Source organism: Heterocephalus glaber, unplaced genomic scaffold (genome assembly GCF_053883595.1).
Source record: "Heterocephalus glaber isolate CG9 unplaced genomic scaffold, H.glaber_assembly_v1.0 deba00000937, whole genome shotgun sequence".
In the NCBI taxonomy this organism is placed as follows: Eukaryota; Metazoa; Chordata; class Mammalia; order Rodentia; family Bathyergidae; genus Heterocephalus; species Heterocephalus glaber.
Genome location: NW_028258173.1, coordinates 14,310,837 through 14,887,552, shown reverse-complemented (window position 1 = coordinate 14,887,552; position 576,716 = coordinate 14,310,837). Strand labels below are relative to the sequence as shown.

At 41.8% G+C, this 576,716-nt stretch overlaps 2 protein-coding genes, 1 non-coding gene and 2 pseudogenes across 16 annotated transcripts; 2 read left to right on the top strand and 3 right to left on the bottom strand.

The window, feature by feature from the left end:
- Window positions 1–47,809: 47,809 nt before the first annotated feature.
- On the bottom strand, window positions 47,810–49,104 carry LOC101700555 (dnaJ homolog subfamily A member 1-like; annotated as a pseudogene).
- A 23,063-nt stretch (window positions 49,105–72,167) lies between these two features.
- Cacng5 (calcium voltage-gated channel auxiliary subunit gamma 5) lies at window positions 72,168–122,351 on the bottom strand. 4 transcript variants are annotated; one of them, XM_004870261.4, is made up of 6 exons: window positions 122,179–122,318; window positions 81,309–81,546; window positions 79,870–79,956; window positions 78,414–78,554; window positions 75,281–75,426; window positions 72,168–74,980 (listed from the first exon to the last, which is right to left on the bottom strand). In XM_004870261.4, the coding sequence occupies exons 2-6, from the start codon at window positions 81,502–81,504 to the stop codon at window positions 74,723–74,725; spliced, it is 828 nt and encodes a 275-aa protein (XP_004870318.2). In that variant the 5' UTR covers window positions 81,505–81,546; window positions 122,179–122,318; the 3' UTR covers window positions 72,168–74,722. The 4 variants fall into 4 exon arrangements, with proteins under 4 accessions (XP_004870318.2, XP_012923062.2, XP_087064713.1 ...); XM_013067608.3 differs by lacking the exon at window positions 78,414–78,554 and having other exon boundaries at window positions 122,179–122,351; XM_087208587.1 differs by lacking the exon at window positions 81,309–81,546 and having other exon boundaries at window positions 122,179–122,346.
- Window positions 122,352–147,761: 25,410 nt separating this feature from the next.
- Window positions 147,762–576,336, bottom strand: Prkca (protein kinase C alpha). Of its 11 annotated transcripts, XM_087208197.1 has the most exons (19): window positions 575,819–576,196; window positions 574,445–574,612; window positions 573,021–573,052; window positions 406,524–406,606; window positions 280,021–280,132; window positions 276,505–276,633; window positions 236,659–236,815; window positions 235,506–235,640; window positions 235,196–235,292; window positions 205,779–205,916; window positions 204,387–204,560; window positions 201,757–201,848; window positions 199,386–199,448; window positions 198,400–198,538; window positions 170,607–170,687; window positions 161,971–162,078; window positions 160,372–160,512; window positions 154,955–155,002; window positions 151,591–151,923 (listed from the first exon to the last, which is right to left on the bottom strand). In XM_087208197.1, the coding sequence occupies exons 2-19, from the start codon at window positions 574,462–574,464 to the stop codon at window positions 151,726–151,728; spliced, it is 1,947 nt and encodes a 648-aa protein (XP_087064323.1). In that variant the 5' UTR covers window positions 574,465–574,612; window positions 575,819–576,196; the 3' UTR covers window positions 151,591–151,725. The 11 variants fall into 11 exon arrangements, with proteins under 11 accessions (XP_087064326.1, XP_021104264.2, XP_004870321.2 ...); XM_087208200.1 differs by lacking the exons at window positions 151,591–151,923; window positions 154,955–155,002; window positions 574,445–574,612 and adding exons at window positions 147,762–149,221; window positions 493,092–493,156 and having other exon boundaries at window positions 575,819–576,231; XM_021248605.2 differs by lacking the exons at window positions 151,591–151,923; window positions 154,955–155,002 and adding an exon at window positions 147,762–149,221.
- LOC101715711 (nucleophosmin pseudogene) lies at window positions 243,534–244,613 on the top strand (annotated as a pseudogene).
- Window positions 568,730–568,827, top strand: LOC147828779 (small nucleolar RNA U13). The gene has a single exon (XR_015450308.1). It is a non-coding gene; the product is annotated as a small nucleolar RNA U13 (small nucleolar RNA).
- Window positions 576,337–576,716: the final 380 nt, after the last annotated feature.

The following is a 576,716-nucleotide window of genomic DNA, read 5'->3' as shown; positions in this document are numbered from 1 at the left end:
TTCCCTACTGGGCTGAGGCCTGGCTGGTACAGGATGGCGAGATGTGGGGGACTGCAGGACAGGTGCCCTGGTGCTGCCGGACTGGGCTGGGCCGGGCTCTCGAGACACTCTGGCTTCAGGTCTGGACTTGTGTGACAGCCAGGAAAGCTGACTGAGTAGAGGGGAGGCCAGAATAAGATCAGCATCTAGGTCCTGGAAGGTTGAAGTCAAGTTCTGACACTTAGCTAAGCCTCCTGTCCTCAGCCCAAGCTAGGGGCACTTCTGGCCCCAAACACTCACACGTGGAGCAGACCTAAGGCAGACGGGCTTTGAGGAGGAGCTCACATTCATTCCTCCTGCGACTGAGCTCAGGGATCCCTACTCCTTCCCTAGTCCCACTGCCCTCTCAAGCTCTGCATCTTGTCTTGGCCCTCGTTTCCCAACTCATGGGACCTCCTAAGTGATCCGGAAGATAGCGGTGTCTTATTTAAAACCCACTAGGCCCCCAGCTACTGTAGCACATGCCCTGAAACATGCTGTCATTGAATCCCCTCGATGAGCCTCCTTTGTTCCCATTTCATAGATGTGAAGCTTGAGGTTCAAAGGGGTAAGCAGGTTTCCACTCACTTGTGGTTAGTGGCTGAGTCAGGATTTAGATTCAGGCCTGTGAGGCAAGCACTCCCCTCCTGTGTCCCTGGCCACTGTCCCAAATTCTGCCCCCAGTCCCCAAGGGTCCTCGTTAGAGTCCTGGCATGGGGCTGTGATAAATGAGAGAGGCAGAGATTTCTGGTGTGCTGTGACCACTTTCAAAAACAGTATTTCCTGCTGCTTTCAGGCTGCTTTGTCCCCAGCCAAGCTAGCCTCACCTGGTCAGTATGTGGTTGCCAACCAGAACAGCAAAATGCAGATGTGAGGCCCATCTCTTCCCCTGCCACCTGGAGCCTCTGTCCCCCAGCCTTTCTCTCCTGTCTCATTGGGCACGTATCCCTCTCACCTGCACTGGGCAAACATTCCTTGGCCTGAAGCCCATTCCTTCATCTGTCCCAGATGCAAACACAGATTGAGTACGCGTTAATGTGAGTTAAGTACGCAGAGTAAAAGGCCCGAATCTGGAATCTGCCAGCGGGAAGTCCCAGACAAACAGGTGACAATCTACTCAACAAGTATGCTGGGATGAGGGCTTCCAGAGAAGGGTTCTTTCCCTGGCTCAGAGCCAGGGGATGCCCCTGGAGGAGAGGACATTTACCCAGGCTCCCAGAATGATGAAAGGAGCAGAGATGATGCCTCTGGGCCTGGGGCACAGAGAGGGCTGCTGCCTGCTTGAGGGAGGAAGGGGCATCTGGGCAATCATCGAGGGCTCGGATGGGAGCAGACTGGCATGAGGGAGACAGCTGAGGTCCAAGTAGAGTCAGGGTTAGGTGGCAAAGGAGTTCCCATCTTTTCTGGAAAGCCAGAGCCTGTCATGGAAGGGCTTTAAAAGCAAGAGACTCTGCAACCTGCACAGGCTGCCTCTCAGAGAGAAGCCAGCAGCAGCACGGAGGAAAGATGTGAGGGCTCCAGGAGGCTGTGGGCTGGACAAGGTGTCACCGGGCCCAGAGTGAGGCAGGCAAAGGCAGGGATAGTGAGAGGTCTGGGCTTCCATGGTAGCTTTGGGCGTTTTGTCCGACAGAGCTCTCCACAAAAACTACAGCAGAGAGGAAACAGAAGGTGAGGAGCCCAGTGCGGGCCACACACATTTTGTGGCCAGTCTTGAGCTTTCAGGGTCGAGTAGGCAAATCGAGAGAGCCGCACCTTCCCAACACTTGTGTGATTCACAGTCCCTGTAACGGGCACTCGGGAAGCTGGTGTGGCCTCTGGGGCCACTGGCACCTAATTGATTTAATACATCAGCTAAGGCACTGCTGCTTCCTGAATGGAATCTGCAATTGCCCTGGATGCGCAGCTACAGCAGAGAAGGACGTCACTCCAACAGTGCAAAGACAGACATGAAGGTGGCATTGGGGTCGCCTGGGACAGTAGCTGGAGTTAATACTGTGCCTTGATCCCATGGTCTTCTGAATTTCCCCCAAGGGGAGGCACGGAGGAAGCAATGAGCTGTGTGTGTGTGTGTGTGTGTGCGCGCGCAGGCGTGTGTGTCTGTGTAGGGGGGCTCTTTAAAGGGTGACGATGGCCCCTTGTCAGAGAACAGTCTTCCTCCCCCAAACCCCATCCCCACCCCAGCAGGCAAAGATAATGGATGTGCTACAAACAGCTCTCCTCTGAAGGGAACTAATTGATTCCAATTTTCATTTTACGTGGTCCCATAATTCTTTATTACGCCTTCTTTTACGACCTGGGAGGCTCTGGAGCTGAGCTGCTGTGTGACAGGAGGACTGTGTAATCCACACGACAATCATTTATTCACCAGCATGACAAAAGATGCGCATGGCTCTCATCCTGTCCCTCTTCTATTCCCATCTGAGACAGGGGCATCAAGCTCAGAGCTGTGGGGAAACTCATCTCCCCCACTGAGGAGAAAGAAGGGAATGAGATGCCTCAAAGGGTTTCAGAGATGACTCCAGAGTTGCAACCACCTTTCCTCTGGCACTGCAAGACAAGTGGAACATTTCTGGGGAGAATCACCCTTCAAGATGGTTCCTTGGTAGCAGGTGGCTTGAAATAAAATTTATTTCAGGAGAAGGGACCCAGCTATGGCAGTGTGGGGCAGGGTGTTCTCCTCCCCGAAGCAGGCTGGGCAGAGTTCCAGAAAGCCAGGGCATTAGGCAGATTTTCAAAGACTTGGGTCATCGCTGTTCTCTCCTCCCTGCAAAAATACACCACGTCAGTTCCTCCCAGCAGCTGACTTCCCAGGTTCCTGAATGCATGGCCTCATTCATTCACTCACTCATTCACTCTCTTACTCCACACACATTTATCATGTCCCCGCAGTGTGGCAGGCACTGGGGACACAGAGATGAATAACACTCGAGGCCCTGTTGTCAAGGAACTGACTTTCTGGCAGGGGGGAGAGAGAGAGATGCTAGCAAATAACAGAGCAATGGAGCTTGGCAATGCTAGGGAGGGAGCAGGGAGAGAGGTGGGTGTGATGAGGGGATCTGGGAAGGTCCGGAGCCTGGGATGGAGCAGGCTGGTGCACAGCTCTGTGGCTGGAGTGTGGGGAAGAAGGGGAGGAATGGCCGGGGCTTGGTGAGCTCAATTACAGGGGCTGTGCCTGCCTTGCTAAGCATTTTCAATTTTATTTTGAATGCGATGGAGAAACAACGTAAGTTCTTTTTTTTTGGTACTGGGTTTGAACTTGGGTCCTTGCACTTGCGCAGCAGGTGGTGAAACCACTGAGCTAAATCCCCCCACCCAAGACAGCGTAAGTTCTTAAGCCAAAAGGAGACTGGGAAGCAATATCCCCCCGTCTGCAAGGAGAGGGACTGGGGAGGGACTAGGAGGGAAGGCTGGTTAGGGATGCAGGGGAGCCTGACCTATGATGTGGGCAGTGATCCTAGCCAGGAGGGGAAGAGGGAGACACCAAGATGAACGATTCTTCAGCACTCAGGAAATTACAAGGCACAGCGGGTGAAAGTGAAGAGGAGAGTGAACTTTACCTGCCCCCATGCTGGCTTAGGGAGCTACATAGGTAATGTTACTCTGTCTTAATACACCTTCAGTCATAAGAGACAGAACCCTAACTGTGATTTAAGCAATATGGGAGTTAAACAATTTCATGTGTTGGGAAGTCTGGAGGTGAGCTTCCTAGAGCTTCTTTATTTTTAATCTAAGTTCTTTCTTTTTGCTAGATTACCTTATATACTAGCTTTTTGCCTCATGGTTACAAGATGGCAGCCGCAGCTCCAGACATTTTCATGGCATTCAAGGCAAGAAGAAGAAAGGAGAAGAGGTAGCCACAGTCACATCTATTCTATTTAATGAAGAAAATAAAATATTTGGTCATCTTTACAGAGAGAATAGTAAAATGGCTTTTTAACTTTCCCAGCACCTATAGTTGAGGCAAGAGAGAAAGGGAATGGGACTAGAAAATGAGTTAGCAGTGTCACTAAACCAAGACAGAAAAATAAAGAGGAGTGGCCAGCATAGCCCTGTGTGCAGGGCTAAGTGGACGAGAAATAGCTCCTATCTAAAGGGGTTTGGGGAAGCAGATGCTGGGCAGTGGGTGCTGGGCAGGTGCACTGGGCCTGGGTCTGTGCTCTCGGATCTGCCCTTGGTCCTCCTCTGTTCTATAGGGTTATTTCCCTGCCTCTTGAATTGGCTGGCTGGAGCTCATTCAGCCAATAGAAGGCCTGGGCAGGAGATGGAGACCACAGCAAGAGAACAGTGGGAGTCTCTCCCTGCCCTGTCTGCAGTGATTGCACCTCCAGCACCTGCCTGCTGGCCTTCCATGGTTCCACCTCCTTCTGGCTGCCCTTAGCCCACTTCCCCCAGGCCTTCCTGACTGGAGGGATGTGTCCTCCTCCAGGTGCTGATCCTTGGTGACCTCACTGCTGCAGTTTGACTTCTCAGCAGCTCCCCTGGTTGTGCCACAAGTTCCTTAGATTAGATTCTCTCTGTTGAAATGCTCTGGGAGGAGGTGAACCTTCTGGGCCACCACACCACTGCCCCAAGTGCCGAGGAAGTGAGCTGCGTGGGTGTGAGCAGCACACATCCCCCCACCTTGAAAGGAGAAGATACATAAAAAAGTCTCAAAACCAGATTTCCAGATCACCTAAAGCAACCCCAAAGGGAAATGAGATGGATTAATCTGATACTAAATCACCTGGACTCCCTGAACTGGCATCAAAAGAGGATCTGGAAAAATGAAATCAGGAATAATTTCTCAGATAACAGCAGAGATTGTACCTATAGTGCAAGACATGATTAATAAATCTAGAGAGAACACAGATAAAAAAAATAGAGGAGCTGAGGAACATGATGGAATCCCACCATAGGAAACAAATGGAATACATAAAACAGATGCAAACAGATATCCAGGAGATTAAAAACTCCATTGAAAGTTTATGCAGCAGAATGAGCCAATGTGAGGACAGAATTTCAGATACAGAAGATAAGATTGCAATTAGTGACCAGGAAAAGAAAATTTTCTTTAAAATAGTAAGGGACCACAAGAAATCAATCCAGCAGCTGCTAGACGATGCAAAGGAGAATAAAATAAGACTGATTGGAGTCAGTGAAGAAAGAGGAGAGAGTGCAGATGACATAAAAAAACCTGTTCACAGAAGTGATGGCAGAAAACTTCCCAAGCAGGGGAAAAGAACTTGACATACAGATAAGTGAGGCATATAGGACTCCAACTAGCCTTGATCAAAAAAAACTAAACATAGGCATATAATAGTTAAGATTCCAGAAACCCAACAGAAGAACAAAGTTCTACAAGCAGTGAGAGAAAGGAAACAAATCACACACAAAGGAAAGCCCATCAGAATCACAGCAGACTTCTCAACACAAACCATCAAGGCAAGAAGAGCTTGGAGTGATGTATTTCAAGCCCTAAAGGAAAACAGCCTCCAATCCAGATTGATGTACCCTGCAAAACTATCTTTCAAAATTGATGGAGAAATAAGATACTTTCATGACAAAGAGCATCTTAGGAACTTCATGAATACCAAACCAGCACTCCAAAAAATTTTAGGTAATATCCTAGGAAAAGACAATGAGGATCACAACCCCAGGAAGCAAATTAAATGTAAAGGGGGAGAATCCAACAAAAAGAAAAAGTCATGACAAGGATAAGTCCATATGTATTAGTTATAACCATCAATGTTAATGGTCTCAATTCACCAATTGAAAGAAATAGACTGGGGCTGGGGATTTAGCTCAGTGGTTCCGCTGCCTGCTTTGCAAGCACAAGGGCCCAAGTTCCATCCCCAGTACCAAAAAACAAAAACAAAAGAAATAGACTGGCAGAATGGGTCAAGAAGCAAGATCCAACAATATGATGCATACAAGAAACACACTTAATTCAAAAAGAAACTCACAGACTGAAAGTTAAAGGGTGGAAAACAATACTCCATGTGACAGGAACCCCCCCCCCCGCCAAAAAGCAGGAGTATATCCTCCTTGTAGATCAAGTGGATTTCAAACCAACAGTGATTAAGAGAGACAAAGAAGGACACTACATTCTTCTAAAGGGAACAATCCAAGAGGAAGGGATGACAATCATAAACATATATGCACCAAGCACTAGTGCACCCAACTATATAAAACAAATATTAATGGACATGAAAAATCAAAAAAGCACTAATATAATAGTAGTGGGGGACCTCAATACCCCACTGTCACAAATAGATCAACTAGACAAAAAATAAGCAATGAAATACTAGAACTCAATCAAACTCTTGAACAAATGAACTTAACAAATGTTTACAGAGTGTTCCACCCCATAAAATCAGAATACACATTCTTTTCAGCTACACATGGGTTGTTCCCCAAAATTGACCACATAGGGCTGGGGATTTAGCTCAGTGGTTCTGCCTCCTGCCTTGCAAGCGCGAGGACCAAAGTTAGATCCCCGGTTCAAAAAAAAAAAAAAAAAAAAAAAAAAAATTGACCACGTACTCACTCATAGAACATGTTTAAGTAAGTGGAAAGGAATTGAAGTTATCCTCTGATATTATCAGATCATAGTGCGATGAAATTGGAGATCAATAGCAAAAGAAACCACAAAAATTTCATAAACACATGGAAATTGAACAGAACACTTTTGAATAACCAATGGGTCAAGAGGAAATTAAAGAAGAAATCAGATAGTTCCTGCAATTAAATGACAATGTCAATACAACATATCGGAATCTATGGGACACAATGAAAGCAGTCTTAAGAGGGAAATTCATAGCAGTGAATACTCACATTAGGAAAACACAGCGAGCGCAATTAAACACTCTGATGCTGAACCTCAAGCTTCTAGAAAAAGAAGAGCAGGATAAACCCAAACTCATACAAGGGAGGAAATTATAAAGATCAGAGCAGAAATCAATGCAATGGAGACCAAGAGAACAATACAAAAAAATCAATGAAGCCATGAGTTGGTTCTTCGAAAGAATAAACAAAATTGACAAACCCTTAACCAACCTTATCAGAAAAAGGAAAGAAAAGGCCCAAATCCATGCAATTAGGAATGAAAATAATGAAATTACAACAGACCCAGCAGAAATCCAGAGGATTATAAATACCTACTGTGAGAACTTATACGCCAGTAAGATGGAAAACACAGAAGAAACGCACACATTCCTAGATATGTATAAATTACCAAAGTTGAACGAAGAAGACCTAAAAATGCTAAACGACCCAATATCAATCAATGAAATTGAAACCATAATTAAAAACTTACCAACTAAGAAAAGCCCGGGTCCCGATGGCTTCACCGCTGAATTCTACAAGACGTTTAGAGAGGAACTACTGCCGCTACTGTTTAAACTCTTCAATGAAATTGGAAGGTAAGCAATACCCCCGAATTCATTCTTGGAAGCAAGCATCACCTTGATGCCCAAAGCAGAGAAAGACCCAACTGAAAAGGAGAACTATAGGCCAATCTCACTAATGAACATAGATGCAAAAATCCTTAATAAGATACTGGCAAACAGAATGCAGAAGATCATCAAGAAGATCATATACCCTGACCAAGTGGGATTCATTGCAGGGATCCAGGGATGGTTCAACATACACAAATCAATCAATGTAATACACTGTATCAATAGAGCCAAGAAAAAAAGCCATATGATCATCTCAATAGATGCAGAAGAAGCATTTGACAAAGTCCAACATGCATTTATGATAAAAACCCTACAAAAAATTGGAATAGACGATCTCTACCTCAATCTGATAAAAGCCATCTATGAAAAACCAATAGCCAATATCATACTAAATGGTCAAAAATGGAAATCCTTCATACTAAAATCAGGAACAAGACAAGGATGTCCACTATCACCACTCCTATTCAATATAGTCTTGGAAATATTAGCCACAGCAATTAGACAAGAGAAAGAAATAAAAGGAATAAAGATAGGAAATGAAGAAGTCAAATTGTCATTATTTGCAGATGACATGATACTCTATCTAGAAGACCCCAAGAACTCCACCAAAAGTCTTCTAGACTTAATAACCAAATTCAGTCAAGTAGCTGGTTACAAGGTCAACACACAAAAATCAATAGCTCTCCTCCACACCAATAACAGACTCACTGAGAGAGAAATAGGGCAAATAATTCCTTTCACAATAGCATCCAAGAAACTGAAATACCTAGGAATCAATCTAACAAAAAAAAATCAAAGACCTCTTCTCTGAAAACTATAACACTCTGAAAAGAGAGATTGAAGATGATATCAGAAAATGGAAAGACATCCCCTGCTCCTGGGTAGGAAGGATCAACATATTGAAAATGGCCATACTTCCAAAACTGCTATATAGATTCAAGGAAATCCCAATTGAAATCCCAGCAGCATACTTCATGGACCTTGAGAAAATAATCCAAAAATTCATTTGGAACAAGAAGAGACCCAGAATAGCAAAAGCAATTCTAGGTAACAGAGACATGCCACGGGGTATCACAACCCCCAAGCTGCAACTATACTACAAAGCTACTGTGATAAAAACAGCATGGTACTGGCAAAGAAACAGACCTGAGGACCAGTGGAACAGATTAGAAGATGCAGAAACAACTCCAGACACACTCAGCCACCTCATCTTCAACAAAGGAGCCAAACACCCACACTGGGGGAAAGATAACCTCTTTAATAAATGGTGCTAGAAAAATTGGGTTTCAAGTTGCCAAAGATTAAAACTAGACCTATATCTCTCACCATGCACTAAACTAAAATCAAAATAGATTAAAGTTCTAAATATTAAAACAGAAACGCTGAACTAGCTAGAACAGAGGTTAGGTAGAACTCTTGAAGACATTGGTGTAGGACAAGATTTTATGAACAAAACCTCAGTTGCCTGTGAACTAGCACAAACAATCAACAGGTGGGATCTCTTCTTATTAAAAAGCTTCTGCACACGGGCCCAGGGATTTAGCTCAGTGGTTCCACTGCCTGGCCTGAAAGTGCAAGGACCTGAGTTTGATTCCCGGTACCAAAAAATAAATAAATAAAAAAGCTTCTGCATAGCAAGAGAAATGACCAACAGTGTGAAGAGACAACCCACAATGGGGGAAGAAATTTTTACCTGCTGTTCCTCAGACAAAGGTCTACTAGCTAGAATCTCTAAAGAACTTGAAAAAATCAGACCTCCCAAATTTAAAGACCCAATCCAAAAATGGGCATCTGAAATGAACAGAGATTTCTCAAACAAAGACTTAGAAATAGCAAATAAACATATGAAAAAACGTTCAACTTTACTGGTCATTTGAGAGATGCAAATGAAAACAATGCTGAGATGCCACCTCACCCCAGAAAGAATAGCTGCTATCATGAAATGAACCAGTAATAAATGCTGGCGAGGCTGTCGGGAAAGAGGAACCCTTCTCCACTGCTAGTGGGAGTGTAGACTGGTGCAACCACTGTGGAAATCAGTATGGAGATACCTCAAAGAACTAGGACTGGAAGTCCCATTTGACCCAGCTATTCCCCTGCTGGGGATCTTCCCCAAAGAATTAAAAGAATCATATCACAGTAATATATGTGCACCCATGTTCATAGCAGCACAGTTTGTAATAGCTAAAACTTGGAAGCATCCCAATTGCCTATCAACTGGAGACTGGATAAAGAAAATGTGGTTTTTTATAAATTGGGATAAAAATTGAGAAATTAGAGACATTTATAACTAAATGGATGCACATTGAGGCTATTTTCTTAAGCAAAATAAATAGGACACACATGTGTAAATACCGAATAGTTTCTCTAGTGTGAGAAACTGAAAGTGTAAATAAGGACTAAAAGGTATAATAGATAAATGTGAAATAGGAAGAAAAGGGTCAAAGGGAAAGGGGAAGTGGGAGGGGTAGGGGAAAGGAAAGAAGGGAATGGAATTAATATGAGAAAATGAAAAAATGGAAACAAAGTCTTTGTAAATAGGGAGGGATGGAGGGGTTGAAGGGAGGGCAGGGGAAGGGGGAAAAATAAGAATCAAGAGAGTATGTAAAGGTGCATATCTCCAATGATGAATATCATTATATTGTACACCTAAAATGTACCAATAAAAGGATATACAAACAAAGGTGCAAATTTCCAGAGATGAATGTCATTATATTGTATCCCTGAAATGTACCAATAAAATTAATTTTAAAAAATGGAAAAAAAAAATGCTCTGCTCTTCTTATTGGACCCTAATGCATCCAGCTGTCTGTGAGAAGGCCGAGGGGCCATAAGGAAGTTTGTTTCCAGAAATAATGGTCTCCATCAGCAGAAATAAGAAGAGAGGACAGCACGTGGGTGCTGCATCAGAGGAACAGCTGGGCCACAGGCAGAGAGGGAAGACAGAAGAATGCTCACTGGTGTCCCCAGGTTGACAGGGAGGTAAGGCCTGGTCGAAAGGGAGCCATTGTTTGAAATATTGTTAGGTGGGAGGGTAGGGAATAGGGCACTGGCCAGATGCCTCCAGGCTGTGCTGGGACCTGCAGTCATTTGCAACCCAGAGCACGTGATGATACTGCTGTGGCCATTGTCTGTACACAGACAAGGTGCTGTGGTGGTACAGTCTGGAGCACCTGATGGCAGATAAGCAGACAAGGCAGGCTCCCTGCAGGTGCATTCTCTGTAGGTGACCCTCATGGCTGCTTTGGGGGATCTGCTAAGACATAATGCAAGGACTAGACTATGGAGAGCCCTACAAAGCTCCCATTACGGAGGTCAGCTTGACCTGTCAATTATGCTTTGACAACAAGCAAGTCCCACTCAGTAGCTTAGTGCAACACAGGTCTTTTTCTCACTTATTTGCATGTCCGCCATCAGGCCACATGGAGCTCTGCACCTCTCAGCCACCCAGGGACCTATTTAGTCACAGGTGTCCCCAAAGTACTGCCTTGCATCTGGAGGGAACACAGTAAACTGTATAATAAACACCTCTACCCAGGACACCTGTTGCTTCTGCTTGTGTTGCATCAGCCAAAGCAGGGCACATATTCACTCCTAACTTCAGGAAGAAGAGAAACGAAATCTTTGTGAATAAAGATGAATGTATCTCAACAGAACTGACCTGGAGCTGCCAGCCAACTATGTTGCCACTGTCATTTCTGCTTTGCAGAGGAAAGTCACTCACATTTTAGTAATTAGAGCACCTACATTGTGGAAGTAGATCTGCATATGTTCATTGTGATGCAGGCTCCTCAAGGGCAGGTGCCTCTGTGTGTTGGGATTGTGAATGTAGCTCATGCACCTAGAACTGTGACCAACACAAATTGGAGGCCCAATAAATATTTGTGAAATAATTAACTCATCAAACCCCATAACAACCTTGATGAAGCAGTGATTGTAATTATCTCTGTTTTATAAATGAAGAAGCAGAGGCTCAGAAGAGTTAGGAAAATTGTTTAGAGATGAATAACTGGACTCAGAAATCACCACAGGTGGAGCCACTGTAGATCTGGTTCAATGCTCCTCTCCTTTGTCTGTGCCTCTCCCCTTTTGGCAAGATGCTGCTGCTCCATTCCCTTCATCAGTACTTAGCGGGGATGCTGTCAGCTCGGGAGGCAGGAGCACTGGCCTTTGTGATTTTTGCTGTGTGTTTTCTCCCGGGCAATTCTGTGGTTCTTTCCTTCCTCAGCCTGACTGGCGTCGGACACGCTGACCACGCACACCCTTGCGCGTGCTTGGAGTCGCGTAGCTGGCCTCCCCTGCCTGCCTTGCAGGTGCCAGAGCAGCTACAACAGACTGAGATGATGAGGGCTGAGCTCTCCTTCTGGAGGCCACATGTCTCATTGCTTCTCTGGAGATTTCTCCTGCAGAGGACTTCCTCGACCTCCCCCGTTCAGCAGGTGTTTGCAGACCTACTGTGTGCCAGACACTGCGCCGGTGCTGGCCTCGGTCCTGCTCCCCACCCCGGGAATTCACAGCCAAGTGGAATCCATCCTTGAAGACTGAAGTATTTTAGAGATTTGGGGAAACTGACGAGCACAGACAGGGACAGTGGGAAAAGGCGGCGCGTGCGGTTGTGCCAGGTCTGATCGTCCTCCTTGGGAGAACCTGAGTCAGTGTTTCTGCACTTGGTCATGTTCCCCAGGGTTTTGGTTTCTGCTGCTCTTAGCCCTGCTGTCCCCAGGAGGACTGTCCATCCTTCCCTCTGCTGGCCAAGGGGCCTGGGCTCTGCAGGTTGACAAGGAGATGTGGCTCCCTCCTGGCACTTTGTTCCCTGGAGAAGGTGCACCATGGTGTCTGCTGCTCTGACCTGAGCCTCTGTCTGTCTGTCCCTGTCCTCCCCAGTTCCGGGAGCACCCCCCTCCCCCAATCTCCTCCCTCTACATCTCTGTCTACAGAGCTTGGCAAGTCTGCAGCAGCGTGCAAACCAAATAACCTAACTGATGTATGTGGGCTTCTAATTCCAGAGCTGGAGGGCACCTTAGAGACCATTTGATCCAATCCTTTCATCCTGTAGCTGAACAAATTGAGGCCTGGAGAGGGGACGTCATGGAGGCAGCAGCTGAGTGCTGCCTGTGAGTCAGGCATTGATTGAGCTCCCGACCACCTGACAGCCAGGTGCAGACTCACGTTCCTGTCGGAGACAGAAGCCAGAGCACAAACATGTGGAGCCTCCTTCTCAGGCTGCACTGATTCAGGGCCAGGGCTGCCTCTGGGGATGGAACCCAGGGTCTTTCCATGATAGACAAGTGCTCTTCCATTGAGCTGTACCCTTAACTGCACTTTTCTGTTTTTGTTTTCTTTTTTTTGTGTGTGTGGTACTAGGCATTGAACTCTGGACCTTGTGCTTGCGAGGCAGGCGGTGGAACCAATGAGCTAAATCCCTGGCCCTCGCTTTACTATTTTGCCGTTTGAAGGCTGCTTCTGTTGAGTGGCCAGAGACTTCAGGGGTCTAGTGCCTGTCACTTGGGTCTCCTCTGTACCATGGTCAAGGGATCTTGGTTATCACCAAGAGGCTCACATCGGGGAGCCCAGGGGCTGTGCTCTGCAGACCCCTCAAAAGATGGGGGAGACTTGGCAAAGCAATGGCCAGAGTGCTCCTGCCTGGGCACCCTCTTTTGTGCTCCCTGGTGGCCTTCCCCCGACTTCGGGGAGTGCCAGTGGGTAGCTCTCCCCCAGCACTGCACAGAGAGGGTTGGCAGTGGGAGGTGAGGGCTCACCACAGAGGCCTTCGCATGGTCCTGCTCTCTCTTCTCCCTCACTGCCCTTTTCTTTCCAGGTCACCCATGGGGTCCACTGGGCCCTCAGCCTGACTCCTCTCCGACTGAAGAAGATCCCTCTCACTCCCTTCCCATTACCCTAAGACTTAGCTGGCCTGGCCTCCCTGGATGCCAAGAGAAGTCCTCTCCTCCTGTCTGGACTTTCCGGAGGACAGGGATGAGCTCTGTCTCCTGTGTGGCCTTACTGGCTTTTGCAGGTGGAGGAGTAGAGCCCCTCCTCCCTACCTGACCGGAGAAGCAAGCGGCCCTGAGAGCCCTCAGGCCGGCAGCACAGTCTTGTCCAGGAGGATCCTCCCTTCAAACATGACTACTTTTTTTTTGTTGTCTCTTTTTTTTTTGTTGGTACTGGGGATCGAACTTGGGTCCTTGCGATAGCGCAGCAGGCAGTGAAATCACTGAGCTAAATCCCCAGCCCCTAAGACTTTGATCCCACCTCATTGAGGACTAAACTTCGACATTACTTTACCATCTTCTAAGTGTCCTTGCTGATCTGCACATGGCTTGTTCAGTGCCTTCAAGACAGAGGAGCAGAGCCAAGTGCTTTTGCTGTTAGTCTGTCTCCTCTTCTCCAGAGGGTGGGGGGCTTTCTGGTTATTTCCCCACACAGTCACCCACTCTCTGACACCGAGAGAGAAATGATGGGGTGCATAATGCATGAGGCAGGCTCACCTCTGTGGGCACTGAGCAGGGCAGACAGGCATTAAACATGCAGTGACAGGTAGGGACTGCTAGCATCCTCATTCAACACAGCAGGCAGCTGGGTGGATCTGGGGCCAGGGAAGGCTGCCCTGAGGAGAGGACACTCCAGACGACATCTGGAGGGACCAGTGTGGTTGAGGAGGCCAAGGTGAAGTCAGAGAGGACAAAGAACAATCCAGGTGAAGCATGGGTCATGGGATGAAGTGAACAAAGATCAGAATGCCTAAAGCTGGAGTTTAAAAGGAAGAAGGACAAGGACATTTACAGTTGTTCCTTGATATTCTTGGGAGATTCGTTCCAGGACCCATGGCAGATATCAAAATTCAAGGGTGTTGAAGTCCATTATATAAAATGATGTATTATTTGGGTATAGTCTATGCACACACCCTCCTGTATACTTCAAATCATCTCTAGATGACTTATAATACCTAATACAATGCAAATGCTGTGTAAATAATTGTTATACTGTATTGTTTAGGGGATAATGACAAGGAAAAAGTCTGCATATGTTCAGTACAGATGAAATTCTTTTTTATCCAAATATTTTTCATCTGTAGTTGGTTGAATCCATCTGTGCAGAACCTGTTGGTACACAGGCTGACTATAATTGAACAATTAACTGACACCAAGTGTGTTCTAGGTGCTGAGAGAGGAGGAGCTGAAGACTGGCCAGACTGAGAAGGTTGGTAAATCAGGTCAAGGGGGTTCCAATTTGATGCTGGAACCATGTACGTATTTTAAGCAAAAGAGCAGCAGGGTATAGATTCTCACCCAAGGAATCATCCTGGCTCGCATGTGGCATTGGGACTATCAGGGGCTGGAGACAGGGAGGGGCTAGTTTGAGGCTGTTTACTAATTTATTTTTTTCCCATTAAGTTTATTGGTACATTTTAGGTATAAAATGCAGTTATATTCATCATTGGGATCTTGTACCATTACGTGATGTATCTTGGTTCTTATTGTTTTCCCCTTCCCCTGCCCTCCCTTCACCCCTTCCACCTTTCCCTATTTGCAAAGACTTTGTTTCCATTTTTTTCCTTTTCTCATATTTTTTCTTTTCCCTTCTTTCCTTTCCCCTACCCCTCCCTCTTCCCCTACTCCTTTAGACCTTTTCTTCCTATTACACAATATCAATTATACATTTTTAAAATTACAATATCAAGATCTAGAAGATATTACCACAGATTTTGCAGAATTTAAAAGGATATAGAAAGCATATTATAAAAATCTTTTTTGAAATTAATTGGACAACTCCTAAGAAGTACCTTGGAAGACAAATTAATGAAACTGACTCTGTAGGAAATATAAAATTTGAGTAGCATCTATTAAAGAAAGTATATTCCTGGCTTGAAAACCTACCTATATGACAACAGCAGGCTCATATACATTTTAACTGATAAGTTGTATCAAACATTTAAAGTAGAAAGAAAAAGCCATATGATCCTGTCACTAGTTGGGGAAAAAGGATTGGACTAAATTCCACAGCTGTTCATAGTAAAAGCTATCAGGAGACTAGAAGTAGAACAGAACCTTCTCAACAGATAAAAGACATGTACTCCATACTTCCAGCAAAAAATGCCTTATATGAATGGAGAAGATACAATGCTTTCTCCCTAAGGTGGGGATCAAGGGCAAATATGCCTACTCTTCATCTGTCCATTAAACTTTGAAACATAGGCCCAAACCAAAATAGTCTGGCAATAAAATGACACAATTAGGATAGGATTGGCAAGGTAGAAGCAAAATCTTTATATGTAGATGAGATGATCATCTACAGAGAAAATACTAAGAAATCTCGAGGAGCCCCTAGAAATTGTATTTGAATTTAGCAGGATTAGAAAACACAAGGTATATATAAAAATTTAGGTCTATGTATACTTTCTATAAGTGAAGAATTGGATAATGAAATTTAAAAGTTATGTAGGAGTACAAAAGACCTAGAAAAGTAAAAAGAAAAAGAAAACAGTGTTGGAAGACATTTAGTACCTAACGTTAAGACTTCCTCTAAAGCTACAGTAATCAAGGCAGTGTTGGTATAAGGAAAGACATATAGATCATTTGAATAAAACAGAGAATCTAGAAATGGAACCACACATATATGGTCCACTGAGTTTTGAAAGATTATTTAACATTAACATTTTATAGAACATAAACTCAATTCAAGAGCAGAGGAAAAGATAGTGTTTTCAGCAAATGGCACTAGAACATCTGGTATCTGTATATAAAAAATTAACTTCAACCCTTTATTTCCATACATAAAAATAACTTGAAAGGATCTATGAACCCAAATATGAAAGACTAAAACTATAAAACTTTAAGAAGAAATTCTAAGGGAAAATGTTTATGAATTTAGGGTAGGCAAGAATTTCCTAGGATATAAAAAACATGATGTATAAAAGAAAAAAAATTGATAAATGAGATTCCATCAAAATTTAGAACTTTAAATGACATCATTAAGAAAATGAAAAGTTAGGGCCGGGGATTTAGCTCAGTGGTTCTGCTGCCTGCCTCCCAAGCGCAAGGTCCCAAGTTTGATCCCCAGTACCAAAAGAAAATGAAAAGTGGTCCTTAAACAGACCATATTTATAATGTATATAACCTATGATCAGAATATATAAAGAACTCTTACAGCTCATTAGTAGACAACCCAATTAAAAAGTAGACACAAGAAGATGATAAATAGCCAGTACAGCACAAGGAAAGGTGTGCAATACTAGAATCAGAAAAATACTAATCAGTACAATAACAAGATTGAATTATACACTCATTAGGGAGATGAAGTTCATGACTTATTCTTTTTGTAGGATTCTCTCCCTTTACATTTAATTTCTTGTCACACCTGATGGATTCATTCTGCTGTGCTTCCTGGGGTTGTGATCCTCATTGTCAGTTCCTAGGATATTATCTAAAATTTTTTGGAGTGCTGGTTTGGTATTCATGAAGTTCCTAAGGTGCTCTTTCTCATGAAAGTATCTTATTTCTCCATCAATTTTGAAAGATGGTTTTGCAGAGTACATCAATCTGGGTTGGAGGCTGTTTTCCTTTAGGGCTTGAAATACATCACTCCAAGCTCTTCTTGCCTTGAGAGTTTGTGTTGAGAAGTCAGCTGTGATTCTGATGGGCTTTCCTTTGTATGTGATTTGTTTCTTTTCTCTCACTGCTTGTAGAACTTTGTTCTTCTGTTGGGTTTCTGGAATCCTAACTATTATATGCCTATATGTAGATTTTTTTTTTTTTATCAAGGCTAGTTGGAGTCCTACATGCCTCACTTATCTGTATGTCAAGTTCTTTTCCCCTGCTTGGGAAGTTTTCTGCCATCACTTCTGTGAACAGTTTTTTTTATGTCATCTGCACTCTCTCCTCTTTCTTCGCTGACTCCAATCAGTCTTATTTATTCTTCTTTGCATCGTCTAGCAGCTGCTGGATTGATTTCTCATGGTCCTTTACAATTTTGAAGCAATTTTTCTTTCCCTGGTCACTAATTGCAATCTTATCTTCTGTATCTGAAATCCTCACATTGGCTCATTCTGCTGTGTAGATTTTCAATGGAGTTTTTAATCTCCTGGAAGTCTGTTTTTATCTGTTTTATGATTCTATTTGTTTCCTATGTTAGGATTCCATCGTGTTCCTCAGCTCCTCTACTTTTTTTTTTAATCTGTGTCCTCTCTAGATTTATTAATCATGTCTTGTACTATGGGCACAATCTCTGCTGTTTTGAGAGAAATTATTCCTGATTTCATTTTTCCCAGATCCTCTTTTGTTGCCAGTTCAGAGAGTCTAAGTGGTTGAGTATCAGAGTGTTCCATCTTATTTCCCTCAGGGTTGCTGTAGGTGATCTGGAAGTCTGGTTTTGAGACTTGTTTATGTGTCTTCTAATTTTGATGGGGGAGGTGCTGTTGGTACCCACGTGGCTCACCTCCTTTGGGCTGGGAGCGATGGAAGGGCAGCTGTTTACTAATTTAGATGAGACAGGGAGATAGTTTAGGCCAAGGTAGAGGCAAGAGAATGGAGAAATATAGGTGGATTCATGTAATATTTAGGAATTAGAATCAATAGATGACAAGGGAAGAGAGGGAAGCTTTTAATTAAAAATGTCTTTCTATGAGACCATCCTTGCTGTTATGGCTTGTATCTAGATGTCCCCCCAAAGCCTCATTCAGTCATAAGTAGGGCTTTTCAGAGGTGGCTGGATCAAGGGTGTGTGATGCTGGGATCAAGATATGATGCTGGTATTGATTCATGGTGCAATGCTAGGATTAAGGGTGTGAGTGCTACCCACCCTAAGTAGCCTGAATAAAATATAAGGGATAGAAAGAGGATTGCTGCTTGTCACTTGTTGCTTGTTGTTTGCTGCTTGGATGTTTTTTCTGCCTTCTACCTGCCATGAATTCTTTCACCTCTATAATTCCCCTCTGCCATGTGCCACCCTGCCTTGGAGCCAGCCTATTATGAACTGAAACCTCTACAAACTGAAATAAACTTTTCCTCCTTTAACTTTAGGTGCCAGGCGTTTTGTCTCAGCAAAAAGAAAAAGTAACTAAGACACTTGCCTTGGGGTCCAGGATCCCTCCAATCAGTCTGGAAGGTACAAGAATGACCCCTCCTAATGAAAGGCAGCAAAGCCAAGGACTCCAGGGTTCTGGATTCAGTGACTCAACAGCCTCCGCTCTCTACTTTGCACTGGGCCCCCACTCTCAGTTGTGCCCTGCACCAGCTCCCAGAGTCCTTTCCAGAAACTGAGCCTCATAGGAACCTGTGAGCCCAAGACCACAGCTGAGCCCAGTATTCCCTAGGGACATCCTTGTTCCTGTGTTCTCCCTGATGGCAACTGAGGAATGCAATAAAAATGACTCTTTCATTAAAAAAAACTATAGAAGTCATAATAAGAGCACTGTATTGGTGAGCCCCTAACCCCTATATCTTACCTTATTTTTAAGAGAGGCATCGGCTAGAATCCAACCCAGTTCTTTATGACTCTGGACTCTGGGACTTGTCCTGTCACAGACCTTTCCACCAACACAAGCACCCATTCATCTCAAAAGGGGAGTCCACTTGGCCACAGGTGAATGGCTGGCCAACTGGTAGGGAGAAATCCTTGTGGCACCAGGCCCACGATTGCTGACCATCTCTGAAGGTGCCAACTCCAAACAGTCAGGGCCCCTCCCCAATCCCAGGGCTGCTGGGAATGAGCTTGGAGAGATACAGTTGCCAAAACACATTAGCATCTTCCTATCTAATTAGCTTTGTAAAAAATTATTTATTTATCTATTTATTTTCACCAGAGAGCAATCGGGATTTCGGAAATGTGGTGGCATGTTTTACATGAAAAGGAAAATGTCTTTTGCAGAAAGATTCAGATCATCTCCCTGTGGATAATGAAAGGGAATCTGAGAGGCCTGAGTCCAGGAGGTGCCTAGGGGAACCAGCAAGAATATCTGGGCATTAATTATTAGGCCTCCAGGGACCATGCACCAGGCCCTATGTGAAAGCCTCCAAAACATGCACAAGACTATGACTGTGGTGTCATATTTCAGGAGGCTGGGAAGAGAAGCTCACAGCTCATGATGGTATCTGCTTCAGGATCACATGACTGGAGTGGCATTGAGGACTCAGGGCCCTTGTACTGTCCCCTGCCTGGATGCTCTTCCTTCCCTCATCTGCTTGGAAAACACTTATCTGACTTTTTTTTTCTTCTGGTACGGGGAATCAAACTCAGGACCTTGAGCTTGCCACTGAGCTAAGTCTCCAGCCCCTATCTATGTCTTAAGTGCCACCTCCAACAGCATCTCCTTTGGGAAAAGGTTTTGATTGAATGAGGCCTCCTTCTGTACCCCTCTTAGTTCCTTGATTGGTCACCATTGAACTTGTAAATGCACTAATCATCTCAGTGGTTTCTAGGTTGGGCTCATGGCTAAGTGTCTGAGGAGATCTGAAAATGCTGGCTGAAGAAGAGGTGATTTATGCAGAGCAGGGGCCACTGGCTGAACTGGGGAGGGAGGCCCTTTGCGGGGGGGGGGTCGAGCCAAATGGCAGCAATTACAAGACACGGCCAAGTGTCAGGAAGGGTGCCCTTCAACACATGGCATTGGTTGGCTCACCTACCACACTGTGAGTTTCCTGAAGGCAGAAGTGAAGTCACATTGGATATTGCGTCCCGGTCTTAGCTCTGCATCTGACCTAGCATGGATGTTCATGAAATACTTGCTGAAAGAATGAGCAAAGACACAGTGATGTAACCAAAAGTCACTGGCTTAATGTTGGCCAAAGTGAAGATGTCACTCTGACCTGTCCCATTCTGGGCATCAGTTCTTTTTTATTTTTTTGGTACTGGGGATTGAACCCAGGACCTTCACACTGAGCTACATCCCCAGCCCTTTTTCATTTTTTTATCATGAGGTTTTGCTGAGTGTCTAAATTGCCCAGAGTAGACTCAAGCTTTCTATGCTCCTGGCTCAGCTTCTCAAAGTTATAGGATTATAGACACCCTCCACCCTGCCTAGTGGCTTCAATAGTTATTTGTTGATTGAAAGTGTTAGGGTAACTGTGGACTCTAGGATTCCTGCTGTTTGTTTTATTGATGATCTGGCCTTCTTAAGTTTGAAGAACTTTCTACATTACAAGTCCCCTTTGGTATTTGGTAGAAACCGGAACTCATTTTCCCAGCCTCCCTTGCAACTAGGTATTGTCATATGATCAGCACTCCACCAATCAGAGGCACTACAGGTGTCTTTCATTGGCGGGGCAGTATTAGGAGCAGACAGGCAGTGCTTGTAGGTTGTCATGTAGTGGAGAGGGGTGGAGCCTTCAGGGGAGCAGTGGTGGAGCCTTGGTGGTAGCCCTTGTGCAAGGCATACTTGTAGTGGGAGTTGAACTGCTTGTGTTTTGGCAATAGCATCTGTAATGGGAACCATGGACAGGACATGCTGCCTCCTCCAAGCTCAATTACCTGACCTGCAGAATCTGTGATTCACATAGTAGTCCTTCAAAAAATTCTATTTTGGCTGAGACCAGCTATAGTGGGTCCTAGTGCTTGCACCTAAGAACTGTGATTGGCACACCTTCTGACTCAAAGATCCCATCACTCCAAATAGAACTCGCTTGTCTAAATCTAGGTTTTAGATGGAGCCATTGAGTGGTTATTCCACCATATTGATTTGCAATCTGTTAGCTCTCTCTCATCACATATGGCCTATGGTTCCCAGCCATTTTCAAAAGGTTGAAGAGCCATATTTTTGAGAAACATCACCACTTTGAGCCACTAATTTGAAGAAAATGTCTCAGGCACTGGTACTGATTCTCACATCTCACTGAGGGCCAAGGCCAATGGCATTTAGTTTTCTTTCAGATGATTTCAGTGAATATAGAAACAGAGAAAGACATGCATTGCCTCTCTTGGAAGCGTGACCTCACAGGCTGTTAAGCCAGGGAGATGGACAGTGGGGCTAACAGCAAAGTCTTTGCAGGGCGATAATCCTGAGTTTAAGTCCCAGCTTGGCCACAGACAAGCTGTGTGCCCTTGGTGTCTCAGTTTCTTTATCTGAAAAATTGGAAGAATAATGGATTAAGTGTTAAATGAAATAATGCTTGTATGGCAAGATACAAATATCAGTGTGTTCTTTTGAATCTGTTTTGTATTTCTATATAAATTTCACCCCAGAACTTGATAATATAGCAGTCATTATCTGCCCCTAATTCAGCAATTGGACAGGGCTAAACAGGGACAGTTCAACTCTGCTCCACATGGGGACACTAGATCCAGAAGGGTCTCTCTCATGGTCTCCTCTTGCCAGTTCAGGGAGTCCAGGTGGTTGAGTATCAGAGTGTTCCATCTCATTTCCCTTTGGGGTTGCTGTAGGTGATCTGGAAGTCTGGTTTTGAGACTTGTTTACGTGTCTTCTCATTTCGACCGGGTGTGGGGGGTGCTGCTGGTGCCTGCCCTGCTAACCTCCTCTGTGCTGGTGGGGGTGGTACGGTGGACTGGAAGCCTCTCCTTGTGCCACTCATGGTCTCCTCTTGAGTTGAGGTAGGTGCATCAGCTGGGGGGGTGGATGGATCTGCCTTCCCCTGCCTCTCTCCTCTCTTGCCTTTTGGTCTGTTCTGCAGGGCTCCTCTCTTCCTCTGCATTTGTTTGGATGCTATAAGGCAGTTCAGGGCAGCAAGAGAGTGAAAATAGAAATTTCAAAGGCAGTTTGTGGAACTCACACCAGTTGTCTGGGTCCTTCCACAGTTTCCCCGGTCTCAGCAAGTTGCAGCCAGTTCCAATTTGTCCACAAAAAACAGATCTCAGAGAGGCCTGGTCCATTGGGACTATGGTGTAAATTCTACAACATACCTCATGTTTCTGTCTTGTTTTCTTGCCCCTCCTCTTACTGAAACACTTAAGCTCTTGCGCATTTGTAACAGCATAGAAAGTAAGGAGGGAAAGAAAAAAACCTTCCTGGCTTTGGTTTTCAGGAGCCCTTCAAGGTATGGATCACACTCTGGCTCCTTCTCCAAGAAAGAGAGGATGGAGGCAGGTCTGAAGATGCCATAGCAACGTCCTGAGTTGCGCAGAATGTGCTGAATCAGCCCCCGCCCCCGCAGCAATCCACTGGACACCCCTCCCCCCGCTCCTCTGTACAGCCACCTGGTTTCACACTACAAAGACAGAGGACACCGGACCACCAGACCACTGTACTGGGTAAGTTGGAGTCATCTTCACCTCCCATCAGGACTGGGACTATCTTCAGGGGGAGGGCAGCTGGAACCTGCAATACAACTCTGCAGAGTTCAACCCTACAGGAGGACAGGGAGCTCATCTTGGGACTTGCAGCCAGAAATCTGCCTGAATCTCATGGGTCTGCGACTAGCTTGCTGAGACTCATTGACTTATAGCTGCACACTGCTGCCCACGTTGTCTATTGTGACAGCAGAGACATACCCTGAAAGAGGCCCTTCATCTTCATGGTTATTTTTTATTCCCAAAATTAGTTTTATTATTTTGGTTTTTTTCTCTTTTCTTTTCTTTTGCTCCTCCTATCTTTAATTTTTTCCCCTACGTTTTGCAAATATTTATTTTGCTCTCCTTTTTTTCTTTTCTTTTCTTCTTTCTTTTCTCTTTCCTTTCTCTGTCTCTTACACTCACTCTCTTGCTCTCCCACATTGTTCGTCTTCCCTTTTTGTCCCTGCTTTGATCCTCATTCGGAGATCTTCTTTATTTTTCTATTATTCTCTTTTTCCTTCTCACCTGTGTCCTCTGGCCACACTGCTAACCTTCCCCTATCCTTCTTCCCATCTGTTCCTCCCTTCCCAACCCCTTCTAACTCCCCATCCCAAAGGGTAAAGTTGTTATATTGAAAAGCTTATTTACTATATGTTGGGTTGGTCCTCGATCTTGATTTAATTCGCACAGCTAAAGGTGATAGATTAATAACTACCACAAAATGTCATTTTCAAAGATGTACTTGATGCAGTGGTGTTGCTGATTGTATCACTTGGGCTAAGATGTTGGTATTGATCTAGTCAATGAACCTTTCTAATATAAAAAAAATGAGATAGCCTTAGAGTCATTAGAGACTCAAAACTTAAAGACCAGCTATATCTGGAAGACACCTCTGAGAAGCAATCATTCCATAAGGGTTCTAATTACAGGCAACAAAGATACCTACAATAAGCAATTTCAAACTATCAACCCAGGAGTTAAACCAAGGACAGTACCAAAAACAAAAATGAGAAGACATTTAAGCAAGGCACAAACTCAGACTTCCACCCCACCAAGGGTAAATCCTGGGGGAAATGAGATGGAAAAGTCCCATAACCAACCACCTGGATACCCTGAACTGATAGCACAGGAAGAAACAAAACAGATGAATGAGGCTCTAGAAAAATTCAAAGCAGAAATAATCTCCCAGATATCTGCAGAGATGGTGAGCAGAGTGAAAGACATGATTAGAGGATCTAGAACAGAAACAGATAAAAAAAAGATGAGCTCAGAGACATGCTGGAAGCCATGAATACCCAGCATAAGAAAGAAATGGAAACCATGATCGCCCAACATAAGAAAGAAATGGAATCCATGAAACAGATTCAAACAGATATTCAGGAGATCAAAAACTCCATTGAAAGTATCCACAGCAGATTAAGGGAATCTAAAGATAGAATATCAGATATAGAAGACAGGATCGTGGTTAGAGACCATGAAAATAGAGATTTCTTAAAAATAGTAAGGGACCACGAGAAATCAATCCAACAACTGCTAGACAATGCAAAGAACAATGACATAAGACTCTTTTATTTCTTATTTTTTCCCCCTTTGCCTTTAGTGTCTTACCTTGCCTGATGGTTTCCCTCTATTGGGCCTCATGGAGTTGTGACCTTCATTGCTTTTTTCTAGGATATTGTTTAGAATTGCTTGTAGTGCTGGTTTGGTGTTCATGAATTTTCTCAGGTGTTCTTTGTTGTGGAAGTATCTGATTTCCCCATTGATTTTGAAAGATAGTTTTGCAGGGTACATCAGTCTGGGTTGAAGGCTGTTTTCCTTTAGGGCTTGAAATACATCACTGCAAGCTCTTCTTGCCTTGAGGGTTTGTGTTGAGAAGTCTGCTGTGATTCTGATGGGCTTTCCTTTGTATGTGATTTGTTTCTTTTCTCTCACTGCTTGTAGGATTTTGTTCTTCTGTTGGATTTCTGGGATCTTGACTATTATACACCTATGTGTAGATTTTTTTTTATTAAATTCTTTTATTGGTACATTGTAGGTATAGAACACAATTACATTTCTCATTGGGAATTGTACCTTTACATAATGCATCTTGGTTCTTATTTTTTCCCCATTCCTAGCCCTCCCTTCACCCCCTCCACCCTTCCCTATTTACAAAGACTTCATTTCCATTTTTTTCATTTCTCATCATTTTTCCTTTCCCTTCTTTCCTTTCCCCTGCCCCTCCCACTACCCCCACCCCTTTGGACCTTTTCTTCCTATTTTACATTTTTGATTATTCATTCTAATCATTGGTACATTTTAGGTATACAGTATAATGACAATCATTATTGGAAATTTGCACCTTTACATAGTCTCTCTTGGTTCTTATTTTTCACCCTTGCCCAGCCCTCCCTTCAACCCCTCCAGTCCTCCCTATTTACAAAGATTTTGTTCCTGTTTTTCCATTTTCTCATATTAACCCCATTCCCTTCTTTCCTTTCCTCTAGCCCTCCCACTTCCTTCCCCTTTGCCCCTTTTCTTCCTATTTCACATTACCTATTATACATTTAGTCCTTATTTACACTTTCAGTTTCTTACACCAGAGAAACTATTTGGTATTTATTCATGTGTGTCCTATTTATTTCACTTAAGAGTATTGTCTCAATGTGCATCCACTTAGCTATAAATGTCTCTAATTTCTCATTTTTTATGGCTGAGTAGTACTCCATTTTATAAAAAAACCACATTTTCTTTATTCAGTCTCCAGTTGATGGCCATTTGGGCTGTTTCCAAGTCTTAGCTATTACAAACTGTGCTGCTATGAACATGGGTGCACATATATCACTGTGGTATGATTCTTTTAATTCTTTGGGGAAGATCCCCAGCAGTGGAATAGCAAGGTCAAATGGGACTTCCAGTCCTAGTTCTTTGAGGTATCCCCTTACTGATTTCCACAGTGGTTGCATCAGTCTACACTCCCACCAGCAGTGGGGCAGGGTTCCTCTTTCCCCACAGCCCTGCCAGCATTTGTTATTGGTTGATTTCGTGATAGCAGCCATTCTTTCTGGAGTGAAGTGGAATCTCAGCATTGTTTTCATTTGCATCTCTCAAATGACCAGTGATGTTGAGCATTTTTTCATGTATTTATTTGCTATTTCTACTTCTTTGTCTGAGAAATGTCTGTTCATTTCAGATGCCCATTTTTGGATTGGGTCTTTAAATTTGGGAGGTCTGATCTTTTTCAGTTCTTTATAGATCCTAGATAGTAGACCTTTGTCTGAGGAAGAGCAGGTGAAGATTTTTTCCCACATTGTGGATTGTCTCTTCACACTGCTGGTGGTTTCTCTTGCTGTGCAGAAGCTTTTTAATAAGAAGAGATCCCACTTGTTGATTGTTTGTGCTAGTTCATGGGCAACTGAAGTTTTGTTCATAAAATCTTTTCCTACACCAATGTCTTCAAGGGTTCTACCTAACCTCTGTTCCAACTGGTTCAGAGTTTCTATTTTAATATTTAGATCTTTAATCCATTTTGATTTTAGTTTAGTGCATGGTGAGAGATACAGGTCTAGTTTTAATCTTTGGCAAGCTGAAGCCCAATTTTTCCAGCACCATTTATGAAAGAGGCTATCTTTCCTCCAGTAAGGGTATTTGGCTCCTTTATCTAAGATGAGATGGCTGAGTGTGTCTGGCGTTGTTTCTGCATCTTCTAATCTGTTCCACTGGTTCTCAGGTCTGTTTCTTTGCCAGTACCATGCTGTTTTTATCACAGTAGCTTTGTAGTATAGTTGCAGGTTGGGGATTGTAATACCCCCTGCCATGTCTCTGTTACCTAGAATTGCTTTTGCTATTCTGGGTCTCTTCTTGTTCCAAATGAATTTTTGGATTGTTTTCTCAAGGTCTATGAAGTATGCTGCTGGGATCTCAATTGGAATTGCATTAAATCTATATAGCAGTTTTGGAGGTATGGCCATTTTCACTATATTAATCCTTCCTACCCAGGAGCAGGGGATGTCTTTCCATTTTCTGATATCCTCTTCAATCTCTCTTTTCAGAGTGCCATAGTTTTCAGAGAAGAGGTCTTTGATTTCTTTCGTTAGGATGATTCCTAGGTATTTCAGTTTTTTGGATGCTATTGTGAAAGGAATTATTTGCCCTATTTCTCTCTCAGTGAGTCTGTCATTGGTGTGGAGGAGAGCTATTGATTTTTGTATGTTGACCTTGTAACCAGCTACTTGACTGAATTTGGTTATTAAGTCTAGAAGACTTCTGGTGGAGTTCTTGGGGTCTTCTATATAGAGTATCATGTCATCTGCACATAATGACAATTTGACTTCTTCATTTCCTATCTTTATTCCTTTTATTTCTTTCTCTTGTCTAATTGCTGTGGCTAATGTTTCCAGAACTATACTGAACAAGAGTGGTGATAGTGGACATCTTTGTCTTGTTCCTGATTTGAGTGTGAAGGATTTCAGTTTTTGACCATTTAGTATGATATTGGCTGTTGGTTTTTCATAGATGGCTTCTATCAGTTTGAGGTAGAGACCATCTATTCCAATTTTTGGTAGGGGTTTTATCATAAATGCATGTTGGATTTTGTCAAATGCTTTTTCTGCATCTATGGAGATAATCATATGGTTTTTGTCCTTGGCTCTATTGATATAGTGTATTACATTGATTGATTTGTGTATATTGAACCATCCCTGCATCCCTGGGATGAATCCCACTTGATCAGGGTGTATGATCTTCTTGATGATCTTCTGCATTCTGTTTGCCAGTATCTTATTAAGGATTTTTGCATCTATGTTCATTAGCGAGATTGGCCTATAGTTCTCTTTTTCAGTTGGGTCTTTCTCTGCTTTTGGGATCAAGGTGATGCTTGCTTCCAGGGATGAATTTGGGAGTATTGCTTCCCTTTCAATTTCCTTGAAGAGTTTAAACAGTAGCGGCAGCAGTTCCTCTCTAAATGTCTTGTAGAATTCAGCAGTGAAGCCGTCAGGGCCCGGGCTTTTCTTAGGTGATAAGCTTTTCATTACATTTTCAATTTCATTGGTTGATATTGGGTTGTTCAGAATTTTTAGGTCTTCTTCGTTCAACTTTGGGAATTCAAATGTATCTAGGAATCTGTCCATTTCTTCTGTGTTGCCCATCTTATTGGTGTATAGGTTCTGGAAGTAGGTATTGATGATCCTCTGGATTTCTGCTGGGTCTGTTGTCATTTCACCCTTTTCATTCCTAATTGCATGGATTTGGGCCTTTTCTTTCCTTTTTCTGACGAGGTTGGCTAAAGGTTTGTCAATTTTGTTGATTCTTTTGAAGAGCTAACTCTTGGCTTCATTGATTTTTTGTATTGTTCTCTTAGTCTCCATTGCATTGTTTTCTCCTCTGATCTTTATAATTTCCTCCCTTGTATGAGCTTTGGGGTTGTCCTGCTCTTCTTTTTCTAGAAGCTTGAGGTTCAGCATCAGGTTGTTTAACTGGGCTCGTTCTGTTTTCCTAATGTGCATATTCACTGCTATGAATTTCCCTTGTAAGACTGCTTTCATTGTGTCCCATAGATTCTGATATGTTGTACTGTCATTGTTATTTAATTGAAGGAACTGTCTGACTTCTTTTTCACTTGATCTTAGTCAAAAGGCCGAGAAGTGATCTGATTTCTTCTTTAATTTTCTGTGTGACCCATTGATTATTCAGAAGTGTGTTGTTCAATTTCCACATGTTTATGAAATTTTTTGAGTTTCTTTTGCTATGGATCTCCAATTTCATCGCACTATGGTCTGATAATATACAGGGGATAATTTCAATTCCTTTGCATTTACTTAAACATGTTCTATGTGTGAGTATGTGGTCTATTTTTGAGAACGACCCATGTGCAGCTGAGAAGAATGTGTATTCTGAGTTTGTGGGGTGGAAGACTCTGTAAACATCTGTTAAGTTCATTTGTTCAAGAGTTCGATTGAGTTCTAGTATTTCATTACTTATTTTTAGTCTAGTTGATCTATCTATTTGTGACAATGGGGTGTTGAGGTCCCCCACTACAATTGTATTAGTGCATATATGACTTTTCATGTCTGTTAGTATTTGTTTTATATAGTTGGGTGCACTAGTGTTTGGTGCATAGATATTTATGATTGTCATCTCTTCCTCTTGGATTCTTCCCTTTACAAGGAAGTAGTGTCCTTCTTTGTCTCTCTTAATCAGTGTTTTTTTGAAATCTACTTGATCTGCCAAGAGGATAGCTACTCCTGCTTTTTTTCGGGTTCCTGTCGCATGCAGTATTGTTTTCCACCCTTTAACTTTCAGTCTATGAGTTTCCTTTTGAATGAATTGTGTTTCTTGTATGCAGCATATTCTTGGATTTTGCTTCTTGACCCATTCTGCCAGTCTATTTCTTTTGATTGGTGAATTGAGACCATTAACATTGATGGTTATAACTGAAAAGTATTGACTTGTCATTGCCATGACTTTTTCTTTTTGTTGGGTTCTCCCCCTTTACATTTAATTTCTTGTCATGCCAGATGGGTTCATTCTGCTTTACTTCCTGGGGTTGTGATCCTCAATGTCTGTTCCTAGGATATTGTGTAAAATTCTTGGAGTGCTGGATTGGTATTCACGAAGTTCCTAAGGTGCTCTTTGCCATGAAAGTATCTTATTTCTCCATCCATTTTGAAAGATAGTTTTGCAGGGTATGTTAATCTGGGTTGGAGGCTGTTTTCTTTTAGGGCTTGGAATATGTCACTCCAAGCTCTTCTTGCCTTGATGGTTTGTGTTGAGAAGTCTGCTGTGATTCTGATGGGCTTTCCTTTGTATGTGATTTGTTTCTTTTCTCTGACTGCTTGGAGAACTTTGTTCTTCTGTTGTGTTTCTGGAATCTTAACAATTATATGCCTATGTGTAGATTTTTTTGATCAAGGCTATTTGGAGTCCTATATGCCTCACTTATCTGTATGTCAAGCTTTTCCCCTGTTTGGGAAGTTTTCTGCCATTATTTCTGTGAAGAGATTTTTTATGTCATCTCCACTCTCTCCTGCTTCTTCATTGAGCCCAATCAGTCTTATGTTATTCTTCTTTGCATCATCTAGCAGCTGCTGGATTGATTTCTCATGTTCCCTTGTAATTTTGAAGCAATTTTTCTTTTCCTGGTCACTAATTGCAATCTTATCTTCTATATCTGAAATTCTGTCCTTACATTGGCTCATTCTGCTGTGTAGACTTTCAATGGAGTTTTTCATGTCCTGGAAATCTATTTGCATCTGTTTTATGGATTCCACTTGTTTCTTATGTTGGGATTCCATCATGTTCCTGAGCTCCTCTCTAGATTTATTAATCATGTCTTGCACTAGGGGCACAATTTCTCCTGTTATCCGAGAAATTATTTCTGATTTCATTTTTTCCAGATCCCCTTTGGTTGCCAGTTCAGTGGGTCCAGGTGGTTGAGTATCAGAGTGTTCCATCTCATTTCCCTTTGGGGTTGCTGTAGGTGATCTGGAAGTCTGGTTTTGAGACTTATTTATGTGTTTTCTCATTTCGACTGGGGTGGAGGGCTGTTAGTGCCTGCACAGATTACCTCCTGTGAGCTGGGAGAGGTGGGACAGGGGCTGGGAGCAGAGGTAGGGATGGTGACCCAAAAGCCCTTTCCTGTGGGCTGGGAGCAGCCGGAGGAATGGTGGCCAGGAAACCCCTTCCTCTGGACCAGGAGCAGTGGGATGGCAGCTCAGAAGCCCCTACCTCTGAGCCTGGAGCAGCGGGACTCAGTACCTTGGCCTGGTGGTCTGGTGTCCTCTGCGTCTTTGTGGTGTGGAACCAGGTGGCTGCCTGTCTGCAGCGGGGTGATTCAGCATCTTCCACGCAACTCAGGACCTCGGCAGGGCATTCACAGACCTGCCTGTCTGCAGTGGGCTCCTGTGTAGATTTTTTTTGATCAAGGCTAGCTGGAGTCCTATATGCCTCACTTATCTGTATGTCAAGTTCTTTTCCCCTGCTTGGGAAGTTTTCTGCCATCACTTCTGTGAACAGTTTTTTTATGTCATCTGCAGTCTCTCCTCTTTCTTCATGGACTACAATCAGTCTTATGTTATTCTTCTTTGCATTGTCTAGCAGCTGCTGGATTGATTTCTCATGTTCCCTTACAATTTTAAAGCAATTTTTCTTTTCCTCCTCACTAATTGCAATCTTATCTTCTATATGTGAAATTCTATCCTCACATTGGTTCATTCTGCTGTGAAGCCTTTTGATGGAGTTTTTAATCTCTTGGAAATCTGTTTGTATCTGTTTTATGGATTCCATTTGTTTCCTTTGTTGGGATTCCATCATGTTCCTCAGATCCTCTATTTTTTTTTTTTTTTTTGGTACCGGGGATTGAACTCGGGTCCTTGCGCTTGCACAGCAGGTGGCGGTGGAAACCACTGAGCTAAATCCCCGGCCCAGATCCTCTATTTTTTATCTGTGTCCTCTCTAGATTTATTAATCATGTCTTGCACCATGAGCAAAATTTTTGCTGTTATCTGAGTAATTTCTTCTGATTTCATTTTACCCAGATCCTCTTTTGTTGGCAGTTCAGAGAGTCCAGGTAGTTGAGTACCAGATTGTTCCATCTCGTTTCCCTTTGGGCTTGCTGTAGGAGATCCAGAAGTCTGTTTTTGAGACTTGTTTATGTGTCTTCTCATTTCCACGGGAGGGGGTGCTTCTGGCGCCCACATGGCTCACCTTCTCTGCCCTAGGAGCTTGGGATGGCAGCATGGGAGCTTCCTTCCAGGTGCTGGGACCAGCTCACCTTCTCTGTCCTAGGAGCCTGGGATGGAGGTGGGGAGCTACCTTCTGGGTGCTGGGACTGGCTGAGCTTCTCTGACCCAGGAGCCTGGGATGGTGGCGGGGGAGCTTCCCTCCGGATGCTGGGACCAGCTCACCTTCTCTGCCCTAGGAGCCTGGGATGGTGGTGGAGGAGCTTCCTTCCAGGTGCTGGGACTGGCTGAGCTTCTCTGCCCTAGGAGCCTGGGATGGAGGTGAGGAGCTTCCTTCCAGGTGCTGGGACTGGCCATAGTGCAATAAAATTGGAGATCAATAACATAAGAAACCACAAAACCCCAACAAACACGTGGAAACTGAATAACACCCTCTTGAACAACCAATGGGTCATAGAAGTAATTAAAGAAGAAATTAAACAGTTTCTACAAGTAAATGAAAATGACAGTACAACATACAGGAATCTATGGGACACAATGAAAGCAGTTCTACTTTGGAAATTCATAGCAGTGAATGCCCATATTAGGAAGACACAGAAAACTCAGATAAATAACCTATGCAGAACCTCAAGCTCCTAGAAAAAGAAGAGCATAACAAATCCAGAGCTCATACAAGAGAGGAAATTATAAAGATCAGGGAAGAAATCAATGCAATGGAGACCAAGGGAACAATACAAAAGAGCAATGAATTAGAGTTGGTTTTTTGAAAGAATAAATAAAATTGATAAACCTTTAGCCAACCGTATCAAAAAAAGGAAAGAAAAAGCACAAATACATGCAATTAAGAATGAAAAAGGTGAAGTCACAACAGATCCAGCAGAAATCCAGAGGATCATCAATACCTACTTCAAGAACCTCTACTCCAATAAAATGGAAAACACAGAAGAAATGGGCAGATTCCTAGATACATATGAATTGCCAAAGTTAAATGAAGAAGATATAGAAATTCTAAACACCCCAATTACAATGAGTGAAATTGAGAATGTAATAAAATATTTACCAACAACGATAAGCCCATGTCTGGATGGCTTCACTGCTGAATTTTACCAGACATTTAAAGAAGAACTACCACCATTACTCCTTAAACTCATCAAGGAAATTGAAAGGGAAGCAATACTTCCAAATTCATTCCTAGAAGCAAGTGTTACTTTGATTCCAAAACCAGAGAAAGACCCAACCAAAAAAGAGAACTACAGGCCAATCTCCCTAATGAACATAGATGCAAAAATCCTCAACAAGACATTGGCAAATAGAATACAGAGGGTCATCAAGAAGATCATACACCCTGAGCAAGTTGGATTTATCCCAGGGATGCAAGGATGGTTCAACATTCATAAATCAATAAATGTAATACACTATATTAACAGAGTCAAGGACAAAAACCATATGATCATTTCAATAGATGCATAAAAAGCATTTGACAAAATCCAGCACCCATTCATGATAAAAACCCTACAGAAAATTGGAATAGAAGATCTTTATCTTAACCTAATTAAGGCTATCTATGAAAAACCAACAGCCAACATCATACTAAATGGTCAAAAACTGAAAACTTTCATGCTAAAATCAGGAACAAGACAAGGATGCCCACTATCACCACTCCTGTTCAATATAGTTCTGGAAACATTAGCCACAGCAATTAGAAAAGAGAAAGAAATAAAAGGAATAAAGATAGGAAAAGAAGAAGTTAAACTGTCATTATTTGCTGATGATATGATACTTTACAGAGAAGACCCAAAAAACTCCACCAGAAGACTTCTAGACTTAATTGACAGATTCAGTACAGTAGCTGGATACAAGGTCAACACTCAAAAAACAATAGCCTTCTTGTACACAAATAACAGACTCACTGAGAGAGAAATTAGGGAAACAATTCCTTTTACAATAGCATTCAAAAAAATGAAATATCTAGGAAACAATCTAACAAAGGAACCAAAAGACCTCTACACTGAAAACTGCAGCACTCTGAAAAAAGAGATTGAAGAGGATACAAGAAAATGGAAAGACATCCCTTGTTCCTGGGTAGGAAGAACCAATACAGTGAAAATGACCATACTTCCAAAACTGCTATATAGATTCAATCCAATTGCAATTGAAATTCCAACAATATACTTCACAGAACTAGAGAAAACAATCCAAAAATTCATTTGGAACCAGAAGAGACCTAGAATAGCAAAAGCAATTCTAAGCAACAGAGACATGGCTGGGGGTATCACAATTCCCAACTTGAAACTATACTACAAAGCTACTGTGATAAAATCAGCATGGTACTGGCAAAGGAACAGACCTGAGGATCAGTGGAATAGATTAGAAGATGCAGAAACAACTCCAGACATGCTCAGCCACCTCATCTTTGACAAAGGAGCCAACCACCATCATTGGAGGAAAGATAGCCTCTTTAATAAATGGTGTTGGAAAAACTGGATTTCAACCTGCCAAAGATTGAAACTAGATCCATACCTATCATCATGCACTAAACTAAGATTGAAGTGGATTAAAGATAGAAATATTAAGACAGAAACACTAAACTTGCTGGAAGATAAGTTAGGTAGAACTCTTGAAGACATTGGCATAGGAAAAGACTTCATGAACAAAACCTCAGCAGCATGGGAACTAGCAGAAAGAATCAACAGCTAGGATTTCATCTCGTTAAAGAGCTTCTGCACTGCAAAAGAAACCACCAACAGAGCTAACAGACAACCTACAATATGGGAAAAAATTTTTAGCAGCTGTACCTCAGACAAAGGACTACTATCTAGAGTATGTAAAGAACTGAAAAAAATCAGACCCCCCAAATTCAAAAACCCAATTCAAAAATGGGCATCTGAAATGAACAGACATTTCTCAGACAAGGAATTAAAAGCAGCAAACAAATATATGAAAAAATGTTCAACATCGCTGGTCATTTGAGAGATGCAGATGAAAACAACACTGAGATTCCACCTCACCCCAGAAAGAATGGCTGCTATCAAGAAATCAACTAATAACAAATGCTGGCGGGGGTGTGGGGAGAAAGGAACCCTTCTCCATTGTTGGTGCAACCACTGTGGAAATCAGTATGGAGATACCTCAAAGAACTAGGGCTAGAGGTCCCACTTGACCCAGCTATTCCCCTGCTGGGTATTTCCCCCAAAGAATTAAAAGAATCATACCACAGTGATATATGTGCACTCATGTTCATAGCGGTAGAGTTTGTAATAGCTAAAGCTTGGAAACAGCCCAAGTGCCCATCCACTGGAAACTGGATAAAGAAAATGTGTTTTTTTAAATAAAATGGAGTACTACTCAGCCATAAAGAATGAAAAACTAGAGTCATTTATAGCTAAATGGATGCATATTGAGGCCATACTGTTAAGTGAAATAAATAGGACACACATGTGTAAATACCGAATAGTTTCTCTAGTGTGAGAAACTGATAGTGTAAACAAGGGTTAAAAGGATTAAAATGAATAATTGATAATTTGAAATAGGAAAAAAGGTCCAAAGATGAAGGAGTGAAGGGAGGAGAAGGGGAAAGGAAAAGAGGGGAAGGAAAAACTATGAGAAAAGAAAAAAAAAATGGAAATGAAATCTATGTAAATAGGGAAGGGTTTAGGGGTGAAGGGTGCACAGGTAATGGGGGAAAAAATAAGAACCAAGATACATCATGTACAGGTGCAAACACCCAATGATAAATGTAAATGAATTGTATACCTAAAATGTACCAATAAAAGAACTATAAAAAAGAAAGAGAGGATGATCTGAAACCAATTTTGCTCTATAAAAATAGCAAAGAAAAGTTCTCAGCATCCTGCAATACTATGAATATGAAACAGAAATTAAGAAAAAGAAGGCAAATTAGGAAGTAGCTATTCATCCTCAGCTAATCTTGCTTTCTATCTTTGCATTATATTTTATTTTTTAAATTGAGAAATTTATTCATTACCATGATTTAAAAATGCAAATTATACCAATGTGTAGAGATGAGAAGTTGGTCTCAGGCACCCAAGTGTAATTTTGTTAGGTTTTCAAATTGATCTATACCCATTAGCATCTCCATCATCAACATATGAGATAGCCATTTCCTTTCACATTCTCCATACTGGGTATTACCAAACTTTTATTTCTTTGCTCATCATATAGGTAAATTACCTACATATTATGAGAGAGCTTGGGCATGTTTGCATTTCTTTAAAACTATTAGGATTTTTTTTCTAGTAAATTCTCTGATCATAGTCTTTGTCTAGTTTATAGACTGGCTCTTCTAGATGTGAGGGAGTTGGGAATCCACACAGTGGGAATCCACACTCCTGCCTTGCCATCCACTCTGACCTCTCATGATGGAACCTGGTAAGACTGATTAGATCACTAGTCTGGAGACTGGTTTTTGGTTCCCCTCTGTGGTTTATTATCCTCCCAATGTTAGGACATCAAATTAACCAAGTAGACAAAATAGTAGAATTAAGTAATTATGGGAGTTTCTAAAAAATAGAGGAGAGGAGCATATCAATTTGTCATCTCCCAGATACAGAGCTGTGACACTCAACCTCCTTGCTGGGCATGGTCTTGGGGATGCGCCTGTGGGGGTTGGCATGCTTTGTGATTACTTTTCTCCCCAGAGGCCAGTCGGAGTCATGTGCTCTACCCTTGTCTACACAGCAAAGTTGTAACATTCATATGCTGTGTCTATCCCTCCTAAGCCTAATTTCTCCTCTCAATCTATTTGGAAGTTGACTGTTTCAATAGAGAAAGATTAAGAAACTGAAGGAGTCCCCTAGCAGCGGCGCAAAGCACGATGGGAAACAGACGGAAGCCTCACTCTCGGACGCCGTCAACATCTCCAAGGAGGCCCGGAGCTCCATCTCCCGCGCTGCCAGCGTCTTTGTGCTGTACACCATACCCTGTGCCAACAACTTTGCAATGAAAGGGAAACGCAAGATACTCAATGCCAGTGATGTGCTCTCAGCCATGGAAGAGATGGAGTTCCAGGGGTTCATTACCCCGTTAAAAGAAGCTCTGGAACCATAGGTGGGACCAGAAAGGCAAGAAGGAAGCTTCAGAACAAAAGAAGGGCAGGGGTGGGGATTTAGCTCTGTGGTTCTGCTGCCTGCCTCGCAAGCGTAAGTTCCGGAGTTTGATCCCCGGTACCCCCCCCCCCCCCCAAAGGAAGGGCAAAGACAAAAAACAGGTTCCGAAGAGCAAGACAGGAGCAGGGGATAATAATGAAGATGTAGAGAGAATGGAAGAAGCAGAACATCATGAAGGGGAGGAAGTAGACAACTAACAGGGTGGAAGGATGTGGCACTGTGGGAGCTACCACTCTGAAACATGGTACATGTTTATTTGTTTTTTTGTTTTTGTTTTGTTTTTTTGGTACCAGGGATCGAACTCGGGTCCTTGCGCTTGCGAGGCAAGCGGCGGAACCACTGAGCTAAATCCCTGGCCCCATGGTACATGTTTATGTGAAGCTTTTCCCTGCTGGGCAAAGATCACAATAAAAACTGACTATAATTATCATCAAAACCAGAGTTTCACCAACTCAGCATCTGCATTTGTGTAATCAGTCTGAAGGTTATTACTTTTTGGCAAGAGGGATTCTGAACAGCTAATTAAATTAGCGATTTGTTATCTTGTTTACTTATGTGTATGGTTATGCACTTTTTTGATGTCCAGTCTTCCTGCCTCTCCAAAAAAGTAATAAATGGGGCCGGAGATTTAGCTCAGTGGTACCGCGCCTGCCTCACAAACGCAAGGCCCTGAGTTCAATTTCTGGTACTGCAAAAAACAAAGCAAAACTAAAAAGTAGTAATAACTTCCATGCTGCCTGCTGTATTCCAGATCACAGAGGCAGTGAAGGCACAGGAAAAATTAGGGCTTTGATCGTGGTTAGCCATATTTGATTTACAGTAGCTTACCAAGAATGGTCAGAATGGGCTGGGCATGGTGTCACATGCTTGTAATCCCAGCTACTGGGGAGGCTGAAGCAGAAGAATTGCAAGTTTTGAGCCCAACTTGGGCAACTCAATGAGACCCTCTCACCCTCAAAAAAGATAAAAGAGGCCAGGTATGTAGCTCAGCACTCCCTCAGAACTATTTTTTTTTAAAGATAATCTGTTCTATGGTTTCTTCACTTGACAGTAACATTAAGTTCTGGTTTCTCTAAACCTACTTGGCTTCCGGCCCCTCCGTATTGCCTTTTTAGGCATCTAACCTGTTGGCTTGGCTGTGCTCTGGGCACAGTATGCTCTTAAATTAGGAATGTAGATTGGAAGTTGACAAACAAACAAGGGTGTTTTACAAAACAGATGGCTTAATCTTAGGTTTACCTCACCCCTGCCATTGTAGAGCTTTAGGATTTATTGTCACCTCCTGGAAGGTGTAAAATCCCAGACTTTCTCTTGTTATGTCCATCCCCCAGACTTGTGGCTATGGTTTTTCACTTTTTTCCTGTAAGTTCCAGGCTTTACTTTGTCTAAGCACAACATTTCCCCTCTGTGCTTCTTGCTTTTTATTTCTTTTCTGCCTCTTCTGTTTCCCATTCCCACTTTCTCTCCCCCTTTAATTCACTTCATTTGCAAATCTAGCAACTGAAAACCTACTCAGTGTCCCAAAGTGCAGGATCCTGGTTCCTTAGTTCTAATCCGTATCTTAAAAATGATTTTGTGAAACTCCTCTGAATATTGAGAAAGATCTGATGGTGCTCAGGAATCTATCCCCCTAGACCAACCATTCCCTTGAACTGCTTTGGAAGTGTCTGCTGGCTTTTCTTAGTCTTTTTCTCTTTCCATTCAGTGTTCCAGGCACCTCTTTGTCTTAGTTGAGCACCTGGGATTTGACAGGTAGTACAGTGTAGTTAGACACTGTTAACTGGTTAAATGAATACAATGAAAAGTTTGTTCATAAATGACTGACAATTGTTGAGATTATAATGGTTTGTACATATAAATAACATTTCTTGTTAAAAAAAAAGAAATTAAAGGTATGAGTGAAATAAAATAGTAATATGCTGGGCACTGTTTTAAGTGTTTTGAATGTGTTATCTAATACACATATCTTAGTAATCCTCTTTTTTCCTGTTTTTCAGACATGGACACTGAGGAAGAGAGAGATCAAATACCTCACTTAAGGTCCTACAATTCGTACATGGAGAAACCAGGTTCCAGTCTCAGAGAGTCTGGCTCCAGAGTCAGTTCTTCTTTTTCACTCTACAAGTATGATTCATCTTACCTGGAGCCAGATGAATATTTTTGTCTGTCGTCCTCAGGAGATAGAATGACTATTCCAGCAATGGCAAGTAGGGTTCATCAGGTATGCAAACTCTCTGATTGCTTTGTGGAGGCTGCCTGGAGCACTGGGTTGGAAAAGACCCAGATTCGGCAGGAGGTGGTTGATTAATGGTGTCTGCCATTCAGAACACAGAAGTAGCAGCAGGTATACCTCTTTTTTTCTGTCTCTGAACGATTCTATTGGAATGTTTAGATCCTGGATTAGGTAATCATTCCCCATGATCTGGCAGTCTGATCTCCTAACATCAACCTCTTGTTCTTCTTTCTAGGACCCACTCTCCTTGCCTTCGTTTCTCTATGCTGCCTAAAATGTAGCCTCTCCTTTCATGGCCTCTAGCCACCCCTGAACTCACTCGTTTTCATTTTCTTGGACTCTGTCTGTGGTGGAATGTGTGACTGAGTATTTATGAAATCGTCAGGGATGGATCCCAAGAGCATCACTAGACCCTGAAATTGGGAGCGGGCAGGGGAACCTGTTCCTGCTTCTCTGTCACTCCAACAGTCTAGCACAGAGTCTGGTATAATTTGGATGCTCAACAAAATGTGTATAAAACAAATGAATGAAACAATGAATTTTGGTATTCTTTATTTTTGTTTTTTGTTGTTGTTTTTTTTTGGTACCAGGGATCGAACTCGGGTCCTTGGGCTTGCACAGCAGGCGACGAAACCACTGAGCTAAATCCCCAGCCCAATTTTGGTATTCTTTAGATGTACATTTTGCCAACTCTTTGTGAGTAGAGATTGTGCTATCTAATTCTTTTGGGTTCTCCACAGTAACCTTGTGATAGACAATAATTTCTTAAAATCTGTGGGGACAGAACTTGAGCTAATAAAACCTTCACAGAATGGTTATTGAGCAATCTGAATGCGATGGAGAATAATAAAAGCTTATAACAGGAACTCAATACTTATTTGACTTATGAATAGTAATAATAACTATAATAGTGCTGCTTGTTGGTTTAACTATCTTAACTGTACAGAAAGCTATTTACTTCAAGCATTATTCAGTGCGTCTCCTTCACTGTCAATATTCACATATAATTTATATCAGTTAACTTTGGCTGTGTAACAAACGACCCAGAAACTCTGTGGTTTAAAACAATAATAAGCCAATAATGGCTTATATACTTCAAATGGATCTTATAGTATATAATTTATATTTGAATAAAGTGTTTAATAATATTCTAGACAGCTAAGTTAGTTAGAAATATTATAGGCAATCAGACAGGGCAAGACCCTCAAAGAAATCAGTGCAGAAGGTAAGAACACATCACAACTGTGACAGGAGGCACATTTGTTGAAGGCTGGGGCTCAAGATAAAGATGAAATTACTACACCTACACATTTCCTCAAGGGATGAACAATAATGATTGATATTCTAAATAGGCATCAGTCACCTTGGGTTGGGGACCAAGACCTCCTGACTCATCCCTTCCAGGAAAAGTCCTTGTTTTTTCATGCACACTTGGTATGTGACTTGCTTCACCACTGGATCAATATTACCTAAGTGACTATACTTGTAATCTTATCGGTTAATCACAGTTTTGTCCCACCTTGTACCCACCTCGTGATTTTGCTCTATAAAACTTCTTTGAGAAGAGGTTTCCTGGGCAACCCACTTTCTGGGTCCCTTCCTGTCCCTCTCAGGAAGGAGCTGTCTATCCCTCAATAGATATTTCCTACTCTTAACCTCCATTGTTCCTTAGAATTCATTCTTTAATTTTGGGGAACATGAACTCGGTGTATTGAACATCTAGTAGATTGGGAGTTATAATATTTACCCTATAATAATAAACAATGGGCAACAAGGAGATCCTACTTTTTGCTTAACATATTAGTAAAAATTTGTTTAAGGATCTCTGAGTGATCAAAACTAATTTCATAATAATACAGAGACATTATTTGCCTTTTTTTCTCATTCTCTTACTGGTATACAACTGAATTTTCCATAAGCCCCCTGTTATGTGAGCTTGCAACATATTGGCACAGAACTTTTCCTGTACAGCAATGCGACAATATTATCTAAAGTCTTGAAAATGGAACTTTTCTTTAATCTAGCATTTCTATTTTAAAATAATTTGTCCCAAGAATCAGAGATATGCAGTATCTCATGTTCTCTCTGTAAATATATTCATCATAATGTTATTTAAGACAGCAAACTGTAAAAGCAATGTAAATGTCCATCCATAGGGGATTGTTTTAGTAAATAATGCTACGAAGTAGTATTTTATTATAACAGCTCTGTCAAAATAAAATAGAAAGAGGTGGAGATACAGCTCAGTGGGAGAGCTGTTTTTTAGTACGTATGAGGCCCTGGCCTCAATACTGAAAAAAAAAAGTGTTCTAATTTTTAACTTAATCAATGCAGAAGACTACTTGAAGGCAATTAAAGAAAACATACAGGAGCTCTCTGCTCTCTCTCCCTCCCTTTGTGGGCCTAAAAGCAGGACGTAAATTTACAAAGACAAAGGCATTCTGTTCCTTCTTTACCAGAGAGGACAAGAAGTAACCACTGCAGACAGCCTGAGACCCTCACTGACCTGGAGATGACGCCAGTGAAGTTTGCATGAGCCAACTTCACTAATTAGCCGTTATCTGCCAGGTATCCCACCTCCCAGGTTGCTGCCTCCTGAGGTGCAAAGTCCTTTTCCTTTGTCTTGTCACTTTCCTAAGATTTACTGACCTTTGTTGCAGATGCCCTATAAACTGTTCAATTTCCCTGGGGGAAAAGTGCGCAGTTAATAAAAGTGCATGTGTCTTTCTATTGTTAATCTGTTTTCGGTAACATAACAAACAGGGTCCAGAAGAGTTGAAAACCTACTGGGAGTTATCATGACTCCCCTACAAGAATCTCTGTATGATATTGGATTACATCTCTGTGTCAGCTCCAAAAAAAACCCTTAGACTCTCAGAGTGAGGAAGTGTTGAGTTTGGATACATAACGAGATGCCTGCTGGCTAGGGGTTCCTAGTTTAGGGTGGGGGCTGGTTAACCAGAGACCAGGACTTGATTAGAATTGCAACTTTTAGCACCCCTTCCGCCACCTCCAGGAAAAGAGGTGAAGGCTAAGTCAGTCACCAACAGCAAATGATGTACTGAGTCCTGCCTGTGGAATGCAGCTCCCATAGAAACCCAAAGATAAGGGGCTGGGCGCTTCCTAACAGAGGAACACAGGGCAGTTCTTAGGGACAGGGCACCCACAGAAGGCACTGAAACTCCACTTCCCTTCCCCTCATATCTACTTCTGCACAGCTTTTCCTTCTGTACCCTTTGTGATATCATTTATTAAAAAATGGGGAGACACGATTAAAGCATTTCCCTGAGTTCTGTGAACTGCTCCAGCAAATTGGTCAAATCTGGGGGTCATGGGACCCCAAACTAGAGAAGCTCACTCAGAAGTACAGGTGACAAATGTCCCCTTGTGACGGCATCAGAAATGGGGGTGGGGCAGTCTGTAGGACTGAGCCTGGACCTGTGGATCTGACACTATCTCCAGATACTGTCAGAACCAAGTGGAAGGAATTACACACTTGGCCGATGTCCGCTGGAGAATGGCGTGGCATGGCGGGACACCTCCATACATCTGATATCACAAGTGCTGTGTGGAGAGTAGGAAAAAAACACTTCGAGTTTTCCAAAATCTCAGAGTAGAAAAAAAGTTTGTCATTCCATTTCCTACCAGACTCTATGTAGAGCAGATATCTACATATGCATAAAACAAAGAATACAGAATGGTAACAGTAGCATTAGGTATTTTCAAAGTATTCTGTACAAATATGTACTACCCAATTAATTGAAAACCTAGGCACAAATGTTATGAAAGATTAAAAAACCATAGCGTAGTGATTTCTCTAGCCCACAGTTCTGTGAGTCGATATCTGGGGCTGGGCTCATCTGGTCCTTTTGGGTAGAGCCAGCTGAGCCAACTGGCTGTGTCTGTCACCAGCTGCCCATCAGTGAGGGAGAGCAGCCTGTGGAAGTCTCCGGCTGGGTGACTGGGTCACATGTGTCCTCATTCAGCAGGCTGGTCTGGACTCCTTTATGTGACTGGTCAAAGTTCCAAGAGCAGCAGGAGTGGAAGATGCAAGGCCTCTGAGGGTTCCAGCTTGGAAAGCACATGTCACTTTCATTGCATTCCACCGGTCCAGGCAAGACGAGCCCAGCCTGGACTCCAGCCATGGTGAAATCCATGACTTCGCCTCCTCTTGGGCAGAGCTGCAGGAATCACGGTGTTTTATGTAACCTACCATGTAGCAGTGCTGTGGATTCATTTATTTGATAAATATTTTCTCTCTGCCATGCACTGTGCTAGATACATGGTCTTTGCTCTCAGTAGAGGAGAGAGACACACATCTTACTCAACTACAGTATTATGCATGCAGGTGCCAAATACAGAGTAGGTGCTCGGGATATCTGTGGAAGGAGGCAGGGAGCTGACATGTCCCCACCAGTCCCCCACTGCACTCTAAGCATCATTATTTCTCAGACATAAACTCACATGAAAGCATGTAAGATGAACAACAATGTGCTGAGTTGTCACGTGTGCAGTCTGATCCAGTGCAAGAGAACTGCTTACTGCTCCACCTTACACTCACCTGAGAAGAAAGTAAAGATCTGTTCATTTAGCAGAAAATTGTTGTTCTGGGTTTAGATGCAAGCAGGCAAGCATATGAACAGGATACACTTCTTTGATGTTGCCATTGGTACGATTCTAGTCGTTCCAAAAGACACCTTGGACCTAGGACTGGGGATTTAGCTCAGTGGTTCTGCTGCCTGCCTCATAAGCACAAGGTCCCAAGTTCGATCCCTGGTACCAAAAAACAACCTAACAACAACAGCCCCTCCCCAAAACTGAAAAGACAACTTGGACAGACTGAGCTCCCCAAATGGGGTTCAGTGAGGTGAATCCAACCAGGAAGGAGGGTGGGAAGGGGTGCGTGTGCATGTGTGTGTGTGTGTGTGTGTGCGTGTGTGCGTGCATATGTGTGTGTGTATGACACAGACAAAGAGGAAGAGAAAGAAGGACAGAGAGAATAAGATCTTTCTATCTCTGAGAACAGAACACAGAAAGCCTGTGGTGATATTGGTTTACTTTAGGTTTTGCTTAGTCCTGGGGGTCTCCTCCTCTAGGGAGAAGGTCTTGGAGCAGAGTCTGTTGTCTGCATCTATCCCCTGTCTTGTGTCTTTTGAGGCAGCTGCTCACTGATGCAGAAAAGTGTGGCCATGATCTATGTCTTACAGAAAGCAGACTCTGCTTCCTCCTGAACAGCTCATGGTATTTCACATGTTGCAGAGAGATGCCCACAGGGGTGACACCATTTATCTTAGGCCTCTTGTGGCTGGTGAACATGGAACACCCCATGTTTCTTGGAAGGCTAAGAGGAAGAGGCTGGTGAGGAGGGACAGGAGGATGTGGGTGCTATTACCTCTGGGCATAGGAAGCACTGTAGGTAGCACGTGGGACAAGGGTAAGAGCATGGGGTTTGCACTCTACCAACTCTACTCCTTACGAATGGGGTAAACTTTGGTCAGGCCACTAAAGCTTGCCACCCTCTCTTACCTCTTGTGTGGAATGGGGCTAATAATTGTGTCTATTTCATAGGGTTGCTGTGAGCTTGTGTGTGACATAGACAAACTCTTTGGCATATGATGATTTGCTGAATAAATAGTAGCCACAGTGTCACAGGACATGAGCAGGTATTCGAGTGTAGACAGAAACTTCAACATTCAGGTACCCAAGGACCATTTGAGCTTTGAGGTTTTCAGCCTCTACCGCACTGTCATCCTCAGGGGCTGAAGGGTTCCAACTCCAAGGGCAGGATGAGATTGGAAAAGGTGGCACATTTTATGTCATGATGGAACAAAATAGAACTCTCCAGAGCAGAAAATTACTCCTTGGGAGATACTGAGGGTCCTGCCCTGGCGATGTTTAAGTAGAGTTTGAATAAGCAGCTGGCAAGGATTTGCAGAGGAAATTCAAGATAGTAGGTGGATAGATACCCTCTCTGATTCTCTGGATTTACATAGGCAAGTAATGCTCAGTGAGTAGATGACCATCTCATAACTGATTTATATATTTGACTTGTTCCACCTCGGTCCCCTACATGAATCCCCCATACTTGTCCCTCCCATGTGAGCTAGCAATGCGGGCTGGAAACTTCCACCCTGATGATGGGCTTGGAGAAGTTAAATTCCTCATTTGTTTTATTTTTAAATTATAACTAGCTCTATGCTTTCCTTGATGGGAATGGTGGCTAGGATTTGGATCTGTACCTAGCCCCTGGATCCAGACTTTGAAGTTAACCCCAGTTTTGTAGGCTGGGCAAGGAACCTAGGATTCTCACACTGGGCCACTTCTACTGGAAGATGTTTTCTAATCTGTGAGCTTGCCGATGAGTGCTCTTGTCATGGTATGTTGGAAAGCAAGGACTGTCTGGAGATGGAGTTAGGTGCATATTTCAGGTCAAGGTCATGGGCTCAGTGTCTGAATGACTCAGTTTACTTTCCTTTGCTCCAAAGCCACAGGAAGCACCTCTCATTGCGAGTAGCATCTTCCTAAACTTGGTGTTCAAGTGGGTGAATCTGCATGGCTAAGCCTACCTTGTGGACACCCATCATGTCTCGTCCCAGCCCAGGTTACCTGCTCCTATTTTGGCAGAAATAATTTTAAACATCCCATTGTTCCAGGGATACTAGATAACAACTGGGTTTACCTTGCCTCTTAAAATCAAGATGTGCTCTCCTTGAAACTTCATCCCACTTCCCCAAGCCTTTCCTTGGGTTCCAGTCTCCACTTGTTATCTCATGGAGCTCCCTCTAGCTTCACGTTGGTGTGGAGCTGGATCTTCCTTTACCTGCAGTCCATCATTAAGTACCGCTCACAGAGGCCACCCTCTGGCAGAGACTATTACGTGTTTTGAGGACAGGTAAAAGCAAGTTCTACACCGCTTAACAACTCATGACTTTGCCATGATAAATAATCCCTCAGTCATTTCTGCTCTCTTGGACACCCTTGTCTTGTCACCTCTTCACACCATAGATCTCTATGTCCTTCTCCTTCACACCACACACCGCCAGACTTCTGCTTTTCTGTGGGTTTATTTCCTCCATCCAATCCATCCCCCTGGGCCTCTCCCTCCACCCCGAAGAGGACTCCTGTATTTTCCTAATTGAAGGCAGTTCCTCCTGTCCTGAGAGCAGATCTGGGGAAATCCATTCCCCCTCTACACCACTGTCTTTGCTCGTGGAGAAGATCCCATGAAAATCAGGCATTTATTGGCTCCTCCCTGGCTTCTGGGACAGTAAATAAAATTAGATTTCTGGGATAGACTGATTTGGCTAAGAACCTCTTGGAAACATAGTTTGTATTCTGTCAGCACCCACCAAGAAACCAAGGGTTGCACAAGGGCCTGTGATACTCTTTCATCAGGCAAGCAGAGACAGACACCCTACATGAGGGATCAGAACAGAAAATCCATTCTTGGGGTTGTGGCTGCAATTTTCTAAGTATTCATTCCAGAGATAAAGACACACTCAATTAAGATGCCGCAATTAAAGCATATGAGGACCAAATGAGTTGTGTGATTTCCTTTCTTAGTAACCTAACAAGCTTTTAGTTGTGTCCTATTAAGACATTTTTTCCCTTCTTGGTTTCTTTCTTTCTTTCTCTCTCTCTCTCTCTCTCTCTCTCTCTCTCTTTTATGATGCTGGAAATTGAACCCAAGGAGGTCTTTAAAAAATTTTTTTTTAAATTTTGAGACAAGGTCTTGGTAAGTTGTCCAGGCTGGCCTTAAACTTCTGATCCTTCTGTCTTAGCCTGCAGAGTAGCTGGGATTACAGGAATGTACCACTATTTCCAGCGGAACCATTATTCCTTGAAAACCAAGCATGGAGGCACCATTCAGTGATTGGCTAGGTTCTCTCTCCATCCTATTTTCCTTTAGATCCAAGGCTCTGGAGCCGCCCATGTAGCTTCCTATTTCTCTCTGTGGCCTCTTTTGACCAGTGAAGGATTATCCAAGGGTCCCTTGTCCTCATGCTCTGTGTCCAGGTTTACTGTCTTCGCTAACATCTCTTTTAAATGCCACCACAGAGCAGCAAGCATACAAGAGGAATTAAAATGACTTCCTCTAAGCCAAGGCTGGAAGGGTGGTTGATCAGTTTATTTCTTTTTTGCTTTGTAATCAGTATATTAAGGAGACATTCATACATTTCAACAATTGCTTAATTCTGATACCCAGATTTAAGCATGTGAACATGACTTAAACACACAAGTAAAGCTATTCATCATAATTTGCTGTACTATTACCATTAAATTACAGTTACTTTGGAGTAAAAGTCAAATGGGTTAAAGTCAGCCTGTAACATACCTAAGGAACACCTTCTTATATTACACATGCAAATTAGCTTTCCATGTAGTCTCTTCACTTTAATTTCAAAGTTACCCTTTTTTTTCAAAGCTCTGGAGTCACTACTCAAGGGCTTATCATAGTCCACAGAGAAAGGACAAAGAATATACCCAGGACTGGTCAACATAGTTTTATGTATATATTTAAAAAGATGACACAACAGAAGGGAATGCAGTCCTAGAAATGCAAGCCCTTAAGAAGCAGCATTATTATGATAAACCCCTTCTTCAGAAAGGTATCATTTCTATTACTGATACCACAGGCTAAATTATATTTTATGCCACCTTCAAGTAATAGTGGAGGCAATAGAATGCAGAGACATCACAATGAGTCCCACTTAATACAAATTAACTAGACAGAACAACACTTCTACAAACTGTTTCCTTTTTCTGATTGCCAGTTAAATACAGTTTTAATCCAAACGGAAGGGTCATACACTAAAGTCAACACATGTACCTAGCATTTCAGTCTAAGCTTGTCCATGTATACAACTGCAATCAGTTACAAGGTGTGGCCTACCAGACACCAGGGTTAGGTACTTTTTACAGGCATTAAACTTCATCTCGGACACTGAAGTCATCGTACGTACAGGACAAAGGCGGAGCTTTTTGCATTTGTTCTTCATTTAACTTTTAAAACACTACTATAATTGAATATTGAAACAAAAACAGTAGCAAGAAGTGAGCAAATGATGATTATAGTCCTTTGGGTGTTCACTACTGCACACAAAATGCCAGCAGTGAATATTATTCACTGCCCCATTAAGAGGTCTGACACTGAACACCACCCCTGGGATGATGCTCGTCATCCTCATAGGCTTCTCCATTACAATGGTGCCATCTTTCCTGATTTGGATCAAAGTCCACGAGTTCTACCTGATCCATTTCATCTGTCTCTTCTACTTCCTTCCTCTTGGGTAGGAGTTTTTCTAGCAAAGAGAATTTATCAGGAGAGAGAAAGCCATTTTCAGGAAAGTTTACCTTAAATTTGGTAATTAGACGACCTTTTTAATATGGTTTACGATAAATTGGCATGCCTTCATTTAACACTCACTTGATGTCTCCATCCTTGACAATTTGACCTGGATGAGAGGTGATGACTATGGTTCAGTTGTCAAGAGTGGATTTTGGCTTTTGGAAACCACACGGTGCTTCAACCAGCATCCATACACACGAAGAGGTCTTTTCCTCATCAAGTGAAAACAGCATGGTTCTTCTGATCTAACACAATGATAATATCTCCTGGCTCCAGTCCTGGTTCTTGGTCTCCTTAACCATGGAATGTTATCTTCTGGCCATTTTTCATGCCTTTGTCAATGTGAACTTCTAGAATCTTCTTCTCTCTAACTATCTTCCTTCTGTTGCAGCTTTTACATCTATCTTTAGGACTGATGCATTCTCCATGGCCCTGACACTCCATGCATGCACACAGACTGAATTTGCCGCACCATTCCAGGTCCTATCTGATGAATTCTTATTTGCATTCTAGTACCTCGGCAGTTGGGACAGCACTCCACAGCTCCTTTCTTACCACCTCGGCCTTCACATTTGTCACAAATCACATTCTTTTGCTGAGCCAGTTTCCTTGTTGCACCATTATATAAATCTTCTAAGGTAACCGAGAGCTGATGCACCACATTTTTACCTCTCCTTTCTCTCTGCATCCTTCTTCCTCCTCCAAAAAACATACCAAAAATATCCATGGAGGAGCCAAAACCACCACCTGCTCCACCCTCCTTAATTGCCTGTTCTCCTCCTTTGTCATATAATTCCCTTTTCTTGGCATCAGAGAGAACTTCATAAGCTTGAGAAATCTGTTTAAATTTTTCTCCTTCATTTGGATTCTTATCAGGGTGGTACTTCAAAGCCAGTTTCCTATAAGCCTTTTTCAGTTCTTCTTGGGTGGCATTGGGTTTAACCCCCAAAACATTGTAGTAAGTGGTTTCTTTCACAGAAACCACTTTTCTACAGCCAATAGGTTCAATCCGCTGGTTAACACTGTCTTTGGTACATCTGATAAACACCATATGTTCCCAGAGAAAGACATGGAGGTACACAGGCAAGCTCCAGCCTCCCCAATCCTTAGGATAGATCCTCAGACACACGGCTTACAGCTTGCTCACTTTCACCGCTGAACCTCTCATCACTGGCGTGGTTTACACATCTTTAAGTGCATTTCCCCCTACACTTGGCGCCGACCATTAAGATTTCCTTCCTTTCTCCCTTCCACCCAACAGCAAAGGGGTGGAGGGAGCTGATCAGTTTATTTCTTAAGATAAACCATTATGATGCCCAAATGAGACAAATCCAAGTAAATGGTACTTGGGAGCAGAATGTTTAACCGCAAAGTCTAGACCACAGTAGTGCAGCAAGCGGCAAATGATGCATGCTTCAGAGGACAGTCTCTGGAGCAAGACAGATGGTTTAAATTTTCTCTCTACCCATCATGTGATCTGGGGAAGCTACTTGTCCTGTCCTCAGTTTCCCAGTCTGTAATTTGCACAAAGTAAATGTCAGAAATGGTGGTTTCGTTAGCTATAGCCAAGAAGCAAAAATGATGACTATGCTATGACTTAGGGATAATTAAAGTTTATCCCTCTGTAGCATCCCAATGTGCTTTCTTTCAAGAGAAGGATCAGCAATGTGTGTAACCTGGGGACATTCAGGGAAGTGTGTCACCCAGGGGAGTGGCTTTGAGTCCGAATTCATTGGGTTGTAAGCAACAGCTGTGCTCAATCAAGCTAAGTCCGAAGGCATTTGTTTGGTTTGCAGGCTGAGTTGGGAAACAAACTGGGAAATGTAGGGATGTAGCAGGAACTTTAGGGACAGCTGGATCCAGAGACCGCATACCCTCAGGATGGCCTCTGGCTGTCACTGCTGTGCTCTGCCAGGCGTTTTCTTCTTTAGTCAGCCAGTCTGTGTATAGGTGGCTTGGGGAGCTCTTCCCTTGCCTGTGGAGGAAGGAAACACTGGCAGGGTCTGGACATGCCCTGCTGTGGCTCCCCATTCAGGTGCCCTGGGCTCCTGGGCAAATTGCTCTGAGCCAGCCTCACAGGCACTCCATAGTCCCTTCTAACTGTGCCATCCTGCTCCAGAGGGCCCTGCAGAGCCCAGGCTCTGCTTTTCTGAGCTTGTATTTTCCTCCTCACCATGCCCACCCACCCATTCACCCAGACCTGCAGCAAGACCAAGCAGTACTTGGCAGCCTCCTGGGGCAGACATTTGGAAATGTAGCAGTACGTCCTCCCTCAAAGGCATCAGTTGGCCCCTGGGCTACTCTCAGATCACTGTGCTGGGCTTCCAGGCTGAGCTCAGCTCTTTCACACTTTCTTGGTGGGCGCTAACAGCCAAGTGGGAAGCAGGAAGGAGGAGGTCCCGATTCCCTTCCCAAGTGAGCCTTGCCTCAGGGCACCTGGAGCTAAGGACATGGAAAGAGGATTGGGATAAAGAGACAGCTTGGCAACAAACACAGAAATAAAGCCAGACAGCCCTAGACCCATAGGCGTCAGGGGATGGAGGAATCAAAGGGCAAGAGCGCAAAGACAGGTCAAGGCTGAAGCACCACGCCAGAGATATCAGCCTGGGAACTTTTGGGATAGGAGCCGGTGAGTGTTGCTAGTAGCAGGGCCTGCAGGCTTGCCAAGGGGACACAGCTTCTGGGAAGGAAGGGTCCATGTTGGTACAGGCCCACTGGACAATCACTGGATTCTGTACACTGTGGAGGCCTCTCCCAATGATCGCAATGAGCTAAGACTAAAATTCTAGTCAGAGTTTAAGAAGAGCTAGTCTCAAAGTTAGCCCTAATTCTGACTCACTATGGCTTTCTTTGTTACCTTGGGCCTTGTGCTCTGCATGCCCTACTATCTGATGCAATCATAATCATAATCATAATCATGGCAGAGGCAGGGAGAGGCCCATTGTTCGGTCTTGGAACCAGCTCCCTCTGGGTCTTCTCTGATCACGGGATCTCCGCTATTTCACCCAGGTTATATTCCATGATAGGGGGTCCTTATTTCTTGCTAGTTCCTGCCCTACAATTGTTTACTTCCTGTCCTTTTGGGCTCTTTGGAAATCCCTGAGCTTTGGCAGACTGCCCTATGTCTCTGTTGTATCCCCTATGGGGAAACTGAGTTAGATTTTGGAACATGATCAGGGAGAGAGAGAGGAAGATAGGGTTCAGGATCCAAAAGTTCACACCTCAGGAGGAAAGATAGTTTAATAAAATTTACCCTTGAAAATAATTGAATGTGTCTAATAAGTGCAAAATTCCTGTCTTGCTCATGCAAACCTCTGCCCTGGTGTGCTTGTTCAGCATGACCCATAATGTGTAATGCACAATTCAAGATTATTATGCAACATAAGAGTCACAGTATTTTGATACAAAGAGTTAGAATCCACTTAAACTCTCAAATCAGACAATTCCCTTGGATATTTGCAAGGCAGAGTTCTCCAATATGCAGGCGAAGTCACCATTTCTGTCTCTGTCTGGACCCGAGGTGCTCACCTCAACCATCTGCTCAGCGGGACAGAGGCAGTGGAGGGTAGGTTGACACCTAGCCCTATGTCACCACAGGAGAGTTCTTTAGGTCCCACAAATCCTAAGCAGTTGCTTAGTTTAAAACACCAGAGCTGCAGACCCTGAGTTCAAACAAGAGACTTCTTTTCCATCACACCAAAAAATAGACAATGGCTGCAGTCAGAGTGCGGAGCCCCTGTTCCCTGGTGCTTGGAATGCAGGTGTAATTTTTATGAAAGCAGAGGCTGAGGTGGAGGCAGGGGGTTGAGGCAGGGACTGCAAAGGGACAGTGACTGATTGACAGAGCCTCAAAACCCATGTGGAAAAGAAGCTCTACCCACAGGCAGAGCAAACACCACCTCTCAAACATATGCAACCATCCCTCTGTGTCCTCGGGTTCCATATCTGCTGGTAGAAAATACTGCAAAAGAACATTGCATCTGTACTGAATATGCACAGACAGTTTTTCTTGTTATTCCCTAAGCAATACAGTATAACAACTATTTACATATCATTTACATTGCATTAGATGTCATGAGTAATCTGGAGATGATTTAAATGTATACAGGAGTATGTGTGTGCGCTCTATGCAAATATTACACCATTTTATATAAGAAATTTGAGCAGCCTTAGATTTCGGTATCTGAAGGGGTTCTGGATCCAACCCTCACAGGTCATGAGGAACAGCTGCACAGGTTATGTTCTTCAAAATTGTACAAATGCTGTTGTGCTACAGAAGGTACAGATTTATTCAGCAGCACTATGGGATTCAGAGTTAACATTTGTGGGTTTGGTGTGTTCTTGTTGGCTCACACTAAATGTACAACTGCTGGGGTGGGCATTATAAGAAGAAAGCCTGCAACTTCCGATTCTGGGATGCTCTGATGCAGAAGCTATAGAAAAGCAAACTGTTGTTGCAGAGATGGGAATGGAACCCAGGGCCTCATGCACACGCTCTACCATGGAGCTACATCCCCATTCTGAGAAGCAAACTCTGTGTGTGTGTGTGTGTGTGTGTGTGTGTGTGCTGGGGATTGAACTCAGGACCTCACACTTGCCAGGTAGGCACTGTGCTGCTGAGCTACATCTCTGGCCCTTGAGAAGCAAACTCCTAAGTGGCTCTTTCAGTTTTTATGCTCTTAGGCGCAGATGGGGTCAGGGAGACATGGAAATCTTACTGTCCAGGCTGTCACCATGCTGAGTTCCCCACTCCTGGTCTAGATGGGTCCCTCAGCTCAGAAGAAAAACCTACAGTGGATGTACAACCTGGCTTTCTTCAGACTAGGGAACCCTAGCTTGAGCCTCCCAATTTATTATGTCATATCTGCTCTTTGGCTCTTTTTTCCAAACAGATTTTATAAGCAGATCCTTTGGTGTCGGAAATGTAAGGTTGGAGCCCAGAATGGCAACCAGGAAGTGATGGATTAGGGACACCTGGCCCTGGCGGCGTGTAGGTAAGTCACAGCTGCCTGGTGAAATGCCAAGCTGCTCCCCAGCAGTCCTGACCCACGGCCCCATGTCGATCAGAAAAACACCAATTTCTACAGACTGACCGGAAACTCTGAAATGAATTTTGAAAAGCAATTGCATATGACATCTCTTCTGAAAATTCAACTTTAGAAAATTACATGTGGGTAATAATTTCTCCTTTATTTTCCTCTGGACTACTAGATAATAACACATGCCCTTAGTAAAAGTATTCAGGGAATTGTATGTGGAATTTGATTTCAGCAGCTTTCAGTGGATGAAACAGAGTTGCACTGCCGGAGGATTTTTGTGGCACTTAAGGGGAACATGGGCCTCCCTGGGTGCAGAGAAAGAGCCCTGGGTGGGGGGAATCTGGGGTCTTTGTTTCTGTTCTGGTTCACCACATCCTGTGTGATCTTGCTGGAGTTAACCTTTCTGGGCCTAGAGGTTGGAGGTCGGATGGTTTACAGTCAGCATTTCCAATGTGTCTCATGGATTCCAAATCCAGACGAGCAAAAAGCAAACAGGGACAGTCATGTGTGTTTAGAGTCTCAGGCACACTGCACTGCAGAACTTTGGTGGGCAGCTGCATGACCTTAAATAGTATGCAGTCCCTCAATGACAAACTTACTGTCCTTTCAGTGTCTTTCATTCCTTTGAATTATGGCAAACCTCAGTTCTGCTCCGCTGGACCCACCAATCAGTCCCACTAGCTGACCACCCATACCAGAGACAGCAAGGCCGGAGGCCAGGAGTCACACCAGGCTTTCATCTCATGTCTGATATTGGATTGCCACTTACCATAGGAGACGGCAGCTGACCTTTTTCTCTTAAATGAAGTCTATTTAAGCAGGCTTGTAGAAAAAGTTAGTATCAGAAGTGGTATCTAGATGTTGCAAAAAAAAACCAAAACAAACCAAACCAGCGTGTACTCCATTCTTGGCTACACAGGGGACTTCTGGGTCCATGGGTTCATCCAACCTTGGTTAAAAATATTAGGAAAGCATTGTGTCTGTACTCAACATGCAGAAGATTCTTTGTCTTTGTCATTATTCCCTAAACAGTACAGTATGGCAACTATTTACTTTACATTAGATATTATACATAATCTAGACATGATTTAAAGTATACAACCTGAGAGAATGTGCGTAAGTTATATGCAAATTCTGTGCCATTTATTTATTTATGATATTGGGGATCGAACCCACGGCCTTTGCACTGACCTACATCTCTAGACTCCCCCTTTTTAAAGAACTTATTTTGAGACAGGATCTTACTAGGTTGCTAAGTTATCCAGGCTGGGCTCTAACTTGGCATCCTCCTGTCTCAGCGTCCCAGAGTTGCTGAGATTACGGGAGTGTTTCACCACATCCTGCTAAATACTGTAACCTTTTATGCAAAGGCTGATCAAAAAATATGATATATGTTCAAATTTTTAAAGTTATTACAATAAATGACACACTGCCATTAATCCCCCTCAAAATACTCCCCTTGCTTCAAGAACAATTATCTCATTGCTCTTGCCACTTTCTGGAGCAGTTCGGGAAGTCCTCTTTTGTATGTCTCTTTACAAGGTGTGATAAAAAATACAGTGAATGCTCCTGCTGAGTGCCACTCAACAGAAAGGCAGGCTTACAAAAAACATTACAGTGTCTCCTAACCCACCCTATTTACTGAATCTGACACCGTATAAATCTGGTTCTTCCTCAAAATCAAAATGAGCATGGAAGGTAAATGTTTTGAATCAATTCAGGATACTAAGGCAGCCACAACAGTACAACTAAAGACACTAAGGGCAAACTAAAGACAAAAACAATAAATGCTGGTGAGGATGAAAGGGAAAAGAAACCCTCCCATACTTCTGGTGGGAATGTAAATTTAGGGGGATTAATGGCTATGTATCTCTTATTGCAATTAAGAAAATTAAACAGTCACCATAGTTTTTTGTTTGTTTGTTGGTATCGGGAATTGAACTAAGGTCCTTGCGCTTGCGAGGCAGGCGGCAGAACCGCTGAGCTAAATCTCACCATAGTTTTTGATCATGCCTCATATTAGGAATTTAAGCATCTGTAGATTTTGGTGTCTTTGGGAGTCCTCATATCAATCCCCTGTAACACCGAGGGAAGACTACATGTATTTTGGATTTTTATTTGTTTATTTGGGAGTTATTTATTTATGGCTTAAGAACATCCATCACACTGCCTCTTAATTACAAGGTGGTTTTAAAAGGAATCTCCTATATAGTACAGTATTGTTTTGGGGGGCTCAATCCACGTAGTTGCTGAATATGGCCACTAGATGGGGCTTCTCCCTTTTCGTTTAAGCAGGCAGTTTTGAGAGGTTTCCCCCTACAAGTTGTGCCACCATTTTCTGGGCTTCATCAAAACCTTTATTGCTAATAGGTTCCACAAATGTTGCTTACTGTTCAGGTCTCAACCCAAATGTCACCTCCTCAGGATCTACCTGATCCTATTTTATCTTCATCCGTGTGCCTAAGCCTGACTCAGGTCCTTGTTAACGGGGGTATTTTGTCCTCTCCGTCCTCAGACTGGAAGACAAGTTCCTCAAGGGCAGGAGCTCTGCCCAGACCCTCAGGAAAAACCTTTCATCTGCTCAGGGAGTGATCCTTCCTACAAAAGCAGCTGAAGGCAGCAGGCAAGTATGGACGGAGGGCAGGGGTGCGATCAGACAAACCTGATTCCAAATGTCAGGTGCTACTTGCTAGCCAGGTGGTTTGGGGCAAGTTATTTGGAATCTCCAAGAGTCCGTGTTCTCCTGTGTGCCATGGGGGAAAACGTCACGATTCCAGCAGGTCATTCTGAAGATTAGTTTCGGGACAACTTATGTCAAGGGGCCAGTGTAGCTCCTAGCATATGGTTGGCATTCATCCAGTTCAAGTGGCTTCCCACCCTTTTCTGGGGGATAACTGAGAATAAACACGAAGTGCACATGGACAACTTGACCTTTCATTTTTCTGTTGAGGGTTCGGCCCTGTATTCAGAAGGAGATAATTATAACATCTGGCAGAGGACAGCACAGGCCCTGTGAACTGGTCTATCTGGCTTGGAAAGAAGTTTCGATCTGACCACTTTTATGGAAAGTGATCCTCTAAACCCCCTGCAAAAAAAACCCCACAAGTTAAGTAATGTGCACACAGTTATTTTCTAGATCTTTGCCCTAACCCCAAATACCAGTCCTCCTCAAACCTCTGCCTGGTGCCTTTCCTGGAGAGCATATTCATTTGTTAGAGTTGGGTTTAAATGCCACTTCTAGATTACAGGCCCTCCTAGGTCAGCTTCCCCTTTTCAGTTCCCCTGTTCAAATTTGTATTTACCTCATGTCTAGCTTTCGCATTATTTGTTAACTGAGAACTTGTCAGCAGACAATAGCTGCAGGTTAAACCTGTTTGGCTTTTAGCCCCAGTCAGAGAAACCAGAGCACCAAGATGGCTGCGTCAGAACAGCGGGGCAGACACGCTCTGCCCAGAATATGCCAGAACCTGGTAGAACAGCATCTGTACCCTGGGTGTTTCCATGCCAACCGGCTGGGCCCTGGCAAGGGGCACTTGCTTCCCTAAATGGCGCCCTCTGGGTCAATTACTGATGTGCCTCTGTTAAGTCAGGAGACTTGTTCTGACGTCCTGGCTCCTGAATTCACAGAAATTCACTCTCAAAGACAAAAAAACAACAACAAAAAACAAATCAAAAAGAAGTAAGAGGAACATTCTGCCTGGAACTGAGAGCTGAAAGTGGGAGTGCCTACAGCACCGACCACACCCCCAGGGTCCTGTCCTGCCGCCTGGAAACCCCGGCTCAACCCTGAGTGCCCCAGACCGGCCCTCTCCCGCCTCCCTTTGTTCCCATCCTTCCCTGGTACTTCCTCATTCTCAGAGTCCCTTAGCAGTGAACGCATTTGGAGGTAATTACCAGATTCACCACCTTTTTCTTTTCTTTGGCTATTTGAAATGTTTGTCGGCCAAAGCCACATCTCTGTGTGGGTTTGCAGCTTAATTACTAGTGAGGCCTCCTGTCCTCCCAGTGGACGCTTCCCTGCTCTGAGTTTGGAGGCCAGGCATTGAGGATGGTGTGTGTTTCTCTGTGTGTGTGTGTGTGTGTGTGTGTGTGTTGCACTTAGATTTTTTGGCTAAAAATTTTCTGTCTGTTCAGGTAAATGTATTAGAACTGCCGTGAGTTTTTAATTCTTCTTTTTAAAAAAACTCTTTACTTTAAATCATCTTTGGCATTGCCTTAGACAACTTGGGCTGCTGTAATAGCAGATATTTATTTCTCTGCGTTCTGGAGGCAAGATGTCCCAGCTCTGAGTGGCAGGGCAGTCAGGTTCTGCTAAGAGCCTTCTTTCGGATTGGAGGCAGCCAGCTTCTCTTGGTATACTCACACAGGAGAAAGAAGATGAGGGATCTCGCGAGGGGCCTTTTAAGAAGGCACTAATCCCACTTACGGGGGCTCCACCCTCACAACCCAGTCACTTCTCAAAGGCCTCACATCCTAATACCATCACACTGGGGGTTAGGATGTCAACATAAGCATTTGCAGGGAACACATTCAGTCACTGCAGGCCCATTCCTTCTAAAGGAAATCCCATACCTTTGCAGTGGATTCCAAAGATGGCAGCTAACAAACAGTGTAGGAATAGTTCCCTTTCTGTCAGGCTGCCACTCTGTGTCGGTCCACACCTGCACATTCTCAGCCCTTCCAGCTGGCCTGAGACCTGGGCAGAGACTGTCCCGGAAGATCCCTCCTCTTCTTCCCATGCTCCCCACTGTGTAGCCGCTGAGCCTGGGCTACTGGCCATGAGCTTTTTCCACTGCTTTTTGCCGCTCGCTGAGGATACCAGGAATCGCTGGGAATGCTCTTCTGTCCTCAAGTGAAAGAAGGCACTTGACTCTGCTTCCTGCTGCCCACTCTTCCTGCCCACGCCTGCCTGACAGCCCCATGCCATCCATCTTGTCTGGCACCCCAGCCCACTTAATGGCCCCTCCTTCCTCTTACCTCCTGCCTGGTCCCTGAAGTCAAAGTATCGGTTGGCCACTCTGCTGGATTCTTGACAGACACAAACTTCCCTTCTACAATTTTCTTTCCCCCTCAGCTCCCCACTCTACTCTATCCTGAGTCCACAGAGCCCAGCCCTTAAGCCCACCAACATCCTCTTTCTGAAGAATTTACTAATTGCATAAATTGTTGGCCTTCAGCGTGGGCTATGAGGAAAGAAGCCCCTTGATTGGAGAAGAAGTCTTTCGAGAAGTGTGATGATGTTAGCCAGCATTTCCTTTACTCTTACTCTGCCCAGGCACTGCCTTCCACAAGAGCCATGGAGTGATGCTCACTACATGTCTTTTCACTAGGTAAGGCACAGAGAGGCAGGTAAGTAGCCATGGCCCCAAGAGCTCTGGAAACAACTCTGACAGCAGAACTTCCCAAATTAACTGAGACATTAGGCTGTGTCCTGAGAGCTGATCTCCTCACTGTTGCTTTGGTCAACTTCTCAAATCCATGTTTGGACAGGTCTGCTTGGAGATGATTGGGCGAATGCGTGTGAAGTGCTTCTTGCTGTGGGCTCAGTTGCAGACAAAGGAGAGGGCTGGTCCCCATCTTTATGATCTGGTGCGGGAAGAGACTTCAGCAAGACCTAGGCCTATCAGGGGCCACCGTCCATGCCTCCAGCCGTGCGCGGGCCCACCTGGACCAGTGCTGTTGTCCCATAGGCCTCTCTCTAGCTCCTGTCACCAGTGTTGGAGTCTGGGAAGCTGTTCTCAGGAGTGAAGCAGGCTTGTCTTACTTTTGCCTGAAAGTTGTCTTGGCTTCCCATTGCCTCCAAAATAAAGTCCAAAATTTTTAGCCTGGAGTTCAAATGTCTCTAGTCTCTGATCCCAACCTATATCTCCAGCACTGGGGCTTGTATTTCACCCGGGCCTAGGTCAGCCTCAGTGAACACAGCAATCCCAAACATGCCAGGCTTCCCTGCACCTGTGTGGCAGGCTACACTGGCCCTTTCCATGCAAAGCTCCCATTCACCCATCACCTGTACAAAGAGGCCCATTACTCATCCTGGCCACCCCTTCCATGATGCTAGGGATGCATCCCTGTGGATTCTGATGGCTGTGCCGGGCTGCCCTTCCTTCAGGAAGTACAGGCTAAAAAATTCCAAGACGATGGGACATTAAGTGAGCAACTTACTAGCCTAGGACCATGGTTCCCAAATTGTGCTCCTAGGTGCCCTAGAGTGCTGCAGTGCACCCCCAAGGTGTCGGATATTTTAAAGTTTGGGGAAAACACAGGAACATCTGTCAGATTACTACTAAGCCTCCCTGGGAATGGCCTTCCTGCCTTGGTCTGGGCCTCTTCAAACTCTGGGAAAGAAGTGGCCATTCTCAAGCCATTTAATCAGGGCAGATTTCTTAGAGAACTCATGGTGTGATTGTTTAGTGCCTTTGGAGCACAGGAAAGGTGAAGGGCCCTGAAAGAATAACATGAATATTCTTGACTCAGACATTTGTGTCAAAAATGATGACAGATCAAAGAGTGGCTTCTGGGGGAGGTTTGGTAAAATATCACGAGTAGATGCTGCTATTGGGAACAACCCAGATGTCCATCCTTTGGGGACCAAGAACATCCAAGCCACAGGATACATCTATGGAGCTACAGAATAGGAGGAGGACTGGAGCACAGAACCTAACTACTTCATAAACAGAACATCTAATCAGTAGATGTTTCTTTTGATCCAGGAATGCTGTGAAAAAATCCTGAGGCAGTGAGGATATCATTCACCATCAAAGTTTGGGAGCCTCTAGTTTGGAAAAAAGGTTCTTTGGGAATGCAACTTTTCTAAGTTTCAGCTTGTTTCCAAAATAAAACATGAAGCACTGGGGTTGGTTCAGAATTCTTTTGTTTTTTGTTGTTTTTTGGTACCGGGGATCAAACTCAGGACCTTGTGCTTGCAAAGCAGGTGGTGGAACCACTGAGCTAAAACCCGGCCCCATTCAGAGTTCTTTTGGAGGTGCTTCATGGATACAAGTTTCTTCTGCCTTCTAGGCGGCCACAGTTGCCAAGCACTGTGGTTTGATGGCTGTGGGTGAGGAGCCAGGTTCCTTAGACTGGGATCTCCAGTCACTTTGTGACAGGCTTTTCTGCCGTCCCCTGAGCAGACGTGCGTTACCTCAGAAAGAAAATGTGTGCAGCACAACATCCGCACCACGAAGGGAACCAGAAGAGGAAACAACAAGTTGACCATAAGAGGGCAGAGTTGTTACTTTTTTCTTATATGGGGAATCGTTTGGTTCCTTGAGGGCTCTGCTTCTATGTTGAATACACTAAAGCATATTTTGATAAATGTGGAGTACCCCTTTTGGATGCCAAACACCAGTTTTCAAAGCACTTGTACATGTTAAGTTACAGGTTTATGCCATTTTCTTGACACACAAAATGAGCATATGCACAATTCCCCTGTCAAGGAAAGTAAGAGTCTCCAGTATTTGGGGTTAGAGGTTTGCAGCAATCCTGGGAATTGCACTTGATAAGGAGACGTTGCTCTCTTGGAGGTGGTTGCAGTTGGCCTGGAGAAGTGGTGCTGTTCGTGAGGAACTGTGACAGTGACTGGCTACAAAGCTAGTTTATCTGCTGTGGCTCCCAAGGGCAGGAGGCTGCAGTGACTTAAGGTGGAGAAGGAAGTTCACTTTCTTGAGCTGCCCACCTCAAGCTACACCTGTGTGGAAAAGTCACCATGACTGTGGGGACATCAAGCAGGTTTCCTGAAGTGCTGGCACAAGGAGGCATTGCCTGGCATGTGAAATCAGTACAGGTCAGGTGACTGCCGTTGGAGTGGGGCTGGGGCAGGGAAGCAGTCCCCTCTCAGCCTCTCCTTCACCTCTTCTTCATCCCCACCTCCCTAGAGTCCCCTGTGTCCCAGGGTCCCCATATGACAAACACTGAAGAGCATCCAGCCTTAGTCACTCCTTGGTCATGCGGTGGGGGCGCACCAGGCAGATGAAAACCAATGATATTATCTATGATCCATTCCTACGGTTGCCCACAATTTCTGTCAACTATGCAAGCAACCTCAGAGATCTTGACAGCAATTATATAATTATAGTGACAACATAATTCGGGTGGGTTCCCTAGGAAGCAGACAATGAGAATGAGCTAGCATACTGCCAGGAATTCAGAGGGTGGCCTAGAGCCAGGTTCTTAGAAATGTCCAGGTGGGAAGGTAGAGATGGCAAAGGGAGGGTCCCAGCTGCAGTACAGGCTCAACCACTAGGTGGCAACAGAGGTGTATGGGTCCTTAGCGTTATCCTGAGTTGGCCTGAGATGGCCAGGCCTGAATGTTGCCAAAGGGTCAGTGTCTTAGTCAGCTTTTCCATTGATAAGACAAAATAAAGGAGCAGATGTTTAATTTGGCTCATGGTTTTGGGGTTGCAGTCCATGGTTGGCTGTCTCCAAGACAGAAACAGCAGGGTGGAAGGGTACGGTGGAGGAAAGCTGCTCACCTCATGGTAGTCAGGAAGCAGAGAAAGCAAGGAGGAGCTGGGGAGGGAGATACACATTCCAAAGCCACGCCCCCAACAGCACATTTAGGTCTGAACTCATCAGTGGATCCAACCACTGATGAGTATAGTGCCCCCATGATCCAGTCACCTTTAAAAGCCCACCTCTGAACACATGAGACGTGGGGAAATGGTCTAGGCCTAAATTGCAGCAATCACTAGATGTGGGCTAGCCTGGGAAGGGCAGGGCTGAGGATGAGGCGTTCTCTGGAGTTGAGGCAATTCCTAAAGGAAGGGGCTGGTGGCCAAGAGTCATCTGCTGAGAGTCCTCCCAGCCATTAGGCATCAAGACTTTCACTGAAGGGGGACCATTGTGTCATGGTGTCCACCACCTGGTGAGAGTGGTCATCAGCATCATCCTCACAGTGTTTCTGCTTGATTCTGATTTCTGGGGACTCAGGGGCCAGATATAGGATGGACCACTGTTATCTCCAGCTCTTGGGAAAGTCTCAAGTGGCCACATGCATAAAGGACTAATGAGCATCCTTTATACAATGTGTATGTTTGTGGCCTCTAACACAGAGGCAGGCAGGCATCCCGAGGAGATGGAAGTGCAGGGAGGGGGCAGATTTGCTGAGACAGACTGCTGACTGTGAGCCTGGGGCCCTGTGTGCAGACATGTGTGGACTCCTGCCATGAGGCAGCCACCCTGGCTGGCATGATGGTCGCATCTGTGCTTGGGCCACCTCTTTCTGGCCCTCTCACCACACTGCCATGACCTCATATGTTGGCACCAACTTGCCAGGAAGCCAGCTGCTGCCTGAGCCCCTCTTGCCTCCATCCCATCTGCTGTGTCCTGCTGCAAGAGGTCCCTGCCCTGGAGAAAGGCTCCAAGGAGTAAGGAGCCATAGAGCTGCCTGGAACACAGCCAGACTGGAAAGCCATCATGCTGTGGACAGGTAGAGGTTGAGAATCTGTAAAGCCAACATGGTAAATGCTCTAAAAGTGTTTTAAGCTCTGGCATGATTGCACAAGAGGAAAACCACACACCTGACCTCATGTGATGAGGCACAGAAAAAACATAAGGACACCACACACAGTGTATTTGACCAAGGGAAAAAAGACCCTCCCAGTGCCCTTCAGCTGTAGTATATTTTTTCCACACATGCCCAGATTCCTTTATTTCCATAAAGGGTAATAAAATGACATGTGTGCGAACTGCATGTACCAACAGTGAGTTCCTCATGATGCTCTGCATGAGGTCAAGACCTCTGTGCATCTCTCACTGTGGTTTTCTGCTTATTCGCTATCTGTGATATTGTTGAAAATGTCAAAAAGCCTTTCAGGTACCCTATGAGTAAGAGTAACAAGAAAAAGAAGATGTATTTGTGCTTATCTAGAGCACAGAAAGCCAAGCTGTGGAGAAACTGGACAGCAGTGCAAGCATGGAGCATCTTACAGCAGGCTGACCCAGACGGGCCTCCACCTGTGTTCTGAAGGCATGGATATGTACACTGTTGAAGGCCTAGGTGGAGCACGATAGACAGAAGTTAGTGGAAAATAGAAAAACACTGCTGCAAGCTGAAATTAGCTTAGGGATATGTGTCTAAAGCATATGCAAACATAAATGGATTTCATGTGTAGACTTGGATACCATCCTCAGGATGTCTCACTATGTACACATGAATATTCCAAAGTCCGAAAAAAATCTGAAATTCAAAAACCACTTCTGGTGTCAGGCATTTTGGTTAAAGGACACTCAATGTTTTCTAGAGAAAAAGAAGATGAAGCTGAAGGATGTCAGTTAGGTGCATATTTGGAGTAGCAAGGTCAAGAACAAAGAGCAAAGGGGATATTTAGTCAAATCCAGGCCTTCGTATCTATGAGCCCGGGGACCATAAGGCAAGTTAAACCATCTCTCTTGCAGTCAGTTTGCTCATCCATCCAATGGAATGACAGTATTTTCTTAATTCAGTTGTTCTAAAGATTAAATCAAGTACCATTTGTAAAGGCCTGGCACTTAGTAGGTATTGGGGAAATCTTAGTTCTCATTGCTTTATTCTTCCCCAGGAAAGAAAAGAGATTGTGGGAGCTTGCTTGGGGTAGGTCTCCTTCCTCAGCAACATCTTGGAAAGAAGGAAGGAGGAAGGACCAAAGGACCAAGGGTGACAACAGCCCTGTCTTTAGCGGGACAAAAACACACTGAACGCTCTGGATTGAGCTACTGTATGGGAATAATTGTGGCTGCTATTTTTGCACATTTGTTTAACAATGCTAATTTGGCGACAGCCTGATATTATAACATCCTCTCCCACACAGAGGTGGCTTCAGTTCCCTAGTCACCAGAATCCATTTGCATTTTCTCTGTGGGTTTTAGGGCTGGGAAGCTGGTGACTCACAGCTGGGGTGGCTGCGGGAAAGGCCCCTCTCTGTGTAGGGGTGGGAGAAAGCGCTGTTAGCTTGTTGGCATTTGCTCCTGTGACAGGGCCAACTGCCTCCCTAAAAATAGTCTTCCCACCTTGCTCTGGGCATCTCCAAAACTGGGCAAAGAAGTGGCCCTTTTTGAGCCATTTAATCAGAGTAGACGTCCTAGAGAAGAACTTGGGATGTAGTTGTTTAATGTTCTTGAAGCAGAGAGAAAATGGAGGGCCAGAAGGAGCAATAATGTGAATATTCACAACTGGGAGATTTGTGTTGGAAAATGAAGATGAGATCAAGGAATGTCTTTGAGGGAGGGAAAGATGCCAAAACATTCCTAGTAGATGTTGCTGAAAACAACCCAGGTGTCTACCCATTGGGAGCTGGGTACATTCACAAAACAGAGCGAAGAATGAGGATGGAGGTACAGATGCCAGGGATTGGATGAAGGGAAGTTTCTCTGGTCAGCTGTATTCCCGCTCATAAATGGAGAAAAAAATGGTATTAGAATATCACCACTTTGCAACTGCTAATAAAATAATGAACCTGAGCAGTGATTATCAATAGCCACTAACTTCACAACAGAAAGGCAGATAGATGTCACAGACCCGCATCCGAGTAAGCCTCTAGATCTGTAATGGTGGCTCTTTTAGAGTTTTCAATGGTACAAACAGCTCACTGCAGCATGCATGCATGCCATAGGTTCACCACCACTGCTCTAGATCCACCTACCATTTCACAAGAAATAGAAAGAACAGAAGAAAATATTCACTGGCACTAGGGGGATCCAGTCAGAAGCCAAGCTGTGGGGCACATTTGGTGAATGGATGGAGGTGAAGAAGAGGAACCTAGTGATACAAGGAAATATAAGGGATAGGAATGCCCAGGCAGTTTAAGGGCATCGTACGGATCTTGAGAAACTGTATGACACTGACATGAATGCATATTTTAGATAATAAGTAGGAAACTCTGAACCTTATCCTGGATTTTTGATGAAGTTCAGAAATTATATCTGACTGGGGATGTAGCTCTATAGTAAAGCACTTCCTTGGAATGTATAAGGCCCTGGGCTTAATCTCCAGCACCACATCAAAAAATTACTATTACTATTTTCAGTGTATCTTTGCGTTGTGATTTTAAAGGAATCCTTATTTCCTACAGATATACAATGAAATAAGTAGAGGAAATGATTTGAATCTTGAGATTGGCTTCTAACCTAAAATCTGGGATTGGTCCTTGTGGAAGCTGAGAGATGGCTGTAGAGGAGTTCACTGCACCACCTTTTCTACTTTTTGAATAAGGTTGGATTGTTCCATGAAAAACAGTGTTTTTAAAGTAGTAGATCTTTTGTGATCCTCAGGATTTGATGTCAGGCCAATCTGAGGACCAGCTCAAGGTTGCTTTATTGTATCCTATCCCTTATCGACTCACCTTGCTACCCTTGGCAGAATGAACCCTCCTTCCTTGCTGCCCTTAAGTCAGTTGGTCAGTATACCCATCACCTCACATTATCAGATTGGGTCACATGTCTCCGAGTCCCTGTTACTTCTTGGGAGTGAAGGTAAACTACTTCTCTGAATATTCTCTGCTGGAAGCGAGGTATAATAATGCTCCCCTCAAAGAATTGCTGTTAGTATGGAGTGTGACCCGTCAGACTGACAGAAAGGAGAATGCTAGGTAAGGCTGGCTGGTTCTGAACTGGAGATGCCCCCCCCAGTTGGCAACATCTGGAAATTCTGGTTGCCTTGATGGTGCACGAGTATGCTACTGCATCTAGTGGGTGGAGGGGCCAGGTATGCTGCTGGAAAAACCACCATACATACAGGACAGTCCTCCAACAAAGGATTTTGGATTTTCTGGCCCCAGTTGTCAATAATGCTGAGATGGAGTGGTCTGGGCTGTTTTAGTGGAGATGAGGCATATAGGAATGTTCAAGCCCTGCCTCTGGGAACAAAACAGGAGCCTGTATTTCAGAGAGCAATGAGGCAGTGTTTGGATAAATCAAGTGCACATAGAGCCTGTGGTCATTAACATCACTCCCTGGCCTCACCCAAAGCAGTGGCTGCCAGGTTTGTAAGGGGAGGCTGTGCCTTAGCTGCTTGTGGATGGTGAGGACTTGAAGGCAACTCGAGCTAAGCAAAGTATTAGAGGAGTTGGGGTCAGATCCTGGCGAGGAGCTCGTGTCAGACTCCAGCCTTCAGGTCCCATTTTTCTGTCGGGTGTTGCTGGGAATTCACTGGGATTTAGGTTAAAGGCAGTGATGTACACAGTGGAGTACTTTGCAGTGGACTCTATGTTCACGGAGCAAAGCAGAACATTGTGAAAGCAGCTGGGTGAAAAAGTGAAAAAGAGAACCACAGCTATAAGGCAGTGTCTAGTGGATAGGAGCCATTTATTTAAGTTAAAATGCACATGCAAAAAACACTCATTTTAAGGAGCACATATAAGCCAAAAGGTATGTAGTAAACAGATTTGAATTGCTGCTCATGGAATATGTGTGTGTGTGTGCGTGTGTGTGTGTGCGCGTGTGTGTGTGCGCGCGCGGGGGAGGATGAGTAAATGAATGAAAAACCAAGAATCAAGCCTTGCAGGGACCAATGATGGCTGGAGGCTGTGAACTGCAGAGTATGATTAGTTCAGACTCTGCATTGGGATTTGGAACAAATGAATAAAAATGAATGCATGGAGGATACATAGTCCAGGATAGAAGCTGGCATATAGAAGGTGTTAACTAAATAATAGCAATAACCAAAATAATATGTAAGTACTAATTTAACTATTTTGAGTAGGATAACAGAGTACATTATTATAAATACTACAAATCATGTTTCCCTTCTCTTTTCTCTTCCCTCACTTCTGGAAATAGTCTACCACTGAGTGTCTAAGGACCCACTAAGGGAGAATATGGAGCATTCTCCCAAGAGGGCGGGTGGAAAGGTGTCTTTAGGAGAGGCCAGGGAGAGCAGCCCATCCATGGGGACTGCCCCTATGGTTGGGAAGGAAATGATCCAGGGAGAGACCAGAGTCCCTTGCAGGGCCGAGATGGGTGGCAGCTGGTGCTCGTGAGGAAGCTGGACATGAGGTGGCAGGGCCCTGCCCCTGTGAGGCTCTGCGTATACAAAGGGCTGGACATGGATGTCTCACCACTGGGTAGCTGCTGCCATCCGCTCCCCATTGGATTCCTGGGAAACCCTGGGGACCTGAATTGCCCAACACCCAGATGGTGGGAGCTGGAAGTCAGGTTTAATTTGATTTAGCAAAATAAGGTGATGCTTCTCATGTGCCAGTGAGGTGGAGAAGAGTTCATTTTCACTCCACTTGTTTTTCTTTGCACCCTGCATAGCCACCAGCACAGCAGATCACACATGTGGAGCTTCAGGAAACATTTTGGTGAACAAATGGAAACAGTCCTTCCTCCCCTCCAGCCCTGGGGCTGCAGGCAGTCAGAGTCTCAACTCCCACAGTGGTTCCACTGGCCATCTGCTTCATGGTGCCCTGGGATTCAGCCAGGGAAATGGGATGTGGAAGCCAGAGTCTGACACGAGCTCATCTCTAGAATCTGAGGCTGACCCTCCAGCCCTCTGCATGAAGTCATGTTTTTGGGATGCCCAGATGCCCCATGGTCCACCTGTGAGTCCTCCTCCAAGTGCCAGAGGGCAAGGCATGGTGAGGTTCCACCACTGAGTGACATCAGTTGGATTGTTATATAGCCTGTTCCATCCAACACAGTTGGTATCATGAGTCTACTCATGAGAGAGGTGAGGAGTTAAGATAAGCATGTGGAGGGGACTATGTGTCACTGCTCTTTTTGATTTATCAGACCTTTGCTTCCGCATTCTATCTTTGGATGGAACCCAGGCTATTTCTCTGATTATGGAACGAGTGCATTTGTCAAGGTGGGTGTTTAGAGGTGTAGCTGCCAAGCTCCTGGAGGTGCACTTGAATTTGCAGAGCACTGCAAATATTACAAGCTTGGTGATTGTGAGCAAGTCCCTAATCCTCTTCAGGTCTCAGAATTTTTCTAGGCACAGCATTGAGAGGGTTAAATGAGACAATGCTTACAAAACCCCTACTCTGCACCAAGAACTCCCACGAAGGTTTTGATAATTATGGGTGGTGACACCCTGTGAGGGAGTTGAATTCCTAAGGTCTAAACTGACACTCACAAGAAACTGTCTGGATTCAAGATGGCGAACTCATTCCTGGGTGAACACCAAGCCTATGAGTGACCTTGTAGGACACAGTTCAGGCACTGAAAATTCTGGTTCATATGTGGTACTTGCATGGAGCCTCTTGTGGGGCTTATTTAATTTAGTCTTTTATTAATAAAAATAACTTATTTTGAAGAGACTTTACAGAATGTTTGGTTTTTTAAAAAATAATCTTTATAGTGTTCTCACACAGATCGTATAGTGTCTGAAATGGGGTGGGAGGTGTTATGGGTGTTTGTGGATTTCAAATAAAAATTGACCCAAGTTCAGTCTGCAGTGAACATGGTGCTACATGGTTCCTTTTTGCTTGACGAGAAACCTCCAAAGCCCTCAAGTCCTGTTCTTTTTATGATTGCTTAACGCAGAATGAATTATTCAAAGCCTAGCAATGAAGCTTGGCCCAGACTCTGTAGTTGGAACCCTGAGACGGCAAGGTCATTTCTGAGGATCTGTTGGCCCTGTGCCGGACTGGACGTCCATCCCTGGCCCTGACAGTGGGTAGGAGAGCACTCAAGGGCAGGCTACTGCAGCATCCCAATGAGTACCAGCTCACGGGGGAGAGAGCTGAGGGGCAGGGAGGCTGGCACGAACCCATGGTCTTGACATCTTGCCCAGCACAGCCTTGTCTGAGGAGGTGGAGCCTGTAGAGGCTGGCAGGGAACAAAAACAATGAGGGACCTTGGGCGGGGGATTTAGCTCAGTGGTTCCACCTCCTGCCTTGCAAGTGGAAGGACCCAAGTTCGATCCCTGGTACCAAAAAAACCCCAGCAATGAGTGACCTTCAGACTCCCCCAAAGCCCACCTGGCCCCATTTTACCCTTTCTGTCCTATATTTTGCTTGGAAAACCATTACTCCCCAACTAGACTCGGGGAAGGTGGCTTTATCCCTAGTTCCATTGATAAATCCTGGTAGATATAAGCCAGTTTTTCACAACATTGCCTTCACATTAGAACCATCTGGAGAACTCTAAAACCATTCAGATGTGTGCAGTGCAGTTCAGGGAGCCTAGAGCATATCATATCCTCAACATCACCCGGAAGTTTGTTAGAGACCCAGGCCCTCAAGCCCCTCACTAGAACCACAGGAGAATCTCTAGGCTGGGAGAACAATGGTCAGTGAGTGTCAGCTTTGCCCACAAGCCCGCCCAAACTGCTCCTCGTCCCGGTGAAGAGAAAGCAACACGAGGCATGGGAAGAAGGCGTTTAAGGCCATGAGGGATCAGAGCAGGCCTGAGACAGGTGACAAGCCAGCTGAGTCACAGTAACTGGGACTACACCGGCAAGCAGCCCCACGTCAGCCAATCTTCTCCACTGGGCACTGCAAGAATCCTCATCTCAGTCCCCACTTCAGCTCACTCTTCAGGGAAGGGACGCTGAGGATACTGCCCCTCTTGTGGACGGAGAAACTGAGGCTCCAAGTGCCACCAGTTTGCCCAGAGTGAGTGGCCGGGCAGTGGCAGTTTGAACATTGTTGCATTTGGATGGCTTTCAGCTGGGCAGTGTCTTTGTGCCCTTTGTTTAGCATGAGAGCAGTACCCTTGATCCTGGACCTTCTCTTGAACCCCAGGAGTTGGCTGACCCAAGGCCTCCCCCACGGTGCTGATTACAGGGCAGATGCTGGGCCAGCAGCATTTTCTTCCCTTCCCCCAGGCTGAAAGGAAGGAACGGGGCGGTGAATTCTGCTTCCTCCCCTCACCCCCTTCCCTCCTGGAATTGCCTGCCATTTACACTCTGTTACAAGAAATTTTGTTCTTCTTTCTCCCTCCCCCCAGTACCTAAACTCTTAGTTAACTCCACACTCTTTGGGGTGTCATCTGGGTGTTGCTAGTGGGGAGCAGGGGCTGGGGGCACACTACTTGATCTTCGTTGGGTTTTGCCTGTAACGCCTATATTCTTTGGAGTTGGGACAGAGCTGGAGATGACTTTGTCCATTTTGCTCACCATAGGAATGAAAGAACTGAGGACCAGGCCCGTGGTAATGCAGAGCCTGGAGCAGCACCCTACAGGGAACTCAGGCCTCTGAACAAGAGCCACAGCTTCCCTGGAACCGGCAGGGAAAGCTCCTAAGGGCGGGTCCCCCAGGCAGAGAACCTCAGCCCCAGAGAGGGGACATGGGGCGGGGGGGATCCTGGCTCACCCTTACACACCAGAAAGCAGAGGCAGGCCAGGGAGGTGTGACCTGCAGTGGCACAGGGTTGTGAGGATCCAGAGGCCTTAGCTCTGTGAAAACAAAGGACTGAGGCCCCAGCACCTCTTCTGGGAGAAGCGGCTCCTGGAGGGTATGGAGGGCACCTGCCCAATTCCCATCAACTCCTCTGCACATCTGGCAGACACCTGTTGGGGTGCACAGCCCCGGGGTGGGGGCTGCTGGGGCTGGGGCTCTGGCCTGGCTACAGCTCACCACCTCTGCCCTGAGGGGGACTGTGGGGCCTGCAGGCGGTGACCACTGAGCCTCACCCTCCTACATCCTGGGAAAAGCAGAAGCTGCCCAGGCTGGGCACACACTCTAGGCACCTGCCAGGTCCCTGCCTGTCCTTGCTGGAGCCCAAGCACATTCACCCACTTCTGTGCCCACTTGCTACTCAGTGTTTGTGTTCTGAAGGTTAATTAACTTCCCAGGTGTCATGTTAGCATGCAAGAGTGGGTTCATAGCTAGGTGTGTGGCGCACACCTGTGATTCCAGCACTCCAGGAGGATGAGGCTTGCAGATCACAAGTTCAGGCTAAGCCCAGTCTTGAGACAGCAAGACCTTGTGTCAAAAATAAATAAATAAATAAATAAATAAATAAATAGGCTGGTTTTTTTTTTTTTTTTTTTGGTACCAGGGATGGAACTCGGGACCTTGTACTTGCAAGACAGGTGGTGGACCCACTGAGTTAAATCCCTGGCCCTAAATAGGCTGAATTTTGTGTGTCTGGGCCAGGTGCCTAGATATTTGTTTCAGTATTTTTCTGGATGTTTCTGTGAAGATGGTTTGGGGATGAAATCAACGTTTCAATCAGTGGACACTGCAAAGGCAGGTTATCCTGCATAGTGTGGGCGGCCTCACCTAATCAGTCAGCAGTCTGACGAGAACAGAGACTGAGCCTGTCCAGAGCAGGGAAAAGCTACCTCTGGTCTTGAACTACAACTCTTCCCTTAGCCTCCAGCCTGCCAGCTTCTCCCATCAGATTTTGGCTGGACTCACCCGGCCTTCACAACTATGTGGGCCAATTCCTTCATGCTCTCTCCATGGACATCCAGTTGGTTCTGTTTCCCAGAGGACTCTAATAGACTCTGTTATGGGGAGCAGAGAGAATTACTCAAACATTAACCCTGCACGTGGTTCTCTGAGGATGTCGCTGATCCGCCTGTGGCGTGGGTAGATTTGCCTGCAATTCCTTCCTCTAAAGTCTGTGTTGCCTTGAAAACAGATTATTCCCTCTCATCCAGTGGTATCATGGTGGGGGAAACATGACTGACTCATCCGTGGGACAAGAAAGAGTGGTGAGTCTCAGACAGGAGTGACCCAAGGCCAGAATTGTTCCCTCTTGGTGGTTGGTAACACTGAGTCATTTTATTCCCTGCTTTGTGACACTTTGGTTTATTACCCTATCTCTCATTTTCTGAAGGTGGAAAAGAAAACTCCACCAAAGTTGTGGGGCTTTTTTCTTCTTCAGTGTTTATGGAAATAAAAGAGTAGAAATTACACTGAGGAAGCGGCCTTCCTGGGTGCTTTCTGAGTTGAGTTTATGCATACCAATGTTTGAGAAAAATGTTTTGAGTGAGGAGAGGCTCCAGATTGCTCTGGTCCTGAGATTAATTTATAGATGGAAAGGAAACTGCAGTGGTTATGGACACAGTTACCCATCGCACCATGAGAAAGAAGAAAATGACCCAGAACTTGTCCCTCAGGCAAGCGTGACTTGCATACTTCCAGTGTGAGCTCCTTGATTGGCAGCTCAGCCTCCAGGCTGGGCAAAGCCCATGCTAATGACATCACAGTCAACAATCTGTTTGTATTTAGAAGTGGATTCTATTTCTTCCATGTGCACAAAAACAAGCCTGGCACAATGACAGAGAAAGAACATTTTAGAGAGAGAAAGTATATCTTAGGAGTTAATTACATTGACAAAATTGGAGTTGAGCACATCTGAACAATTATCCAGCTTGGAAACGCTACCTATCCATTTTCAAGCACACTGACGGATTTCTTTGCCCTGAGGGATGTGGTGGCTTAGGTGTTACTCTGTGAACAATGACCAAGGAGGAGACAGTCATTGCTAGGATTTCCATGGAGTAGGGAGCTGGCACTGGGTGGTTGCTCATGGTTTACTGGCAAGGGCGGAAAAGTTGTGTATGAGAGCAAGATGAACTGAATCATTAGGGTCCTGGGTTGTTGTGTGGGGAATGGGCTTGGGGATAATTTCCACCGAGTCCCTCAGACTGGAAAGGGTTGCCCGAGGGTCTGTGGTGAGTCAGTGGGTGAACTGGGACAAAAACTAGCCTCTCTAGATGTTCCCATCTACTATGCAGTGAGACAAATGGAATCACCCAGCTATGACAAAACCTACCTGTTCTGGAGTGAACTATGCCATCCCTCAGATTTGTTCACTGAAGCCCTAATCCCCAGCACCTCAGAATGTGACTGTATTTGGAGACAGGGCTGTTGAAGAAGTGATTAAATTACAATTGATCCTCTACTAAATCAAGATGGGCCCTAATCCCATAATCCAATTTGATTGGTACCCCTTCCCATTTTCTTTTTTCAGTACTAGAGATTGAACTGAGGGCCTTCATTAGGTCACCAAGTTACCCAGGCTGGGCTTGAACTTGCAATCCTCCTGTCTCAGCCTACCAGAGCTCTGGGATTACAAGTGTGTGCCACCATGCCTGGCTCATTGGTGTCCTTATAAGAGGGAATTCAGACATACCAGAGACCTCAGGCATACAAGGGCATAAAGACAATGAGAGGACACAGCAAGAAGGTGGCTACCTGCCAGCCATGGGGAGAGGTCTCAGAAGAAGCCAGGCCAGGAGATAACTTGATGGTGGGCTTGTGGCCTCCAGAACTGTGAGAAAGTAAATTTTTGTTGTTGGACCCACCCAGTCTGAGGAGTTCACAGTAGCCTGAGCTGACCAACACAGTGCCCAGCTGGCTGGGTTCTTATACTACTTGCTGGAGCTCCAGAGTCGCCCACTATGGCTTTGTGTATGCAGGACCCAAGGGTGTTCTAAAGACACCAAAAGAAAAGTGGATGTAGCAAAACTATGCAGCAAAGAGCTGCATAGTTTTGCTGCTCAAAATCCCAGAATCAAACATGTACAAGCTGAGCCAGCATCTGGAGAATTGAGGGCTTCTCTGTTGGCAGTGGCTCCTCCCTTTGCTGGTTTCTTCCCAGGGGCTTCATGGAAGGGGCTGACAACCTCCTGCCTCAGTTTCCCACCAGGAAAATGGACATCTAGTCTTCTGGAGGCATCTCATTCACTACATATGTCACCTAACGAGGGAGCAGATGCTCCCCTATATTAGGATTAAATTGGCAACCCCCAAATGTTCATAGCATCCTGAGGGAGGGCAGCTGGATCATTCTGAGTCTGGCTTGTTTAGGCTCAAAATGCACCAAGTGTCACCCAATCTGGCTCCAAATCCCAGGCAGTCCCTCTGAATGCTGCTTTCTCCTTGGTGTCAGAGACCCCAGTCTACATGATTAGATTTAGGGCCTTGGATGGGAAATTTGGCCCTTGTATGCAGGGACAGTACCCCCAGGAATGGACACAGTGGCTGGTACTATGAACTCAGACCAACCAAATTCTCAGATTCTCATTGTCAGAGTCACTTCTTTGGGTTAAGGCATTAAAGGCCCCATTAAATATGTCACCAAGGGGCCATGTGTATTGAGACATCTTCAGCCATTAACACCTCTTTGTGACTTAATCAGCGTGACCTCAGACCCCTACCCCAGCCCCTGGGTCAGGGACTCTGGGTTATGGAGGGATGGGTGGAGGAAAGGCCACACCTTGGGAATGGGGTGCGCAGACAGGTGCGTTTTGGGGAGGGAGGTGGGTGACAGACAGGATAAAGTATTTCAGGATAAAGGACGTTTCTGGGCCACCCAGACCTCCCTATCAGTCACCAATAGTCCTCACAGCCCAGATCATGAACACGAGGGCCAGGCCACTTGGCGGGCACTCGAGGCTGGCTGTGTCTGTGTCAGGAACTTGGCATCTCAGAGGTGGCCTTGGTTGGGGCCGTCGAGCTGGGAGTTCAGAAACAATATACAGCCGGAACACAGTCCCCTCCTGGCATGGGGGTGCTGGCTTCTGAGAGCCACTGCTGCGATTGGCCCCCGAGAGGTGGGGCTTTGCCCATATTCTTGGCCAATCAGCGAGCTTCTTGGCTGTAGGCTCCAATAGGATGCGCCCTAGAGCTGTTTTGGGAAAAGCAGGGAGAGAACAAGGTCAAGTAAGCATGGCTAAGCAGGAGGTGGCCTGGGGCTCAGGGGCTGGCAGGGGAGAAGGAAAGGGTTCCTCGGCTGTCCTCAGTCCCAGGTGGGTGTTGGGAGCGTTCAGCAGGGAGAGGAAGACATCTGGTCATAGTCAGGGCACTTGAGCAAGGCTGGGTAGTTGCTGTTCATCTGTAGGGAGGCATCACTGGATATGTCAGAGGGGCTGCGGCCCCGGATCCAGGCATCCGGGTGCAGGAACTGGCCGGAGTAATCGGAGCAGTTGCTCAGACGTGGGCGGTAGAACCCGGGGTGAGGCCTGTACATGTCCTCGGCGGTGTACCTCTTCATGAACAGGTACACTGACATCACCCCAGCACTCTAGGGCGGGAAGAAAGCAGAGGAGTGCTCATTGCTGGGGCCTGGCTGGGGTCTGCACAGCGCACAGCCATGGAGAATGCACCCATTGAGTGGGGTGGCCCATGGATGTGGGGACAGGAGTGGGCCTAGAGAGGGCCCAGATGGAGACCTGGAAAGGCCAGAGTGTGGCACATTCTGGGAAGAAGGGACATAGAGTGGGTGGTCCAGCATGCGGGTGGATTACCTTCTTTCCCCTGGCCCAGCGGGGCAGTGCCCAGCTCTACCCAGCCCAGTGTGGCACAAGGCAGCAAGGCAGCTTACCTCTGTTAAAAGGAAGGAGATGGCAGCAAAGGCAAATGACCATCCATATTTGTAGTTGAAGTAGGTTTCAGCATCCTTGGTCCTGTTGAGCATCTCATCGTTGATGCTGGAGATGTAAAGCACCAGGCCCACCACGAGAGAGAGGCCTGGGTGAAGACAGGGAGAGAAGGGGGTTCTCAGCTCAGCACAGCACAGAGGCTCCCCAAATTGGCTGATGTGGCACCAATCAAGAAAAGAGCCCCAGGCCTTGGATCACAATGCACAATGCAAGGAGGAGCAGGAGCCTCCTCAGGGCCCTGTCTAGACCAGAACCTTCTTCACAGTAGACAGCTGTAGGTAAGAATGCGCCCTGTGCAGCCACCCTCTTGAGCCATGGGCAGTGCTCAGTGGTTCTCGTCCAGTGGCTTGCACCTGTCTGATGCACCTACCTGAGCACCAGCACTGCACCTTCTCTTTCCCTCAGGCTGGCCTGGAGGCCTGAACCACATTGTCTTCAGAGCTCCCCAGGTGACACTAATGTGGACCACTAAGCTAGCAAGTGGCTTCGACTAAACTGAGGAATCAGCTCCCTCGGCAGAGATACTCAGGGCATCACTGTGGGTCTACCAGTGTGGCCTGGGGTCTGTGCAGCCCACATGACCACAGGAAGTGACCTATCTGAGATCTTTATGCAGGAGATGTAAAGGGAGTATGTCCAGATTCTGGCCAGCATTTGACCAGGGGCTGCTGGGTCCCAAAACTCTAACTGCCATTGTGCACATGGCTGCCTCAGGCATCAGTCTCATCAATTAGTAACTGTAATTGAATCAAGACATAATTAATTACTCTGTGTGGAGCTGTTCAGGTTTAATTCCCATTATTCTATGAATCTGGGGCATCTCAAAAGATGACTGTTAAAGGAAAACAGGTGTGATTCAAGCCTTCCTTGGTACTTAATTCACGATTTGAATCACTGTTGCCCCCAAATGCCCCTTCCTACTGTTATCACTAAAACAATTTCAGGTGGCCCAGCTTAATCCTAGCTATTTGATCCTACAGCCTATTGCTGAATTCTCAAAACCTGGGCTATTGTGATGTTCATACAAGAAAAAATAAAGAGCTTAACCCTGGGTCTGTGGCTCTCAGAGTAAGTGTAATTATCATCATGTGAAGCATTGCAGGTGCTGTTGGATTGATGGCTGAAAGGGTGGAAGGATGGATGAATATATGAAAGCATGGATAGCAGTGGGTTGGCGAGTAGGTTGAAAAATGGATGGACAGGAAGAAGACAGAAGGAGTGAGTGTGTAGATAGATGAATAAATTCAAGGAAAGATAAAAAGGAATAGCTCCTTGGGCATCAGGCAATCCAACTGCCACCTGGTTCCCAAGCTATGTTGACAAGAAAACGTCGGGAAAAGGATGCTAAAGGGACTTGGGAGTCAAGTGGCAATCAGAGTTCATACCCAAGAGCTATTTTTCCTTTCTTTCCATATACACAACCATCCATCCATCCACCCACCCATTATCCATCCATCCATCCTTCAAGCCACTCGTGCATCTTCTGCCCAAGTATCTCCTTCACAGTCGCCTCTCTCCAATCAACCAGTCCAGGACACTTAAGATTCATGCCCTGAAAGTCATTCTTTTCTTCCAAGTCAGAAATCTTCAAAAGAAAAGGTCTTCTGACATGTACAGGTCACCCTGAAGGGGAGAAAGTGCTTACCTTTCTTTCTACATTCCTTTCTCTTCTCTCTCCATACCCTCCCTGTGAGTAGTCACATCTATGTCCATGGTTTCCACTCCTGTTCTTAGGCTGACAGCTCACAATTCTCTTATCTTTGGTCCTAGTGATCCCATGAGCCCCAGACCCTGACCTCTAGCAGCCTTCTATAAATGTTCCAGATGTCAGACAGACACCTCAAACCTAGCATTTCCCACACTAAACTCATGATCTTCGCCCAAACCTGCTCCTTCTCCCATGATTCCTACATTGCTGATGTAACATGCCATTCAATCAGTGCCCAAGAAAGGATCTGGCTCTCACCCTTGACTCCTTTTGGAAAGCCCAGTCCCAGTCCCATTGAATTTACCTCCCAAACAGCCCTCAAACTCTCCCATCACTCTGCTTCATCCTCCTTGGTCGGGCCACCAACACCTCTCTCCTGTGCTTCCTGGTTCTCTCCACTTCCTTTCTTGTTTCCTTCCTTCCTCCATTCTTCAGAGTGGACATTCTAACATCCAAGTTGACCATGGCACTTCTTGGCTCAAAATCCTCAACTCAATAAGATGACCTCAGGTGTCTTCCCTCCTTCACCTCTCACCACATTTCTCTGTGCCCACTGGAAGGTGTTCAATACTTCCCTGCCCTCAGTGTTTCATCCTCTCTCCCCCACAGGGCCCCCTTTCCATTCCACTCCAGCCTCACTTCTTGCTCACTCCTTACTCACCCCTTAGTTCATTTTCTGGTCACCTTCCCTGAGCAGCCCTTGGTCTGAGTTCCCAGCATGGCTCTGATGCGCCTTGCTGACCTTGCTGACCCCAATTGGAGCTTTTTTTCTGGCTCGGTCCCTCTTTCCTTTCTACTCATCTGTGTTTCCCACTATACTGACCTTTTTGTAGGTATTGATGCCAGCACCCAGGATAGAGCTTGGTAGATATAGCGACTCAGTGAATGAAGGACAGCCTGGTGCCGGTCAAGGAAGATAGGTCGGTGCTGCAGGGGCTTCGTGGGCCCAGGCTATTGGGATATGGAAGGGAGTGTGGGGACAGTCTCCTAAGGGAAGCTGAGGGCTGGAGCTCAAGGGACCATTACTCAAAGACAGATTGGATTTCTTTTTCATGCCCAAACATGAAGACACAGTCCCCTCAACAACAGCTATTCTCATCACCACCGGCAGCTAGGGAGGTACTAGGGGATGTGCAGAGTGAGGAGAGACCCCGGGCTCCGTTCCCTGCTCTGCCCAGGGTGAGCCAGCCCGGGTGCCTGCACTATCTTGGCAGGTCACGGGTGGGCCTCCCCTCCAGCTCGGACCTGTCCTGTTGGCAGTGCCAGGGGCTGACCCACAGCCGTGATCAGGACTTCCTGGAGCAGAGCTGTTCAGGAGTTAAACATCAAAAGTCTAGCATGCAGGAAAGGAAAAGTAGACAACTTACCCGAGAGGATAAAGAAGATGCCGGAAACAAAGGCCAGTATTGTCCGGTGGGGACGGATGTGTCCTATATTGCTCAGAATAAACCCGATGAACATGAAGAAGAGGCTGACCAGAGGGAATGGTGTGGCCGAGCGAATCATCTCTAACCCAGGGGACAGAGGAAGAGCCTGTCAGCCTCCAGCGGCCGTACTTGCTGGCCGTTACCCCAGGCAGTGTGTGGCAGTGTTTATTAAGCTCCCACAGCCCCTGCATGGGTTCCCGGGACCCGCACCACAGAGGGGACTGGGGACCTCCCAGGGAGGGCAGGGTTTTGTTCCTCACACAGGGCTGGAAGGCCTGACTTCAACATATTCTGGGCCCCTGTATTCTCCTTCAGGGGTACACTACTTTCCTCCTGGGAGTCTATTTTGGCTGCAGCAATGGCAGCCGTGGAAGGGCCTGGTCACCTCATCTTGCTTCCTTCCCAGGATAATTCTTCATTTCCATGGCAAGGGGCTGCTCTGCATGGCACAGAGAACAATAACTGGCTTCTTCAATGTGTCATTACTTGGGGAGCAGTTCTGTTGGATTTTTCTGACCCAGGTATGGGGTTGCAGGCCTGTCTGGGGGGCTGAGGCAGGAAGGTGGCAAGTTCAGCCCAGGCTGGGCAATTTAATGACTTAGAAAGACCCTGTCTCAAAATAGAAAGGGACGGGGAAGTAGTTCTGTGTGTGAAAGTTCTGGGTTCAGTCCTCAGTACACACACACACACACACACACACACACACACACACACTATCTGGTCTTTGTCCAAGTGACAGGAGTGTCTTTGTTATTCCTAGCTGGGCTATTACTGACGTGCACTGTGTAGTGATGCTTACAATGGATGCAGCTGTCCTGAACATTACAGACTTTCTTTCTAGCCATCAGACTCTGCACAGTACAGCATAGCAACTACTTACATAGTGTTTACATTGCATTAGGTAATACCTAGAGATGACATAAAGTATAGGAGGGCGCGTATAGGTTACATGCAAATACTATGCTATTTGATATAAGAGACTTGAGCATTCCTTGATTTTCATATCTGCAAGGGTCCTGGAACCAACTCCTTTACATACCAAGGGACTTGTGCCAGAGTTGTACTGCAATATTGTAAGTTCAGTCTGGAGGTCAGAACCACTGCTGGTGAGGTCAAGGTCATAAAGTCAGTCTTGTTACAGTCCAGAGAGACTGGTTCAATTCCTGGGCTATGAACTCATTCTCACTTACTGGAGTCATGACTATGAGACTCCAGCAGCCCATTTCTACCACTGGAAAATTAATTGGAAGAGCAAGCTCTAGTGAACCCAGGCCTGTGCCGACAGCTGAGGCTAGGGCATTAGCTCTGGAGAATACGCTGGTCACCCTGATTCTTCCCTTTGCCCTGTTCCTCTCTGTCCAGCCAGTGGCCAGATTGGAACGTTCAAGACACCTACTTAGAACACTGACTGTGGACTCTGACATTAGCTGGGAGTTCATGGGCATCACATATTCTATGGTGAAGCAGCGTCCTCGTTCCTCACCTGCGGAGACAAGAAATATATACATTGCTAGGTTCTTCTTGAACATGGATTTGAGGTTAGTATGCTCAAAGAGAATTTCCAAATGCTTCCAGGATCTTTGGCCCACAGTATCTTTGCACCTGGGCTGGATACAAACCCTAGGAGGGTTTTTGTCCCTGGCTGGTAGCCCACAGCATGGGTGAAAAACATGTCGTTACATCTGATCCTTCTAGGAGGATGGATCCAGGCACTGAGTCCTATGGGAAGAGCACAGCACTGTGACCCCACACCAAGGGAACATCTGGTACCATCTCATTTCTTCTGGGCAGAGGGGACTGATGACAGAGGGTGCATGAATGATTGAAATTCATGAATGGGGAAATCATTGAACAGAGCCCCCAAAGCTTTGTCAACCACTTTGGAAACCAGATCCTGGTGACTTTAGCTTTGAGTTTAAGCAGAAACCAAGGCTACATAGTCTGGAGCAGTGGGAGATAAAGTCAGAGATGGATACTATTCGTTCCCAAAGCAGACTCAGGCCTCTGAATAGGGGGCCAGGCCTGAAGGTGTCCCTGCTGCTAAATTTCACTCTGCTGCCATCCCATCCCCTAAAGCCCTGCCATAAAGCTGTGAGGGACAAACCTGCCTCCTCCCAGGTACACATAGGCTACAGGGCAACACCAGGAAGAGCCCAGGGAACTGTGCTGTGGTTGTCCTGGCCAGCCCAGTCTCACAGCTAGACTCGTGGGGATGCACCCGAGGGTGCTTTGTGTGTGTGGGCTGGTGCAGGGCCATGACAAATGGATAAAGGACAGAGGTCTTGGTGTAGCCAGTCCCAGGGCTCCAGAGAAGCTGGTGGAGGCCTAGATAGGCGGGATCAAAACAGAGCTGGAAGGACCTGCATCTGGGTTTTCTCTGCGCCATTTCATGGACAGTGCAACAGAGAAACTGCTAAGTGCAAACTAGTGGGAACAAGTGAAGTTGAATTAAGGAAAGTTGTCTAACCTGCCAAGTCTTTGTTTCCTCATCTGTAAAGGAGAAGTAACAAGTCAGCCTTGCAGTGTTGTTGGAAGGACCACGTGGGACCCACGGCTCAAGGACTGAGACACATAAGAGTATTTGAAACCTGCGTTCGGTCCTTCTCCTTCAGCCCTCAGGCTGAGCATGGCAAAGGCTGGCCCGGCAGGGGATGGGGCTGTCAAAAGGATATTGAGACTCATGGTATGAGTCTGAAAGTGGCGGGCCACTGTGGCCAGCACTTCCTAGGGTCTGTGAACATCGCCTGGAGCAAACTGTCGTCTTCCAGCATCTCCCCCCGGGAAGAACCTCTTGGTCAGGTTTTCCTGAATCAGGGCCATCTCCGAATCCTTTACCTGCCAGGAAGCAGACCCTCCAGAGGCCTGAGTGCAGGGACATCCTGACCTCGGTGCTCTGGTTCTGGGGCAAAACCACACCCTCCTCCAGGTAGAGCCAGTAGTCAGTGCTGACAGCAATGCCCAGGAGGCCCAGGCTGCAGACGGCGAAGATGCTGCTCAGCAGGGTCAGGGCCTTCCTCCCACAGCCGCTCATCTTCCCAGATGCTCAAGGGTGGCCAGCAGCACAGAGTGAGCTCTGGGGAAAGCAAGGAGAGTGAGCAGGTGGTGGCGGCCCCGAGAAGGCTAAGATGAGAGGCCTTGGGGTAGTAACTAAAGTCACCCCCTCCAGCTCAACGGTAATTAAAGGCCACTAGGTCTGGATGCCAGGCCACTGCAACAGAGGGCCACCCTCTCCCTCTGCCTCTCAGGAGTCCACAGCTTTCTCTGCAGGCCACTGCAAGTACTCCCTTGTCCTCTCTGAGCCCTCCTGGCTGTGTACTATTATTCATTCAGTCAGTCAATCAATCAGTCATTCAGCAACCCACTGTGGCAGACATGGGAAATACAAGGCTGAATGTCTCCTTCCTTGCTCTTGAAGACTTCTCCATCTAGAAGAACACAAAGCAATTGCATGCAGCCCAGTGAGGGCCACGGTAGAGGCGGCAGACAGGAAGAAGGGGCAAGAGAGCTGCCGGGTGGGTTCCTTTGTGTTGAGAAGGATTCTGAGGCTCAAATGCTCTCTGACAGCAGCAGGCTCCAGAAATGGAAGTGGCAGCCACCTTGGGAAGAAGGGGAAGGGCGGACAAGGATTTTTAGGGGAAGCATCTAACTCATGTGACTAAGCACTTGTAGCACTGGGTAGACACAGTAAAGGAGCCAACCTACAGGCCAAGTTCAATGGGCCTTCTTAATCCATCTGATTAGAAATGCTTCCAGAACTGTCTGCCCAGCGTACCATGTTGGCAGAAGCCGGCTATGAACCAGCCAGAGAGAAGCTGAGAGCTCATCTGCTGCTGCCTGCCAGGGCCAGGCACTGGTCTGGGAGCAGGGAAACAGTGGGGACTCAGGCAGGGAGTGCCAGCCCAGAGCCCAGAGCCCCGCTGGTGTGTTCTGAGTTCTGGCTGCCTTCTAGGATCACTGGGGAGTGTTTATAAACCCCTGACTCCTGGGCACCTTTCAGAGAGATTTGGGTACTGCTGGTTTCTACTAGGGCCTGAGTAACAGTATTTTTTAAATCCTCCCAGGTAATTCTAATATGAAACTCCAGGTGACAATTGATCTTTCCCATTCAAAGCATGGTCCATGCACCACCAGTATTAGTTGGTTAGAAAAGCAGAGTCTGTGGTCTCTCCAACTTTATAAATCAGAGCCTGCATTTTTAACACAGTCCAGCTGAGCTGTCTTCCTGCTGAATTCTGAGAAGCACTGTGCTAATCAAACAGGCGATGGAAGGGGGCATGTCCTGAGCCATCTGTAGAGAAGTGTGGGCCCAGGGCAATGCAGACAGGGAATGTAACTGAGCTAGGCTTGCTGTTGGCATCCTTCAGTAGCATAAAGTCAGGGATTTTGAAATAGGATATCATTGAGTTCAGGAGAAAGGTTCAGCAGCCTTGGTGAGGTCCACCAAGCCTAGGATCCTGTTGATGTCCCAGAGGCCCTACCAAGGGATGGTGTCACATCTCAGCTAAGATTTGAGGCACAGTAGCTATTGAGACAGCAGAAAAGGAACAGAAGCTGCATTTGAAGCGGAGCTGAGCTGTCTATAGAAAGAGGAGTGGGAGAGATTAGTGTTCTTTCCCAGAAGTGGGATGTCCTGGTCCTGCCTCCATAGCACTAGCCGTGTCCTAGCCCCTGACTGTAGGAGGGTTGATGGATCTACAGATGAGCCCCACACTGGCTCCCTGGAGGTGTGGGCACGTGCAAGTCCACCTCTGCAAGAGCACCATGTCTGCAAGGCAGGGAGCTAACCCTCCATATACTGGCTCAACGAAGAAGGGAAAAAGGAAACAGCAAGTTATTCTAGACACAAGAGGATCAGAGGTGGAGTGATAGCTCTATGGAATATTCTTAAAAAGGGGGATTCTGGTTTAAAAAAGAAACTTGAGAAGCACTGCATTTAACTCTTGAAGAATCACACGGCACATTATGTTAAAGGCAGAAAAGTATGTGTGGCTTTGCTTATTCCAGAATTTCCCCAAATCCCTTCACCACAAAATGGCATGCCATTCTGTAAGAGCCACTTTGGGAACCATGCTTCTCCCCACGATGAGGAGGAAGACCTGCTCTTCACACTGTACACAGTTGCTGGGGATTATGCACTGGCAGACATGACTACGCTCTGAAAATCTAAAGCTCGAGCCCGGCGTAAGGTCTTACTATAAGGCAACAATGGACTAAGCCCTGCTTCTTGTGGAGCAGGCAGATCAGAACTCCTGAAATACAGCTGTTGCTGGCGGAAGCTGAGCAGCCAATTTTATTGTTAAGCTTGGCAAAGGGATGAGAAAGATTCATGTCTTGGAAATTTGGAGAGAGGAAAGTGGAGAGGGAATTGGCTCTGAATCTATAAAAGCAAGGCATAAAAGAAGAGGCCGCAGGTGACCTTGGCTGTTCAACTCTACAGCAGCAGACCCCAAGCCTGAAGTGCTCTTGGGAAAACCGCAAGAGTCTTATCCTTTGAGCATGTAACAGATTTATGAAACTCCACATGGGGTGAAAATAACAATCGTACTCATTGGAAAATGACATATATACTGTTAATGCAATTTATATATTTATGTCTTATGCCATCATGTTTATTTATGAATAAATAATAAATAATATTATTGACTGAGTACTGATTAACTATCAGGCTCTATGCAAAGCCCTTTATCTCCTGTATCTCACCAGGACCTCACAATGACCCACAAGTAGACAGAATTAGCCCCATTTCATGGATGAGGAAAAAAAGGTTTGAAGATGTTAAGTAGCCTACATGCAATCATAGGTGAGTGGCAGACTATAGATTTCTTTTTTTTCCTTAGATTCTTTTATTGGTACATTTTAGGAATACAATACATTTACATTTATCATTGAGTATTTGTATCTTTACATGATGTATCTTGGTTCTTATTTTTTCCCCATTTCCTGTCTTCCCTTCACCCCTCCCACCCTTCCCTATTTACAAAGATTTTGTTTCCATTTTTTTCCTTTTCCCCTCCTTGGGAAGCTTTCTGCCGTCACTTCTGTGAAGTTTTTTTTATGTCCTCTGCACTCTCTCCTCTTTCTTCATTGACTCCAATCAGTCTTATGTTATTCTTCTTTGCATCGTCTGGCAGCTGCTGGATTGATTTCTCATGGTCCCTTACAATTTTAAAGCAATTTTTTATTTTCCTGGTCACTAATTGCAATCTTATCTTCTATATCTGAAATTCTATCCTCACATTGGTTCATTCTGCTGCACAGACTTTCAATGGAGTTTTTAATCTCGTGGAAATCTGTTTACATCTGTTTTTATGGATTCCATTTGTTTCCTATGTTGGGATTCCATCATATTCCTCAGATCCTCTATTTTTTTTTATCTGTGTCCTCTCTAGATTTATTAATCATGTCTTGCACCATGAGCAAAATCTTTGCTGTTATCTGAGTAATTATTTCTGATTTCATTTTTCCCAGATCCTCTTTTGTTGCCAGTTCAGAGAGTCCAGATGGTTGAGTATCAGAGTGTTCCATCTCGTTTCCCTTTGGGGTTGCTGTAGGTGATCTGGAAGTCTGTTTTTGAGGATTGTTTATGTGTTTTCTCCTTTCCACGGGGGGTGGTGGTGGTGGTTGCGTGCTTCTGGCGCCCACGCGGCTCACCTTCTCTGCTCTAGGAGCTTGGGATGGCAGCGTGGGAGCTTTCTTCCGGGTGCTGGGACCAGCTGAGCTTAACTGCCCTAGGAGCCTGGGATGGCGGTGGGGGGCTTTCCATTTTTTCCATTTCTCATAATTTTTCCTTTTCCTTCTTTCCTTCCCCCCCTTCCCCTCCCACTTCCTCTACCCTTTTGGACCTTTTCTTCCTATTTCAAATTATCAGTTATTCATTTTAATCATTATTTACACTTTCAGTTTCCACTTCTCCTACCCCTTTGGACCTTTTCTTCCTATTTCACATTATCAATTATTCATTTTAATCATTATTTACACTTTCAGTTTCTCACACCAGAGAAACTATTCAGTATTTACACATGTGTGTCCTATTTATTTCACTTAAGAGTATGTCTTCAACATGCATCCATTTAGCTATAAATGTCTCTAGTTTCTCATTCTTTATGGCTGAGTAGTACTCCATTTTATAAAAAACCCACATCTTCTTTGTCCAGTTTCCAGTTGATGGGCACTTGGGCTGTTTCCAAGTTTTCACCATTACAAACTGTGCTGGTATGAACATGGGTGTACATGTATCACTGGTATGATTCTTTTAATTCTTTGGGGGAAGATACAGAGCAGGGGAATAGCTAGGTCAAATGGGACCTCCAGCCCTAGTTCTTTGAGATGTCTCCATACTGATTTCCACAGTGGTTGCACCAACAATGGAGAAGGGTTCCTTTCTCCCCACACCCCCACCAGCATTTTTTATTGGTTGATTTCTTGATAGCAGTCATTCTTTCTGGGGTGAGGTGGAATCTCAGTGGTGTTTTCATCTGCATCTCTTGAAAGACCAGTGATGTTGAACATTTTTTCATATGCTTATTTGCTGCTTTTACTTCTTTGTCTGAGAAATGTCTGTTCATTTCAGATGGCATTTTTGAATTGGGTCTTTAAATTTGGGAGGTCTGATGTTTTTAAGTTCTTTATAGATTCTAGATAGTAGTCCTTTGTCTGAGGTACAGCCGCTAAAATTTTTTTCCCACATTTTAGGTTGTCTCTCAGCTCTGTTGGTGGTTTCTCTTGCAGTGCAGAAGCTTTTTAATAAGATGAGATTCCAGTTGTTGATTTTTTATGCTAGTTCCCATGCTACTGAGGTTTTGTTCATAAAGTCTTTTGCTATGCCAATGTCTTCAAGAGTTCTACCTAACTTATCTTCCAGCAAGTTTAGTGTTTGTTTTAATATTTAAATCTTTAATCCACTACCATTTTATTTAGTGCATGGTGATAGATACGGGTCTAGATTTAATCTTTGGCAGATTGAAATCCAGTTTTTCCAACACCGTTTATTAAAGAGGATATCTTTCCTCCAGTGAGGGTGGTTGGCTTCTTTTTCAAAGATGAGGTGGCTGAGTATGTCTGGAGTTGTTTCTGGATCTTCTAATCTATTCCACTGATCCTCAGGTCTGTTTCTTTGCCAGTACCATGCTGTTTTTATTACAGTAGCTTTGTAGTATAGTTTCAAGTTGGGGATTGTGATACTCCCTGCCATGTCTCTGTTGCCTAGAATTGCTTTTGCTAGACTAGGTCTCTTCTGGTTCCAAATGAATTTTTGGATTGTTTTCTCTAGTTCTGTGAAATATATTGTTGGAATTTCAATCAGCATTGTATTAAATCTATATAGCAGTTTTGGAAGTATGGCCATTTTTACTAAATTGATTCTTCCTACCTAGGAGCAAGGGATGTCTTTCCATTTTCTTGTATCCTCTTCAATCTCTTTTCAGAGAGCTGCAGTTTTCAGTGTAGAGGTCTTTTGCTTCCTGTGTTAGATTGATACCTAGATATTTTATTTTTTTGGATGCTATTGTGAAAGGAATTGTTTCCTAATTTCTCTCTTAGTGAGTCTGTTATTTGTGTACAAGAAGGTTATTGTTTTTTGAGTGTTGACCTTGTATCCAGCTACTCTACTGAGTCTGTCAATTAAGTCTAGAAGCCTTTTGGCAGAGTTTTTTGGGTCTTCTATGTAGAGTATTGTATCATCAGCAAATAATGACAGTTTAACGTCTCCTTTTCCTATCTTTACTCCTTTTATGTCTTTCTCTTGTCTAATTGCTGTGGCTAATGTTTCCAGAACTATATTGAATAGGAATGCTGATAGTGAGCATCCTTGTCTTGTTCCTGATTTTAGCATGAAGGTTTTCAGTTTTTGACCATTTAGTATGATGTTGGCTGTTGGTTTTTCATAGATAGCCTTAATCAGGTTGAGATAAAATCCTTCTATTCCAATTTCCTGTAGGGTTTTTATCATGAATGGGTGCTGGATTTTGTCGAATGCTTTTTGTGCATCTATTGAGATGATCATATGGTTTTTGTCCTTGGCTCTGTTAATATAGTGTATTAACATTTATTGATTTATGAATGTTGAACCATCCTTGCATCCCTGGGATAAATCCGACTTGGTCAGGGTGTATGATCTTCTAGATGGCCCTCTGTATTCTGTTTGCCAGTATCTTGTTGAGGATTTTTGCATCTATGTTCATTAGGGAGATTGGCCTGTAGTTCTCTTTTTTGGTTGGGTCTTTCCTTGGTTTTGGAATCAAAGTAACATTTGCTTCAAGGAATGAATTTGGAAGTATTGCTTTCCTTTCAATTTCATTGAAGAGTTTAAAGAGCAATGGCGGTAGTTCTTCTCTAATTGTCATGTAGAATTCAGCAGTGAAGCCATCAGGACCTAGGTGCTTTTTTTGTTGGTAAATATTTTATTACATTTTCAATTTCACTGAGTGTAATTGGAGTGTTTAGAATTTTTACATCTTCTTCATTTAGCTTTGCCAGTTTGTATGTATCTAGGAATCTGTCCATTTCTTCTGTATTTTCCTTCTTATTGGAGCATAGGTTCTCGAAGTAGGCATTGATGATCCTCTGGATTTCTGCTGGATCTGTTGTTGCATGGATTTGAGCCTTTTCTTTCCCTTTTTTTGATAAGATTGGCTAAGGGTTTATAGATTTTTTTCTTTTGAAAAACCAACTCTTCAATTCATTGATTTTTTTTTGTATCGTTCTCTGAGTCTGCATTGCATTGATTTCTGCTCTGAGCTTTATAATTTCCTCTCTTGCATGAGCTTTGGGTTTGTCATGCTCTTCTTTTTCTAGGAGCTTGAGGTTCAGCATTAGCTTGTTTATTTGAACTCTCTCTGTTTTCCTAATATGGGCATTCACTGCTATGAATTTCCCGGGCAGTACTGCTTTCATTGTGTCCCATAGATTCCTATATGTTGTACTGGCATTATCATTTACTTGTAGAAACTGTCTAATTTCTTCTTTAATTTCCTCTGTGACCCATTGGTTGTTCAGGAGAGTGTTAATCAATTTCCATGTGTTTGTGGGGGTTTTGCTGTTTCTTATGCTGTTGACCTCCAATTTTATTGCACTGTGGTCTGATAATATACAGGCAGTAACTTCAATTCTTTTGCATTTACTTAAACATGCCCTATGAGCTAGCATGTAGTCTGTTTTGGAGAATGACCCGTGTGCAGCCAAAAAGAATGTATGTTCTGATTTTATGGGGTGGAACATTCTGTAGACATCTATTAAGTCCATTTATTCAAAAGCTTGGTTCAGTTCTAGAATTTCATTGTTGATTTTTTGTCTAGATAGTCTGTGTATTTGTGACAGTGAGATATTGAGCTTCCCTACTACAATTGTATTAGTGCTTATTTAGTTTTTCAGGTCCATTAATATTTGTTTTGTTTAGTTGGGGGCATTCGTATTTGGTGCATATATATTTCTGATTGTCATCTCTTCCTTTTGGATTGTTCCCTTCACAAGGATGTAGTGACCATCTTTGTCTCTCTTAATTAGTTTTGGTTTGAAATCTACTTTGTCTGCAAATAAGATTGCTACACCTGCTTTTTTCCAGGTTCCTGTCACGTGGAGAACTGTTTTCCATCCTTTTACTTTCAGTCTATGAATTTCTTTTTGACTTAGGTGTGTTTCTTGTATACAGCATATTGTTGGATTTTGCTTCTTAATGCATTCTGCCAGTTTTTTTCCTTTGGTTGGTGAATTGAGCCCATTAACATTGATGGTTATAATTGACAAATATTGACTCATCCTTGTCATGATGTTTTACTGTTGTTGGCTCTTTTATTTTTTATTTTCCCCCTTTCCCTTTAGTTTCTTGCCATGCCTGGTGGCTTTGCTACGTTGGGCTTCATGGAGTTGTGACCTTCATTGTCTTTTTCTAGGATATTGCTTAGAATTGTTTGGAGCAGTGGTTTGGTGTTCATGAAATTTCTCCGGTGTTCTTTCTCATGGAAGTATCTAATTTCCCCATTGATTTTGAAAGATACTTTTCCAGGATACAACAGTCTAGGTTGGAAATTATTTTATTTTAGGGCTTGAAATACTTTACTCCAGGCTCTCCTTGGCTTGAGGGTTTGTGTTGAGAAGTCTGCTGTGATTCTGATGGGCTTTCCTTTGTAGGTGATTTGTTTCTTTTCTCTAACTGCTTGTAGGATTTTGTTCTTCTGTTGGGTTTCTGGGACCTTGACTCTTATATGTTTAGGTGTAGCTTTTTTTGGATCATGGCTAGTTGGAGTTCTATCTGCCTCACTTACCTGTTTGTCAAATTCTCTACCTCTGTCTGGGACGTTTTCTACTATTACTTCTGTGAACAGTTATTTTTATGTCATTTGTACTTTCTCCTGTTTTTTTGTGGACTCCTATCAATCTTATGTTATTCTTATTTGCATCATCTAGTAGCTGCTGGATTAATTTCTCGTGGTCCCTTAGTGTTTTTAAGAAACCTCTGTTTTTGTGGTCACTAACTTCAATCCTGTCTTCTGTATCTGATATTCTATCTTCACATTCACTCAATCTGCTGTGAATACTTTCAATGGAGTTTTTAACCTCCTGGATATCTGTTTGAATCTGTTTCATGGATTTCATTTCTTTCCTATGTTGGGTGATCACAGTTTCCATTTCTTTCTTATGCTGGGCATTCATGGCTTCCAGCATGGTTCTGAGCTCCTCTAATTTTTCATCTGTTTCTGTTCTAGATCCTCTAATCATGTCTTTCACTCTGCTCACCATCTCTGTAGTTATCTGGGAAATTATTTCTGTTTGGAATTTTTCTAGAGCCTCATTCATCTGTTTTGTTACTTCTTGTGCTATCAGTTCAGGGTGTCCAGGTGGTTGATTATCATAGTTTTCCACCTCGTTTCCCCCAGAATTAGCCTTTGGTGAGCTGGAAGTCTGTGTTTGTGTCCTGCCAAGGTGTCTTCCCATTTTTAATTCTGTTGTTGGTGCTGTTTTTTGGCTTTAATTCCTGGGCTTATACTCCAATATTTCTTATTTTGAGTATCTTTATTACTGGTGTTTAGAGCCCCTATGGAGTGATTGCTACTCAGAGATATCTTCTCAGCAATAGCTGGACTTTATAGGCTTTGAGTCTCTAATGACTCTTAGGCAATCTTGTTTTCAGTATACCGGGGAGGACAACTGATTAGATCAATCACAACACCTTAGCCCAATTGACACTATCAGCATAAAATACAGCTTAGAAAATGACAATTTGTGGTAGTAGTTAGTCTGTCACCTTGAACCAAGAGCTAGATCAAAATCTAGGGCCAGCCCAAATATGTTTGTAGTAAATAAACCTTTCAATATGGCAAATTTACCCTTCAGGATAAGGATTTAGCAGGGGTTAGGAAGTGAGGGCTAGAGAGATAGAGGAAGAAGGAAAGGTTAGAGGTGAGGCTAGAGGACATGGGAAGATTACACAAATTGTGGGGATCTGTTGAAGACAGGAGGAAAAGAGCAAAAGAACAGAGACAAGTACAGAACAAACTGACAACAATAGGGAAGCTAGAAATTGTATTCACCTTCCTATAAAAGTGACAGTTGAGAGGACAGAGAGAGGAAAAATTCAGAATGGGACAGGAACAGGAACAAAGAGGGAGAGAAATATAGAACCAGAAGGGATAGAGAAAGAGAAAAAGAAAAGAAAAAAGAAAAAAAAATATATAAAATAAAACAAACAAAAAAAGGTCTCCCTCAGGATATGTCTCTGCTGTTCTGGTGGGCAATGTGGGCAGCAGTGTGTGGGTCTAAGTCGATTAGTCTCATCAAGTTGTAGCCTACTGTGATTCAGGCTGATTTCTGGGTGCGAGGTTCAAGTTGAGGTCCCTGACCTCATGCAGGATTCAACTCTGCAAGGTTCTGCTGCAGGTTCCAGCTGTCCTCCCCGCTATGCAAGTCTGGGTTTCTATGGGAGGTGCTGATCTTACCAACTTACCAACCATGATGGTCCAGTGTGCTTTTATTGAAGAGTTTTTCTTCACTTTTCCAGTGGGCTTCAATTTTCATTGAGGAGCGTCAGAGAGGCCCTCTCTGTTGTTCACTTCTGCTCTATCTTCTGGGGCTCATAACCATGGCCTTTATGTTTTCCTTAGCACCTCTGCTGTGCAGATTCAGATGCTGCATGGGGTCCCGTGGGGTGTGGCGTCTGTGCTGTTGCTGGCTTCCACATGGCCGGGGTCTCCCCAGACTATGGATTTCAACCTAGATCTAACTCCAAAGTCTGTGCCCGGATGAGACCATCCACTACTGAAGAAATAAGTGGGTTCCAGGAGTGTTGGAATGAAGTAGGTCACTTAGGGAATCTAGAAATATGTAAGACACAATATTTGGAAAATTTTCTAAGTGGCCATCACTTTATGATTTGGGGCTTCCTGTGGAATACCACAGGGTAGGCCTTCTAGTATCAGTTTCATGGTGGTACACAATGACTCAGCAGTTCTGACTCAGAAAACCACCTTGTAGGGGGCAGAACTAACATTTCCCTCAATCCTCACATAAGGTCATGAAGTTCCAGGAGATGGGAGTAACTGAGATCAACCCCGCTTGTTACTTGGAGAGACAAGCCTTGACAGGTGAATATTTTGAATGCTTATCCAATACTTTTTTTCTCTGTATTGCATAGAAAATAACACCAAAAATGAAAATTATCTGTATTTTCCTTCTCTACAAACAGCACCATTATTAGTATCTTAGTTCACGGCTGTCTAGCCATGTGCCTCCTATGTGACTGTGGAGGTGTGTGCACAAATTTGCCCACCCAGTGCCTTTAGGAAGGCCCTTGGAGACACTCTGGTCAGGAATGGATTCTTAGTTCCAGCCTAATCAGGAGAACTTGCTCCAGTTTCTGCTTTTGCATAGATGCTTCTCCATCCCATGAATGTCATTGCTCTTCTACATTCATTTGATTTTTCTGATGAAGAGGCAGACTTTTTTTAAATAAGTTGCTACTACACAAGAAGATGCTTACCCTATAATGTTCAGTGTACAAATCTGTCTGTAAAGCCGCACATTTAGCATAAGCCTGACTGTGAAAAATTAGACTGGGAAGGAATAAATCAATATGTTGGCAATGGATGCTTCCAGGTAATAAGATTATATATGCTTTATACTGTATACATTTTTCCATGCTCCACAAGGCTTCTAAAAGAACATGTAGTATTTCTATAGCCAGAGAAGAAAATTAAATTAAAGATTAGAGATGTCAGTTCTCAGCCGCTGCTGTCATAAACAAAAACGCAGGGCTCCTGCTAACTCCTGGGCTGGAGCTGCCTAAATGCAGGGTCACCCTTTCAAAACTGGTGTCCAGGAGCTCAGCAGCTTTGAGTTTTTAAAGATGATTACTCGGTGCCATTACCTCTAAGCATTAGCTTGTTAATTATCAGGAATTAACAGTAGCTAATTATCATCCGTGACTAGCAATTAGGGAGAACTGTCATGTGGAGATTAAATCACTAATGGTACATTTCCCTGCCCGAGCCAATAATATAACGACTTGCAGTGAAGTGCTCAGGGCTCAGAGGGAGGGGAGGGTACAGGTATAGGTAAGGGTAGAGGTACAGGTGAGGGCCCAGCTATGGGACTAGAAGAAGGATGGATGCAGCTTAATTGGAAAGGAAGAGAAAGAAAGTGAGAGGATAGTCAAATGCAGACACCTTGATCTGTTTCCTACTGTCCTGGAGAAACCTCCATAGTGCTTTGAAGAAGAAAGGTTTGGGGAATAGGGCTTCTTCACAAGGCTTCAGAGCCAGGGACAGCAGATGCTCCTGTGAGCTCATTTAGTGACTCAGTGGCAGCTTCAGTCCCCGTGGTCTTATGGCCCTACCTACTCCGTGATGCTGTCCCCTTTACCTTCAATGGTGGTTTAAAAAGGACCACAGCTGCTCTGATATTTCCCCCATTGAGAAGTGAGGTCCATGTCTTCTCCAGCTTTCTGACTGCCTGGATCAATACAGTACACAGAAGTGATACTAGGGACCTTCTGAGGCTAGCTTACAAGACAGGCAGTGGCCAAGTGCAGTAGCACGCACATGTAATCCAAGGTATTCAAGAGGCTGAGGCTGGAGGATTGCAAGTTCAAAGGCAACCTGGACAACTTAGTGAGACCTTGTCTCAAAATAAAATAAAAGGGGCTGGGCATGTGGCTCAGTGATAAAGCATCCCTGGGTTCAATCCGCAGTAGCCCCCTGCAGTGTGCAAAAAGAAAAAAAGAGACAGAGTAGCTTCCACCTGGTTCTCTCAGAACTCATGTAAGAAGTCTATCTACCCGAGGTTGCCATGTTTTACAGCAGGGTTTCAATCTCAGCCCTACCTGTTGACATTAGGGTTTGATGACTCTTCGTTGCAGGGGACTGTCATTTGCATTACAGGATGTTTAGCAGCATCCCTAGCTTCTATCTCCCCAGTGTAAATAGCATCCTTAGTTTTCAACAGATAAAAATGTCCCTTTGGGAGCAAAATCAGACCTGGTTGAGATCACTGCTTTAGAGGCATGGGGCAGATACTCTGACAGCCAGCTGGGTTCTAGTCCACAGCCAGCACGAGCTGCCAGTCATGGGACTGAGCCATCTGGATGGACGTGCAGCCCAGCTGGGCCTTGGGATGACTGAAGACTGGCCAGGTCTCACTGTGCCAGTCTGAGAAACCAACAGCAAGTGCTGCCCAGCAGAGCACTCCCAGGTTCCTGATCCCCCACATCACGGATGAAACAAAACCATCCTTGTTTTATACCATTATTTTTTGAGGTAATTGGACGCACAGCAGAAGTTACCAAAATAGCTTCTCTACTCACTTAATTAGCATCTTCTTCTCACTCTAGATAGGCTATAAACCCAAGGTGTGACTTTACACAGAGTATAACTGACAGAGGGCCCGAGGGTCACGTTTAATCCCTGGAATTTACAACTACACGTAGGCGTGATTAGCTCATAGGATCAGACACATCTGAGTTGGGGTGTTGGCTCTCCTATGTACCATTCTGAACAAGCCATGTCACTCTCTGAACCTTAGACTCTTCATCTGTACAACAAGGATAACGTCATAGGAGTTATTATGAGGATTTATGAAAGTGTAATCAAATAAGGCTGGGCTATGTCTTGCCCTCTCAGTGCAACGCTGCAATAAGGAAGTAATAGAGTTTGATACCCAAACAGTGGTAAAGGCCAAAGTAGAATTTATGAGGCAAATTTGCCCCCAAAAGAGGAAAAATGGCCCAGACTTTCTCCTCTCTATCCACCTCACCAGCCTTCCTGTCTCCTTTCTTACCTCCATATCAACCAGTTGGAAGGGTTTTCGGTTTTCTCATATGAGGATACATGTCCCTGTATAGTGATGTGGAATGTCTCCCTGCTGGGGAGTGTCCTCTAGAGACAGCAAATGTAGCACAGCAAACATACAGAGTGCTTACTGAGTGTCAAGCACAGCAGGAGCTCAGCATCCAAATGAAATGTATCACATCGAGTCTGGAGACCTCAGTGTCATTACTCTCCTCCTCTGCTTGTTTATTCCTTCTTGTTAGAGATGTGGCCTTCTATCAAGTGGTCATGAGCCCACTGGCTGGGGAGCTGGGGAGTGGCCTGTTTTGCCTGCTTGCCTCACCACCCTTTCTCTCCCACAGAGTTGATGCTCAGTGGAGAGTTTGAGCACTGCTGGGCAAAGATTCACTGTCCTTTGACAAAAGCAAGATCCAAGAGTATGCTCTGCATTTTAAACGCACTGCAACAAGACTAAAAGCAAAGGCATATTCAGCCTGCCTGCCAGGATTTCAGGCTATAGAACTGAGGGTATGGAGCTCTGGCACAACCCTGTCACACTGTGTCCCCAAACCTCCTGGAGGAGAGGTCAGTGTCTATAAATTCCTCCTCCTCGGCTTGGCATGAGGTTACTGATGAACCTATTTCCATAGGGACCCAGTGACACCATGGGGAAACCAGCAAAGATCACTGCTCTTGCCAACAGAAGTCCAACTGGAAAGACAGACAATCATGACTCTGTTGAAGGCCCAGCAAGATGCTTTATAAAGGATCTATGATGTTTTTTCAAAGCCATGGGCACACACAACTAGTAAAGTACAAGAACCACCTAACCAGTACTACTAACCAAGCAGTGATAGTGGTAATCATATCACGAGTATTATTCTCTTTGGAGAATTTTTCTATGTAAGCTAATGTATGCATCAAAAATGGGACCATACAGCACATACCAGAGTGTAGTTTGATATTATTTTACTTAATAGCATCAATATTTTCTGCGCTATTTTTAGAAGCTTCATAATACATATTCTCTGATTTGCATATATCAAAACTATTTCCATACTGTGGAACAGCTACGGTTTTTTTTCTAAAAATGTCCCTATTGAAAACAAGAAACAAATATACTTACTGCTAAATATCTGTAGGCATCTGTAAGTACTTTTTTCAGGATAAATTCCTGCAAGTGGAATTTCTAAAGAAATGTGCCATTTTAGCACTCTGAGAGGTATCGTCAGACCTGGACTGAAAGACTCAAAGGTATTTCTACCCTCGCTGCCCTAAGTACAACAACGGCCCTACTGCACGGATGCAGCATTCCCCAGTCCAACTCAGAAGAGCCCTCTCCTACCTCCACCAAGAGCTTGGTACCTTGGTACCTGGTAGAAAGTTTTTAGGTCAGTGAGAAGCCCGCCCTTTAAGGGGGTTTGGAGGCTCCAGCCTCCTCTTCTCCCTCCCTCTTTTGCTTTTGGCTCCGAGGTGAACATTTTGTCCCACCATGTACTCTTGTCACGCTGTGCTGTCACAGGCCCAAAGTGGGGGGAGGCGGGCAGCCAATCACAGAATGAAGCCTTCAAAACTGTAAGCCAAAACAACCTTTTTCTCTTTATAAGCTGATTAGCTCAGTTATTTGTTAGAGTGATAGAAAGCTAACTAACATAACCAGTGACTTGAAACTTTCAGAGATGCATCTTTGTCATCAGTTGTATAAGATGTAAACATATGGTCAATATCCACTGGGGAAAAAAATCACCACTAAAAATAATCTAAACGTTGTGATAAATGGTTGGAAACAAAATCATATATCTAGATGGATAGATGATACACAGAAATATATAGATACACATATAGAATATATTAATATTCTATGAAAAATAACCCTATCTAGCAATAAAATGTTAAAGTATTGAAGATAAATTTACTAAGTTACATGCTAGTGCTACATAAAGAAAAATTTAATACTATTGAAAACATAATAAAATGTTGATAAGTAAGATATTTTACCATATTTTTTAATAGAAAGATAGTGTCATGAAAATGTCAAATCTCCCCCAATCTGAAAATTCACTGCAATATCTTCTCTTTAGAAGATAATGTGACTCTGGGGTTAGTCCAGAGGAAGAAATATTTGCCAATAGCTAGTACAGCACTGTAAATATGAAGATAAATGTGTAGGAAATACCAGATATTTATGTTTACAGTACAACTATAACAATTAAAACAGTTTGATCCTGGTATAAAATTAATACATCAATGGAAAATTTTGAAAAGGCATTTCTGGCTGTGATTAAGTAGCTTGTTAAAAAACCATTTTGGCGATGATTAACTAGCATGTATTAGATCAATACTCCTGCTGAAAAGAACTAGAACAATTGTACAAAATGCAAAAAATCTATTAGAGGACATTGCATAGCAATCAAGAAGATTAAGATTTTAAAGGTCAAGAACTGAAGATGAAGGAAATACATCGAGATAAGCTTGACATTTTGTCCAACTTTTCCACCTGAAGGGTAGTGCGTGCTGGCTCATATTGAGTGTGGATGTCAGGCTGAGCAAAAGGTTATGCAGATCTCACAGCAGAATCATGCTGTGGAGTCAGAATGAGAGTTCAGAGCTTGCCAAAGAGAAGAATCTGGTTCACGGTCCAAGCTTTCCAATGGGGAACCTGGGAAAACTCATGTTCTAGGTCAGTGGTGGCAAACTTATGGCACGCATGCACAGCGGGCCGTCTGTATCATTGAAGCTCTACAAGGCTCACTTCACTGTAGTTGAACACATAATAGATGAGCCTCCGAAAAGACTGAAACCCCTCTTCAAACCACCTGACTTCATGATGATGAAGGCAGTCTCGTTCAACAGCAAAACTAAGTCCCATCTTGGTGATGGTAACACTACTGAGGGCTTCTACAAATTTCTATACAAATGTCTGGCATTTAATCAAAAGTTATCTGGCCAGGAATTTAGCTCAGTGGCACTGTGCCTGCCTTGCAAGTGCAAGGTCCTGAGTTTGATCCCCAGTATCAAAAAAAAGTCATCAGATATATCAAAAGGCAGGACTGACACAAAAAAGAAACACAAGGCACAGAAATGATGAAAGTCATAATGATGACACTTTTCCTGTGCTTAAAATAATCATCCATTTAGACTTTCATACCCAGCAAAAATACCCCTCTTATTGAAGGCAAAATAGAAGTATTTTTTCAGATAAGCAAAAACTGAGGAAATTTGTCATCAGTAGACATGCATCAAAAGAAATACTAAGTAGATTTTTCAAGCAAAATGATCTAGACCTGAAGCACAAAAATGTAGGATAAAAAAGTAATGAAAAGGGTGATTATGAAGGTAATATAAATATATTGTGAACATAAAATGAATAATATTATCATCTTATGCATTAAAAAATATGTAGACTTACTCTGAAACCAATGTGCTTTTTCTTCTGTGACTAGTTTTAAGATTTTTCTCTTTATCTGTTGAACTGAATAATGATGAAAGCATAACTTATCAAACCTTGTTGAGTAAAGGAAAATTGTTGGGTGATAAAAAATTTTAGCCTAGGGCCAGGGATTTAGCTCAGTGTTTCCACTGCCTGCCTTGCAAGTGGGAGGACCCTAGTTTGATCCCTGGTACCAAAGAAAAAAAAAATTTTAGCCTAAAAGTATATAGCAGAAAAAGCAAAGGCTAATGTCTGCTCATGTCAAGAAGATGGAAAAGGAATTCAAATGAAAACAACAGGGAGGAAACAATACAATAGCAGAAATTATTGGAAAGAAAACAAGCGTAATAAAGAAAATCCAGTAGAAGTGCAAAATAGAGAGGAGACGGGAAGGGAAGGGGAGGGAGGGAAGAAACAGAAAGGTTGTAAGATACAGGTCCTCTCATATATACTTGGTGTAGTTCTATTTGGGGGCAACCACCAAAACCTGGTAATTCCATGGCTAGGAAGGTACTCTCGATATAGCAATAAAAGTATGCCAAGATACACATAGTAGGATATCTCTGCTATACTACACGCAATTACAGGACACAGCAACAGCTTATATGACCAGTGTGTGGGAGGGAGCTGGTTAAATTACGATTCACTATATCACAGGACACTCTACAACCCTAAAAAATGAAGAAGCTCTGCCTATTCAGTATGGAAAGCTCTCCAAGGTTTATTAAATGATAAATGCAACAATTCAGGAAATTGTATATAGCATAATACTCTTGAGTAAAAAATATAATAATATATATTTTATATATTAGGTGTGTATGTTACATACATATAAAAGGAGTGATAAAAAACTACAGTGAATTTTATTTTCCAGTACTGGGGATCGAACTCAGCACCTTGCACTTGCCAGGCAGGCGTGGGGCCACTGAACTAAGTCCCTGGGCCCACAGTGAATGTTTTAATTTTAACAATTTATTACAGTAAAAGACACATTGCATTAATCCCCTCAAAATATCCCCCCTCACTTCAAACATACTTATCCCATTGTGCTTGCCACTTTCTAAAGCAGTTCTGGAAGTCCTCTTTCGTGTCTTAATGAGATAAAAAATATGGTGAATGCTCCTTCCCAGTGTACAGTGGTCCTCATCAATCTTATTCACTGCACCTGGCACTGTGCAACTCCTGGCTCCTCCCCAAAGCGAAAATGACCACAAAAGGGAAGCGTTTTGAATCAGTTCAGAACACTGAGGAAGCCACAACACCACAGCTAAACACTCAGGAGAGAGGACCCCCAGGACTGCTTCAGAAAGTGGCAAGAACAATGGGATGATGAGATAAGTGTATTTTAGGCAAGTGGAAGTATTTCGAGGCCAATCAATGGCAATGACAATGGCAATGTGTCTTTTTTATTTTAATTTTTTTGGTACTGGAGATCAAACTCAGGACCTTGTGCTTCCCAGCCAGGTGCTGTGCTGCTTAGCTACATCCCTGGCCCAATGTGTCTTTTATGATGTAGTGTCTTTAAACATTTAAATGCACATGGTATTTTTCAATCACATCTTATATATAATATTATATATATATATATATATAGAGAGAGAGAGAGAGAGAGAGAGAGAGAGAGAGAGAGCTGTGTAGACAGCTTGTAAGTGACAGAATTTGGGTGACGCCTAGGTGTGTCTAGCCTCCCACCTCAAGCTGTGCTTACCTCAGCCCTTCTCCCATGCCTCCACGCATGAAGAGAGGAAAAACAAGGTTGGGATGTGGCTCAACAGTGGGGCACTTGCCCAGCATGTCGCAAGCCCTGGATTCCATTCCACACCCCGCCAAAAGAGATGAACATTACCTCTCTCTTCCATTTAGTCTGTAAATTAAACAAATTCTGCCTCCTGTCTCCAACCAACCAGAGGTGAGTTCTTGAACAAGCACGACTCTGCTTAGCGCTTTCTGCCCTCAGACGGGTGACTGCTGTGACTCCTGTCCCACCGTTAGCCATGCACAGCAGGTACAACCCTCCCCTCTGCCCTCCCAGGTCACAACTCGGGCACATTAGGGACCCTGGTGGCGGAAGACACCCCATAGTCTATCAAACACCAGCCCTACAGTGAAAAACAGCTACCATCCCAATTTCCACCTCACTGGAAATGGATTTTTATTTTACAGCATTGTGTGAAACCAAAACACCTTTTAGAAATGGCAGGATTTCATACTGCCTTCTTCCTTTACATTAAAACCAGTGGTGAGGTGAGTTGCATACTGTGTAACTGGGCGACAGGAAGTCTTAATCATTGGCAATCAGATCTGGCTCCTGCCGCACCTCTTCCTGTTCACATCTTCCGCAGCTCTGGCTTAGCATCCAACACTCCCTTCCCCTGTGGCCCTGGGTGCAATCAAAGCCAGCAAGAAATGGAAAACAATTTTGTACCCTGTGTCTTAATATAGGTGGACAGGAGCAATGTTCAGACTTGATCTAATTCTGGGGACATCACCATCTATCACTGGCCACTGTGGGAGCCTGTGGGGACAATGGCCCGGTGTCCCCTCCCTCGGCACCTGAAGGTGCAGTTTGCAGTTCTCTCACCTGTGCCCCTCTCTGCCTCCAGAAGACCAGGTAACGTGTCCTGGAGCAGGGGACCTGCTAGACTCTAGTCATAGCAATTTACACACAATCCACCTAACCCTCCCAACAATCTTTGTAGTATAATTAAAATGGAAATGATAATAATACTTCTTCATAGAGTGTTCAGGGTAAATGAACTAACATCTGTAACAAATGTAAAGTAGGACTCCAGCTGGACACACTGTAAGTGCATATAGCTTTTCTTTTGTTTTTTAGACTTTGCTATATTAATGTTTTAAAGTACTCTTTCTGGTTCTCTTTGTATCTTTCTGTGGATTTGAGTTACCACTCCATACCACTCCACTACTGCTTCATTCTCTTCCCAGCCTCCTTTGTGCCGTTATTGTCAAATATATTACAGTTCTGGGAAAGCCCAGAAATACAGTTACAGACATACTGTTTTATACCTGTCAAGGGAAGAATTATGCAATGATACTCTTTTTTGGTAATTACTTGCCTTATTACCTTTCTTGATGTTCTTTTTTTTCTTTTATGAGCATTCAAATTAATGTCTGGTGTCACTTGCCTGAAGAACTTCTTTCGGCGTTCCTTGTCAGGTTCTTCTGCCGGCAGTAAGTTCGCTTAGTTTTTGTTCATCTGGGATGTCTTTTTTTTTTTTGGTACCGGGGTTCGAACTCAGAACCTTGCATTTGAGAGGCATGCAGCGGCACCACTGAGCTAAATCCCAGGCCCCATCTGGGATGTCTTTATCCCACCATCATTTTTGAAAGATAAGTTTTGCTGGCTCTAAGATTCTTGGTACTTTTCTCTTTCAGTCCTTTAATGTGGTGGCTTCATCCCTTCTCTTTCTCCTTCTATGCAGTACTGGGAATTGAACCCAAGGCCTTCACATGGAGCTACATTTCCAGCCCTTTAAAAAAATTTAAAAAATTTCGAGACAGGGTCATGCTATGTTGCTAAGTTGTCCAGGCAGGGCTTGAGTTTGTGACCTTCCAGCATCAGCCTTCCGGAGAGTGCTACAATTATAGGCATGAGCCACCACTCAGCCTCACTGTCTTCCTGACCTCGGTGAGGGGAATCACTTTTCTCTCCCTGCTTTTGTCTGTGACATTTTGACTATGATGTGTTGGGTATGGCTTACTTCACCTTAACCACAGTTATTACCCCAACTTTGAGGGTGTGGAGACACAGTAGTGAACCCATTTGTGCAAGGTCTTCCGAATACAAAGTGGAGGAGCAGGGATTTGAACCCAGGAATCTGGCCCCATAATCTGCTATGCTCAGCTGGCTTTTGCTTGCTCAGCCTGGCTCCTGTGGGCTGCAAACACCACTTCTGACAGACTACTTGGGTCCCCACCTTGGGAATGCTTCCTCTGGAAGGGCAAAGATTCCACACAGAGAAGCAGAAACTTGGACCTAGTTTTTTCCAACATCATCAGCTTTTGGCCTAAGCTAAGAGGGTCAAAGATGTCAGGTTCTTTATTCCTTGGGCTTCTGCATCTCCAGTGGATAGACAGGCCAGATATTTTCCTGTGAGACAGCAATTACGGAGAAGGTGGAGGAAGAAGAGGGGAGGAGGAGAAGAAGAGAAGTAGAGAGAGGGAGGCAAAGGGGAGGAAGAGGAGGTAAAGGAAGAGGGAGGCAGTGGGTGAGAAAGTGGAGGAAGATGAAGAAACAGTGATTTTTGCTGAACATTCAGTTACTCTGATCATGCCCAGCCCTGACTCCACGATTAGAGTCAATATTTATGTCTCAAGAGGGAAACTTCTTTTCCTGCCGATTCTTTCTTCTGGGGAGAAGGGGAGAGGGGATAGTGGGAGCCTGGGGAGAGAAACCAGTTTGGCTTTAGAGAAGTTCCCAGCCCAGCCGGGTGCCCTGCAGAAGACCTGCCCTCCGGAGAGAAGGGCTGAATGCTGCAGACAGGATTCTTGCCAGACGCTCAAATGTGGCCTTGGCGGGTTACGAAGCACAGGGATGTGTTCTATAAATACCTCCTCTTCTTGCCTCCAGCACATTTTGCTATCTATCAGGAAACTGATGGTATGTAGGACACGGGCCTGAGCCTCCCCGTCTCTCCACCACCCTGACCTCTGTCCTTCCCCCACATGTCCCAGCCCTGCCCTGTTGGGTCCCAAGGGTCAGCTTGAGAAGCTACTGGGGGCCCAGGAATACCACCCTGGGGCTCTGACTTCCAGCCCCCTGAATGTGGGTGTCAAAAGGAAAATGGTGTAGCCACTTGAGGGCCAGATGCACAGAGAAAGACAGCTTCAGAATGGATGGTGTATTTCTCTGAGGAGTTAATGCTCAACTTTATGTTTCTGCAGCTCTACCTACCTTGTGATTTAAGATAAAATGATGTTCAAGCAAACCTGAGGCGTCCTGTGGCCTAATTCAGGGCATGTCCCTATGTGTGAGGAAGCCCAAGGCCATTTGTGACATGGAGCAAGGCCACTGGCTCTCCCCCTATGCCCTGGCAGATGCCTCACGACTCCAGGGATGAAATCCAGGTGTGTACAATGTTTTAAGGAGATTTTAGCATCTCCTGACTGGATGACAGAATTGAAGGCCTAGGGAGGCAACTCAGAGCCAAGATGGGGAGTCTTGCTCTTCCCTGGGCACTCAGGAGATGGCTGATGACAAGGTGGGGGAAGGCAAGCAGTGGCTGCTCGCCCTCTTTCTCAGCCAGTGATGCCACCTCGCAGGCCTTAGAGCCGCTGGGCATCCTGGTCTGGAAAAGTAAGCACAAGGCAGGACAAGCATGAACCTCAGCCCTCTGACACTGCCCTGACACTCGCTCACTGCTCAGTGCACAGTCCCAGCTGGCCCACCTGATGCGGGCAGGTACAGATGTGTGGAGGGGCAGCCCCCGCTGGGCTGTCTGGCTCCTACATCTGTACCAACCACTAGAAGAGCTGGGGACTTGGGGCAACACGCTCAGACTCTGAGTCTCATCAGTAATCCAGGAACTGGGCGTGGTGGCAAACACTTGTAATCACAGCACTTTGGGAGGCTGAGGCAAGAGAATTACCAATTTGAGTCCCACCTGGGCAATTTTGTGAGATGCTATCTCTAAATAAATAAATAAAAAGGCTGGGGGATGTGGCTCAGTGCAAAGGCCCTGGGTCAATCCACTGTGCAATTGCAATCATCATCATCATCATCATCATCATCATCATCATCATCATCAAATCATCATCAAGCAGTGAGTTTCTTTACAGAGTGGTCATGAGAACGACATGACATGTGGAAGCAGAGTTGACCACTGAGGTAGCTAAGTTCAGTGCAGCAAGGACTAGGCACGAGAAGATAGCTTTTGTAGGGTGGGGGCAGTGGATGAGGAAGCTTGTATGCATCCTTTCAGTCCAAAGCCAGCCATGGTGCCTGGCTCCTGATGAACAAGGCAGAGGCTGGGGTGGGATGGGAGGCTTGGGACCTTGCAAAACAAGGAAGTCCAGAGCCCTCCAGAAACTGCTAGAGAGGGAAGTGTCAGCTTTCATGAGGCCAGGTCAGAAAGTGAGGGAGGAAAGGGAGTGGTGTGCCCCAGACCCCTCCCAGGAGCCCATGGCCCTGCAGGCAGGTGCAGGACACAACCTCAAGCCCTGACACAGTGATTCCTAGTCCCTGCTGCCTGTTGGTGTCCTCTGGGGAGATTTTTAAAAATCCCAAAGCTGGATTACTTCCAAGACACAGTACATCAGATCCTCTGGGGATTGGCTGGGACCCCAGTATTTTAAAAACCAAGATGATTCCAATGTGGAGCCAAGGTTAAGAACCACTGGCCAACATAAGGACCCTCACACGCCTGGAGACATAGGCCCCACATTCATGATTTGATTTCTGTTCACTTTGGACTAAAACTGAATTGTCAAATATGGCAGCCACTGGCCTCACGGGGCTCCTGAGCTCTTGAAATGTGGCAAGTCCAAACTGAGGTGTGCAGAAAGCATAAAATATACACCAGACTTCTAGACTTAGTGTGACAAAAATGTAAAATATTTCCTTAATGACTTTTAAAATATTGATTACATGTTGAAATGACATACTGGGGTAACTAAGATGTATTATTAGAAATAGTCTTACCTGTGTCTTCATATTTTTTTTAGTGTGGTCATAGGAAATTTAAGTCACAATCATGTGACTCACATTCCTTTTCTGTCAGACAGCGCTGATTTAGAGACTACTCAATTGAAAAATATGTTGTCTGTTTCTTCTATTTATGTTTGTTTCAATTGGTTTTGACAGTAATTTGCTTCACCTCATGGTTCCATTTATATAGGATTCTTTCAATGGCAAGAATAATGGCAGAAATGGAGATTAATGGTTGCTAGGGTCAGGGATAGGAAGGGGATAGTGAGAGGTCATGTGTGTCCAGAAAAGGCAACAGGAAGGTCCTGTGGTGAGGGAACATTCTGTATCTTCCTGTATCAATGTCAGAATCTTGGTCATGATATTGTGCTTCAATTTTGCAAGACATTACCATCAGAGGAAATGGGGCAAAGGGTCCATGGAGTCTCTGTTTTTTACAACTGCATGTGAATCTACAGTTATCTCAAGACAAAGGTTTAATTAGAAAAAAATCACCTCCAAAGCAGCAACTTTCATATCCTGCTGGCAGGAACATAAAATCCTGCAACTCTTTTGGAAAGCAATTTAGTTGAAGTTTAAGCATTTTCATTTCTCTTGGTTCCAACAGTTACTCTAGGAATTGCTGCCAAGAAAATAAATATAACTGTAAAGTACAAAATACACAAAGATGTTTATTCACAGTTGTTTGTAATAGCACACTTTTATAATAGCAAAATACTCAAATCCACCAAAGTGTCTTTCTGTAAGAGAAGAACTATATGAACTATGGTCTATACATTCCAGGTGTTATTACATAGTCATTAATAGAAAATGTTGATGAGATAATGTAACAAAAAAGTGCAGTGTAATTTATCAATAGTTTGCTTGCTAATTTGTAAAAAAACAAAAACAAAAACAAAAGCATGTAGAAGCATTAATAGTGGAGTTTTTTTTGTTTGTTTTTTGGGTTTTTTTGGTACCGGGGATCGAACTCGGGTCCTTGAGCTTGCGCAGCAGGTGGCGAAATCACTGAGCTAAATCCCTGGCCCTATAGTGGTTTTTTTGATAGTAGGATTATGATGATTCTTTCATTTTTTCTACTTAACTTTAGTTTGCTTGATTTTGTTTAATGAATATTGACAACATTTTCTTTAAATGACAATGACATAATTAACTGTCTTCTGTTGCTAGAATCATTGCTCAACCAAAGAACAGGGCGGGTAACCGACCGCCTCCTGCTGGCAGAACGTGGTGGTGCAGCCTGGAGTTCCGAATTGCCTGGAGAAAGTGCTGATAACAGTGATACCCCGCTGGGGGGTCAACTGTGGACAGATTTAGGGACCCATTCATGCCCCAAAGCCACTCAGAGAGTGGAAAGAAGAACCTGAAACATCAGGACCTATGTGAACTCTGGCAAGATACTTAAGCTTTTTCAGTCTCATTCAGTAAAGACATAAAACGGTGACAATGATGCAATCCCTGCACTCAGACATGATTGAAGGATGAAATGGCATGTGATCACAGTGACCAACATATTTTACTGGGCAATATCAAATTGTTTTCCAAAGTAGTTGTACCACTTGTAGGATGTAGGAGTTCTCATTTGGTATTGTCAAATGTACTAATTTTTATCAATCACTGAGAAGAAAATTTTGTCACCAAAACCTGCACTTCCATAATTAATAGTGATGTGGAGACTCTTTTATATCTAGTCATATTCCTGCTCCCTTTTTTGTGGTAATGTCTGTTCACGTCTTTCCCCATTTTTTCTACTGAGTTCATCTTTTTTCTTATTAATTTATGGGGGTTCTCAAAATAGTCAAGATATTAATTATTGTTGTATTTATGTGCTAAAACATTTTTTGTATAGTCTATAGCTTTTCTATTCACATTCTTTATGATATCTTTTGGGAAGTTCATTGTATTATTGACTTTTGTATGTTAATCATATAGCTAGCAACTTTGCTAAATAAAAGTCTCTTGAATTTACTGTGTAGATGATCATGTAGTCCATGTACATTAACAGTTGTGTGGTTTTTCATTCTAATTTTTATATGCCATATTTCTTTTTCTTATCTTGCCATACTACTTAGGAATTTTGGGACATACAAAAGATGATAATGACATATTTGTCTGATTTAGAAAAGGATGATTCTAACATTTCACCATTGAGTTGATATTTGCTGGAAATGTGCTGAATTGAAGGCAAGGAAGTTCTCCATTGTTGCTAGTTTGATAAGAGGTTTTTTGTTTTGCAGTCATTGAATTCTGTCATTTTTCTGTACTTATTGAGATAATATTTATTGAGATAATAAATTTAATAAAATTTCAATAATAAATTTAATTAATACATTTAATAAAATTTATTGAGATAATATTTATTTTTCCTTCTTTAATCAATTAATGAGGTAAATTATATTGATAGATTTCTTTAAACATTAAACTACTCTTGCATTATTGAGATATATCTTCCCTTTGATCTATAATTTTCACCTGGTTGGTGTCATCATCAGAGATGTAGCAGAACCACAATGAGACAGCATTACACACACATTGGAAATGGCTAATATTAATATTGGCATAGTATTGGTGAAGATATAGGGCAACCGGAGCTCTCATACTTCGTTGGCAAGAGTGAAAAATGGTGCAACTACTTTTGAAAGTGGCACTGAAGCTTCTGATAAAGTTAGACACGAACTTGCCACATAGCCCAGCAATTCCACTCCTATATGAGACTCCCAAATGTCCAAAACTCGTGAGTGGATAAATAAACCGTGGTATACAGAAGAAGACTCAGCAATAAAAAGGAATAAATGACTGATACATAAAACAACATGGGTAAATTTCAAAAGCATTATCTTAAATGAAAGAATCTAGATACAAAAAGATGACATAGTGTATGATTCTCTTTATGTGAAATCATAGGAAAGGCAAAGCTCTAGGAAGAGAAAGCAGATCAGTGATTGCCAGGGATGAAAAGCCTATCAGAGGGCAGGAGATTGCGACGGGACACAAGACATTTTTGAAGTGATGAAAATGTTCTGCGTCATAATCACACATTCATTAAATTGCACTCCTAAAATTGGTGAATTTTATTATATGTGAATCATATATATATATATTTTAAAGAAGCTTGTATAGGACAGCAATTATGGGTCCCTTAAAGGTCTGGTAAAACTTGCCAGTAAAACCACGTGGGCCTATTTCCTTCTGTGGGTATATTTTACTTTTGTCAATTTCCTTATGGCTATAATCTATTCAATTTTTCTATTCTTTCTGAGTTACTTTCCAGGAAGCAATTTATATGAACATAAACACATGATATTCTCTTCTGTGTTAAAAATTCTTACCGCATACATCACTTTGTTTTTTTTTTTCATTTCTAATATTGTTTTGTGTTTTATAACTCTTTTTTCTAATGTAACAATGCCACTATTTTGGCTTTTTTATTCACCTTTTGAAAGAACAAGATCTGGATTTGTAATTCTTTTTTACTCCATTGCTGATGATGAATAATCTGCTCTGTCACGTTAATATGGTTTCTCGTTCTGTCCTTCTATTGTCTCCTTGATTATTTTAAGCACATTGAATTTATTTCCTAGACTCTGCACACCACTCTATAATCACATTCTCAAGGTGCTAATTTCCCCATTTGCTGTCTATGCCTCAAGGTAAACCATGCCCATATGTGGTTTGTAATTTTTATTATGAGCTCATCTTCAGCAGGGCGTTTATTCCCCATGGGAATCCTCTGTCTTCTGGGTCCTAGAGTCATCTCTGGAAAGCAGTGTTGAATTGATTCACCTGGGTGAGCTACAGGTTCCATTAATTCAAGCCATGTTTACATTACATTCTGAGCTCCGGGTTCACTCCTTCCTTGTGGCAAATTTATATTCCATACCTATGGGTGTCCTAGTCTTTGCCTTTTGGTTCTGGAGGAGACATTCTCCCTCTTCCCAGAGCACCTGAACAGAGCTAAATGCCCTGGAAGCCTCTTGCGGTGGGAGTTGCCAAGTTCCTCACCTCCTAAATGTGATGGGGTCACAACAGCATCTTGTGTCACAGGCCCTATCTTCCTGTCCCTGGTTAGGCATTAAAATTCCATACTTGAGCCATTATGGCTGTGAATCCAATAGCCCTGGCCTCCTGGGCATCAGTTCCCATGATTAAGGTTCTGGATCTGAGTTCTCTTGGAGACACCTTCTTTCTTGTAAGTCAACTCTGTATTTTAAGACCTTCATAGGAGCTGGCAGTTGGATGACAGCATGTCAGCTGACCTTACTCTGGTGCCCAAACTACAAGTTCAAATTCAGTACAAAACCTCATCCTCATCTCTTTCTAAAGGGTGCTTCCAGAGAGCTCTTCCACTTGTACCCCACACTGTGTAGTGAAAGAGAGAAGGGGCGATGCCCTTCCTTCCCTCCCTCCCTTTCTTTCTTTCTTTCTTTCTTCCTTTCTTCCTTTTTCTTTCTCTCTCTCTCTCTCTTTCTTTCTTTTCTTCTTTCTTTTTTCTGTTGTTTTTTGATACAGGGTCTTACTATGTAGTCCAGACTGCCCTCAAACTCGCAGCAATCCTCCTGCCTCAGCCTCTCAAGTGATGGGGTTATAGGCATGCACCACCATGCCTGGCTAGACTGCTCTTTCTCTCTTGTTTATTTCCCAGTGTGCTGCCATGAGCACAAATTATTTCTCCAACTGTGTGTGTGTGTATATATATATATAAATACCTAACACGTATATATTACATACATATAATGTATAATATATGTATAATGCATACAATATATACATTTGTATTATGTATTATATATGTGTATTATTGTACATATATAAACTTTAATTTGAAAATTAACAAATTTTTAATTTGATTTTCATTAATTTAAAATCAAATTTAAAAATTAACAAAAAATGTCCCACATAGAAAGAACTACAGTGTACAGTTGGCCCTCTGTATTCATGGATTCTTTTTTTTTCCTTAAATTCTTTTATTGGTACATTTTAGGTATACAATACATTTAGATTTATCTTTGGGTGCTTGTACCTGTACGTGATGTATCTTGGTTCTTATTTTTCCCCCATTACCTGTGCGCCCTTCACCTCTAAACCCTTCCCTATTTACATAGACTTCATTTCCATTTTTTTTTCTTTTCTCATAATTTTTCCTTTCCATTCTTTCCTTTCCCCTTCCCCTCCCACCACCCCTACCCCTTTGGACCTTTTCCTATTTCAAAGTATCAATTATTCATTATTAATCCTTTTAGTCCTTATTTATACTCTCAGTTTCTCACACTAGAGAAACTATTCGGTATTTACACATGTGTGTCCTATTTATTTCACTTAAGAGGATGGCTTCAATATGCATCCATTTAGCTATAAATGTCTCTAGTTTCTCGTTCTTTATGGCTGAGTAGTACTCCATTTTATAAAAAAACCACATCTTCTTTATCCAGTTTCCAGCTGATGGGCACTTGGGCTGTTTCCAAGCTTTAGCTATTACAAACTGTGCCACAATAAACATGGGTGCACATATATTGCTGTGGTATGATTCTTTTAATTCTTTGGGGAAGATCCCCAGCAGGGGACTAGCTGGGTCAAATGGGACCTCTAGTCCTAGTTCTTTGAGGTATCTCCATACTGATTTCCACAGTGGTTGCACCAGTCTACACTCCCACCAACAATGGAGAAGGGTTCCTTTCTCTCCACACCTCCGCCAGCATTTGTTATTGGTTGATTTCTTGATAGCAGCCATTCTTTGTAGGGTGAGGTGGAATCCCAGTGTTGTTTTCTGTATTCATGGATTCTGCCTTGATGGATTCAACCAATACCACACAGAAAATAGATGAAAAAAAAACTGCATCTGTACTGAGTGTGTAGATTTTTTTCCTTGTCATGATTCTATAAATGAGACAGTCTAACAATCTACATAACATTTACATTGTATGAGGAATTATTGGTATCTACAGATGATTTAAAGTGCATAGGACGGTATGCCTAGCTTATATCCAAACACTGTGCCATTTTATCTCAGAGACTTGAATATCTGGGGACTTTGTCATCCTTGGGGGTCCTGGGGCCAGTTCCCACTAGATACAGAGGGATGATTGCATATGCATTTTTTTTTTGGTACCAGGGATCGAACTCGGGACCTTGCATTTGCGAGACAGGTGGTGGAACCACTAAGCTAAATCCTGGCCCGATTGCATATGGATTTTAAAGCAGAGCATCTCCACAGCAGAGGAGGTCAACAGTGAGTTTCCTCCCCTCTCCCCAGGATGAATTTTCCTTACTTCTTCCTGGGGCACAAGCCAGCCTGCCCCAGGCTTTGCAATGTCCTATTATTTGTTTTCCTTATTTAACTGTGTCCCATATACACTGCTAACCCGAGTGCTCAGTTCTGCGTTTAATGGACCACTGACCTCTGTGTGCAAATGTCCAAGTCCCATGAAAGTCTCAGCCTGTTAAACTGGGTCCACAAGCCTCGCCCATCAATTTCAGTCCAAGGCCCAGAGAGCAGAAATGGGGACCCCGCTGCGAAAGCATCACAGGAGAGGGTGCAGCCAACTCCAGGAAGGGTGTGCCAGGAAGAAAGGCCTGTTGGACAGACCTGTGGGCAGAGTCTGCTTGCAGCCAGCTCACTATTAGTTTGTTTTCTCAACTTAGCCGAACTATTTACAATCACTGAACTCAGCTCCGGGCTAGACTGCCTGGGTCTGGGTGCTGTACTGGGACTCAGCTCTAGAGGAACAAGATTTAATTCTTCTTCATCTTCTTTCTTATTTGATTTCTAGACCTTCAGCATGCCATTCTAAAGTGTGCCTTCTAACCATCTGACCCCACAAAGACTGTACCCTCGGGGACCTGGAAAAGCAACAGATGAGTCATCAGGCAGAGGGGAACCACATAGCACAGAAGGGTTTGGTGATCAATTGCACTGATCTTGACCCTTGTTTTATCAAACATTTTCATAGGGGTTTGTGGCCTCTCTGGCTCCTTCACCCAGACAATGACATTATGGGTAGTGTGACCTATCTTACAGGGGTGAAAATGAAGGCTGAGAGCGGTTCCCCAACCCAGGAGGCCAAGGCAGGATTTGATCTGTGACTTCCGGGTCCTCAGCCTATGTTCATGACAGTCATTGTGCAGAGGCAGGGGGCTTTCCAGGGGAGACCCCAGCACAGAACCTCTGGGCCAATCAGTAGAAAGGTGCAATTCAGAATGCAGGGCTGGGGGTGCCTGGGGCTGAGGGACTCCCTGCCATCACTCCAGGCTGGCTCTGCCCTGCCCCAGGGTGGGGACATAGTGGGCAGGCGTGGTGCATCCTGACCCTGACTGCATTCCAGGCCTGGCTCTGGTTGACTGGCTCGTGCCTCCTCAGCCTCCCATGCCCCACGCTGTCTCTGGCCACCCAGTTGATGAGTGCGCCTCATCTTGCCCTCTGCAGCGCGTTCATCAGGAAGGAGACAGGCGTTCCCATCCGGAGGGGAGAGAGCGGGAGCGAGGAAATCAATAAGGGAGAATGATGGCTCTATGCTGTGCCTACCCTATTTTATTTCCCTCTGCAGAGCCAGGAAGAAAAAATGCTGGCTGCAGTTTTGATATTAATTGATCTTGAAGCTGGGTGAACCCAACCATGCTCCCTTAATGGCCAGCCATTGCCTGCCGGCACTGGGGTTGACAGCAAGCTCTCATTCAGTGTGCACCCTCAGCCAGCATGTCCAGCTCCACAAGCCTGGCTTCTCCCCGCTCCCACACTCACATGGCAGGGTCTGAGTACAGGCCCCCGGGGATGGGGAGAAGGTCAGAGGAGGAAAGCAGGCAACTACCATGGCCTCAAACTCATCTCCCTGCCAAGTAAGAATTTCTACCTGCCTTGGGGTCAGATGCCTTCAGACCTGGGCTGAAATCTAAGAGGCACAAATAGCATTGTCAGCTATCAGACGCCAACACTTCAGTCTGAACTTGGAGAACCTGGTCCTCAATGATGACAGTTACAGCATCTATTCCAGGGACACAGTGCAAAATACATGAAGTCTTGGGTCTGGCCCACGTCTGGCACTGAATCAGCTGCTGTTTAAGTTGAGCTCGGGTCTGAGCCTCTGGCCCCCAGCTGATTTGCCCGTGTTTGCCAATGGTGCACGCCACCTGGAAACCTCAGTTAACCTCTTAGGCCCTCAGTCTTCTCACACGTGCTGGTATTCCCAGGTGACTCACTCTGGACTACACTTCCTGGTCGAGGTCCTAAGATGATGGGACATACCAGTACAGGTGGGCTTGGCACAGTGCCTGGCACATGGCAGCTGCTTCCCATTCGAGCTTCTGGAAATTTCCAGCTGGAGAAGAATAAAGGGAGGACTCTGGGACCTCAGAAATGAGTTGCACCCTGCAGGGAGTTTTCAGAGAGGGTAGCAATGGCAGCAGAAGGTGTGGAGGGCTCAATGCGGTCCCAAAACTGCCACGGGCCTGGCACTGAGGTCTGAGCTGGGGACACAGGTCTAGGGACACCAGGCCAGCCCCTACCTTCAGAGAACCAACTCCCCAGGGTCACTCGCACACCAGCCTGGGCTCCTTTCCTTTGTGTCTTCGTGGAGGGACAATGAGTGCCCTCAAGTAAAGAAAGCCTGAAGGTTGGGAGGACCTGCCAGCCACACGGGAGGAACTTCCTAAGGGGATGCAAGGTTCTGTCCCAAGAGGTCACGAAGCCAAGTGTTCGCACTCAAATTCACTCTGGGTTCAAATCCCAGATCCACTGCTTACCAGCTGACTGACCTTGGCTAGCTCACTGCATATTTCAGCACCTCGGTTTCTGCATGTATCCAGGTGGGACACAGAGGACTGGATAATAAAGTGGCTGGCTCTACAGTGGGTGTGGAGTGCGGAGGTGGGGCTTCCAAGAGGTGATTGGATCGTGGGGAGTGGTAATGGTGGGCGGATGTTCAGAGCTGACTTGCTGTGAGGCTGGGATCTGGTCTGAAGAGGCAGGTCCCTGGGGGCATGGGCTGGAAGGCTTTATCTCTTTCCTGCTCCTCCCTTCACTCTCTCCCTTTCCCAAAGCCGTGCCATGAGTACCTCCTTCTCCTCTGCCCTGCTGCCCTGTCTTGGCACCAGCCGATGATGGACTGAAAGCCATACACACCCGAGCCCAAACAAACCTTTCCTTCTTTAAATTGTGGGTGTCAGGTATTGTGTCTCTGATGAGAAAGTGACTAAGATAGCAGGGGACAGGAACACTCTGTGGACAGTCGAACCTGCAGGTGGGTGGGATTCCTGCTCTGGTCTGTTAGAGCCCCAAAGCGGCTCTCGCCATACCACTCCTAACTCCACAGCTGGAAAGAGCCTTGGCATGGGGCCTGGGCAGCAGGTAGACCTCGTTAGGATGAGGAGCCGGGGTCGCTTCTGTGGCTGTTGGGCCACAACCCCACAGGAAGCTTAGGTCAGGCAGATGCCTGCGGCGAGGAGCAGCAGTGGGGAGGAACCTACTGCTGTGACCCTGCCCAACTCAGCCTTTGGCCCCTTGACATTGCCCATTTTCCAGCTGCAGAGACTGGTGGGGTCCTCTGAAGCCCATCACTCACAGCCCGCTGTGGCCTGGACCCTGGGCTCCATCAGAGACACAGCCTGTGTCCTGGGGATGGAGCTGGCTCGGGCTCTGCGTGTGCCCAGCCCTGGGCACTGGCATGCACCTTGTGCAGAGCCAGGTGAGGTCAACCCAGGCTTCTTCATCCTGTGAGTACAGATGCAGGTCACTCACCAGGGAACAGCTGCTTACTCTGAGACCAAGTAAGAGTTTTGCAAGAAGTCACCTGACATCCAGGCATGGTGGCACACCCCTGTAATTCCAGTACTCCGGGAGGTTGAGGCAGGGGAATTGCAAGCTTTAGTTCAACCTGGGCAATTTTATGATTCAGTGAGACCATGAATTATTTTATTAAAAAATAAAATTTAAAAATAGCCAGGAATGTAGCTCAGTATGAAGTCCTTGGGTTCAATTCCCAGTACCATGTACACCCTGAACATCACCTGCCTCATGGGGCTCTGGCTGGGGATGGGCAGGGTATCTGGCTGTACTGGGCCATGGTCGAAGAAGCCTTGGGAGAGAACTGGCTGGTGGTCAGGTGTGCAGGGTCCCTGTGCTCAAACTCTGGCTCTGCCATCAAGTGGCTTGGGGCAAGTTGTTTAACTGTTCTGAGCCTCATATGCTTGCTTGTGAATACGAGTAACCATACCTTAAAAGGTTTTCAGGGAGATAAGTTTTGGTGGTGATGTAGGGAAACAGAAACCCTCGTACTTTCCTAGTAGATAATAGTTTGATGGGGGCTCACTAGGTGACGCATGGAGTTTCCACATTACGAAAGAGGATTGAAAGCGGGTGTTCAATACTTGCACAGGGATGTTCACGGCAACACTCATAATGGTCACCAACTGTCCACCAAATACCCACCAGCTGATGAATGGATAAGCCAGGTGGTATTTCCATATAGTGGAATACTGCTCAGCCATGAAGAGGAATGAAGTACTGACACACACTGCAGCATGGATGAACCTTGAAATGCTAAATGAAGGAACTCAGATACAAAAGGCCACATATTGTATGACTGGGATCCCACATACATTACAAGCCCTAAAAGGCAAAGCTTTAGGGACAGAAAACAGATTAGTAGTTGTGAAGGTCTCAGGGAAATTGGGATTGAAGAGTGACTGCTTACTGGGGTGATGGAAATGCTTCACGTAGTGGTGATGGCTGCACGATATTTGAATGTACTAAGTATCACTGAATCACACACGTCCCAGATGGTCAAAATGGTAGACTCTATATGTACCATACTACAATAGCCCCACATGTATTGACATCAAAGAATGAAATTCACCATGACCTCAGGGGTAGGTAGCACACATGGATGCATATAAAGAAAGGAGAAGGAGGAGCTACTGGGGAGTCAGAGGGGACTGGGCAAAGTGTTGGCATAGAATGGAGCCCAAGGTAGCTGCTCTATAAGCCTGAATATCCCTCAGCTACTCCTCATGCTGGATTAGGGTTAGGGTTAGGATTAGGGGTTGGGGGGAGGAGGAGGGTCAGACAAAGTGAGAGGCTGTCAGTAGAGACCACTGGTCATACGATGTCTGCCAACTTCCTTTAAATTTTACCATCACACCAACCTAATGCAGTAGCCATTCCCTGCCTCATTGCAGATTTAAGGAAACCAAGGCTCACAAAGGTAAAAATCATGCATCCAAGGTCACATGGAGTGGTTGAGCTCCAAATTGCATGTTCTCAGCGTCCACTGCTCAGATGGGGGGCAAGGGGCTCCTGATTAACTGTCTGGTCTTGAATTCCCAAGCTAAACGGTCACCCACACAGCACATTCCTGATGTGAAAACAGCTCGATGGGTGCTGAGGAGCATCTCCCCAGGGTTAAACCACGGGGAGCTCTTCAAGGGCTTTGCACACGATAAGCACCCGAAAAGTTAGTTTCCAGGTTCACTCTGCTGTCCACCACTTCCTGTTCACGGGAGAACTCCTAGGGCCGGGCTCCCTGGGAGGGACAGTATAGGCCGGTTGCCTGGCTCATCGATCCAATCTCATTCCCCTAAGTCAGTGTGTCCCTTCCTGCTCAGCTGTGGCCCCTCACTGGGCAGCAGGGAGCCAGTTCCTGGTGCAGCCTTTCTCAGCCCGAGAACCTCCCATAGGACAGTGATTCCAACACTGCTTACTCCAGCCCCCCTGCCAGCACCGCTACCACCAGGCCGGCTGGCAGGGGGCTCCCACCCAGGCAGGAGCAGCCCCTCCACCTGCCTCTACCCAAGCTCCTGAGGTCCAGGTTCTGGGTCAGGACCACAGCATCCCTGCCCAGCTGTGGCTGTGACCTAGGCAGGGCATCCCAGGCTTAAGCGTTGGGGAGCACCAACCCCTAGCTGGCAAGCACCTCATATGAGCAAAGTCCACTCGGGTTCTCATCAGACCTCCACCAGTTCAGATTTACCCTCTGGACAGGCAGAGATGAGTCTCATTTCCTAAGCATTCTGGCATAAATAGACACTACTGCAATAACCAGGACTTGCCTGAGGCCTCTGGTCAGCTCCCCCCTTTCACCTGAGCTACATCAAACAAAAGGAACTCACAAGCTTTGGCCTTGAAGAGACCTGGGTTCAAATCCTGACTTTACCACTTAGAAACTGACTTTGAGCAGTTGTTCAGCCACTCAGCCCCAGACTCCTCACTTGAAGTTTCCTTTATTAAACAACATCAAAAAACCAAGGCTACCCCCTGACAACAATGCTATTATTATCTGTCTTTAGCCTTGAGGAAAGCTCAGGGAGAGCGAGCAGGGCCTTGGTCAAGGTCGCTTGGCAGTCATTGTGGAGGCCAGACGCAGACCCGTGAGACCAGGACCCAGCCATCTCACTGGCCTACCCTGCTCTGCTGGGATGCTGCTCCCCAGCCTACCCTCCTCTGTAGGCCCCTGCTCAACCCACTGGGCTGTGGTGGTGGGCGACGTGGCACCCTTTCCCCGCCCTCACTTTTGTGTAATAAAATAGTTCTGGTTTTTCTGCACCCAGCAAGGCTCCATCTGCTTGTGGTGCTTTGTGTCCAGGTTTATTTTCAAGGAATCATGGCACACTGAGCTCCGGGCGGGGAGGCCTGCAGACTGGGGGACAGGAAGTTCCTCGGCACACAGTCTGAGCATCACGTGTAGGTATGGAGACAACAGATTCTCTCTTTCATCCCATTTCTCTGCGGAAGGGAAGAGGAGTGAGGACGTGCTGAAGTCACACGCAGGGAGAGCACGTGGGCCCTGACCTGGCTGTCCCGATGACCATCTCTAGCCCAGGGCTCCTCCTTCAAGGCCCCTTGAGCAGGAAGCAGCCCCGCTGCTCTCCAAAGCTGTCCCACCTAGGACAGCTGGTGAGATTGGGTGGGCGCAGGAGGGGCCCTATCCACTGGGCATCATTGGCAGCGTCCAAGGAAGGACGTGACAGTGGCGACTCTGACGTAGGCTTAGGATCCGGGGGTGACAAAGTGTAGGGAATGAAGCCAGTGCCAGTGGCCCATGCCTTCATGGACCTTTCAGTTTCACTGAGCCTTCGCTCCCAGGAGAAGCCAGGCCGGCCTCACTGGAGCAAGGCCCCAGGCTGGGCCCGAAGCCCAGGGACACAGGGCAGGCGAGTTCCCCTCAGCTCTCCTTGACCTCCCAGGACACAGACCTTCCCTCACCATATGGCACTGCTACAGCTCCAGAGACAGATGTGCAGATCCAGAACGAGAGCCCGCTGCACACACGCACGGACAGGGAAGTGGCTGGGAGTGCTGAGGGCAGATGCCTCCCCCACCCCCGACAGTGGGGGACAACTGTCCCTGGGGAAAACAGCAGCTTGGAGAGTTGTGGACTCGTCTCGGGCCACACAGAGCTTGCAGGGGGCTGAGCCGGGATTTGAACTCAGCTCTTCATGGTTACAGTGTGGTGTGAGACAAAGCACGAACTGTCCAAGTTCATGTCCCAGCTGTGCCTCTCAAGCTCCTTCACCCTTCTTGGCCTTGTGTTTCTCTATTGGGACGTCAAGTAAGAGATAACAGTTACCTAACGGGACCACTGTGAATATGCGTGTAAAAGCAGTTGGCACGGCGCCTGCACCTAGCAGGTTGTGGATGCTTACCGACACCCTATTTCTCCCAGAGAAAGCTCAAGGTCCCTAGCCATCCGGGTCCATTGTCCCCACCTGCCTACCCCGCCCAGCTGCGGCTCCCTCCTCCTTGTTCCTTAACTTTCTTTCCCTGCTACTGCTGCTTGCCAAGTCCTTCCCCAGCTCTCTGCCCACCTCTCTCCCTCCCCTCCTTCCCTCTCTGCCGAAATGTCACCTGCTCACCAGGCCTTTCCTCAGTCTGCCTTCTGGAAATGGCAGCCCCCCCACCCCACACTTCCTGCTCTCTGACCCTGCTTTATCCTTCCAGGGTTCTTCCCATGCAGCTGGCTCCATATTTCACGTCTTTAGAATATTTATTGTTTGTCTCCCTCTTTAGAATTTTACTCCTAAGGGAACAGGATTGATTTTTTTCTGTTTTATTCATAGACGTATCCCAAGTAGTTCCAACAGCAGGCTGTTTTTTCCCCTACGGGATATCAGGCAATGTCTGGGGACATTTTTGGCGGTCACAACTGGTTGTGTATGTGTGTGTGTGTGGGGGGTCTGGGTGTGGGTGCTACTGGCATATAGTATGGTAGAGACCAGGGACGTTGCTGAACATCCCACAGTGCACAGGACAGCCTTCCCACCATCAAAACAGAAGAAGAAGCCAGCCCCAAATGCAAACGGTACCACAGTTATAGCCCTCTGTCTTACCTCATACTTGTTGGCCTGTCACGTCTCCCTCTGGACCAGGGTCTGCCCTCCAGAGCACCCAGATGGGGATGCAAACTGCTCATTGTCAGACTGTCACAAGCCAGGACCAGTCCCTGCTGTCAGCTGCCCTGAGGCCCAGCAATGCTAACTCACCCCTTGCACAATGAACCTGACCCCCCAGCCCTGGCACCCTTGTCCCCCTCTTGAAACCCTCTGGACCTTGTGCCCAGCTGGGCAGGGAAGCACTACCACAAGCCACTCAGGTTGACCCTGGCAGGACCCTGCAGCCTCCCTCAACCCAGGAGCTCCTGTTTTTGTTTCTTTCCAGAAAGGGCAATAAGAGAGATGGAGAATGTAGGGCACTTGGGAGGCTTGAGTGCTGAAACCTCTCCGAGTCCAACACATCCCAGGCAGGGGACACTTCCTCCTTCTGCTGACCTAACAAGCAGCCAGTGTGACAGCTCTGGCTCCAAATGTAAAGAACGCCTCCTTATAGAACCATCAATGCCTGCCTTGCCGCCAAGGCTGTGCGGGGAGGGGAGGGGAGGGAGAGGGAGGATGTCTCCGCTGCAGAAGCCCCGCCCCACCCTAGCACCATCAAACACCTGCTTCCCCACCTTCCAACAATTTCCCCTGGGTTCCCTGCTTTCCCGCCTGCTGTCAGCCCCCAACTCACCTTCACAAGTCTCTCCTTCTCCCCAGACTTCTCGGACTTGGCAGCTGAGCCTTTCCCTGCAGAATGCTGAGGCTGGCTAAGTCCTGTCTTCTCCCTACAGCACTCCCAACTTTCTGTTTCCTCCCTTCTGTTCTTCTATCCTCTCCTTTTCCTCTGAAAGGTCCTGAAAACAGCTAAACAAGTCACTGATGCTAAGATTTAGTAGCTGACATAAGCGGGTATCGGGCCGTACATCAAAGGAATGAGTCTCTAAAGGTGGAGTATAGAATATAGGGCACCAGACAGCTAGGTTTGGGGAGAAGGGGTGAGTGGGCCAGGGCTTTCCTGGGGCCCCTAAAGTCACGTGCACATGGCCCTAATTGTGCCAGAGTAAAAGTGGCCCCAGACCCAAGATAGGATGACAGACCAAGTACAGGCTGATTCCTTGTGAAAATGAGCCTGGGGACGGGAGTGCCAACTTCCCCCAGTGGAAGGCTGAAGTAGAGACGGGGTTACAACTCCATCTTCACTCTTGAGAATCTGAGCTGCATCTGTGAACTACTCTGCTATAAAATGTACACCACATTGCCCTGGTCTGAGGATGCAGGAGGTCTCCTTGCTGCATGGTCACTTCCCCAAGTTCAATGTCCACGAGTCAGGCTGAGGCCTGGACAAGTAGGGGCTCAACAAGCAGCCCAGGACCCTCCCAGGGAGCTGGGCAGTCGTCTGTGACCTTTGTTCTCACAGCACCCCACTGGCTGGCTTTCCAGTGAGGACACTAAGCGTCCAAGCAGTTCTGTGACTAGGCCTGGCTCCCACAGTTATTTGGTGATCCAGCCGAGACTGAAACTGCTCTCCCCCCCAAAAAAATTGCCCAGCCCCGGGTCAGGAAGCTCTGACTCACTCGCCAGGGGTCAAGGGTGCGGCCCACCCAGATGCTGGCGGGCCACATTGCCAATAGCCACAGCTATGGCAAGGCCACTTCACTGGCTTCAGTCACATGAGACATGTGGAGACGCGGTGGCTCTCAGCACACACAGCCCCCTGCTGCAACCACTTCCACACAGTGAGAGGGAGGTGGGAGTTGGGGGAGGGTGCAGATCTCTCCGCTTTTAGGTGCCTTGGGGTTCCTTGGCTACTCCCAGGCACCATATCAGCAAAGAAATGAGACACAGCCAGGGCCTCTCAGGCAGGCAGGACAGTGCTGCAGGAGTTAAGCTGTCACCAAGATGCCTGTGGCCCTGAGATGCCCTGAAGCCAGGACACCAGCTGCAGGCCAGAGTCCCCCACCCCCAACCAGGGCGACCAGGCTGTTCATTCATGGAGTCCAAGGGTTGTGGAGAGGGGAGCAGGTTGAGTGGCCGGAGGGAGCCCCATCTTGTGCCCCCTGGGATGGAGGTGAGCAGAAGCCAGCCCTGGTGACATGGATCTGCTCTCCCAGACACCTAGAGTCCATTGCAGACAGGTGAGTCCCTCTGCTTCTCTGAACAAGAGCTCTTCATCCATCAAAGGGGCCACAGACTGGCGTGGCAGGGTCAGGGGAGCACATGGCTCTGCCCAGCAGTCAGAATGGAAGCCTTTTTGCTCCCCAGCTGGGTACCCTGGAGTTAGCTTCTGAATCCCCTTCTGTCCCAGGAAGGGATACCTCGATCTCACTTTAAAATGTTTTAACAAGCTGCATCTTCATCAACTGCCCAATTAGGATGAGGGCGAAGAGGCCACCTAATTAGTACTTGAAGCGAGGCGCTCTGGTGTGGCTGTGGCAGTGTTTTGCTGAGTGCCTGTCTACACCCGGTGCTTCGGGGGGGCCCCATCGCCCCTGCCCCCAGTTCTCATCCCTGCTTGGGGGCACCAGGCCCTGACACTTTCTCCTACCAACTCTCCCGGGTCCCTGAAGCCAGGTCAGAGGAGCCCCCCGGAAAGCAGACGTCCCTGGGCAGATGGGCCGGGAACTCCAGAGTGGGTGCGACACGCAGGAGAAGTGAGGTCCCCCCAGAGGTGTGATAAGCCTGGCCGGAGCTCGACCTGCAAAGACGGACACCCCAGCTCAACAGGTGCTGGTGCGTTCCGCTATCGTTTCTGGCAACCCCACTCAAGTCCGTCGCGGGAGCCTGGAGCGGGCAAATTGCCCGATAGCGTCTCCAAAGGGGAGGGTCACCGCCTTCCCCCGGCGCGCGCGGGCACACGCACACACACACACACGCGCACACACACGCACACGCACACACTCACGCCTGCCCCTTCCAGCATGCACGCACGCGCCCCTGTCCCTGGCTACGCGGTAATGAGGGCTGCGGGTGCAGCGACCCAGGCACTGCAAGAGCGCGTCCTCTCCCCGACCCCACGGGAGGGGACAGCAGGTCTCTCCCGGTCTTGCGGGCTCTTACCTTGCCGGAGCGGCCGCGACCCCCGACCTGGGGTAGGGTGTCCCTCGCTGGCTGGGCGCGTGGGGCGGGAGGTACCGCACAGGCTGCCCGGAGCCCGTCCCGTCCGATCCGCCCGAGATGCTCGCGGCGCGGGTGACAGTGGCCGCACCGCCGCTCGCGCCGGGACCAAGGGGAAGATGGGCGGGGCCGGGGCGGGGCTTCCCGGAGCCCCGCGTGCCAGCTGCGGGCGGCTTTGGGACCCGGCGGCGGCCGCTGCCTTCGCCGACAGGGGGCGGGGGGAGGGGTATGTGGGGGCTGCGGGTGAAGAGGTGGGTGCTGGGTGTGAGAGCCTGACGCTTTTGAGGCCGCCTAGGGTTTTGGCTGAGGACTTCCTGGAGTCAGACTTAACCTTCCAAGGCTAGCTGCTTCTGCAGCTACTGTGCTGGGGGGTTTTTTTAAATGAAAGTGATGATGAGGTGACAACATAGCCAGAGAGCATTTATTGAGCACTTAGTTTGTGCTAGGAACTGGCCAAAGAGCTGTGTGTGTGTTGCAGGTGGTCATTTAACTCTCACAATAATCCCCTTCACTGAGTAGAAAACCGAGGCCGAGACAGGAAGTGCCCGAGGACAGACACCTGGAAAAGGCAGAGCCAGGATGGCAGCTCAGGTCTGGCTGGCTCTCGGATCGCCCTCATAGACGTCAGGATGGTTCTTTCCCTTGTGGCATTAAGCAAACTGTTTGTCCATGTAAACTATAAAGTGCAAATATATAATAAATAGCAAATATATAATACATGTATATATATAATAAAATTTTTCCTGCTCATATCTGAGTAAAGTCTATTTCTGAGTAGTGTGATATTATCAATTTGTTGTACTTCAGAGTACATTATAGTTATGTAACATAGCATTGTCAAAGGTACATGGGAATACTCTGTACTTTTACCCCATCCTGTTAAGTTTTTTGGGTTTTTTTGGTACCGGGGATCGAACTCGGGTCCTTGTGCTTGCGCAGCAGGCGGCAAAACCACTGAGCTAAACCCCTGCCCCCTGTTAAGTTTTTAAAGTTTTACACTCCAGAACACTGAGCTATAAAATACTATTTATATTTCCCAAGACAATCATGCCACAAATCCAAGACAACTTGTAGCATTAGATTATTTCGAATTAAACATTTTAACTTATAGTTAACAAACAGATACATTTCTCAGTATAAATTCTGCAATAATCTAGTTTGTATTTTTCGTAAAAACAACTGAAGCATTTATAAAACTCCATACTTTTCTGAGACAGGGTAGCTCAGGCTGGCCTTGAACTGTGTAATCCAGGCTGTCCTTGAATTCATGGCATCCTCCTGCCTCAGCCTTCCAAGTGCTGAGATTATATGTGTGTAACACCACGCCCCCCCGGCTCTTCATATCTTAATCAATCTTAACAAAGAATGTCCTATACTTGTAGGAAAACAGTCCTCCAAAGCCTAGCCAAAGCAATGTTGTCTTGTAGTGGCTGCTGTGCAGCTGTCCAGCGGGCTCTCGCTAGGTGCCGAGGCGGTGTGCAGACTGCAGCACAGCAAGGTCACCCAGCACTGTGGCTTGACAGTTCATGGTGAGACTTGTGAGGTCTCACCACTTCCAATGAGGTGGCAATAGGGTGCAAGTAACTTTCCCCAAGGACACTTGTTCTTTGCTTCTACTTTTTGCTTTTCTGTTATGGGCAGTTGTTATCATGGTCAGTAAATGGTAATGTGCTTCACTTTACAATCCTGAAAATCTTTTTTGTTTCCAGTTGGAAGCTCCTGACCCCCTAGAAAATGTGTGCTCATCTATAGGCTTCCTGTCCAGACAACCTAACCCCCATCCCCAGGTTAGAAAGGAATCGGAATTCATGCTCATCCAGAAAGGCACACATGGAGGTTTTGGCTGATCTGGTGCTTGGGTGGGGGTTTTCTTCTGTGACCAGAAGGAGAAAACACAGTCATTCTGGTCTCTTGATCACTGGTTTAATTTTTTGCTAGTATTTCGTCCCTTCTTAAACATGGATGCTTGTATGTGTTTGAACGTGGTTGTAGCTTGTGCATTTGGAAACGCACTCTGGAGATGGAAATGTGAGTTTTCAGGGCAAGTAGCTATGCACATCTGTAAGGGTGCTAGTCCAGCCCAACATGTCTTCTGGTCACTTTCCAGATAGCAGGCACCTGCTCAGGAGCAAGGTAAGCTCAGGAGATGTCCTGAAGGCCTATAAAAAACAAGTGGGATCAAAAGGCGTATCTTCTCCCATTGCTGTTTAGAGATGGGAATAAAATTTAACATTGTCGGATTTCTCCTTTCCACAATTTATCTGTTTTCTTTATTCTCTGGGCCCCAGACATGCAAAAGTGCTCAATAAAATATTGGACAACCAATGGATATGTGAAAGCTGCAGCTGGAGTGAAGGGTGCTATCCAGCTAGATTGGCTGGGAGACCTCAAGGATCAGCTCTGCTGCCCTTCCTATCCACCCATCCTCACAGGCTGTGAAGGGGCCAAAGATCTGTGGAGTATGTAAAGGTTTGGAGGCAAAAATAGGTTGCCAGATAATGGACACCAACAATGAGTGGTTACTATAAACTGTAAGGCAATAGCTAGGTTGCTAAGGTCTCTTGGCCTGGGTGTCTCTGAGATGACATTGCCACATGTGAATGGGGCCGTGTGTACTGTTGTGACAGCTGAAGGCTTTTGGAAAGGATATCCCTGGTTTCTGTGCACAGCATTTTTTTTTGGTACCAGGAATCGAACTCGGGACCTTTTGCTTGTGAGGCAGGCAGCGGCACCACTGAGCTAAATCCCCAGCCCCGTGCACAGCACTTTTGACCTACAAAATTCCTCTCTCTCTCTCTTTCCACCTATACCAGGCATGCTCCTCTCTACCCCCTGAATTCCCTGATGCAGAGGCTTCACACACTGGCAGTGTCCACATCTCTTAACTGCTCACCTATCTCAAACCCTCAACCCCTAAATACTGCCAGACTCTTCTAAATGTGCGAATTCCATCTCTCTTGTCATCTTCTCTATTTGGAAAATTCTTATAGATCCTTCAAAATCTTATTTAATTTGCTCCCTCTAAGCCAGGAATTAATTTCTCCTCTCTTCTGACCCCAGGGGCATCTGGTCCAGCTCTCAATGGGACAGCATTGATGAGCTACCATCCATGTCCTCAACTATGCTATGAGCTTTTAAAGGCAGAAGGCCTGACACATAGTAGGCACACAGTTAGTAGTTGCCAAATGAATGACTATAAATTGGATAAACTCATACATACTAAACTAAACTCATAGTAAACTAAAGCTGTCAAGAAGAAAACCACCAAACAAAACTACAGGTGGAGCTGGATCAATAATATGAAAGAGGAAACTAGGCAGAGCAGCCAGGAGGTATGCCGTTCTCAAGGTGTGCAATTAACATTCCCAGCAAAGGCCAGAGAGGCTGGCCTGGGATCCATGTCCTGCAGGGTCACTAGCCCTGTGCAGCAGCCATGGCCTCAGGCAACTGATCTTGGTAAGGAGAGGAGAGGTACCGGGATAGCCCAGGGTGGGTATGGGGCTGGGAGGGCTGTGCCCTATCTAGAGCTGGCCGAGGATGCTGAATGTCCACTTACTCCCAGACAGGTCCCCCGTGTGGCCCGTGTGACCCTGTTCTCAATGCCCAAGTCTACATCTATGGCCTTTCTGCCTGTCTTTGGAAGACACGTTTTGGAAGGCAAATGAGTTCCAGGAGGGCTCACAGGCTTTTCCCTAGCCTGGTCAAGTTGGGGAGATCCAAGACAAGTGTGGCTGAGAGAAAAGGAATGTGAACTACATGGAATGGCTCTGTCCCTAACCAGCTGTGTGACCTGAGACAAATTACTTAACTTCTCTGAGCTCTTTAGTTTACTCCTCTATAACCAGGGCTAGCTTCATGGGTGTATGACTTGGGCACTTGTAGAACCCTGCTCTTAGGAAGGTTCTGTGCTTGGTTTAATGATGTTCTTTTGCCAGTTTGAAATTCTTAATCATTTCAGGGGCTGCATTTAATTTTTGCACCAGACCCACACACACGCAGCAGCTGCTGGTGTGAATCCCTACCTCACTGGGTTACTGTCACATTTCAGTGCAATTCTTTGTGCAAAGGCCTGACAAATAGTGGTAGGTTCTCAACAAAAGTTGTTCTCTTCCCTGGATCTGATTTTGAAGGATGAGTAGAAGTGTGACAGGGAAACAGAGGGCTGGAAGGGAGTCACATTGAGCTACACCCCCAGCCCTTTTGTGTTTTGAGATGGGTCTTGCTAATTTTCCGGAGCTGCGCTCAAACTTGCAATCCTTCTGCTTCAGCCTCCCTGAGCACTGGGATTACAGGCTTGCCCCTCCACCATGCCTTGCTCCTTCTGGCTCTTTGAAGGGGTCGGGATGTCAGACTCAGAGCCCTAGGAGAAGGAAGCCAGGGAGGGGAAAGTGGGCGGGCACTCAGCACCAACATCCGGCCCACATTTTAGCTTAGGCTGTGCTTTAGGCAGATAACAGGCCCCGGTGGCAGGGGTGTGGGCGGGAGCCCCGCTTGGAGGTTGCCAGTACCCGCCCTTGGAAATGTTCGCTGTAGACATAATGGGAAAATGCTGTAGGTGTAAAAGCCAGCAGCTGTGCTTGGGGACTTGGGGACCCCAGGCCTGATGAATAATGGAGCAGCCCTTCCTCCCTGGGCCTGTTTTTTTTATCCTGTCAATAATTCATGCACTCTCCGTTGGCTGAGGAGTTTCATAAAGCCCCCACTTTCTCTGAATCCAGGGCCAATCTAAGCAAATCTCGCGGCTTCCCGCATTAGGTTTTAATTAGAAACACAGACACACAGAGGCATCCGGCTTTGCAGACTGCACCCTGTGCACACATAGAGGGAAATTCCCAGGTCCGTTCAGGAGGAGGAAAGGTCTCCCAGCCAGGCAGCCTCCTCCCGGCCCCTGGCAGGTAGGGTGGGGACATGTTTCCCCTCCAGGTGGGAGGTTTGCCACCATGAGGCTCCCTGGGTGACAAGATGTTTTCTGTCACTCTGATTCCTATAAGATGGTGAGGAAGAGTGGGGCTTCCTTGCTCGCCTGATGGACACATGCCATGAGCAAGAAGAAGAAAGACTGTTGTTTGAGGCCTCTGTGATCCCGAGGGCTGCTTGTTACCATCACACACCATAATCTAACCAGGGGCAGCTCTCCCTTCCTGCTCCCCTTCCTTATACTTCTGAAACACTCTGACATGCTCATCCAGGAGCAGATGGGCTACAGTCTCAGTGTAGGAGGGGACGGGAGGGAAGCGCCTGGATCTCAGGGGTTTCAGGACCAATGCGGGACCAACAGTACTGGACAGGTGATTTGCACGGTGAGGGAATCAGGGCTGCTCCACAGATCCACAGGGGAGAAGGCCAGCAGATGAAACTGGGCAAGACCAGAGCAAGAGGAGCTGAGGTCCCCATATGGAGAGTTGATTAGTAATAATGCTATTAATGCCGATTACGTCAGTGTGCATGCTCAGTGCTCTCCCTGTGTTAGTGTGTTTGGTTCTCACAACAGGCCTGCAAGCTAGCATGTTACCACTCCCTATTTGCAGATGGGGAAAGGGAGGGTGAAAGAGGTAATTTGTCCAAGAAATGGGCAGATTATAGTGCTCAAAGAAGAAGGGCCAGCTCAGGTCCCATCTGCCTGCATGAGGGGGAACAGCAGCCAAAATCTTCAGGGCGGGCAGTTGTTGGGGACAGGCCTCAGGAGCCGGGCTCAGGACAGAGCCACTTAGCCAAGAGACTGGGCAAGCAGGGAGGGTCAGGGTAATGGAATTAACAGGGGGCTTAAGGAATACTGGGTTTCAAGAAGCAAGAGTCTGAGCCTCTGTTCTCCTCACGAGGGAGGCTGGGTCACCACATGCTTCCTGTTGCTGGCGACCTGGATGGTGAGGCTGTGCTCCACCTCCGGGTGATGGCTTGCTCACCTGCTGTGCCATGCCCAGGGACTCAGTCCTCCAAGTTTCCCTTTCCCTCCTGGACTTGACTTTTCTGGGCAGGGCAGTGGGGGGCTGGATAGGATCACTGCCTGTACCCCACCCCACACCCAGTCCTACTTTTGTCACCTCTTTCAATTAGCCCCTCACCCCTCTCCAACCCACCAAGTCCCTTGTCAGGGCCCCAAGGGCTGCAGGTCAAGAGCCGGTTTCTACCCTTCAATGTTACACGCTCTCGCTTCTCCACCAGCTGAGCGTGAAATCAGGTGGTGTTCACACAGCCACCCATGTCCCTGCCAGGTGACCGAGCAGCAGCTTGTTTTCCCAGTGGCCGTTCTCCACACTGCCCTTTCTGCTCCCCTGAGACCCGCTGTCCAGCCTCTGCTCCCTTACTTTGTCCCCTTGGTAACTAGATTACTGCTTCTAAAACAGTTCCAAGGCCAAGGGTGCCCATCTACAAGATGAAGACTCCCCTCCACTTTGACTGCTGAGAAATTACAGCCAATGACATGGAATAAAGGCTCTGAGTGGAGCCAAGTACATTAACGGCAGGGGGAAAAGAATCCTTGGCAGTGGAGGTCTAAAGGCAACCCAGGGAGGCAGCGCTCAAACAGGTCAGCACCTGGACAGCTCCCAGCAGGGCTCGGGAGCTGGGTGGTCTGGGGGATTTCTTTGCAAAACATGGTAACAGCCTCAGGGGTGCCAGACTTTTCTGTTGTCCACTGAACATCTCTGATGACCTGTGCCCTTGCGTCTCAAGCAGGCACCAATCTGAACTGATAAAAGTCCATGCCAACATCGTCATGGATTCACACCTACTAGCCATCGGGGGTTAAATAGGCCTGGTGACATGTGCATCACAACTTCTGGATTTTTGTCACCTGAGAATAGTGACTGTAGTGGTCGTAAGGGCAGCAAGCTTGTCATTGGCTCCAAGGGAAAGGAGGCCTCCCAAGTAGGGCCAAGTAGCCGGCCACCTCCCCCAGGGCGAACTGCACAGGGCAGACCTCAGCAGACAAAGGAGAGCTGGGCAGCAGGGGATGGAGCAAGGAGAAAGGGTGGCTAGGAAATGAGAAATTTCCGTGTATTTCAGAACAAAGAAAGCAGGACCAGACTCACGCCACCTCTCCAGTTACCCGGCTCCCAGGATGCCCGAAAATAGCATTTATAAATAGCCATTTCTTAGCTTTGAAGTTAATGAAAAAAGCTTTCCGTAAAAGATGGTTTTCGAGGCAGGTGGCATGTGAGAAGGAAGCTGCGTGTGCCACTGAGGAGCCAGTAGGGGCGGGGGCCAGATGTGCTCCCTCCACCCATGATAGTTTCTTCCACCCCTGGATCTGCTTAAAAGACCCACCAGCTCCCATTGCAGACTGGTCAAACTCTCATCCCATGCATTTAAATAAGGGACTTGAGCATCATGGATTTGGGTATCACTGGGGGTCCTGAAACCACCCCCACCAGGATATCAAGGAATAGCTGTCTTTTTATCTGGCTCCTCACACTTAGCATAATGTTTTCGATATTGGCGCATACCTTGGTACTTCATTTCCTTTTATGACTGTGATATTCTGTTGCATGTAGATATCACAGTTTATCCATTCATCCATCGATGGGCATTTTTATCATCTCACCTTTTGGCTGTTGAGGATAGTGCTGCTATGAACATGGGTATACATGTATTTATTTGAACATCTGTTTTCAATTCTGCTGGGCATATACCTTGAAGTGGAATTGCTAGATCATGCCATGATTGTACGCTTAACATTTAGAGGAACTGACCGATTCCCACAGCAGCTGCACTGTTTTCCATCCCCACCAGCCCTGTATGAAGGTTCCAATTTCTCCACATCCCCACCAACCCTTGTGTTTCCCTTTCCTTGCATTACAGCCATCCCAGTGGGTGTGGCGTGTAGACCCTGCTGGTCAGATGCAGGGGGCGTAGTAGGTGGTTAGTGATGATGAGAATAGGGCTGGGGATGAGCATAGCTGGCCTTGCTCCTGTTGTCCCTTCTGAGCAAAGGTCTGCAGGATCCCACTGAGCTCTGTTCCAGGAGGCGGGACTCCCTTGGCGCCTGGCAAAGAGGCTTCCCAGAAAACGAGCCTGCCCTGAGTTATCGGGAAGCCTGTAGCTTCTGGGGACCTTGATTACAAATGACAAACCCCTCCCCCGTCACTTACAAGGCCACAGATTCTGCTCCTACGTGGGGATAGGGAGGAGCCCCATTTTCTCCATCACCACCATCTACTGGCGGAGCTCCTGTCTCTTGGTAAGAGAAAGTTCAGTGCAGGCTCTGTTCCCCACCCTTTTGCACAGGACGGTAGTCAGAGGTGGCCTGAGGTGACAGGCTCAGGAGCTCCTGAAGAGCTGCCCATGCACATCTGTAACTCATTCGTGGCCCAGAAATTTGGGAAATCACTCAGCCTAGAAGCATGCGCTTTGGAGTAAAATGAGTCTGAGATTAAATCTCGTTTCCATCCCTGGCCCAGCGACTTTGATAAATTACTCAATCCTTTTAAATTTTTGATTCCTCATTTGACAATGTCATTATGCTTATCATATCTACCTTGAGGGATTGTGGGGGAGAATAAAGGAGACAATATATTCAAAGTGTGGAGTGCAAGGTCTAGAGAAAGTAGCCAGTGATGACTGTTAGTATTTAAGTTTTAATGCCTGTTCAATTCTAAATCCTGTGGGAAGGGTTGTGTTTGCTGATCATTCATAGTCATCTACTAAAGTGACAGGTGCTTTTCCAAGAGCAGGTGTTGGCGCATAGGCGGGCAGGGAATAGGTCATAGAGACACCTGGTACTGAGTAATCTGGATGCACCAGGACCCCGCAGAGGCCCCTGGGGGGTGGGTGATGGGAGGCAGGTGCTACCTTCCCCAAGGGGGTGATCAGGGATGCCATCTTGTGCCTCTTCTGGTTGGGGTGACTTCTGCGAGTCTATGGATATCACCAGCAGCACCAGCCAGCCAGGGCCATAGTTAGGAAGGTCCCAGCTGGGTTAGGACCGCCTGGTGTCTTACCAAAACCTCACTTGAACTGGCCTCACCAGGGAGCTAAGCTGCTCTTCCACAGACAGATCAGGACAACCTTAGAAGAGCCAACTCCTTTCTATAGTCTAACAAATATGGCCTCCAACTTTCCCATGGGAAAGAAGCAGCAGCCCCAGTTTTCTGGAGTGTAGGACAAACCCTAATGGCTCAGTTTTACAGAGTGATGTTTTGTTGGGGAGTGAGGGCTGCCCTAGGCCTTGTGAAATGCTCAGCAACGTCCAGGGTCTCCACTCACTGGATACCAGGAGCACCTTTTCCCCAGCTGCGACAGCCAAAACATTTGCAGTTGTCACCAAATGTTCCTTTTGGCAAAATCAGCCCTGGTTGAAAATCACTGGACTAGATGTCAACTGAGACTTTTTTATGCACAGACATCTATTGGCGAGATGTGAGCCTAATTATGTGAGAAAAGCCCCCTTGGCTCTGAATTCTGAAGACTTTTTCCATGAGCGAAAGAAACAGATCACTTTTTTAAAAAAAGTTATGTAAGAGCAAAGCATCTCAGCCCAATAAGTCTGAATTTTCCTCCACAGACAGCATGGGCTGTCATCACCTGAAGACAGTGGGGCTTTGCCTCTCTTATGATGGCCTGGACCCCATTCTTATGAAGTAGCTTGGTCACTAATGTGCTAAAGGTGCGGGCATCTCCCAGCAGGCCGCAGTAGACATCCCAGATAGATGCTTCTGGTCTCCAGAATGGCCTCTGAGGGTGCACGGGAGGATCCCAGTTTGTCCCGCAGACTGGGAGGCAGGTAGGTGAATGTTTACTGTTCAGATGAGCAAAATAAAGATCAGTGGGATTCAATGCACTCACCCCTTGTGTAAATTTAGGACCGAATTGGGATTCATTCCTTTAATACTCTTAGGATAGGGTAGCCAGCCACAGTGCTCCCCATTGTAGGAGCGACATTCCTGGCCAGCCACTGCACCCCAGGTGGGCTCTCCAGAGCCACAGAGCCACTTTCCTGGGGAGACCCAGATGTTCTCCCATGCAGACTGTGGCTCCTGCCTGGCACAGCACAGGTTCCTGAAACAACATTGGAGAGGAAGGAGTGTATTTCCCCTCCTCCCTTAGGGGTCTCCTATGGGCCCCACTTTGCTCCCTGCCCTGTCCTGTGACTCACTTTCTTTACCCTGAGATGAGCAAACCTGTCAACTTGCAGATGAGTTTAATCATGAGTGTCCCTGGGCCTGAAGTCCTTCCTGGATATGTTGGGGTGGGGTTGACTAATCAATGACCCTCCACTGGTGTGCTTATGCTCCCCATGGGACAATTCCAGACACATAGGAAGGCATTGTCACCAACCTCTAGTGGGTAGAGATCAGGGATACTGTGAAAACACTATACAGTACACAAAACCATCCCAACAAAGAGTAATGCAGCCCAAAGCGTCAATCGTGCCCAGGCTGATAGACCCTGAAAGAGAGAAAACATCAAGGTCAGTCACATGATTAGAGCAGCTCTCAAAAGGTGAGGCAAGATGGGGGTGGGACAGATGCTAGATGACCTCACAGCTGCTTTGGATGGTTCTCCTCAGTCACACAGTCAACCTATAGTTAGGCACAAACAACAGCCATTCCCTAGGGCAGTGAGCTTTCAATGATACAAGCAGCCCTATGCGGCATGCAGTTGCCACCACTGCCCTAGGGGAACAAAAAGTCCGGATAAGGGGACAGCATTCTGCTCCTTTTAAATCACTGTGAAGCCTGGAAATGGGGTGTCAGGTGCCTGGAGATGAGGACAGGAACCTTCTTAGACACAGAAATCGCATGAACCCCCTGACCCACACAAGCGATTACAGTGCATTTCTCAGCCTAATAAAATTCCCTGGCTTCTCTCCTGTGGACTTTAATCTTTCCTCCATAAGTTAGTTTATTGGTTTTTATTCTGTTTTGTTTTGCTATAAATTATTCTCGCTGTAGCCACTGATTGCTGGGGCATAGCCCCGGGGGGAAGATGTCTGGAGAAATGCCTAGATGCACTTTCATCTTTGATGTTTATCCGCTCTTACCTAGACCTGGCTGCAGACAAGGCCATTCCCACAGGCCTTTTGGAGGTCACAGAGTGGGTCACAGGAGTGCTCACTCATGTCTGGTTGTGCTGTAGGCTTTTGCCTAAGCCAGCCAGGAGAATGGAAGTCCCATGATTGGCTTATATCAAAGAGTCTCCAACACCCTGGGACCTTGGAGGACCCAAGGAGCACCTGGATACCCTGAGTCACCTTGAAGTGGGGTTCTGTGAGTAAAGAATGGAGGCATGGCCAACAGGTAGCCACAGACATTTGTGCCATTTCCAATGAACCAGGCAGCAGATAGTCCAGATAAAACATCTGCCCACCCAGCTCTTCGCAGACAGGCATCCCTTTGCTGCCCTATTTGATGACAGGATCAGCTGTGTTTTGTGTCAAACACCTACTCCCCTCAGCCACAGATGAGTGGGTCAGGAGTTGGAGGGATGTGAGCTCGACAGTCAACCCACGGGCCTTCCGGTGCACAGTGACATGGCTGGGCCCGAAAGTGCACCTGGCCACCAGATGCCCTCTTTTAGGGAGAGAGCAGTGGGAGACCCACTAACCAATGGATGCAGAAGCTAAAAGGATGACCAGAGGCTAAGGAGGGCCCAGGAGAAGCTGGAGTCCATTGAAGATTTGACAAAACAGGTAAGCTGAGAGAAAGAAGGAACATATATAGAAGGTTATAACCTGTGTGCCTGTACATAATACTCTTAAAAATTTTAGTTGATTAGCATGTGTGTGTAGCACATCATGTTTACACTCCTTGTGGGAAGTTGGTACATGTGCATAACACATCTTAATTTCTTTATTCATCCCCTTTCCCTCCCCTCCTTTTTCCCTCCACCCATATTCTTTTTTTTTTTGGTACAGGGGATTGAACTTGGGACCTTGTGCTTGTGAGGCAGGCGGTGGAACCACTGAGCTAAATCCCCGGCCCACCACCCATATTCTTGAAATGATAAAGTTATGGTGGTACAGAACGATCAGGGGCTATATTGGGGGCAGGAAAAGATGAGAAGGCAAAGATCAGTCAGTTGCTTTCTATAGAGAATATTTCTGCACCCTGATCATGATGGTGGTTCCATGAATCTGTCTGTGTGATAGAATTTCATAGCAACAGGCACACACACAAGGAGTATAGGTAAAAATGGTGAAATTCAAATAAAGCATGTAGTTTGCTTCATAGCCTTGTTCTGTGTCAGTGTCCTGGTTCTGCTAATGTGCTGTGGTTATGTAAGACATCACATTAGGCAAAGCTGGGTGAAGAGTATATGAGAATAGGTTGTACTAATTTTTGAAAATTCTTTTCAGTCTCAAACTATTTCAAAATAAAAAGTTTTAAAGAGAGAGAGAGACAGAGACAGAGACAGAGAGAGAGACTGAGAAGTTTAAATGAGTGATTGCAAAAATCCAGCTCCTAATATCACCACACATCTGGAGATTTCCAGTGCCAGCCCCTGCCTGAGCCCATCTGTGTATTCTGGTATCCAAAGAGCCTGAGCAGAGCAAACTCCTACTACCCGAATCTTTGTGTGCATTTTTATTTATTTCCTTAGGAAAAGAAATCCCCCAAAGTAGAATTGCTGAGTGTTAGCACATTTTTTAAGACTCTTGTTACATAGTGCCAAATGGCCCTCCAAAATTATTGCACCAATTTATATTCCCACCCACAGGGTACGAGAGAGCTGGCTTCCCTAACACTTGCCCAAATTGGGCTTTAATCTTTAAAGAAAACTTTTAACATTTGCCAAGTTGACAGATAAAACATGGCATCTCATTGTTCTTTTTCCTCCAGGAATCCTACATTCTTTTCTTGGACAGAGGTGGAACAGATCCCTGGCTGCTTCCTTGCCCCCGGGTTGAGCTTCTCCTTTGGTCACCTTCATGTGGTTGCTTTTCAGTATCATGCCCTGAAGTTGATGCCAATCACTAGACGGGTCCTGGGAAACTTGCTATTGCCTCGATTGTTTTAAAAACCTCAAAAGATTGTTGTGGATGTTGTTTCTTACTCTGCCAGTTTCTCTTCCATGTAATAAAATCATACTCAAGAAATTTCCTTTGGAATTAAATGCTAGGAAAGGCTTTCCTTCCCAGAGGAACACAAACGCTTCCTTGTTTCCAGGGATGAGTATGACGTAACTGATCATTGGGTGCCAGAAATGGAAAGCTAACTTTGAGGGTCAATGACAACAATTTTACTGATTCTTCTGGAAAATGCATATTTTTAGTCTATTTATTTGTTTGAAGTGTTTTACTGGTAAGTCATTTCAAAACCAGTGGAAAGAGGAAGGAGGCAAGAATGCTCTGGACTATAAATTCTGGTAACCACTGCACCCCTAATACATAGTCCAGTCCTGGTTCATAATGTAGTCAGTGCTCATATAAATGTTTGTTGAATGAATGAATGAATGAACGAAGGCACAACAAACCATCTAAGAATAGCATGGCATTGAAACATTAGTTACTAGTTGAACTGCCAGTGATCTGCAAGCAAGAAAATGTCACTATGGAAGACAAGGTTTTAAGAGGTAAAACAGAAAATGAGTACCAACACTCTCCAAAATGCTCAGTTGTCTTTCTGGGAACTCAGCTGAGGTAAGGAGGCTAAATGTGCTCAAAATTTTAAGAGTAGAAGTGTCAATCATTCAGTTATTCGAAATAATTAAAATTTAGAAAATAAAGTTTAGCAGTAGAATTACTAAGAAAATAATCTCAATCTGTATAATGGGTATTATCTATTTATAATATTCAGTAGAAAGAGTTGTTAGTGATTTGAAGAAAAATTTGTGCATTATTATGTTTATACGAGGTTATGTATGTATACACAAAAAGCAGGATACAGAATTATATACTCATTAGGTCCCCCACAATGTAAGATAATATGCATACCTATGTTTATAGTGGCACAGTTCGTAATAGCTAAAGCCTGGAAACAGCCCAAGTGCCCATCCACTGGAAACTGGATAAAGAAGATGTGGGTTTTTTTTATAAAATGGAGTACTACTCAGCCATAAAGAATGAGAAATTAGACATTTACAGCTAAATGGATGCATATTGAGGCCATACTCGTAAGTGAAATAAATAGGACACACGTGTAAATACCAAATAGTTTCTCTAGTGTGAGAAACTGAAACTGTAAATAAGGATGAAAATGATTAAAATGAATAACTGGTAATTTGAAATAGGAAAAGGTCCAAAGGTGGAGGGGTGGTGGGAGAGAAAGGGGAAAGGGAAGAAGGGAAAGGAAAAATTATGAGAAAGAAAAAAATGGAATCAAAGTCTGTGTAAATAGGGAAGGGTGGAGGGGGTGGGTGAAGGGTGCACAGGTAATGGGAGAAAAAATAAGAACTAAGATACATCATGTTCAGGTACAAACACCCAATGATAAATCTAAATGTATTGTATACCTAAAATGTACCAATAAATATATAAATAAATAAAAAAGATAATATGCATGGAAGAAAGGAAATAAACTGAAATGTTTCAGAGGTTGTCTCTGAGTTGTATAATGATAGGTGAATTTTATTATTCTGTCTAAACTTTTCTCTATTCCCCAAGCATGCATTTTAAAATAATAAGAAATTGTCCATTAAAAGTAGAAAAGAAAAAAAATACAAACCAATGGTAAGGCTCACTGAAATGCATTTGGGAACAGGAGTATCATCAAAGATGATAGTCCCCAACTGGGCATGGTGGTGAACACCTGTAATCCCAGCATTCAGGAGGCTGTGGCAGGAGGATCACCATGAGTTTGAGGCTAGCCTGGTCTATATAGTGAGTTTGAGGCCAGCTTGAACTACATAGGGAGACTCTGTGCCAAAAAACAAAAAACAAAAAACAAAACAAAATAAAACAAAAAATCTGAGCTGGTCCACTCAGTTAAGCTGACACCAAATTCTTGCTCCACAGAAACAGTGAGATAACAAGCATTTCTTGTTTTAAATTGCTCAGTGTTAGAATACTTTGTTATATGGCAACAAACAACAAATACACTAAACTGTATGTGTATGTGTGTGAATTGTGAAATGACTCACTGGTTAAAAAGTAGAGCTCATCACCCCCTTTGTTCCTGACAGGATTTTAACAATACCTATCAACAGCTCCAAAGGTCCCCAGCCACTGACCAAGAATCCAACTTTTTGGAATTTGTCCTAAGGAAATAGAAACTTCCCACTACAGTGTGACTCTCAAGAACAGGGATTTTTCTAGGTTTGGTATTGGTGCAGTTCCAACTGCATGGGACCTTGTAAGGGCTTAATGAATGTTTTTTGAAGAATGAACACATGCATGAAATAATGGATCAAGTCTGTGAAGATGTAAAGAAAAGGATATTCATCACAATGTTATTTATGATAGTTAAAATATCGAAAACTACCTAAATGTTAGGGCATGCAGACCAAAAACAAATGAATGTATATGTCCAAAATGGAATACCATGCAGCCCTTAAATAAAATTATGTGGGTTGATCTATATTTGGTAGGGAATCTTTCTTAGTTGATGTTCACTGATGACATATTGGATCAACTAGCATGCTTTTCCCCTCTCTATTAGACACTAAATAATTCTCATGACATGTAAAATGCTTTATTAATTTCAAACACTTTCTAAAATTTCCATTTAGTTTTGCTCCCACTGTTAATCTATTTATTCCCCAAACTTTTGATGCTTGTTACACAAATGTTCCTCAACTTTCAATGGGGTTACATCCCAGTGAATCCATCAAAATTGAGAATGCATTTAATCCACCCACCCCACTGACCATCCTGGTTTAGTAACAGAGTCCACTGTGGAAGACCTGCTGTTGATCTCAGGCTGACTGGAAACTACAGCTCACTGCTGCTGCCTGGCATCAGGAGAGGGCATTGACATTGCATCTCTATGCCCAGCCCAGGAGAGATAAAAATTGGAAGTACGGGTTCTACTGAATGGGTGTCACTATCATTCCTTCATAAAGTTGAGGACTATCCATATTTGCCTTGTAGTTAAACAGTTTAAGCAAATCCTACACAAACTAATGAAATAGAAATGCAAATAACAGAGCTGTTTCTATGAACACAGTTTAGAACATTTAAGAAAGAGAATAAAGATGATTGTTTTTAAAAAAATGCCCATAGAGCCACTGTGAGCAAAGTAACTTCAAGGGGCTAGGAAATATTGTAAAAATCTAGAAGGACCTTACATTTAAGCTACTTTGTGTATTGCTTCTCATCAGAGAAGCCCAAATTAGAAATTTTAAACCAAGCACTATGAGTATAGTTTCTGTAAGAAAGAGACTTCCCACTCAGAGGGAAAGCCTCGTGCTCTCTGGTCACGAATTTACAGGCTTTCAAACTGTTTAATGTACATGTGTGTCCGTATCTGTGACCTCTGCCATAGATGATCAGCTTTGAGTTCCAGTGGAGTTTAATAAGAAAGCTTCATTGTCCAGTCACAAGTGAGCAAGTTAAATTAAGTATGACAGTAACTGTAACAGGGGTGAAGAGATTGTCTTTTCCTTATTTGTATTAGCTGCAAGAATCAGGTGTTACTGCAAATTTTCTGAAATAGCAAAAGCATTCTTATAGCTTTTGACCCAACCAAGACCTGACTTTCCTCCCTGGGCTGCCCATTGTCAAAGACATAGTGTATTTCATTCTGGCAAGCTCTGCACCCACAGATGATGCTTGCCTTGAATTGTTTTTGACTGATAGTGAAAGGAGTCTCCATCTGAGGCTGCCTTGGGGTGAAGGGTGAGCCCCAGGGCTGCCCAGCCATTCCTGAAGCTGGCTCCCCTCTTCCAGGGCTCTCCAAAGACAGCCAGCCAGGAAGGGGTGGCTGCAAGGTACCTGCTGGGTTCTGAGAACTGCTATTTTTCTCTCTCCTCCCACACTAAGTGAAAAAAAAAAAACCTGGGAGAAAGAGGGTGAAGGTAAAGAGAGGTTTCTGGAAACAGTTCCAGAGGGTATCTAGTCTCGTAGGCATCAGGTCAACTAAGGGAAGGAGCCTTCCCCCTTGGTAACCCCAGGGTCTCTGTAGGAAGCCGTGCAAGGAAAGGAGGCCCCCAGCAGGCTCCAGTCCCACATTCCCCAGCCCTCTGCTGTGTCCTGGATCCCCCAAGCAGGCTGAGGTCAGAAAGACCAGAGAGCCCTGGTGCCCGGCCTTGAGGTGCTGCTTAGGAGTTGTGTATCCACAAGCTGGTTAATTACACCGGGCCTCTGTCTCCCTCTGCGAGATGTGGACAATGACCTCTGACCCACAGAGGCACCACAAGAGGTAAATGAGATGGTCGTGTCCAGATGGCGCAGTAGGTGTTGGATGAAGGTTAGCTTCCTCTCTTGCCTTTTTGAAGGTTCCTGCTTGTTTGTGACCCATCTCCTCTTTCCAGTCTCTCCTCCATCCAGACTGCAATCTCCCTGCCTCTCCTTCCAAGAAGCACCAGGCCTTGTGCACGTCTCTGCTGTCACAGTCAGCTGGGTTTATCTGGGTTACCTGGGTATTGTTATTGAACTTGTCTGGATCTCCTTTGCCCCTTATATAAAGTGAACACTAGAGAGATTCTACTTGGGGTGGTGGCTTTGAAGAAATTCATGTAAAGTAACTGAAGAGTGTCAGGAACTTGTGGAATCACTGAGTGTGTGTGTGCACACATCCATGCACTTCTGTTTGCACATCCACCTTCTACTTTCGCTTTTTGCCATTTTTACCTGTGCCTATTGAGTCCTTGAGCCTACGTGGAGTCCTTTTATTTCTATAGATGTGAGACTTTCTCCTCTCTTGCCTAGAATAGGTTGCCTGCAATGTACTTACTGAAGTAATTATTTTATAAAAAAAGACCTTAGGGAGATACCCAGTTCTGTTTTCTTAGAGTCAAAAGCCCTTCTTACCCACTCCCTGCAGGCAATGCCCTGCTCCCTGTAATGCACACTCTCAAGAAGGGACAGGGTGTGAAAACGTCCTTTGCCTACGTGCATTACTGTTTTAGCTGAACCATAATTTCAACTGCAGAGCAGACAATAGGCAGAGAAAAAGCCCAGGGTGTTAAAACAATCACTTAGGTGTAACTGCAGGCAGCCAGGGCCTCTAGATTCTGGGCTGAAGGACAGAGTTTGAGAATTAACTTTCTTATGCATATGCTTGTGATAATTTTCTGAGAGGTAATCTTTAGCCAGTTCTTTCATATATGTCTGGGCTCCTTAGTCGTGGACACCTCCAGGGCAAAGGCCACAGAGTAGTTACGGTTTCTGCCACACCTTGCTAGCCTCACAGTAGTCTTGGGATCCACCCATTCATTCACTCATTCAGCACTCTTCTGGGTCCATACTGTGGGCAAGCATTGTTTTGGTTGCTGGGATCCAGCAGCTAACGCATGGGCAAGCTGGCTCCCCTGTAGAGCTTGTATCCTGCGGGCAGAGGGCAGGCAGATACACTGAGCAGGTCAGTATGTCGGAGCCCCTCTCTGAATTGCCGACCAGCGCGCTAAGAGCTGGGGCCAGTGACGCTGGCAGGCTGTGGGAAAGTTCATGATGGGGAGTGAAAAGAGGACAGGGAGCTACTCAAACAAGGTCCGGCTGGCTGCTGTGCAGGGAAGGCCACAAGAGAGCAAGGTGGCCTCAGGGACCCCAGGAAGGAGACCGGGACGGATGGACACCAGGACGAATGTAAGGACATGGAGCCTGTTTTAGAATGGGGTTCTCAACAGAGCACCCCCAACATTCTGGGCAGGAAACGTTTTCTTGTGGGGACAGTTCTGTGTCATACGGGCTGTTTAGCAGCATCCCCAGCCCCTGCCCACTTGATGCCAGTGCAAAATGGCTCCCAGTCAAGAGCCCCGGCTGAGGGTGGACATGATGGTACCTCTGGATGGGCTGGGAGTTAGCAGGAGTTGGGAGCAGAGACCACTCCTGGACAGAAGGGCTAGCTTTTGCTCTTGGGTGGCCCGTGAGACCCCTGGGAGGACAGCTGTCCACACCTTGTCCTCGGAATGTCCCCTTGGTCTCTCCGGAACTGGGCAGACCGGTTATCTCTCATCTCGCCTGTGCCTCCGGGAGTAAAGCTTGGCCGATCAACTCAGCCCCCAGCCACTGGCTGCTTCTGAGGATGCTGCTTTGTGCAGGATGAGCCTCTGCTCTCCTCTGCATTGAGTAAAAACAAAATCCAGCAGCACACTGGCGGAAGTGGGATGTGTTAAAAAGTCATTGTAAGCCGCTCTTTGTGCTGCCACAACATGAGGAGTCAACACAAATCGTGTGTACATTGTACATGTAAAACCAGTCAGCCCAGAGCAAAGTTCAAGGCCAACTCAGGAGCCAGAGACAATATTTCTTGAAGGAGCCTGACAGTGTCTCTGTTTTTCCTCAAAACACCCTGTCCCTGACAGCTGAAAGACTCTGGACTTCCAGAAGTTAAGTGTGACTGCAGCATCTTAGGGACAGAAGATTAACTAGTGGATGCTAACGCTTGGGTGATCTACTTAGTGGGCTGGGAGGAGGGCCTCCGGGGATGGGAATACAGCTCAGGTAAGCTTGGATGTAGGGGGTTGGCTGTGAACGGGGAAGGAGTGGGTGGTAGGGGGATAAAGCCCTGAGCGTGATGGGAGAGCACCCCCGGGAGAGGAGGTAAGGAAACACAGACTTAGCCAAGGCCGACCCTTTTAGAAGTTGTGTTGTGGTTTTTCTTTTTTTGGTATCGGGGATCAAACTCAGGTCCTTGTGCTTGCTAGGCAGGCGATGGAACCACTGGGCTACATTCCCAGCCCAAAATTGTGTTACTTTAAAAATTACCTTTGAAGGGCTGGGGGTTTAGCTCAGTGGTTCCACCACCTGCCTGTAAGTGCAAGGTCGCGAGTTTGATCCCCGGTGCCAAAAAAAAAAAAAAAAAGAAAATTACTTTTGAGATCAATCCCTCATTAGTGTTAAGTTTTAAAGCACCGGGCATCGTTGAGTATTCATTTGAAAAATTCCCTGTTTTAATCCATGAATCAATATGGGATGAGGGCTTTTGATACTAAAAGTGGGGATGGCCCTGAAACCAACTCTTTGGCTCCGTCAACAGGATGTGTGAGACATACCTATTTCTGGAGAAGAAGTCCTGAGATTTGGGCTGACTTCCTTCTGGAATTCTGTTCCTATGGAAAGGGATCATCCATACTTGGACAATATCCTCATCGGCTGCTCTGTCCCCTGCAGTTTGAGGATGCAAGAATGCAGGCTCCATGTAGGCAGGGGCCAAACTGATCTTCCTCTTTGCCTTGTCCCTAGGGCCTGGCATGACTCCTGACCTAAGCAGGTGCTTGATGAACAAATGAATGAAGGGCCTGCTACTACTTTATCCCAGGCATTGTTTGGTCTTTGATTAAAAGCAGGCAGCATTTTAAAAAAGTAAGCGGCTGTGAATGGAGAGCCATGGCTGAAACAGGTGAAAAGGCAGAAGTGTTCTGTAGAATGTGTTCAGAGTTGAATGCTCTTAGATTAACACTTGATGAAAAATAATTGCAGTGCTACAAAGGGATGCAAATGAGACCAAGCACACTAAGGAATGATCATTATCTTTATTCATACACACTTGCTTCCAAACTACAATTAATGTACCTAACAAAGCAAATCATGCAAACAAAGATTAGAGGTCCTACAAATCGAGGAAAGCAATGCAGTAATTTACACATCCATTTCACCTGCTATATAACCAAATGTTAACTGACAGTTGAATTACCTCTATGTTCTGTCCTTAGGTGCTTATACAGGAGGAAAAACCTTAACGTCCATTTTTTTTCTCCATACAAATTTGGGGTCTTATATGATGTTTTTCAATAAATGCTTTAAAAATGGCATGGCTTTCAAAAAACAAAAACAGGTAACATGTAGGAAAACCAATTTCAAATGTTTCCGACTGTCTATAAAAGATATTCTGAAAGACCGTAATAGTAAGGATAGGAGGTAAATTTTTAGAAAATCTTTACTCAAAATAGGAACCACCTGCACGTGTAATTTTGAATAGTTCACTGAACCCTCTCAAAAAAGAATGACATTTTTCCAGAGAGAATACCAACAGGAATCTACAAACAACCCCAAGAAGAGATACTCCTAAAGTTAAGCGCAGGAGACAAAGACACAGCTTTATCAGAAAGTGCAAAGCCACCTTTGTCTTTAGGGGAAAAAAAAGGTTTTTATAAAGTGAACTGGATACCTATTTTCTGAAAAGTAGGATTCTGTCTACTCACATATGCAATAGCTATGAAACAGAAGCTAGGAGGCAAATTTTCTGCTGCTTCTAATTTCTTGGGATATTGAAGTAGTTCTGAATTGCCCGGTGGGCAAAATCCTAACAGGGCATCTCTGAATTTTCATCAAATGTGAGAGATCTGGGGATGGGTGGAGGGCTGAAAACAGCTGAGGAAGCATCCTTCTCCTCTCACCAAAAGGTGGTTACAGAGCCTCACAGAGCAAGACAAAGGGTCCCAGAGACCCTGGGAGTGCTCCTCTAGGGCTGCATCGGGGAGGGGGACAATATAGCCATCTTTCCTACAGTTTGAAAATATCTGAACCTCAGGCAATTATCCTGTCTATCAGAAACAGGAAGAACGTCACCCTGCCAAGTTCCACCGGAGCTTGCAACCCTTCTCACGTGGACGACACACTCCATCGGCTTGGCTAACTAAGTCCTGCAGTGGGAATGCAGGTCAGGGACATCCTAGCTGACCCAGGCTGTCTTCCTTCAGGCTCCACACAATTGGAATTTTACGAAATTGTCATAGCTTCATTTAAAAAACTCATTTTAAAAGAATTATTAAAGTTCTTTATAAAAAGTACAAATAGCCCTGGTATGTTTTCTCTTGGAATTAACCAATTAATTTCTTCCTTTAGGATAAAAAAGTGTCTTTGGAACTTATGGGCTTTATTGTAGGGTCATTGTAAGGCCATTTGATGTCTGTGACCTACGTGGTTGTTAACTGACAGCTGATCACACAGATGAGAGGCACAGGGGTGAGTTATGCACACTTTGAGTCCACTGAGTGCAGACACGACAGAATTAATAGGTGGCATCATTCCTGGATGTCTGCCTTCATCCACATACAACTCAGGTAACCTTTTCTAATTTTCTCAAGTTTTCTAACAGCAGAAATGTATCGTCTTACCTAGTTTGCTGCATTGGCTCAAATGGGACACGATGGGAATGTTGACAGACCAGTATATTTCATAAACTGTAGCCCAAGCAGCTCAAGAAAAATGATTTAAAAATATTTCCCAACCCTGTTGGTCAAGTTAATGTGTACACATGAATAACCAGAGTGCAATTCTCCTCCCTTATCACCATCGTGCCTGTCACTGTCCCTGTAACTGTCCTGGTCCTCACCCTTTGGGGCCTTTGGCTCAGCGTCCATTTCAAAGCAGGTTGGTGTGCTCTGGAGGGGCCAGGCACGCCTGCCCTGGCGGGGTTACAAAGAAACAAGAAACAGTCTGTGTACACACAAGAAATTGATGACTTCATGAGACCAAGGTGAGAAAATGACTGTCAGATGGTGTCACCTTCTGGAGGCTTTTAAAACCTAACACTCTCACTTTCTCTCTTCAGTACTGAGAAAACAAATTCCAGCAAAAAAGCCTCCTACTTCTGCTAAGTGGAAGCAGGTGGGAAGTGCAGTGTTTGCTGTTTTTGCGACTTCTCCATCCATCCTTGGCAGCCATAATGCTCAGCAGGAAGTCAGAGAGGAAAGGGTGGAAGCAGCTGGCCCCCAGGCCCACTAGGTGTTCTGACTGTGCCCAAAGAACTGAGAGCCATTTCAAGGAGGGGTGGAGCTTCTGGAAGCTGGTGAGGATGTTGGTGGCATGGGGCCAGGAGGAACAGGCTGTGTCCCTGGCAAAAAGCACAGTCTTGAAGACCAGCGGTGACTTGGTCTGTACCAGTGCCCCAGATGGAAAGCCACGGAGATACTGCTGCTCCTTGGCCCTCTATACAAGGGTCTCTCTGGATGCTCTCTTCTCTAGCTCCCAGCCAGTTCAGCCCCAACTCACTGTCCTTTGTCAGCATGTCAATGGGCAGCTTTCTTGGGGTCAACACCCTACTTCCAGCAAGTTCCTGTCATCTCTGCCAAGGATGTTAAGTCACAGAAGTGACCAACAATCCTTTGCTGGGTCACATTAATCTTGGTCTATGACAATCTTTCAACCAATCAACTCAGGACAAGCTTCCAGAGAGCTCTGTATACCCCCTCACCCCAGCTCTCTACCAAAATTCCTAATAAAAAGCCTAATATATCCTTTGAGAAAAGGCAGACAGCAATTCTGCAACTCAAATGAGGCCACAGGGATAAAAGAGGAGATGTAGTGAGGAGCAATCACTCTGGTTCCTGGGGTCTCTCATCCACCTGTCATATTACTTTCTGCCTGGAGGTAGGCCTCCTATTATCCCAAGGGCTGCAACTGATAGCATACTCTGGCTCCTTCCACTCAAACCAAGCAACGGGTGACTTTGGACGCAATGCTAAAAGCAGGGCTGCCAGCTCACTGGCCTACAGCCACAGAAGTTCTGCTGCTGAGCACCAGCCACTTTCTGAGGGAAAATAACACAGAACAATTTAAATTGCCTTTTGGGGTCCAAGCCTGAAGGGTCCTGCAGAGACTCAGATGTGCTAGATTTTTGTCTACAGGGCCTGGCAATGCGGGCAGTGCTCAGGGTCAGGTACTCTCTTGAGTCCCCTTCAAGGTCCCCTCTGATGCCAGCCTCCAACACAGTTGCTGAAGTCCAAACACTAGGCCTTTCCCTGCTGTTCCACTTCATGCAAGGTCCGTAAAGTAAGAAAATGGTATTGAAATTTCCTCAGTAATTTCTGTAGATCACAGTTGTTAATGGTTATCCACATAAGTTAGTCTTTCAGCAATAACTGCCTTGGGCTGAACAGATTTTTTAAAGCATTAGCCTTTCTCTAAATTTAATACTCATTGTATAAAACAGGCTACACAATGAACACATCCTCAGGCCCTGATTTTTACCATTAATCCCTCAACCCCATCCCAGTTTGTTTTCCAGTCTGTTGTCCCTTAGGCAGAGTGCTGGCCCCAGGGTCAGGGTCCTTACTTTGAAAAACAGTCACACATTCTCTAGGAACACAAGACAGCTGAGAGGTGGAACATATTTTCTAGAGTAGCAATCATTTAAAGCTGTGTTTTGGCTGAGGGAAAGCTCAAGCCTGCTGCTTGCTTAAAATAAGCAGCAGCTGGGCACACTGGACAAATGGTCTGTAACCTGTGTTCCTTTCCAGGACTTTCCTCATCTCGTGGGGCTTGGCTGGGATCAGCCTTGTTGCTGCTCCACCTGGGGTGAGGGGACTGACTTTTGTCTCCTAGGCTCTTTCTATAAACAAATTCTTTTCCCATTAGACAAAATGGAGTGTCTTGATAAGGACATGTTCCCAGAATGTAAGCTGATCAGCAGGACTTCAGGGGTCAATGTGCAGGGACCCCTTTTGAGTTTTAAAGTCTAGAGTTCATAAAACATGGCCAAAGAAACTGCTCTTTTCTGGTCTGGCCTGTTTCCTACTCCAAGTCTCCTTCCAGGGATTTCCAGGCCTCTTATGTGAAAGTACCAGAGTAAGTGCATTATATGAACTTCAGACAAACATCCAGAGAGTAAAAATAAGGAGAGCTTAGCTGGAGATGCTTTGGGAGGAAACAGAACAGCTTTCTATAAGGACCAATAGCTTCTTTCATTCTGACTCCTTTTTTGTGCTGCAGAAAACTAGTTCTTCTCAGGACAATGCATTGGGAGGATGTCTTGCCAAAGGCATGCTCCTCGCAGATGGGGATGACCAATTCTAGCAACAGCTAGAATGAAATGTGCAGCTTCTGAAAAGAGTGTGTTGGTAACTGCAGGGACTGACATATGGTTTGTCTCACAAAGCTTGTATCTTCTGGAACAATGGTGGGTCATTTTGGGGCAGCAATACAGTCTACGTCCTTCTGGTGTGTCCAGGTACACATAGCAAGTAGGGAATTGTTCCATCCATGCTCCCCTCTAGTCCCCAACAATCACAGGCTGAAAGAACAAAACACACAGACACAGAAACACACACACACACACACACACACACACACACCCCTTTCAGCCCAGGTGTTGTGACAATGCCACATGTACACAAACATACCACGAAAGCTGGATTCAAACACTTCTCACTGTCCCCAAAAGGAAGAGGAACTCAAATGAAAGAGGATATTAAGAAGCTAAGAGAGTCTCATCTCAAAAATAATCCCCACAAACAAAACTTTGGTTTGCAGGTGGAATCAAATATATATATATATATATATATATATATATATATATATATAAAATCTCCTAATTAAACATGTAAAATAGCCATTCATTTTTGAAGTTAAATCTACATTACAAAATTAATATATCTGATACAGTGCCAATGTGCAGGGGGAGGGGGAAGAGAAAGCACAGCAGCAAAGGATTAAACTAAAACTTAATCATAAAAGCAGATAAACATAAACCTTCACAAATATAGCACAATTGTATCTTATAAAATTATTATAATACTCTACACTTGATACGATTATATCAATAATATAGATTCACTTGTTATTAAGGTTTATTATAAACATGCAAAATCCATTGCATGATGCATCTGCAAAATATATTAAAATCCTTCTAGCAGGAAAACATCTTTCAGCTGATAAATATCCAAGTGTCCTGTTCTACAGCTTCAGTTGTGTCATTCAACACAACTGGAAGTGGGAACCCAACCTGTATTATTTTTCATCCCTAAGTGGATGTCAAGGGCTGGAGAAGGGAGAAAAATAAATCAATAGGTACTGATGATGCTAGAGTCAACATGTTAAATTACTGTACAGTGTACTTTCATAAATGACATCGCAGCCTATTAAATAAATAAGTAAAAAAAAGGGAGTGGGGTATACACTTCAGCTTCTTAGGAAGGGTAACAAGAACAACATAGGTACCAAAATATTCATGTGTGGGGGGGAGGTTGGCTAACAACACTGGTGAGTAGTGGCATGATTACTGATGGCACCCTGGATTGAAGAATAATCTCCCAGAGATTAAAATGGACATACATACAGACTAGTTTATCCTTGATCTGAAATGATTTCACATGCTCATTTAAGAAAATCCTTAGATGATTTGGCCTCTTAAAAAGAATGTAAGTATCAAGATAGTTATCAACCAGTAGGGCAACAGATGATAGATTCACCCAACTCTCATTTGAAGTTTTCATTTTCTTTTCCTTTCTTTCTTAAACTGCTGGACTACAGTTGGGTTATACTCTTTGGGAACAGTGATTAGGTCCATTCTAGCCTTTCAGATTCTAGGATCTTTTTCCACTGAGGCAGAGAACAGAAGCAGTAGGTATCTTGAAGCCTCTCCTACCCCTAGTCCCTCTTTGCTCACTCTCTGGGCTCCTTGTTCTTTCATTCCAAAGACATCTTGGGTGGAGATGTTTCCAGTCCATTGAGTTGGAACAGTTTCATTTAATATCTCTGGTTAGGGGATCTTGATGGTGAAAATCCACAGATGGAGGATATGGAGAATATGTCAAATCGTACCAAAAAGGGGCAAGAGTCTGTTTGCTTTCTAGGAAATGTTAACCTACAGCCAGGTGTGACTTCTACATAATTAAACTGGACACTGTACATATGTCATCTTCCACTAAGACAATGTTCTTGGTTGTAAGAGAGAGACCCTGAAAAGTCAATCACATGTGAACTAATGACCCTACAAATTTCAGGCCTCCATGTGGAACAAGACACAGGCTGTGGCCTTCAAATATTAGGATTAAGGATAATTTCCCATTTCTGGGGTTGGGGGTTAGGGGATAGGGAAGCATTTGCTCTCATTGGTGAGTTTCATACTGCACTCTGCAAGATCGGGTGTACAAACTGGGGGTTGACATATGAGAACCCTTCAAAATCAGACTGGTCTATATTAGCAATGACCAGCTGATCTGGTGGCGTTAAGACAGGCTGCCCTCGTGTGAAGAACTTGTCAAAATTTTCAGCTCCTTTGCCACACTGTGGAGAAAAAAAAAGAGGGAAGTTCAGTACATATTATGAAACACAGGGAGCAGCTCTGACAGCACTCTGTGGGGAAGGGCGTGGACTGGGGAAACTGGGGCTGGTTAGGCAGGAAGATCTTGGAGGGACTGCAGGCCTACTGGAATCAGAAGCCAGGCACAGCAAACAATAGTTACTTGACTGTAAATCTTTGCATACACCCAGAATGAAAACCATAGGTGGAAATCTACTATTGGCAGTAAGGTGGCAACAAGGAGACAGCCTTTCTTATTTCACTTTCACTTCACTAAGCAAGCCAAGCTATGAGCATCGAAGTTGTACATGCAGAGCCATCAGTCATGGCACCATGTTTTAAGGCCAGGATGTTGGTTGAGGCTGCAGGCAGTTACTCTTGAACTGAGTGGGTGTGGATACTGCCCCATATCTGGTCCTTTGTAAAAATGTCTTTTATAAAGCAAAAGCGGCTTATCTTTGCCTTCCAAGTGGGACATTTTAGAAACACCAGACCCTAAACTCTCCTTAGTCAATAGGGACAAGGTATGGTGGCAAGGGTGGGAGATGTGCTCCTGGGTCCAGCAGGAATTCTGCTACAGTTGATCAGCTGGCAGACAGGGCAATGTGGTGCTCATCTGCAGGGTAGTCTCAGGCTGAAGGAGATGTACAAAGGTGCTCTGGGGAGTCTGGAGAGGCAGAGCAAAGCCTGCTGCCTGTTTTGAATATTACTCTTCCAGGATCCACCAGGATTCTGTGCACATCAGGGCTGCAAGCCAATCTGCTCTTTGGTGGTCTCTGAGAGACACAGCACACAGTTGCATAAGTAGCACTGCTGGGGAGTCTGACTCAATTTGAGGGAAGTAGGTGCCATCCTCACTTTTCCTGCCACCCAGAAGCACTGTAGTATGTCAAAATCTCCTGGCTCCAAGGGTGATTCTGAAATAAGGAGAGCTGGGCATTTCACTGGTAACTAATAATGATTTTTCAACATGTTGCAATTTACTGCTCTCTTACCTGCTGGTAGTTCTATAAAGGAAATGTGAGTTAATTCTGAGCAAATATACATTTTAGCCCAATCAGGCATTCTTGTATCTTTAATGGAGGATAGCTCTTGGTAGACTACGAAGTGGGGTCTATATGATTTACTCACCTGTAAGGTGGGGAGAATAACTGTACCTCCGTCTCTGGGTTGTTATGAAGGTTAAATGTGCAGTTTCACATAGGACCCAGCTTATGATCAGAGTACGATACATATTGCTATTTTTTTATAAGACAAGTTTAGTCTCATGGGCTGCACTTTCTCACGATCTCTTTTACCTCCTTTTCTTTTTCTTTTTTTTTTTTTTGAGACAGGGTCTCACTATGTAGTTCAGGTTGGCCTTGAACTCATTATGTAGCCCCAAATTATTACGTTGGCCTCAAACTCATGGTGATCCTCCTGCTAAGCCTCCCAAGTGCTGAGATTACACGTGTGTGCCACCATACTGAGCTCACCTCCTTTAATTTCTAAGGGTTTCTAGTTTCATTGAAGCTTTCCCATCTATGGCAAAATAAAACTCACTCCTAAGTACCTGTTGAGATATAAAGCATGTCCTAAATTCAAAGTAAGATCTTCATAAATAACAGCCTTCTTTACTGGGGTCATTTTTATTTTAATAAGCAACCATCCACCCCAAACCCAAGGAGACTTTGTACCACAGTGACTGGGGGATTTGCGTGGGGCATGGGTAGTGGGAGAGGGTTGTGTGTGCTGATGTTGTCTGAGGGCTTATCGAGTCAATCATCAGAGGCCACCCAGACTAAGAGACCTACTCATCACAGTCCTGCCTCCCACAGATGGGATAGAAAAGCTTCACTCCGAATTTCCATGATGCTTTTCTTTAGAAGAGTACAGAGCACTTCAAAGCAAAGATCAGCAGAGGCAGAGTCCACAATTCCCATACATGCATATTCCATCTTCAAGAAGCACATAAAGGCACACTGTCCCAACCCCCACCCTGCCCCGGGAATTAATCCGGGAATCTACTTGATTCATTAGTCAGACAAACAACAAACAGAAACTAGCTTCCATTGGTGCACCACATTCAGATACCGTTGTGATGATGGGAAAAGCTAAAGAAATAGCTTTCCTTTTGAAATAGCAGTGATTCGTAACCAGGGAAGATTTTCCTCCCAAGGGACTCATTTTTGATTGTCATGAGTCGGGCAACCGGTGCCACCGGCACCTAGTAGATGGAGACCAGAATGCTGCTAAACATCCGACAATGCACAGGACAGCTGCTCCCAGCAAAGATTTCTTGGCTCAAAATGTCACCAGTGCTGCTGTAGAGAAAACCTGGGACATATTTACGTGGACTGTAATGTGAGGCTGCATAGGTCCCAAGGTCAATATGAAGGCAAATGGAGGAGCCTAACAAGGAAATTGTGCAGGAACAGTTATATGTGAGAACAGAGAATGGAGAAGCTGCAGAAGCCCAAGGCAAAAGCAAAAGCAGTGTAAGCAAGTGTTATAGCCTCAGGGGAGTTGGCTTTGAGGAAAATACCCTTTTGGAAACTGATGAAACAACAATACCTACTGCCTGGATGAACTCAAGTGAATCTACTACTGGTGCTCCCAGAGGCTGGGATGTGTACTTCCTTAATAAGACATCATTTGGCTTCTCTTGATACTCACTAACCAGGCAAAGATGAACAAGAAGGAATTTCTGGGAAAAAAGCAATAAAAGAATGTGAATCCCTAAATGGAAGGACAAGGCTGGCCACAGTAAGATGTTCTCTATGCCTTGGCCAGATATATGTCTGTTTAGCTTTAGGTTTACTGATTCGTTCTGTGAAAGTACTGCACAGGTCTGACCCTTTCCTTTGAGTACCATCTTTACGGTACTCTATTCACAAATCACCTTCCAATGGGAAACTTCCAAAAGCCATAGCTTTATGCTCAAAGAAAAATAAAAAGCAACCTAAGAGGAAAGTTCTGAAAATCTAAAAAGGGTACCACATAAACATGAACACTGAGAAGGGTAAGGATGTACGCTTGAGGATATCACATTCTACAGTTTGTGTCCCAGGAAGGGTTACTCTTAAGGGGTTTCATTGCTTGTGAAGTCAAATAGTGTAGTAGGTGAAGCAAAAGCCTTCTGTGGCTAAAGTCTCAAGCCACGACCATGCTGATGACTGCAGAGCTAAGAGGAAACCATGGGCCCCAGATCAATGTGATCACTGCTCTGTGATCACACTGGGTGGCAATGCAGCTATTAGCCTCAAAACTGCTCACCACTGGGAACATCCTCCTCTTCATTCTCACTGCAAATCTCTTTGGAATTTTACTCAACTAGGGGGAGGGGGCAGACTGGAGGTGGGGAGGAAGGGAGGAAAGGAGGGAAGGAGAGACAGAGAGATCACATTTTAGCAAATGAAAGTTTTTCTTAAACTGGTTCACTTAGGTGAAGAGACAGGAGCAAGCACAGGGCGAAGGCAAAGAGTGAAAAATGAGCCACTCAAGTTCAGATGCATCAGTGGTGGGACAAAAAGGGGTCATGAGTGTATCTTAGCAGGCGATAAGGAATAAAGCCCTGATAAGCTGCAGGCTGAGTCTGAAGAATGGATTGAGATCCCAGACTCACAATGACACTTTATTCTGAGGGAGATTATACCAGAAGAAAGTCTCCTTCCGCCTACAAAGGCACTGGGGGAAACACTATTTTTACCATATGTTTAGTACTGTGAAAAAACCTGCCTATTTTCCTGATACAGAGTATCTTTCAATGCTTTGAAAATGAACCCTCCATACCTCTAAGCAAAATTAAGCCCAGGAAGAGATAATCTCCTTTAGGCAAAATTGGAGAAGATCTTGAACTACTTGTTTTTTAAAATGTTATGCAGAAAATTGCCATGGACCAGCACCTCTAAGGATCATAGAAGTCAGGGGTCTCTGGATCTTGGGAAAATACAAACAATACATCTAACAGGTTATTGCATTCTCAATGAAGAAAAGTCTGCCTACTACTTATGATCTAACCTTACTGCCAACAATCAGCTTAACGGGCAGTGGGCCTCGGGTGCCATCTTAAAGCTGGGTAGAGAATAAGAAGAGGCAGAGATGAAAGGGTTAAGGCAGCACCTAGTAGAACTGTGAATGAGCAAGTGAATGAGTGACAAATGAAGCCATCACAGCTGCAGACGCCTTCCTGACACCTCAGGTAAGAAGCAGGAAGGTTATTACCATAGTCATTTGAAGCCTCCAAGGCGGTCTGTGACTCTGGCAATTTGGGTTGTCTATGGCCTCCAAGCTCTAGGCCACCTGACACACAGAGCATCTAAGGCAACCTGTGAGCAAAACCCTCGGGCTGGGTGTCTCTGGGCTTCACCCACGGAGGCTTTTGCCAGCTAGGAAGTGATATGCCACATAACTGGCATGGGACAAAAAATGGAAGGGAAGAGGGCAGGAGACAGTCCACACCTGACTGGGCCACTGTGTTAGCCCAGAGGAGGTCCTCTGGTACTCCCTGAGACCGCATGGTGTTTTGTGTTCACTGTGGAGGACTGACGCCTGATGGAAGCTGGCAGCACGAACAATGAAGGACCAGACTTAGATCACAAGGCCCAGGGTACAGCTGTGAGAAATTCACTGCATCTCTCTGTAAAGTAAAATGAAGGCAATCCACCTTTCAAAGCGGTTGTGAGGATGGAGGAATGAATGTGTGAGAGAGCGTTCTCAATGATGAGGCTGATAGAGACATAAGGTACAACATGTGTAGCAGTGTGCAAAAGCTATGTGATTAATATTTGAGGCATGAACACTACTGATAATCCATGTCCTTTTGTATAGACTGTAGAATTAACTCTTCTGTCATTTTGACATTCCTCAGCCATTTGGCAAATTCAAGAAATAAAATGAACCCAGGAGAAATCAGGCATGTTTGTAAAGATGCTGCAAAGCATGCAATGATGTGAACTCCAGGGGGAAGGTGGGATCTTAACGATCTCCACCCACACCCTGTGTGGCAAGCAGCCCACTTCCAAGCCCTTGTGTCCTATGAGGGTGCAGGGAGAGACTGAGCTGTGTTGCTTTCTGGCCGTGATTCTTACCAGTGACAGGCCACGGAGCACGAGCAGTGCACATGATGGTCTCACTCCTGCCCTTTAACTTGGTGTCTCAGTCAAGTCAAATAAAACCTGAGGGCCATGGGCATGGGAACATGAGTACTAAGAAATATGGTTGTTAGAAAGCAAAACTAAACAAAATCCAGAAGAGTGGGCAGAGTGCAGAATAAATAAAGCAGAAACATGTCATAAAACTACAGGGAAGTAAACACACAAAGGTGGGAGTGTTGCTACAATTCTACATGCAGCAGGATGGGCCTCCTCTCAGGGAACCCTTAGACATGTTTCAAGTGCCAGGGCTGAGGGAACTGTAGTGCCGTGCTGTGTAACAGGGCATATTAATTAGAACATCCCCACCGTCTCTGTTCACATTATGTACTATCTTCATGGAATTAAATAACCAACAGGAGAAGTGAATGGGTGTGTTCTGCCTCAGAATTCCTGGGAGGTGAGGTCCACACTGTGGAATCCCCCAGTGAGGGGCTCTGGCCACTGCTCTGCCCTTTCCATGAAGATCAGCATGCTCAGGGAGGGGTCTGCGTGCATGACCAACGCAAGCAGGAACACACAGTTAGAGGTTAAAGTGAGGTTAGTTTGCTCATTTAGGCACTCATGTTTTGGAAATGTGCTCACCGAAGGCCTGGATGCCCACTGAAGCCAGTGCATTTTGGTACAGAAAGTCTGGAGAATAAGAATGGACAGAGGAGAGGATTTGGAGAACAGTCAGTTCCTAGTCTTGGAATTCCAGAATGGAGAACGGCCTTGTAAAGAATGCCATGAACCCACTTGAGCTGACATGGTAAAACCTCTGCAGCACATATGTTGTTATGTGAAGGATGCAGGATACAAACCATGGTATAGCCTCACTTATGTGTGTGTTCACACATGCATCTAACTTTCTAGAGGTTACAGAAAAGATCATGAGTAGTGGGATCAGTAGTTGGGGAGGGAGAGGTATCTATCCTTTTATATCCTTTTTTCACTGCTTAACTATTTCACCTCAAAGAAAGTGTTTAATAATAATAATAATTGTTCTAAAGGGATTGGGACCTTGCCCACTTTCTGCCAGCATCATCCGTCCTGAGGGCCTAGAAGTGGGGTTGTGGTTTCCCAGACAAAATTAAACAGTACTCACCTCACCTCTTGCCTTAGAGCATTATCTCAGAAGGACAAATGCTATTCAGAGAGGTGAGTTTTACTCATGGATGACACAGGCTATAAGCCCTATTTCATGTGTGCATTCTCATAGGCGGACAAATCATGCATGAACAAGGGCAAAGGTTCTGACTTAGCAGAGGCTGTTTCCTATGGAGTAAGAATGTGTATTCTGTTTGGTCTTTATATTAGTGGCCAGCTTCATAGGACTTTATGCTCCTTTTCCAAGAACAATGTAATGCCCAGCGCAGGCAGGGATGTTCAATTCAGACAAGGGGAACTTGTCAGTCATTTCAAACAGCTTGAGTCCGACAGGGTTGTACTTATGCCACCCTTCACCACTGCAGCTCCAAGGCTTGCAATACTGTTACCTATTTCTATTGATTATTATTTTAAGTGTTTCATTTCTTCCAATTACGAAAGTATTGGGGAAAGTAGCAAAGAATACAAAAAACTGCTTGCCGCTAATTAACCAAGTAAAAAATACCATCTTGGACTGGTTTAAAGGACTAAAGCAAACCTACATACATCATGATGTGATTTCTTCCAGCCTTCAAAGGCTGCCTGGTGTTTTTATATTGCCAGCAAGGTTCCCTAAGTCTTGAGAATCTCAGTTTTAATTAGCATCACCATTACTGGCTCACTGGAAGGGCCAAGAGAATGACTCTGCTTGTCACTCAAGAGAACTGCTTAATGCACCCATGGTATTGTATCAGTTAAACAGTCATGGCAGGGCCCTCCTCTTTTACCTGGATAGCTGCTGCTCTGTACAAATAACTCTGCAGAGTAACTGTTCAAAGAACACTGTACATGAGTTGTGCTCATGTTTAGAAAATACACATGGAATTATTTAGGTGTCAAGAGGCACAAAACCTGCACCTTATTTTCAAGTGGTGCAGAAAAGTGTTTGTCTGTGTGTGTGTGTGTGTGTGTGTGTGTGTGTGTCTGTAGACACACAGGCTCAGACAGAGAATGGAAAAAGAACAATACACTAAACATGGTGAAATGTTAACATTTAGGGAATCTGGGTAAAGGGAATGCAGAAATTCTTTATATAATTTTTTTCAATTCTTTTGCAACTCTGAAACTAGAAGTTTCAAAGTATTTTTTTTAAAATATAAAAAGGACCACTATACGAACCCTGACAATGAAATCATCATCAAACTCTCTAGTCAAGCTAATGACACTGTGAAATACAGCCTGCACGGCAGCAGGAGGACTCCTTGACTGTACCTTCTCACCAAAGAAGCACTCACCATTGTTCGTTCTCACTACTCTTACTCTCTTTGGCTCTTGCTGCAAGGATGACAATGTCTGGACAAAAGTTATTCTATTTTTTCCTCTCTCTTTTTGATAAAATAACTATAGTAGTGTCCCAAGAAAGGCCATCTCTGAAAGACAGGCCCATTTTCAGAGTGCCCCACTCACCTGTTGATGCTGGCATTCTTCTTCAATGGTAACTTTATAAATATAATTATATAGAAATATATAAAATATATAAATATAAAGAATCTTATATTTTGCGGGGCACTTTGGTCTAAGGTTAACTTCACCAGTGTCACTCTGGCAACTGGGAAGATGATTAAAAAGACCTCCCACTCTGAGAACCCTGAGTCCTCTGGATAAGCCTGTGGCTCTCCAGTGGTGTAATATCTCTATCCTCCTTAGCAAGTCTGTGATTCTGGAATAATCTATCATTGGAGGTTCAAAAAAATAAAAATAAAACAAAGAAGATAGATTCCTGACTATAAGCACACATTTGGTATCCAGAAGTACCCAGGAAATAACTGTGAGCACTTGAAGTCCTAGAGCTGGTATCTGACAATAAGTCAAGGTTAACACCATGGGACCCAGGAGCAGTACCACATATGAGGACAGCTAACCATCTTTAATCCTGTAAATTCCAGGGAAATTGATTTCACCAGTGCTTGCTAGAAACTCACAAGCACACTTTGCCAAGACAGGCAAGGTTCGCCATCCAGGGCTCTGAAAGCCGCTCTGAGATAGGTCCAGGAGCCGGCCCCCAGGCACAGTGAGTCAGGGGCTCTGGGCACCATGCTGCCTGTGTTGTTGTATCCCTCTTTGAAATACCAAAACCACCTGTCAGAGAAGGCTCAGGTCTGTGTTTATCTGTAAGCCCTTTGGCTTTTCATCCGGTGCTGGGTCAGGGAGCCATGCTTTATACTGAGAGACCTGGGAAACCACATCCCAAAATAATGTTCATTTGTGGTCAGTTCTGCCTGCTGCTGGGGTTCACCACGGCATCTCTGCAGCTCTGACTAGGGTCCCTTTCCTCTGTCCTAAATGTCCTCTTTGCCTGAACTGTTGTTGGCATGGTAGTTTTGCTCCAGCATGATGCCCTTCCATGAAATGCCCCTTACCTGGGACTAGAGCCAAACGCTGAGGCTGAGCACATCACATACAGAAGGACCGGGAAAAGCTGAGCTCACAGGTGGTTCTTTGCTGCCCCTGCAGGGACCGGAACCTCCCCACTTACTTCTTTGCACCTGACTCTCTTCTAGCTTGTGACTGAATGCCTGGCACCGCTTGCTTCTAACCTCCTTTGCCATGTGTCTGCCCTGCTGCCCCAGCTCCTGCCCTGTGTTCTTCCTGGTTCCTTCCTCTTCCATGCACTGGGCCTCAGGCAGGAGGAGCTTGCTACACATAGATGCACTGCTTCCTCCCTCTGGCCGCCGCTCTCCCAGCTCTAAGGTCCCTGTTTTCAACTTCTGCTTGTTTGTGTTTGGAGGCTGTTTCTTTACTTTTTTTGAGAAAAGGTCTGGATATGTAGCCCAGATTGGCCTCAACATGATCCTCCTGCTTTAGCTTCCCAGTGCTGGGACTACAGGTATGCGCTGCCTAGCCTGGAGAGGTCGGGGGAGAGGATACTGTTTCTTTACAGCCAAAGGCAATTTATTCTTCCTTTTTATTTTAACCAGCACTCAGTTAAAAAAAAAAAAAGAACAAAAAACAAACAAGCAAAAAGTAGGACTCCAGAAAATAAAAAATTAAATACTGCTCATACCTCATCTGTCTGCTATGGGAACCACTTTGCCTTCAGTGACTTCCATGGCCCACAGGGAACTGCTCATATTTTTGGCTGCCTGAGCTAAATTACCATTGGTTTTTCCTACATGTGAATTTGGGGCCAAGTATCCATCCATGAAAAGTGGGAAACTGCAAATAAACAATTTCTTCTGAAATCAAGAAGAAGTAGAAAAAAAGAAAGTGTTTATGGTCAGCTTCACTGCTCCTCATCTCTTTCCAGAAAGTGATAGACAAGTAATTGCATTTTGTTCAGCCCTTAAAGCAGGGTCAGTACATGTCTCTGTGCTGTTCCTACAAAGCCGCCAGCTGTGTTTGGGATGCTACTGCCTACCTTTCATGTTTAATTCAAGAAGATAAGTAAGTACAGAAGGGAGAAGAGAACATAGAAAATCCCATTTATCCCTCTGTCCTCCTCTCCCAGACCTCCCAACCAGATTTCGTGCCCTGAAGGACCCCTGAGAACGCCCATGGTTCTCGGAGGCTAAAGACAAGGTGGGGGTGGCAGATACATAAGCGCCTATTTGCAGTGATGATGCAGGAGGAAGTCAACCGACCTGATTAATTTTAGTTGGTCTTCAATCTGTGCTAAAAATGTCTTAGGAAAATAAAGTCAAGTGGGCTCATCACCAGCAGTTTTATTCTTGGACCAGAGGACACACAGGCACTTCTGATAGGAAGATGCTGGTCTGAGAACAACGCTTGTGTGGCCCACCCTGCCACTCCAGGGTTCCCTTGGCCCGCTCATGGGGCACCCCTCAGGCACAGATTTGGACAGGACTAGCAGGTGGGTGGTTGTGACACTGACGATGGGATAAAGCAGCTCTCCTTGCAGTCTTGAGAGGAAAGTACTGGGGCAGCAGCCCAGCACTGGCTAAGACAGGGGAGGCCGAAAGGCGTGGGTCCCGCGGCCCTCCGAAACAAAGCGCAGGGACATGCAGGTGCCCTGGGCGCTGCAAAAGGGGCTGGGGAGATACGTGAGGAGGTTGGCGTCTTGAAGACATTCAGTGCCTCTCGAGAGATACAACGTTAAGAAGGGCACACATTGGCTGCCATCAACTATCAGAAGCAGCCGTGGGGCTTTCACTGAGGCAGAGTGACGGCGCAGTGGGGAAGCACACGGCCTCTGTCCCGGCTCTGTCACCGGGCAGCTGTGTGTCCTCCCTTAAGTTACTCAGCCTCTCCACACCTCAGTTCTCTCCACTGCCAACTGGGGACAATAATACCCTTCTCACAGGGGCGTCAGGAGGATTAAATGGAGCCCATATTTGTAAAGCACCGAGAACAGGGCCTGGCGGGTAGCGTTTGTTAAATAAATGGAAGAAATGGGAATCCCACAGAAGAATCTGAATAAAATTGACAAGGTGAGGACTGGCAGTTGCCATGTGTCACAGACACGGCAGCCACGTGGGAGCTTCCTGTGATCTAGTAAAGATGGGTGTATGTTTCAGGCCCCATTGGGGCACGGCAGATCCAGGAAAGTCAGAGACAGGCGTGAGGCCTGCGTCCTGCCGAGGACCCAGGCAGGGCAAGGAGTCCGGCTGGGCTTGGCATGGTGTCCCAAATCCAGTCCCCTGCGCAGACTCACCCTGGCTAACGGTCTGAGGCTCTGCAGCTGCCCTGTTAAGGGGAAGGATCGCAGGGCTCCCCATCCTCTGTCCTTATTCTCCAAAGCCAACAGGCATCCTGGCTGCTTAGACTCCAGGACTGAGGACAAGGGCGGGACTTGACTATTTTCCTCACCCTGCTGAAGCCAGGGTTACTGACTTCCTTTCTCCGATGGAAAGGGTGCATAGGTCATAACCAGAATGTGGGAAACCCTGGACACAGGCTGCTTTTTCTGGACTCACCACTTTGGGCTTGAACGGTGGTTGGATCTCCCTGCTCTCCAGCTTCTCCCAGTCGATCCTCCGGAAGAAGGCATGCTCTCTCACATCTCTCTCCCCCTCGGGCCCACAGCCCAAGCGCTTGGCTGGGTGTTTGGTCATCAGCTGGAGAAAAAGGAGGAAGTCAGCAGGTTGCACAACAGTGGATTCCCAGAGACAGTGCCTTCCCTTGGCCTGGCTGTGCCTCCAGCATGGTGGTGGGACTGCCTGGACAGCGTCAGGAAACTTACCAAGAAACTCCCAAATACAATGTGCCAAGGGTGACTTTTCTACAGGGGTTGCTATAAGGAAAATAGAAATCACCCTGAACCCATGGCTAGATGGGTGGTATTCTACATGTATACCTGGTGAAAAGGATTGTGATCATTAAAAATCATATGTACTGAAATTACGGCAGACCAGCACCACACAGGACACTATAACAAGCACCATAGCATATTTATTGTCTTGCCCCAAAATTATCAGTCAACGCCTCTTGGATTAGCAAAACAGACACTGTAACAAGAAGATGGCCAATTAATTTCAACATGCTACTGCAGCATGGAGAGGCAAATGCTGCCTGTGAGCTCTTCAAAAGCAGGATCCAGCTCCCCATGACCTTAGTTAGCATCTCTGCCAGCTGCCCTGCCTTTCAATGACATGGTAAATGCGTTTAAACAACTGAACTAACCAGAAAATGTTAAAGACTGTTGAATTTCAGCTCGCTGAGTCTGAAAAGAATTTTGTGACCTAAAACTTACCATTAAACACTAGCCAAGTCACAACCAGCAATCCCACTCTTTCTTTGAAAGAAATGTGTTCATATGTTCACTAAAACACAGGACTCTAAAAGGTTCCCAGGAGTTCTATTTGTAACAGCCTGAAGCCAAAGTAGAAACAGCCCCAATACTTGCCAGGAATGGAAGTGAACGCCAGACGGCAAGGTGAAAGAAGAAACCACAACCACATGCAGCAGTGTGGCCACACCTACAACTGCCATGTTGAATGAAAGAAGCCAGGCCCAGGAGTGTAGCACACTGCAAAATCCTATCTGAGCAGAGGTCAAAACGGGCAAGACCAATCTGTGTAGTCAGAAGTGGGAATCCTGACTATCTGGGGGATGAGACTGGACAGGGCATCTAAGGTTATACCTCCTGGCCTTTGTGTATTTACATGGGCACATTCATTTTGTGAAAATTCACTGCTTTGTACACCAATGGTTTGTGCCTGTTTCTGCAGGTATATCGTGTCTCACAAACAGAGAAACCAACAAAAAACTAATTAAGTCAGACTAAGTGCAGCAAGAGATGGGAGACCAAGGGCTTCTGGTCTCTTCTGGTGACCCCATTACCATTCTATGAAATGGATTGGAAACGGCCGGGCAGAACAATGAGAGGGCCAGGAAATACTGGTGTTTGAGTCCGCTCTTGGCCTTCATTTGTCCCATTATGCCCTGCATGTCACCAAAAAGCAATGGCATACATTAATACATACCAAAAAGCAATGGCAATAGTCTCTCTTAGAAATGTGGAAAAGGTTTTGTGGCTCAGTTCCTGATCACAGAAGGAATCCCAGTTTACTTACTCCTTTGCAGATGGAAACGGCCTCCTTGGACAAGGATTTGGGGTAGGAAACGTTGTGCTCCATTATAGACTGAAACAGCTCATCTTCATCTTCACCATCAAATGGAGGCTTCTCCGGCAAAGAAAAACATGGGAAATATTTAGAAGTAGTTCAGTAACACGGTGGCTGAAGATCCAATTCAGCAAAGAGAAACAGACCTGGTTTCTTTCCCAGCACAGCACAGCGTAGGCAGCAGAGTTAGCTCAGTTAACTTGAGTCTAATTTGATTATCTTTAATTAGGCTGGTGGTTGTGTGTTTCTCATTTTTTAACTCTGTCCCTTTAATTATCTTGCCCTGGGCCACCCAAAACAATCTTTACAGAAATGTCTTTGAATAATGCTTTTAATGGTTTACAAATACATTATAATTAATCCATTAATCTTATAATCATGTGCTAAAAATCTAATTATGATGAAGTCAGGTTACAGATGGCTTTGTGTTCAGAAGGCTGGGGGTGGGTAGAGAAAGCTCAATGTCTTTACTGGAGATGAAGAGAACTTAAGAATACTGGCAAAGAGGATAATCCTGGGCCCAGGAAACTACACTGTGACTTCGGATCCAACAAAGAGATGCTCTGTGGGGTTCGAGGTGCCTGCATGGCAGCAATGAGGGAAACTGAGCTTCTCTGGACATGTCCTTTGACTTCTGCTGGGTTAACAACCCCACGCTGAGGGAGAGGGAGGACATCATGGCTTTGAGGTCAGGCGGATCTGGGCTGGAATTCCAGCTCTTCTCTTCCTAGCTGGATGTCCACTGGCAAGTGGCTCACTTTAATACCCCCTTTCTACAACTTTCTAGTGATTGCACACACCTGCTGCTGTGTGCTATAGCCAGTATGAACTGAAGGACCGGGACTTGGTGGCTGCTAAGGAGGCAGGAAAGCCCCTGGGAAGTGCTGAGACTCTGCCAGCAGCTAAGCCTGGGCCCAAGGCGGCCTGTAGAGCTTGTCTCTAGCATAACTTTCTTAGTGAGGGCACTATCTGGTGGCTTGTCATGCTGGAGGAATGCACACAGCACAAAGGGGGTTATGGGAAACCCCTTAGTGTCCCCTTTGGTGTAGCTAATCTTAAGCTTAGTATAAAGAAGGCGGACTGGGAGTTCCCCTGTATAAAGTCAGACCAGCAGCTGGGTGTGGGGTCAGGAAATGGGGGTCCCATGCCCAGAGGGAAAGACACCATGTCTGTAAAGAGCCTTCCCTGCCCTGGGACCAGTATGAGAGAACAGAGGGCTGGTAACTCCTGCCACCTTTCTTTGCCTAGTAAAAATAAATGAGTCTCTTTTCCGGTCGGAAGTACCTGGTGTGAAGAATGTTCATGTGGTGAAAGCATGCAAGTGGGTGAGCAGAACTAAAATTAGCTGGCCTGACAGTCAAGGTCAGGCGGGCAGCCTGGCACAGTATGTTGCCATGGGGATCAACAAGGCAGGTCAGCTGCGGGGGGCTGGCTGCAGAGGCCCACTTGTGTCAGCAGCAGGATGTGTCACCGCTGTCTCCAGAGGCCCGGGTGAGGACAGGGCTGTACCTGACCGAGAGCTGCTGTGGCACCAATCCTTCTGTCCCTCCCACCATGCCTCCTCAGCCTGATCCTGCACCAGGCTTAATACTTCTCAGTGACATCCATTTGACATCTTCCCTGACAAAGGATCCAGAAATGTGGCCAGGTTTTGGCTGAGGAGATTTTCATAACTAAAATGAACATGGTCCGGGCTCTGCTCTGGGCTGTGAGCTGCTCCCTCAGGGTGCACCAAGCCCTCCCAATGTGCACTGAGTCCTCCCAGTGTGAACAGTATTCCTGAGGTGAGCAGGCAGAGGCTCTGCTTCCCAATCACCATTTGACATCTCACAACACAGCCCTTAGGATTTCTGGGCAGGATCAGTGGCACAATTTGGATCCTTTATTAAAAATATTAAGAATTTCAAGGTGGTGATGACAGAGCATTAAACCAAACATGCAGCTACTCTGAACTTGGGTCCGGTAGGGGTTGTGTGCTCAGGCAGGTGGTGAATGAGGTGTACTTTGTTGTGTGGTGACAAGGGCACCCTTTGGAGATGCTCAAGTACTAGCAGCATGAATGAGTCTCAGACAATTCCAGTCAAAGTCCTAAGAGAAATGGTCCCCAAAGATGCTCAGGGGACCCTTCCTTCTGCAGGAACCCTCCCCATCTGAAGGTGATCAAGTCAAGGCCCCTGTGGCCTTTCTTCCCCTCAATAATTGAAGACCAGGAACTATGGGGGTACAGTGACGGCCCTTCACGCACTTGACTGTTTCATTGCACAGAACCAGCTTTGCCAGCTGAGCTGTCACACTGGTCTAATTTCTGAAATGGAGACTATGTGTGAGGGTTTAGGTTTTGTCCATTGTGGGTCAAAAGAAGACTTTTGCTACCAAGTCTTCTCTGTGCCCCCTGGAGGGCAGGACACCTGAATTCCAACACGCCCCAAACAGCATCCTCTAGAACATCCATCCTGGGTCAAAATTTGCACCCCATGCCCCCATTTACACCTTAGAGGCCCCAACAAGTCCTTCAGTAAATAAATCTATTTAATTTGCTGTGAAACCTTAGTCTGGGTTGGGAAGGATCCTCAGGGTCTGTGTAGGTTGGTCTGTTGCAGTAAAATGTATTCCAAATTATAACAAAAGCCACAAGACCGAAAAGGCTTGGGACAGAACTTCAAGATTCATCCTGGGTTCCATCTCTGGTGTGACCCAAGGGTTAGGGCTTCTCCTGTCACCACTTCCTAAGGAAGGGACAAGCCTCTACTCTTGTTTTTTGCCTGCTCTAACTCTATGCTGGGAATAAGGGAGGGGAAAGGTAGGTTTGGGGAAAAGTGGATAAGGACAACAATGACACTGACCTCAGGCTCTTCCTACACATCAGGCAGCGGGGGGTGCTTTGTAGGTGCCACTCACTAATCCCACAGGCAGGAGAGATCTCTGAGGCTCTGCTTGGTGTCCTGGCCAGGGCTGTGGAAGAGCCAGGATTCTAATCCAGGAGTGACCTCGAAGCCTGGGCTCTTGACAATTATAAACACTGCCCTGTCCATGCCCGCCCTATGGCGGGTGTGTGTGTGTGTGTGTGTGTGACTGTGGGGCTGAGTGGAGGGGCTCAATGGTGGCTCTGGCACCTACAGGGGACACTGCTGGGGGTGGTGGGGATGGGGGCATTGTCTTGGTGAACTTTAAAGGGCTAACTCATGTCCTACACAAGATCAGTGGTAAGTTCTGCAAATAAAAAAGGGCAGCCTAGGGGTCTAAAATGTCCCAAGTCACTGTGTGGAGCGTGCCTGGGCTCTGGGCTTGAGGCCTGGCAAGATTTCACGGCCTTGATGGACTGATGGGATTGGTCAGCTTCCCTCACAGCTGTAGGTCTGATGCTTCTGGAATGACCTTCCTGGCTGAAGATGAACAAAAAAGGCAGCTGAGGGCTGTGCTTTGGCACAGGCTCAGGTCAGCTCCTCTTCCAGGTCTAGAATCCCATCAAATCAAATGCATACTTTTTCCTATTGTTTCCTCTGTTACAAAGATTTAGACTAATTTTTTATTGTAATAAAATATATATAACATAAAATTTGCCATCTTGGTTAGGGGTGAAGCTCTGTGTTGAACACTTGCCCAGTATGCACAAGGTCCTGGGTTCAATCTCCAGCACTGCCTACCCCCAATTCTAATCCTACCCATTTGTAAGTGCACAGCCCTCAGGCATTACATACTTTCATACTGTTTTGTAACCATCACCACCATCCATTTCCAGACTGTTCCACCTTTCCAACTGAATCTCTGTGTCCGTTAAACACAAACTCCCATTCTCCCCACCTCCCAGCCCCTGGCGCCCATCTTTCCATTCTGTGTCTATGAATCTGAGTACTCTTAAGTACAGTACCTCCTATAAATGGGATTTTAAAATGTGTGTCTTTTTGTGACTGGCTTGTTTCATGATTTGCATCTTAACTGTACCTTCAGGTATCAGTGAGGATATGCTAGGCCCTGCTTAGGCAACAAACAACTTAGAACATCTCCAAAGCACATTTCCATTCTTGCTTATGCTACATGTCTGGTGGGGTCTGCAGAAGGCTCTGTTCATTGCAGTCACTGACGGTGGGCCCCACCCTGATGGTGCGGGCACCATCTTGGTCTACTGTGGCAGAAGAGGAACAGGCACTTTGGGGTGTCTTCCACTGGCACAAATGACCATAACATTCAGAAACACTTCTCTGAGTCCTATTTTAAATTGAAATTATGTACTATTAGGGGAGGGGAAGTCCATGAAAGCAGCATCCAGATTCTTTTCATCTAAACACAAAAATTGTTCTCATTTTAAAATAGATTCTTAGGCTTTCTTATATTATTTTTAAATATGATGCATAGTTTGGAGAGCTTTATTTTTCACTGTTGAGAACTCATTTTCTCTGTGGCCACCAGTGCTCCCATTCAGAGCTGAATGCCGTAGAGGTGATACATCATCACAGGCTGACTCATTTGTCCACAGGCACATTTACAATTGCTTTCAGCACTGTATTCTAATAACTAATGCTATTATAAACATCTCTATGCATATCATTTCTTTCTCTCTGAATTACGTCCTAAGAATGATATCCCAGGTGTAGGTTTATGTACCAAAGAAGAGAACATGTTTATGCTCTTGTTCAATCTCTGCAAGTCACCCTGGAAGCCATCTTACAAGCAATTGCTTGCTCTCTGGCCTTGGTGTTGAAGGCAGGTCAATGATGACAAGTTATAATTATATTCATTTTCATTGCCTGTCATCCATCAACTTAGCTTGGGGACAATGGAGGGGGAGGAAGAATGTGTTGCCCAGGTACTTAATACATGACCATTTTAGATGGCCTCTCTCCCCACTTTCCCCATTCCCAGAGTTATTTTTTCATTTCTACAAAGCTGGACTCAATGTGCCAAGCTACGCTACCTATTAACAAGTCTTGGATTTGTAGAAAATTTTTCTGAATGAGCTGTGTCTCTCACTCCACCTTAGCACTATGTCATTTGTGAATTTTAAACAGGCAACTGAGGGGTGATAGTTCACAGTGTAGAAAATGATTCTTAAATCACTTCTTAATAAGTGATGCTTGGAACCTGCCATCTTTATTTGCAGATCACAGAGGCCCTGGGATGGGGACTGGGAGGGTACCCGTGCACCATGCGGGCTGAAGTTCCAATTATGGCGATAAGGTGCCGATTACTGATTCATCAAGAATGAAGGCAGAGCATAAATAACCCTGGTAGAAAAGAACAAAAAGAGAAGAGGGCCAGTCCTTTCATGATGAATACCATGAACACTTCGAGTAGCAATCTGCTCATTAGAGGGCTGGGTAAGGGCTATTTATGTCCCAAAAGCAATCATATTTGTCAAGCAGTCCAGGAACTGAATTAAGACTCGGGCTGTTTATACTTAACTGCCCCCTTGGCTGCTGACAATAAATAATGCAAATGAGAAGAAAATGGCAGTAAACAATTTTTTCTCCTTATCGTCAGCCTTCTGTGTTAAGAAGGACAAATTTAGACCACAATCCCACCAGCAATTTCATCATTAATCTTGCTTTTCAATAACAGCATCTATTCCTTTTGCTACGTCTCTGCAGTTCCTGTAGCTTTGAGGGGCCGTGAGTAATACCCATAAAATCTTCATCATCCTTTCTGGGCTGAGGCTCAACCAGAAATTCATTTAAATTTGCATTGAGGAGTGAGAGCAACAGATGAAGAAGGGGCTCTGAATGGTACCAAGTTTGCAGGGTGTGAAGTGAGGACCTAAGAGGGACAGAGGCCGCTACCTGGGCTCACCACTGGCCCAGCATGCAGGGTGCCTTCTGGGTGTCATTTTTTAAGAATACCACCATTTTCAATAGGGTTTATGAAGATTTCAAGGGATACATACAGCACAGGCCCACTGGCTCTGAGAAGTAGGACGGGAAGGATTGGTACTGTGCCAGAATGTTTGTAGAGCCACTAGGTGTGGGGAGCAGGAGCCCAGTGCTCTGCAGGGGCCCAAGCAAAGTGAGGCACCTTCCCTGCAGGCTGGACACATCAGGGCCAGGGCACACAGGACTGAGGCAGGCAGGACTTCAAAATGTACTTAAGGGGACCTCCTTTCCAGACTGGGGTGTGCCCTGAGCTTTCCCCTGGGGAATGCAGCCCCAGGAAGACAGGATGCAGGCAGGGAGTGGAGAGGAAGCCAGGGCTGGGGAGGAGGGAGGACTTTCTTCAGGCTGTGTTCTGAAACTCTAGTTTCCTGCTGGCCAATAAAGAGGCAGCTCATGTCGCCTACTATAAAGTGCACTCAGAAGCGGAGCCTGCTTTTCTGTCCAACTGATTTCACTTGCTGGCTTATGCAAATAGGACTCTTATGAAAAGAGTTTGTTTCCTGGGCTCAAGAGGGGAGCACTCCATTGGAATCAAGGAGGGGAACTTGGCTCCCGGGGGAATGGGAATCCAGCGTCAAACTTTATTGTCAAAGTTTTAAAGAGGGAAAATTAACTTCAGGTGTAGAAACTTGTGTCACTCCAACTATTGTCTCACAGACAGCGGCTTGTGTATAATCCATTTTCTTGTCTTTGCATACTGAAGTATTTGGCCTAAGAAGAATGCTTTGAAAAAACCCTAAACAAACAAACCTTTGGATGTCAATCAAGTCTTAACATTACTGAAAGGCTTTGTTTCTTTGTAAATAAGGAGGGGAAGAAGGGTTGAAGGGAGGGGAGGGAAATGGGAAAAAAAGATAATGGGAAACAGAGAGATCTTTTGCAAATGAGAAGGGGATCTTGCAATAGAGAAGGGAGAGAAGGAGACATAAAAAGAATTAAGATTTTATGTCCATGTACCAACTCCCCACGGTGAATGTAATCATTATATACGGTGAACTTGTACTAATAAAAATTTAAAAATTACTGGAAAATAATGACCAAATGTAGGCTAGTACTTTATATCTTTCAACATCTAAAATAATACTTAGCATTTAAGAGATATGAAACCTAATGATGGAGATACAGGAGAGGTCATCAATGGCTTCCACCAGAGAATGAAAGCCAGTGGTCCTGCGGTGACTGCTGTGCTTACACACTCCAGAGATTTACTACCGTCTGACCTCAGCCTCCTACTTTGGGAAGTTCACTCTGCTGTAGCCACACTGCCGGCTTCCCCACTATTTCTTTTTTTTTTGGTACCAGGGATCGAACTCAGGACCTTGCGCCTGCAAGGCAGGCAGCGGAACCACTGAGCCAAATCCCCGGCCCTCCCCACTATTTCTTAAACATAGTCACACACTCTCAGCTCAGGACCTTTGACCCTGTTGCTCCCTCTGCCTGGTGTGTTCTTCCTCCAATCATGCAGATACATTCCCTCATTGCCTTTGGTCTTAATTTTATATTCTATGTGAGGGCTTTCTTGGTCATTTTAGTTAAAATTTCAACCCTCTCCCAACATAGTATCTTCTTTTCTGCCTTTTTATTATTTCCCGAGCTTATCACTAACGTATTACATTTCTAACTAATCTATTGTCTCTTTCCTTCCATGTGCTGTAAGCTTCACGCAAGTGAGAAGTTTTGTTTTGCTTACTGCGTGCACACACAACAGGGATTTAATAGATGAGTAAGACAGTTGATGGATGCAGCAGGTAAGAAAGTGATTTCCCCCCCCAGAAACAAAAACAAAGATGTTTTTCTTCTTTCTTTCGTTGTTTCGGCATTACTCGGGATGGAACCCAGGGCTTGAGCTTTCTACTACCTGAATCCTCAGTCCTTTTTTTTTTTTCCCCCTTTTTGGTGCTGGGGATCAAATCCAGGTCTCACACGCACTGCTCCACTACTCAGCTACACCCCCTGCCAGCTCAATGTGGGGGCAGCTATGCTGTTTATCATTGTTTCTGTCCATCCTCTCTTCCTAAGGCTCTTGGCTACGGAGGTCAGATTCTTTAGTACTAGTACTTGAATTCTGGGATTACAAAAAGCCACCCACAACAACAATTTTTAGGTATAAAGAGAGGTGCCTGATGACACAGATATTAAAATCATTATATTAGAAAGTATCACCTTAAGACAATAATGCACTTGGTTCTTCAATAAGGAAATTAACTGAAAGTTCAGCCTTGCTGGACTTTATTGAAAATTACAGTGAATTGCCAAGGGCGAGACAGGAGGGCATGGGGAGGAACTATTAAACTGCTTCCTGAATATAATGGTCTTCTTCCTTAGTAATATCACCACTTTACACATGAGCAGCATCTGGGGCAATTTTGCAGAGACAAACTTGCTGGGAACCCTAACCTAAACCCAGTTTTGTGACACTGAAAACTTACCGAGGCTGTTGCCATCATCAGTGTGCGGGGCCTTTGCGTACACTGTGAAGCTACACTGTCCACACTTCAGGCTACAGCTTTCCATTTGGAACTGTTATGACCTGAAGGTAATTTTCATGCATATGTACTGGATATAGCTCACTCTCAAAGGAGAATTTCTTCCTCTTTTCCCTTGGAAATCAAACCAACTTTATCCAGTGACACTGTTAGCTCCTGCTATCACTGCCCAACAGAGCTGATGTAGTCACATGGTACAGCAATATACAAACACGAAAATGTAATGAGACGTTACCTGTCCAGCTAGCATTTCGTACAACAGGACACCGTAGGCCCACCAGTCCACAGACTTTCCATATGGCTGATAAGCAATTATCTGTATACAAATAAACACATTAGTTATATTTAGTGGTAAATCAAATGGCCCTGTAAGAACAGGTAAGTTGAGCAGATAAGACATGTGAACACTCAATTCATACAAATGTGGTGGTGAAGAGATCTGTCTCTGATTTCTACACCGAGGGAAGATGACCCTTCAAATCTGACAAACTGAGAATTACTGCCCACAATTCCTGCCCAAATCCTGCTTCTAGACTCTTCTATGTCTACCTGGAGACACCACAGCACTGTCTGAAGGGAGACTTAATTATCCTCATTGGTGAAAAATATTTGGACACTGAGGGGAAAAAAAACTAGAGATCATTCAGAGGTTAGGGTCTGATCATAAAGTGATCAAGCTATGTAATCGAGTTTTGCTAAGAGTAATAAGGATGGTGATGCAGAAGGTCATGAAGAGGAAGGCAAAGATGAACAAGAGGAGGAGGAAAGGGAAAAGGAAAAGAAGAAAAAGAGGAAGAAAAGGATGAGGAGGAGAAATGACTAAAATAAAAATTCTATTTGTTGCATATAGTGGTACAACAATATACAATGAGTCTGTTGAATGACTCATGTTTTACTTGGACCTTGTTTACCTGGACCTTGTTATTCATGTTTACCTGGACTTTGTTTGATTCAAATCAACCAACATTCTTGAGGCAACTGGTACAAACTAAGATACAGTGTACATACTGCTGATATATTAAGGAACTTGTTAATTTTGTTTAGCTGGCAGGATAGTATGGTGACTAGTTAAAATGTCCTTTTCAGTTAGAGATGAGTGTATTTATGGGTGAAATGCATGAGAGATAATGTATTTTTGGGTGGAATGACATGATATCTTCAATTTTTGAAATATATTTCAGAAAAGGAGGTGTGTATGTGTGGGAAATAATAGATGTCATGAGTTGGCAAAATGCAGACAGCTGTTGAAGCTGGGAGATGGGTCCCCAGGGAGCCCATTCTATTTTTCCTTTACCTTTGTGGCTCTCACAATCAGCAGAATAACTCTCCAACCTCCCCTGATGGAAGAAAGTAATACTGTTTTGAATTTCAAAGTGTGGCATTGCTTATTAAAACTCTGCTTTCTTCCCTCTCAGGCAAGCTGTGTATCTAATGCACACAATGCAGACCCAAGGATCATGCCCCAGGATTCGAGGTGATGCCCAGTATTCAGCGCAACTATTCTGCCTTTTAATATGTGACTTTGACTTTGAAATGTTCTATTTTTTAATGACCCAGAATGTCTAAGTAAATGTCCTGAGACGGAAGAAAACTTTTTACATGTCCACCTACCCCCATTTCTTTAATGTAGTACGAATATTCTCCCATCTAGAATGGGAAATACAAGCCCCTAAGGTTTGCCTGTGTGTGGGTACCAAAACAGAAGTACACGTTTGGATTTGGCAGCTTTGTAGCTCATTTCCTTAATAAGGTGACAACAACTCCAGGAAACTACAAGTGATCCTTAATTTCTTTTGCTACACTTGTTCTTTTCGGAAAACTTAGAAAATAAATGCACACACAACCTACCAAAATTAGTCTTCAATCTGTTACTTGGGGATGATGTACAGCACTCTAGTTTCCAGACAAGAAATTTTGGATCAAAGGAGTTGCATGTTTTTACAACCTTTGATACAATGGCAAATTGTCCTCCCAAGAGGGGTGGGCTGGATTTATATCCCTACTTGATGCCAGTTTTGTATTTTGCAACACTAGGTAAAAATTTTTTTTTTAACTCTTAGTTTTAGTTATTTTAAATCCCATAAGCTACTCAGAGTCATTAAAGATAAATTAGAAGGGGGGAAAATAGCTAAACAAAAAAGAGTAAATTTGCTTATAGTCTCACCACTTAGAAATAATGTTGGCATATAAAATCTTTGTATCTTTTTTCTAGGTGTAGAACATGTGGATATATATTTTTTAAAAATTGGATTATTCCAACCTACTAGTCTATAGTCAGTTTATTTAATAATAGTTCCTGAGGACACGTTCCTCTAAATAGAATTGTTGGGTCAAAATAATAGCTTCTGACTCGAAAGTGAAACTTCTAAGACGCACGCACTGCCAGATTGCTCCAGAGCGGTGGCACAAGTGCACTCCCTCCAGCACCAAGTGTGCCTGTGCCCTGAAACCTGCCCTCGTGAACAGCCGTGTCACCAGTTTCCAAAACGTGCCAACCTGATGACTGAAAGTGGAATTTCGATGATCTTTTTATTGGCTTTTTTTTTCGTACCGGGGATCGAACTCGGGTCCTTGAGCTTGCGCAGCAGGCGGCGAAACCCCTGAGCTAAATGCCTGGCCCTTTATCGGCTTTTTGTTCACATTTTCACGTGGGAATTAGTTACCTGTGATTTTGTTTTTGGTAATCTGCCTAGGTACTTTGCTTAATTTTCTTTGTTTGCTTGTTTGTTTTGGTACTGGGGATCGAACTCGGGTCCTTGCGCTTGCGCAGCAGGCGGTGGAGCCCTTAATTTTCTATCATGATCAATTAGTTCATTTTTCCCTTCTTTCAGGGATGATGAGGTTCTAGGGATACAACAGAGAACCGACAAGGCCTCCACCCTCACCATGATCATGTGCATACTTGCTTTTCTTCCTGGTTAATGAGAGTTCCTTATATCTTAAGGATATTAGATCTCTGCAGTAAATTTTATATAAATAGTTTTCCCAATTCATCATTTACTTCTGCTTTGTTTATGGTATGTTTCGATGTTCAGAAACAAAAATTTCTTAATAGAAAAACCCAACAAATGTTTCTAGTATGCCTTCAATCTCTGAAGTAATACTAGAAATTCCTTTCCTCAATGAAAAAAAAAAACTATATAAATTCTAATTCTTTTTATAGGTTTACTTTTTATATTTAGCACTTTATTCTACTTAAATTTTTTTTTTGGAGTATGACATGATCAAAATTTCTTTCCAAACTCTTTTTATCCTAGCATAATTTAATGGATGATTCATCCTTTCTTTAGTTGTTTGAAAAATTACTTTTATCCCATATGAAACAACGTGCTCAGGCCTCTCTTTCCCAGGCAATACTTCCATGAAGTCACCTAGTGATACCAAGGAAGACCTTTCCTGAGTCCACAGATGAAGCTGTTGCCTGCTTCACATGCCCATAGGATTGTGTCTGTACCTTTACAGCACTTCCCAGAACCATAGTAAATCTGTAGCTATTTGTTCAAAGGCTCTGCCCTGGTAGATGACAACTCTGATCCATGTTCCTTCTTGTAGTGCCAGCTTAGCAAATGCCTGAACATAAATATGATCCCAGGTAACGTCACAATATTTACCAGATACCAAACATTAGTGCAGGGCTTTATTGACATTCTAGCCTGTGATTTTTTTTTCAATAATTCTCTAGAATACATACTGTATTCCTATTATATAAATGAAAAAACTGAGGCTAAAACAGATAAGGGAACTGGTTCAAGGTATGGGGCAGAACAAGAGTTTGAACTGAGGGCTTCCTGTTCTGGAATCTGCTTTTTGCAGCTGCTCTACAGAGTTGAGCTGGAACTGCCGGCACCGGGATTAGAACATACTCCAATGGATGGCAGCTGAGGCCCAGTCACGCAAAGGAAAGTGGTAAGCCTGTGTTCTAGGACTGGTGTCTTCTTCACCGGAGTCTTTCCTAGACTTAGAAACATTTAAACACCACTTCTAACTTAATCAGAAAGAAGGTACTAATTTGAGGACACCATTATGTTTTTGTATAAAACAGGTGGACAGCCAGGAGTCTTGGATGAGCTAGGCTGGCACCAGCTGCAGTCACTGGGCAATTTGGTTTCTGTTTTGTTTATTTCACTGAACAGAAAACAAAGCATGACTATACCACATAAAAACAGAATGGTTATATAATTTCCCAATTGCTTAGATAAAAAATTCAAGTAAGTGTCAGGACAAGGTTTTAAATGGAAGTTTTCCTACTCTAGCATTCTGCTTATACAGATTGTGTCATATTGTTATATAGGAGACATTGCCATAGTATACGTTTTAAGAATTGTTTATGTAATGAATAATGAATAAATGACTGGACAAGTGGCCGGACTGACAAATGAACTTACTTACATATACTTGGACCTGTTTCTTATTTTTCCATCTGTTTCTGTAAGAGCGTTCTCTATTTCATTCATTTAAATGGTAGATGCTATGCCCACCAGAAATGTGTAAGGCTGGGTGGAAATCTAAAGTGCTCTCAAGAATGGAGGCAATCCACTCATGGGAAACCCTGCTCATCCAGAAAGACTTAGAGCAGGGATGGCGAACCTTTTAGAGCTTCCAATGATACAAACAGCCTGCTGCAGCACATGCACCATAAGTTCACCACCACTGGAATAGAGCAATAATTAAAAGTGGACATAAATAGATTTTTTTCTTGGAACCTGTATGAAACTATGCACACATAAAAAACTACTATGTAGTTTCAGACAAATAGTTTTAATCTTAGTAGGAAATATTTAATTAACAAAACTTGTAAACATTTTTTAAAGACTTGAATCAAAGGATTAATGAGCCCAACTTTCTTCTTTAAAATATCAAGCCCTATCAAACCCAAGTACTGGTGTAGGGCTGTTTTGTAGAGCAATATTCTAAGAGCATGTGACAAGTTTCCATAAACACACTTCTTGTCTCACACACGTTGTGCCCATCAATAGAGTCTTTACAGAGCTGCTTCTAACTTATAAAATCAAAGATCCACTTGAGATGCCAAGTGGGAAATGTGGCTTTCCTCAAGCAAACACTTGCAGGGGAGAAAAAGCTGTGCAACAGGCAACATTGTGCTCAGCTTTTCTACAAACCCCTGATGTGACTAACAGGAATTCTCTTTTGGAGACAAAGGTTCATCTGATGAGCAGCTACTACATGTGAGATGCTTTACATACACCTCATGCCATCTGATAAGGCAGAAATTATTACAACTTCTCTTCAACAGAAGAGAACACTGAGGTTCATGAAGTTAAGGAACTTACCTAAAGCCAATCAATTAATAAGCAGTGAATACTGCCTTTCTTTCTCTATTACTGGAGAGTGAATACAGGGCCTTCACACTGAGCTGTATCCCCAGACCTTATTTATTTATTATTTATTTATTTAGAGACAGGTTCTCACTAAATTGCTGAGTTGCCCAGCTGGGCTCAAACTTGCAATCTTCCCTCTGAGTGTTGAGGTTACAAGCATGCACCAGTCACCTGGCTGGCATATTTGTTTGAAAGATACAATTTTATGGCTTTCAATACATTCATATTCACTGGGATTAATATAATATTAATCAAATGGGCTGGAAGATTCGTGTACAGAGATTTGAAATAATTTCAGTGGCTGTAAGCAAGTACAATTCAACAGCATCTGAATAAGCTTTGCTCCTGGCACCATATTAAGGCCAGCCCCTGTAGTCTGTGTTGCTTAGTGTTCCAGGGAGTTTGTTCCTAACACAGGCAGAGCCTGGAGCACCTGGCTCCCATCAAGCACAGGATCAGTGGGAGCTGAGTGAGGAGGTTATACCTTACTTCACATCCTAGATTCTGCAGATATCTCAACAGTCTTACCAACAGTACTTCTCCGCTTGGGCAGTGGAAAATCATGTCTGAGTTTGGAAAACTATCAGAAGGCAAGGGTATGGGAGCCCTGTTTATGGCCAAAATGAGTCACAAATCCTAAAAGCCATGGCCACCTGACTTCTACAACTTGACTCTGATTTGCACTTCATTTTTTACTTCCACATCATTAAACTCCTATGACCCTGCTGATGTTACCTTCTTTCTCCAAGATGTACGACAATAGAATGCTAGTGCCAATGGCTCTTTTTCTCTAGGGACTACATTTGTCACCCCCATCAAGTCTGTCTGCTCAGCCAATGGGCTGAGGTTACAAAGTCTCTCTGAACACTGCGGGGCCTTCAACTGCAGTAATAGGACAGCCTTTAGGATTTAGCTGGAGCTGAACTTCTTTCTTCCCAAAGAAGCTCATAATCTGTCAGTTTGGTTTGCACAGCAGATGAAATGGGAGGTTCCAAAGATCTGAGCTACAGGTTATAGGGTGCAACCCTGACATTGCAAATTCCTTTTTACAACAGACACATCTTTCCTTCGTTGAGCTCATCAGTCTATTATGAATAAATACCTTTAGTATATGTGCAGCCGAAGAGAGCACATGATTCTTACTTTTTCGTTTTGTTTTGTTTTTTGTTTTTTGATACTGGAGATCGACCTTGGGTCCTTGCGCTTGTGAGGCAGGCGGCGGCACCACTGAGCTAAATCCCCGGCCCATGAATAAATATCTTTAATAACTAAACTGCAGTGCAAAAAGGAAACTGTGTTAAAGAAGATAAATGTTTAGACATGCATGATTTAGGATGTTGGTCATGCTGTCCCTTTTGAGCCGGCCAGAGTCACACATTAACTATCAGCCACATGGGATTTCAGTATTTGAAGTGTGGCTAGTCAAATTGAGATGTGCCTTAGGTATAAAATTAAAATTAAATGACTTTGAAGACTTTGTATAAAATGCAAAGTAAGTTATTGATATTTTTTATTTTGGATATATTGGGTTAAATCAAATTTAATAAATAAAAATTTCTTCTGTTTCTTCTCCAGCTTTTTAAGAACATGGATGCTAAATGCAGTTTTGGCTTGCATTTTATTTTTACTGGGAAGTGCTGGTCTAGCACCTCTGAGTTCCACCGACTCCCATGACCCACTCTGGTTTGTTGGTTGTCATTGGCCTGAGGAGCCAGTTTCAGTTTGAGACCTAGTTCAGACAGCACAAAATAGATGATGAGACTCTCTTAGGGCCCAATAGGGACAGGCACAGGTGTCTCTGGCACTTGTGGGCCAATGGGGCTTGCAGCCAAGCCTGGACTGCATGATATCCTGAAGCCCCGGGCAAGGGGCTGCCATAGGAATTTGGCTTCCTAAAACAGGGTAACTCACAAAAGGAGAGGCAGACTTGGCAGGAAAGGCTGGAGCTGGCAGATTTCCCTGCAGCACATAGGAGGCTGAACTCTGGCTTCAAAGACAGACCCCCAACAGGGCCACTGTCATTCAGTTTTACTGCTCTTTGTCATTACTATCGTTATTATTATATTTATATGAGCCAACTGCTTGGGGGGAATGTCAGGATATTACAAATGGCTGCCTGTCTTATAAAAATAAGACATGAATGAGCTTTCTCCCAGGCCAGGCATGGGGCCAGGGCATGAAAGGAACCAGGATGCAGCTTTTTATTTCTTACTAGGCCACAGGCCCATACCCACTAGAACTCTAAGGCCTATAACTCTAAGGCCACTCCGCCTTTTACCTTCTGCCAGAGCTGCATACTCAAAGGCTTCCCAGAGAGGATGAGGCTTCAGATATCTTCTGATTCTGACAGCTCAGGCCTGGGAGAGCTTGGAGACAGCACAGGAGGGCTTTAGATGCTATTGGTAATAACAACAATGTCTGTGAGAACATCACCTTCAGATGCATGCAGGAATTCATTTAGTTATTTACAACCCATTTCAAAGAGAAGGAAATGAGGCAGAGAGAGGTTAAGTAACTTGTTAAAGATTGCACAGATTGAAAGTAGCAAGGCTGGGATTTGAACCTTGGCTGTCCAGATGGATTTGGTGTTCACACTTTTGACCATTTTTCTATACTGATGGTCTTGACCCAGTGTGGCTCTCTGGATAGCCACGGTGGGAGCTGGCCCAGTGAAGGTGACTCTTGCTGAAAAGTGGTTCACATGCTTACTAGGATCAAAGCAGCCAGGATGTCTGTCTCACTTGGAACTCTGATTCTGAAAGCTTTGTCTTCAAGGTCCCCATGAGACCATAAAATGTGGAGGAGAGTGGCCTCTTGGTCCTTTCTATACTGTACCTGAACTAGACTCTACTTTTCATTACTTACTAACCCCCCGAGCCAACTCTTAACTAAACTGCCTGACCACAAAAGGCACTTTCCAAGCCATCATTACAAAATAATGGCCTTGATGCCTAAAACATTTTTACGTTCTTTCATTCTCAGGGACACAAAGAGTATTCCCTCTTTTTTTTCCCCCCAAAATAAAAACATTTTATTTTGATAGAAAAACCATGGCCATTTAAAAAAAATCATAAATTCCCAAGGACAGAACATAGGACATGGGAAGCATTCTTTATGCACGTAGTCAAAAACACTGCATGATATGTCCAAAGAGTAGGCCTTGGAAAGAAAGAAGATGGACCCAAGTGTTTTATGAGTGCTCTATTTGGACAGCTGGGACTCTGAGTTCAGTAACTCTTCTCTATTGGCTCCTCCGGGGCCTACAACTGTAGGGCCGTGCAGCACCTGGGGCCTTTGCCATATTAGGCCAAGACTGCTTAGCCACCCACTCAACCCAAACCCAAACCCTCCCCTGCAGGGCTGGGCCACCTGCCTCTGTACCTAGTGCCAAGACCTCACCCAGTACAGGTCAGCCATTCCATAAGGTTGTGCTGGAGGAATGCATGCATGATCCATTCAACTGCACTCCACAAATGCCACCTACATCTTAGGTGCAAAATCAGAAGGACTCTGAGGGTTGTTGGGTTGCTAAGGCTCGAAGGGGCCTCAGAAATAATTTAGAAAAGTACCTTTTCAGTTTGCACTTAGAAGTTGGCACTCTGTGTGGTACTTTGTGATACACACGGATGAAATTGCCCAATAACATATTTCTCAGATTATAGTTCCATCACCTGTCACATGTCTGTATTGAAATTTAAATTAAAAAAAATTTGGCCTATGTGGAGTCTACTAGTTAATTCGAATTTTTTCTCCAGACCACTATTTGTTCAATAGTAGTTTTGAGGTTTTATTTTTTTTTTCGGTACTGGGGATCGAACTCAGGTCCTTGCGCTTTTGAGGCAGGCAGTGGAACCACTGAGCTAAATCCCCAGCCCTTCAATATTAGTTTTGAAAATCTTCCTAAAACAAATCACATCCTCTGATGTCTTGTTAATGCTTGAGATTTTTTTTAAATTATATGGAAAAATGTTTAAGTACTTTTCAGTTTTGCTTTGAGTTCTATTATATTTGAATATTATTATAGTTTTTTTCCCTTGCATTGCTTTTCTTTGAATAATTTTAATTTTTGTATATGTGTGTGTAGTGAATGATAATAAAGTTATAAAAAAAATTAAATTAAAAATTTTTTTTTAGAAAAGTCTCTTAGGGTTCTGAAGAGGTATCGGAGGCTCAGAGTGGCAAAGTAGCTTGCTTGAATTTAGCAGGCTGATCAGCATCAAGGTCAAGAAGAGCCAGGCCTCAGATCTCCTGACTGTTCCTTTCTGTAGCATCAGGACTGAGACCAGATAAGGGTGAACCACACTCAACTCTCAACCAAGATGCTTCTCAACCAAACTCCATTTGGATGGCATAACCAAGCCCAGAGCACCCAAGTGAGGTTCACTGTTGAGTCCAAAACCCAACTGTAGGAGACCAATTCTGCCACTCAGGAGTTTTGGGCAAGTTGCTTATCCTCTCTGAGCTTCCATTTCCTCAACTGTGATATCAGAATTCTAGAAGCCACCGGAGTGTATGTGGTGGGGGATTAAATGGCATCATGCATGTTAAAGTCACTTACTGCAGGTAAGGGGAATATATGTAACTCATACTGCCAAAGGTCAGAAGTAAGAACTAGCCCCAGGCAGGGCAGATGGTGAAAGTTATTCAAGGCAATAAACTAAACCTGGTCCACAGGAGGGGAGGAGACATTCTGGCATGAAAGATAATATTAAAAATACAAATTAAACCCTCTGAAATGATTGTTGGCACCTAGAAATACTGAATCAGCACTAAGCCTTCCATTTATCCTTTCAGTAAATATTAGCCTACTATGTATCAGACATGGTGCTAGGCATGGGGTACAGAGATGATAAAATATGTAAAAAAAATTCCCCTTCGTGCAGTTAATTTTTATTAGAGCTGCAGAATTTCAGGCTCCTTTCTTCTGGTGTTAGAATCTCCCCACTTCTTTCCTTTTTTAGCTCCTACAATTTCCAACTGACTATTCATACTATTCATTTCTATGCACCAGGCACTCTGCTAGACATTGGGGATTATGAATGTAACAGGGTGGGGGGACACTAAATGGATAAATACATGAAAATGTAATATTTAGAATTAAGAATATTAGTACATCACATGAGAAATATCTGCAATATTTGAAATGCATCACATAAAGAATATTAGCAAAGAAAAAAAAACTCTTGAGAAGAATAGAGTTCAAAGCTATGTATTTCTATTTAGACAAAAAATGTGTAGGACCAGAGAGAATAAAAAATGATTTATCTAATGGTAATAAATAAAATGCTTTAACATTACTTCTTTTTCCTCCTTTCTGGTCATTCACTTTGTACCATAAGAATGGAAAGCACTTCAAGATAACCTATAACTACTCAAATGGTACAAAGAAGTGTTTGGAATTAACACTGGCTTCATCTAGCAACGGTTTTAATACATTGCTGGGTTTGATTTGCTAATATTTTATTTCACTTCTATGTTCATGAGATACCCTGATTATTTTCTTTTCTTGTAATGTCTTTGTCTCATTATGGTACTACAGTACTGCTGTCTTTGTAGGAAGTTAGGAAGTATTTCATCTCTTTGATCTTCTGAAAGAGATTGCAGAAGGCTGATATAATTTCTTTCTTAACTGTCTTGTTGGATTCACCAAGTGTATCCATCTGGGCCTGGTGTTTTTTGTCTTAGAAAGTTATTACTAATTTTTAAAACAGATATAGGCCACTTTGGATTGTCCATTTCTTCTTGTGTGAATTTCAATGGATTGTCTTTCAAGGAATTGTTCCATTTTACCTTGTTACCAGATTTTTGAGCACAGAGCTGTTCACAGCATTTATTATCCTTTTAATATCTGTGGGATCCACTCTTGCATTTCTGATATTAGTAATTTATGTCCTCTCTTTTTTCTTATATAGATTGGCAAGGGGCTTATCAATGTTATTGATCTTTACAAAGAACTAGTTTTAGGGTTTGTTGATTTTTTTCTGCATTACTTTCTATGATTTCTTTCCTTCTGCTTACTTTAGATTTAACTTGATCATCTTTTTGTAGTTTCCTAACATGGAAGCTTAGATGACTGATTTTAGATCTTTCTTTTCTAATATATGCATTATAAATTTATATGGTAAAAATTTATAAGAACTTTTGCTGCATTTTGTAACATTTAATAAGTTGTATTTTCAATTTCATTTACTTCAAAATATTTTAAAATTTCTCCTTTGACTCATTTTATTTAGAAATATGCTGCTTTACCTCCCAAGTACTTAGGGATTTTACAGCAATCTTTCTGTTACGATTTTTAGTTTAATTCTGTGGTCTGAGAATAGACACTGTATTATTTCTCTTCTTTTAGATTTGTGAAAGTGTGTTTTACAGCCCAGAATGTGGTCTACCTTGGTAAATGTTCTATGTGAGCTTGAAAAGAATACATATTCTGCTATTTGGGATGAAGCAGTCCGTGGATGTCTATTATATCCAACTGCTGTGATGTTGAGTTCAACTATGTCATTACTGACTTTCTGCCTGTTGGATCTGACAAATGGTGTTGATATCTCAAATTATAATAGAGGAGTACTGAAGGCTCCAACTACAATAGTGGATTCATCTATTTCTTCTTATGGTTATAGCCTATGTATTTTGATATTCTGTTGTTAGGTGCATACATGTTAAAGATTGTGTCTTCTTAGAGAACTGGTCCCTTTATCATTACATAGTGCCTGATATTTTCTCTTGTTCTGAAGTCCGTTTTGTCTGAAGTTAATACAGCTGTTCCTGGTTTCTTCTGATTAGTGCATGTCCTAGCTGCATTCCACTGCCCACTGCCAACAGCCATCTACTGATCTTTCTCTCCATTGCAGTGGTGATGCCAGAAGGGTGGTATTCATAGGAAAGAGAGGCCTTGGAAAGCTGCCCACACAGGGTCTGGAAGGGAACTCACAGGCTGCAAGTACCAGGTCATAGTGTAGAGGGATGTGGGTACAGACTGAGTGGGCCTGACCCTTCGTCCCTGCACACCCCAAACTGTCAGGAGAGTCAGGTTGAGGGAGAGCCTGAGGAGAACAGTGCAGGGGGCCCCAGCAAACTCCAGCCTGCAGGCTAAATCTAGCCTGCCTCCTGCTTCTGTGCAGCCTGCCAGCAAAGCCTGGGTTTACATTTCTAAATGTAAAACGAATAAAGTAAAGAGATTACATTAGCCTTTTGATAGGAACAGTTGCTCAATTTTGCTTCTTGGAAAAAAATCTAAAATTTAGATTTAGGAAAAGCTATAATATTTTCTATTTAGCCTTTAACAGAGCGTTTGCTGACATTCACTCTAAGATGCAGGGCAGGGGCCCCTCTCACCTGGGTTCTCACTATCTTTGACTTGCAGAACGTGACAGAAGTGACACAGCTAAGCTCCAGGTGTAGCCTTGGGGTGTGTATGGCTTCTCTTTCTGCCCTTGTAGAAGCCTGCTCGGAGTCTGTTCTCACAACCTTTGCACACTGTGAATGGTTAACTGTGCATCAGCCACCCTGGTAAGAAGCTCAGGATAAACTGAGTGATGAGTGGCTACATGGAGAAGACAGCCCACGGGGCCTTGACCCACAGCTGAGAGCCAGAGGCCATCTTGGATCCTCCAGCACCAGCAAAGCCTTGTAGCTGCCAGCCTGCAGCAGCCAGAAGCTGTGCCTGCCGAGGCCTGACCCAGCATTGCAGCATTACCACATCTCTGGGCTGGTTATGCCGCCCCAGAGAACTGAAACAGCTGTTGAAAATGGACAAAGAGTTAACAGAATGCGCCTGTGAGGCAGGCCAAGCTCATCAGGAGCAAAACTCACTTAATTCTCAACAGACTTTGAGGAAGACAATATGAATTTCTCCATTTAACATAAGTCACTCTTAAGATCTTAAGGGAACAGAGGTACAGCCAGACTTCATTATACAATAATGAAGAAAAAGCCTGAGGACAAGGAGGAGGTCAGGAGGCCTTCCCTTCAGGGGGAACATTCAGATGGCATACAGAAGAAATGGATTAGTCTGGAATTAAATGCACTGTCATTGGCCCTCTGGCCTCTCTCCAAGGGATTCTCAAACTCAGTCCCAGCAGCCTGTCTCTGGTTTCCTTTCTGGCAAGGACTGCAGCAAGAGACAACCTGGCAAGACCCATGGCCCAACACCCAGCTGTAGGACTCTCCTTGAACCTCTCTGCTGAACCCAGGGAGTTGTTAAGGATGTTAACAAGGAGAAAACAAATAGAGTTAGGAATACATTTTACAACTATAAGAGCTTTGTTAACTGGAATGGAAGATTTTCCAGAGCCAGGAGGTCTCACTATGGAGTGGAGCTTTATAGATGTGTCTGGTAACAGAGCAATAAAGCATGCACTAAGTGTGGCAATCTGCTGCCCATGGCATTAGGGCAACCTGCCAGCACTTTGAGGCCTGCAGACCAAGGTCCCAGCCCTGCCACTTGCTACCTATGAGCCTCGGGCAGGTTACTCTCCTCTCCAACCCTCCTTTTGCCTGTGCATAAGCCAGGGATACTACAAGTTGCCTCAGAGGACTATTATAAAAATTAAATGAGGTAACTGATACAAGCGCATGGTACATAGTAGGAAACGAATATATGTTAGCAGGTGCCCAAGATACTACCTCCTACTCACTGTGCTCAGGCAATTTCACAAAGAGAGGAGTGAAATAAAGCTCAGAAATCCCTAGTCCATTTTTACAGGATTAAAAAAACATCCTAAAGGAAGGGCCAATTAATTAATACAGGGCACGGAATACTGGGAGAAAATATTTATTAGAGCATTACTGTGGCTCTGAGGACAAGCAGTGGCTGGCAAGAGCAGCTCATTGGTGGGGTGAGGTTTTCTCTGAGCAGCAATGGAGCTGGAAGCTGCAGTCCCTTCCTCCAGGGCCACAGTCACTGCAGGGAGAAGATGCCCAGCCCGGGGTTCAAAGCCCAGGTCTGCCCTGAATTGGGGCCTTGGAGAAGATTAACAAATTGTTTTGCACCTAAATTTCATCATCTGAAAACAAATGGCTCAAAGATTAAACAAAATGAAGCGAACAAGTTACTCAGCCTGGTGTCAGATGTATTAGGACTCAGTAATGTCAGGGAATCCAACGGGACCCAGTCCTTTCTGGAGGTGAGAGGAAGCAGTGGCTGGAGAGAGGGGAGGGAAGAAGGTGTCTCACAGCCCAGAGCAATGCAGAAGGTGCCAAGGGCTCCCAAGAACAGAGCCAAGTCGATTGCACTGAGGCCAGGGGAATTATGAGACAGTTAAAGAGCTGCAGGCAGACGATAAAATATATGAGATCATATAACCTACATAATTCCTACAAAGGATCAGAGGAGAATTACACAATTTAAGGAAGACCCCCCAAGGAAAGCTTGGTTTTGGCTCTTTAAATATTTCTCTGAGGGAAAGGGGAGCTTTCATTTTCTCTGGCAGTGATGGAGTCAGTGGAGCGTGACCCTCAGAAAGGGAAACTGGCCTGTGATAGAAAGGAGGCTGTGCTGGCTTTATTATTCTCTTTCTTTAATCAAGTGCTTTTCTTTGCTGTGGCGGGTGCTGCATACGGGCCTGTAGTCCGAGTGCTCATAGCGCTTGTGCCTTGTTAGGGTGGATGGGCTTTTCTCCCTCCTCTCCCCGCCCCTCTCAGCTTGGCAAGTGCTAATTTACTGCCCGAGTGCCTGGCTGTATATTCTGCTGGAGTTGTTTTCTTATTGAGTTTTCAGAACCTCTTTTACTGTCTATCCCTCTGCCCAGCCCTCTCCTCCCAGCCATGGTAAACGTTAGTGGTGTCAGCTCTGGGGGCAGTGTGAGTGTCCTGGGGACCTGGGCTGATGTCCTGTCAACCTTCAGACACTCAGGTCCCCTGCCATGGGCCCTGTGCAGTGATAATGAGAGGTGAGTGGCCCCCTCTATACTGTGTTCTGTGCCTCTGGTCCCACACCAACGACAGACTAGGATCATGTTCCGGGATGCTGGCTCAGGAGTTCTCGACTCTGCCAGTCCTGGAGCCTTCATATCTGCCCACAGCCAAGGCTGCACCTGGGAGGCCGTGCACACACGCATGCATCCTGAGCCCAGGCTGTGCTCCAGACCCTGAGATCAGGGCACAGCAGAAAACAAAAGAACAATGAACAACAACAGAAACAAACAACAGAACAACAAAGATTCTGCCCCATGTGGAGTTGAAGCGGACAGACAGATAAATAAACCCAGGGCACACCCTTGTCCAGCAGAGGGACGTCTGCCATGGACCAGCAGCAGGGACGGGGTCAGGAGTGCTGGGTGGGGCTGGAGGTCTTCGGGTGTAAAAGAAGTCACCAGGATGGGGACCTCCCTGAGGCAGGAAGTGAAGGCTTGCAGGAGGTGAAGGAGGGAGCCACGCAGGTGCCCGGGTTAGGACATCCTGGGTAGAGGAAAGGAGAGGAGGGAAATCCTGGAGGGTGGAACAAGTCTGGCAAATGTGAAGGGTGGGAGGAAGCCAGTGGGGCTGGTCTAGAGATCCAGGAAAGGGAAAAGGGGAGATGAAAGGGGGAGTGACTTAGTGCATTTCCAGTTGCTGTAACAAAATACCCTAGGTTGGGTAATATATAAAGAGATTTATTTAGCTCACAGTTCTGGAGGTCAAGAGCATGGCACCAACATCTACTCAGCTCTGATGAGGCCCCCCTTGGCTGTGTCACAAGGCAGATGGCATCATGGCAGGGGAATGTGTGAGGGGGAAGTCACGGGGTGGAAGCCAGAGAGGAGGGAAGAGACAGTCTTGATCTCTTACAAGAACTCATTCCCTTGGAACCAACCAGAGTCCCACAGAACTGTTGATCCCCATCAAGGGCCTAGGCTGACCTAATTACCCTGCGCTGGGCTCTACTTTTTAAAGATCCCACCAACTCCCAACACCACTGTACTGTGGGCCAAGCCTCTGACACATGAGCCCTTGAAGGACAAACCATCTACACTGTAATAGGGCTGGGTGTGGTGGCACATGCTTGTAATCCCAGCATTTGGGAAGCTGAGGCAGGAGGACTGCCATGAATTCAAGGCCGGCCAGGGTTACATAGTGAGTTCGAGGCCAGCCTGAACTATAAGTGAGATCCTGTTTCAAAAAACAAAACAATTTAAGAAACCATAAGGGGAACTCAGCTGACAAAGGGTCTGGGACCACTGTGAAGACACAGCTTCTCAAGCTGGCTGGATTGCAGCTTTCCGACCACCCTGGGTCTCAGCAGCCTTTATCTTCTTCCTGCACTGAGGGGAGGGTCTCCCCATGCCCTGTCTCCTGGGATGTGGTGTTCTCATATTCATAGTCTTTCTGGCCTGTTGTTCCTCTTTTCTCTCTTCTCTCTGGGCTTTCTCCCTTTGGCGGGGAAACATGTTCCAGTTTCTGCAGCTGAAATGCTGCTTTCTTCAGCTTGCCCTTCCTGGGAGTGGCTGTCTCCCTCCTTTCCTTCATTTCCTAGAGATTCCCCCCAAATGGCTCTCCCATGACAGGTGATGTTCACCTTCAACCCTATGCCATCACTGCTACTGCCACTGCTCCCTCAAGGGGGTCTCTGGTTCTCCTGCCCCTTGAGTTCACGAGCCCTTGCCTTCTACAGTTCAAGACTACAGGTTCCTATGCTTCTATCTTTCTGCACATCCCTTGTTCCTTTGCCTCCCACCCCTAACACATAGCTCTCCCACCAGAGACCCTGACCCCTCTAGAGGAGAGGACACAGTGAAAGTCCACTGGCTGAATTGCACTGTAAAAATTTCGTTTCCTGCATATTAGTGCCAATAATAACGACTAGGTGAGTTTTACATGAAAATGCATCTATCTGGTTACTGTCACAGGGATCACTGAAATGTGATTCTCACAAGACTGGAATGCAAAAGCTGCCTTCTGGGGATAGGTGTCCTGCTCTCTGGGTTTGGAATCCCCAATCTTCACAGGACCTTGCCCACCTGCTCCCAAGAAGTAGCTGCAAGGTGGGGAGCTGTGCTGGAAAGTCTCTCCCCTAGTGATTTTAGGCATGGTGGAGATGTCATATGCTATTGGCAAGAGGAATACTGTTTCATCCATGTCTTGAAATCCATGTTCCCCTAAGCTATGAGCATCCATTCCTAAGTCTCCAAGCCCCCCTAGCAGGGCTCCTCTGAGCTCCCCTTTCTGGCCACACAGCCCCAAGTGTGGCACTTGGGGGGCAATCAATAAATGTGCTGGGTAGGGCTTATGGGTTGCTTGGTTTGCCCTTGGATTCTAAGGGACTTGTCCAGTACCAACTGCTGGAGCATGTTTCCATGTCTTGACTGTGTCTCTGATCACAACTCAGCCCCTGATTCCAGCTAACACGGACAGAGCTCCATCTTCTAAGATGTTGAAGAAAAGATGGCCTACAGCTGAGTGCTGTTTTTAACTGCCTTTTCTCCCACAACTGCAGGGACTATGCAGTTTGCAAAAATTATGTATGGGCTCTGGGGTGAGAATGTCTCAGCTCCAAATCCCTCTTTGTCTGCTACTGGCTGTGTGATCTTGGGTAAGCCATGGAGCCTCTGCCCACATATAACATGTGACAAGAAGATGTGATCAGAGGGCTTGGTACAGAGTGGACAGTCAACACATCATAGGGACGGGGATCCTTTGCATGTATTCTAGCATCGTGCTACCATAGCAAGGCTATGAAGATAACCCTGCATGGCACATTTTTTTTTTGTATTAAATTCTTTTATAGGTACATTGTACGTATACAACACAATTACATTTCTCATTGGGAATTGTACCATTATATAATGCATCTTGGTTCTTATTTTTTCCCCATTCCTAGCCCTCCCTTCACCCCCTCCACCCTTCCCTATTTACAAAGACTTTATTTCCATTTTTTCCATTTCTCATCATTTTTTTCCTTTCCGTTCTTTCCTTTCCCCTGTGCCTCCCACTACCCCTATCCCTTTGGACCTTTTATTCCTATTTTACATTATCGATTATTCATTCTAATAATTGGTACATTTTAGGTATACAATATAATGACATTCATCATTGGAAATTTGCACCTTTACATAGTCTCTCTTGGTTCTTGTTTTTCACCCTTGCCCAGCCCTCCCTTCAACCCCTCCAGCCCTCCCTATTTACAAAAATTTTGTTCCTATTTTCCCATTTTCTCATATTAATCCCATTCCCTTCTATCCTTTCCCTTAGCCCTCCCACTTCCTTCCCCTTTACTTCCTATTTCACATGACCTATTATACATTTAGTCCTTACTTACACTTTCAGTTTCTCACACCAGAGAAACTATTCAGTATTTATACATCTGTGTCCTATTGATTTCACTTAAGAGTATTGCCTCAATGTGCATCCATTTAGCTATAAATGTCTCTAATTTCTCATTTTTTATGGCTGAGTAGTACTCCATTTTATAAAAAAACCACGTTTTCTTTATCCAGTCTCCAGTTGATGGGCATTTGGGCTGTTTCCAAGTTTTAGCTATTACAAACTGTGCTGCTATGAACATGGGTGCACATATATCACTGTGGTATGATTCTTTTAATTCTTTGGGGAAGATCCCCAGCAGTGGAATAGCGGGGTCAAATGGGACTTCCAGTCCTAGTTCTTTGAGGTACCTCCATACTGATTGCCACAGTGCTTGCACCAGTCTACACTCCCACCAGCAGTGGAGCAGGGTTCCTCTTTCCCCACAGCCCCGCCAGCATTTGTTATTGGTTGATTTCATGATAGCAGCCATTCTTTCTGGAGTGAAGTGGAATCTCAATGTTGTTTTCATTTGCATCTCTTGAATGACCAGTGATGTTGAACATTTTTTCATGTATTTATTTGCTATTTCTACTTCTTTGTCTGAGAAATGTCTGTTCATTTCAGATGCCCATTTTTGGATTGGGTCTTTAAATTTGAGAGGTCTGATCTTTTTAAGTTCTTTATAGATTCTAGATAGTAGACCTTTGTCTGAGGAAGAGGAGGTGAAGATTTTTTCCCACATTGTGGATTGTCTCTTCACACTGCTGGTGGTTTCTCTTGCTGTGCAGAAGCTTTTTAATAAGAAGAGATCCCATTTGTTGATTGTGCTAGTTCATGGGCAACTGAGGTTTTGTTCATAAAATCTTTTCCTACACTGATGTCTTCAAGGGTTCTACCTAACCTCTGTTCCAACTGGTTCAGAGTTTCTATTTTAATATTTAGATCTTTAATCCATTTTGATTTTAGTTTAGTGCATGGTGAGAGATACAGGTCTAGTTTTAATCTTTGTCAAGATGAAGCCCAATTTTTCCAGCACCATTTATTAAAGAGGCTATCTTTCCTCTAGTGAGGGTGTTTGGCTCATTTGTCGAAGATGAGATGGCTGAGTGTGTCTGGCGTTGTTTCTGCATCTTCTAATCTGTTCCACTGGTCCTCAGGTCTGTTTCTTTGCCAGTACCATGCTGTTTTTATCACAGTAGCTTTGTAGTATAGTTGCAGGTTGGGGATTGTGATACCCCCTGCCATGTCTCTGTTACCTAGAATGGCTTTTGCTATTCTGGGTCTCTTCTTGCTCCAAATGAATTTTTGGATTGTTTTCTCGAGGTCTATGAAGTATGCTGCTGGGATCTCAATTGGAATTGCATTAAATCTATATAGCAGTTTTGGAAGTATGGCCATTTTCACTATATTAATCCTTCCTACCCAGGAGCAGGGGATGTCTGTCCATTTTCTGATATCATCTTCAATCTCTCTTTTCAGAGTGCCATAGTTTTCAGAGAAGAGGTCTTTGATTTCTTTCATTAGGATGATTCCTAGGTATTTCAGTGTTTTGGATGCTATTGTGAAAGGAATTATTTGCCCTATTTCTCGCTCAGTGAGTCTGTCATTGGTGTAGAGGAAAGCTATTGATTTTTGTGTGTTGACCTTGTAACCAGCTACTTGACTGGATTTGGTTAGTAAGTCTAGAAGACTTTTGGTGGAGTTCTTGGGGTCTTCTATATAGAGTATCATGTCATCTGCAAATAATGACAATTTGACTTCTTCATTTCCTATCTTTATTCCTTTTATTTCTTTCTCTTGTCTAATTGCCATGGCTAACGTTTCCAGAACTATATTGAACAAGAGTGGTGATAGTGGACATCCTTGCCTTGTTCCTGATTTTAGTGTGAAGGATTTCAGTTTTTGACCATTTAGTATGATATTGGCTGTTGGTTTTTCATAGATGGCTTCTATCAGTTTGAGGCAGAGACCATCTATTCCAATTTTTTGTAGGGTTTTTATCATAAATGCATGTTGGATTTTGTCAAATGCTTTTTCTGCATCTATGGAGATAATCATATGGTTTTTGTCCTTGGCTCTATTGATATAGTGTATTACATTAATTGATTTTCATATATTGAACCATCCCTGCATCCCTGGGATGAATCCCACTTGATCAGGGTGTATGATCTTCTTGATGATCTGCATTCTGTTTGCCAGTATCTTATTAAGGATTTTTGCATCTATGTTCATTAGTGAGATTGGCCTATAGTTCTCTTTTTCAGTTGGGTCTTTCTCTGCTTTGGGGATCAAGGTGATGCTTGCTTCCAGGAATGATTTTGGGAGTATTGCTTCCCTTTCAATTTCCTTGAAGAGTTTAAACAGTAGCGGCAGCAGTTCCTCTCTAAATGTCTTGTAGAATTCAGCAGTGAAGCCATCAGGGCCTGGGATTTTCTTAGGTGATAAGTTTTTAATTACCTTTTCAATTTCATTGGTTGATATTGGGTTGTTCAGAATTTTTAGGTCTTCTTCGTTCAACTTTGGTAATTCATATGTATCTAGGAATTTGTCCATTTCTTCCGTGTTGTCCATCTTATTGGTGTATAGGTTCTGGAAGTAGGTATTGATGATCCTCTGGATTTCTGCTGGGTCTGTTGTAGTTTCACCCTTTTCATTCCTAATTGCATGGATTTGGGCCTTTTCTTTCCTTTTTCTGACAAGGTTGGCTAAAGGTTTGTCAATTTTGTTGATTCTTTCAAAGAACCAACTCTTGGCTTCATTGATTTTTTGTATCATTCTCTTAGTCTCGATTGCATTGATTTCTCCTCTGATCTTTATAATTTCTTCCCTTGTATGAGCTTTGGGGTTGTCCTGCTCTTCTTTTTCTAGAAGCTTGAGTTTCAGCATCAGGTTGTTTACTTGGGCTCATTCTGTTTTCCTAATATGTGTATTCACTGCTATGAATTTCCCTCATAAGACTGCTTTCATTGTGTCCCATAGATTCCGATATGTTGTATTGTCATTGTCATTTAATTGAAGGAACTGTCTGATTTCTTCTTTAATTTCCTCTGTGACCCATCGGTTATTCAGAAGTGTGTTGTTCAATTTCCACGTGTTTATGAAATTTTTTGAGTTTTTTTTGCTATGGATCTCCAATTTCATCGCACTATGGTCTGATAATGTACAGGGGATAACTTCAATTCCTTTGCACTTACTTAAACATGTTCTATGTGTGAATATGTGGTCTATTTTGGAGAATGACCCATGTGCAGCTGAGAAGAGTGTGTACTCTGATTTTGTGGGGTGGAAGACTCTGTAAACATCTGTTAAGTTCATTTGTTCAAGAGTTCGATTGAGTTCTAGTATTTCATTACTTATTTTTAGTCTAGTTGATTTATTTATTTGTGATAGTGGGGTGTTGAGGTCCCCCACTACAATTGTATTAGTGCATATATGGCTTTTCATGTCCGTTAGTATTTGTTTTATATAGTTGGGTGCACTAGTGTTTGGTGCATAGATATTTATGATTGTCATCTCTTCCTCTTGGATTCTTCCCTTTACAAGGATGTAGTGTCCTTCTTCATCTCTCTTAATTAGTGTTGGTTTGAAATCTACTTGATCTGCCAAGAGGATAGCTACTCCTGCTTTTTTTTGGGTTCCTGTCGCATGCAGTATTGTTTTCCACCCTTTAACTTTGAGTCTATGAGTTTCCTTTTGAATGAATTGTGTTTCTTGTATGCAGCATATTGTTGGATTTTGCTTCTTGACACATTCTGCCAGTCTATTTCTTTTGATTGGTGAATTGAGACCATTAACATTGATGGTTATAACTGAAATGCATTGACTTGTCATTGCCATGACTTTTTCTTTTTGTTGGGTTCTCCTCCTTTACATTTAATTTCTTGTCATGCCAGATGGGTTCATTCTACTTTGCTTCCTGCGGTTGTGATCCTCAATGTCTGTTCCTAGGCTATTGTGTAAAATTCTTTGGAGTGCTGGTTTGGTATTCATGAAGTTCCTAAGGTGCTCTTTGTCATGAAAGTATCTTATTTCTCCAACAATTTTGAAAGATAGTTTTCCAGGGTACATCAATCTGTGTTGGAGGCTGTTTTCTTTTAGGGCTTGGAATATGTCACTCCCAGCTCTTCTTGCCTTGATGGTTTGTGTTGAGAAGTCTGCTGTGATTCTGATGGGCTTTCCTTTGTATGTGATTTGTTTCTTTTCTCTGACTGCTTGGAGAACTTTGTTCTTCTGTTGTGTTTCTGGAATCTTAACAATTATATGCCTATGTGTAGATTTTTTTTGATCAAGGCTATTTGGAGTCCTATATGCCTCACTTATCTGTATGTCAAGCTCTTTTCCCCTGCTTGGGAAGTTTTCTGCCATTATTTCTGTGAAGAGATTTTTTATGTCATCTCCACTCTCTCCTGTTTCTTCACTGAGCCCAATCAGTCTTATGTTATTCTTTATTGCATCATCTAGCAGCTGCTGGATTGATTTCTCATGTTCCCTTATAATTTTGAAGCAATTTTTCTTTTCCTGGTCACTAATTGCAATCTTATCTTCTATATCTGAAATTCTGTCCTCACACTGGCTCATTCTGCTGTGTAGACTTTCAATGGAGTTTTTCATGTCCTGGAAATCTATTTGCATCTGTTTTATGGATTCCATTTGTTTTTTATGTTGGGATTCCATCATGTTCCTCAGCTCCTCTGTAGATTTATTAATCATGTCTTACACTAGGGGCACAATTTCTCCTGCTATCTGAGAAATTATTTCTGATTTCATTTTTTCCAGATCCCCTTTTGTTGCCAGTTCAGTGGGTCCAGGTGGTTGAGTATCAGAGGGTTCCATCTCATTTCCCTTTAGGGTCGCTGTAGGTGATCTGGAAGTCTGGTTTTGAGACTTATTTATGTGTTTTCTCATTTCGACTGGGGCGGGGGGCTGTTAGCGCCTGCATGGATTACCTCCTCTGAGCTGGGTGAGGTGGGACAGGGGCCGGGAGCAGCGGTAGGGATGGTGACCCAAAAGCCCTTTCCTGTGGGCTGGGAGCAGCCGGAGGGATGGTGGCCGGGAAACCCCTTCCTCTGGACCAGGAGCAGAAGGACAGAAGGTGGCCCAAAAGCCCTTTCCTCTGGGCTGGGAGCAGCGGGAGGGATGGTGACCGGGAAGCCCCTTCCTCTGGACCAGGAGCAGTGGGACGACGGCTCAGAAGCCCCTACCTCTGGGCCGCGAACAGTGGGACTCAGTATCTTGGTCTGGTGGTCTGGTGTCCTCTGTGCCTTGGTAATGTGGAATCAGGTGGCTGTGCATGGCACATTTTTAACAAGCTTTGCTCCCCCTGCAGCAAGGGTGTCCAGAGGGACATTAGCCAAAAGCAGTACTTTTCTTGGTGCTTCTCCTTTTTTCAGGAAGGAAAGACAATGCTAACACTTAAGTCTGGTTCTTGGCTGCAGAGAGGCATTTGACTGCACAAGCACACACCAGAAATAACTAACTTTCAGAGGAAGATTAACTCCATGTGCAGCTCTGCTCAGCCTTCTCAAGGACTCTCAGTGACCCCAGGAATTCTTTCTGTGTCAAAGCAAAGAGGACCCTTCCTGTCAATCTCAGGAATCACCCTGATTAGTGCCCCTTTCATGGGCATTTGTCTCAAAGCCCAAGTCTCATCTATGAGCGACATTTGCCACCTCAGTCTGTCTTCACTGGTTAGGGAGATGCTACAGTACTAATAGATTTCAAGGATTTTGAACAAATAGCCACAAATATTTAAAGCTTCACTTTGCCTATTAGGGAAAATGCTGTTTAAGATAATTATTTTGCCTCTGCCTGACAGGAAGATTTATACAGAAGATAGAATTATTTTAACCTTTGAGAAAAATCTGAAACCTTGACTCTCCAGTCTTTCCCTAGACTGCAAGTGTTTTAGGGCCAAAAATATCAAATCCCTGGATGCTATAAGGCAAAAAAAAAAAAAAAAAAAAAAAAAGGCTAGCAAATAATGCTGAAGGCCTTACTGACCAATTTCTCCAGCAGCACAGCTTGTCAACTGGATGCTAAACAAGGCCCATGGCTCCTGCCCATCTGCTCTTCTGAACCATGACTCCTCGAGACAGGAGCCTGTCTCAGATGCTTGTGCAGCCCTGGAGTCACTGGGCTGGGCACAGTGAACACCCAGAATGCCATCTGCATCTCAGCGACTCAGGTTTTGAGTAGTTTCCTGTAGTGAGTGGTACAAAAGTCTGGAGATGGCCTGAGCTTGGGGCTGAAGCCTAATTATGGCATTTCTTAGTAATGCGGCCTTAGGTACATGTCTTCCTGCCTCATTCACCTTATCTGAAACAACGGCCCGAAGCTACCGCCCTTGTGGGGTTCGGTATGATGACCAAGGTAAAATATATGGTGTCTGGCCCATAGCAGACACTGAATAAATGGCAACCACTTCCTTGAGAACTGCCCTTACAGAGAAAAGAGAAATGAAGGCTTCAGAAATGAGGGTGTTGGGTCAAATGGAATTTCTAGGTTTAGATTTCTGAGGACTCTCCACACTGATTCCCATACTGGTTATACTAGCTTACATTCCCACAAATGAAGTAGAACCCTGGATCCTCACCAGGATTTGTTATTATTTGACTTCTTCATGATGGCCATTCTTTCTGGGGTAAGATGATATCTCTGTTGTGTTAATTTGCATTTCTCTCATGGTCAGTGAACATTTGTTGAGCATTTCTTCATGTGTTTGGTGGCCATTTGTACTTCTGTGAATTGTCTATTCATTTCCCTTCCCCTTTTTTTGATTGGGTCTTTATTTTGGAGGGTCTAGGTATCTTCACAAAAGAGTTAAAGACATCATATTACAGGGACACATGCATTCCCAAGTTTACAGCAACACAATTCATAATAGCTAAACCTTGGAAGCAGTGTGTAGGTCTATCAGCAGATGAATGGATTAAAAAATGTGGTATTTACATACAATGGAGTATGACTCTGCCATAAAGAAAAGGTTGAGTCATCTGTAGGAAAATGAATTCACCCTGAGACCACAATGTTAAGTGACATATATCAGACATACAAGCTTTAATAACACATGGTTTCTCTTATATGAGAAACCCAAATTTTTAATAAACAGCAAAATAAAAGATAGACAATAAGAAGTAAGGAGATACATCTTTCTGAAATGGGAAGAGGATTAAGAGATGGAGGAGGGGAGAGAAGAAAGGGGATGAAAAAAGGAATTATGAAGATGTCCTCTGTACATGTACCAATTCCCCACAAGCAGTATAAATAGGATGCATTACAAACATATACTAATAAAAAATAATTTAAAAAAGAAACGAAGGGAGTTCAGAGCAAGAACACATTATCCTTTGTGTATAAGTTACCATGCTAGGATTGTGTTCAGTGTGACTGGTAGAGGAAGGCAGGGCAGTTATCCAACACAAAGTGCCATCAGAATGAGTGTGAGAGACTGAGTAATATCCCTTTTCCCCCAAAGATGTCCCCATCCTAGTCCTCAGAACCTGTGAATGTCACTTTTACAGAGTAAAAAGGACTTTTCAGGAGTAAGCGGAAGGTCTTGAGATGAACAGATGACTCTAGATTACCTGCATGGGCTGACAGTCCTCACAAGGTCCTTGGGAGAGAAGAGGGGAGCTGCAGGGTTGAAGTTGAAAAAGACAGGGAGAGACTGGAAGAGCTACACAGCACAGAGGAGGAAGGCACCTGGACCCTGGGAATACAGGCTACAATATGCAAATGGTGAGGAACAGTTCCTTCTGACATTTGCAGAAGAAACCACCTCTGGGAACAACTTGACTTTAACCAAGTGAGACTGATTTCGGACTTCGGACCTCTAGAACTTTGGGCTAAATTTGTGTTTTAAGCTGCTAAGTATGTGTTAATAATAGGAAATTCATAAAATGAATAGGAAATTACAACCAAAAACACGAACCACCCAGCCCGGCAAACTTTAATTATATGGAAAATTTCATCTCTGTGCGATACTGTTGATCCCGATGACAGCAGATAGCTGAGGTGTTACGAGAACCAAGAAGCTATCTGTGTAATTGGTGGTGACCTGGTGTTAATGGAGATGAGGTTCAAAAACACTTTTATTTCTAGAAATGCTGCCATCCTTTGTCAACATGCCTTTATGGCACCTGGTGGGTTGTTACCTGGAGTCCACACAGCTCATAATCACAGCCTGTTCAACACTGGCAGCCAGCAGAAGTCATCAGAAAACACATTTTGTCAAGAAGTGGTATTTTTCTCTCCTTTCTTCACATTTGAAAAAACCTAAGTTCAGCTTATGCCTGAAAGTACTGAGTGAGCTTTTCAAGGAAAAAAAAATCACCTCTGGCCATGTCATTCACAATTTGAATTTCTAAATAAAGTTCATTACCATGTTGTCCAGGAATATAACAACAACAACAACAACAACAACAACGAAGAACAGCAGCAGCAACAAGCCCTTAAGAGAGGAATAAAACTCAGCTTCCCTTCTGGAATAAATGACTTCCCCTGAGAGTCATACAAGGTACAAATAATGATGGCATATCAAGTTCAGAACATAAATATTGGGCTCTTTAGTTCTTGTAGCAGGTCTTAACAGGTAGAATTGTAGTGCCCCTAACTTGCCACTGAAGAAAGGGGAGTTCTCACAGCCTGTAAATAACAGAGCCAAGATTAAAGCTCACATTGGATTGACTTCAAAACTTATCTTTTCTTCCGTCCATACTGTGTCTGAGATAAATGTATGGGGTAGTATGTTGAAAAGACATGGGATATACCGCCAACAGCCAATACGAGTGTTCTATGAAGAACTCTGGCTGATCCAACTTTGAATCTATTGCTTTCCATCATGCTGAAGAGCAGGTTGTGTATGAACACGAAGTGAGCCACACAGGACCCATTTTATAATTGGTTCTACCACTGGCATGTAGGAAGTGTCAGAAAATAGAAGAGAATTCCTAAGTAAGGTTATACCAAAGACAGAGTAGCATAGCCCACTACAGTAAAGATACAATCTTGGAACCATTTTGCTTATGTAATCATACTGCTACAGTCTTCTTAAATTAAAGACTAAGGAGCTTTGAGCACTTATTATTTGGAGGCTGCTAAAAAGCCATCATGGCAACCATCCTCTAACCCAGATTTTCTAGGCAGAATAGTCTCAGCAGCAACTCCCACACCTCACAGTTTCTCTTAAATTATTTTGACCACGGCCACGTAAGAAATAGCTTTACTAGGCATTGGGTACACACATACACAGAAATTCCAGGAAATAAGATGCAGGCTCACTATGTACAATGAGCTCTCCCATTTCCTTCTCTATTTTTGTCTGTTTTGTCTGGTTGAGTCTGTTTTGTTGCCATGACCCACACACTTGACTCAGTGATTCACTAACGACCCCGCACTTCCATGCAGGGGTTGCGCTTGTGGTTTGAAAGTGCTCTCCTAGACAACATGGAGAAATGGGGTCCCTACCTCTGGGGCGATGTAATCTGGTGTTCCACAGAAGGTCCTGGTCGTGACTCCATCCACCATGTGCTCCTTGCACATCCCAAAGTCAGCAATTTTGATATGTCCCTCTGAATCCAGCATGACATTATCTAACTTCAGATCCCTGTATGGAAGAAGGTTAGCATGAGGGTCCTTCCCACAACACACCACTGTTTACTCTGGAGCTGGTGAAACTGATGTGCATTTGACTAGCTGCCATCTGAGTGGCTTTTTAATCCTGAGTCCCTGGAGAGGAGAGCCAGAAATTACTATATCCTATATCTTCAGAACCTAATAAAAAGCCTGGTACATGGAAGATGCTTAGCCAGTGAATGACTAACTGGCTGAACTAATGATTCTTAATCTTGGCTGTGCCTATGAATTCAGAGATTCCAACTTATCAGGTTTGGAGAGATTCTAGTTATTTGATGTGTTACTATCCTGCACAGGGTTTGCAAAATTCAGGGTTTTGAACCATCTCTCTTATCCCTTCATCATGTCTGCACCAGTGTTCTTTTAATTACTCTTCAATTAATCCTGAAAGACATTCTTCTTTCTTTGGCATCAGAATTTCACTGCATCTTACAACTGAAAGAATTTAATTCAATAGTTTCTCTTGCCTCTCCCCAGTTCCCTGTGCTCTTTTCCTGCTGAGTCTCTATAATAGCAATTCGGCTTCCATTGCTCCCTGACTCCCATTCCAAATAACATGTAGAGGAAGGAGCCGTCAGTGGAGCAAAACATGTTTTCTTGTATAAAGCAGAAATGAGATATAAAATCTTTGAGGTCTAGAAATCAGAAGGTGGCTCTGATTTGCTGCAAGGCTGTAGAGAAAGGTGGGTCCCAGCAGGTCTGTATTCCATGGGGGATTATTATCTCCATGTGTGAAGTCTCTATCTTGGAATTACATGCCCACTGAGGCCCAGCAAACCTGTCCTTTGTGCTGCTGTGAGAAGATCTTTGATACACACCTATAGATGATACCTCTTTTATGAAGAAAGAACAATCCAATGGAAATCTCTGCTGCATAGAATCTGCAAAAGAAAATGTGCTTCAGGTTTCTGGCTTGCTTCTTTGGACTTTTGGATACTTTTTAGTCTCAAATCCAGGCATCAAAGAGATAAGAGAGTGCAAGACCTTAAGGGTTTCTGAGACCAGCATCACCCCACACATGTTCTTCCAACCATCAGTCCTTCCCTCTCCCATTCCATCACTCCAGCTCACCCAAGAAGAGCCCAGTCAATAAACTACACAAGACAGGTTTATTTTTCTTGCTCAAGAAGAGTGGGCAGGTAATTTACTGCCTAAAATGTAATTCCTAACATAATCACTTAAATAGTAGATACCTGTTTGACCATTCTATGTCAGGGATATGGCACAGTAGAGAAAAATTCTATTTTCCTATTCATTGAAGAATATATTATTGTTTGAGAATACAATTACTCCCTGGAAGACAAAGTAGAGTGGGTGCTGAACTGTTTAGCTGGTCTATTCATTCTCTGAAGTGCTGGGATAAATGGAACATATGATGATTTATACCTGAGGCTGTCCTCTTAAATAATTCATAATATTCAATGGCAGTTACTATCATTACTTCAAAATCATTAATAGGTTAATATCTGAAACTCAGATTAAATGCAGAAGTGTGTTTTAAAATTTACATAGCACTTAAGGTCTTTGAAGTATGAGAAGCCACAAGTCTGGGCTTGGGCAAATATCATACCCAGGAGGCTTAACACAAGCACAATATCTAAGAATACGCTGACAATGAGGGGCCACCTCTGAAAACCAGCAGGAGCGGATAGGATGGGGGAGAGAGGAAAGATGGGATGACAGGTGATTGTTACAGTATGTTTCATGTTTTTCTATGTATTTAAAAAAGTTTCTGCAACACACATAGAATGAAAGGGTATTGGATGAGGCATTTTATAACATAAAGTGGCTTTTTGCTACCTGTTCTTTATAGCTCTGAGGTATCAAGCTTTATTTCACAATTGGAACATTTGAATGCTGCTATAACTCATGAAGTCTCTTAAGAGAGGATAAGAATATTTCTAAAATACTTTTTAAAGTAAAAATAAAAGCAGAAAAATCTCCTTTTTTATTTTTAAAGCTTGGTACCAACAAATCCCTTATTGTGCCATCAGTATTCCATAAGGTAGATAATCCCATACAAGTTAAAATTTCTTCTTATTGCTGTTTTAGATTGAACATTCCAAAAATCTTATTCATGTTTGCTATTTTGATTAACCAGGGTGTACACTTGCACACATTTTTGGGTAAGTAAAACATTCATCTGCTTGAGCCTGCTTCTGCTGCGTTCCCTAATACTCCCCAGGGCCCTGAGAAATAGGATGATGTTTCAGGTACTAAGGTCCCCTCCCCAACCCCATGTATGACTCCTCCGTCTTCACCTGGAGCCCCACATTCAAGGCACACCCAAGTGAAACATTCCAAGCTGAGATCACAAGTATTACCATTCTCCACCTTCACTCAAGCCTAACATGGACATCACTTACAGAGAGAGGTTTCTGTCTTCTCACTGCCAGTCACCTAGTTCTGCTTTTGTTCCTCCATAATGTTTGTCAAAGACGCTAGTTTCTCTTTGGCTCCAAGTTGAAGCCTAATTCTAGCTCCGTTTCTTCTGCCATAGAAAGATTCTCACCAATCCCCTCACCAATCACCAGCTGCTACCTTCTCGCGATCCTTCCTTCTTTCCTCAGCCATAGGGCTCCGTAAGAACTTAGTTTGGTGGAGTCAATCAGATGGAGCCCTTTCTAATGCCTCTTCCTCAGCTGCCTCCCTACAGGCTCTGCATTTATTGCTCTGCCACTCCTCCCTATCTCACAGTGCCCTGGACTAGCTCTTCATATTCTTACATCCTCTCCTTAGAAGGTTCTCTCCTTATCTCTGGGTCATGCATTCCCTGAGCGCATGCTGCTGTCACTCCCCAATTCTGGGGGGCCTTGTGGTTTTCTGTGCACATCTCTAAAGTTAAGCAGTGAGTTGAGTGTGAGTGCCCCAGAGTAGGGGTGCATCTCACTGCCTTGTGTTCCCAGTGCCTGTGCACAGTGAGTGTGTAGCAGCCATGTGCTCAGTAAATGAGTGATTGAATCCAGCCATGAGGATGGACCCAGGTGATGAAGGGATACACTATACTGGAAATGGACTAAATTGCTCCTTAGAAAACATCTAGATGGGTCTGTTAGTACATCTGTCCCCTGGAAAGTTACAGCATTTAACTCCAAAAAAGCAGAGCCACCCAGGAACATTTTATACAGTAGAGGTTCCCAGATGGGAGCTCAGGGTTGTCTGATTTGCAGGACTTAAAAAAATACTTACACTGCTTGTGGCTCCTTAAATTTCCCTACTTGCTGAATGTGGTACATGAGGTCCCCACCGTTGACATATTCCATGACGAAGTAAAGCCGATCCTGCAGACCAAGGTGCACATGTGAGTAAGGCTCCTCCTTGTCGCAGAGCCTCTGCTTTGCTTTCATATTAGTGAAATGGGGATGCCTTGCCAGATCTGCGTGGTCTGCATCTCTTCACAATTTTTTCCCAGTGAAAGAATAAGTAGTAGACCCCATTGCAGGAGGGCCTTGGGAAGGATAAGGTCATTACATAACTGAACTGATGGCTCTCTGTCAATGCATCTGCCTCCTGGTTACATATGCTCCCTATTATAGTAATGGTCTCAACCTTCTTCCCTTTTTTCCTATACATATATTTATGAGCTAGGGAAAGGGTGAAAAGTCTACAGGGGCCAATCATTTCATTTTAACCCGTTTTTCTTGATGGCGCAAATGCATAAAAGCTGACTTGCAATGTCTAGGAGGCATTTCTGTGCAGATGCAGTAACTGATTTAAATGGACGCTTCTGAAAACACATCTCTTGGGTTAGACTGGCCTTATAAATTGTGCATGCTTGATGATATTTCCTGGGTGGGGGAGAGGGAAGACCATAAACGGAGAGGCTAATCAAAAGTTCTTTTGCAGCCATAATGTGCCCAAATATCTTTTTTATTTTCTCTGTCACTGGTATGCTAAGTGTCGGCCCCACAAAGAACCATATAAGTCTGCATATTTATACAGACATTATGCTGGGATAGATGGGAGAGAATGAAGAATTTACCAGTGAAATAACTAACAGTACACCATGGTAAAAGCTGACCTCTGTTCTCCTCTAGAAAACATCCCCATTTCACAGAGGTTATTAGACATTAAAGTGTTACATAGGTAAGAAAGGGAGGGAGGGAGGGATGAGGAAGGGAGGAAGGAAAAGCAAGAAAGGAAAAGAAAAAGAAAGAAAGAACAATGAAGCAGAAAACAGCTTTGGGAGCTCCACCATCTAGCTTCTCTGCTATTACCTTTAATGCCATCATTGCTTCTTTGCTCCACAAGCTTTCCAAAGCTTAATCTTCACAAGCAGGGTTAAAGACTCGGGTTCAGAGAAGTGGCTCTCCCTTCCTGCCTCACTGCTCAATTCTCCCTGGCACTGCTGGGTTCTGGATTGGGTTCTGGAGTGGTTTCTGTGAGCTATTGAGAGCTGGCAGAAGTGACTCAGTGGTCAGGGCATGGCTGATATGAAGTGGCAGGCTTGCTACCAACAAGCTCTGCAGCTCTGCAGATTTCCTGTGTATCCTGACACCGTGTGTGGCTGCCCTGCCATTTGGGGATTCTACTACTCAAAAGCTTGTAGAGCACCTTCTAAGGATTTTGAAAAAGGACATAAAACACAAAGTCAATTTCTGACCTTGAGCCAGTTGAAAGTAGTAATCATCATAACAGTAACAATATAGCTAGATTATTGAGCCATGTTTGATAGGGTCAGCTTCTAGGTGGAAGCTTGTCTGGAAATGCCTCACTCTGGTACCATCTAAGCAGCTTGGTTTCCTATAAAACACTTGCAAGCTCCACCACGAGTGAATCAGTACCTTGGGAGTTTTGTAATGTGCTTAGACAGTTTAACTCTGTGACCAAGGTCAGCAAATTTTTTCCATAAGGAGTCAGACAGTAAATATTTTAGGCCTTGTGTGTCTTGCAACTGCTCACCTCTGTCTTTGTGGAGTGAAAGACACTGTAGGTGACAGGTAAGTGAATGAACATGGCTGTGTCCTTAGAGAACTATTTACACATAAATATGATTTTCATTAATTTTTCACATGTCATGAAATACTGTTTGGATTTCTTTTTTGTGACCTTTCTTGGAGCTCATGGGCTGTACAAAACAGGTCATGGTTTGCCACTCTTGATGTGTGTCATTAAACAAGAACATGCTGTTATATGAAATGGACTCTTTTAATGTTCTAAGGTCATGCTTGGCAGCTGGACCAATGGTCTTAAAAAGCCAGGTCTGTGAGTTATTTTATTGTTTCTGTATAGCACGGCACCTGGCATAAAGAAAACCTTTCACATACAGTCCCTTAGGGCGTATGGGGAAACTGGTTCTAGCACCCTCCAAGGATACCCAAATCTTCAAGTGCTCAAGTGCCTTATATAAAATGGTATAGTATTTGCACGCAATCTATGCAATCCTTCCCTATACTTTAAATCATCTCTGGATTACTTATAATAACTAATGCAATGTTAGAGCTATGCAAATCGTTGTTATATTGCATTGTTTACACAGTAATGACAAGAAAAAGTCTATAGATGATCAGTACAGATGTGATTTAAAAATTTTTTTTAATCCATGGTGGGTGAAATCTGTGACTGTAGAACCAAGGATATAAAGGCCAACTGAAAGTGTTTGGTGAATTAAATGGAATAGAGTGCTAAGCCTCTAACCAGACAGGACATCACAGAGAACATATGCCCCAAATCTATCAGTGTCAGGAGGTGCTCACTGTCCTTGTCTCTGCTTGGTGTTCCTTTCCACCTTTCCTCAGGGATGCTGAGATGCTTTGGTTCAGGTACAGCCCAAGTGCAAGCTGGGTGCTGTGCCATGTGTACAGCCCCAGGGTGCTCACCACGGTCTGGAAGCAGGAGTGTAGCTGTGTCAGGAATGGGGGCTTGTCCAGCAGGGCCAGGACCCGCTTTTCCACCATGGTGCATTCCACATCATCATCCTGAATCACCACATCCTTCTTCAGGATTTTGATTGCATACAGTTCTTCTGTTCCCTTCCTGTCAGCAAGCATCACCTGGGAACAGACCGAGAACAAGCTGAACATTTCCAAGCAGAATCTGGTCCCGGGAGCTGGGTTGGGGATAGGAGGAGGAAGCAGTCCAGGTAATGATGGTTCAGCAACAGTTCATGCAAATCTGTAGATGTGTGACAGAATAATATTAATAGACTTTGCTGTGGTTTGAACATGGGTGGTGTCTCCCAAAGGTCCATGAGTTACCTTGGTCCCCGAGGTGTGTTACTGGGAAGTGGTAAAGTCTTTTTAGGGATGGGGCCTTGTGGTGTCCTTAGATTACTAGTGGTGTGCCATGCCCCCAAGGATTGTGTGATCCTGGTCTCTTTCTCTGCTTCTTGGCTGATGAGGTGAGCAGTTTGCCCCAACACATATTCCCGCCGTGATGTGCTCCCTTGTCAGAGGCCCAAAGCAGGGGACCACTCAATCATGGACTGGAACCATGAAAGCCATGAGCCAAAATAAAACTTTACTCTTTATAAGTTAGTTGCCTCAGGTATTTTGTTATAGTGATGGAATGCTAACACAAAATTTATGTACAAATACTGAAATACTGCATTATTACCATAACTTAAGGGGAGGAATGGGATAAAATAAAATTTATCTGAAAACGATAAATTCTTCCATTTATTTAACTTCTTAAATTGTTGAAATTTGTGTACTGTGTGGTATATTTCCACACGATGATGCTATTTGGGCTGCTAAATGGAATACTCAGTATTCTTTACTGGGATTAGTCTGAAATTACGCATGTTTTTCTGGGAGTCTCTTTAGGGTAAAATGTGACTGACCCTTATAATCTTCAAAGTCCAGACAAAGCAACAGATGGGATGGAAATCTGTCATTGGCTCTATCGGAGCTGGACACATTGGCAGTGACAGCTGGCCTCTGTCCCCAAGGGGAGAATGAGGGGCACAGAAGCCAAATGAAGATTCACAGGTCGATGGCTGCATGGCCCCACTAAGGAATCCCTTAAGGATCACATGTATTTACATGTGTGTTGGTCTACTCGACCAACATTTTGGAGCATGCCCTCTGTTTTGAACATCGGAACACATAAACCTGCTCTAGTTTTTTGGATGCAGTTGTTTTTAATGACAGGAGGTAGGAGGCATCTAAAGAATGTGTACAAATAGCAAGGAACATAAAGGGCTGTTTTGGAAACCTTAGTGAGAACAAAACCGATCCAACATTGTCTGCCCAAGCCCCTCCAATTCTTACCTTCCCAAAACTCCCCTTCCCCAGCACCATGAGGAAATTGAAGTCCGTGAGCTTCACTCTGTCAAGGTTATTGGAAGGTTGTTTCCTGTCTTCTGAAGGACTAATTACTTTGTTACCAGCAGGGCCAAGTTTGGCTTTCTAAAGAACAAGCACAAACAAGAAAACCCACTGGTCATTTTCCCAAGATGGGTCAGGAAAAGAATCTGAGAGTAAAGGATTCATATGTGGTTGTGCTTACCCAATGGGGAAGGTCTGCAAAATGGCAGACACTTGCCCTTCCCTACTATGAGACAACTCTACACAGGTAAATAAGAGGCAAACCACAGGAATCTGTCAAGGGCAGGTGGATTCAAATTCTAGGAATACAGAATACACTTCTTGGGGGAAAATAATGCTTTGAGACTGTTTAATGCAATAGAGAAAATAAACTGTGTCTGGATGTTTTTTCATTTGTAGGTTTTAAAATTTAAAATAAATCAGCATAAATGAAATTTGTACCCAGGTGAAGAGAAAAGAATGTCCTCAGACAGGATATACTTTAATAGCAAGGTGTAAGGATGACATCACTACTTTCAAATGCACAGTAGGAAGAACAGGTTGTTTTAAAGTCAAGAGTTGAACTCATGAAAAGAAATGGTGATGGGCATGGGAATCTGGCTGTACCTAAAACACACCATGCCCTTCACACCTGAAGAACATCTGGTAAATAATGTTTCAGCTACCAAAAGTAGTTTTATACACTAGAATCATGCCACACGATGGCCTTAGATGGAGCCACATCGTCATGGGGAATCGGAATCAGAGTCCTCCAAGTCAGTAAGGATATATGAGAAGGCACAGCATAAAAGGGAAGGCAAATAAGATCCCATGGGGAAGAATGTCTCAACAGTCATGAAGAAAGCCCTGGGCAAACTGAGAAGGTTGGAGCAGATGCAGAATTCCACCCACTGCCACACTCTGGATTCTGAATGTCTGCCTGCTAATAAGCCAGCTGCAGAACACATTAGGTGCTGACAGGGCCAAGACTGGCTGAACCTTTACAACCACAGCCCTGAGCCTACAGGAGAGGAAGGACTCTTGCTTAGGTTCCACTTTCCATGAGAGAGGCACCCTTCTTCCCATGCAGCAGACCTGAGATGTGTGGCTCTGCAGTCTCAAGCAGCAACCAGACATCACATAAGGTAACACCTTTGTGACTAAATGACTGGGAAGATGGAAAGGAGGTAAGGAAGGCACTCAAGGGGCTTCACTATGGACCAAAGCACTGGTGGGCTGGTTCTTTGCTCTGGGGGAAAATGTATGATTTGCAGGTTTTTCTTTATGAGCACATAAAGCTTCTGAGCAATCATCTATGCTTCCTTTTGAAGCACCAACACCCTTCCTCACTGAATAAGCCACTGTATATTGGGCTTTATTGGAGAGACTTTGCCTTTGCAGAATGAACCCGTTAGCCATCTCAGTTTCAAACCTTAGCAAAATCCTTGACACAGGATATGCACTCAGTGTTTCAGCTGAATGAATAAAGGAATGAAACCTGGATGTGTCTATCAGATGCTGTGCTGTTGGACGACACTTGTTTTTCTCTGACAAAATAACTCAAAAATAACTTTGTGTAGGATCAACTCCCAGAGCTTGAGTAGATGTCCTCATGAGCTGAGCACACCCACCGAAGCAGAAATAGAGAGACAAGAGGGAGAGATGGCTTGGCATTTGTGTTCAGGGCTGCAAATACTGACTACGGCTCTGCTTGTTGGGAAGTTAAACTTTTCATCTGAAGCTTTGGTAACTGAGTGTGCTGTAACACACTGACAACAAATGGGCAGGAGAGCAAGCACAAACATTCACCTAAAGTGCACAAATGTTCAGGAGCTATGCAAAATACAAAATGCAAGGAGGCACAGGTGAGTGAGGCTTAAATACTCCCTTTACAAAGGAGTGGAATGGGCAGGGTAAGGCAATTGTAGAGGAGTAAATGATTTTCAGGGAAGAGAAACAACTTGGAGCACAGACAGTGGCCTGGGACAAAGCCCCTTGAGCTTTGGGTGTGGTGTTTCACTCTCAGTCTTCCCTGTGATGTGAGTTTAATCTTCGCTGGTGAGTGGAATATCAGTGAGAGTTGAATGCAACTGTGTTCTTTGGCAGATCTGGTCTTTAGGCTGCTCCCCAAGTGCTCTCAAGAGGTCCAATGTTTTGGGGTATCATTTTTGAGCCCCTACATGTTCTACCATTATTAGCACTGCATGGAGAGACCCGTGTGAACTTAGGGCTGTTGCAAACACTGATGGTCTATGAAGACAAACATGAATTACAGTGGCACAGGGACTGGTCTCCTCCTTCGGCAGAGGATGGAAGGAAATTTAAGGCAGATTTGTGAGAAGAAGCGAGAGCCAGCCAATTAGGTTCTATTAAGGCCCCTCAATTGTAGGCCCAGCCCGGGAATAATTCCAAGTTAAGAAACTTTCTGGTCTGTGTCTAAATTTAAAGAATCAGGAGGAAGTCTAAGCCTGAAATGAAAATACAAACTATGAAACTCTTTTCTGATTTAGAAAAAAGTTATCATGAAGAGGTACAAAGAGCAATTTTATTTTATTAGGAACTTCACAAGAACATCCCTCCCCACTTCCAAAAAAAAAAAAAAAAATCCCAGACACTACTGACTCATGGATCTGAGCGTCATGGCACAGTTGAAAAGCGTTACACCTGGAGAAATTGCCATGCACACTACCTGTGATGAATGCCCAGTCTGCTCTGCAGCATGTGATCTCACCTGTGATGCCTGATCAGTTGGTCTTCTTAAACATCCAAGGTTTTTCCTCCCTTGGCCCTGAACACTGCAGATAGAGAAGGTGGCCTGATGCAGCTGATGGCCCTCTGGACAGACATCGGGGCCTTTTACCCAGGATGTATCTGTTGCACTCATGGGAGGGTTGTAACATTTAATATTTTTTTGTATTATGACCTTAGCCTCGCTATAGGGACAAGATATTGTACACAGTTAGGCTAAAGGGATATGAAGACAAAAATATTTTTTTGCATTCAGTACTTCCAAGCCCAGCTGGAGTCTGGTCTGAAATCAAGCCATGAAATTTAGAGGAACATCAAGGAAGGAGACTGCCACTCCTGGGGGGTTAAGCAGTAGAGAGAGAGGCACTGCTAGGGAAGATTCTACTCTCCCGTCTCTAGCCAGAAGCAGGGTAGGGTTTTCTGTGGCTGGCAGAACAGGCTGATTGGTTGAGCTGGAGAGAGGCCAGTGCATTGAGTCCAGAGCAAGCCAGGCTGGCCACAGCAGCTGCACTCAGTGCCAGAGGGCTGCCTGCTCAGTGACGTGACCCGGAGGGTGAGGATGGGTTTCACCTCTGCCTGCACCAGCCCCAAGTGAGCACAGACAGGCATCTTTGTGCAGCTGTCCCATCCTGAGCAGTATTCCCCATGGTTTCCCTCCTGAACACCCTGAACCATTCCACACTGCCACCTGCAGGCCTTGCTGCTGAAGGACTCAGAGGTGGGCTATCACAAACTCAGTCTGGGTAATGAATAATGGGGTCGGAGAAGATGGCCGCTGGCCATCTGGCTCTGTCACTGGCATGGGAGTAGGCTGGGGACAGCCAGAAAGGACTCCTAGGTGAGTATAGGCCAGGGCTGGGGACCAGAGGCTGTGGACTGTCTTGACTTCCAGGCAACGGGCAGTGTCTCCTTTGGCCAATGACCTCAGCTCTCCTTGGTCCGATATTTCTCCCTATATTCCCTTGGCTGCTTTTCCCCATCCTTCAGAGGCCAGCTCACTGCTACTTAAAGATGGCCCGTCACTTCTCCTCATGGCATCCCAGGCTTTTCCTCAAGAGTATGTGGGAATCAGATTATCTTTACTTATGAGTGTGTTTATTTACTGTCTCTTGCAATCATTACGCTACGTCACGCCTGATCCACCTTCAAACTACATTCACAGTGTCCCTCCTCCCACGGCCCCCACCTCTAATGGCACCACTGCACTGCCTGGCTGGTCCTCCTATGACCACCCTCACCCTGCAGGCTGTCTACTGGCAAGATCCTGCTAAGGCATCAGTGGGAGCCTGGTCCTATCCTGGCTTTACTGGCTTCCTGTTTGACTGAGGAAAAGGCTGTGTCCTTTAAAGGGTGGTGAGGCGGAGACTGCAGCTCCCCACCATCTCCTTGCCTAATTCCTGCCACTCCCTCACCTCAGCCCAGCCACCCCAGCCTCCCTGTACTTCGTCATTCTCTTCCCGCCTTGGACCTTGCCTTTTCTTTTCTGGAATGTTCTTTTATCCCTGCTCAAGACCACCATCCAGAGTGGTCTTCCCATTGGTCCCTTTTCCCCACTCCATCCCTTTCCACCTCCCTCCTGCTATCGTTTTCTTTTCAGTGCTCACCACCTGACTGTGAGTCTGAGAGGGCCGGGGCTGTCTCTCTGTTCTGTTCATCCTCAAAATCCAGCTTTAGGGCTGACCTCAGTCTCCCCAGAATGTCCAACCTAGGCAGACATTGTCTGTGCTCCACTCACACACCCTGAGCTTCCAGCTCTGCACACCTGTAGACACCTGAGTCTGCCTGGGGTTCCACTCTGGCTACTTCAGAGTAAGCCTGAGGGCTCTCAGGTTACTCACCTCACAACTACCCACAGCGCCAACCGTCCACAGCTCAACCACCAGCTCCATGCAGGACTAAGCTCCAGCTGCCTTTAGGAAACACCTGGGTCACATCCTACTCCCCACAGTGTCTCTGAGGAGCCCTTACAAATGACGCTGTTCTCAAATCTCATGCTGAGCAGGCTACTGGGAAACTTAGACAAACACATTCACTTTCTTCCTGTACTTACTGATCTATCTTCCTCACTAGACTGTGCAACCCTTTGAAGTAAGGAGTATGTCTTACTCAGCTTTGTGTCTTTAAACCAAGCACTATGCCAGGCACATCATTCATTCATTCACATATGTGTTCATTAAGTAGCTAGAGCTAGCAGAATCTGCAGAGGCCAATGGATACCCAGCACTATTTGGCCAGATGACCAACTTTAACAAAGAAGAGCAGTTGTCATCAGGTGGTTGTTACAGACTGTCACACCTGGACTCCATACAGGATGCTCATACACAATCTGAACTCTTTTATTCCAGCAATCCCTGCTTGTCTGGATAGCTCTAGAGGGGTTCTCTGAGTGTGTTCCTGCTTTTAGGAGGCTGGCCACACAGTGACCCTCCCCAAGGGCCATTCTAACCAAGGCAATAGGTCAGGAAGAGCTTCCCTGAGGGGACATTTCTTATTGAGAAGTCCTGCTGGCCCAAACCCTGCTACACTTCTGGCTGGAAAGGAACAATGGGCCCCTAAGCCGATTATTTCTTTCTTTGAGCTTTTTAATGGGTTGTTTGGCAACTGGCCTCCCAGCAGGGCTGAGCAACCTGCCCTTTCCAGCTTGCGTATTGTTGACATAACTCTGGTTGTTATGAACGTAATTCAGACTTCAGCAGGAGTACAAATAAAATCGATATATATCTAGGGATAAAGTCAAAGCCCACAGCCTTACTGCAGAGATTTCAGAAAACCCAAGGAGGAGGCATAAGGAGATGTGTGGGGCAATGCAAACATGGCCCAACACAGGCAGAAGTCCTGCTGGGGGAGAGCAAATGGGAATGCAAATCACAGAGGGTGAGAAGCGGGATGTGTCCTGAAGATGGATCCTCAGAGATGTGCACCAGCTGTGGCTATTCATCTAAGCAGATATCAGCCCATTAGCAAAGCTCCATGCTGATCCACCCTAATTCCTGAGTTCTGCCTCATTTGTTTCCAAGCTATAGAAAGGTGATGGAGGGTCAGGCTCTGGTTAGCAGTCTATGCGGTGGAGACCCCAGCTTTGGTTCTTCTGCCCCTGCCCTGGTGGACTCCCTCGGCTTCAAGGATGTTTGTTAAGCTCTTTAGAGAACAAGCAAGCAGAGGGTAGCAGTAGAGAGCTTGGAATTTGCATCCCAAGATCTATCACATGGCTTGTGACTGGGTCAAGGGTCTGAGTCACTTTAAGCCTTGGCCTTTCCTCTGTCACTGTATGACTCTGGAAAAATGGCACTTCCTCTCTGGGCCTCAGGCTCCTCATCTGTAATCCAGCAGTAGTAAGACTGTATCCCTGGGCTGCGTTACAGGTGAAACGACCCCACCCCCAGCACAGCACCTCACAACACACTCCTGCTCTTCTCTGCTTTGCCCCAGGAAGGCTGCACTGTCCTTCAAGCTCCAGGCACAAACCAGCTCCAGGAACCTGAATGAAGGCCTCTGGGACTCAAAAGGTATCTTAGCTACTTTCTCATCACTGGGACGAAAATGCCCAACACCCATAACTTGAAGGAGGAGAGGTTTATTATGGTTCACAGTTTCAGTCCACAGTTTCCTGGCTCCAAGACAGATATAGTATGCCAGAGGGGCATGGTAGAGAAAGTGGTGCTCAACCCATGGCATCCAGGAAGGAGAGAAGGGGGACTCATATACTGGTGATTTGTCAAGCAGCCCAAAAGACTCATATGCTGGTGATTTGTCAAGCAAATCACACCAAGTAAGTGTGAACGCTGCAAACCCAAACTCACCTAACTTCCACTGAAGCAAGGTATGTGTGTGCATAAAAACCCTGTGTCTGCAGAGGTGTCTGTGTGTGATGTGATGCCCTCATCACACTCAGCTTGCTGTGAGGGGGTTTTCAAATCAAAATTGAGAGAAGGCTGTGCCATGTGGCTTGTGTTATGTATCCACGAGGGACCGGGTGGCAGGAGACACTCATCTCCCATTAAGTTAAATAGTTTGCAGCTGCTAAGCTGTGACAATCTGACCTAGGGTAACAGCAATGTCACATGGCTTAATACCAGAGACATTCTGCCATGTTTGAATTCTGTATAACGAATATAACAAGCTTTGGTATGTGGAAAAACAAGTAGACCAAAAAGACCCAAGGGAAGTGTACTGTCATTAATCATTGGCCACTCAGATGACAGCCTTCAGCCTAGAAAGTGACAAGAGGGGCAGATTTATCTTCAGTGTGAATCCAAGACTGAAGCATCATCTACAGTCAGAATGTGGAGTTGGAAACTCATCTGCAATTCTCCCAGTGGGTCTCTTCTATAATTCATAATTTATAGTCAGGGACCCCTGGACAACCTGCTGAAGTACAGGTTAACATCTACCAACAATCTACTTCAAATGTGTTCATTTTTGCCTATTTTCTGAATGTGTCTTCAATAATACAATGTCTCCTATCATTCTTGAAAATATGGCTTGGATGAATGTATTTATCAAAGACATTTGTAGCGTGTAGAGAGATTACCTTGACAACAACTGAAGGTTCTTCCTACTTCTTAAGATTCCAAGGGCACACAGGTCAGCAAGGACCAACTGTAGGAGCAAATGAATCATTATGGGCTTCTCCTACATTTTTTTTCTTTGTATGATCAATATGTTCTGGGTTCAGGGTTCATCTGAATAATCCTGGGATAATAAGACTAATGGTGTTTCAGTGCTGTGCCACAAAACAAACCAAAGCATGGCTGGCAGAAAAAGCTATGCTACATGTAACCAAGGCCCTCAGCATAGCATTGCATCTCTAAGGTAATGTATTTACCTGCATCCAGGGCAGTGTTATTTCAGAGAGATCCAGAATTTCAGGTGAAAACCACGTAGGACCCAGGAAGGGGTTTGCGAGAAGACTATTACTGGAGGCCTGTGTGTTTCTAACAAGCTGTGGTCACGACACCTATTCCCTTCTATTCTGTAACCAGGCAACGAGTTAAAATGATGTTACTTAATGGGCATGATAGCCACCTGGTAGCACAGCTGGAGTACATAAGATGCTCACTGTTCTCTGGCTGAGTAATTTTTCATCTTCTGGAATATACCAACCCAGCTGCCGCCTGAGGGCCTTTGCACTTGCTACCTCCGCTGACCTAGATTCTTCCCACAGAACTAAATTCTAGCGGCCTGGAGTGTTTTCCCAGAGCTGGGAATTGCAGGGTGCCTCATTCCTTCTCTTCAGAACCAGAGACTGTCAGCCCTGGAAGGGCCCTTAGGGAGGTCTGACTTACAGTGTAGATGAAGATGCTGGAATCTAGAGAGCTGACTCCACTACCCTCAGCCTCTCAAAGGGTCCTGGCAGTGCAGGGGGCAGGGTGGGGTGGAGTGGAGGAAAGAGACGCTGCTTCCCTTGAAACAGGACCCTGGGCCAATCAACAGCCAGTCAAGACTTCTCCTGTGCTAAGGTTGCCCCTCTGGGATGTAATTTTTACTAAAAGCATAACAGTGTTGAGAATTTGAAAAGAACTTGGAGATAAGCTAATCTGTCCCACTGCAGATAAAGAGAGGAAGTGATGTGTCTGAATCTCTTTCCTCCCTGAGCTCTGAATCCAGAACTCTAGCATGAAGTTAGGCTCTTTTCTTCCTATGTTAAGGGTCAGCAAACGTTTCCTGTAAATATTTTTGGCTTTGTGTGCCAAATACCATCTCAGTTGTAACTATCCAATACTGCTGTTTGAGCCCAAAAGGTACAGGAATGAATGCATGGTTGTGTTCCCATAAAACATTTGTTAAAACAAGAGCGCCCAGATTGGCTTGTGGGATTTACCGAGCCACAAGGTGAGGCTTGTTGCCTACCTTTGCACTGTATTATGCAGGTTCTCAAATCATTCATCTTCATTTACAGTTGGATTGAAATAAATAAAATGCCTGTATCTCTTTGCTAACCTATCAGAACAGCAACAATTAAGAACCTCAACTGCACCTGAATTAAATTACTATTCTATTTCTTCCACGATGCTTGTTATGCTGACTAGCACAGCAGAAAAATGAAGTTTTGTAGCCAAACAAGGTGGTAAGTACTTATTGGCTAGGGAAAAATTTAAGGGAAACATATTAAGTCATTTTTTAAAGGAGAAATATTTTTATGGAAACATCCACTTATGCTGTTGCCACTGTTAAAAAGAATTCGCAGGAAGCCAGCAGGCCTCTGTTGTCATAGCAACTGAGCCATACTCTAAGGAGAAATGTGGGACCCAGGACCGATTAGCACTTTGCCTAATGTGAAAAATGCAGAGTGCTTGGTTTGATTCTTTTCCTTCCAACTGTTATATACTTCTAGTATCCTTATGCATTATTTTCTTTACAGCCACCCACCTGCATTTCCCAGATTTATCCCAGATTGACTGTTGACACATCTGTTTGGCTGGCTAATCAGGGGAACCATTGGTCATACTTAAGCACATCTTGGGAAGGCTGCTGCCCTTAGTTCTCCCTCTCTCCAGATTTACATGAAGATCCCAGGATACCTTTTCGGAGTTTTCCATTGGCAAAGACGTAGTCTTTAAAAAAGATAGGCAGACAGACAGTCTTTCTCCCATCAGGGGGCTGACCATGCACCATTGTTTGATGCTAACCTCAGAGGAAGGCCTAGTGTAAGAGATGGCTGTGATATATATTGTTAGAGAATTTTGGGCACTGATCAATTTTTGAAACCTATTCCCTTTCCTACAAGGAATGCTCCCCTTTGGGACAAACACCACACTGGCTTTTTTGGACTTGATGGTGGCTGGGTCAGGAATCACTCAGCTCACAGATGCTATCAAAGTAAATGGTTTTCCAGATATCAGCAACACTGCCTAGAAGTGGGGAATTCTGTTATTATGAAAGCAAAGTAGCTATAGTGAATGGGCTGGGGCCCTGGGCCAGAAAAGCTGAAGAAATAATTCAGACATACAGAACTTGACATGTTCCCTTTTTAGCGTCCTGAGCACCTCCTAAAGCCAAGGAACAACTGGGAGCACAGGGTGATGATCTCATTGTCTCATTATGTCCAAAGTAGAGGTCCAGGCTGAAGTTTAATACTATCATCTGTGTGTGGGCTTCAGGGAATCTTTTATTTGCAAATCTCTACTGCCCTCTGGTGGTACTGATTTTCTGGAGGGATTGCATCTTGATGGGAACCTTTCAGCAGGAATTTGTCTGAGGTGCACTGGAGTGGCTTGCAGAGGTGAAGTCCCCCTAAAAGCTACAAGATGGCACAACAAGGCACAAACCAGACCTGGCCTGCTGAACCTTTACAGAAATGACTTACGAGGCCAGTGTGAGAACCAAACCTTTGCAAAATGCTGAGGAACTTCTGAGTGGTAATGATGCTAGAGGTAGGTTATAGTATCACTAGGTGCTTTATTTCTGGAAAACAATAAAAACTCAGATATTTCTAGACCTTTATGTATCTCCTAAATCTTCCCAAGCCTTGGATTGGCCCCAGACTCCATAAGTCATAGGCCCAAGAAAGGGCTGAGGAGGGAGAAGGCAGTGAAGTCTGCCAGAGGCCCTAGAGTGAGCCAAGAGAGCAACTACATCTACCTTAGAGGTAGAAGCAAAGAACAATCTAGAAAATAATGTGAAATAATGACAGTCACATGAAGGAAGAATTCAATAAAAAAAAAAGCCACTACTGGGGAAATTCAATTGGACCAAAATGAGCACAGGACATTAGCTCCCGAAGTCAATATAAATGCACAAAACCACCAAGCTATAACTGGCAACAAAGCTGAGATTCCCATGAATGTTCCAGATTATTACTCTATTGCTGTGTGGCTTGAGGGAAAGATGAATAGGACCACTGGGATCTCTCAAAAAGGGGATCTTGTCCCCAAAATGTGGGATACATTTACTTAACTATTTAATTTAAAAATTTTATTAAATGTCCCTAATTGACAAGATCAAGTTTTTCCAAAAGAGGGCCGACTACCATTAAGTGTAGCACAAAACTTCCATAATCCCTGATTTCATCATATCTTCACAAAGCCCATTTAAACCACACCAGTTTTATTAAAACCAGGGACCTAATTATAGCTCCACGGACACCTGCTTCTAAGGCCCCGAGTGGCCATTGGCTCTTGGGAAGTTGAGGGTTGTTAAGTGCTGGCCAGCAGTGGAGCTGGAGTTCACCAAGCATGGAATGGAATGCCAGCCAGGGTACCTTTCAGACCTGTAAAATGATCTAAAATTCCTGTCTTATCCTGCAGGCATGGAGTCATCCCTTTCTGCAGTGACAGGGCATGGCCAGGGATCAGGAGCTGGTAGCTTCTGTCACTAAGGTGTCTAGCTATAGCCCTTGGCTGCTGCCAGGTGGCAGCATCAGAAAGAGATCCCTCCTCGAAGGGTTGGAAGGAAAGAGATGACACAGGGACTGGGTGATGCCCATGAAAGGGTGGGTCTCCAGCAGCTTGGGACATGTTTGAACAGTCCACAGGGGTTTGCCTGTCAGTGCTGCCTCCAGCGGAGGAGGCCCGAAGACAAAGTGGGGGTGGTCTTGCCTGTCTCTATCCTGGGGATAAGGGGCTGCTGGGGTTGGGGCACATTTTATCTCCATGTGATGTTTGCTCCCTACGCCCCTCAAGGTCTAGAGGCATTGGGGGGCGCTTTGTAAGGCTGAGGTGTGGGATTCCAAGATTCCATTCTCTCCTTAGGAAGCAAAGTGGGGGTGGTGGCTGGGAGGCACATAGCCTCAAGAGAAGATGGCAGGAATGGAGAAGAAACATATGCAGACAGATCAGTCCACCATACATGACCGAACTCCTGAGGATCTCCTGGATGTTCCTGGTGGGCCTCAGAAGTGGCTGGATGGGGGTTTTGTGTTAACAGACCAGGAAAGAGCCAGTGAAATCTTAGTTACTACAATTATTGTGATCTCTGTGGGTACTCACAGACTGCTAGGGCCGAGGACAATGTGGGTTACAAAATGAACAGCCTCAGTAAGAAATGAGAGCATGGTTGCATGGCCCCCCTCAAAGCCATTAGTTCCATGAAAATCTGGCTACCCACTCTTGGCTCTTGGTGAGTCAGAGAAAGAATCCTTCCTGCTTGATTCTCTCCAGCTTGTCAGCAGAGAGAAATGGTCCCTGGGTGCCAGCCATGGGGAGATTACTGACAACTCTATTTTCAGAAAAAACCACAAGGTGAAGATTAGCTCATGACCAAGTGAGTGATGCCACTCTGAAGAGAGGCGTGAGTGAGCGGTGGCACTCCATTACCACCCCCTGGGTCGGTCGCGTTTCCAATACACAGGTGACATTTCCTGTCTCAGGTAATTGGTGTTTCTTGTTCTAGGACTCACAACAAAAGACAGAGGAAACATAAAAAAATGGCCCCAACATGAGCGTGTTTGGAAAAAGGCATGGGGGATGTGACACCTCTGGCCCCTGTTCTTAGGTGAATTCAGGGCAGCTGCGTTGTCACCACTGCAGGTAGAAGTGGGGTGAACAGAGTCCTATCTGACTTGTATCTAATGGACAACCAGGATCTCGTGGCTTGGAAAGCACAGCAAAGGGTTCACTTTCACTTGGCGACCCCTACTCAGGAAACAGCGACACATAGTGACACCCTCACCAGGGAAGACATTGTAGGTCCTGATTCCTGGGGGTGGGAAGCAGGGCAAATCCCAAGAAATAATAACTGCAGTGCATGCATATCTAGCCAGGTCCGCTTCTAAGCATTTTTATATTTATGTATTTAATCCTCCAAATAATCCTACCAGGGTAGTCCTTTTGTCATTTCCATCTTAGAGTTGAAGAAACTGAGGCGAGAGGTGACACAGTGGCTCAGGGCAACACAGTCAAGCAGTGGTGGACCTGGGTTTAAACCCAGGCAGGTGGCCCTTATCATGCCACACAGAGCTGCTTCCTTGGAATGTCAAGGTAAGGGCCCTGCCGCCATCAGGTGGAGGGAGAGGGACATTCTCATAAAGGGGGCAGCCCCTCACCCGGGCAGGAAGGAGCCATGGTCTACCTGCCTGGAAGGGCCCTGGAGAGGAGACAGCCTGGTTCTAATCCTTTCTTCCTTTTTTTTTCATCTCGATAGTTCCCATTTCGGCCACATCTGTGTTTACCTACATCCAGATTTATATATGTTTTATATATAAATGTTATATATACATGTCATAAAAGACAGCCCTGCAATTTGTGTATATCATTTCTCCCTGGCATAATAAACTTTCTAACATAGTAACAAAGACGCATTGCTGAGGCACATCGCATCACATCTGCAAAAGAGGTTTAGGTCACACTTCCATTCCTTGGAGCCAAGTATGTATTCATTTCACCTGTGCAGAAGTAGCCTTTTGCATGGCAGGGTGTAAGGGGACAGGTGATTTATTCATTTGTAAATGAGATTCCCTCTATTTCTTGGAATGATGTAGAGGAGCCTATTTACTCTGAGCACACAGGCTGGTTCACTCTGAGGGAGGGAGTTGTCTAGTGGCTCAGAGCATCTAGCTGTGGATGACTTCCCCAAATGTTTCTCCAAGGTGGACACACAGTATTGTGAGACAGAGCTTTAGCACACAGACAGATGGAGGGCAACAGCAACAGAATTCTGGAAAGGCAGAAGTTCACTACACCCTGGTCACTACACCCTGCAAGCCTTGGGAAACCTGAGGAAATATTCTTTCCTTGCCCATTTCCAATGTCTCCGGGCCACTAATCTCTAGGGGTTCCACCAGGGAACACATCTGTAGTTCTTAGGATGAGAAACTCTGACATCTGGTAGATATTTTCTTTAGGACAATGACTTTAGGAGAGAGTATTATATCGTGTATTGAATCTATAGTGGTGTGGAGCAGTTTTCCCCTTGCAAATTTTTCATTCAAGTATGTACTTAAATTTTCCAGTTTATTTCAATGAGAATATAATGTTACACTGTAGGGCTAATTTTAATGATAAGCGAAGGCAATGTATTGATGGCACAGCTGATACATGGTCCCAACAGCTCCCCAGAAGAGAGTGGTGCTATCAGAAATAACAATCATAGATCAGGTTTTTATAATTTACGTGCAAGATGCAATATTCCACTGGATAGTGTGGTGATAGAATGTTTGATTAGGTTGCAGCAATTAAGTAGGGTGGGAGAAAAAAAATTTTTTTTTTACATAATACCTACATTTTATTTATCTATTACTTTTGGTACCAGGGATCGAACTCGGGACCCTGCGCTTGTGAGGCAGGTGGCAGGACCACTGAGCTGAATCCTCGACCCAAGAAAATGTTTAAAAAGGAGAAAACATGACATATAGCGAGAAGTATTAGCCAGACATTAAGAACATCAGAACAATTTGATGATTTCAGCCTGTGATATATTCCACTGCATCTTCCACAGAAACACACTTACATGGTGTAAGTACAGGGCACCACACTGATCACATCCTAATGGAGATATACACCTATACAGAAGTGGAAATGAGTCTTAACTAATATGTGAATAAAACACATCTATTAACAGAAAGGAAAATGAATTGTCAATTTAAAGATGCACTCTTTCATGTGATCCTTCCAAAACAGAGTTGAACTTATCATTAATTGCTGACAGGAGCCTTGCATATTTCTTGGGTCATTTTTTTTAAACTAACCTAATGTGAAACAGGAGGGGAGATTGGTGTATTCTCTGGGGGATTAAAGTATAAACATTTTTCTTACAGGAGGACAGTGGCACATAGACTAAGACTCAAGTAGGCATGAGATTCAAGCTACCAGGACACACAGAGCATCCTTAAGGGCAGAAAACATGGCCTGAGGCGGAGGCTCAGCAGCCATAAAAACCAGATGAACAATTCTATAGATGGAAGGGTAGAAGAGGGGACAGGGAAGGACTGCCTTTAAGAAGCAAGTATGACATCCCATAAACACAGGAGAAAGAGAATACTGCTGGGTTAATAGAGGAAATACTACACACATGAAAACAACACCACAGTGAAAACAGATAGAGTACAACATACCATAGGTTCCATTTATCACTCAGAAAGCTTGGGAAATGTGCTGTTACCCTGAGACACAGAACGAGGGTCAGGGAAAGAAGAGGAGACTCTATGGATGCATACTGCTCCAGGGTGCCCCAACCTCAGGTCTCACTTAGTCCGTGGAGAGGTCGGAGCTAACTCATTCTTGTGGTTTCATAGTGAAAGGTCTGGAATCCAGCCACATGAGGCTAAGACCCTTCTCTCTCCTTGTGGCATCTGTGTGCCAAGATGTGGTCTCACCTCAATCAGCCCCACTATACTCATGGGCATGTTTGGTAAGTGCTAATCCAAAGGATGGGACATGTGGCATTTGGCTAATCCATGTGTCTGGTGTAGTGCACAATAATTTTACATGGATTACTGCTCTCTAAGAAACTAGAATAAAACCAAGCCCATTTATTTGTAACAAAAATTTGTTTTTTCTCCCTGATGATTCAGAGGTTCTTCTGTATCTTAAAGTGCCCAAGACTACTGGTAAAACACAAGTTGGCAAAACATGGAGTAACAAGTGAGGGTTGACTGCATGCCAGGTCACTGGCTGTTGGGCTTCAGACTAGCTTCTTTTCACCTCTCTATTGCCATTTAAGAAAACCCATCACATCTGGACAACTTCACTGTCTCAGGTACTAATGTGAAAAAAAAAATAAGTTGACATCATTTTCACAAAAAAGTTCAGTCAAGAAATCATGAGAACAATCCTACAGACTCATATGGAGTGTGAGGTAGCTTTGGAGAAAGAGTGCCAGAAAGGTTGGTTTTCTGAGCCCAAATTCCACAGTTCAAATGGGTCAGAGCAGCCTTGCACCTGAACAGGAAGGTTAAGAGCAAACAGGTTATACTTTGGAATTGTAAGGCTTCATCTACTAAAATGAGAAACTGGTCAAATTATGAATTTTATATCTTTTTTTAATAGATACAGATAGATTATCATCTATTACATCTTATAATTATGGCCCTTTAAATCAGCAGTCACAAATCTATTTATAATTGTTCTCAAAATAGGCTATTTTATTTCAACCCCCAAAACTCTATTTTCAGCTAGAGATCTTAATCCACTTCAAAATTAAAGGGAACCAACAATAGCAACCACAACATCTGTATTGGAATCTTAGTGTAGGAAACAATCTCAGAGGAAGTTTAATTTGGCCTTTCCCTTATTCCTTTCTGATAATGATGCTTTAATACCTCTATACATAGTGTTCTGGACTAGCTGGGATGTGCTGAGAAATACATGGCAGGACTTCAGGAGGTTCTTGCCTCCAACATCCATCTGCAATGGGTCACCTGCAATGTGACCTCCACATGGAGATAAAAATTCTCTAGCAGAGACATCTCAATACAATTGCTGGGCAGGGACTGGACAGTTATTCCTTGACTCAGGTGGATCTAAAAAGAACTGTAAGGCTGCTTCATGTTTGGATAGGACAAACCACCCAAATCTTTTCCTGGAGAAAAAAAATGAATAAAAGGAAAAGTGTATGAGGTGAACCAGCACAGACTCCCTTAGCACTTCTCCCTCTACACATCTGTGAGAGTTCCTGGGAACACATTTTGGATCGCATATCTGGTTGCCCAGATACAGGTGATGAAGCAAGGCATCTCTGCTCAAAGCGAAGGTGGCAGACATCAGGAAGCTGCCCCATTGTTAACCACTCACTTTTAACGTGAGGCCTGAAGACATGACAGCTGCTGAACTTGCTAAATTCTGATCAGTGACGCTCTATGACTTCACATCGTTGGCTTGATGTGCTGGGAAGTGCCACCATCACTTGCACATGAAGGCAATGGTCTCAAAGGGCAAAGAGTCCTTATCCATGAAAACAGCCAAAACCAAATTAAAGCACTCACGAACGTCCTAGTGACAAGTTCCCAGACCTTTGTAGGAGTTGCCATTTTGAGGTCTGTGGCTTTCTGTTACATCAGGTGAGCCACAATCCTTTTAGCAGTGAGGTCTGACCGGTGTATCAAGAGCTTTGGTCACTGTTCACAAAGAGCTGACTTATGTCCTGGGTCTGATTCCTGCTTATCTAAGGCAGCTACTGTCTAGGAGACGGACAGGCTATGGGCTGAAAAGAAAGTTCTGTTCGCTCTCCACTATGAGGTTCAGGAATATTATCCAGGGAGTCAAGACAAGGTAAAAGTTCTCATGACTTATATTACTCTGGGATGTTATTAAGAATAAAGTCTTTATTTTAACTTTCTATTGGTAGGGATGGTACTTAACACAGATTCTGAGTAGATGCAGGATCTATGAGCTGGGAATTTCCAGAGCTAATGATATCAGGAATCACAGAAAGTATGGGAGAGAAGCTGTCCCTCTCCCACAGCCATGAGATTCAAGACCTGTGAGTTGCATCCAACTGCTACACAGATTTGAACGTGTGCAGGGAGGGAAGATCCTTAGCCCCCCCCCCCCCCCATGGTCTCCATCTCCTTCGTGGACAGGCTGCTCACACACCCTCCACTGGGATGTCAGGGAAACCAAGGCGAAAGGCAAAGGACTAAGGTGTCTGATGTGTGGATTTCCAAGCTCTTGGAGGAGGGCCTGAGGTGTTGGCTCTGGCATCCCGAAGATGACAGATCTTACAGGTGCCCAGCAAGGAAGCAGTCTTTAATTTGCACAATTAGACGGTTTTGAAGAGGACTGAGGATTATGTAAAGGTTTAGGTAGGATTAGAAGAGCTCGGGACTGAGAGAAGTGGAGGAGAAGGGAGCATAAGCAAGTACTGAGATGCATGAATGAGCGCAGCAGACACATGGAGGGGAGCTGGGAAGTGGGTGTCATAGGGAAAAGCAAGGGGAAGGGGTGGGAAATACAACTGAAGACTGAATTTGTTTACTCATCAGTCAACAGCGTTCATCATCTTGACCAGCACTTTTCAAATTTAATGGGCACGTAGGTAATGTATTTTGTAAAAATGCAGATCAATTCAGTAAAAGATCCGGACGGGGTTTCAGAGGTTTATTTGTTGTTGTTTTGTTTTTGGATATAAGGTTCCACTATATTTCACAGGCTGGTCTTGCACTCCTGGCCTCAAATGATCCTCCTGCCTCAGCCTTCTGAGTGAGGCTACAGATGTGCACCACCACATCTAGACTGGATTCTACATATTTAATAAGCTTGCAGAGAATACTGGTCCATGTGCCAACCAAAGTTGGAGGTACAAGGATCTAGAGCATGAGCTGGTTACCACTTCAGGATACCCAGGGGTTCAGAATCCTTGGATTTGACCTTTCCAGGGAACTTCAATTCTAATTCTGTGTAGAAAAAACAGCGTTATGTGTGATATTACTCTTATTCTAGGCTTTTTAGCGTAGGGTCTTTAATTTCCTTTTAGGTGCCAGTTACGGTTTAAATCTAAAATGTTCCCCCAAAGCCTCATGTATTCAGAGGTAGGGCTTATAAAAGGTGATTGGATTACAGGGACACTACAGCTGACTTGCAGTTAGGAGGTAAGTCCTGGTCAGAAGAGGCGGGTCACTGGGGGTGGGACCTGGAAGGGTCTATCTCCCTTCCTGGCTCCTCCCTGCTCTTTGCTTCCTGGCCGCTATGACAGGAGCAGCTTTCCTCTGTTAGAGCCTTCCATCATATCTTTCCTGCCTTGGGGCCAGGTGACTATAGACTGACAACATGAGCCCAAATAAACTCTCCTCATTTAAATTGTGGGTATTTGGGTACATTGTCCCAGTGATGAGAAAGTAACTAAGACAGTGTCTGAGAAAGAGCCATAAAGATTTATGCCAGTGCTTTCTCTGTTTATAATTGTGCCAATGGACATGTCTCTGACTTCCTTCCTTCAATTCCTGTAAACAAAAGGAAGCATCTTTGGTCCAAACAGTTGCCCTGTGGTCCCTAGAGCCTGGGTACACAGGGAGAGCTGTTTCCAACGCCGAATATTGGGCTTGTCCTCTTTCTTCACACAGCAATATCCACCCACAAGACTTCCCTCACAACTACAAATAAGACTTTTTATACCATTTCAGGAATGCATTAGGATGGAACAGACAGAATCTTTTCTGGAGGGAGCTCCCAACAAAATTATTTCTCCAAGATAAATTAAATTGAGAATACATCATTGCCAGTGCTATAATACAAATGCATTCATCTGTAAGACTAATCAGAAATTCTGTTTTTGCCTTCAGAGGCTATCCCTGGGTTTGCTCAGTTGAGTGGCAGAGTTAACCTCTGTTGACAATGATCTAATAAATGTGTGAAAATGATTTCCACTACAAAACCTTATCGTATTTCAGTTTAAGTCTTTGCTTATTAGACAAAGCTAAAGTGCAAACATTAAAAATGTCTCTCAACTGATGTGTATTTTATAGATTTTTTTCCCCCTTAACATCACACAGTTCAGAAAATGAGTAAGCTACCTAGGGACAAAGAAAGCAGAATCTATATTGGGCACATAGATTTTTTTGTTTTGTGTCTAACAGGCCATCTGAAAGTACTCAGGTTTCCATAGTAACTGTGGCCAGGCTGATCAAATAACAAATAGCCACAATTTATCTGAGGGTCTCCAATAAACTTTTTTTCCCATCTGGAAAAGAACATTGTGAATTAGATAAAGTCTTCAAAAACAATGGAGGCTTCCAGAAAATCCAATTTCAACAATAGTAAGAAAAGGAGCAAAGTGCCTGCTTGCTTTTTCCACAAATAACCTAGCAACTGAGTCTCTGTTCATTTAAGTACCTTAACTATAGCAGTGATTGGATGGCATTAATTTGCAATCAGTAAAGGGATGACCTCAGGACGTTTTTCCTGGATAAAGTTAGATACACATGTGACATTAAGGCCATTGGCAGCATCTTCCACACTACTTATAGGTTCCAGATCCACATTATAATCCCCACAGAACTGCCCCTTTCTGAGAATCAACTTGGCTTCTTTTGGCTGGACTCGGGTATGTTTCTGAATGGTCACAAATATAAAAACTGAAGGCATACACATCCTATATTTTTGGCATGTGGCTGCCTGTGGGCCAGTCTTGCAGGGGGGCACCTTTGTTGATTTGATTAGCCTGGCCAAGCAGCTTGTGGGAAGGCTTCCTGATGGGAGTACAGAAAGCAGTTAGCAGGGTCAGGGCCTCTTCTCTGCTCCCAGCCTCTCAGCTGTGATCTCAATAATCGGGGTTTGAGAAGTGAGGTTACTGGGCAGAGTCCTACGGGGAGCGGGGGCAAGTGCTCACTCCTACCCTCTCATTTCCACCACAGGAGAACTGCAGGCACAGGGGGTCTTTCCTGGTTCTGCGCTGCCCTGCTGGGAGAGGGATGACGCCCATGTATTGTCATCATCTTCTGCACATTTTAAAATTTCAAACAGTATGTTGAAACTTCTCCGTTGCACACTTATAGATTCTCACAAAGGTACCCTCATCCATGGACACCAAAGCTTCTACAGAGGGATGATGGTAGAAAGCTCCTGTTCTGCCATCTTCATGACATCTAGCTTTAGATCCTGACCAATGAATATTTTGCGGAATCTATTCAAACCAGTTTTTCAAATGAAATACTTCAGCCAGGAAAGCTTAGTGTCAACTATCTGCAAAATATCTGTCAAAGTTAATGTAGCCCATGGGCTCACAGGCCCATGAAAGAGATTCTTATTTTAGTCTAAGAGTTAAAACAACTTTTGTCTACCAGACAGGGCCAGATTAAGTACAGGAGCCTTTACTTCCACAGGTCTCTGACTTCTTTGTACAACTTTCCAACTAGCCCTCAATCAAATAGATTTCATTGTGACTTCTGGGACTAGTACTACAAATCTATAATATTAAATTACTAGATAACTACTATTATTCCAGCTTTTATACATCCTTATCTCTCTAATATGGTTACTTAAGGATGAAAAATATATGAACCCAGTCACATGTCCTGAATCTTGGAAAAACAGATTTATACCTAAATCTTTTAGAAACAACTGATTTAAAAGCCCTGGGAAAATACATGAGAAAGTCATGTGCTTTCATGTCAGCCCTCACCTCACATCCTATTTTTTTCTTCAGTGGGAGGAATGTTCTAGACTTGCCCTGTCTAGCAGAAACACAATGTGATATATATAGATAGTTTTAAATTTTCTAGAAAGCTCATTTCAAAATATAAAACCAGGTAACATTAATTTTAATATTGTGACTTTTAATTGTGGCATGGCAACTTCACATGGATTAAGAAATATCACAGGATTAGTAAAGCACATTGCTGGGTATATCTGGGTGGGTCATGGAAGTGTGACCCTGTGTACTATGTATGATCTCTGGCCCCTTCCCTTCTGATGCTGTTTGCTGGGCTTTGCTTCCCAACTGCCATGAACTAAGCAACTTTGCTCAGCTATACCCCTCAGCCATATTTCTGCCTTAGAGTCTGCTGACTGTAGACTGAATCCTCTGAAACTGTAAGCCAAATTAAAACTCTACTCTTTTAAGTTGTGGGTGTTAGGTGTGTCCTTGTGATGGGAAAGTTGACCAATAGCAATATGATAGTGATGTTTAATAGTAATATATAATATAAAATATATTTTTTATGACTGCCTTTGACCAAATATATCCAGGATATTATTTCAATATATAATCAGTATAAAATAACTGCTAACAAAATACTACTGAATCTTTGAAAACCAGTGTGTATTCTACATTTAAAGCATGAGTCCAAATAGATGAGACACATTTTAAATGCTCAGAAGTCACATGTGACCAGTAACTACCAAATTGGACATTATTGCCTGAGAGGAATTTTCAAGGTAAGGGAAAATGCAGCTTTTACTTTTTGGAATTTATGATTATATGATTATTTAGCTGATGACATACTAAAATCATAGGAAGTGGATAGGCTTGGTTCTTTTAGGCTGACCTACCCACTGAGTAGAAGAATTTCTGGTCTTGCTTGGCCATCTGACGACAGAAGCTGTGTGTGAAGAGAGTTGTAAATGATGATATTAAAAAATCAGACTTATGACCAGACTGATGAGCAGGAGGTTGTCTTGAGGTTCTAGGGCAGAGACCAGATAGTTATGGCTGGTAGTCAGGCCAAGGTGGCATCAGAAATCAGGAGACAAGTAGAGAAGGCAGGGGCCAGGGATTTAGCTCAGTGGTTTCGCCGCCTGCTACACAAGCGCAAGGACCCGAGTTCGATCCCCGGTACAAAAAAAAAAAAAAAAAGTAGAGAAGGCAGGTCTCTCAGCTGGGACAAAACTTTCAATCAGGTAAGCAATATAATTCCAACAGCCGTCAACAGCTTCCTGTGTGCCCATGCCATGCAAAGTGAGTGGAGGCAGAGATAGCTTGGAGAGCTGTCTGCTGAAAACATCATTAGGGTGGAGAGGTAGACTCCAGGCTCTGGGAAGCTGTGGGGATTAGGACACCAGTCCACTGGTCTGTTCTCAGGAATGATTCCTTGACAAAAATTACAATGCTCAAAATAGGATACTGAAAATGCTCTTGCCTCTCCACTGTCTCATTGTCACACATACATGAAGCCTCAGTTTATAATTTTCCATAAATATAAGTCAAAATAAATTTAAAGTAATGTCTACTCTATTTAATATAATCAATTATTATGAAAGTTAAAAAAACACACAAAAAACAGAGCCATGGATAACATCTGTTGAGCACTGGCACTTGAACCAGGCACTTGTCTAAGCAGCTTACATAATGAACTGCTTTAGTTCTCAGAGTAGTCCTATGCAGTAGGTGCTATTATTATCCACATTTTTATAAGCAAGGATCCTAGAGACCAGAGATTAAGATACTTAGCCAAGGTCATCAGCCAGGAAGTGGTAGAGCACAGATGTGAAATTCTGGCTAGCTAGTCTAAATTGTATTTTCTTTCTAGAATACTGTGCTGAAACAATGCTTAATTTCTCTTATGTCAATAAATTTGAAACCCAGAAATCTGGCCCCAGGACTGAGACTTCTCACTACGATGCAGCATCACTTCCCAAATCAAAGTGGCACGCCATGCTCAGGACAGAAACTGCTGGTGCCTGGTAGCCACCACTCAGTGCACTCTGTCTGCATCAACATCCCACCAACATCACACCCTCTGCTCCTCAGGGACAAGACGGCAGGTAGTACTCAGGACAAGACTTCATGAGCGGTTGTGTATTTTATACTTAATCCTAACTTGCTCCATTTATGGAACTTTAAAAGTATTCCCCATTAGAGAGCTCACAAAAACTTTCAGGTACAGTATAATTAAACAAAGTCATCTTGTTTTCTTGTGTTCTGATACTCAAGAGTTATTATGATACATCACCTGTCAGCTTTCTCAGGGGACATGATTTTTCATTAGATTTTGACAACAGATCTGCTCTATTGGAGCAATGCTCAAATGTGCTACTCTTAGCTGGCTTTATTCTGCAATGGACTAGTTTGCTTGACTTTTTAATTTTTTTGTTAATGTTAGGTTTTAACTTATGCTAAAGCAGAGCAATGGTAGTACTGTAACTTACTGTTACAGTAAGAAGAGAAAAAAAAGGCTAAAGGGTTTTCCAAGCTTCTTATACTTTAATGACTAAAATAAATGAGAAAAAGAACTAAAAACCTGGACAATCTGATAGAATAACATGTTGTCCCCTCATTTAAGGAAAGCTACTTGATACTTTTAGATTACAATCTCCATTAACTGATAACAATATGTGGAGGAGATAAGCAACCCCACAGGTAGAAATGAGTTCATTTAAAGTCCATTTTCAAGTAAAAACCATTAAACTGTAAATTCAAAGTAGTAATGGTGATACTGGAGGCAAAATGAGGAAATTAAGGTTTCACTTTGTTAAATACTGAAATATGAAATGTGAAGAAGGGAAATGTTCATTCTCCAGTCGTCCTGAGGTGCTCTCGGCCCAGAGCAGCCAGTTCCCCAACTAGCGTTATCTGCCTTACTGGCTTGATTTCTCCTCACTTGTTAGCAGGATTAGGGAAGGAGGTCTTGGCTAGAGGAGGGAGCCCTCAAGAAGGGGGGCCAAGTCTTCAAAGAAAGGCTCTGCACTGGAGAAAGGGGATGGGTGGTGGATAGAGGAGGGAATAAAAGTCCCAGGAAGGAACAGACTGGCTCTAAGAAAGGCTTGGACTTTGATCCCAGACACTTCAGTTCACCTTTTCTGCTTCCCCTAATCCCTCCTAATTAAACCTAGGACAACTTTAACTCTGGAGGTAGATGTGGCCCCAGTGGGCTCAAGAAATGAATCAACTGATGGAAAACAAATGCAAAAATGCTCATGTTCACCAACAGCACAGCAACAAAGCTGCACAAGGCATTAAGAACCTCCAGAGCTGCTTTAAAAGGGGAAAGATGATGTAATTGGAAGATACTTTATCTTTCCTACCTGGAAAGTTGAGCGCAGCATGTAATTTCTTGGGCATAGTTTAAGATGTGAATAATTTTGATCCTAGATGTTTGTAAATGATCAAAATGGCAGTATCACACTAACAAAAAGTATTGAACTATGTGAATGAAATCAGTAGTAAATCAACTGTGACATTAGTGTTGTTAACTTAATGACTTCTTGAATGTATTATTAGCTACTACCACTGTTCTGGCTATACTTGTGTGTATTCATGGGGTGGTTTCTATCAATCACCTGTTGGATGTGCTCACTTTAATCAGGACCCTAAGCCAAATCACTGAATTGACGAACATCAATGCAAACTGACTTCTCTTCTGGGATTACATTTTCTTTCCTGACGACCACTGGTAGCTTGCTTTGCTCAGAGGCTATCTGATACATTCCAGACATACAAAGTCCCAAACTTATAGACATGCAGTGTTCTACAGAGTCATCTGCATGTAAATCAACATACTTTTCCCCTAAAAACAACTTTATAAATGGTGATGAGGTTTTCACCATATGCATGTATTTCACAGTACAGGTGGACCACAGGACAGAGAAAATGCCTACTATTTGGAGCATGATTTCAACATGAAAATTCACTATTTTTCAGGGGAACTTCAGAAGTTTTTTTCCTTTTTTTTTAAAAGGAGGTCCTTTAAGCTGGCCACAGTAGCACATGTTGGTAATTCTAGCTACTTGGGAAGCTTAGGTAGAAGGATTGCAAGTTCAAGGTTAGCCTAAGAAACTTTGTGAGACCTTATCTCGAAATAAAAAATAAAAAGCTCTGGGATATACTCAGTGGTAGAGTGTCCCTGGGTTCAACCTCCAATACTATATAAAGAAAACAAAAATAATTTAAAAAATCAGTTTCTTCTATTAAATATCTAAATATATTGCCTGATAATGATGATTATAAGGGCCAATATGTATGTGTGCTCTGGGAACTTTTCTACTGACTAACTTAATCTTTAAAACAATTCTACCAAGTAAATGTTGCTATCATTCCCCTACAATTAAGAACACTAAATAAGGCACAGAGAGGTTACACAGTTAATAACTGGCAAATGAGGATTTTATCCCAGGGTCCATGGGCTGAACCAGAAGTTGGCAAACTATAGCCCAGTGGCAAATCCCGCCTGTCACTTGTTTTTGTTTTTTCGCTTTATTGAAACACTGTGGATGCTACAGTGACAGAGTATCACAGCAGACAACACCGGCCCTGCAAAGCCCAAAACATTTACTACCTGACCCTTTTCAGAAAATAGTTGCTAAGCTAGCTCTTTTCAGAGTTAACCCATCCTCTGCACTGCCTCCAAGGAAAAGCAGACCCTTCCCAACTCTGGCCATAAGACTCACTGGCCAGAGACCCACATTCAGAGGAAATCCAGGAATCCTGATGGTCCTCAACAATGACAGAAGCAACGGTAGGCAACAGAAGTTACACTTGCACAAGGTGTTATGTTTCTTTCTCAATAAGCTCCCCGTTTCATCCCTGCCTCCCAAAATGAGACCCACAGCCCACAGGTACAAAACATAAGCTCCACAGGCAGAAAGGACTGTTTTGCTCATTACTAGAACCTTATTTACTGAACAAATGAAAGGATATGGAATTTATGTATATAACTCAAGGACATATATACTTCATTTGAAGACAAACATGGACCAAACTAAAGGCCCACAGACTTGCTGTCCATGAATATCATAACTGAGGTTTTGGGCTGGACTGTGTTTCAGGCAGATGAACTGCTCTACCAGGGCCTGCATTAGACAGCAGGGCTCTTCCAACCATCCTGGAGCTTCACTCATGGGTCATCTTTTTTTGCCAAGATTCTAGAATCAACAATTTAAATTCAAAACATTTTTCATCTAATTATCAGATGAATGCTAATGCAGCAGGCAGAGTTGTAAATGCTCATTTGTTTTGATTTTCCTTTCCTCAGACTGAATGACTTTTGATTTCTGGGGAAGGCAGTAAAAGCCGCAGTTGTAGGAAGAATAACTCAGTAGACTACATGCTCTTCGAGGCCACTGGAACGTACCTGTTGCTGAAGGGAATAACCATCGTGTTGTGTTTCATCCAGTAATGATGAAACTTACTCATCTGAGTGAAACTGTCCCCAGCGGGTGGGAAGTGGGACAGTGTGTGGGGGAGGGGGATGACATGAGGGAAAGCAGTCAGAATGGCAACAACGCTGAGAGAGTGGTACAAGGAGGGAAGCCTGAGACACCAGGAAACCACTGTGCTGTGTCTGAGATGGAGGGGGAAGAAACAGGATGGGGGCTAAAGGAAGTTCCCTATCTTGTACTCTGATGACAAACTGTCACCCTGTTTGGAAAGGCTGGCTGTGCCCTGAACGGTTCAAATGCAGACCCCCGCCTTTCTGCCCTGGTGCATGGCCACTAAGGAGGGTTCCCAACTTTCACATTTATAGCCATCAACAAAATACCATTATGGATGGAATGCCTGCCTAAAACCAGGTTGGAATATTCCATTTAAACTGCAGCATGGCAGTGGTCATGAAATTCTAAGCATCTTTCTGCTGCCATCATCCAGTGGCTTTTTGTTAATCGCTTGTAGTTGTGTTTTTACAGTGGTCCAAGTAAACGAGCTAATGCACTTGGAGTGGAATCTAGGAAATACAAGGTCGAAGATATGCAGAGAGAAAGCTGGGATGTAGTCCCACAGGGGACCAGGTGCAGACCCCAGGGGGCTGTGCAGCAGGGGCCCCGCCCCTACCACTCTGCTGACCTCATCACTTCCTGCTGAGGCCACACAGCTCTGGGACAGTACTTGGCTGCTCTCCCAAGTTCAGCTGTCCCAGGAGAGAGACAGCAACCAGTGACACACATGGCCTCTTAACTGCCTCTAAGGAGAAATACTTCACTTTTGGCCTTACGCCCTCTGGCTGGTAGTTTATATTTTTATTTTTTAGCCTCAACTCTGACCTTTATAAAAAGCTGGATTTACTGCCCAGAAAAATAGGAAGTTTATTCACCACAAAGCCATGGAAATAAACATCAAAAGTGGGTTGATATTTCTATCAGCCAAGTGAGGTCTCAGACATCACTGCAAGTGACACTACCAGGATGCCCAGTGCTGTGCCTCCCTCGATTGGACGCTGTACTCACAGTTCTGACTAGTGGCTGCTCATGACCCATCCAAGAGCACAGAATTTAATAAAGCTCTTGTCAGCAACTCAGGTTTCTGCCCCGCCTGAGACAGCTGAGGAATGCCAGCACTGTGTCTCCCCACGAGAATGCATCCATTACAAGGGTGACGTGACATTGCGAGGGGTGTCAAGGAAGCCTCCTGTCCAGAAGTCCAGGTCTGTGTCTTCAGCTGGGGGCTGAGGGTGCCACAGATAATGAAGCAATCGAATTAAAAAGGAAAAAGAGAGGGGTGAGGGAGGGAGGGAGAGGAAAGAGAGCAAAGAGAGGAAGAGAAGAGAAAGGGCTATTCTTAGCAAAACCTTGACTTTCATCTTTGTACTTAAATTCCTCTAAATAATATAAGGCTTCTTCAGAAAGAACCCCACTCTCTTTATTTTATGTATATTGCCTTTTATTTATATTTATTTCTATTTTTTTTTTTTTTTGGTACCGGGGATTGAACTCAGGTCCTTGCTCTTGCGAGGCAGGCGGCGGAACCACTGAGCTAAATCCCCGGCCCTATTTCTATATTTTTAAAGAGCAGAGACTGTAGGTTGGTTCTCACTGGTTGACTCCTGTGTCTAAAGCAATAGATGTATGTTTGACCTACACAAAATTTAAAGTTTTAATTAGCTGCCATCAATGAAAAAAATCAGACTGTGTCATATAAAACTCCAGATTTCTGGTTTCTCGTGAAGAACAGGCCCTGTGTGTATACAAGGCAATGACCAACCAGCACTGAGCAGCAGCGGCTGCCACCTTTGGACAGGGCTCCAGCTCAGCCCAGGTCCCCATGGCTCCCTATTATCTCATCAAGCCTGAGGCCTCAGTTAGTTACCATTTGTTTATAATGCCTATGACTCACTTCACTCATTTATGCTCCCAGCAGAAACCCAACGTTATAGCCCCTTCCCTTAACTATTTGACACTAACATCCACTTTAACCAAACATCAGCATGATGAAATAATTTGAACAAGTTCATGTTTAACACCCTTTGAAATTCATCCTCTCTGGATCTGCTGCCTCTCTCTCTCTCTCTCTCTCTCTCTCTCTCTCTCTCTCTATCTATCTTTGGGAATGACAGAGTAAAGAAAACAACATCAGCAGCATCTCATCAATATTTCTTTCACAGCTCAGTGTCTAGGCACACTTATGTGTACGTGTATATTTGTTTCTTTAGGGGTGGGAAATTACCAGGGAATCCTTATTAGTCTGAAGAAAAGAAAGATTAAAAAAAAGAATTAACCAGTTACATATCTAGAGAGCAGAGCTAACTATACACATCCCTCAAATGCCTCATATGCAAACTGATTAGAGAAGTAGAAATTGAAAGTGATGATGTGGAACATAAGGTGGCTGCTTAGAGAAAAGAACGTTTAGTACAAGCTGAGACGGCTGGTAAGTAACGAGAAGAAAGGATGGAGGAAAAAAAGGAGAAAAGGGGAGCAGAGACAGGAGGGAAAAAAAAGAAAAATGAATATGGGAGCACAAATACAAATGAGGGAGAAGAGCAACAGGCTGGTCATTCCTCAAGATCTGGAGCAAAATAAAAAGGAATCCCAAGCATAAATATTTATTGAAGTTTGGTCTCTTAGGACAAAATTAGGAAACTTTTGCTTTTGGTAGGAAACAAATCTCAGATGCTGGTATGATAGCCTAATTACATTCAAATTCCTCCAGAGGAGAGGACCAACTGAAATCCTTTCTGCAGGAGCATAAGTCTGTCTCTGTAAGAAGGGCCTTGAGCTCAAACCTTGCTGTCTCCCCAGTGTGTGCAAATCAAATTCTTAAGCACAAATCAACCATACTCTCATCCCTGCAACATTTCCAGTCTCATTCTCAATAGACAATGGACTCAGAATGCCAATAGTTTGCAAATGGAAGTAATTATATACAACACTTACTTTTTTTTTTTTTGGTACTGGGGATTGAACTCGGGTCCTTTCGCTTGCACAGCTGGAGGTGAAACCACTGAGCTAAATACCCAGCCCAACATTTACTTTTAAAAATAAAGAACATAAGGGCTAACATTGAAATTGCTCTTTGCTTTTCAATTGTGTGACCACAAAAATCTGGCCCTCCTTAAAGTTATGTTTTAGAAAGCAAAGAGAACATGTTTCCTGTAGGTTTTTTGGAATCCTCACCTCGAATTTCTGCCTGAGCTCCACGTTGCCTTCTTCATCCCCTTCTGGAATGGGCACATTGTAGTACTCACCTTCCTCTTGGTTAAGCAACTTGTACCTTTCAAAGACGTAGGAGAGAAGGAGGGTTAAGTGCAGGTTCAGCAGCTCCTTCCCTACCCTCTACTTGAGCTGTTGGTGAAATGCCTGCTATGGAGGGACTGAAGCCAGGTGACCAGACATCCACCTGGCACTGCAGACTGAAGCCACCTGTTCTCAGCATCTCCCATGGTCTAATGAGGGGAGGCATGGGCAGGCCCAAGGGCTTCCTTACCATCCACTGGCTGGCATCTTCATTAGCTCTGACACTCCAAAGGAAAGAGATCCCATGAAGTCATTCCTTGTTGTTCGATCCCAGTCCCAGATCTCTACAGACAGTCGTCGGTCTTTGTCTGAAGGTTTTAATTTGCTACAAAGACAATGCACACACACACCATGGTTATCTCCATCATGGTTTCTTGGGTGACACCACAAGCTCAGTCTGGAGGAACAGTATGTTCAGTTTTTCTCCGGTGCCAACAATATACTAGTCCTCTATACTGGCTATCAAAGCTCCATACCAGGGTTTAGCAAGCTATAATCCATGGGCTAAATCCAGTCCACTGCCACTTTGTGTAAATAAAATTTTATTAGAACATGGCCATTAGTTTATATATTGTCTGTGGCTGCTTTGGCACTAGAATGTCAAGAGGGATATGGGGCAGCTGAGACTAAGATATTTAAACCTCAGCCTTTTCAGAGCCAAGCTCTTGGCTTTTCTGGAGTAGAGTTGCCTTTCTGTTTACCCACAGAGAAACTGCTTCCTGGTTTTGAGTCCACAAAGAGGACCACTTGTTTGTGCTCTGCTGTAGTCTGTGCTTCCCTCCTCCTAACATCTTTATTTTCTCTTATCATTCCCTCCATCCTTCTTCCTCTTCCACCATCTCCACTTCTAAAATTCTTTAAGGTAATTCTTTAAGGCCCACTTCAAATGTCACTCCTCCAGGAAGTCCTCCCTGCTTAAAGGTGAGGATGTCATCCCCTTTCAGTGGTAATACTACTTTCTACGATATTCACTTATTCTGTGTTGTAAAAATTATTAAATTCCTGACTCACACCCTCCCACTCCCTCAAAAGAACTCAGGTCCATCAAGAGGTGGGACATACCTTATATGATTTATATCACACACTGCACCTGAAACAGATTTTTTAAACAGAACAAGTAATGATAATAATTTGGAGCTTGCATCATGCAACTCCTGGTAAACCAAGTTACTATCCATTAACTGGAGGTAATGACAGCTACTACTTAACAGGAGCCTGAACAGGTCTTAGGAATGAAGACCAGTTTAGGGATATTTGTCACAGATGCCTCGCATTATCTCTAACAATGAAGTTGGCAATGTGTGGTGAGAAGAGTGGAATTTAATTCATAAGAGAGCACTTACAATGTGAAAGACTCGTTCCACTGGGGGTTCAGTGTGGAGCGGATGGTTTTGGTTTTCTGTTTGCTTTCATTCTTGGGATCAGGAATAAGTTTCAGCTTCACGTAAGGATCTGAAAGTCCATTTGGATCCATAGGGATTAGATTTTTTGCATCTCGTACTGTGAAGAGAGAAGGATGAAAATGTTACAAAAAGAGAACTGATCTGAATTCCCCAGTGTCCTGTGTTAGTGCCAAGCTGGATGAAAGAGACATTAAATGGTGCTGACGGGGTCAGGAGGTGAAACCTGAAAACCTCCAACAATCATCACAAGAAAGCTGCCCACCACCTTCACTGGCAGACACAGTACGCATCATGTGGCCCATGTGGCCCAGCCTTGAAGCTCAGTACCTGGCAGGCTGAATTGGCAGCATGGAAGACACTTGGGCACATATTAGAAATGCAGAAAACTGGGTCCCACCTAAATGTGCAGAAACAGGATCTGTGTTTTACCAAGATTCCTGGTGACCTTCATAGGCTCCTCATCTAGGCAACCGTCCTGGCCCAGCCCATGGTGTTGCCCATGCCCTGACTCCTACAAGGTATTATCTCTTTCAAAAGCCTGGTAGATTCCAACCCTGGCTATAATTTGGAATCACTTGGGAGAGGAATTAAAATTCCAGTGCTCAGAATTAAATTACAATATCCAAGAGATGTGGCCTTGATTTTTTAAAAGCTTTCCTGGTGATTCTATTACACAGCAGGGATGGGGCCATTGCTGTATAAAGCTGAAATTCAGAGTTGTTAACCCAGGTGCAGGTCCAGGACCAGAGCATCAGCATCATCTGAGATGTCATTTGATAGGCAGTTTCAGGCCTCACCTCACTCCAAAATTACTAAATCAGAATCCTCATATTACCAAGGTTCCCAGGAGATTCCAGTGTACATTCTTGCTTAGAAAGCATAACATGGGAATAAAAAAAACTCTATTAATTAGAAGGAAAGGCCTTTCACTTGCAGAGAAAAAAACTGCTCAGAGATATAACTGGTAGAGGCTTACATCAGTGTGGGGGGGCTATCTAAAGTCATGGCACATCAAGGTCATGTGACATTATAGTAGTTATCATGATGACAACAAGGGACAAAGGTCTGGGGCTGCCTACCCACAGTGTCTTTCTCACTGTCTTCCAATGGCATCTTTCCTAACGTGAGTGAATTCTCCCATTACCAGGGTTCCTACTCAGGCAGACACCACTGATGCACATGCAACTGGCTCTTCTCTCAGTGTGGTTCCTGGGCCAGCAGCACTAGCACCATCTACTGAATCCGGACTCTGGTAGGTGCAGAGATCTGTTCAGCAAACCTCCAGGTGATTCTGATGTAGGCAAAAGGTGGAGAACCACAGATCTAGCTGGTCATTGCAGATTAACAGTAGAGTTCAATTGTTAAGAATTACAGAAGAAATTTAGAAGAAGTTGGGCAGTCAAAAAGGGAGGAGTGGAGAATGCTAAAGATGTTGGGTCTTTGGAAACAAATTAGAGAGGTATGGCCTTAAGAGCAGGAGTCAAAGACAAGCTTTTTTGCCTGTGGCCCCAGTGTATGCAGAGTCTTGTACTCCTGAAGATCAGTAGTCTTTTGTCTTCTTAGCCAACAGCCTTAACACAGGAAGGTGACAGAGGGGACCACATTGAGAGGAGGATTTGACCAGCTCAAGTCTGCCTGCCACAGAGAAGCTAAACTTAAATTCCTTACGTTCCATGTGTGCCTTCTTCATATTTCTGCCCAGAAAACAACAGCCAACCTTGTGTCTTGTATACTTTTCTTCTTAGTTATTTTGTCACTGGTACAAAATACTGGATACTCACAACGTAAAGGAGGAGAGGTTTACTTTGGTTCATGGTTTTTTGAGGATTCAGTCCACAGTTGGCTAACTCCCAGGCAGGAAGGGCGAGGTGGAAGAAACCTGTTCACCTCATGGTGGCCAGGAAACTGAGAGCAAAGGGAGGAGCCAGGGAGGCAGATACACCCCTCCAGGTCATGCCTTCAGTGAGCTACCCCTCCCAACCAGGCCCCACCTCCTATAGCACATTCAGCTAAGGATTCATCTCCTGATGAGAACAGAGCTCTCATGATCCAATCACCTTCAAAAGCCCACCGCTGCACACATGAGCTTTTTGGAGGACTCAGATATCCAAAATATAACACCTTCTCTAGCTCAGGAGTGGACAGAGCATAAACATACAAGCATGGGCTCCACGGCTCAGCAGATCTACATTCCAATCCTCTTTCACTGTGAAGCCCCAAGCACTGGAGCTGACATTCTTGAGCCTGTTTCTTCAACCAGAAAAATGAACAAGACCCTAATTCTGGTGGTATAGGCTTGCTGGGAGAACTGAATGAAATGATGTACATAAAGTGTCTTTTATATGGCACTTGGGGGCCTAGAAAATGGGGGGAACAGATTTGATAATGTGACTACTCACTATACCCAAGGCACAGTGTCTCAGACTTAGCTCCATTACTCATCATTTTGAAATCTTCAATGATACTGGAGGTCCCCAGAGGACTCAGCCACTTGAAAATTCTCCTGATATTTTAAGGTTTAATGCAATTCAGAAGGTCTAACCTCCTAAAAGTCAACCCCAAGTATCACAAAGGATGAACAATTTGAGTGTAAAAATGAATGTCTTCCACAAGTAATGGAAACAGGCCAAAGGTCTGTCTCTAATTTAAACACCAGAATGAGAATCTTGATACATTTTAAAAGGCAGAAAGTGCCCTGGGATGTCTAACACTGGAGGCTGCAGAAGGTCACATGCCAGATAAGCTAATGAAGAACCTTATCAAGGCCACCAAGAGTTTCGGTGTGTCCCCTGCCATCTGCAAAATTATTGACGGTACTGGCTTTTACATCTTCAAGTTTATAGGCTTGACAGCCAGCACACATGAAATCATTTAAGGTTGATCTCTTCTGAACAGTGATGAGCTAAAATCTTGATTTAAAGCTGTGGGCTTCCTGTTGAGATACTATTGTTTAAGTTGAAAATAAAAAGAGATATTAATTCCAAACGACATTGAAGCAGACAATGGGTCCAAATTTCAATTTCTTATCGCAGCAAAGAACAGTCTTCTGATGTGTGACTCATTGCAGGCCAGGGCATCTGAATCAGGACTATAAAAAACCAACTAGGGGCTCCATCTGCTGAGAATATGGGCTTTGTATAGGGCTGCCTGAGTGTGAATGCTGGCTCTGCCACTTCACAGTTGTGGCAAAATATTTAATCTCTCTGTGCCTCAGTTTCCTCATTGAAGAATTGTACCTCCCTGGTATATCAGGATGACATATCACCCTGATTGATGACTGATCAATAGGATGACTGATATATCAGGACAACAAAGGTTCACACATGTAAAGTGCTTACAGCAGCAACAGGCTTACTAAGGACCCAGTAATAATTATCATTGTCAAAACAAGTTACCAGCAGAGAACAAAATCCAAAAAGTTTAGATGTTCAGAAACTAGACTGTTGGCTAATGAACTGGCAGACAAATGCTGTTGAAAACAGTACAAAGTGCAAATTTTCCAACATAGTTGCAACTAAGTAAGTGATTTCAACAATAGTCTTAAAAGAAGAAGCAATGATCCAGGGTATTACTAACAGGAATAGTTCTCCTCCTATCTGGAAGACAGAACCCAAGAAAGAGAAAAGAAGAGCAAAATTAAAGTGAAAGGAATGGACGAGAAGGTCTAGAAGTAGGAGAAGGAAAAGAAATGTAAGATGCAATCAGGATGTGGGGTCAGAGGTAGAAAAATGCTGCCTGAGCACAGGCGGGAAGCCGACCTTAGCCTCAGCTACAGATGGAAACATCTGGAATGTTTGAGTCAAATACTGATGCCGGACTCCACCCCTGGGGCTCAGAGTCACTTGGTATGGGTTGAGGCCCAGGCATTAGGATCTTCCAGGCTCCCTGGAAGAGTCTTATGTGAAACCAGGGCCGGTACCACTCAGTGGCCCAGCAGTGCAGTTTCTGGACTGGCCTTACTGGTATCACTCACAGACTTGGAGTATTTTCCTTTTAATTCTCTCACTTTTTAACATGCAAGATTAAAAAGTACAGTTATCACTGCAGTAAAAGAAAAACCAAGGCTGTCTGCCATAAATAGGAAGTACCCTACAAGTAAATACAGTGAAAAAATCTGTATTAGGCCTTTCTAGCTGGCTACAGTTGCCAGAGGTCTGATCTCTCTTCTTTACAAGGGGGAAATTAGCATGTGTTATAGTGTTAATGATATTTTAGCCCGAGATAGCCTTCCTTTGCATTGCAACCAAGACTGTAAAGAAAACTAAAAAAGGACTTTCTCATAATGCAATTTAATGCTTTTAAATGTCAGTTCAGTATCTTCAGAAACCATTTCAGTCTACCAAAAGTTATCCCTCTCAGCAGTCCCAGCCCCAACTTGGGGAGCACAGTGGGAAGGAATGCCAATTCTGAGGTTTGAAGGGTGTGAACCTTCCACAGCCTGAGAACAGCAGTGGGCTCAAGAACAGCCCAGCAAATGTCTCACGGCTTACTGCTTGTCTCTCACCTTCTGCAAGAACGGATTGTTTTGATCCACAGAATTAAGATAGAAAAAAAATCATGCCACTTTGATAAACTATTGAGAAGGTTTAAAAAGTTTTAAAAAGAACTATCATGCTAACTCAAGTTCCCAAAGGTAAAAGCCTCTAAGCATAGCAGTATAGAAACAGCGTATTTCCCTAGCTCATAAACTTGCAGCAGAGCTAACTGCACCTAACAGAACTAACAGGATCTGCCCAAATGGGCCCAGAGCCCCATGGAGGGGCACAGGAAGAACACTTTTCTGGGTAGTTTTTTGGCAGTTTTGCAGCCTTATGAGAGGGGTACATTTGCTGAAGAAATACAACTGTGCTGTGGTATTGGCCATTTCAGAATGGAACGTCTGTCCTGTAATTTCAGAACTTTAATAGAAATATAGAATACTAATTATATTCTCATCTTTTGGCCTTGAGAGATGGCTGTTCTGAAATTATCAGCTGTCAAGCCCCAAATTAAGAGATACCAGCCTGCTTTAGAAGGTTATATAATTTCTGGATAATGTCAAATATCCTTTCTGGATAAAACCCATGCAAACCACATTAGAAAGACCTAGATGACCTGACACGGCGGGCTAGGTGGGCCCAGGATGTGTGCTTTGAATAAATGCTTAGAAGTGAGGTAGACAGGCAGACGGTCTGTCTCTTCAGCTCAGAGGACTGAGCAGCCAGACCAGACAGGACTCTCCAGGGGTGCCCCGGGTGGGGGATGGAAAAGTATAGGTCGTGTGGCCAGTGACTGCCAAGGGCCTGCCTGAGGAGAGGGGCGATGTGCACTGAGGCAGGCAGATGGGCAGGAGGGACGTGAGGCTTCCTTGGGGAGGAGCGAGTTGTACCCCGAGACCTGAGTCAAGTGAGGGCCTAATGTGCATTTCAGGATGTTCAGGGAATGGTGGGTTCATGCTGCTTGACTGGGTGCTGCAGATGGTGGCTGACATCTCAGGGGCAGCAGAACATAATGGCTAAGAGTGTGGGCAGCTGGGGTCAAAACCCTCTCTACCACTGATTAGTTGTATGGATTTGGACAAGACACCCAATTTCTCAGCCAGTTCAACTATAGAGATAATTACAGTGCCTAACATCTAGGGTTATTGTGAAAATTAAATTAATTAATGTATGTAAAGCACTAGGGAACCTGGAACAAAGGAAGTGCTATGCAAGGATTTGCTATTAATACTAATAGGAGTAGTAACTCACTGTTTGCTCTCTCCATCATCATCCTTATTATTGCCACCACTATCCAGTCCTCCTGTCCCAGGAGCAGAGCTGTTTTCTCAAGGGAAGAAACTAAGTATATTAAAGGGACAGTTCACATAGTTCTGGAATTTCTAGAGTAAGCTATAGTTAAACAGCTCCTAGATGTTCCAAAATAGGCTGTGAGTTTTTAAAAAATGCAAGACAATTTTTTTTATCTATCCAGAGAATTCTCCAGATGGTTTCTTAATCCGGACAATGTAAGTAGTATAAATTATAAAGTATAATGATGAACACCCTTGAGCTTTCCACCTAATACAGAAGCTAGATCAAGGCCAACACCACAAAACATGCTGAGTCTTCCCTGTTCCACCTCCCTGCCTCCCGTGTGGGTTTTAAACCTCACTATGAGGTTGCTGTGGGGCATGCTCGCTGGGTACGGGTCAATTTGAGAGCACATGGAGGTTCTGAAGGCTCCATCCCTGGGCATGTAAACAAGAAGCTTTGCTGAGAACATAGCTGCATCTCTGTGTCTGCAGATGAACCGGCTGGCACTGACCCACAGTAATCTTGCTTGTTTAGGGTTCACTGCAACACAGTGATATTGTCTGGTGATACACAAATGTCAAGCGTCTCCAAATTAAATGACAACCTGGCCCATCAAAAGATACATTTTGTTTTACAAAATAATTTTCTGTTCTACTGCCTCCCCTGACCCACCCTGTTCCAAGAGAACCCTTGTTCATGGCTTTTGTTTAAAAACCAACATAAAGGACAAAGGTTCAAAACAGGGACTTACTGCAAAAGACAGGATTGTTCAATGTGTGCAGACCTGGTGGCACCCTCCCACCTCCAACCCTGCCTGACAACAAAAGCAGGAGTAAACAAATTCTATAATCCTATTCCAAATCGAGAACTGCAGCAACTGTGTTCTCTGACATCACAGAACAACAACAAAACTCTTCCTTGTTTGAAGTTACCAACAGTCAAAGAAATAGGAAGGCAACTCCCTGGTGTGATTCCGTCCTGTGCGTCTGTTCTCTGGGGCAGTAGCTGTTTATTTCCGTCTGCGTTCTCTCCCACTTAAGTGTGTGCCACCACTCCATGGAAGATTCGATGGATATGGACGTGAGCCCCCTGAGGCCCCAGAACTATCTTTTTGGTTGTGAACTAAAGGCCAACAAAGATTATCACTTTAAGGTGGATAATGACGAAAATGAGCACCAGTTGTCATTAAGAACGGTCAGTTCAGGGGCTGGTGCAAAGGATGAATTGCACATTGTGGAAGCAGAGGCAATGAATTACGAAGGCAGTCCAATTAAAGTAACACTAGCAACTTTGAAAACGTCTGTACAGCCAACGGTTTCCCTTGGGGGCTTTGAAATTACACCACCCGTGGTCTTAAGGTTGAAGTGTGGTTCAGGGCCTGTGCATATTAGTGGACAGCACTTAGAGGCTGTGGAGGAAGATGCAGAATCCGATGAGGACGAGGAAGAGGATGTAAAACTCTTAAGTATATCTGGAAAGCAATCTGCCCCTGGAAGTGGTAGCAAGGTTCCACAGAAAAAAGTAAAACTAGCGGCTGATGAAGATGATGATGATGATGACGACGATGGTGATGAAGATGATGACGACGATGATTTTGATGATGAGGAAGTTGAAGAGAAAGCACCAGAGAAGAAATCGATATGAGATACTCCGGCCAAAAATGCACAAAAATCAAACTGGAACGGAAAAGACTCCAAAACATCGACACCAAGATCAAAAGGTCAAGAATCCTTCAAAAAGCAAGAAAAGACTCCTAAAACACCCAAAGGACCTAGTTCTGTAGAAGATATTAAAGCAAAAATGCAAGCAAGTATAGAAAAGGGTGGTTCTCTTCCCAAAGTGGAAGCCAAGTTCATTAATTATGTGAAGAACTGCTTCCGGATGACTGACCAGGAGGCTACTCAAGGTCTCTGGCAGTGGAGGAAATCTCTTTAAGAAAACGATTTAAACAGTTTGTTAAAATTTTCCATCTTATTTCATTTCTGTAACAGTTGATATCTGGCTATCCTTTTTATAATGCAAAGTGAGAACTTTCCTTACCCTGTTTGATAAATGTTGTCCAGGTTCCATTGCCAAGAATGTGTTGTCCAAAATGCCTGTTTAGTTTTTAAAGATGGAACTCCACCCTTTGCTTGGTTTTAAGTATGTATGGAATGTTATGATAGGACATAGTAGCAGTGGTGGTCAGAGATGGAGATGGTGGGGAAGAGACAAAAATATACACGTGAAATAAACTCAGTATTTAAAAAGAAAAAAAAGAAATAGGAAGGCAAGACTACTGGAGGAGGGCATGGACAGAGGACTGCAGAAAATGGGGAAGTTTAGTGGCCCTGGTCCAAAGAACCTGGAGTCATTCAACATCAAGAGATGGAGTGATGGAGGCATCCCAAACCCATAAGCCACATCTTATGGTGACTTCCAACCCAGAAGAATTAGTTATTTGGATGATTACTAGATACAATGTTCTTTCAAAGAACTTTAGGGCCAAAAATTACTTAGGGAAATATGATCAAATTTGAATACAGTGAAATATGATGGATGATCTTATTTCTCAGTGGTTTGCTTTCAAAGGTAGGCAGAGGGGGAATGTTTGTGTATGTGTGGGGTGTGGGAGAAAGGGAGGGAGAGGGACAAAGGAAAAGAGAGACATATCACCTTTTCCCACTGAAAATGACTGACTGGGCCACGTGTTACTGTGGTTGTAGCCAGGTGTGTTCACCACAGCCCCTTCTTGAGTGCCCAGGAAGATAATGAACAAGATGGTGATGGTAGCAGCATTTCTGGAGGGATTAGTAAGTGGCAGGCAATGCAACAGGCATTGTTATCAAGCCCATTTACAGTAGGACCAGAGGGCAGAGAGGTGAAAGAACCTGCTCACTACATATCACTAATGAGTACTCAAGCTGGGGTGGGCTCTGTAGACACCCAGACTTCACTTGTAAGAATGACATGAACAAGACAAGAGAAGAGGCAGGGAAGTTGGCCTCAGCTAGGATGGGGTAAGGGATAACTCTGTCCAGGAAAAAATGAGGAGAAAGGAAAGAGAACAAATGGCCTTCTAGTGTAGGGAGGGATGACACGGCAGTGGAGCACTGGCAGGGTCTGGCAGGGCCAGCGGTCACCGCACCTGTTCCTGGAGAGGTGGCTGGAAAGTGCTAGCTCCTGACTTTAAGGTGTGAGTATAGTGGCTTCTGGGGTGCAATTCCAACATCACAAACCCACCTAGCACATTGGGGTATTTGGGTCACTAAGTGGTCTTTGTGGTTGGATATGCTAACATCTGCCTAAGAACCAACAGGGAGACCACAAGGCAGGAGACATGGGGCCCAAGAGTACTAGTGTCTTGATACCAGAGAGGTCACCGGGGCAGGCTCTGCCCATGCATGCTGAGGGATGGCACTTAGTGCACTTGCTTGTTGTCATTCTCTCTTGCTCTCTCTGGTATAGGTAACAATTCTAGAATAAATGGTACATGGAAAACACAGAGGCAACAGAAGATTGCAGTGGTTGTGGAAGCAGACTGGGTAAATTTGTCCTGCCGGGAGATTCTTAAGACCACAAAATAATATTGTAATCCAGAAAAATGACATCCCACAAAATAGCATGAATACAACCAAAACAGTGATTACTTCCCCAGTAACAAAATGTCGATGATGTGTGTTCTACAGGAGGCCTGCTGGGTGTGAAGCTGCCTTTTTTGGGGGAGGGGGTTAACTACTTAACAGTTTACTCTGAGTGTCACATTTCAACCAGTCGATTCTTGGACTGAATAAATTTGATAAAATTATCATTTTTATATTTCCCGTTATATTATCTTATAAAAATTAATAAAAAAGCAATTTTTAGTCATCATATTTAAATAATCGGACTGGTAAGTGGTTAACAAGGATTCTCTAGTTGTCTGCGGAACAGAAAAAAATGAAGGGAGTGATTTGGGTTCCTACCATGTTTGGTCCCTGATAAATTAATGCCTGCTGGCTGAGCAAGTGTCTCTGCCATTAAGTGGAGTGTTCTGGAGAACAACCATGCCTCAGTGTATATACTGGGACACACCCACACTCCCACTTGGCCTTGCCTTCTGCCAGTAGGAAAGCATCAATAATGACCCTATTAAATAACAGGAATTGGATTACAGTCCTGTGGCTTCTTGGACAAATTACCACAATGTTCGTGACATAAAGCAGCATGGATTTATCCTCTCACAGTTGTGCAGGCCAGAGGTCCAATATCAGAACCACCATGACAAAACTGAGGTGTTGGCAGAACCATGCTCCTTCTAGTGGCTCCAGGGCAGGATCTGTTCCTGGCCTTCCCAGCTTCTAGAGGCTGCCAGTATTGCCTGGCTTATGCAGCACCACTCCAATCTCTGCTCCATCTCCACATTACCTTCTTTTTCATGTGTAATTAATTCCTCTCTGGCCCTCATATGGGTACACGTGATTGCACCTTAAGCCTTACCCACATAATCCAGGGAAATCTCCCCATCTCAAGACTCTTAACTTAAAAATTTTTTTATAAATTTATTTTTAAATGGGTACATAAAAATCATACATATTAGTGAAGTAATGTGTAATGTTTTGATATAGGTATACATTATATAAATTTTCAATTGGGTTGAACATATTTGTCTATCAAACATTTATCATTTCTTTATGGTGAATACTTTCAAAATTCTTTCTTTTAGCTTTCTGAAACATACACCTCATTATTGTTATCTATATTCACTCTTCTGCAATAGCACACCAGAGCTCCTTACTCCTATCTAACTGTAACTTACACCTACTGATCAACGTTGCTCCATCCCTCCTTCCCTCTTCTCTTCCTGACCTCTGGTAATCACCATTTTACTCTCAACTTCTACGACATGAACTGTTTTACAGTCCACATATGAGGGAGATCATGTGGCACTTGTCTTTCTGTGCCTGGCTTATTTCACTTAACATGATGATCTCCAGTTCCATCTATGCTGTTGCAAATCAGAGGTTTTATTCTCTTTCGGCATTCCATTGTGTATATGTACCACATGTGTTTTACTCACTCATCTACTCTGGACACTTAGGTTGTTTTCATTTCTGGCTATTGTAAATAGTGCTGCAATAAACCTAGGAGTGCAGATGTCTTTTCAACATACTGATTTCATTTCCTTTGCAGATCCTTAACTTTTTCACATCTGCAAAGGGCTTCTTTTTCTCTCCTTCCTCCTTCCTCCTCCTCCTCCTCCTCCTCCTCCTCCTCCTCCTCCTTCTCCTTCTCCTTCTTTTACAAATAAGGCCACATTTACAGATTTCAGGGATTAGGATCTGGTATTTTTGGGTGGTCACTACTCAGCCTATCAGTACCATTAAGGAATTTCTTTTTGGGTGATGAAAATGCCCTGGAATTAGTGGTGACTGTTGTACAATCTTGTGAATATACTGATAACCACTAACTGGTATACTTTAAAAGGGTAAATTTTAGGGTGGGTGGGCTGGGGATTTAGCTCAGTGGTTCCGCCGCCTGCCTCACAAACGCAAGGTCCCGAGTTTGATCCCTGGTACCAAAAATAAATAAATAAATAAATAATTTTAGGGTGGGAGTTATATTTCAGTAAAAGAAGACTAGACATATTTATTGGCATATGTTCATATGCCTTATTATACCCACTCACCCAATCCTAACAATACTCTTGTGAAAACGGGACTCAGATGTCCATTTTCCAGATGAGGGAACAGAAGCATAGAGATGTTGGGTAACTTGTTCAAGGTTGGGTTTTTAGTAAGGGATGGAGTCAGATATACAATTGGATCCTGACTCTGAGGACTATGTTTGGTCAGTGCAAGCCTCAGGGTTTGGTCCCTGATTCAGGAACATCGGTTTGTGTGGAACAGAAGGCAGTAAACGCCTCCTATAAAAGGCCAGGGCATCAACAGTTTAGGCTCTGCAGGACACATTCTCTACTGAAACTATCAAGTCTGCTGCTATACAGGGAAAGCAGCCAGAGACAATATATAAACAATGACTATAGCTATATTCCAATGAGACTATATTTAAAAGAATGAGCAGTGGTTCAGATTTGGCCCCCAGGTCATAGTTTTATTTTTTAATTAATTTATTGGTACATTTTAGGTATACAATATAATCATCATTGGAAATTTGCACCTTTACGTAATCTCTCTTGGTTCTTATTTTTCCCCCTTCCCCTGCCCTCCCTTCAACTCCTCCATGCCTTCCTATTTGCAAAGACTTTGTTTCCATTTTTTCATTTTCTTATATTAATTTCACTCCCTTCTTTCCTTTTCCCTACCCCTCCCACTTCCCCTTCCCCTTTGCCCCTTTTCTTCCTATTTCACATTATCTATTATACCTTTTAGTCCTTATTTACACTTTCAGTTTCTCACACCAGAGAAACTATTCAGTATTTACACATATGTGTCCTATTTATTTCACTTAAGAGTATCGCCTCAATGTGCATCCATTTAGCTATAACTGTCTCTAATTTCTCATTTTTTATGGCTGAGTAGTACTCCACTTTATTTAAAAAACCACATTTTCTTTATCCAGTCTCCAGTTGATGGGCATTTGGGCTGCTTCCAAGTTTTAGCTATGACAAATTGTGCTGCTATGAACATGGGTGCACATATTATCACTGTGGTATGATTCTTTTAATTCTTTGGGGGAAAATACCCAGCAGGGGAATAGCCGGGTCAAATGGGACCTCTAGTCCTAGTTCTTTGAAGTATCTCCACACTGATTTCCACAGTGGTTGCAATCCAGGTCATAGTTTGCTGATTCCTACCATAAGACAAACACCACTCTACCATTCCGACCACTCATCGAATTGCTTGAGGATGATGAGTCTCTACTTCTTTCTGGTTCCTTCCACTATGATCTGAGCCCACTGAACTCTGCCCTTGTCCTAGAGTTGGGGAGAAGTTCCGAGCTGGGACAGAAGACAGAAGATTGTGTCTCTGGACAGGAACTACAATTTACTGCTGCCCTTGGCTGTCATCTCGTATTTCAGCACAACACCATGTTTCTCATGTGTGCTTATGCTTGCCTCTTTTCCCCTAGCAGTGTGAGGTTTCTTTGGTGCAGTAGTCTCTACTCCTAGACAAACCTGATTTGCAGCTGTTCCCTGCAGCCTCTGATCTGGCCATGATCCACTGCTGTTGGCCAACCCTACCTTGTTCAGACTCTTCATCCCATTCCACACCTCAGGTGTACCCAGGCACTAAGGGCAAACTTGGCACCAAGAGCTGTACCCAGGCACCAAGAGCTCCATAAGGCATCAATGGGGCTATTTAAAAATTATGCACCAGCTGCTCCAGAAGGAAGGTGTGCATAGGAGCAATAGAAGGCAAAGGTTGACCAGCTGGAGGAAAGCAGGGCATTGGCAAGGTCCCTCTGCTTCCCACTTAACCCAACTGTGCTTTTACAAACTGAGGGGGTGGCCCTGCCAAACAAGTTACCCTCCTAATTGCCAGATGCCCAGTTTAGGAGCATCCTGAGTGGATGATGGGCTGGATCAGAGACAAAAGGGAAAACCTTTACCCACCAGTTTTGAACAAAGTAGTGGCTCTACCATACCACAGAGCTCATAGCTCACAGTTTCATGATCACATTACTGGGAAGAACACACAGTTCTTGAGATTTGTTTGTATCTGTACTTTGGGCATCTTCTGAAGATGCCATGAGGGAGAAACTGTGTCTAAGAAGCTGCCAGTTCCCTTGCGTCGATACAAGTTAGTTCTGTGCCAGCATCCAGAATTCCTCGGCAAATGTTGACAGAGAAACTGGTGGAGTGACAGATTGCTTCCGGAACAGGATTTGCTAAAACCCTTTCCACGTAACGCTATGGGGGTGGTCAAGCTGTCTAGCTATAAGGCAAGGTTCCCAGTTTAGGGGCTCAGAGTTGGAGCCTCTCAAACCATTCAGGTCAACAAGCCTTCACACGGTGGTGGTGTAAACACTGGCACAGGACTTCATGGAGAAACCAGAAGCAGCAAGCCTATGAGGAGGGCACAGAGGTCTCAGCAGAAGAAGGGGCCTAGGCAGGCTCCAGTGGGCACAAGTAAATATAGTTCTTGAGTTACTTTCTTTTAACTTTGGGTTCTGTGCAACCCTAACACAACCTAGACCAGACAGTCTGTATCCTCTTTAAGCCATGAACCCTTAACACAATACTATAGTTTCTATGACATTTAGAGGCATTCATGGGTTCTGGGTCGAGGGCCTTTGTGGAATGTATGAATACAGATTCTGGCTCTCCAAGAATGGAGGCATCTTTCTCCTCTTCCAAACACATACAGAACCCATGTGCAAAGAGAGTTCAGCAACCCTCAGCCTGGTCCCTATTTTGGGGTGGGACGATGCCTGTGCTACGGTCTGAATTTATTCCCCTTACCCTGTCCATCCCCATTAATTTATATGTGGAACTTCTAACCCTCAAGGTGATGACACTAAGAGGAGAGGCCGTGAAAGGTGATTAGGTCCTAAGAGTGGATTCTGCATAAATAGAATTAGTGCCAAAAAAAAAAATTAGTGCTTTTATAAAAGAGCCTGTCTATCCCTTCTTCCATATGAGTCCCCAATGAGAAGAATCAGGAATGAGTTCTCACCAGACATAAAATCAGGCAGCATCCTGACTTCCCAGCTTCCAAAACTGTGAGAAATAAATTTTTGTTGTTTATAAGTGACCCGTGTATGATATTTTGTTATAGCAGCCTGAACAGAGCCAGGAATTCTGGGACCTGGGAGAGGTACTGGAAACGGGGAGCAAGAACTGACTGGGGCCTGCTCTCAGATAGGAGCTACAAATAAAGAGGTTGGTCCATGGTGGCTCTGGTCAGCCCCATGGACTGCCATCCTTCCGAGTGATACAATATAATTGGCCAGAAACAACAAAAACATCACATTACTCTCTCACTATGATTGAGAGATTTTCAATCACAGCTTGAGTGGCCCTTAATTACAACATTTCTGAGGCTCCAAAAAATGAAAAACAGACTTAACAGTTTGTGTTTCCCACCATTTACTTCAACATTTCTATCTCCATTTTAGGGAGGCTGCAACCTCTGGCCCACCTCCACTGAGCACACAGTGGTGGGGCTCAGAAGCTGCCATGAACTCTGAATGGCTGGTTAAGGATGTTAAACAGTAAACTGCATCCAACATATCACATTTAGGACTTACCTAACCCAGAAGGTCCATGCCACACTAATGAAGCCATTCTTTCTCTGCTACTAATTATTTTGAATCCCTACTGCCTAGCAGAGCACCTTGTTATGCATTCTGTAACTATTTGCTACATGCATTTCCCTGTCACCCTTGCCTCATGCTTCTGGGTTCACACAGGCCCTTCCCTGGGCACATGCCACCTGGAGCACACCTATTTATCTCAGTTCCTCTAGCCTGTACCTTGAATGAAGATCCACCTTCTCTGACCTTTTCTCCTGCCAGCCTAGCCGGTGGAACTTTCATCTCTGCAGAATGACAGCAACTTGGGGGCAGGGGCTGCACATTGCATCCTACCCGGGTCTCTCCCTAGTATCAACAAAGGGCAAGGTGATGTTCACTGGATTCTTGCTGATTGACTGAGAAGCTAAAGCAAACAGAAAGCTTGAAAGCACTGCATCTTTTGGCTGCAGTACATAAAGTGTCCATATGGAGGGACTCCAGGACAAGGAAAAATCAACAGATTTTTTTTTTTGAGAGAAACTAAAGCCAGGCCAAAAAGAATCCAGTGCTTTTTCTGAAAACATTAGATGCTCTGAGCCCACAAAAACTGAAGGACATGTGATATGTCTCCAGCTTTCAGGAAAACTGCATCACATGGCCGCATTGGAAACTATCATTTCCTAATCTTCTCTGGATTTCCAGAAATTAAATGCAAAGGAATCAACATCAATTGTTGGCTGGGCACCAATTCACTGAGATTCTGTGCACCAGCAGGGCTTGAGGATTGAGTTCCTTTTGATGTACTTGTTCTAATTATGATGTATGAAGTCTGCTGGTGCTGCTGGTATTTATGAACTCCACAGAATTTGATTCAATTTTTTTCATGTTAATATATAACGGCCCATAAATTTTGTGATATTTGTTTCCTTATTGCCAGAGACAAAAGCAAGAAAAATTAAATATACCAAAAATATACTTGCTTAACCATCCAATTCCCACTACACCTAACCTATACATAAATCTGAATTCAGGGACTTAGAAAATTTCACATTTTAGCACCTACTACTAAATGTTTTGTTTTGTTGGTAAGACAGACTGCTTGGCAATGGGGATGAAATTTCTGTCCCGGTAAATCAAGAGGCCAAAAAACATGAGTCAGCAACTCCTCAATCAAAGAAACATGGGAATAAAATTTATAAAGAGAATTTAGAGGAGTATGGTGTGAGAAGACAAAGAGCAGCATTCAGTTCTAAAAAGATCATAACTTTTTCTCTTATAGTTTGCTGAAAATAAAATCTTCTATTAAAGCTCTACAATCCTGATGTTTCAAAAGGAAATGCAACCTGGTTATAAGAGAAGTATCCTTAGGCTGTGAAAGACTGATATAATTCTGTATAAATGCATAAGAAAATATTACCTTAAATATTTATTTTTTCTTGTGAGCGTAACAGATACATTCATCATATGAAAAATTTAAAGACATAAAAGTACAAAGAAAAAAATTTCAAGTACGTATATTTCTATCGTGAGAGAATTGACATTAGCATATTGGTGTATTGACTGCTGCTCTCCTTCCTGTACAGCTGCCTGTGGTGAAACATATATTTTTATAGAATTCTCATCATTTTATGATAGTTTTAGATCCTTCCTCACCTTTACAGAGAATATAGCAACTGATGACCCTCATGCATAAATATTTATCTACATTTCTGATCTTTTCCTTAGGATATTTTTTCTTGAAAGTAGATTAAGGGGCACAAAATTACTTAAGACGCTTGACCTACTGCCATATGACTCCCCAGAAAGTTATATGAAAAGAATTACCAAAATCTTATCAAGGGTGTGGTAAGAAAAGTAAAGAATAACTATGTTTGGCTCCCATGATTACCTTTTAGGTTTAACTTTCCCCCTTCATGGTTATTTCATCATTTGTATTTATTTTTCTTTGCAGTACCCCTTAAGTTTCCTGGAGGGTGATAAAGAATTTTCTTTTGGGGTCAGAAGACTTGTTCTGATATGTATGACAATAGCCCCTTTTCATATTTGCCACAAATTGTGTTTAGATTTGCCATGCTCCTAGAAACAGGAGCTTAACTTTTATGCAGTTAAAGCCATCAAACACTTCCTTTTATTTCTCCCACTTCTGTTAGGCTTAGAAAATCCTTGCCCTTTCGGAGATTAGTTACATATTCACTGATGTTTTCCTTCATTATATTGTTTCTTTTTTATATTTAACATTTAAATCCATTTGGAATTTATTTTGGTGAACAGTGTGAGGCAAGATCTCATTTGATTTTTTTCTTTTAAATGTTTAGACAATTTTCCCCACCACATCTGTGGAATAAGCCATACTTTTTTCACTGGCTCATGTGGTTTCTGTTTGTTTATAGCAGACTCTGTTTTCAGGGCCATCTCCTTTATCACATTCAACCTTCTGTTAGTTCCTGCAACAAGCTTATATTTTATATTGTTCTAGATTTCCAACACATTTTAAAATATAGCAGCCTAGGTCCCCACTCAGCACTTTCCATATATGTGCACAGTTTTCATGACTCAGGGCAACTCCACTTCAGCTGCTTGTTTGTTGTTCACTTGATAAATCTCTGCACAACCTTTATGCTTAGTGTTTATGGATTGCTCTACTTTTGGTGTATGCTCTATTAATAGAACACAGATGAGTTTTTATTTGAAAAACCTCTGTCTAGAATCCAGGTGGTTTACCTTGTGGTAAACCATATACTCAATACCTGAAACTACAAGCACGGACCTGGTAAGGTGCTCAGTGTTTTGGACAAAATAACTGAGGTCTTACAGATGGGAAAGCTGAGGCTTGGAGAGATGCAGTAGCAACATTCACAAAGCTCTCTTCCTAGTAAGATGCAGGGCTGGGAACACACAGTCCAACTCCAGCACATTTTTTTGTTTGGGTTTTTGTTTTAAATTAACATATGATACACACATATTATTGACACACACATGTTATGAAGTACAGTGTGATGTCTCCATGTGTACAATGTAAGTAATGAAATCAGGGTGTAGAGTGCATCCATCACCTCAAGAATTTTTCATTCCTTTGTGGTGAGACCAAAAATCCTCTCTTCTAGTTAGTTTGAAATACACTGTAATATTTTAAATCTTAGCTCCACACCATACAATAGAACGATATGGAGGTTCCTCAAAGCATTAAAAATAGGACCACCATATGATCTAGCATTCTCACTCGTAGGTATATATCTAGAGGAAACAAAATCAGTATGTCAAAGAGAATCTGAGCTGTCATATTTGTTTCAGCAGTATTCATAATAGTCAAGATACAGAATCACTTTCTGCCCATCAACAGATGAATGGATAGGAAAACGTGGGCTGTCTACACACAAAGGACTACTATTCAGCTACAGAAAAGGAATGGATTCCTGTCACTGGCAGAAACGTGAATGGACCTAATGAACATTATGTTAAGTGAAATGAGCCAGACACAGAAAGATAAACACAGAAAGATCATGATATATTTGTGGAATTTTAAAAAGCTGATCTTGTAGAAGAACAGAATAGAATAATAATTACCAGAGATAGGGAAAGGTCAAGGGAAGAAAGGGTTATGGAAAGATTAATCAATGGGTACAATATTGTAGTTAGATGGGAGGGCCAAGTCCAGAACATTCTTATACACTCACTCAATGGCTGCCTCTGTTGTGTGTGGCTTCGCATCTGTCATCAGTCTTTCATCTCCCCAGGACTTAATTTATTTTCAATCTTCTGTACACTGTTTTATTTTTATTTATCTTTTCCAAAACCTTATAAAGTGTAAATGTTATTTGAATTCTATAGCTAAACATCTTTTTCTTTGTACCGGGGATCAAACTTAGGATCTTGTGCTTGCCAGACAGGCACAGCGCTACTGAGCTACATCCCTGGCCCTATAGCTGAACATTTTAAAGGCTCACCCAAACATTTTCTTAATCCTGTGTTCCTCTGCTTATCAGAGGAAAGAATGAAATAGTATCTTCTGACCCCTTCCCTCACTATGACAAACTGGATGTGGTGTGCCCTAAATTTCTATTATCTCCTATTCCATTTCTCATTCCTCCTACTATAAAATTATGTAGTTATAATTGTTATATAATTTATATTTTCCAATACTTGTTTTTCATAGGATTTCAATGCTTACTCCTCTCTTTATATATTATGACTCTTCTATTTCCAAGCTTTTCATTTTGCTTCCTATTTTGTAGTCTTTAGCTTGCCTTTACATACTTTTTCTAAGAAAGTTATGTGGGTGATGTATATTCTACACCCTTGCACAACTGAGACCATGTCCAGTGAATGGTTACCTGGCTGGGTAACAAATTTAGGGGCTATGAACTTTGTCCAAGTTTTTAAAAAATTAATTTTATTGGTACATTTTAGGTATACAATATAATGACATTCATCATTGGAAATTTACATCTTTACATAATCTCTCTTGGTTCTTATTTTTCCCCCTTCCCCTGCCCTCCCTTCAACCCCTCCATCCCTCCCTATTTACAAAGACTTTGTTTCCAGTTTTTCATTTTCTCATATTAATTCCATTCCCTTCTTTCCTTTCCCCTACCCCTCCCACTTCCCCTGCCTCTTTGCCCCTTTTCTTCCTATTTCACATTATCTATTATACCTTTTAGTCCTTATTTACACTTTCAGTTTCTCACACTAGAGCTTTGTCCAAATTTTATCAGTGATGCATCCTTTTCAAATTTAGTACTTCATATAATGAGGAGCCTCATGCCAAACTGGTTTTTGTTCTCCTGTAGGTCACCTATACATTCTGCTCCCTTTTTTGTAACTAAAATTTTTTCTAGGCTATTTCTAGTTGAACACTTCTTTCTGTTAATTTTGCTAAAATGGAATGCATTCCTTTTAGTTCAGTTGCTTCAAAGAAGTGCTCCTGTCATCTGGAATTACTGCTTCTTTCTGTTTCAGTTTGTCTTCTTTTGTTTTTGAGATGAAATGATAATTCTCAAGTTAGATCCGGTTCTCAGGCTTCCATTTTTATTATACTCTCTTCCATTGCTACCATTGTATCCTCTCCCTACATTCTGCAAGAGCTGCTAAGGATTCTCTCAGAGCACTGATTTGATTTTCTACAACGCTTCCTCTGCTCTCAGTTGCTCCATGGATATTTTAATTTATTGTTGCAGCTTAAGTTGCCTTACAGGCATTTCATACTCTCCCCCACCCATCTTGTCTGCCTCCTTGTATAGCCCTGAAACATTTAAAAATCTCATCTTATCTTTCCTTTCAACTTGTTTGCTTAAATGGCCTAATGTTCTTATTTTATAGAGATTGTGCATTCTTTCATCCTACTGAAATTTTATGGAGTTTTCTCAAATATTCTATAATCCCTTTTCCTCCAAGTAATTCATTTTCATGTATGTTCTCCGGGGTGATAGTTCTTTCTTTTTATCTCTCCATATATTTTCTAAATGGGCCACATATTGTGTGTGTTCTCTTCCTTACTCATCCTTTGATGAGGAAATACATATCCATACTTGACATATGTCAAAAGATGCTGTTTGGATTCACCATTGGCTCTGTCCATTGTCTGCCTGGACATTGGTGACTTTGCTTCTCTAAGAACTAATTTGATGCTCAAATTGATATTCATGGTTCCTTGTCTATCAGTGTATTTTTTGGAGTAGGTGGACACATACTCAGTTCACAATGCTTGTTAATCACACACTGAGTCCATTTAAAGTTAGAATCCCACTGCCATAGAGATCCTCCCCTACACCTGTCCACTCACCGTCCTTCACTCATGGGGCTCAGAACCTTCAGGATATAATCCACTAAGACCAAACCTTTTGCTTTTCCTTTGGAAGTTATTTTGATTCAACCCAGAAATACAAGGATAGATGGATTTCCTATGAAATTCTTGGAACCCCACTGTTTCTAGAAATCCTGGTTTATTGGAAATGGAGTAGATTCCTCCTGGCTATTCTCAGTTTACATCTAAGCTGCCCACCATCATTCCTTGTGGAGGATGTCCTACCTCTGCTCTCATGCCATTACCTTTTCATCACGTGGGTGACTTTTCAATGTGCTCCTAGAACAATGTGGTCTGTTTTCTAAAAGCTGAGGCTGTGCAATTCCATTCCACTTGGCCATTTCATGTACTACATCCCTAACCTCCAATTGAACTGAACACTCCAGTAATTTTCAAGGATCCACTGATTTCCTGGAGCTGGAGTGCAGCTGAGTGTCAGGGCCCATTCATGGATCTGAAGGTAAGGACCTGCTCTAAGATAAACACTATTCCTCTAGTACTGCAAATTATTTCATACTGGTCATCTGAGAGACTGAATCAGATTTCAGGGAAGGCATTAAGATAAAAGGACCTGTTGGTATTTGGGGGCCATAATCAAATGATTCTTCTTTCCTCAGTGTCTTAGTCCATTTTCTGTTGTTTTATCTGAATGCCTGAGGCCAGGTGATTCATAAAGAATAGAGGTTTGATTGATTTCTCATGGTCCCTTACTATTTTTAAAAGCTCTCTCTTTTCATGGTCACTGACTGCCATCCTGTCTTTATCTGATAGTCTGTCTTCAGATGGCTCAGTCTGCAGTGTATACTTTCAATAGAGTTTTTAATGTCCTGGATATCTCTTTGAATCTGTTTCATGGATTCCATTTCTTTCCTATGTTGGGCATTCATGGCTTCCATCATGGTCCTGAACTCATCTATTTTTTTTTAATCTGTTTCTGTTCTAGAGTCTCTAATCATGTCTTTCATTCTGCTCACAGTGATATATGCTCACCCATGTTTACAGCAGCATAGTTTGTAATAGCTAAAACTTGGAAACAGCCCAATTGCCCATCAACTGCAGACTGGATAAAGAAGATGTGTTTTTTTTTTTTATAAAATGGAGTACTACTCAGCCATAAAGAATGAGAAACTAGAGACATTTATAGCTAAGTGGATGCACATTGAGGCCATACTCTTAAGTGAAATAAATAGGACACACGTGTGAAAATACCAATACTTTTTCTGGTATGAAAAAAATAAAAGTGTAAATAAGGATCAAAATGTATAATTGATACTGTGAAATAGGAAGAAAAGGTCTAAAAGAGTAGGGAAAGTGGGAGGGGTATGGGAAAGGAAAGAAGGGAAAAGAAAAAATATGAGAAAAGGAAAAAATGGAAACAAAGTCTTTGTAAATAGGGAAGGGTGGAGGGGGTGAAGGGAGGGGAGGGAAATGGGGAAAAAATAAGAACCAAGATACATCATGTACAGGTACAAGATCCCAATGATGAATGTAACTGTACTGTATACCTAAAATGTACCAATAAAGTTAATGGAAAAAAAAAGAATAGAGGTTTGTTTGGCTCGTGGCTCTGGAGGTTAGTAAGTCCAACAGTATGGCACGGGCACCTGCTCTCATCTGGTGAAAGCTTCGTGCTGCATCATAACATGGAAGAGGCCATTCTTGGCAAGACAGAGCAAGCATGCTAGAGAGTCTGCTTTTGTAAGAAAGTCACTTCCATAATAATCCATCGATTCATTAATCCACGAATGAGTTAATCCACCATGAGAGCAGAACCTAGGTGACTCAATCTCCTACTACAAGCCCCCACTTCTCTAATACCATTCATGTGTAACTTTGGAGATTAAGTTTCCAAAACATAACATTTGAGGAACATATTGAAACCACAGCACTTGGATAATAGGAAATGAGGAAAGCAAGATCCTTCTTCATGAATCAACACACTCCTGGATTCATCTATGCTGGGCCAGGGTATAGCTTCCCAAAGTCCCCTGAAGGAGACAGAGGGTTCTGCAGGATCCTAGGTTTTAAGACTGGCCTGTGTCCAGCATGAATATAGTATTCAAATAAGAAGAGATCCAGGGTAAACTGGCCCAAGGAGATGACTTCCAGTGCTTCGGGCCCCAGGAACACAGGTACTTCTATCTTGAGACAAATGTTCCATCTTAGACATTTATCTAATGCTCATGCTATAGCACAATGTTTGCTGGGCAGTGTTCTGAGTTCCCCATGTTCTGTCTGTGGAGAGAGAGGGGATTATACCAAGATTATATTAGGTTGTAGTAGATTTCCACTATATACGGCCTATGAGACAGCATTTTACAGGACAAATCAATAAAACAGGTTCATTATAATTTGCCTTCTCTAGGATCTTGATTACACTGACAGACTACTCCAACTGTCAGCAAGCACAAGAGTAATTCTATTTTTCCTGTATAAATTAATAAACTATATATACCATCTTGCTATATGGCTCAGTCTATCGGAATGGGTCTCTATGGGCTTGATAAATGTCTTAATGGTAACAAGAGTGAACCCTGGGACCTTCAACATGGAAGGTCAGAGTGAGCTGCACCCCCTCCTTTCCCTAGACGCTACTGCCTTTCCTAACGCGTGTCCTACTTTGAGAAATGAAGAGTTCAGTTTTATCAACCTCCCTCTTGCATCACATCAAACACGGAGATACTTTTTTGTTTGTGTTTCAAATAAACCTAACCTATTGCAAGGTGGCAACAGGAAACACCTAGAGCTGCATTTCTCCCAAGTCACTGTGTACAAGAATCACCTTGGAGAAGTCACTAACCACAGATTTGCAGGTTCTGCTCTTGGCCTTGAAGAATATGGGAGCAGCAATTTGCACACAGAGCAGCAGCAGCTTTGAGAAGCTGCAGTTCGGAGGAGGGTGTGCTTAGCGGGTACAGAGAACTGACTTTAAGGAGTCATGATGGGTACCTGTCTCACCTGAGGGTCCCTCCTTCCATTCCTACACTCAGACCCAGAGAGCGTATTCTCAAGGCAACTCCACTCCACAGTACCATGGCAGAGCGGTTCCGATCCTTGCTCACACAGGAGACTCAGTACCTGTGCTGACAAACCTTTTGGTTATTCTTAGGGAATTGTTATTAGAGACACAGAATAAACATGTTACACTTCGACTCAGGTTCTAGTTCTGTGTTGTCTCCTGGAAAGTTCTTAAAATTCTCTAAAGCTCATATAAAAAAATGAGTCTCACTCAATAGGAACTGTAAGTATTAAGTGAGATTATGCAAGGAAAACCTTTGGCCTAGTGTCTGACACAAACAAGTACTCAATAATTCTTAACTGCTATTATCAGTCTCATCCAGGGAAAACCCTCCAGCATCCTTTGGGCATGTCCTGAACACTTTCCAGGCACCATCATAGCTCAGGGATCTGTAGTCAGTAAGATGCCTAAGGGTCCTGGGTGCATGGGATCAACGCTCCAGAGGGGATACAACTTTTCACCTCCAGTACTGCAAATAAAACAGGGACGAACCCTCTTCACAATGAGAGATTTTTCTGGGATGTCAAGGCTAAAAGACTGTTTTACTGCTAAAGCCTATTATCCCAACCACAGTTTTTAAAAAAATCTAGATGTTCTCATTACCTTTCCATCTCTGACTGGGCCCCTGAATCTCTCTTGTTTTTGATCATTCTTGGTACCAACCAAACACACAGCCTTGGGGCTCCTAGGAGTAGGAGTGATGGGGTAGCTTTGGGATGCTGCTCCTGGTTCAGCACTGGCACAACATTTCCAGATCACAAAACAGTGACTTTTTTTTACCTTGGGTTTCACTGAGGGAGCCCCTGAACAATGTCTTCACTCAGGCAACACCGACCAAACCAGAAGACTCTGACAGTCTGCTTCTCAACTCCAGAGCACCCAGTGCTCCAGAGAGAAAGAACTGCCGTACCCCATGATGAGACAGGCAGTTTTCTAAAGGAGAAAGGGAAGGACTGGGTATGGGTGTGATTATTCAGCTCTCTCCAGGGACCAGAGGGAACTGCTCCATTTGTATTCCAGCTGCTTAACCAGTATTCCCTATCTCCCCATCCCTGAGCTGACAGAATGGTTCTCTTCTCCGAGGAACAGGTAATGATGCCAGCAACAGACACAGTGAGAACTAGCACTTTGTGGGGCTGACTGTCCTCCATCAAGTCCTTCCCTTTGTATCAAGATGGGCTGAGCCTGAAGAACTAGGGAGGGGAGCAGAAGATCCCTCCCCCACCACCCCCTCAGTCTGATTACTTCTTCACTTGTGCTTAAAATAGACTATGCCAAACCCAAATAACCCTGGCGATTAAATTAAATTAAATCAGGCCTGGCTTCCAGGTAGTTGCTAATAAAATCATAACCATTCACATCAGTGTGGCAGACAAAGACAGAACTGTTTATTGGTTCTGCCCCACCCCGTTTGTAGAAGGTAAACAGAGACAGAGCCCTTACAACCAATATTCTTTTTCTTGCCTTCATACAAGCAACTAGGCACCTGACTTTTCAGGCTGATGAGGAGCAGGAATCTGTTCTTGCTAGCTTGCCTGAGAGAACCTCATCTTCTTGTGGTCTTTGCTGGGTTCCTTGCCAGGAATATCCTGGCTAGCTAGCATCAAGCACGATTCCAGGATAGCCTGGAACCATCCACCAGCAAGGGCCTCTTGCCCACATCAGTCTACAGAAAAGGGAGAAAATGACCTTTGCCAAGCTGTTTCCTCTACCTGCTGGATCAATTACTTTTCCATATAATTTTGGTCCTCCAGAATAGGCTCAAAGCTGATTCTCAGAGGAATGTACCTTTCAGGGGCTACTGGGAGTCCATGTGAACAAGAGGCCGTAAGTACCTATCTCTAGAAAACTGTGGTCCTTGGGGAGAGAGAGAAAATAAGAACAGAACTTTTTTTTAGTCTTTGTATCTGGTCTACCGGTGCCATCTCTAATCTCAGAATACAAAGCTGAAGACAGGTGTTAATTAAACACACGATGTCAGAGCTAAGATACCTTCACTGACAAAGCCTCCTATCATCTCAACCATAGTTAGAACAACAGCAACAACAACAACAACAAAAACACTGTGGACATTTTCATTATCTTTGGACTCTCTCCCTGCTGAGGCCAACCGGTCAATACCTTAGACAACCACAAGGCAGACACATGCATCGAGCCTAATGAGAGATGAAACTGATATGGAAAAGGACTGATTGGTGGTTAAGACTTTGGAGGTAAAACTTTTAATCTAGTGAAGATACTAAGATGAGGATTCCCAAATCCTCAATTTCCCAAGATACTTTGGACCACTGAGCCATACTACTAAAATAATCACCAAATTGGCAAAACTGTGAAATGAAAGAAATTGAACGTTAAGACTGGCAGTATTATAGAACCTTCAAGTCTGGGATAGTGCACAGGATGAAGATCCCATGGGTCTGACAGGGTGGGCTCCTGTGACCTATGTCCTTCCTGGTGGAAGGAATGGATGGAGAGAAGCCCTGCTATTGTGAGCATTAAGCCCAGTTTACAAACCAAGCAGGAGTACATCATTTTCCTAACTGCGGAAGGGCCTTGTGATGATTCATGGATAAAATGTACCTGGTTTTTCTTTCCTTTTACTGAATGGAAGCCAGGTAGCCTGGCTTTCCTCAGGATAGAGGCTAAGAACACACAGCCATTGTTAGCATGTTGTCAACTGGTTCATCCTCGCAGTTGGAATTCCTCGGGAAAGCAAAGCATGGGCGGGTGAGAGGCACAGGTCTGCCAAGCAAACAACACAGCCTGCAGACAAAGCTGCCACCGGGGAAAGTCACTGAAGGCCAACAGCTCAAACTGTTGACTGGAGGGCTTTGTCCAGTTCCTGGGCCCTAATTAAATGTCTCCTTCCTGTTCCCCATTCTAACCGTGACTCTTTTCAAAGGACTCTGCTTCCTGCAGGTACTACAATTATTAAACCCCGTCTACACCATTTATGCTTGGAATCCAGTGTGCTATTTAACAGCTTCTAAATAAAGAGGGGTAATGAATGTGCCAGGTGGCTGAGTTGGACAAATGTCACCCAATCAAAATCTTTTCTTTATCTTTAGCTGTTTCTGGAAACTAGCCAGGCCAGGAGCATGTTTATTTGTTTAAAAGGAACTTATGAATCATATCAAACTTTGTACATGAGCTCAGACAGTCACTGCTCTCTACTAATTTCATGGATTACAAAGTGCTTGTCACAAAAGGGTACCCAAACAGAGGGCAGAAGCTTGGCTCCCAAACCAACATCCTGCACAGCCTTGGCTCAGTCATGCACTGGCTCACCTACTGTTCTGTCTGCTTACCACCACCCTGCTCCTGGGAAATGTCTCTCCTTTGCCTCAGCCCTCATTTTTCTGCTCTCTTATCAAGGCTGACTGGTCCAGAGATGGCACACGACAGAGTCAACCTGTGCATCCTTATGTGGAGTGTTCACATTTGTGCCTGACACAATAGCAGAGGTGAAGCTGTGTGAGCCAATGCTGTAGAACTGTCTAGGGTCATGTTTTCTGCAGTGAAATGAACCCTAACTTTCTGGGGTGAGTGAGTGTGTATATGTGTGGGGGCACATGATACTAATATGCAGAAAGAAGAGGTGAGATACAGGAAACCACTCTCGGGTTCTACCTGTTCTTAGAGCCCCACAGCACTCTCCCACTCTTGAGTTTTATAAGATACTCAGATTGTTTTTTTATCGAGTAGATTGACTTTGGTTTTGTCTCTTGCAACCTACAATGTCCTACCTAGTAATACATTCCCTAAGGAGGGGTTTCTACACATGGGAAGTGAGGGTGCTGGACCCCATCAGTGCTCTCCAAACTCAGCTCCAACATCTCCTAAGCATCATGAAGGATGGGCTATCTCTTTAGTGGGAATATCATTTCAAATGAAATGTCACTAAAAGGCATTTGCTCTTCAAAGTTGTTTATAAATCACCAGACTGAAAGCCTCTCATGCTTTGCTAGCTGAAAAGTTCCTGGAATCTCCAACTCTGTCTTTGCTTCCATAAGAAGGGCAGAGAGTCTAGCAGCAGGAGTCTTCTTCTCTAAACGACCCTCACACCAATGACATGCAAGAACTGAAGGCAACCTGATAGGTCATATGGCTCCAATGCCTTCCTGTGACTTTGCAGACAAGGAAGGGGAAACAGGGAGTTTAGGTGATGGGGCCACTGCCATAGTCAAGGAACACCTTCACACTGAAATTCTCAGCTTACTGTGCTACTGCTCACCTCCTACAGGATGCTGCCAAGTTTGAGAGTGACTTCCCAGTGCTTCCTGTGTCTCACTTGTAGGCAGGGTAAAGGAAAAACAAAGTAAGATTTTCCGGTAAGATTTTCCTGGTGTGGTTGGAGTCCCACTGTGGTTATAGCTACATCAGGAATGAGTCAGGATTGAAAGAAGTAATGTGTCTATGTAGCGATGCACTTTGATTTACTGAACTGTACGATTTAATGTGACTGGAACAAAACTCTATTAAAAGATACATAACAATCCCTTATATTTATTTAGGATCAGTTACTCTAAGGCCAATACCATATAAGATCCTCTGACCCAGGTCACTCCTATTATCCTATAAACATGCCCCACATCCTTTCCTTGTGGAGTCTTAGCTATTTCAAGTGTGCTGAGGATTTTTTTCAAACATACCAGCATCCTTCACAAGACAGAAGTTCTGAGGATGACGGAGTCCCTGTAATACTGGGGTAGAGTAAACGAAACAGGCTTCAGGGCACCCCACGTACGTAGTTGGGTATCAGGTAACAAGTGAGGAGCCTGGACTGAGCAGTTTCCTTTTTTAAAATTTTGAATGAAATTTATTGGCACTTTTTAGGTATACAGTATGATAACATTCATCATTGGGAATTTGTACCTTTACATGATATATCTTGGTTCCTATTTTTTCTCCATTCCCCTGCTCTCCCTTCAACCCCTCCACTCCTACCTATTTACAAAGACTTTGTTTCCATTTTTTTCCTTTTCTCATATTTTTTCCTTTACCTTCTATCCTTTTCCCTACCCCTCCCACTTCCCCTACCCCTTCCCCTTTGGACCTTTTCTTCCTATTTTACATTATCATCTTCATTTACACTTTCAGTTTCTCACACCAGAGGAACTATTCAGTATTTACATGTGTGTCCTATTTATTTCACCTAAGAGTATGGCCTCGATGTGCAGCCATTTAGCTATAAATGTCTCTAATTTCTCATTCTTTATGGCTGAGTAGTACTTCATTTTATAAAAAAAACTCCACAACTTTATCTAATCACCAGTTGATGGGCACTTGGGCTGCTTCCAAGATTTAGCTATTACAAACTGTGCCACTATGAACATGGGTGCACATATATCGCTGTGGTATGATGCTTTTAATTCTTTTGGGAAGATCCCCAGCAGGGGAATAGCTGGGTCAAATGGGACCTCTAATCCTAGCTTTTTGAGGTATCTCCATACTGATTTCCACAGTGGTTGCAGGCTGTTTCTAATGGTCACGGCACACATGATTTCTCTCTGGTCTCTGGGAAGATGTTTACCTGCAACAGTTCTTTCATGGGTAGTCACCCAGGCAGGCTGTATACAGGAGATTCAGCAAAAGGTCACAGAGGCCAATGCCATGTTTTCCAAAGCAAAAGTCCATCTCTCCACCATGCACAGTGAAGCAGGCCTTTCTGATACATTCCCTGCCTCCAACAAAATGATACCTTCCTCATATAAGCTTTCCTAAACCCAGCACCCCCACTCTGAAAACTTTTATAGGAAGTTTGCCTTATTCATGTTATTTCTTCATTGTTCTAGGGGAAAATGCCTGTCTTGGTTTGAAAAGGAACCCTGACTGTCTCTAATTAACTACAAGCCTTGCATTAATTGCAAAGGAGCTGGAGGTAAAGCACGGCCCCATTCTTCTCAGTATAGAAAGGCCCGGTGGGGATGCTGTGGAGCAGTGCTTTCTGCAGGTGGCCACAGCCCACTGTACCCACACGGGGATATTTCAGAACCACCCGAGGAGCTAACTTATTTTGTATTTTCTCAGGAAATCTACATCTTTCCAAATGGAAATGCCTAGAAGCTGAGATGAACACAGCCTGATGTTTCCCTGCCATCTTGATGCCAATAATCAGAGCATATATACACACATTAATGAGAAAATCTTTTGTAAAACACCTGAAAAAAATATTTGTAGGCTATCAGGGCAGTTAGTCTTGGAAAGGTCCATAAGATAGTATCTTCCTAGTCTAGCTTTCTGGTGGAACACTGATAGCCAACTTTGAAGATGACACAGACCAAGAGAGGAAAATAATTTTTGCGTTTATTTTGGGACATTTCCTTTGGTAAACCTAATAACTTCCAAACATTTCAAATTTTCCTTTGGCAGGAAATCAAAATGGGACATTTATCTGTTATTTATTTCTTTTGTTCTAATCCCATAAGATCTTTTCCTTATTCCCTCACTAATCAAGGTGGTAAAAAATGTTTCAGTGGAAGTGAGTGAAAAGACATCATTTGCAAGCTTCTAAGAGAGTCCTCTCTTGGCTAATACATTGGCTTTCTAGAAGATGATCAAATTCCTTGCAATAATTTCATGGCAATTAATCTTGTGCTTAAATGATAATCTTAAAATTAGAAGCAATTAAATTCCTCACAAGGATGACCTGCTCAGTCAATGTCAATGTCTCTGTATGCAAATGGGGTAATTTTGAAAAAAGGCCCCAGAAATAATTCGCATCTCCCTTCCAGGGATACAAGCTCTCAAGGCCTATCTTCAAGAGCAGTTCATTGTGGGTCAAAGACAATGGATGATAGGCGCCCTTATAATGAATCTGGGTGCTTGGGATCATTCTAAGCTGGAAAAGAGAAGCCAGATCACTTGTGTATGGGTACTAGGTAAGACAAAGACAAACACTGCATTAGGGAAATGACTCTGGCTGGAATATTGCTGCCTCCCACGGACATCCAGTGACTAAGCATCCAGCATGGAAAGCTGTGTTCGAATCACTGTAAAGAGAACTGAGCATGAATAACAACCTGTAGGAGGGCCTCCTGCTAGTTAGTACACATTTGACATTTAGCTTTGCCACCGCTAAGTTAGGACGAGGTACCCGAGGTAGGATGTAAACAATGACATGTCTCTCTGAGAGGATGCAGCCTTTGTCTTAGCTGATGTACACCTGTCACGGCAGTGTCACTGGCACCATCGTGGGTGAGGATCTGTCATTATTTCCCCTCGAGCTTCCATTTTCCAGGGTACAAATAATGACTGGAAATAAAAATGGCAGCAGGAAATCTGGCTAAAGTCTTCCTGACAGTGAAGAATTAAAATGGGCAAGGCAAAATGGAAACAAAGACCCCCTCAGGACATGGGCTGGCCCTGTGTGAGTTGGTTGGGCACGCCTTTTTCCACCTTACCATCGCTGGCTTTTGCTTCCTGCCTCTGGCTCTCCTCCATTAGAACTCCGCCTCCTCTACATTCTTAAGTCTTTGAAGAAATCATCTTTAGCCTTAAGTTTACAGGTACTTAATATGCAGGCACATCTTTTGCTTGGGCAAAGAGCAACCTCCCCCTAGGCCAAAAACACACAGCAGAAGAATGCATGCATGATGTTCCATCCCAAAGGAGCCATAGCCATTAACTGCAGGACACAAACATGAAGTTGCAAACACTTTAGCAGAGGCATGGGTTGTGCCTATATTCAAGGGAAACAGCTGAGAAGTAAGACACGGTCTTCCATAGGTCAGTGGCAGGGGTCAGCTATGCAGGAAAGTGGAGCTGGCATGCTAGGGTGATAGGGGTGGACTGTGCTCCACACAGCAGCTGTGTGACCTGGGCATGCCCTTGGAGCTCTTGAGTCTCAGTTTCCTCAGTTACAAACAATAATGGTGATGAATGACACCATTTCAAAGTGTTACTGCCTGATGAATTTAGCAGGTATAATCCAGGCTCTTGTGTAGATGAACAATGAATTGCAAATGTACACCCAAGTGGAAAGCAGCTACATTTTTTGAAGATCATGAGAAGTTGTGCTCAGGCTAAGTGTATACTGCTGGTAGTGAACCTATGGCACACATGCCATAGCAGGCTGTTTGTTATCACTGAAAGTTCTAAAAGGTTTGCCACCACTGACCTAGGCACTCAATAAAATACCAGGAAATATGTGGTTTGCCCTTGATGTTTAGCTTTTCTGTACCTGCTACTTGTGTCTCCACTGGCTGCCTTCACCATTGGTAAGAAGTTAGGCAGAGAGAGACCATGAGGTGAAGTGCCCCTAACCAGAGGTCACAACCACCTCCTGAGCTAAGTTAACAGAAGCCCCAGTCCTCTCTGTGGGTCTGAGGGAGACAATGAACTTTTCTTCATTCTCATCTTTCCACCTACAAAGCAGGAGAACCTGTGTGTCACCATGTATCACCACATGGAAGAACAACACCTTCCCCCATTGCTCTCAGAACTGATGGATGCTAATGGATTTGTGAAATGTCTACAAACAAAGCCATCTACAGAAAGTATACTTTGTCATGAATAGCAGTTACCCGTTTTATATTACAGAGATTTCTCTACCAATATTGAAGGACAAAACAAAAGAAGTGATTTCTCATATATTTGAGGGTCATAATGACTGTCAGTGTTATATTTAAAGAGGTAGAAGCTTGTCTGAAATAGAAGCACAAACAGATCAACACAGTGCTGGGATTTTTTTTTTTTTTTTTGAAATGGGGTTTTGCCCAGGTTGGCCTTAAATTCCTGGGCTCAGGTGAGCCTTCTTCCTCAGCTTCCTGAGTAGCTTGGGCTATAGGTCTGCTCCACCACACCCAGTTTCTGAGCAGTTATCTTTGAAGAAGGCATGGCACACCCTAGTATGTGGGGAGTGACTTATACCCAAGGAGAGGGCAGATACAGAAGAACATAACCAGTTCATTCAACCATTCTCTAAGTCTTTGATGTCTGTTTAGATCATAAGTAACAACTCTGTCAATACTGTGCCCACATCTACCTTTTTTTTTTTTTTTTTTGAACAGGGTCTCACTATGTAACCCAGGCTGGCCTTGAACTTGTGGCAACCCTCTTGCCTCAGCCTCCCTAATGCTGGGATTAGAGGTGTGCACCCCTATGTGTGACCATGACTACTTGGTACACACATGTACATGTGCCTATATATGACTCTTTCAGCTGTTTCATTTACATTGTTTTTCTTTTTTCCTTTTTTGGCTTGAACTATTTGGAAAATGGGTATAATGCACAAGCTCCCAGGGACACGGACAATGGGTGGTGCCTTGGCCCTGGACAGTGCCTGCCCACCCATGTCTGTGTGTAGGTCCCCAGAACCTGGCTCTGACAGTGTGGTAGGGTGTGTAATAGCAACTACCATGCAGCCAGCTCCTGGTGGCTGTAAAGAAATGCTCAGTGACTTACCTGTATTAACTGGCATGGGGGGCAGGTGAGGGCTAGTCACAAATGGGGCTTCTAGATACAGCCTCAGTGCAGAGCCACTAAAACACACTCCAGTTTGGGACAGAATTATTTTACCTCCGTTGCTCTGCTGTCTGCTAAAGGGAGGGGCACTGGTGGCCGTGGGCAGAGGCCTGTGAGGCCTGCTGGAATGAGAGAGCCCAGACAGGGAAGCTGAAACTCTGGGGAGATCAGATGGCTGCTTCACCCGGGGCTTCCTTCCAGCTGAGAATTCACTCTACAGAGCACACTGAAGTACAGTACTGGGTCAGCCAGAACCAAGCTCCAGACATATGTAACACTGGTCAGCTCTTATGGAGTTTGCAGTGACCTCAACAGTGAAGTTGAAAGAACAGCCCAGTGTACTCCTATATACTCTTACTCTGGATTCACTGATTGTTAGGACCCTGTTTCAGATGATTCTGCCTGCAAGCATGAGCTAATCCCCTCTCACTTGCTCTCTCTCTTCACAGTCACTGAGCTGCACAGTCTAGATGGACAGAAAGAGGGGTCTGAGTGTTGCAAGGAGCCTCACACTGAAGTCTTCCCTCACCCATGGGAGCTCAGGTTAGTTTAATCACCACACAAGTTAACCACCTAATACATTTGAGAAAACTAGACTCTTCTTCAAAATAATCTGTCTGGGAAAAGACATGTTCTGAAAACAGCTGTAAAGCACATGATTTTTTTTTCATTTATTTACAACATTATATTGAACATTAATTCCCATGAGGAATTGTTTATACCAGTTCTTCAAATCAAATAAAAAAACACATAAAAATGTAGAAAACCTATTAAAATTGCCTACTGGAAGAAAAAAAATTGTACTATTTTTGATAACATCAGCACCCTTGCTCAAATATAAAAAAAACACAAACACACCATGAAAGTAGAGGCCTTTCCTATAAATACCACACCAACTGAGCAAGAAAACTCACTTCTAATCTCAGAATGGTGATTTCCATCCCAAAGCAGAACTCCCACTGGGAATTTCTATGTTACTTTGGAAATTAGTTTCAACCTGAGTGATTCTATACAGGTAAATGGGGACTGAGCTTGTCTAGCAATTAACACAGCTGCTCAGGGTTTAGGTTTAAATGCATTTTCCAAGAAATTGCTTGCATTTGGACCATAAGCTTGGGTCATTATGGTTTGTTGTTTATATTTGTGTTCTCAATAAAGCCAGGCTAATTCCCACATTCCATTTAAAACCTCAACGGGAGCTCTCTTCCTCCACCTTTCTAATACCTACAACTTTTCAGCCTCCATCTTCTCCACGGGGTCTTTTCCTTCTCAGTCCCCTCCTCACCTGAACACCTTTCATTGGTGTACTATTAGGGACTGCATAATTTGGCACTTAATTACACTTGAGCTTGAATTGTTCTTCAATCCCTTCATGGGGTACCCTTGTCCTCCTAGTTTTAAATCCCATGTTTGGACTTTCTGTACCCTCAAACAATCTCATGGAATGTTGAGTTGGGGTTTACTATTCATTCAAAAGGAGATTCTCCTTAATAAGGGACTTAGAGGGTTCAGAGCCAAGGCACTGAAAGACAGACCTGGGCTCCAGCCCTACTCCATCACTTTCTACCCCATGACTTGGAGCAATTTCCTTCCTTCTGTCAGCTCCTCAGATCATCTAAAAAGTGAAGATGTAATAGTACTTAATTTTTTTGTGATACTATTAACAATTATATTTATAAGCAGTGACAATCATAAATGATATTCAAGATGTCTGCAACAATGGTAATGTTATATGAAAAGATTCCACTGCTTGGTTTTTTAAATACTTCATTCAATTATTCATTCAACCACCTAACTGCATACATACGTGATATGTCATTTTGGACACAGTACCAAATGTCAATGAAAAAAAGCTGTCTTCTTACCCTGGTCCCCTAGCCATCCATTGTCCCCAGCTCTGAAGACAATCACCGTTAGCAATTTCTTGGTGTCTTTTCCATACTGAATGTTTCATTTTAAATGCACTTCATTTAAATTCTAGAAAAAATTTTTTTGCAATACAATTGCTCTACACCTTTTAAAGAATTATCATCCTTCCCCTCCTACACTCATTTTGACTGGCACCACTTATCTGTCCCCTGTTTATTATCCCCTGGTGGCTGAGCTCCTTGTTGGTTTGGCCCAACTCTCTTCACTCCAGAGTTCAAGGCATGGGGGCACCTTGAGCTGCAACAACCCCAGGACAATGGGCTAGGTCCAGGGTGGAAACAGCTGATAATAGTACTTAATTTTAAGGGACCATTTGAGGAGAAAATAAAACAATGAACACAAGGTGCTCAGCACAAAGAAAGGTCAAGTTCTATGAATGGCAAGTGCACAGTAGGCACTTGATGAATGGTAGCTACTGTTATCCAAAACATTTCTCAAGACCAACTCTTACCTGAAGTATTTGCTCGGGGGAGGAGGTACAGGTAGGGAATAGGAGGGAATGCCACCTGTGTGACAGGACTGCTGTACTGGGTTTCACTTGGTGTGCTTTGCAGTTCCTTTACAGAGGAATAACATAAGTCTGATGTCTTCCATTTTGCTCATTAAAACAATTCTGAGCGAGAACATAATGTTAAGTGAAATAAGTCAGACACACAAGCTTAAATATGGCACGATTTCCCTTACGTGAGAAACTCAAAGTATATCTATGCAAATGAGGCGAATGGGAGCTAGATGAATAGGAATGGGGAAAGGTTCAGATGGTTCTCCAAATTATCTATTCTGTGCTTCAAAAATATTTTAATACTTATGCTAATTTGTTTCATTCATATTACTAGTTTCTCTCAGCGTACTGGAAAGAAAGTTTTGTGCTAATATGTTTCTTCTTTGTAAGGAAGAATCTTTGTATTGATGTCATATTCTGAGTAACTACTTTGAAGATAACAATACACAGTGTATTGACTACTGATATTCTCTTCTTTTGTTGCGGAATTTTGTTTCATAAAATAAAGAAAAGAAAATAAAAAAGAATAAAACAATTCCTAGTGATGAGCATAGGTACTACTTTTCAGAAATGTATCAGATACTAATTCAAAATATGATTACCTCGATACTTAAATTTTCCTGATGCAAGGATACTAACATCAGGGATATGGGTACTCAGGAACTCTATACTACTTTTGTAACCTTTCTGAAAATATGCAATTACTTCAAACGAAAAGTTCTCAAGATAGTATTACTAATTAGTTATTTTGTTGAATTTGACATTTAAAATTAGAATTTTTTATTTAAAATTAGAACTCTGTATTTAAAATTAGAATTCTTTCACACTAATTATTTAACTTTTCAAAATTTTTATGGTGCTGAAGATAGAACCCAAGTGAAGGCCTTGGGCATGCTAGGCAAGTGCTCTACCACTCAGCTAAACCTTCTCCAGTCCAGTAACCATATTTAAAAAACAAATTCCAATTTTCATTGGTACTATCAATAAAGTATAATTGAAATATTTAACCATTAAATTTGCCATTCTGCAAGTAAATTCATTTCCTTGTGCCTTGATTTCTTCATCTATAAAGTAAGCACGATAGTCAGTGTCTTCACAGATATTCACGATGGGGCCATATTTCTGTCTTGCTGCCAGGCAGCTCTACATGCTGGCAGGAACCTGTTAAATAAGCTCGCCTATAAATGTTGCTCTTTTATGGAAATCATGGAGTGTTAACTGATGCTATTATTGTTTGCTATGATCTGAATACCGGTATCCTCCCCAAGTGGGTATGTTGGAATTTAACCCCCCAGTGACAGTGCTAAAAGGGAAATGTTTTGGGAAATGATTAAGTTACAATGGCTTCACTCTCATATAAGGGATTAGCACCCTTATTAAAAAGAGAGTAAAGGGAGCGAGTCTGTGCCCTCTGCCATATGGGGGGCACAGCCTTCCTCCCCTCAACACATGAGGACGAAGCAAGAGGTGCCATCTACGAGGCAGAGGGGCCCTTCACCAGACACTGAATCTGTGGGTGCCTTGATCTTCTCAGCCTCCAAAACTATGGGAAACAAAGTTCTATTATTTATAAATTATCCAGTCTAAGGTATTTTGTTACAGCAGTCTGAATGGAAGAAGGCATTATTATTAAATTATTGCTCCATTCACATTCTTAATGGAGGTATATATCCCTTTTTAAAGAGTTTTAAACTAATTCTCAAGAGACATGACCTACATAGCAGCAGTGAGTAGTACCGGTTGCTGGTTGGTTTTCATGTGTGAAACCCATGTCCAGCTCAGTGAAAGATAAAAATCCCTTGAGATGATTCCATATCTGTGAGTCAAGCTCACTTCTTGGCAATGGTGAAGCAATTAGCATGATATAAACCCTAGTATGATGGGAGCTGACCTTGTTCTTTCACCCATGTGCCATCCTGGCCAGGGTGCCTGTGCCCCTCTGTGCACTTTACATCTGCAGGTCTTCTGGGACTTACAGAAGAGACTGGATGACTCAGGCAGCACCATGTGACTGCTGCTTTTATTTCAGTAGAAAGCACAGGGCAAGTTCGGCATGCTCTGTGCGTTTTGCTTTATCTAGAAACACAATGAACAACAGCTAAACATTTAAAAACTCCGTGCAGGCATTCTTGCCTTACAGAAAGCCAGTCCATGTCACATTGAAGCCCCATAATTACACTGACTGTTCACCTGTGATGTGTATTCAACTGTCAACAGGGGTGGCATTGGAAATAGGGGGAAAGGTACGGAAAGGCATAGCAGTGTTTAGCCACTAGATATTCTAAGTTGTGCTCATCAATCCTTTACCACCTATGGATACTATATGGCAATTTCCTCCTAAACTGCATGCTCCCTGCCCCCAGTACATGGATTTGACAATGCAGGGGCCTTAATAGAATGGAGAGAAACAAAAGAAGAGCTGTGATATTGCAAATGCTCTCAAGGCCAAGCTTGTGGTCCCTATGGAGCCGTACTTCCTCTGGGCACGGTGCCTAGAGAGCATGGGTGCCAGGCAGAGAGGTCCTAGCTATCAGCGGAGAGAAAGGCAGAGTGGACTCCAGTGACCTCAGCTGAATTAAAAGGACATGTAAGTAAGAACCATAGCCCCAAATGCAAGGGTACAACAGGAGTGGTTAGGAAAAAAAGGAATTTCTCTAAAACACAAAAGTCAAAAGAGGGTCTTAGCCTAAGGATTTCATGCACAATTCCATCTTGCCAATTAGCTACAGCTGGTTCGTTCCTTGAGGTCACCCACTGGCAAGCTGTATTGCCTCTCTCCTAGAAATACCTCAAAATCCTTTGTTTGCTTTCTCTGCATTCTTACCTGAGAGGACAGTATTGAGTAGAAAGGTGCTTAATTTTTTAAAAAGTGAAGATGTTTTCCAGAGTAAGCTTTCCCTAGAACTCTTCCCCCTTCCTTTTTTTCTTAAACAGACACCATCCAGCCTTTCTTTCAGGATATCTTCTGTTGTTCACAAACAAATAACATTAAAGTCAATTTACTCAACATGTATGACAGCTTAAAATCTTTAAATAAAAATGAAAATATAATACATTTGTTGATCAGACAAAAATAAATGCACTTGCCAAAGAACAAGCACGTGAGTGGTTCAAGAGGGAGCCCCGAGGGCAGGGAAACAATGTTGATATCTAACTTAAGCCATGAATCAACATGGAATGGGTCATGGCACAGAGAAGTCAAGACAAGTTGAGGACACAGGATAGGTCTCAGGCCACTAAGGCGACAGGACAACTGGAGCCACTAGGCTTGAGTGTGTTGATGCATGATTTGGTGGGAAAAATCAAAGGAAAAACCAGAATATTGTGGAGCACACATAGACACAGCCTCAGAGGGAAGCATCCTGGACCACGGGCAGGGAACTCTGATCTGTGCCTGGGCCATTTGTAGGAGGTACATATAGCGTGATAATTAGTAGCAGTGGTCTGGAGTCTAATGCTTTTGTTTCAATCCTGGCTGTTCCCTAACTACAATGGTGTAAATTACCATATCTCTATGCCTCAGTTTCTTCTTCTGGAAAATGAGGCTAACAATCAGGTAGTTGTGAGGACTGAATGATCTATGTGAAATTTCCAACACCATGCCTAACACATGGGAAGAATACGCCCACAGCCAGTGGTGTCACTATCTTTCAGGTGGATCCATCAGATTATCATGGCCCAATGCCACTGAACGTCTGGATCCTCCATCCAACCCTTCCCTGCCCTAGTTCTCCTCTCTCCTTTTTTTTTTTTTGGTACTGGGGATCGAACTTGGGTCCTTGCGCTTTCGAGGCAGGCGATGGAACCACTGAGCTAAATCCCCGGCCCTAGTTCTACTCTCAACAACAGCATTTTGATTAACTGGCTTCCTTATTCCCCTGTCCTTGGAGGGAGAGTACACTAGTCATGCTGTCGGAGTACGCCACTCCACACAGTGCTTGTGACTTTGTATGACACTGAGTATTTGGGAATTTGGGCAGAGACCAGTCTCCTGGAGATGTGTTAACTCACATCTGCTGGGCTTGAAGATAGTGACAATTCAGTCATTATAAATGCTTTCAGAGGGTTCTAGGCCAGGCCCCACCCTGCCTTGACAGGACCTTGACCTTAAAAATGCTGCTCCTGGACAAACACGCCTTACCTGTGACATGGAGCTTTTCATCAGTGACCTCAGCCTTCAGGTAAATCCGCCCCCTTTTCTCTGTGTGATCCATTCCACAGAGGCTGGGAACATTTATCACACACTGCTTGTGAACATTCATGTCGCAGGCTGTGAATCGAGAAAGCAAAGGGTAAGGGTGGCCATATGGACTCAGTACTTCCTTCATGTTTTAGTGTCTGAGCAAAAGTGGGAATTACCCTCTAACTTGATACTTTGCTATAATGTTTTTGGTGACATAAAGAACTGTTAGCAGATGTCCCTTCCAGCACAAGCTTCCTGTGAGTGACAATATCCTTAAAATATCCATCCCATATTTGCTCAGTTTTCACAGAAGCAAAATACCCCCACTTGGTCTTCTGTGACTGTTTCAAACATTTAACGAAATTCACATAGGTAAATGTATATGAAGTCAGACTAATTAATATTTTATGTACATACAGGCGTAAGATATGCAAATTTTAAATGCAGGATACTTTTTGCCAAACAATCCTTCTGCTTTTCTGAGTTCAGCACCGAGAAAGTGACAATCTGTGGGTTGAGGACAGGAAATTCATAAAATTTTATTTTCAACTAACCCTGTATTTTCAAGATGTAAGTACATTGCCTTTTTTTCCCCAATGAATTTGTGTTTGATATTTTAAGCCTGTCTTTAAGTATTTAAATATTATTCCCAATAAAACAAATATACAGCTGGCAGAAGCCATTCCTTACAGCTGACATTATGTGAGTGAGACAGGGGGAGGATAAAAGAAGATCAGTCTTACTGCAGTGAACCGAAGAAACCCTGCAAGGAATCCTGGGTGCTGACTACAAACACAAGGTGTCCCAGCTCTACCATCCAGACACCCTCAGGCTTCCTGAGGAGGGATGGCCACTGGAATCCTCATAAATCCTCTAAGGGAAGCTGGCAAGTTTATTCTGCAATCTTCAAGGTGCAGCCTTCCCACTCCTCATTTCCAGTGTTTAGTTTTAACATGGCAAAATAAATTGTGAAAAGCATCATGCACGATGCTTATCTGCTATGATTAAACACCGAGAGCAGGATAATGGACACAATGAGGAAAGAATGAGTCACAGGTCTGCACATGTGGATCCTGTTTGGCTTCTGTTCCACAACTAAATGTTCCAGATCTTGCGCCTCAGCTTAGCCAATACTAAAACACCTGAAAAGTTGTGTTTTGAATGTAACTTGAGCTAACCAAGTCATGTCTTCAAGTGCCCTGCAGAACTGGCAATTTAAGGAAAGCAAAAGCCAGAGCTTCTGGAAAGAATATGGGCAACAGGGAAGGTGGGAGGCAGAAGTGCTCTGTGTTGTATTCTTCTCTTGGCTCCACCATTACCTGTTTTTCAACTTTGGGAAGCTTATTTACCCTCTCAGATTCAGTTCCAACTCTATACACCTGGAGGCTGGCTCAGACAAGTGGCCGCTAACGTTTTCCCCACCAGGTGGAGCTGCATATAGACTACAATCTTGTAAGATGCAAAAACGCGGGGGGCGGGGGCTCTGTCTGTGTGGAAGCTGAGGCAAGGGCTGGTGCCATCTGCTCCTTTTCCTTCTTCTCTTCCTCCCAAAAAGGAACCCCAGAAGCTTTAAAAGACCAAGGAAAATAGTTTCAAGCAAAACAAAAAAAGCACTGGTCCAGGTCCATGGTTTTCAATATTTTTTTAGTACAGTCAATTTTTCAAACAAAATCTAAAGAAGAATCCTAATAAACTAGATGAATACTTTTACTAGCATAAATTTAGTTAATAGACTCAAATTATACCACTTATTTATTATAAGCACATTCAAAAATAAACTCTTCTAACCTAAAAAAAAACAACTATAAAATAAGCTATTAGCTATTAACTTCATCTTCAAATCCATGTTAATGGTATTTGGGGGCAGGAACTTTGGGAAGGAATTAGGATTAGATGAGTCTGTGAGACTGGGGCCCCTATGATCATATTAATGGCTTTGTAGGAAGAGAGAGATCTGAGCTGGCAGCTTGCTCTGACTCCACATGAGGCCCTCTTGTCATCTTATGATGCAACAAGAAAGTCCTCCTGCATTCTTGTACCATGCCCTTCAACTTCTTAGCCCCTAGAACTGTGAGCTGAATAAACCTCTAATATTTATAAATATCCATCTCAGGTATTCTATTATAGCAACAGAAAATAACTAGACAATATCTCTGAGTGCCTCAACATTTCATTTGTGTTTTGTTATGGTTGCCCAGCACCCATAAGTTCTGTGTCCAACAGAAGAGAACATGTATAGGAGAACAGTGCAGAGTAGCCTGCCTGACCAGCCTTGGGCACTCTTCAGCTAAGTGCATGCAAGAGCAGAAACTTGATTGCATAAATGAGGCTGACAGTATAAGCTTTCCAGTGTCCCTCTAGCTTTATTAAGACTGTTATGTATGTAACACATTTGTGTACTCATTTTTGTTCCAAGTTTTAAAATAATTAAAAATGCATTTACAAATGTACTTGTATAACCCCTACAAACTGTCTTTGGAATCCTGGGGTTTCTTGAAGCACAGAAGGCTATTGGCCTGAGTGACAAGATTTCATTAGGCTGTTAAACTGTACAATTTTATAAGGTGAACAATCTCAGTGTTCTAAGGAAATCTCCATCTATTCCATAATATTCACATACATTAATTTTTGTGTACAGTGCTTGTTCCATCTAGAAAACAAATAGACAGCTTTGGGCCATTACTGTAGTCATTAATGAATGAGAATGGGCTGAAATTGCCATAATATTTGCCTGTCTGTCAGAGAAACAGGGCTCAGTACTTGCCTTTTCATGTCCTAAAAGTATAAACTTTTATTTAAATGAATAGCCTGGGGAATCCCATAATTGAAGAATTATCAAAACAAAGAGTTTCCATAGTGTTGTTCTTTCCTCCTGATATTTGATGGAGATACACACAAGAGCAAAAAAAAAGGGCTTGTGTCTTTTTCATCACTGGTCATGTAGAACTAAACTGATGTAAACTTGATCTGTTTATGAAAAGGCAGAATGAGTGAACTTAAGTAAGACGCTATCCTGGTTTTTTTTGTTCATTTGGGCTTCAGTTTTAAGGAGAGCCTACTGGATTTTTCCACAGTCCACCCACTAATTAGAGACATAGGAAGATAATGACTAGGGTGCTTAGCTTATTTTGAAGCTTAACCAAATGTGGAATCTGGAGGTGGGGAGTCTTCTTTGGGGTTTGACTAGCCTGCATTTTAAGGGGTTGAAGATTTCTACTACAAAAAAAAGTGACACTAACTTCATTTATAAACCAAGTCCCTTTTTTAAAGTTCCTAATTAGGTAAGTAAGTAGTTTAATAAACCAGAACTTGGATAGTAGAGAGATTCTACACTTTTCCAGTCTGATCTGCAGCTGAATCAACTCTCCCTCTTGGTGAGTTTGTGTTGAGAAGTTATGGAAACTTCAGCATTCAGTAAAGCTAGGGCATGAACTGCAGAGCTTCACCATCTACTGGAAAAGAAAACTTACTTACTGTCGCATTTCATCCCTTGGTGGATAAGTCCGTACAGCAGTGACCCACAGTGATCACAGAAGGTGGGACTTCCATATGTGTGGATTTTAAACTTGTGCTTGCTCCTGGGGTCCTGGGGGAGAAAAAAATACAATGTTCATTGCAGGCATGAAAGGGCCATATTTTTGGATTACCCAAGTTCAGACCCATCCTCATCATCAGGGTTTGATGATACTGGATGGAGTACTATTCTGTGGAGTCACACAAAGGGTAGCAGTGACTTCTTGCCACCTTATGTTTTAATGTAACAAATACCCACGTTTCCTCTCTTTTCAGGTATAATTTGCATATTACCAAAGTTTCCACCAAACCTTTCACTTCTGGCCTATTATTATCAATGCCTTTGAGGGCAAGTGCAGTGTTTTATAGTTGTTGTTTTATAGCAGTGGGAATGACCAAGGACCTTCACACTGAGCTGAATCCTGAATTCTTTTTTATTTTTTGTTTTGAGACAAGGTCTCACTAAATTGCCCAGGCTGGCCTCAAACTTGTGATGAGGGAGAAAGAATAAGTGCTAAGAGTATAGGCATGTGTCACCACATCCAGCTAACCACAGAATTTTAAAGATCCAATATTCCTGGTTCTCTAGTGCCTAGCACAGACTGTGGCAAAGAGGAAGCACAAAACTCGGTTGTCTTTAAAGAATGACCCAGGAAGTCTCTTGTGCAAGTTTTTCAGAAACACAATATACTATGAAACCAGATATACACCCAAACTGAAGGGGACCCCTTGCTGCTTTAGCACTATGTCCAAAGCGCTATTCAAGTTTGCACGGAGAAACTCGGCATGGTTGGATCAGATGAAAACTGGGAACGCAGTGAAATACCCTTCTCTAGCACCACTGCAAGTTCATTACCTACAGACCATACAAAATGCAAAAGGTGCAACTAGACAGCTGTTTTTCTAAGTAAAGTTTTTGTTCCTCAATTTACAAGGAGATTACAGACAGGGAAGCAATACATAGCATACCATAGTGGTTAAGAGCCTGGATTCTAGAGTTTTGGCTTGAGTACTGCTACTGCCCAGAAGCATGACCTTGAAAGGACAAATGAATTGTTCCTTCTGCCTCACCAGCAAACTGGGAAACCAGCAGCACCTCTTCTGTGGTTGTTATGAGGACAAAACAAATCAATTTTTTAAAATTACTAAGAAGAATGCTGTATGCAGGGTGAGTGCCATGCGCATAGAGGAGGTGGGCTTCAAGTTCTTAGGACTCTGTTCACTATTAGGTAGAAGGAGAAGGTTGAGCCAAATAATCTTCATGTTCTACTGAAGTACAAAACAATTTCATACTCAGCATGGCCGTATCAGGACACATACTCATTAAATGCTTCCTCCTGAATCACTCTTTCTGACCTGGGCAGCTGGAAAGACAGAGTTGCCATTAACCAAATGGAGGAAGACCCCAGAGGGGCAGGGTTTGGGGAGGGCAAGAGATTGATAGCTTAGTTTTGGACATATTATGCTTGGGCTCTCCTCTAATCCAGTGCTTCTCTGAGGCAAAGAGAAACAAAGAAGGCCATTCCTGTCTTTGACTTTCTAAGAGCCTCGGTGTGGGGATCCATGAGAATTCCAAAGGTGGCTTCAACTGTAAGTTAATTCACCTTTTGGTTGAGCCCCCCCCCCCAAGCAGAACAGTCTAAAGACTACAGAAAAATAAGCCAAACACTCCTGGATACACCACCCAGGTTCGATAAAAAGCGAGAATTCCTCCCTATTGTCATTATACCCTCATTACCTCATTTTATAGAGATGTTAATAACTTTCCCACAGTGGCTCATGAATGCCATCACTGGGATTTGACCAGCATCTCATTCTCATCCAGAGTTTTCAGAGACCTATCCAGAATAAGGATCTGGTTCATCCATCTTTTAAAATTTTATTTTGTGGCAATTTTTTTTAAACAAATGCACTACCTGTTTTTATAAATAAAATTTATTGGAACATGGTCACACTCATTTAGTTACCTATTTTCTGTGGCTAAAATGGCAGAAATGAGCAGTTGCGACAGAGACTGGGCTGGTCACAAAGCCTGAAATATTTATAATTCTACTTCTTTTATGGGAAAAGCTTGCCAATTCCTGCTTTAGGACAATGGTTTTCAAGGGGCCCTCCCTATATCAAATCACATCTTCTGAAACTTGTTAGAAATATAAATTACATTTCTTCTCTTTAGAGACACTGAATCAAAAACTCAGTGAAAGGGCCTCCGGTTTGTTTTAACAGGCCCTGCCAGCAATTCTAAGATGGGCAGGCACACTAAAGACAGAACCACCACTTTAGAAGTTCATTCAACAGATATTTAGTCAGGGCCTAACAGGCACTAGGTGAATATATGTGCAATTAATTAACAATGTTCTTGAAGCATGTCAAGTTTATCTTTTAAACATCTCTATGGATGTGGAAAAATCACAATCCTCCTCAAAAGAGGATTTTTCCTAGCAAGTGGCAGCTGTAAATATGGAGTGAGATATGGACTTAGACTTCCATTCTTAAAGTAGCCCACTGAATTTCCCAATGTCCAGGATGTGAGGCAGAATGCTGAAGGCACAGGCTAGTGTCAGCACCAATTAACAGTACCCATCCTGACAGCAAAGGTTGTGTCCTACAACGTGGAGGGCAAAGAAGATGCTAGAGGAAAGGAAGCAACTAGTTTTTCTGCAGAAAGGAGGCATCAACAACTGGCAGTAAATAAATACTGTCAGTTCACTCAAAGTCCCTCGGAGTATGTGTGTGCCAGGTAGCCCCAGGGTGGCTGTCCTGCCAGTTGATTGTCCCGTAGATCTCTACTGACGTGGCACACAGGCAACATGCTTTACTTTTCAGGAAAACCTAAGTTTTACTCATCTGTGACCCATATGGCATCTTTAGGCTTTAACCGTTGGGAGGAGTAGAAGACAGGAAAAACCACTGTTTCCACCTCCTGTGTGAATCTGGAGAGCCACCAAGTCCTGGAGTCCTTTGTGTCCTAAAAGTACACACGGGCCAAGGATCCTGCTTATGAATTACAACAACAGCAGTAATAATACCATCTGCTTGTTGGTTATCAAGTATATGCAGATACTTTACAACTATCAAGGTCGCTGTTTAGAACAAGCCAGTCTCTTGTAAAAAGAGCAAGATTCTGAAGAACTGCATTCTGACTCCTGCCCTGAAACAACTTTGTGACCCTGAAAAGGCATGTGTGTCACTTATTCAGAAAGCAGAAATAAAACTAGCCTGCAGCTAGGGATGAGGGCCACGCAAAAATCACTGGAAAAATACACTGGACAAGACATTATTATTATATTGTCTTTGGAAACAAACTTAAAGGTGTCTAAAGTTTCCCCAAAATAATCCAGTGACTTGGGATTGAATGGAAGGAAAAGGGAAGACAGTCAATGGTAGTCCTCACTGGTGTCAGCAAGTAGAAGCCAGGGGAGCCTTTCTTTGGCCCATTTCCCTGCCCCCTGAACTGCATGCCTGTGCTTCTAAGGAGACCACTCATCAAGAGCCCTGAGTGGCTCATGTGAGACTTCTGGTCGACCCAGACCACCACCCTGTACAACGATTCCCTCTCCGTCCACTGAGTAGAAGGCAGGAAACTCTTCCAGTCTCATTAAACTCACCTAGTCTGACAAAAGAAATCAGTGTGAACTAGAGAACTGTGACTCATGATGATTTGCATAGAGAAAATGGAATTAAAAGTCTCCTAGGCTTTGTGTTTCTATCAATAGCCACTGAGGAGGGATGTCTTTTCCTTTTCAGGGCCCTGATCTCCTTATCTGGACCATGAAGTTGTAGGTGGAGAAAGCATTTTAAAAATGGGATTTTACAGTGGTCTACAGTTGTCAAGAGGCACTGGGATGCTGAGGATGAGGATGGAAGAAAACGAAAGAGGGAGGCTACTGATAAAATTATAAATGGAAAACAACTGCACTCTATAGTCTCATTGATTCTGCTTGCTAGTAAAAAAACTGTTTTATTTTGAAATCATTTCAAACTCACAAGAATTTATAAAACTAGTACAGCCTGTTCCCATATAATCTCCTTCCAGATTTCCCACTGAGGACATTTACATAACTATGGGACATTAGCAGAACAGGACCACTGCCACTGCCACTACTATAGACTTTAGGCCTTCAGGTGCACAATTCCAAGGCAAGGATTTTTACTGCATAACTTAAGAATTAAATGTACTACAGTAGGGACTACAAGCAATACTTGCTGGGTGAATACCACTAACTCTGGACAGCACCAAAGGAGCATCTGTCACTTGCTCAGGAAATCTATAACCCACTGGATTTCACGCTAAGGGCTTGTGGGAAGGTGAATCTAAAGATGTAGCTGAAAAGTAGAATCAGAAAATTTTTTTTCTAAGTAGAAGAAACATGCTGTTTCTAAAACTTTCTTACCAGTTTGTCAAACCAAAGTCATTCTGAGGCCCATCCTGACTGAGGGCACAGCCCAGAGTGCAGCAAGTAGGGTCTTGGGAGACTGAGGGGTCGACGGCTTTGGGCTTCCAGGCAGTGTTGAGACACAGAAAGAAGACAAATGCAGAACCTCAACACACAAGATGTCCCCTGCTGGTCTGAGAGCAGGTTTCCTGATAGCCACCAAATAAACACACCACAGCTCCTATAGTGGCCCCAGGAGGCTCTGTATGGCCAGGGAGGTATATGCAGAGAAGCTGGGCCCTGCAGGAGCTGAATCTCAAGTGTGCTCATATCCAAGTGTCACTTGTCCCCAAGTTCTGAGCAGTCTCAGGATTCTTTCTGACTTCAATAAACCCTGGCATCTGGTTCTTTGTGTGAAGAAGCACCCCAGCTTCTCTCACTGAGCCTTCCCTTTCTGATCACTTCCATCTGCCACGACCCTTCTGCCAAGACTCCACCTGCTGGAACACCTAAAAAGGCAGGCAGGCAGGCACCCACCTCCTCCAGGAAGCCACTCCAGATGTCAGTAACAGATAGAATCTTCTCCCCCATCTGACCTTTTTAGTTCTATCTTTTAAATGTCACTTATCACATTCTGCCACTTGTAATAATTATTCTGTACACTTCCCCATTTATTCTGACTCTGTCTCTCTGTTTCTTATACACACACACACACACACACACACACACACACACACACTACAGTATAAAATACAGGAAAAAAAAAGGACACTGCCAATTTAGCAGCTATGCCAGAACCAAGAGGGGATATTACATTTTAAGTATAAACTTTATTTCTGAGCTCCCTCAAAACCAAAGCCAGAAAGGAAAAGAAACGAAAGATTCCACTGGGACTGTAAACCTACCTGAGTGCACAAATGCATCTGGGCATCCTCTAACATTTTGTCTCTTACATGCTGGATCTTGAACAAATGTCTACAAAAGCCAATTACTAAATCCTTAACAAAGCATGCTTTACTACTGTTCACTCAAGGAATCTACATCGTTACTGTAGGTATATGTAAAGTCTGGCTGTACTAAATACCACAAAGAAGAGACTGATGTACAGTCTTCTGTATGACCAAGTTAATAGCTTTTTTCTTTTAGAGAAATATGTGTGAAGGTTAGCTTTTTACTTCTCTAGGTGTGTCATAACCCTGATAGTACCTTATAGTAAAAAGGGGAAAACATTCAGCTTAGATACTTCTGCATATCATGGTTGGAGGAAAATGAAGGTTTTGAGTAAAAGACTTTTCATAGGCACAAATAAAGTCTAACCCACAAATCTAAATCTAGAGTTCTTAACGAAAAAATGATAAGCAAACACTTCAAGTTCTATTGAAAGCATCTGCTAGGCTGTTTCTCATTTCTTAGTTTTATGATACAGCATCTTAATTAGCCTCCCCGGGAAACACTTTTCAAACTTCCTACCAAGTCTTTTCACAGACTTCCTTCATCATTATCCTCAGCAGCATCATTACCACCATCAGCTGTGATTGGCTAAAAATAAGCCCATGGCTTTCCATTGCTTCGAGTTTTTGTGCTGAGTGGGCTTTGGGTTTCCCTTCTGTACTGTCTGCCTATTACCATCTGGAAGGCAAATTCTAGGTATGTTTGCAGTCTCAGCTTGAGAGGAATGAGACTAATCTAGCCATGTGCACAGTGAAACCCTCTGGAGGGACTGCTGTCCCGTGAACTTCAAGGGGCAGGCAGCTAGGGTCTGTGATAAGGATGTATCTATGTGAACAGACATCGTTCCATTTGCCCTTTTAATATGATGAGTAAAATAATGGTAGGGCTTTGGGTAGAGGTCACTCTGGCTCACATTTTCTGCCTGCATCTCATTGTCTCCAAAATGGCCTGACGGTTTCTCTTGAAGGACCAAAACGTTTGTCCTTGAGGGCTGGCTTTTGGGCTTTCAGAATTTCTGGGAAAGACAGTTTTTAACCAAGTGAAATTCTGGGGTCTGACTTCCTTAAGTGCCTACATCACTGTAGCTCTTTCAAGCCACTCCATCTAAATACCAAGGAAAATTCCCTGCTTTTGCCATCTGATGCGTTCTCATGAATCATACTTGTAACCCAAGCTTGGGTCTAAATGTCACCCACATGCTGACTACATAAGCAATACCATTTAAACACTGCTCCCAGGGCAAAGCTGGCATCACTACTGTGATCTTAAATTTCTTAGGAAGCAGCATTTTAAAAAAACTCTGTGAGACAAGAAAAAAAAAACCCTATTTTTAAGTTTTTTGTTAACAAAAACATGAGAGTATTACTAAAGTCAGTATGACTTTATGTAACTTACGTATCACTGGAGTTATTACACTGGATCTCAGGTCCTAAGCAGGGCTCCTGCAGCCTTTCTCAGGCTGTTGGATCAGTATGGGCTACACAATGTACTTCCTTTGCCTTTGACCAGACTGGTCTTATTGAATAATGCTTGTTCTAAGAGACAGTGAAGGAACTTCCATTTCTGGTGACAGGAATTGATCTAAATTTGTAATTTTCTATGTAATTCAAATGTCCATGAAGCTCATCCAAATCCATTTGGTTATATTTCACTGCTTATATTTCACTGGTTCATGAGATGCCATTGAAGACTGACTGTGCATGTTTGAGCAACTTCATCATCATCTTAACACATTGATCTTTGTCAAGACTTTGCTCCATCCATTACAGCTTTCGATTTCCAAAAAGAATCTTTGCTGGTTTAGTATAGAATTCGATATTATAATGTTTTAAATGTGCAAATATTTCCAGAATAAAGCCTAAACATAACTCATTTAAAAAACAGGGCTATTTTTTATCTGTCAAATTCTTCATTTTTATTCAAAAATATACTGTTTACTATGTGCTTAGGTAGTGAAGACTCCAAGTTGGGCTCCAGTTTGGTCTCAACTGGTAAGGAACTAGATTATGGTGTATAGATAAACCACTCCTGAGCTTTAGTGGTTAAATACAACAAACATTTAGTTTTTACTTTTTACTTTGGGACTTTCCTGATACAGCAGCATTTATCTGGGATAGAGCCAGTCTCATGGCAGAGGAAAAAGAAAGTTCAGTACTATTCAATGGCTACTAAATCTCATCCCTGGAAATGGCATCATTTCTGGTCATATAAGACACATGGCCAGGCTTATTTCCCTTTTGTGTTATATGCTGGTGGCTAACAGGTATGAGCACCTGTCTGTGCATCCCAGGACCAAGGCATGAAGGGTTAACTCCTGTGGGGGACACATCATTCTCATGGCAGAGGAAAATGAAAACAAGAGGTGGATCTGAACAGGTAATCTGCTAATCATCACTGCAAGGGGCAACTTCATTGCCTTGGAAAAAACTCTCATTCTAGGTAAGAGATGCTCTGCTTCCAAGGAGGAGATAAAAGCTATACAGCAATGTGTGGGATCCATAATCCTCTTACACATGAGGGAACAATCAAGGGGACAGTCATACAATTTTCCCCAGTTATTGCTTTATTTCTTTATCTATATTATATACTTAGGGGTTCACAGAACTTTTTGTTTTAAGGGTAAATCTCTCTTTTTCTATTGTCATACTTACTCCTCTAAGGAAAAAAATTCAAATATTATACATGTTTTGCCCATTCAATTAAGTGTGCTGATTACTTTAACTAGCTTTATGATAACCCTGAGAAGAGGAATCTTGTGAGGAAAGTCTCATTTTTAAAAAAGGTATTTAAAAATTTTTACTCTCGGGCTGGGGATTTATTAGCTCAGTGGTGCTGCCACCTGCCTCGAAAGTGCAGGTGAGTTCAATCCCTGGTACTCCCCCCCAAAATTTTTTTTTAAAATTCTCAGTTGTGAGTTTTAGACTCACAAGTTGTAAAAACAGTGCAGAATTCCCATGAACTGCCCCCTCCAGTGATGACATCTCACATAATTGTAGTACATGATCAAACCCAGAAATAGACATTGGTAAATGCTATGGATGGACTTCAGTTTTTCCATCCACTTACTGCATGTGTACATAGTTCTATGAGGTTTTTAATCACATTCATACTCAAGATACAGGATTGCTCCATCACCACCAAAAAGCTCCCATAGGCTTCTCCTTCTTATATTCATACCCACCCCACCCCTTACCCTTGGCCACCACTGATAATGTTCACTACTAAAGCTTTACAGCATTTTTAGCACCAAACAATGTTCATGCTAATTACACATTTAGTTAGTTCCACTGCCATAGTTTGAAATGAAAATAAAATAGGAATACAAGAAGCAAAGAAGCATCTTAACTCTGTGGATCTCTGCCAGTCCTGTAAAAAGCTGTGTCTCCTACAAAAATTCATAGCCAAGTTTACATATCTGAGACCATATCAGAGATACATGGAAACATATGTATTCAAGAGTCTCCAAGATCCCATCATCTTTGTTTAATCTAGCAAAGACAGAATTGGGTTGCTTTGTGAGGTGGCCTGTCTGCTCTTCTGTGATGGTCTGAGACAAATTTTGAAGCCTACACGGTAGTTGCTTGATAAAATGCCTAGGATTCTGCACTGATTTTTGCAATGGACTTGAAAAAGTATAACATTATTTCGAAGGAGGCTGATTTGTATGCCTTATGATAATGGTGGAAGGTTCCTCAGCAGCTGGTATTTGTTCATCTGATTAAACACACAGAGGAGGCAGAAGGAGTAACCCTATCTTTTTATAACTGTAAAGTCCAAAAGGGCAGGATTCTTTCTTTAGGTACCTCTGATTCTTTATGCAGACTGCTCACTGTTCCTAGGCAGTATCTCCCAAAAGCAAAACCTCCCAGCCATGGGAAAAGAAATTTAATTCCTGATGCTCAGTGAACTTCTTGGCTATAACCTCACTTTTAAGAAATGTGCAGCTTATGGTAAAATATTAATTATTCTAGCCATTCATTATTTTCAATTTTCTATTCATGTGTTCATTTACATAGGTAATCATATTAAAACAAAACTAGATACAGTTTTGTTGAATTTGCATAAAATATGATTAAGTCAAAAGAAGCACATTAACATTTTGGTATATTTCATTCAACAAAGATATTCATTTGGCAAGAGAGAGCGAGAGATAGGGAGGGAGGAAGGGAAGGAAGAAGGAAAAGTGTTTTAAGGAGCACACTAAATAAACTGATCTATTGCTTATTTTAAAACCTAACATTGCATCTTAAACACCTTTCCATGTTTTAAATATAAAGCAGTATCACATCTAACTCTGTACTATTGCATTGTATGTATATACTATAATTGATTTAGCCAATCCCCAATTTCTAGATAGTTAGGTTTAGGTTTTCTATTTTTTACATTACCGCAAGCATTTATGAGCACACACTGTGCAACAGTCTTGTCAGCTCCTTAAGATAAAAGCCAGAAGTAGAAATCTTGGACCAAACAGATGACATAAACTATTAAATTCAAAGCTGTCCATCCATTAGAAGGCAGGGGTTTGTTTTTGACCCAGATGCTCTAGTTGTACTGGATGGGTGCTGAGCCTTCTGGATCAGCTCCAAAGTAACCAGTTTTCTATGTTAGCTGAACGGTGGTGTGCTAGTTCTCGGTTTTCCTTGACTTTAGTTAGATTTGGGCATTTATCCATGGATCAAACTTCCCCATCTGCTCAGTGATCCAAACCTCCACAAATGGATGAACAGTTTCTGCAGCAAGCTTCTTGTTCCTCAAAAGTTTATTGTTTTTTCTGATATCCTCTCATCCCTTTTCTAAAAGTAGGAACTGAGAAGCCATGAAGATTCTATCATTTTATCGGATAGTGAATCTCCAACCATATGTTAGTGAAGAACGCTTGATCTGAAGCCATAAAAATGGTAGAAAAACTTATAAACCAAGCAAGCAAATAAACATGTATTTTTAGCCTGCTCTAAGTTTCTTAGGCACCTCACTTTACACTGACACACTGGATTAGGGTTTACAGATGGGACAGGGTGGGAGATTCTTGCACCTCATCTTCTCTCATGCAGCTGCATTGTTCTCTGGCCTTGGTCTCTCCTGCATCTAACTTGGCCTCCCTTTTCTTGTGAATGTTCAAGCATTTCTTACTGTGGCTGCCATGTGCTGGTAGTTGTGCAGTACACACCAGTATGGAAACGAAGCACTGCTTCTTGCCTCTCTCCCTTCTCTTAAACAATAGGAGGCAGCACTAATGTACTTTCCTCCAACTGTGACTTTAAATGCTCCCAGAACTCAATCTAAAAAATGACAAAAATAGTAGTACTCATGGAGAGAACCCTCCCCGCCAGGAACCTCCAATCCTACATCCTAACCCACTGGTACTACTTGTTTAGTTTTTATAAAAATGTGAGGTTTGCCCTCCGAGTGGCAGAAACCTACTATGTAAATCTGAAAGTCATTTTTCTGGTCTTTTAAAAAGTAAAACAATTACCTAACAAAATATCATTGCTAATATACTAATATTTCTACTTGTAGCAAACAATGGTATTAAGATAAAGGCAGAAAATCCATGCTATTTACCATGACAAATACTTCAATTTGGTGCTTACTTCTCCCCTCTGCAGAGGGAGGCTATAAAACTGGGATTGCAATGACGAGGATGAGAGGATGGTGGCATTTGAACGCATTTGCACATATACCTCCATGGATGTTCCTTTTATTTGAGGATACAGAAATACTGTAACTGCTAGTATTTATACCAACTTATTTTTTTCCTGTTAGACACATTCAATATTTAAAGGGAAAAGGGAAGTCATGCGGAATGCGCCTAATCAGCCTGCTGCAGACAGGCAGGTCTGTGCACGCCCTACCGAGGTCCCAAGTCATGCGGAAGATGCCAAGTCGCCCCGCTGCCGACAGGCAGCCACCTGGTTCCACACTACAAAGACGCACAGGACACCAGACCACCAGACCAAAGTACTGAGTCCCGCTGCTCCCGGCCCAGAGGAAGGGGCTTTTGGGCCACCTTCTGTCCCGCTGCTCCCGGCCCAGAGGTAGGGGCTTCTGAGCCACCATCCCACTGCTCCTGGTCCAGAGGAAGGGGCTTCCCGGACACCATCCCTCCCGCTGCTCCCAGCCCACAGGAAAGGGCTTTTGGGTCACCATCCCTACCGCTGCTCCAGGCCCCTGTCCCACCTCTCCCAGCTCAGAGGAGGTAATCTGTGCAGGCACTAACAGCCCCCCACCCAAGTCAAAATGAGAAAACACGTAAATAAGTCTCAAAACCAGACTTCCAGATCACCTACAGCAACCCCAAAGGGAAATGAGATGGAACACTCTGATATTCAACCACCTGGACCCACTGAACTGGCAACAAAAGGGGATCTGGAAAAAAGGAAATCAGAAATAATTTCTCAGATAACAGGAGAAATTGTGCCCCTAGTGCAAGACATGATTAATAAATCTAGAGAGGAGCTGAGGAACATGATGGAATCCCAACATAAGAAACAAATGGAATCCATAAAACAGATGCAAATAGATTTCCAGGACATGAAAAACTCCATTGAAAGTCTACACAGCAGAATGAGCCAGTGTGAGGACAGAATTTCAGATATAGAAGATAAGATTGCAATTAGTGACCAGAAAAAGAAAAATTGCTTCAAAATTAAAAGAGAACATGAGAAATCAATCCAGCAGCTGCTAGATGATGCAAAGAAGAATAACACAAGACTGATTAGAGTCAATGAAGAAACAGGAGAGAGTGAAGATGACATAAAAAATCTCTTCACAGAAATAATGGCAGAAAACTTCCCAAGCAGGGGAAAAGAGCTTGACATACAGATAAGTGAGGCAGATAGGACTCCAAATAGCCTTGATCAAAAAAATCTACACATAGTCATATAATTGTTAAGATTCCAGAAACACAACAGAAGAACAAAGTTCTCCAAGCAGTCAGAGAAAAGAAACAAATCACATACAAAGGAAAGCCCATCAGAATCACAGCAGACTTCTCAACACAAACCATCAAGGCAAGAAGAGCTTGGAGTGACATATTCCAAGCCCTAAAAGAAAACAGCCTCCAACCCAGACTGATGTACCCGGCAAAACTATCTTTCAAAATGGATGGAGAAATAAGATACTTTCATGATAAAGAGCATCTTAGGAACTTTGTGAATACCAAACCAGCATTCCAAAGAATTTTACACAATATCCCAGGAACAGACACTGAGGATCACAACCGCAGGAAGCAAAGCAGAATGAACCCATCTGGCATGACAAGAAATTAAATGTAAAGGGGGAGAACCCAACAAAAACAAAAAGTCATGGCAATGACAAGTCAATACTTTTCAGTTATAACCATCAACGTTAATGGTCTCAATTCACCAATCAAAAGAAATAGACTGGCAGAATGTGTCAAGAAGCAAAATCCAACAATATGCTGCATACAAGAAACACAATTCATTCAAAAGGAAACTCATAGACTGAAAGTTAAAGGGTAGAAAACAATACTCCATGTGACAGGAACTCGAAAAAAAGCAGGAGTAGCTATCCTCTTTGCAGATCAAGTAGATTTCAAACCAACACTGATTAAGAGAGATGAAGAAGGACACTACATCCTTGTAAAGGGAAGAATCCAAGAGGAAGAGATGACAATCATAAATATCTATGCACCAAACACTAGTGTACCCACCTATATAAAACAAACACTAACGGACATGAAAAGTCATATATGCACTACTACAATTGTAGTGGGGGACCTTAACACCCCACTATCACAGATAGATCAACTAGACTAAAAATAAGTAATGAAATACTAGAACTCAATCGAACTCTTGAACAAATGAACTTAACATGTTTACAGAGTCTTCCACCCCACAAAATCAGAATACACATTCTTCTCAGCTGCACATGGGTCATTCTCAAAAATAGACCAAATACTAACACGCAGAACATGTTTAAGTAAGTGCAAAAGAATGGAAGTTATCCCCTGTATATTATCAGACCATAATGTGATGAAATTGGAGATCCATAGCAAAAGAAACTCAAAAAATTTCATAAACATGTGGAAATTGAACAACACACTTCTGAATAACCAATGGGTCACAGAGGAAGTTAAAGAAGAAATCAGACAGTTCCTTCAATTAAATGACAATGACAATACAACATATCGGAATCTATGGGACACAATGAAAGCAGTCTTACGAGGGAAATTCATAGCAGTGAATATGCATATTAGGAAAACAGAACGAGCCCAATTAAACAACCTGATGCTGAACCTCAAGCTTCTAGAAAAAGAAGAGCAGGACAACCCCAAAACTCATACAAGGGAGGAAATTATAAAGATCAGAGGAGAAATCAATGCAATGGAGACTAAGAGAACGATACAAAAAAATCAATGAAGCCAAGAGTTGGTTCTTCAAAAGAATCAACAAAATTGACAAACCTTTAGCCAACCTTGTCAGAAAAAGGAAAGAAAAGGCCCAACTCCATGCAATTAGGAATGAAAAGGGTGAAACTACAACAGACCCAGCAGAAATCCAGAGGATCATCAATACCTACTTCCAGAACCTATACGCCAATAAGATGGACAACACGGAAGAAATGGACAAATTCCTAGATACATATGAATTACCAAAGTTGAACGAAGAAGACCTAAAAATTCTGAACAACTCAATATCAACCAGTGAAATTGAAAAGGTAATTAAAAACTTATCAACTAAGAAAAGCCCAAGCCCTGATGGCTTCACTGCTGAATTCTACAAGACAGTTTAGAGAGGAACTGCTGCCACTACTGTTTAAACTCTTCAAGGAAATTGAAAGGGAGGCAATACTCCCAAATTCATTCCTGGAAGTAAGCATCACCTTGATCCCCAAAGCAGAGAAAGACCCAACCAAAAAAGAGAGCTATAGGCCAATCTCACTAATGAATATAGATGCAAAAATCCTTAATAAGATACTGGCAAACAGAATGCAGAAGATCATCAAGAAGATCATACACCCTGATCAAGTGGGATTCATCCCAGAGATACAGGGATGGTTCAATATACGAAAATCAATTAATGTAATACACTATATCAACAGAGCCAAGGGCAAAAACCATATGATTATCTCCATAGATGCAGAAAAAGCATTTGACAAAATCCAACATGCATTTATGATAAAAACCCTACCAAAATTGGAATAGATGGTCTCTACCTCAAACTGATAGAAGCCATCTATGAAAAACCAACAGCCAATATCATACTAAATGGTCAAAAACTGAAATCCTTCACACTAAAATCAGGAACAAGACAAGGATGTCCACTATCACCACTCTTGTTCAATAGTGTTCTGGAAACATTAGCCACGGCAATTAGACAAGAGAAAGAAATAAAAGGAATAAAGATAGGAAATGAAGAAGTCAAATTGTCATTATTTGCAGATGACATGATACTCTATATAGAAGACCCCAAGAACTCCACCAAAAGTCTTCTAGACTTAATAACCAAATTCAGTCAAGTAGCTGCTTACAAGGTCAACACACAAAAATCAATAGCTTTCCTCTACACCAATGACAGACTCACTGAGAGAGAAATAGGGCAAATAATTCCTTTCACAATAGCATCCAAAAAACTGAAATACCTAGGAATCATCCTAACGAAAGAAATCAAAGACCTCTTCTCTGAAAACTATGGCACTCTGAAAAGAGAGATTGATGATATCAGAAAATGGACAGACATCCCCTGCTCCTGGGTAGGAAGGATTAATATAGTGAAAATGGCCATACCTCCAAAACTGCTATATAGATTTAATGCAATTCCAATTGAGATCCCAGCAGCATACTTCATAGACCTTGAGAAAACAATCCAAAAATTCATTTGGAACAAGAAGAGACCCAGAATAGCAAAAGCCATTCTAGGTAACAGAGACATGGCAGGGGGTATCACAATCCCCAACCTGCAACTATACTACAAAGCTACTGTGATAAAAACAGCATGGTTCTGGCAAAGAAACAGACCTGAGGACCAGTGGAACAGATTAGAAGATGCAGAAACAACGCCAGACTCACTCAGCCATCTCATCTTTGACAAAGGAGCCAAACGCCCCCATTGGAGGAAAGATAGCCTCTTTCATAAATGGTGCTGGAAAAATTGGGCTTCAACCTGACAAAGATTAAAATTAGACCTATATCTCTCACCATGCACTAAACTAAAATCAAAATGGATTAAAGATCTAAATATTAAAATAGAAACTCTGAACCAGTTGGAACAGAGGTTAGGTAGAACCCTTGAAGACATCAGTGTAGGAGAAGATTTTATGAACAAAACTTCAGTTGTCCGTGAACTAGCACAAACAATCAACAAATGGGATCTCTTCTTATTAAAAGGCTTCTGCACAGCAAGAGAAACCACCAGCAGTGTGAAGAGACAACCCACAATGTGGGAAAATATCTTCACCTGCTCTTCCTCAGACAAAGGTCTACTATCTCGAATCTATAAAGAACTTAAAAAGATCAGATCTCCCAAATTTAAAGACCCAATCCAAAAATGGGCATCTGAAATGAACAGACATTTCTCAGACAAAGAAGTAGAAATAGCAAATAAATACATGAAAAAATGTTCAACATCACTGGTCATTCAAGAGATGCAAATGAAAACAACATTGAGATTCCACTTCACTCCAGAAAGAATGGCTGCTATCATGAAATCAACCAATAACAAATGCTGGTGGGGCTGTGGGGAAAGAGGAACCCTGTTCCACTGCTGGTGGGAGTGTAGGCTGGTGCAACCACTGTAGAAATCAGTATGGAGATACCTCAAAGAACTAGGACTGGAAGTCCCATTTGACCCCGCTATTCCACTGCTGGGGATCTTCCCCAAAGAATTCAAAGAATCATACCACAGTGATATATGTGCGCCCATATTCATAGCAGCACAGTTTGTAATAGCTAAAACTTGGAAACAGCCCAAATGCCCATCAACTGGAGACTGGATAAAGAAAATGTGGTTTTTTTAATAAAATGGAGTACTACTCAGCCATAAAAAATGAGAAATCAGAGACATTTATAGCTAAGTGGATGCACATTGAGGCGATACTCTTAAGTGAAATAAATAGGACACACATGTATGAATACCGAATAGTTTCCCTGGTGTGAGAAACTGAAAGTGTAAATAAGGGCTAAAACATATAATAAGCAATGTGAAATAGGAAGAAAAGGGGCAAAGGGAAAGGAAGTGGGAGGGGCAGAGGAAAGGAAAGAAGGGAATGGAATTAATATGAGAAAATGGAAAAATAGGGCCAAAATCTTTGTAAATAGGGAGGAATGGAGGGTTGAAGGGAGGGCTGGGCAAGGATGAAAAATAAGAACCAAGAGAGATTATGTAAAGGTACAAATTTCCAATGATGAATGTCATTATATTTTATACCTAAAATGTATCAATGATTAGAATGAATAATCAAAAATGCAAAATTAGAAGAAAAGGTCCAAAGGGTAGTGGTAGTGGAAGGGGCAGGGGAAAAGAAAGAAGGGAAAGGAAAAATGCTGAGAAATGGAAAAAATGGAAATAAAGTCTTTGTAAATAGGGAAGGGTGGAGGGGGTGAAGGGAGGGCTAGGAATGGGGAAAAAAAAAAGAACCAAGATGCATCATGTAAAGGTACAAGTTCCCAAAGAGAAATGTAAATGTGTTGTATACCTACAATGTACCAATAAAAGAATTTAAGAATGAAAAAAAAGAAAAATAAAGGGAAAAGGGAATACAACAAAACTAAATGGTAGCTTGTGGGCCCATGAAACCAACTAAAAAGCTGCCCTAAGCCCCCACGATCCTCCACCTGTATGCTGAAGATCTGGAAATGCAGGCGTAGTTTACCTATTAATCCATTGTTTCCAATAGGAGGCTGTCAGAAGCATGGAGGGGAAAATGAGGCCAAGTAAACCGAGAGCCTACCTAGTTTCCAAAGGGCTTTCATTGTATCCTCTTGAGATACGGTCATGAGGGTCTCAATGACATGGAGGGTCAAAGGACAGTCACCCGTTTAAAGACAAAGAAATGGAGGTTCAGAAAAGTAAACAATTTGAGAAGAATCTATGGCTAGTAAATAGTAAAATTAGGACTTCAAACCACATCTTTGACTCAATTAATTGGTCCAACTCTATAACATACTGAGCTCATCATATGGCATCAGGATAAATAATGAAATGGAGCATAAATGCTCCCCCCCACCAAGTAATTCAAACAGACACAAAACTGAAGGTTATTTTTCCTCTAAGAATAGAAAAAGTAGATAAAATGTAAAGTAGCACCTATCATGCTATGGAGATAAATGATATGAGATAAATAATATCTTTACTATGTCCACATTTTCCCTACTACTGCAAATGTGTCCAAGCTGGAGTCAAAGACAGATACCTTTTAATTCCACTAGAGGGGAATAGAATAACATCCAGGGCTGCAAGCCAAAAAGGTTTTAAAGTTGGTCACGACTAGAGCAGAGAGCAATCCTGATGTCACTGGACTCCTGTTAAATTGCATGTTAGAGTGCACCCCTTCCTCCTAATAGTCTGCACCAAGGATCCTTGCAATGCAAACATTCTCTTTTTGGAGAGGGGTTTTTCTATTATTCTTTCCCAAGCATGTGACAACCAAACCAATGCAATATCACAATGAACTAACTGGTATCAGTTACTGGATATGTTCTGTACACATAGGAATTTCAACAGGAAGGTGGTTTGTGACACAAAACACCACTGGAGACTGTCATGATCTACAGAGAGATGAAGGGGGTTTATTCATCAAAGAAACTCACAATCTGGCTCAATGCTAACAGCACCTTTTGAAATGAAGTAAATTATTATATCTGCACTGTCCAACAGCACAACCAGTAGCTACTTATGGCTATGGAGCCCTTGAAATGGGGAGACTTCTATAGAGGAACTGAATTTTCTAAAATTTCATTTGTTTTTAATTCATTTGAATTTGAATAGATACAGGTGACTGGTGGCCACTGTACTTGCTGGAGAATGCAAATTTAGAACTCCCTTCCTAGTGACATTTTGTTGTTCAGGTCTATGATCCCTTTTCCCTACTTCCTCCCTAGAGTAACGCAATGGTAGAGACAAATGGGAAGAGAACTTCCCATTCTAGAGATGACGGCACAAACACTGGTTGGGTCTCTCTCTTGCCTTTGTCCTTTCATGTGAACCCCACGTTACCGTCCTAAGACAGGCCTTAGAGCTGCTTCTGTAGTCTCCTGTGCCTCCACCCCGAGGCCTTGGTCCAGCCCCATTAGACTGCTCCTCATGATTCACTGCCAGCCTCGCACCACTCCTTTGGCCCCAACACCTCCAATGGCTCCCCACTGCCTACTTAGTCCAGCTATATTTGGTATAATCTAATTATCCAACCTCCTTACCTACCTCAAGACTCCCCCAAAACTTGCCTTGGTGTCTTGGTTTACCCTTCCAACCCCCTTTTCTCCCACCTCTTCTCAGCCTAAAGTTCTATACATGCCTCAAGACCCCATCCAGGCCACCTTCTCCCCAAGGCCCTTCTGACACCTCCATTTGGTTTCCTTCCCTGGTACCCGCCCTGCTCAGTATTGGGGACTGAACCCAGGATCTCTGCACCGCCCCCCCTTTGTTTTGAGACAGGGCCTCATTAAGTCACTAAGTTTCCCAGGCTGGGCTCAAACTTGCAATTCTCCTGCTTCAGCCTCCCAGAGTGCTGGGATTATAGGCATATACCACTATGGCTGGCTCCCTCTTTTTATTTCCACAGTCTATTCTTAACACACCATTTTCTAAAATTTTTATAAAGAATCTTGGTTATTTGTTTTTGGAAAGTATCCTTTATTTGTTCCCACCACAGGGCCTTTGCACTTGCTATCTGCCTGGCTAGAACTAGGTGCTCTGGCTCTACACAAGGATGGCTGGCTTGTCCTTCAGGACTCAGCTCAGCTGTCAGGCTCTCCCTTCTAAGGTTTTTCCTTGGCTCTCCCATTAAAGGAGCCCTCCAGATTATCGATACTGCAGTCTCCATCTCTTCATCCCACTTAATTAAAATATCTTTATTTGGTTTTTACTTACATTCTACATATTTTTCTGTAAAATGAAAACTGCATGAGTGGAGGAGACCTTGTCTGCCTTGTTCCTAGCTAAACCTCCAGTCCCCAGAACAGGGCCTATACAGAAACGAACATCTGTTTAATGACTGAATCTTGTACTCCCTCCCAATGGACAGTCTACTCCGGGAGACCAAGGACGATACCTCAGGCCTTCTGGGAGCGCAGTACATGTTTGCTGAAGATCAGGACAACAGCAATGTTTAGCCCAAGCTGTAGCCTTCAACCTACTATCTCCTGGGGGCATGGCATTAAATGAAGTGACTTTACAAATCAGCTTCTAAGGTTTGTAAACAGACCCCTCACTTATTGATGTGTATCTCTTTTAAAGAGCCTACCTCTATGTAGGCAAAACATGTCTGGTTGAGGTTGATATTTAAGGATGGAATAAATATTAGTTATGCTATTCATTTAGGAAAATTTAAACCATTTCTCTAGTGATGACATTGATGACAACTGTTTTCTGGTACAAAGAAGGAGCACTTCAACATCACCTACCAAAGAATGGGAAAGGATAAGGCTTTTCCACTAGTAGAAGACAGGGGAGAAAACTTGTCTCAATGTTTGCCCTCCCGAACATGGGAAGAGGAGGCTAGAAGCCTACAGAACTTGTGGCATGCTTTCTCACACATCAGCAGTTTCCTGGGAAAGGTCAGTGTTCTCAAGCTTATTGAGCTAAACAGCTGACAAGTATTATCCTGATATTTTAATTTCTGAGGGATGTCAATTTCCCACATTAAAATGAAAAGCATAATCCTAAGGAAAGGTAAACAACGGAGGTTAAATCTTATCGCGATCCACTTTAAAAATCTTTTTTAGACCATTATTATGGATTAACCAAAGTGAGCCATCTTCCAGAGCTTCCATCTGCTCTGCTGGGCAAAACTCTGTAAACGTGTCTCTTTGTAATTGGCTTTCCTGTTATTGTTAATCTTGTCTCTCAGATTACAGATGGAGTTGGCCATTGTTTGCATGCAATTAACTAGGAACAACTCAGTATTCACCAGGCTCTGCAGGAAGGCAGCTGGTGTATTGCTGTGATTATTATTCTACTTAGTTCTAAGACCCTTTTCCTAATGTTAACTCTGTGAATTTAGGTGCAAAACCCTGATGAGGTTTAACACAGCAAATACATTTGAGGATCAGAAGTAATTTTGATACATTCACATCTAGAGATATGTGTACCTAGAGGAGCTCCTACTTCTTGCCCTTACTTGCCATTCTCAGAGTTTTCAAAGCCTGATTAGCTACAGGTACCTGTCCTGAAAAGTACATCCTACTCTATCAGTGCAGCATAGATTTTAAATATATATATATTTTTTGGTACCAGGGATCAAACTCAGCTCCTTGCGCTTGCAAAGAAGGCGGTGGAACCACTGAGCTAAATCCCCGGCCCTAAATAATGTTTTCAATAATTTAATTTAATTTTTAATTTAACTTAATTTTAAATAATGTTTCCTTTTAACTCTCACTCCAAGAACAAGAGAGTTTATAAAGAAATCTCCTTTAAATGAAGACTCAGAATGATATCTACTTCCTAAGTACAGCAAACGATCCTCCTGTTAAATATTAGGTGATCAAATGAGGGTAGGAGTTAATTGATTGTAACAGGTTTTACCAAAGTTAACTTGCTTAGGGGCCAGGGATTTAGCTCAGTGGTTCCAGCACCTGCCTCACAAGGGCAAGGTCCTGAGTTTAATCCCCGGTACCAAAAAAAAAAAAAAAAACCCCACAAAAGTTAACTTGCTTACAGCAAAAGTATATCTTTAAGAATAAAGACTAAGAAAAATGGTGTTTGCAGGCCTCTAGAGAGTAAATATATTTTTTAAATGACTCAATGGATAAAATGATGTTGATTACCTTCCAATAGAAATATTTAAACATATACCTGAATTCCAAATCTTACAGTATTAACCAAAATGTGGCATTCAAAGCAACTCACACACCCAGCCATTCTCTTGGGTTGGTTCTGTTGAGTCCCTGAAATTCCAAAATTGTGACTGGAACAGCTCAGTCAATCCAAAATTTCAAGAACAGAGGGGGAGCCTCTCTTCTCCATGAACATGGAGGTCAATCTGAGTCTTCTCCATAAAACATTCATGTCCTCTATAGATAGGCTCTTAGGGGTTAATACTGGTCAAGAGCAGATCCATATGCTAAGCAAAGTCACTGAAAGAGCCTGGCTAAATTTGTGCTGATGATGGATAAAGACTTATTTTTACCCTATTGCCAGAGGACAACTTCATCATGGAACTTCAGAGCTGATCTATTTTCAGATGCTCCATGATAAAATGTATTCCAAGCCCCAAGGCTATTTTGTTAGCTGTAAGATGGATCTATTTCCCCTTACAAAACATGCACAGATTAATTAAGGAAGAAGTTGGGCAGAAATTTTGACCCTCCAGGGACAGCAAATGTTTGCAAACTTCCTGAGGATTGCTGACAGTGACCTATCCGGACAGGACACAATCCATGCATGTTGCCAATGTGGCCACTGAAGATATGCTCATTTTGACTTCTTGAAATCACTCTTTTTTCACCTAGGACCTGAATTCCCTCCATATCACCCTATCAGATATGGCTAGGGCTCTGACCAAAATCTATTCCTTTTATTCCCTTATGAATAGATTTTTAATTTTTGTTGGAATGAAAACAGACAGGTGAAGCTGACAAAACACATTTCCCAGACACTCTTACAGCTGCAGGTGGCCTAGAGACCTGGCTCTAGTCAAGCAGACCTCAATACAAGTCGGCTGAAGAGTTGGGCTCTTCTGCTTTAAGACCTACCGCATCCCTTGTTTGCCCCATTCCTCTACCCAGCTAGAGGTGAAACAGCCATTTTCTGACCAGAGACAATCCTATTCTCTCTTTTGGTAAGTATTGTAAGTTGGATTTTTTTACTTAAAAAAAAAAAAAAAGGTACTAGCTGATAGGGGCTGCATAAGCAGTGGTGAACAGCTTTGTAAATTTTACTCATTTAGCGGCACTTTCATTGTTAGAAAAAAGCAGAGTAGGCAGTTTCACTTTTTGCTGTTCAAGTGACAGGTGATGGAGCTCATGAATGAATGGCTGTTTTGTGAAAGCTCCATGATCCACTCTGCATGGAACACCTGTTCATGGATTTCTGTTGTGTCTGACCCCATTGTGGTCATGTGAGGAAACATGTGACAGTCACTGGGGCTGGTTTGAAAGGGTTGGTTTGTCTTAATTACCCCAAATGCCTGTTGTTTTAGATGTTCATGCTATTCCTAAGTAACAAGCACCAGCACCTCAATCTAGTTTCCTTCATTATTTTAAACCTCACCATAGGATTAGGAAGTCAACAAAAGATGGAAGAAAAGTCTTGTGGACAGAACACAGGCAGCCTGATTCCTCAGCTTCCCTTTTCCCCTTCCCTTCCTTTCATAGGCTTAAAAGAGATGCTAGTAAACCGTTCCAGACATCTGCTTTGGGTAGTTTCTCCTTGAGATGCTGAGTGGGGGAAAGAAGAGGGATTGGTTTCAAAATAGTTGAGCTATGCCAAAACCTGTGGCTATGAGGAATTTGCATAGTGTTGTCATCCCTCAAAGCCTTTCATTTCATGGGTGGAGATAACGATATTCATTGCAGGGGCATATTATGCCCTTATGTTGCATATATAAACCAGCCTTAATGGATATTTTTTAAAACTTCCCACAGGGAAAATAGGCCACGTGAAAGTGCCAAGCATCCAACTGTCACTTCCTCCCAGGGAAAAAAAACAACAGCCCTCCTCAGATGGAGCCAGCTACTGCTCTCACTGTTAAAAGCTTCTAACACTTTTGTCTACACATTTGGCTTTAGGGATTCCTGAAACCTGCAGTCACTCATAGGGCTTGATGCCTGCCAGAATCAGAGACTAATTTGGAATAGCTTATTCAGATGATGAGAAAGAAAATGGAGAGAGACTTCAAGGTGTTCCCCTATGTATTTGGCACTGACATCTATAACCCAACAGTTCATGACAGGACTATTTTCCTGACCCCAGACTTTCTAACTGACTTAGACTGCCAGAGGAAACTGCCCAGATATGAAATTTTTTAAAAATCTGTAAGTTTTACTTTCTCAGTGAGGGAAGGGTATGTGACAGGGCTAATTATGCTTAATGGTGCCACATTCCTTCATATGAGTTGCTTTTCAGGGAAAGTCTAAAGATTCTAGAAATTAATAAATGAATATATGTGGATGGATGGATGGATGGGTGGGTGGGTGGATGAGTGAAACAGGAGAAGAGATGAAGCAGGAAAAATGATACCCAAGGAAACAGCCATAGTTGCCTTAGCTGTAATTCGCCTCTTTAGATGTCCAGCAAAGGTTTATGTCTAACCCTAGCCATTTCTGCAAATAGAAGTGATAGAACAGAAGGTGACCATGTCCCCAAATAAATGCATAATTGCTTGACTCAGAAACTATTAAAATTCATGAGTAAGGACTCAAATTCTGTACTTCCTTGTTACTTGGTGTTTGCTGCTTAACTCTGAGCGCCCCAGAGCCTTCTCAAAACTGTGCCTGGTATTAAAGTTTTTTTTAAGTAATGATTTTAAAGTTGTGACTTTTTAAAAAGTAGTAATAATAAGCTCCCAAATAATCTTTTTTAGTATCTAAATGAAGTACTTTTAATTTGTGTATACAGAGAAGCTAGGTGAAGAGCAAAGACAACATACACACTGTGGAGATAAAAATGAATGAGTGAATGAACACATGACTGAATAGGACAAGACTTTTTCATTAGCATACTCAAACGATAAACTTATTCTTGGCTTAAAAATTAATGTGGCACCTGCTTCCTCCAATCCTCCTCAAATAGGGGGCCGTATTGGACCAACTCAACTTTCTTGACAAAATGTGTTTCTGGCCTCCTCATTAGTCAAAAAATAGTTTCTCTCTCATTGTAACCTAAGAATATCCAATAGTCTCAGTCATAAAAGTGCTTTATTACCAAATGTTCTCTATGTTAATTATAGAACTTCACAAGGGAAGGCCCAGAGGTTAGCAAATACTTCCATGGAGTACTGAACCAATTTCAGTAGCTTTTTAGAAAGTGAGGGTACAGATGTGTACCTCCATGGCCATAATCAGGACGTGGCCTCTGGTTTCTTCCACTTTTGAACTCAAAGTTTACTAAGCCACAGGCAGATTAGCCTGTGCTGGCAGCTCCAAGTCAGCCCATCCATAATTCACCCAAATGGATGGAACAGGCACATTAGGGACAAACCTTGGCTTGTTTTTCCTGGTTCATCATCAAATTTGCTCTCTCTGTTTGATCTCAATGGCCCTATAATTCTCTGCCTTTGATATCAACTGAAACTGGTGTAAGTCAGATAACAAGAAGAGACAGCTGGTAGCAGACAGGGTATGGCCCTTCTGAAGAATAAAATGAGGCCTCAAGTTCAGGCAATGAGCTGGGAGGAGAAAAAGCTGTGAAACTAGAAAACTAGATTATAAACCTGAAGAAAGCAATCCATACCCGGATAGGTTGGAAGACATGAAACTGACCAAAGAGTCCATTTAATAACCCAGTCTATCATCCTGTCTTTACCAGGCCCCAAGATGAAACAGCTCCCTGAACATCTGCTTCCTTTGATCTCAGGCTCTTCGCATTTTTTATTAGGAAAAGACTGAGAATCACATGTTATAATGCATTTCATGTCACTTTTTCCAGAGGCTGTATTTTATAAAGGTACTGTGTTAAGCAGAATTATAAATGAGGAACTTATTTATTTTTAATCCTGTGAGCTGTTCAGCCAGGCATCCCGGTCTTTTTCAAACACCAATTGAAAAGGTACAGTTCCTGCTCCAGCTAAGAAGAGGACTACAGACTCCCCTGAAGCCCTGTGGCAGCTTCCTCTGGCCCTTGAGAGCTTCTTCCTGGCCCCAGGGCTCCTCTCACCTTTCCTCCTAATCACCAACCTTCCACACTCCCTTCTAGTCTTTTCCTCCCAGTTGGATCTCTCTGGGATTGAGGTGTATGACACTTGACACTTAACACAACTGTAGCTAATTAACTGATTGTGTGATGATGGCTCAGAGCAAATCTGTTTCACTAAGGTATAGACCGCACCAAGTGTTTTCCACCATTTTTGAAATTTGGGGATGGCTCTTGGTACCTGGGACCAGCCTGCCTCTGCCTGCAATGCCAAGCTTACCTTGCTTTATTCCAGTGAACCAGCCCTTGGGCCTTATTCACTCTGTGGCTCCAGTTCTTAGTGTGGTGCTGAGCACAGCAGATGCTCGACCAGCAGCTCAAACTTGACAAATGCCTGAACAAGCATGGGGAGGTAGTGCTACAAAGAGCCTTTTGTCACTGCAGCTCCCTCATCTAACATTTGAGCAAGACGTTGCTCAAAGACATTTGGCATTCTGATGTCAAGGCAGAACCATAATCCAAGTCTTACAGTTGGTTGAATGGACAATGTTATGTCTTCATTATAAGCATGCGATTGGAGAACGAGGACTTCTATAGCACCTTAAATGCTAAATTAATTTTGCATAATATGTTGATTTCAACATATTTTTATTTCTAGCATTTATAAATATATAGCAAGCACTGCAGTGATTTGCTAGGGCCAAGAAAGAATTTCTGATGGGGCCTTCAGGAAGGGCTGTGAATTGTAAAACAATATGTCTGTTTTTCTTGCCATCTGAAACCAGGATTCAGAGTAGTGATGTGTGTCTCACTGCCTAAAACCTCACACAATGAAATGCCTGAGAAAGGCACTGAGCAATTTTCTATAGTTCTACATCTATAAGTAAAGTATTGAATGATCAAATCCAAGCAGCTTAAAGGGATCCAGAGCTCCACATCCTGTCTCACCATGCTGGGCAATGGAGGGGACAGCATGGCACAAAGGAAGAGAATTCGATGGAACCTTGGACAGACCCATGGTCACAACTCCTAATGGAAGGCTCTTCTCACTGTGCTGTGATTCCCTGGCCTAATGGTCTGTGGAGGTACCTCTGCCCAAGCTTGGCTTTGCCCAGTTGGTATACATAGGCACAGAAGGACCACAGGCTACAGTGGGAAGAAATCAAAATGGAGATATAAATTATTCATTTTCTCTCTGGCTTGGAGGATAGACAGTTCTTTGTATGAATAAGTAGTTTCATTTGTATAGATATTGTTTGAAAGCACCATGTTTTTAGGACACAGGGCTACATATATGGTTCACTTCCCAGTCCAGCCCCTCACTCCCAAAGCAGGATATAGTTACAGCAGGCAATGCTAGTCACCTATACCACATCCACCCCTTTCCTTCTTTGTAAGAGAACTAGATGGGGACACTGAGATCTGAAATGAAAGAGAACATTTCTCTCCTCCTTGTAGCTAAGTGTGGTCATGGGACAAATGAGATGTAAGTGGTACTGTTATGTTGAAGATTCTTGAAAAGCCTCTTCAAGGGAGATCACTCAGCTGGCAGAGGTGCTCTTCTTGCCCTTCTCCATGTCTACAGTATGCGACACAACCACAGTGGCTGGAGCTTCAGCAACTATTTTATTTTACTTTATTTTATTTTTTGGTACCGGGGATTGAACTTAGGACCTTGCACTTGCGAGGCAGGTGGCGGAATCACTGAGCTAAATCCCCAGCCCCTCGGCAAGCATTTTAGATTGTGGTGACTGTGAATGGAAGCCACAGGCTTGGATGGTACAACAGAGGAACAGAAGACCTGTCCTGATGACCGTGGAGCTGCTCTGTGAGCCCTGGCTTAACCCCCTCAATACTCCATTCACAAGAGAGGGATACACACATTCTCATGCAGGCTGCTGGTATTTGGAAATTTTGTATTGTTTGTAACTGCATGCAATTCCTAATGATACATCATGAGTAAAAATTTCTCTATTGGAAAATGGTTGTCTGCAATATGTCTAGCCCTAAGCCCTCTCTAGTAATAATGACAAAATACATGTGTATACCTCCAAAAGAACTTTTTAAAAAGGCATAAAAAGAGGAATGGATACTTGTGGAACACTTAATACTTGATATAATATTTGTTAACCATCATAGACGTGTAAGGAAACTGAATTATTGGCCCATTTTTCAGATGAGGAAACTGAAATTTGTGCAGTTTAAGAATCTGTTGCAAATCAGTTGTTCAGTGGCCAAGGAAGAGTTACACATTTGGCATGAGATGGAGGTAGAAAATGGTAACATTTTTAAGAATTCACCAACAAATTTAGTAAAGTATAATTAAATTGACTAAAAAAGGAAACTTGACAGAATTAAATGAACTAATACACATACAAAAATGCTCTAGGACATTGTGGGCACTTCCAAAATATCAATTTGTGTGTAGATTTTTTGTAGGTTGCTGAAACCTAAAAACATACTCCTCCCAATTTTTGAGACATGTTTTGTTAGATCATTTTGTCTAGGAGGCGGGCAACATACATGAAAATCTGTAATCATTTAAAAAGCTGTACCTGAAAATTGAAATGGCTAGTTGAATAGTATTCCACCTTCCCTATAACCATATTCAGGTCAACTGGAAGCTTACAATATGACCTTATTTGGAAATAGCATCTTGGCAGATGCAATTAGTTAAGTTATGATGAGGTCATATTGGATTAGGGAGGAGAAGGACTGGTGGCCTTACAGAAAGAGGAAAGGACATGCAGAGATACATCAGGAGACAACGGTCACATGACAGCACAGGCTGAGATCAGAGTGATGGAACCACAAGTCAAGGAGCACCAAGAATTGCTAGTGACCTCAAAGCTAGGAAGAGGCAAGAAAGTATTCTTCCCCAAAGCCTTCAGAGGGAGCGTGACCCTGCAATATCCTGATTTCAGGCTTTCAGAACTGTGACAGAATAAAATCCTGTTTTAAGCTATATGTTTGTGGTGATTTGGTATAATAGCTCTAGGAAATTAGAGTTTAGAAACAGATGTAGAACACCAAAGAGCACTGACTGATAAAAGTATTTATAATGCTGAGATCCACTTCTGTGAATCTGAAAAAGAACCACCTCTCTTATGCAAACTGCTAAGCACTTGACCTCTCACTGGTGTGGCACAGAACAACTGCTGTGCTGTCCTTCACTTGACTCTCAGGAGCCTACCCCAAGCAGGAGGATTCTGGCTGAGAACTCTAATTAATGGTCAGTGCTCTGCTTCATCTGTTCATGATGTCCTTGTTATGAGGTGAAAAAAGTCAGCTGTTGCATGTCAGATACACCAATAAAAAGCTGCTAATTAGATCTGGGCATACAATTTGATGTTATCCTGGAAATACAAGTAATCCATATACAGAATTGCAACTTTTGTATATTTGCCTAATTCTAAACTTAATGTACTATTCTTCTGAAATTAACATAATCAAGTTTAGTATACTTATGTTCAGAATATCAAATGAATAAACATGACTTTATACATACTCTATAGCTTTACAATTCTGTAGTGGAGAAACTTAATTATGATAATTTAAAAACAGAAAGGATAATTTCCTTCAACTGTCTGTAAGAAAAAAAATGGTTTTCTCTCCATGGAAAAATTCACAATACCACAAATGAGATATTTATCTCTTTGAGTTTCCATACAACTTAACTAAAGACAAAAAACCTCCAACAGAATCAGTGAAATATTTGCAATTACATGTATGAATTCTGGATTTATATAATATGAAAAACTCACAAATATTTTTGTTCTTGATGTAAACCAGTTATCTCCACTAAGTATTTCCCTACTAGGCCTTACTCCTGTGCTAACAGGGTATAAAGAGATTTAGTATTCCACAGTGCCCTATATTTATATATTACCACTGTCAGATTTCTCCAGAAATGATCCCTACAAGCAGGTTACATGGAAGTCAGTCAACCAAACTGTTCACAATGTTTCTTAAATGTTTAAAATATTTACTATTTTTAATTCACTTTTCACTTACACATACTTAAAATGAAACAGGTACTCTTAACTCAATAAGAAGACACATAACACAAATATAAAATGAACCAACGATTTGGATGGACATTTTCCAATGAAGATATGTGACAATCAATAAACACATGAGAAGATGGTCAACATCATTAGCTGATTAGGGAAATGCAGATCAAAACTACAATGAGATACCACTTCACACCCAGCAGGATGGCTCCAATCAAGCGGATTTGTAACAAGTGTCGGCAAGGATGTGGAGACTTTAGAACCTCATACATTGCTGATGGGGCTGTAAAATGATGCAGTCACTTTAGATAACTGTTTATTCCTTGAAATGTTAAACACAGAGTTACCATATGACCTCGCAATTCTACTCTCCGGTATATATTCAAGAAGACTGAAAACAAGTGTTCACACAAAACTATCCAGTAATGTCCACAGCACCATTATTCACAATAGCCCAGAAGTAGATATAAGCAAAAGCTCCATCACCTGATAAGTGAACAAAATTCCTTATAATGAAATATTATCTGGCCATTAAAGAATGAACCACTAGTACATGTTATAATGCATACACATTAAGAACATATTGACGGAAAGAACCCAGTCACAAAGTCTACTTGTTGCATTATTCTACTTACAAGAAATATCCAGAAAAGACAAATTCGTAGAGCAGAAAGTAGGTAGGTGGTTGTCAGGCATTGGGAGAATGGAGAAACTAGGAATGTCTACTAATGAGTGTGGAATTCTTTTAGGAGTAATGAAGACATCCTAAAATTAGATTATTGTAATGTTTGTACAACTCTGAAAATAATGAAAAAAACCCACTGAGCTATATACTTTAAGTGAAATTTATAGTTGCAAAATCTCAATAAATCAATAAAAATAAGGATGTTTGAAGAGACTGTAAACACTATAGAGCCATCCTCAAACCAGTACCTTAAATTTTATTCAAAAGCTAAATCTGACATTTGATACTATTTTTATTAACTTCAGAAGATTTGTCTTGAACTTTATTCAATGTAATCAAGCAATAAAGATACAGTAAAACATTGAAAACTGTTATACTATGTTATAATAAATACATAGTTGATTTCTGGCCCCCTCCTTCTGCCACAGAGCTCCTAAATTTTCTGTGATGTCCTGAGCAGTAGGTATGAAAGGAGAATTTTTTTCCTAACATTTGGTTTTTGATCCTGGTTATGAATGCAGAAGTAATTCTGTGAATTTTTCTGGGTGGTAAGAGTGTCTTTTGTTCTAATGAGGTGACTCTTGGTAGACTGCTGCTGGGTGAGCACTGGTCCCAGAAACACCACTCAGTGATGAGACCGTTTTAGCCCATCCCCTTCCTCCAGGAAGGGCAAGGGCTCGAAGAGAGACTGAGTTAATCAATCATGATTAGATGAGGTCCCTGGGGAGCTTCTAGGGGGCTGGACACTCGGAGATGTAGGGGAGATGATGAGCCCTGAGAGGGCAAGGCAACGCTCCCCTGCACTTCGCCTTCTGTATCTCTTCCACAGCCTATTCATCTGGATCCTCTGCACTACCCTGTATAGTAAACCAATAAATGTAAGTAAAGTGACTTCCTGAGTTCTGTGACTTGTCCTAGAAAATAGTAAGGGATCAGAAAAACTTAATATTTGTAGCCAAGTTGGACAGCAGTTGTAGGTAACATATTACTTGCAATTGGTGTTTGAATTGGGGGTAGTTTTGTGGGACTGAGCCTTAAATCTGTGGGCTTGGACACAATGTCAACGCAGATAGTGTTAGAACTGAGTTGAATTGTAGGAAACCCAGGTGGTGTCTGCTGGAGAACTGCCCTCCTCCACATTTTGATGATTAGAAACACTGCGTGTTGAGAGAATAGTAGGAGAAACCAATGTATTAATTTTTTCTACTGTATAAATCCTTATTTTCATTAAAAAAATTTTTTTTAAACTTGCCCTAAACACAACTAAAATAGTCAAGGCAGCTCCCATGATAATTACTTTTGTATCAATTACTTGGTATTTCTCTTTCTCCTTCCTTTCTTTCCTCTTTTTTTCTTTCTACTCCCGGGCTTCTGGACAAATCACACAGGAGATCTGATGCATTTTTTAATTAATTATATTGGTACATTTAAGCTATACTATACAATGACATTCATCATTGGAAATCTGCACCTTTACATAATCCATCTTGGTTCTTATTTTTTCCCCATTCCCCTGCCCTCCCTTCAACCCCTCCACCCCTCCCTATCTACAAGACTTTGTTACATTTTTTCCCCATTAAATTTATTGATACATTTTAGGTATAAAATACATTTACATACATCACTGGGATCTTGCACATGAGTATCTTGGTTCTTATTCTTTTTTTTTCCTCCTTCCCCTGCCCTCCCTTCACCCCTTCCACCCTTCCCTATTTGCAAAGATTTTGTTTCCATTTTTTTCCTTTTCTCATATTTTTTCTTTTCCCTTGTTTCCTTTCCACTACCCCTCCCACTTCCCCTGCTCCTTTAGACCTTTACTTCCTATTACACAATATCAATTATACATTTTTAAAATTACAGTATCAAGATCTAGGAGACATTATTACAGATTTTGCAGAATTTAAAAAGATATGGAAAGTATATTTCAAAAATCTGTTTTGAAATAAATTTGACAACTTCTAAGAAGTACCTTGGAAGACAAATTAATGAAACTAACTCTGGAGGAAATATAAAATTTGAATAGTACCTATTAAGAAAGTATCTTCCTAGCTTGAAAACCTACCTATATGACAACAGGCTTGTATACATTTTAACTGATAAATTATATCAAACATTTAAAGCAGAGAAAAAAAGGAACACTTCTCCCCTCATTTTAGGAAATCAACACTGTGCTAATCCTAAAACTGGATAAAGGTAATAGAAGAAAAAAGTATGAACATAGATAGAAATTTGTTTAACAAAACAAACTATTAGAAGTCAGATCTGGCAGGATGTAGAAAGTGGTTTTATTGTAGGGATGGCAGTGTTGGTTCAGCATTGGAAGATCCACCCACAAAAGTCATCATTTTAACAGAGGAAAGGAAAAAGCCACATGATCCTGTCACTAGTTAGAGAAAAAGTATTGGACTAAATTCCACAGCTGTTCATGGTAAAAGCTATCAGGAGCCTAGAAGTAGAACAAAACCTTCTCAACAGATTAGACATGTACTTCATACTTCCAGTGAGAATGCCTTATATGAATGGAGAAGATACAATGCTTTCTCCCTAAGGTGGGGAACAAGGGCAGATATGCTTACTCTTCATCTTTCCATTGAACTTTGAAACCTAGGCCCCACCACAATAGTCTGGCAATAAAATGACACAATTAGGATAAGATTGGCACGGCAGAAGCAAAATCTTTATATGTAGATGAAATGATCATCTACAGAGAAAATACTAAGAAATCTCGAGGAGCCCCTAGAACTTGTATTTGAATTTAGCAGGATTAGAAAACACAAGGTATATATAAAAATTCAGGTCTGTGTATACTTGCTATAAATGAAGAATCGGATATTGAAAGTTAAAAGTTATGTAGTACTGAGTACAAAGGACCTAGAAAAGTAAAAAAACCCCAAAAAACAAAACAGTGTTGGAAGACGTTTAGTACCTAATTTTAAGACTTCTTCTAAAGCTACAGTTATCAAGGTAGTGTTGGTGTAAGGAAAGACATATAGATCATTGGAATAAAACAGAGAATCTAGAAATAGAACCACACATATATGGTCCACTGAGTTTTGAAAGATTATTTAACTTTAACATTTTATAGAATATAAACTCAATTCAAGAGCCGAGGAAAAGTGTTTTCAGCAAACGGCACTGGAACACCTGGTATCTGTATATAAAAAATTAACCTCAACCCTTTATTTCTATACATAAAAATAACTTGAAAGGATCTATGAACCTAACTATGAAAGCCTAAAAGTATAAAACTTTAAGAAGAAATTATAAGGGAAAATGTTTATGAATTTAGGGTAGGCAAGAACTACCTAGGATACAAAAAACATGATGTATAAAAGAAAAAAACTGATGAGATTCCATCAAAATTTATAACTTTTTTTTGGTAAAAATTTCCCTGGTGTTTTCTTGTTTTGTTTTGTTTTGGTTTTGGTACAAGGGATCAAACTCAGATCCTTCCGCTTGCAAGGCAGGCGGTGGAACCACTGAGCTAAATCCCCGGCCCCGCAAAATTTAGAACTTTAAACTGCATCATTAAAATGAAAAGTAGTCCTTAAACAGACCATATTTGCAATGCCTATAACCTATGACCAGAATATTTAAAGAGCTCTTACAGCTCATTAACAGACAACCCAATTAAAAAGTAGACATAATTACTATCTCGAATCTATAAAGAACTTAAAAAGATCAGACCTCCCAAATTTAAAGACCCAATCCAAAAATGGGCATCTGAAATGAACAGACATTTCTCAGACAAAGAAGTAGAAATAGCAAATAGATGAAAAAATGTTCAACATCACCGGTCATTTGAGAGATGCAAATGAAAACAACGCTGAGATTCCACCTCACTCCGGAAAGAATGGCTGCTATCATGAAATCTACCAATAACAAATGCTGGCGGGGCTGTGGGGAAAGAGGAACCCTGCTCCACTGCTGGTGGGAGTGTAGACTGGTGCAACCACTGTGGAAATCAGTACAGAGATACCTCAAAGAACTAGGACTGGAAGTCCCATTTGACCCCGCTATTCCACTACTGGGGATCTTCCCCAAAGAATTAAAAGAATCATACCACAGTGATATATGTGCACCCCATGTTCATAGCAGCACAGTTTGTGATAGCTAAAACTTGGAAACAGCCCAAATGCCCATGAACTGGAGACTGGATAAAGAAAATGTGTTTTTTTTAATAAAATGGAGTACTAATCAGCCATAAAAAATGAGAAATTGGAGACATTTATAGCTAAATGGATGCACATTGAGGCAATACTCTTAAGTGAAATAAATAGGACACACATGTATAAATACTGAATAGTTTCTCTGGTGTAAGAAATTGAAAGTGTAAATGGGGACTAAAATGTATGATAGGTAATGTGAAATAGGAAGAAAAGGGGCAAAGGGGGAGGAGGTGGGAAGGGTAGAGGAAAGGAAAGAAGGGAATGGAATTAATATCAGAAAAATGGAAAAATAGGAACAAAATCTTTGTAAATAGGGAGGAATGGAGGGGTTGAAGGGAGGGCTGGGCAAGGGTGAAAAATAAGAACCAAGAGAGATTATGTAAAGGTGCAAATTTCCAATGATGACTGTCATTATATTGTATACCTAAAATGTACCAATGATTAGAATGAATAATTGATAATGCAAAATAGGAAGAAAAGGTCCAAAGGGGTAGGGGTAGTGGGAGGGGCAGGGGAAAAGAAAGAAGGAAAAGGAAAAATGCTGAGAAATAGAAAAAATGGAAATAAAGTCTTTGTAAATAGGGAAGGGTGGAGGGGTTGAAGGGAGGGCTAGGAATGGGGAAAAAATAAGAACCAAGATGCATCATGTAAAAGTACAAGTTCCCAATGAGAAATGTAATTGTGTTGTATTCCTAAAATGTACCAACATAAGAATTTAAGAAAAAAAAAAAGTAGACATAAGAAGATGATAAACAGCCAGTACAGCACAAGGAAAGGTGTGCAACTCTAGAATCAGAAAAACACTAATCAGTACAATAACAAGATTGAATTATACACTCATTAGGGAGATGAAGTTAAAAGTTTTAAAAGCCTTGTCATGACGTTTTCTTTTGCTGGATTCTCCCCCGTCGCGTTTAATTTGTCATACCCAATGGATTCATTCTTCTGGGCTTCCTGGGGTTGTGATCCTCATTGTCTTTTCCTAGGGTACTGTCTAAAATTTTTTGGAGTGCTGGTTTGGTACTCATGAAGTTCCTGAGGTGCTCTTTATCATGAAAGTATCTTATTTCTCCATCAATTTTGAAAGATAGCTTTGCAGGGTACATCAATCTGGGTTGGAGGCTGTTTTCCTTTAGGGCTTGAAATACATCACTCCAAGCTCTTCTTGCCTTGAGGGTTTGCATTGAGAAGTCTGTTGTGATTCTGATGGGCTTTCCTTTGTAGGTGATTTGTTTCATTTCTCTCACTGCTTGCAGAATTTTGTTCTTCTGTTGGGTTTCTGGAATCCTAAGTATTATATGCCTATGTGTAGATTTTTTTTTTTAATCAAGGCTAGCTGGAGTCCTATATGCCTCACTTATCTGTATGTGAAGTTCTTTTCCCCTGCTTGGGAAGTTTTCTACCATCACTTCTGTGAACAGTTTTTTTATGTCATCTGCACTCTCTCCTCTTTCTTCATTGACTCCAATCAGTCTTATGTTATTCTTCTTTGCACTGTCTAGCGGCTGCTGGATTGATTTCTCATGTTCCCTTACAATTTTTCTTTTCCTCCTCACTAATTGCAATCTTATCTTCTATATCTGAAATTCTATCCTCACCTTGGTTCATTCTGCTGCGCAGACTTTCGATGGAGTTTTTAATCTCCTGGAAATCTGTTTGCTTCTGCTTTATGGATTCCATTTGTTTCCTATGTTGGGATTCCATCATGTTCCTCAGATCCTCTATTTTTTTATCTGTGTCCTCTCTAGATATATTAATCATGTCTTGCACTATGAGCACAATCTTTGCTGTTATCTGAGTAATTATTTCTGATTTCATTTTTCCCAGATCCTCTTTTGTTGCCAGTTCAGAGAGTCCAGGTGGTTGAGTATCAGATTGTTCCATCTCGGTTCCCTTTGGCATTGCTGTAGGTGATCTGGAAGTCTGTTTTTGAGGCTTGTTTACATGTCTTCTCATTTCCACAGGGGGCGGGGTGGTGGTGGTGGTGGTGGAGTGCTTCTGGTGCCAGTGCGGCTCACCTTCTCTGCCTTAGGAGTGTGGACTTTGTTACATTTTTAACTGAATTGGCCAGATGCTTGACCAAATCAATAAGACGCACTCATGTGACATGCAACTTAACTGCATGTTTTGTTAAACAGCTTCAGGAGGTTACACTAGATTGACAACACTGACCAATAATAACTGGCAGCAGGAAGTCCCAGTCCTGCAACATAGCTGGTCTCTCCTCTTCCTACTTTGTACCAGGTGTTCTGCTCCTTTAACTGTGCTTCATATGGACATGCACTGCACCTTTCCACACCTTCACCCTCATGCTTGCTACTCACTTACACACTCATTCATTCGCCCATTCTTTCATCATAGGACTCATATGCTAGCTAGTGACAAAGTAGAAACATAACAATCTATGTCTGAAAAGCTAATGACTATGTGCGTTCCAATGGAATGATTTTAAATGCATCTTAAAGAGACAAATTTGTGAAGAAATACAATTTCCCTGTTTTAAACACATAGGTGAATCACACAGATCAGATTTGTCTCAATGCCCTTTTAAATTCTAAGAAGGCCAGTAAGAGAACCGATGAAGAGATGATGTGGAGTGAGGAGCTTAGGTCTCTTAAGCAGAAACAGGCCTTCCAGATCCTGTGAATGAATTGTGAGCACCTTCCTCTTCATGTTCTTTTCTGCTCTGTGGTAGGAGTGGACTGTGCTTTCAATACCTGGCTGATTGTCAGGATCACCTGGGAACATTTTATTTTCTTTTTAAAAAAATTTTTTCATTATAGAAAATTTCAAACACTTGCAAAGAGTAGAAAGAACAGTGAATCCCCGTGCACCCAATACAGCTGGAACAATCATCAACTCCTAGCCTATTTTTACTCTTTCCAATAAAAATGGCCCTATGCTTTTCTTTCCTCTTCCCCAGACCCCCTGAAGAGCTTTCCAAGAACATAGTCCTGGTCCATACCCAGGTCTGCAAGTAACTGCAAGATTGGCTTTTTCCTTCAGGAGTCAGACTTGGAAACTACTGACCTAGAGTACCCCTCAGTTTCTTGTCAGTAACAAATTTCTACAAGCATAGGGTGTCCACAGTAAAAAATGTCCTAAGTTTATAAAAAAAAAGCAATGTATTTTATGTGCACTATATAATTTATAGTGAATCTGACCACTGATGGAGAAGTTATGATATTACTTGTTAAAATTTAAGTATGGAATCTCAAGAAAGAAAAATCCTACTTAGTGCAGGCTTTGGAGAAACCTCATTTCTGAGAATTAAGAATTGCAAAATGCTGATCAATTTAAATACTTGCTTGGAACCAGAGTGATGCTTCTCTCCTTCAACAAAGTGATGATTAGGTATGTGGGGAATGTTGTACAGCACACAAACTTCAAGAGTAAGCAAACTAGGTGCCAGGGATTTAGCTCAGTGGTTCTGCTGCCTGCCTCACAAGCACAAGGTCCTGAGTTCAATCCCCAATACCAAAAAAAGTAAGCAAACTGCTGTGTTTCAGTGCATCCTGAGACCAGCTGATAGAAATCAATGCCAACATATAGACAGAATTGTTGGCACCTTCAAAACCCTAATGTATATTGCCTACTCAGAAGATTGTGAGTTGGTAAACATTTTTGTCTTTGATGATTTTATCTTTAAAATGATTCCCAAGGCCTATGTGAGCTTTCAAATTAATCCAACCTTCTGACAGTGTTTTAGAAGAAATCATCCAATTCTTTTAGTAAGTGCATTCAAAAACCAATTGTTTGGCTTCCTAAGTGTAACGTGAAGGGCTTTAACAAGAAAGACCTCATGGTGTATTCTTATCCGGAGATCATAAAATCCTAAAACCCAAAAATGGAAGGGACTTCAGGGACATGCTGCTATCCAAACAGATAATGAATTGTCTCATTTTAGAATGTTGCTTTTAACTTCTTTTAACTGGACAGTGTGTGCTATAAAAGTGACAACATCCACTGAATTAAGTATAAATTCAGGAGGAAGACCCAGCTGATCCAATGGGCATCCCAAACACCCTCTCTACTTTAGAATCAGGCTTCATGTGCCAAGAAAAACCAGGCTGCCTGAGCACCTCACAGAAGGTGAAACCTAGAAACAGCAAAGAAAGATTTGAGCATATTTACTAAAAGTCCACTGAGTTGCTAAGGAGCCAGATGTTGCTGCAAGAAAAATTAACTTCTAGAGTTTAATGTATGGTCTTTGGGATCATTATCAAGATATACAGGAGAAAAAAGTGATGTGGTATGTTTTCTAAACTGGATCTCGACAATATTTCTTCTTAAAAATTAATCAAATGTGTTTATGCTAGATAAAATTTTTATTTCTATACTTTTTTTGACAGAGGAATTGATATGAAGAGTCTATGCCTCCTTCCTCCCAAGGAATAAACTTTTAAAAGATAATACATAGCTTGTTTGCTACAAGTTTGTACTTGTAGCTGATTATATGTTTGAGTTCTCTTCTACAAAATTATTTAAATTAGAAAAGCAAGAGAATCACTTAACCCTAAAATGGTTTTGCAAAAGCAGAAGCCATGGTATTTTAAACAGGTTTTTCTCATTTAGATAATAACGGCTTAATTAATATTTTAATTTGAAAGCCAGTCAAGGAAGCCTGCATCTCCTGATTCTTACTGATTGAAATAATCTACATAAAATTCATAAATATTCTAGGAAACATAACTTGTAGAAATAAGTCTATTTACAAAAAAAGTTTTAAAATTTAAAAGTAACTGTATTACAAAATAAAATGAAGAAAAATACCCCAAATCCCAGCACAACTCACAAGATCATGCAAATATATTTCTTTCTGCTAATTTTAAACATGACTTTTTGTGCAGTTATAGAACAAATATAACTTTAAAGTCTTAACTTTCTTCCATTTACTATTAGATGAAATTTGTTATATTGCCATCATTTGAGAATTTTTAAGCAAATGTATAAAGGAGTCATAATTTGCATCATTATTCCTTCATTGCTGGGAGTTAATGTTGGGGAAATTTATGCATATAACTTCATTATTTGTATTCTTTACTTAGAAGTGATTCTTATAAGTAAAACAGCCACAAAACATTTTAGAGCTTTTGATATACATTGCCACACTGCTTTCCAAGAGTGGTACCAATTTATAAAACAACCTGAAACACACAGAAACATACTGCTCTATCTTTAGGAGCAATTATTCATTAAAAAAGAACCTTTTGCTAATTAAATACACGAGAAAGCATACTTCCTTCTTCTAAGTTTTAGTATCTTTGTCAGAGTGCCTGAATATTTTGTTTGCTAATTACATTCCCTCTCTTGAGAGCTCTTTTTGAAGTATTTTGCCAATTTATGTAGAGCTCTTTACTATACTTAATTCTATTGTTTCCTGCTTTTTCTTTGATTTAATTTTATTATATTTAACCCTTTCATCTCTCTGAAATTTATTTTCGTACATGGTATAGAATGACTGATTAAATGTATTATTCTCCCAAATTACTGAGGCAACTCCAAATATTATTTATCTATTAATCTTTTATTTCTTATTGATAAATATCAATTTAAATTTAAAGACCAACAAATTCAGCAGCATTTTCTTTTTTTTCTAAGTAAGGTAAAAGCATGCTTTGAAAAACTAGGGTAGTATAGAATGAAGAAATCAGAACCTCATCACTATTAATGGATCTCACAAACTGATGACTCATTTATATGTGCATCTGCAGCTATGTATGTATATACGTATATTTAAGAGAAAGAAGTATGCTGAGAGCAAAAAAAGCTAGACAAGAGCTCTGAGCACTGAAATGTTAAGCTATGGTCTAGACCTGATGAATGAAATTAAGACACACTGGCAGTGAGATGGAGAAATACACAGCCACTTGGTTTGGTATCTTCATCATGTCAATTCACATTTTTTATTTATCTGTCTTACACATTTACCTTAATATGATAAACATTTTGTTTTTTCCCTTTCGATATAATTTCTTTCACTATGAAGGACTATGTTATTTTAATGTTCACTGATTTAACAGATACCTGAGTGTCTAGTAAGTACCAGATACAGGTATAAATAAATAACGGTAAGTCAATGGGAAACAAGCCCAACAAGAACTGCACTCTCGCTGAGCCTGCATTCTAATGGTGACCTCCTCCCTCCAACACCCCTAAACATGGCAGTTGAATACACAATGGTGTGTGGTTTGAAAAATCCTAGAACCCAAAGTGGCACCTGGTGTAACTTGGGATACTGAGGGGGCCAAGGGTGTAGTAGGGAGAGCTTTCGTACCACCTCTATTTCACAATGATGTCTCCTGGGCTCTGTCCTTGCCGTGGACATCACAGAGCTAACTGCACATCTACGCAGCTCTTTCATTCTCTTATTGTTGCTTACGTCCATACACAGGCTCCGTGATATTAGTGTCTACCCAGGAGCAGTGCTGGCTATCTCTTAAATGCATAAATGAGTCCCTGAAAGACCCTAAGGGATTCCAGACATTGGATCTTTGAAGGTTTTCTTCTTAAAATCCAATTTAACTACATTGCCAACCCTAACTCTGAAAATCCCAGATGTACTCACATGGCCAATGGTGATGTCCTGTTCTGGTAATAACTGTTGCAGAACTGAGTGCCTAAAGACAGGACATTCAATGCACATGAGAGTTAGCAAGAGATAGTGGTCAGGGGCTTTACCACCTCATCAATAACAGGGGAAGGAAGATGACACAAAGAATCCTGTAGAAGTAGTAAAATTCTGAAATAGGGCATGGATCTTTAAGGGCTTGTGGTGGTGGGGTGGGGAGAGAGAAAGTATCAGAGCTTCATTCTCCCATGTCTGCTAAGAGTCCATGACTTGTTGAAAAGACCAAATGTCAACAGGAATATGATAGCAGCCAAAATGCATGACTCATTGCTCAGAGCTCTCATGCCCCAAAGCTTTGGAATGATGGGATCATATCCAGTCAATGGCTCTCTGCCTGCCAGGAAGGGAACTGGATGTCTCTACATGGCCCACAAAGCAGAGGGTTCATCAGAGCCTTTGACAATATGGTGACAAATGGGAAAGGAATACATTCAATGTGATGATAATTAGCATCGCTTCCATGATGTTTCTTTCCTACTGTAAATATGCACAGATAAGCTGAAATAGGAAGAACTCTTGAAGACACCGGTGTAGGAAAAGATTTTATGAACAAAATCTCAGTTGCCCGTGAACAAGCACAAACAATCAACAAATGGGATCTCTTCTTACTAAAAAGCTTCTGCACAGCAAGAGAAACCACCAGCAGTGTGAATGGACAACCCACAATGTGGGAAAAAAGTTTCACCACTGGTCCCTCAAGACAAAGGCCTACTATCTCGAATCTATAAAGAACTTAAAAAAATTAGACCTTCCCAATTTAAAGACCCAGTCCAAAAATGGCCATCTGAAATGAACAGGTATTTTTCAGACAAAGAAGTAGAAATAGCAAATAAACATATGAAAAAATGTGCAGCATCGCTGGTCATTCGAGAGATGCAAATGAAAACAATGCTGAGATTCCACTTCACTCCAGAAAGAATGGCTGCTATCATGAAATCAACCAATAACAAATGCTGGCGGGGCTGTGGGAAAAGAGGAACCCTGCTCCACTGCTGGTGGGAGTGTAGACTGGTGCAACCACTGTGGAAATCAGTATGGAGATACCTCCAGTATGGAGATACTGGAAGTCCCATTTGACCCAACTATTTCCCTGCTGTATATCTTCCCCAAAGAATTAAAAGAATCATATCACAGTGATATATGTGCACCCATGTTCATAGCAGCACAATTGTAATAGCTAAAACTTGGATGCAGCCCAACTGTCCATCAACTGGAGACTGGATAAAGAAAATGTGGTTTTTTAAATAAAATGGAGTACTACTCAGCCATAAAGAATGAGAAATTAGAGAAATTTATAGCTAAATGGATGCATATTGAGGCCATACTCTTAAATGAAATAAGTAAGACACACATATGTAAATACCAAATAGTTTCTCTAGTGTGAGAAACTGAAAATGCAAATAAGGACTAAAAGGTATAATAAATAATGTGAAATAGGAAGAAAAGGGGCAAAGGGGAAGGGGAAGTGGGAGGGGTAGAGGAAAGGAAAGAATGGAATGGAATTAATATGAGAAAATGAAAAAATGGAAACAGTCTTTGTAAATAGGGAGGGATGGAGGGGTTGAAGGGAGGGCAGGAGAAGGGGCAAAAATAAGAACCAAGAGAGATTATGTAAAGGTGCAAATTTCCAATGATGAATGTCATATTGTATACCTAAAATGTACCAATACAATTAATTTTTAAAAATGCAAATTAAAACAACACTGGGATACCATCTTACTCCTGAAAGAATGGTTATAGCCAAGAAATCAAATAATAGCAAATGCTGGAGTGGCTGTGGAGGAAAAGGAACCCTTCTACACTGTTGGTGAGAATGTAACTATTATAACCACTATGGAGATGAGTTTAGAGATTCCTCAAAAAACTAAAAATAGAAATTTTGTTTGACCTTGCTATCCTCCTTCTAGGTATCTTCCAAGGTAAAAAATCATCATATTACAGGGATACACACATACCCACGTTTATAGCAGCACCTACCTATGTTTATATAGCAGCCTATTCATCAACATATGAATGGTTAAAGAAAATGTGGTATTTATACACAGTGGAATACCACTGCCATAAAAAAGATAAACTCAAGGCATTTGTAGGTAAATGGATACAAGCTGAGACCATATTAAATGAAATAAATCAGACACATAAGGTTAAATATGACATGGTTTCTTTTTTGAGGATATATAGATATATACCTATATCTATATATCTACATGTCTATATCTATTTATCTATGAAGTAGGGAGATCTTTTTTCAAATGGATGAGGGAACAAGAGATGGAAGAGGGATGGAGGGCAGGGATAGGGGATGAAAAAACAAAGAACTAAAGGGAAAAATGATGACAGCAGAGCTTTTGCAAGTGGGAAGGGGACCAAGACTTGGAAGGAGCAGCAAGGGAGAGGAAAGGTAGAGGATGAAAAGAGACAGAGAGAGAGAAAAGAATTAAGATGTGTTACATACATGTACCAACCTCCCATGAAAGCTGTAATCATTTTAACTGCAAACATGTACTAGTAGAAAAAGAGAGATTTATAGGTAAAAAGGAGGTACAGAAGCTCTCTCAGTTGCATCACACCTAAACAAACAAACAAACAGTAGAGCAGGCACAATTTTATCTTGCACTTGGTTCCTACCACATGAGGGGAGAGAAGACAAGCTTGGCTACTTCCATCCTCTTCTATATTTCATTATTCCTCTTACAAACCAAAGCAATTTGTGGTAAAATAACAGGATGTGGCCATTAAAATTAAGTTTTCTTTTAGAAATCAACTCCCACAATATCTACTAATGTGGGATTTATTATGCCAAGGCTTTATTATGCCAAGAAGCCTCTTTATCTACTAGGCCACTTTCTTCTCATCACAGATGTCACGAGAGTCTATCTGAGACAGGGCTTTATTTGGAATTATTATCTGTTCCGTTGTTCTTTAAATAAACTCAACCGAACTTCAAGTGGTGTTCCAGTGTAGATCGCTCAGGAGGGCCAGGTGCTAAGACTGGAAGTAGATAGAGAGGAAGCCTTCAGCCAGAGGAGGAGGGAAAACAGCTCATGTGTCCATCAGGGGAGGAGTGGATAGACAAAATGTGATCTATACATGCAGTGGAATATTATTCATCCCTAAAAATGACAAACACGTATGGTTCTACTTGCTAAGATGTGTAGAGTAGTAGTCAAACTCATATATGCAGAAAGTAGACTGGGGATGGGGAGGGGAAGGAGATGAGGAGTTAGTGTCTAATGGGTAGAGTTTCAGGGAGAGAAAAAAGCTTTGAAGATGGATGGTGGAATGCTACACAACACTGTAAATGTACTTGATGTCAAAAATCATACATTTAATAGCTCAAGTGCTAAATTTTATAGTTTATATGTTTTACTACAGTAAAATTTTTTTTTGTACACGAGCAGAAGGGATAGCATGGACAGAATTTCAACCCTCTCCCTACCTACTGTGGAGCCTCAGTGGAAGCTCCCTGAGCAAGCATCTTGCTGTTTATTTTAAGAACTCAAGAGTGTTCTACAAAAACAAACAGATGTGTTTGTACACAAAAGGAGTGTTTCACAAATATTTGACTTCTAAACTACCAAAAGGAAAAAAAATAAAACACAAACAAGATTTTGAAGGCTGCCTATTATTCCTTGTATTAAGTGTGAAACAATTTTCTTGTGACCTGTGTGACAGCAGTGTTGGCCTACCCACCCCTCAAGCTCTCAGGCCCACTGCTGAAAACCAGAATCATGAGGACACACAGCAGAGACTAAGGATGCTAGTACTATCCCTGGCCTCCATGTCTCCCACCACAGAAAACACCTTCTGAGGAGTTGCCAGTTAGCGCAAAAGGGCCTGAGCAGGGAGTAGAACTCCACAAGGTAACATGGGGCCAGAACCACCAAGGCCATCCTACCCTGCTGCATATCCAAATCTTGCTCCCATCTTATATCAGTTAAACCACAATGTCTCCCATAATAATTTTTAAAAGAAATTGTTTCTTCAATTCCCTACAAAGATCCTGAACATCTAATGAAAATGAACATCTTTCCATTAATCACTCAGGAAGATTCTCATACCCTAGAAAAGATGGGAATGTTTGGGGGCCGGCTTCATGTCACTGGGCACATAGTGGAGCAAAGAGTAGCTCTGAACAGCAGAACAGAGCAGCCAAGTCAGGAGGGCAAAGGAAAAACACATCCAAACTGAACCTCACACGAGTAAATTACAGTTCTGACTTTTCCTGTCCTGTTTTCACTTGCTTTTTTTTTTTTTTTTCTAATCTTGCTTTTATTGGGCTCAAAGGAACCACAATAAACAGCAAAGGTACAAAGTGGAAAATATGTCAGAAGAAGCCCATCAAGAAGTATAATAAACTTATCAAGCCCTGGGAGATGAAGGATAGGTGCCGCATCCACCAAGTGTTTACAGAGGCTAAGCAAGCAAGTACCTCCAAAGGAACCTGCTGAGCTGACACTGGGAGCTGGCTGGGTCCAGCGCAGCTGTGTAAACGGGGTTGCCCCGAACACCGGGCTGGCCAGAGGCAACCCACAATTCATCTCTGCAGAACCAGCCAGCTTATTTTCTGGCACTTTTGATTTTTCGACTGTGAAAAATGGGCCTATTGCATTTTCAAGGCTCTGTGGCATGTCTTTACAGTCAATATAATACGGGGCTTGGTAGCAATGGATTTAACCTCTTCTTTAATACATGTTTGCTATGATACCATACTGTGTTGAATTATGCCCCCCCAAAGATGTGCTCAAAATCTAATTCCTGGTATCTGTAAAGGCAAATTTATTTGGAAACTTAATCTTTATAGATGTAATTAAGTTAAAGAACTTGGGATGAGATTATCTTGAATTTAGGATGCACCCGAAATCCAATGACTGGTGATCTTATAAGAAAAAGAATAGGAAGACCTGAGACACAGGAAGAAGCCTTATAAGGGCAGAGGCAGATATTCCAACAATGTGTGAACAAAGTGAGGACCCTAAGATGGCCAGTCATCAGCAGAAGCCAGGGAAGAGTTGTGGAATGGAAGGAACCAATCCTGCTAAACTCTAATTTTGGACTTGTGGTCTCCAGAACTGTGACAGAAAACATTTTTATTGGTTTCCATCACCAAATTGTGGTAATTTGTCATGGCAGCCCTAGGAAACTAACACAGATAGCAATTTCTTCAGCAAGAATGGTTACATGGGTTTCTATTTGGGTCCTGATCTGAGGAGTGTGGACCAGTGAGTCACCTGCAGTCTGTGGTCCCCACTGGCCCATGAAGTTGTGCACATGGTATAGTGTCCCAGGCTCTCCTCTGTAGAGGAGCTCAGCTCCACTTCCATTCATAATTTTTTTTATTTTCCCTAAGAGCTGGGAAAATATTTTCTTGGATTTAGAAAATGTAACTAACTGTGACAAAGGGAAAAACATATCCAATTGAACCTCACGTGAATAAAAATACATACATTGTACATGAACATAATTTTCCCGTGATTTTCCTGAGTGCGCCAGGTGATAACATGCTGAGCAACCTATCTTTCCTGGAGAGTCTTTTTTTGTCCTTCATTAAAGTCACCCAAACCAGCATTGTAAAGGAATAGAATTCTAGAAACTTTTTATCAAACTAAAAATAAGGAAGCCATCTGGAAGAGTAATCTACAGCTTTGTTCATTCTTTTGAGCATCATCAAGCAGGGGGCCGAGACTTGGTAAATATAGGTTAAAAAACCTCCTGCAGCATTAAAGCATCACATCCAATTAACATGTGCCAAGAGATGAGTTTTCATCACTAACACAGCTGATGTGACCAGGGTTGGAGGATCAAGGCTATCTTTCAATTGTGTCCTTCAATCTCCCCATGAAATACTCTAATGGGACAGTCACAGTCAGGGAAAGGGGAAAGACCTGTCATCCTCCACTGCAGCTGACCTCACTGACAAGGGGTTGATTTCCTCTCACACCAGCTATGTCCACTTGGATATCTGCCCTCTAAAACATAGGAAGGGTCTGCTCAGACAGACCAAAAGTTGAGAGTTTAAGGAGTAGAACTTTCCTTTTCCCGTTCTAGTAGAAAGAAAAATGGTATTGATTAAAAACATCTTTACATCTGTGATGGAGAATTTGCTATCTGTCTGCCACGAGCCACTCATTCTTTTTAATGATAGGGACCCTCCTCACTCCAGCCCCAAGATTCAGCTCTCTGGCTGTTAGCAAGGGACATGTGGTAGCTTTCTTACTTGGCGTGGACTAGTGGGCTGTGAAGAGAAGTGGTAGGTACATTGCTCTCCTAGGTCTGACCTCAAGATACAGAACCCAAGGGCCCACTTCCAAGGAGACACTACAGTAAGCCCACTTCAACTACGTGAACAAGGGAAGCAACCTGCAAAATGACAGAGCAGCAAGGCAGAAGCAGCCTGGGTCCCTGAATGAGTGTGTGGAGCCAAGCCAATGCAGGACAGCTATGTGAGAGAAGACAAACTGCTCTCTTTCCTTAGACACCATTATTTGATATTTCTTTAGTGTAACAGCTTAACCTTTATGCTGAATACACCTCAGGGTCAGATATTCAAATATTAAATCAATGCTTCTTTATTTAATGAGTGGAATTAGCATGCTTTGGTCATGAATGGTTTCATAAACAAATCACAGAACACAACCCCATGGCAGTTACATCCACGCCACATGAGGGCTGGAGTCAGGCTCCATCATCAGGTCCCCAGAAGTCCAGAAGCCCAACGACATTTGCAGGAAAACTGTTTGTGCCACAGTCTTGGCCAGGTATGAGAGTTACTGTGCGATTCTGAGCAAGTCACTTTATCTCCTTCTCTTGATGTGGACGAGAGATGTGATTCTTTTAATGTATGACAAAAAATAAGAACAAAAGAGGGAATTTTTCATGAAATTAATTTATATAATCTTTGGAAATACACTGAGCTTGTGTCTATCCTTCCTTTTTTGTTTTTTTCTTTCTGGGGAGGAGGAAAGAATTACAATGGGCATTCTTTGATAAAATGGTGGTTTAGCTGACAGTACCTTTTAATGTCTTTCGTCATAAAAGTTAAAATTTAACCACTTTGGAGGCTAAAGTACAGCTCAGTGGTAGGGTATATGCTTAGCATGTGCATGACCCTAGTAACCCCACACCATTTATCTATATGATGTGTATATATGATATGTGTGTGTGATATTATATATATCACCTTAATCCTCAGCCCATAAAAATATGAAATTTTAAAATATTGTAGCCTAGGCCATGATACCCCAGATGCCCCTCAGGCCCTTACATTCTATAATTCATAATCCCTGGATACACCACAGTAATCAAAAGTAATCTTAGAGCAAAGACAATTGACATTTCAGTGACAATTTCAAAACAGCTTTGTCGGAAATGACAGCTCTCTCATTACTGTGATCATGTTCAGGTTTACACAGAAGGACCCTGTCCGCAGGAGAGACTGCCATGGTGCAGTACCAGGACAACCCAGAAAAAAGCTCTGGATACTTCTTGGGGCAACTTGACAAGGTTGTCAATACCAAAGGAATGTCTATTCACTTTCTGTAACAGCAAACTAGCTCTTTCTTCAAACTTTTTTATAAAAAAGCAAAATTTTATGGCTCCTTATTGAACCTCCAAAACCAAGCATTCTTAACCAGGAAGGAGCTATTTAGGAAGTGCCAGGATGATTAATGAAAACTATCTTAAAAACTTTATGTTACAATGATTTAAATGGTGGAGGGAATAAAGTACATTTTTTTTCTTTAACAGTTTCCTTGCAAGGATTAACCACTTGCAAATAGCAGAAGCAACAACAATGATAAAGGCTTACATGTGGGCTGAGCACTTTATGTACCTGCTCTTGTTGTAATTCTCACAAGGATACTAGGATTACCAGATGCCATTAATGTGGAAACTGCAGTACTGGGAGGTGAACTCACATGTCTAAGGTTTCAGGGCTGCTAAGTGGCAAGGGTGGGATTTGAACCTGAGCCATGTGAGAGCAGAGCCCATGCTCCCCCCATATGGTGTTCTGCTTCAGATGATTCTAAGCCCTGGTAGCAGATTCTGATGGCTGCCCACACTCCTGCTCAGCAGGAAGAAGTCTCAATTCTGGACTAGCATCCTTTTTATGTCTTTGGAGAGCTGTTACTCATCTGATGCCCTTGCGGGTGCCCCCAGGACAATATTAGTGAGTCTGTTTATACAACATTGATATAGAGTTTGACAGCCAGTAACCACTTTTCCATCCATTATGCAACTTGATTCTCACATCTGTGAGGCAGATAAGGCTGGTACCACTATTATCCCTGATTGATAGTGGGAACTGATGTACAAAAGGTTATGTGACTCATCTTTAATACAGGTGGGGCCGTACTTCTAGTCAAGGTAAACATTTAGTATCATTAAGACAGAAAGCTGTGTGAGGAGAGGAGCTCTGGGCATCATCCCAAGGGAATTTCTGCCTGTTGCTGTCCATCTCCCTAAACTGGAGACCAATTTCCTCCTCCTAGTGACAGCTAGCTCATGTCCGGAGTCCACTACCTTCCTGCTCCACAGTCTCCTCCAGCCCCTCAGACAATGAGCCTGAGCCCAGGGATGAGATCATCTTAAGCATCTCTATAGTCCTAATTTGCAGAAAATGCCTAGAACATAATGAGTGCTCAACAAGCAGCCTCTGTGTGAGGAAAGCAGATTAACTACTTTGGCCTTGTCATGCCAAACAACTGTGGGGTATAAGCCAACATCTTGGAGGATGGCTTTGAGCCAGCAGTTCCAGATCTTAGGTTTTTCACAAGGAATTAGCTAATTTTTCTAGTGAATCATATGTTTGAGGGCCCACTGAGTCCTGGGCTGGAGGATGCCAAAAGCAAAGGCAGAGTAAAGGCAGAGGGTAGCCATTTTCATCATGAATCACAGGGTAAATTTAGGTCATTGTGATCTCCAGAGGCCTTCTCGAGACCTGGGTATAGCTCAACATAGTACCACAGCAATGGCAGCCATGGCAATGATAACCATAGACAAGGTCCCTTCTGTAATGTAGGCAGTATCAGATCTTTACATTAAATCACTGAACACATGAATTTGCTGTCACAAAGTATCATCCAGAAAGATCCACTTGGGCTCCTGGATTCACCCAAAAGGCTCTGAGTCATCATCCATCATCTACCTGAGAGTGAGAAGGTTCATGTGGAACATGCACAGTGACTGAGTTCAGAGTTAATGACACAAAGTGAGTTCCTGCTATAAGCTCTGAGTCCTGTTAGTTGCTCTCCCATATCCCCTCATGTTCTTCTCAGGACCCAAAGGGGTAGACAGCATCACCTTTACTTTACAAATGGGAAGAGCCAAGAGACTGTGAACAATGCTCTACAGATCACATGCTAGTGCTTAGAAGAGTTGGCCTCCAAAACTGAGCTGCTGGCTCCCCATTCTGGAGCTCCCTCCATCCAGATGGCCAGTGTCCAGAGATGGGCTGTGGGGAAAGCCCTGCTGTTGGTCACTAAAATGTCATCTGTGATACCACTACAGTGGACTAAGTAGTGGCCTGAAAGAGGTAAGTCCAGGTCCTAACCCTTAATACTTAGTGCTATGACCTTAATTGGACATAAGATCTTTGTAAATGCAAAAAACCAAGAATCTCAAGATGAGCTCATCCTGGATTTAGGGCCTGCCCTAAATCCACAAACTGTTTCTTTAGAAAGAAGAGGGGGATTTGGTAGAGACATGGGAGAGAAGGCTGTGTGAACACAGAGGCAGAAACTAGAGAGATGCTGCCACAAGCCAAGCAACAGGAGCCATCAGAAGCTGTCAAAGAGCCCAGGAAGTTTCCTCCCTCAAAGACTTCAGAGGGGTATGGCTCCATCAACAAGTGAACTTTCGACTTCTGGCCTCCAGTACTACAAGAAAATAGATTTCTCCTGTTTTAAGCCATCAGATTGTGACAATATTTTTACACCAGCCCTAGGAAACTAGCAAGTCCATCAGCCTTTTCCTCACACAATTTTGATAAAGTAAGCCAAGACAAAGCTGAGGCAGGTTGAATGTTGAGGAAAGGATGGACAAATGTGTTTTGTTTGTTCCTTTCTGCCCACTGGACAGACCTGTGTGGAACTCAAACCAAAGTCAACCAAGCACAGCCCACTTCTAATATGTTCTGGCATCTCAGAACATTCTAGCTAGTGAGAGGCTCTGTGCTACGAATCTTAATCTTGTGACACACATCTCTGCAATGCTAGTATTCTGATGATGACAATTTGTTTTAGAGAAACATTATAATAGCTTCAGGCTTTTCTTTTTTCTTCCCCTTTAAAAAACAGATCCCTATTTAAAAAAAGAAAAATTCTTATCACCGTAATCCCACCACCCAAACAGAATTCTGATTTTCAAACATTACCTCTCAAAATAATCTTCCCTGCTTCTAACCAAGCAAAGTGATACTTTTTTTTTTAATTCACTTAACTAAATATTAACCCAGGGGTTGTTTGATTTTCATCAAAGGCAAGTGAGATCAGCACTATAATTCTTTCAGAATGTTTCCCTAAAGGAAACTAGCCATTAACTGTGACTTCCCCCAGGACAGCACTTCAACTCTCAGAGGAATCCATTCTTTTTCCACAGTACTTACATCTTCATCATCTAATCTTAGTCCCTGGGGTTTAGAATCTTTAGGAGTCCTCAAACCGTAAAAGATCAGTTCAGGATTAAATGTTTAGAGCTATTAAAAACAAAACAACGTGATACTATTAAAAAATCATAAACCATTGCCTGTGAGATCACCCCTCCCCCGCAATCTGCCACTTAATAAGTAACTTCTCCTATCTAGAATAACACAACTGGTTACACATCTGAGAACTTTGACTATTTCCACCCAGCGTCAGAACCCAACAATGTATTTATTGAGTAAAACAAACAGAAAGTGACAGTAATCACCCAGAGGATGCTTATGCTTACCTGAAGTGTGTGAAAGATTCTGACTGACTTGCTAACCCTCAGAGCAACACTAATTGGCAGATACAGGGCTGGCCCTAGCTCTTGGCCTCCTCCCTTAGATCAAAGCCCCATTCTTAGGAATCCATCTGGGGTATAATGCTGAGTTCCCCTCCTCCCTTATATAGTTTTAGACAGTCTGTTAATGAGAAAGAGCAAAGAATGTGGATGGTGGAGCTAACTGTAAGGCAGGCTAAGTGAAATTACAGGGCACATCCTGGTGGCCATTAGGAGAACAGACATCAAGTTAGGGAAACTAATGCAAAAGTCTTTGAGATTGGAGGGAGTTTTACATGGAAGCGAAGTATCCTCCGTATCCTCCAAGTAAGTCTTTCTGTGAGAAGAGGAGAAAACAATTGCTCTATGTTAGGCAGATGCTGGGGACAGTGGGCAGGGACCTGTATAGGGAGGACAGCATTATCAAGGGTGATACCCTACATGTTTAACCACTGGCATAGCCTGCTTGCTGAGCAATTTGGACATTCTGTGATCAATCAGACTGGGTTTTGTCCATGAATAACCAGCACAGTCATCCTAGGGTAGGAGCTGAATGTCCTTCTATTACCCTCTTTTTTTTTCTTTTATTTGTACATTTTAGGTATACAATACATTTACATTTATCATTGGGTTGCTTGTACCTGTACATGATGTATCTTGGTTCTTTATTTTTTCCCCATTACCTGTGAGCCCTTCACCCCCTCCACCCTTCCCTATTTACATAAAATGATTAAAATGAGTAATTGATAATGTGAAATAGGAAGAAAAGGTCCAAAGGGGGTAGAGGTGGTGGGAGGGGAAGGGGAAAGGAAAGAAGGGAAAGGAAAAATTATGAGAAAAGAAAAAAAAAAAGGAAATAAAGTCTATTACCCTTATTTCTTAAAAGATGATACAGTAACTTACCCAGAGAAGGTAAGTTACTTGTCTAAAGAGACACAGCAAGTCATACCATTATGTTTGACTATACCATATTGCCCATTTTTGTAAAAAAAAAAAATGCTATTAGTTCTCTGAGAATGTAGATAAGTGTTTTAAAAGTTCAGTAAGATTTTCTTTCAAAGAGTTAAAAGTAAAAATGTTGGAAGACTATCTAATGACAAACGATAATGATATGAACTTTATATTTCAGTGTCCATAAATTTTCTGGAGCACAGCCACACTCTTGTGTGCACAGATCATCTGTGACAGCCTTTGCATTCCCAACAGCAGAGTTCAGCAGTTGCAACAAAGGCCATATGGCCTGCAAAGTCAAAAATATTTACTATGGGGCCCTTTGCAGAAAAAGTTTGCAAGCCACTGATCTAGAAAATTTACTTAGGAAGATTACTCTTTCTCTGATGACACAAAATAAACAAGGCACTAATGTGCTAATAAAACAGATTATAAATAACATGGCAATATAATTAGTAAATTCTAAAGGGTGGCTTGGTGCCAAGCATGTTCAATCCTTGATGGATAACCTTCTTCTAATGAGGGTATCATTCCACTCATTTCTATTAAGGCCAGGAACATGTGATAAATAAAAAATTGAAAGGAAAAACAAAAAAACAAATTTTATCTTAAATGTATATCATCTCTATGCATTGTATGGTTTCACTGGCAAGAAGTTCAAAAATGGGCAATACTAATCCAGGCCATCAGAAGTGATGACAGATGTTAACTCCATGGGACTATGGGTGTAGCACAGTGGTATAACACTTGCCTAGGATGTCCAAGGCCTGGGGTTCAATGCCCTGTACATGCACATACACACGTTACCTTCACGAAGAGGGCAATTAAGAAGGGACACAGTTGGAGGGGAGGGTGTTATGTTCTGTGTTTTGATCTGGGTGCAGGTTACCTAAATATATTTAGCAGGTGAAAACTCATCTAACTGCATACTAATGTCACTGCAGTTTGTATGAAGCATGTCTGTTTTAACTTCAGTAGAAGGCACATGTTAAGAATTGTACATCTCTCTTCTACTTGGCTGTATGGAAGCTAATGTGCTTGTTCTCAGATATCTGAGATGTTAAGAATGCACACAACCCTGTAGGCTGGGCCCAAACACTACACAGTGATCTCATGTTGAACCACGTGGCCTCCAAGGCATATAACAGAGCCAAAAGGCACAGCTGGTTCCCATCTCTGCCATCTCAACAGCTTCCAGAATGCTACAAACCCCCAGAGGTCCAGGAGATCCAAGCTGGAATGCTGCAGCACCCACAGGCAGCACACAGATTGGCCTGTGGAAAGTGGCCTCTCAACTCAGTAAAAATATAGAGCTAGAGGAGTCATCCTAGTCACTCCAGCTACTAAGAAAATAGAAACTTTAGCTTTAATAACAGACCACTGGTACCATATGAGTAACTTATTTTAAGATACGAGCCACTGACAGCTTACAATATTGAAGTCACATGAGCGTCTTTAAGATTAAGATTAAATTGAGAAGTCAAAATACCCTGTAAAACATCTCGAATTTTAGCTTTGTAAATTTATTTTTCCTCTACTCCCTTAACCTATTTATTGACAACGTATTGCATAGGGGGGATACCTTGAGACAGGCTGGACTCACAGAGGTGACATCTCTCTTGATCCGGAGGAAGCAGTGCAAAGGATGATAGTCACAGAAAGAGGTGACATATGCATGTGGCCTTACAGGAAAAGTAGGAAAGGCTAGGTGAAGGGACAGGGGAAGTCCAATTGCAGATTTTTACACTAACATATCTAATTTCCCTCTCCTCTTCTTTTCCTTGCCTCCTTTCAATCCACTGCCCTCCCTAGAAAGTGACTAAAATGTAAATCAGATGTCAATCCCTAAATGGCCTACATTGCCTCCCTAGCCTTGAGTCTGCCTTCTAGCCTTACCTCAGTGGTCTTAGTTCCAGCCACAAAGGCCTTGACTGGGCCAAGCAAGGTAGCATTGTGACTATAGTGTGGGCTTGGGATTCAGATGACCTGGGTTTGAATCCCACCCCCCTACCAGCCACATGACCTCGGGCACGTCAACCAGCCTCTCTGTGCTGCATGTGGGAATATGTGCCTGCAGGGAGGAATTAATCCTCAGTGGGGTGAGCTCTGACTTGTCACCTCTGCTACTGTCATTATCATATTTTTCTCCTTACAACCTTCACAGCTTTTGGTCCCTGATCATGAAAGGTTCTGTCTTCAGGCTGTTTCTCAAATTCCCTACTTAAATTTCATGCTAAAGATCACATGGAGGGAAGGCCATTGCAACCCTGATCTGCTTCTCTCCTGGCACCTTTCCAGTTCTTGTCACAAAGCTTAATGATGTGGTTATGGCTGGGATGACTTGTGTGATGCCTGTCTTCCCTGCTAGTCTGTACGTGGCATGAGTGGCACAGCCACTTGTCTATTCAGTCTGCCTCCCAGCACAATGGTAGGGCTGACTTAGTACTGCCTGTGGAACATGTACACAAACCCACTACAGGCAAAAAAGTGGCAGCTCATGCAAAGCACAGGCATACAAGATGGGCAAATAGCCTCTTTGAACAAACAGAGGGGAAAAGCAAGGGGCTGACAGCAGAGGAAGCACAGAGCTAGTTCACAGGGCCTCCTTAAGGAGCCCCTGGGATATCAGAAAAGTGTCAGCCACAGCATGTGAACCATAGTGCAGAGGGTGGCAAGTGGAGGGGCTCGGTGGAGGGAGAGGACTGGAGATAGGCTGCGAGTCAGGACCTTAGCACAATAGTGACAGATATGGATAAGGAGAGTATAAGCCACAGTTCCCGGTGCAGGAGGGGGGCCTGCTTGGTGATAAAAGATGTAAAAAGGCTGGCATATGCTGCTCATCAACTGGATTTTTTTTTGAATGAGTATTAAAGGGATTGATTTTCTTTTTCTTTTTCCTTACATATATATATATATATATATACACACCTCTTGGAGGAGGGAATAGTTTGTAAAAACCACACCAGCCCGAAACAAAACTGTAGCCTCGTGTCCATGATCAGAGGTTCACTGAGACCACTGGTGCAGCAAGGGCACTTCCTGAGGTGACATTCTTTTCAGGAAATGAAAACAAACAGAAATCATCTCCATGCAAGTTGCTCTTCCACTTATTCCTTCCCCAAAGAACACAGCTCCTTGAGGTGGAGGGTTTCTGAAGACCAGTCCATGTGGGCATGGCCACAGGCAGGGACCCCAGCAGGCATCTGCTGCATGTGGGGCATCTTCCAAGACCTCTGATGGAGGGTGGGGGAGTCCACACCCTGGGACAAGATGAAAGGCCAATACCAAAAGGAACGAGTGAAGACTGGATTTATTTCTTTTTAAATTCAGTCTCTTCTTTCCCCTGGGGAATGAAAAGAAAACGGCAGCTGAATTTGGCATTTTGAGGGTAGCTAAGGGAGAGTGACTGGAAAAAGGTTAAAGAAAGAACTGCTTTGGGGAGCATCATGACACAAGCCCCACGTGCTCTGGGCTGTCCTTCTTGCAGAGCAGGCAGGTGTGCAAGATGCGCCAGCAGCTTGTGGGGGTGGCAGGGCAACAAAGATCAGGATCGGAAACTAAGTGCACAGAGCTGAAAGTGATGAGTCACACAGCACTGGGGACAGAATGGAGCAGCTCCCCCCAGTTCCTACCCTTACCCCAATGTCACTCTCTAATCTACTGATTAATGTGACGGGGAATTCCAGGTAAAAATGCAATTTTTAATCATGCTTCAGACCCCTCTTACAGCTCCAAAGAGACAGACACAATTAAAAAAAAAAAAAGAAATGAAATACAAAACAAAAAGAGCCAGACAAACTGAAAAGATATTTTTCACTGTCATACAAACCACACTTTCACAGGCTAGAACTGTGGTGGAAACCCCAAGCTTTGCCTACAGCTGATGCATTGGACTTGCCCAGCTCTAAGGTCTGCAGCAGTGAGGGGTGGGCAGCTTTGGCTCCAGCAGAAAAAAGGTCTCTCAGAGGCCTGAGCAAGGGGAAATCTGAAGTCAGGCTAACAACCATGGGGGCTTGCCTCAAGGGCTCCCTTGCCTGGGCCACAGTCCACATGCTGGGAGGTTTCTTGACCTCAGAATCTTGACGTGCTCACATTCTGCTCTGGAAAGGGATCATGCCTTTCTCAGGCCAAAAGAACTTAGAAGCACAAACATAGCTTTGAGAACTGGGAGTGAGGGATGCAAACATCCTGTCTCCAGAACCCCCAGGGAAGACCAACTGTCCCCTGCTGAATGCTCTTGAACCCAAGGGCCTGCTTTTTCCACCATCTTTTAATCCCTTTGATTGAAAACTATTGAGATCACCACCTTCCATGGCAAACACAGTAGGTTTGGAGAACTGAGAAATTAGAAAGCTTCTGAAGCCCTCTGTAGGTAATAAGAATCTCACAAAGGTTCCTCTCTCAGGAGACAGAAGCAGAGCATGGTGGTTGGCCCTGTGTATACCCCACTGAGGTCCGAATCTGCTAATCTATCTATGACTAGCTGAACAATCAAATAAAATGAAATTTCCAGCCTGGTCAAGCCGTACATGGGTATCAAATTTCTCTTGTCTTGGGAACAGCAGAAATGAAATTTCAGCATGAAAAAAAGTCCTTCAGTACCTCACAAAAATCAATAGGAAGCAAATTACATGCTGAAGTTAAGAGCCTTGGGCTTTGGTACTTCAAAAGACACTTATTTCAAATTATAGACTGGTCTGGAATTATTCAAGCTCATCCTTCATCTTAATAGTATCTATAGCATGTACTTAAGCCTCTCTCATGATGTAAATTAATTTCATGAGGCTAAAACCCAAGGTTCTTCATGCTTTGTCAATCACCATAGAAGCCACTGTAACTGTGAAATCAATCTCCTTTTATCTTCTTACACATGTATCCCTCTTTATAGGTGCAACAGTGCACTTAGAATTTGGCATGCATATATTCAGCATAGTGTTGCCATGAATTTTCCATGCTGTGAGACCAAACCACCATGATTAGTTTTGCTTTTCTCCCATTACTGGGCAATTTCAATGTTTCTAAATGTCATCTACTAATATTAAAGCTAACAGTAACACCTGCCACGGAGGGCTCCTTTACTCAACCCAGCACAGACTGCCCTTTGGTGTTACTCATTTACCTCTCACAACAACACATAATGTGAAAATAGGGAATTTTACGGAGTGGTTTCCATGTGCCGGACAGTGTGCTAAGTGTGATGCATGTTAGAATTTTAATCTTAATAGAAACACTCTGAGACAAAGGTTATTGCCGTCCCTATTAAATAATATGGAAACTGAGTCCCAGAGCCCATCTCAGACACAGAGATGGTAGAGAGCCACATACCGAAATTCAAGTACAGCCCATCCTGCATCACTACTCCACTGAAATGAGCATTTCAACACATGGCTTTTTAAATATGGAGTGTTTATCTAGGTTAATTAATATAGAAGTGAAGTTACTAAGTCAAGGTAATAAATAGTGCTTATTGATATACATCATCAAATTCATTTTCAAAAATACCTTGTCAATTTATAGGCCACAGATAGAAAATAAGATTCCCATTTTTAGCTCCTTTACCAACCCTGCCTGTTGTGATTCCTGAAATCTAATATGTAGCAGCATCTTGTTTCACTTTGTCTTCTTTATTACCCTTGAGGCTATTTCTCTAAAAGTTTATTTGCAAGTTGTATTTCATCTTTGGAAAAGGGGGGAATATTTTCATGAGCCTAGTGTATATTCTGGTGGGTGGATATGCCCTTTCAAGATGAAAAATAATACTTAAGAAGCTAGACATGGCTTGCTAAAAATAATAGTGAAGCACAAAAGGAATAATGCCACATTTTGTCATAAACACTTGTCAACATTTATATAATAGTATGTCATCTGAATTTTGGGTGATCCTTTTTATTCTTCATACTTCTTGATATTGTTAGAATTTTCTGTAGTGAACACATAGTATCCTTATTAAAAAACAGATTCGGGGGGGAAAAAGTATGGCTGTACTTTGGTCTGCTTTTCTGTTTGTATCCTAATACAAATCACACTTGATCTTAGCCACAAGGCAGAGGAACGATCCTACTAGAAATCAATGACCTAAAATCCTTAATTTCAGCAGAATAAGAGCAGATTGAAAGTTCTTGGGGATGACACATAATCGTGGAGATTTTCAAGTTGTCCTGTGTAAACTCAGGACATGCTCATGTTGCACCAGGCAAGGGAGGATGATTCAGAAAAGTCTCCTTTTTCTCATTTTCATTCTCATAACACAAGGGCATTTGGGGGGACATGAGCTTAGCTGCTGACAGGCCCTCCTGTCAGTGAAGAGCCAACAAATTCACCCCAAGAGCAGAGCACCTGTCTTTATGGTTGGTTTGTATATCTGCAATTTCCTTATTTACCAGTTATCTCATTGGTTCAACCCATGAACCAAATATTTCTATATAAAATGTCACTAGAGAGTAAGATAGAAGAGTTCCTCTAGAGAGAGAATGCAGCTCTTTTAAACTGGGCAGAACAAATGTATACTTTACAAGCTCCTGGGCCAGGAGTTCTGAGCATCTTTTCAGAAAGGTGGACAAGAGATGCTCCCTCTTCAGGTTAGAGAGAAATGTTTTTCCCAAGTCCCCTAATATTGAATTCTGTGGTTTTTATTGCAATTTACTCAAAAGGGAATAGTTAAATCTTATACTCTAGCAAAAAAAAAAAAACCCTGGATAAACAAAGAAAAATTATATAACATTTTTAAATACTTCACTCAAGAAAGTCTCAGGAAGGGTTTCAGTGGGTAAGAGATTAAATGTGGGTGAGATGGACAATTCGATTAACTGGTACATTTCTGGAAAGCTTGGATATTTTCTCAAAGTTATATATTTTTTACAGCCTTTGAAAGCACAATATTCTGGGAACTGTACATTCAATCAAAGTTTAATGTATCAGAATTTGGAAGTATTAGGAACTTAAATTGTCTAGGATCATAGCAACATGGATACCACAGCCAGAGAATTCTACCTCTACAAGTGTACTGAACAAAGAGAAACCTGGTTATGTAGAGTAACAGGACAAGATAGCCACAGGACACAATCACATGTATGAAATGTTCTCCACCCTGTAACATGGAACAATAGTTACTACTTTCCAGGAGAGCAAAATCTGCTTCCCATTACTCCACTGTCCCCAGTCCCACCCCTCACTTCAGAGTGGCCAGCCTTCCTTTGATCTGTTCAATGGATTTGTGTCCAGTAGGTTCTATGTGCAAAATTATACATCTGCTGCTAAATGAAAGTTTTTAAACCACTGGCCTAGATCAATACTCTATTTTCTGAGAACAACAATCTCTAAAGAATTCATTTAGGAAGGTTGTATGTATAATTACAATGAAGTTGATTAAAACATGGATTTGTTTTTTCTCCCTCTCAGTTAGATATATTTCTTCTGACCAATTAAGTTAGCTAAAAGGTTTCAAATTAGCTCTTTCTTCCATCAGGGAGGACATTCCAAACGTTAGTGATGATAAGAGTTAAAGTGACTAAGAAGTCTCAAACTTATTCCTACTTTGGCATGTTACTATTTGTCATTGGACAAATAATTAAATTTAAACATATCTGCCTATACTGAAAAAATTATTTTTGAAATATGGGTAAAAGACCAATCATTTCCTGAAACAGGTTCTCTCCTGTGTATTCTACCATCCAGTGTGGTCACCAAACCCCATATAAAATGTAGAAGTGCATACAGTGCCATAAAATGATAGAGATTCTGAACAAGAAAATTCTACACATTAAAATTCTTCCATTGTGTTGATCATTTTTTCCCCATGCTTTTGTTTCATATTTTCATATCTATATATTCAGTAAGAAATTGAGACGCAAACCATGTTAGGGATGTGGCTCCATGGTAGGGAATTTACCTACCATGCCTGTACCCTGGGTCGACTTTAGCACAACAAAATAATAATGATGGAGGGGGGAGATTTAAAATTGATAAGAACCTTGCTGGTACACAAGGTTCACATGAGGATATTTATTACTCTATAAGCAAATCGTACTCACAGGATTTATCTTTACAGCATTGTTAGAGATGGGTGGTATGATTTTCACAGTAGCTTTAATATTATCTTGGAAGGGGATGTGTTACAGAGAATGGCTAAATGACTTGCTCCAGGCAGGACTAAAAGCTGAAACTAGAATTCAGGGCCTTTGCCTTCTAGCCCAGGGCACATCCCACTGGATTATGCTGACAATCTGCTAATGAAAATTTAATTCCTACAATTCAGGTTAAGACGTTTACAACTATTTAAATACTCAGCTCCAAATGAGTACAGTAGTATCAAGATGTTACATATAATTTTAATAGGAAAACTGCCAAAAGTAGCAAGGAATGGCAGGGAAGCCTACAAAAGCAAGAGCTAAAGTGAATGTTCCACACCACAAGTAAATGACTTAGCAAATTTTGATCTCACTCTCTTCTCGCTGGCATCTGTCCCCTTCTCACCAATGCTCCACAGGCACTACACAGACACCATCAACAAACTCCACAGTAGCCTGAGTGCTTCCAGGTATTTCTAAAATAAATGCTTTTTATTAGGGAGAACAAACATTTTTTTACATGCACAAATCATAACACGCCACCTGTTGCATTACTGCAACACAAACTCCACTGTGCTATATACAACCTAGTCAATAGAATGGAACCCAGACCCCCTGCCCCCCCCCCCCCACAATTCCCCTCGTGGCTCTTCCAGGCACTGTCCTTGCTGTCAAAGTGTGAATATGCTGATGTTCAACGCCATAGATGAGTTACACCTCTTGGAAAACCTTTATACCTTTGGAATAATGCAAAACATACAACCTTTTGTCCAGGTTCTTTGACTCAACACTATATCTGCAAAAAAATCACATTTTTGTTGCATATAACAGGTTCTTCATTCAGTGCTGCATAGATTTCATGATGGGATTATACAAAAATCCATTCTACCTATGAAGAATATTTGGGTTGTTTCCAGGTTAAGGCAATTGTGAATAACAGTGCTATGAACATTTTGTACATGGCTTTTGGTGCATACATGTATACAATGCATGCACACATTTCTTTTGGGTATATTCCTGAAGCAGGAATGTCATAGGACTGTATTTTTTATTCATTAAGTTTATTGGTACCTTTTAGGTATACAATATGATGACATTCATCATTGGGAATTTGTACCTTTACATGATATATCTTGATTCTTATTTTTTTCCCCATTCCCCTGCCCTCCTTTCAAGCCCTCCACCCCTCCCAATTAACAAAGATTTTGTTTCCATTTTTTCCTTTTCTCATATTTATTCTTTTCCCTTCTCCCCCCTCCTTCCCCTTTGAACCTTTTCTTCCCATTTCAAATTATCTATTATACATTTTGATCCTTATTTACGCTTTCAGTTTCTCATACCATAGAAACTATTCTGTATTTACATATGTGTCCTATTTATTTCACTTAAGAGTATGACCTCAATGTGCATCTATTCAGCTACAAATGTCTCTAGTTTCTCATTCTTTATGGCTGAGTAGTACTCCGTTTTTTTGTTTGTTTTTTTTAAACTTCTCTATCCACTCTCCAGTTGATGGGCAATTGGGCTGTTTCCAAGTTTCTCAAAAAACTAGGATTAGAAGTCCCATTTGAGCCAGCTATTCCCCTGCTGGGTATCTTCCCCAAAGAATTAAAAGAATCATACCCCAGTGATATATGTGCATCCATGTTTATAGCAGCACAGTTTGTAATAGCTAAAACTAGGACTGTATGTTTAGCTTTAGTCCATACTGAGAGTTTTCTAAAGTGGGTGCACCATTTTACAATCCATTGGCATGTCCTTGCCAACAATTTGTTTTGTGGTTTTTTCCAGTTATTTTTTCTCATGACCAGTGGTGATACCTTATTGCAGTTTTAATATACATTACCTAGGCATCTAAGATTGAACATTCCCATACACTTATTGTCCATTTGTATACCCTCTTTTATGGTCATTTCCTACTGGATTGTCTTATATATCTGTAGGTAGTCTTCATTCTGGACATAGGCCTTTGAATAGCTATAGGTGTATCTTCTCTCATTCTACCCTACCTTTTATTTTCTTAATGTTTTAATTAACAGAAGCTTTTAAGAAATTATTTTGGACCTCAAATTCATTAATATATTCTCCCTTTCAGGGAGAATAACAAAACTGTTTTATAGTTACAATTCCAGCTATTATCTATTGTAATTGTTTTTTCTATAGACTGCTACTTAGGGTTGAGAAGTTTTATATGCATATTCCATTGGCCCCGCCTCATTTCTTGAACAGACCACTCTGTCCTTCGTTCTGTAGATGAAAGCATAGCTTTCATATGAAAATGTTGACCTGGATCAAAGACCCAAGATTTTAGGACTTTCATTCACCTCACTTCATATCTCCAACAGCAATATGGAAGCCTAAGTCCAAAGACAAAAGCCTTCTCAATTTTGTCACTTCATCAAGATACACAAAACTGTTCTATTTCCTGACTGACTGGTAAGCTGTAGACAACAGAACATGAGGAAATGATTGCTAAATCATCTCAAAATGAAATGATTATAATGTCATTTTATACTACAATGCACAGTTTATGTGCTTTTCAAAGCCCATTTTTAAAATTTCATTTAAAAAACATCCCAACTTCATTAACTCCACATCAGCTATTCCAAAGAGCTGTCCAGAGGAACATGGGCTGGCTGCATGAGTTAAAGATAATCAGATTTCTGCAGGGCAGCTTTCTTGGCCTGTGATACCCTTATGAGCAGTAAGCACTTCTAAGGAGAGTATTCAGTCCTTGGACTGTCTTAAACCACAGGTGCCTTTCCACCTAGTACACAAGGGCAGTTAGGACAAGGTCCTGAAAAGCCTCATAAGGAAAACAATAACCTCTAGAAATGATGATTTTCCTAGTCTACTTTTAATATAGTCAACGTATTAATTTTTCCTTTATATTTTATCTATCTGTAATGTAGTCCAATATATTATTTTTCCTGTGTGTCTATTGCTTTTTATTTCTTGTTTAATACTTTTTGTAGGAAACACATGTTATATGTTAACCCCCTCATCCTCTGGCTCCCCCAAGACTTTAGTCATACAAGTCATGGGTATGAACTCAGACTGTTGGATTTCTTTCTTCCCATCTGATTTTCATTTATAGGATATCAATCTCACAAATATATCTTAAATGAGTATCATATTGACATTTTCCTACCCATAGGGGACCTTAGTATCAAATTTCTCAACTATCTAACTCAAAGCTGGACCTGAAATTCCAACCTCTTAGTAATGTTATGGAGGTTCACCTTTTATTATGAAACCTTGATGTAAAAGGACATCAAGGACTTCACGAACAGTGAAGTTCTAGATGGGACAAGGTAGAAATGATGGTTATAGTGACCAAAAAACCAAAATCTGCCAAGTTCATTTCCATTCCCACTGGGAATTCTGGCGACAGCACTGGTACAAGGCATAGCCTCAGGGACCGACCCACACATGGCCTCACAGGAGCTCTTGTCTACTTGGGGACAACATCTGGGTCACCAACATCCACAGTTTAGTAATAACCCACCAGCAGGGGTCAGTCTTGGTCATTAACAGGAGCCAAAGGCCTCCTCTAGCTACATAGCCACACTGGGCATGCTCTGAAGTTGCTGAGTGACACTGTACAACATGCAGGGCATGGTGTCTTCTCTAGTCACCAAAGCACCCATTTCCTATCTGCTCAATACCATATTTAATACCTATAGAAATTTGTTGCTTTATATACCAGTGAGTAGATACTAAGCTAAATAACTGATCACACTGAGTTGACTGTATCACATGTATAGCCTCCTCCTTTCCCCTGATATTTACTTATCATAACAAAGAAGATGGTCTTCCCACATTTCACAAATTAATGCAGGATACACACTCCCTTGCAATGGAAAATGCCTAAATATTATATACTATGACAATTATATTTTCTAATATTCCCTGTGCGGCTTTAGTTATCTATGTGGGAAGCTTCTTTTTTCTATCCAAATGATACAACATCTTTTCACTAAGCATCATTTCCAAACACCCTATTTCAAAGTCCTGAGAGGCTGCTGTGAGGCTAACATTCCGAAGACTTGGGCACTCCTGGGACTTATCTTGAGGTAGCATCCCAACTCCTCAACAATATAGCCACCTGGAGTGAGACTAGGAAAGCAAAATCTGATGTCAAAAGTGTAGACTAAGCGCAAGGTCCTGAGTTCGATCCCCAGTACCAAAAAAAAAGTGTAGACTAAAGAACCTATTTGTGCTTCAAATTTGAGGCTCATTTAAGACACACTGCTGAATTAAATAGTTCTGCTCTAATAAATGACATTTCCCATTGGTAGGCCACAACTATATTTATATAAGTTAACTTTTCTTTAAAAAAAATTCCCACATTGATCAAAGGCCCCTAAAATATAAAATTTAGGAAGAAAAAGATTTCATTACCCAAAAGTAGAAAAAGCTGTTTCTAAAAACTATATCTGGCACTGCGGCCTAATTCAACTTCTGGTCAGAGAGCTCCTGAGGGGCAGAGATGTTCAGGGATGTATCCATAGACTTCTCTCAGGAGGAATGGGAATCCCTGGACTCTGATCAGATGAATTTATACAAAGAAGTGATGTTGGAGAATTTCAGCAACCTGATCTCAAATTTTCCAATTCTAAGCCAGCTGTGATCTCATTATTGGAACAAGGAAAAGAGCCCTGGACAGTGGACAAAGAGCTGACCAGACGCCTGTGTTCAGACAACATGGCAGCTCAAGGAAACAGAAGTTTTAAGATAGTGTCCAGGATGATCACAAGAAATTATAGGACCAAGTTCAATCCCCGGTACCAAAAAAAAAAAAAAGAATTATAGGGAAGAAAAGTCGATGTTGCTGCATTAATTTTCAAAAGGAAAATTAAAGACAGTAAAGAAGTTCTACTTCACTGATTTCTGCATGAAACATTTCTGAATTATAAGACCCATATAAAGAGCATTACATCTAATTTGCTTCAAGATAGTTTAAACAAGACTAGGAAAATATGAGCAATGTACAATATACCAGGGAAACACTATGCTTTGTTAAATAGCGTGCAGAGTTATCAAGTTTCTAGAGTTTTGTTTACCCAATGTCAGGTGCTTAAATTACTCCTTAGCTTTAATGTGTTTCCAACAAAGTAACTCTTTTTAATAAACTTTTGGCTGACATACCTAAATAAATAAATAAATAAATAAATAAAATAAAAACTATATCTTCTCGTCTTCACAGGCCTTTCTTCCAACAAATGATTAATTTTACTGAAATGCTAACTGGTGCTCATTTAAAATATATTCTGTTTCCTTCTCCCTAAAACATATAAAATATTTCCAAAGCAAACAGTATCTACCGGCTTCTCACCTTTGCATTAAATAAACCTCAACAGAGAATAAAGTGAGGGAACCTAGAGAAAAGCAACAGGCTCAATTGGCCTCTTTGCTGAGACTGAATTATTCTCTAAAACAAAGAATCCAGGAATGAGCACTAGATTGAAAAGCAGCCCCAGGAGATGGACATAAGGATGGTACCTTAGCCCAAAAGCAGTATGCAGGGACCCCAGAACAAGCTGTCCAAGGACTCTGGACACCCCACTTCACCCATTCTTCCTCTAATCTCCAGCAACAAGAATCTGTCTAAACCTTAAATCTGCAGCATCTTCAGGGTCAGTTACAAACAACTGAGCAGGTGTGATCCTTCTTGAAGCTCCTGTTCTAGTCCCAGCATCTTATCCCTGACTCTACTATACATCTCCTACCACAGTCTCTTTCCAGTCTTCAGCATGCACAGGTGTTGGGAGACCCTTGGAAAACGTAGGGACCTCCTGGTGTCAAAATGAAGCTAAAAATGATGAAATAACTATTGATTTGTAGTTTTAACTTCCTGCCAGTGGAATTTCCCTACAGAGTCCCATATTATAATTCTAGAGCCACAATTTATATTTTACTGTAAGGCTTTAACCTATACCCTGGATTAAGACTCAAGAAGAGGCTAGGTGGGTGCCTCAGAAAGCATGCCTCCCTGGGGATTGCTGGTGGAAAAGGAAAAGGTCAAGAAATGTAAATGGAGAAGACACAATGCAAATTGAACTTTAGAGCAACCCTGATGTGCACAGTGCCCTTGACACTACAAGAAGATAAATACAGAGATGCAACGATTACCTATTTCCATTTTACAGATGGAAAACTGAGAGCTAAAAGTTAAGGAACTGCCAAAAGTAACACTGTAAAAAGTTCTGGGGCCACAATTAGCAGCAGGTCTTTTTAACACCAAAGCCTCTTTTCTCTTTACTAGGCATCAGTCCTTTTAAAGTAGAGCCATGGTAGAAAAAAAACATGCCAAAGTAATTCCATGATATTCACTAACATGCCCTAAAACCCATATGGTCATGAGTATCTTTCAATTGCTCACTAATCTCAAGTGCTTAAACAGTACTCACACATAACACAGTAAGAATCCAATAAATAAACACCATACTGTATATTGAAAGGAGCATAGTAAACAAAGGCTAAGCAGTATTTTTTTCTACAGCAGCATTGCCTAATAGAAACATAATGGGAGCCACATTTTCTAGCAGCCTCATTAAATAGGTAAAAAGAAACCAACACAACTGATCTGAATAATATATTTTACTTAGTCCAACAGATCTACACTTCTATCTTTCCATATATAATCAATGGAAGACTTTATGAATATTTCACACTCCTTTGTTTATATAATATCTTTGAAATACGGTGTGTGTTTTTCAGAGAGAATGTGTACATCTCTATTTGGACTAGCCACATAGCAACCACTCAGAAGTTTGTGGCTTCATAACAGACAGAACAGCCGTACAGTAGATTATTCAGACCCTAAATCAATAGGACCCTCCCCCGCAAAACAATATTTACCTTGGTCCTTCCAATCTCATGACATCAAGGGCCAAACATACAGAAAACTAAAATTTTAAAGCTAATAGTACTTAGAAGTAAGCAACATACCTTTAGTAGATGAATGGATAAACAAAATGATAGCACAGTCAAACAATGGAATAGTACTCTGGGATAAAAAGAAATGAACTATTGAGCCATTAAAAGACACACCGAAATGCATACTGCTCAGTGAAAGATGAAAATCTGAAAAAAACCCTACATACTGTATGATTCCAATATGACATTCTAGAAAAGGCAAAACTACAGAGACAACAAAAAGATTAGTGGTTGCCAGAAGTTAGGGAGAAGGGATGAAAACACGAAGTGAATTTTTTGAGCAGCAGAATCATTCTATATGATTGACACAAGTGGTCATCTATATGATGACACAAGTGGTTCTTCCATCCATTACACATTATAAAAACCTATAAAATGTACAATACCAAGAGTGAACTCTAATATAAACAAACTATGGACTTCTGTTTATATTCTATAAGTTGTAACAAAGGTACAACATTAATGAAAGTACGATGTTAATAATAAGGGAAAATGAGTGTGTCTGGGGAGGTAGGACTGCTATCACGAGAACTCTGCGTTTTCCTATAAAAATGGCATCTCTACAAAGTAAGCTTTTTTTTAAAAAAAAAAAAGTCTTACAGAATGAAATAACTACTATAATTATAGGTGCTTTAAAAGGAAATCATAGAGAAAGGCCATTATTCTACTGTGAATTAAAAACACACCAAACTATTCTGTATAAATTTTTACCAAGATAATTCATAGGTTCTCACTCTAACCAGGGAGAATGTATGTACAAGATAGACACACGCCAGTCACAGTGATTTCAGGCAGGAATTGGCCTGTAGGGCTAAATCATGCCTCTGGTGCTAGTGCCCAGCTATATGCTTTAGATAACTGTCCTCTCCATCCTCAGTTTGATCATCTCTACAATGAGGAGAAAATAATTTTTAAAGGTTATTTCATTTAGAGCATTTCTCACAGGATGTAGCACATAGTGTTTTAAAAATGTTTGCTCTTACAATTATTAGTTTCACATACACTGGAATATCTGAGAACGCTGGCTGGTAGGATGGGGCACACAGAAGGCTTACAGAACTTAGAATCCTGGCAGTGACCAACTGGTAAAGGATATAATACACCACTCAAGTGACTTTCCTTTTGTTTGTCTGTATCACACTGGAGTTCCCTCTAATGTCTCTTCAAGGCCTCCTCCAATACACATCTCAGTAACTGCTATTCCCATCTATAGCTCTAAGCAAGAAGGGATGACACTGTGGTTGCCATGCTAACAAAAATATTGATGAGTTTAGCAACATTTGCAGAGTGAAAGTCCTACAGATACCTCTATTTTTTGTTTTACTTAAATTTTTCATTGGGTTAAAACATGCATAACATAAAATACACTATTTTAATTACTTTTAAATCTACAGTTCTACACACTGGATACATTCATATTGTTCTACAGTCATCACTATTGATCACCTCCAGAACTTCCCACCTTCCCAATCTGAAACTCTGTGCTCATATGCTAATTTTTTTTTTTTTGTACCAGGGATCGAACTCAGGACCTTGCACTTGCAAGGCAGGCATGGCACCACTGAGCTAAATCCCCGGCCCTAAACACTAATTCTTAATCCCCTTTAATCCCCTTTCCCTTCAGGTCCTGGAAATCACCATTTTACTTTCTAGGATTTTGACTACTCTGAATACCTCATTATCAGGAGAATCATATATTTGTTCTTATGTAATTGACTTTTTCAGATAGCAAAAATGTCTTCAAAGTTTATCCATGTTGAAAGATATTTCAGAATATTTAAGACTGAAAAATATTCTATTGCATGCATAGACCACATTTTGTTTATTCAGTCACCAGACACTTGGATTGTTTCTTTTACCTATTGTGAATAATGCTGCTACGATCATGGGTGTGCAAATATATTTGAGATCATGCTTTTGGGTTCTACATCTAGAAGAAGAATTGCTGGAGCATATGCTTTATCTACTTATTTATTTTTTGCAGTCTTTGGGATTGAACCAAGGCCTTGGGCATGCTAGGAAGGTACTTTATCACGGAGCTACATTCCCAGTCCAGACATGTACCTTTACTTTTAGGACAGGCATTCTCCCTGGATGTAGACATGACACACACCAGATGAGAACATAAAGTCAAAAGGATTCACTTTCTTTAGACTAGAAAAGAGTCTCAGTGGCATGATGAAAATGTGGGGCTAACCCATCTTTCAGGGTGTAAGGTGGCTTCTCTCAGCCTGTACACTTGTCATCTTTACAACTCAAAGCAGTACTGAGCTGTACTCTATGTCAGTTTAACACACTGACAAGGAAGCTGGAATTCTGCATGAAAACAAGCTAATGAATTCTGCATTCAAGATTTTAAACTTCAGTTTCACTGGTAATCACGAGATCTTTCATTAATCTTGAGTAAATTAAAATGCCTGTGAAAATGATCATTTCTGTGCATCTACCCTGTTAGTGCTTTATCAGATTAATCTCATTAGTTTAATTTAACAGGCTTCAGAATCATTTAAAATGATGTGTTTTGAGGAAAACAGTCGCTCTGGCCCTCCACAGGCCTACCTCGTAGGCAGTCAACTCCCTAGTACTTCAAACCCCAGCAGGTTGCATTTGAGTCAGTATTTCAACGGGAAACTTGCAGGGAAAAGCTGGAACAAACTGGAAGTGAGCAGGGATGAAGGAGCACTGGCTTGGGAAGGCAGCTGATGTGTCCCTAGACCACTGGCTGATGTCCTGAAGGGACAGGCTGGGCCAGACCCCCCAAATCCATACAGCATCTCCTACCTGTGAGATCTGAGACTAAAGCCAGGCTTGTCCAGCAAAATGACCTTAAGTGTCTTGGAAAACCTCCAATGCCTGTGACAACTCAGAGCATGTTAATAAAAAATGCCAGAGGCGTGGTTGGTAATATCTTTAAATTCTCCAGGTGATTCTATTGTACAGCCTGGTTTTCAAACACAGAGTTAGGTGGAAACACGGTCTCTAGATGGTATTACAGAATTTACAAACTACTTTCTCATACGTTGCCTCCTTTACTCTGCTCAATATAGATGGATTGCTGCTGTTATTCTCAGTTCACCGATGAAGAAATAAATGGGTTGTCTGGGGGACAGGGTGACGTGCTCAAGTCCCACAGCACAGACTCAGCACTACATCCTAGCCCAGAGCTCTTCTCACTACACCATGTTGCTTCATAATTTGGAAAAACTCCTTGGCACTAATCAGGAATTCCCTCTAAAAATGCACTGGGGACAGGTTTGAAACACAGACAATCTTTTTTTATTTTTCTAAGTCTGATCAGCAATGTTTATACAAGATTTCTCATTTTTCACAGAACTGTCTTTGATTTTAGTATGTATTTCACATTTTAAATTGTATTCACGTTTGCTCATTTTCTGCATTTCCTTTGGCCCATTGAGCACTTTCCCAAGAGTGTTTTCACAGTCCTGACTGGACCATTCCCCTCTCCCTGGCATGAAGAATACCAGCATCTTCTTCAAGTCTTTGGAGGGAAAGCCCACCTCTGCCACCAAGTACACACACCCCTTCAGTACTCCTGTTGTGGAGACTGACCTGCTGCTTCTTTGGGACAGCTCAGTCTCCATTCTGAGGAACAGCCACCATCCTGAATTAAACCTCAGCTCCAACCTGCACCAGTAATCATTCAGCAGCAATGCCCCAGCAGGCCGCATTACAGCTCAACGCTTATTAAAAGAAAAGGCAGGGCCGGGGATCTAGCTCAGTGGTGCCGCTGCCTGCCTTGCAAGTGCAAGGTCCTGAGTTCAATCCCCGTACCAAAAAATAAATAAATAAATAAATAATAATAATAAAAGAAAAGGCAAAAGTGACACTTGAAGATGATATATATTCCAAAATCTATCTGCCCCAGTGGCCAGGACTCATTAGATCTGAAACTTTGGGTTTTCACATGAGACTAGAGCTCAATTACCACAGTGCACATACAAGGGAAATTGTCTTGGTAACATTAAGATTCCATTTGTAAGCTGTTTACTTGAAACAGTACTGGGGTTTTGACAGGCTTAAACCTTAAACGAATTAATTCTGAAAGGATTTTAAAAAATTAGACCCTAGAAGGATTTAATGAAGACTCACAAAAGTATCACTCAAAATTCTCAATAAAAGGAAGTTCACCTTAGCAGATGGTTTCTCTTTAGTCCTGATGCTCAGTGACTATGTGTCTTTTATATGAATAATTCATGCCTCTCTGAGCCTGTTTTCTAAACTCTAAGCCCCATGTCCTACAGGGTTTGTAAAGCCTGGCCCTGCTCTTATATTCTCCGAGTCAAGGACCCCACTGCCCAAGTCGCTCACGATCAACCCCAAGGGTTGAAAGAGACTCAAATGAGTTCATCACTGGGATGTTCCTTGTGAGCCCCAGGGGCAGCCATCATATTTGTTCCAGTGTGCGGCAATACCGAGGGAGAGGCCTTCCAGCAGAAAGTTTTTCTCAGCGCTCTTGGTCTCACCAGCTATGCTCCACTTTGCCCAAATTGGGCCTGTTTTTCCTCTAGAACGCTGGCTTCAGTCATGAACTGAGGAGTACACCCTGCCTGAGGGTTCTGTTCTGAGCAGCACAGTCAGGCAAATGACCCACACTGGGCCTGGAGCTGAACCTTCTCACACATCCTGTCTTCCTGCCACTGGCCCAGGTGTGGGCTCTGGCATCCTTGCCTCAAGCAACTGCACTGGGCCCTGCTCTTTTTGAGAGTGTTGGATTTCATACCCATTCAAAGAGTGATTGTGGGATCATGAGGGATATGTCTAAGAAATGTCAGCAGGAAATCTTCTATTGTAAGTAGAGTGCATGAATAAAATATATTACTAACAATTTTAGAATCATAATTTGTATCAAATTGTCTTTGTGCAACCTGCTGCACAGAGAAAAGTCTCTGAATAATTCATTATGTCCTTCCCCAAATCCCTTAAAAAACTCAGAGACACTGTAAATAATATTCTATTTCTTAGGTGAAAAAACAATCACATAAATTATGCAGTTAGATGGAATTTCTGGGTCCTCCCAATCCCATTTCTTACCAATTGAAAAAACCCCCCCTATCACAGGACAGCGTGAAAGTACTCATTTGGTCTCCAAAATCTTTGTGAAGTCCAGAGGCTCACAACTTCATGAAACCACTAAGTTCAATTATCAGCAGCTCCAAAGGCCTGGCAAATTTGTTCCTACATTGACCCAAGCTAGTTTTCTCATCCCCTTTCCTGGTCCTATGGGGTTCTTCCTTGAGCAGCTTCCCCTCTTCCACATCTGGCTGCCTTTCAAGGTCTAAAGACACAGCTCTGAGGTCTTCAAATGTTCTCTTCTTTGGTTAAATATTTCAATTCCTTTAGCTCCAGGAGCCAATTCTTTCAATAATATCTTTAATGTCTTATGAATCAAAATGGAATTGGATAGTATTTGTCACCTAATGCCCATGAAGACCATTATCTTGGCCAAAAAAAAAAAGAAAGAAAAGAAAGGAAAACAAAAGAAGAGAAAGACTATTTTCAGAGCACAGGTTAACTGAGTTGTATATGACTCCAGGTGAAAATGCATATTTTAATAGATGTTTTCTGGTGATAACACTAAAACCTTGAAATTTTAAAGTACCTTGCAGTAAAAGAATCAAATGTGTTCACGATGGAAGGCTTTCGGGTGATAGACTGAAACACGATGCCTGAAGGTGTTCTTGTGAGCTGGCAGCTCAGGTGCAAAGAACCCCAGTCTAGGGAGGTGGCTCCCCAGATGGCTCACCCATTCTGAGCCATGCTCCATGGATGCCTTCCTTCACATGGAGCATCTTTCTTTTTAAAAAGTACCCGGGAAAATTCACTGGATAAACCAGAAGGCTCTGTATTTAATGACAGGAATAACACAATAATAGCAGCATTCATTGCCAAGGTATGACAAATGAAATCCTTCTTGGATTTGGCACATTTTTAATCACACCTAGAATCTGGACTGGAAGCTCTTCACTGAGGACAAATTAGTCATTCGTCAACTGTGATAGTTCACAGCAGAAGGGCAATAATTTTTAAAAATCCAAAAGACTTCTTGTCCCTGTCACTCAAATGAGAATCTGGGTGGAGTAGTTTTCCAGTAGTATAAGTGGTTCTTAAAGTACAACAAAGCCATCAGTCACCATGTTGCCTAGAAATTGCTTAAGATGGAATTAGAAATTGGGATTTCTATAAGATATACTTTCCAGGAGGGACATTTTATAAGGAAGGCATTTGTAAAAAGCAGATTCTATGGTATTGGCAAGGAAGCAGCAACCTTGCTTCTCTGTTCCAAGGTGCCCAAATAAAGTGGAGGTGTGTGCAACACACATTCTTCTTCCACAATGACTTTGAAGTAGGAAGGAAAAGAAATTCTTGGTGGTGAGGGATCTGCAGGTGGTGACTTCCACAAAGGAAACCATATGTTTGCTTCAGCCAAGAAGTCTAGTTACACAAAAAAGTAGTAGCCCTGCCTAAGCACTTGCTATGTTCAAAATGCCATGCTGGCTGCTCTGTAAGAAAATGTCCCTGCCTTCCAAGAACTGACAGTCTACTCAAGGGGCAGCAGACAGTCCCAACATGCTGGCCATTCCTATGTGAGGGGAGGCCATTCCTATGGGAGTCTCCTCCAACAGACCACAAAGCCTAGAAAACAAGGGGGAGGAAAAAACTTTTAACAGAGCAGTAGATGTCACGATCAAATTACCTTCAAATCCATGTATTTATTCACTAAGGTAAAATAGTAAAAGATTAGCCTACCTTTGGAGAATGAGTAGGATTTTAAAAGGTAGAGAAGAACACAGTTGTATTGGGGAGAGGGCACTGGGAGTGAGCTGTGACATGAGAAGAGTCAGAAATATTCTCTTCCACCTCAAAGGCCCCAACAGGAACTAGAAACATACAGCATGAGTGCCAACAGGAGCTCTAAGAATCTCCTGGCTCAAGGATGTCTTCTGCAGGTTTTCTACCCCAAAACTTGGGGTTTCATGGCTCCAGGCTCAAGCCAATCCTGAATAAGTTCAAGGATGCTTTTTGAGCAAAGTCTTATCCCTCCCCCAGCAGGCTCCTGGGACTCCCCTCTGAACAGAGGTATCTGCTCTCTCCCCTCTGTCCCAGTGTGCAGAGCATAGCCTTCTTGTGACAGGCCTGTGCTTCTCACCTCCTGAATTATCTCCCAGCTTGGACCACTTCAGCTCTCCATCAGTCTGCCCACATTCCACCCCAAGGTCCAATGCTTAGCTGTGAGCCTCCAGGAGGACTTTCCAGATCACCCCTGTCACATACTTCACCTTCTCAACAGTAAACTAGTACAAGCTTTCTATACTTCTCAGCTAATTCTCTGGCTCCCTGAGGAGTGGAACCACATCTTATACTTCTCATAGGCCCTGCCTGGTGCAGCACCTGATAATGAAGCACCATGGAAGATTCACTCATATGGACCTTGGCGGGGAACTCAATTCCTTGCCAGTGCTTTTCTGAAGGGCTGCATGAGAGTCCTCCCAGCCTGGTCACCAAGCCAGAATGAGTGACCCAAGAAAAAGAACAAAGGAGAAGCTACACTACCTTTTATACCTAGTCTCAGAAGTCACACACCATTACTGCCACCACAATTCATTTAGAGGTGAGTCACTCAGTCCAGTCCTCACTGAAGGTGATGAAATATAAGCTCCTTTTCTTGAAGGGAGGTGTCTTAGTCACTTTCCTCATTGCTAGGACAAAATACCTGACACCCACAACTTAAGGAAAAAGAGGTTTATTTTGGCTCACATTTTCATCCATAGTCAGCTCGCTCCAAGGCAGGACAGAATGGCAGGGATGGCAGAGGAAAGCTGCTCATGGCATGGTGGACAGGAAGCAGAGAGTGAAGGGAGGAGTTGGGGAGGGGGAAAACCTCTCCAGGCCATGTCTCCAATGATCCACCTCTTCAGACCAGAAATCACCTCCTGACAGCAAGTCAGCTAAACTGCTTCCATAATCCAGTCATTTCCAAAAGACCCACCTATGACCACCTGAGGCTTTGAGGGGACATCTAGATGTAAATCATAACAGGAAGAACATAAAAGACTTTATATAAATATTTCAAAACCACAGAGGGAAGCCCAAGAAAAACGTGGGAAGAAGGGTCTCAACAGGTGACAGATGACTCAACCAAACCATCTTCATATTTCTATTGTTTATTTTTTTAATAGAGAAAAATTTATTTGCTCCAACCACATGTGAAGATAGAAGATACAGGATTTAAGTGGAATTTACATTCCATTTAAATGGAAATTACAGCTTTTTATGGAATTACGTTTTTTTTCTTACAGCTGTAGATATTTATATATTCCACTAAAAAGACATACCTGAGACCACAGAACCAACAGGCTCTTCAAACAATCACATATAGATCTTGTTAGACATCACGGTGGGCAGCTTCTAGCTTGGCTCCTAGTGAGCTTGCACTTGCAGGTACTCAGGCCATGGTACAGTTTATTCTGAATGTGGGCTGGACCTAGTGACTTGCTTCTAACTAGTGGAATAGGGTAGAAGTGTTAGGCTGTCCTCTGTGTGATTAGGGTTGAAAGGCTGGGGCTCTAACCCTGTCTGCACTTCCTCTCTGTATCACCTTCTCAGTTTGTATCATTTGGGAAAGAAGCAACAACCCATGGAGGCAAGGAGTTGAGGGCCATCTCTGGCCAACAGCCAGAAAGGAAAGCAGGTCTCAGGCTAATAACAGCTGGGAGCTGAGCCTTCTCCTGAGTAAGCCTGGAAACAGATCGGTCCCGTCGAGCCGTGATATGACCACACTCCTGGGTCGGACCTGTGAGGGGCTCTGTGTCATAGGTTTCTGGCATGAATTTCTAACTCTCAGAAACTGAGAGGGAACAAATGCTGTTGTGTTAAGTCACCAAGTTTTTGGGGTAATAACTTATCTATCATATGGATCTATTGTTTATCCTGTACCTAAACACATATATTGTACACAAATCTACAGTATTCAGCACTGAAAGAAATCTTATAGTCTAAGTTTTTATAAAATAAAAAACCCTACATATTTTTTTAGAACTCAAACTATACACTTAACATCTATGCACTTCATTTGTGAATTAGGGCCAGGGATGTAGCTCAGTGGTGCCATGCCTACCTGGCAACCGCAAGGTCCTGAGTTTGACCCCTGGCACCAAAAACAAAACAAAACACATATATGTGAATTATAATTCAATGAAAAAAAGAAGAAAAAATAATATTCCTTCACTTAGCTCATGGATTTTCATAAAAACAAATTTCCTTAAAGTGGAAAACTCACTACTCTGCTATGTAAGACAGCCTTTGAGATGCCCCCTAGTAATGATTCTGCTACTGGTATTCATGTTTTTATGTAATACCCTGCCCTTGAGTTGGACCTTCATGGACTGGACCCAAAACTCACTTCAAAAGTACAGAATTCAGGGCCAGGGATCTAGCTCAGTGGTTCTGTCGCTTGCTTTGCAAGCGCCAAGGACCCGAGTTCGATCCCTGGTACCAAAAAAAAAAAAAAAAAAAAGTACAGAATTCAGAGTAAGCCTCCATAATTCAGAAATCTAAAATCTAAACTGTTCCAAAAATCTGAAACTTTTGAGCACCAACATGATATCAATGAAGTTTCAGATTCTGGAGTATTTCAAATAACAAAACCTGAAAATCTCTGAAATCTCAAACACTTCTGATCATAAGCATTTCAGAAAAGGGATACACAACTTGTATAACAAAAGTCACAGGATGTCTCCTTCCGAGATTGGGGCATAATAGGACTGTGGGTTCTGTCTTGTACTCTGTTGCTCACTCTGCTAGAAGCCAGCTGCCCTACTGGGAGCTGCCCCATGGCAAGTAAGTGAGAGAGGCCTCCACCAACAGCCAGCAAGAAATGAGGCCCTCAGCCCACCAGTCTGAGGTTGGGAAGCTGGTCTCCTCACACGAGGTCCCAAGACAACCCAGCCAACACCTTGATGAGCCCCTGGTACATAGCCAGCTCAGTTGGGTGCGTATTCCTGACCCAAAGCAACTGAGATAATAAACATCTGTTGTTTTAAGCCATAACATTTTGAGATAATTAATATATGCACATTAATACAAAATTGATTTAACTGTTAACTCATAAGTTGTGTTTTAAAACTGAAGATGCTGTTTAACAAGCTCCATGCTGGGCAACCAAATATATTTTCATTTGAAAAATATACACAACAACAGTTACCCCCACCAGAGAATAGAACAGTACAAGCTCCTCACGGGAAGATAGATGTGTCATCTCCTCATGCACCCATGCCTGCAACATGGAGGAAGCACTGAAGAAGAGGCCATGTGACATTTGCCAGGGCTCTAATGAGTTCCTTTGTGTGCCCAGGAGAAATCTTTTCTTATGTCTGTCCCTAATGCCTCCTTCAGGGTCTGATGGAACTTCCAATCACCAAAGCACTGGACAGTTTGTATAGACACTTAGCACATTCTCCCCAAGGACCTACAACCAGGGACATCTCAAAGGAAGCCCCTCTGCAAGAACATTCACTCAGAACCAGATGGAAGTCTAACTCTACTTCTTTTTATAAGGTCCTTTTAGTCCCGACCTTTCCTTTCTAATCATGACCATGCCTCTTTACTCAAGGAAAAGAGGTGACAACCACAACACTTTAGAATGAAATGGATGTCTGTTTCTTTGAGACACTGAGAAATACAGGGAACAAAATGATCCAGGGATTTTTTTCAAGTTGGTCCAAATGGATGTGCAAGTTCACAGGAAGCGTAAGTCTCTCTAGGGCTGGGGCTGTAGCTCAATGGTGAAGCACTTGCCTAGAATGCACTATTCCCTGGGTTTAATCCTCAGTAGTGTGAGAGGGAAAAATCTAAAAAGACACATTTAGGGAATTTCAAGGTAGCATGGGGAGAGGTGGCTTATGCTTCCAAAAACTTCATTTCTTCTAGATTTTATAATTCCTTTTACTTCTTGTTTGGGTTCCAAATGAGTTTTACCTGTGCTATCATTAGTAAGAAGCCACCCCAGACACCTCCAATAAAGAGAGGAGAATAAGAACAGAAATATAACAGGCAATTAAGGTTCTCTTTCTTGTAATTAAGAAATAAAACTTCCAGAATGGAATATCAGTGTCTCTCACTTTTCTGTCTCTCTCATCAGCAAGTGGTTTGCATTCAAACCAAATACTGTAAATGATTTGAGTAAGAAACACCCCATGGGAGGTTCAGACAAGAACCATACAAATGCTGTATATTAATTAGTATGAGATTTGTGGTTTCTGATTCCTTCATAACGCAGATTAAAAAGGAGTGTCCAGAACACAGACAAACCCATGGTTGTTCTTGCCTTGTGGCCTGGAGAGATACCACCATCTTCTGTCTTAGACATGAATCTCTTGAGAGGGGCTGGTCCTCCACTGAGTCTCTTTATTCCAAGACAGAAGGAAGCAACCTGCCAGACAGTGAGGCCCCAGCTGGTTCCCACCCAGCTTGTTGTCATTAGCCATAGAAGCAATTTAACATCTTTTCACTGCATAGAAGTTGAGCCCAGGCTCTGGAAAGAGGACAAAGGAGATCCTCCTCTATCCACACTCAACTTCATTAGTTTAGGCACATCAATCCATTGCTCTAAGCCTCAGTTTCCCCCTCTGTAAACCCTAACCCTAAATCGTTACACATCTTTTCAGGAGGGCAAGAAACATAAACAGTAGCTTTCCCAAAGGGAAGAGAGTGAGGAGCACCTTCACCTCACAAGCTGCATCAGTTCTGTGAGGTGTGGTGGAGTTTACCTTCCATCTCAGTGCATTCTGATATTTATTTTCATGGCTAATGAGAAATGTAAGTAGCAGTAGTTTTTGTTTTGTAATACTCTTTCACTATCCATTTCAAGGAAATCTCCTAATATAAGAGTCAACAAAATGTTCCCTTGGGCTACAGACCCACAGTTATAACTAGGCTTGGCTTGTATTATCTAATCAGAAAAAATAAAATCCTTTGAACATCCCATATTTAAAGAATGACTTGGGATTTGCAAACAGGCCTATAAAAGTGTAGCAACATGTTTTGCAAACTTGTAAGCAGCCACAATATATCATTAATGTCTCCCAAAGTTCTTAGTCAAAACTATCTGAAAGATCTTTGGCTAATTTCCTTATGGTAAGTACCTCAAAGTGCTAAATAAAATACCATAAAGTGGTTTCTTTGTTTGCAAACAAGTATTTCTCAAGGTAAATATTTGAGTCAAACTTGTGTGGTATAAAGGGTTCATTCTTTCCAACACCAAATGTGGAAATCACCATATTTTTAATCCATTTATGCTGAAGATAGCAATTTTTCATAAAATTCATATTTTTACCTAGAAAAATTCAAAACAAGACTTTGATGAGAAAACAATTTCATTATGTTCTATTGTTATGGGTATGCCAAAAGTGGAATATGAGGCATTGAAGCATTAAGCATCTGGAAAATATACTGATGTCCTTCTGTCAATATTTGAAATTATCAAAATAACTCTTGGTTTTCAAGTGCCTTTCTATGACATTAATACTGAATGGGCAAAGAGCTCATCCAGAGTGAACAAAATTAATCCTGACACCTACTAAGGGAAAGTTTAGTTATTGGGAAATAATTCCCAGTAAATGGTGAAACCCACTCATGGATAACTTCATTCAGGGTACATTAAATGAGCAGAGGCTGTGAGCCTGGTGCTATCTCTGCTGCTAGGAGCCTGAGATGACTCTTAGAAGGCCTCTTTCTTCTGCAGAAGAAGACAATTCTCAAATTATGCAGTGAAAAGTAACAGCAGCTGGGGGGAGGGAAGGGAGGGATCATCCATAGCAGGGCAGAGAAGAAGCCACATCAGACTACTGGGGATTCAAAGACTGCAGGACTCACCTAGGTTTTGAAAGGAAGATAAATGCTTGACAGGTAGATGAGGTGGTCAGGAGGGTCTTCAAGGTTCAGCATGAGCAAAAATGTGGAGGTGTGACACACTGAGCATACAATATATGAAGACGTGGACGTGGAACTTAGAGTGAAAGATGAAGGTAAGGAGGTGGATAGGGACAAGGCCATAGGAAGCCTTGAATGGCTCAGTAAACTGGTGAAACTGAGGACACAATGCAAGAAAAAACAAGGAGCTCAACTTAGTAGCAGTAGGATACAGAGAAGGGAAAAGAGACGGGAGATGCTACAGGGCCATAAAGTACTTCATGCTTGGCTAGAGATAAAGGGAAAATGTGCTATACACGATGTGGTACAATGTTATTGGAAGAGAGTGTAATTATTAAATATGTATATTATAAATCCCACAGTAAACATTGATGAAAAGACCAGAGGTATAGCTAATATTGTGGGCTGTGTCCACCCAAAAAGATATCTCAAAGTCTAAAGCACAGGTATATGTGAATGTGACCTTATTTAAAATAGGGTCTTTGCAGATGTAATCAAATTAGATAAGGTCCTACAAGCTTTAGGTGACCCTTAAATCCAAAAACTACTATTTTTATAAGGAAAAGAGATTTGGAGACAACAGGTTCACACATAAGGAAGATGACTGCATGAAGACAGAGGCAGAAGTTGGAACAATGCAGCTATAAGACAAAGAATAGAGTAGTAAGGGTTGCTGGCAACACCCAGAAGCTCAGAAGAAGCAAGGAAGTATTCTTCCCTGGACTCTTTACAGGGAGCATGACCCTGCCAGCACCTTAATTTTAGACATTTTGCCTTTAGATCCACGTGTGAATGTACTTCTGATTTTAAGACAGGCTGTGATAGCTTGTTACGGCAGCCCTAGAAACTAGTATAACTAGTAGGGCATTATGGAATTAAAAATAAGTAATTATCCCAAAGAAGGTGGGAACAAAAGAGCTGAATGTTTTTAGAAAGATGGTAGTGGATATTAAATGTAAATTCAATTGCGTGTAAATTAAAAATGATTCCATTACATATAAATGGTGCAATCTCCAGTTAAATGGCAAAGATTGTGACATTAAATAAAAGTAAGGCTCAAATGACATTCTGTCTACATAAAAATCATTTAAAATTTAAACACACAGATATGCTAAAAGTATAAGAAATTATATGTCATATTAACATTAATCTAAAAAGTTAGAATGGGGCCGGGGATTTAGCTCAGTGGTTTCGCCGCATGCTGCGCAAGTGCAAGGACCCGAGTTTGATCCCCGATACCAAAAAAAAAAAAAAAAAAGTTAGAATGGCTATACTACTATCAGTGAATTCTAGAGCAAAATTAACCAAGTAAGGCATTATTATCATACAAAATCTAACTTGCTTTCACTTAAGTAAAAATGATTATGATAAATTATTTTCCAATCCTATTATACATTAGTTATTTTGTATTTTCCACCAGCATTTGTTGAATAATTTATTTAGCAGGACACTTCAGCTCTGAATGTGATTCCTATAATGATCATATTTTTAAAATGTTCTTTACTTTTTGTATGTGTGGTTATAAAGTTGCTTAACTTCTGTGGCAGTTTGGTTGGAGTTTCAACTTGATTGGCTTTGGGATACACCCCAGGTGGAGCACACTTCTGCAAGCATCTGGGTGGGTCGTGGAGTTGTGGCCTTGGGGTCTGTCTGGTCCCTCGCCCCTCCCACTCTGGCTCTTTCCCTGCTCTGCTTCCCAGCTGCCCTAGGATAAGCAACTGTCCTCTGCCCCAGCCCCTCTATCATGCTGCTTCTGGCTCGGACCCGGCCCACCATAGACTGAAATCAGGAAGCAAAATAAACCTCTTCTTTAAGCTGTAAGTGAAGTGTGTTTTGTCCCAGTGATGGGAAAGTAACCAATACAACTTTTCTCCTTGGAAAAGGTAAATATAGCTAGTAACAAAAGGCAAATTTACATTGACAGAGACTCAGATGGTTAAATCTCTTTTTCTCATTAGTTATTCCTCTGGTCAAGCTCTGGTAATCTAGCTATGGTCAAAAACATTAGAATTTGGCACTGAGAAATAATGAATATGATGTTAGGATAAAACAATAACCTAATACCTTCGGAATTTAAAGTATACAGTGGATAGATAAGTTCTCCATATTTAACTCTTGGGGCATTGAAGAGTAGAAATAACATTTTTGAAGGCTCAGAGAGAAAAATCTTCCAACATTTGCTTATATCTAGGAAAAATGCCTGGCAATCAATAAATTTTGATTGACTTAAATCATGGAACCTTGGCCAGGTTAGTTACTATTTCTTTATCTGGGGCCAGGGATTTAGCTCAGTGGTTTCGCCGCCTGCTGCATAAGGACCTGAGTTCGATCCCCGGTACAAAAAAAAAAAAAAAAGAATATCAATTACTATTTCTTCATCTGTAAAATAGAGAAAATAATAGTAACACACCTATGGCAGTTGTGATCATTTACTTTAAAAATATATTATAATTTCTTTCTTTGAATTCAGAAGACAGAAAGTACTATAACAAATCTTTGTGTAACTCTTGTAAAGGAATAGCCATATTTTCTGTATAATTAAGTATTTTTTTCTTTTGGTACAGGGGATCGAACTCGGTAATTAAGTACTTTTATGTAATGCTTTATTTTCATTTTTAAAACCAGTATGCACACAAATTTAAAAATGTATTATAACCATCATGCTTTCTTAAATAGAATAAATCACAATAGATTCACAATTTCTTTTTTTTTTTTTGGTACTGGGGATCAAACTCAGGACCTTGAGTTTGCGACGCAGGCATGGTGCCACTGAGCTAAGTCCCAGGCCCCATTCACAATTTCTTAATGGTTACAGTAGTGACCCTAAATCAGTATTTAGTCTATTTGCCCACAGCAATGGGCTCGTGAGCTACGTGAGGCTCTTTTTCTACACCACGTACCCTGAGCTATCTTGTTTCTGTACAATCAAGACTGCTGAAGTTTCTGTACAATTATCAAGACTGCTGCTCTCAATGGGTCTACAATTTGCCAGTTTTCTCAGTTTCTGCTTCAGATATTTAACAGAAGAAAGCTAGCATATCAAGCTTCTTCTGGTAATGGCCTTTTCTATGATGTAGGGTGCATAGGCTTCATGATAGCTCATAGGACTGCTGAGTTTCTAGCATTACTCATTTTGGCTTAAGCACTGCACCATGTTGCCTCACATTAACTGTAGTAGACAAGCTGGAACTCACTGATTTCTTTTAGTCTCAAATAGAGTACTTGATAGCGTCAAAAGCCTAATCTCACAGAAACTTATGCTTCAGTATCTCAGGGTTTTTCATAACACAAATAAGAAAATGAGTGGCACCACACCTGCCTCGCAAGTACATGGTCTGAGTTTGATCCCCTGTACCAAAAAAAAAAAAAAGAAAAGAAAAGAAAAGAAAATGAGTGGCATTTGGTAAAAAAGAGAGGGAAGAGCCACATGGTATTCAAAGGATGCCAGGAAGCCAGGAAACACTGGTGTCCTTTTGAACCTTCAATGTTCACCTAGTAAACTTCAACTATGCTATAAGGAAATTATATTTTATATACATATGGTAAGCCCGATTTGCTGTAGACATTTGTCATCAAAATGCATCAAGTACTAAATCTGGCATGTTGCATTAAACATTTTACGGACTATAAACAAGAGTAGAAATTATGGAAGTATATAACTTTAGAAAATGAGTGAAAATAGCAGCATAATTCAATGTTAATTAGATGCCTACAGAAGAAACGATCACTGACCCTTTAGCTTTAATTTCAAGGTATTTTATGACTATAACATTTTGCAAGTACAGTTTTACTTGAAAATATTTCATTGACTCATCAAATTCTATCTTTAAAATGCTACCCCCATTCCACAAAATCACACGCACATTCTAGAAGTGACCCATTGAACAAAATGTAATTTTAATTCAGTAAAACTACATGCACTAAACTACACTTCATCATTTAACACCATATGGCAATTTTTCAAGAGAAACAAATACAAATTTAACACCTAATGGCATGACTGACAAGTCTCCCAAATCTACTCCCACTTACCTTTCTAGCTTTTATTTCCTACTATGCCTCTTCACCCAACTATTGGTTCTGAATAGGTCTCATACTTCCCAACACCATGCCTCTATCCAGAATGTTTTTCATGCCCCTGCTGGCCTATGGTGTCTCCTCATCCAACATGACTGGTCTATTTTCCAAAAAGTAGTCTTTGAGCAAAGATAATCTGTCCCTGTTCTTATCTCTATCGTGCTTGATACAGTTCTATGTTGCTTAACAAGGGGTATAGGTTCTGAGAAATGAACCATTAGGCAATTTCCTCCTTGGGCATACACCACAGACTGCACTTAGACAAATCTAGATGGTATAGCCTACTACATATCTAAGCTGTATGGTATAGTTTACTGTTCCTAGGATCACAGTGAACAACAACAAATAAATCCACAAGATTAAATCTAGCAAAAGATAAATGATTCAATCAAGAGATGCAATAGATATGAGCTGCTGTCAGGGTAATATGGCATATTGCTTTACAGTAAACTTTAAAAAATAAAAGTAGTGCATTCTAAAAAATGCTTAAAAAGTATAGCAAATACCTAAAGCAGTATGACAGTCACTTATTATTATCAAGTATTATGTATGTGCTGTACTTTTAAAGGACTGGCACCATAGTAAGTCTGTTCACACCAACATCATCACAAATACAAGTAACGTGTTATGGCAATGATGTCATTAACTGATAAAAGGTTCTTGGCTCCATTGTTATCTCCCTGGATCACAGTCACCTATGGAGCCAGTCCTGCACTGAAACACGGTTATGAGGTACGTGGCTGTCCTCAGTACTCTCATACATGATCTCTATGCTCCAGCTCTTCTTACAGCATGCTCACGATGTACTACCTATCTACCTCCCGTACACACACAAGCCAAGTTCTATGGCTGTATGCCCACAGAAACTAGCATGAAGCTTCTGTAGGTAACAATGCTATTAAACAACCTGAATAAATTGACTGTAACCATATCATGAAAACCCTAGACATAAAGAAAAAAATTCTATTTTTAACATGATCTATTATAGAACAGTTGCTTGTGGCCTCTCTGTAATAATCTTAAGGTTAGGAAAAAATGTATGGTTTAGTCCTCTCTGTATAAATTCCTTAAATGTTAGTAAGCTTTAAAGCATGAAATGACTTTTTTCCCCTGTGGCTTTATATAGAACCATAATAATTGCAACATGAGCTCAGGGGCTCTGTGAATGCCTGATACTAAACTCTTGCTGTGGGATTCTACATGGTGGCTTATTACCAGTCTCACATAGAATAAATGTGGTCAAACTATCTGTAAAAATCTGCTGTGGGTCCCAAATACATTTTAAAGGCTTATATAATTTTAGGGAGTTGACACTTAAATGATAACTGAGATGCACACGCTGATGGAAAATTTTAACAGACGCAAAAGAGTTTTAAACAATGTCACTGTACATTTGTAAAAGTACAGCCATGTAAATATGGTATCAAGTGGCAATTTTTTATTGAGTTTTTGGCATAACTAGTCACCAAAAAGCCTCTGAGGCTTTGTGTACATGGCAGATTCACCTTCTGAGTGCCCCAAGAGGTAGCTCGGAAGTCTGCACCACATCTTGCATATAATTCCTACTTCAGAGCTGCAGCTGTCACCTGCTGCTTCAGGATTGGCCTTTGTTTAGAGGATGGGACATATTTTTTCTTCCACACTCAATCCCAGAAGGGCATACCAGCTTTGAATCCCAGTCAACTGCTCTTTGCTCAATTAGAAAAAAAATCAATATAAACCACAGAAGAATAATACTAATACTAAAGGAACTAAGCTTCCAAAATTTTTTGGTTTCTCTTGACATTGTAAAGGTCCTCTGGTCCCTTTGGAGAGTGCCAGAGCCAGGGAACAAGATGAGGGGAGTGGGCAGCAGGAGCATTTTCCACAAGACCTTCTTACTGGACTGTAATCTGCAGCCAACTCTGCTCATCTCTGCAGTAGAAAAACAACACACAACAGATTAAAATTTAGTTTTAAAAACCATAATTTTCACCTCTTTGCTCACCTAGCTTTCTTCCTAGAGTCATTACAAAAAAAAAAAAAGACTCACTTGAGAGTCTGTGCTAAACATCCGCCAGCCTTGGTAACCAGCACTGCAATGACCAGAGGACTCCAGTGGGAACAAACAACTAGTCACAAGCAGTTCTCACCTCCAAGGTTTCCCCAAACTCCTGCACACACTTATCTACGTGGCTGTTGCCCATAGGTGGGCCAGGGTGAGTGCAGCTACTTGCCAGCTGAGGAAAAGGAGGCTCAGAGGTGTTAAGAAATGTATGCAGAATGGCACCTGGGGAGTGTCAGGTCTAATCAAACCATGATATTGCTGACTCTAGTTGACCATGCATTTGTCCTATTCATGGTCTATCTCCACAGGGGGGATTGGTCATCTTTCTTATGGATAAAGATGCAGAGTAAGCAGACCTAAAGAAAGAGTGGAAGCAGCTGGGGATTTGACAATAGGTCCAACAGACTGAAGCCCAATTCCCATCTCTGACTGTCATCTATCTGAAAGGTCCAGACATTCTGCCTTCCAGCCTGCTGACTTTCCATTATACCACTGTGGACTAGCAAGGCACTGAGATGCCCAGGGTCACAGGACCACTCCAGAAACCCTGCTCTTGGGGCCACCATGCTGCTGCCAGGCACCCACCCTGCTCCCCTTGGCTAGTGCAGAAACAGCACCCATTCTTGGAAGACCTCTGTCTTCAGATTATTCAGCCCCCACCAAGAAGCACAACTAGCACACGTTGCCCTTTAGCACAAAGCCACACTCCAGGTTTTTGCGGTCAGCTACCTCCCCTTTCTCCTCCTCACTGACAGTCCTGGCTCCTGACTCGAGCTGAGTAGGTCTTCGCTGAATGTTACCCTTTGTCTCAGGAGCCCTGGGCTGGCTCTGATGACTGGAAAGCCTGAACAACAATGATGAATCAGAGTATTTATTTTTGAGGTTTTCTCCAAGCTGCCTCTTCATCAGCTCTTAAATAGCAGCATTCAAGCTGCCACAGATACTTCCAGAAGTTTGCTGGCCTGGGGTTCCCAGGAGAGAAAACTTTGCCTCCTGGCAACAAATGCAACAGCTCCATAACACTTCATCTGAACCAGAGGCCAAAACTGGATTTCTCCAAGAGACAGTGGCCTACATGTTTAAATTGATTGATTTTTAAAATTGTTTTCAAATCCCTCAGGTTGCATGAGCAACGGTGGATTCTATTTCTAAGTGTGGTGACCTTTTCTAAAACTGTTTTATGCTTTTCACTCTTCCTTAATTGGTGCCACCTAAGACTGCGGCTGAGTGCAAACTGCCTAATCCAGGACAAGGAAACTCAGGCTTTCAAATCTAAACCAAAAAAACTATCTATGGGTACAGTGTGGTTTCCTGATATAAAAATTTCATCTGAAAGTTAACTGTTCTTACTAAAATTGAAAGATTAAGTAAAAGAATGAAATACTCAGCCTTTAAAAGAAGAAATGTTAGGAACATTCACAAATGAGAAATTTGTTTTTTGCTATATCATTTGACCATTCAAAACATATTAAGATATTTTCCAGCTAAAGCACTGAGATATACACATACATACACCACCCAATTGGATGATTACGAGAATGCCAGGAGGTGAAAGTTAAAAAAGAAAAGAAATGGGGGAAGGGGACGCCCCACAGAAATACAATAATAGACGGAATTCAGCCTCGGACAAAAATCATTTCAGTACATTTGCTTGTGAACAAATGAGCATAAATGAGCACCGAAGAGGTCAGCAGGGAGTGAATGAGAAAGAGTTCTTTTCATGACATCTAGGGAGAGAAAAGGACAAAGGCAGGAAGCACAAGTGAGGGCCTCACATCTGGGGGTGGCCTGAGGAAGTGCATCTCCTAGGTAGAGTAGCAGTGCTGCTTGCATGGAGACAGCCCTCTCAGGTCGTTCAGGTGTATCACGCCACCATGAAATATGCTCACTGGAATGCTTTCTAGCTAAATGCAGAATTCCATTTATTAGAGCACCCATTCCAATCTAGGAAGGCCATCTTTACGTCCCAAATGCCTGTAAGGCACACCAGGACAGGATTGCCAACAATGGGTGAGACAGAAAAAAATAAAAATAGCTGTCACTTGTTATCTGTTAGACATTCTACCAGATGTTTTAGATCTACTCATTATTTAATGCACTCTTGGAGATTGGTAATTCTGTTTGCCAGAGATGACTAAGGCTCAGAGAAGTTAAGTAAAAAAAATGCACAGCTTTATGTGACAGAGCTGAGATTCCAACGCCACTTTCTTTACCCTAGTCAACACACCTCCAAAAGGGATCGGCTCTGAGCTCTCACTGCTCCCCCCAGTAAGTCCTAGGCAACATCAAGAAAATGAAGAAGCATCATGAAGAGGCACCTCTTACTCAATGGAAACACATATGGCTGAGAACTTCAGAAGTATGGAAGTGGAGAATAATTTTCTTCAGTGAAACTTTTGCACTTTTCTACAGCTGGAATAGAAGAGAAGGTCCTGAGTCAAACACACACTAAGGAAAGTTCCAACAGAATATATTTTCATGGGCTGGGGATTTAGTTCAGTGCTTCCACTGCCTGCCTCGCAAGCACAAGGACCTGAGTTTGATCCCTGGTACCAAAAAAAAATAATAATAATAATAACACATTTTCATGATTTTTCTCAATACGTGTCACATGATGACCAAAGAGCATTTGGATCACAGAGAAAACCTGTCTACAGAAAATCTTCCCAACAATGTTAATTTTTCATTGGCACCCCACATACAAAATCCAAGGAATCTCAGCTATAGAGCTAATCAAATCCTTAGTCTTTAACAAGCCAGTGACTCTTACCACCACCTCCTAAAACCCAAACGTAGAGTACCTGACCCATAAGTTTAGAGTTCACTCAAATTTTTTCACTTGCTCAATGATTCTTACCTACAAGATAATACTACTTGTGACCCCAAATAATTTTTATCATAAGTTACACTAATAACTGACTTTGGTTGAGTTGGTTTTGGTGAACTACAGTTCTCAAAAATTCTTACTTACAAGATGGTACCTATGCCTGTGACTACAAATGGTTTTTACCATTAAGTTAAAATAATAACTTACTTTGCCTGAGGTGGTTTTGGCAAACTATGTCAAAAGGGAGGAAAATAGGAGGGTGACTTGAGAGTATTATATATTTTTACCACTTTTGAACTTGGGCAAGCAAGAGTTCTCCATACTTAGCTATATGATAAATTGCTATGAACAGAAACAGCTTCAGGAGCATGGGCAGCTTCCCTGAGAGAAAGTTCCCAAAGAATCAATTACTAAAACCTGCCACAGAGAGTCTAAAAACTAGAAGTTGAGGGCCAGGAATTTAGCTCAGTGGCGCTGTGCCTGCCTGGCAAGTGCAAGATCCTGAGTTCAATTCCTGGTACCAAAACAAAAACAACGACAAAAAAACCAGACATTGGTTCCTTGAAGGTAGGTTCAAGTTATTCACCTCCTTGTATCTAGGGGAGCCCAATCTAATGTGTGCAGGAGGATCAAGGAACTGAGGGGCTGAGCAACAGTATTTTCTCTCTGACTCTGTCCCAGATATCTACAGGATTCTCCCACATGATCCACTGCAGAAAACTGTAGTCCCCATAGGGGAAGAGCAGATGGAGCCTGTCTTGTTAGCCCTGGCTACTAATAATCATGGTGATAATAATAGCAATAACTACCACCATTTATAGCTGCTACTGCTGTTACTAGTGGTGGTGGTGACATCCACAGCAGCAGCCACAGCATCCTTGTTTTATAGCCCAGAAGGAATAAGAAAGAAGCCCAAGGTCACAGACCAGGAAGTGAAGAAGCCAAGATTCAACCCAAGTCTTCTGACTCTGAAGTTAACCATATTTACACTGTACTAATCGCATTTCAGACATTTTAATTTGCAGTATCTTTCTTTTCCCAGAGCACATAATCTACTACATATTATAACCTCATAAAGCCTTTTCTTGTGAGTTTTATTTTCAGATTTTGTGTGTTTCTCTGGACTCTGGTCTGAACAAACCCTATTGATCAGTAGAGAACCCATCTAGGTATCAGGCTTCAACTCAGGTGGCTTGAACTGGACAGAGCATAGCAGGAAGGTTCTAGCCCTCAGATAAATCACTCACACATTCTTTGCTTTTCACAGCTTCTCAACACAACAGTATGGTACTGCCATCCAAGGTTGTGACAAGTAATCATCTAAGAGGACTTGAAGCAACACCAAGACGGGAAAAGTAGAGCATATGGAAGAAAAAAGAAGCAATTAGTGAAAACCCAGGTAAGAACAGAAGTTATAAATATCAGAGGGCAAAAGCTAATGGCTATCCAAGGTCCAGGCAAATAATTAATAACCAGAGAGGTGAGGAGGGAAAGAAAATAATTGCTGTCCACACAATATGTTCTGGGAATGACAGTGTTTTGACACAAGTTTTCGCTTTTATATCAAATGTAGGCATTTACTACAACAGAAAAGTGAGTTAGGAAACTGGAGGTCTGGCTTAGATGAACAACCCACAGCAGTGTGTTCCTCTCTTCAGAAAGGAGAGGATGCTCTACAAGTCACTGTAGGCTCCAATGCTTAGTGATCCTATACCTATTTTCCTTGTTGACAAAACAGAGAAAGTGACCAAGCAGTAGGATGACCCCTCCAGAACTGAGAATGGAGACACAAAGCCAATGGTAGCTGGGCATGAGCCACAGAAAAATAGTGTCTGGGGCTCTGGTGGTTTGCAGACCTCCTCCACAGCCATGTTTGCAACCCTGAGGACGCTGGGACAGCACAGCTCTCATGGGGACACCTGCCAGCAAGCAGAGGCCTATTTGAGGCAGGGGTGAAAGAATTTGGGTCCAAAGTGGAGCAGGTTAAAGAAGCTACTCTACCAGCCTATGTCTTATTAACTTTCCCTGAAGACATCAATGTATTTCTTTTCCTGCCATTTTGCCATGAGCTGGCTTAAGGTATGAGCCCCTGGCCTGATGGACACACAGAACAACAGACGGCTTATTTATACTCAAGAATATCTGAAGTAGGCCTCATCCTTGGTTAGTTCTCTCCATCTGGCAAAATACGAGAAGTGAGAAGTGTAAGACACAGCAGAGATGGGCAAGGAAGAACAGTTAAAAGTGTGAATTCACAAATCAGACCACAGGTGTTCAAATTCTGCCGTCCCTTATTAAATCCTGGGTGAGTTGTGAAACCTCTCTAAGCTGCCATCTCCAGTGGAAAAGCAACAATGATAACACAGTACAACCTCAGAGAGTTTGGGGATGATTCAAGGAATTAATTCACAGAAAGTACTGAGACAGCACTGAGTGTCTGATAGATACAGAGTAAATGGTTAGCCATCATTATTACTATGCTGGTGTTGGTGGGAGTAAATAATGGTGGTGAAGCACTCTTTATACTGTAGTCCCATTAAAGTTAAAATATATTCAAACTAGAATTCCGTGGATCAACACAATCAGCAGAGAACACTGGGTTGCCTAAGCCTGGCCCAAGCAATTCTTCATGTCACTGTCAGTAAGGAATGAACCAGATATACTCTTAAAGCTTATTTGTCCATTTCCCTCATGCTAGAAGTTTATTATTTATATATATTTGGCCTAAAAGTTCAGAAAGATCAACCCATGACTTTTAATAACTTAAAATATAAAACTCAAAAAGTCAGTTAAGGATAAGAAATGACCTTTGTCAGATATGCTGAGAGAATGGATAACAGACACCAGAACCTCCCTCATACACAAAGACCCCAAGTTTTCCTGTTAAGAACTGAGCCACTTCACAGTTTCCATCCCAGAGGAATATGCCAACACAAAATTTGTCTCTAACACAAAAACCCTGGTCAGCCCCATTAGGGAAGAATGAGATGATGGTCCATGTAATCAAAACTCACCATTTTCAAATGGCGGGGGTGACCTTTATATTGTCTCTAAGTGATAGAAAAGCTGTGAGAATTGAATGCTCTATTGCCCTCTCCTCCCAAAGGCAGTGTATAATAAATATTTGCTGCCCCCGAGGATGTATGAATGGGTTTCTGCTCCACGGAGTCCAGCAACCTTCAGGCAACTTGGTTAAACAGCCACGCCAGCAGTCTGGGACACCCTTCCTAATGGCCTCTAGAGTGGAGCAAATCCTCTTGCAGTGGCAAAATGAAATCTGAGTTCCTCAAAATTGACAAGAGGAGAAGGGTCTGCTCGGGGAGGGTAGATGGCAATGTGAAGAATCGCCTCTGGGTCTTTCCTGGTTGCTTAAGACTAATCCAGGAAGAAACACATTAAAGCCTTAGATGAAAACACTGATGGGCAAGACAGGAGCAGGAGTGGGAGCGGGAGCGGGAGGGGGAGAAGAAGCAGCAGCTGCAAAAGATGGACTCTCAAAGCAGTCCTCATTTGCTTGGCCAAATCAAGAATTAATTGCAAACCAAACAGTTAAATTCTACTCTGCTGCTCTGTCCAATAGAGGTCAGAGAAAGGTCCATCTTATCTGGAATGAGGATGAACCTGGGTGCAGAGGAAATGTTCTTTCTCTTAGGTAAGCCTAGTGCCGTCACACTGGTTAAGAGCGGAAGTAGCAGGAATAAAACAAAAGCAAAAAAACAGCTAATTCCAAGAAATAAAAAAAAATAGCCTATGACTTATCCTATACAAGTATCTCTTTGAGTTTCATTTGGTCAGAGGAGAGGTAATACAGGAACCAAAAATAATTATCTGGAAGATATAACATAACCCTCCAGTACTTGAAGTCTCATTTCTTAAAATTTACTTCCAAAGGATTGGTGTTCACTGACTGTCTAAGATTACAATTGCATGCAAGTGGTTTCCAGCCTCCAATTCCCCTTCACTGAAAGGAGGAAGGCAAATGAGCACTGTTCCGCCCCATGTGTGCTGTGTGTGCAACCAGTTCCACTGACAGCAGCAGGGAAGAAACCCAGGCTTACACACCCTTTACAAGGTAAGGTACACAACCAATTTTCAGCAGAAGGGAGTAAACCAACTTGACTATGGCCACAGCAACTGATGCCAAAACCAGATCAGCAGCAAAGACATGGATGAGAAAATGAATCCAAGTCAGTCATTAGAGAAGGATCTTAACCTATGCAAAGAGGAGGATGGTAAGGTAGCAACAAAATTTAAAAGGATGAATGGAAGTTTATAAAAATATATGAATCAATAGTACTATAGGAAAAAAGAGTCTGGTGAAAACAACCACAAATAGAGAATGAATTATCATAGGACTTTTTAAAAAGCCCTCAATTGGCTCCTTAATTCCTTCTGAGCAAAGGTGGCTGAGAGGGACCCAAGAGACCCAAGGTTTTTAACAGAAGTGATCCATTTGGGGAAAAAAAATGCATCCCCCAAAGACAAAGCCATCTGCAGTTTCCCTCTTGGAAATTCGCCCTGATGTGCTTAGAAGTAGAACATGGTGCTCCACAGTGAAGGAGCTAAATAATGCAGGAGCAAGTCCACAGAAGGCTTGCGAGGTATTTAGCTGCACACACCACCAAATAGAAATGCACAGTTGCTTAGTGCCTCAGCTGGGAGCCTGCATGTGGCTCATCTCCAGGGAAATCAAACTCCACCACTGGAAAAGTGAGCTCCAGACTGTGAGGTCTGGGAAAGGAAAAGAAAGCAATGTGAAGACATTTTAAAAACAAAAGCCCTCCTCTTCGAGCCCTGGTTGCTACACAGGAGCCTGCAGATTTCTGTGTTGTCTGGGAGCCCTGAGTTTCATGGGATAGAGACTGAGATCAACTGATGATGTCTCAGTTGCAAAAAGGAACGGGCAGGAGGGGAGCTTTGCCTGAAGTTTGTCACTACTCCTGTGAATGATCAGAGTGACAATGACAGAAGGCCACTACAAGATGACATGGAAAAGCCTGGATCCAGGCTGCTGTTCCTGAAACACCAAAAATGCATGACCCACCCAGGCAATCACAACCCAGAGGTTCTTCTACCCTCCTGATACCAGTCACAAAAGGAGTCACTCAAACCATGCAAACAACTGAAGATAGTTGAGTCTAAAGTGGGGCCTCTCAGCCCTGGTTTCATTAAAGTCATTGGATGTCATCACTTTCACCTGAGAGATGGGGATAGAATGGATCTGGTACCCACTCGAGCTTCAGTCCTTCTTTGAAAAGTTCCTTAGGTGATTCTAAGGTTCAGCTGTGTCCAGGCTGAGAAGCCCTGGTACAGGGTATACCTAGAAGAGATGGCTGCAGAAGCCAAAGCCAATGTAGGTCATCAGGCCTTGCAGCTGACCTCCCACTGCTCAAATGAGCTCACCTAACTTCGGTGTGGGGCGGTACCCTGGCATCTCAGGCTTTCTTGCAGCCACAGGCTCAAGTGTTTTTTGAGTAAATTGGAGCCAGTAGATTCCCACTGGGGCAAAGAATGTTACTGAAAAGATCCTAATCATCAGAACAGCCTGGGCAATTAATTAAGCAACTGTGTGTATCCTTGTCATGAGGACACAAGGAAGTCCAGTGTGAGGTATTGAGGGTGCTGCCTATTATACGCAAGGCAATGTAGGAGCACAAAGATGATTTATCTAAATCTTCACTATTTGCTCCACCTCTGAAAGGCAGAAAAGACATATTATCATTTTAAACCCTATGGTTGTATAGAAATTGCAGCAAAACTCTAAAAAATGAAATTTCTGAATTCTCTCCTCTGGCTTGTGCTGAGGGAATGCCTTTAAGGAGGTCAGGGAGCCCTTTTCCTTTATGCTTGAGAAACATGCAGCTGATTCCTCTAACAACAGCAAAAAGAAGAAAATGCACAAGGTTTGGGAGCGGATGCTTCCCTTATTTCTCAGAAACAAGGAAAAGAGAATACTGGGAAAACATCCATTTTCTCCCTATGAAAACTAAGAGTCAAACTGAGAGCTGTAAAAGAGGCAACAAATTGCAAAGCTCCTGTTCTGCTTTTTTATAACCAATTATCTCTATGGCTGAAAAAAATAGATGTTAGTGGCTATTTTCTTTCTGCTCAATATTTTTCTTTTCTTTTTTTTCCCTTAAATTCTTTTATTGGTACATCTTTAAGTATACAACACATTTACATTTCTCTTTGGGAACTTGTACCTTTACATGATGCATCTTGGTTCTTTTTTTTTCCCCCCATTCCTAGCCCTCCCTTCACCCCCTCTACCCTTCCCTATTTACAAAGACTTTATTTCCATTTTTTCCATTTCTCATCATTTTTTCCTTTCCCTTCTTTCCTTTCCCGGCCCCTCCCACTACCCCTACCCCTTTGGACCTTTTCTTCCTATTTTGCATTATCGATTATTCATTCTAATCATTGGTACATTTTAGGTATACAATATAATGACATTCATCATTGGAAATTTGCACCTTTACATAGCCTCTTTTGGTTCTTATTTTTCACCCTTGCCCAGCCCTCCCTTCAACCCCTCCATTCCTCCCTATTTACAAAGATTTTGTTCCTATTTTTCCATTTTTCTCATATTAATTCCATTCACTTCTTTCCTTTCCCCTGCCCCTCCCACTGCCTTTCCCTTTGCCCCTTTTCTTCCTATTTCACATTACTTATTACACGTTTTAGCCCTTATTTACACTTTCAGTTTCTCACACCAGAGAAACTATTCGGTATTTATACATGTGTGTCCTATTTATTTCACTTAAGAGTATCGCCTCAATGTGCATCCACTTTCTGCTCAATATTTTTCAGTTTCCCTGTTTTAGGGGAACCTCAAAAATAGTACACTAAATGGTGAAACTTACTTCACCATCCACAGCCACATGTGTTACTAAGACTTAGCATTTTGAGGTCTTTTGGCTTAATTACAATACAGATGGAACATTCCTAATATGAAAACCTGAAATGTTTCAAGCATTTTAGATTCTGAATTTTTTGGATTTGGGATGTCAACCAGTAAAGTATATGAAAAATATGTCAAAATTCAAAAAATTCCAGAATCTAGAGCACTTCTGGTCTAAGGATTCCACATAAGGAATTAACACAACCTGTATATTCATGTGTGTATCCTTCATTCCACTGCTCAAATCAGAGTAGTCTCAACTGGCATAAATGCAGTTGGCTTTTATCTCTATTCTCACAGCTCAAAACCCCTGATGAATTTCAAGACAATAAGAACTCTGGGCAGGATACATTATGCAGCAGCTAATCAAAGGGAACCAAACTTGAGACTGTAGCCAAATTAACATTATTGGCTTTCCAAGAACTGGTAAGGGTGCATAATACTGAAAAGACAAAGCCAAAAGAGCATGATTCATCATTTGGTCCTCAGTGATAGAAGGAATTTTAGCTCCTCCCTGATTCAGTTTTCCTTATTGCATGTTTCAGATCTGGGATGACAAAGATCAAAAGGAGGAGACAGGGAAAGTATCTGGAGTGAGTCAGATGAAACATCAAGTGGATTTGATTAGCCTGGACATTAGGCAGTGTAATCAGCAGCTTATTTTGAAGCTTAAGAAGAGAATTTTGACTCTGATTTGGCCAGCTAAGCCATGAACCACAGCACTCAGGGACTTAATATGAGGACTTATGAAAATGAGCAGCAGCCCTAGAGTACTTCCATAAGGGCATTTCCATAGTGATCTTTACCTTCTTGCTCAAAATATGTAAAACTAGATTTGGGATAAAGAAAAAGAAATGGAAAATTTCAAAAATCTCATTTTAATGGTGAAGAGAAATGCAAAAACTATGAGATTCTGGGATTCTATCTTTAGGCTGCCTCCAGGAAGAGGTCATTAAGTAACAGTAATTTTTGCCCACAGGTACATAGGGGTAGGAAGTTCACCATTCCACAGCTACCATGGCCCTGGGCACAGCTCTATGAGGAATGGCAAGGGCATAAGCTAGTTTTACCAAGGAGAACTAGGCTCTGCAAGGTCACAGGGCTGTGGAGAGGAGGAGGCAACACTAAAAAATGATTATCTGAGATCAAAAGCACACCAGGTCAGCTGCTGGTAGAAGTGAGCAGTTAACCTCATTCATACTTCTAACTTGAAAATAGCTGGACAAAATAGGGTTGGGGAGAACACGGTTGTATACTTTAACATCTATGATATAGAATGCTACTCTCACCTTATAGAGTTTGATGAAAGTTTGTAAACATGTTTTAGTTTAATACTTGGACTCAATCTTCTGGAAAGGTGTTAAGTACAAGGACACCAATAGTAATCAAAGATGACATTTCAGCTCAAAGACACCCTATTGAAAACTAAATAAGAGGCTTATTAAATATAAAAAGAAAAGAAAAAGAAACTGGCTTCCTCCTTAAGGCTGGAGCCATTTGCCACCCATCACACATCAAAGCCCAAACTCCAGAATCATTTTGCCAGGCTTATATATCACTGGCTTGATTGTGAACTTCAAATTCTAACTTTTTTCTTCCTCTAACATTGAAAAGTCACCTGCTGCCTCTTATTCTTAACCAAAATAAACTCACAACCACCCAAACAAAATACACAAATGGACTAAAATACACTCAGTTTTTCCTAACTTCCACATATCATTGAAAAGTAAGTTCCCAGGGCCGGGGATTTAGCTCAGTGGTTTCGCCGCCTGCTGCGCAAGCACAAGGACCCGAATTCAATCCCTGGTACCAAAAAAAAAAAAAAAAAAAAGAAATAAAAAAGAAAAGTACATTCCCTTCCAGTCTTACATGCTATATCAGTCTTGCACAGCTGCTGTAACAAAATACCATAAACTAGATGTTTAGAACAACGTAGACTTATTACCACATAGTTTTAGAGGGCAGAGGTCTAAAACAAGTCTTACAAGGCTACAATCAAGTGTTGGCAGGAGTTTGGAAACCTGTGTCCTTGCCTTTGCAGCACTGGGAGGCCATTTATGTTCCTTGGCTCACAGCTTCTTCATCTTCAATGCACAACTCTTTGCCCTCTGCTTTTCTGCCCCATTTGACTTCAGTCTTTCCCTCACCTCACTCATAGAAGGACCACTGTGCTTATATTGAGCCCACTCAGATTATCTAAGATCATCTATTTCTCCATCTCAAGACCTTTAATCACATCTGCAAAATACTTTGTAACAACTAGGTAATACTCATTCACAGGAACATAGATATCTTTCGCAAACTGTCATTTTACCCACCACCTACATGTACACATTTATTGTATGGCTGCAATGGGCTGGGGATTTATCTCAGTGGTTCCACTGCCTGCCTCGCAAGCGGAAGGACCCAAGTTCGATCCCCGGTATCAAACAAAAACAAAAACAAAAAAATATATGGCTGCAATAGTGCACCTACTGCAGTTTTACTTTAGGTGTTTTATGGAATACTGTATTACAAACATTTTGCATACAGTCATTAAGACTATTCTTTTTAAGCCACATAAACTTCCACGCAGTTGGTACACCATTTGGTGTTAAGAAGGTGGTCAGTGTAACACAATAGTTTATGTCTTTCAAATTTTCTTTGTGATATGTTGCAAGACAGTGATTTTGTTAATTAAAAAGGAGGAAGGGACCATAAAAAGTAGTATGGATCTATGCTGACCCATGAGTTCTGGGCAGTCATTTCCCAACACAACACCCAAGCTGACAGGAGGAGATTCAACCAGACAGAGGTCTGTAGCATTTTTCACGGGAAGCAGGGAGAGTGGGGGGCTAACCTTCATTCTACACAAAACACAATCAGATTGTCTTTCAGCAGAACAGAAACAATCACCCTATTGTCTAACATCATGAATGACCCACACAGCCATAAAACAGTAACAGTAAAGACAAAAATAGCAACTGCCTCCCTCATTTACACCCTATAATCTGTAATTTATTGACTTGTGAACTTTGGTTTAAGCATTATAGCCTGTAGGTGTGAACTACTGGCTGTCAGTAACAAAAATCCAGGCACCAGAATTACTTTACCTCCTTATGTTACCTATTTTATAAAAACACACAAGAAAAGAACACAAAGCACACTAGAAAAAAACCTAAAAGGAATTGGAGTACCAGGTTGGATAGAGACTGTAGATTAGAGCTTAATTTGCTTCTCATAAACTATACAGTCACAATATGTAAAGTAGGGGTCAGCAAACTTTCTCTGTAAAGGGCCAGAGAGTAAATACCCTCTGCTTTGCAGGCCAGTACTTCACTGTACTGTAGGAGTGTCAAAGCAGCCACACACAACACACATGTAAACAGGCATGGCTGTGTTCCAAGAAACATTATTTACAAAACTAGGCCTTGGATGGCATGTGGCCCAATGAGCTGTAGTTTGCAATCCCTGATATAAAAGACAGGTGACTTTAAGTTATAAGCAGACCGAAGCATCTCTCAGAATGTTTCTTCCCTGTTTCTAACATAATTTACTTCTTTGCTCTTTCTTTACCTTATTTAACAACTCCTGGATCTGGTTCTTCCATGAAGTCACACATAAATGCAGTGATAAACTTCCTTACTGGTCCCAATTCTTTATCCCTAGCTCCATTCGAGCCCCGCCCCCCCTTTTACATGACTTTGGAGTTTCTCTCTTAAAGGTAGAGTATATTTCTCTGCCCCTGGACTTTTTTTGGCTTAGCCATTTAACTTGCTTTGACCAGTATAATGAGAAGTGAAAATATGCCCATTACAAACCTGGAAGGTCCTAAACATCATGTTTCTATTCATCCTCTTAGGCTCGCACCAGCTCTGAATAAAAAACATGCCTAGGCTAGCTGCTTCTTTGTCCAAAGAGGATGAGAGGCCCAAGAAGGAGAGTGGATCCACAGCCTCATAGCAAGAAGAGCTCAGCCAGGCCCAGGTGAAGCCAGCCAGGCCTCATATGATTTGCAGATCATGTAACAGGGACTTCTTGATACAGGTTATCAATCACAAAGCAAACCGAGTGTTTATTTCAAAGCCACCCAATCATCTCCCTGGAAAACCCATATCCCATGAATAGTTCTCTAAGTATACATGTATATATTTTAGCTATATTTTTTCTTAAAAAGTTGTTTTACTAATGCTAGTTACTAATATGTTTTCACATTAGTTCTTCAAAGTAGCATGTAGCTGCTTTCATCCACTGGTCAAAATATGGAATGGAAATATAGTTAGCACATGTAATTTCCAAAATTTTTTCATTGCAGTGGTATGTCATTTTTAGACCATTTTGTAAAACATATGGTTTATCATCATTATAAAAGCAATCTGGAACCATGCTGACTTTTATTGTTTATTTACAGAAAATGTTATTAGTAAGGGCATTAAATATTGTTTATAAAGTAATGTGCACAGAACATTCTCAGCCCTTCTTCTGAATTAAAAAATAAGACTTTGGGAGAAAGAAAAAAGTGTACAGAGGGGCCTTGTCAAGTTTCTGCTTAATTTGTGGAGACAAATGTCCATTTCTCACTTTGGTCCCACATGTCTGATGTAACTGAGTCACAACTTTCACTTCTAATAAAGAAAAAAGTCTTGGTTCCCAGAATGACACCAAAGTCTGGCCAGGTCATCTTACACTCATGTCTTTCCAAACATACTCCAACCATCTGCATCTGTGTGAAGCAGGTGCATGTGTCCTAGGAATCTTCCACCATTTGATGACAACAGTATCATACTTGCCAGTGAATAGCTGCTGCCTTCACCAAACATGCAGATAGCTAGTCACCAAATTTCAAGGGGGGGTTATTCCAAAAACTTGTCCCTGAGTAGATGATTTACAACGAGAAAGCCATTTGCCTATGTCAACCTTCCAAAGTCTATTTCATTCATAACAGATGGGAAATATATCAGTATCTATATATTAATAAGTATATGAATATTTACAACTTCCAATTGTTAATAACAGGACTCCTTTGCCTTGATGCAGATGGTGAGCATCTTGAGATTTTAAACTGGAAAAACCCATACTGCTGGAGGTATGTGGCAGCTTGACTGGCCTAAATGATCTCTGATGGCCCTCCTTCACAAGTGTGGCAGAACAGCGCAGGCTAGGTCTAGGGGCCTCAGTCGGGAGCTCATTTCTGCTCCACTCCTCAAGGAATGCATTCAGGGATGCATCCAGTTGTGCAGAGGGTACAGGAGAATGAGCACGAGTGGGAACTGCAGGGTCTCTTAACGCGTCAGCTCACAACCCCACTATGTCACTTGTGCTGCCTTGTACTGAACGGAAGAAGTCAAAACATCACTAGAGGGCCAGGGATTTAGCTCAGTGCTTCTGGCGCCTGCCTCACAAGCACAAGGTCCCAAGTTCGATCCCCCATACCAAAACAACAACAACAAAAAAAACTCACTAGATTCACAAGAAAGGGGATTATAGAATCTACTTTTGGACTAAAGGTGTGGCAAAGACATGTTAGAAGAGAACACATAATGTGGAGGAGAGGGTCTGTAACTACTGTGTAATACTGAGAGTTGCAGATTCTGCTGTTTCTACATTAAAGGGCAGTATAGTTTTCATGACTTGATCTCCTGGCAGGAAGATTGTGGAAGGTGAGGAGGAAAGTGATCTTGGATAAAGGAAAACACATCCAGACACCTGTCAAAGGTTAGTCATCACCTGTAGTAATAAGGTAGGTATCTTCCCAGGCCAAGGGCAATTTGTCTGTTTAGCTCACTGAGCAATCCCCCATTGAAGAGAGCCCAGCCCTTAGGAGACAAGCAAGGAAGACATGTGAAATTAGAAGAACAGATGTCTCCTGGGAACTCTGAAATGAAAATTGCAGAATATTTCTTCAACGGGAGATATGAAGGACTAGAGCCTAGTATTCTCTATAATGCTAACAATAAGCATTGGTCATTTGAATCCCTGTTTATAAGTCAGGGACTACCCATAGTTAAAACCAGAGTAGAGAAATGATGTGATAGAATATACCCAGATTAGCCTCCCAAAGTGACCTTAGCAGATGCTTATGATTTAAAATCAAACAAAAGCATACTGAAAGATACTTTTTGTATAATTCCAACAAAAGAAAAAATGTTCTCTGTGAACTTTATAGGAATCTGAACTGCAAGCAACAAATTAACAAAACACAGTCTTCCACTGAACAATGGACCTTACATGGGACCAGGAATTGAAAATTGTGGATGCCCAATCAATGTTTAAGAAATGAAATGCAGAACATTTTTTACTGGATGTTGGATGCTGAATGCTGGAGATGGAAGAACCTTAGCAGTTATCTGATCCCATGCCACACTCCCCACCTTGCACCCTGTTTATAGCGAGGAAGCTGTGACCTCAAAGTCAAGTTGGCATGGCTAAGGTCACCCAGCTAGTGAGGAGCAGGGATGGGGCAAGAATTTGGGAGTTCAGACTCTAAGCTCTGAGTGCTTTCCACTCCACCCAGCCAACAGTTTTCAGCCTTACTTGTGGCATAAACAAGCTTTTAAATACAAGCTTTTGAATACAACCGACTATAAATAGCAATTAGTCAGAGTCTTGTATTAGATATGTTGACATCATCAGAAGGCAATTCTGTTCATCACAAGCCCCTCTCAGAGCACTGTGAAATGTCCTGCCTTCTTCATTTCCTCCAGCACCACCCTGGAATCCCACTTCAGATCCAGATTTTGTCCTTCTAGCACCTTCCAGCAATCTGAGCTTTATCATAATTTGTCCTCTCTCCCTAAGCTCGCTGAACTATCATGTGTGTTTGCTTTTCTCAGCCACCTCAATCGCATCATTGACAGGGTAGGGAGCCTGGTTTTTCTACTTCTCTTTCACATCGCTGCAGTGCTGAGTGGGCTCTTGATGCACACATTTTCATTAGGCATGCCAACAGCTGATATTTAGCAAATGATTAGTCTGTGATGAGCAATGAGCTGAGCATTTTACACACCTTGTTTCATTTAACTCATCCCAAAACGTTATAAATAGGTGGAATTATTTGTTTTATGCTCACAGATCAAGAAACTGGTTTGGAGAATTTCTGTGACCTGCTCAAGGTCATATAAGTAATAAAGGTATCTGAGGCTGAGATTCAACCCAAGACCAATGCTAAAGTCTATGTTTTAATCCTGGTCTTCCCCAACTAAGACTTGCCTGAGTTTGGAGCAAGAACCTGAGAAATGCATTTTGGAAAGCCTGCCTGGTGACTCAGAAACGCAGCCCAGTTTGGGCTCAACGTCTCACATTCTGAAATCTACGCTGATTGATCTTACTCTCCTTTTTCTGAAACCAGTAGTGTGAGTGGAACCTGACCAAAGCCTAGTTTTACCAGGTAACTCAGGGCACACATATTTCAGAGTGCTGTCTTCTCTCCCGGATATGAACTTTAACCCTTCCCCTCAAATCCACCTTAATAATCTGTGGACATTGCTGGAAACCAGAGAGCAATAGACAGTTACTTGTTCCAGAAGCAGTAACAGAGACCATGAAGATGTGGCACCATGGTTCTGTCAGGGCACAGCTCAGGGCAGGAGCAGAATACAGGGCTCTGTGAAGTAGATCCATAATGGGTCTCACTATGAATAGTACCCTATGCCCTCTTCCTTTGGAACCTTGCCTTTATTTTATTTTTTTTCAATGAGCCACACACACATATCACACATCAGCAAATGGCAGGTCCAGGCAGACAGAATTATATTATTTTTTTCAAAGATCAGAATAGATACTATGGTTTGTACAGCTGTGCACATAAACTATGCATTTTAAGCTGCAACTCTGCCCCTCAAACCATGTTTCTAGTTTGCCTTGAGCAGCTGGTCCCTCCTACCCAAAGGACTCTTTGGGGTTCAGTGGGAACTGTGAGTAAGGGAAGAACTTGGCTCTTTTATGCTATAACAATGCAACATTTAATACTGGCCTGAGACTCTGGGAAATCACAACTATGAGTTTTCAACTATGACTCTGGTTCAGGGCTCACCTTCTTCAATTCCTATGGATCCCTCGTGTTATTCTCTCTTGGCTTTGCCAACAGAAAGGAATTCCTTTTTGAAGAGCACAGTTGAGATAATGAAGACATAATGAAGACATTACTAAATACTAAAAGGAAATAAACATAAATCGCTGGCTTCACTGGCTTTGCCCCAGACCACCTAGCATCTTGGGGCTCCGACCAGCATTCCTCACAGACATGTTTCCCACTCCTGGATCCCAGTTTGGGTCTACTGTGTATTCAGAAGCTCCCTGCTGGGAATCTAAAAGGATTCGTGGTCCAGACCAACAGAAAGAGCCCTATCTCCATCAAGCAGAATGGAAGCCGCTATGGTTAAGAAGTGAATAAGAGATTGAAGAAGTACTTGTTAGAAAAAGTAAGGATAAAAAGCAATTGAAAATTAAAGAGAGAGGAAAAAAAGCCCTTGTAGTTATGCTATCCATTTTTTAATAGGTGAGTTTTATATCTGAATGCTACAAACATGTTTGAAAACTATAAAAATGAGGGCTGGGGATTTAGCTCAGTGGTGCTGCCACCTGCCTCACAAGCACAAGGTCCAGAGTTCGATCCCCGGTACCAAAAAAAAAAAAAATGTATAAAAATGAGAACTCTTGACTTGAGTAGTCATCATACTCATCAGTATGATGTGCGATTAGGACTATATCTGTAGTCTTATTACAATACATAAAAACACAAGTCAATGTCTGTGAATACACTTACAAGAGAAACTGCAAACTGCTGCAGAAATCCTGTAAGTGTCAGGCATTTCTGGTACATTTCTTTTTAAGGGGGTAACTTCCAAATCAAAATTAGTTAAAGCTACAATTTGGCTTGTAGGCAGATCCCCAGAGGGTCCTGCTGATGACATATGCCACACAGTATCTGAAACATCTCATAAATAATGGCCCCTTGCCTCCAAATATACCAGTGGTGCCCTGGTTTAAGACTTTAAAATCATTGCAGGTTTTAAAAAAATATTCTATAGTAGGCTTTTAAAAAGCAGTAAAATCAAGAATGACAGACCCAGGAGAATCTAATTGTCTCTGAAATAGCAGCTGTAAGTGGCACTGGAATAATTCTATTTTTTCTTGATAAGTTTGGGACAAATCTTCTGGTTTTCAAACCCAGAAATCAAGTCACATAGGAATAAGAATGAAGGATATCTGAATTTAAAAAGAATATGGTCAATTATTTCTTCAGCTTGAGCCAAAATTATAAGGCAATTACAAATAATACAGTTTATGAAACTTGCATTTTAGAAGGAAAATGATTGCTAACTGCATTAACTTTGATAAGTTGGATTTGACTTGCTTTTTGGTAGCAAGGTAAATACAAATAGAGTTTCTTGTTCTAAACTACCCTGTTCTTCCAGAGGCTCAAGAACCCAATGCCACCTTATTTAATACCTTCTTTCAACAGTGGAGCAGATGAGCTTGGTGAATGACTAGGAGTCTTACATGGCTGTACCCAATCATTTCCAAGATAAACCTATGCCCATGGGCTGCAGGTTTAGCTCAGTGGTACACATGTGCTCGTCATGTGTAAGGCTCTGGGTTCAATCCCCAGAACTGAAAAAAAAACAAGACAAAACAAAACAAAACAAAACAAAAAACCACACCCAGAAACATGTCCCAGGGTAGTGGTTCTCAAGCATGGGGAGCAAGTGTTTCCTACTTAACCCTCAGATGCTGACTCAGTAGGTCTGTGGCACCTGAGTCTCTGCATTTCTATCAAATTCCCAGGGGATCTAAAGGAGCTCTGATGGTCTCCTTTATGAACCACTGCCTTAGGGAATATGAACAAGGTAGGAAGTGGGGTAATTAGTGCATACCAACCCACAAGCATTATCGGATCCTTTATCATCATTCCCCCATGTAATCCTCAGTACTTTTGCTCGGAACACCACCAAAAAAGGTGAGGAAACAAACAAAAGACATTCCAAGGCTGTGAGAGTCTACACCTTCAAATTGCTTCTCCCCACCTCAGACTCCAATCAACAAAACCATACAGATTGCAAAATGCCCTGCATTACTATCTGAATGTGCTATCTTACAACCTGCCAACTTGCTAATAAAATATTCTAACTGGAGGCACCCAAACACTCAAACGCAATTATGCAAGCCACTTTTCTTCATCTCAGGAGCCAGTTTTTACCTACACATTGTTGGAAATTTTTAATAGAAATCCCCTTTACCTTCTGGCTTGCTTCTTTCCTTTACCACTCAACAAACTTTCAAAACGTTTTTGCACCAGTGAATCTTCTTGCCTGGATTAAGAAATCCTTGGAGGCTGGGGATTTAGCTCAGTGGTTTTGCCACCTGCTGCACAAGCGCAAGGACCTGAGTTCGATCCCCGGCACCAAAAAAAAAAAAAGAAATACTTGGAGAGGTGACTGGATCCTAGGGGAGCTATACACATCAGTGAATTAATCCACTTATGTTCATAGTTGAATGTGTTGTTAGGAAGTGAGATCCAGCTGGGGGTGGGGGTTGACAGTCCCTTTACATGGTATACCTCTGCCTGATGCTCTCCTCCTGTGTTCTACTTTCTGGCTCCCATGAAGTGAGCAACTTTGCTCCACCACAGCTTTTTACCATGATGTTTCTGCCTTAGAGCAAAATGACCATGGTCTGAAATCTCAAAACCTGTGAGCCAAAATAAATATCTCCCCCTTTAAGTCACAGGTGTCAGGTATTATGTCCCAGCTATGTGAAAGCTGACCAATACACCTTCCTTTCACAACAAGCCAGCTCTAACTGGACACATAATGATATAATCTGGCCTGAGTAAGGATGTAATTGACCTTTGTAATAGACATAGCATGTGCACAGTGCTTATACTTTTCAAGGCTCCTATGAATAATAACCCTGATAGTTGTGTTGTGTTTACTTATGGTGCCCAAATCACACATCTTTAGTGTGACCTCCAAAAACCCACAGTTCTATGCTTTGTATGAGCTGCATCATACACAACACTTTTAAAAGGCTGTGTATTGATGATAGTAACCTGCAGTAAATCTCCATATCAGGGAGTACCTTACACTGTATAACAAAGCAACTCCAAGATCTGTTTCCATGACAACAGCAGCATCACACAGGAAAGAGAATGAAGAGAGTACAAAAAGCCTCTTTAGAAATTGTTACTAAAATGCACACTCAGTTTAGGAGACTAAAAACAAATTTCTGGGCATTAGGTTTAGGGTTAAAATCTTTTCTTTCTTGAATGTATTCTCTAATGAATGTGACTATTTTAAAATGTCTAATAGGAACTGAGTTAGGACACTATAAATACCATCCATCTGCAAAATTCCAGGAGGTCTAAAATTAGGTTACCAGGTTCATCAATTTCTCTTAGAAGATTCTCATAAAAATAGATCAAACCATTCTGGTAGCAGTAACAGTGAAATTCTCATAGTTCAAATCCTATGGTAAATAAATGACATTCAATTTAAAGCTAAAAGCTCAAGAAATTCCAAAAATCATATTTTTCCTGAATAAAATTAAAATATGAAATATGAAACAGAAGTTTCTTGGAAGATCTTTCAAATCTTTTACAAAGACACATACAGCAGTACATATCATAACTAAATCATACATTATCAACAAATACAAGAGGAGACCACATTACATTTTCCTTTTCTACTGTGACTGCGGCCAGTCTTCTGCTCATGTTTGCTTTTTTCTTTGATGGATGAGATGGAAATAAAATGCAACATGAAACAATTTGGGTTAGTGTTCTCCTCACCTAATTTTTTTCTCCTATGATTTTTTCTTCATCAACCATCAAAGAAAAAGGGCCCTCTTACTAAAAATATCCTGGAACAACAGCTAGCATAGGGACCTATTTTTCTCAGCCACTGGGAGGTAAGGTTATTTCACCTAAATGCGTACCAAGTTATTTTTAAAACTTACCTTATTCTTCCCTGGTTATTCTAGTTCAATAAACAAAAGAGAACCTAGAGGCCTATTGTACTCACATCTACTCTCAGCATCCCAGCTCTTCTGACGTCTACATTGTGATCATCAACATAGATAGTGAATGGATCTTTTACCCATAAACTTAAATGCATAAAGTGCTTCACAAAAACAGCTCAATTAGTAATTTTCAACCTTCTCACAAGCATGGAAGTTGGATATCAAAACCTAATGGTACTTGCATAAAGAATTACGTGTTATTTTTATTCTCAATAAACATCCATTATGCTAAGAGATCACACGTGATTGGCTCAAAGACAACCTATCAGAATGGCACTGGTGGCAACAAAGTTAAAGCAGACATTTTGTCTACTGTCAAGTTTAACTCAAGCAGAGTGTCATTAATCTCTATACTGTTAGTTACTAACTCAGTAAATACTGAGAGCCAGTTTCATGCCAGATTCTATATAGGCACTGAGGACAGAGAGATGAAAGATCAATTTTGCCTTCAAGGGGCCACAATGTATAGGTAGAGACAGAGAAATAGGTACCATACAATGGTATGTACCTGCAAGAAAGTAGAGAGGCAACTGAATTAGGGTTAAGGAGAAGTGGAAAAAAATCCATAGGGGGACAGGGAAATGAGGGAAATCTGAGAAGAGATGCTCAACTTGATTCTCCAGGAAAAGTTAGAATTAGGTAGAAAAGAAGAAGGGCATCTGGAAAGAAAAGAGTGCCCTCGATCCTCATCTCAGACTTGTGTGCGGGGAGCCATTGCAGATCCTACAACACTGATCGGCCCTGTTGTTTCTTGTCATAGCTCACGGGCTCTCTGTGGTGAAACTTCTTATATTTTCAGAAACCTCTAATGGTTGGAGGTCCTTCTTGGGGTTTATGTGAAGCACTATCATCTTATAATTCCTCATCACTGGATCTGGACCAGCCCCCGAGTTCATAGGCAAATCTACCGCTCTGCAGAAGAAGGTGCTTTGGTGACAAGAAGGCAGTTCTTATATACTCCTACAACTTACTCGTCTTCCTGCTGAACATTCCCGCCTTGTTTTCTGGGTCTTTAGGCTATAGCTTCCTAATCCTTCATGCTTCTAGGTGCCCCAATCATGCCAGTTTCTCAGGGCCTCCTTAAGGTCTACAGCCATCACTGCACAGCACACTGCAGAAAAAGGCTGATATCCTGGGCGGGGCTGCCCCCTTCAGCCTAGGGCAGTGATGACGAACCTTTTAGATCTTCCAGTGATACAAAACAGCCTGCTGCGGCACACATGGCATAGGTTCACCATCACTGGCCTAGAGGCTCTGGTCCTACTGTGTATTGCCGAAGCTGCTTTAATAAACATCAGGTTTATTCATATACCTGCTTTGCTCCACCCTTATATGGCCTTGGAGGAGTTATTATATAATAAAAACATTACGACTGAATAAACACAATTATTGAAGCTCAAAATATTTCATCATTAAAACAAAATGGTCCTCACAAACCAAATAATGTAGAAGTAAAATCACCAAGCAGGAAGACCTAACAATGTTTTAAGGGAAAAAAGACTTGTTAAAAATCCATGCTAAAACTTCCTCATCTCTCTCATTTTTTTCTGTCATCACTAGATCAAGAAACTGAGTTAATGAACTGTATCTCATAACCCATCATGACATCACATGAGTAACACATACACTATTGAGAGGAACTCATAGCAACAGCACCATGTAGAGGAAAGGGGACAGCACCTGCTCCGCCCGCCCCCTGCCCCCCACCCTGCCGCCCAGTGAAGGCAGTTCATGTCCAGACAGCAATCTATTCTTAGCAACTTTAACACAGAATTCACCATTGGTTGCTGATTTAATACTCATTCTCTCGTCATTATTACTGAACTACTTTAATTTTGTTCTGGGTGGAAATAAGCCCAACTTAAAACAAGCAAAATGAATGAACAAATGAACAAACAAACACTCTGCATTCCCAGCTAGGAGTGACTATGTGAAATACTTCTGGCCCATAGGTTATAAATTAAGGTTACTGAACTAGGTTTCTAGAAGAGATCTTTAAGAAGGAGCAGACTCAAGAGGTATCTGTGATACGACCTTCACCTCTGGCTTTCCCACTGCTTGAAACATAGACGAACTGCTAATGGAGCAGCCATCTTACTACCACCAGCCAACAAAGACTAGGATGAAAGCTATGGTAAGATGGCTGAACTGAAAGAGAGGAGGCCGGGTCCTTTATGAAATCCTGGAGCTGCCATGGCAGCCCTGGTCTGCCCAGTTCTCCACATTTAGTTAAATGAAGAGAACAAACCCCCTATTTAGTTCAGCCCTTGCTTAGCCATGGTTTTGTATTACTCATGCTTGAACGCATTCCCAAGCTAATATACTTCGTGTGCAGCAGTCTAGACACCTCAAACAAACAGCTTTATTACCACACTGTTGGGCAAAAAAGAAACCCCATATGGGTGGACATGCTCTATTCAGACGACATTCTGCAAGATGATAGCATTTTGTTATATTTCAAAAGTATTACAGGGATGAGAGTTTAAAAATCTTCAGTGAGAATTTTTGAAGTTTTCAAAATTATATTGTCTTAATAAGATTAAATCCAAAAAGAAAGTCAAGTCATCTTAAAAATCAAATTATCATCAAATGATTTCAATTTCTTAGGTTCCCTTCTAATCCCTGCTCCCACATACAAATTCTGCCATATAATCATAGCAATAAATTTATATTAAGCTTTTGCTCCTAGCATCATGTGAGCATTTTCCCAGTCATCATTCTTAATGGCTGCATATATTCTGTCACATTGATGAATCAATTGATTTAATAGCTCTCCCTTGTTCAATCAAGAGTATTACTAGGAGAAACTGATAGTTGCAAAGGGAAATCTAAGAAAGAGGACACTGCTCCCAAGCCAATATGCAGCCATCATTTTCAATGTTAAAATCCCATTAGTTATATATTATTCCCAAGGTTTTAGCTTCAACACTTACCTCATGTATCCAGGATGGGCGACATTTAGAATCTGGTGATTAGGTATACTAGTTGAGAAAGCTTGATCAAATATATTTTATTTTAAAATTACTTTTTAAAATTTTATATTCTAAACATTAAGATTATGAAGAATGGGCCAGGGATTTAGCTCAGTGGTTCCGCTGCCTGCCCCTCAAGCACAAGGATTGGAGTTCGATCCTCGGTACCAAAAAAAAAGATTACGAAGAATATACTTTTTATGTGGAAGATAAATCCAATCAAAGTAGGTTTCAAGCTTAATGGGCATGGCCAGTTTATTACTGTATGGTGTGGTATCACTTCCAGAAAAGAGAGAAATCTCTGTTGATCCTGGGACATTTCCTTCTATTTTTATTATTGGAAAGAAACAAAACTGTATGGTTTTTTAGCTTCTTTGTAGAAGTAATATGCATTCATCCATCCAGCTAACAAATATGTATAAAGCACCTCCTATGAGCCAAGCACTGTTTTAGGTTGAATGTAAGAGTAAGACAATGTACTGGCTCACATGGTGCTTTGATGTTGATGGAAAGATAGATAGTAATCAAGTCACAAGTGATACGATGTTAGATGGTGATAAAGGTTATGGAAGTACATAAGGGAAGACAGACCATTGACAATAACAAGTGAAGAGTGAGGTATCTCTAAGCAGGCGGCATCTCTGCAGAGACTAGATAATGTAAATGAGAATCACTGATGTCTGGGGACAAGTTCTATGTACAAAAAATCCACCAGGGCAACAGCCCTGAAGTGCAAATGAGCTTAGCGTGTCCTGGTCAGTGAATGAGCAAAAGCCAGATCACAATCATGACAACCTTATGGACCAAGGTAAGAAATATATACTTTAATGGTTAAGGGATGGTGAAACACTGAAAGGTTTAGATAGAGCAATGCAGTGATTGGATCTGCCTGATATAAGCAAAGTGCCATATGGGCTGCTGTGTAGAAGAGGAACTGTAGGAATGTGGGGAAAGAGCAGAAACCAGCATGTCCGCAGACTATTTAGCAAACTATTTTTCCAGATTCCTACTTTGTTGGACTCCCCCAATGTTTGGTCCTGGATACAGAGGAGTAGCTGCATGAAAATAGGACCTGGCCTAAAGGAACAAGTCCAAATCAACAGAGGATACATGGACTTGCAAACAAGGTATGCTCCATATATATATGTGATTCCTTTTAACATTTCAACCTACTTACCATTTTTCTTCCCCACTTCTGCCTCTGTATATTAATTTATTCTAGATTACCAATTCTTAGTGGGAAGAATGGTTAAAATGAATTGCTTTAATTCTGGCGCATCATTCAAACTTAGCAAATGCAAAAGAGAGCAGCCTTGCCTTTCTAATTTTAAGAAGTGCTGTATGAACTCTTCTTTTTCAAGCTTTCCTGGTCTTTTGTGATTAATTTTAGTAACCAGAGAACGACTTGTTTAAGAACAAATGAGTCATGATACAGCTTAGTATCTAGAAACCTAAAATCACCCTCCTCCACAGAGAATATCATTTTCAAGTATGAAATTCTCATGTTTTAAACATTTATACTCCATGTTAATGGTACAAAGCTTTCTGCTTTGCAAAAGAAATGGGGAGGGACCAGCCAGCTACTTGAAACTGCAGAGAATGAGCAGTGAGCCAACTGCCTTCTGAAAGGTATTTATCTTAAGCATATTATGTGATGTGGAAAAAAATTCCACCCATATAAAACAATTCATAATCTGTACATTTAAAGTTACATACTTTCAATTAGCAACGATGATATAAACATCTCATGAACAAGAAAGGTAGCCCCATGACTTCTGCATAAATTACATCTCCCAGCACAGTTCCTCAGAGGACAGGTATGCTCTCGGTGGTTGAACAGGAAATAGACTAAAGATGACTGATTCCTTAGTACTCTGTATTATTTCCCTTCCTCTTGAATTGTAACTCATTATAAACCTTTCTAGATTAACTGTAAAGTTAGCAATCAATTGAGGAATATCAATCCAAAATATGCAGTTGGGCTGAGGGTGTCACTCAGTGATAGAGCACCTGCCTAGCATAAGTGAGGCCTTGGAGTCAATCTCCTGCACTGCAAAAAGTGTTTAATGTGCAGCTAACAAAATAAGAATTGCATTTCAATAGGTTCATTTTCCCATTAATACTTAATCAAAAAATGTGCAAGTTAAAAAAATTCTGAAGTTCAATGAGCATCTTGCAATATTTTGTTAGGCTTGTACTTCAAGCACTGAACAAGCCTCAACATGAATAAAAAAGGAAATTCACTTCCTAAATTATGATTTAAGAGAATTCCATAAAATATTTTACAGATATTCTACTCAAACTAACTTAATTTTGAGTTCAGAAACCTCATTTCTCACTCATTTACTCTTTCAACAAACTTTAGTGACTACTATGAGTCAGAGATCACATTAGGCACTGGAGATACAGAGATGAATAAAATTTAAGGGAAAGAAAGTATTATAACCAAAACAAGTCTTCATGTGGTAAATTGTTACATTAGTGGGCCCCGTGACTCACCCCTCTCAAGATCCATGGCCTGTGTATTCCCAATTTGTGATGGTTAATTTTAATGTGTCACCTTGAATGGGCCAGATATTTGGTCAAACATTATTCTGGGTGTTTCAATAAGGGTGATTCAGTTGAAATTAATATTTGGATCAACAGGCTAAGGAAACAGTTCTGTCCACTGTATGTGTGATCCTCATCCAACCAGCTGAAGGGCTGAATAAAACAAAAAGACTGATCCTCCCCTGAGGCAGAGAGAATTCTTCCTGTCTGAAGGCCTTCAAATTGGGGTATCAGCTTTGTCCTGCCTTAGGACTCCACTGGAAACACTGGCTTTCCCTGGGTCTTGAGCTTGGGACTTACTCCCCTACCTTCATGAGTCAATTCTTCACAGTAAATTTTTTAAAAACACAAATGCACACCCCTATTGGTTCTGTTTCTCTGAAGAATCCTGACTAATAATACCTTTCACAGAAACTCTGGGTTTGGTCAATGAACATCATGAAATCAGTGAAGCCAAGGGACGCTTGTCACATGTGGACACTGAGGGTCCTTGCTCAGAAAACTGCCTCTACCATGTAAGACACCTGTGCTGTCCTCCAGGCCAGGTCAAAGTAAAGGAGAACAAAGGCCCTCTGGACCACAGCTGCAGCTAACAGCCAGTGAGATCATGGTAACAACACTGTAGAAACCCTTGGAAAATGTTAAACAGCATTGGCAAGATCAGAATTATTTAAAATTTTATTTAGCAACTAGAGTTCTGGGTGGCAATTTGAAAGATGCTCTAGAGGAGAAGCAGCCCAGAGTCAGTAAAACAAATTCATAACACATTATGGGGTCTTCACCTAAGGTGGTAGCTATGAAGATTGAGGGGAGAAATGAATGGAGGTGGAATTCATAGCACTTGCAGACTTATGAGAGGTGGAAGACAAAAGAGATGGAGACAACCACAATAATCCCAAGGCTTCTCTATCAATGAGGTTGACAGGAAGAAACACTGGTTTGGAGAATGGAGAAATGCAAGAATGAGGAAAACAAGGACAGTGGTGTGCAAGTCCAGCATGGCGTCCTCTATACCAGGACCTTGAGCACTCTTCCCACATCAAGGATGCCATCTGCAAAACCTCCATCAGGACTCTTCCAATGCCTCACGCAATGCTATCATAATAACAGACAGTCTTAGGACAAAACTGGCTTTTTCTCTGGATATATCATTCTCAAAACAAATATATTAGGGAACATGTTGGTGTACAAAAATAAATATGTTGAATAAGCAACAAAATAAACACTTGACCTTCCTACTGCCCTTCTCATCTCTTGCTGGTACTGAATTTTGGTTGGAGTTTGCCCACAGCTTCTGGTACCACACAATATAAAGAGCAGCAGAGAACATGCCTCCTACTTGCTGCATCTATTTTAGCCACTACTGAAAATGAAATGGAATCCCCAGCAAGTTGGTTCATTTCACTTTTTGGGGCCCTTGATCCCACTGTAAATAAATAAATGTCACAGTGATATGCTGGCTAGGAAATCCTCAGTAAACCACCCTCCCTTCCTCAGACCTCTGGAGCATACTTCTCTGTCCTCAGACTCTTTTTGAGGAAATTCACTAAGCAGTGAAAACAGAAAATAGAGCCAAGGTGAGAAAGGTATCAACTAATTGAGACTCTGAGTTCAGCTTGTAAAAAAAAAGTGACTCACTAAAATCCAGAAACAAGCCTCTGGTATGAGCCAAAGAGCTCTCTGGGCTAGCTTTCAGCTTCGGATGAAGCCATTTGAAACAAATCTTTCCAGAAACAGTGTCGTGAAATGTCCCACTCTGTATCCTCACCAGGAGAACCCCAGGAAAGTGTGCCAACTGCCCAGGTGCCCACCCAGCTTCATCTGCTGCATGCTCCAGGCCCTACCAGGAAAGGTGCTAGTCTTCCTTGTCAATATGTTTGCTCTTACTATCTCTGGACTGCATCATTTCAAATTTCACTTACCACTTTAAACTTTCTCATAGTCATATTGACTCCAGACTCTCCAGAAGCACAGGGCCTTCACTGACTGAGAAGCCCCTCAAGTTGGCTTTGCTGATAGGTTACATGGTACTCAGAAGAGGGAAGCTTTTGGAAGCAGACAGACTTGGTTCCAAGCTTAGAGTTCCATTTACTTCTGGACTCTGGAAAATCATTTCATTAACCTGAACCTCAGTTTCCACATTTGTACAGTAATATAATAATATACACTAGTGCATTTATGTTATTCACAAAAGTAATTACTTGAAAGGGTAAATAATGCCCATTTATATGCATAATTACCCATGAAAGTTTGAAGGTAAAGACCATATTTTTAACCACTGTATCATATCAGCTGGCATATAAAAAATGTTCAAGAAAACAATTAATGATTAAATATAATGAACAGATGCAAGAAAAAATCAGACCCATCTGAGATGTTAACCATATATCAAGCAATATCATAAACAGGCCACTTGGTGTGATGAATCTTCCAGCTCTGGGCTTCCAATGATTTGAGTTCTGTTGTCAGGCTCCTGAGACACCATTTTCAACAAAAGAGCTCAAGGGTAGGTAATTTGCTTATTTGTACATCATGAACTATCTAGTATTAATGGCTCAGAAAAAATAAAGGAATCCATCACACCAATTTTTGATCCAAAACAGTCACGAGTTGTTGCTTAGGTCCACCATTTTGAAAACTAAACTCCAAATATTTAAGACAATGGTTTGAGCTGGCTGCTGTGAAAGGCAGGAAAGCCCATCAGGTGTGTCTCCTCATGCATGCCATAAAAATGACGCTGATGAAACATCTATTTGTAGATACTGGGGAAGTTCAATAGAAATTTCAGGTGCACCTGGAAATACTCAAGTAAATTAAGATTTGATAAACACAACCTAATTAGGTTATGAGACCTTCTCCAACTAATTCTTTTTAGTTCAAAAAATACTTTTTAGAGGATCTATTCTGAGCCAGGCCCTGTACCAGACACTCAGTTTTCAAAGAAAAGGCATGGGAATTTGCCACGATGAATTTACTGGGTGAATACATCTACTAAGTAATGTGACAATTTATTATTTTGAAAAGAAATTTGTATTAGCTATAGGTGCTCAAGAAGCTACACAATGATTTCAACCTACTCTCTGTGCTTCACACACAAAAGGCTCTTTCAGGTTTGATGTCAGAGACAGTTTACAAGTTTCACAAGAAAATCACTCTTTCTACCTTATCTCCTTTTTTGACCAAAACCAATATCCACCTTAAAGGGCCTCTTATTCTGAGCCAGATCAATTGGACTTTTGGCTGCTTTCCAAGCCACCTCACCATACTCAAATGCTGATAGTTTGCCAATGGTGGAGATTTGGAAAAGGATATACAACTGACAGCCTAGGCCATTTCAAAAGTGGATCTCCAAAGATGTTGAAACTGCAGCAACTGAAAGGACTGGATTAAGTGGAAAAGTCCCAGGGTGATTCCATGGCAAACATGCCTTCCGGTACCTGGTTAATATAAGCATTTAATTTTTAGTTACAGCAAACATTTCTTTCACTTAATCAAATACAGACCAGAAAACAAAGACATAATCTTCTCTCTTCTCATTGGCCAGATCGTGGTGGATCAGGACAGTGGACCCTCCACCACCCAGCAGCTGTCTCCTGTAGTTCATCAGAGCTGTGGATGAGGATGTCTTTGAGGCTATTTTTAATTCCCAACTAAATTAATTTGGTGCAAATGCAGCAGGAGTGCCTTCCCTTGCAGGAAATACTTCTGTTACTGTGAATCTGGTACATAAAATAATCCACCCACTGAAGTGCAGAATTAGTACTAGAGTTTTTGTGTTGGGTTTGTTTCCCGAAATAACTTCTTTTGAAGGTTTCCTGTGGCATCATAGCAAACGAGGAAGGGCACCTGTGGGTGGGTGCAGAGGGGCCTTCCTCAGAGGCTCAGTTGGGGCATCCTACTGGGATGTGCAGAACATTGCGGTTTTTCTTCTTGTATTATTACAGTCCCCACCCCTCCCCTCCCATTCCCTCTCCCCCCCCTCGTTCTCTCTCTCTCTCTCTCTCTCTCTCCACTCCCCACATACAGCAGCTATCCTACACAATAATACAGTGTAACTACCTGCAAGCTTGGCTTATCCCTGCAATTACAGGATACCCCTGTATTGGGAGGGCAGAAACTATCTTCATGTTTGTATCATTTGCATCATGAGGCCTTCACTAAACATTTAATAATACAATGGAATTTAAGGCTGAAAACAACTTTAAAGATCTGCAAGTTTAATCTCCATATTTATAATGAGAAAATCAAGAAAGCATTTAAATAACATGGCTAGGCAAGACTTCAATTCCCTGCAGGACTCTTTACTACACTCTCTGGAACTCATACAACTTTGCAGTACCTAGACCTTATGCAAATCTCACTTTACTTTGTCAGCTCAGAAATACAAAAATGTTTTGGGTGTAACTAGCTTTGCTCACAAAAGTGTCTTACTTCCACATTAAATATAAATGTACACATTGGAAAAAACAGAAGATCCACTAATTAATTTCTAGATTTATTTTAAATGCTTTAAATTTTGTAATAAATGATTTTTTTAAATGTTAACTTTAAACAATGCAGAAGCCTTTTTTATTTGATTGTTTTCTAAGACACAAAAAAGGACTAGAGAACAGAAGAATTTTCAAGATCCAAGTTAAAAAAAATATACAGCAATTCTTTCTGGACAGACAGCTTTGCATAGAATGCAGCTGCTCACGGGATGCCACTTTTGCCTTCCAGCAATTGGTGCGATGTGTTCCATATTTGGTTCAAATAAGACAGTCAATGCATTCAGCTACCTCAAGTGGGTTGGTTTTACCATCTTCACAGAATTGAAGGTGTATCCCCATCCAAGGCAAGCCTCCCTGCCTATTTACAAGTTAGCTAATTTCTTCCTTAGGTTCCCTTCCAAACATTCTGGCAAGATCAACAAACTCATAACAACACCTATATGCTCCAGGTGAAGTACACTGAAAACCTAGGAAGTCACCTAAATTCTGTTCAATTGTATGGTTACATAAGAAGTGCAAAATATTGTATGAACACAGGTTCTCCCCAGACAGGCCAGGGCCACTGGTAAAAATGTATAAGACAAATAAACACAGAATAGATCGACCAAAAATGCAAACAAGAATATCCTTCCAATGCCTCCAGCCTTTTAATAGATCCTCTACCATTACTTTATCAAACGTTCCTTTATCCAATACATAAAATAAAGGTTCCAAAGATTACATATATAGTAAATAGTTTAGCAGTTGTGTTACTTTATACACAGCACATAAGAACGTACAACTTTAAGATTAAAAAGTTTATGGCTGGGGATTTAGCTCAGTGGTTCCGGTGCCTGCCTCGCAAGCCAAGGTCCTGAGTTCAATCCCTGGTACCAAAAAAAAAAAAAGTTTAACAGAGGAGGGTTGTATATCATAGCATTAAGAGTAGGTCTGAGCATTGACATAGGAGAAGACCTTATGAACAAAACCTCAGTAGCACGGGAACTAGCACAAAGAATCAACAACTGAGATCTCATCTTACTAAAAAGCTTCTGCACTGCAAGAGAAACCACCAACAGAGCTAAGAGATGACCTACAATGTGGGAAAAAAATTTTAGCAGCTGTACCTCAGACAAAGAACTGAAAAAAATCAGTCCACCCAAATTTAAACACCCAATTCAAAAATGGACATCTGAAATGAACAGACATTTCCCAGACAAAGAAGTAAAAGCAGCAAACAAACATATGAAAAAATGTTCAACATCACTGGTCATTCGAGAGATGCAGATGAAAACAACACTGAGATTCCACCTCACCCCAGAAAGAATGGCTGCTATCAAGAAATCAACCAATAACAAATGTTGGGCAGGGTTGTGGAGAGAAAGGAACCCTTCTCCATTGCTGGTGGGAGTGCAGACTGGTGCAACCACTGTGGAAATCAGTATGGAGGTACCTCAAAGAACTAGGTCTAGAGGTCCCATTTGACCTAGCTATTCCCCTGCTGGGGATCTTTCCAAAAGAATTAAAAGAATCATACCACAGCAATATATGTGCACCCATGTTTATAGCGGCACAATTCGTAATAGCTAAAGCCTGGAAACAGCCCAAGTGCCCATCAACTGGAAACTGGATAAAGAAGATGTAGTTTTTTAATAAAATGGAGTACTACTCATCCATAAAGAATGACAAACTAGAGACATTTAGAGCTAAATGGATGCATATTGAGGCCATACTCTCAAGTGAAATAAATAGGACACACAGGTGTAAATACGGAATAGTTTCTCTAGTGTGAGAAAGTGAAAGTTTAAATAAGGATTAAAATGATTAAAATGAATAATTGATAATTTGAAATAGGAAGAAAAGGTCCAAAGGGGTAGGGGAAGTGGGAGGGAAAGGAAAGAAGGGAAAGGAAAAATTATGAGAAAAGAAAAAAATGGAAACAAAGTCTATGTAAATAGGGAAGGGTGGAAGGGGTGAAGGGCGCACAGGTAATGGGGAAAAAAATAAGAACCAAGATACATCATGTGCAGGTACAAGCACCCAATGATAAATGTAAACATACTGTATACCTAAAATGTACCAATAAAAGAATTTAAGCAAAAAAACAAAACAAACAAAAAACAACACTCCTCCCTTAAAAAGCAAAAAAACTGTCATGGGTCTAAATTTTGAACAATTGATGTTGCTGCTTTTCTGAGTTTTGATAGTATGTGTAAGTTTAAGTGGCATGGTCTTCTGATTTATTCTTTAATATACATCTCATTCTATGTGAAAATAAATCCTGAGAATTCATTACAATCATCCCTGTACACACAGCTCCAGTTGTGGTTCCAATTTCCTACCCCTGTAGTACAACATATTTCTGTTAAAGACTTTTAAAAAATAAGAGTGTCAAAGTAAATAAAAATAACACAGTGGTTGTAAAGACTAGGAAAGAGAATTTGAGTTAATTCAACTATGTCATCAAATGTGATTGTGTTTAAATTTTTTCATCTAAAAAGACCTTTGAAATCCACTATGACCCATTTTGAATAAACCATGGGCAGTACTGTGATTTCTGTAATTTGTTGTGAAATAAGATTTTTATGGGTTACTATCACATTTAGCTTTCTGCTTAACACTTCTCCCAACTATTTTTCTCTGTTGCTGTGTGAAATACATATTTTAAAGTTAAATTAATAAAATATGTTCTTCAATCAACCATGAACAAAGGCAGAATGACAGAACTGACTATACCAGCTACTGGGCCTTCATATGTAAAGATCAATTATGTTGAAGTAATTAACAAATCTGCAAATGTCTTGAAAAGAAAAACTGTACTTATTACTGTGAAATAATACCTATATAAAGATTCTGCCCCCTTCGTAAAAACCACATCAATATAATTTAAAGCTTTAGTCTATTACTTTTCATGTCAGTACAGTATTACTTATTTTTTATTTGTTGATAGTATGATTATATATAAAACAAATAAAAATTTTGAACTGTTAAAAAAAAAAGTAGGTCTGAGATTGGTATGATTCTTAGAAAGGGGTGAGTCACAACTTTTTTCTCACTTAAGGCACACAGAAAAAACAGAAGAGGGTTGAATGTGCTAATAAATATATCGCACACATGTACATACGTGTATGTGCTAGAAGGCCCAAATACCCCACTTTCCCTCTGCAGGGTAGGCCTTGTGGAGACATAAATTAAGATGAAGACTATTCTGAGAACATGGAGAAGTTCCAGATTAAGCAACAGAGAGCTGGTAATCTACAATTTTAAGAAGTGAAAGGTAGAAATCTGGGGAGGAGCTGACCCTGCAGAACCCACTACAGCCTCCTCCAGTCTACCCCATCATGGCCAGCATAGGGAACAGAACCTATTCAGGGCCGGCAAGCAATGGCAGCTGAAGGGGTAATAGCACTTGTGCTTCCCTCACAGAGCAAAGTCACCTACTATCCCCAATACCCAAAGCAAAACAAGGTCTTATCCCCCTGTGTAGCTGTTCATGTCCCAGCCTACATCGTAACTTGGTAAAGAGGAAAAAGCTATTTCTAAAACATGGGCTGATATTTTTGAATTTTTATTGTGTTGTCTTATAAAAGTTGAAAGCAGAATAGCAGGCAGAGCCCCAGGCTGCATTCTGAGGCTGCACACCTGGAAACATATGTTCTGCCCAGGATTCACAGGCCTTTGCCAACACTAAGTGGGAAGAGCATTGCTTGTTCTGGGAGCCACATGCTCCAGCATCAGTGCTCTGAAGAGGTGGAGAGTCCTGGCTCAGCAGCATCAGTGGCTGAGTTCACCTCTAATGCAAGTGCTCTCATAGCCTTTCATTGCCTTTCTTCTTTGCTCAGTATGCAGGGGATTACAGTTAGAGTCTAGGAAATGCTTGCCTTTTTTCTCCAGCTGTGCTGGGAAGGCATAGGAAGCTGCTTATCTGGGGGGGGGGGCGGCGAGGAAGGGCTAAGAAATTGGCCTGAGAATCTTTAAGGGGTTGTTCCTCTGAGCCCAGAGCTTTTTTCTTCAAGATCCTCTTAACTAAAACAGACTTTCAACTGTGGCTGCAACTTGAGCTCTGAGGAGCATCTCTGTTCAAAAGAACTTGGAATGCTCCCCATCTGGCTGCTGTCATCTGGGTACTGAGGGTTAACTTTTCAATACTTTTCATCATGAAGGAAGCAGGAAAGGTACAATATTTGTGCATTTCACAAACTCCTTGTAACACCTTTTTCCCCATCTGTGAGTGTTTTGGGGTCTGTGAGCTCAATACAGGCATTATTCAGCAGCACACAGACAGCACATCTTAATCACTCTCCACAGTATAAAAAAATTCTAAACCCAAAACTCTTAATTTTCTAAGGGAAAAAATTCAACTTCATTTTTCTTAATCATTCATTCTTTTAACTGTTTTTACTCATGCCCTCTAGTACTCTTCTAAGCATTTGAATAGAACTTTCAACGAGTGCATCAGATTCAGAGTTATCAATGTGCTCTAACAGCAGCAAAACCCAACCAACCACTGACTTCTCTTTCTCTTCATGAGCAACTCCTTGAAAGAGTCAACCACAAACCAGTTATTCAAGAGGCAAGATGGTACCCAGATCAGTTACCCTTTCTTCACTTTGCCCTACTTGGCAAATAGGGCCAACCTATATCAATCTTGAATATCCTTTCTAGCTCTATACATCTGTAATTTTGAAACTTATTCAGAAATGAATACAACAAGAAAATCCTACCATCTCAGCTCAGTTCTACAACTAAATGCTTTTCAAATACCTCCCTGGTGTGGTTCAGTATGGCCATTTTGTGAACTCCTAAAACTTAGGTACAGATTTGTACAATAATAAAGCCATCCTGGTCACAGACTGACAATTCTCAAGTCCTGGCTGCAGAAAGCCCTATTCGTAGGCCTCTTAGCTCCAAAGAGCAAATTTTAAAAAGGCAAAATTTCTCCTTGGAAAACCACAAATATTCTTTTGGGAATCAGTAAGAACCAGAGGACTCTTTGTGCCTTATATATCATGTACTTCTTTCTCTCTCCTATTTAAACAAATCATTTCTTATCTTCATTTTCAAGGATATTAATGTGAGACCCCATGCCTATGGCAAGTTGACACACACAAAGATGTATGGAAACAGAATCAAACCCACAGGTGTGCTCTATATTTTTTGCCTGCTTCTGGGTCTTTGAGTAGGGTGACCATAAAGAATCTAAACAGAAAAAACAAACAACTGAGTATAAAAGGAGCTGCTAAAAGTTAACAGGCATTAAGTGACCTATGATCTAAACCAAGACTTTCCCATGCAAACAGTACTGTTCCAAGCAAACTGCATGTTACTAATATATAAGCAATATTAAAAGCTCACAGAGAATCCATAACAAATATATAGACATGATCAGAGTTGGCCTACATCCCCTTTAAGGAAATGGATAAATCAGACTCATACCCTCCTGGTATTCCTCCTGGTTCTCTGGTTGCTTCTTCTCAGTCTCCTTCCCTGGCCTTCCTCTCCCATCTAAGCTGATGGATTTCCTTTGAAATCTCTTTCTCTCTAGACCTAATTCCTTTCCTCCTTGCTTTATATTCTCTCTCAAGGCAAGGAGATCTACACTCTAGGCTTTAAAAAAACATAGGAATCTGTACCTTCAGGACAAACCCCACTTTTGACCTCCACACTTAGACCCACATGTAACTGTCTTCTTAGTGTGAGGCTTCTCAAACTGAATATAAGCAAAGTGAACCCATGACCTGTTCCATCCCATTCTCCCAAACACATGCTCTCTCCCTCTGTAGTCTCAAAGGCCTTCAAGCATCCCTCACCCATCTATGTATCTGGTATCCCTGATCCCCAAATGACCAAGAACTGCTGTGGCTCCTAAGTGTATCTTAAATGTGTTCACTCTCTCTGTCTCCATTTCCTCCACCTCCTCCAAGCTCCCATTGCCTTGCCCAGAGAGTAGGCTCTTCTACAAAGGTTTTCCAGCCTTTGATACTTCTCCATCTCCACTAGTGTGTCAACTCACTTCTTGCCCAATCCATTTGCTTTTAGGAGACCAGAATAACCTTTATAAGATGCACACATGGAATTATATCACTCCTAGTTTAAAATTTTTCCTGGGCCCTCACTGCTTCTAAGACTGTGTTCCCAATCCTTAATAATGCAGCAAATGCCAAGCTTCCTCTGTTTCTCATAGATGGAGTCCCTTCCCACATTTTGGCTTTCTTATTTTCTCATACTTTTGTCTAAAATAGTTCCTGCCAGGGCTCCTTACATTCTAGCACACACACATACACATTCCCTTTTGTCTACTTCCTATCCATCCTTAAAGCTCAGTTTAAATGCCATTTTCTTGGAGAAGCTTTTTCTGGCCACCTAGAGTAGGTGCCTTATATATAGTGCACCTGTATCTTATCTTCATTAGTGACTCTTTAGTGTTTACCTGCCCCCAGCAGGATGTCTACAAGGGTAAGAGACAACTCTGTGTCAACTCTTGTATCTTAAGGCCCAGAACAGAGTTTGATATTTAAATTTTTAAGAAAGTATATGTAACCAAAAGAAGGAAAAACAGGAAGAGAAAGAGGTGAGACAGAAAGTATTCACAATCCTATAGCCCTGCCTGCATTCCCTACCCATTTTGATTAGGCTGAAATTACAAGATATAGAAGTGAAGTGATAAAAGATAAAATAGGAGGATGAAGATGGGAATAATGAGCAAAGAAGTAAAAGGATCACTACATGATGGCTTTGGGTATCTTTAAAAACAAAGTAATAAGACAGCTTTTTAGAAAAGTTGGTATGCTATCTTCTATTTTTATCTCTAAAATGTTCCACGTGGAGATAATATCCCAGAAAAAAGGAAAATACATGAAATGAAGGGGAAAAATAAAGGCACATAGCATTCATGAACTCTGGCTTCCTCCTCCACAAAGTTGTAAAATAAGGTGACCTTGGAGGTGTCCTCTGGTTCCTATGATGGGCCTTTGTAGTAACACAGAGCCCAAGGAACACACTTAATGCAGCCACTGCTGGCATCTTAGCAAAACTGGCATGTTCCCATACACGTAAGAACAACACAAACATGATTCCTTCAGAGCCCACTGTGAAAATGTCATTGTCTGAGAAGGGAAGACTTTCGCCCTGCCTGCAATGAGAAAGTCACCTCAAAATCAAACTTTTGTGAACAGAACAAGTACTAAACAAGGAAGCAATCCTCTGAATACAATGACTTAAGGATGTGTAACTAAAATGGTCTGGCAAAAGCAATTCAGAAATAGAAATATCAACTAGTCTGGACCTACTTTCCAAACTTTTCAGTTAAAACATCATTCTTCATGTTACACTCATGTTTCCCTCTACCCAGTACATTTTAGACATTGGTATTTCCCATTTCCTCACTCTCCCTTTCTGATCTCATCTTTTGTCAAGAAGAGAGACAACAGACACACCCAGAAACAGGCAAAATTAGGATGCAAATATATTAACTGACTGGGTAGCTTCAGAGATCACTGCTCATGAAACAGGTGTATGTCCATCAACAGCAGCAATTATAATGCATAACATAAAGGCAGACACAAATCTCATGAAGCAAACCAGGAGCAGTTTGTTATGTTGGCCAAAGCCAATGATAGTCCTATTGTGCATAAACTTTGAGAAACAAACTGAAGGATGATTTGTGTTCATTGTAAAATTTGTCAACGTAGCTACTGCTATAAATTTGTGGATTTACTCAATGTGGCTGCTGAGTGGAAAAGCACAAGGTAATAATTCTCCTCAGAGAATATCTCTGAGAAATGGCCCAGGCCTCAAAAGAACCATAAATCTGTTCATTAGTGCAAGCCAAAGTTACATGAGACTAATCAAGGAGTCTTTTCATTAGTAGTATGTGCCAAAACAACAAATGCACAGGCATTAAATGAATAACAAAGATCAGAATTTCACATTACCATGAAATGTTTTCCAGACTACTTACATCAGTGTCAGGTCCCTTATCTGCACCCGGACAAGAAAAAGTAACAAATTCATGGCACCTCTTGTGAACCACAAAACAGCAAACTGGTGGAGAGAAAAGAAAATAAAAATTAGAATGCTCTAGATATATAAGCAGGAATCAAAATTTAAAGTACAGTATTTTTCATTGTCCTATACCAAACACACACACACACACACACACACACACACACAAAACTATTTGTAAACATTACATATCCGGTGGGTAAAATAAAAATTAAATACAAAGAGAACAATTTAGTATAAATTTAAAAATGACTATCTCTAACTGTTGGCTGCAGGGCTTCTTCAGCGGAATTCTGAACATAAGAAATTCATTGCAATACTAGCCTAACCTATAGACAACAATCTGTTGAAATGAAAACTAGTTGGGGTGCAACCTAACATCTTCTAGTCTAATATTTGCCTGTTTGGTACAGATGTTGTTACCAGTTAGGAGAATCCCTACAAATAGAGCAAAATTTACTAAAAAGCAAGTATTTTCCAAGTCAACATGGTTTTGGTAACTAATCCTGAAGATGAATCAATAAAATAATTTAATTGTTTTTTAAAAATTTTTATTTTATTGGTACATTTTAGGTATACAATATAATGACATTCATCATTGGAAATTTGCACCTTTACATAATCTCTCTTGGTTCTTATTTTTTCCCCTTCCCCTGCCCTCCCTTCAACCCTCCATCCCTCCCTATTTACAAAGATTTTGTTTCCATTTTTTCCTTTTCTCATATTAATTCCATTCCCTTCTTTCCTTTCCTGTACTCCTCCCACTCTTCCCCTCTGCCCCTTTTCTTCCTATTTCACATTATCTATTATACCTTTTAGTCCTTATTTACACTTTCAGTTTCTCACACTAGAGAAACTATTTGGTATTTACACATGTGTCCTATTTATTTCACTTAAGAGTATGGCCTCAATGTGCATCCATTTAGCTATAAATGTCTCTAATTTCTCATTTTTTATGACTGAGTAGTACTCCATTTTATAAAAAAACCACATTTTCTTTATCCAGTCTCCAGTTGATGGGCAACTGGGCTGCTTCCAACTTTTAGCTTAAAATAATTTAATTGTTAAGAGAAATGAGTAAGTAATCCCTAAAGAGTTTTCTCAGATGACATAATATGGAGGATACGAAAATAAATGACCTGGTGTTTGAGGAGCAACCTCTACCATACTACTTGTATTTGCTGAGTAACAAATATGCCTACAAATAATACACTGTTAGAAGCATTGGGAAAGTTCTACATTCTATTGCATGGTCTGGTTTAGAATATTTGTTCCTTCCAAAACCCATCTTGAAATCTAGTTGCCATTGTCGTGGTTTTGGGAGGCAGAACCGTGGGGAGGCTGCTAGGCCATGAGGTTTTAACCATCATGGATGGGATTAATGACATTACCCAGTCTTGGGTATTCTGTTACAGCAGCAGAAAGGAACTAGGACACTGAACAAAGAAGACTAGAACTTCTCAAATTCTTGGCTCATGCACTATTTTCTTCTTTCACCCATGATAAAGCAACTCCCTGCACACATGTTGATAAATGGAGATTCAAGAGAGTGAGTCATGTCAGTGGGTGGGAAAGGACAGCAAGTTTGCTGAGAGCTGAAATCCCAAAAGGAGATTAAGTACTAAGCCAAGTACTGAGAGACTGCTTAGAAGGCCTTGAGTGGCCACAAAGAATTCAGAAAATATCTGATAAACACTGGAAGCTACTGAAAGGTTTAGAACAAAGAGTAACACACAAAGCAATGATTCAGAAGTGCAAATGGGGTGACAGGAAGAATTTGAAGGTTCAGTTAGAAGCCTCTTGCACAGCCTAGGTATGAAAATAATTGCCCATCATTGTTCAAGCTACTAAAAAACAGAGGTAATGATACCAGAGAAATTCCAGAACTGATAAGACTTGCTGACTGACCACACAATACCATTTAGAGAGCATCCTACTGTGTGCTGGGCATTCTATTAAGTCCCTTCATATGTATTATCAAATTGAATCCTCACAAGAACACTATTTAATATGCTTTGATATCTACATTTTTTGGATGGGAAAACACTGGGTAGATCCCCAGAGTCCAGCACACTGTAAGCATACACTTTCTGAATGAGAGAGAAGAAGGGAGGTATGGACAACAAAGAGACAGATGGATAGACCAACAGATAGAGGAGAGTCTTATCTGAGGTCACCCATCCACTCTGTGGTCAAGCCAAGATTCATAATAACGACTGGTCGACTCCACAGCCTCTTTTCCTTCCTCCATGTCATATCCAATGATAGGATTTCAGTTACAGAAAGAATATTAGAGCTGATGCCAAGATTTTTCATATGGGTGATAGAAACAACAAAATATTTACATATGTACACACAAATTTATATAAACCCAAAGGATGAAGATATGGGTTTGCCATATTTTGGAAGAAATGAGGGATGATTTTCTTTCTCAATAGTTATCTTTTAAAGTAGCTGTAATACAATGTCACTGTAAAAAGTATACATTCTTTAAAAAAAGAAATGCATCCTTGGCATTGAATAAGCCAAGAGCTAAATGAGTAAGTAGGAACCATCCACAGAAAAGTTAATAAATGAAAATCTTTTACAGTGAGCCTCCCTTTAGAAGTGAAGCTGCTCTGGGTGAAGGATTCTCTAGGGCTGCCACAGACTACCTGCCAAGCCAAGCACACCTGCTTGCCATGCAGTCAGGAGCAAGAGGTGAGGGGAAAGCAGAGACAGGAGCCCCCCTGGCTGCCAAGCAGTGCTGCTTAGAGGAGCCCCCTTTCTACCTTGTTTCTGCCAAATGCATCTTGATTGCAAAATTCTCCAAGGACAGATAACAAAGCAGTGCCGTGAAGACACAAATTAATCTAATCTGCACACTCCCCCAGACACAAAGTCATCTCTCACTCACTGGAATTAAAAGATCAATTACTAAAGGAAAGAGGTTACAGCAGTGTTACTCCCTCATCATAGTTTATTATGGAGATGGTGTTTTGAAGGAAAAATAAGCATTCTCGTTTCCTACTCAATCATTCAAACATTCAAGTCTTTCTCTCTTTTTTTTTTAAACCATCTCTACATTGAGATGAATACTGTTAAGAAAACCCATATTTATCAAATCCCTTTGGAATGACAATTTGGTTTTGTATATGTCATTTCTATCTGCATTTACACATCAATGCAATTACATACCTTTAGCTGGAAGTGTTTCTATTTATACCTCAAAATATTTTCTTATTTCAAATTTTATTTTGGAAATGAACCCAGCCCTCATTGGCTGGTATAATTTGCAGGGGCAGCAACATCTCCACCTAACCACAGATTGCTTCCTTCAAGCCTGCCTTAGCAGCCCCCTCCTCTCCATCCTCACATGGAAACTTCCCCTTTCTATGAATAGATTCATTCAAAAGGAGGCAGACCGAGCACCTGGATGGAAGCTCCCCCGCTGCCATCCCAAGCTCCTAGGGCAGAGAAGCTGAGCTGGGCCCAGCACCCAGAAGGAAGCTCCCCTGCCGCCATCCCAAGCTCTTAGGGCAGAGAAGGTGAGCCGGTCCAAGAACCCAGAAGGAAGCTCCCCTGCCACCATCCCAAGCTCCTAGGGCAGAGAAGGTGAGCCAGTCCCAGCCCCCGGAAGGAAGCTCCCCCGCTGCCATCCCAAGCTCCTAGGGCAGAGAAGGTGGGCCGCGCAGGCACCAGAAGCACCCTCCACCCCACGGAAATAAGAAAACATGTAAACAAGCCTCAAAAACAGACTTCCAGATCACCTACAGCAACCCCAAAGGGAAATGAGATGGAACAATCTGATACTCAACAAACTGGACTCTCTGAACTGGCAACAAAAGAGGATCTGGAAAAAATGAAATCAGAAATAATTACTCAGAAAACAGCAAAGATTTCGCTCATGGTGCAAGACATGGTTAATAAATCTAGAGAGGACACAGATAAAAAAAAATAGAGGATCTGAGGAACATGATGGAATCCCAAAATAGGAAACAAATGGAATCCATAAAGCAGATGCAAACAGATTTCCAGGAGATTTAAAAACTCCATCAAAAGTCTGCACAGCCGAATGAACCAATGCAAGGATAGAATTTCACATATAGAAGATAAGATTGCAATTAGTGACCAGGAAAAGAAAAATTGCTTTAAAATTGGAAAGGAACCATGAGAAATCAATCCAGCAGCTGCTAGACGATCCAAGGAAGAATAACATAAGACTGACTGGAGTCAATGAAGAAAGAAGAGAGAGTGCAGATGACATAAAAAAACTCTTCACAGAAGTGATGGCAGAAAACTTCCCAAGCAGGGGAAAAGAACTTCACACACAGATAAGTGAGGCATATAGGACTCCAGCTAGCCTTGATAAAAAAAATCTACACATAGGCAAATAATAGGATTCCAGAAATCCAACAGAAGAACAAAATTCTACAAGCAGTGAGAGAAGAGAAACAAATCACCTACAAAGGAAAGCCCATCAGAATCACAGCAGACTTCTCAGTGCAAACCTTCAAGGCAAGAAGAGCTTGGAGTGATGTATTTCAAGCCCTAAAGGAAAACAGCCTCCAACCCAGATTGATGTACCCTGCAAAACTATCTTCCAAAATTGATGGAGAAATAAGATACTTTCATGATAAAGAGCACCTCAGGAACTTCATGAATATCAAATTGGCACTCCAAAAAATTTTAGACAATACCCTAGGAAAAGACAATGAGGATCACAACTCCAGGAAAACCAGCAGAATGAATCCATTGGGTGTGACAAATTAAACGCAAAGGGGGAGTATCCAACAAAAAGAAAAAGTCATGACAAGGCTTTTAAAACTTTTAACTTCATCTCCCTAATGAGTGTATAATTCAATCTTGTTATTGTATTGATTAGTATTTTTCTGATTCTAGAGTTGCACACCTTTCTTTGTGCTGTACTGGCTATCATCTTCTTACGTCTACTCTTTAATTGGGTTGTCTATTAATGAGCTGTAAGAAGTCTTTATATATTCTGGTCATAGGTTATATGCATTGTAACTATGGTCTGTTTAAGGACTACTTTTCATTTTAATGATGTCATTTAAAGTTCTAAATTTTGATGGAATCGCATTTATCAATTTTTTTCTTTTATACATCATGTCTTTTGTATCCTAGGTAGTTCTTGCCTACCCTAAATTCGTAAACATTTTCCCTTATAATTTCTTCTTAAAGTTTTATACTTTTAGGCTTTCATATTTAGGTTCATAGATGCCTTCAAGTTATTTTCATGTATGGAAATAAAGGGTTGAGGTTAATTTTTTTATATACAGATACCAGGTGTTCTAGTGCCGTTTGCTGAAAACACTATCTCTTCCTCAGCTCTTGAAATGAGTTTATATTCTATAAAATGCTAATGTTAAATAATCTTTCAAAACTCAGTGGACCATATATGTGTGGTTCTATTTCTAGATTCTCTGTTTTATTCCAATGATCTATATGTCTTTCCTTGCACCAACACTGCCTTGATTACTGTAGCTTTAGAAGAAGTCTTAAAATTAGGTACTAAACATCTTCCAACACTGTTTTTGGGTTTTGTGTGTGTGTGTGTGTGTGTGTGTGTGTGTTTTTAACTTTTCTAAGTCCTTTGTACTCCTACATAACTTTTAAATTTCAATATCCAATTCTTCATTTATAGCAAGTATACACAGACCCGAATTTTTATATATACCTTGTGTTTTCTAAGCCTGCTAAATTTAAATACAAGTTCTAGGGGCTCCTCGAGATTTCTTAGTATTTTCTCTGTAGATGATCATTTCATCTACATATAAAGATTTTGCTTCTACCTTGCCAATCCTATCCTAATTGTATCATTTTATTGCCAGACTATTTTGGTGGGGTCTAGGTTTCAAAGTTTAATGGACAGATAAAGAGTAAGCCTATCTGCCCTTGTTCCCCACCTTAAGGAGAAAGCATTGTATCTTCTCCATTTATATAAGGCATTCTCACTGGAAGTATGGAGTACATGTCTTTAATCTGTTGAGAAGGTTCTGTTTTACTTCTAGTCTCCTGATAGCTTTTACCATGAACAGCTGTAGAATTTAGTCCAATACTTTTTCTCCAACTAGTGACAGGATCATATGGCTTTCTCCTTTCCTCTGTTAAAATGATGACTTTTGGGGGTGGACCTTCCAATGCTGAACCAACACTGCCATCCCTATAACAAAACCACTTTCTACATCCTGCCAGATCTGACTTCTAATAGTTTGTTTTGTTAAACAAATTTTTATCTATGTTCATACTTTTTTCTTCTATTATCTTTATCCAATTTTAGGAGTAGCACAATGTTGAGTTCCTAAAATGAGGGGAGAACTGTTCCTTCTTTTTTCTGCTTTAATTGTTTGATATAATTTATCAGTTAAAATGTATATGAGCCTGCTGCTGTCATATAGGTAGATTTTCAAGCTAGGAATATACTTTCTTTAATAGGTGCTATTCAAATTTTATATTTTCTCCAGAGTTAGTTTCATTAATTTGTCTTCCAAGGTACTTCTTAGAAGTTGTCAAATTTATTTCAAAACAGATTTTTGAAATATGCTTTCTATATCCTTTTAAATTCTGTAAAATCTGTGGTAATTTCTCCTAGATCTTGATATTGTAATTTTAAAAATGTATAACTGATATTGTGTAACAGGAAGAAAGGGTCTAAAGGTGCAGGGGAAGTGGGAGGGGTAGGGGAAAGGAAAGAAGGGAAAAGAAAAAATATGAGAAAAGGAAAAAAATGGAAACAAAGTCTTTGCAAATAGGGAAGGGTGGAAGGGGTAAAGGGAGGGCAAGGGGAGGGGAAAAAAAAGAACCAAGATACTCATGTAATGGTACAAGATCCCAATGATGTATGTAACTGTATTTTATACCTAAAATGTACCAATAAACTTAATGGGGAAAAAAAAAAAGGAGGCAGACCAAGAGTCATGGGTTTGCAGAGAGTCCTCACAGGGTTATCTGAGTTGGATAAAGACCCTCTAAGCTGGTCAGAAAATTCAGGATTTATAAATGAATTATGTCCAAAGGAAAAGAAAATTGAATCTGCCTGTGCCTTAGAGACTTAGGAGAGAAGCTGCCTCCTCTAATCCTCACTTTCAGAGAGGGGAAAAGGAAAACGACCTTGGAGTTGGGCTGACTCTGGCTGGATCCAGCATTTGCCTAAGGAAGATTGTCCCAGAAAACCAAGTAATGGCCAGAGATCCAAAGCCACTGATGGCTGGTCTTAACCTTTGGTTTCAAGTTATGAACTAAATTGGGTAATGCATAATTTGTAAGACAATATAGCTAAAACATCTGAGTAGCATTTCTAGAGTAGTTGGAGAAAAAACCGAAAATGGGCTCAATAAAATGAGAGAATGTACTTGGCTTACATGGAGATAGCCAGCTTAGGTTTTCCTCTGGCTGAACACTGGGAGTTACTATTTTCATCTTTTGTATTTTAAATTTTAAAGGAATTCACATTATCGTGCTAAATGGAGCAGAGAGTTGGGGAGGAGGGGGATCAAGGTGGTATCTGTCAGAAGGTATACCTTCAATAAATATCTGCCTGACTTCGGCAAGCAGGAAGGCAAATTAAAGATGGCTGCTACCCAGCTGAATGAAAGTGAAGACACAAACCATGGCAGATTCCTCCTGCTCCATGGTCTCTCTGAGGCCAGACTCTTGGCCCATAAAACATCTGTTAGGAAGCATAGGTTGTGCAGCAACTCACTAAGATGAAGCCTCATTTTCAAAGACCAAGGGTCACCTGCGTTTGCATAACCAAATGAGAGGTTTTAAAATAGGAAGCTATCCTGTAGCTTAAAGACACAAAGTAATTCATTCCATTACTTTCTAAATACAAAATCACTTTCCTCTAATCCTCTATTTGATATGCTTATGCTTCCAAACAGGGATGTATGACACATGAAAGGCACAAACCACGTTGAGTACATAAAGCAATGGGACAAAAAGTAGGAGAGACCGCAAGCATAGTAAAATAATGATTCTTAAATTGACTAGTGTTTAAAGCTGAAAACAGTCTAGTGATCCCTATCACCTGCTAATCTTGCTTATGGAAATACATAAGATGAGTGAAAATTAAGGGGAATTTTCCCCATCTGTTAGAACAAGTAACAATCACCCAATTTTCGCTCAGGAATTCAAAAAATTTCAAATAAAAAATAGAAGTGTGTTATGACACTGTCATGTTGATATTAACAATGGTTCTCAAGTCATGCCTGTTTGAAGAGAACAAAACTCAACTCAAATAAGGGATATGCTGAAAGCAAACAACCAACATGAGTGCAACACTCCTTCTGACATTGCTCTCTCCATGAAGGTGAGAATTAACTTGTCTACAGTGGGTCTTGCCCCATTAGATACCCATGGGGGCCCTGAGAGTTGCTACTCTGTCCTAAGTCATCATCATGCTGACGAATGCTTCAGGAATCTTGATTCTGGACACTGTATCCTAGAGAGTTCTCAATTCATGCATGGAGGTCTACCAATAATAGAGTATGGTGCAATGATGCTCACACAAAGGAATCAACTGCAGCAGAGTGCTTCCTTGTCAATTGATGCAAATTCCTCCTGAGGGGTGGCACCAACACTGACCATACACAAACCAGTAAGTGATGCAATGGCTCTAACCTACGGGAAAAGCTCAGTTAAAAGTACTTAATTACCATTTCATATTCATTTGGGCAGCAATTATTTTTTTAAAAGGGGGGAAGAACAAAAACATAGTATGAAAATGTTGGCAAGGATACAGAGAAATTAGAACCCACATCTTACTGCTGATGGGAAGTAAAATGATGTATCTATTGTGGAAAATGCATTTAAGGTTTCCTACAAAATAAAACATAGAACTGTCATATGACTCAACAATTCTATGCCTAGGTATAGACCCAAAAGTACTAAAAGCAGGTACTTAGGGCTCACAGAAGCATTATTCCCAATAGAAAAAAGATGGAAACAACCCAAATGTTTCTCAACAGATGAACAGATAAATAAAAGCTGGCATATGTATACAGTGGGATATTATTCACCTCTAAAAAGGAATAAAATCTGGACACATGCAACAACATGGATGAACCTTGAAAATATGCTAAGAGAAAAAAGTCAGACATGAAAGGATGAACACTGCATGAAACCACTTATGTAGTACTTAGAATAATTCATTGGGATAGAAAGTAGAATTGAGGTCACCAGGGCCTGGGGGAAGGAGAGATTTGGGAGTTGATATATAATGGGTTCAGAGTTTCTGTCTGAAATAAGTTTTTAAATTCTGGAAATGGATAATGGTGACAGTTCCACAACATTATATATGTAGTTCATGCCACCAAGTTGTATATTTAAAAAATAGATTAAATGATAAATTTTATTATAATATATACTTAATACCATAAAAATATTTTAAGTGCTGAATCAACCAAGATCAATATTTATAAAATTATATGTAAAAGGCATAGGAAGTTACAGACAATAAAAGTTAAACACTTGCAGTCCTGCATGTATGGATTTTTTGTGATTATTCATGTTCACAGTTGTGCTTTAGTCAAAACTCAAGAAAGAATATCACAAAAGATTACTTGCTTCCATTCCATAAAAATCTGAATAAAATCAGTGCCAGAACATGGCAGGGACATGAGGGAAATTTAGCTTTCAGAGCCAAGAACTCTCATGACAGTTGAGGATTCAAGTTCACGTTCCTCAACCTTCCCAGCACACCTGCACACAGTAAACATCAGTAATGAAGATGGAAATGAGGCCTTTCCAACTGCAGCTTTGGCTCTCTTACCATATTGCTGGGACAGCACCTTTTTTTATACCTGTCATGGACTTCCATGTTCATTAAGAGGGAAAATATGCAATGCTATGGATTATTTTCCATTTGTCCTTTAAAAAAATAATTCCTTTCCCCTCAAGTCCAAATCATTTTGAGTTTAAGTCACAGTCATCTAAAATGAAACATAGGCATAAAAATTCCCTAGTATCCAAAATTAACGGGAAAAAAGCTACAGTGCAACAAATTCTGAATTGAAGGAATAATCTATTAAATTTAATAGTAAGACTTTGTTTAGAATAGCAGACTGGTAGCTGAGCTTTCCTGAGGTCTTTTTTCTTTAAATATGTAAATGGCTGCCATCATGTGAGATGGTTTTAATTAAATTTTACTCAGCTAGAAGGGATTAATGAAAGGTAATGTCACATCAAAATATAACGAAATGAAAATTTTCAAGGGAAGTCAACCATTTTTAGCTTTGTGGGTAAAGTAAAAAATTGAACTGATATTACATTTGCATGTTAAAAGAAAATTATTGGTTCCAGATTTATAACAATGAAAACAGTCTTCTCCTGGAATACATATTAAAGTTGTATGAAAACAAATCAATGTTCCTTATCACATAGTATAAAGCATGCCATTCTTCAAATGGCACATAGGTTTTATCTCTAAGCACTTTACACAAATGCCCCATACTTGCAAAACTCCCAGTATTCCCATTTTTAACCAGGAACACATCCTCTCCTTGCTCCAACTTCTCCAAGAGAATAATCTTCAACTCTTCTCTCAATTTCTTTTTCCCTAATTTCACCAATTTCTCCTGAGCTTCCATTTTTTACTTACCTCCCCGCTGGGATCTGAGATCTACTTTGAAGAATTAAGACAACAAATATAGGATTAGAGAGAAAGAAGATTTGAGGGTGCCACTTAAGTTACTGGACAGAGCAACTGTATAAATGGGGTTACCATCTTGTAACCAAAAGGGAATCTTGGACGAAGCTGAAAGCATAGAAGATGAAGGAGAGAGGGAAAGAAAAGCCAGATTTTGGTATTAGCATAGCATTCACCCTCAGACTCTCAGTCATGTGAACCACGAAGTACCCTTTAGAAATGTTATTTTCATATATACCCATACCTTCATATACACCATAAAATTTAATATGCTTCAAACAAGATCATATCATACATCATTTTATTATACCTGTTTGAAATGATTTTTCTGGATTTCCAACAGAATAATCTTAAATGCCAAAGGGAGAATTGGCAGATTGTGAAATATTAATGGAGGAGACTAAAGAGCAAGTGGGAATCAGCTTGGACTTGGAGTGAATTGTTGTTTAGACAGGGCTTTTGGTTTCGGACAGGTTGAGTACAATGTGCTGCTAGGTGACCCAAAAGGACTTTTCAGGCTAACAGGTGGAACTTCAGGGTCTGAAGCCAAAAGATAGAGTGCTACAGTCCAGGATTTGAGGGGTATCTGCAGGAAGGAGAACTCCAACACACAGAGGAAATCCTGGAAACTTTCTTTTTTGTGGCTGAAAGGAGAAGGCAGTCTAAGAGGTGGGAGGAAAGTCAGCAGAGATCTGGGGTCTGAAGAAGGTTAAGAAATGAAACCTCTCAGGAACAGCAATCCCCAATATAAAAGGATCCAGCACAGTCCAGGAGAAAATATGATGGCAATAGTGGGATTTGACAATTACTGGTCCTTTATGGTCCAAAAACCACACACCTGGAAGAATGTAGATAATGACAGCCACACAAATGCAAAGAGACAGTTGCTAAATGGTATTCCTTCTTTTACCCATTTCAAATTATTCCCATATTTTTCAAATCAAACCTGAAATAAAACAAATTTTTCTGATGCCAAATGTAAATATATGGTAATACAACCTCAATAATTTAGTAACTGTAGCATCACAGGATATCTGCTTTGTAGAACAAAACTTTAAAATCCCTTAAAGGTAAGTATATTACAAATCACGCAAACATGTTTAAAGGGAAATCCAAAAGTTTGCTTTTTAAAGCTCAGATCAAGCAATGCTTTTGTGCTAAGTTCAAAATTATCCAAACAATACAGCATTACTTTTAATTTCATAAAGGTATAAAAGCCTTCAAAATTTTGCAACATGAGCTCCCTATCTGAACACCTGCCACCTAGTATTTATTCCAGGCTTCCTCATTCTCATTCTAAAAAATTTATTGCAACATTTCTACACAAATGTATATCAAACCCATCATTCTAGACTTCTTTCTGCAATATTTTTAAGGCTTTTATTTTATGATTCTTCAATTACTTAAACTGAGGCTGTGAGAGAGATGCAAGGAGGGGAAGAAGTTGAGTTGGACTCTGGGTCTATGTACTTCTCCTTCTCTTCCCTTTTCAGTCTAAAACCTCCTTAGTTTAGTGGAACAGAATTTGTTTCTGTTGCTCAGCTGTAACTCCTAACTGTGAGTATAGTTCTGCATCCAGCATGGACATCTAGGATTACATTTTTTTTTTTTTTCAGCAAAATGTGTGCCACGTTAAGTTTAACAGTGACTCAAATCTTTCTCAAGATGGCAGGCAAAAGAAACTCGCTCTGTAATTCTGGGAAGATGGAAGTTAGTCAAAACATTTAGGACCTATACTTCAATTCTTGCTAAATACAAATAAAAAATGGCCTCATACAGTGAGAATAAAAGCTCTAGCCTTCTGCTTAATCCCTTTTATCTAATGGTACAAGAATTTAGCATACACGGTTAATCGACTTCTTCCTGGGGTGTAGAAATGTGACACAGGGATTTAAACACCAGAGGACATGTTCTGGGGGCTATGTGAAGCAATGTAGCTCTGAAGGTCTCTTTTGCTTTTATCTATCTCTATTGCATATTCTCATTCATATTATGTACCTGTGCAATGTTTTAATGGGACATTTATTCATTCTCTTACCATTTAATTATTCAGTCAGTGTTCATTGAGCACTACTATATACCAATATCCTACCAGATGGGCAGGTAAAGGTATAGGCAAAATAGTTTCTGTCCTTGGAGAGCACAGTCTAGTGAGGCAGAAAAGCACGTAAAAAAGCAGGTATATCTCACATTCATATTCTCTCTCTCTCTCTCTCTCCCTCTCTACTGCCTTGATCCCCTTATCTTTCACTTCTCTTTCTCCTTTAGTTAAAACATTAAAACCAAAGTACAAGGTGTAATACTTAGCATTGAATAGTTTTACCTTTCTTTTCCTTCATTGTGATAGTGAGAACATAAAGATTTCTCTATCTGTAAAAAATTGTAGGTAAAATAATATGCCTGCGATTTTCTTTAATAGACTCCAAAAAGAAAAGAAAAAGTAGAGATAGGATAGATGGAGCACAATTGGTAAAAGCTGACAATTACTGAAGCTGCAAGATGGGTACATGGTCTATTATATTGTTCTCTCTACTTCTGCAGACATGTGAAATATATACAATAAAAAGCTGAAACATAAATAGATGGGATTTTACAAACATAGTCAAACTTTTTTGGGAGATTGAACCAAGGACCTTAACACTGAGCCCTGTCTTTCATTTTTTATTTTGAAACAGAATCTCACTAAGTTGCTAAATTGCCCAAATTGGACTCAAAATTTGAAATTAACCTCCGAGAGTGCTGGGATTACAGGTGTGCACCACCATGCCTGGCTCAAACTTTTTTTTTCTGCATTAGTCAAGGCCATTGGCACCTTATTTGGAAATAGGATTGTTACAGATATAATTAATTGGATGAGCTTATGCAGGTGAAGGTAGGCTCAAATCCAATAGACTGGTGTTTTTATGTAGGGGAATTTGGACACAGATACACTAGAAGAAGCCAAGTGAAGGTAGCAGCAAAGACTGGAATGATGTTTCTATAAAGCTAAAGAACACACACAAAAAATATCCAGCAACCCCCCCAGAAGCTCGGGGCAGGTCATGGAATAGATTCTCTCTCACAGTCCTCAGAGGGAACCAACTCTTGCCAATAGCTAACCTTCAGAATAAAAGGAAAACAAATTTGTGTTCTTTAATACATAACTTTCTTATAGCAGGCTCAGCAAACTAATACATGTACCAAGGCAGTTTCTAGAAAGTAAATACTAAACAGGTGAAAATTAAATGATTTGAACAAGAACAAGTGGCTAGGGATTCAACAGAACCTCTGGCCCCATTAAATGTATTTGTATCACCAATGAATAATGATGACACCCCAAGTACAAGGCAGTAATAACCTATTGCCAGAGTAAAGAACAAAGGTTTTACTAATACTTCTGCAGGGAAAATTAAGGGCCTGAAAGATCATAGATGACTATAAGCAAAAAAGTTATTTAAACTTAGGTTGCTGATAGGAAATGGAAACTGTAAAATTCAAAAATATCTACAGCATCTGTACAGATGTACTTGTTCATGATTATAAACGAGCTTAATAAAATCACAACTCAAAGATTCAACACAGAAGTATAACCAGAAGTCCAAATTAAAATCATTGGCTTTTTCATGTGCCCTACTTATTATACAAGCTGGTGTCTGCAATCATAACCAATCATTCAATGATCATATTCATGTGATGCTTTGCTGCTGGCTCCAAACTCTCTTTCCATTACTGGAGAGATAAGAACAGGGCTTCCAGGCAAGTTCACAACCACCCAGAAAACTAACATGAAGAATCTGCAAAGGGACCAAACCCAATTAAGCAACCCACAGCACTCACCTTTGTGAAGGCTACTACTAATTTAAAAGAGAGTAAACCCAGCCAGGAGTCTCAGAACAAAAGAATCAAAGAGTTCAGAAAAATTCTACCGTAAATTAGGAAACTATGCTTCCTGGAGGCCTTTTGGGGGACTGAGAGGGTGAGTAGTCAGGCCATGACTGTGCCTTGCCTCTATTCTTCTCCCATTTGATCCTAGGCTACTATTTTATGATTAAGTCAACATTTTGAAGTCCTAACAGCCTCCTAAATAGTCAATATCCTTAACTTATACTTGTTACACATTTTTTTGTATTAAATTCTTTTATTGGTACATTGTAGGTATACAACACAATTACATTTCTCATTGGGAATTGGACCTTTACATAATGCATCTTGGTTCTTATTTTTTCCCCATTCCTAGCCCTCCCTTCATGCCCTCCACCCTTCCCTATTTACAAAGACTTTATTTCCATTTTTTCCATTTCTCACCATTTTTCCTTTCCCTTCTTTCCTTTCCCCTGCCCCTCCCACTACCCCTACCCCTTTGGATAACTTATACTTGTTAATAAATAGGACAGTTGGTTGCTAGCTCATGGTTGGGGCAAAGGCCAAGAACTATGTCTATCTTTCTGGTATCCTAATTTCATATTTATATCTAACCTACTCTCAAAATAAAGTTGTATGTGTGTGTATTTGGCCACTCTTTCCACAAATACCCATGAAGCTCCTAAACAGAAGGCCAGAAAGCTTAGCAGGCACTGGGGGCTAGGACTTCCTAAAGCACAGTCCTTTATGGCATCTGCTTAGAAGAGGTAGTAGAAATCTTGAATCTGATTTCAAGGATGGTGTGATGAGAAAATGGAATTCATCCTGCACTGTGCTTGAGTGAAGAGAAGAGGAATCAGCCAAAGAGTGGAGACAGGCCTAGGCCAGAGGCAAGCAGAGGGCCAGGGGCCCTGAAATCTGAAAAGCGAGCATCTTCAAGAAGGAGGAAGCTTGCATTAGTGTCAAGCTCACAAGGGGTCAGGAGGAAGTGGGCTAAGGTAAATCTATAGATGAGGAACTAGAGAGTAACTGTCATACATGGGGACTGGCAGGAAGCTGGGGAGGGAAGAATCAGAGGTAGGGATAGGAAGCATTCAGGTTACTTGAATTCTAGTCAATAAATACTCATTGAACAATAGCTGCCTCCCAAATACAGAGGTAGGCCCTGGTGAGTGTAAAGATCAATAAGGATATGGGCTCTCCAAGAGCTATGCATGGAGTGGGTAAAGTCGGTCATAAAACAGGTCACTTTGGCATGGTGCAGTACATGCACGTAGGAAGGTCTTCCCACTGTGGGACATGAGTACCTACGGAGGGGCTACTTCCCATATATGGGGCAGAAGTGATGCTGATGGTGATGCTGAAGTTGCAAAAGGACAAAGAGCCGAGGTACTTTTCTGCTTTGAGCTAAGGTAGCCATCTGACAAAGTATGCCAGAAAGATGCAAAATTATGTAAAGATGCTCAAGCCACTTCATGCAAACTGTGGAGATGGGTACCAGGTCACCAGAAAATCCAGCCCATATGGCAAGGAATGTGATTCCCATCAAGAGGGAAAAGGTTGCTTCTGATGATGACTCACAGAAGAAAACTATGAAGCTGTCCCAAATATTTTAGTAAACACATTCCATTTGAATCCAGTACTCTCTATTGGTTTGTTTTAGCCATGTAATTACAAAGGTCCTGTCCATGAGTTAGGGAGAAAGTGTTTCATATTTAATGCTTTGGTTTGGCTTTGATTGTAACCAATGGTGGAATGGGGGTGAGGATGGTCTAAGAACTGAAAGAAGGATGTTAACATCTAGTTTGAAAGGCAAGGCTATAGTGCAAAATCACTTCTGAAATCAGAGGCCACCATAATCCAGAGGTAATTTTTAATTCTAAGAGATAAATACATGCAGGAACTTTCCATAAAGTGCTTTCATTTTGTCATGATTACATGGACTTTTTGTGACAAAGTCTGTTCACATTATTATGCAAATTTTTACCCATGTAGCATTCCTCTCTGCTTATCTTGAGGAACAATTCAAAAAGAAACCATAATACACTAATTGCCTCCCTTTTATCAAGTATGTTGGGAACTAATAAAGTATCAGGGACATGGAACACCATATAATTACCAAGCAGTGAGGCCAGGAGCTTCCAAAAAAGAAATCTGAAGGTATCCAAAGGGTTCTAATGCCCATGGGAAACAGTGGGAGCAACTGGGGAAGGAAAGTTTTTATACAAATAAGGACATTAAAGCATCAAGAGCAGCAGAGAAGTGACTGGAAATTAAAAAGGAAGGAAGGATGGAGGGACAGAGAGGAAGAACCGCCATGCGAGATAAATACATTACGTTTCCAAAGTACACATCAGAAAATACAAGGCTGAGTAAATTTTAAAAGAAACATTATATAGTAGCACAATCGGTTAGCGTGCGGTGCTTATATAAAATAAACATTATAAATTGTTATCCCAAGTTTTTTAAGTCAAAATACTGTTTAACCTACAACTCTACATAATGCTCAAAAAACTTGCAACTATTTTCTGATTTTAAAATATACATGTTGTTTCTGCATAACAATGAATCTGTAATTACCCATACCAAAGTGTTAAAGGGATTGATTTGTCTCTAGCACGGTGCTTGGAAAGATTTAATTCCACTTGTATTTCTTTTTGTTCTATATGTTCTGTCATTTTCAATCTTTCATGTATTATTTAACTAAAAATCTAACTACACAGATGATGCTTATAGCCATCCTACGGCACTGCAAGATACTTAAGTGGTATTTTTCTTGTGTGTGGGTGTGAATCATCAAAAAATTCTGAATGTAGTACCTATTTAGAATTGGGTTTGTTTGGTATACTCTGAGTTTACTGGTATTTGTTTAATACAATTCCATGACTCCTGTGTGTGCTTAACCACAGGGTCTACATAGATTTCAGAAAACAAAACTAAGAAATATCTGAGGACAGCTGACTGAGACATGCACAACAGTTGAAAACAAAACAAAATAAAAACTGGGATAACATCTAATTGTTGTCTGCTTAAACACTTTTGGGATTTCATTCTAGTAATTCCACACTTAGCAATTAATTCAAGGAAAATGAACAGATGTGATAAAAAAGATATGCAACACAAAGATGTTTTTAATAGCATGATATACAATATCAAAAAAGTGGAAATAGGGCCGGGGATTTATCTCAGTGGTTTCGCTGCCTGCTGCGCAAGTTCAAGGACCCAAGTTCGATCCCTGGTACCGAAAAAAAAAAGGTGGAAATAAACCAGGTGTCATGACACACACCTGTAATCCTAGCACTATGGGAAGCTGAGGCAGGAGGGTAGGAAATCTGAGCCCAACATGGGCAACCGAGCAACTTAGCAAACCCCTTTCTCAAAATAAAAAAATAAGAAATGAAGAATGGACTGGGGATATAGCTCAGTGTGCAGGCCTTAGTTCAATCACCAGTGTGGGGGCGAGGGGGGGGGGGTTGGAAAGAAGTAAGAGTTCAATGATAGAAATGTAAAGAACTAGACATCCACTAGATATGATGCTACGCAGCTAAAAAACTATGATGTAAAAGTAATTATTGAAGTAGGTAAACATCTAAGACACATCACAAAAAGAAGGAAAAAAAGCTAACTACAAAACAGAAATCAATTTTAAAATAAACAAGGAAGGAGAAATATCAAAATATTAATAGTAATTAGTTGTAATTTGCAGAGTGAGACCATCACAGTAAAATTTTCAAAAAATTAAAATTGACCTTCAAAATAAATATATTAAAAGTTATTCGACTCATGAATAAGGAACCCACAAGGGTGATAAAACTGGTTCAAGTAAAAATTAAAACCCACCAAGAAATGCATTCTGCAAATGGTTTGCTGAGTTAGAGATGGGAGGTGACAGATAACAGATTTCTTTTGGGGAGTGATAAAAATGCTCTAAAATGAACTGTGTTGATGGTTGTACAACTTTGTAAATACTAGATACACTGAAACATGGTAGGAGACAGACAGATCGATCAATCCAAGTTAGCTTAAAAAACTAAAACAGAGCTGAGGAGAAAGTTCAGCAGTAGAACACTTGCTTAGTGTATGCAAGGGCCTGGGTTCCATCCCCAGCACGGAAAAAAAAAAGCTAAAAAAAAAAGAGCTGTAATACCATAACAGTTAAATAATTCATGAGTGTTAAACAATTCCTCTGTATAACACTGAAGGTGTTAACGCTGCCCTCTTTTATTCCATATTTTAAGCAATTTTTCTTAACATTAAAATAATTGTATTCCTTTTTTATATTCATTAAGTTTATTGGTACATTGTAGATATACAATATGATGGCATTCATCATTGGGAATTTGCACCTTTACATGATATATCTTGGTTCTTATTTTTTTCCCCCTTCCCCTGCCCTCCTGTCAACCCCTCCACCCCTCCCTATTTACAAAGACTTTGTTTCCAATTTTTTCCTTTTCTCCTATTTATTCCTTTTCCTTCTTTCCTTTGATAATTGTATTCTTTTTGAGGTTTTTATAGGGTTTGTTCTTGCTGTTTTGGGCTAAATTTTCTGGTGCGAGTTGTGGAACTCTGGATAGGTTCTGTCTACAGATGTGTAGGCCGTGTCCCCAGGTGATCTCTGATGCAGATGAGGGCAGCCAACAGCCTCTGGACCAGACAGACTGGGTAGAACAGAGCCAGTGGGCTTGTCTTTACTCCTGACTCACCAGCTACAAGGTCTTACATGTGTTAACCTCACCAACTCAATCCTCTCTGCCTCTAAATGGAAACTGACACCACCAACCTTGTAGGATTCTTCAGGACCACACCAGATAGTGTGAATGAAGCGCCAATCTAGTCCTGAGACATAGCAGTCACTCAACAAACACAAGCTGAGAATCCCTTACCCAAAATGGTTGGGACTAGAAGTGTTTTGAATTCTGCATCTTTTCAGATTTGGGAGTATTTGTGTATTTATAATACAGTATTTTGAGGATGGATCCCTAAATAAGAAATTTGTGTATGCTTCACATATATCCTATAGACACAGCCTGAAGATAACTCTTACAGCTTGTGTTTAGATGCGCCCCCCCCCCCCCAATCCTCATGTGGATGAGCTGGAGCTTTCTTTTTCGGAGGTGGCTGAATATGGAATGTGTGATGCTGGGATTAAGGGCATGTGATTACTAAACCACCACACATGAGTGATTGGTTTGGCATCACTCTAAACCCAGTAGTCTGGATGGAATAAAAGGGGGCAGAAAGAGGCTGTTAAGGTCCCTTGTTGCTTTTACTACCGTGTGGATGCCATGAACTGTTTCTCCTCTGCGACATCCCTCTGCCATGCGCCACCCTGCCTTGGAGCCAGCCAATTATGGACTGAAACTTCTACAAACTGTGAGCTAATAAACCCCTCCCCTTCAACTTTGGGTGTCTGGTGTTTTGTCTCAGCAATGAGAGAAAAGTAACTAAGACAGTAACGTTAGGAAAATATTTTAATAACTTCGTGCATGGAATGAATTTCATCATGTAGGATTTTCTACCATGTCACCTCTCAAAATATTTCAGATTTGGGAACATTTCAATTTTCAGATTTTCAGATTAGGAACACTCAGCCTATAATTTCTCTTCCTTTTCTCTAAATTGGAGAGAAACCAAATTTTATAAAAAGAACAAGTATGGGGTTCCAAAATAATCTGAAACTAGTGAGTAATATCCATGGGATATCTTCAGATGAAGAAAATGTGAGAAAAAGACAGTGGGGCTAACAAAGAAATTGATGACTAGAAGGACCAAGATAAACCAAGTCTCAGGGAACAGCACAGCCTACTCAGGCCAGTAGCTTTTCCTCTATACTACCTATAAAAAGAGAAAGCATGCAAAGGAATCCCACCCACCACCCTTTGTAGGCTGGGAAGACAGAGGGAAGCCAGTGCCTCCCAGCATCTCCTTCCTGGCTTCCTCTCTCCACACAAAGGCCAGGTGTTGACAGTATTAGCAGCTGTCCAGATAGGCCAGTCCTTGGCTGTCTCCTCCCTTCCAGCCCTGGCCCCCATAAATCAGGCATGACAGGAAGTGCAGCTTGGCCAGGACCTGGGTTGTGATCCCAGAGTACAAAGAGGCACCCTCTCAACACACACAAACACACACACACACACACACACACACACACACACACACACACACACCCGCAGTGCATGGGCCGGCTACACCCTTCCAATGCCAACAGCACAAGGCGCTCAAAGTATGATCCTTTGTCTCAGGAGAGTCAGCTGCTAAGAAAGGGAGCCAGAAACCATGGCCAGGGGTGTAAAGGATTCACCACAATTAGGAAGTGTCCTCAACTACCTTTGTTCTTCCACATCTTCATCGATGGCCACCCAAACCTTTCATTCTACAATCATGTGGGATGACAATCCTGTGCACATTAATCCCCTGCCACACACAATGTGTAATTGTCTCTGTGGAAGACAGGTAACCTGACAAGACTCCAGATAAAAATATATCCCTTTTATTTATTTATTTTTTGGTACGAGGGATCCAACTTGGGTCCTTGCGCTTGCGCAGCAGGTGGCAAAACCACTGAGCTAAATCCCCAGCCTAAATATATCCCTTTTAAATGAAGGCTGACAGGGAGATTGGTTTATGACAAATGAAGGTAGCGGGCTTCATCTTCCAGACCTGGAGGAACGCACACTGTGCAAGTTTCCCGAGTGGGAAAGAGGAAACAAATTTGGCCATGTCTTGGATGACTAAATTAGAAACCAAAAGGAAAATCCAGAATTAGATCAAGCTTATCATTTTCATGAACACAGTAAGTAATAAATATGATTCAAATTCCAACACTGGCTTCAAAATTACAGAAATGGTGAGTGAGAAGGACAATGACCAACAACAGCACAAATGAAAAGACAAGGCATTTTAATTAACACAATTAACAATGTGGCATGGCTGCCAAGAGCTAAGCAAAGAGGTTGCACTAAGAGATATGATACCTAGAAAGAGGAGGTGAGAGGTCCCTTTAAAATTTGCAACACATTTTAACTCTTCCTGAGACTTAGTGTAGGGTTCCAAAGTAAGCTCCTCATCATTGTGGCTTACATTTCTAGGGACAAGAAGGTGAGACTCTGAATGTCATCCTTAGAGGAATGGGGAATCCACATGAAAGGGAAGAGAGCCTGCAATTTAGCTGTTTACAAAATATTTGAAGGTCTGGTATTTGCAGGAAAGAGTAAGCCTTTTCTTTTCCTCTCTAAAAGGACAGAAACCCTACAGGAACAAAGGGTGGAAGTTACAGGGTGTCAGGTTTCAGCTCCTTGCCAGCAAGGATGATGTAAGGCCTGTCTGAAAATGAAGGAGGTAGGAGGATTCCGGGGTCACCAAGGCAGAACCTGGAAACTGTGCCGTGTGAATGAACACCAAGGAGAGCACTCAGACACTGCCTGTTACCTAGATTACACACACCACACAAACTTTAAGATTGGTATATTCACTCTACAATCCTAACACCACCAAATCCAACCAAAGCAATGGCTACGGTAATTCTATTTAGAAAAAGTTCTAGTTATTGTTAATCTTGTCTTAAAGTGGAGGAAATGGGCTGCTCGTGTAATAAAACACATCTAAAGGACTCTTTAGGAAAAAAAAGAGGAAAAGAGAGCATTTCCCTTTCAGAGATAAAACACCAACTTCAGCACATTTTAAAGCTAAAAAGTAATGGATCAACTTGGTCCTTTTCCACTGGAACCACTACCGATAATAAATTCACCCCAGAGCCCTAGCACACCCAGACCATGGCCATTTCTCAAGAGTGTAGCATGAGAGTGTTTGTTTTCAATTTGTGTAACAATAGCCTCCCAAGGAGAATGACAAGTCTCTTCCTACAAAATGTCTACACACACACTATTCCCTAGGCATCAGGCTGGAGGTGCACTCCCAGCAGTCTGGGGTCCCCATCAATTTTTAAAGCTCTTATGCATGCATGCACATACACACAAGAAAACAGAGACAGTGTCACTGGAGATTTCTGACCATGTCAATAGTATTATGAGTGTTATTTTTCCCTGATCTGGACATATTGCTACAGAAGTATCTTGAAATTACACTGTATAATGTTGGGTTACTTGAACTTGATCACATGAAAAAGTAAGGATCAATGACAAGAGTAACAATCTTCACAATGCCAACAGTGCTAATGATACTCTTCTTAGTAAGGCTGAGAAAACAGTGAGGCAGAGTCAGTTGCTAAGTGCAGTTAAAAGGTAGTAGGGCTGAACTCAAATCCACTAGCCTGGCCTGAGGCTCAAGATTTTCCCAGGGCATTAGCTGCTGGCACAGGGCAATTCTTTTGGAACAAGAGTTGCTGTAGGTATTATTTTGGCAGCACTATGATTATGGTCTAAGCTTCTCTGCCATCACACATACATTTAAACAACTACGGAATGTAAGGCCACACAGGGTCCAGTTTCCAGGTCCTTGGTGGCTACTCAGGATCCAGGTTGCAAGGCACTCCCTTTCTGAAGGCTGGTGTTAAAGGGAAGTGGCAGAGTGCAGGTGTGAGACAGGCTGAAGCAGGAGATGGGCAGCAGGATGTTCACCTGTTCAAGCCAGGACAAACCCCTGTGGTCTGTGCAGTGTGAAGGACCAGGCAAGGTAACAGGGAAGCACACGGGGTGAAGCCAATGCAAGACTGAGAATCCTGACCCAAGGCAGATGGAGTAGGTTCAGGGACCAAAGCAGCCTGGCCCAACTTCCAGGTAAAGAACTGAGCTGTAAAGGGTGCAGTCACCCATGGGCAGGTGCAAGTAACCCTGCTGCAGCAGGAAAGACTGGTGGGGAGGGGAAGAGAAGTCTGCAGCTCTCTGCACCCCCTACTCTGGCGAATGGTCTCCACTATAAGAAAGAAGAGGGGACCAGCCATATTTCAGGGCTGCGGCTTCAGCCTGGCAGAGAACAAAGTTTGCCTCATTCACCACTGCAAACAAGGAGGGCACAGATTCCAATAGTTCAGACAGTGGTTACAAAAGCTACACCTCTTAAAAAGAAACCAATTTCTCTGAAAAGCAAAAAGACCCAATCATTCTACACTAATCCATGATGTTCCTGCTGCTTTACATTTGAGATCTGCAGAGGACCTCAAAACCTCCTTTTGAAAAACCTCCTATGCAAGAGGCAGCCCAGCTGGAGAAGGCATCTGTGGACCAAGGGCCCTCGTGACATCCTAAGTCTCATTCATTTGGAGGTATTTGCTCCCAGTGACTTAACATCAACTGCTGACTCTTCACTTCTTTCTGGCAACTGAGCACTAAACTCAAGAAGGAAATATGAGGTAAATTTTGTGAAAATATCTGATAATGGATTTCTGTTCCCTTGACAAAAACAGAAAAATGGGGAAATGCTAACAGGATTCTGGGGTTGTAAGTAATGATTTAGAAGATTTCCACCCGGTTACTATCAATGAGCAAACAAACCCAGAACACCTGAATAGAGCTCAATGGGCCCCAAGCAGACTTGACATCCATCCTTCCCTGCGGCCACAGCCCCTGGAACCAGGAAAGACAAAGGTCAAGACTTCTAGAAGGTACCACCCCTCACTTTTGGTCTCCATGAAGGTTGTATTTCATTGGCTGAGAATAAAGTTTAAACTTGATGGACTGAATTGATTGATCAAATTCTGATTCTTCTGCATTGTGGTTCTCTCTCTAAATGTTTTAGAGTACGTGAGTATGGGACTGACCCAGCCATTCCTCTGAATGGTTCACAGTGACCTTGAGGGTAAGTTACTTTCTTACCAGCAGTCAAGTCCAACTAAACACAACTTTTCATGGAACTGGTTAGAGACAGGATGGAAAAGAGTGACACAGTGATAAATGTATCCACAGTGGATATAAGAAATCAGATTGCACACCTAGCTTTATTTATTATTAATACATGTTTGCAGTACATAATGTTCACATCCCTTGTGTGGAATTGGTACAGGTAGATAATACATCTTAATTCTTTTTTTCATTCATTTTCCCTCCTCTTCTTCCTATCGCCTCTCTCTTTTTTTTTTTTTTTAGGTACCTGGGATCAAACTCGGGACCTTGCACTTGCAAAGCAGGTGTCAGAACCACTGAGCTAAATCCCTAGTCCCTTTTTTTTTTTGATACTGGGGATTGAACTTGGAACCTTGAGCTTGTGAGGCAGGTGGTGGCACCATCGAGCTAAATCCCTGGCCCTCTCCTCTAACTCTTGATTTCCAGATCTCCCTATTTCTATCATCTATCTTTTATTTTGCTCTTTACTTGTAATTTGGGTTTCTCATATAAGAGAAACCATATGATATTTAAACTTGTATGTCTATTTCCCTTAACATTATGATCTCAAGGTGCATTCATTTTCCTACAAATGACTCAAGTTTATCTCTTTACTTTTAGTTTAGTATTCCATTGTGCATAAACACCACATTTTCTTTATCCATTCATCTGTTGATGGACATACAGGCCACTTCCAAGATTTAGCTATTATGAATTATGCTGCTATAAACATGGGTATGCATGTAGAACTGTAGTGTGATGTCATCAACTCTTTTGAGAAGATACCTAGAAGGAGAACAGTTGGGTCAAATGGAATTTCTAACTTTAGGCTTTTGAGGAATCTCTTCATTGATTTCCATAGTGATTTTACTACTTTACATTCCTACCAACAGTGTAGAAAGATTCCTTTTTCCCTGCATCCTCACCAGCATTTGTTATTATTTGATTTCTTGATGACAGCCATTCTTTCTGGGGTAAGACAGAATCTCAGTGTTGTTTTAATTTGCATTTCTCTAATGGCCAGCAATACTCCCAATTTTTAAAAAGTGACGTTCACTGTTTTATGTTCCAGATAAAGACAACAGTCCATTCAATTTTCCAAATTCATTCAGACTCACCAGTTTGCAAACATTTTATTTTTGCTCTCCCATAAAGTCACGGGAGGCTGAAAAGCATAGCTCTGCTCTCTGGTAACATCATTTTCCTGTGACTGTCCTGTCTAGAATACATTGCTGCAACTCAATTCCACCAAAGATATCTTCTATGTATTATGTATTATGTGCCAGACACTGGCCCTGTATGAGTTGAAAAACCTGAGGGCACTCAAAAGCCAATTAGTGGACAGACATAAACCATGTTTGACTTTGTAAACGCTCTCAGAGGCACACATGGTCATATGCATTTACAAACTATGGCACTGTCTGGAAACAGTTCAAAGTTTATCTGCTGTTCCAGAGTATTTACTCTTTCTTTGCGAGGTATTACTTGTTGAATGTCCCCAAAATAAAATAAATTTTACTCTGATGAATGCTACTGATGGGAACAAAATTTGGAGTACTGGGAACTAAAGTATTAGGTTAGCAAATACAAAACTAATCTTGTTTCGGAAACTAGAGAATATGCCCTAAATAAGATCAATGATCTTTTATTCAGTATGTCCCCATGCTCTAGAACTCACAGAATACTTTATATAAATATAATAAAATAAACACACATAGGTGCCAAACACAGGGAAAGCTTTGGGAAAGCCATGTTTCCTCTCCCACTTGAAACACAGCAGGCAGGGCTCCCTAATGAAACACTGGCTTCAGGTACTAGCAGCCGAATCAGTCTATAAGGAGGAAGCTGACTTGAAGATTGCGTTCCAGTTCTAATTTACTCCATTTTCTCTACCCAAGTAGTTAAACATTTGTTTCAGAGTACCATCTTACTGAGCTTATCTCCCTAATAACTGAATCCTGGAATGTTTAGTCCTTCGAGATCACTTCAAAAGGGCAATTTTTAGTATTGAAATGAAAAGCTCACAGTCCTCTTTAAGTCTGTGTTGCATTGACTCATTGGGAATACCAGCTTTGCACAAATCAGGTCTCCAAAGCCAGGTGAAGCCAGATAGCTCCAACTGCCTTTCTGCCTCTGCCTTTAAAAATGCAAATTGGTTAAGGTCCGTTAAGCATCAGCTCTGAAATATGTCATGGGGAACTTCTTTTGTGGCATGTGAGCCTGAAGTTGTATGTCTGTGGCCTCTTCCTTAGACAAGCCACCAAACTGCTATTATTTTCTAATTCGAGAGAGGCAGAGAGGACCATGAACATATACAGCATGTGTCAATGGACACATATTGTGGGTTCCCACCTAGAAGTGAGTAAAGGTCCTAAGTTATCACTGGCCTTTGTAATAAAAAAGGTAAACTAGTAGTTTTCTTGCAGACTTCTAAGTTTGCTTGCTCCATGTTTGTGTTTCCTCAAGTCCTTCACACCTCTGACCCAATTTCAAAGTTTCTCTCTTTTCCTAAAAAACCACAAATACACATACTTAGGGGCTGGGACTGACTATGCACATCTGTATTTCAGAAATAAAGTCATGATGACTCAATATCAAATACTTATCCTGAAAGCTTAAGTAGCTGCAGACAGCTTCTTGTCCTACTTCCAAATGTTTCCTCCATAGCAAGAGTGACAGAAGTAGACAGCTTGGTGGGCAATTAGTGTAAAATATCCTTTAAAAGATTTCATAACCTACTGACTCCAATTTACAAAATCATACAATTAGTGTGAAATCATAAAAATTGCATACCGTGGTATGATAGATCAATTGCTTGGCAGAGCTGGATTTTTTAAAAATCAAGACTACCTTCATCAAGATGCTACACTATGGTTTTAACATGATAAAGGGATTACATTTGCTTTCGTTACCATTGATTACTATGTTTATTTTCTCTAATGAATATGTATCAGTTAAAGCTTTTTTTTTCAAAGTAATAGGTAACAAATCCAGGACCTCACATATGCTAACCAAGTGCTCTCCCACTCAACTACATTTCCAGTTCTATTTATTTGTATTTTGAGACAGAATCTCACTGGGTTCCCCAAGCTAGCCTCTAACTAGTGATCCTCTTGCCTCAGCCTCTTGAGCAGCTTGGGTTACAGGCGCACATCACCACACCTGGCTATTTAAAACTTGCTTGAAAGTACAGTGTCCATCATATCTACTCCTTCACCCTGGCTATGGAGCAGCGAACAAAGAACAGGAAGAATGTGCTCCACATAAGTCCCAGTGAAATAACAGCAGGGCATCTTTGTCTTTGGCAAATTCACAGACCCCAGCTAGCTACCTGGAAGACCATGGAGAAGGGTGTATATGCCCCTCCCAGAGGTGTGGGGGAAGGTTCCCTGGTGGTCTTGACACAGGAGCAACTGGATTGTGGCCCTCACAGAAACAGGAAGCAAACTGTGGCCACAGAGACTCTGGCATTGTGAGGGACAAAGGCATCTGTGGGGGAAAGGTTGACCTGGGGCTGCTGGAGACTCAAACATGCCCTCCTCAGAGCATGCGGCCTTTTTGCTCTGTTAGGTCTAAGCTGAAAGTGACAGTCGAGAAGGGAGTGGAGCTATTTCCTCCTCGTAACATTTCTGCCAGGGAAAACAAAGCCTTTTGGAGAGAACTGCAGAACAGAGAAATGGCCTTTTGCAGAAGGAAGAGAGGGTGCAGAATGTGAATGCCAGCTTCTCTTGCCTGCCCAGTCACACTCCTGTCTCTTCAGACTTCGTTCCGGGTCAGCTCCGTCCACTTTCACTCTCCCACCCTCAGGCACAGGTCCCTTAAGCTTTGGGCTCTTGCTCTGATGATGCTGAAATATTGGGTTTCATATTGCACCTTCCATTGGAGACTTTTGTCAGATACAATGTGTCACTTGTAAATGTGCTGGATGTCAGGAAAAACATGAATTACGACTAGCCAGAAAAGAATGCACGTACAGGGAAAAAATGAGTCAGTTGACTGTAAACTGCTGCACTAAAGTAAAAATGTGTGCTCATGGCAGCTGGAGATCCAAACAGCCTGCATGAATAGCGACACAGGACTCGGCTACAGAAACACCGGTGACGTGGTTGTGAGAGGACTTGCCTCAGTTCACAGAAAACAAAAAGCTGTTTCCTTCTAGCTCATTTTCAAAACTTTTTTTTTTTTTTTTGGTACCGGGGATCAAACTTGGGTCCTTGTGCTTGCTCAGCAGGCGGCAAAACCACTGAGCTAAAATCCTGGCCCACTTAAAAAATTTTTGCCTGTACGTTATCTTTTCTGATAGGTAATTACAAAGTATAGATTTGTATTTAGGATAAGATATTCTATAGTTTTTATTTCTTTAAGCCAAAAATATCTAACAGAAAATTGGTATTTATTTGAGTAACTTAATCATTTAAGAGGCATTATATCTTCACCTGTATTTTACCTCAAAACGGAGAGGGAGAGAGAGACAGACAGACGGAGACAGAGAGAGAGACAGAGATTGAGATTGAGATTGATTGATTGATTTCAAAATTATACCACCCAGAATCTGGAAACAGCTAAGGAGTTACTAAACGGAAAACCATTTTTATCAAACACATTTTCAGGGAAACAGAGCTATCAGCAAGGAGTGAGAAAAAAAGGAAGGGGATTAGTCACAAAAACAAGCCCCCCAGAACAAAGAAAAAGTTAAAGTCTTATTTTTTTAAAGTATAAGCAACAGTTCATTCTAATTTTATTTTATTTATTTTGTCATGCTGGGAATTGAAGCTAGGGCCTTATGCATGCTAGGTGAGCACTCTGCCACTATGCTACACCCCAAATCCCATTCTAATTTTAAAAAGCCCTAGAGCAATACTATTTGTTTTAAGTCCTTTTTCTGCAAAATAACATGCTTGTCAAGCTAAAGTAACACATTACCCAAGCATTTTGCTCATAGTGAAAACTAAGATACCATTTAGTATCTCTCATTTACAGTCAAGGAAACTGAGAAAGTGTACCTCAAACCAACCAATAAGTCACATGGTGTTTAATAACTATTTGGATCAGCCATATGAAATGTGGTGAGGCATCATGCAATGGGAGAACAGTACTGCTGACACTGCCCCAATCACACGCTGGGAGCCCTGAGATGAACTGTTCCTGGTAAGTGGGATGCACAATGTGACAGCCTACGTGCAAGTTTGTACATCACTCTACAAACTAAAAGATCTTCCCATTCTTTTGGGAAGAAAACTAGTAGGGGAAGAGCTGGGTCAAATGGGACCTCTAGTCCTAGTTCTTTGAGGTATCTCCATACTGATTTCCACAGTGCTTGCACCAGTCTACACTCCCCCCAGCAGTGGAGCAGGGTTCCTCTGTCCCCACAGCCCCACCAGCATTTGCTATTGGTTGATTTCTTGATAGCAGCCATTCTTTCTGGGGTGAGGCAGAATCTCAGTGTTGTTTTCATTTCCATCTCTTGATGACCAGTGATACAGCAATATATGTACACCCATGTTCATAGCAGCACAGTTTGTGATAGCTAAAACTTGGAACTAGCCCATTTGCCCATCAACTGGAGACTGGATAAAGATGTGTTGGGGTTTTTTATAAAACAGAGTACTACTCAGCCATAAAAAATGGGAAATTAGAAACATTTATAGCTAAATGGATGCACATTGAGGCGATACTCTTCAGTGAAATAAATAGGACACACATGTGTAAATACCGAATAGTTTCTCTGGTGTGAAAGTGTAAATAAGGATCAAAATGTATAATAGATAATGTGAAATAGGAAGAAAAGGGGCAAAGTGGAAGGGGAAGTAGGAGGGGTAGGGGAAAGGAAAGAAGGAAATGAAATATGAGAAAAGGAAAAAATGGAAACAAAGTCTTTGTAAATAGGGAGGGGCTGAAGGGAGGACAGGGGAATGGGGGAAAAAAATAAGAACCAAGATATATTATGTAAAGGTACAAATGTCCAATGATGAATGTCATTATATTGTATAGCTAAAATGTATCAATAAAATTAATAATTAAAAAAACACCTCCTATGAACAGGGCAAGATGTGTGAGCATCCCTTTCCCAGAGGCTGAAAGAAAAAAATGAGTTGATACATGGAGCCATTCCTGCCACACATTTTCAGGGGGGAAGAAAGCTGCCAGCAGACAACCTTTTATTGCAGATTCTGTCTGAATGTTAGCACGATTTGCTGTCATTTAAGAATTTCCTGCTACAATGAAAAATGCAGCACTCCACAGAACAAAATGCCAAAACTGAAGACATGAGTAATTTTAGTCTTTTTTTTTAAGAGGGAAGAAGTCACAACTCAACTTCCCACCCAGACTTTCCTTCCTTGACCCTGCTGTGAGGGAATTCTCATGTCAAAGCTTTTACTGCTAACATTAGCTCCATTCTAACTCCCACTTGTATCCTGTACTCTGAGGAGATGTGGAAATAAGGTCAACTTTATTTAAAAGCTGAAGTTTTAAAATCTTCAAAATGTAATAGAGGAAAGAATAATGTCTGGATTTTATGTGGTATACTCATCAAGTCTAAATAGTACTGATTATCTGATATTTTTATGAATGTTCAATGTAGCTAAATTTTGGCAAATAAGATTTTCTTTCAAGACATTTGTCCTGTCTTGTGTTATGGAGAAAAAGACACGAGAGGAAGAGAATCTACTTGCTGCTCAGTAGGAAATGCTTTCTGGAATGACTCAGATTCCATCAAAGTCCTAAGTGAGGACCTAGATTCCTAGAGAAGGCTTCCTAAGTCCCAAGATTTCTGAGCAGCACAGGTAGATTCCCATGCAGGACACCCTGGGGCTGGCTTCAAGCTGTTCCAGCCACAAGGACACAGGGGACCTGGCTCCACTTCTGCCAGGTCAGCTCTCCACAGAAGCTTCCACCACCCACACATTCTTTCCACATGCACAGTTCACTCTAAAATCCCATACTAACTGGAGAAAACGCACAGGCTTTCCAGAGTGAAGAGATCAGGTCCATCTTTATGCTCCAAGGTATTTTACTGTTTCCTCAGAATCCGGGGGACAGGGCTTGGCACACACCAGCTGTGCCACCAAAGACTGGTGGCTCATTTGCTGTAAAACATTCCATTTTCTGTGCTGGCTCTCCATATAACAGAACTGGGAGTGACATCCTATTTCAGAGAACTCTGTGGTCCTATGGCAGAAAAACTTTTGGCTTATTGCTAAGATTATACCAGGTTATAAACTGAGTTGTCTGTGTGAAGCCTCTGTGTGTGGCTTAATGTCAAATCTTACACAATAGTAAGAAAGAAAATGCGTGAAGCACACCTCCAAGAAGCATTTAAGATGCACCTGGGTTTAATAAATTCCCTTGCCTTGATTAAAAATGAGACAGGGAATAGAAACAGTTGTCCCACAAAATTAAAGCTACTTTTATTCTCTCTACACAGATCAACATATCAGTTGCCAAATTTTCTCCAAATATAATGTTATGATAAATCAAATTTAAGAATTACCCAGGTTTAAACATTACACAACATATATATGTTTCATAATATCATATAGCACTGTTATGGTTTGGGTCTAGATGTTCCCCCCAAAGCCTCATGGAGAGTGTGTGATGCTAGGGTTAAGGGCATGTGATTACTAAACCACTACACCTGAGTGACTGGTTTAGTGCCACCCTAATCCCAGTAGTCTGAACAAGGTAAAAGCAGAAAGACACTGCTAAAGCCCCTTGTTGTTTTTGTTGTTGTTTTGTTTTTGGTACCAGGCAGGCACCAGAACCACTGAGCTAAATCCCTGGCCCTCCCTTGTTGATTTTGCTACCTTCTGGCTGCCATGAACTGTTTTTCCTCTGTGACACCCTTCTCGCCTCTCTTGTTGCTTTTTGCTGCTTCCGCCACCATGAACTGTTGCCCCTCTGCCACCCTGCCTTGGAGCCAACCAATTATAGACTGAAGCCTCTACAAACTATAAGCCAAATAAACCTTTTCCCCTTAAACTGTGGGTGTGGGGTATTTTGTCTCAGCAACGAGAGAAAAGTAACTAACATAAACACCATATGAATTTGTACAAATCTAGTTTGCAAATCAGCTCACAAGACTAAAGTTCAGATAGATATCAGATGTTACTGGAAAAGTGTTTACATTTTTAAAAAATTTACAGTAAAAGATATATTGCCATTAGCCCCTCCCCACCCCCCTCATATAAACCACGCTTATCCCATCATTCTTGCCACTTTCTGAAGTAGTTCTGGAAGTCCTCTTTTCTTTAGTTGCTCTGTCCTGGCTGCCTCAGTTCCTGAATTGATCCAAAATACTTTTCATGGTCATTTTGACTTTGAGGGTCACAAGTTGCACGGTTCCAGCTCCAGGGAATAAGGTGGATAGGACACACTGTAATATTTATATGAGCCTACCTTTTCCATTGGTAGGCACTCAGCAGCAGCATTCAGCCTACTCTTCATCACACTTCCTAATGACACTCATAAAACAAGACTCTGGAACCGCTTCAAAAAGTAACAAGAATGATGGGATAAGTTCAAAGCCAGAGGAAGTATTCTGAGGGAAGATTAATGGGACTGTGTCCATGGCTGCTTCTTGGGATAAAGAGCCCTCCATCGCTTTCCAGTCACCCTTTGAGTCCTTCTGGATAGAAGCTGCTTCATAAGAAAAGGCAAACAACAAGGAAGAGAAGATCATTGACAAACTGGGTATAGCCTGATGTGCTTAACCCACTCACCCTCCAATTACTGAGGTAATTTGCCTGCCTTCTTGAGCTCAGACTGGATGAAAGAGCTGACTTTTGGAGGACGTCATACACCCTTCTGACCACAACCAAGTTTTTAACTTAGAAGTGATGAAAATATATTGTCATAAAAGAAGAAAAATGCAACTGGAAACTTCATGGAAAACAGAAACATAACAATGATATCCCACAGAACCACCCTGGGAAGTTAGGAACGAGAGGCTCTGCCACACACACTTTACTTCTGGGGCCAATTACTCAACATTCACTGGCCATTGAGCTCCTGAGCTGCCCAGAACACTTCTACATCAAGAAGACTCTTAGCTTAACGTTCTTTAGGATCTACTATGGTATAATTGAAGTACCCTGTGAATACTGTTTCCTATTACAAACTAGTCTTTGGATGAACTTCCCCAGAAAAAATTTACCTCCATTTTGTTATGTACTGCCTACCTAGCACATGAGCTCTCTGAACTTCAACTGCTGCATCCTCAAATGAACATAAAAAGCAGGGCAATTTGTATAGCAATGGAATTTGAAGGCATTTCCTCATATTGAATATTGGCAAAGAAAAGATAACTGAATTGTTTCTCATGCACAACTCATGACACAGGTACTCCTCTAGAGGACATTTACTATTATGAAAGATTACATACCTATGTTTAAATATGCAGATAATACTTGGCTAGGTAGAAACTGATGAAGTCCGGAAGAAGTCTGGTTAGAGGACTACTGTTTACATACAGACACAGTGGTACTTCAGTGAGCGAATTTAATTCTTTCCACAATTAAGTTTGTGCACCAAGGTACCACTGTAATACGTTAACAAGTTCAGTGTTGAATTTGGCACGTGACTGTCAAAAGTATTTGGATGTGCTTTTTCTAAGAACAAACAGACTTATCAAGACATAACCTAGAGAAGGCTCTATACATTTACATTTTATAAGGTTGTTCCTGTGGTAAGCCCGTGGAGTAGGAGCTAGAAGTATTTTGCCACTGCTTTGCTAATCTTACTATCTCCTACATGTGAAATCCTACTTCCATGACAAAGGAAACATTACAGCCTGGTGGCTGGTGTGCTTCCATGAGCTGGCAGGCTGGCACAAAATCCAACGACAACATGCAAAGGTGCAACTCAACTGATTCTCTAATGAGCATCAGATAGCAGTTACAGAATAATTTTAGTACATTTCCCCATCTGCATTCCTGAACTCCAGAAAGAATAAAAATGGACAAAATGAAAAAAAATAGTTTGAGATGTGTCAGAAATGGATGAAACCATTGGGCTTAGAAGGGTGGCATGTGTTAGTTTACCAACCCTGCCTATTAAGTATGCTTTTTCCTCTCTTTCAAACACAAAACCGTTCATATGCCTAGACTATTTAAACTGGGTAAAATTTCAAGGACCTCTTTTTTTAAAAAATAAATTATTACATACCAAAGTAAAAACCATGACTTTAGTTGTATAGATTATAAAATTATAATTGAATATGTGGTCTTCCACATTCAATTCTGCTAGGCATTTCTAAGTCCACAATCAATGACCTACATAGATTTCTTATATAGAATTCATTATGTCACATGATAATTAAAGTAAGTATACCCATTCTTTTACACTTACTCAGAAAAACAAAATACAACTGTGTGGGTCTCATAGTTCAAAAATTGTGAGGGAAACAAGCAGAATACAAATGTTAATTTTTAAACAATTCAACTTTGCAAGAAAGGCTTGCCTCCCGTGAGCAGGGTGGAAAACCTGCTTTCATGAATGATTCATCTGTAGAGATTGTGGATGCATTACTCAAGGTCACTTCCTGCACGTGTACTGGGGAAGCGGGACAAACCCGTGGGGTCAGCCACAGGCTCTTCACTTAAAGTACTCAAAAAAGTCAGGAAACAGGTATACAGAAATACTCACACACTGAAAGGAAAACAGTAACAATGCCCTGAATCATTATTTGCTTAGAAGTACTCCCAAGGGAGGCAGATCAATAAGCACAGTGAAGATAAACAGAGAAGCCTCCAGCATACGAGCATGCATCCCTTCTTGCTTAATGTCAACAAGGAAGAAATTGACATAACATTATTATCAAATAGAAATCTTATTTATCCAGCACCAGTAGAGAAACAGTAGTCTACAGAGGAATTTTCCAGAAATCAGAAACCTGTCCTGCATCCATCAAAACTTTAAAATAATTCTGACCGTTATTTCCAAAGACTATACAAAAATATATGTAGCCTTCTTTAACAGGGGTATAGAACACAGTTCAATCTTTCCGGAAGTATTTATCATGTTCTCAATGTGCTCTTTAGTGTTTCCAGTAAAATCAGTTTGCCTTCCATCATCTATGTGTCTTATGTGGAAGAGTAGGAAAGCTATGAGAGACAGAAAACTTGCGTTCAAATCAGAACTCCAGGGCTTGTATCAGGATAAACTTCAACAAGTTACCTCACCTCTCTGAGCCTATCCCCATCTGCGAAATGGATAATGTGCACCATTATCACATGCCTGGCACATAGTGTTGCATAAACATAACTTCCTTACTGCCCCCTTTTGTCCTTTGCTTTCTTTAATCTGAGGCAACCTGGGAAAATCAGTAGTCAAACATATAAGAAGTATTAAAATAATTCTCAGAAGATTCTCAAAGGGCCTTAAAGGAGATCCTGTGGTTATAGAATACTCCACAAGCTGTTTCTAGTGTTCACTTCTTGTTTAATCTCCAGAGCCTAGGCTCTTTCCCAGAAAGTTGGAGATATCTTTGCACTTTACACAGATGTTTCAGATATAACTTTATCCCACTGGCCTAAAGAGAAAGATTAATTCATACACAGCAGCCCCACAATCTTGACAAAAGGAGGCACACCTCATTCTGTAAAACAAACAAATTTTCATGTTTCAACAGCATCTCAATTTGCAAAAATTTAAAACTAAACCTTCACCTACTAGTCTATTGCTCTCACACTGCTTAGTTTTGGAAATCGAGACTTTTCAAAGATATGACACTGTGAAGGTTTTATTTATTTATCTATCTATCTATCTATTTATTTATTTATTTTTGGTACCAGGGATCGAACTCAGGACATTTCGCTTGTGAGGCAGGTGGCAGAACCACTGAGCTAAATCCCCAGCCCCAAGGTTATATTTATGTATGGCTACTTGTTCTAAGCTAACTTGACAGATGAAAGTTATAGAGATTTGTATGTATAAAAAAAAACAAAACAAAACATGAGGCCATTAGGCCTGATTCCAGTCCAGCAGGTGATCCTAGCATCTCACCAATCCTCATGAAATGCTCACAGTGAGCCAGGTGCTACGCTAAGGCTTGATGTGCAGCTTACATCATCAGTAGCCCTCTGAGGAAAGGGGATACATTAATTCAAAACATTTCCATGAATTTGAAGCAGAACTGAGCCACCTAGCTCTCCTAAACTTTATAATCACTTCCAACACTAAGAAGCTACACACAGGTTGGGCATCCCCAATCCAAAAGTACGCTATCTGAAATGCTCCAAAATCCAACACTTTGTTTTTTGGTACCAGGGCTCGGACTCAGGTCCTTCCGCTTGTGCAGCAGGAGGCAAAACCACTGAGCTAAATCCCCAGCCCAATCTGACACTTTTTGAGTACCACCACGACAGAAAAAAATTTGGACTTGGGAGCATTTCAGATTTTCAGATTAAGAATGTTCAAAACAAACGTTCCAAAATCCCAAACACTCTGAGATCTAAAATAATTCTGGTCCCAACATGATCATTCAAGCTTTCTACCCCAGGTACTGCTGGGCTCCCTCTCAGAGCCACGCTGGTGGAAGTCACCAGCATTCAAGGCAACCTGGAGTGACCAGGCAGACCTACACCCCATCAGCTCTACTCTGCACTTGCCTTTCAGCACAGAAAGCTGTTCGTCCAGGGCTAGCATGCAGTCCTCAGGGGAACAGATATAGACAGGCAAGAGAGAAACCTGGTATGGACCAACACTGTCTGGGCTCCAGCTGGCTCCTGCCATAGGCACTGTCTGATAAAAGGAATTTTCTGTCTTTGTCTTCTCTGCCACCAATTCCACCCACCTCTCTGTAAATCGGCCCCCAGGTTGTCTCAAACAGCAGCAAAGGGCACATAAAGGAAGTACAGAAGCTGTGACTGGAAGGGGCTTAGAAGATGACAACTGCAAAGTGCAGGTACTCAAGACCCATCCCCAACGCAGCTGAGAACAGCCAGGCATCCCACCTGGGTAGGGTCTTACAGAGCCCTGGACAGGAGCACAAATTAGAATAGGCCACTTAGATTTCTTAAACTTGGGTTAGGCAAGGGGAAACTTAGCATGAGAAGTACTGTGTACCCTGTACAAGAAGTAGGCAAACAAGACTAAGAAGTGTAATGGGGTATATAATGTTTGCCATAGCAAAATCACACAAATCAATTGACTTAAAACAATAGAAATTTATTCTCCCACAGATCTGTAGGACAAAAGTCTGAAATCCAGGTGTTGACAAGGCTGATTCTTTCTGGAGGCTCTCAGGAAGAATTTGTCCCATCTGTCAGGGAGACTCTAGAGCTCTCCCAGTTCCTAGTGCGTCCTGGTGTTTACAGATAAAGGGCTCCAGCCTCTGCCTTCCCTGCCTCCTGGTCTTCTTCCTGTGTGTCCCGTGTCTTCACGTGGCCTTCTTAGAAGGACAACAGTCACTGCATTTAGAGCTGAGACCAGTGATGGCGAACCTTTTGGAGCTTTCAATGACACAAAAAGCCCACTGCAGCACGCGTGCATAGGTTTACCACCACTGGCCTAGACTAATCCCAATGTGACCCCAACGTAACTACTTGTATTTGTAAAAACACTATTTACAAATAAGGCCACACTGTGAGGTTCTAAGTGGACATGAATTCTGAAGGGATACTATTCCACCCAGTACAGGCAGAAATCAGGACAAGAGCAGAAAACAAAGGAAAGTAGCTGGGCCTACCACACAGATAGATAGCCATTTCTATGAGCTTTTTACTTTCTACTCAGATATTAAATGACAGAGGAACAAATGAGCAGAAGGAAGGCATACCCTGTTTTTCCTCATCCTGGAGTTCTTGACTGTGACAGGAAAGGAAACCCCCCTGCACGTAAGAACCCAGTCCACTCACAGCAAGGGCTTCTCCATAAGCCCATGCACATGATGGATGAATAAGTTTGGGACACACAAATTCCCATCACCTTTAAAGGTAGATCAGTGCTAAAAAAAAAAAAACAAGTAGATCATTGCTTATAGACTCAGAGAGCAAGGCAATCATTCATAATAAGGGAATGACGAATAAAGTCTATGACCTCACTGGTGCCACAGCACTTCATCTTCCTGGGAGTTCTACTTCAAAATGCTTTGGAAGACTCTTTCCCAGAGTTCTAGAATAAAGGGAACTCTATATGTGAGAAGAACATTACTGGCAAAGTTATGGTGCCTGTCTGGTGATGAGAGGCACTTTACTTTTTTGAGCACATGTGTGAAGGATGTGGGGAGCCAAATAAAATTAATGAACTTCTCTTGCCAAAAAGAACTCGGCTCTGAATTCAGTCATGTATTGCCAAATAGACAGTGTGAATGAAGTCAGCTTGTGAAGAAAATAAGAACATTCTAAAGGAGCAGAAGTTGAATACAGGCAGTCCCGGACTTAAGTGTACTGATCCAAAGATAGCCCTCATCTGAGGAAAACATGGCCAGACCTTTAGCTGAGGAGGCCATACAACCCTCCTCCCTCCATCATCACTACTCAGCATTTCACTGCTCTCTGCCTCCCCCAACTGCACCCCTCTGCAAGTCTCACTGCTGTCAGGGTCCCCCATCCCCTAGCCCACTAGTGGTGAACCTATGCCACACATGCTGGAGTGGGCTGTTTGTTACCACTGAAAGATCTAAAAGGATTGCCATCACTGCCCTAGCCCATGCATCCTGTGGTCAGGCTCCCCATTTGGCCTGGCCTAGCCCAAGAGATGAAGAGGAAAGGGAAACAAACCCTTCACAGAAGCTCCTTTGCCCTCAGGCTAGCTCCTGGAAAGCTATAACTGCCCAGATCATCCCTCCTCTAACTTCAAATACCTGAACATGGGTGTTCTCAAAAACAAAAGAATATCCAATCATTTACTCCAAAGTCCATGATGCTCATTTTCTTGGTCTTTACTTCCACCTTACATTTTAGTCTCATGTCTGATTTATACTTGGAATGCTCACCTGAGATTGTCATCCCCAAACTACTTTCCCGAGGATGTTAGCTCACTGATTAGAGCCACAGGCCTTAGTACCTGCCATAGCTGCCCTGTGCAAGTAAATGCCTCAGGGTGTACAGTAGCTTTGCTTCAGCTAGCACAAACTGTAACTGAAAGTGAATGCAATTAATTGTACAATTTTGAGTCATTTCAGATTGATTCCGCTAAGAATCACATTCATGAAACTAGGGCATAAGGAAGGATTACTTTCTGAAAGAAACTAGACATAAAGTGTACATAAACACTGGGTTCACATCCAATACTGGCAGCTAAGCATGATAACAGGAGTTATCAAATAAAAGTTAATTTGGCCCAAATTCATAAAGATCATATTCCACAAATTTAAAAGCATAGATGCCCTTGTGATTAAGTCTTAAAAAGACCTAAGGTATTTTGACTTGCATGTAGGCTAAATTGTTATATTTAAAACCTCAAAAAGATACATGTTGACATCGAGGAAGGCAAAGCTGAGCCAAAGCCATGAGATGATTTTGATCAGCATGGAAGGCCCATTGTCATCTGCTCCCGAGGATGCCCAGTTCAGTCCAAAGCTAATGGTGGTGGGAGGGAAGCAAACAGACCAGTTCAGAAGTCATGGAAACCAAGAAAAGGAGTTTTGTGGGACCACGTGGCAGCACTTGGGTGCTGGTTCCCAGTCTCTTCCTAGGACCCCTTGATCCCCTAATGCCTGCCTCACCCCAGTGTCCCTGCCCAGGATATGGGATCTATCTCCTGTGGTTTCAAGCTTGGGGTATTTCCTGGTCCACAACTGGCCATGAGGAGACGGACTTTCATTTCTGTTTTAAAAACTTCTTGGCCTTTCAGACCATACATACACAGTCAAGCACAACTTAAAACCTCAAGCACAGCAGTAGGCTCAAATGGGTTGCTGTGGCTTTTGAGAGGCCAGACTTTATAAACTCCATAATGTCAGTGACCCAAATAGTCACTGCAGAAAGTAAGTTCTGGAGGCAGGGAAAGTGGCTCAGATAGAGCACCTGTCTAGCACATGTAGGGCCTTGGTTTCCATCCTCAGCACTAAAAAAAAAGAAGATGAAGACATGGACAAAGGCAAACAGGAGGAGGAAGAGGAGGCGAGAGAGGAGAAGAATAGAGCAGAATGGAACAGAATGGTAACAAAAGGTTAGAGAAGAAAAGGAAAGAAGAGAAAAGAAAAAAAAAGTTCTGGAGCCCACCTGGTTTCGTGGACCTTGTTTTACCTGGAGGTATGTGTGAGCCCAATTCCTGAAAGCTTCAACACAACAGTAAACAAGTAGGGCCCTCTCACAGCAAGTAACAAACACTCCCTAAGATTCTTGAAATGCAGAAGGTCTCCAGGGGAAATGGAAACCCCCAGACACATTTGGGCAGTTCCTTATACACACAGCTCTGCTGCTTCCTCCTCACTCTCTCCTCGAGTTCTGTCATTATGCCTCACAAAAATGGATTATCCTTCAAGATGCATCCAACGAGAAGGCTCCAGAAACACTTGTGCTGCACCTAAACTCTGAGATCCCACTCTGGTCTTCCCCAAGGCCTGGACTATCCACAAGAATCATCAGCTGTGAGGGAGAGGTGAAGACTTGAGTGGGGTCATTTCAGGTACCCAAGCACAGAGGAGGCTAAGATGGCGCAGGCATTTCCCAGGAAAAAGTGAAGCCACTAGGAGAATTGTCAATAAATCAAATCTTCCATGTCCCATGGAATAGAGGGTCCCTCGATGCTTCCATTGGCTTGGTGGGCTTGGAGGCATCCTCGCTACCAAGGGGGCCATAAATGACTTCATATGAATGAGGGAAGGGCACTATGAAATGAAAAGTCTGCTGGAGGCTGTGACGAGAGAAGGCCTAATCTGATTTACTTCCCAGCAATGTCCTGCTTTCAATCCAATTTGCTGGACAGTGAGATTGAGAAAAAATCAAGATGGTATTTGCTGAGAGCAGAAGAAAGATATTTCTGTCCCCTGGCCTTTGTCTTTATTAGAGACAGTCTGGAAAGAGCCAAACTGTACAGGAAATCCATGGTTCATGGTATGACTTTGTGTTGCAAACTTTGATTCATGACCTGTGGCTGGCAGGCAGTGCTGGGACAGAAGGCAGAATCTATGATCCTTCCTTCCCCTGCCCACCAACACACTGAGCACTTCATTATCCAGACTGTCAAATGGAAGAGCAAACACAAAGATGATCAAAGTACAATCACTCATATAAAATACCTACTCACTCTCTGACACTGTGAGAACATGAAAATTAAAACCCCTCTACTCCTGTGGACATATGCTAATTAGAAGAAGCAGAACCTCATGCCGTTCCGTGAAGTAACAAAAATCTCAGTTGTATATGGCCTGCATGTTATCAAAACAAAAGCCAAAAAAATAACAAGAAAAAAACCTAAAAATATCTTTCACCAAACTTGCCTCAAGTAAAAAACTTCTAATTCTGTATTATTTTTTGAAATGAAATCAAAGAACAGTCCTTTCTACTAACTTCTTTTTGTTTGTTTTTGTTTTTGTTTTTTTGGTACCAGTGGTCGAACTTGGGTCCCTGCACTTGCATAGCAGGCGGCGAAAGCACTGAGCTAAATCCCCGGCCCTCTACTAACTTCTATTATGTTTTACCATTAATATCTGTACTTGTTGATCAAATCTGGAAAAAAAGAACAATACATACAATTAAAGTATAAGATTAATATATAACTTAACCAGACTACCAGGTATACTGTTTCCTTCTAATAATGGATACTAATGACTAATTTCCTAGATTTAATTATTTTTAATGAATATAACACTTAGTTAATGAAATGAAGAATCAAAGAAAGAACAGAGATCCAGAGAATATATTTGTTTTGTGGTTTCTTCTGAGTCATCTGAAACACGCCAATTCCTCCTTTTCTTCAAAGCACTTCAAGGAAGCTGAGAGACAGTGGGTCTTTCTACTTTAAATGAAGTTCTAAAACTTCACTCGGCAAGAAACCCTCCAGCAGCACCATTTTCATCAAAAATTAAAGTGGAGAAAATAAAATGTTCTACTAGTTTGCATCCATTCAGGGTTTTCATTAATAATTCATCACAATTTATTGAAGCTACATATACCACAGTACAGGAGCCCATTACTGGGTAACCAAGATTATCAGTCAGCAGCACCTAGTACCTGCTGTGTATTTGTTATATTAAGTGAAAACAGATTCCCTCTCCTTTCTCCCAAAACTTCCAGGACAGAGAGGGTTTATCATGTGGATGAAAGTCATCCAGGTAGCAACTAGTCCACAGGAGGAAACATGCCCTGCATTGGGACCCTTTTCCAATTGCAAGTTTTCCCTCCTTTCCTTTGCTCCCCTTCTTCCCAGGATTGTTCACCTCCAACTCACCTGCCCCTACAGAGGCCTTCCTTGTGGACTGGGCCCTCTGCTTCCACACACCTGCTGGACCCTGTCCTTCCTCAAGTACAACAGATGACTAACAGATCCTGGCAGACAGGGTGTATCTCTGCTCTGTGTCCCATGTGCCCTGTGTCCAGCTGGCCCAATTTAGCACATGAGGTCTCTGAGGGCCCAGAATGACTCCTGATAAAGCAGGCACTCCACTCCATGCATGATTATCCTATGAATTCACTATCTTGCCAAAAGTCACCTAGTTCATGAAGGACAATGATGTCATTTCAAGTCTCTACTATTTCCAATGAAATTCTGTCAAGACCATAAATGATGCTTTAAAAACAACAACAACAACACACTTACTCCCCAAAGGCACCTCATTGGAACTGAAAACTAAACAAAATGAGGACTCACTCATCGCGTAAGACACATGCTGCCTTCCAGGTGAAGAAGCTCCTGGCAACACAAACACGCTGTCTATACCTGAGGATGATCAGGAGCATGCAATTATGGAGGGAAAGAGATTTCATTCCTTCTGCCACCTTTATCATCGTCTCCATCTGTACACAACATGCAGGAAGAACACACTCTGAAACAACAGTAAAAGCAACAACCCCAAAGCTTGTGTGAAGCCCTTGTCCTGATCTCTGCAGTGCCCCTGACTTGGGTACCAGATGTTCTGCTTATAGCAGTGACAGCTTCAACCACATGTATCTTTTCTCTGGACTAAGCTGTACTTGGCTAATGGACAAGGAATTGTGTATTTAGAACAGTGGTATGGACATAGACAATGAGCTACTGAAAGGGTGTAAAAAAGTATATGAACTTTTGCTTAGGCAAAAAGGTTCAGTTTACAGAAGAGGAACAAGATCAGTATTAGGCTTGTCATTTTATACATGTGCATTAATTTAAAGGCAATATGGATACAGAGTTACAAGAAAAATTCCTCAATTTCTCTATCCATTTTCTTTAAAGCTCATACAACGTATTTTTTAATTAAAACTTTTCTAATCTGGGCTAACCATTTTCAAACTGCTATGAAAAATACCAAAACCTTGGGCAAAATTGACATAATAATTTTTTAAAATATTTCTTTTATTAAATGAGTTTGTGTCTGAAAGTGTAAATAAGGACTAAAAGGTAAAATAGATAATGTGAAATAGGAAGAAAAGGGGCAAAAGGGAAGGGGAAGTGGGAGGGGTAGGGGATAGGAAAGAAGGGAATAGAAGAATTATGAGAAAATGAAAAAATAGAAACAAAGTCTTTTAAACAGGGAGGGGTGGAGGGGTTGAAGGGAGGGCAGGGGAAGGGGGAAAATCTGAAAAAAAGAGAGAAGAGAAATGAGTTTGTGCTGGTTATGCAGAATAGTGATGGTCATGTTGGGTAAATTTTGGGGGGGTTTTGGGGGAGTTTTTTTTGGTGCCGGGGATCGAACTCGGGACTTTGCGCTTCTGAGGCAGGCACCAGAACCACTGAGCTAAATCCCTGGCCCTTGTTGGGTAAGTTTTAAAACCTCGATTTTTTTCCACCAGAATATCTCTTCTACTTTTCCACATAGGCACCATATGATTCATGCAATCATCAAAAGCACAATATTTGGGTAAAATTACATGACTTTTTTCTTTGATTACCTAAAGATATTCATAATGTTGTTTAACTTAGTTTTGAGTAAATCAAATTGTGTCAAATGGAAAGGAAAATCCAGAGTGAAGTGTTTTTAAGGCACAGACTTTCATTACCCAAATAAAGTGTTCTTTTTTTTTTATTAAATTCTTTTATTGGTACATTTCAGGTATACAACACAATTACATTTCTCATTGGGAATTGGACCTTTACATAATGCATCTTGGTTCTTATTTTTTCCCCATTCCTAGCCCTCCCTTCACCCCCTCCACCCTTCGCTATTTACAAAGACTTCATTTCCATTTTTTCCATTTCTCATCATTTTTCCTTTCCCTTCTTTCCTTTCCCCTGCCCCTCCCACTACCCCTACCCCTTTGGACCTTTTCTTCCTACTTTACATTATCGATTACTCATTCTAATCATTGGTACATTTTAGGTATACAATATAATGACATTCATCATTGGAAATTTGCACCTTTACATAGTCTCTCTTGGTTCTTATTTTTCACCCTTGACCAGCCCTCCCTTCAACCCCTCCAGTCCTCCCTATTTACAAAGATTTTGTTCCTATTTTTCCATTTTCTCATATTAATCCCATTCCCTTCTGTCCTTTCCTCTAGCCCTCCCACTTCCTTCCCCTTTGCCCCTTTTCTTCCTATTTCACATGACCTATTATACATTTAGTCCTTATTTACACTTTCAGTTTCTCACACCAGAGAAACTATTCAGTATTTATATATGTGTGTCCTATTGATTTCACTTAAGAGTATCACCTCAGTGTGCATCCACTTAGCTATAAATGTCTCTAATTTCTCATTTTTTATGGCTGAGTAGTACTCCATTTTACAAAAAAAAAAAAACACATTTTCTTTATCCAGTCTCCAGTTCATGGGCATTTGGGCTGTTTCCAAGTTTTAGCTATTACAAACTGTGCTGCTATGAACACGGGTGCACATATATCACTGTGGTATGATTCTTTTAATTCTTTGGGGAAGATCCCCAGCAGTGGAATAGTGGGGTCAAATGGGACTTCCAGTCCTAGTTCTTTGAGGTATCTCCGTACTGATTTCCACAGTGCTTGCACCAGTCTACACTCCCACCAGCAGTGGAGCAGGGTTCCTCTTTCCCCACAGCCCCACCAGCATTTGTTATTGTTTGATTTCATGATAGCAGCCATTCTTTCTAGACTGAAGTGGAATCTCAGCGTTGTTTTCATTTGCATCTTTTGAATGACCGATGATGTTGAACATTTTTTCATGTATTTATTTGCTATTTCTACTTCTTTGTCTGAGAAATGTCTGTTCATTTCAGATGCCCATTTTTGGATTGGGTCTTTAAATTTGGGAGATCTGATCTTTTTAAGTTCTTTATAGATCCTAGATAGTAGACCTTTCTCTGAGGAAGAGCAGGTGAAGATTTTTTCCCACATTGTAGGTTGTCTCTTCACACTGCTGGTGGTTTCTCTTGCTATGCAGAAGACTTTTAATAAGAAGAGATCTCACTTGTTGATTGCTTGTGCTAGTTCACGGCCAACTGAGGTTTTGTTCGTAAAATCTTTTCCTACACCGATGTCTTCAAGGGTTCTACCTAACCTCTGTTCCAACTGGTTCAGAGTTTCTATTTTAATATTTAGATCTTTAATCCATTTTGATTTTAGTTTAGTGCATGGTGAGAGATACAGGTCTAGTTTTAATCTTTGGCAAGCTGAAGCCCAGTTTTTCCAGCACCATTTATTAAATGGTGCTATAATTTCCTCCAGTGAGGGTGTTTGGCTCCTTTATCAAAGATGAGATGGCTGAGTGTGTCTAGCGTTGTTTCTGCATCTTCTAATCTGTTCCACTGGTCCTCAAGCCTGTTTCTTTGCCAGTACCATGCTGTTTTTTATCACAGTAGCTTTGTAGTATAGTTGCAGGCTGGGGATTGTGATACCCCCTGCCATGTCTCTGTTACCTAGAATTGCTTTTGCTATTCGGGGTCTCTTCTTGTTCCAAATGAAGTTTTGGATTGTTTTATTGAGTTCTATGAAGTATGCTGCTGGGCTCTCTCAATTGGAACTGCATTAAATCTATATAGCAGTTTTGGAAGTATGGCCACTTTCACTATATTAATCCTTCCTACCCAGGAGCAGGGGATGTCTGTCCATTTTCTGATATCATCTTCAATCTCTCTTTTCAGAGTGCCATAGTTTTCAGAGAAGAGGTCTTTGATTTCTTTCATTAGGATGATTCCTAGGTATTTCAGTTTTTGGGATGCTATTGTGAAAGGAATTATTTGCCCTATTTCTCTCTCAGGGAGTCTGTCATTGGTGTAGAGGAAAGCTATTGATTTTTGTGTGTTGACCTTGTAACCAGCTACTTGACTGAATTTGGTTATTAAGTCTACAAGACTTTTGGTGGAGTTCTTAGGGTCTTCTATATAGAGTATCATGTCATCTGCAAATAATGACAATTTGACTTCTTCAATACCTATCTTTATTCCTTTTATTTCTTTCTCTTGTCTAATTGCCATGGCTAATGTTTCCAGAACACTATTGAACAAGAGTGGTGATAGTGGACATCCTTGTCTTGTTCCTGATTTTAGTGTGAAGGATTTCAGTTTTTGACCATTTAGTATGATATTGGCTGTTGGTTTTTCATAGATGGCTTCTATCAGTTTGAGGTAGAGACCATCTATTCCAATTTTTTGTAGGGTTTTTATCATAAATGCATGTTGGATTTTGTCAAATGCTTTTTCTGCATCTATGGAGATAATCATATGGTTTTTGTCCTTGGCTCTATTGATATAGTGTATTACATTAATTGATTTTCGTATATTGAACCATCCCTGCATCCCTGGGATGAATCCCACTTGATCAGGGTGTATGATCTTCTTGATGATCTTCTGCATTCTGTTTGCCAGTATCTTATTAAGGTATTTTGCATCTATGTTCATTAGCGAGATTGGCCTATAGTTCTCTTTTTCAGTTGGGTCTTTCTCTGCTTTGGGGATCAAGGTGATGCTTGCTTCCAGGAATGAATTTGGGAGTACTGCTTCCCTTTCAATTTCCTTGAAGAGTTTAAACAGTAGTGGCAGCAGTTCCTCTCTAAATGTCTTGTAGAATTCAGCAGTGAAGCCATCAGGGCCTGGGATTTTCTTAGTTGCTAAGTTTTTAATTACATTTTCAATTTCATTGGTTGATATTGGGTTGTTCAGAATTTTTAGGTCTTCTTCATTCAACTTTGGTAATTCATATGTATCTAGGAATCTGTCCATTTCTTCTGTGTTGTCCATCTTATTGGCGTATAGGTTCTGGAAGTAGGTATTGATGATCCTCTGGATTTCTGCTGGGTCTGTTGTAGTTTCACCCTTTTCATTCCTAATTGCATGGATTTGGGCCTTTTCCTTCCTTTTTCTGACAAGGTTGGCTAAAGGTTTGTCAATTTTGTTGATTCTTTCGAAGAAACAACTCTTGGCTTCATTGATTTTTTGTATTGTTCTCTTAGTCTCCATTCCGCTGATTTCTCCTCTGATCTTTATAATTTCCTCCCTTGTATGAGCTTTAGGGTTGTCCTGCTCTTCCTTTTCTAGAAGCTTGAGGTTCAGCATCAGGTTGTTTAATTGGGCTCGTTCTGTTTTCCTAATATGCATATTCACTGCTATGAATTTCCCTCATAAGACTGCTTTCATTGTGTCCCACAGATTTTGATATGTTGTACTCTCATTGTCATTTAATTGAAGGAACTGTCTGATTTCTTCTTTAACTTCCTCTGTGACCCACTGGTTATTCAGAAGTGTGTTGTTCAATTTCCACGTGTTTATGAAATTTTTCCAGTTTCTTTTGCTATGGATCTCCAATTTCATCGCACTATGGTCTGATAATATACAGGGGATAACTTCATTTCCTTTGCACTTAAACATGTTCTATGTGTGAGTAGGTGGTCTATTTTGGAGAACGACCCCTGTGCAGCTGAGAAGAATGTGTATTCTGATTTTGTGGGGTGGAAGACTCTGTAAACATCTGTTAAGTTCATTTGTTGAAGAGTTCGCTTGAGTTCTAGTATTTCATTACTTATTTTTAGTCTAGTTGATCTATCTATTTGTGACAGTGGGGTGTTGAGGTCCCCCACTACAATTGTAGTAGTGCATATATGACTTTTTATGTCCGTTAGTATTTGTTTTATATAGTTGGGTGCACTAGTGTTTGGTGCATAGATATTTATGATTGTCATCTCTTCCTCTTGGATTCTTCCCTTTACAAGGATGTAGTGTCCTTCTTCATCTCTCTTAATCAGTGTTGGTTTGAAATCTACTTGATCTGCCAAGAGGATAGCTACTCCTGCTTTTTTTCGGGTTCCTGTCACATGGAGTATTGTTTTCCACCCTTTACCTTTCAGTCTACGAGTTTCCTTTTGAATTTTGTTTCTTGTGTGCAGCATATTGTTGGATTTTGCTTCTTGACCCATTCTGCCAGTCTATTTCTTTTGATTGGTGAATTGAGACCATTAACCTTGATGGTTATAACTGAAAAGTATTGACTTGTCATTGCCATGACTTTTTCTTTTTGTTGGGTTCTCCCCCTTTACATTTAATTTCTTGTCATGCCAGATGGGTTCATTCTGCTTTGCTTCCTGGGGTTGTGATCCTCAATGTCTGTTCCTAGGATATTGTGTAAAATTCTTTGGAGTGCTGGTTTGGTATTCACAAAGTTCCTAAGGTGCTCTTTGTCACGAAAGTATCTTATTTCTCCATCCATTTTGAAAGATAGTTTTGCAGGGTACATCAATTTGGGTTGGAGGCTGTTTTCTTTTAGGACTTGGGATATGTCACTCCAAGCTCTTCTTGCCTTGATGGTTTGTGTTGAGAAGTCTGCTGTGATTCTGATGGGCTTTCCTTTGTATGTGATTTGTTTCTTTTCTCTGACTGCTTGGAGAACTTTGTTCTTCTGTTGTGTTTCTGGAATCTTAACAATTATGTGCCTATGTGTAGATTTTTTTTTATCAAGGCTATTTGGAGTCCTGTATGCCTCACTTATCTGTATGTCAAGCTCTTTTCCCCTGCTTGGGAAGTTTTCTGCCGTTATTTCTGTGAAGAGACTTTTTATGTCATCTGCACTCTCTCCTGTTTCTTCATTGAGCCCAATCAGTCTTATGTTATTCTTCTTTGCATCATCTAGCAGCTGCTGGATTGATTTCTCATGTTCCCTTATAATTTTGAAGCAATTTTTCTTTTCCTGGTCACTAATTGCAATCTTATCTTCTATATCTGAAATTCTGTCCTCACATTGGCTCATTCTGCTGTTTAGACTTTCAGTGGAGTTTTTCATGTCTTGGAAATCTATTTGCATCTGTTTTATGGATTCCATTTGTTTCTTATGTTGGGATTCCATCATGTTCCTCAGCTCCTCTCTAGATTTATTAATCATGTCTTGCACTAGGGGCACAATTTCTCCTGTTATCTGAGAAATTATTTCTGATTTCATTTTTTCCAGATCCCCTTTGGTTGCCAGTTCAGTGGGTCCAGGTGGTTATCAGAGTGTTCCATCTCATTTCCCTTTGGGGTTGCTGTAGGTGATCTGGAAGTCTGGTTTTGAGACTTATTTATGTGTTTTCTCATTTCGACTGGGGCGGGGGGCTGTTAGCGCCTGCACGGATTACCTCCTCTGAGCTGGGAGAGGTGGGACAGGGGCCGGGAGCAGCGGTAGGGATGGTGACCCAAAAGCCCTTTCCTGTGGGCCGGGAGCAGTGGGAGGGATGGTGGCCACGAAGCCCCTTCCTCTGGACCAGGAGCAGTGGGATGGCAGCTCAGAAGCCCCTACTTCTGGGCTGGGAGCAGCGGGACTCAGTACCTTGGTCTGGTGGTCTGGTGTCCTTTGCGTCTTTGTAGTGTGGAGCCAGGTGGCTGCCTGTCTGCAGCGGGGTGATTCGGTGTCTTCCACGTGACTCGGGACATCCTAAAGTGTTCTTAGTATATTTGTGATCACTAAATTTGGATTTGTTATGCAACAAATTTTTTAAAATAAAGGATATACACAGATACACAGAGAGTGCTTCTAAAGACTGAAATCCCTTCCGAGGATATGTTTCTTCCCATTTAACACTCTTGTTACACATAAGTTTCATGGCACCAAGCCTGATGGGGATGGGAGAGCACAGAGGAGCTGAAACAACATGCTACCTTCCATTAGGCAACTTAATTTCCACAAATAACTTTCAGCTTTCACCAAGCTCCAAAGCTGCAAAATACACTATTCCCTTTAACCAGATCTTGTTTTTGAAATATCACATTTATTAGGACAGATTGCAACATGACAAAGATGACTAACAATCCTTGTTATCCTAAAGTTCAGAACTAGCTAAGTAGCCAAGATGAAGCCAACAAAACAAAGTAATGAAATGATATCTACTTGTTACCAAAACACAAAAATGTACAAAATGAGACAGACACAAGATTTCATTCAGAAAACCCAAGCTTTATAGTGTTAACTCAAGAGTTTAATTCAACTTGATCCATTTACTGTAAGCCTTCTCCGAGATGCAATTTCAATTTAAGTTCAGCTATGAAGATACATAAGGCAGCTTTACCTGTGGAAGTCCACAGCCCAGCCAAGGTGAAAGAAAATAGCCGAATACTGGTATAACACAAGAGGTATACACAGAATGCTGTGGAAAGTAGGCATCAAAGTGATTAGTTCTGTTTTGGCTTTGGGGGTATTTGAGTTTGATCTTAATCAAGCCCCCATTAAGAGCAAGAAGGGCATTCCAGAACTGAGGAGGCAAGTGAAGATCCAGAAAAGAGAAGGGAACACAGCACAATGTGGGCAGGGTATCCTAAAGGTTGCTGGAAGTCAGCTTTGATTACAAGATCCTTGAAGCTGAAGCTGAGGGGGTGGTTGGGAGCTGGTCACATTAGGCCATTTGAGTTAAGGTTTCCATGTTTAACATCAAAGTCTGAACTCAGTCCATATCTCCCAACTCAGTGCTTCAGGAACACACACCATCTATGTTATTTCTCCAATTAACAACTTACTCTCCCAGCCAAGCAGAGCTTCTGCAAGAAAAAGTCTTCCCACATTTTACTATTCAAATTGTGGAACCCATAGTCTAAGGAGGTCATTCAAAAAGCAGAGAAATCTCACTCTTTTGGGGGGGAAGATGTCTCCAGAAGACAGCAGCACAAGAGAACTCCCTGAGCAATGGAAAAAACAGTTTCCTGATCAGAACTCCACTGCCCATGCCACATGATCAAAGCTGCATGCAGGAGGCTGAAGAAGAGCTGGTCAGAGGCAAAGGAATTGGGTCTTGAGAATATATAATAATCACTTTCTTTCAATACCCTGACACTGCTCATAAACGTACAGTTGACACTTCCTTTACACTATTGAGCTCTCCCTCCAAATAAAGGATTTACACTCTGATGGCTGATTAGCTGTCTCAGGGTGGCTTGATAATGAAGCATTTCTGGGACATAAGCCTTTGTTAAACTACTATTTCAGCTGAAAGGAGGTCAAGTGTGAATTTCTCCAACTGCTAAAAAGGATTCAAATCAGCTATGGTCTGTCTTTAGAAATAAGGTGGCAACAAAAAGCAAAACAGAATTCAGAGCTGGAAAGCATGCACACACATCCTGACCAAGTTTATTTATCTAAACTCTCTCTTTGTTCAGCAGATTTGGAGGATTACCGGGATCCAGAGATCCATGTAATGCCCCCAGGGGCATACTTCAGTTCTGAAGGCCATTTGAGTTCTTGGCTTCCTAGAGGCCAGTCCTAGCAGATACTGAAAAGACACTCCTGCCTCTGAGGATTTGTGTGTGGATCCTCAGGCCTCAGCGTACTACCTGGACCTCCACCATAAGCAGCAATGAGTCACTGAAATGCACAGACCCTTACTGGGCTCATGGGAAGCCCAGCAAGTACATGGGCTCTTGTAGCCCTTGACCAGAACTCAGATGAGGATCTGTCTGAACTTAGCCATATCCAAACCAGTTGCTTATGAAAAAATGAGCTCCAGTATGTTTATTAATTAGATTGTGTACCAATCAGGATTTGGGCAGGAGACCCTGAAAATGTCCAGGATCCTTCTTGAGCAAGGGTGACTAGGAAATTAATTCCATCTGGAGAGGGTCGATTCAGATGTTATACTACAATGCCACATTCTGACCACCAGACTGGTCACACTGGGAATGACTGTCTCTACCACAGCTTCTGCAGACTTCAAGAGAGCTATGTGTGTGAGCATGCTTGCATTTGTGAGTGTGCTGGGAGAACAGTCTACATTAGCTCAGAAAATCAGAATGTGGCTCCTTCTTCAAAGCCAATGTTGCAATCACAGAACTGACTAGGGCTCAAAAAGTCTACTTTAATTCTTAACTCCTAATTCAGAAGGCAAACCCAGCCCTTAATTGAGATATTAAAACAACAATCACCAAAAGCACAACATTTCTGCCTCCTCTATCACAGGAACACGGAAGGGGTGAAGCATGTTTGCTCTGCTCATGCCCAGCATGGGCAGCCAGAGGGGCTGGTGGAGCAGGCCTGCAGGGGATGGCCTCTGACCCCCAACAAGTGAAAGGCCACAGAATTAGCACTTCTTCCAATGTAACTATTCCAGTCCTCTGAGGAGTCAGACTTAATTAGATCTTCGCCTCCCAAGATAGTTTCAATTAGGCCTGAGCACAAATAATCTAATAATCAGGGATTCCTCTTTACCACTACATCAGGAAGCCTTCTACTCTAGGTAATTGTTTTGAATGACCTCTAGCCTCAAATACTTTGCTTCCCCACAGTCAATAACATCATAGATCCAAGACACCCAACTGGCCTTGCAATGCAAGAAGAGATGCTCCTTTGCTTGGAACAGAGCTCCTTTTCCTCCAGTTTTTTGTTGTGGTGGCTCTACCTGGGTTTAGGCCTGGCTGCATTCCTAAGCTCCAACCTGGGCCCATGTCCCAGACAAGACACGGAGAGGTAACATCCAGGTAGTCAATTCAGGGACAGGCATAGATTGCTATTAACTCCCGTGCCTGCCTGTGCCAAAAAACAAAGGTCCCATGAGGTCCGTTGGGGAGGGAAGGAGAGAGGAAAGGGGGAGGTGTGTTCTGAGTAGTGGAGAAAGGTGTTCAAGGACTCTAGAAAATGAGTGGGATTTTCTAAAAGGCTAATAAAAGAAATAAGTAGGGAAGGAAATTATATTTTGCTCTTAAAAGCTTTATTGTCTCCACCAGGTGCAAACAAAGCCTGCAGAGGTGGGAGTAGCTCTCCCTCTACAAATAATTCACAACCCCATCTGCTAAAGTTAAGCTCCTACATAGATGACAAGGAAGAAGTCCTACCCTAAGTTTATTGCCAACACATCTTTCCAGATAACGCAAGAAGTGCAGCCTTACATTCCAGGAAGGGAGGTGACCCCGAAGGCCTTAAGTAGGCACTCAGGCCAGTAGCCTCACCACAGAGTAGTCAAGCTCTAAAAATCTCCCCAAGGAGTCAAATGACTGAGTCTTGAGGAATCTAAGACACCATTCACTGTAAGATGCACCTCTAAGAAATAAGACTGCTGCCAAGTAAACTGTGACATACCTTCACATAAGACACCTCCAGATGCCAGGACACTGAAATGTGAAAGCACATGAGTCTTAACTGGATGAGAGAAGCTGGCCATCCAGCTCCTCTCTATTAGAAGTTTACTGACTTCAGGGATCAGATCTCATTCAATTTTTTATTCAGAACCCACAGAGCAACACTGGCACCCAGAAAGTCTTTAGCCTTGAATTTTATGATCTGTACCTTCTCATTCCTTTGCATAAATGAATATTCAAACTTTGTGTGGCACCAGTACTAGGAACTTCATATATGTATAGCATTTTAGTCTTTCATTTATCCTGGCAAGCTTTAGCTTTCTTATACCCTTTTTCCACACTGGGAGACAGAGACTCAGAAAGGGTAAAGAGCTTGCTGAAGCCAGTAAGAAATAAGGGATAGATTTCAACTCCAGTTTGTCTCGGTCTAAACCCTGTGGTTTCCCATTTCAGCCTGCATTTTTGGATAAGTCTGGCTTTGGGCGAAGCAGCTATCTCTCCACTCTTCCTTTGATAATTCACCAGGCTCATTCACTCTGGCAACAAAGGGCATTCTTTCTCATTAAATTGTGAACGACCAGGAGTTTAATATTAGCTAAACCTGCCCCTACACCGTCCTCCATCCATCATAGTCTTTGTATCTCTTGTTAAATGGCCACATATGTCCCATCACCAGCCACCATTTAGCAGAAAGGACCCACTGCCTCATCGCAGAGGGTGGGGGCTGCACAGTAGACTTTGTTTCACCTTGTTTGTTTCACATAGCCCAAAATGCCATAATTTGTCATTCATAACTGAGACATTTACTTGCAGCTGAAGAGAAGTGTATGTAACCTGTTTAGTGAGTTACTTATTGAGTCACGTTCCTCCTTCCACAAACTCTCATGAGAACTCTCTACAGTCATAGCAAACAAGCTTTCTGTTTAATACACAATGACATCAAAGAAGTCTAACTTTATCTTTTAGCTTCCTGTTCCACGGCTGGATTTCTTTCTAGAGTAACAAATGCCAACAATCTCATCACAGTTTTCCCCAAAGTTACTTCTCATTCACTGTGTTCTAGCCTCGAGTCAGAATGTAGTTGGTGAGGGACTGGGCTATTCATCATTATAAAGTGTAATAGACCAGCATGGAAACAATTCAAAAAGAAGAGCCCAGCAGAAAACCAAAATCAGGAAATCATGATTCTAGATCCTAGTCCACCACTTGGAATAAGGTAATTACTGAGCTTCTTTGAACTTCAGTGGTTTATCTATAAAATAAAGTCTTAAAATAAGGTCTTCGGTTGGCAAACAAAGATCCAGGTGCTTATAGCCACCCAATTCTGAACAATTATCTCAAAAAAAGAGAAAAGTGTGTGTGTGTGTGTATGTGTGTGAGAAAGCAAAAACAGATATAAAAAACAGAACATCAAATATTTGATAAATATTTACTGAGTTGGACAAAGACAAAGAACAAGCTGAGCTTGCATTCTCATGAAAGAGCCAATATAAGTCAATTAGAAAACAAATCTTTCATTTAACCTAGGATGAGCACTATGGAAAAAACTGGGGGTGATATAACAGCAAGTCAGAGAGGGGTCTTGTGATGGTCTGGGGTTCAAGAAGTCTTCAGAGAAAATAAATGTTTTTAACTTCAGTCATGTGAGAAGCAGAGAGATGACAGAGAATACAGAGTTCTGCTGCCTCAGCTCTCCTCAGGCTGATGTCCTGTCCTCTTGGACACATCTGTGTGCCCCACTTCCCACCTCCCTCTGTGTAAATGGCACTGTGGCACCTCATTTGTAATTCCAGGGTACAGCAGCAAAATCATTTGATGTATTTATTATTTGTGTCCAAATATGAAGAGAATCAGTTAAAAGATATTAATAGGCATGAGTCAGTTCTTAGAAAGAACCAACAGAGGCAGGATTTTCAGGAAACTAACCAGAAACAGAGCAAGATGGGTTTACCTTAGTGGGCTGGATTATCTGTGAAGATACCTGGCTCATTTGGCTAATCTCCTACTTGAAAATAAAGAAAAAAACTTAAGACAACTTCCCACTTTCTTTGGGATTCAAGGCATCTAGATCCCAGTCACTCTAGGGTTTCCTATTCCTAAACTGAGTCTGCTCTTGGAATTGGGGTTGGGATTGGGGGTGCCAAATAAGCAGGTCCCCTGATCCCAGGCTCTGCTCCAGCCAACACACACTGTACCTGTCAGGGTGAAAAAGCAAAGCCTTTGTGAACTGCTTCCCAATTTACATTTCTTAGAAGACATGCTCTCCTTAAAAGGCTTTTCAAAACTCCCTAAGTTACTTCTTTCACAATGCTTAAAAGTATTATGAATGGGAAGTGCATCATTTGCATACATACACACACACACACACACACACACACACACACACACGCACAAACTGGAAGTTTCCTGAGGTTCAAGAAACATTAACAATCATGAAATTGGGTTTTTTTTTTTCAGAGAGAAAATCTTTTCCCAGCCTATACCTTCTTGCACCTGTATCCCTCCCTGACTGCACTTCACCGGCCCCTCTCCAGCCTCCTCATTCTTGGCCAAAAATGTCCTTTTGACCTGCTCGGGAAGAGCTTCTTCCTCATGTTCATTATGCTGCCAATTCTCACCTTTATTTCATGTTAGTATTCCTAATTTCTTGCCCTCTATTGGTTGCTTCTCACACATCTTTATACTTCTCAACTCTCTCATGGGAAAGTGGTTGGTTTCATTTGACCTGCTGCCTCTTCCAAGCATTACCTCATTTTTTTCCTATCATCTCCCATGATGGAATGGTTACCATATCCCTTAAACTCTGGTTTCTAAATCATCCTACAACTGAATTGTTCCAGCATTTTAAATATCCAGGCCTAACTAGTGGTACATTTTTTTTACTCTCCATTTTCACTCATCTCTCAATGTATCTGACTTAGATGACATCTTTTTAAAAATTCTTCTTCCTTGGTTTCCATGACAACGCCATCTCTTGATTTGCCTTCTAATTCTCCAGTGACTCATTGTCTGCATCTTTCTTGAATCCTTCCTTATACTCCCTCCAATCCACAGAGGTATTCCCAAAGGCACTGTCTTGATACCCACTTGTGCTGACCCTCCATTTATCAACCTCCACGTTCACTCCATGGGGAAGATCCTTTATTCTCAGACTTTCATCATGCACATCTCTGTGACTAATTCCCAATCCCAGCCTTCTCATCCCCTCATATCTGATCCCTTTCCCACTTTTCTGATTTCCAACATGACGGCTACTACTACTACTAAGAGCACTAGCAGTTTTTAAGCATTCACTACATGCCAGGCACTGTTCCTAGCTTTTACATGTATTGCCTTACTTAATCCTTGTGACCACCGCATGAAATAGGTGCTTTTATCATTCTCATACTATAAATGATGAAATTAAGACTTGGACAGGTCAATATGGCCATGGCTGCAGAGCTAAGTGGTAGAAGTACAGTTTGAACTCAGGAGACTGGAGTCCAGAGCCCAAATTCCTTGCCAGGGAAATAAACATACCAGCTACCCTCTTTGAAACGCTCTAGTGATTCCCCCTGGTCAGTCACCCATCACCAGCTTTCAACTGGTCTTTATTCAACATCAGTGGCACTCATCCTACTGGCTTCCAAAAACAAGAGGCTTACAATTCTTCTTCCCCCACCCTCTCTTTTTCTTTACCATTCAATTACTGAACAAGTCCCGATGACTCTTCTCCATAACGTCTGATTATGGGACCCCCCCCCCATGCTTCCCACTGCCAACATCCCAGTCCAGCCAGTATCAGTCTCCACCTATCCTGCTATAGTAACTTCTTGTTTGTTCCCATCAGATGGCAAGTGTGCATCACACACCTTCATTCATATAACGGAGCTACCCAAGAAGCTGCAATGGTGCCCTATCAAGCCGATGACAAATTTTCACTACCTACCTCATTAACTCAGCCTCTCCTATCCTAACCTCCTTCACTACTAGGCTCCACAAGCATGGGTCCCTTCACTGTGGTTACATCAAACAAGAATCTTCTCCACTGTGAAAAAAGAAAAAGGATCTTCTTCACTGTGGACACTGTCCCTATATTAACATGACTCAGGACATTCTACCTAGAAAGCTCTGCTCATTTTTTCTCCTTAAAACTCAGCTTAAAATCACCAACCCCTACCCTTAGGTTTTAGTGCTTAATCTGACTCATTTTAAATATGTCATTTCACATCTCTTTTTTCTCTAGTCCATTATGCTATCCCCCAATATTATAAGATTTCTCTCACCACTGAGATGGCAGGTGCCTCTTCTTTTGTACTCCACCATCTCTCCTCTTCCTCCCTTCTCAACAATCTAACTGCTAACTGGACAGAGGTGCTTCTCCTGAGTGGCCTCTGTGGTTCTCTGCCCATAAGTGCAGCAAGCAATTGTTAGGAACACAGCACACATGCACTATCACACCAAGTGACAAGATGCCAGTTTCAAGGAGCCTTATAGTCACAATATTTTGAGCTTCCTATTTGACAACATAAACTGCACTTTAGGAATTCAGAATAAGCAAGTACAAGTTTTAATCTGTGCTAGGAAGTCTGACTGCAAGGTATGATGCTAGGGCCTCAAGTGGATCTGAATAAGGAAGGGACAGGACTGGAGAAGCATGAACACTAAAGCAACTGACCCCAGGCAAGAGGTCAGTACAAAGACCTCAAGCCGCAAACTGGATGCAGCACTAGCCCTTTTTGCCATTCACATATGATCAAAGTTTATCTACAAGAATCTAAACAGCAAAACTAATAAAAATCAGCATTAGGGGAAATGTAGCTCAAATCACAGTCAAGTTTAAGAGACAAGAATAACACAGGATCGGGGATTTAGCTCAGTGGTTCCGCTGCCTGCCTTGCAAACTCAAGGGCCCAAGTTCGATCCCTGGTACCAAAAAAAAAAAAAAAAAGAATAACACAGACACTCAAGCCAGGATTTCTTTGGTGATTTGCTAATGTTAACTAAACAGTGTTCTAGGAAGGCTCTAAGCACTTGACTACTTTTATTGTGTTAATCTTCCCAATAACCCCATGAGGGAGGTTGTAGTACTGTAACAGAGGAGTTGTTATTAGGAGCTGTTATTGTTACTAGGTCTACTGAGTGCTATAATTTTAACCAAAGTGCAGAGAAGTTATGCAAACTTCCAAGGCCATACAACTAGTAAGCCACAGAGCTAAATTTAAACATGGGCATTCTGACTCCAAAGCCACATTCAAGGGTTCTCCCCATGAACAAAGCAGCAAAGCAGCAGCTATGAATCTGGCTCTATGGTTTCAGATCACCCAAACAAAGGAAAAGACCACAAATATGTTACAGCTGACTACAGAAACGAGGAGTTTTGCTAAAACACCTCCAGCAGCAGCAGCTGGAATGAGTGGAGTCTTTCGGCTTCTTCCTTCTTCCTATAAGGTCAGATCAGTGCATTATCTACCTCTAGTAAATCATCCCTGGAACCCAGTGATTTTGCTTTACTCAGATTTCACTTAGCACTGAGACCTACATAAAGTGCATTTGATAGGCCACATTATAAAGTCTGGGAAGGAGGGGCTGGCTTTTATTTATACTCCCATTCCACCAGGTAATGGGAGGAACTGACAGCCCATTGTGAGACAGGAAATCAGGACAGCCAAGCCACTGCTAAATAGGCAAAGCAGAGCAAGGGTACAGATGAAAGGTCAGCCTATCCGCTCTCTCAGTCAAGCTGATCTTAGTCTCAGAGCTCAAACAGAAATATGGCCATTTGTTTCCAGCTCCTTCTAGCTCCTAATGAGCCCAGGATAGCTGTACGAGTCCCCAGAAGACTTTAGTAGGACAGGAAGAGCTTGGGCAGAGGGAGGCTGAAAGTCAGGGTCTCTCCTGGCTCTACTGCTTCCGGGCTGGACCAGAACACAGCCTTTTAAAGAGGGGGACCTACAGGCCTGCAGAGGGACATTGGAAGAACCAGGTGACCAGACCTCACTTAGGGAGGTTTTAAGTCAGAAAATGTTTTGCAAACAGTCCCCAAGTGAGCCTATGGGCTAGCTAGATCCACCTCTCTTCCTTCCAAAACAAGCCAACAAGCACCCTGCTTCGGGCATTGCACAGAAAGGAGATGCAAGAGAAATGCGGGGTACTAGCACAACTATTCAGCAGGGAGGGAGGGAGTCTGCTCCATCTCTGTTTACAGGAAACTTTAGGTGAGGTAATTTCATTATAAGATGCCCCTGGGTCCAGGAGAAGCACTGGGGTTTTCTCCAGGGTACATGCTGCTGGGAATACACAAACTGAGGCATAAGTAGCTTGCCAAGAGCAGCCCAGGTATTGGAATAATACTCTAAAGTTCTTGCTTTAAAAAAGAAAAAAGTGCATGATATATCTTCTTTTTTTCCCCATATTCCCTTCTCCTCCCTTCAACCCCTCTTTTCTTCCTTATTTATTAAAGCTTTGTCTCCATTTTTCCATTTATTCTATTTTGTTTTCTAGTCTCTTCCCCTCAGCCCACCATGTTCTCATTTGAACATTTTCTTCCCATTTCCTAATATCTGTTATACACTTTGGTCCTTATTTACACTTTTGGTTTCTCACACCAGAGAAACAATGTAATATTTACACGTGTGTCCAGTTTATTTCACTGAAGAGTATGGTCTCAAGGTACATCCATATACCTAGAAAGATAAATCAAGATATATCATGCACAGGTACAAATTCCCTATGATAAATGTGATCATTATGGATATCTAAAACGTACCAATAAACTTAATTTTAAAAAACAAAAAAACAAAACAAAACAACAACAAAAAAATTGAAAGAGAAGTAAGTCAGCGGTGATATATCCAAATCATGAAGTAGTAATTCTTCATTCTGGTCTGCCAGGCCCCTGTTTTCTGCGACACTTCCTTCACAAGCAAATTGTATGCTTGGAAGCCTTGCTTTGGACATTTGGCTTTTGGGATCTTCCACTTTTCCACCTGCCTAGCTTGTCAAGCTGCCCTCCCACCTAAGGAAAGAGGCTGACCATAAAGGTGGAGGCTGGATGCTTCCTCAAGGCTGAAGGTTCCTGTGCACTTCCAAAGAAACAAAGTCTGCCTCCCAAGTGCCACCAACAGCCTGGCCTCATTCAACCCACAAACATCAGCTGCATAACCTCTATGTGTGAAGCACTGAACAGATGCATTGAGTCTGGCCCAGTCTCTGGCACCCCGATGCTTAAGATCCAGAGAAGTAACAAGGGGTAGGTTCTCAGGCTAACCAAATGCAGGAACTGAGAAAAGTCACATGATCTCCCTAAGTGTTTGTTTCCTCAAACATTTACTGCAAAGAAAAATCAGACCCCTGCAAATGAAATATTACCAAAAAGAATAAGTGCAAGGAAGACTCCCTAAGGATCTCTCCTGAAGCTCTGTCTGAAAAAACACCAAAATGAAGGGGGCATGCTTGGGAAAAGAAAACCCAAAACTGATATGTAGTCATGGTAATAAGAAAGCACCAGTTTAATCACTGACAGCTCTGAACCAGCACATGCACTTCTGTGGCCCTAAGTTTTTGTCAGCAGGCCAGTCAACAACCTAGTCACCCAAGGACCTTGCTAACACCATTCACTCTCACCTTCCAAATGCAGACCATCCTTGAACTCATGCTTCCCACAATCCTATAGAGGATCAGTTCCCAACTTGGCCAAAACTGTCTACCAAGCTGAGTTCTCCCTTACTTACTGAGTAATAACCTCACTTTGTTGTTTCAAATGCTGAGTAATGGACTCTTTCTTGAACTTGATTCATGAAAGCATTTTTACCTACCTTTCAGGAGACATTTGAGCCTACAGATGCAAAGAGAGAATGGTCCAAAGAGTGCTTTGGAAATGCTGAGCCAGATGAAAAATGAATGAGAATGTGTGTGTGTGAGGGGGTGATTTCTGGTTTTTTGAAGATAGGTCTTGGAATTCACCCAGTGACAACTGGGCCATGTTTTAGCTATAATTCTAATACACTTAATTATTTGGCTTTCAACACTCACTAAAGATTAAAAGTTGCAATCAATATAGGGCAGAAAGATGAAGTTGGCAACCAGGGGAGACATATGAGGACTCTAAGAGCTGAGCTACAAACTTTTCCAGCTCAGGAATCGACTCCATTTAGGGCTGAATTCTCCATTTCAGAAGGAATTAAGTGTAATATGACAGAGTGGGAAGGGCGTGCGTCTCATGGATGAGACTGTAACAGAGCTCGTCCTTAGTCGTGTCAGGAAAGCCACAGCTGCCCAGGGCAGAGCTTTCTGTGAAGGCTTCTGGAGAGCTGGGACTAAATGTCTATACTACTTCTGATGTGATTGATTCTATTCTGACCAGCTTAGGTTAGAAACCACAGAAGCTAGGAAACACACAGTTTCCCTGCAGGCAAATGGAAATATGAGGGCACCTTTCCACAAAAAAAACCTCTCTGTTCCATCAAGAAAAATATGAAAAGATCTGAACTATCAAAGAACAGAAAAAAAAAGTATCGAAATGAATTCATTTCCATGACTGTTGTCCAGCACAGCTGCACTGGACTCATTTGCATTGCTATTAAATGGCCCTAATAAATATGAATATTGCACCACATAAAGCATACAAAAGGTCCACATTTGAAGTATCTGAAAGTATCAAAAACAATAAACCCAGTAACCCAAGGAGCAGTGGTGACTTCAACTACATTGTTATTTTTCCCTGCCATCAGAAAGACAGCAAATTAGCGAACAATTATGAGAAGAAATTAAGCATTCTGAAAGCCAGTCATTAGCAGTACACAAACAGGAATAAATTTTCCATTGTGAACAAGAAGGGCTGGCTGTGATTTTATTATAAACCTGAGGTCCAAACCATGCCTCCAGAAAGTAGTTACTCTCTAAGAAACAAATTAATGTTCCATTTCTCCTTAGGTCCTATGATTTCCTTGGAAAGCCCTCTGCCAGTCCATAGGCAGGATTTTTCTTCTCTGCATGAAAGGTGAAGAATAGTAAAAAGAACTAAAGTCAACAGCAGCTATCAAGCTACAGTGCTGTGAGCCTTGACCCGAAATAAGTACATGTAACTCTATGCTCAATGCCTCAGCCATTTCCTAGGGCCCCAAAAATCTCTGGAACACCACTCTCACTTCTCACCTACATGGACAAAGGCCACAGCTTAATGTCCAAGAGACGATTACCCAAGAAGAAACATCATGCTCCACTGGAGGCCAACCTGGAAGCCCTTACAGGGCTCAGTGCACAAGGCTAGACCAACCCCCTCCCTGCCAAGGACCCGCAGAACACCCTCTGCCCAAGACTCATGCCACAACCTTCAGGAAGAGGACATTTCTTGAAAAACAAGGTAACAACATGGCAGATTCTTCAGCCAGCTTACCTGTGATCCCAAGCAGAGCTTCTGACCATACCAGAGATACTTTCTCTTCCAAAGCCACAACCCTGGGACCTGAGTCTCTCTGTAGTCGACTGAGGGACTGAGCTGCAACAGTTAACGGAGCTAGACCAGCACTACACACGGCCCTTGGAGCTGGTGGAACCCTCAAGGGATTGAGTGAAAGCAGGAGATTCTTCTCTCCATCTGAACCATGAAGAGAAACCTTGATAGCCAAAATGGATGAGGAGGCCAGGGATTTAGCTCAGTGGTTTCGCTGCCTGCTGTGCAAGCACAAGGACCTGAGTTCAATCCCCAGTACCAAAAAATAAAAAATAAAAACCAAAGAGGATGAGGGCCGGCCAGCTCCCAGCAGAGAGCTGATTGGGGGATGTGCAGACAAGAAAAGAGACTGTCCATCCAGGAACACCCGAAACATAGACATCATCTATGTGTTTTTATCTTTCTATAAAAGAGTGTATATACCACAGAGGTCCTTGAAGGATACAGAGAAAAACAGCATTCTGTCACACAGACCAAAGAGATGTTAGCCACAAGCATATGTATATATTTATATCTGCAAACCTCAGATCTGGTAAGAATAAAGGTTTCATTTTAGGAGAATGTTTTGGGGGTTTGTCTGATTGCTGGCAGTTCTGGGGATTGAATGCAGAGCTTTGCACATGCTCACTCCACCACTGAGCTGGACCTCCAGCTCCCAAAAATCTTTTCTGCAATCAGATGTACCCCCTTGAAATGCCTATAGTAACTCTTTCCATCCATCACATACTATTTCTGCTATCCAATGTATGGTATTATTAAGATGGACTCTATTTTGCCAAAATTTTCCAGGAAGTTAAAGTCAAAGGTAGGAGCAGGAGAGACAGAATGAAAAAAAAATGAACCAGACAGGTGGCAGAGAATTCTCTTTATAAAAACAGTCAGCAGTTGGACACTGGGTAAGGAAGTTTAACCTTATTTTCTTTTTCCGAACTCTGACATTCTATGCAATGTGCATATAACTTCTCACTTACTACTAAGTGGTTTTTAAGTGATAATCACAAATCAAACCATGGTAAAACAGAAAATTCTTATTTCTTAGAGCTGTAATATCATAAATTGGGGTTACTTCTGAAAATCTATTTCATACATTAAATGGACCAAAACTTATGAAAAGAAAGTGAAACTATACATGCATTTACATACATTTATTAAAGAAAATGTCAAAGCTAAGTTGTTCACTTTGGAGGATGAGGATACTTCTACTACATGGAACTAGACAAATTCAGGTGTCTTAAAAACACAAGTCCTACTACGATCTAGAATATATAAAGCACTGAAAAAAATCAGACACCCCAAATTTAAAGATCCAATTCAAAAATGGGTATCTGAAATGAACATTTCTCAGACAAATAATTAAAAGCAACAAATAAACATATGCAAAAATGTTCAGGGCCGAGGATTTAGCTCAGTGGTTCTGGCGCCTGCTGCACAAGTGCAAGGTCCAGAGTTCAAGCCCCAGTACCAAAAAAAAAAAAAATTGTTCAACATCACTGGTCATTCAAGAGATGCAGATGAAAACAAAACTGAGATTCCACCTCACCCCAGAAAGAATGGCTGCTATCAACAAATCAACCAATAACAAATGCTGGCGGGAGTGTGGAGAGAAAGGAACCCTTCTCCATTGTTGGTGGGAGTGCAGACTGGTGCAACCACTGTGGAAATCAGTATGGAGGTACCTCAAAGAACTAGGACTAGAGGTCCCATTTGACCCAGCTATTCCCCTGCTGGGGATCTTCCCAAAAGAATTAAAGGAATCATACCACAGCAATATACGTGCACCCATGTTTATAGCGGCACAGTTTGTAATAGCTAAGCTTGGAAACAGCCCAAGTGCCCATCAACTGGAAACTGGATAAAGAAGATGTGGGTTTTCTTTTTTAATAAAATGGAGTACTACTCAGCCATAATGAATGACAAACTAGAGACATTTATAGCTAAATGGATGCATATTGAGGCCATACTCTTAAGTGAAATAAATACGACACACATGTGTAAATATGGAATAGTTTCTCTGGTGTGAGAAACTGAAAGTGTAAATAAGGATTAAAATGATTAAAACAAATAATTGATAATTTGAAATAGGAAGAAAAAGTCCAAGGGTAGGGGAATTGGGGAGGGAAGGGGAAAGGAAAGAAGGGAAAGGAAAAATCATGAGAAAAGGAAAAAACGGGAACAAAGTCTATGTAAGTAGGGAAGGGTGGAGGGGATGAAGGGAGGATAGGGAATGGGGAAAAAATAAGAACCAAGATACATCATGTGCAGGTACAAGGACCCAGTGATAAATGTAAATGTAATGTATACCTAAAATGTACCAGTAAAAGGATTTAAGCAATAAAAAAAACAAATCCTATAAAATCTGGAGTGAAACACATTTATACAACATATATTTATGGAGTATCTACTGTACACCAAAACCATGCCAGATATTAGGTGACCAAAATCAGACCTTGTTCCTACTTTTAAGGGGTTTGAAGCTAGCACAAGAGCCAAAGAAATGATCACATAAAGACATCTCCCAATAATTTATCTCAAATTATGAGCTACTAATTCCATGTGCACATGAATGGCTTTCAAAGTCTTCACGTGATCTAAAGTTTAAGCAAAAGTCTAAATTCACAAGGATTTCTTCAATGATCCTTTATTATCTATTTCACCAAAATTATAGATCTGTTGCTAGTCATAGTCCTCTTTGAAATTTTCAGCTTAACTTTTCTGAAATACTTTTCAACGTTTTTGAAATGTCTTTTGTGGTTTCCCCTGAGTTCTGATGTGATGCCAACTATTTTTTTCCTCCACAAAGTGATGAAATAAATCATCTGTGGCTCATGCTGTCTTCCTCTGACATCTCAGCTGACCTGTTCATTAGTATTTTGAAGGCAGCTCAGTCCTTTTGCTAAAGAGGCCTACAGATTCCTCTTCTCTAATCCTACAGCCCTGCCGTCGAGTCCATCTGCTTTCTGTATTCCTGTCCATACAGTGCAACCATGCCTATTGGCTTGGTGTAGAACCCACTGCACACTGGAATGTGGTGAAGCCAAGAGCATGGGTTGGCCATTCTTGTGGGAGTGGTTATTTATAACAAGAAAGGTCATAAAAATGAGGAGTCACAGGTCACATGGTCATACACTGAGGATCTCAGTATACCCTAACTCTACTCAGTATCACAGCATCAGGGATGAGGAGGAGGACCTACAAGGGCCATTAAACAATTACAATGGCATACAATTTTGCTTAACTTTGTCCTTGCTTGAAGCAAGTCAGATTAAACATTAACTTTCATATCTAGAGCCATAAAGATGCATCTTATGTGGAAATGCCTAGGTCTTTTCTTCTAATTTATGATTATAAATTGATCTACTTACTGGCTTTTTTTCCTATTCACTCCTTTTTTAAGCACTTGTCATTTGGTGCCTGCTAGTCAATATCATCTGTGAAATAGCCACCAATTTGTACTTGACAGTACTGCCTATCTGTTCATAGAAACTTATTCTTACCTAGTTTGAGATGTGTGGCTGAATCCCAAATACGATCTTCAGTCTTGATTGCAGAGTTGACCTATTAGCCCTTGCCTACACAACAATCTCCAGTTACTATGTAAAAAACAAAGGCCAACATCTTTTCATAAGAAGCTTTGGCTGCAAATAATAGAAAACCTTACAAAAAAGGTTTAAACTAGAGATCAGAAAATGATTTCTCTGCATGCCAGATAGAAAATATGTTGCGTTTTGTGAGTTACTCAAAACTACCACTGCAATGTGAAAGCAACCACAAATAATATGTAAACACATGAGCACTGTTGTGTTCCAATAAAACTTTATTTACAAAGAAACAGGTGGCTGCAGTCATAGGTTGCCAACCCCTGGTGTAAACAATAAAGATTATTTCTCTTACCCAACAAGATTCCAAGCAGGAAAACCCTAGGTTGGTCAATGAAACCACTCAACCATGTAATAAGACCCTGTTTTTCTCTGCCTTCTGCTTTGCTGTCTGACAAATCTAGCTTTCCTCATGATCACAAGTTGACTGCTACAATGCCAACAAATACACACACATAAAGCAACAGAAACAAACATTATTTCTAATTTGTATCTCTTTTTAGGGTTAAAAAATAAATGTTTACCAGAAGCTACCAGTTTCACTGATAGGAATCACATGCCCTTGAACCATGCTCTCAATTAGGATTTCCCCAGGTCACGTGGGCAAGGGTTGGACCCCTGAACAGAACTAGGGCTTTGCCAGCAGAGAAGAGGAATCCTTTACAGTATACAGCCACCACAGCAGTTTTCCTCCTCAAACTGAAACAGTTAACTCTGTATAAATCATGTAACCCTGATCTTGGCGGGGTTTTTTTCTTTTTTTGGTACCGGGGAATCTAACTCCAGACCTTGCGCTTGCGCGGCAGGCACTGGAACCACTGAGCTAAATCCCCGGCCCACCCTGACCTTGTTGTCTCATGAAGTCAAAGAATGAAACTGAAGACAAAAAGAGGAAGTTAGGAGTGTGTTTACTGAAAGTAAGAAGAAAAATAACTCCTAGTGGGTAGTATCTAGCAGGGGTCTGGAGTGGATCTCTGGAATGTTTTCCTTGTGTTGGTCTTACACGGATAAGCAGAATGCAGGAGGCTTTGTAGAGTTTTTAAAAAGTCAGTTACTCAGCTGGCTGAGTTAAAAAGAAATAAGTTAAAAGGAAAACAGTTATTTTGTATTTGCTAATGTTCCTTGAAATCCAGCCTGGAGGTAAGGAGGGGATGTTAACTACCTTACCATATTCTACCCACAGTTTCTTTTCTGGGAGGAAGGGTTCTTATTTGTCCATCCTTATCCTAACCTTTCATGCTTTTTTCTGTTTTCTTTTACATTTCTAAATTTAATTAGCCGTGTGGCTTGAATTAGCTCTTTAACTTCGTGTGTGTGCTATTTCCTTTGCATCCAGCTGACTCTATCTTGCGCCGAAACCAACTCTACTGTATCTTAGGCCCATCCCTTACTAAGTGCCTACTTATAAACCAACTAACTAAACTGTCTTTTATAAAAACAGCTTCTCTTTTGTACTAACCCAAATCTCTACCTCTTCACTTACTCCTTCCAGCTTCCTTGGCCTCTTTTCATTCTAGACACTCACTATACACCTGGCCTTATGATGCCACCCCAAATTCTTGCTCCTATATACTCCGCTTTGATCAATATGCCCTGATTCACCTTATTAAAAATAGCTAAGTTAGGTACAAATATTATAGGGAGATAGGGATGGGCCCTCAACAGAGTCAGTGTAAAAAGTGAAAATACATTACAACTGTGACTAGAGAAGCATCAGTTACGAGTCCAGGCCTCAAGATAAAAACAAAATGACCAGGCCTACATACTTCCCCAAGGGATAAATGGTAACACCTGGTCTAATGGAGTCTAGAGAGACATCAGTCACCCTGGTAGGTGACCAAGACCCTTGGACCCATCACCTTCCTGACACGTTTCTTGTTCTTTCCACGTGCACTTGCTACGTGACTTGCTTCCCCATTGGAGCAATATTAAGCGACTATACTTGTAACCTTATTGGTTGATCATAGCTTTCGCCCACATTGTACCCATGTGGCTATGCCCTATAAAACTTCCTCTGTGAAGTGGGGTCCTCGGCAACCCATTTGGGACCCTTCCTGCCTCTCAGGAGCTGTATCTCTCAATAAGTATTTCCTACTCTACTCTGTTGTTCCTTAGAATTCATTCTTTGATCTTGGGGAACACAAACTCGGCATATCTGACATCTAGCAGGTTGAGAGTTATATTTTCCCTATATGATTTAGAGGTCCTATATTATTCCTATATCAACCTGATGGTGAAACACCATTTGCAAGGTGTCACTCACGAATGTCTCTCCTCATGTGTTCGGTGTGGCAGAAGGGCCTGACTTTCTGCCAACTTTTCCTTCCCAACTCAAACCAACCCTCTCCTCTATCTGTTCACCATCCCCGAAGAGCTTTGCTCAGGCCTCTCCTTGTTTCATACTTTTACCTCCCCTGGCTTCCTACCCTGAAATGCCTTTCTACTTCTCCTCTATATAACTACATCTTTCTCATTTTCTATTGCTGGCCATCACACACAGATTTGAGAGACCTGGATCTGATTCCCACTTGGCTCAGCCACTTGTTCCTGCTCAGTGACTTGGCCACACTGGGGTTCATCGTCTTCATCTATGAAGCCAGAGTGAGAATGACACTCCACAGGATCACCACCAGGATGAAATATGTGTAGTGAAACCGCACCTGGCATGTAACAGTTTCCTTCCTATTCCTAAACTGCACTACTTCTAAGAATTCTTTGAAGACCATTCCTGTGACTGGGGAGGTAGATCAGTGGTAGATTTAATCCTCAGCATGGCAAGGGATGAAAAATAAAACAAAAAAAATTCCTGTTCCCACAAATTATTATTGTTTGCATTAGGATTATCCTATGAAGATACCTAAGAGTATTCAAAAAGATAAGCTACATGCAAACAAATAATATGCTGATTTGAATCACTAGGTTTAAAAAAATGATATAAAACCTCCCATTCTAAGCTCCTTATAATTGCTTCCTACACAATACCGTTTCATTTCTAACAGGTAAACAGGCTACAGAAACACCATTGTTTCTCTCTTCCTAGAAAGTATTCTAGGTATACCTTCAGCTGTAACTGTTTTTACAGCACTACCAGAGTAAAATCACTGACAATGTTGACAATAATAATAAAAGGCCCAATAACAGGTTCACATGGAGTTGAAAAGTTTTCTGCACACAACAAGGAGTAGATACAAACTTTCCTATCATTGCGCCTTGAGACAAACACCTGTAAGAGAGCAGAGAGGGTCAGGCTTTGATGTGCCACGTGTGGAGTACCCACAGAGGGGGAGGAAGAATCTTTCAGTGATTCTGAAAACTTTGGCCATGTGAACTAAAAATTGTGCCGGTTATGCTCTTTCTGTGGACAATGGGACCAATACTCATTTCTTAAACATTCACAAACTACATTTTCCTAGACTCTTTGATACAGAAACAATATAGAAACATAACTCTATGTTCTATAGGATGTTGTCTATAGGAGCAATAAGATGAATTTACTTGTGGATCTTTTGTAAATTGATTTTCTAGATTAGGAAAACTTGCCCTGTTGCTAACTCATTTTAAGTAATTTTTTAATACGTGAATTTCTAGAAGGATGGAGAAAAGTCATGGCTGGTGTCCAGAATATTTGCTGTCCCTTATCTCCAGAAAGACATTTGGGTGTGTGGCACATAGTGAGAAGCAGCCTTTGACTGACAAAAGCTAAGAGGTTTTTCAGGGCCAGGAAGAGTGTCCTCCTCCCACATCTCCCAGGAGGAGTGTGCAGTTCATCTTCACTTCTGCTAAGGCAGCACTATCATAATGCTACAAAGTGCCAAAGAGAATTGTTTTAATAAACAGGGTTTTTATGCTCTTAAAAAACCTGAACACAAGCATTTGATTCTATTAGCTAAAGTACACTGCAGCTAGGGAAGGATTCACAGTGGAATGGAGCGGCATGGTGCTGTTTCAAAAACTGACATCACCTGCACTTAAAAGATTGAATTCTTAAACATATTCAACTCCAGAGGAGCATTCCCAGTGTAATTAGAGCTACCTGTGTAAGAGTCTAGAACCATAAGTATGCTTTAAGTATTTTTTACTGCATAATATGATTGTGCTTCTCAACTGGGGACAAGCCACTCCACTAAACCATAACTGTTTTAACAGATTAGCTGGGAAGAAACCAAGTATGCATTAAAAGCCTCAATAACAGCCTACTCCAGGTACACACAATGACTAGGACCAGCAGGTGACTTCCCTTAGGAGACTTTCTTGAGTTAGGTTAACAATTATCATATGTAAATGATGCTTCTAAAGATCTCTGGAAGTAGCCAGGGATTTAGCTCAGTGGTTTCGCCCCCTGCTGCACAAGTGTGAGGACCCGAGTTCAATCCCCGATATCAAAAAAGAAAAAAAAAAGATCTCTGGAAGTATTCTAAATCTTTCTTGGCCAAACAGGAAATCCCTGGTTCATAAAGATGGAGTACAATCATTCTGAATTATCAAAATTTCAAATCTGGAAATTCTCAATGATCAAAGATATTCAAATATAGATATATTCAAATTTATTCACGTAGATTGTTAAGCACAGATATTTACTAGGGTACATAAAAAGTTGCATTAGTCAGGAATTTGAGGGAAAAAAAAGAAAATTTCTGCTTGATTTTGTCCAGTGAAAAAATCCTTCATGCTCTCTGCTTAGATAACATTATCTTAGTTATCATGAGTAAAATGAAAGTCCATTATAAATCCCCAAAGCTTTTGCTAACAAGAGTCCAGAGTTCTAACAGCACCTCCATTCTCTGCAGTGACACCTCATAGGAGATGAGCACATGCTCTGTGTTTATTAAATAAATGAATTTAACATTGCTCTAAGTAATCTGTTAGTCAGTCTCTTGTCACTGTGACCAAATACCTGAGAAAAATTAAAGGACTAAAGGTTTATTTTGGCTCATGTTTTCAGAGGTTTCAGTTCCTGGTCAGCCAGCTCTATTGCTTTAGGCTTGAGAAGATGCAGAACATCATGGTGGAAGAGCATGGTGGAACAAAGCTGCTCACTTCATGGCAATAAGGAAGCAGAGAAAAGGGGAAATATCCTAAGGGAGGGGCAGGGACAATGCAGGTTACACCTACATTACCTACTCCCTTCAACTAGGCTCCAAGTTTCCATCACTTCCCAGTAGTGCCATCAAATTATGATTTAATCAATGGATTAACCCACTGATGAAGTCGGAGCCATCATGATCCAGTCACCTCCAGTAAGCTCATCCTCTGAACACATGAGACCTGTGGAGACATTTTAGTTCTAAGGCACAACATAACCCAACCACTACTTCAAAACATGGTGTTACAGCACACGAAATAACAATGACTTGTCATAGAATCTATTCTGTTCCAAATTGTAATGATGCTGTTGTCTGTAAAGAGAGAGATGAATATAGGAAGTTTGTCCTACTGACTGAAGTATGAGACTCTCCACTTGAGGTTTTTGCCTACAGCCTAAAGCCAACAAAATGATGATTGTCTCTCTGGCCACTTAAAACATTTCAAAACTATCATTCCTTTGTGGCATTCCTTTTCTTTCTATCTACAAAACACACTCATCCAACAATACACAACAAGTATTTACTGAGAGTTTACTGTCTGTTCTACATTCTAGGTTTACAATGTTAGGAAAACAACAGACAAAATTCCTGTCTCGTGGACTTTACATTCTAATCATGACACATCAAATAACTATATGTTGAGTTGTTCTGAGCTCTTAAAATATACAGAAATCTACTTCAGGAGTCCCAGAACTACAGATTCGCAAGGAAAACATGAAGTAGGTGTTAGGAACTGAATTGTGTCTTCTTGCAAAATTCATATATTGAAGTCCTAATCCCTAGTTTTTGAGAATGTGACCTTATATAGATACAGAATCTTTAAAGAGGTAACTAAGTTAAATGAAGTCACTACGATAGACCCTAATCTGTAATGATGGGTGTCATGATGAGATTAGGACATAGACATGTGCAGACTGCTTGTGAAGATGGAGTAAGGGGACAGCCACTTACACGCCAGGAAGAGGGCTCTCAGAAGAGGCCAGCCCGTCCACATCTTTATCCTGGATTTCCAGCCTCCAGAACTGTGAGAAAATGAATGTATATGGTGCTTTATTCCGACAGCCTGAGCAAACTAATACAGTGGGTAAAAGAAAGGGTAAAGAAAAGGGAGTTTTAGAAGTGTTCTTCCCTGTAATGCTGAACAATACTCAATACAGCTTCAAAAAAACCCAAACTGCTGTGACTGAGTTTTGACAAACACATGAACTGACAATAAAAGTGATCGAGGAGAAAGAGACTGCCCCTTCCTTCCAGACAGAGGAGAACCTGTACTTGGCTCTGAAAGCAGTGTCCCTTTCTTTACAGGAGCCTGTGAGCTACTGTGGCAAATTCGCCCAAATGCCAACATCCTTTTTATTTTTTCTTTTCTCTACTCAACCAAAGTCTTCCAGTTTCACTTCTCTCTCCTGAGTAATGGTACATGAAGGCCCAGTTGCATGTGGACTAAGGCTGAAGCAGTCAAATCAGCTCTTTTGAGTCCTGCACGTAAAATTCATTATGTAACATTTGAACTGTGTCACCAGAGAGTTATGCACCAATTCAGAATCCAAGATTTCCATTTCCTGTGGCAGTTTAAAAATTTAAAAAAGTATAATCAATAAGCCAGTAGATATTCCAATCCTTTTGTTTTTCAGAGTTAATTTCTCCCTGTGAAGGGTATTTTGAAACTGCAGAAAGAGGAAGAATGCAGGGCACAATGACATCACTAATTCCAGAACTTCAGGGCAAAAGAGATCACTTGAGTGTATTTTTGGTCCAAAACAAATCTCACAATGATAAACCCTTTGTCAAAAGAGACAAAGTCCTTTCCTGATACTAACTAGTACTCACTCCACCCTACTCCAAAGCTTAGACAAAATCGATACTTCACGATCATTAGGAACACGCTCCCAGACAGAGGAACTGTCTCTTTACTGCTTGAACAAGCACATTTACTATGCATTTCTGTAGCTCAGCAGATGGTGTCAATCAATGAATGATAAAATGGAAAGATCTATACCTTGAAGACTTTCCCATCATCATCAAGGATTTCCACTTCAGTTTCCAAGACTTTATTAATTTAAGCTCATTTGCAAGTAGGTGGTTTTGCCTCAAAGCTTTTAAAACCTCAACCCTCAGAAATCTGGCAAGCCATTGTCATCTTCTCCAGTTGGTCATATCTTTGCATCACCCTTGCTTTTCCTTCCAAATGGGACAACACAGCTCTCGTAAAAGACAGTAAAGCTCCAACTCACTGCAGGTCTCGGATGCATGTGCTGAGCTCTCTACTGTCTGTGAAGAAGACCATGCTCCAAAGTGGGTTATCTGTAGGAAAAAAATGTGTGCACCATATGGGAGGCTTTTATGCTGGTTAATATCTTTTTTATTTCTAGTATAGGAGAGTAAAAATAAGAGTTAAGGAGCTAAAAAAAAAAATTCAAGGGCCCATGCATTCTGGGGACTGTGAGACATATAAAGAGTGGACTGAACTAGGTCTTGTTTTTTTTTTCCCTAAAGGACAGCAATATTTAAATTGAAATTCAATAGAGAAATATATATTTGTAGCCGGACAAGTCATGTTTTTTCACCTCTACTACCTGAGAGGCAGCCAAGCAATAACCAAAACTTGGGCCGGAGATTTAGCTCAGTGGTTTCACTGCCTGCTGTGCAAGCACAAGGACCCGAGTTCGATCCCCGGTACCAAAAAAAACAAAACAAAACCAAAACTTGTACCTGAGTAATAAATAATAGGTAGCTGTTGCTTTACAGGGACACTGGAGGCAGAGGGACCCTCTTTACCTCCGGTGGTGTGCAATTAAGGAAAGAGACAGCAGGAACTCTCTGCTAGTGCATTTGATGAGCTCTTGCTCCACTTAAAACCTGAGCCCAGAGCAATTACAGAAAGAGATTGCAAGTTCCCACAAGTGGGAATGGCCTGAAGTGATCCTTGCAGCCACAGAATAGATGAACCACAGACAGGAAGAGACAAAGAAGATAATCTGGCCAAAGATAAGTTCTTCTATTTCACCTGGCCAGGGATGTCACCAGTTTTTTTAGGGACCAAAGTCTAGCCAAACTATTTTTTGGTACTGGAACAGCTCTGTCATTATACTTAAGTTTAATGATACAGTAAACTCAAGCAAACTGCCTATAGACTTATCTTCAAATATATTTTGTTTTTCTAATAAAAGCCCTGAGTTCCAGAACCTCTTCTGACACCGTGACATGTGGACAGAGAGGAATCCCTAAAGGCAAATCACAGTGAAGTTTCTAGCACCCAGAAGGGTCAGTCCATACAGAGAGCAAGGGACCTCCAGGAAATGAGGGAACAGAAGACCACAGAGGCTTGACAACTTGCCAGGAATCATATCCCAGAACCTCCTTTATCCAGGAATACAGCATGCTCAACTTTTTTGGCACCTGCTTCCTCATCTGTAAATTAAGAGATAACAACAGTGCTCATTCAAGATGCTAGGCAGACTGAGAGAATTAATCTAGATAAAATGCCTGGCACATGACAATCATTCACCAGCTATTGTTATACTTTTGGTAGGTCCTTAAAAAGACTCAAAAGAAACTGCACAAGGGCCGGGGATTTAGCTCAGTGGTTTCGCCGCCTGCTACGCAAGCATAAGGACCCAAGTTCAATCCCTGGTACCAAAAAAGAAAAAAAAAAAGAGACTGCACAGGCCACTCTGGCTGGCTATGGAAGACTGGTTGTGCAGCCCGGCACACCAGGTTACAGCATCTGCCACAGCTAACCTGTGCCACCAGTAAACTTCCTGCCACTTTCCCTATCAGTCCTCCCATCCCACCCCAGCCTCTTAGGAACATGAGTGGACTTCCTCGGAGGACACTCTGTTCCAACTTTCTGTAATAGCCCATGCCCTGCCCTTCCCTGGGTGTCCTCTGTCAGCTGGTCAGGACCAAGGCTGCTCATCGTGCCATGGTCCTGCTCTAGGACCATGCTGCCAGTGTGGTGGTCACCTGCAACATCCCGTCTGTTATCTACCTCAACAACAGCAGATAATAATCATGCAGGCCCTTTCCTCATGGGGGACTTTGGAACCATTTACAGATGATTAAGAAAAATCCACAGCTGTAGAGAAAGGTTCCATACATAAGCCATACAGCCAACATTTACAGAATGCCCACTATGTACCAGTTACAAATCCAATGAACCACTGAGGATATAAGAACATACGAAACCTGGAAGCACAGCTGGTTGGTTATTTACAACAGCCAGGCAAAGTCCCCTGTCACCCAATCTTCCCAGAAACCAGTTGGGCCCGGGGCATTTGGAGCTGAGTGGGTCCAGAGAGCTTACAACAGTTTTTCTCTGAAGATGAACTTTTTCTGCCTCGCTGACATCAATGTAAGGAAATATTTGATCTTTGCAGGAATAAAGAATGCTTAAAGAATGCTCTTGGAAACACAGGCTAGTTTTAAAGCCTCTGGCCTCTGTCTATAGTGTTTCTGAATGAAGAGCTTAGAACTTTCAAGGCTACCTTGGTGACAAAAGTTAGTAAATTACAGCTGAGCAACCATAAGCAAACTACCCCTTTTTCATCAAGCTTAATCTCTTCTGCATTGCTGCAAAAATTACCAAAGATATTCCCTTCAGGTGTGAGCAACAGTGGACTCACCCCCCCATTTGTCTGAGAGACTGCTCTCTGAAGATCATCCTTAGGAGGTTCTTTGCAGTCTTGTTATTTTCTAAATGACCATCATACCAAATTTTAAATTCAATCACAGCATCTTTTTATTTCAATCATTGTTAACTATATAATATTGGCGAGTTTGAAGTCAGTGATTATACAGACTTTCCTATGAAATAGAGTTGTTCCTTTTAAATAAAAGTTTAAATTATTAAGTATAAAAATAACTCAAACCCATTTTAGAAAATTTGGAAAGTGCAGAAAAACATAGTAAAAAAACCCATTATACCAGCACCAGGAGATACAATACATGTTCTTTGGGTATGCTTCCTTCCAGTCTTTTCTGGGTATATTTAAATATGTTTCCATTGCAGTCTATTTATAGATATTCGTATCCTGCCATTTTTCTTATCAATGACTATATTACTAACTAGTCTTTAAAAACATTTTCTAGTGGCTTCATAGTACCTCTTGTACCAGGAGATTATGATGTACTTATTAAACCACCCTCTGTACAGCGCCTGGTATATAATATCTGCTTTAATATTATTTTCATGCATAAACAGAAACCATGTAGAGTTAGCAGAAAAAGTTCTAAACGACTAGAACCATGCTAAGATGGTCATATTACTTAAGAAATGCAAAAATATCCCTGAATATGTACATGTGAAACAGGCTGTGATGTTGTGATATAAGACAGATTTATTATATCAGTTTCTGACATACAGCTCTTAAAACTCTTGCAGACAAGGGTGTTATGAAAATCTTTTGTTGTAATATTTGGTCTCTGACCCTAATGCCTGACACCAAGCCTAGAAATTTCCTAGGTGACCAGAGCATCATTTGTTCTAATAAGGGGACTCTTGGTAGACTACAGAATAAACGTCAAGGTGGGGCTGATTACTGGGAACCATTTGATTGGAGAAGTAGAAGTTTCAGCCCTAAGCTCTGACCTCCAAGGGACAGAGAGGGGCTGAAGGCTAAGTTGATAGCCAATGATATAATCAATCATGTCTACATAATGAAGCTGCCATAGAAGTCCAACAGGATAAAGTTGAGTGAGCTTCCTGGTTATGCACATGTGGGGCTGCCAGGAGAGGGGTGCACCTGGGGAGAGTATGGACGCTGCAGATCCCTTCTTGCACATTTTTCCCAGTGCATCTCTTTCACTGGATATTTGTCTGTATTCTCTGTCATGCCTTTATAATAAACCAGTAATTGTTAACTGCATTCTTGGGTTCTATAAGCTGCTCTACCAAAATAATCAATCCCAAGAAAAAGGTTGTAGGAACCCCAATTTATAGCTAGTGGGTCAAAAGCACAGATCACAACCTGGTACATGAGACTGGCATTTGAAGTGGAGGGCAGTTTTGTGGGGCTGAGCCCTTAACCTCTGAGTTCTTATGCTACCTCCTGGTAGCTAGTGTCAGAATTGAAATGAATTAGAGGATACCAGGCTGGTGTCTAGTGGAGGACTGCATGGTATGTGTATGAAAACCCACACATCTTTGAGAAATGTTACACTTGAGTAGGAAAAAACACTTTTGTTTTTCCTGCCTTTAATAGTTGGTATCTGCTGAAGAACTGATTGGTTGTTGATGAGGAGATATCCCCACATGTTTTGAATGAGAGGTGAAGCATTCTGTGTTGAGACTGAGGGTAGGGAGATTACTTTGGTTATTCTTTGCAAGCAGAGAAAGGGTTACATGTACCAACTCCCCACGAAGAATGTAATAATTACATACTGCAAACAAGTACTAATAAAAAAGATGATATATTTTCATGAAATTATTAACCCAAACACAAAGCACATTCACCTTGCTACTAAAACAAGGGAATTCAAAATAAATAAATAAATAAATAATAAAACAAGGGAATTCTTGGAAATTCACAAAGTAAGGATGCCAGATAGCAGACTCATGTCACTCAGACAAGAATTCCTGCAGATGGACACAGTGCACACACTGTCCCTTCTGCTTCCTTGAATGTAGCTCTCCAATTTTCCTACAGCAGCGATTCTCAAACTTTGGGTTTAAGCCAAATGCTATCAGTGATTTTTGTTGAAGTGACAAGCTGATTTTATTTTAAAGAAAATATCAGCCTTATGCCTGTCTAAATAACCACAATTTGTCTGTTGCCCTAAATGAAAGCAATGCTCCATGACGCTGCTGCAGGGCACGACATACAAACTTCCTGTTTTGCAAAATATGGTATCAAAAAATGTGAAGTCAAGAATCAAGGCTCAATAAAATATTTTTTAATGTTTCATCGAGTCCATCATTAAGTGAAACTGACATTTATCAATGCAAGTGGTTGGCAGTGAAGATGATCCTGCCCAGGTTCTCACCAAGGAGGTAGCAGTGTCGTCTCCGTGTACATGCCATCAGAGACAATGTCCAGCACAGTAAAAATGGTTTTAAAAAATCTTGGTATTATTGTGAAAGTTGGTTTGATCTTAAAGACCCTTAGAGGCTTATCTCAAGGAATTAAAAGTAATGAATTGTGACCTTCAGTTGTTTTTTTGTTCATTTGTTTGATCTACCCATCCACCTATTATTTTAGACCTAAACATATGTCAGGAATTGTGCTAAACTGAGCCTTAATAGCGTCTGCACATTCACATTTGAAGATTATGTAATTCTGCTGCTCTGAAGGATGTTTTGTGTTTCTTGGGGGGAAAGGCAAATTTCTTCCTCCTTATAGTTAAATTAGCATGTCAGTTTAAAAGCATTACATTTTATGATGTATTAACAAAATTTTATAATTTCTTAACTTGGCAAGGATTGTGGTGTTCATTCTTTAACACTGAAGTGTCACATGAAGTCTCAGAGGGTAAGGAAACTAAGGTAACTCTAGGAAGAATTTTCACTGTTTCACAGTAGAGTAAGAACACAGGTAATCTTAAAATATTTATCTAAAAAAATTTTTAGACCAAAGTAAAGAATTAAGATGTGTTATGTGCATGTACCAACTCCCCTCAAGGAACATAACCATTATGTACTGTAAACTTACACCAATAAAAATAAAAATTAAATTTTAAAAAGTTCTCAAATCATAAACAGAAATACAGAATTAGTGGAAACGTCAACTCACTTTGGCTCAGAGAAAGAGGGAAGCACTCTAAGCAAAGTAAGTGCAAACCCCCAGTCCAGAGCATTCATGTGAGGAAGCCATTTACTGTGAAGTTCAAGAGTTTACTTACTTAACAGTGTCAGTGAACTGGAACAAAATTTTTACAACTGCTCTCAGAAAGCAGGAATAACAATACAATTTTTAAAGGCTCAAGTAGAGTTTTCTTGTATTTAGATATTTATTTAACATTATTGGGAACTGTAAACCATACCTCAAACCAGGAAAACTAATAATTTAGTAGTTTTCAGTGACAAGTAACATAGATTAGCTACATCTGGGTTCCCATTTGTGAATTCACTCATGAATCGTTAAATTATACTGGGAAACCCCAAATAATAGTGAAAATAGAAATTGTTTTAAGAATGAAAAATGACTCTTGATATTCTCTATAAAATTAAAGATAAGGGCTAGGAGTGTAGCTCAGTGGCAGAGTTCTTGCTTAGCATGCACAAGACCCTAGGTTCCATCCCCAGTACTGCAAGAAAGGAAAGAAGCAAAGAAGGAAAGAAGAAAGAGAGAAAGAAAGAAAGAAAAGGGAGGGAGAGGGAGAGAAAGAGAAAGAGAAAGGAAAGGAAAGGAAAGGAAAGAGACTTATGAGGAAGAAATCCATTATTTTAGCTTTATTTGCTATAAACTTTTGTGAAAGGGATCAGGAAGATGTTGATCAGTCCTCACATTTACTTCAGCCTGTCATCACTCCTGGCACATTGGAAGACACCAACTGGCACTTCTTGGTTGAATGAATGAATGAATGAAGAAAGGAAGAAAAAGCTAACAAAGTAGATAACAGTAGACAGATCAGTAGGATCTGTCACTGGAGTCTAATTTCCTGAAGGCTTCTGATTTTATCTTTTTGAAATGGAGTAGAGATCACATATCTATCTAAACAAAAACCTGTTCTCAAATATTGAATATTTTGAAATGCCAATCATATCTAATATGAAAAAGTGACAGGATGCACTCCACAAAGCTATTGGGTATACTAATGCAGGCAAGAGGCACTCACTTTCCTAAGTACTTCCTTCCCTGAAAAATGAATAGTCTCTATTGTCAAATTTAATTCACCAATGAAACAGACACAGTACACAGGATTCCAAGAGAGGGGGTGCTACTTGCTTTGCATGCAATAGAGATGGCACAAGATTCACACAGTATCCTCTAAGGCCTAGTGGAAGCATCCAAGATTTCCAACAACCTTAAGGAGGAAGGGAACAATGGACTCATAAGGCTTTATCCTAGCCTCCACCACACCCTACCCTTAGTGTGCTCCATTTTTCATATGCAGACCTCACAAGGCTTTTTAAACTCCCTCCAGCCATCACTTAATGTGATACAACCAAAACTTATCCCAAAAGTAAAGTCTCTGGCTATCTAATAAACTTTATTTTAACCAAGAATGATATACTTCCCAGAGAGCAAACCAAGTAATACGGAACTAAATTAACCTGTGTGGATTTTGACTTTCTCTTTCTCTGTCTTCATTGGTGGTAAAGATAAAATGAAATGAATATTTGCTATAAAAAAGATAGAATAAGACTATAATAAACTTTTTAAAGGGAAGATAAATGAAAAATGCAAAATCAGGTAACAGATGGAGGGTCTGGACATTCACACTTGGATGATCACATGCAAACACACACACAGCTTTAAAGCCCATGGTAGAGTGTATGTCATGGTGCAGGTGATAGATATTACTACATGTATTCTCTCATTTTTACAAACTAGTTTTCAAAGCTCAAGTTATAATATTAAAATGTTTGACAACCTTCAGACTAAAATAATACTCTAAAATGCACTGATATGAATAAATTATACCATTACAAAGGTACTAATTAACTAGCAATCAATGAGTTATAGTCAACACAATCTCACAGCTAGTTCTTTTTAAACACTGTATAATTAGATTGAAATTACCTTCCAAACATTTTTCTTTTTGTATAATTTCAGTTTATCTGCAAATAACACAAACACAGATCTATAGCTGCCATTGGCAGTCTATTTTGATTAGTCTATTTTCAAGTAAATCTTTCTTTATGCTGTATATCATCCATCTACCCAAAAGAGATACAGACAGTGAATTAGTGTCGTGAATTAGTGTCAGTTCCAATTTTTATAATATATAATTTAGCATATACTTCTTGGAGGAATAGGCAGTTCTAGCAATAGATTACATAAATGCTCAAATCCTCATCCAACCCATTTCAAAAAGATGTATCTCAGCTTTTAAAGTAAACTTGATTCTGCACTGTTCATCCATTATCTATTTCTAAGAAATATGTGTTAAAACATATATTTATGTTAAAGACAGACTTTAAATGGTGTTTGCTATATTCAAGAACGAACATAGCAATCTTTGCCAAGTTAAAAAAATTGCAAAATTCTGTTAATGCACCATAAAATGATGCACTTTTTTTTTTACCAATATGCTAATTTAACTATAAGGAAGAAAAATCTACTTTTTTTTCCCCAATAAATGCAAAACAGCTTTCAGAGTAGCAGAATCACATAAACTTCAAATGTGAATATGCAAACTACATTAAGTCTCTGCCTAATGCAATTCCTGGCATATATTTAAGCCCAAACAAATAATGGATAAATAGATTTTTTAAAAGACAACTAAAAATCACAGTTCATAAATTTAACTCATACTTCAATAGGATGCCCACTGGACAAGCACAAAATAAATTGCACCAGATGTACCAAATGGTGTAAAGATATTAAAACCCAGGCTTTTACTTTCAAAGCAATGATGACTGTCTAGAGGTCATGTGGAAAAGACTTTCACAAATACAATCATTTTCATGAAATGAGATTTCCTGGAAATGAAGTGTCCTTTACTGATGAAGCTACCAAGAATTCACATCTGTTAGAAGCAGGCTTGAGCTCTTTCTCCATGTCTAGCTAAACCCTGCACCGAATGCACAGTCCCTTCTCATCCAACAGACAGTGAAGGGGATGGTAAATAGTAGAACAGAGTGAAAGGAGAGGACCTTTATTTTGACTTCCCTTCCTAATGAAAGGAATCGCAGCATCACATTCTTTATCCACATTCACACACCCTAATCCAACCACCTTCTAAATCCCCCATCTATAACCGCATGAGGCTTTGGGGGGTCATTTAGATATAAGCCATAACATCCTGTTTCCTTAGATATCTGTGGCAAAAGTTTTGGGGTGTGTCTGGCAACTGGCATTCGTGCTAAAGGGCTGGTGCCAGCTCCCATCACTCAGTCCACTAACCCAACATGACAGCGCAAACTAGGGCAGGCATTCAAACCTGGCAGCTGGCTGGAGAGGAGGGAAGGAAGCCACATTCTTTTTTTTTTTTTTTTAATGAAGAGGTGAGGATAATATATTTCATTCTTCCTCCACATCAACTACAATTATTGTCCACAGGAAGGCCCTCAAGCTCACAAATTAGAACACAGCCAAAGGAAACCTGGCAGAATCAGCAAATCATATTCTTCTACCAAAATGCTTGCCTTGTTCAAGTAAAAAAAAAAAAATTACTAATGAAAAGCACAGACACCCATCTGCCAATAACTCTCCACGTTCTCCAGCAAGGCAATAGTACCTATTGGGAAGGATAGTTTTATGTGTGAAAGAACAGGGGTTGAATTATCGTATTACAAACACTTGAATAAACATGCTTCACCTACCAAGAACTTCTAAATTTAGATTTTAAATAAAGCCAACTAAATCTTTAAATGTCTAACTGTGAGATTCATAGAGATTGCATAGAGGGTTGCATTTTTTTCTTCCTATTATTAATGACATGAAGTAATAGAAAACTGATGCTGGAAGATCTCAATATGATACTAAATATAGGTGATGTCTTCCATGTAAAATGACAGCTACACCTGATTCAGAGAGCATCAGAGGAGAGGAATGGATGGCCCTGAGGTAGCACTGCAGGCTTCCAGCCCTTGCTCAACATCACTGTGTCTACATGCCATTTTAGGAAAATTAGAGGTGGGCAGCAATGGAGTTTAAGGAATGATACCTGGGAGACAGTGGGCTTACAGCTATGCAGTCCTCCAGGACTCCCACACAGATATTCATTCCCACACTTGCTTCATCTGCAATCTTTGGGGAGTATATGCTGTGTGCCACCTTTGGGAAGTGAACAGGACCATCACATTGGACAGTGGCTATTCTCTACTCTCTCTGACTGGACAGAAAAGGAGGGACAAACAAGCATTCTAGGAAGAGGGCTTCCAATCAGATCAAGAAGACCTTCCAGCTTATGCAGCACTGGGGTACTAATAACAAGGCAAATAGGTTATAGCAACTTTTGACCATTATTCCTGCTAAGGACTAAGGACGTACAACTTGTGGTGAACTTCCCATAGCCTGCAAATAGTGACCTGTCAAAAATAAATAAAGAAATGGATGATGAAGAACCAAAAAGTAACACACAATGGGAATACTGCACAATTAACCTTGCCACATTTGGGTAGTGTAATGTATTATCAAAGACAACATTTTCAGCGCAAGGACCTGAGTTCAATCCCCGGTCCAAAAAAAAAAAGACAACATTTTCCCCTGCTAGAGTCAAGAATAGGAAATGGCTACCTCACCAGGATTACTTGAAAGCTAATGTTCAAAGAACCAGGGGAGACTCCCTGCAGATGCATTTCCAGCCTGATAAAGTGAAGACTACCCTCAAACATTTCCTGAGCATTTCTAAGCACAAGATCCTACATAAGATACTGTCTTGTGATATTCATTCCTGTCCTTCCAGCCATTCCACATATGAGTGGGACAGAAACAGGAGCACAGGCTGAGGATCAAGATGAGTAACAAGTTCAGTGCTTGCCCACAGCCTTGGTTATTAAGACATTAAACAGCCAGGTGACTTTTGAATTTCTTTATTCCTCCAGCTTTATGAAATGTAGGCAGCCTGTGCAAAACTACAGCAGGTTTTAAAACACACAGCACAAGCAATAAACTCTTTCCTGGAATATGTCTTTTTTCCTATTTGAATAACTGAAATGCAACAACATGAACAATGAATAAAATAATAAAGGAATCTACTGGATCCACTGAAAAGTAATACTTATTTATTCAAATTTATAATGTCCCATTTCTCCACACATTACATTTAAACCTCTGATTTTTAAAAAATAACATCATTATTGAACATTAACATTATCCTGCAAAGCTTTATTACTTGAATTGTTCATAAATGGATTTACAGTTGCTGCTGAGCTCTCTGAAAGACTGTATTGTACTACATGCATTCTCTCTCAGTCTCACCAGCACATTCATAAAAGTATTTCCACTTCTACATTTACTCTCCTGCAGAAAGGTAGGTATTTATACCTGGAAAAATGGTCATTTAAATTGCTTTAATGGGTTCTAAGTAAAACACTATTCCAAGTGATTTATTTTTCCATCTGACTGGCCAAAGATTTGAATTATAAATCCCAGGGTAAAGTCATAAATAAATAGTGCTGGTATCTTATATGGGAGTTCTAATGCAACTTGAGTTTTCAATTTCTATTTGCACATTGCTGAAGCACTCCTATACATAGTAAATCATCAGAACAGGCATCTCCTTATCTCCTCCACCAATCCAGGGTCAGGAATAACATCTCCTTTGTAAAGCTCAATTGAAATTAATGTTTCAGAGGGGAGATGAGTGTCTTGGTTTTTAAAACATATAATATTATAAACAAAGAGCAAAGTAAAAGATAGATAATAGAAAGTAGGGAGATAGATCTTACTCAAATGTGAAGAGGACCAAGAGATGGAGGGGAAAGGAGATAAAAAAGGGAATTAAGGTGTATTATGTACCTGTACCAACTCCACACAAGGAGTGTTAACATTATATATTGCAAACATGTACTAATAAAAAACATATAATATTAAACTATGCTGCAATTATTTCAGTATGCCCCAGGGTGAGATCTCTTAGCACAAATCCTCAATAAAAATGTAATGCTTGGGGGCCCAGGGATTTAGCTCAGTGGCACAGCACCTGCTTGAGAATTGCTGCAAGTTAGAGGCCAGCCTGGGCTATATAGTGAGTTCAAGGCTAGCCTGTACTACAAAGCAAGACCTTGTCTCAAAAAAAAAAAAAAAAAAAGTATTGCTTGCTATTTAAGTTACTAGACTGGTAACATATACATCTTATAATCATCCTCCCTTTGAATAGTATAGCCGAAAAAAGACAAATCTCAAATGATAATACTGTAATACTTGTCTATAACCAGGAGGAAAAGTTTGATAGATAAGAAACTATATATTGATATAGTAGGTATTAAACTCAAAACTATAGATTGTCTACACACCCATTAGGATGGCTACTATTAAAAAAAGTTAAGTGTTGGTGAGGATACAAAGAAATTAACACACTTGTCCACTGTTCATGGAACTGTAAAATGGTATAACAATAGAAAACAGTACAAAAGCTCCTCAGAGTAAGCCAGTCACAAAAAGACATTTATTATGTGATTCCACTTTCATGAAGTATTTAAATACTCAAACTGACAAAGAAATTAAAATGGTGGCTGCCAAAGACCAGGAGGAAGAAGAAACAGTTGTTTAATGGGTATAAAGTTTCAGTTTTGCTAAATGAAAAATTCTGGAGGTCTGTTTCATAAAACTGTGAATATATTTAATACCCCTAAAATATATGGTTAAAAATGGTTAAGATGGTAAAGTTTGTACTAGATATACTTTATCAAAATTTAAAAATCACAGATTGAAAATTTGAGAAATTTAAAAGGAACAACGAACATTTCACTTGCTGCTTTAAATAAATGATTTTAGGGGGTTGTGATAAAACTCTTATAAAAATCCTAAGACAATTTCATATGAAAATGCTGTCCAACAGGCAGTTATTCATATCCGTACCTTCATTTCTCTGTGCTTTCCACAGCCAATCTACCCATATATTCATCTCCAAATAGGATCTTAATCTACACAAGAAAAATGCAGAACCAGTTAACACAAAAATTGAGCATTAAATAAAATTAAGTCTCTGGAAAGAAAACAAGTTTTATTTTTAAAGTAAACATCATAATTCTATCTGCCCAGTGCACTAAATTCTCTGGAAGCTTTTAACAGTAGGCAAGACCCTAATTGCATAACCTTGTTTTCAATGAGTGGATGAAATTATGCTATAATTTCACTTATTAAAAGAACATACAAGTAGTGTGATGCCACCCACCTGCCCATCATTCATCTGCCTTTCCAGTTGGCTAATCACATATGCTTCTGACACTCTTTCTGGTTACCCTGAATACTAACACATACCCTCCAAATGGGGAACATTCACTATGTGTCTTGCTTCAAAACTGTCTGATTAAACCACATGACTTCAAGTCGTGCAGTTTCTCAGGAAACTTTCCCATCTTTCTGCTCTCCACACCCAAATGCTTTCCTCATTCCAATCAGCTCTTATGTTTTTCAGCACTTACCTTTTTCAGCCATTCTTCCAAATTATTCTATTACCAACTTTCATTTTTCCTCTAAAAGATCTTAAAGCCAGTCCACTATTCAGTTGGAAGGTGCCACTGTGGTTCAAAACCATTATATAGGGGGCCGGGATTTAGTTCAGTGGTTCCAGTGCCTGCCTTGCAAGCTCAAGGTCCTGAGTTCAATCCCCGGTATAAAAAAAAACAAAACACTATATGACCACCACTTCATTTCTTCAATTTCGTACTGTGGTATAAATTGTATCTGAATGCAGCAGTTAGAGAGGATATCTGAGCTGGAATCAGTGTTTTAAGTGATACCCTGGTTTACATCTGTTTCATTCCCTTCCAGTACTCAAGAATACCAGGCTTACACTTCAGAACATGGGCTCTCGAGTCAACTCGATTCTCAGCTTTGCTCATTCATAGCTGTGTGACTCCAACGAAATTATCTAAACACTCTCAGCTTTAACTGTACCATCAATAAAATGAAGAAGATACTAGTACCTGCCATGTACTTTATGTTGATGTAACCATTAATCATGGAAAGAAAGTGCTGAGGTCTATATCTTGGTACAGAGTTAAGACTCAAAAGCCCACAGTGATGGTAAGTATCAGCTCCTTTGGGCAAGGAAATACAACGGCCCCAACCCTTTGGGGTTCAGACAATGGCTCACAGCCTCATTCTGAGGAGCTCCTGCAATTGCCAGATGCCATGCAAAATGTAACAAACATAAAGACAGGCTACAAGGGGTGTCCTCAGGATGAGGGCTTCAACTTTGCATCATGAATAATGGTCCTAACAAGAATAACCCTTCTTGAATGAGTCATACTCTATGACATATTCTACATTTCATGTCTTTCAGTTACCACAAACCACTAGAGTACATTGGTCCATTCACGTCCTTAGTATAAAGAGTTCCATGAAAAACTTAGTGCTGAACTTAACTCAGTTGAAAAGAAAGTAATAATAATAACAATAATATCATCTACCTGTGGCTTATACACCCAGCATCCCTCAGAAAAAAATTTGGTCCTTAATAGTCAAGTTCAAGGACTCCAAAAGACAGACCAAGAAGAAAAATAGAAAACTTTAATGTATTACCTTATCTTCCTTATTGTAAAAGTCTTGCGCCAAAATAATCTGGTTTTCACCTATTAAATTAATAAGCTCCCTTAAAATTATAAATCTCAACATCAGCTAGACTATGAGGAGAAAAGAACTCATATACTGAAGGCAAGAATGTAAACTTGTGGTATGTTTTTGGAGAGTAATTTGCCAGCATATACCAAAAGCCGTAAAAAATGCCTACATTGTTTGACCTAATAATTTCTCTTCTAGCAATTTCTACTGCAATAATTATTCATATACATATTTATACAGAAAGATGTCTATCCCGGTACTACTTACAATAATGAAAAATGAAAAACAACAATGGAGAGTAGATTAAAGTTTAAATAAATGAAAGAACAAAACCAGGCATGGTAGCACACTTCTGTAATCATAGCTACTAGCACACATCTGTAATCTTAGCTACTGCCAAGGATGAGGTAGGAAGATCAGTTGAGCCCACAAATTCAAGACTAGTGTGGGAAACATAGGCAACATCTCAAAAATAAAAGAACAGGGGCCAGGGATTTAGCTCAGGGGCACCATGCCTGCCTCACAAGCGCAAGGTCCTGAGTTCCATCCCCAGTACTGGGAAAAAAGAAAAATTAAAAAATTAAAAATAAAAAGACAGAACATTCATTACATACAATATTAGCATTATGGTTTGGATCTAGATTGTTCCTCAAAAGGTTCACCTATTGGGAGGCTGGGCTTTTAGAAGGTGGTTGGATTACTGGGGTACTGTACTCATCGGTGAATTAATCCACTGAAGAGTTCGGAGCTGATTGTGATATTAGGAGGCAAGCTCTAGTTGAAAGAGGCAGGTCATTAGGGAGGTTACCCAAGGGCATAGCTCCCTCCTGGCTCCTCTCTTCACTCTCTGTTTCATGGCTGCCAGGACATGAGCAGCTTTCTTCCATCACAGACCCCTCCACCATGCCACTTCTGCATTGGGAGCCAGCTGACACAAAACTTCTGAAACTAGGAGCCAAAATAAACCCCTTCTCTTTTAAGCTGCAGGTGTCAGATATTTTGTCTCAGCAACGAGAAAGTGGCTAAGGCAATTACGTAGCCATTTTTAAAGTATACTCTTAAAAAAGATTTAAGAACTATCCATAAGTGTAAAAGAGTAGGGTAAAACAGCACAAAGATTGCATTATAAAATAGATGCCCGAGGTACAGGGAAAAAAAGTCTGAAAAGATATGAGATTCTGAATGATTTCTTTTCTTCAAATTGACTCAAAAGAATACACAAAAGAAGTCAGTGAAAGGTGAATTTAAAAAAAATGTTTGCCTTGTATTTCCAAGCAGTTTCTACCACACTGCTTCCCAGAAACCTAAATTTCCCCTCCCTCCCTCACCCACTCCCCTAACTCTCACCAAACACTCCAGTATTTTCCATGACCTCCTTTATAAATTGACTAAAGCAACCCCTAGATTTGCAGCAGAACTCAAAAAACTCAAATACAAATTATTTTCATTCCATTCAACAAGCAGCATTTCATTCTGCCAAAAGACTTCGTTGGAGTGGGTGGGAGAACTATACTTAGTAACCATATCCTTATGTTTAAAATTAATAGCTACTATATTCAATAAAATAACAGTTTAAACCTGTATTCAAATGGTGCTTAAAATAGCTATGCTGCCAGTGCCAATTATTTTGCTCAGTGGGAGACTTTTCAGGTTCAACATGAAGTTGGTGGGGTTCCTTCCTTTCATTCACAAATGCGGTTGGAAAGAAGAAACCCACAACACCAACTTTCCTGTACAGGAAAATTAGGTCCCTCATAAAATGTGGAAACTTTAAAACATTCTCTCCAGGTTTACAGGGATCTATCCACTGTTAGCTCCTCTTATGAGAGGGCTTTTCTTTTTTGGGGGGGGAAGTAAGGGTTACTGAGGATCAAAGCCAGGGACTTGTACATGTTAGACAAGTGTTCTACCACTGATCTATATCGCCAACCCAAAAAAGAGCTACTTAATGAGCTGAAATAGTGATAAAAACACCAATAATTTTTCTTGATGTATGGGTATACCAGTTGTCAATAAAAGGCAAAATAAATTAGTGGCAGGAACTGTCAATTGTCCTCACTTGATACCTTAAGAGATGACCACCCTGGCCAAACTGGTCATCACTGAGTACTCACTAACCAAGTGTGCCCACTGAAATGTGTATAATCCAATCTAACACTGCTGTAAATGTAAAAGACTCTCAGATTTGCAGTCCTGATGACAAAAAAAGAATGCTAAGTATTTCAATTTTTATATTGATTGTATATCATGACATTATGACATATTATAATTAAAACATTATTTAAATTAGTTTTTCTTGCTTTAAAGTACATCTGCCTTGCATAGTACCTATGTAACAGCACTGCTCTAAGCCATCACATTATTTTCTTGACCACAAGTGTCACCATCTGAAATGGCCCTGACTCTGGTGCTTACTAATTTAGCACAACTCTCCCAAACCTCAGAACAGGGTCCCCATTCGAACAAGGGTGGACTACCAGTTCATTCAATACTCATCACCTAGCACCCAGCAGAGTGCCTGGTGCCATACATATGTTATAAATGATGAATGAAAGACCATGAATAAATGACCAGACCAACATCAGCCACTCTTTCCCATGCAGAGCAACTCCCTCTCTACCCAATACTTTGGATGTGAATCTTCCATTGAAAATTCATTCTGACTTTCTTCCTAACTGCCCCCAGCTCCCCTGCAGGTCTCAGGATGAGATCTTTTGTGCTGAGTGGGGAATGATTACCAGGTTCCAATCCCAGCCCTGAAGTTTAAGAATTTTCCTCATGGTAAAATGCTTAGGTGAGCTTCCTCATGGACAAACAGGGATCTCTTTTCTAGGTCTGTTTCCTCAAAATCTTTCCCCATCGCAGCTATGACTCTTGATCTGGCCCACTGAAACAATCCAAAAAGCTTCTGTCTAACACGTGCTCTGGGACACATTCCATCAGAACGCCACTTCTGCAGATCCCTGGCTGACTCTAGAGGCCTGGCTGGCACTTCCTACTCACTTGCCTTCCTACTCTCCTTTGTTCGAAAAGCCATTCCCACTCTCTCAGGACCCATCTCTGGCTGAGCTGGATGCCTCTGTCCAGAGGACTCCCAAGAGTGGACTCCTACATGGCCCCTAGTAAACCTACATTCTGAAAACAGACTCAGACTTGAGCTACAGGAAGTTCATGCCAGGAAATGTGGGCCACTTCCTGTCCACCACAACCACTTGCTAATAAGCAACCAGGGTGCTTCTATTTTATTTTTGAGTATGATCTCCACTAATGTGAGACAATCACATATTTATGTGTCTAGAAGAAGTATGTCCATGAGGTAGTGAAGGCCAGTCTCTCACAGATACACAGGGCCCACAACTCAGATGCAAGAAATAATTTAGGAAGCAGGGACTACCCTAAGATGGAGTCTCTGCCATGTACATGTTCCCGTTCTCCAGAGTGGCCATGTATCTTCCCCAGGGAAAAGCCACCTGTTAGAATGCTAAACAAAACCAGAGTGATTAATCTTATGGGACTCAGATGGGAATTTAAAAAGTTAACCCCATGCTCACATTTGCTAAGGGTGAATCCTGCCACTTCCCATGTTGCCCCATATTCTAAAAATTTGCTGTTTAAATTTGGAATCATCTCCATTTTACATAAGTTGTTATTTCCACCTCAAATCAAACTTTGTTTTACACACCTCTCTCACTATTTAGCCAACAAAATGCCTAATGGACCGGGGAATGCCTTACACACTAGTCCTCTAGATTTTGGAAAGTGTATGCTGTCCCCAGATGCTTCAGAGGTGGCCTTCTACCATTTTTAAACTTAGCAAAACCCTCCATTATATAGTAGAAATAGCTGAAGTTCTGATTACTTGAACAGCCCACATCTCCCTTTATTTATGGATGTGTAGAATTTTCAAGCACAGTTATAAAATTAAGCCATAGGTATTATTAAGATTCAGAAGTTGAATTTGCTTATGGTCTCAAGCCACTGACTTTTCACAAACATTTTGCAGAGCAAGGAGACCCCATTGACTAAACACTTCCCTGTCTTGCACAGTTACCTCCCACGTTAATAAACCTCATGAATTCATGCAAAATTAAAGGCACTTTTTCAATGGCAGTCCCTGAGAGGCTAAGGAAATAATAAGCATGGTTAATACAAAACCACAGAGGAACCATAAAAGCAAATCTCCAAATACGGTAAAGCTGAACGGGGTTTCAAGAAGATAGTAAGCTCTTTATGAAAGACTTTACCTCTTCCCTATTGTTAACATTTTCAATGTGGATTCCCTAAATTTGTGTCTGTGCACATGGCTCAGAGATTACCTTCTAAAAAATGTTCTAACTGTCCAGTCTTTTGCAAAGTAATTTTCCCCTGCTCTGTACTCCCAAAGCATTGCGTCCCTCCATGACAACAGTTTCCAATGCACATCTTACTCCATTCATAAGGCAGAACTATTTAGGGGTAGAATGCCTACTTACAAATGATTTGGCCAAAGGGGAGGATGCAGGAGTGCGGGAGTGAGCGAGTGCACAGGCACAAGGCTGAGCACTGGATACAGCAGGTGTGCCAAGATCTCAACATTTGGTGGACCTCGAAAAGGAATGAAGTATTCACTGCATTGTACTTTCACCTTTTCTGTCCATTTGGAAGTTTTCAAAATAAAAATTTTAAAGCAAAATAACCCACAATAGGTCTCAATTGTTAATTGCTCAATAAATGACCACCAGTCTAGCAACTGAGAAAAATGGACGTTTCTCATACAGTAAGTATTCAAGTTCCACCACAGGCACCATGGCAGGCACAACCAATGGAACAATGGATCAGTCTTTGTCTTGCCCCAGGGACTGTTGTTGGTTTATGGAAGAAGCAGATGACCACAGTCTGCAATGCCAAGAGTCTCTGGAGAGGGTGGCAGTGCTTGTTTGTAAGGAGCAGTGAAAGAAGCACCAATCTATTCTTGGCAGAGGATGAAGGAACTGGGGTAACTCAAGGGACACATCACAACCAACAAATACTTGCAAAATGAAAGAATGATTACAAAGTACATGGAAGTTGATTGGGGTCTAGTTCCCAGCAGGACCTGTGCATGTTTGGGAACTGGATAAGCACTTTCTCACGATGAGACAACACTAGCATAAACGTAAGACAGAACATGTAGTCCTCCTCCCCTGCTCTCAAAACTTAGTTCAGGACTTGTGCTGTGCAGGTGACTGATGCAAGGCCATGAGCAGCCAAAGTTCAAGGCCAGTGGGATGAGATGTGGAAAATACCTGGAGGCCGTCAGAAGTGTTTTTACTTTCCTGGTGAAGATTAATCCATTTGGTGTTTTTATTTTGTTTTGTTTTGTTTTTTGGTACTGGGGATCGAACTCAGGACCTCCCGATTGCCAGACTGGCACCGTGCCACTGAGCTAAATCTCAGGCCCCCATTTGGCTTTCCAAGTAGGAAACCCTTTTCTCCCCAGGCTGAGACTCTACCAGACTGGCTCCTGGTATAACAGACTAATCCTTGTGGCAGAGCTGAGATAGCCTCCTCTGGACCACCATTCCAAGGGCGGATGGTGGAGTTGCCCACTCTATTCCTCCTGCTTGGCAATGCATCTCCAGAAAATAAGCTCCTGATGCCTTTGTATGTTTCACTTAAAGTTTTGAACATGCCTGTGAAATTCCTTTTGGTGGCTCCCTCCAGTGGTCATCTGAACAAGAAGTAGCTAAGGTCTTGTATAGGATTAAAGGTAGAATTTATCCCCAAGAATGTCAACTTGATAATCACAGGGAACTTCTGAAATCAAAGTTCACAGCATTTCCTCTCCACCCTCCACAAAATCGCTGCAGGTAATGATGATGCAGATTAAAAAACACATCTGTGGAAAGTGACCTCTCTTTCTTTTTAGATAAAAAGCAGTGTTCCTTAAAAAACAAAAAGCTGAGTGGGAGATGACTACATGTTCTTCCTTTCTCTCCTCTATTTGGCTCTTTATTGGCTCAGGGATATATTTTTCTTTTGAAAATTATTTTTTACAACCCAATTTTGGCTATTGTAGCTCAAGGAGATGAGGAATACAAAACAACATGAGCATTTATATTATCATCTCAGAATAAAAGAAATATATAATCTTACAAAATGGTCCATCCTTCATGGGTTTTTTGTAATATTGTTCCAAACAACTTATTTCACTGGGACTATCTGCAAGCAGGTAAGCCATTATTTGTGTGCATTTTACAAGGGTAAATTTTTTCCATTTCTTTCTATATTAGGATTGTAAGAATGAAGTTTTAGGTTGATTATTATCTCAACCAATGTCAAACAACAGACAACCACTTTTGAACTAATTGGTCTGGTTTATAGAACGTGATGATGTCTCTTGGTCAGGATACGCAAAGTAGCAGTCTTAGGTCTCTAGAAGCAACAGAGCACTGCAAGGCACTATGGGTATTCCAGACCCATTCACAGTCAACCACCCTGGCTCAGGATAATGACATCAACGGTGATGACAAGAAGATGGTGTTGAAAATGATGCTGGCCATCAGATACTATGTGGCTTTTTCAATATATACATAATGTCTCCACTTTTTCTGAGGCTAATACATTCCAAGATTCCCAACAGGTGCGGGAGACCACAAATAGTACCAAACTATATATATATATATATATATATTATGTATTTTTCCTATATATATACACATCTATGATAACGTTTAGCATAAATTAGGCACAATAAGAGATCAACAATAACCTATTGTAGGTCTTAGCAAACTCAGCATATGATTTTTTTTCTTTCCTTAAGTTGAGAACTTTCATTTTACAGTTTATCTTTGGCATCTCCACATCATTACACCACTACTCTTGCACTTTGGGATTATTACTAAGTAAAATGAAAGTTAACAAAGTACTACAATGATAACCCTGACTTAACCATAGGTAGCATGTTTAGAAAGGATATTTTGGACAAAGGGATGACTTTTATCCAGGTAGGATGACACAAGATTTCATCATGCTACTCAGAACAGTGTACAATTTAAAACTTATTGTTTATTTCTGAAATTTTCCATTTGATATTTTCAAACCACAGTTGACTGTGAATATCAAAACTGCAGATGGTAAAACCTTTGACAAGACAGAACTACTGTGCACTCTCTCCATACTTTCAACATCTGTAATCCTACAAAGGTATCCTTCACAGGATACTGAGGCAAAGGCCACTCAGGCTGTGTCCATTTGATGCATTACAAATAAATTAGACTTTGGTTATTAGTCCCAAGTCTTCAAATCCAACTAAAAGTACATCACTATCCCATGTGAAGCAACATGGCCAAGTAATCAAGTCAGAGCTCTGCAGATCAATGATTTCTTATGCACTAGTTCCAACCACGTGTCCTTGGACAAAGCTCCTGAACCAATGATTTCAGGTCTTTATGTGTAGGACAAAGCAACTGCCCCAGAGCAAAGACCTATAGATACTTCAGGGCTGTGAACCCCTTAATTTGCATGCACACTTTTTGTGAGTATGTTTTTCTAGGGAAAGAGCTATTACTTTCTCCAAATTCTTTAAGGCAACTATGACCAATAAGAGGTAAATATCAAATGACTCAGATATACTGTGGGTCAACCTTTCTCCAAAATTCTTTGACTCTTCAAAACTATAAAAGCATGTCTATGATTTTATGGAAAACTAAGACTTCACCCCTCCCCTCCCCATGCACCATCAGACTTCTGCATTATGTCATAGTCTTGTCAGGGAGATTATGGGTGAGGGACTTTAGCCAGGTCCAGGCCAAGGGTCTTGGGTACATTTGTGCCTTTTCTGCTCCATAGTCTCCTCCCCTGCTATAGGACCAGACAGGCTTTCTGCTCCATTCTCCTACACTGAAATATATATTTCAAAAAGAGATAATCACTCTATACCAAGAAAGGAGGCTGCCAAACAAGAGGGAAGGATCTACATATCTTAAAGCAGGATCAGTTATGAAAGAATCCAAGTGAGCATAACTAAGACTGAGCTCTGTAAGAGGAAACACTCCTGTCCAAAGAGAAGTGGGCAGCAATCTGGAAAGTCTCCAGTGCAGACTGGCCATACTCTAATTGCTATGTAGTTGCTTTCTCCAGCTTCCTGTCTACCTCTGCCCCACTCCTAGGCTTCCTTCTCTACCAGGTGCTGTAAATGCAGTAAGACTCCCTTGGGAAGCAGGCACCATAGTTTAGAGCAAACCAGGAGGTCTTCAGAGAGATGCTGAGGGTAGTTACAAACTAAGAAGCTTCAAAGCAAAGGCAAGCTAGCAGCTCTGTTGTCCTCTATGAGAAGTCACTTTCCCAGTGACTCATACTCCTGTAGGAAGGTCCAAATGAAAGACTCCTTTTCATAAGATGTCAGGAGTCTACAAAAAGGAGAGAATGTCACCAACTCCAAGAGAAAGAAGAGCTCCCAGGATGCTGGGTCCTGCTCAGGCTTTGACAAGAGCCCTCTCAGGCCAGCTCCCACTCGCGTCTCTCCTTAGAATTTTCCTTTGTGGTGGGGACAATCAGCTATTAGACATGGCCTAACCCTGTGGCAGATCCTGCCTCACCAGATATTGGAAGCAGAAACCTCAATTTTTCTGCTGACAGAGCTGCAAAGCCATTATTCATTAGCTTGAGACACACGTCCAACAGTAGCCTAGTACTTCACTTGCATCTGCCTTCTAATCCTAAAGAAATTAATCTAGGAATGTTTTCCTTTTTTACTACAAGTTGATGTCAGCCATCTAGATGGCTTTCAAGACTATTCAACAAGCAGGATATACCTGGCCACATGCAAAGGTCAAGCAGCATTAAGCACACAGGAAGTTAACCTTCACTCTCTTAGGTGTGTTGTATTGAAATAAGGGAGATTTCAAGCCATGTGAAGACCACTGAAATATCTACACATTTTCACCAATGCTTCCATGAGAGAGCTGCAGGAGGTACTTATGTTCACATCAGTATTTCATAAGATGGGTCATTATGTACTAAGGTCAAACGTAGAGATAAGGAGAAGAAAGTAATGAAGGAATATAAGTGCTTTCAAGCCGTTTTTTAAAAAGCTATTTATTTTGTAGAGATCAAAAGTTTAATTATTAGTGGAAGAATAACTTGGTGCAACTTTTGTGCAGGGCACCTGGGAGTATCTGTCAAAATTTAAATTGCTTATTTTTTGAGCTTGAGGATTTTTTTTTTTTTTGACTGACATACTCTTAAAGACTGACAAAGGCAGCCAGAGCTAGAGCTAATGATTACCAAACACACACTACATCCCAGATACTATTCCAAGTACATCAGGTATACATTAGATATTTTATTCCACATACCCATTCTATTAAGTAGGCATTATTATTAACCCCAATTCATAGAGAGGAATCCTGTGGACAAGAGAAATAAAGCAACAGAGTCAAAGAAGTAGCAACTGGCAGAGCCAGAATTCAAATCCAAGCAGTCTGAAAATGTTCACTGCAGTTTTGTTTAAAGAGGTAAAACATGGCAAATAACTTCAAAGTCCATCAAAGGGAAATATTTAAATAAATAATGCCATCTCCACACAATGAAACACTGCAAAATGAGTTGCATCTCTATATGCTGATGTAGAAAGAGGTCTAAGATTCATATTATTAGCAAAACAAAGCAAGTTTCAATATTATAATATGGTATGATACAAGATGTGTTAAAAAACAAAGGAGAGGGCCAGGGATTTAGCTCAGTGGTTTCGCCACCTGCTGCTCAAGTGCAAGGACCCGAGTTTGATCCCTGGTAACAAAAAAAAAGAAAAAAAAAAAAAAAGGAGAAAGACAGAGGAGGACATAAGTCAAAAGCAAAGTTTAAGAAGAAATACATAAGAGACCTCAATAGTTGTTGTATCTGTAAAATGGGCCCACAGCATGGAGAAGGGAACTTTTAAAAAATGTTTTATGCCATTCCATCTGTTTGAATTTCCTATCAAGAACATACATTATTTTTAATTTTAAAAAGTGTTTTTACAAAAGAAATTAAAAGTTTATCAATGATATCGGAGTAAGAAGAACAGAGCTCTGGTCTTCGTATTAGCAATGTTTTGACCGAAGAAGAAAGGCCAATGTCTTAGAAACTGACATAATCAAAGTCAACCCACATGTCCCTGTGGTTGACTCAGAACCAATTAATTTCAGATCAAAGATTAAGATAGGTAGCTGATTTCTCAAAAAATGACCAGAAAGTACTGGTCATTAAATTATCTTCTGGAAAATATAAAACTATAAGACCAATATAAATATGATTCAATTCTCTTTTCTCTATTTTAAATGCTTACTGATGGGCTGAGACAGAAAGTAGTAAATGCTACAGTGAACAACATAAATCAAGAAAAGAAAACACATTTTGTGTTCACCAGAGACAGTGTCCTAGCTAGGCAATGTATTACACTGCCACCAACCTAGGTGTGCAAATCTAATCTCAGATGCAGCAAAATTTCTCCATGATTCAGAAGGGTACTATGTGCAAGTTCTAAAAGTCAAAGAAGAGCATAGCAGATTGCTCAAAACCACAATTCAGGCACCTATACATACTAGAACTAAGACAAAGTAAGTTAAGATGGTGGAAGACCTGGGGAAGTAAGGAACACACACACACACACACACACACACACACACACACACACTTATTTATTTATTTATAAAATGTGAAAAGGCTCTCCCAAGGAAGAACAAAAACTTAGAAAACATGATATGAAACTATGGTCATGGTTTACTACAAAAAGGACCAAATCTTCAAAAATCAGACATAATTTTATCTAAACCCCTTAATATTTATAATTCTACTAGCAAATAAATGAGAAAATCCTTGTTTTAAATAAAAATGAGCTTCAAAACCCTGTTCTCAGATAAATCACTATTCATAGAATAGGCTTACCATTGAAAAACTAATGAAAATGGAGAATTTATTGGTGATCAAGACTTCAATATCAAATAAATCATAATACAATCAAGACCAACAATACACCAAGAAGTAACACTCAATTATAAACCTTTGTCATTGTTGTAGTAGAAAATTATACTCCACATCCTATAGCGTGGGCACAAATTTATTCATTCATATTTATATATATTTATTGGCCATTCTATATGCCAAACAAATATACACTATGCATGTGAAATGTTGAAGAGTGCTAAATGTTAAAAGAATCCACAACTTATCAAAAACTGGAAAGTACAATGGAATCCTAATTTGTACCTAAGTGTATGTGAATTGCAACTTGAATGTTTTCATCAAAAACAATTTTACTTTCATCGTTACAATTTGACAGGATTTTCTACACTGCTTTAAATGAGTCTGGTTCTTTGAAAAGTCCTCCAAGAAAGCTGAAACTGCAATATATTTTCTTAACATATTTCTTTGTAAGATGTTTAGGCATTAGTCTACTGATCTAGAATTACGTATTGTCGTAATAATGCTTATTGAATAGAAAGATATGGTTTTATAATGACTTTTGGTGAGTCTGACAAAAATCATAAGGACAATGTTTCTCCCACAGAAAAGCATTACTAATCAAAGACATACCACTTTTTGCCTATTGAATCAGCAATAAATAAATAAGATCACCATAACTATGTTGGCAAGAGCACAGGTAATGAAGTCTATATTTTGCTCGTGTTGATGTGAAATGACTATTGCGAAAGGCTTCCCATATTTCTGGGAAACAACTTGGAAATATTTGCCAAGAACCATAAAAAATTCACCCTTTCCCCACAAAAATACTGTGAACAATTTTAAATCCCACCCTTAAGAAATACCTGGAAATTCAGAAAAGATCAAATGCACAAAGTTGTTCATTACAGATTAATTCATTATAGCAGTAAGATAAAATATGTACAGTACAGAAAAGAAACATGGGTTACAATGACCCTTTTAATTAAGGTATAATGAAGAGATCTAGATTAAAAAGTTATATACAAAATTATATATAACACACATTCAAAATAATGAAAGGAAATACAGCAATATGATAATATAATTAAAGGTAGGATTACTGTGTTAGGGATGGGGCCATAGCCATTACTGTAGGATTACTGCAGGCTGTCTCAATTTCGGCACTAGTACTGTACTGGCATTTGGGGCTGGATCCTTCTTTGTTGCGAGTGTCTGTCCTGTCCATAAAGGATGCTAAGCAGCATCCCTAACCTCTACCAAGTAGATATCAGTACCACTCTGCACAACCAGTTGCACAATCAGAAAATTTTCCAGACATTGTTATATGTCCCCTAGGGGTCAAAATCACCCCAGTTGAGAAACACTAGGTTTAAGTTAGTTATTTTCTAGTTTTTCTGTTTTATTACATAATAATTTCTAAAATAAAAAATAAATGGTAATCAAAGAAGGCAACATTTAATTCCTAACTGTTTATTAAATATGGAAAGCCCTTTTTTTCAGTGCGTAGCCCCTAGTCAAGAGCCCAAGAAGCTGGGTGTGGTGGTGCACACCTGTAATCCCAGCCCCCTGTGAGACTGAGGCAAGAGGATTGTAAATTCAAACACAGCAAGGGAAACTTAGTGAGACCCACTCTCAAAAGAAATATTTTTTTTAATTTTCAAAGGCCTGGGATGTGGAAAGGAAGAAGAAGAGGCAGGAGGAAGAGCAGAAGGGAAGGGAGGGAAGGAAAAGGAAAAAGAATGGGAAGGGAGGGGAGAGGAGGGAGAGCAAACACAAGACAGAAGGATCTCTCTTTCCCAAATGTGGCCCATTGTTCTGGTCGTCTTGAAGATCAAGACTTCGAAAGACACCAAGTTTTCTCCATTAAAGCTGCTCTTCCTGGGATGGGGATTTAGCTCAGTGGTTCTGCCACCTGCCTCACAAGTGTAAGGTCCCAAATTCAATCAATCCCCGGCACCAAAAACAAAAAAAAAAAAAGAAGAAGCTACTCTTCCAGCATAGTCCTCTCTTGCTTTGGGCTGTTCTCCTCCTGCAGTCAATCCATGTTTATAGTTTCTATAATGTATATTAATAGAGGAAGATAAAAAATATTATCATCTTTCTTACAGTATGTTGTATCCTACTGCCATGTTTTCTAAGCACCTCTCCTCCACCAGGAAACCATGTAATGCTTCATCACATCACCAGCATCCATTTCAAATGGAGTTCTGAATCCTTTCCTAATTACTACAGAGCTCTATAAACAAGAATGGAATAGTATTTTGGCCACATGCTGTTGGTTTGGAAACAACAAGCTGAAGAGAAATCACAATGCGACTAAAAATTGACAGGAAACAAAATAAATTATTTCTTAGATTCTAAGAAACAGAGTAGTAAAATGTAAAAATTTAAGACAGCTACTATTAAATTGTATTTAAAGTTATATATTAGCATATCCATATCTATTTTGTTATTCTATGCTAAAGTAAGTACACCTCATGGCAAATTCCTACAGTTGCTGTAGAATAAAGCAAGATATGGAATAAAGTCCAAGCCGGCCTCAAGTAACTTTTCCAACCTGATTGTTTCAAAGCCTCAAGTTTAAGCTCATGACCTTCCTTCTTGTGCTGCTGCCTAGTGGGCATTTCTACCTGGATATCCATAACCTTGTCTTCCCCATCCTTCCACCAGGTGAGTTCATCATTACAGCCACAGGTCACCCACCCAAACAAGCCCTCCCTGGTGCCCTATACTTGGAAGTTCTTGAGGACAGAGGTGGAACTGCAAGTTATAAAAGATGACTTAAGGGCCTGGGATTTAGCTCAGTGGCACTGTGCCTGACTCATAAGCACAAGGTCCTAAGTTCAATCCCCAGTACCACAAAAAAAACCCCAAAAAACAAAAAACAAAAAACAAAGATGACTTAAAGCCATCTACACAAATTCCTGTCAGTTTCTCTAAAAAATTCATAACCTTTCTCCTGTTGGTTGGGGAGAGAAAGCAGAATATCTTAGTAGAAAACCTTTTACTGACAACTCTTTATGAAGAGCAAGGTTTTGTTTTTGACTATTATAAGTGTCACTCACAAAAGACCTACCAAAATTTCAGTCCTATGATTAAGTACAAGTAACTCAACACACCAGCCCACTGTGACACTCGGTTCTACAGTGGATTCTCTGAAACTCGATTATTTTAACCAAGTGAAAAACATGTCCTAAAATATATATTCTTAGAATTGAGTTATTAATAAGAATTGCTTATTATTCCTTTCAAATCATTGTTTTAAATGTATATTTCATATATAATTGTGTATACAGTTTTCATATACAGATCTCTTCATGGAGCATTATATCCTAATTAAAAGGGTCACTGTATAATCTTCAAATTTTTATAACCCATGTTTGTTTCCGGTACTGTAGATATTTTAACTTACTGTTATCATGAGTGACCTATAACACACAACTTTGTGCATTTGGTCTTTTGTGAATTTCCCAGTATTTCTTAAGGGTAGGATTTATAAGTGTTCATATTTACATTAAAAACTAAAAAATAAAGCATTGTTTAGTGTCAAGTAAGAATATGGATTATGCTGATGGCTGAAATGTGTACCAGAAACATTAAGGTAAATAAATGGAATAGTTTATAATAATAAGCATTTAATGAGCATTTACTAAATGCCAGGCTCTAGTCCACTGGTGGCAAACCTATGGCACAGGGTGCAGTGAGCTGTATATCATTGAAAGTTATAAAAGGTTCGCTATCAGTGCTCTACTTTAAGCTTTCAGTTTGTCTGTCAAATCATCTAATCCTCACAAGAATTCATGAGGTATGTATTATTTTTTCCTCTGTTTAAAAAAGGAAATTATGAAGAATCAGTATCACTGTCTGTTTAAAACTGCATAAATTCAATTACATCTGAATCCACACAAATATAGCAGACACCCAAGTCACATACTTTCAAGTGTTTCCTGTAATAACAAATATGATACTTTTTTTAAAAAGCAAAAATTCCCAGGAAATTCCCTAAGCAGCCCTTGAATACTTACATTTTAATTTTTGTTACATGTTCTTTTTCAATTGTTTACTGGGGACAATGTCAAAACACACTTTCTAAACTGGATCTCATCTAAGTAGTCAGCTCAACTTCAATATAAAATTAATCAGAAATTGAAGCATTTATTTATTCTCCTCAAAAATCTAAACCTATAATTTCGGTATTCTGTGACTAGTAATTTAAACAATAGGACAGAGTTGAGTATAATAATCCTTTTCAAAAAACTCAAAGCTGTTTTAATCTCCTTTTACACTTCAATAAACCTGACCAAAGATTACTTTTAATGACAAAAATTATAAAAAACTCAAAAATTAACTCAAAAGATCACAGACCTAAGTATAGTAGCTAGCACTATAAAACTCTTAGAAGAAAATATTGAAATACACGTTCACGATCCCATATTTGACAGTGGTTTCTCAGACGTGGAAGCAAAAGAAAAAGTGACCTGGAAATAAAAATAAATTAGCTTTCATCAAAATTAAAGATTTTCGTGCTTCAAAGAGCATCACTAAGGTGAATAAGGTGACACTCGCCTATAATCCCAGCTACTGGGAAGGCTGAGGCCAAAGGACTAAAGTTGAAGGCCAGCCTGAACAATTTAATGAGACCCTGTCCCAAAATAAATGAAAAGGGCTGGGTATGTAACTCAGTGGTTAGTAAAGTGCTTGCTTAGCACGTGCAAAGCCAGCAAGGGTGGCAGGGATTATTAAGAAAGTGAAAAGACGACTTGCTAAATGGGAGAAAACATTAGCAAATCCTATAAATAAAAAGAAATCCTATAAATAAGGGGCTTCTTATAAGTCAATCATAAAAAGACAAATAACCTAATTAAAAATGGGCAAAGCATTTGAAGAGGTATTTCTCAAAAAGATATGACCAATAAGCACAAGAAAAGATGTTCAACATCATTAGCCACTGGGGAAATGCAAACTGAGGCCATAATGAAACCACTTCACACCCATCAGAATGACTAAAATTAAAAAGATAAATAATTATGAGTGTTGGGGAGGAGATGTGAAAATAATTAGAACTCTTCTACATTGTTAGCAGGATTGAAAAATGGGGAAGCTTCTTTTAAAAATAGCTTGACAAAAAATAAATAAATAAATAAATAAATAAATAAATAAATAAATAAAAATAGCTTGACAATTCCTCAAAATGTTAAAATAGAATTAATATATGACCCAATGACTTCAGACCTAGCCACGTACCCAAGGGACATGAAAACACACATCCATATAAAAAGTTATACATGAATGCTCACAGCAACACTACTCATTACAGTCAAAAAATGGACACTCAAATGTCTACCATCTGATTGACATACAAACACAATGTGGTATATTAATACAGTGGAATATTACTGAGCCATAAAAGGAAATAACAATTCATACTACAATATAGATGAACCTTGAAATCCTTACGATAAAAGTAAAGGAACCCAGATACGGAGAGCCACATATTATATAATTATATTTATATGAAATGTCCAGAACAGGCAAATTCAGAGAGACAGAAAGTAGACTGATGGCTGCCAGAGGCCAGAAGGAGAGACAAATGGGAAGTTACTGCTAATGGATGCAAGGTTTCCTTCTGGAGTAATGGAAAAATGTTCTAAATTAGTCTGTATTAATAGATGTACAATTCTGTGAATATACTAACAACTACTAATCTTCAATATGGTAAATGTTACAGTGCATGAAGTATCTCTCAAATCTTTAATTTTACAAAGTCATATGTGACAGAGCAAAATGAAAATCTGAAAAATGTTTATATTGGTTTAGCATAATTCAGTGCGTTCATCGACATTTAACTCTCCCTCATATCCAACCACACTGAACTACAATAATCACTAATAACAGAAATAAGACACTATAGACCCAAGTTCAACGTAAGCTCAGTCCCACTGGTCTGGGACAAGTGAATTCCTATTTCTCAGCCTCTGTTTTCTGAGTAGGCAAGAGGGCAGGACTGAAATGCTATAAAGGCTGTGAGACTGTAAGGGGCTGAGCTCTTGAATGGAGCTGATCTGGAGCTGGAGTTCCAGCAGCTTCTCTGGCTCAGGCATGCAGGACCTCTCTTCCTATAGGTGCCACTTGAAACCAGCAGGGTGAAGGCCTGGCCTTCCCTTTCCAGGGTCTGCACATAGGGTCAGTCTGTTCTCTTCTCCCAGCCAGGGGCTAGGTAAGTGCTGGAGCCTGGAATAAGGATTGTAAGCAGAGCCCCTAGCCATCCTCTCCCAGATGCCCAGGACAGACCCGCATAAGATGCACTGGAACTTGAAATGCAGGGCTCTGGGCGTAGGCAAGGGAGGGGCGTCCCCAGCCAGCAGGCCACTGCTCCCCATCTTCCACAGTCTTCTCTTGCCTGCAACAGCCTCACCCACCACACTCAGCTTGTTTGCCTTTGTAACCCTCCCGCACTGGGGCTGTTTCTTAAAGCTGAGCAGAATCATTGTCAGGGCTTGTTGAGCACCAATTCCTGGGCCCCTGCCCCAGAGACTGATTCAGCAGGTTCCAGTGAGACCAGGAAACCGCATTTCCATCAGGCTGGGGCCATTCACCTGAGGACTTCGCCCTGAGGAGAGCTGGTGAATAATGCCATACCCAGCATACTGAAGGAAGTCAATAAATATGTATCAGACCATGGAATCTTTGAGACTGTAAATCATGTTTTACAAGGTCCAGCACTTCATTATCAGTGACCTCAGATGATCTCCAGTGCTCAAAACGTTAGCAAGGCAGATAGTGGCACCCACCCTCAAGCTGTGTGAGGGACTCTGGCTTACCAGGATTATGTGCCAGGTCCATATAGCTCCCTGGGCAGAGCTGGTCAGAGACACAGCAAGCTGTGGCATTTCTACTATAGCTTTATATTTACCTCTGTATTGCCTCCTTTCTCTCAATTTAGCATTTCCCTTAGTAGATGACCTGAAGGACAAAACAAGGCCAAAGGAAACACAACTATTTTAAATATGGCAGAAGAGACACATACACACACCCTCCCTCCCTGGGAACTGCTTTAATAGCACATGACCTGTTAAAGGAACATGTGGCTTATCCAGCATATTTGGAACCAAGTATACATGGGATGCTTTTTCCAAAGGCTTCACCAAGGAATCACCAGCTAACAGGACAAGCAGAGGTTAGAAAACCAGCTAGAGGTGTCACTGGTTCCAATTTCTTAAAAACCCGCCCCAGGCAGTATAAACCATCCATCACTGTATGGTCTCTGAATCCTTATCTGGCTGCAGCAAGGAAGTCTAATGTAAAAGCAGCCTGCTGTATGAAGCTGGTGCCCTCAAGTCTTTGGAGACCTGGGGGTTTCCAAGTGGCAGGCAATAAATATTCATTAACAGGTTAAGAAACTTCTTTTGCCTCAAATGCTTATTACCAACAAATGGACTGATTTCTAATTCAGCTTTGTGCATTCTTTCTCCCTCTATGCCTAATCTTCCTAGAACTTTGGCTGACCAGGAATCCTTTACTGAGTATACAGATAGGATTATAAATTCTCCCAGTAGATGATAAGTGCCTCCACTAAACCATTACCCCTCTGAGGCTGCATACCATGCAGAGAATGAAGACTCAACAGAATAAAAGACGCACATCGCAGCTGCTGTGCACTTAGCAGACTCTCAGGAAAGTGGCAGTTGTGATTTTGTCATTACCAGCACTCTCTTGCGGCTCCCCCACAGGCCAGGGATCCCTTTGCTCTAACAAGGTCAACCTAAACTTATTTGCTTACTTACTGAAGTAATTTGGACTTTCGGGGAGAGACTAAGGTATAGAGGGGCCTGGGGGATAAGAAAGGAAATTAGACAGTGGAGTCTCCTCCAGGCTGGACAGATGCCAGAGTAACCAGTGATCAAGAGGCCAAGTGAACAGCAGAGACAAAGGCAACAAACCCAAGAGTGGCTGCAAGTGCTCAACAAATAGTCCTTCAGGAGGATGAACCCCAGCATTTCTCCAAAGGGGAGGCCAGGCACAGACCACTTTGCATAGAATACCGGGTGAAGAGGGGGACATACAGGGTGAGGCACAAGGTTCAGTGGGGAGCTAGAGGTGCTGGCTGAACCAGTGGTCAAAGAGGGATCAGATGGGAAGGCACTGTGCAGGAGGAAAGCACTGAGGGATGCAAGCCCAGACCAGGACCAGGCAGAAGAACTGTACATAAAACCCTCACTTGCCCATTTCTGTCCCCAAAGACAGCCAGGGGAACACTGTCACCCCTCCCCAGGACCACAGCTGTCTCTCACTCCCAGCACCACCCCACCACTAAAAACAAAGTAGCTAACCAATGATAACTTGAACGCCTTGTTAACTCTATGGGCTCCTTAGGGCCCAGCCTTAACAGATAAGATGTTAAAACACTGAAGACCTTTAAAGCTGGCTTCTCTGCCTACAACCAAGCTTTGAGTGCTCGATGTGTTACAAACCCAGAGATCAACTGTCTAATGCACAACAGAAACATAATGAAAACAGGAGGAAGGATTTTAATGGCACCTTTCCTGCAATGGTTAAGTGGTTTTGCCTCTGTTTGTCCCCAGGTAAATCCCTAAATGGCAAAAGAAATACTAATTAACCAACTTTCTACATTTAGAAAGCCATTAGGACTATTTGTTGGTTGACTTAGTAACTGGTAGTTGGGGGGAAATTCAGAGAAGTAGAAAAGAAAAATAAAATCACCAAACTTACCACTTGAACAAATATTGTGGACATTGTGGTGTATATCATTACAGGTCCTTGAAAAAAGAAAGTGTGTAGCTATCAACGTAGCTGCAGGACTGTGTGACAGTTAATGCTTTGGTGGGCACATGTAGGCTCTGCGATCTTAAATCACTTCTCTCTCAACTACATGTTCCTTGTCAGGAAGGAGAACAAGTACTCCTTCAAACTCCTAGGTTTAATGTGAGGATTAAATGAGAAAATGCATTCAAAGTACCTATTAAACAGTAAACACGGCTTTATTATTATAGATTTGTAATGTTCTTTAACTTGCTTCTTCATTTACCCACATATCAAACACCTTTTCATGACAACAAATATACTTCTGTATTTTCCTGGTCAATAGCTATGTGTATTTGTAGTACAATGTGGGCCACAAATTAATCTCCGTGTTTTGCTGCTGTTTCAGATCACTGCTGATTCCTCCTATGTGGATGACTGGGGTGGGCATCAAGCCATCCATCCTGGCTCATCCATTCAATTCATTTCTCAGGGAAACTCCCCAAAGAAAAATAAGATCTGATGCTCACATTACTATGCAGGGCTTAGCTTTTTTTAAGAAAAAAGTAAAAATTAAGATTTAAGAAAAAAATATATATATGTAACAAAAACTCAACCACAAATAAAAGTTTCTTAAATTTTGCATAACTATGATTATCACCTCAGTAAAATATTTATATATGTATCCCCCTTCCTTATATTTTCTTTTTTTTTTTTTTTTTTGGTACTGGGGATTGAACTCAGGTCCTTGCGCTTGCACAGCAGGCATCCCTTCCTTATATTTTAAAAAATGAGTGATTTACCAGTTTCTGTGAATTCAGCTCTGAGATGCTCTTTAGTAAGCCAACTCAGAGTGGGTCTTTTCCAGTGCACACATTAATATATACATATCTAACTTTTTTTTTGGAACCGGGTATCAAACTTTGGTCCTTGCGCTTCGCAAGGCAGGCGGTGGAACCACTGAGCTAAATTCCCGGCCCAATATCTAACTTTTAAGTGGTTTCAATTTGATTTCTGATTTTGCTATTGCCAAGGCACTGTACCAGTACTGACATATTAAATCTTAATGCCTCTGTAAGTCTCAACCATGAGCCACTGTGTCAATATGGATTCCAAGGTTTCATCTAGACCTGAGTCACTGTCTCAGATGCTGGGGATACACTTTTATGAGATTCCTCTGGAGATTCTTATACACAGTAATACACAGCAGGTATTATCTTCATGATACGTAAGTAATTACTGATACCCACAACCTCCATACCCCTATAATTTCTACCCACATTTCAAATCTTTCCAACTTCAGCCACTGCTGATAGCTTATTCTTTTACATCTGTTTAGATACTAAGTCCTTTAAATTTTTAGCTCAGTGCAATAAAAACTATTAGATGCCTAATATGTGCCAGGTCTCAGGTAAGGACTCTCAGGAGATTGTTTTGTGCCCAAAGAATCACTTTGAAGGAGAAAATCAACCATCTCATTTTGTATGCACTACTGCCAAATGTGAGCGAGTTGGGCCATTATGTGGTACTTTTCTTGTTCTAATGGAGCATACAGCATAATAGAAGGCAGCATACATATATATTCAGAAGTTATAGTGTTGCTTTTGACAGACCCTATTCTAGAAACTTTATATGCAGTGCTTTATTTCAAGCAATCCCCATATGGCTGGTGTTATTATTATTCAGTTCTTATAGACACAAATGGGGAGTGGGCACAGCCTGGTCAAGGTCACAAACAGTGGCTGAGCTGGGACTTGAACCTGTGACTGGGTCCAGAGCGGTTCTCCTCACCTGCAGACCTATTTCTATTCCAAAGCTGATCTTTGGCTTCTGTTGAGGGAGTTCCCTTTCAAAATAATCTCTGTGACTGTGAACTTCAGGAAAATCAACAAGCAATTCTTTCCACTTTCTGAACTCCTCTTGACCTCCTCAGTGATTGCAGGGTGGGGTCAGGCAGTTTAGAATCAGGAGATGAGAAGTCTAGCTGATGCTAAGTGAGTAACTAGATTTAACTCTTGTGGGTTTAACTTTTTAAATCTTCATGATATTTTTGCCAAAGATGAGGCAACTTGGAAAGAATTAACTCCAAAAATAAATGCAGATACATTTTTTATTTGCTATTTGCATTCTGCTGTCATATACAATCATAAACTTGCTCTCCTTAATTCGAAATGAATAAGAAATGAATTTTTGCTGAGATTCATGAGGGAGAAATTATTTAAAACAACATACAATTAGCACCTTCCTACTTACCATTACTGTCCCCTCCGGTTTGTACTGTCTATAAAACACGATGTTCATCAGTTTGAACCCTCAGCTCAGCTGCTTAATATTTTCCCTAGAAAAACTACTTGTTCTTTTAGACATCAGTATCATCCTCTAAAAATAGAGAAAAAAATAATGCATATTGTGTGGATTAAGTAATTTCATGATTACATTGTATGTAAGGGCTCTATAACTATTAACTACTCTGATTACTTACCATTTCTGTCCCTAGTTAAAGCTCATCAAAGTAATCCTGTTTTATTCACTAATTCCTTCAGTAAACTAATTTTGTGTGTGCCACTGTGGAGGATGAGGAGACACACACGGACTCTGCTTAACCATCAAGAAATCTTTGATCAAGTACACAGGAAAAGTAGGGCAGTCATATGCTCAAATTTGCCTGGTCAGCCCTGGTTTGTGCCTGTTGTCCCAGCTTAATTATTAATGGCTCTCCTCCCTTCGCTCTCAAAAGTGTCCTGGTTTGGATGATAAATTACATGTCTACCCTAGAGATAAGACTCCAGAGGAAAAAAACTACAGTCCCTGGCAGGACTGAACTGGCTCCAGGGCAGCGATGCACACAGGCTATGGGGTTCTTCGGGGTGATGGAGAGCTCTCTTCTGCATGTAGAGGGCAGGAAGGGCATTTGGGGAAGGCAGCAGCTCAGCTAGGACTAAAGGGCAAGGTGAAGGATGCCAGAGGAGGGATGCAGCAAAGTCAGAGGATGCAAAAGCCCAACACTCAGGGGCTGTCACCCTACCCATTCCCTCTGCCTTCCCAGAAAAGTGGACAGAGCCATATCCAACAGTAAAATTTTAAATTGTATTTTAATTTTTAAAGGGAAGGTAAGTTATTCATGGCTAAATGATTCCACAAATTTTACTACACTATTTGGAGTAGGGATGAAAAATACTTGGAGATTAAGAGTACCCCAAGGCCCCCAAATTGGAACTTTTCAAGCTTTTGGATTCTTCATCTCAGATCCAATCTGCTTTAACCTGATCAACATTTAGCTGAAGTTAGCCTTGGGCATTTAAATTTAATAAGAGGATGGGAAGAGAAGAAAAGTTATGGATTCCATGCTCACAGGTCTCTCTAACCCAGACCACACCATCCCTCGGAGACTTCTCTTGCTGTTTTATGAGGGAATCGTGAAACTTAGAATAGCCTTCATTTGATCCTCCTGGAAGTACCAGGGAATCTTGGCCCTGCTTAGGTCAGTAAAGTTCAATACAAAGAGGCCAAACCTAGAGGCTCTGAAAAAGCAACAGTCTGTGACTGAACCCAGCACATAATGTTTTACCTTGGCCTTCCCTTGGGAAGAATGTCTGACCAATCAACATATGCTGAATGAAAGATGGCCCAGAATTCTGACCTACTGCCTGTGACCCACCCTCTCACAACCACTCCAAACTAAGGTGATGGAATAGACAAGAATGGAATATATAGGAAGAAGGGAATTGGGCTGTCAAGCCCTCTCAACTTACAGTTTGGAAACTAAACCCTAGAGACATTAAGACTTTCCTTGGATCAAATGATTTGAGCCATGCCAGAGGCAAGACTTAGACCTCCACCTGCTTTCTTTACTCTTAAATGAACTGAACCAAGAAGCACCAGATGAACTGAAAAACTGTGCATTTGTATGAAACTTAATTTTGAGATTGTGTTCATAGGCATCTTCCCATATCTTAAAGAAGCACCCTTTTGATCCTTATGAGTGAGAAATGTGAAATACATACATCTGCGAAGGGATTGGCTCTAGGCCAAAAGTCCCAGGAATAGCCAACAATTGAGCCTAGATTTTCAAAATGCCCAATCAGCTACAGTAATTTAAGTCAAAATGTACACAATACAGTAGGGGATAAGAATCACCAAAATTACATGGGTTTCATTATCTTAAACAGATGTTCTGGCAGAAATGCCACAGGCTGAAATACAAGGTTGGATTTCTAAGTTCCAATACAGACCAATCTGGAAGACTTGCCAAGTACCTCGAAGTCACGTGTCATAAGCTATGGGATGCTTTGAAAAATACAGGAAATTCACTGCAAATGATACTGCTTACTAAATACTTGTTGAGGACTGGCATGTAGCAAAATTTATTGAACATCTACTTTTTTGTATATCCTTTTATTGGTACATTTTAGGTGTACAATATAATGACATTCATCATTGGAGATATGTACCTTTACGTACTCTCTTGGTTCTTATTTTTTCCCCATTCCCTTGCCCTCCCTTCAACCCCTCCATCCCTCCCTATTTACAAGACTTTGTTTCCTTTTTTCATTTTTTCGTATTAATTTCATTCCCTTCTTTCCTTTTTGAACACCCATTTTTTAAAACTTTACTTCACCAAGATTTTCTTCTTTCTGGTTTTGAGTTTTTTAATTGGTATATGTGATACATAATTACATTTATTAGAGTGCTTGATATATGTATATCATCTTGATCATTTTTTTTTGTCTTGATCATTTTCAATTCCCTTTCCCTCTATCCTACACTCTCTCCACTTCCCCATATCCAAAAAGTCTACCTCCCTGTTTCTACCTCTCCTTTCCTTTACTCTTTATTTCTATTTTGGGTTTCTCCTGTTTAAGAGAAACCAAGAGATATTTAACCTTCTATGTCTGATTTATTTCACTTAACATAGTCTCAAGATCCATTTATTTTTCTACAAATGATTCAAACTCATCTTTCTTTATGGTTGTATAATAATTCATCATATCTAGGCTATATCCAAAGTTTAGCTACTGTGAACTGTGCTGCTGTGAACATAGGTATGCATGCATCCTTACTGTATGGTGTCTTCAACTCTTTCAGTAAAATACCAAGGAGAGGTATAGCTGAGTTTAATGAAATTTCTATTTTTAGTTTTCGGAGGAATCTCCATATTGATTTCTATAGTGGTTGTACTAGTTTACATTTTCACCAACAATGTAAAAAGTTGGTTCCTTTTTCTCCACATCCTCACCAGTATTTGTTTTTGTGTTCTTGATGATAGTCATTCTTACTGGAATAAAATGGAATCTCAGAGTTGTTTTAATTTTCTTTACCCTAATGGCTAAAGATGCTCAACATTTTTTCATGTACTTATTAGCTCTTTGCATGTCTTTTGAGGGGTATCTATTCATTTCATTTGGCTTTTTTTTGATTGGGTCATTTGGTTTTGAGGTCTAATTTTTCTTTATATATTCTAGATATCTGTCCTGTGTCAGAAGAGTAGCTGGCAAAAACAACTTTTCTTATTCTGTATGTTGTTTCTTCACTCTGTTAATTGTTTTCTTTTTGGTGCAGAAGCTTCTTAATTTAATACAATCCCATTTGTTGATTTTCAGTACTATTTCTTGTACTGCTAAAATTCTGTTCAAGAAGTCCTTCCTTGCCTATCCCTATGCCTATGACTTCAAGGGTTTTCTCTATTTTATTTTCCAACAGTTTCAGTGTTTCTGTTTTTATGTAGGCCTTTGATATATTTTGATTTGATTTTAGTAGAGGGTGAGAGAGATGGATCTAGTTTCACTCTTCTGCACATGAACAATCAGGTTGCTCAGCACTATCTGTTAAAGAAGCTATATTTTCTCCAGCATTGTTTTTTGCTCCTTTGTCAAAGATCAGTAGCTAAAGAACATGAAATGGCTTCCACGCCTTCCACTCTATTCCACTGGTCAACATATCTTTTTTTTGTGCCAGTACCACGCTGTTTTCATTACTATATCTTCACATCCTGATATCTGGGATCGTGATGCCTCCCACTTTGTTCTTTTTGCTCAAGATTGTTTTGGCTACTTTGCATCTCTTTTGGTTCTATTATCAATTTTAGGACTTTTTTTTTCTAGTTCTGTTAAGAATATTGTTGGTGTTTTGGGTTTTTTTGGTACTGGGGATCAAACTCGAGACCTTGCACTTGTGAGGCAGGAACCAGCACCACTGAGCTAGATTCCTGGCCCTGTTGTTGGTATTTTGATAGGAATTGCCTTAAACTATCTAAGATTTTTTATAATATGGTCATTTTGATGATATTAATTCTACCTGTCCAGGAACAGGAGATGTTTTTCCATCTTCTAATGTCCTGTTCTATCTCTTCAGAACACTATAATTTTGGTTATATAGATCTTTCACCTCTTTGGTTAGATGAATTCCCAGGTATTTAATTTCTTTTTGAAGCTACTGTTTTCTGATTTCTTTCTTAATGTGTTTATTGTTGGTGTACAGAAACGCTATTGCTTTTTATGTGTTGATTTTGTATCCTACCACTTTACTGAATTTATTAATGCTGAATCTTTTGGTTGAGCTTTTTAGGTATTCTATGCAAGATCATCCTTTCCTATTTGCATCCCCTTTTTTTCTTTCTCTTGCCTGATCGATCACCTATATTTCACACCAGCCTTTCTCATATAAATCATTATATATTTCTGATTATTTATATTACACATTTGCTATTGTCCCCACTTTTAGCAAGTAAGAAAATATGTCCAGTTTTGGAAGGCAAGCAAAAACATAGCTCAGATTCAAACCTGGTATTGAGACCAGGAACTACTTGTGTTGACCACAATAGGATTGATTGTTTTTATATTTAACCTTAATCATTTAACCAGGAGAGAAAAACACAATTCATGAGACCATTTTACCACATTTACTATGAAGGTTGTCTTTTGGAATCTTTTTTTTCCCTTAAATTCTTTTATCTGTACATTTTAGGTATACGATACATTTACATTTACCATTGGATACTTGTACCTGTACATGATATATCTTGGTTCTTATTTTTTCCCCATTCCCTGACCTCCCTTCACCCCCTCCACCCTTCCCTATTTACAAAGACTCTGTTTCCATTTGTTTTCTTTTCTCATTATTTTTCCTTTCCCTTCTTTCCTCCCCCCCCCCTTCCCCTCCCACTTCTGCTACCCTTTTGGACCTTTTCTTCCTATTTCAAATTATCAGTTATTCATTTTAATCATTTTAATCATTTTAATCCTTATTTACACTTTCAGTTTCTCACACCAGAGAAACTATTCAGTATTTACACATGTGTGTCCTATTTATTTCACTTAAGAGTATGGCCTCAATATGCATCCATTTAGCTATAAATGTCTCTAGTTTGTCGTTCTTTGTGGCTGAGTAGTACTCCATTTTATTAAAAAACTACATCTTCTTTATCCAGTTTCCAGTTGATGGGCACTTGGGCTGTTTCCAAGCTTTCACTATTACGAACTGTGCCGCTATAAACATGGGTGCACATATATCACTGTGGTATGATTCTTTTAATTCTTTGGGGAAGATACCCAGCAGGGGAATAGCTAGGTCAAATGGGACCTCTAGTCCTAGTTCTTTGAGGTATCTCCATAATGATTTCCACAGTGGTTGCACCAGTCTGCACTCCCACCAGCAATGGAGAAGGGTTCCTTTCTCTCCACAACCCTGTCAACATTTGTTATTGGTTGATTTCTTGATAGCAGCCATTCTTTCTGGGGTGAGGTGAAATCTCAGTGTTGTTTTCATCTGCATCTCAAGAATGAACAGTGATGTTGATCATTTTTTCATATGTTTATTTGCTGCTTTTACTTTGTCTGAGCAATGTTTGTTCATTTCAGATGCTCATTTTTGAATTGGGTCTTTGAATTTGGGTGGCCTGATTTTTTTCAGTTCTTTATATATTCTAGATAGTAGTCCTTTGTCTGAGGTACAGCTGCTAAAATTTTTTTCCCATATTGTAGGTTGTCTCTTAGCTCTGTTGGTGGTTTCTCTTGCAGTGCAGAAGCTTTTTAATAAGATGAGATCCCAGCTGTTGATTCTTTGTGCTAGTTCCCGTGCTGCTGAGGTTTTGTTCATAAAATCTTTTCCTATGCCAATGTCTTCAAGAGTTCTACCTAACTTATCTTCCAGCAAGTTTAGTGTTTCTGTTTTAATATTTAGATCTTTAATCCACTTTGATCTTAGTTTAGTGCATGGTGATAGATATGGGTCTAGTTTTAATCTTTGGCAGGTTGAAATCCAGTTTTTCCAACACCATTTATTAAATAGGCCATCTTTCCTCCAGTGAGGGTGGTTGGCTCCTTTGTCAAAGATGAGGTGGCTGAGTGTGTCTTTTAGAATCTTAACAGTAAATTCAGAGTAAAGTGTTCAGAAACAGCCTTACATTTCTAAAACTTCAAATTTTACACTCGTTTTTAACTACTCTTAGAGGTATGGCAATAGCTTCTACTAAATACTTTTCTCACCCCTACATTTCTGTTTCATAGCCTCTGGCTTCCAGACCCTAATTTTTCACCTGTCCTCTGAGCTTTCATTAGGTCTTTTATCTGCCAGAGTGACCAAGGGCTTTTTCTTAGCTCAGGTTCCCACCTAGGGATTTCTTGGCCAAGAGCCCGGGCACTTGTGCTGAGGGACTGAACAGCAGGTTTCTTTCTTCTATTTTCTTACATCAGCTTCCACAAAGAACACTTGGGACCCTTTTAGTTTCACAGACTCTGTGAACTCAACATGGTCCTCTCAAAAACTTATCAAACTCCCAAACTGTTTGCAAACTGAAGCCAGTTCTGAGCACTTTGCTTCTAGCACCTTGAAAGCAATGTTTTCAAAAGATTTTACTTTTACCTTGACAATATAATTATCTGAAAAAAGGGAGGGGAGGGGCAGGGGCAATTTGAAAAGATCATTTTGACAAGAAAATTATTGTTACATAGAGGCCAACTTAGAATAAAAGCCCGAAATGTGTCTCAAATCATTCAATATTTTATACAATAATTTATTTAAAATTTTGTCCACTATGAAGTGTTTTCTAATACTGATTTGGGTAATTTGTTTTGATCTTAAATCATATTAAGTCAATGGCAATTTCTACAATCCAGAAGAGACACACCTGAGACCTGCTGGAGTAAGAGCCAAGGAAGGATTTCCTTTTCTCAAGGAAATCGGCCAACAGAGCAGGCCAGCTGCTGACAGTTTTTTCTCCCCAAACCATAACTTGTCTGTAGTAATCTGTCATCCTTCTCCTTCTCTTCTGTTTTACCCCCTTTAAACTCACAGCATTCATTCATTCATTGTGCTAATGGGGACTGAACCCAGGACCTGTACACTCAACGCCATTCCCAAAGTGGTATGATGTGTGGTATGGTTGGGTTTTGGACTGGGTCTCCATAAATTGCCCAGGCTGTACTCAAACTTGCAAATCATCCTGCCTTAGTCTCCCAAAGGGCTGAGATGACAGATATGCACTTCCACACCCCTGTGTTTTGTTTGTTTGGGGGAATGAATCCAGGGACTTTTCAATGAGGTGCATCTGCAGTTTGCTAGCTTGTTTGTTTGTGACAAGGTCTCACTAAATTGCCCCAATTATAGGCATGAACCACCGTACTCAGCTCCCAGTGTTAATTTTGAGAAATTTCCTACAAGTCATTCATATGCTTGTATCAGTTAATGGTTCAATTCAGATCTCTTCCAAGTTCATTATGCCACTATTTATCTAGTGAAAACTGCCCACTCAACTTCTGACCTTCAATACGAGGCCCTAAAAATAATAACAGCCACAATGTTTTTCTTTGGTTTGTTTGTTTTTAAGGTGCTGGGGGTCCTATCCAGAGCCTGGTACATGCTAGCCAAGTGCTTTATCAATAAACTGCACTTTTGAGGGACTTTTATTTTTCATAAGCTAGTCAGGCACCCACCCCTATGAAAAACTTCACTGGAAAAGTTACTCAGAAAACTGAGAAATTAGAGCTGCAGCCCTGAGTTCAATCCCAACACTGGTGAAAAAAGAGGGAAAGGAAGGAGGGAAGGGTGAGTGATTATGTTCTGCTTTAAGGGATAATTCCACTAGTAAGAAATCTATGTTTGTATCTACTAAAGATCTTATAAAACATTAGCTTTGGAAGTACTTTTTCCCTTAAAGTACTATAAATTATATCATGAATAAAATACATATATAAAGATCATCTGTGTTGAATTCTAAAAGGTTATCTATGTGATAGTTATCTTAAATGCTATAAATAAAAAATGTGAAAATAGAGCTTTATGTACTGGGAAGATCATAATCTGTGGAGATGATTTCATTGCCAGAAATAGTTACCAAAATCCTCAGGATGAAGTAAATTTCAATACAGATCATATCCTGGACATGATAAGGACATAACTAATAATATAAATATTTCTACTAGTATTTCTCTGTCTACTCAGGAAAGATAATAGTCACCTATTTCAAGTACTTTCTACATACATGTGGAAAGAAAATGAACACTGTATTGCTGTCAAAACTCAATTCATGACAAAGAAAAACCATGGGTCAGATAACATTAAATGGTGCATGGTAAATCATTTATGTTAGGTTCTGGCATGCATTTTATACTACTCCTTAAATAAGAGAGTATATGATAATCAGAGTATTAACATTCATAAGTCTATTTTGTGAGTGGATATATGCTGAATAAAATAAATTATCAAAAAGAATCATCTTCTTTTGAAGAAATATTTACTGAGCATTTGCAATGACATGGGACTTATTCTGGCTGCCACATAGTATGCAAAGAGCTAATCTATTGGAGGAAAAAAAATAACAGCTTACAAGTAACTAGAAGGGCAGAGTAAAATCATCAGTACAGAGAAACAGTTCAGTGGTTAGGAGCATAAATCTTGAATCAAATATATCTAAGATGCAGGTCCCTCTGATGAAATGGGATTAAATGCCCTCACGCATGTAAACCTCTTAGTCCAGGGCTTAGGTCATTTAAGTTCTCCCTTCCCCTTCCCCTTCTCCTTCTCCTCCTGCATTAAACTTTAGGAAGTCAGTAAAACTGGTAAACGTTTCTCCCCCTTTCTTTTCCCCTCTCCTGCAGGACACGCTTAATGCCAAAACTTTAATTATTCTGACAACCTTGCTCAATAGATACTAGAAATCCAATTTAACACTGATTTGAGGCACTTTCACAGAAAATCTGTGCAAGTGTAGTTGACTCTACTCCCAACATCCTCAAGAACACTACAAGGCAAGAGTCAATTCTAGAAACATCAAGATGCAAAATTAAAATGTTAAGTTCCCCCTGTCCCTTTCTCTTTTTCCTCTAATATTTAGCACATATTTGGTTTTTGTTGTTGTTTTGTTTTTGTTTTTAAACAGTTTCAGCAGGCCTTGTATTAATTTATTTAATGTCTCTTACAGAAGTCTTACAGATAGAGCCTTGGGGAAACATTAACACATATGATTGAAATTACTACTTTTCAAAAACCTGAAGCAATTAGAATTTCTTCAGTTCTGAAACAGTCCACCAGTGGGCAAGTGTCACTCAAAAGTGTTCGCTGAATCACTCTGAGTAGAAGAAAAACCGTATCAATTGGCCTAAAATTAGAAGGAGTTTGCAGAAGACAGTGACAGAATGGAAATACGGAACTGAGAGAAAACAGAAAAGTCACTGGCTGGGTGCATGAGGAGGAGTGATCGGCAGCCATAGTACACTGGAAACCCCCAAATCTGGAGAAAAAGCCCCTCTTGCCAAGGCTAGCTGGCAGTCATCACATTCTCCCCATTCCCACATACCCTATCCTTCAACTTTACTGACTTCTTGCTATTCTTTGGTAGATCTGGCATCTTCCAGATGTCTTTGCTCTTTGTTCTCATTGTTTCCCCTCTTCTCACTGCAGCCTTCTTCTCCCTGCAGGAATGCATGCTAAAATTCATCTTTCCTTTAAAACCAAATTCAAATCTTACTTCCATGATTCCTAGCCTTGGCTCTAAAGCACTTTGAATTTCCATCTCAGGTGACATTTATCATAATTTTTTCCTTTATTTTGAAGCTGTCTCCTTGTCTGTTAGGCCCATGAAATCATCACCTTCTTTTAAAAAGCTCATCTCCAGTTTGTCCACTTCTGCACCTATCCCTGGGGCTAGCACAGTGCAGAGCACATGAAGATGCTCCTCAACTGTCTGCAAAATTGAACTGGCTTTATTGGAACAGTAATCCCACTTAATGAATTTACTAGTAACAAATACTATGAATTCACTAAATAGAAATTTTACCTCATTAAGAAATCATGACTTATTACTTAGGGAAAGTAATCAGCTACTTTCACAGTCAGATGGCTAGTTTGTTTCCCCAAGTATGAAGCACAGAAGGGACATGCATGCCACCGCTTTATTCTTCTGGTCTCATACTATTTTCACTCAGTTATTATTTCTTCTAAGATTCCCTCCATGCAACTGTAATGGGAAAGGACTACCACATGTGAATAAACCTTAATACAAGAGTTAGCTGACTAAACAAAACACAAAAAAAGTAAAAATAACATTTACTGCCTACCTTGGGTTAGCTGGTACTAAATTATACAATTCCTTTTATTATAAGTGTACATATCTACTAAACAGGAGAGATTTCAGTGGGAGTGAACAAAACACCAGGATTATTGGGCTTTTTTTCTTATGGTGGTGCTGGGCACTGAACCTAGGGACTCAAACATGCTAATAAATATATACTGTATCACTAAGATACATCCTCAGCCAAGTCTTCTATACGTTAAGCCTTTTTTCAACATGTAAGATTTCTAGTATTTCTAAGATCTTTAGGATGCTATCATAATGAAACAAAAAAGACATTTTGAGGCACCTAAAAACTTGCAAGGTGCAAAGCTACTTGATGCAGGGAAAAAAATGTATTTCACCATGAAGTCAGAGTCAATAGACATTGCCTAATGTCTCCTATATGTCTGCTCATGAGATAGTGAAGTATGACTTGATTTCTATCTTAACAGAGCTCAGGATCCAATGCAGGCATGAGACAAACACCAGGCCATTATAACACAGATCCATAACAGAAATACTGATGGAACAACTGGGCAGAGGTCAAAAGAAAACACTCATGTGAAGAGCCACAAGGGCGTTAGCCAGACCAAAAGCACAGGACATTGCACTCAGAGGAAGCAGCACAGAGGCAAGAGGCCAGTGCACCCAGTTCCTCTGACGGTGCTCAAGTGGCTTGGCAGAGTCCCAGGGGAGCTGAAGCCAAAGGCTTCATAGCAAGGCCAAAGGGAAACACACCCTCTCTCACGCTTCTCTGCAAACAACACTTCACAGGGTTGTGGCAGGGGCTGATCCAAAGCATGCTTAGAGCAGTGCCTGACATGGAGAACACACTCGGGAAGTACTAACTGCTACCGCTGTCATTATCTTTATCACTCCATTAAGGCAGGTATACATCTGACTTATCTGATTTCTTAATAGAGAGCTAATATATATCTGTAAACATTAAAGAAGTAATGACCACCTTCAGTGAAATATAACTATTTGGAAAGCAAAACAAGGAAGGCTGCATAGAGTCCTAGCTTTGGGGAAGAGAAAAAAATTCCCATGTACATACCTGTAGAAAGAACTAAAAAAGGAAATTAATGATTTATTCTTGTGCCTGATGATTCAAGATCAACAAAAGATGCTTCAAGCTGAATGGCTTGCAGATAGTTGGCTTTGTTGATACTGTATTTGTCAGCAATGTACACAAGGACAAGTTTACTCAGACTCAATGCCCTTTGGGAACATTCTTCCTATCCATTGCCCTGAACCAAGTGATCAGCATTTAAGGGCCCACAGTCTTGTAAATAATCTTCAATGAACTCTATGGTCAGATTAATGAGAATTTGACTTTGTCTCCTTAACCTTCTAATTTGGTGGGGTGGGGCGGTACTGGGGATCGAACTCAGGACCTTGTGCTTGCGAGGGACCTTCTTTCTATTTTCAATCACCTACCCCAAATAAAAAAGCAAAGAAACAGATAAATACTATACCTTAAATTCCTACAAACCAAAAGAAAAAAAAGGAAGAATGAAACCACTCCTAAAAACTCTTTCCTTAAATCTTCACTTCACTGAGACTTTCTCTTGTAAACACCACTTTGGAACTGATCCTCCTCCAGCTCAACAGTGTGAGACTCGATTCAACCCGGCACTGGAGGAGCCAAGAAACTACATTACCCAGTCCAACTGACAAGTGTGGGCTCTGAGACACTCCATAAATTTGTGTACAGGAAAGATACTGTAAATATTCATCATTTACCCTTTCAACCTGACCACTGCCCATGACTCCTGAATCACAGTAAGTCAAAGAGCTTATCCTTCCTCATCACTGCCCATTCCCAGCTGCCACATACAAATAGGAGCTCCTCATCCAGTTTTAGGGCTTCTTCCAATCCTAGAACCCAAGATCACAGCCATGATACATCTTAGAATACAGAAGATAGTGTCAATGTCCATGTGAAAACAGGGAAACATGTTTTGGGTGTAGCAACTAAGACCTATAGAGAGAAATGATGTTCGATGGTCCTTCCCAAAATTTAATGAAAAGGAGAGCAAATCAACTAAGTGCAACCCTGCTGGGATCAAAACTACTCCTAATACCCACTACTCTCATACCCCAGCCAGTGTGAAAGGCCAAACTTTTCAACTGTGGTAGTTTGTTCCTCCAACTGCAAATACTGCAATGAAGCAAAATGTAATTAGGGTCTTGTAATCAAGTCCAGCAGTGTTTGAGTGGTGCTATGGTTTAGATCTAAAATGTTCCCCCAAAAGTCTCACATATTCAGAGGTGGGGCTTTGGGAAGGTGATTGGATCAGGGCTGCTATATTCAATAGCAGATTAATCTATTGTTGAGTTCATAGCTGAACATGTTATTAAGAAGGAGGGCCTGATTGGACATGGGTCAGTGGGCGCATATTCTGGAAGGGTGTACTATGTTCTTGTCCCCAGCTTCTCTCTTCTCTCACTGTTTCCTTGCTGCCATGGGTTGAATAGCTTTCCACGGCCATGCTCTTCCACTATTCTGTTTCTGCCTTGGTTCCAGCCAACTATGAACTGAATCCACTGAAACTGTGAGCTAAAATAAACCTCTCCATCTTTGCAGATGTTGGGTAGTTTGTCCCAGCAACAAGAAAGCATTGAATATGAGTGGAAAAGTTATTTTGAAAACACAGTCTTTTATTCTACTTCAGAGTAATATACAATATTCCCAATATACATAGCAATATAAACTCTCCTCTCACAATCTAATTATTTTCAAAGACACTCTGATATCATTGTTCTTATTTTGATCCGAGAATATTAAATTTAAGGAGTGAAAAAAGGCAAACCTAAATAAAGAGACATTTAAACAAAAGGCATGGTTTAGCAGGAGTTAAATAGAGGCGACAAGAAATAATTACTTATTCCAGTATTCTAAAAGAATGATTGTAACAACTTTTCTTACAAAGCTTTGAGTCTATGTGCAAGTTTATGCCTAAATATTTCCATAATTCTTTTCTGTTTCCAACTACTTCAGAGAAGCCTAAAAATATCTCTGAAATATTTTTGGTGCTGGCCTAGAATTAATTGTTATTAGCATTTGGGACACAACTGACTGAGATGCCTGTCAACATCCTTCAATTTACTCCTTGAATATCTGCACACACCAGAAACACACTATAGGTGTTCTACTAAATAAAACCACCAAGTTTTCACCTCAGGATAACAATGAGCTCAAGTAGTTGTTAAAGGCCTCCAGAGTTTCAGACCAACATGGCTGGTCTGGAATTCTTCTATCAATGATATGATGCCTATGCCAGTCAATTCCCAACCCCAGAGAGGCTTATGTCATTACATGATGCAATATATTCCTAAAGTAGAAAAACTAGTTTTCTAGGTACCAGAATCAGGTATGACTATACTAAGAAACTGTAATAACATTTTTAAAAGAAACCTGCAGCAGATTCTGAAATCATTTCTAAATGTATCATTTCTGATGAGTTTAGGTTTTCAAAGAATTAAAGTGAGGCATGACGTGGGCTGTTAGTAATAGAAGTTGCTGCCACTCAAGAATCTTCTGAGGTCTCTGTTGAAAGCAAACTTAGATTTCATTACAACTAAATTCACATTTTCTAGTTTACTTGGCTCTTCCCAGATTTGTTTTGGATGTGACGATATTTTAGAAAAATAAAATTTGACAACAAATTTCCAAATAAATTTATTTCAGTTTTAAAATAAGCTAAGATAAAAAAGCAATCAACCAAAGCCATGTGAAGATAACAAGGACTACATGAAAAGGCATTATTAACTTAAGGCAGATTTTCGGCTTCTTTCTTTATTTACCAAGGTGAAACACTTCCTTAATAGAACTTTCTTTTAAGGTATTCACATCCTAACAACCTTTTAAATTTCTTTCCACCTCCTCAGATTGACACAATGTAAGTAACTACGGAAATCAAGCAGAACATGTTTGTTAGTGTGAAAATATGAGACATTTTTTCTTTGTGGGAGTGGGGCCATTGGAACTATAATCATTAAATGAATCAGCCATGATGAGATCCTGAATTTATTTAAAAGAACAAGTGTGCCAACATCTCTCTGGGGGGTACAAAAATATTTTAAAGAACAAATAAAAAGATATTGGTATATGCTTTGCATGCTGACCACAGAATAGGGGAGAGGAGGGGAGGGGAGGGGAGGGGAGGAGAGGGGAGGAGAGGCCCAGACAGACAGATGGGTGGACAACACTATAGTGCCATGAATTATTAAGTTACTGTGGCATTATAAAGAGCAAGGTAGTTTTGTGTGTGTGTCTTCTTTTCAATATTATGTTATCTTCAGTCTTGACTCTTTAAGAAAGAAATTGACTAGACTATAATCATTTACCACTCACTATTATATACAAAACAAATTCTAAGTACTGGAAGGGACAAAATGTGAGTGAATCTGAACTCTCATATCAAAGAATTTACATATTTCACAGCTATTAACATAAACCACCAGCTACATCCAGCCACTACCCAAAGATGGCATTCATTATTCAATTATCTTGAAGAGTTTCTTCAACCTCCTGGGAAGAACTATTTAAATTCATTCTCAAAAAATATATACATACTATACATTCTTCATCCAGGAAAAACTTCAACAAAACAAACCTCAACCCAAACTAATAATCACTTGACCTTAAAAGTGTGTGTGTTTGACAACCCCAAAATTGATTTGAAACCAGAGAGAGCTAGAATAGCAAAAGACAAGGCAGGGGGTATCACAATTCCCAACTTGAAACTATACTACAAAACAACTGGGATAAAAACACCATGGTACTGGCAAAGAAACAGACCCGAGGATCAGTGGAACAGATTAGAAGATCCAGAAACAACTCCAGACACACTCAGCCACCTCATCTTCAACAAAGGAGCCAAACACCCTCACTGGAGGAAAGATAGCCTCTTTCATAAATGGTGCTGGAAAAATTGGGTTTCAACTTGCTAAAGATTAAAACTAGACCTATATCTCTCACCATGCACTAAACTGAAATTAAAAGGGATCAAAGATCTAAATATTAAAACAGAAACACTAAAAACCTGCTGGAAGAGAGGTTAGGTAGAACCCTTGAAGAGATTGGCATAGGAAAAGACTTTATAAACAAAACCTCAATTACACAGGGAGCAAGCACAAAGAATCAACAACTGGGATCTCATCTTATTAAAAAGCTTCTGCACAGCAAGAGAAACCACCAACAGACTGAAGAGACAGCCCACAATGTGGGAAGAAATTTTTCCCAGCTGTTCCTCAGACAAAAGACTACTATTTAGAATATATAAAGAACTTTAAAAAAAATCAGACCTCCCAAATTTAAAGACCCAATCCAAAAATGGGCATCTGAAATGAAAAGACATTTATCAAAGAAGTAGAAACAGCAAATAAACAAATGAAAAAATGTTCAACATCACTAGTCATCCAAGAAATGCAAATGAAAACAACGCTGAGATTCCACCTCACACTAGAAAGAATGGCTGCTATCAAGAAATCAGCCAATAACAAATGCTGGCAGGGTTGTGGGGGAAAAAGGAACCCTTCACTGCTGGTGAGAGTACAGACTGGTGCAACCACTGTGGAAATCAGTGTGGAGAGTCCTCAAAAAACTAGGATTAGAGGCTCCATTTGACCCAGCTATTCCCCTGCTGGATATCTTCTCAAAAGAATTAAAAGCAACATACCACAGCAATATATGCATGCATGTCCATGTTTATAGTGGAACCTTTTGTAATAGCTAAATCTTGGAAACAGCCCAAATGCCCATCAACTGGTGACTGGATAAAGAAGACATGGGGTTTTTTTATAAAATGAAGCATTACTCAGACATAAAGAATGATAAACTAGAGACATAGCTAAATGGATGGACCTTGAGACATACTCTTAAGTGAAATAAATAGGACACACATGTGTAAATACTGAATTGTTTCTCTGGTGTAAGAAACTGAAAGTGTAAAGGAGGACCAAAATGTATAATTGATATTGTGAAATAGGAAGAAAATGTTCAAAGGGGAAGGGGAACTAGGGAGGGGGATGAGGAAAAGGAAAGAAGGGAAAGAAAAAAATGAGAAAAGAAGGAAAAAACAGAAACAAAGCTTTTGTAAATAGGGAAGGGTGGAAGGGTGGAAGAGAGGGAATGAGAATGGGAAAAAACAAGAACCAAGATACATTATGTACAGGTACAGTTTCCCAATGATGAATGCGATCATAATGTATACTTAAAATATACCAATTAACTTAATGAATAAAAGTTTGTGCTTGGATGCACGTGTATATATGCAAGTGCACATGGGCACGCGCGCACACACACACACACACACACACACTCACAGATTAACACTTGATATTAACAAGTAAAAATTTCCTGAATTTCTTCTTTGTAAAATGCCCAAGAAATCTGATTACAAATTGTAAAATATTAAATCATGGGTAGAACAATAGGTAATTAGGTAATAATTTCATGATTCTAATTAATGTCATTACACTCTAATTTATTTTTATTTTTTATTTTTTTGGTACCGGGGATAGAACTCGGCACCTTGCGCTTGCGAGGCAGGCAGCAGAACCACTGAGCTAAATCCGGGGCCCTACACTCTAGTGTTATTTATTACCCTTTTCTCTGCTTTCAGGTTCGCAGAAAGAATGATTTACCAAGGAACTCACTTCCAATCATTCTGTTATCTACTTGCATTTTTATGATATCATGTAGAATCTGGACAGTCCTTGTAAGCTAGCAACATAGAGACTGTGTTTCTCATGACATAGCATTCAGTGGCTCTTTAGTAACACTATTTACTTCATCAGTAGTTCACAATAATCATCACCTATCACATAAATACCATTCATATTTTAAGAGCCTGTATGTATATTAGCTCTCATTTAACAACCACAAGCCCTATGAGAAAGGTAGTGTTATACATGGGGAAATTTTGCTAGGAAAAGCTAAGCAACTGACCCTAAATTCACAGCTAAACCAGAAGGGTTAGAACCCATGCTATAATTCCAAAATCCTACACCTATTCCTCCTTTCTTCATAAAGCAGAATGAGGAAGATATATGTCCATAAATAAGGTAAGGCATTCTAAATCTAAATATAAAATTGTATTATTTTTATTGGGATTTGTTTTATATCTCTGCTGCCTTTACTATCAGGACGGGTGTTCTCATTCTTAAGGATTCAAGGTGAGCTTTGCATCTATAACCTACAACATTAAAAGGGTGAGAGTAATAAGAGCACAAAGCTAGATGCAAGAGGACTCACCCAACACTCAAGTATAACTTGGATGACAGTGTCCTTGGGTACTCTCCTACGTGCTTCAGCACTTTCCTTCTTCCTTTTACCAGCTCTTATACCCCTGGCACTCAGGAGCCAGGAACACAATGGGAAAAATGGTTGGTTATAAACTTTTTCCTCCTAACAACCTTGGTCTGGGAAAATCTATAATGAATAATACTTCCAGTCCCAAAACAATTCATTTTAAACACTATTTTTATTACTACAGCAAATATTTCTAGCCACTTTGTAAGTTTTATTCACTTTAATGTATTTAAAATGTCCAGCTATATGGTGTTTTGTTGTACAAATAATGTTGGTTTCTTTAAAAAACTGGATAATACAGCAAATCAGAAAAAAAAGTGATGAACAGTCTGCCATCATCTCCCAATTTACCACCACAGCTTTCAGGTTTTTTCTAAGTATAGATTTTTAAAAATCACTTTAATCATACTGTGAATACAATTTACGATCTCTCTTATAAGTGCCAGAGTTTATTTTCAAGAGCACTTTTCCATATTTATCCTCAGCAGTAATTCTAAAGAATGTTTAAAAGTACTACATGAATATTCAATACCAATCATCACTGAATTGTTTCCCCTAAAAAAGAACAAAAAGGTTTCTAATATTTTTGGTATTGAGTAAACTAGCAATGGGTAAGTTAATTGTGCAAAAATCTTTCATATCTAAGACTGCTTCCTCAGAGCTGATTCTCAGAAGCAGATTTGATGGATCAGAGAATAAAATGATGCTGAGGGCCATGATCAAGGTGATAACAAAATATTTCAGATATACAAAAAATTCAGAGAATGGTAGGACACAGACCCATGCACTTACCAACAGGGTAAAATTTGCTGCTAGAAATGAAAAACCCAGCAGCAAAGGCAGAAGTACAGCAGGAACTTCATGACTGGACAAGCAGCAGCAATACTTAACCCAGAAGAGCCTAGAAACTTTCTGATTAAATCTCCAAGCAGGAAGAGTAGTCTCACTACCTCCCTTTCACTAACACTTCCCTAGGTTTTCATTAGCACATACAGCAGAATTTCAAAAGGTCAGCATTGGCTGCCTGCTTATGACTGAATTTAAATGATCTTCATTTTAGTGAGGCCCTTTCTGCACATATAAACTGGGGGCGAGGGGGGAGTATTCAATTAGAAAATGTGACCTGTAGAAATTTGGAGAAGGTTGTGGTTAACAAATGCCATGAAATATGCTTATTTCAAATTAATCAGTTTTTCAGAAAATACCATATACCAAAGAAGATTGTTTCAATTTTCATTCTATTTTTTTCTCCCTCTCTAACATCTAGGGTTCATAACGATTTGGTAAACATAAGCACATGTAAGAAAAAAGTATCCTGTAATGATGTGAAAATAAGTAGAATATAATCAGCAATGCTAGTAACAGTAAAAATTGTTTCTCTCCTGACTACACTGAAAGATATAAAGAAATATCACAAAAAGGCAAAAAGCATAAATGAAAATTAAATTTCTGCTTAATTATCCTTTTGCAGAGAAAAAGATACTTTATTTATGTGGAAGGCAATATCATCTTTTAATAGCTATGGGACACATTACTATTATCCTGCTGCTTCTCGGCTGGAGAAATAGGATTAGTGGCCTAAGAGGGAAGAACTTAAACTGATTAGTCAAGTAGGCAGTCCTAGGGCAAGTATGACTGAAAAAGGAACAGCCCAGCCTTCAGGAAGCCAGTGTCCTGCAGAGGAAGAAATCTGAGCCACACTGTCTAAGATTTTAGATTGCAATTTATAGGAAAAAGGTTAATTTTTTATCTTCAAAATAGATTTCAAATTTCAAGGGTCAGATTTACAATGGCTCAAAATACAGCTAATATCCCACAAAACTATTTCAGAATGGTCAGCATTCATCCATTGACAAAACCAACAATACTTATAAAGTGACTACCATATTAGGAGTGTGTATACAGCAGTGGAGGGCCGGAAGCCTGCCTGTGGGAAGCTCTGATGATATAATTTATTATTACGCTTAATAAGAACCCTAACAGTATGAGAATCATAACAAAAATAATTGAATTTCTCAATCTTGATCTCTGGTATGTTCAATTGGAATTATCATAAGAGATCACTGCAACAGACCCAAACCTTCATTTTGCAAAACCTCTGGTCTCCAGAGATAAATATGGACTAACTCAAGAACACAAGTTAATCAGAGATAGCATTCATGTCTATAATCCCAGCCAAGAGTACTTTTGACAAAACAGATGACATAAATTTTTTTGAAGGAATCTGATGACTGAAGGGGCCTCAGTCTATTTGACATTCTGGCTTTCTAACTCAGGACAAAGAAAAGGCAATTCTAGAAGCTGTGAAGGCTTCCATTGTTTAAAAGAAAAAAAAATAGTTCCCAGTGACTAAGGATGCTTACAGGGCTGAAGTACAATCTAGCATCTGTTTCAAGATTCTGGAAATAGTCCACCAGGGAGGGCTACAAAACTTGAAGCAAGCCACAGGGACCTGCTACTGTCTTCATTCCTTCATTTCCAAATACTTCTCATGTTCCAATCCTATGAGAGAATTCCTCAGTCTTTCATAAAAGGGGCCCACAGTGGGGGTGGCAAATTTCTTTTCTGAGTCTGATGACCTGATTATATCCACTGCACAACAGGAGGGAATACCTGTCACTAAATTCAGCAGACAGCCCAAACAGACGGTCACCAGAAGCAATCAAAAAATTAAAACAAAGATTATGACCAAAGTGAGTCATCAAAAATGGTTAAGCTTCACCAAAATGTGCAGAAAAGATCTGCTTGTACTATACTTAACGAAGAGGATTTCAGATATGAAATCTAGGACACACCCCTTTAACCAGGGAACTTTATTAGTTTAATGTCATCAGAGCAGCCCTGCTATGGAATAGATCTCTTGAGAGCATGGCACAAACATAAAACTATCTTTTCTGCAACTGGGTGACTGGTTGACAATGAACAATAATCTTGGAGTAAAAATGTCTAATGAGATACTAAAAACAGATCACTAAAGGGCCACACATAAGCAATTCTCCTGAAATATGAGTAGCTGGATAAAACTATTTCATTTGAGAGAGAAAGATAAGAGCACCTTTCATAGAACATAGAACCCCTAAAACAATACAACTTAAGAAAAACACAAATTAGGACCCTCTTTTCTTTCCACTTTATTTAATCTGGAGCTGTCCATGGAATTTCACCACTTTGGCTACCTAGACAATTCTGAGGCAGATCTCCTGGGATCTGCAGAGCCCACACACTACTCTGAAGAGTACATCTCATCCTGTGCATGGGTCTCCAGGCCTCAGGCAGGTATTAAGGAGTTCCCCAAAAGAAGCAGTGGGAAATAAATAATAAGGCATTTCCAGGATCCTCTAGCTCACTCTGAGTTCTGTCACCCTGACAGACTATTTCCAGAATCTTGAAATAGCTTCTCAACTGTGGGATCTCGCTTCAGCCCTGTACATTCATTCTCCTGACAACTTCCCTGTGGCAGCATCCTTCAGACTAGAATGGGGACGTGACTAGGTAATCCTTCTCTTAGTTTCTCTCTCAGGAATTAAAACTGATACTTACATCTGTTGGCATTTCAACCTGGGGACAGCTATAACATCATCAGGACCTGACACTGTCATTTTAGATTCCAAACAAGAAGATGCAGAGAAAGCCCAACCACTGCCATAAAAAAGGAACAAGACAGAGGGGAGAGATGGGAAAGAAGGGAGAGAGAAGGAGAGAGACTGAACCAGCACCTCAGTCCTGGTGCTGCCAGATACTCCATAGCCCGACACAGCCTGACAGCATTTCCCATCTTGTACCCATAAGCCACCCTGTATATCCTTACATGAATTCTATTTTGATAGCCTAAGCTGGTTTGAACAGGCATTTATTATTTGTAACCCATAAGATACAGTGATAAGTTTAACCATTTAAAAGCTAACATCTAATGACTTATAACCCCAATAGAATAGCTTAATACATGTTTCTTTAGCAGCATGTACTAAAATACATTTGTTTCCAATTCCAAGGTCGATTTTATGGTTCCCCATAGTGCTTTCTAAACCCAACTACACATATGGAAAGAGGTTCAGTAATATTAACACGGATAGTCTCTTGGTCCTAAAGGACAAGTTACAAAATCTAAAATCCTTAGGAAAAAGGCTTCACTTTTCAAATTTTTATATTTGAGAAGTCTCACGGGCTTGAAACACATGCCACAGGAACTGACACCACGGAAAGGAAACACATTCGAGGCTCAGAAGAAGTGGCACCCGAACTGGGCTAGAGCTTAGGTGATACACTGCCTCTTACCACTGCTACCACTGTCCTACTAGCTGGCACGCACCCATGGCCTGAGAAAACTAAAATCCAAACTGTGCTGACAATGAATGTGGTTGTGTTCATTCGAGCCTCTGTCCACTCAGTACTCACATCCACCACCCACCAGGCTCAGTACCATGGAGCGAGGCATACAGAAGTAATTAGGACAGACCTCGGCCACTCACAGTTCCTTCCACTGAGCATGCACACTCTGCTAAGAGACATGAAACTCATACACAATCACACTGTCCTGCAGCCTATGATGGAGTGAGGAGAGAAACACCACAGAAGGCAGGACTGCGTGACGGAAAGCAAGCTCTCAGTTCCATCACTAGGAGGAGGGATGGAGAGAGGGAGGGAACAAGAACAAAGAGCCTCAGGTCTCTCTACCAACTTACTTATGGACCTTTATTTAACCCTAGTGACTACCAAAGAGCAGGCTACAAACAAATGCTCAGACTTCCAAAGATGGAAAATAACAGTTTTAAATGCCTTCATTTCATATTTGTCTTAGGAAAGGGGGAAAGAACTTCACTCCCATAATCAGCCCCTCTTCTTTATTCTAAAGGACGCTTTCCACCTGGCCAGGCCTCAGGCTGGACCGACCGACCACCTCACTGGCCACCCAGACCACTGCTTGGGCTTGCCTCTCTTAGCCCTTCCTCTCGGATCACAAGTGAATGTTACCTACAGGCAACCAAGTTCCTTCTCCAGGACCACTTTAATGTGTGAAAAGCCAGTCCCCAAAGAAAAAAGACAAGAGAAAAAGAAAAGGGCTATTAGCACAATTTACCCCCTCACTGCGTAACCACGCTGGCCTGTAAGCAGACTCCTGCCAGCACCTGAAAGGCCATAGCTCTGAGGACACTGGCTGGCGCTTTAGTTACAATATCTTGTTTCACTGCCCACAGGGTGCTCAGCCACCCACTCTCCTTCCCCACACCTACCTACTGGCCCCTAGGATGGATTTTTTTTTTAACCTTTGTAACTAAAGAACCTGATGTGGCCATGTGATAAGAGAACTGTGGCCTAAAAACCCCAAGTTTCCAATTCCAGCATCCATGGCTCAATTTCATCTTTCACACACAGAAGACATTAACAAAGTCCCTAAAAATAAGAGGCGCGGGAGGCAGCCAAAGAGATACCTAACACTCAATCAAAGCTGCAAGTGAGGAGACCATGAGCAGTTTTGAGGAACCTGGCCAAGTGTTTTCCTGTTGGAGGTATGAGTTTAGAATCTGTGCACAGTCAGCAGCCTGAAGAAGGTAAGAGAACATGAAAAGTGGACAACTGGGAGGTCCTGGAGAGCCCTCTCTGCTCTGCCAGAGTCTATGATGTATGCAAACTCTTCACAGCCAAACTGCCCAAAGGGATGTTTTATTTCTCCCACTCATCAGGCTAGAGGAAAAATTAAAAGCCAGAAGGAACCAGGAAACGAACCATGACAACTTCTTTGCAAACCACTGCAGAATAGCTCCGTATTCTCCCAAGACAAGTCGTGCAAAGTGGTTTTCCATCTTCTTCCTAAGAAGTCTGCAGCCCTATCAAATGCAAGGGGTATTCAACCATGTGAGAGAAAGGCAGAAACCTAGCAGGGAATTTAACTCGACTCTTTTTTAAAATAAAAGTCTGAAGACAAGATGCATTATGTAAAGGTACAATTCCCAATGAGAAATGTAATTGTGTTGTATACCTAAAATGTACCAATAAAAAAATTTAACAAAAAAAAAAGTCTGAAGGCAAAATCTTTATTGCCAACCTATACATGGAAGGCAAAAATAAAATGAAATAGTTTCTTTTTAGTAGATGACTGTCCATTTCAAGTTAGAGGGGCTCAAATTATGAACAACAAGAAGGTAAACTGTTGATTTGATGAACTGTTCCTGAAACAGCAACCTCAACTTGTCAGGTTTTGTTCAGAGTCTGGTAAATTCTGAACACTTTGTAAAGGAAATTGCTGAAGCTCTTAATAACAAAGTCACGTGCCAAAACAGAATGGCTTTCTGAAAATCCTCTACCAAACCCTTGATACATTCTCAGTTAAATGCTACATTAAAAGTTCTCAAAAAGTATCTACTTTGGAGATCTGTAATTCTTAACTATATCGTTTTCTTGCTTTTCAACTAATCTGCTGGCAAAAGCTGAGAGTAATTTTACAACTCCATTATCCTCATACAGATGATTCATTTGGTAGATTATCCTAACTGCCAGCTGCCCTTCCTGAACTCTGTTGTTTAATCTGCTCCTGGGTAATATTCCAACTGCCTGCTGTTACAGGCTAAAGGTATGTGAACCAATTTTAACATGCACAGAAAGAAAATAAGGTAGTAAAGTTGACTATCTTGAACACATTTCTCTAAGACAATGTGAGTTTTGGATTATTCACCCTTTGGGGGAGTTGGTACAACAATTTCACTTTATTAATATGAATTTTAATGTGGTATTGGGGTGTGGCTCTGTAATAGAGCTCTTGCCTAGCAGGCACAGCCCCTGGGTTCCACCCTCAGTACTGGGAAAAAAATATGATGATTCCTCACGATCAGACTATCTTCAACTAAGTTATTATGTACCTGTTTCCCTGGGAGGACCTTTTCACTGATACTGCAAAAAGCAATGGGAGTGAAACAGCAGGAATCAAGACAACAGCAGTACATACCAAAGGGCATTACAGGTTGTTTAACTCTATGAATTATAGGTTTTCTTTTTATGCCAGTTTCATTTCACAGGGTCTTGATGAAGTTTTATGATAAATTAATTCAATGTTAATACTTCTATATTAATACACATAAAGCATTTGGTCACCTTCTAATTATCATTGTTGTCCCAAGATGATCACTTTCTTCTAAGGAACACCATTTTTACTGGAAAGAACTACAAGAAATGTATGGTATTTCAGACTGGGAGATTTGGCAGACATAGTACTTTCTTGAAAATGTATAAAGAATGATTGTCATTTCAGTGAAACTGACAGTATTCATTGCCAATGAAGAAGTTAAGCTTTAAAGTGAAAAACAGAATTTTAGAAAACTTGTTTCTGCCATCAGCCTGACAGCTTCCTAATACTTAAAGGGCTTTTCCTATGAGGTTGATGGTACTATTAACAATTATAATTTTTGATGCTGTATAATGAAATATGTCAACATTGAGAAGATCTGCAAACTAGTGTTTTTCAAACAACCAAAGAATGAGGTTACACAAGCACATAAAAGAGCCACTTAACATGCAAGACAGGCCAGTGGTCCCAGACAGGATTTCTGTCTAGGCTGCAACTACCTTTTAAGAAACTACCATTTACAAACTGTAACTATTAAATAGTATCTCCTATTATCTGAAAAGGTTATTAGAACATTCTTCCTTTTTCTAGTTACATGTCTATACCAGACATAGATTTCAACCAAAATGTATCTAAACAGACTAAAAGTACAATCACTGAGAGCCCAACCACATTTTAAGTCAGATATGAGAGATATAAGATGCCTCCCCTCTTCTAACAAAATTTTTTAATTTAGAAAAAAAGGTCTTTTTTCACAAAAATCAATGTAATTCATGTTAATGTATAAAAGGATTACTATTTTGAGTTAATATGTTTTAAATTCCCTCACTTTAAAATTCATAATATGTAAATATTAGTGGATTAAAATCCATATAAACAGAAGTTCTTTGGAGTCTCCAATAATTTCTTACTATATGAAGGTATCCTAAGACCTCAAAATTTGAAAACCATTACCTTAATCTGTATTTCAAAAATTCAAAAATATCAACTCCATTTATTTAATACATCCGAATAAAAGTGACCTGATATTCATAATAGGACATAATAGGACATAAATATATTCCTAAGAAGCTTGGTTTTTAAAAAATCCATGCTTTGGGGCTGGAGATAAAAGCTCAGTGGCAGAACACTTGCCCAGTATGCATGAGGTCCTGAATGCAATCTCTAGCACACACACACACACACAAATTTTAATACAATAATGACATTCTTTGCTCTGATGACCAGGGAGCACCTCAGTCGCCTCTGTTGGTCTAGTTTATACACTAAAGCCATCTGACCACTTCTTTTCCTGGCACTCATCAGCCATCCATTCACAGTGTAGTGCACCTTGGAGATGCTGCTAGGATTCAGCAGCTCTGTCCTCGTGGACACTATGTTCCAAGGTATGCATCCATCCACCCGCTTGTGTATTCACTCCACAAAATCAATTAACCATTTATTACATGCCAGGTACTGTGTGTGGTCTCCTTCTCAGAATCAAAATGTTGATTTACCTAACTACTTTTTATCAGGGCCTTGAATTCTATTTACAGATACTCAAAATTTTTGTTCAATTCCAAATTTCCTTAAAGGATTTAGGGTGAATTTCCTTCGCCCTAAATCTGAGGACTTTCCTGCCCACAATTTTGTGATAAAAACAAAACTCCATGGTAAGACTGACAGTCAGAAGGACTATGATGCAATCAGCCACCAACCTGACACTTTCTACTCTTCTCCACGGTAAAACACGGCTCCCCACCCAGGAGGTCTGGGAAAGCCAGTCTCTGCCATTAGGAAGGCACCTTGAAACCACTTCTCAGGAGGCTCCAGAAAAATGAAAGCTGCTTTTTTCAGAATGACCTGAGATTGCACGGATTTCCTTATAAAGCAATTAGGCAAGTGATGGCATATATAAACAGTACTCTGCAAATCATTACAGCAAGAGTCCAGAGGAAACTGAAAGATAATTGTCCATTAGTTACACAGGCTGAACATAATGACTGTTTCAGAAATTCAACTTCCTAACAAGGGTTTTTAATTCAATCACAACTGTGAAACATACACAGGCACACACAGGTACGTGCACAAGAACACAGGGAGAGCACCACCACATATAAGAACCGCCTAAAAATCTTGTGTGGGAGGTAAAAGTGCTCCACAGAAATCAATCTCAAATCTGTGAGTTAGATATAATAATTCTGTGATTCCACGCAGTTACTATTTCCAAAGCAAGACACGGTATAAGAGTACCTAAGAAAATCCAGCTATAGAGGTATAGCAAGGCATTTAGTTTACAAAAGGGATAAGAGGAAAATTAGAAAGACAAAAGGGGGCCTTCTCTTACTCCAAGCATATGCAGAGCCATTGCATAAAAGTGGCTTGATTATACTGTACTATTCTCATTATTTCAGTAAAGGTCTGAACACAAAGCACAAGGTGAGATACAAAGTATGCGTGACTTGTGCCAATCAACAGGACTTGTCACTATGGAAGAAAGCAGTGTGACTGTAGTTCTACCACTTACTACCTACGGGATAGTCTTGTTTCTTCAGCTTTAGCTTCCTCATCTGTGAAATGGGACTACCAATACTAACCTCACAGGGATAATTATATAAATCACGCAGCATGGAAACACACTAATATGGTTAACTGTTACTATTGGAAAAACTAAGCCTAGAAAAAAATAAAGACAAGATATAAGGCAAGCCTAGTAACAGCCAGAAAGACTAAGAGAGAGGGATCACTTTGGTCCTAGGTGATCAGGGAAGTTGTCCTAGAAAAATACCACTTTGGAGCAGTTCAAATTCCCTTTTACAAGGCTGACTAGGAAATTTCCATTCATTGATATAGTTCTTGGGCTTCAAGAGCCCATGACAAGTATTTATTGAAGAGTCACTGTGAGGAAACATACTTAGTCAGTGGCTCTTAACCTTTCTTGAGATATGGCCTTCCCTGAGAGTCTAACAAAAGGTTTAAGAACCTTTCTGCAGAAAATGCTGTGGGCAAACTAAATAATAAAAATTAAAATACATAGATAAATAAGTAGGGGAGTGATGGGGTCCAAGAAACCAACGTATAAGCCCTAGGTAAAGACAAACAATGCTAGATATTCTGATGCTATTGATTTTGAAATGAAGGCCAAGGTGGTCAGGCCCAACCTCATGATTCGATGTACAAATATCAAGCTCCTCTTTCATCACAGCTTATCTCAGCAAATGGTACCACCACCCATACTACTATGCAAGCTCAGAACCTAGGACTCATCAAGATATGAGATACACCCTCTCCTTCACCCTCCTCTTCAATTAATCTTTTGTTTCCTGCTATGTAGTACAGGCTGGCCTTGAACTATGTATCCCAGGTTGGCCTTGAACTCAAGGCAATCCTCCTGCCTCAGCCTCCTGAGTGCTGGGATTACAGGTCAGGTGCCACCATGTTCAATTAATCTACTAAGTCCTGTCCATTTTTAAAATATGGTCTCTCACAGACACCTGCGCCCACTGCTCAAGCCATCATCATCCTCTGATAGGACTGCCTCAGTCATGTCCTAACTGATCTTCTCAGTCACACCACTCTCCTAATCTGGTCTCTGCATCATAGGCTGGGAGAATTTCTAAAACTGACTGTGTCATCTCCCCCCATTCCACATACACCTAGGTCTCTTCAACAGCTTTCCATGAACACAAGACAAACAGAGGAAATGTTCTTGTTGAGAGAAGTTATAACATTCTGTAATTAATAACAAATAACGCTGTGGCCCTGAAACAGGTAATGGGGAGAAAAACATGATGTGGGGAAAACATGGCAGAAAAAAGATGGATTAAGTACCAAAATATCAGCAGCCCTGTGTATATTTCCAGTTGCTTAGGAAACAAGGTTTGTATTTACAACACACATAACCAATGTTCAGCACAATAAAACACAAAATATTTTCACACTCTTTCCCCCCTCAAATTTTGGAAATCAAAAGTAAAAAAATTATTCATATCCCCAACACCCAAAAGTATCTATTTAATATCACATTTGCACTTTAAAAAATTATATTATTTTCAAGAACTTATGCAACGTAGAGTAGAAAGACAAATGAAATATAAATCAATAGAAATATCAATATACAGAAATAATATTAACCTTAGGCAAAAACCATTCTAGGCATCTTCCTACAAATATGGAGAGATGGTTACACAGGTAGACAAAAGTACTTTTACGAAAATGGGTTATATTCTACATGTTATTCTCATTTTTAATACACTGAATTTAAATTAAGAAGTTTTGGAGCTGGGGATATAATTCAGGCATCAAACACTTGCCTACATGTTCAAGGTCGAGTTCAATCACCAGGAACTGCCACAAAAGGTGAGGAGAGGTCTTTTTAATGACATTCTTCGTTTTTTTAAAAATTCTTTTATTGGTACATTTTAAGTATACAATAGGTTTACATTTATCATTGGGTTCTTGTACCTGTACATGATGTATCTTGGTTCTTATTTTTTCCCCCTTACCTGTGCACCCTTCACCCCCTCCACCCTTCCCTATTTACATAGATTTTGTCTCCAATTTTTTTTTCTTACATTCTTCAGTTTTAGGCAGAGCTGGTTGACTATTTTGAGATATGGATACAAATATTCTAATCGTTCCTCTAATTTTTCTTCTCTGCTTCCAGACTTTTTCTCAGTTACATTATTTTTAAAGTATCTAGGTTTATAAATTACACATTATGCCTGGTTCCCATGTTGTCTGGAATTACTTTTACCTGGAAGTGAGTAGGTTGGGACACTCACCCTGTCTCCTCCCACAGCATCTCCATTTCTAAAGTCCCTATTTTGATTCAGCTTTAAATTAGGTAGATTTCAACACTCCCCTCAAAGCAGGAATAACAACTGATTCAGTCACTGGTACCTCCTTAGTGTCTGTGTATAGCAGGTGCTCCAAATCTGGCTCAATTTATACCAGCACAAGTGTCAGAATAGCTTGTAACTTTTTAACCGCACAGAGGACATCTGTGGCTCCTATAAGATAATCCAAAATCTTGAATTCCTTGAAAAGGGCTATAAGAAAATAACTCAACAGAAGTCTTCAACATAATTTTATAAGCTACCTTCCTGCTTGATATTTTTTCCTTGAAAAATTGCAAATACCTGCATAGTGACTTTTTAAGGATAAATATTTAGGACAACATGTAATAAAAAATTTTATGAACATAAAAGAAAGAAAAACTATTCAGAAGATAACCAATTCAAGTTCAATTTCCAACTCTTAAGCTGCTATCACACTATGCCAGACTGATACTGGTATGGTCAAGTACACAGTTAATTATTTGTGACTGATTACCACTTATAACTTATCAAAACAATTCCTTACTTATGACTACTCTTCAATAATTCAAAACTGTAGGATTGTTTACAAAATGTTTTCTTCCCTTCAGCAAACTTCTTTTAAGGTTGAGACACTCAAAATGGACAAGTACCCACAATATAAGGTACATCTCCCTAGAATCAAATCCAATAATTACAGGAACACACTTCAGAACAATATGCCTCTAATTCTGTGCCTCCAAAAGGATACTTTATAACAAACAAGAAGATATTAATTTTCTATCTTAATATACATCTGAATTTTCATTTTAGAAATGAAAAGCAGGAAGGGAAATCTTAGCATGCTTTGATGTAATGGTACTGAATTTGAGGCGCTTAACTAATATTTATTGTCTGTGAGGCTTGCTATATGCCAAAACATCTACATTAAAAACTACAAAGCTAGTAGCTAAGCATAGAGATTGTGACCAGCCAAAAATTAACATTTAGCATGGCATCAGTAAGTTTCTTTTAAGTTCCACCCTCCCTGCCACAAACACATACAAAAGAGTAGAAAGTATTCTAACATTCATGTAAGTGATTTCTCAGGGCTATAATAACTTATCTTTACTGCTTGCATGTATATAGGATACAAGAACTCCACACCCCTGAGCACCTCTGATTGTGCAGAATTCTACTGCCTCCAGGATTCCCTGACTCGTGTACTTGCCCCCTCTAACAAACACTCACTGTCAAGTTCCTCCTTTGCCCTCCAAGACTTCAGCTGGCTCTCCTATCTTAACTGCCAAGCAATTTTAGCAAAATTATTGCTTGTGACCAGGTAGTTGGTACATCAATGATGAATATAAACAACTTCTAAATAAAGAATTTCTGAGGCATCCAAATTCACATAACCCTTTCTGGCCTAGAACACACACAACACCCAATTCTGACATTTTTCTTCACTCTCCACACAGTGTTTTTAATACCCTAATATTTTTTCTATCATTTTTCCCTGAAATTCTCATCTTAAACTAAGCAGCCATGGTCACACTTATGCCACATTAATCTTTTAAAAAAACATCATTGTTTGCACAGCAGAATCACCAAGTCCCTGCTGACCTTTTCTGCTATGAGAGCTTCCTGAACATTTGAAACCTAAACCAAACTGGAACCACATTGCAATAAACTTTTTTTAAAAAATTGTCAGTTCTGATACCAGCATTCCCCAGTCCCCTGCCAGAGCCAATTCACGCAGCAAAACCTTGTTCCCTGAGCCCTTGGTAATTATTTTCCATTACTGAGATTATTTTTAAGCAAAAGTCCAATGTGCTTGACTAAGCAATTGATTGAAACAAACATTTTATGATGTGTAGCTTGTTTGTAAGGTTTAAATGCCTTCTTTATCTATTCTCCATAAGAGCTTAATGCAATACAGAAATGAGGTGAAGACCATGGTTAACGCAGAACTAATCCACATCATTTGTACTCAAAAATGATATATTAAGCACAGCATTATTAAAATGCAGGTCAAATGGTAAGGCTTACACTTTCTAGCACATTTAATAAAAGTTATAACATAGACCTTTAACTTTCAGCTCTATTATATAATTGTACAAAAAGCATTTGAAAAGTGAATCAAAGCTGATTAAGCTTGCATTCATATAATTGGCAGATTTCAAGGTGGGTTCATAATATTGAATTTTTTATTTATTTTTAGCTCTTTTCATAAAACATTTTGGTCCTTGTTAGTGACCTTCAGAGGCTAGCTGCCACTCTCTGCTCAGCAACTAGAAGAAATCAGATAGGGTTTGGGGTTAACATAGCAAAAGGAAACTGCTTCTATTTAAAGGTCTTTGGGGAAGAGAAAGGGAGCCAAGGAAAAGCAACAAATTCTGGAGTTTACAGTTCTCTAAATGTACTCTAGAACAGCTGTTATATTTCTTGCTTTTTAAGTTCCCCTCAAGTAGTAACGACAAAACAATACTAAGAACCTAAAACGACCAAGATAATAGAAACGACTTACTTTACAGGAATGATTTTTCAATAGTTCTAGGAAAACTGTAGGAGTGATGTAAAAAAAAGTTTTTAGCATACACTAAAATTAAACTTCAGTTAGCTTCAAAGTGGTTCGAGGGTGAAAAAGGGCCTTGAGTTAATGAGCAGCATCTTATTGCAAGTGGAAGCTAATGAAGTTTGGAATTTTACAAAAGAATGCATCTTCCCTTTGAGCCACTCTGTTTTCAGAAGGCCTAATTGAAAAAAATTAAATTCTAGCACAAATAAACAGCAGAACCACAGTGCTGGCTCCCTGTCGTAGTGTTGTAAGCAGTAGGTGCTGGAAACTTTATACACTCTGGAAGGTTAGAACCCCAGCTATGACAGAATTGCCAGTCAGCACAAAGACCAGCCATGGCCTCAGATACAGGAACACCCAGTTTAAAAACTGCTAGTCCATTCCTTCCACAGCACAAGATTCCAAGCTATCAGATTCAAAGTTACCATCCACTCTTTAACCTGTCTTGTTCCTAAACACACACCCAAATGCTCTTCAATAAATGTCCAAGGAATTCCAGCAAGATAGACAAAGCCTGGCTTAGCACTACAATGAGCATTATACAGAGGAAAATATAAACAAGAAAAATAGTGAAGACTAATGAGCCCAGTCCTAATGATTACAAGTACTGTACATTCCTATCATTTTTTTCTATTACCTTGAGATCAGGAAATGCACTTCCAAATGGAGCAATACAACAGCCTGTTGAATTTTGTTTCTATCTATAAAAATTACTTACCATAAATAGTTGTCAGTGTCTCTGAAAAACAGCTGTATGAAACTTCTGCCAGGAAGAGCCAATTAAAATTGCAAAAACATCTTATTTGTAGCTTATAGTCCTATTCCACAAAATGTGCTCTTTTCCCTCTCCCCTCCCTCTGTGTCCTTCTCAAACACAATCAAAACACAGACACAGCTGCAGAATCTTGGTTCGTGTGGATTTTAAAATTCAGCCTACAAGACAGCTTTGAGCAACAACCCAAAAAAACTGATATGCTTAAAATTAGTGGGGGAAATAGTATGCTTTTTGCATACCAAATTTGCTTTATTGAACAGCTGCATAATGAAAACAATGCTGGAAGTCAGAAGAACTAATGCAATGAAAATACACAGCCTTCACAGCCGCTCCCTGTGCCAGCCTTGCTCATCACTTCTCGACAATAAGCATTTAGTAAACCAGCATTAGGTGCTTATGCTAATAGTCACAGTGTGTTCCACAGCCAAAGTGGTTTTTTTTCCCCTCACTATAAGTCAAAACAGGCAGTTCTGAAAATTGGACTGAAGCTTTCCTTCTAGAGCCAGGCAGAAATGAACAGTGACAAGCTTGGTCAGTGACCAAAGGAAGCCAATGGTTTCGTGATTGCAGCTGAGACATGGCAGCCTCCAGAACGGTGTAAAATTCAAACACTCATGGAACAGGGGAAAGGTGAAGTGTGAGCCAGGTTAAAAGAAGTACCCAAGAGGATTTTCAAACACCTTAGGACACCACTGAGGAAGAAGTACATAGCCTGCTGGAGGAATTCCTAGGGTTAAAACCACCTTTCTAAGAATAATCAGCCACTACTTAATTGAGAATTTAAGGGGAAAAGAGAGATTCTCCCATTTAAAGGATAAATATATACTAAAATTAAATCTCTATGAGAAGGAAAAGAAAAATCTTTCTTTTAAAAACGTACAAAATGATTAATCACCATGGGCTAAAGTGTCAGCATTTAAATTTTCTTTAAGAATTCCACTGAGGGTGGGGATTTACCTCAGTAGTTCTGCCGCCTGCCTCGAAAGCGCAAGGCCCTGAGTTCGACCCCAGGTACCAAAAAAAAAAAGAATTCCACTGAATCAAGCTCTTTTTAACACACTTAAATAAAGTCAAAATGCCAGTGCCAATTTGTATGGGTTTTTCCTTAAAACAAAACAAAAAAAAATGTGCCTCAAACCCCATTAACCCAGACACCTTCTCCAGAAAATCCCATTATTCAGACAAGACCACTTCATCCTTGATCTGTTCACCAGAAAGCACTCTGATAATTCATGCTATCCCAGAAACACAGGTTAAGGCTTGAATGCTTTTAGAAACACAAAACATTTAACCATTTAGAAGAATTTATTTCAACTTTTTACAGAGTTATTTTCATTTGTTATAGTTGGCTACATTTTATATTAGGCAGAGCTAAACATTTCTAATTTGTAGGGCAGACTTCACTGAGGTAGACTGCCCACCGCCACGCTGTTTTCTCCGGGAGAACTACGTCCTGTACAGCACCCGGGACGGAAGTCATTAGTCCTAAACAGCCCTAAACACGGAAGATTAAACCTCTTGTAAAAGCATAAGATTCTCAAACCACAAATAAATCTCTTAAAGATACCAAGAACCTGTTTTAGACCTCACGAAACTGGAAGAATGGTCCTCGTTTGGCTTTAGATGCTAATAACGCCTTCCCCACCATTTCCCCTGGGCACTCCACCAGCTCCTACAGCAGAGGTCTGAAACTAACAAATCAGATGTCAGGGCTACGATGAGTACGGTGCAGTGATAAGAATGTGTGCCCAGCATGCACAAGGGTGTGGTTTCAATTTCCAGTACCGAAAACAAAAAAAGCAAGCCCTGGGTATCACCAAAATTACCACAGTCTTTTCCAAGAGGTATTACATTTAGACATTCTGTTACAAATGAGGCAAAAGTTGCTTTCTTTTGCCTTGCTATATTGCGGACAAAAATAAAAATTGACTTCCTACCATAAGATTCAAAAGTAAAACACTGGTCAAACTTTCAACAGTAAAAGAAAAAAAATAAATTATAAAAATAAATTCCATACAAGACAGAAATTACGCATAGTTTATATTATCTTTAAGACCATTTCCATAAAGCTCAGGCTATAACTAAAAACTTGTGCTAATAGAAACAAAGATAAGACAGATGCAGCAGAGACAAGAACATCATGTTCAAATATCCTCATTGTTCTTGCATGATCAACCCTTTCCTCCTGCACCTGCCCCTCAGGTCAGCTGGCTGGTCCCAGAAAACAGACTGCAGGCAGAAGTTTGATCTGTGAAATGAAGGATTAAGAGACCATGATCAACCCTCAGTCTAGTCTCTCACTCTAGAAATATTTGGCCTCAGGCTCTAGATGCCAAGATCCTACAAGTTTTTGTGGAGAAGAAGCCCACACCAACTTTCAAGGTACATGAACGTCAAGGGAGAAGTAATCCACAGTTAAGCCTCTGAAATTTGGGGATTCATTTGTTCCTATGGTACATAACTTTGCCAGTCCCAAATAACACAACAAAAGTGTAAAAATATGCAAGTCATAAAGCAGCATTAATCACATAGCAGGGCAAAACAGATGCATATCAAAGTTTTCAGAGGTTAAAGAGGGGCGTGCAAAAGGCCCTATTTATACCTAAGTATGACATTAAGGCCAAGGAAGAAATTGCAAGAACAGAAAGTTCGGGATAGAGTCTTTAAACACAAACTACCAAGACTAGATCATCAGAAGACAGAGCTATGACAGCCAGATTCAAGCCCCCTTCCCTGATGACCTGAATCCAAGAAGCAAGGAGCTAAGACTTCAAATTAGTCTTTCTGACATCCCATGTCTATACATCACCCCAAAAGCACTAAGTAAAACTTAGGGCTACCAGCATCATTTTAGACACACCCCTTTCTTAATTTATGGAGTTGTTTCAGAGATTAAAAGTATAGTTTATATCTAGATGTCCCCCCTCATACCTTCAGAGGCAGAGCTTTTGAAAGCTGACTGAATCATTGGGCGGTACAGCTGACTTGCTATTGGGAGGTGGGGTCTGGCCAGAAGAGGCGTGTTATTGACAGGGAGACCTGGAAGGGTCCATCTTCCTCCCTGGCTCATCCCTTGTGCTCTGCTTTTCCTCTGCCATGCCCCTCAGCCTGGCTGTTTCTGTTGTGGGAGTCAGCCAATCATAGACTACAAATGTAAGCAGAAGTAAACCTCTCCTTCAAGTTGTAAGTATTTTGGGGTATTCATTGCAACAGGGAGAAAGTGACTAAGACAATGGGGCAGTTAGTAATACAGATAAAAGTCTTACTAAAAGAGAACAGAAATAAACGCTCTAGCCAAGAGCATAAAGAATGAAAGCAAAGCCAGGCAGTTACCTTCTTCATTCCTACCAGGATGCCCAGAGTAGGCACCCACTGGTCCTATGACTACAGACCTCATCCAAACTCATAGACAGGTAAGTCCAAAACTGTTTCCCTGTTGCTATTTTAAAGTCCTCCTTACTTCATAACATTCTATAATCTAATTAATATCAAAGGAATATGGCCCTCCAAATACCTCTTTTGCCTACAATCATCCTCCTAACAAAATACTTGAAAATGGAGTTGAATCTCTAATACCATATTCTAGTTTAATGAAATCTCTCTCAAACAGTGACAGATGCTTACATGGCTAGTGTTTTATCTGTTTTATCTCTTCTGATGGGATGAATAGGTAGTACAACTGCACAACTCTACACAAAATTAAGAAATCCTTTTACAGATAGATACAAATGTCCTGATTGAGCAAATAAAAGAAGATGGACAGTGGCTGTTTCAGTACCTCCCTAGGTCACGCACAAATTGATTATGAGAAAATATTTTCCCAGCTGTTTCCTTCTGTACTGAAAGCTAAGAGACAGAGAGAAAGATTCACAAAGATCAGGGGGTGAGGATTGAGTGCTAAATGCATGGAAAAAGAAAGAAGAAAAGAAAACTCAATTTTATCCCTTTCTAAAGAGAAAAAACAGGACATCAATTGCTAGCTGAAAAGAAATGTTTCTAGGGAGCCAGGACCTCAAAGCCAACATAGAAAAGAAGAACTCTCCTGATGAACATGATGGGTTTAGTTGAACAATTCTCGGTTAGTGTCCAGAGAATTACTGCTCAGGTACTTGCTGTCTCCAGTTCGTTTTACTCTGTGACCAGGTACACTAAAGCTCCAACCCCAACAGGTCATCAGAACAGCTCCTATCTCCAAACCTCACCCCACCTAAAACACTAGGCACTTGCTGCTTAAATTGCTCTCCTCTCCTGGCTTTCTCAAAGCCGCACTTCTACCCTCTCATTGGCAGCTTCTTTTCATCTACACTGCCCACAAATGCGCATGCTTCTACTCTGCTGACTGCACCAGCCCTCTCACCATTTCCCTTTGGGCCCCCTCCCCAGACACTCTCATCTTTGCCCTTCATTCAAGGCAGTCTGTATGTAGATGATTCTCACATTTGACCCCCTGCCTCATTATCCCCCTCAGTTCCAGCACCTAAATCCAGTTGACTTCCCCCCTTTCCTTTCCAAGAGCTCTAAAGTATCTCTCATTCAACAGGTTTTCAAAGCCATGCTAGTATGCTATACAATAATAGCTATCACCACAGTCCTAACCTTTGATGCCAATGCCTCCCTCCCATTGTCAATTCATCCCCACATCCCGCTGATTTCACTCCGAAATAGGTCAGTAAACATTTCTCCAGCAACTGACTCCTACTTTCAATCTCTAGAGCACACAATGCTCCCTCTTTTAAGTCCTTTGCACTCGCTGGCTGCTTTACCCAGATGGTTGTTCCTTCCTTTTTTCTTCAACTAGTTAACTGTCATTCTTTAGAACTCATTCAAATGCTATTTCCTTAGGTGAGATTTTCCTGATGCTCAGATTCAGTTATACACTATCAGTGTCCAAGGCCCCCTTCCCTTAGGACTCCTTAAGTAATTTTTAGTTATTTGCCAACATAATTATTAGATGAGTGGCTGGGTCCATTACAGCAGAGACAGTTCCAACCATGCTTATTCATATCTTCAGCATCAGAAACAAAGCCCCACAGATACAGCAATATTAAAAAAAAACTCCAAGTCAAAAATGTTAGACTTCATTCTATAAAATAATGCTCCTCCAAACTTGTCATATTAATAATCAAAGTTAACTACTTCAAATTTCAATAAATGAATAATAGCACTAAGGATCAAGCAGAAAGGACAAGTTGAAATAAAGAATATAAATCATATGGATAAAGGAGACATGTAACAAATTTACAGGGCTGATTTTAGCTATCTGGCAATTACAGAAGTAGATGATAGAAACAGCTAGGAACATTCATAAAGGAATTGATTGTCAAAAACAAAGGTACTGTGTGACAGCACTTTCAGCAAATCTCCCCTGTATCAAGCTTTAGAATACCAAAAATTTACAGGGCCGGGGATTTAGCTCAGTGGTTCCGGTGCCTGCCGCGGAAGCGCAAGGTCCTGAGTTCAATCCCCAGTACCAAAAATACCCCCAAAAAACCAGAATTTACAAATACTGATAAATAAAAGCTCTAAATAAACATCAAAATATGAATCTGGTGCTCATGTGAGATGCAAGTACACACCATCCATTCTAAAACAAGCTGAATCTGTAATAGCCAGACTGTACCCTATTGGGCTTAAATTCACTGGAATCAGTCTCCGCAGTTCAAAAAGGAAAGGCAGAGTAGACAAACAGCAAGCATGCAATATACAGTTGATTCTATGAGTTAACAACACCTTTCAACCTCAGACAGAACTGAGAAAAGAGGATGCTCCTAGAAAGAAGTGCTAGAATTGAATTAACCTTTGATTAAATGTAAACCCATTTCACGTATCTTTGAAACCTTCATCTGCTGTTTGCCAGGCTTGACTGCACTTGTTTTATAACATCGTCATATACTAAGATATATAACACAGGAAATTAAAAACATGTTCTGACAGAAAGATTTTCTGTTTTATTATGAGTGAGGGGAGGGGAAAGCATGTTAGGTCTAAGTAAAGATTAATTTGCCCTTTAAAATGTATAAAAATACATGAATAATTTATCTTTAAAAACTTTTATAAAATGTCAGAAAAATCCATATGAGAAGAAAACAAATTGATAATCAAGATCTACCTTCAAATACTAAACCAGTCACTTAGCTGTAATTTAGCTAACACTTAACCTCTCTAAACCACATCCATAAACTAACCCATCCTCAATTGATTGTGAAATTAAATGAGAAAAGAAAGTCTACATAAAGTGCTTAACACTAAGCATACACAAAAGGGGTTCTTAACAAATGTTAGGTACTCTGATAATTCCCCATAACTAGCATGGTACCTGGTGGTTAATACATACTGAATAAATAATTATTAAGTGTACCGATGCATGGTAACCAGCCGCAGAAAGAGGTCTTGAGGGCCTTAACATCAACCACAAAATCTAAAACTTCATATGAAAGGCCACCTTTAAAAGAGGGAAAAGAGGAAAGACATGGGAGACAGGGATGGAAATCATTTTAAAGGTCAGATTTGCACAAATAGGATTTGTACATGCAAAAGCATGCAGTCCTATAAACTCAAAGTAATCCTAGGGCTCTCCAGCTAGCTCAAAGGATTGTAAACAAGCTTTCAATAAATCACAACTAGCCACCCCTTAGGGCTTTTATCCTCCGGGCACTCAGATCTAGGAACGGTTGCATCCTGTCTTGTTGCTTCCAACATGCCTTCGTCTCCCATGCATTTGTTTTACCCCACCACCATCAAGCATCACTGTGGTAAGGTAAGCATCATTATTATTTCACCCTTCTTGATGGTTCTTATGACATCAAACACAAAGGTATACTCCTAGAATTTATTTTGTTATTTCCTATCCAGATGATTACTAAGGCAGGAGATGCTAGAACAATTACTTGGGTCACAGAACTCTGCAAAAGACCACAAAACCAATATGCGATTCAAACACTGGATTTCAACCACAAGGAGGTTCACACAAATTGGACAGTAATAAATATTGGCTTGAGTCCAACAGAAATTGAAAAATTTTTAACGTTTTACATGCTGCTCATAAAGAAACATAACATCTAGAGATGAACAGGACGTAGCTTTTAAAATTTGTCTTCATCCTAAAAGAACTACATTGTGGCTCAAGGCCAATACACAACAATCAATGGTTGATTTTACACAAAAATTTCAATATTTCAATGAAAAATTTTCACTACCATAGATTATTTTTTCCAAGATATTGCATTCCTATGGAAGAAGTAAAAGAAGGGGAGGAGGTGAGTACATTATAAAAACACTGAATAGCAGGATAATTTAGAGCTTTCAAAGATCTTCTTTATCTTCAGAGTAGATCAGTAGCCAGGAAAGGACTTGGAAAGTATATACCTAGAAATAACAATTCAATTTTATCTCCCATGTCAATTCCTATCAACAGATACAGAATAGGTCCTTCAAGTCTTGAGCTAAGGAGGATTCTGTTTTTGAACAAGGACCATGATTAGCATTATCTGCCATAGGTACTGGCAAGAACATCACGTATTTGTTACCTTAAATTGATTCCAACCTCCCTATAACAACGATAAGGACAGAGGCCTAAGCTGGATCCAAACCAATATTACCTAATTCCCAGTCTAGAACTCATTTATTACATTAGAAAAATCTTAATTTTTTTATACAGTACATTAACTTAGGCATATTGACACATTTCCTCATAAAAACAATCTTTAAAGCTCTGTACAGCCAGTGCAGACTTTATTTAACTGTATTTTTGAATTACCTGGTATAAAGAGGCCACTAATTCTTAGGAAAATCCTGCTCTGCCATATCAATAGCTGGTGGATTGTTCTGTATACAACAATTTCAGGAGTTGCTTACCATCTCCTTCTTCAAACAAACACACCCACTTCACCTCTTGTGTGCTTATTCTCTTTGTCCCCAGATATTCCAATGCACAAAAATAACTTTAAAACCTTATTTTGATCTTATGTTGAACCTTAAAAGACCAGAATAAAAAAGAGTGGGTATAGTGGGTGAGGTTTGGACAAGTAAATGGCTGTATTACAATATGATTAGCAATTTTTTCCACCATCCCAACAGACAGACACACACCCACACACATCAATACACCTCTTATCCTCTTGGTAAAAACTAAATTTGTAGAAGTCAAATGAATATATTTAGAAAGACCTCTGACAATCTAGTTTTCCATTAAATAGTATACAATAGATGTTTCCATGTTGCATATTATGTATTGCCAAATTTAATATATGCCAATTTACGTGAACTGCTCTGGACAGATAGTGCTTGGGACACTATTTGATGAAAAATGCTCCACTGGTGTTCTTACCACATTAATCACAGACATATACAGACAGGTTGGGTTATAAAGGCATCTTTAAAATTATATGACCTGGGTCTGATCAATTGAATCTCTGGATCAAGTGGAAAATCTGCAGAAATTATAGACAGAAGTTATCATGAAGTGAACCAGGAACATGAAATCAGCAAAACTCTGACTAGGAAACACTACAGGTCCAAAACTCTAGGTTCTTTCCCAGATAAATTATAAGCAAAAGAAGGACGTATAGGAGGAAACTGTTGATTAGAAGAGATTTAAGGACATTTCCAATTATGCTTAATCTAGTGTCTAAGGATAAATATTTATGTGATAAAACTAAAAACAAACTTAAGAAAGAAATGAATTTAAAAGTCACAGTAGGGGGGACAATGGCAGGAGAGGTCAGGTATTTAGAGGGTTGCCTAAGTTCCACTACTTGGCCTGGGTAGTGGTTACAGAATGTTGTCCCTATGATCATTCACTAAACTATGCATTTGTTTTTTTGTTTTGTTTTGTTTTTGGTACCGGGGATCGAACTCGGGTTCTTGCACTTGCACAGCAGGGGGAAAAACCACTGAGCTAAATCCCTGGCCCCAAACCATGCATTTGTTTTGTGATTTATTTTACAATGAAAGGTTTAAAAATACTATTCAATTTTACTCCCCAAGGAAACCCTAAAGCTGGACTCTCTAATACGCACATAGTTATTTAACTTTAAACTTTAATGAATTAAAATTAAATAATAAAATATTCAGTTTCACATTTAAGTGCTTTGTTAAACCAGATGGTGCCAGCAGCTACCATACCACATAATACAGATTAAGGAAGATTTCCATGGTAGCACAAAATTCTGTTGCACAGAGCTAGCCAAGCAGATCCCTGAAGCTTGATGAAGTTATAGCTCATCTCTCCAAAGAGCCTAACAAATACAGGAAATCATTGGCCTTCAGTGACTTCCAATTAATCCTGCTTATAAAAAGGTTCCTTGCCAGTAAGAAACAATGTAAATTCACAGTGACAACCACTAGCAACTTCACTGACAACAAGGATGACCTCATCCCAAGTAACAATATTTCAATGCCAACCAATAGTAGGGGGGAAAGGAGTAAAGTGATTTGTCATCAAGGAACAGAAGACACTGATGCATAATTGCAAGTACCACACCCATACAACTCTAGACAAAAACTATTACCTCCAAGTCTAAGAAAAATAATTAATCGTAATGTGGGATCCAAGATACAAATCTAGAACAGAAAATTAATGGAAAAACTGGTGAAAATTCAAGTAAGGTTGGTAGTTAGGTTAATCCTATATTGATGATAATTTTCTGGTCTTAATAAATGCGCTACATTTATGTAAGATGTAAACTTTGGGAGAATCTGGGTGAGAGGTGTATGGAAGTTTTACCTTTTTTAAAAAACTATTTTGTGTCTAGTTCAAAATGAATAGTTTTGAGAGAAGAAATCTATTTCTTCTAAAGGTTTAAGAAGGAGGGTAATGTGAAAGAACTACAGTTAGAGCCAGGGATGGCTTGATCACTTCAAAATGAGATAGGGTTAAATTCATGGAAGAATTCCAAGTCCACTTTACCTGAACCATCAAAGATTTTTTTTCCAGAAAAGTGAGCTGAATTATTTGAAAAGGAAGGCCATTATTCAAGGGAGATAATAACTTCCATATAGAAGGGGCAAGGGGGAAATAAAGAAGGTGAGGTGGAAACTGTTCTTGGTACTTAAATCATATCAAAATGTTTCAAAGTTGTTCATACACATCAAAACAGCAAAGAAGATTTTCAACTACCTTCAGAACATCCTTACAACTGTCCTCAGTTTCTACCTTTAAACATGGTTTAAAGACTCTTGAAACAATAAGAAAAGTCCAAAAGTACTCCAAGGAAATTCACCAGGGGGAAGAAGGCACTATCATTTGGTGCTCTTTTTTTTTTTTTGGTACCAGGGATCGAACCTTGTGCTCGCGAGGCAGACGGCGGAACCACTGAGCTAAATCCCCAGCCTTGTGCTAATTCGTAATGCAACTTAGAAATCTAGCATATGGAAAAAATTATTCCAAAAACCATTTCCACGATTTTTTTGTTGTGCTTGAATTTAGCTAGAAAACAAATACTGAGAAAAGGTATCCCATAAACATCTATGTTTAATCTGTTATCATCAGATCTGTCCTTTCATGTATTTTATGTTTATTTTCTCTATCTGTATTTCCAAAATCAAAACCTCAACAACACTGAAACTATATGAAATAAAGGCTTAACTTTTGTATCTGACTTGTACAACTGCCAGAAATACTTTAATTGTAAGGGTGAGATTACTTGTACCACTAAAGGCAAATATAAACATTGGCTGCGGATAGTCATCTTTTGTCTTCTTTAAGGAGCTACTAAAAATATGCACATTTACAGATTAAATTTACTTGTATGTATATATAATATTTTAGGCAATAAAGTACAAATTCAACTTTGGCCTAAGAAGAACAATAGACTAAGAAACTCAGCACTGTGGCCTGTTCTCAAAGAATCACAGTGACCATTAAAATGAGATAAGAAGGGTCAAAGAGAAAACACAAAATTTCAAGAAGAGTCACTTTTCTTACCCATGAATTCTCACCCCATAAAAATCTTACACATTTGAGGGGCCAGGGATTCAGCTCAGTGGTTTCATCACCTGCTGCACAAGCTCAAGGACACGAGTTTGATACCCAGTACCAAAAAAGAAATCTTATCCATTTGTAATACAATATTTTAAATAGTCTTTATATGTCATTACCAGACTGCTAATCTATAAATTGTAAAAGCTAAACTAAAAATCCTGATTTTTAAAACTCCTAGACTTAAAAAGTGTATTTGTCCCAAAGGTGTTGTCATTTCTGAATGAAAATAAAAAGAATCCAGTACCCGTTTTGCTTATGGAGTTCCCTCATGTTCGCTGGTTGCCATTTTCACAGCACAGAGACTGCTGGGTGGGCACTTGTGCTCACTGGCAGTGGCACTTGTCACTCAGGGTTAGGACAAAGGCCCATGAGATGCCAGCAGGCAGAAGAGAGTTATGGCAGGACCACGTCACATATGGGAGGTAGGAACGGGCAACTGAGTGTGTGACTCTCTTACACAGATGGCCTTACAGAAAGTGTCCAACTCTCACACCCAATCCCACAGCGATAAACTCAAGGACCAGGGCTAAACAGTTTCCACGGTCCTTTCTTGCTCTAAAATTCAAAGAACATGGCTCTTCCTGACCCTTTCACCACAGGATTCACCATGGAGGTCAAGAAAGGTCAGTACAAGATATATATGAATTCAGATTATTAACATACATGTAAACACATGAGCATGCTTTTTATCATCTTGAATGTATCATAATTTAAGCAATCTTAAAATCCGATTTTTATAAGACAACTACCCAGATCTTTTTTAACGACCATAAGTCTTGTCCATCTAATATAAGCATATTCCACTTCATTTTTAAAAATTAAAATTTTAGAAAAATATCAGTTTTAGACTAGGGCAAAATATAAAGAATATCAAATATAATTTGACATTAAAGGTATACATGTGAAATGCACCCAAAACCAAAATTAATGATCTACTTCCTAATTTTTAGATAAAACCTGGACCTGCAATAATTCACCACTGCCTGTAATCCTAGCACTCGGGAGGCTGAGGCAGGAAGATCATCATGAATTCCAGGCTAGCCTGTGCTACATCGTAAGAACCTGTCTTAAAAAAAAAAAAAAAGAAAAGAAAAGAACAAACAATTCACCACCAACTGATAAGTCAGCTGAAAATAACATGTACAAAGCATACTATCAAAATTAATACCACAAATGCTTTATTTCTCTAGTTTACTTTAAATGAAAAAATACGATTCATAAAAGTATTAATATTATACTTCAAATTATCATATTAACTGGAAATCCAAAAAGCTCTATTGTTTTCCACAGCATTTCTTTAACTTAGTGACCCTGTCTAAAAATAAAACGTTTTTTAAAAAATGGCTCACAGTTCAGTGTAAAGGCCCTGGATTCAAAAAGAAAGGAAGGATGAAAGAAAGGGAGGGAGAAAGGGAAGAGAAGAAAGAATCATCTATCAGCCCATCTCCCTAAACTTGAGACTTGAGTTTGGACCTAAAAATAAAATAAAAGTCAGCCATACATGCATCTAAACTGTTTATAATTAATCGTTCATTTTTAAACTCATATATATGTAGTATATCCAGAGATAAAATGAAAGTTAAGACTTGTTTTTAAATCAAAACTAAATTTTCATATTAGTGAGTCGTCCAGACGGAAGACACCAATGTGAAACTAAACTGAAAAAAATCACTTCACTGATCAAACAAACTCAGTGTGTGAAAAAATTAGATTTACTAAAAAGAAAATTTCAATTATTGTTAGGCAAATGACTCACAATGATTTTATTCTGTAATCTACCTATCAAATTTTAAATCATACACACATGATTTTTGTAATTGTAACAACTGCATTAAGACACATTCATATTTAGAACATAATAAGCATATTTAAAAATATTCCTATATTGTAGTTAAAAATCAAGTTACAATATTTAAATTTTTTAAAATAACTATTATCACATTTTAAAATAATCCATTTACAGAGGATATATAGTTGCATGCATTAATGCAACAAAAAACAAAAAATAATTTAAGATTGATTTGTAGCCACTTAATTTCAAGCCAGATCTGACCAGGAAATAAGGGAGAACTTGACAAGCTTTCTTGAAGCCAGTAGAATTTTATGCCAGTTATTACAAACAACATCAAAAATTATACTTTATCATAAAACCAGAAGGAAGGAAAACAAATGGAAAGAGAGGAGTAAAAGAGGTTGGTTACCTATCTGTACAGCCTCAGGTACTAAAAAGCTACTGCAATGAAAACAGATATTCACTAAATCTGTCTGGTTCCAAATCCCGCTCTACCACTCGCTGAGTGACTCAGCGAAGGCTACTTAACTTCTCTCTGCTCCAGCATCCCTTCTGGCAGAGCGGGGACAGTAATGCTGGCTACCTATAGGGTGGTGACACACTCTAAGTACACATCAGCATAGCAGCATGTGAACTTTGATTTCTCAAATGAGAGACCAGGTGAAAACCCACCTGACATCCATTCAAACCTGGGATAGCTGTGCTTGGCAGCACCCTCCTGCTTTCCTTACAAAAGTTTCTGAGCTTAGTCCAGTAAGAAGAAAGGAGTAACTACTGATAATAAACCAAAAATTCTGACTGAAGGCAGTCTCTAGAATGTTGCTTTGGTAGATTAACTAATGAGCAACTTAGAACACCCAGCTGAACTCAGTCGGTGTGGTTCTGGGCATGGAAGACCCACCTGAGAATTGTTGCCAAAAGCATAAAAGGGGAACTGGAGGGGAAGATGGTATGCTGCTCATTTTGTTGGAGAAGCTTGCCACGGCTGGTTTTCCTGCTACAAACTCAGCTGTTCTCATCGATAGAGAAGCTCAGGTCCTGGCCATTGCTGGGGATGGCTGCTGTTTTCTTCAGGGGAGCTCCGGTCCTCAGCTTGAGCGTCGCATCGCTTCCTTGCTCCAGTGAAGGTCCCTCAGCCTGGTGGCACAGACTCTTCATCCCGCAAGTACAAACTTTCTAACTTCCACCACTGGCCTTTGGGCCTTTCCGGTGCAGATCCTCCATAGGGACTTGCATGAGACATTGCCGCGGGCTTTAGGCCTTTGGCTGGACTTGTGTGGGACCTTACTGTGGGATCCAGCCCCTCGGCTGGATTCTTTGGGTCTCTAGAGTGTGAACAGATCTCTTGCACTCCTCTGCATCTGACTTTTTTGGGTGAACATTATAAAACAATCCTATAAATTGTGTGTCCTGTATTAAATCTGTTCTCTTGCAAACCCTGACTACAACAGTTGCTGATTTTAAATGTGTTTAATTTTTCTCTCTTCCCCCTTAATGTGTATGAGGATATCCTGTATAACTGAGTGTTTCACATGTAATCATAATTTCTGTACAGTAAGGTCCTAGATTTCCAGGGTGACACTATACTCAGTATTCCCAGCTTCCTTATAACAGAGATATCTAGGGATCCATGTCAAAACAGCATACTTTCTAAATGCCAAAGATCTAAGATTTAATACAATGTATCTTTTTTTTTTGGTGGGGGGGGTCAAACTCAGGACCTTGCTTGCAAGGCAGGTGCAGTGCCTGTTGAACTAAATCCCTGGCACAATACAATGTATCTTTTACAGGGAGATACAATGATTAATCCCCATACTTATAGCATTTTGTCACATAATAAAAACAAAAGAAGAAAAAGAGGAAACAATGTATGTAGCACAAAAGAACCAAGATGAAGAAAGGCATGAAATGCCTCCAAATACATTTCTCCAATCTGTTATGGTTTAGGAATGGGCACTGGCAACATCTTAAATAGGACAGCCACTCTTCCGGGTCTATACTGCTCCCTGAAATGAGTCACTCTTATTCCTCTCTTTTCCTCATGCTATTTCCTTCCCCACTTTAAACTATCTTCCCTTATCTTCTGAATGAAGGAAAATTCTATGAATCCTCCAAAGGCCAAATTGAAAGCCATTTCCCAAAGAGCCTAAAAAATGGTTCTTTCATTTCACATGCTTCAACAACTCCTGTCTCACTCAGACCAGAATGTAATATCATGTATGCACGAGAAGTGATATTACAGTTAACCGTTTTTGTGTAGGGCTTCTGTGTGCCACACCTCGCTCCTGATGCCAGGCTGCCTGCCCCATCCCTGCAGAGTCTGGCATGCTACAGAGGGACTGGAGATCCACGGATCTGACACAACCTCCCTGTACAGGGAGGAAGCACGTAAGTGTGACTGAGTCAAACAACTCTTCATTCTTCAATTCCCTCCCCAATCAAGTTAGTGGTGTAATTTATGTGTGATCAAACACCACGGAGAACTATGAGATGTAGCAGAGGTGCAGGACTGTGATGTTTGCACTGGGGTTTGACTCCCAGCTCCACCATTCTCTATGTAACAGGGGACGTTACTAGATCTCTGTGACTCAATGCATCTCATCTGCAAAATGGGATCAACACTGCTTATCTCTTAGGAATTGGTGAACTCAAATGAAGGTCAACTGGATTAAAGAAATATGCTTACAACATAGGTGTTTATTAATGTGGTTCAAATACATGAAAATCTGTACCTCATAGACCCCGTACACTACTATGCACAAGTGAATATACAGATCACCCTAAGAATCATGGTTGGGGCTGGGGATGATAGAGCACGTGCCTAGCATGTACAAGGGTGGGAGTTCCATCCTCAGAACCACACACACAACAAAAAGGCATGGCTTCACCCACAGCAAAATGAACACAACATCTCTGTAACAAAATTTTGTTCTCAGGATTCAGCCATTAGCTAGGCTCCCCTCTGACCCTGCTCCTAATCCAAGTCTGTCAGAGCTAAACTGATTTATAACACACCTTCATGTCTCATACCTCTACCCTCATTACTTATTTCCTAACTTCTTATCAGACTTACCCCAGACAAGACAGATGGATCTAGTATTTCCCAAAATACCAAAAATAGAAATGTATAGATATTAGGAGGATGTGGCAGACACAGAAAGCGAGGGCATAAAAGATTAACTGCCCTTATGCTAATCTTACTTTGTGGACTCGCTCTTAAATAATTCCAACCTTGTGCTGACAATTAATCAAATCATTTCCCTCTCTTCCATCTTGATAGAAATCTATTTCCAGAAACCATTTTCCTCTTTGTATAATTTAACAGAAGTTTTTAATTTGGATTTAGCAATTTCCACTGGATTTGCCTATTAATACTGAGCCCACACTGAAATGCTCATGGCTTCAGTTAAAAGTCTAATATCAGCTGGGTGCAGTGGCACACACCTGTAATGCCAGCTACCTAGGAGGGTGAGGCAGAAGGATTACAAACTCAAGGCCACCCTGGGCAACTCAGTGAGACCCTGTCCCCAAGGAAAAAATGTTAAAAAGAACGGGGGACTTAGCCTAGTTCAAGGTTCGGGGTTCGATCCCCAGTACCAGGGGGTGGGAGGAAAAGGTCTAATATGAGGTTTCACAGTTTCGTGGAAAACAAGACCCAAAATAAAAAGCTTGCCGTGGAAATTCTGAGAGACAGATGAGGACCGTGGAGCCTGGAGCCTCGATAATTCTACATCACCAAGAAATGTCTCAGTGTTTCCCTCAATGGCATCATTCTTTCCTCTCCTAGTATAAATCCAGGCTTCATAAGTAACCAAAAACAAAAGCAGAAAAATTTCCACTTGCCTCTGAAGAATGTTTTCTGCAAAACTGTTACAGTCTGAACCCGCACCACACCCCACCAGCCTGGCAAAGTTCTCAACGCTCCCACTTCTACAATGAACATAATACTCCACACCTTGTGTGGTGTTTGGGGAATGAAAGTAAGTAAAATGGGAAAGCTCCTAAATGTGTAACATTTAATTAATGCTCGTCTGTCTTTCCTTTCAACTGAATAAAGCATATGAAGCAACCGTCATTCAGTTACAACCATTCTGCTGCAGCACTGCTGCCACTATTCTCATCCCTTCTTTCTCACATCGAGGCACAAAACCCTCAGGTACAAAAAGTTTAAAAATAACAGACTCAGTGAAGTTGAGCTACTACTCCCTCTGGAGCCCGGCGATTTGGTATTAGCTATTAGCAATCTCAGAGTCAAATAGAACATTTACATGACTATAGCAAACGTGTACTAGAAATTGCCTTAATTTTGCACCCTGTGCCAAAGATACTTCCTCCTCCCTCTCGGTATGGCCCATAATATGCTGTTCTTTTATTTGTGGAAATAAGATTCATTCTTTATGCCTGCTCATTTTTCTAAAGATAGAAAGCCACATAAGTGGTTTATTTCTAGTTTATTAGGTTTAGCATTATACAGAATTAGTATAGATACAAATTAGAATTTTCTGCTCTCTTTTGCCCAATTGCAGAAAGCACTTCTTAAATCATCTAAAGATCTATGCTAGTTGACCTAACCTCGGATTATAAACTATCTCTTAAAAAAGAAAAATAGTGCTCAGGCAGAAGTCACTAAAATTTTTCTGGTTATGGATTCATATCGTATCTGTCCTAATATTTATATAATCACACACCCAACAAATATTTACATAGTGTCTAGTGAGTGCCAGGCACTGGACTAAACACTAGAGACAGAGAACTAAGAATCAGTTCTCACCCTTGAGGCCTGTAGATGAAACACAGAGTGGGTCCTAGGAAAAGGAGAGCATCTGGATGGGCAGAAGCTTCGGAAAGACCTGACCAAACTGCAGACTAAGAGTCACAGGTGAAACCGGTAACATCCACCAAAAGGAGTTGAGAAAAGAATTCAAGAAAGAAAACACCCCTGGGAAACTGTGACTTATTCACAAAGACCAGATGACAGGAAAAAGGAAAGAAATAAGTCTGAGATGAGTCTAAAGAAGCAGCACAGGAAGCTTTAGGGGCCTCCACATATCCCACTAAGGCCTTGGATTTCATTCAGATATAACAGTTCTGAAATGAATGCTCTTCTGAAAATAGAATAGCCTGACTCTGTCTGAAGGAAAATAAATACACAAGTTAAAAGCTAATGTGTGTGGGGCCGGGGATTTAGCTCAGTGGTTTTGCCACCTGCTGCGCAAGCACAAGGACCCAAGTTCGATCCCTGGTACCAAAAAAAAAAAAAAAAAAAAGCTAATGTGTATAAAAATATCAATATCAGCAAGGCGTGGTGGTGCATACCTATAACCCCAGGACTCTGGGAGGCTGAGGGAGGAAGATTGACAAGTTTAAGCCCCGCCTGGGCGGCTGACTCAGCAAGACCTTGTCTCAAAATAAAACATTCAAAAAATTTTTAAAGGCTGGGATAATAGCTCAGGGCTAAGGCCTCAGGTTAGGTCCCCAGCCCCCCCACCCCCCAAAAAACCAATAAAACATTAAATCTCAATGATATTATCCAAGGAAGTGAAATTAGGATACCATGTCACATAAAATTAAAGAAAAGGCAATCTAAACATCACAGTCATCTGGAAAAGAAAACATTCGATTCCCACTGCCTATGAGGATGAATAACCACTCCATACGCTACAGAACCAGCTCTTGCCAGGGGAGGAGGTATGCCTGAATAAAGTAATTAACAAAGCACTTTCATCTCCTGTTATTTTTTTTTTTCTGGTACCGGGAATCGAACTTGGGTCTTTGCGCTTGCATAGCAGGTGGCAAAACCACTGAGCTAAATCCCCGGCCCTTCATCTCCTGTTAAAAAGCAGCGATTCAGACAGCCATTAATCAGAAATCATTTTAGCATGAGTACACAGCACCAAATGGAATAGTAGGCGTTAGTTCTAGCCAAGCATCCCTACTTCTAACGACTAATACACTTTTTTTTGTTTGTTTTTTGTTTTTTGTTTTTGTTTTGGTACCGGGGATCAAACTCGGGTCCTTGTGCTTGCGCAGCAGGCAGCGAAACCACTGAGCTAAATCCCCGGCCCCAACTAATACACTTTTATGGGGGTGGGGTTGAGGAAGAAAGCAATTGTAACTGCCCACTTTTCTCTGAATTTTAGGCAATGTCACCAATTTGAACTTTGAGAATGACACAATGCTATCACCTGACATTGGTGCAAAGCCCCCAGAGTATCAAGTTGTAGTAGCTCTTCCACATAGTTCCTCTTTTCAGAACAGCTGTCAACCCTGAGAGCTCATCTACAGTTAATATAGCTTCTAATTTGGGGGTTGGTAACCATTTAGAAATGGAACGCCAAGATGTGAACACCTGCTTTGAAGATAAAGGATAGAAAATCCTAGCACCACCCTTAAAAACCAGTGGGCAGCTGGAAATCACTGAGAGTTGAGAAGGTGGTTAGATCTTTTTGTAAATCATAACCATGATGCCTAGGTTTCTGTACCACTGTGTGAGATTTGCCTCCCTCAAACCTTGTTAAAACACATCATGCATCTAACATGGAAAAAAGAAACATCCAGGGGATGGGAAAGGGAAGGACAAATACTCTGTTCAAGTTGGCCAACTTCACCATTTTGCCCAACTTGGACCCCTGCCTCTTCTATCTTCTGGCACCTAGTGTCAGGTGAGCCAATGGGAACATCCACTCTAAAACAGGTCGTCAAAATAAAATGCTATCAACATGTTATTTTCCAGCCATTTTACTGAAAACTGCAGAGTTTCCACTAGAGTTGCAGGTAAAGGACACTATGTGGTGTGTTCTTAGCAAGAAAAATGACTGAAGATTCAAAGCTGCCTTGCAATGGCATTACTGAAAGCACAGAAACTCATTCCCTGCAGACCTCTCCGAATCCAGTGCTGACCATTCAGACCCAGAGCTCCAGTGGATCATGGTTATTGGCAGGGCCTCTGATGTTCTTTGGGGTATCTAAATCAAAAAGTCCAAGAGAGTAGTTCATTTTAATTTGTGATATTAAACAAAAGAGCAAGAAAAAAACCAGAATATGTGGAAGTTAGGCAGATGTAACAAACTGTGTGGGTAATTGCTGGGCAGGTCACGTTTTCAAGGCTGTTTGTACCACTGTAATTAGAGAACTGCATGGGTGTTGCTAACTCTAAAGAGGAAAAGAATCGAGCTGGCTCATTCCCTTTTCCAGTACTGAAAGTAGCAGATAACTGTTTCAGCTCCACTGCCCCAGAGGACAAGGCCATGCGAGCAGGAGGGTGGACCACTCTGTGATGTGCTGGAAGCAGCCTACGGAGGACAGAAACTCCTGTCTGGAAATAGATCTCTCAAACAAAACTCAACTTCATCAATGCCAAGCCCACTCAGAGGGCAAGGACTGGTCCTCCGCTGGTGTCAGGGAAATGAAATGAGCAGAGAGGATATCAAGGAAAAATCAGGCAAAAGTCAAAAAGCAAATCCAAGTTGTGTAACAGGGACTATTTCAGAGCTTCAAGGGGGACATGCTGGACCTTAAGGACCTTAGGAAAAATAAGTATCTTGTGACTTCTGGATCTACCATATACTCCCACACCCCCGCATTTAAGGCTCTTGGTTTCATCATTTCAGGAAGCAAATTCTCACAAAACGATCCTCCTGTGTTTCCTGCCCTGGTAAGATCCATTGTCAGGAGAGGACAATTGTACAAGAATACAGGGCAAGTGGAAATACCCCAGTAAACATCTCTCCAGAAAAGTTTCTTGCTTCCATTTATGCTGCCTCTGGGGGAAGGGAAATAATCTTAGTGCTTCAAATGCCTGTAAAATATAATGTTTTCTTAATGGCACAGTTTACAAAGACAGTTTTAAGGGCTAAACTTTATTAGTCTTCCAATTCTTATCATTTGCTTAATAAAGTGACAAAGGTTTTAGACCAACACAAATGTGTGACTCTCATTTGAAGCATATGCATCTCTCTTTTACCAAGAAAAAGAAAAGGTATGCCTTCCCAGGTGCTTTATCTGCTGACTAAAGCATTTTAGTCACTATAAAACACTGTCTCATCCAGCAAGAAAATTCTGCTGTACCAGAAATACAAAAGTGTCAGATACCAGCCACCATTTCCAGAGATGTTCTGCCAAAAGTATTGGTGGGAATGAGTTATATTCTCCTCAATAAGACTAACACTATCAAACCAAAAGGCAGAACAAGGTTAGAGAACATTGAGAAAAGTTAAATTTTGTAAAATGGTCAGATGTTAAAAAGAAAGATTAATTTTGAAGAGACAGCTAAAATAGGAAACACTGGGTAACTATATTAGTGGGGTTTAAAACATTGTCCTGAGATTATTTATCTTTAAATTACAAAAATAATAAAATATAGTGGATTAGCATATGCCCACTAGACGTGAAATACAAATGAGACATACTAGGCAAACTTGATCCATGAAAAGGTTTCTGTGAATTTAAATCCATAAATTCAGTAGGAGAATTTATTATTTAAAGAAACCTGAGGTTAAATTTTTCACCAAAGCAAAGAACTGTGTATAAAACATATAATTGTTTCTCTACTTCGTCTGGTTTATAAATCCTGAATTACAAATATGAGGTAAAGTAAGGCATTTTACAGAATAAACACAAATGGCTAAAGCATGCTTGAAAAAATGTTCAACCTTACCAATAATCCAGGAGATGGAAATTGAAAAGAGGCCTTTTCCACCTATAAGGTTGGCAAAAACGTAAAAGATTTATCCAATATCTTCACTAAGAAGAGTGAAAGGGACAGGTATTGGCTTACATTAACACTGACAATGTAAATCACAAGCCTTTTGGAGAGCAACTCTGCAATATTGATTAATATTTAAAATGTACTCCCACACATTTCTAGGTATCTAGTATAGAAATATCTGTACCAAGGACATGCTCCAGAGTGGTATTTGTACTAGTAAACATTTAGCAGGGATTAAAAATTCATACAACGCTCAGTGAAAAAGGCAAGTTGCAGAATGACAAAATGTTGATCTCTTGTTGAGAACTAAGTAGGTCTGCATGAGTGAATGGACAGATGTCTTAAACAGTAGTTATTCTGGGCAGGTGGGAAGAGAGGAGGGTATGCGATTTCACTTTTTATTTTATACAATTTCAAATTTTTATGAGTATCATTTTTTAAATTTAGTTAAAAGGGAGTTATGTTGATGTGAGACTACTAATCTGCCAACCCACTAAAAGGTCAGTAGAAGCTCTCTGGAGGAAACCACCCTGATACCCTAATAATACAGCCACTAGGAATTCACCAACAAAACCTGCTCAGATGAGCAAGTCTAAGAGGGACCAACCCTACTCTGAATTTTTTTTTTTTTTTTGGTGATACAGTTTTAAAATAACATGCTCACTTTTTCTCGGACAAGTAATATTTGAGGAAATTCAATAAATATTTTTCTTACCAGTTGCCACTGGTCCCCACCCAAACCAAAAGTATTATCAAAATAAAACTTTACATCTTTAAACTTTCTAAAATTGTGTTCCAGCCTAGACCCAAATCTCACCTATAAAGTTGAGGCCCACAACTTTAAAATACAGAAGGGGCTATATCTTCCTTTCATCTTTTATATAGACTGATGTAACATACCTTTCTTTTCTTTTCAAAAAGAATATATCTTGATTTCCAAATATAACTCTCAAAATGATTAAGTAGGGTTTTTAAGCACATCTTGGAAGTAAGAAAGGTAGAGTATTAATGATCATGATATCATAAAATGCCCCCCATTGACTATGTATACTGTCTTAGAAACAAGTTCACAAATGTGAAGAAGTTTTTAAAAGGTAAACAACTTACCAGCAAAATTTCAAAGTTGTAAAAAGTACACACAGTGCCTCTCTCCTTCTCCCTAATCCACTAAATATTAAACAGTGTTAGGATAATATTTTCCAGGCTAGAGTATACTTTCCACTTGCCCTCATAATAAGCCTCTGCCCAGATGGGAAATGTAAACAGAACTAAATAAACATAATACAGATGACGAGGAAGAGCGCAGAAAGCTAATGAACTTGTGATGCCTTCACAAGCTATAAAGTGTTTTTTGAATAACCTGAAGAGTATAAAAAGTTAAGATGTTCAATGTATATAAATCCAACTGCAGGTCAGATAGAGAAACTAACAGATAGTATACTGTAGTCCATGTTGGCAGATAGTGAAGCTGAAAGAAAAGAGCACCACATAGTCACACTACGGCAATCAGCCACTCTCAATCATTGACCTAACTGCAGAACACGCCGACTTTATTCTGGATGACCGCTGGTAATCTAAACAAAACCTTACCAGAATGATGTATGGCCTAAAATTAGTTGCAATGAATCCACTCAATACATAGGTAAGAGAGAGGAGGAACAAAAACAAAAAGGAAGAACAAGAAAGAAATGCCACATGAATACAAAGTGATTCCATTTTTTTCTTAACACCCACCCACATAACACAAAGACAGCAGTTTCTGACAAGAATGTTCTCAGCAAAAAATAAAAATTACAGCAAAGGGTTTTTTTCCCCAGTGAGAAAAAGGCAGCTCCACGTGCAAATTACTAGGCAATATCGTACAATTTTTTTTATAGGCCCAAATTTCCAGCCCTCATTTCAAAAATATCATGTAACTAATATATCTTTTGGATCACAAATAAGCGATGAGTGAAAATACTGTTCCTGTCTGGAATGTTCATTTCATGATGTACTTGACAATGAAATCCACTGAGGCAGCTTACCTTGGCACTGGAAGCCTTGTTTCCCAAACCCCCTGAAAAACAGAAACAAGAACAAAAATCTCAGCACATGTGTTGGACACTACATTGCAAGTAAGTTGCATGACCAAGTACTCTAGAGAATTAAAAGGCTTGTACATGAATTACAGTGATTTGACAGGAAAAACATATCTAATTATCTCGGCTGATTACTGGGCAAGTTCAACTTTCAAAAAAAAGCTATCTTTCCTATTAAGGATCACTGAATTACTTCAACATATCAAACTTCTTTCCAGTTTTGACACTCTGTTATTGATAGTTGAATTTCAAAACAAGAACATAACTGTACATTCAAAGTTGTTGGCTACAACAGTCAAGTGACAAAAAAAGGGTTTATGATATTTTAATGACTTAATTTTGTTTCTAAAGATCAACTGAAAATTTTTTTCTCCCTCAAGACAACTAAAAGGTGGCTTTTGCATTTGTTCAAAATATTATGTGTATACAAGTGCCAAACAGCACCACTCTTAACATTTAATTTTGGCTTGAGGAACCAGATTTTATAAAATATGATTTCTGTTGTTTGCATTTGAGATTATCATGATCTAATTTTTATTGAGAACCAATAGCAGTCAATGCTTATAGAGGTTATTTTGTTCTTATAAATGACTTTAAGGAATTTACTCTGTAAGCAGAGAATCCTGACATGGATATTCGATTGTAAATACGTATTAGAATGAACTGCATTCATTTTTTTCTCAGAAGGCTGTCATAATCTCATTCTTTACACAGCATTTTAAGTGTACAAGGCACTTCACACACTGTCACACTTAGTCAATCCCCCAAACACCACACCTAAATCCAAACACTTAGCTTTAAAATATCAGTGAGTATTGAAATACAACTTATAAATCAAGGAATCATAGAAGCAATAATGAAACTGGAAAATTAAGCCCACTGCAAAACAATCAGAGGCTTTCCTGGAAACAGTTCCAAGTTAGATTAAGCAGAGAAGTACTGCAGGGATTATTCTGGGAGGGGGGGAAAAGAGGTCTTCATTTTCCACCTCACAGTACACCAGATGACAGGCATGCCTCAACAGTTTCCCCAGGCTGATCATTCAGGGCACTGATAGTGAAGAGATAGTAGCCCAGGTAAAACTGCATGTCCCTTTTCTAACTTATCTACTTTCTGTGAAAGTAATTAGCAGTCTATCCCCTCTGAACAGAATCTCACAGCTCAAGACTTCCCCTTATCCGAATCCAATATCCTCTCTTTTCCTTGATGTGCCCGAAACTCATTTTAAATAGCCTTATCTCCTTTTACCCATTCGTCTCAGCACAATTCCTGCAAATGCTGACTACCTGATGGAAATCATTCATAGAGTTGCCTGTGCTTTTCATAAATGTGCTTTCGAACGATTTCTAAAGAAAGGGAAAATGAAGCACCTTATTAGCTTGACATTCATGGGACTTTCCCTCTGAGATGCTTTTCCCCAGATAGGATGGACTCAGACTGCACCATCCAGCCTGTGTTCACAAGGGTGGCTGGAGCATGGACGTTCTGTGGCACTGGCACCTTGTGCAGCTCCCAGGGTAGGACAGGAGGAGAACTTCCTACCCCCACAAACAAGAGGTACAAGGGTCAGGGTGTCCTAGGAGAATATAAAAACTACTGCTACCCAAACCAGAGGACAACAAGTTCCCTTAGTTCTAGCTTTCTGAACTTTCTTTTGGGGGGGGGGGGCGTTGCTGATTTTTAAAAGTCAGATGAAAACTATAATTCTCTCACCAGGAAAACAAAACATGTAAACGAACACAACTTCACCTAGCTTTACAGGTCCAGAGAGCCCTGAAGCCCTTCCATTTATTAATCCCCCACAAGGCCCCACACTCCTCAAGTTAACAATGCTTACATGTTTTGGAATTTACCTGAACTCTGGCACCCTTAGTCATTACAGTATTTTTTTTTTTAAACAAGTTCTCTGTCCTCATCAACAGGGTTACGGGTCTAATCTCGTGTTGACAGGGTCTATTTTAAAAGACTCCCTCTGCCCTTCTGCCATTTGTCTGCTCTATTTTTCCCTCCCTCCCCCACTGGAAGCTTTCAACAGTTTGCTGCTCCTCTCTCTCTCTCTCTCTCTCTCTCTCTCTCTCTCTCTCTCTCTCTCTCTGTCTCTCTCCTCACGCAGAAAAGTCAAAGTCTCCGTGCCCAGTAGACACAGCTTACAGTAGGCAGAGACCCAAGGTTCTAGCGGAGTCACAGCCCAATGGGAGGCACAAACACACTCCCGGAACGCGCCCAGCCCGGCTCGCCAGCAACTTGGACAGCGCGCAGCGCAGCGGCCGCCGCTCCCCAGTTACTCCAGGGCGTGTTTCTATGGGAAACTCAGCCCTCGCGAGTCTCCTCTTTCTTTCCCCTCTCCTCACTCCCTGGCAAACGGCTGCTGGGCTGTCGTCTACTGGAAGGCGGGTGCGTCTGGGCAGAAGGGGGACCCTGGCTGCGGGGAGACCCGTCTCCACCGCGCGGAGTCCGCCTCCCGCCCGCGGCAGGGGGCGTGTGGCGGGGTGGCGACTTCCCCGCGAGTCCCACCGCGTGTGTGCCAGTGGCCGGGACGGCCGGGCGAGCGCGTGTCACTCCGGGAGAGTTCGGACTCCTGTGGGCTCTCCAAGTTCTCCGAGTGAGTCAGCCCTGGGGTGGACGCGCCCGGACCTAGGGGGCCGAGGACGGAACCTCGGACAGGGGGAAGACTGGTCCCCAGCCTGGAGCGCGCGCGAGGGGTCCGGGGTGCCCATCCGTGCCCCCGGCCCGCGCGCACCTACCAGATGAAGTCGGTGCAGTGGCTGCAGAAGGTGGGCTGCTTGAAGAAGCGGGCGATGAATTTGTGGTCCTTCACCTCGTGCACGTTCTTCTGTCTCAGCGCCCCTTTGCGGGCGAAGCGGTTGGCCACGTCCTGAGACGCTGTGGAGTCGTTGGCCGGGAAAACGTCAGCCATGGTCCCCCCAGCCACCTCTCGCCTCCGCCGGGGAGCAGCAGCCCGGGAGGGCGGGGGCGGGCGGGGGAGGGGCGGCGGGACCGCAGGCAGGTGGCCGAGGTCTCGGAGAGCAGGCGCGAAAGCGGCACTGGCCCGGGAGCGTCGGGTCGGCGCGGCGCGGAGCAAAGCCGGAGCCGCTCTCTCGCTTGCTGGCCCCACGCTCACTGACAGCTCGGCGCCTGGCGCTCGCGCTTCCTACTTGCGGTGGCGGAGGCGGCCCGGAGCGGCGCCGCCCACTGCGCATGCCCGGTGTGCGAGGGCGCGCGGGCAGGGGTGGTGGCGCGCGGAGCCAGCGGGGGCGCGCGAGGCCGGCGGGAGCGCGGCGCTGCCCTGGTGGAGTCCGCGCCCGGACTTCCAACGAGGAGTCGCACACTGGGAGGAATCTGCGGACTCGGAGTTTGGGAGCCCGGAGGAATCCCAGAGGGGCGGGTCCCGACTCCTCCGCTGCCTTTTTTTTCCCCTCCCTTTCCTCCGCGCGGCTCTCCTTTCTCTTTATTCTCCTCCTCTTCTTCCGCTCGCCTCTCCCGGCCTCCTTCTTTCCCTCCTTTTCTCCTCCCACTCCGACTCTTTCCTGCTCTTCTTTCGCCTCGTTCCTCTCTCCTTTGTGGGGTCAAAATTCCGCGCCCCCTGCTTGCCCCAGAGGAGCCCGCGTCCTGGACCGGGGCTGTGGGTCCGACACTCCGGAT

What these genes read in the sequence shown, in the direction of transcription:
- Cacng5 (XM_004870261.4), bottom strand. Translation starts at nt 81,504, where the DNA reads ATGAGCGGCTGTGGGAGGAAGGCCCTGACCCTGCTGAGCAGCATCTTC. An exon ending in CATCTTCTTTATCCTCTCGG is followed by an intron (nt 75,427 to 78,413) that starts GTAAGTTGTCTA and finishes GTCTTCACCCAG; the next exon opens with GCCTCTCTCTCGTGGTGGGC. An exon ending in TCTCCTTCCTTTTAACAGAG is followed by an intron (nt 74,981 to 75,280) that starts GTAAGCTGCCTT and finishes TTCCCGCCCTAG; the next exon opens with AGTGCTGGGGTGATGTCAGT.
- Prkca (XM_087208195.1), bottom strand. Translation starts at nt 575,991, where the DNA reads ATGGCTGACGTTTTCCCGGCCAACGACTCCACAGCGTCTCAGGACGTG. An exon ending in TTTAAGGAGCCACAAGCAGT is followed by an intron (nt 199,449 to 201,756) that starts GTAAGTATTTTT and finishes TTTCTTTTGCAG; the next exon opens with ATTCTATGCAGCAGAGATTT. An exon ending in ACGAAATGCTAGCTGGACAG is followed by an intron (nt 162,079 to 170,606) that starts GTAACGTCTCAT and finishes TTGCCGGAGAAG; the next exon opens with CCTCCATTTGATGGTGAAGA.